This window comes from Ranitomeya imitator, chromosome 2 (genome assembly GCF_032444005.1).
Source record: "Ranitomeya imitator isolate aRanImi1 chromosome 2, aRanImi1.pri, whole genome shotgun sequence".
NCBI classification, from domain to species: Eukaryota; Metazoa; Chordata; class Amphibia; order Anura; family Dendrobatidae; genus Ranitomeya; species Ranitomeya imitator.
Genome location: NC_091283.1, coordinates 97,168,864 through 97,745,579, shown reverse-complemented (window position 1 = coordinate 97,745,579; position 576,716 = coordinate 97,168,864). Strand labels below are relative to the sequence as shown.

Here is a 576,716-nt window from a genome sequence, read left to right as displayed (position 1 = left end):
AGAAAAAACGGCACTAAATAAACTCACATATCTCTACACGAGCATAAGATTAATCTTGCCGACAGATTGCTTCTTGCACTGAGGACTCACAGGTGCATGTGATCACCCCAGCAGATGAGTTCATTCAGAAATGCAGGATAGAAGATGAAGGGTGGCACTCTGTGGACACTGATCGGTGAAAAAAAATTATTAGTTGCATAAAAAAGACATGGAGGTGGGAGAACGTGGGTGTCCTTGCAGATTATGGCCATTTCATGTACACACTACGCTCCCCTGCCTCCATGTCTTTTTTTCTGCTACTAATAAAGACTTTTTTGTCACCAATTTGTATCCACGAAGTGCCACCCTTCATCTTCTTTTTTCAATTCTCCCTCATGCATATATGTACCAGAACCAGATGTTTACACAGAGTTCTCTTCAGTTCTTGGAACGCCATCTCTGTGCCATCAGTCCATTTAACTATCATCGATTTAGTGCCTTTAAGTAGATTGCTCAATGGCGTGCTGATTATAGCGAAACTCGGAAGGAATCGCCAGTAACATAGTAACATAGTAACATAGTTAGTAAGGCTGAAAAAAGACATTTGTCCATCCAGTTCAGCCTATATTCCATCATAATAAATACCCAGATCTACGTCCTTCTACAGAACCTAATAATTGTATGATACAATATTGTTCTGCTCCAGGAAGACATCCAGGCCTCTCTTGAACCCCTCGACTGAGTTCGCCATCACCACCTCCTCAGGCAAGCAATTCCAGATTCTCACTGCCCTAACAGTAAAGAATCCTCTTCTATGTTGGTGGAAAAACCTTCTCTCCTCCAGATGCAAAGAATGCCCCCTTGTGCCCGTCACCTTCCTTGGTATAAACAGATCCTCAGCGAGATATTTGTATTGTCCCCTTATATACTTATACATGGTTATTAGATCGCCCCTCAGTCGTCTTTTTTCTAGACTAAATAATCCTAATTTCGCTAATCTATCTGGGTATTGTAGTTCTCCCATCCCCTTTATTAATTTTGTTGCCCTCCTTTGTACTCTCTCTAGTTCCATTATATCCTTCCTGAGCACCGGTGCCCAAAACTGGACACAGTACTCCATGTGCGGTCTAACTAGGGATTTGTACAGAGGCAGTATAATGCTCTCATCATGTGTATCCAGACCTCTTTTAATGCACCCCATGATCCTGTTTGCCTTGGCAGCTGCTGCCTGGCACTGGCTGCTCCAGTAGTACCCCACAATTCCAAGAAACACCCTCTTTTGCTTCTTGGTAAGCGGTTGCGGCCACTCTTGAATCACCTCGATCTTGTTGATTTGCGGCTTAATTTCTTCTCTCCCAACGACATAGCCTAGGTATTTGGCCTCTCCCTTCCCTATGCCACATTTTTTCGGACTTATTGTGAACCCCGCATTTCTTAAAACATTCAGAACTGCCTGTAACTTTGGCAGCTGATTAGCCCAGTCAGGGCTAAAGACCATAATGTCATCGAAGTATGCTGTGGCATACTTATGTGGTTCCAGGATCAGATCAATCGCCCTCTGGAAGGTGGCCGGGGCCCCCTGCAGACCGAAGGGTATCTTGGTGTATTGAAAATACCCATCAGGCATTGAGAAGGCTGTCTTTTCCTTGGCACTCTGGGACATGGTGATCTGCCAATAGCCCTCCATCAGGTCCAGGGTTGTAATGTACCTCACAGGTCTACGTCTCTCAATGAGTTCGTCCACATGAGACATCGGGTAAGCATCAAAACTTGAGACTTCATTCAGTTTGCGGTAGACGTTACAAAACCGCCATTCACCGTCGGGCTTTCTGCACTCCACTTTTCGACTCCTCTATCACCCCGAGGTCTAGCATCCTCTTCACCTCTTTTGATATCACCTCTCTGTGCTTCCGGAATTCTATAGGGCCTGAGGTTTACCCTTACATGCGGTCTTGTCAACACGTTATGCTCCACCACCTGCATATGCCCCGGCAATTCTGAGAATAAGTCACAGTTCTGCTGCAACAGCTCCTGACACTGTTGCCTCTGGGCAGGTGTCGGAGTCTCTGCAATGGTGACATCCGTTGACTGTAAATTTGGGACTGGCTCCCAGGCAATGGGTGTTCAGCAATCCTCGATCTCACCAAGGTTTGAGCAAGTTCACATGATAGACTTGGTGCGGCTTCTTTCGGCCCAGCTGGTGTACCTTGTAATTAACAGTTTTTCCACCACCTCATATGGGCTGTTGTGAATTCTGTTGTCGGGCTCCCTCCTGTGGTCATGAATGGTACTTCAGCTGGTTCTGTCCATGGACTTCCTCTGGTGGGTGTTTCTGAGTTTCCTTCCACAGGTGACGAGGTTAATTCGTTAGCTGGCTGCTCTATTTAACTCCACTTAGATCTTTGCTCCATGCCACCTGTCAATGTTCCAGTATTGGTCTAGTTCTCTCCTGGATCGTTCTTGTGACCTGTCTTCCCAGCAGAAGCTAAGTTCCAGCTTGTATTTCTTTGGTTTGCTATTTTTCTGTCCAGCTTGCTATTTTTATTGTTGTCTTGCTTGCTGGAAGCTCTGGGACGCAGAGGGAGCGCCTCCGCACCGTGAGTCGGTGAGGAGGGTCTTTTTTGCGCCCTCTGCGTGGTCTTTTTGTAGGTTTTTGTGCTGACCGCAAAGTAACCTTTCCTATCCTCGGTCTGTTCAGTTAGTCGGGCCTCACTTTGCTAAATCTATTTCATCTCTGTGTTTGTATTTTCATCTTTACTCACAGTCATTATATGTGGGGGGCTGCCTTTTCCTTTGGGGAATTTCTCTGAGGCAAGGTAGGCTTTATTTTTCTATCTTCAGGGCTAGCTAGTTCCTTAGGCTGTGCCGAGTTGCATAGGAAGCGTTAGGCGCAATCCACGGCTATTTCTAGTGTGTTTGATAGGATTAGGGATTGCGGTCAGCAGAGTTCCCACGTCCCAGAGCTCGTCCTTTATTATCAGTAATTATCAGGTCATTCCGTGTGCTCTTAACCACCAGGTCCATTATTGTCCTGACCACTAGGTCATAACAGTACAGGTGGCCCAAAGTACTAATGCATCTCAATAGAGGGATAAGAGAAGTTCTGAGACCATTTTTTTTTCTTTGCAGTGTGTTTTGTGTCTCTTTTCCCCTTTACCTCTGGGTGGTTCAGGACACAGGTGTAAACATGGACATTCAAGGTATGTCCTCTTGGATGGATAATCTCACTACAAGGGTACAAAACATTCAAGATTTTGTGGTTCAGAATCCGATGTCAGAGCCTAGGATTCCAATTCCTGATTTGTTTTTTGGTGATAGATCTAAGTTCTTGAATTTCAAAAATAATTGTAAATTGTTTCTTGCCTTGAAACCTCGCTCCTCAGGTGACCCTGTCCAACAAGTAAAGATCATTATTTCTTTGTTACGTGGTGACCCTCAAGACTGGGCATTTTCCCTTGCGCCAGGAGATCCGGAATTGCGTGATGTTGATGCGTTTTTCCTGGTGCTTGGATTACTTTATGACGAACCTAATTCAGTGGATCAGGCAGAGAAAATCTTGCTGGCTCTGTGTCAGGGTCAGGATGAAGCGGAGATATATTGTCAGAAGTTTAGAAAGTGGTCTGTGCTCACTCAGTGGAATGAATGTGCCCTGGCAGCAATCTTCAGAAAGGGTCTCTCTGAAGCCCTTAAGGATGTCATGGTGGGATTTCCCATGCCTGCTGGTCTGAATGAGTCTATGTCCTTGGCCATCCAGATCGATCGACGCTTGCGTGAGCGTAAAGCTGTGCACCATTTGGCGGTACTATCTGAGCATGGGCCTGAGCCTATGCAATGTGATAGGACTTTGACCAGAGCTGAACAGCAAGAACACAGACGTCGGAATGGGCTATGTTTTTACTGTGGTGATTCCACTCATGCTATCTCCGATTGTCCTAAGCGCACTAAGCGGTTCGCTAGGTCTGCCACCATTGGTACGGTACAGTCTAAATTTCTATTGTCCGTTACTCTGATTTGCTCTTTTTCATCCTATTCTGTTATGGCATTTGTGGATTCAGGCGCTGCCCTGAATTTGATGGACTTGGAGTTTGCTAGGCGCTGTGGTTTTTTCTTGGAGCCCTTGCAGTATCTTATTCCATTGAGAGGAATTGATGCTACGCCTTTGGCCAAGAATAAGCCTCAGTACTGGACCAATTGACCATGTGCATGGCTCCTGCACATCAGGAGGATATCCGCTTTCTGGTGTTGCATAATCTGCATGATGTGGTCGTTTTGGGGTTGCCATGGCTACAGGTTCATAATCCAGTATTGGACTGGAAATCTATGTCTGTGTCCAGCTGGGTTTGCCAGGGGGTACATGGTGATGTTCCATTTTTGTCTATTTCGTCTTCCACTCCTTCTGAAGTTCCAGAGTTTTTGTCGGATTATCGGGATGTATTTGATGATCCCAAAGCCAGTGCCCTACCTCCTCATAGGGATTGCGATTGTGCAATTAATTTGATTCCTGGTAGTAAGTTTCCCAAGGGCCGATTGTTCAATTTATCTGTGCCAGAACACGCCGCTATGCGGAGTTATATAAAGGAATCCTTGGAGAAAGGCCATATTCGCCCGTCGTCATCACCGTTAGGAGCAGGGTTCTTTTTTGTGGCCAAGAAGGATGGTTCTTTGAGACCTTGTATTGATTACCGCCTTCTTAATAAAATTACAGTCAAATTTCAGTATCCTTTGCCGTTGCTGTCTGATTTGTTTGCTCGTATTAAAGGGGCTAGTTGGTTCACCAAGATAGATCTTCAAGGGGCGTATAATCTTGTGCGTATTAAACAAGGCGATGAATGGAAAACAGCATTTAATACGCCCGAGGGCCATTTTGAGTACCTGGTTATGCCATTCGGGCTTTCAAATGCTCCATCAGTATTTCAGTCCTTTATGCATGACATCTTCCGAGAGTACCTGGATAAATTCCTGATTGTGTATTTGGATGATATTTTGGTCTTTTCGGATGATTGGGAGTCTCATGTGAAGCAGGTCAGAATGGTGTTCCAGGTCCTTCGTGCGAATTCCTTGTTTGTGAAGGGGTCAAAGTGTCTCTTTGGAGTCCAGATGGTTTCATTTTTGGGGTTCATTTTTTCCCCTTCTACTATCGAGATGGACCCTGTTACAGTCCAGGCCATTTACGATTGGACTCAGCCAACATCTGTGAAGAGCCTGCAAAAGTTCCTGGGCTTTGCTAATTTTTATCGGCGCTTCATCGCTAATTTTTCTAGTGTTGCTAAACCGTTGACTGATTTGACCAAGAAGGGTGCTGATGTGGTCAATTGGTCTTCTGCAGCTGTAGAGGCTTTTCAGGAGTTGAAGCGTCGTTTTTCTTCTGCCCCTGTGTTGTGCCAGCCAGATGTTTCGCTCTCTTTTCAGGTTGAGGTTGATGCTTCTGAGATTGGAGCAGGGGCTGTTTTGTCGCAAAGAAGTTCTGATGGCTCGGCGATGAAACCATGTGCTTTCTTTTCTAGAAAGTTTTCGCCTGCTGAGCGTAATTATGATGTTGGTAATCGTGAGTTGTTGGCCATGAAGTGGGCATTCGAGGAGTGGCGTCATTGGCTTGAAGGAGCCAAGCATCGCGTGGTGGTCTTGACAGATCACAAGAATTTGACTTATCTTGAGTCTGCCAAATGGTTGAATCCGAGACAGGCTCGATGGTCGTTATTTTTCTCCCGTTTTGATTTTGTGGTTTCGTACCTTCCGGGCTCTAAGAATGTGAAGGCTGATGCCCTGTCATGGAGTTTTGTGCCTGACTCTCCGGGTGTTCCTGAGCCGGCGGGTATTCTCAAAGAGGGGATAATTTTGTCTGCCATCTCCCCTGATTTGCGGCGGGTGCTGCAAAAATTTCAGGCTGATAGACCTGACCGTTGCCCAGCGGAGAAACTGTTTGTCCCTGATAGATGGACTAGTAGAGTTATCTCTGAGATTCATTGTTCAGTGTTGGCTGGGCATCCTGGAATCTTTGGTACCAGAGATTTGGTGGCTAGATCCTTTTGGTGGCCGTCTTTGTCACGGGATGTGCGTTCTTTTGTGCAGTCCTGTGGGACTTGTGCTCGGGCTAAGCCCTGCTGTTCTCGTGCCAGTGGGTTGCTTTTGCCCTTGCCGGTCCCGAAGAGGCCCTGGACGCATATTTCTATGGATTTTATTTCGGATCTCCCCGTCTCTCAAAAGATGTCGGTCATTTGGGTGGTTTGTGATCGCTTTTCTAAGATGGTCCATTTGGTACCTTTGTCTAAATTGCCTTCCTCCTCTGATTTGGTGCCATTATTTTCCCAGCATGTAGTTCGTTTACATGGTATCCCGGAGAACATCGTTTCTGACAGAGGTTCCCAGTGTGTTTCGAGGTTTTGGCGATCCTTTTGTGCAAGGATGGGCATTGATTTGTCTTTTTCCTCGGCTTTCCATCCTCAGACAAATGGCCAAACCGAACGAACTAATCAAACTTTGGAAACATATCTGAGATGCTTTGTTTCTGCTGATCAGGATGATTGGGTGTCCTTTTTGCCGTTGGCTGAGTTCGCCCTTAATAATCGGGCCAGCTCGGCTACTTTGGTTTCGCCGTTTTTCTGCAATTCTGGTTTCCATCCTCGTTTCTCTTCACGGCAGGTTGAGTCTTCGAACTGTCCTGGTGTAGATACTGTGGTGGATAGGTTGCAGCAGATTTGGACTCATGTGGTAGACAATTTGACATTTTCCCAGGAGAAGGCTCAACGTTTTGCTAACCACCGGTGCTGTGTGGGTCCCCGACTTCGTGTTGGGGATTTGGTTTGGTTGTCGTCTCGTTATGTTCCTATGAAGGATTCCTCTCCTAAGTTTACGCCTCATTTCATTGGTCCGTATAAGATTTCTGAGGTTATCAATCCTGTGTCATTTCGTTTGGCCCTTCCTGCTTCTTTTGCCATCCATAATGTGTTCCATAGGTCGTTATTGCGGAGATACGTGGCGCCTGTGGTTCCATCCGTTGATCCTCCTGCCCCGGTGTTGGTTGAGGGGGAGTTGGAGTATGTGGTGGAGAAGATTTTGGATTCTTGTGTTTCGAGACGGAAACTCCAGTACCTGGTCAAGTGGAAGGGTTATGGTCAGGAAGATAATTCCTGGGTTTTTGCCTCTGATGTTCATGCTGCCGATCTGGCTCGTGCCTTTCATTTGGCTCATCCTGGCCAGCCTGGGGGCTCTGGTGAGGGTTCGGTGACCCCTCCTCAAGGGGGGGTACTGTTGTGAATTCTGTTGTCGGGCTCCCTCCTGTGGTCATGAATGGTACTTCGGCTGGTTCTGTCCATGGACTTCCTCTGGTGGGTGTTTCTGAGTTTCCTTCCACAGGTGACGAGGTTAATTCGTTAGCTGGCTGCTCTATTTAACTCCACTTAGATCTTTGCTCCATGCCACCTGTCAATGTTCCAGTATTGGTCTAGTTCTCTCCTGGATCGTTCTTGTGACCTGTCTTCCCAGCAGAAGCTAAGTTCCAGCTTGTATTTCTTTGGTTTGCTATTTTTCTGTCCAGCTTGCTATTTTTATTGTTGTCTTGCTTGCTGGAAGCTCTGGGACGCAGAGGGAGCGCCTCCGCACCGTGAGTCGGTGCGGAGGGTCTTTTTTGCGCCCTCTGCGTGGTCTTTTTGTAGGTTTTTGAGCTGACCGCAAAGTAACCTTTCCTATCCTCGGTCTGTTCAGTTAGTCGGGCCTCACTTTGCTAGATCTATTTCATCTCTGTGTTTGTATTTTCATCTTTACTCACAGTCATTATATGTGGGGGGCTGCCTTTTCCTTTGGGGAATTTCTCTGAGGCAAGGTAGGCTTTATTTTTCTATCTTCAGGGCTAGCTAGTTCCTTAGGCTGTGCCGAGTTGCATAGGGAGCATTAGGCGCAATCCACGGCTATTTCTAGTGTGTTTGATAGGATTAGGGATTGCGGTCAGCAGAGTTCCCACGTCCCAGAGCTCATCCTTTATTATCAGTAACTATCAGGTCATTCCGGGTGCTCTTAACCACCAGGTCCATTATTGTCCTGACCACTAGGTCATAACAATGGGCCTTGCCACTTGGCTAGGAACTTTCCCCTGTGGGGATGAGCACTAACACGTGGTCCCCAGACTGATCGCTTATACAACCTTGCCCTTGCCTCCTGGTCCTGGAGAAGATGCTCCTTCACGATAGGCATCACTTTCAGCATTCTCTCCTGTAGCTGGGCGACATGCTCTATGATGCTCCGCTGTGGCGTGACCTTGGCTTCCCATGTTTCCTTGGCGATTTCCAGTAGCCCTCATGGATGTAGACCATACAGGAGCTTGAATGGCGAGAAGCCAGTAGAGGCCTGGGGAACTTCCCTGATGGAGAAGAGCAGAAACGGAAGCAGGTAGTCCCAGTCTTGACCATCCTTCTCAATGACCTTGTTGAGCATGGCTTTCAGGGTTTTATTGAAGCGTTCTACATTAAGCCCTGTCCCCCCCACTGGTGCTGAAGCCCCATTCATATCTTCCCTGCAGCAGCGTCTGCTGTAGAGAAGATATGAATGTTAGTGTGTGAAATCAATATCCAGGTCCTGGGCCCCCCCCCCCCCCGCTGTGATTAAAATACTCACCTAGCTTCCGGATCCCTCGCAGCGTCCTGTCCTGGCTGCACCTTGTACTGTATGAGCGGTCACGTGGGGCCACCGATTGCAATCATGAATATGCGGCTCCACCTCCCAAAGGGGTGGAGCCGCATATTCATTACTGTAAATGAGCGGCCCCACGTGACCACTCATACAGTACAAGGTGAGGCCAGGACAGGACGCTGCGAGGGATCCGGAAGCTAGGTGAGTATTTTAATCACAGCGGGGGGGCGCACAGGGGGTGGGAGGGGGGTGGGGACCTGGATATTGATTTTACACACTAATATTCATATCTTCTCTACAGAAAACGCTGCTGAAGGGAAGATATGAATGGGGCTTCAGGACGATGCCGGGGACAGCGCTAAACTTTAGCGCTGTCTCCGACACGGTGCGTGTGGTACCCAGTAGGCACACGGGCAGCACACGTGTGCCACACTGATGTGCCACAGAAACGCACCGGCACACGGACACGGATAATTCCGGTACTGATTTTTCCGGTACCGGAAATATCTGGACGTGTGAGACTGCCCTTAGGCTATGAAATGCGCATAAATCACACCCCAACTCATTCAGCACACACCGATTACTTAACGCTGCCACCAGTCATCAAACTCACAGGATGCTGAGTCCCCAAAAATACAATGGCAACCAGACGTTTTGCTTTTTTTTTTTTTTTTTTTAAAAAGTGTGATTACTTCTGTCTGGTTGTTGAGATGCCATTTTCCTGGTGATTTTAGTAAATTGGAAGCATATGGTTGTCAGCTATAAGGATCAAAATTGTGTTTTATTCCTTTATGTGTTAGTTTTCAACATTTGCTGGGCCAAATGTTTTGTATATTTTGTCATGAGTTGTCGAATTTTGCCTAAAATTATTATTTTGTTTTTGTGTGTGTGTTTTTCGGTTAAAATATGGCAAAGACAAAGCCAAATATATCAGTAAATGTCAGGAAGCTTATTATTCTGAGGATTAAGTCAGGCAAAAGCCAAAAACAGGTAGCTATGGAAATCACCTGCTCTCAAAGTCAAGTGTCACGTATAATAAAGGAAAAAAGAAAAAGGAAGTTGATCACGTTATTAAGAAAAAGTCAGTATCTAATGTACATAAAAGTGCTGTACAGATTTCTCAAGAAATTATCTAATATATGTCAAAGTGAGTGGCAAAACTGTGGTGTGACGGCTAAGAGCAGTAAGGTTGAATGCTCGAGTTCCAGTTAAAAAGCATTTCATCTCTGCAAAGAACCGAAAGGTCCGACTTGAGTTTGCCAAAGAACATAGCTAACGGAAAGAGTCAGGTTGGTCCGAGGTGTTGTGGTCAGATGAATCAAAGTTCAATCTGTTTGGTTGTGATGGCAAGCACTGTATATACTTCCCAACTGGAAAACGTAATGATGTAAGCTACCAAACACCTACAGTGAAACATGGTGGGGACAATATATTAGTTTGGGGCTGCTTTTCTGCATCTGCAATTGGCAATCTGCATAGAATTGATGGAGATATTAATTCTACCATGTACAAGGATATACTGGAGAGTGTAATGCTGCCACATGGTAAAACCAAAGTGGACAGGGGTTGAAAATTCTAGCAAGACAATGATCCTAAGCACACATACAATTTAGTCAAAAATTGTTTAGCAAGGAAAAATGTTTGCATGTTGCAATGGCCAAGCCAATCACCTGATTTACACCCTATAGAGCACCTTTCGAATGAGTTAGGGTGACAAGTTGGGTCCCATACCCATAGCAGTAAAGATGAATTGTTGGCAGATTTGCAAATGGAATAGAGCAAGATCCTTCAAGATGTACTGAATACCCTAGTGGCTTCAATGCTTCGTCAGTGTGGTGCAGTAACTAAAGAAAGAAGTTATGCTACACAATATCTGTTTTCCTGAGGGAAGTAAAATTGAATTATGGATCGCATCAGCTCTTAGGCAGCCCCACATGTGAACACCTTCTCTTTGTGTCACCCAGCTTTTTATAGCCCTGATCATAAGCTCATATTTCCAGGATGACCCGGATTGGCCCATTCAAAGGATGCTGTCTGTGAATGGACGATGAGCCAAGCTAGCATTTCAAATAACCTCTGTCTTCACCCCTCCCTTCCTCTGTATGTAACATCCCTGCTCACATCACTGCATGGCTTCCCATCTCCCATCAGGCTGATACACCGACCTACTCACCACTCCGGGCCATGAGTTCTGCTGTGAGTTCTGCCCTCCGCCTGCCAGTCTACCTCAGCCAGCTACAGTACTTGCCTGCACCTGTTGTTAGTGTCCTGTTCCCCTGTGGGATCAGCTGCTACTGCCAGCCGCCGCCCTAGAGTTGTACCTGGCAGCCACCTGCCGCTCATGCCTGACCTCACCACTAGAGGCTCCAGTGAACACCAAGGTAGCTGCTTAGTCACACCCCTCCAGGGTTAGTCTGGTTCGTGGCACAGTGGGGCCACAATCCTCGCTCGTGCCATCCAGTCTGGGCACGAGCTTTACACTCTATACACATACAATAGGAAATATTCCTTCAACCACCTGCTTGGTCTGTGAAGCTGCCATGTTTACACCTCTACATACTCTCACAAGATTTCCACCTGTGGCTGAGTTCCTGTATCCTTTGTGTGGAGACAGTATATGGATGTAGCCTTAACCCTTTGTTCTACTGACTTTAGTCTACCTTACAATTATATACTTCCTTCACATAAGCTCCTGGTGGTAAAATAATCATTTCAAGTAAGCAACAGGACAGAGCTTGATAAGAGAGGGAACGCTGAAATTTGTGTTTTAACCCCTACAGTATGCTGTCTTCAGATTACATAGGAAAAACCTGCTGACCGATTCCCTTAAAGGGGTATTGCCAGAACAGAAGCTTATCCCTTACCCATAGAATGGAGGATAACTTACTGATTGCTGCGTATCCAACCTCTGGGACCCACAGCAATCTGGGCAGTGGAGAACACTATCTTGAATTATGCAGAGGTCTGCGCTCAACCCCTGCACCATTTATTGTCAATGGAACTGCTGAAGTACAGCGCTCAGGAATTATGGATAGGAGAACATTTTCAATTCTGGGAATACTTCTTTAAATCTGCCAATAGAATAAATGACCCACTATTGTCCTACTCATGTGGGGAATAATACCATGCTAGACCAGGTGACATGGCCGTTCCATGTTCTAATTTATGTTTGGCAATACATTAAATTTCTATATTTTGTCAAGGAAACTATTATATCCCCAATTAATCATTTGCAATTTTTTTAAGTCACTTTAAATTTTTTTGTCTTGTGTTTTTTGTTGCTATTTTTTGCACTACGCTGTTCAACATGGTGCATATGCTTCAAGAAATGTATGCATCAAAAATGCTCTTTTTCTTCTTTTGACCTGTTTTGCAACGCTTTTGCCTCAAAAGTCGCACATTTCACAAAATGGTGCCAAAATTGCATCAAAATAACCGGTACATAAAACCTCTCCATGGGGAAAAGCGGATCACATTTGCACTATTTTTTTACAAAAATTTGATGAATCTGTCTAAAACATCTGTAAAAGCCATGATTCCGAAAAAAATAAGAAAACTGATCAAAGCAACAAAGGACAACTTAAAAAAAAGAGGAAATCTTGTTTAATAAATTTGTCGCCAATCAAAAAGTCAGTAGATGAGAGGTATTAACAAGAAGAAACTGGCGAAAAGGCAATGATGAATCAGGCCCCTAATTTTAAGATGTGTTTAAATGGACAAGCTAGGATAAGCATGTTTAGGGAAAAATTTACAGATTGCATTATATGTTGTTATATTTACTGTAAATATTATATATAAAATGATATATTCCTACCACCCATGATACAAAAAAAGTAAGAGCACTCAAAATAAAAATTGTATTGATCATTTTGTGCAGTGAGAGTAATGTATTAATGGATGGTGCCATATTAGGTCAAAAGGCTAATCTATGGTCCTTCATGATCCATTATACTGTAGAAAGGATTCCATTACATAGGTTCTTGTGATTCACTCTGTTCACGCTTTGTACATTGAGATAATATGTATTCTCCACAGCAGTAATGGATAATGTCTGCATGAAAGTAAAGCTCTATTGTCAGCAAGAAAGAAAATAATAGTTTATTTTGTGCAGGGCATTTACACTAGTAGCCAAAATTGTGGATACACTTGAAGTTTTTAATAATTTTTGAGGCTTTTGGAACTTTCATTGATCTTATTTGCTTGATTACGCAATTATATTTATAGCCCAGGCACGCAATCTGTTACTAAAGATATCGGGAGACTTGTTTTTGATATTTTGCCAGGAGTTTTTATAATTTTGACAATAAATCCTGGACTTCGTTCTCTCTGAGTAAAATTCATAAATTTTTAGTTATATGTTAACTTTTCTTAATACCCACATTATATTAAAAATAGTGTTGTTAAAGCTGCAGTCATCATTTGATCCTTTCAGCATAGGTCCTACAGACTGTAATTTCTTTACAAACTATTGAGAATTTTTTATTTCTTGTATTTTATTAATATTTACATTTATTTTTTTAACGGAATAATTATAAATGTCTATTTTGAGCTCACAAATTCCTGAATGGTTGTTTTTTTTTTTAGATTTTAATCATGCCAGCCACAAAGAGGTCTGATTGGTCTCCAAAAAAGAGAGCTATGGCTATTGTTTTGAGGAAGAAGGGATATACATATCCAAGCCCTTTCCACTTCTTGCCAAATTCAACTCAAAAATATTTCACGAATCCGTTCATTCCTCAGCCAAGAATCTGCAAAAATCCTAGTCCATGCCCTAATCATCTCTCGCCTTGACTACTGCAACCTCCTGCTCTGTGGCCTCCCCTCTAACACTCTCGCACCCCTCCAATCTATTCTAAGTTCTGCTGCCCAACTAATCCACCTGTCCCCCCGCTATTCCCCGGCTTCTCCCCTCTGTGAATCCCTTCACTGGCTCCCCATTGCCCAGAGACTCCACTACAAAACCCTAACCATGACGTACAAAGCCATCCACAACCTGTATTCTCCATACTTCTGTGACCTCGTCTCCCGGTACTTACCTACACACAACCTCTGATCCTCACAAGATCTCCTTCTCTACTCCCCTCTTACCTCCTTTTCCCACAATCGTAAACAAGATTTCTCTCGCGTATCACCCCTACTCTGGAACCCTCAACCACAACACATCAGACTCTCGCCTACCCTCGAAACCTTCAAAAAGAACCTAAAGATCCACCTCTTCCGACAAGCCTACAACTTGCAGTAACCACCGATCGACCAAACCGCTGCATGACCAGCTCTATCCTCACTTACTGTATTCTCACCCATCCCTTGTAGAAGGTGAGCCTTCGCGGGCAGGGTCCTCACTCCTCCTGTACCAGTTATGACTTGTATTGTTTAAGATTATTGTACTTGTTTTTATTATGTATACCCCTCCTCACATGTAAAGCGCCATGGAATAAATGGCGCTATAACAATAAATAATAATAATAATAATAATAACCCTGACAAATTCCCAGAATATACCAGGATGTGTCAAGAGACTTTTCAGGATTTGCTTCGTCATGTCCAAGGAGCCATCCGGAGACAGGACATCCAGCTCCATAGAGCGATTCCTGCAGAGGAACATCTCCTGGTCACACTAAGGTACGTAATAATTCTAAACAAATGCCTGTCATAATTATTATTGGTCTGCCATGTATTATTTGTATTTTCTTTTATGTGTTTAGCTAAACACCACCATAAATAGAATTGTTCGTAATTATAATAATAATAATAATACAGTTTCAGAGAAATTGCTAGGAAGATGGGTGGTAGAGTCACTTCTTCTGGAGTGCAAAAGCTGTGTTCACATTTTGCTGATAGTTGCAGCATCAAAACTAAGATTAGAAGAGGAAGGAAAAAGTCAACAATTCCAAAAAACAGACAGAAGAATTGCTAGTTTTTGTTTGTTCTGCCTCACAAAAACTGAATAGAAAGCGATCAAAAACTGTCATGTGCCTGAAAATGAGACCAATAAAAACGTCAACTCATCTAGCAAAACACAAGCCATCACATGTCTCTGTCAACCAAAATATGGAAATATTATAGCTCCCAAAATATGAAGATGCAAAAAATAGTTTTTGCAATAAAATGCGCCTTTTAGTTTTTAGTGTGTGACAGTTGTCAAACTTAAGACCCGATATAAATGTGGTATAGCTCTAATCGCCCCCATCCGAAGAATAAAGTCACCTAATCATTTAAAAGTATACCGCATGAGGAACAGAGTAAAGAATAAATAAAACCAATTCTTCGAATGCTGTTGATTTGTTCATCTTGCTTCCAAAAAATCACAGTAAAGCTTGATTCACAATATCCTGCACCCTGTGCTGAGCGCTTATACTGGTATTTCTGTTGAGGAGAGCCATAAGATCAAATACTTAATTAACCTCAAGACATAAGAGGTTGAGAGAAGCAACCCATAACATGTATTGTTTAACCTTACATAAGTTTTTTTCAGATGAAAGTAAGACACTAAAGATGGCTGCCATTTCCTGTATCAGAAGCCATGTGCTTGTATCCAAGATGACGCCCACCCTGATGACCTCATGGATCCACCCACAGTGATGCCCACCTTGATGACCTCATGGACCAACCCACCCTGATGACCTCATGGATCATCCCATGGACTTGCTCATTGCCCAACCCATTAACCAATGGAATGCATCCGATCACTCCCATTTTAAAGCTAACTGAGCCCCCCTTACAGGGGATATATAACCATGTGTCCTGACTGAATAAAGCCTCCTTTTTTGGAGCTGAGCCATAGATTGATCATGGAGAGTTTACATCTGACTGTGTGTGTCATATGTTTATTTCTTTAGTGCGCACCTGATCAATATCCATTAGGCCTGGAGTAGGCAACTGAAGAGAACATTTTATTAATTGTTCAACCCAACATTTCCATGTAAATCTCTGAAATACATGATTCAGACGGAACCCCAGAGGAAGATTTCCTATAATGAGGCAGATGGAGTCACTGTGGATGCTGTCTGGCATATAATCCGCCCGGCATATAATCCGCCCGTGTCCATCTTTTTAGGATTGCAGTTGGACACAGTATTGTGCACTTCTGAAAAGAAGGACATTGCTGAACAGAGGCCAGACAGAGTCCAGAGTAACGCTGCTTCTTCATTATAGTGAATGAATCCCTCAGAAGTTTCATCTGGTAAGTTTCATCTGAATCACGTCACTCAGAGATTTAGATGGAAACCCCAATGTAAGTGCTTAGCGTAGAGCGCAGGATAAATATGATCCCAAATGTTACATTAAAGGTTCGCATTAAAGCTTCAACTCAAGCCACAAAAAAAACCAAGTCCCCACTCAGGTCTGACATCTGTTAACGGAAGTATAGAGGGCTTCCACAAAGACTCTGTAAAAGTGAAATGGCTCCTCACCCTGCAAAAGAAATTCAGGAAATTCTGTGCTCCGAAATCCAAATGGCGCTCTCTGTTTAAAGCCCAAGTGTGCCTAAACCACATTGTCCGCATGTTAGACATTTCTGTAGTAATCAGAGCACGCCTAATTTATGGGTGAGAGTTTCTAGAAGCATAAGCTGGGCACACCATACTGGTCACTATAAGGCTAGTTTCACATTTACGGTAGAATCCGCAGCGTTTAATCCACAACCTGAAACGCACGATAAACCGCATGCAAATGTGTGCAAACGCAGCACTTTTTAGACGCATAAGGTAATGCATGCGGAAAAAAAAGGCAACGTTTACACGCTTATCCATGCGTTTTGCATGCGGTTTCTGTGCACATGGTGGAAAATTTAACCGGAGAAAAATCTTGATAAACAGACACCGCCAATGGGACTACAGTGGGCGTGTATTATGGGATATCTATATGTAGACTCTTGGACTGCTGAAATCTTCACAGTTTGCTACTGTATCCTGCGTCATGATGGATCTTCGCATGGAGAGCTTTTATTTCAACCTAGAATTAAGTATCAAGCTGTTTCTTGCCTGTGCGTTTGATTGGGAGCAACAAAGACATCGAGAAAGACAGTGAAGGACACGGCGTAGGCGTTTTTGGAGACACCCCATTATTGAACTCTGGGAGAGCCGTGGAGCTTACCACACGCTATATGGCAAGCTTAATGCCAACCCTGACAAATTCCCAGAATATACCAGGATGTGTCAAGAGACTTTTCAGGATTTGCTTGGTCGTGTCCAAGGAGCCATCCGGAGACAGGACATCCAGCTCCATAGAGCGATTCCTGCAGAGGAACATCTCCTGGTCACACTAAGGTACGTAATAATTCTAAACAAATGCCTGTCATAATTATTATTGGTCTGCCATGTATTATTTGTATTTTCCTTTATGTGTTTAGCTAAACACCACCATAAATAGAATTGTTTGTAATTTTATCTTTTTTATTTTCTTTCAGATTCCTGGCTACCGGAGAGAGCTTATCATCGCTCCACTTTCAGTACCGGCTTGGAATTTTATCCTTGTCTGTAAAAGTTGCGGACACCTGCCGGGCATTGTGGAACTTATCCCCCTACCCACCGCGGACATGAGGGTGAAAATTGCCGACAAATTCTGGAGAGTGTGTAATTTCCCCAGCTGTTTGGGGATGGTGGATGGAAAGCACATACGGATTACCAAACCCGCCAAATCTGGATCCGAGTACTTTAACTACAAGAAATATTTTTCTGTTGTGCTCATGGCAATAATAGTTGCAGATTGTCGCTTTATCGCCGTGGATATCAGAGCTTTTGGCCTTGGCAATGACTCCCAGACTTTCAAGAACTCGGATATGGGCCGACGTTTGTATGGCAAAATTTTAATTTTCCCCTGCCACGACCTCTCCCCAACACTCAAGGCCCACCGATGCCATTTGTTATGGTTGGGGATGAGGCCTTTCAGATGTGTGAAAACTTAGGCTACGTTCACATTAGCGTCGCGTCGCTGTTGCATCGGCAACGCAGCGGCGACGCACGGAAAAACGCGCGCAAACGCGCGCAAAAACGCGCGCGTTTTGCGACGCGTGCATCGTTTTTTGACGAAATCGGACGCAAGAAAAATGCAACTTGTAGCGTTTTCTTGCGTCCGACGCTAGCGTCTAAAACGACGCACGTGTCGGAAAACGCGTGCAAAAAGACGCACGCGTCCCCTATGTTAAACATAGGGGCGCATCGCCGCTGCGTCGCCGCTGCGTCGCCGACGCAACAGCGACGCACATTAGCGTAACGCTAATGTGAACGTAGCCTTACTGAAGCCATATTCCAGTCGGGACTTGAACCACACTAAAAGGATTTATAACTACAGACTGACCAAGGCCCGAAGAACAGTTGAGTGTACCTTTGGGATTCTTGTCTCAAAATGGCAGATTCTTGGGATAACTATTAATCTAAAAATGGAGACAGTCGATGAGGTTGTCAAAGCCTGTGTGGTTCTCCACAATTACATAATGGCTAAGGAGCGACCCAACATTGAACTGGATGAACCAGTTGCAAACCCATTGCCAGATTACCAACATCACCCTCTGCGGTCAACTGTTGTCCACATGCGGAACCAATTTGCTGCCTATTTTGTTTCTGACATCGGACGTGTGCCATGGCATGGTCCTCATATTGTAGTTATGTCCCCATATCCATGGCCCCTTTTCCAAGCCCCCATATTGCAGTTATGTTCCCATCTGGGTCCTCATATTATAGTGATGTCCCCATATTGTAGTTATGTCCCCATCCAGGTCCCCATATTATAGTCATGTCCCCATCCAGATCCCCATATTGTAGTTATGTCCCCATATCCAGTTCCCCATATTGTAGTTATGTCCTCATCCAGGTCCTCATATTGTAGATATATCCCCATATTGTAGTTATGGCCGCATCCAGGTCCCCATATTTAGATATATCCCCATCCAGGTCCTCATATTGTAATTATTTCCCCATATTGTAGTTATGTCTTTATACAGGTCCCCATATTGTAGATATGTCCCCATCCAGGTCCCTATATTGTAGTCATGTTCCCATAACCAGGCCCCCATATTGTAGTTATGTCATGATAGGGGTCGAGTTCCCCCCTCTGCACAGGGGGAATCTCAGGCCATCTCCGCTGCGGTCTCCCATTCTTCTCCTGCCGCAGTGGAGCCTGCTCGGCGGAGACGTCGGTTCCGGCGTCTTGCTCAGTCCCACTCAGTACAAAGAGTTACTGCTGCTTTTCCTGCTTCTGCCATTGAAGACAGTGCTGGGCAGCGGCGAGCAGACGCTTCTGGGACTAAGTCCTGCTTTTCTCGTTCTGAGCATGCTGTGAATAAGATCTCTCAGTGGGGATCGAGGGTCACATGGTCAGATACTGCAGCTAAGTCCATTGGTCCTTTCAGGAAGGGCCTGTAGGTGCTAGGACTAAGTCCTGCTTTGCAGACACTGAGCATGCCCAGGGCAAGATCTCTCAGTGGAGATTTAGGGTCACATGCTCAGGTATGGCGGTATCTCATTGGTCCTTCTAGGAAGGTCTTTTACTTGCTGCAGCTATATAAGGCTCGCATGGCCGCACGGCCATGCGCTAGTATCAATTCATATATGTGCTTTGCGCCAGTGTGGTTATGCATGAGTGTGTTCAGGGACCCGGCTGAAATAAGCCCCTAGAATACCGGCTTCTCTGGTGAGGAGATTGTGTGTTCGTATTCAGGGACCCAGCTGAAATAAGCCCCTAGAATACCGGCTTCTCCGGTGAGGAGATTGCGTGTGTGTATAACCACTGACTGCTATCAGTTCGGCAGTAAGCTTGTGCTCCTGTGAGGCTAACAGGGCGCAGTGCTTTCCTCTCACGGCTGCTCTGTGAGGTAACTGAGTTAGTCTATACCGCCAAACAGTGCCACCATTCACTAGCAGCAGGTTCTCCTGCACGGTGGACCCCGGGCTGCGAACTCACCATTTATAATAAACATCTACTTTTGCTCGGTGCGTTCCGCTAGCCCTAACATGTCCTCATCCAGATCCTCATATTGCATTTATGTCCCCATATTGTAGCTATGTCCCTATCCAGGTCCCCATATTTTAGCTACGTCCCCATCTAGATCCCCATATTATAGCCATGCCACCATATCCAGGTCCCCATATTGTAGATATGTCCCCATCCAGGTTCAAATATATAAGGACGCACATTCAGCTGAAATAAAACGCTGCCATCGGCCTGTGGGCCGCATGAAGCAGCCTCAGGAGCTGCATGTTGGAGACCTCTCCTCTAGATAAAGCAACATTTTTCTTAATATGTAAATGAGCAATTACAATCTATGGGCCGGACATAGATCTTCTGGAGAATCTGCCACCAGAGTTTATTTTAAATTAAATATAGATGTTACCAGTATGAGACATGTAATCACGGACTCTATGCTCTCCCGATCTCACTGCAGAGCTGTTTTGATTACCGCTAACACAGTACAGTAGAGATGAACTTTGACTATTTAAAAACACATCTGCAGCTGAAGTCTTCTCATAGTGCTGTCAGCGCTGCTGCAGAGCTGTGTCTAATTATAGCTGACACAGTACAGCAGAACTGAACTTTTTCTCATTACAAACACATTTGCAGCTACAGCTTTCCTCTCCTAGTGCTGTTGGCTCAGCTGTATTGCTATCCCTCCACACTGGCTGCCTATGAGATAGAAGCTGAAGAACTATTAGAGGGCAACTGCAAATGTGTTTACAATGAGACAAAGTCCAGCTCTGCTGTACTGTGTTATAAAAACACATAGCTGTGCAGAGAGATCAAGATCGCAGACTGTCAGCCATTACATGTCTCACACTGGTAACACCCCCTGTTATTTCAAATAGTCCTTGAGGCAGATTCACAGGGATATCTTTGTCCAGCCCATGGATCTTAAAGGGAACCTGTCGGCAGTTTTGGCTGATTTAAGATATGGCCACTGCCTTTCAGGGCTTATCTAAAACATTCTATAATGCTGTAGATAAGCCCCCATTCTGACCTGCAAGGGAGGAAAGATAAGTTTTATTATACTCACCTGGGGGGGGGCGGTTCGGTGCAGTCTGGTCCGATGGGCGTCTCAGGTCTGGGTCCGGCGCATCCCATCTTCTTGCAATGCCACCCTCCTGTTGCTTCATCACTTCCTGGCATCGCGCTCCTGAGCAGGCATACTTATTTACTCTTTTAGTGAAAAGTACTGCAGTGGGCAGGTGATGGACCTCTCTGGCCTTTCCCGGTGCTTGCGCACTGCAGTACTTTACTCTGCCCTCAACAGGGCAGATAATAACGCCCACAATGTCAACACGTTTCAAGGTTTTCAAACCTCTTCATCAGGACCAAACCACAATGATTGTAGAAATTTTTAATTTCTATCTGTTTAACATTTCCCATCAATTTATATCTGGAAGACACTTTGGGGATAAAAATGCTTCCAAAATTGAGTCACTTTTCAACCTGGGACCTCTAAAATTTTCATCTAATGGTGTGTAAATCACTAAACTAAAAACAAGCAATTTTTCAATTCAACTCTTATGAAAAATTATCTCCATTCTTAGGAACAGAGAAATATGAAATTCTATAGTTTACAGCTTATTGCCCTGTTTATTGGTCATCCCACAGTCTCAAAGTGACTGATTGCCTAGGCAAGGAATGCATACTGCTTGCAATCTGTATGCTTAGAGGCTGCAAGCACCAATCTAAAGCTGATCGGATCGCTGGACCTGGCCAACTTATATAGTAACATAGTAACATATTTAGTAAGGCCGAAAAAAGACATTTGTCCATCCAGTTCAGCCTATATTCCATCATAATAAATCCCCAGATCTACGTCCTTCTACAGAACCTAATAATTGTATGATACAATATTCCTCTGCTCCAGGAAGACATCCAGGCCTCTCTTGAACCCCTCGACTGAGTTCGCCATCACCACCTCCTCAGGCAAGCAATTCCAGATTCTCACCTCCCTAACAGTAAAGAATCCTCTTCTATGTTGGTGGAAAAACCTTCTCTCCTCCAGACGCAAAGAATGCCCCCTTGTGCCCGTCACCTTCCTTGGTATAAACAGATCCTCAGCGAGATATTTGTATTGTCCCCTTATATACTTATACATGGTTATTAGATCGTCCCTCAGTCATCTTTTTTCTAGACTAAATAATCCTAATTTTGCTAATCTCTCTGGGTATTGTAGTTCCCACATCCCCTTTATTAATTTTGTTGCCTTCCTTTGTACTCTCTCTAGTTCCATTATATCCTTCCTGAGCAACGGTGCCCAAAACTGGACACAGTACTCCATGTGTGGTCTAACTAGGGATTTGTACAGAGGCAGTATAATGCTCTCATCATGTGTATCCAGACCTCTCTTAATGCACCCCATGATCCTGTTTGCCTTGGCAGCTGCTGCCTGGCACTGGCTGCTCCAGGTAAGTTTATCATTAACTAAGATCCCCAAGTCCTTCTCCCTGTCAGATTTACCCAGTGGTTTCCCGTTCAGTGTGTAATGGTGATATTGATTCCTTCTTCCAATGTGTATAACCTTACATTTATCATTGTTAAACCTCATCTGTCACCTTTCAGCCCAAGTTTCCTACTTATCCAGATCCATCTGTAGCAGAATACTATCTTCTCTTGTATTAACTGCTTTACATAGTTTTGTATCATCTGCAAATATCGATATTTTACTGTGTAAACCTTCTACCAGATCATTAATGAATATGTTGAAGAGAACAGGTCCCAATACTGACCCCTGCGGTACCCCACTGGTCACAGCGACCCAGTTAGAGACTATACCATTTATAACCACCCTCTGCTTTCTATCACTAAGCCAGTTACTAACCCATTTACACACATTTTCCCCCAGACCAAGCATTCTCATTTTGTGTACCAACCTCTTGTGCGGCACGGTATCAAACGCTTTGGAAAAATCGAGATATACCACGTCCAATGACTCACCGTGGTCCAGCCTATAGCTTACCTCTTCATAAAAACTGATTAGGTTGGTTTGACAGGAGCGATTTCTCATAAACCCATGCTGATAGAGTTAAACAGTTATTCTCATTGAGATAATCCAGAATAACATCCCTCAGAAACCCTTCAAATATTTTACCAACAATAGAGGTTAGACTTACTGGCCTATAATTTCCAGGTTCACTTTTAGAGCCCTTTTTGAATATTGGCACCACATTTGCTATGCGCCAGTCCTGCGGAACAGACCCCGTCGCTATAGAGTCCCTAAAAATAAGAAATAATGGTTTATCTATTACATTACTTAGTTCTCTTAGTACTCGTGGGTGTATGCCATCCGGACCGGGAGATTTATCTATTTTAATCTTATTTAGCCGGTTTCGCACCTCTTCTTGGGTTAGATTGGTGACCCTTAATATAGGGTTTTCATTGTTTCTTGGGATTTCACCTAGCATTTCATTTTCCACCGTGAATACCGTGGAGAAGAAGGTGTTTAATATGTTAGCTTTTTCCTCGTCATCTACAACCATTCTTTCCTCACTATTTTTTAAGGGGCCTACATTTTCAGTTTTTATTCTTTTACTATTGATATAGTTGAAGAACAGTTTGGGATTAGTTTTACTCTCCTTAGCAATGTGCTTCTCTGTTTCCTTTTTGGCAGCTTTAATTAGTTTTTTAGATAAAGTATTTTTCTCCCTATAGTTTTTTAGAGCTTCAATGGTGCCATCCTGCTTTAGTAGTGCAAATGCTTTCTTTTTACTGTTAATTGCCTGTCTTACTTCTTTGTTTAGCCACATTGGGTTTTTCCTATTTCTAGTCCTTTTATTCCCACAAGGTATAAACCGCTTACAGTGCCAATTTAGGATGTTCTTAAACATTTTCCATTTATTATCTGTATTCTTATTTCTGAAGATATTGTCCCAGTCTACCAGTCTACCATATATCATGCACAGTGTTGGAAACGCTAAGTACAACACGAAGAGATAAGGAAACGGGAACCAAACACTAGGGAAGGGGGGAGTGGAGACCCTTAGACAGATCTAATGTCACCCTGTCTGCCCTATCATCCCTATATAGGTTCCACACCTATCGCCGAGCAGGATACCTAATCCCTGCCTGACCCTGGTGATAAGCCCTGCATCGGGAAGGACAAGATGAGTACTAGTCAGTCCCTATTACTGCTAAAGACAGCTAGGATACACAAAACAAGGGAATACTTAGCTTAAAGGGAACCTGTCACCCCATGCACTGCATCTGTCTGCAGAAGGTCTTAGCAGTTTGCTTTGCAGACTTCTGCCCGGTCCTTCTGAGGCTAGGACCCAGTGGCCACGTCTTCCAGCTCTAATGGTCACACCTGGATCTGGGTGTTTATAACTCCCAACTTGCTTTTGGGAGTTGGGGGTGATATTTTCTATTTGCACTTCCCTGTTGAGGCTTGGCGCTGCAGCAGTCAGCTAGCGTCCTCTTTGGAGCTTGAAGGACGATGGTATTTCTCTACTTAAAGGGAACCTGTCACCCCAAAAATCGAAGATGAGCTGCGGCCACCAGCATCAGGGGCTTATCTACAGCATTCTGTAATGCTGTAGATAAGCCCCGATGTATCCTGAAAGATGAGAAAAAGAGGTTATATTATACTCACCCAGGGGCAGTCCCGCTGTGGTCCTCTTCTTGTCTTCACGTCGATGCTCCTGCGCAGGCGTACTTTGTCTGCCCTCTTTGACCTTTCCTGGTGCCTGCGCATTGCAGTACTTTGCTCTGCCCTCAACAGGGCAGACAAAGTACACAATTGCGCCGGAGCTGCAGCATGAAGACAAGAAGAGGACGTCATCATAAGAAGATAGGAGGCCCCGGACGGGACTGCGATGGCCATCAGACCCAGACAGCAGCGGGTCCGCCCCTGGGTGAGTATAATCTAACCTCTTTTTCTCATCTTTCAGGATACATCGTGTTAGGGCTAGCGGAACGCACCAAATAATAAGACTGATAGTGTACGGTGCGTTCGTAGCCCGGGGTCCACCGTGCAGAGATGGAACCTGCTGCTGAGTAATGACGGACTATATGGCGGTACTCATAAGTATACTCGCGTGGGTTAAACTTCACCCAACGTGAAGGAAGCGATCCTGTTGCGTCACAGGATCGCGGTACCGCACATAGAAGGCGAGCAAGCAGTCAGCGAACTTAACCCCAACTAGGATTGAAGTCCGATTAGACCACTTGCTGACACAACACCGCAACAGGGTGTGTTAGGCAACTCTTATAATTAGAGCACCAAAGTGCGAACTGTGCCGTGCTGGCAGGCACCACTAAGCACCCAGACGTGGGTCAGGAAGCGCACTACTGGCGCGTGGTGCCGCACTGGCGGTCACAGCAATAGACGCTGATACGTGTGTGACACGTTGAGTGATTTGTTGGGCGCTAGATAGCAGCCATACTCCATACGCGAACAGTCATACAATAGGGTAGGGGCATTTAATGAACGACTTGCACTCACAACAAACACACATATTCAATTGTACACTAGCGCATGGCCGTGCGGTCATGTGCAGTTTATATAATTGCAGGACAGGAAGTGGCCACAGAAACTTTGCCCGTCCAGGGCCTGCCAAGAGGACCAATGGAATGCGCTGCAGAGCCAGAGCACATGACCCTCGATCTCCAACGGGAGATCTTGCTCTGGGCATGCTCAGTGTGCGCAAACAAGGACTTAGTCCCAGGGAAGTCCGCTCGCCGCTGACCAGCACTGACTTTAATGGCAGGAGCTGAAGAAGCAGCAGTAACTCTCTGTACAGAGTGAGAGCGAGCAAGACACTGGGAGCGACGTCCCTGCTGAGCAGACTCCACTGCGGCTGGAGGAGAATGGAAGACCGCAGCGGAGACGGATCGAGATTCCTCCTGTGCAGCAGAGGAAACTCGACTCCTAACATTACCTCCCCTCCTAGGGCCCCCCCCCCTCCTTGGGCCTCGCTACGCTCGAAGGCAGCAATGAGCTGTGGGGCCCGAATGTTTTCAGCAGGCTCCCAAGACCTGTCCTCTGGACCATAACCCTTCCAATCCACCAAATAAAACTTTTTGCCGCGTACCACCTTGCACCCCAAAATAGCGTTCACCTCGTAATCGTCCGTAGACGAACCCGATGTCCCGGCAGATGACTCGGAAAACCGGGACATGTATACGGGTTTCAAGAGGGACACATGAAAGGTGTCGGTGATACCCAAGCGTGGAGGAAGAGCCAGGCGGTAGACCACAGGATTAACCTGTTCGAGAACCTTGAAGGGACCCAAGTAGCGAGGAGCAAACTTAGTGGACTCAACTCGCAGCCTGATGTTACGGGCGGAGAGCCACACCAAGTCGCCAGGGGCAAAAGTCGGAGCGGGGCGCCGATGAACATCGGCGGAGGACCTCATTCTCTCCTTGGAGGCCCGAATAGCATCCTGCGTGCGATCCCAAATGTCCCATGCCTCCACAGCCCAGTCTGCCACCCTGGGATCAGCGGAAGACACAGGCATGGGCACAGGAACACGCGGATGCTGGCCGTAATTTAAGAGGAATGGAGTCTGACCGGTAGAGTCGGCTACGGCATTGTTAAGTGCAAACTCTGCCAACGGTAGCAAGGATGCCCAGTCATCCTGTCTGGCAGAAACAAAATGTCGCAGATATGTGACCAAGGTCTGGTTGGCCCTTTCTACCAACCCATTCGTCTCGGGATGATATGCCGAAGAGAGATTTAACTCAATACTGAGTAGACGACATAGCTCCCTCCAGAATCGAGACGCAAACTGGGGACCCCGGTCACTAACAATTTTGTCTGGCATACCGTGTAAGCGAAAGATATGCTTGATAAACAAGACAGCCAACGCCCGTGCAGATGGTAGCCGTGGAAGAGGCACCAAATGCACCATTTTGGAAAAATGATCGGTGATCACCCAGATAATGGTGCAATTACGAGACTTGGGTAAGCCAACCACAAAGTCCATCCCGACCATCTCCCAGGGCCTGTCAGCCACGGGCAGAGGATAAAGCAACCCAGCTGGCCGTTGCCGAGGAGTCTTGTTCCTGGCGCAAGAGACACACGCCTGAACGTACTCTGCGACATCACGAGCCATATGCGGCCACCAGTATGTCCTCGCCAGTAACTCTGATGTCCTTTTAGTACCAAAATGTCCACCCACCCTGGACGAGTGCGCCCAAGAGAGAACCTCCGGTCGCAAACTAGATGGAACAAAAGTCTTGCCCGGGGGCACAGACTCCAGCAAAACCGTGGCCACGGTTCTCAAACTCTCGGTGGGGACAATAAGCCGAGGCTCCTCCTCCTCCGCAGATGACACAACGGAGCGAGAGAGAGCGTCGGCCCGAATGTTCTTCTCCCCAGAAAGGAAATGGAGGGTGAAATGAAACCGGGAGAAGAACAAGGACCATCTGGCCTGGCGAGAATTCAACCGCTGAGCTGTCTGCAGATACACCAAATTTTTGTGATCTGTGAAGACTTGGAAGGGAAAACGTGCTCCCTCCAAGAGATGTCTCCACTCCGAGAAAGCCAACTTCATGGCTAGCAACTCCCTGTCCCCGATGGAATAATTCCTCTCTGCTGGTGCGAAGGTCTTGGAGAAAAAGAAGCAAGGATGCTTCCGACCTTGAGCATGCTTCTGGAAGAGGACTGCTCCAGCACCAACAGAAGAGGCATCCACCTCCATGATAAATGGCTTATCAACATCGGGGCGATGAAGAATGGGAGCGCTAGCGAAGTGTGACTTTATAGAGATAAAAGCCTTGGAGACCTCCTCAGACCACAATTTGGGATTAGCCCCCTCCTTGGTGAGAGCAACCAAGGGAGCTACCAAAGTTGAGAAATGCGGGATGAACTGGCGATAATAATTGATGAACCCCATAAAGCGCTGCACCGCTTTAAGAGAATGGGGTTCCTGCCAGTCCATCACAGCCTGTAGTTTGGCAGGATCCATAGCCAATCCCTGGGCTGAGATGATGTAGCCTAGGAAAGGTAAGGACTCCTGCTCAAACTTACACTTCTCCAACTTGGCATAGAGGGAGTTTGCCCGTAGGAGGTCGAAGACTTTGCAAACATCTCTCCGGTGGGAGTCAATATCTGGAGAGTAGATGAGAATATCATCCAGATAGACTACGACCGAGGTGGAAAGCATATCCCGGAAGATATCGTTCACAAAGTCTTGGAAAACGGCTGGGGCATTACAGAGCCCAAAGGGCATCACCAGATATTCATAGTGCCCATCCCTGGTGTTAAAACCCGTTTTCCATTCGTCCCCCTCACGGATGCGAATCAGGTTGTAAGCACCCCGCAGATCTAATTTAGTAAATACCCTTGCTCCCCGAAGCCTATCGAACAGTTCAGATATCAAAGGCAAAGGGTATTTATTCTTAACGGTGATGGCATTAAGACCCCTGTAGTCTATGCATGGACGCAATTCCCCACTCTTCTTCTGCACGAAGAAGAACCCTGCCCCAGCAGGTGACACTGACTTCCTGATGAACCCTCTTGCCAGATTTTCCTGGATGTACTGTGACATTGCCTCCGTCTCCGGGAGAGATAGCGGATAGACTCGACCCCGGGGAGGCTCAGCACCAGGCAAGAGGTCAATAGGACAGTCTGTTATGGCTGGCAATCAGGCAACACAGCGTGCAGTAATCAGCGCACATACAGAGATCTGGCAATAACCAAAAACAATAGGACGAGCTCTGAGACGTGGAATCTCTGTAGACTGCAGTACCTGATCTATCCTCACACAACTATAAGCAGCAGTGGATTGCGCCTAACAACTACCTATGCAACTCGGCACTGCCTGAGGAGCTGACTAGCCTGAAGATAGAAATACAAGCCTGACTTACCTCAGAGAAATACCCCAAAGGAATAGGCAGCCCCCCACATATAATGACTGTTAGCAAGATGAAAAGACAAACGTAGGAATGAAATAGATTCAGCAAAGTGAGGCCCGATATTCTAGACAGAGCGAGGATAGCAAAGAGAACTATGCAGTCTACAAAAAACCCTAAAACGAAAACCACGCAAAGGGGCAAAAAGACCCACCGTGCCGAACTAACAGCACGGCGGAGCACCCCTTTGCTTCTCAGAGCTTCCAGCAAAAGATAATAGCAAGCTGGACAGAAAAAACAGAAAACAAACTAGAAGCACTTATCTAGCAGAGCAGCAGGCCCAAGGAAAGATGCAGTAGCTCAGATCCAACACTGGAACATTGACAAGGAGCAAGGAAGACAGACTCAGGTGGAGCTAAATAGCAAGGCAGCCAACGAGCTCACCAAAACACCTGAGGGAGGAAGCCCAGAGACTGCAATACCACTTGTGACCACAGAAGTGAACTCAGCCACAGAATTCACAACAGTACCCCCCCCTTGAGGAGGGGTCACCGAACCCTCACCAGAACCCCCAGGCCGACCAGGATGAGCCACATGAAAGGCACGAACAAGATCTGGGGCATGGACATCAGAGGCAAAAACCCAGGAATTATCTTCCTGAGCATAACCCTTCCATTTGACCAGATACTGGAGTTTCCGTCTAGAGACACGAGAATCCAAAATCTTCTCCACAATATACTCCAATTCCCCCTCCACCAAAACAGGGGCAGGAGGCTCCACAGATGGAACCATAGGTGCCACGTATCTCCTCAACAACGACCTATGGAATACATTATGTATGGAAAAGGAGTCTGGGAGGGTCAGACGAAAAGACACCGGATTGAGAATCTCAGAAATCCTATACGGACCAATAAAACGAGGTTTAAATTTAGGAGAGGAAACCTTCATAGGAATATGACGAGAAGATAACCAAACCAGATCCCCAACACGAAGTCGGGGTCCCACACGGCGTCTGCGATTAGCGAAAAGCTGAGCCTTCTCCTGGGACAAGGTCAAATTGTCCACTACCTGAGTCCAGATCTGCTGCAACCTGTCCACCACAGAATCCACACCAGGACAGTCCGAAGACTCAACCTGTCCTGAAGAGAAACGAGGATGGAACCCAGAATTGCAGAAAAATGGAGAGACCAAGGTAGCCGAGCTGGCCCGATTATTAAGGGCGAACTCAGCCAACGGCAAAAATGACACCCAATCATCCTGGTCAGCGGAAACAAAACATCTCAGATATGTTTCCAAGGTCTGATTGGTTCGTTCGGTCTGGCCATTAGTCTGAGGATGGAAGGCCGAGGAAAAAGATAGGTCAATGCCCATCCTACCACAAAAGGCTCGCCAGAACCTCGAGACAAACTGGGAACCTCTGTCAGAAACAATATTCTCAGGAATGCCATGTAAACGAACCACATGCTGGAAGAACAAAGGCACCAAATCAGAGGAGGAAGGCAATTTAACCAAGGGCACCAGATGGACCATTTTAGAAAAGCGATCACAGACCACCCAAATGACCGACATTTTTTGAGAAACGGGAAGGTCAGAAATGAAATCCATCGAAATATGTGTCCAAGGCCTCTTCGGGACCGGCAAGGGCAAAAGCAACCCACTGGCACGTGAACAGCAGGGCTTAGCCCTAGCACAAATTCCACAGGACTGCACAAAAGCACGCACATCCCGTGACAGAGATGGCCACCAGAAGGATCTAGCAACCAACTCCCTGGTACCAAAGATTCCTGGATGACCGGCCAGCACCGAACAATGAAGTTCAGAGATAACTTTACTAGTCCACCTATCAGGGACGAACAGTTTCTCGGCCGGACAACGATCAGGTTTATTAGCCTGAAATTTCTGCAACACTCTCCGCAAATCAGGGGAGATGGCAGACACAATGACTCCTTCCTTGAGGATACTCGCCGGCTCAGATAACCCCGGAGAGTCGGGCACAAAACTCCTAGACAGAGCATCCGCCTTCACATTTTTAGAGCCCGGAAGGTATGAAATCACAAAATCAAAACGAGCAAAAAATAACGACCAACGGGCCTGTCTAGGATTCAAGCGCTTGGCAGACTCAAGATAAGTAAGGTTCTTATGATCAGTCAAAACCACCACGCGATGCTTAGCACCCTCAAGCCAATGACGCCACTCCTCGAATGCCCACTTCATGGCCAGCAACTCTCGGTTGCCCACATCATAATTACGCTCAGCAGCAGAAAATTTCCTGGAAAAGAAAGCACATGGTTTGAACACTGAGCAACCAGAACCTCTCTGTGACAAAACCGCCCCTGCACCAATCTCAGAAGCATCAACCTCGACCTGGAACGGAAGAGAAACATCAGGTTGACACAACACAGGGGCACAGCAAAAACGACGCTTCAACTCCTGAAAAGCTTCCACGGCAGCAGAAGACCAATTAACCAAATCAGCACCCTTCTTGGTCAAATCGGTCAATGGTCTGGCAATGCTAGAAAAATTACAGATGAAGCGACGATAAAAATTAGCAAAGCCCAGGAATTTCTGCAGACTTTTTAGAGATGTCGGCTGAGTCCAATCCTGGATGGCCTGAACCTTAACCGGATCCATCTCGATAGTAGAAGGGGAAAAGATGAACCCCAAAAATGAAACTTTCTGCACACCGAAGAGACACTTTGATCCCTTCACGAACAAGGAATTAGCACGCAGTACCTGGAAAACCATTCTGACTTGCTTCACATGAGACTCCCAATCATCTGAGAAGATCAAAATGTCATCCAAGTAAACAATCAAGAATTTATCCAGATACTCACGGAAAATGTCATGCATAAAAGACTGAAAAACAGATGGAGCATTGGCAAGTCCGAACGGCATCACCAGATACTCAAAATGACCCTCGGGCGTATTAAATGCCGTTTTCCATTCATCTCCCTGCCTGATTCTCACCAGATTATACGCACCACGAAGATCAATCTTAGTAAACCAACTAGCCCCCTTAATCCGAGCAAACAAGTCAGATATCAATGGCAAGGGATACTGAAACTTAACAGTGATCTTATTAAGAAGGCGGTAATCAATACACGGTCTTAGCGAACCATCCTTCTTGGCTACAAAAAAGAACCCTGCTCCCAATGGTGACGACGATGGGCGAATATGTCCCTTCTCCAGGGACTCCTTCACATAACTGCGCATAGCGGTGTGTTCAGGTACGGACAAATTAAATAAACGACCCTTAGGGAATTTACTACCAGGAATCAAATTGATAGCACAATCACAATTCCTATGCGGAGGTAGGGCATCAGACTTGGACTCTTCAAATACATCCTGAAAGTCCGACAAGAACTCTGGGATGTCAGAAGGAATGGATGACGAAATAGACAAAAATGGAACATCACCATGTACTCCCTGACAACCCCAGCTGGTTACCGACATAGAGTTCCAATCCAATACTGGATTATGGGTTTGTAGCCATGGCAACCCCAACACGACCACATCATGCAAATTATGCAGTACCAGAAAGCGAATAACTTCCTGATGTGCAGGAGCCATGCACATGGTCAGCTGGGCCCAGTACTGAGGCTTATTCTTGGCCAAAGGTGTAGCATCAATTCCTCTCAACGGAATAGGACACCGCAAAGGCTCCAAGAAAAATCCACAACGTTTAGCATAATCCAAATCCATCAGATTCAGGGCAGCGCCTGAATCCACAAACGCCATGACAGAATATGATGACAAAGAGCATATTAAGGTAATGGACAAAAGGAATTTGGACTGTACAGTACCAATAACGGCAGAGCTATCGAACCGCCTAGTGCGTTTAGAACAATTAGAAATAGCATGAGTAGAATCACCACAATAGAAACACAGTCTGTTCAGACGTCTGTGTTCTTGCCGTTCTACTTTAGTCATAGTCCTGTCGCACTGCATAGGCTCAGGCTTACTCTCAGACAATACCGCCAGATGGTGCACAGATTTACGCTCGCGCAAGCGACGACCGATCTGAATGGCCAAGGACATAGACTCATTCAAACCAGCAGGCATAGGAAATCCCACCATTACATCCTTAAGAGCTTCAGAGAGACCCTTTCTGAACAAAGCCGCTAGTGCAGATTCATTCCACAGAGTGAGTACTGACCATTTCCTAAATTTCTGACAATATACTTCTACATCATCCTGACCCTGGCATAAAGCCAGCAGATTTTTCTCAGCTTGATCCACTGAATTAGGCTCATCGTAAAGCAATCCCAGCGCCTGGAAAAATGCATCAACATTACTCAATGCAGAATCTCCTGGTGCAAGAGAAAACGCCCAGTCCTGTGGGTCGCCGCGCAAAAAAGAAATAATAATCAAAACCTGTTGAATAGGATTACCAGAAGAATGAGGTTTCAAGGCCAAAAATAGCTTACAATTATTTCTGAAGCTCAGGAACTTAGTTCTGTCACCAAAAAACAAATCAGGAATCGGAATTCTTGGTTCTAGCATCGATTTCTGATCAATAGTATCTTGAATCTTTTGTATATTTACAACGAGATTATCCATTGAGGAGCACAGAGCCTGAATATCCATGTCCACAGCTGTGTCCTGAAGCACTCTAATGTCTAGGGGAAAAAATAGACTGAAGACAGAGCTAAGACAAAAAAAATGATGTCAGGATTTCTTTTTTCCCTCTATTGGGAATCATTGGTGTGGCTCCTTGTACTGTTATGGCTGGCAATCAGGCAACACAGCGTGCAGTAATCAGCGCACATACAGAGATCTGGCAATAACCAAAAACAATAGGACGAGCTCTGAGACGTGGAATCTCTGTAGACTGCAGTACCTGATCTATCCTCACACAACTATAAGCAGCAGTGGATTGCGCCTAACAACTACCTATGCAACTCGGCACTGCCTGAGGAGCTGACTAGCCTGAAGATAGAAATACAAGCCTGACTTACCTCAGAGAAATACCCCAAAGGAATAGGCAGCCCCCCACATATAATGACTGTTAGCAAGATGAAAAGACAAACGTAGGAATGAAATAGATTCAGCAAAGTGAGGCCCGATATTCTAGACAGAGCGAGGATAGCAAAGAGAACTATGCAGTCTACAAAAAACCCTAAAACGAAAACCACGCAAAGGGGCAAAAAGACCCACCGTGCCGAACTAACAGCACGGCGGAGCACCCCTTTGCTTCTCAGAGCTTCCAGCAAAAGATAATAGCAAGCTGGACAGAAAAAACAGAAAACAAACTAGAAGCACTTATCTAGCAGAGCAGCAGGCCCAAGGAAAGATGCAGTAGCTCAGATCCAACACTGGAACATTGACAAGGAGCAAGGAAGACAGACTCAGGTGGAGCTAAATAGCAAGGCAGCCAACGAGCTCACCAAAACACCTGAGGGAGGAAGCCCAGAGACTGCAATACCACTTGTGACCACAGAAGTGAACTCAGCCACAGAATTCACAACAACAGTCATAGGGGCGATGGGGCGGAAGGGTCTCCGCCGCCTTTTTGGAGAATACGTCTGCATACGACCAATACTGCTTGGGGAGAGAGGAAAGATCTGCGGGTACCTCAGTTGTAGCTACCTGAACGCACTCCCTCTGACACCTACCCCCACAAGATTCACCCCATCCCAGAATTCTGCCTGAGGACCACTCGATATGAGGAGAGTGGTACCGTAGCCAAGGTATTCCCAACAGGACTTCATCAATTCCCTCTGGAATGACGAGCAGAGAAATAATCTCCTGATGAGATGGCGACATGGACAGAGTAAAAGGGATTGTCTGGTGAGTTATCTGTGAGGGCAGAGTCGACCCATTCACCACTCGTACCGTTACAGGTTGAGCTAGCATAACCAGAGGTATTGCGTGGCGTTGGGCGAAGGCAGAAGACATAAAATTGCCCTCCGCCCCAGAATCCACGCAGAGCTCTACCGAGTGGGAGAATGAGCCTATAGTAATTGTCCCCTTAAAGGACAATTTAGAGGCAAACGTCGCCGTGTCTAGTGTACCTCCACCTACGACCACTAGACGCTGACGTTTCCTCGACCGCTGAGGACATCTGGTGGCTAAATGTCCAGACTGCTGGCAAACATGACAGACCCTGAGTGCACAAGCGGTCCGGGACTTAGGTCCCGCTTGTGACACTTCCCTGGCCTCATGTGACTCAGGAACCAGGACCGGAGATTCCAGAGGTTTGGCGAAAGTAGGAGCCAGCCGAAACCTCTGCCTACACTGGGCTCGCTCTAACCTCCGCTCGTTAAAACGGAGGTCAATTCGAGTGGAGACTGTTATTAACTCCTCTAGTGTGGCAGGAATCTCCCTAGTGGCCAGAGCGTCCTTTACATGGTCAGCCAAGCCCCTCCAAAATATGGGGATAAGAGCTTTATCCGACCATTCCAGCTCAGATGCTAAAGTGCGGAATTGGACGGCAAAATGACTGACCAAGGACTCACCCTGAGTTAATGCCAGCAGTTGGAGCGCAGTGTCATGGGTGACTTGAGGTCCTAAAAAGACCTGTTTTAAAGTGCTCAAAAACAGAGGAGCACTCTGCACCACATGATCGCCACGCTCCCACAGCGGCGTAGCCCATTCCAACGCCCTGTCCGACAATAGAGACACAATAAATCCCACCTTAGCCCGCTCTGTGGGGAAACGTGCAGCCAGAAGCTCGAGATGAATAGAGCACTGACTCACGAATCCCCTACAAAATTTGCTATTACCAGAAAATTTTTCTGGCAGCGGGAGGCGAGAAAATGTCGGAACAGGGGTGGCAATGGACAAAGTTGCTGCAGCCACGCTGGCAGCCTGTACAGCAACTGCGGTAACATCCACAGCTGAGGTTGCGCTCTCGAGAGCCGCCAACCTACCCTCCAGCTGCTGTATATACCGCAGGGATTGCTGTTTGTCCGTCATCACTAGCCAGACCCTGGCGCTAGTGTAATGTTAGGGCTAGCGGAACGCACCAAATAATAAGACTGATAGTGTACGGTGCGTTCGTAGCCCGGGGTCCACCGTGCAGAGATGGAACCTGCTGCTGAGTAATGACGGACTATATGGTGGTACTCATAAGTATACTCGCGTGGGTTAAACTTCACCCAACGTGAAGGAAGCGATCCTGTTGCGTCACAGGATCGCGGTACCGCACATAGAAGGCGAGCAAGCAGTCAGCGAACTTAACCCCAACTAGGATTGAAGTCCGATTAGACCACTTGCTGACACAACACCGCAACAGGGTGTGTTAGGCAACTCTTATAATTAGAGCACCGAAGTGCGAACTGTGCCGTGCTGGCAGGCACCACTAAGCACCCAGACGTGGGTCAGGAAGCGCACTACTGGCGCGTGGCGCCGCACTGGCGGTCACAGCAATAGACGCTGATACGTGTGTGACACGTTGAGTGATTTGTCGGGCGCTAGATAGCAGCCATACTCCATACGCGAACAGTCATACAATAGGGTAGGGGCATTTAATGAACGACTTGCACTCACAACAAACACACGTATTCAATTGTACACTAGCGCATGGCCGTGCGGTCATGCGCAGTTTATATAATTGCAGGACAGGAAGTGGCCACAGAAACTTTGCCCTTCCAGGGCCTGCCAAGAGGACCAATGGAATGCGCTGCAGAGCCAGAGCACATGACCCTCGATCTCCAACGGGAGATCTTGCTCTGGGCATGCTCAGTGTGCGCAAACAAGGACTTAGTCCCAGGGAAGTCCGCTCGCCGGTGACCAGCACTGACTTTAATGGCAGGAGCTGAAGAAGCAGCAGTAACTCTATGTACAGAGTGAGCGCGAGCAAGACACTGGGAGCGACGTCCCTGCTGAGCAGACTCCACTGCGGCTGGAGGAGAATGGGAGGCCGCAGCGGAGACGGATCGAGATCCTTCCTGTGCTGCAGAGGAAACTCGACTCCTAACACATCGGGGGCTTATCTACAGCATTACAGAATGCTGTAGATAAGCCCCTGATGCCGGTGGCTGCAGCTTATCTTAGATTTTTGGCGTGACAGGTTCCCTTTAAGTAGAGAACTGCCATCGTCCTTCAAGCTCCAAAGAGGATGCTAGCTGACTGCTGCAGCGCCAAGCCTCAACAGGGAAGTGCAAATAGAAAATATCACCCCCAACTCCCAAAAGCAAGTTGGGAGTTATAAACACCCAGATCCAGGTGTGACCATTAGAGCTGGAAGACGTGGCCACTGGGTCCTAGCGTCAGAAGGACCAGGCAGAAGTCTGCAAAGCAAACTGCTAAGACCTTCTGCAGACAGATGCAGTGCAATGGTGTGCAGCCTCTGACACATCCGTGACGTTATATGACTGTGTTTAAGGGCATTTAAAGTTTTTTAAAAATTGCTAATTTTCAGGATTTTTTAAATGAAATAAAAACATATGGACCTAAATGTACACTTAAGATTGTCCAGTCTTAAGCCTTTAAGTCGGCAGTCACCCTGTCACGGAGTTACCGCGACAGAGCAGTACCAGAAGGCATCTGATGGCTTCTGCTTCATCGCTGTGAAGAAGCGCTTCTCCTGTGTATTAAAAGTGTTTTGTTTTCTTTCAGCAGGACAGGGGTTAATAGGCTTGTGGAAATTCCTGCTTTCAGCTGTGCTTGGTTAGCCACTCTTCTCTTCTATAAAAGCTAGGCCTTCTGGTCAGATCCTTGTCTGAGATGGCACTTGCTTGAAATACCTGGGGTAGTGAGGAGCTGGAGTTTGGAGAGCTGGAGGAATTTATTGTGTGACAGTTGTATGGTTTGTATGCTTGGAAAATTCCTCATCCCTTACCTGCTTTATTTACCTTCCCCGTCCTTCACACCCTGGTGGATACCTTTGTTATTTGTGAGAGCATATTTTGTGGGAGTGGAGTTTTCTTTTTACCCTTGTCTTTGTTCCCCTGTTTGTCGGGTTGGTGTACAATTGTACACAGTAGCGCCTCTCTTCCCCGGGTGGGGGAGGGGGACAGATGTAGGGCGGCAGTCAGGAGACAGGGCGAGGGCAGAGGCCCCGGCATCCTCGCCATCTGAGGTATCCCGGGGAACAGGGCGAGTTAGGGCGCCCCCTAGAGCTAGGGCCAGGAAAGGTGCCCCTGGTCCCAGTTTACTCGCTAGTCCAATCGTGACACACCCTCTGTGACTGTAGACTTGTGAATCCTCACATCACCTGCTCTGCACACTGTGAGGATTCTCCGATGCCAGGAACAGCGGCTATGTATGCATACTCTCGGCCACATTCTGACTAGACTGTTTCTGGCCTCGCTCAATACACTTGAGCAAGACCACGCTCATCTAATTGTAATGTGGACGGGAGTAGTGTGCAGGGTGCGTGATGTGAGATTCACAAGTCTGCAGCCACAGAGAGTTACTGCAGACTTAATTAAATAACGCTCATTATCTGGAGCTATTCAGACTTCCATAGTTCATTGATAGGAATCCTTCAGCATGCCTATGCGTTTACATATATTTAGTGTCAAAAATTAGAAGGAGCCACTACAATACCCCTTTGAAGAGACATAGTGGAGGACCTCGGGAAAATTTTTTCTCCCATTACTAAGGAGTGGGTATACTACACTGGTAATGAGCATGCACTACGTGCATGGGTTCAACAAATTTTACCCCTGGGGGTATACATATATATCCAAGAATGTTATAAATATTAAAAATATTATATCAAATATATCAAATAATATTATAAATAGTGTGGTACTGGGTTCAGTGCCTGTGATAGTGGTCAAGATGAACAAATTTACTACTGGCTCATAAGTTGTGGCTTAGTGTAGAGCATATGTATGATATTAGGGAGACATACGTTCAAGTCCTAGTTGTAAGATAGTAGAAAAAGTTAAAATAATATATTTTTTTATATAATTGGTCATTATTATTTTTACTACTTTTATAGGAAAATTTTATTTTCTTCCCCTCAGTATGCTGGGACCATAGAAATACATTGTTACATATCCAATGTACAGTATCTCTATGGATATGTATATTGTGATACTGATGCAGATCGGAGACTTCACATTCCGTTTTTCATCACGGATTTGTTGCTTAGTGATAAACTTGAGTAAAATCGTGATCTTCTGAAGGTTTTTATTGCCTTGGAAGCATGGACTTCTCCACACACAGAAGCAAATAGGTACAACATTGGTCTTTTTCTCTTGGATTTTATTTCTCAAAATGGATGTGTGACTGTGGCCTTGGGCTCATGCAGACGATCAATTACAGTGGCCTTTTGTTGTCTTGATTTGCGATCAGATTGCACACGGACACTGCACTGATTAATGTTATGCATTAGGGCTGTTCAGTTGAACGATTTTTTTTTGCACCGACTATCCATGAGAATAAAATGTCAGCAGGCACTACTTTCTACTGAGTCTCGGACGAGACTCACACATTAAAGTTTTTGGGAGCAAGAAAAAAAATCTGATCCTACATGGAAACCTAGTAAACTGTATGTGATCATGTGTAATGACCAGGCCAAACGTTCCCTGCTAGAAATGGAGAATTAGAGCTCACAAATGCAGGGAATAATGTAGAGGGGCAGTTAGACAGTGAGCTGTAGTGTACAGAAGCTACTCACAATCCAGGATTACTTAAAGGGAAGGACACACTCTCGACTGGGTCACTACACATGGACGTGTTTTAAAGTAGTTGTATAAAAGCGGATCACACACGGACATAAAAAATGGACACACAGATGGTGCATAGATTAAAATCCAACGAAAATTAGAAATTGTCCAAGTTTTCTGGATGAAACCCAGGTGATTTCTCATACACTTGTCCCTTAGACTGTTGCCCAAACCCGGTGATACTGGCGGTGTGTATGAGGGACTTTATCTAATATCTAAAGAAATGGGCACTTTTAGTCTGACTTATCAGTAGAGGGCGTCACGACTTAGAGTGCCTAGGGCAATATGAACACCAAATATGGCCCTGGTCATGGGTCTTATGTAGACCTGATGATGCTATGCGGCCAACCAATCACAGTAATGCCACAACCAAGATGATTCTGAAGCAACTTTATTGGCTGTCTACTGGATCGCCCCCACGTAAGGGCAATGGGGTACTCGGTACCGGGTCTTTCAGTTCCTTCAGCGAGGATGTCATGGTGGCCAGACCCAGACCGTGGCCCTATGAGGGGCGCCCAATAAAAGGCAGAGTTCGTAGATAACGGTAGTGTTTGTGACGACACCTGTGGTATTCGGTCAGGGTGACTGACGCTGCTTAGGGGTCCGCTGGGGTGATGGAATGGCAGCTAGATGGTATACCTTCCCACAGGTGAAGTATATCCCCAGGGCTTCCCAGAAGTGTAGATGATGATGGTGGATGGTGCAAGGTGCGTTGAATAACGAGGACACAATGGGTGCAGTCTCTTTACCTTTACTGAATGCTTCAGCATCCACAGTCCAGAGTGCCGGATTACAGGGTAGGCCTAGTCCGGCCGGTCTGATGGCAATTCCAGAGTCCCCTTATCCAGGTGGAAATCAGTAGCCTTCCCCTTGCGCACAGTAACATAGTAGGTCCCTACTTGCATTAGCTACCAAAAGGTCCTCACTCTTGTTACTTCTCTCTCTCTGTCCCCCAGATGGATAGGACATAACCCGTATGACGGTGGTGGCCTGAGGCTATTTTATAGGGACCCTAGAGATGCCCCTCCTCCACGTTGCCGCCTTGTCTGCTTAGGTGTTTAGGTCGGACAGCCAACTTGGAATCGACTGCCCTGCCGGTCTCTGAAGTAAAGCGTAGAGTCTATTACTCCCTCGGTGTTCCGGCCACCGGATCTGCGCTCAGATGGAGGCAGCCTGCTTCTAGCTGGTCTCCCGCTGTTGTTTCACTCCTGTTGCTATGACTTCTGTGCTCACTCACTACGGCACACTTCCTTTCCTGTCCGTTCTTAGGAGGCTGCCGCATGGGTTGCAGGCACAGCTCTGTGTCCTTCTTTCCCTTTACCTGGGCCGAGCCCAGTCTGCTCCTCTCCTTCTCCTTCTGACTCCTCACTTTCTCTCTCTGCAACTGCCTGACTTCCTAACCAACCCACAGTTTTACCCAAGTGTGAGGAGTGGCCTAATAGATAGAACCTTTTGCTCCCCCTGGTGGCCGGCGTGTGAAGTGTGTGTGTGGCAGGGTGAACTCCTTTGGTGCCATCAGACGTAACATCGCTCCCCCTGGTGGAAGAACGACATTACTGCAACGACCAGGACTCTGGGGCGCTGCACTACAAAGGGCCAAACATGTGGGGCGAGGACTCGAGCATTCAAAAAATACTCACCAAGTAACGAGCATCTAGAGCACCCTGATGCTCGAGCGGGTAGCGTTCAGTGACGAGCACGCTCGCTCATCACTATTTAGCAGTCTACATAACGTGATCTTACCTTTCTGTCTGGTAAATCCTCTGTCTTGTTTTTCCTTGAGCTCTGTTGTCACCTTAAAAAAATACAAAATACATTACCTATATGGCTTTACAAAAATATATAGAAAAGAAGAACAATTATGATTCATTTTCTATATAATTATTTAATTTATAAACAGAGAGCCAACAAACCGCAGTGATATTTGCCAGACAGGTGGCAAATATAATAGAACAGAAAAAGGACAGTCATAACCTGCAGATACAACTTAGAGTAAAATAGTAGGGTAGAATTCCAAACACACGGGACACTCACTGAGGATATATTCCGACCTTTTTGGGGACGGTGTAAAGAGGAAACGAGAAGAGGAGAACGGCTTCATAAGGTGGGGGGAGCTGGATAGGTAATAACCCAGATCTGTCTATTAAACTGGACCTCTGGCATCTTGTGTGCACAGGACCGTTATGTTTTCCTGGCCTAATTCACACACTGCCATGTGAAGGAGTGGCATACGTGTCCAAAATACCTGGATGATTTTGCACTAGGTATGCAGTTCTGTGTGTCATTTGGCACAACTTACACCATCTGACTTCCATGTTAGGGATGGAGTCTGATGCTGCAGGCTGCAATTATTTCATAATCTGTTATTTATTCCTGCGGTTGCCGGATGTACACATTTTTTGCAGAGCGCTATTCAATGTGCAGTGGCCGCTGCCGGGCACTACAGCTCAGTCATATGGATACCAGAAACAAACCACGGACAAGAGTGACCTTGTGTCTAGGAGAGAGAGGCCACGATTTCTATCCTAATACACCTCCTGTTGTAGAAGTCTACATGACGTGCTATTACCGTTTTGTCCTGCTAATCCTGTGTCTCCTGTAATTCCTTGAGACCCTTTGTCACCTAAATAACGAAAAATACAAAATGTAATACATAAATGTCTGCAGATTTATGATTCTTTCCGCATCTATTTTATAGGAGCAACATACAAGTAGTTAAAGGGAATCTGTCACCTACTTTTTCGTATATATGCTGCGGCCACCGCCATCATTGGCTTATCTACAGCAATCTGTAATGTTGTAGACATTACAATGTAACCTGAAAGATAAGAAAAACAAAGTTAGATTGTACTTACACAGAAGTGGTCCGGGTCCGATGGGCATCGCAGGTCCGGGTCCAGCGCCTCCCATTTTCATGCGATGACGTCCTCTTCCTTGCTTCCTGTACTGATTTGCCTTGTTGAGGGCAGAGCAAAGTGCTGCAGTGCGCAGGCACCGGGAAAGATCCGAGAGGCTCAGCGCCTGGGCACAGCAGTACTTTGCGCTGCCCTCAACAGGGCAAATCAGTACGCCTGCACAGGAGCCACGACAGGAAACAAGGAAAAGGACGTCATCGCATGAAGATGGGAGGACAGAAATGATGGTACCCCGGAAGATAATGTGACAAAAGGGACATGTTAATCACGGTGTGTCCACTAACGAGAATCACAGGTGTCTACAATCTTGGAATCAGTGAGTGGGCCTGTATATAGGGCTACAGATACTCACTGTGCTGTTTGGTGAGATGGTGTGTATCACACTCAACATGGACCAGAGGAAGCGAAGGAAAGAGTTGTCTCAGGAGATTCAAAAGAAAATTGTAGACAAACATATTAAAGGGAAAAGTTACAAGATCATCTCCAAGCAGCTTGATGTTCCTGAGACTACAGTTGCACATATTACTCAGAAATGTAAGATCCATGGGGCTGTAGCCAACCTCCCTGGATGTGGCTGCAGGAGGAAAATTGATGACAAATCAAAGAGACAGATAATATGAATGGTAACAAAAGAGCCCAGAAAAACTGCTAAACAAATTAAAGGTGAACTTCAAGCTCAAGGAGTTTCAGATCGCACCATCCGTCGTTGTATGAGCCAAAGTGGACTTCATTGGAGACGCCCAAAGAGGACACCATTGTTGAAAAAAAATAATATAAAAGTCAGATTGGAATTTGCCAAACTACATGTTGACAAGCCACAACATGGTATACCACATGTGTATACCTGAATGGGGACATATATACTGTATTAGGATGGGGGGCATATATACACTAAGATGGTGGATATTACCCCTATAGCAGTGTCAGCAGCAGCTCCCCCCATAACAGTGTGCCATGACCACATTTTTGCTAAAAAAAATTCTATTTTCCTCCTCTAAAACCTAGGTGCATCTTATGGTCCTGTGCATCTTATAGTGCAAAAAATACGGTATATCTGTGATGTTGTCACTACTCACGGACAAGCTGTTAGACAATGTAGTCAGGAGATCAGAGTTCACATATACCAGAAAGGTTCATAGTACAAAGGGGAAAGATAAAGCCGTGGTCAAGTAACAGTCCGAGGTCAAATTTCAGGAGGGTGCATCAAGATAATGGGATAAGACAAATAGATAGTCAGACACCAAGTCCAGGATCAGCTACATGAGGTCAGAGAGTGCTAAAAGCAAAAGGGACAACACACACGTATAGTCACAACTAGGGTTGAGCGAAACGGGTCGTTCATTTTCAAAAGTCGCCGACTTTTGGCAAAGTCGGGTTTCATGAAACCCGATCCGACCCCTGTGCGGGGTCGGCCATGCGGTACGCGACTTTCGCGCCAAAGTCGCGTTTCAATGACGCGAAAAGCGCCATTTCTCAGCCAATGAAGGTAAACGCAGAGTGTGGGCAGCGTGATGACATAGGTCCTGGTCCCCACCATCTTAGAGAAGGGCATTGCAGTGATTGGCTTGCTGTCTGCGGCGTCACAGGGGCTATAAAGGGGCGTTCCCGCCGACCGCCATGTTACTGCTGCTGATCTGAGCTTAGGGAGAGGTTGCTGCCGCTTCGTCAGAAGCAGGGATAGCGTTAGGCAGGGTCCATTAACCACCAAACCGCTTGTGCTGTAGCGATTTCCACTGCCCAACACCACCTTCGGTGTGCAGGGACAGTGGAAGCTACATTTTTTTTTTTTTCCCTCAGCGCTGTAGCTCATTGGGCTGCCCTAGAAGGCTCCCTGATAGCTGCATTGCTGTGTGTATGCCGCTGTGCAAACCAACTGCTTTTTTCAAAGCACAAATCCTCTTGTTCCTTCCTTTCTGCACAGCTATCTTTTTGGTTTGTACACACTTTTTATTTAATTTGTGCATCAGTCCACTCCTTATTGCTGCCTGCCATACCTGGCTGAGATTACTGCAGGGAGATAGTAATTGAAGGACACTCCCTGTTTTTTTTTTTTTTTGTGGGAGATTAAGATTGACATTTCTGCTAGAGTGCCATCCCTGTCTGTGTCATCTCTCACTCAGTGGGCCATAGAAAGCCTATTTATTTTTTTGCTTGATTTGGGTTATAAAATCTACCTGAAAAAATCACTACATCAATCAGTGGGAGAAAAATATTGGCCTCAGGGCTTGTGTGCCACTCTTGACTCCTGTGTGCATCATCACTCACTCAGTGGGCCATAGAAAGCCTATTTATTTTTTTGCTTGATTTTGGTTCTAAAATCTACCTGAAAAAATCACTACATCAATCAGTGGGAGAAAAATATTGGCCTCAGGGCTTGTGTGCCACTCCTGACTCCTGTGTGCATCATCACTCACTCAGTGGGCCATAGAAAGCCCATTTTTTTTTTTTTTGCTTTATTTGGGTTCTAAAGTCTACCTGAAAAAATCAATAAATCAATCAGTGGGAGATTAATATTGGCCTTTGGGCTTGTGTGCCAGTCCTAAGCGTGCCATCTCTCTCTCTCAGATAGTGGGCCATAGAAAGCCTATTTATTTATTTTTTTTTTTAATGGGTTTATAAATTTTCCCTGGAAAAAAAAAAAAAAGTGGGAGATTAATATTGGCCTCTGGGCTTGTGTGCCAGTCCTGAGCGTGCCATCTCTCTCACAAATAGTGGGCCATAGAAAGCCTATTTATTTTTTTTTTTTTTGATTTTATAAATTCTCCCTTAAAAAAAAAGGGAGATTAATATTGGCCTTTGGGCTTGTGTGCCAGTCCTAAGCGTGCCATCTCTCTCTCTCAGATAGTGGGCCATAGAAAGCCTATTTATTTTTTATTTTTTTTAATGGGTTTATAAATTTTCCCTGGAAAAAAAAAAAAAGTGGGAGATTAATATTGGCCTCTGGGCTTGTGTGCCAGTCCTGAGCGTGCCATCTCTCTCACAAATAGTGGGCCATAGAAAGCCTATTTATTTATTTTTTTTTGGTTTTATAAATTCTCCCTTAAAAAAAAAGGGAGATTAATATTGGCCTTTGGGCTTGTGTGCCAGTCCTAAGCGTGCCATCTCTCTCTGTCTCTCAGATAGTGGGCCATAGAAAGCCTATTTATTATTTTTTTTATTGGGTTTATAAATTTTCCCTGGAACAAAAAAAAAAAGTGGGAGATAAATATTGGCCTCTGGGCTTGTGTGCCACTCCTGACTCCTGTGTGCGTCATCTCTCACTCAGTGGGCCATAGAAAGCCTTTTTTTGTTTTATTTGTTTTCTAAATTCTCCCTGAAAAAATCATTTTATTTTCTTTGGTTTCTAAATTCTTCCTGAAAAAATCATTTTATTCTATTTTTTTTTTTTTCCTAAAGTCTCCCTGAAAAAAAAAAAAAAAACAAATCAGTGGGAGATTAATATTGCCCTTTCTGCTTGTGTGCCAGTCTTGACTCCTGGGTGTGCCATCTCTCTCTCTCTCTCTCCAATTGTGGGCCATAGAAAGCCTATTATTTTTTTAGCTTGATTTGGGTTCCAAAATCTACCTGAAAAAATCACTACATCAATCAGTGGGAGATAAATATTGGCCTCTGGGCTTGTGTGCCACTCCTGACTCCTGTGTGCGTCATCTCTCACTCAGTGGGCCATAGAAAGCCTTTTTTTGTTTTATTTGTTTTCTAAATTCTCCCTGAGAAATCATTTTATTTTCTTTGGTATCTAAATTCTTCCTGAAAAAATCATTTTATTCTATTTTTTTTTTTTCCTAAAGTCTCCCTGAAAAAAAAAAAAAAAACAACAAATCAGTGGGAGATTAATATTGCCCTTTCTGCTTGTGTGCCAGTCTTGACTCCTGGGTGTGCCATCTCTCTCTCTCTCTCCAATTGTGGGCCATAGAAAGCCTATTATTTTTTTAGCTTGATTTGGGTTCCAAAATCTACCTGAAAAAATCACTACATCAATCAGTGGGAGATAAATATTGGCCTCTGGGCTTGTGTGCCACTCCTGACTCCTGTGTGCGTCATCTCTCACTCAGTGGGCCATAGAAAGCCTTTTTTTTTTGTTTTATTTGTTTTCTAAATTCTCCCTGAAAAAATCATTTTATTTTATTTAGTTTCTAAATTCTTCCTGAAAAAATCATTTTATTCTATTATTTTTTTTTTCTAAAGTCTCCCTTAAAAAAAAAAAAAATCAAATCAGTGGGAGATTAATATTTACATTTGTGCTTCAGTGACAGTCCTGCGTGTGTGGCATCTCTCTCATTTGTTGCCACCAACAACAGAGTGTGTAACATTGTGCCTGATTTTCGTTGTGGTCTCACTCACCTGTAAAGGGGTAGCTAAATCATACTGAAGTTATAGCTCACCGTGTAATTTGTGTGACAGCAACAAATACCGTTAGTTTGTTTACGTTTTTAAAACAATGAGGAAGTATGGTGGAAGAGGTCGTGGCCGAGGGCGTTCATTGTCAGCTGGTAATGAGGGTAGTGGTAGTGGTGGAGCATCAGCTGGTCGTGGGAAAAAAAATATTGCACCTAAGTCTGGAGCTGTGGAGCCAGGTTCGTCGTCTGGCTACACAAGGCCTCGAACGCTCCCTTTTCTGGGAGTAGGAAAAGTTTTGGCTTATCTTGCTGACTCAGCCTCTAGCTCTTTTGCCTCCTCTCGTGAAACTGGTAAATGTCAAAGCAGCGCGTCGTTAGTGGATGTTCACGGTCAGGGACAAGTCGCTTCCTTGTCCTCTTCAGCAAAAACAACAACAGAGAAGAATGCAGCAGGCGACACAACGGGTTACTCCATGGAGCTCTTTACACATACCGTCCCTGGCTTAGAAAGTGAAGCAGTTAACAGTCCATGCCCATTACAAGTTGAATCTGACATGGAGTGCACTGATGCACAGCCACAGCCAGACTACTATGCTGGTCCTTTGACTCAGACCACAACATTGCCCTCGCAGGGTGCTGATCAAGAATCAGACCCTGATGAGACTATGTTGCCCCATCACGAACGCTATACCACCGACCGACACGGTGACACAGACGAAGTTGCACACGAGCTACAAGAAGAGGTAATAGATGACCCAGTTCTTGACCCCGATTGGCAGCCATTGGGGGAACAGGGTGCAGGCGGCAGCAGTTCTGAAGCGGAGGAGGAGGGGCCGCAGCAGGCATCAACATCGCAACAGGTTCCATCTGCCGGGCCCGTATCTTGCCCAAAACGCGTGGCAAAGCCAAAACCTGTTGGAGGACAACGTGGCCATCCGGTTAAAGCTCAGTCTGCAATGCCTGAAAAGGTATCCGATGCTAGAAAGAGTGCAGTCTGGCATTTTTTTAAACAACATCCAATTGATCAGCGCAAAGTCATCTGTCAAAAATGTTCAACTACCTTAAGCAGAGGACAGAATCTGAAAAGTCTCAATACAAGTTGCATGCATAGACATTTAACCACCATGCATTTGCAAGCCTGGACTAACTACCAAACGTCCCTTAAGGTTGTAGCACCCTCGGCCAATGAAGCTAGTCATCAACGCAACATCCCTTCCGGCAGTGTAGGGCCACCATTTTCCGCACCACCTGCAGTATCTGTGCAGGTTTCTTTGCCAGGCCAAAGAAGTCAGGGTCAGGGAATCACCAGTTTCGTAGTAGGAAACACTGCATCTAGGGCACCGGTGGCAACAATACCATCTCCCACCGTCTCTCAGTCTGCCATGTCCACCGGCACCCCCGCTAGTTCCACGATCTCCAGCTCTCCAGTCCAGCTCACCCTACATGAGACTATGGTTAGAAAAAGGAAGTACTTAGCCTCGCATCCGCGTACACAGGGTTTGAACGCACACATAGCTAGACTAATCTCGTTAGAGATGATGCCCTACCGGTTAGTTGAAAGCGAAGCTTTCAAAGCCCTGATGGACTACGCTGTACCACGCTACGAGCTACCCAGTCGACACTTTTTTCCAGAAAAGCCATCCCAGCCCTCCACCAGCATGTTAAAGAGCGCATCGTCCATGCACTCAGGCAATCTGTGAGCACAAAGGTGCACCTGACAATAGATGCATGGACCAGTAGGCAAGGCCAGGGACGTTACGTGTCCATCACGGCACACTGGGTAAATGTGGTGGATGCAGGGTCCACAGGGGACAGCAAGTTTGGGACAGTTCTGCCTAGCCCACGGTCTAGGAAACAATTGGCTGTAGCCGTTCGCACCCCCTCCTCCACCTCTTTGTCCTCCTGCAGAAGCGAGAGCTCGTCCACAGACCGCAGTCGCACAACCACTCCATCCGCAGCTGCCTCTGTTGCACACCAGGTCTCCCATTATGGGGCAGCTACTGGCAAACGTCAGCAGGCTGTATTGGCTATGAAGTGTTTGGGCGACAACAGACACACCGCGGAAGTTCTGTCCAAGTTCTTGCAGAAAGAAACGCAGTCGTGGCTGGGCACTGTAGATCTTGAGGCAGGCAAGGTAGTGAGTGATAACGGAAGGAATTTCATGTCTGCCATCTCCCTTTCCCAACTGAAACACATTCCTTGCCTGGCTCACACCTTAAACCTGGTGGTGCAGTGCTTCCTGAAAAGTTATCCGGGGTTATCCGACCTGCTCCTCAAAGTGCGTGGACTTTGCTCACATATCCGCCGTTCGCCCGTACACTCCAGCCGTATGCAGACCTATCAGCGTTCTTTGAACCTTCCCCAGCATCGCCTAATCATAGACGTTGCAACAAGGTGGAACTCAACACTGCACATGCTTCAGAGACTGTGTGAACAGAGGCGGGCTGTTATGTTTTTGTGGGAGGATACACATACACGGGCAGGCAGTAGGATGGCAGACATGGAGTTGTCAGGTGTGCAGTGGTCGAAGATTCAAGACATGTGCCAAGTCCTTCAGTGTTTTGAGGAATGCACACGGCTGGTTAGTGCAGACAACGCCATAATAAGCATGAGCATCCCCCTAATGCGTCTGCTGATGCAAAGTTTGACGCACATAAAGGATCAGGCGTCTGCAGCTGAGGAAGAGGAAAGCCTTGATGACAGTCAGCCATTGTCTGGCCAGGGCAGTGTACAGGACGAGGTAGCGGGCGAAGAGGAGGAGGAGGACGAGGAGGATGATGGGGATGATTATATTTTTAATGAGGAAGCTTTTCCGGGGCCACTGGAAATTGGTGGCGCGGCAAGGCCGGGTTCTGGTTTTTTGAGGGACACAAGTGACGTGGATTTGCCTGAAACTGCCCCTCAACCAAGCACAACCGCAGATTTGAGAACTGGAACTTTGGCCCACATGGCGGATTATGCCTTACGTATCCTCAAAAGGGACACACGCATAACTAAAATGATGAATGATGACGATTACTGGTTGGCCTGCCTCCTTGATCCTCGCTATAAAGGCAAATTGCAAAATATAATGCCACATGAGAACTTGGAACTAATATTAGCAACCAAACAATCAACTCTTGTTGACCGTTTGCTTCTGGCATTCCCTGCACACAGCGCCCGTGATCGTTCTCACACGAGCTGCAGGGGCCAGCAGACCAGAGGAGTTAGAGGGGCAGAAATCAGAAGTGGCGTTGGCCAGAGGGGTTTTCTGACCAGGTTGTGGAGTGATTTTGCTATGACCGCAGACAGGACAGGTACTGCAGCATCAATTCAAAGTGACAGGAGACAACATTTGTCCAGTATGGTTACAAACTATTTTTCATCCCTTATCGATGTTCTCCCTCAACCGTCATTCCCATTTGATTACTGGGCATCAAAATTAGACACCTGGCCAGAATTGGCAGAATATGCATTGCAGGAGCTTGCTTGCCCGGCAGCTAGTGTCCTATCAGAAAGAGTATTCAGTGCTGCAGGTTCAATACTAACAGAAAAAAGGACTCGTCTGGCTACCCAAAATGTAGATGATCTAACCTTCATTAAAATGAACCACAACTGGATTTCGAAATCTTTTGCCCCACCTTGCCCGGCTGACACCTAGCTTTCCTATGAAAAGGTCTTGCCTGTGGACTATTCTGAATGCCTTTTCCAATGTCGTAATTTTCTGCACCTGATTGTCCAGCATACGACATGTTTACACCTCACTAAATGGCCAAACTCCCCACACGGGGCCGTGGTATCGACACTTGGCGACAGCACCCGTGAGAGTGCAGTTTGTCTGAAGAGGTGGGTGAGCCCGCTTTTGGTCGACGGCACTGCCACTGGGTCCCTCCTAGTACAATAAAGTGTCTCTGGCGGTGGTGGTGCGCACCCAACGTCAGACACACCGTTGTAATATGAGGGGCCCTGGGCCTGTACCGCCGGCCACAAGACAGTTTCCCACCACCCCAGCTCAAACAGTGCTCTACCACTTGCAAAATTATCTCACAGCTCCACCAATGTTTAGTCTATGCGCTGACATCCTTCAATGCCTGCCACTGACAATACCATTGTATTGACATTTTTGTTATGTTAGGCCTTCGATGCCTGTCTGTGGTCACTCCTTCCACTAGGCCTCCACTGACCACATCACTGCTGCCCGTGTACCCCTGTAACCAATTTAAAATTGCCTACAGCCATGTGTTATTATTTTAGGCCTTCGATGCCTGTCTGCGGTCACTCCTTCCACTAGGCCTCCACTGACCACACCACTGAGGCCCGTGTACCCCTGGAACCAATTTAAAATTGCCTACAGCCATGTGTTATTATTTTAGGCCTTCGATGCCTGTCTGCGGTCACTCCTTCCACTAGGCCTCCACTGACCACACCACTGCTGCCCGTGTACCCCTGGAACCAATTTAAAATTGCCTACAGCCATGTGTTATTATTTTAGGCCTTCGATGCCTGTCTGCGGTGACTCCTTCCACTAGGCCTCCACTGACCACACCACTGCTGCCCGTGTACCCCTGGAACCAACATCAGAAAATATAAAAATAAGTATTTTGCTTATAAAAAAGAAAATACTGGAGAGATATCAAATGCAGACATTTTAACATTAAAAACAAACACATACAACAAAAATCTGGTACAGTACTAAAAATGGCCACCAGCTACAATAACTTTCTCCTGCAAGTAGTTAACTGAAAGGTTTTTTCAATTTTAAACACAGATATGGCATCCACCGAGTGTTGTCCTGTCGCGTCTTCTTTATATTATTGCCAAGAAGATGCAAAACAATGAAAATAATAAAATCATTATTTACCAAAAAAATAGAGTAAGTCAAAACCACATTGCAAATAAACATTCATTACAAATAAAGAAGCAGGGCGCGTCCGAGGGTGAGTATATACCTAATAAGAATATAATCACCCTCGGACGCGCCCTGCTTCTTTCCGACAGCCTTCCTTCCTAAGAATCAGCCCTTCCGTGGTGTAGAGAGAGGGTTTGTTACACTCCAAGGTGTTCCCCAGGTTGCCTTTCCTGAGCTTCGATCTTCCGGCTCTCGTTTAGTAGTTGTTGGAAACTACGCTGCATTAGGCCTACAAATTGGGTATGGGGTGTAGAGAGATGCTGTGTTACACTCCAAGGTGTTCCCCAGGTTTCCTCTCCATTGCTTCGATCTTCCGGCTCTCATTTAGTAGTTGTTGGAAACTACGCTGCATTAGGCCTACAAATTGGGTATGGGGTGTAGAGAGATGGTGTATTACACTCCAAGGTGTTCCCCAGGTTTCCTCTCCATTGCTTCGATCTTCCGGCTCTCGTTTAGTAGTTGTTGGAAACTACGCTGCATTAGGCCTACAAATTGGGTATGGGGTGTAGAGAGATGGTGTGTTCCACTGTAGAGAGATGGTGTGTTCCACTCCAAGGTGTTCCCCAGGTTTCCTCGCCAATGCTTCGATCATCATGCTCTCGTTTAGTAGTTGTTGGAAACTACGCTGCATTAGACCTACAAATTGGGTATGGGGTGTAGAGAGAGGGTGTGTTCCACTCCAAGGTGTTCTCCAGGTTGCCTTTCCTGAACTTCTATCTTCAGGCTCTCATTAAATTGTGGTTAAACGGAACAACTGCATTTGGCGTACTAGTTGGTTTGGGGCCTACTATCGGTGTCTGCCGCTCCTTGCTGTTCTCCTGGTTTCCTGTCCTGAAATTCCGTTTTCAGGCGCTCGTTAAGTAGTTGTTAATGTTAGACTGCATTTGGCCTACTAGTTGGGTTGGGGCCTACTATCGGTGTCTGCCACTCCTTGCTGTTCTCCTTCACTGAACAAAGCTGTGCCGCCTGTTTACTACTGTTGCCAATTTTGAACTGCATTTCGACTACTTACTGATTTGGGCCTACTCTCTGTGTCAGCCTCTCATTCCAGTTGTCCTCCACTGCAATGCCCCCTGATTAGTCCTGTGTTACCAATTTTGAACTGCATTTAGCCCACTTTATTTTTTGGGCCTATATCTGTGTTTCCTCCTCATCCTGCCCATTGCCCAGCCAGTGATAGATGAGTCTGCTGGTACATTGACCCATAACGCAACATTTCCCGTGCACGCTACACTGCAAGATTGTGACCCTGCTGAAAGTCAGGTCCCCCTTCCCGCATACCATACCACCTTACACGGGGACAAACAGGAAGGTGCAGATGAAAGTGCAGGTTCCTTCATCAGGTGGGGGGAGGAATACTAGTTGGCGACGTCACTGGCACAGGGCCTCTCATGGTACGCAAAAGTGTTGCTGCCGGTGGGAGGCGCCCCCGCCGTGCAAACACACCGCTGTACTTTGAGGGGCCCTGTGCCAGTGCCAATGCCAACGAGTGGGCCCCCCCTGCTTGCTCAGGTTCACAGCACTTGCAAAGTTGAAATACTTACCTCTCCCTGCTCCACTGCCGTGACGTGGTCCAGATTTCCTGGGCCCACTAATTACTTGAACCAGCCCTACCCACCACAACTTTAGCCAAATGACCCCCAATTTCAAATGCCTTCCAATTATTATAAGGTAAATTACGCTTGACAAGCTTCATTAAGAAGAATGGATGGTTTTGACATTAAAATGGGCACTCTAGGTGTTTTCCTGGCCCCCACTCACTGCCGACTATGCTGCCCCATTGACTTGCATTGGGTTTCGTGTTTCGGTCGATCCCGACTTTACGTCATAATCGGCCGATTTCACTCGACCCGACTTTTGAGATAGTCGGGTTTCGCGAAACCCGGCTCGACTCTAAAAAGGTCAAGGTCGCTCAACTCTAGTCACAACCAATACTTGGTCAAGCAACAAGATCAGGGAATCAGACACAGAGAAAAGTATACACCAAACACAGCAAAGCTACAGCTGACAAATGTCTACTCAAAGCTAGCCAGCTAAATAGCTAGCAAATAAGGATGGGAAGCACCTAAAGGAACACCCTCAGGCAAGGCCAATCAAAATGCTGGCAGACCAGCATGCCACAGCATCAGATTGGACGGCTGGGCTGTCACTCACAATACTGACAGTCCAGCAAACTCCCGATTCCATAAGGCGGCTGAGCTGTCACTCACAGCTTCTCCAAATCATGAAACTGTGACAATATCACACACTTGTGTGGGCTACAGTGATGTCATCTTTGCATCATGCCACAATGATGACATCATGCCAGCCCTACTAATCAAAAGCTATACCAGGGATCCCAGAAAGTAAGAGATTTGCAAGCCCCCCCATTCAGCGGCCAGAGACTACTGGCTAGGCAGATAGAACAGATCCTGCAAACTGATCCATCCATCTCTACTCTTCAATATTGGGGCCAAACCCCAATTTCTAAAGCACTTGAAATGGAAAGTGCCATAATACTGAGTCAAAGTTGTTTTGTAGGTCAAGGTATTTCAGAATAGTTTTCTATTTGCGTTAGAGTGCGCCAGTTTTCGACCATCTGTATAAGCTAATTGTAGTCTGATACTTATACAGTATATATTCCAATAATATATCTTTCAATGACAAAATATATGGCTTTCAATGACAAAGAAGGCCGGTGCCCTGACTATAATTTTTGTCTGACCACTTGGTCCTAAAATAACCTATCTCTTGAGAAAGATGAGACCCCCTCTCTCCCATCTGTCCACAATCTGGTTCCCGAACAGACGCTCAGTGGAAAACAGAAATGATATCGCTCAATATAGCAATTATCCAGTTCTCTGATGAAACAAGATAAAAATAGCTATAAGGTATTTCATCCTGCAAGTGACTAATGTAACAATGGAATGGCCATTTGTAGGCTTGAAAATACAGAGTGCACAGAGTTCACGGTCTGTGGTCTAATCTGTCCTTGGCACCACTGTGTGTGGCACAGATTCAACCAGACTAAACGTCGCAGACTAGACAAAGAAAGGGGGGAGTACTTACTTTACACGTAGGAGTCGGTTGTATGGGTCTGCATTGTAATCACTTGACAGTTCTGTTTGTGGCGTGTATGTATAGGCCGACGAAGATTAACACCTTAGATGCCTTTTTATTAAACTTGTGATCTATCTAATCTGCTGAAGCCTATGTACAAAGTCATATTACTCTGAATTATAGGATTGGAAGGTCTTATATTTTTTTTCTTCTTAATCAAACATAATTACCAGCAGCCTCCGAATGTGATGTGTTTGAAACACTGTGCCGCAGCTCTGCTGTCCTTAATGATCAGAAGCCATCTGTTAATCGTACCCTTAAACTGTACAAAGGCAATATTTAATCTAAGGCGATTACTTCTCACAGTAATCGTCTTAATTAAAATATGGTGCATTTTGGACAAGTCTGTCCCTCAATCCAATTGCTGTCCTCCTGCTGTACAACTAATGTCACCGCAGGGGCCCAAGATTTTGATGTTTGCACAGACCGGATTTTTTTTTCTAATTCCGCTAGCCTCTTTTACATGCATTAACAAGCTAGTAAGCCCTCGGGATAAAAAAGGCGCAGACAGCAGTATTAAGCCAGAAACTAGCACATTTACATTTAGGTATAATTTATCAAAGTAAATGTTTGGTTTTTTTTTCCCCCAATATCTGTAAGATATTTTATTTTTGTTGATTTATTTTATCTTTTCTACTTTAGCTTCTTTGCCTTTCACACATCTTTGTGCTATGTCTGGCCTTATCATACATGTCTCCTGCTAATGTCTAAACTGTTTATTGTACAGGCTGGCTGAAGCCACATAGCTTTTGACACATTTTGCAATCTCGGATAGATTTTGAAAGCTTCTCTTTTTTTCTGCTTTTATTTGACAGTTTTATTTTAATAGTAACAAAAATCCAGTTATCTGCTGTTTTATATGCCTATTACGCCTTCCACGGAGAGACGTACTGCTCTTCTCCTTAAAGGGGTTGTATTTGAAAATGAATTTATATTTGAAAATACCAGAGACAAAAAAAATCCTCAAAACAATACTCACCTCATAGATCCCTTGTAGCTGCTGTTCTGACCCCTAACCTGTCACTACGCAGGCTCTGCTACTGGCATAACTATAGTCTGATGGGCCCCAGTGCAAGATTTTAAACCTGGGGCCTCCCATCCCGAATAAATTATATATGTATACAATACAGACCTAAAGTTTGGACACACCTTCTCATTTAAAGATTTTTCAGTTTTTTCATGACTGTGAAAATTGTACATTTACACTGAAGGCATCAAAACTATGAATTAATACATGTGGAATTATATACTTAAGAAAAAAGTGAGAAACAACTGAAATTATGTCTTATATTCTAGGTTCTTCAAAGTATATGAATAGACTGTTAGAATTTGTATTATAGCAAGAAAAAAGCAGCAGAGTAAAGAAAAACGAGTGGCCATCATTACTTTAAGAAATGAAGGTCAGTCAGTCCGAAAAATTGGGCAAACTTTGAAAGTGTCCCCAAGTGCAGTGGCAAAAACCATTAAGTGCTGCAAAGAAACTGGCTCACATGAGGACTGCCCCAGGAAAGGAAGACCAAGAGTCACCTCTGCTTCTGAGGATAAGTTTATCCGAGTCACCAGCCTCAGAAATCGCAGGTTAGCAGCAGCTCAGATTAGAGCCAAGGTCAATGCCACACAGAGTTCTAGCAGCAGACACATCTCTACAACAACTGTTAAGAAGAGACTTTGTGCAGCAGGCCTTTATGGTAAAATAGTTGCTAGGAAACCACTGCTAAGGACAGGCAACAAGCAGAAGAGAATTGTTTGGGCTAAAGAACACAAGGAATTGACATTAGACCAGTGGAAATCAGTGCTTTGGTCTAATGAGTCCAAATTTGAGATCTTTGGTTGCAACCACCTTGTCTTTGTGCGACGCAGAAAAGGTGAACGGATGGACTCTACATGCCTGGTTCCCACCGTGAAGCATGGAGGAGAAGGTGTGATGGTGTAGGGTGCTTTGCTGGTGACACTGTTGGGGATTTATTCAAAATTGAAGGCATACTGAACCAGCATGGCTACCACAGCATCTTGCAGCGGCATGCTATTCCATCCGGTTTGCGTTTACTTGGACCATCATTTATTTTTCAACAGAACAATGACCCCAAACACACCTCCAGGCTGTGTAAGGGCTATTTGACCAAGAAGGAGAGTGATGGGGTGCTACGCCAGATGACCTGGCCTCCACAGTCACCAGACCTGAACCCAATCGAGATGGTTTGGGGTGAGCTGGACCGCAAAGTGAAGGCAAAAGGGCCAACAAGTGCTAAGCATCTCTGGGAACTCCTTCATGTTGGAAAACCATTTCCGGTGACAAACCTCTTGAAGCTCATCAAGAGTATGCCAAGAGTGTGCAAAGCAGTCATCAAAGCAAAAGGTGGCTACTTTGAAGAACCTAGAATATAAGACATATTTTCAGTTGTTCCACACTTTTTTTTTAAGTATATTATTCCAAATGTGTTAATTCATAGTTTTGATGCCTTCAGTGTGAATGTACAATTTTCATAGTCATGAAAATACAGAAAAATCTTTAAATGAGAAGGTGTGTCCAAACTTTTGGTCTGTATTGTATATAATGTATATACAGCAGTTGCAGTATCACCTATATAATGTATATACAGCAGTTGCAGTATCACCTATATAATGTATATGCAGAAGTTGCAGTATCACCTATATAATGGGTATTAGACCTACCGGTAATTCGGTTTCCTGGAGTCCATCCTGACAGCACTCTGGAGGACGTCTTCTTCCTCCTTGCAGGGACAGGAAAAACAACACGAGAGATTAAAAGGTCCCACTCCGCCCCTTTCCTTCAGTGTTTTGACAAGTACCACACCATGGATAGATACCATTTGAATTTTTTATTAACCAAATCATATTACAGCATATGACATAGTATACATAGGGGGGAAAGTAACGGCGCTGTCAGGATGGACTCCTGGAAACTGAATTACCGGTACGTCTAATACCCATTTTCCAGGAAGTCCCCCTGACAGCACTCTGGAGAATACCAAAGGAACTCCTTTAGGGTTGGACAACTGCTTGGAGAACCTTTCTCCCAAATGATGTAATTATAAGATATTATTTCAGTTGTTTCACACTTTTTTGTTAAGTATATAACTCCACATGTGTTAATTCATAGTTTTGAAAATTAAATAAATTCTGTAAAAAGCAAATCAAGGCAGCAAAGATTGAGACAGAGAGACTCATTGCCAGAGAGAGTAAAAATAATCCTAAAATATTCTTTAACTACATAAATAGTAAGAAACTAAAAAATGATAGTGTTGGCCCCCTTAAAAATAGTCTGGGTGAGATGGTGGATGAGGATGAGGAAAAAGCCAATATGCTAAATGACTTTTTTTCATCAGTATTTACACAAGAAAATCCCATGGCAGACAAAATGTCTAGTGATAAAAATTCCCAATTAAATGTCACCTGCTTAACCCAGCAGGAAGTGCGGCGGCGTCTAAAAATCACTAAAATTGACAAATCTCCGGGCCCGGATGGGATACACCCTCGAGTACTGCAGGAATTAAGTACAGTCATTGATAGACCATTATTTTTAATCTTTAAAGACTCCATAATAACAGGGTCTGTGCCACAGGACTGGCGTATAGCAAATGTGGTACCAATATTCAAAAAGGGGACAAAAACTGAACTCGGAAATTATAGGCCAGTAAGCTTAACCTCTACTGTGGGTAAAATACTGGAGGGCATTCTAAGGGATGCTATACTGGAGTATCTGAAGAGGAATAACCTCATGACCCAGTATCAGCACGGGTTTACTAGGGACCGTTCATGTCAGACTAATTTGATCAGTTTCTATGAAGAGGTAAGTTCCAGATTGGACCAAGGGAACCCAGTGGATGTAGTGTATATGGACTTTTCAAAAGCTTTTGATACGGTGCCACACAAAAGGTTGATACATAAAATGAGAATAATGGGGATAGGGGAAAATATGTGCAAGTGGGTTGAGAGCTGGCTCAGGGATAGGAAACAAAGGGTGGTTATTAATGGAGCACACTCGGACTGGGTAGCGGTTAGCAGTGGGGTACCACAGGGGTCAGTATTGGGCCCTCTTCTTTTTAACATATTTATTAATGACCTTGTAGGGGGCATTCAGAGTAGAATTTCAATATTTGCAGATGACACTAAACTCTGCAGGGTAATCAATACAGAGGAGGACAATTTTATATTACAGGATGATTTATGTAAACTAGAAGCTTGGGCTGATAAATGGCAAATGAGCTTTAATGGGGATAAATGTAAGGTCATGCACTTGGGTAGAAGTAATAAGTTGTATAATTATGTGCTTAATTCTAAAACTCTGGGCAAAACCGTCAATGAAAAAGACCTGGGTGTATGGGTGGATGACAAACTTAAATTCAGTGGCCAGTGTCAGGCAGCTGCTACAAAGGCAAATAAAATAATGGGATGCATTAAAAGAGGCATAGATGCTCATGAGGAGAACATAATTTTACCTCTATACAAGTCACTAGTTCGACCACACTTAGAATACTGTGCACAGTTCTGGTCTCCGGTGTTTAAGAAAGACATAGCTGAACTGGAGCGGGTGCAGAGAAGAGCGACCAAGGTTATTAGAGGACTGGGGGGTCTGCAATACCAAGATAGGTTATTACACTTGGGGCTATTTAGTTTGGAAAAACGAAGACTAAGGGGTGATCTTATTTTAATGTATAAATATATGAGGGGACAGTACAAAGACCTTTCTGATGATCTTTTTAATCATAGACCTGAAACAGGGACAAGGGGGCATCCTCTGCGGTTGGAGGAAAAAAGGTTTAAGCATAATAACAGACGCGGATTCTTTACTGTAAGAGCAGTGAGACTATGGAACTCTCTGCCGTATGATGTTGTAATGAGGGATTCATTACTTAAATTTAAGAGGGGACTGGATACCTTTCTGGAAAAGTATAATGTTACAGGGTATATACACTAGATTCCTTGATAGGGCGTTGATCCAGGGAACTAGTCTGATTGCCGTATGTGGAGTCGGGAAGGAATTTTTTTCCCCAATGTGGAGCTTACTCTTTGCACATGGGTTTTTTTTGCCTTCCTCTGGATCAACATGTTAGGTTAGGCTATGGGTTGAACTAGATGGACATATAGTCTTCCTTCAACCTTAATAACTATGTAACTATGTAACTATGATGCCTTCAGTGTGAATGTACATTTTTCATAGTCATGAAAATACAGAAAAATCTTTAAATGAGAGGGTGTGCCCAAACGTTTGGTCTGTACTGTATACAGTATGTATGTGTGTATATATATATATATATATATATATATACACTGCTCAAAAAATAAGGGAACACTAAAATACCACATCCTAGATATCACTGAATTAAATATTTCAGTCACAATTTTTTATTCATTACATAGTGGAATGTGTTGAGAACAGTAAAACATAAAAATTCTCAATGTAAATTAAAATGAATATCCCATGGAGGTATGGATCTGGAATGATACTCAAAATCAAAGTGGAAAATCAAATTACAGGCTTATCCAACTTCAGTGGAAATGCCTCAAGACAATGAAATGATGTTCAGTTGTGAGTGAGTTGCCTCCATGTGCCTATATGACCTCAGTACAACACCTGGGCATGCTCCTGATGAGGCAGCGGATGGTCTCCTCAGGGACCTCCTCCCATACCTGGACTAAAGCATCTGCCAACTCCTGGACAGTCTGTGGTGCAACATGACGTTGGTGGATGGTGTGAGAAATGATGTCCCAGATGTGCTCAATCGGATTCAAGTCTGGGGAACGGGAGGGCCAGACCATGCCTTCAATGCCTTCATCTTGCAGGAATTGCTGACACACTCCAGCCACATGAGGTCTGGCATTGTCCTACATTAGGAGGAACCCAGGGCCAACCACACCAGCATATGGTCTCACAAGGGGTCTGAGGATCTCATCTCGGTACCTAATGGCAGTCAGGCTACCTCTGGCGAGCACATGGAGGGCTGTGCGCCCTCCAAAGAAATACCACCCCACACTATTACTGACCCATTGCCAAACCGGTCATGCTGAAGGATGTTGCAGGCAGCAGATCGCTCTCCACGGTGTCTCCAGGCTTTGTCACAACTGTCACATGTGCTCAGTGTGAACCTGCTTTCATCTGTGAAGAGCACAGGGCGCCAGTGTCGAATTTGCCAATCCTGGTGTTCTCTGGCAAATGCTAAGCGTCCTGCACGGTGTTGGGCTGTGAGCACAACCCCATCTGTGGACGTCGGGCACTCAGACCATCCTCATGGAGTTGGTTTCTAACCGTTTGTGCAGACACATGCACATTTGTGGCCTGCTGGAGGTCATTTTGAAGGGCTCTGGCAGTGCTCCTCCTGTTTCTCCTTGCACAAAGGCTGAGGTAGCGGTCCTGCTGCTGGGTTGTTGCCCTCCTACGGCCCCCTCCATGTCTCCTGGTGTACTGGCCTGTCTCCTGGTAGCGCTTCTAGCTTCTGAACACTACGCTGACAGACACCGCAAACCTTGCCACACCTCGCATTGATGTGCCATCCTGGATGAGCTGCACTACCTGAGCCACTTGTGTGGGTTGTAGAGTCCGTCTCGTGCTACCACGAGTGTGAAAGCACAACCAACATTCAAAAGTGACCAAAACATCAGCCAGAAAGCATTGGTACTCAGATGTGGTCTGTGGTCCCCACCTGCAGAACCACTCCTTTATTGAGTGTGTCTTGATAATTGCCAATAATTTCCATCTGTTGTCTATTTCATTTGCGCAACAGCATGTGAAATTGATTGTCAAACAGTGTTACTTCCTAAGTGGACAGTTTGATTTCACAGAAGTTTGATTTACTTGGAGTTATATTCTGTTGTTTAAGTGTTCCCTTTATTTTTTTGAGCAGTGTATATACATGTATATACCCTTCAACCTGGTATATATATTCCTTCTCCTGGTGCAATTCTGGTATATATATCCCCCATCATGGTATATATCCCTCGTTCTGCTGCTGTTCTTTACTGTATGGAAAAAATAAACCATTATAGTCACTAGGGGCGTACATAAAAGTCATGGGAATCAATAGCAGAAATATAATGCAGCCCCACAGTCCTCCATATAGAATCATGCATCCCATAGTCTTCCATATAATATACTGCACAGCCCATAGTCATCCATGTAGTATAATGCACAGCACATAGTCTTCCATATAATAAACCTCACAGCCTATAGTCATCCATATAGTATAATGCACAACCCATATTCATCCATATAGTATAATACACAGTCCATAGTCATCTATGTAGTATAATGCACAGCCCATAGTCATCCATGTAGTATAATGCACAGCCCATAGTCTTCCGTATAATATACCTCACAACCCATAGTCATCCATGTAGTATAATGCACAGCCCATAGTCATCCATATAGTATAATGCAGCCCATAGTTATCCATGTAGTCTAAAGCTCAGCCCATAGTCATCCATGTAGTATAATGCACAGCCCATAGTCTTCCATATAATAAACCTCACAGCCTATAGTCATCCATATAGTATAATGCACAACCCATATTCATCCATATAGTATAATACACAGTCCATAGTCATCCATGTAGTATAATGCACAACCCATAGTCATCCATATAGTATAATGCACAGCCCATAGTTATCCATGTAGTCTAAAGCTCAGCCCATAGTCCTCCATGTAGTATAATGCACAGCCCATAGTCATCCATGTAGTATAATGCACAGCCCATAGTCTTCCATATAATAAACCTCACAGCCTATAGTCATCCATATAGTATAATGCACAACCCATATTCATCCATATAGTATAATACACAGTCCATAGTCATCCATGTAGTATAATGCACAGCCCATAGTCATCCATATAGTATAATGCACAGCCCATAGTCCTCCATGTAGTCTAAAGCTCAGCCCATAGTCATCCATGTAGTATAATGCACAGCCCATAGTCATCCATGTAGTATAATGCACAGCCCATAGTCTTCCGTATAATATACCTCACAACCCATAGTCATCCATGTAGTATAATGCACAGCCCATAGTCATCCATGTAGTATAATGCACAGCCCATAGTCTTCCGTATAATATACCTCACAACCCATAGTCATCCATGTACTATAATGCACAGCCCATAGTCATCCACGTAGTATAATGCACAGCCCATAGTCATCCATAAAGTATAGTACACAGCCCATAGTCATCCATGTAGTATAATGCACAGCCCATAGTCATCCATATAGTATAATGCACAGCCCATAGTTATCCATGTAGTCTAAAGCTCAGCCCATAGTCATCCATGTAGTATAATGCACAGCCCATAGTCATCCATGTAGTATAATGCACAGCCCATAGTCTTCCGTATAATATACCTCACAACCCATAGTCATCCATGTACTATAATGCACAGCCCATAGTCATCCACGTAGTATAATGCACAGCCCATAGTCATCCATATAATAAACCTCACAGCCTATAGTCATCCATATAGTATAATGCACAACCCATATTCATCCATATAGTATAATACACAGTCCATAGTCATCCATGTAGTATAATGCACAACCCATAGTCATCCATATAGTATAATGCACAGCCCATAGTTATCCATGTAGTCTAAAGCTCAGCCCATAGTCATCCATGTAGTATAATGCACAGCACACAGTCATTCATGTAGTATAATGCACAGCCCATAGTCTTCCATATAATAAACCTCACAGCCTATAGTCATCCATATAGTATAATGCACAACCCATATTCATCCATATAGTATAATACACAGTCCATAGTCATCCATGTAGTATAATGCACAACCCATAGTCATCCATATAGTATAATGCACAGCCCATAGTTATCCATGTAGTCTAAAGCTCAGCCCATAGTCCTCCATGTAGTATAATGCACAGCCCATAGTCATCCATGTAGTATAATGCACAGCCCATAGTCTTCCATATAATAAACCTCACAGCCTATAGTCATCCATATAGTATAATGCACAACCCATATTCATCCATATAGTATAATACACAGTCCATAGTCATCCATGTAGTATAATGCACAGCCCATAGTCATCCATATAGTATAATGCACAGCCCATAGTCCTCCATGTAGTCTAAAGCTCAGCCCATAGTCATCCATGTAGTATAATGCACAGCCCATAGTCATCCATGTAGTATAATGCACAGCCCATAGTCTTCCGTATAATATACCTCACAACCCATAGTCATCCATGTAGTATAATGCACAGCCCATAGTCATCCATGTAGTATAATGCACAGCCCATAGTCTTCCGTATAATATACCTCACAACCCATAGTCATCCATGTACTATAATGCACAGCCCATAGTCATCCACGTATTATAATGCACAGCCCATAGTCATCCATAAAGTATAGTACACAGCCCATAGTCATCCATGTAGTATAATGCACAGCCTATAGTCATCCATATAGTATAATGCACAGCCCATAGTTATCCATGTAGTCTAAAGCTCAGCCCATAGTCATCCATGTAGTATAATGCACAGCCCATAGTCATCCATGTAGTATAATGCACAGCCCATAGTCTTCCGTATAATATACCTCACAACCCATAGTCATCCATGTAGTATAATGCACAGCCCATAGTCATCCATGTAGTATAATGCACAGCCCATAGTCTTCCGTATAATATACCTCACAACCCATAGTCATCCATGTACTATAATGCACAGCCCATAGTCATCCACGTAGTATAATGCACAGCCCATAGTCATCCATAAAGTATAGTACACAGCCCATATCCTTCATATAATATAATGCACCACCGATACCTTCACTTTGCTCCCTCGCACGCAGCAGCCTCTTGTGAAGCTGTCAGCTGACTTTGGCATGCAACAGGAGTGTATGACATCACTGCCGCATTACATGTATGCCGATGTTAGCTGCTGGACTCTGATTGCCCGGCGCTGCAATACACTTTAACTGGATGTGCGCCTGAGGATGCAAATCCAGTTGAAGTTTCTGCTGGCGTCGGTGGGCCCGTGACCCGCAGCAACAGCGGTCATTACGCCCTTGGTGACTCATGCACATGCTGCAGTTCTCTGTTGAGAAACATAGTCCATCTCACAATGAAATACATACTGGAGGTGTTTGGAGCGCGAAAACGCCATGTCAAGGTGTGGGAAATTCAAAATGAAGAAAATCCAGCTCCACATACCTTGAATGTTTTATTCACATAAAATGCTTAAAGGACATACAGAGTCAGAAGTACAGCTGACATGACATGCGGCATCAACGGGTTTTAGGTGTCTGCTCACCCTTAATCATGACGCCTAATACTGGGAGGTAACTTATGCTGTGTATCCAGTGAGCACACCAGTATACTAATTAGGTTAACTAATTAATATGTCCCTAACAATCCCGTGATATACAAACTACATAAAACATTTTAATGTTACACAAGCGAGGAGTGTGGTCACAAATAATTTTGAAAAAAAAATAAATTACAAAACATATTAAAAATCCTTTATATTATTGCGACTGCATCCATGCTAATACATACTGTACATCTATTGAGTCTTTCAACCAAATCCATATAGCAGGTATTGCATTATACACAAAAATAAATGAATTATTAAATCCATTTGGTATTTTACTCAGTTAAAATAATAATTATTATTTAAGTTCATGTTCAGTCGCATATTTCCATAAAAGCATTTATCATTCCATAATTTCTGCTTATATTGTGACCACCCCTATTCATTGTTGCTCATTTGATATTGTCGTTATATGAGCCCATGCTTTCCAATACAAGACCCATATATTTATACAGATTTTGTAATAGGTCTATATGCTTATAGTTATATTGTGATTAACTGTATTTATAGCTGTCCAATTAAATTTGCCAAGTTTGCTTCTTTTTATATATATGTTTTGTGTTGATTGTATAAGCTAACTAGTATACTGGTGTGCTCACCGGATAGGCAGCATAAGTTACCAGACACCGGAAACTAATCGATGCCGCGTGTCATGTAAGATGTATTGCTGACTCTGTATGTGCATGAAGCATTATGTGTGATTCACTGTTCGTGGAGCTGGAGTTTCTATATTTTGCAGTCCTCTTGTAATTACATGCAATTCGATGTACAAGTGTTAATACGTCTATGTTGTTGCAGAATCTCGGAAGCCTGGTAGTGTGTGGCCGAAGCCACATGGCACGTAAAGGTGCTTTTCTGACTCCATATCTAGACTGTGAGTATAGGGCTCTGGAAACAGCGTTTCTATGGATGTTTGTATTGTACCAATACTGACACCAAAAATTTCATCAGATTTCTTTAAACTCAACAGCAGAGGCATGTGTGAAGATTCCAGAAGTTTATTACATAGTTACATAGGTTGAAAAAAGACCCCGGTCCATCAAGTTTCAACCTTTCTCCACCAATTGTACATTTTGTCGCTTATTTATCTATAACCCACAATGTTATGTGTACTCATGAAATCGTCCAGCCCTTGTACAAAAGTTACAGTGTCTGCCATTACTACCTCCTGTGGTCGCGCATTCCACAGTCTGACTGCTCTAACTGTAAAGAACCCTTTTCTGTTTAGCTGCCGGAATCGCCTTTCATCCACCTGTAATGAGTGCCCCCTAGTCCTCAGTACGGTCTTTGGAAGGAATAAGTCATGTGCCAGTGAGTCGCCGCCAGGGCCATGGGGTACCCGGTACCGGGTCCAGTGTTCACAGGGGGATGTCACGGTGGTGCCCGGTCCATGGCCCTGGGCGCCCATGTAAAAGGGGAAAGTCTTTGAAGGGATTTTGGTGAATAGAGTGTATGTTCGTAACGCCACCTGTGGTATTCGGTCAGTGGGGAACCAACGCTGCTTTAAGGGGTCCTCTGGGGTGATGTTATGGCAGCTAGATGGTATAACTTCCCACAGGTGTAGTGTATCCCCAGTGCTCCCGGTGTGTAGATAGAAGATGGTGAATGGCGCAGTCCAGAATGAGGACACAGGTTTACAGTCTCTTTACCTGGTTTGCTGAAGACTTCAGGTAGCCACAGTCCAGGGTACCAGATCACAGGGCAGGCAGGGTCCGGCCGGCTTGGAAGCGAATCTAGAGTCCCCTTTACAAGGTGAAGTTAAAAGCCTTCCTCTAGCGCGGTGGTGTTGTAGTCACTTACTGCCTATGGCTTCACATAAGGTCCTCACAGTTCTTCTCTCTGTCCTCCATATAGGATAGGACATAACTCGTATGACTGGTGACTTGAGCCTTTTGACAGGGACTCTAGCATGCCCCGGGCTCTATAGGTGACACCGTGCCTCCTGGGTATTAAGGCGGACAGGTAACTTGCAGTTCAGATGTCCTGCCAGTCTCTGATGTAAGTCGTAGAGTCCCTACAACCTCGGTGGTGCGGCTACCGGTTATCTGCGCCTCAGAGGGAGGTAGCCTGCTCTTAGCTGGTCTCCCCTGATATCACTTTCCTGTGCTTCACTCTTCTGCACGCTCACTGAACAATGTTCGGCTTTCTGTATGTCTCTTTCCAGGAGCTGTAGTACTTCAGACTACACGCCCCCTTCAGACCTTCTATCTAGTTCGGTCTGCTCCCTTCTGTCTCTCTGACAATCTAATCTAAACTGAACTCTCTTTCCCTCCAAACCACAGTATATATAGGGGAGTCACCTAGTCAAATGCACCCCCTTGTGGCCTGGAGTGTGAACATGTTGTGCGTATGGTGGTTACCTGATAAAAGATATCTTTCATCGCTTCCAAACATAACATCACTCTCCTCGTGAGGAAAGCAATGCTACTGTGACGACCAAGGCCGTGGGGCGCCACACCAGTCCTTTGAACTGGCCCCATATATATTTATACATGTAAATGAGATCTCCTCTGAGGTATCCTTTTTTCTAAGCTAAACAAGCCCAACTTTCCCAACTTCTCATTACAAGAAGCCTTACATCCCTTGTAATAATCTAGTTGCCGCCTTTGAACTGACTGTAACTTCTGAATGTCCTTTTTAAATGTGGAGCTTAAAACTGGAACCTATATTTTAGATGTGGCCTCACCAGTCATTTATAAAAAGGTAACAATACATTGGGATCAAAGGATTTTTTTCTCTCTTGTTATACATCCTAAAATCTTGTTTGCTTTTGTGGCTGCTGTTTGACATTGAGTACTGCTGCTCAGCTTACTTGTAACTAGAATACCTAAGTCATTCTCCTGTTCTGTAGTCCTGAGTATACTCCCATTTAATGTACATGCAGAAATAGGATTACTCCGTCCTAGGTGCATTACTTTATATTTATCTACTATATAATTGTCTAAGGGTCACTTCCGTCTGTCTGTCTGTCTTTCTGTGTGTCTGTCACGGATATTCAATTCATTGGTCGCGGCCTCTGTCTGTCATGGAAATCCAAGTCGCTGATTGGTCATAGCAAAACGCCCACGACCATTGCCACGACCAATCAGCGACGGCCATAGTCTGGCAGCGAAATGGCCGCTGCTTTACTGCCCTGCAGTCAGCGTTGAGCGCTCACACAGGGTTAATGCCAGCGTTAATGGACCACGGTGTAATGCACTCCATTAACGCTGCTATTAACCCTGTGTGACCAACTTTTTACTATTGATGCTGCGTATGCAGCATCAATAGTAAAACGATCTAATGTTACAAATAATAATAATAATAAACAAAAAAATAGGTTATTCTCACCCTCCGACGTGCGTGCTGTCCTCAGCAGTGCAAGCGGCAGGTTCCGATGCCAAGGATGCTATGCGAGAAGGGCCTGCCATGACGTCACGGTCATGTGACCGCAACGTCATCACAGGTCCTGCGCTCATACCAACCCTGGGACCGGAAACTGCCGCGTGCACCGTACACAGGCGCCAGGACTTCAAGGGGCCTTCGGTAGGTGAGTATATGTTTATTTTTTATTTTAAGTCTTTTTTAACCATGCATATAGTGCCCACATTGCTATATACTATGTGGGCTGTGTTACATACTGCGTGAGCTCTGTTATATACTACATCTGTGTGCTATATACGATGTAGCTGGGCAATATACAACGTGACTGTGCAATATACAAGACTGTCCAATATACTATTTGGCTGTGCAATATACTACGTGCTCTGTGCTATATACTATGTAGCTGTGCAATATACTATGTGGCTGTGTCGGTTCTGTTATATACTACCAAAACTAATATCTACAATAACTTTATTTCAAAATCAAAAAAAGGGATTAAAAACTAGCACAACACCCAAATCCCTATTGTTTGGGAGTGGGTAAATAAAAAAACCTGGCCTATTAGTTATAGGGCAACATTTAAGCATGATTTAGCCCCCTCCCCCTTTTATTCATCCTAAGGGCGGTGGCTATTTAATTATGTTTTGGTCAGTGTAATCCCCATGCCTGCAACCAGGCACAGCACTTATCTCTGATGTGACTTAAGCACACGGACTTTGATTTACCCATATGCCTCCTGAGGAACCATATCATGGGGGGGAAACACGTAGAGGCGAGACCTGAACACAGATAAGTGTATCTGGTTTTTCATTTGTTTCTTTGGTATTTCACCAATTGTATATTCATAATCGGGGTACTTTTTGAATCTATGTACACCAGCTGTATTGCGCACTTGGTAATATGAGACCCTCCTATCTGAGCTAAGGTTGCGGCTATAAGCATTTAAGATCAATAAGACTCTTTCTGGGGGGTGGAGGTGGTTATACCTACCCTGTGTGTGTAAATATTTGTAAATATTCTGGTGGGCCTCAATAAGTATACTGATTTAGAATATTGTGTGCTTGTATCACCCTGGTTTTTGAATTATGGTCTGACCGAGTAATAGGGGTAGTTTGGTAAGGCACACTATTGTAGCCCCATAGACACCAGGATCCCCATTTAATAGGGATCTTGTAAGGGTCAACAGGGACAGCCGCCGAGGAGCGGGGGCGCCATTTTGCGTTCAAGAGGGTGCCAACCTCCGCTGTCAGGTAGGAATTACCGGTTAGGGTTTCTGGAGTGTGTAATAGCCATTTAGTAGGTTAGTTATATATTTATACACCTTTAGGGCTTGGTACGGTCAGATCGGGCCTTCCTAGCTGAGGTTTATTATTGGTGATTTACCACCTGGCATGTTTTTGTGGTATATGTAGTTTTTTGTGTGGGCCTTAGTTGTGAGGTATTTAGAGGTATTATCAGCTATAGCATCCCCACATAATTTTAGGGACTTTTAGGGCTTAGGCCGGCGTCACACACAGCGTAAAACAATACGGTCCGTATATTATGGCCGTAATACGCTGAAAAGTCCCGAAAATAGTGGTCCGTAGCTCCTCCGTAGGCAGGGTGTGCCAGCGTTTTTTGCGCATGGCATCCTCCGTATGTAATCCGTATGGCATCCGTACTGCGTGGTTTTCTCGCAGGCTTGCAAAACCAACATACCGCTATAGAAGTGATCCATGTGTCCCAAAAAAAAAAAAATATATATATATATACTGTCTATATATATATATATATATATATATATATATGTCAGTAGACACATATATGTATATATATTAATATTTATTCCAGCGCTATACAGCTTGAAAGCCGGTAATTCAATTACCGGCTTTTTCTTTCTCCTTCCTAAACCCTACATGATTTGAGACATGGTTTACATACAGTAAACCATGTCTTCTCTCCATTTTTTTTGCAGATTCCACACTACTAATGTCAGTAGTGTGTATCTGCAAAATTTGCCCGTTCTATCTACTAAATTAAAGGGTTAAATTGCGGAAAAAATTGGCGTGGGCTCCCGCGCAATTTTCTCCGCCAGAGTAGTAAAGCCAGTGACTGAGGGCAGATATTAATAGCCTGGAGAGGGTCCATGGTTATTGCCCCCCCCCTGGCTAAAAACACCTGCCCCCAGCCACCCCAGAAAAGGCACATCTGGAAGATGCGCCTATTCTGGCACTTGGCCACTCTCTTCCCATTCCCATGTAGCGGTGGGATATGGGGTAATGAAGGGTTAATGCCACCTTGCTATTGTAAGGTGACATTAAGCCTAATTAATAATGGAGAGGCGTCAATTATGACACCTATCCATTATTAATCCAATTGTAGTAAAGGGTTAAATAAAACACAAACACATTATTTAAAATTATTTTATTGAAATAAAAACAATGGTTGTTGGAGTATTTTATTCTACGCCCAATCCAGTCACTGAAGACCCTCGTTCTGTACCCAAAAAAACATAATAAACCAACAATATCCTTACCCTCCGCAGATCTGTAACGTCCAACGATGTAAATCCATCTGAAGGGGTTAAATTAATTTGCAGCCACGAGCTTTGCTAATGCAATGATGCTCATAGCTGCAAAAACCCCGGAAAATGAAGGTAAAGTAGGTCAATGACCTATATTTACCTTCATTTGCGGTGAGGCGCCCTCTGCTGGATGTTTCTAGATCGTGGGAACTTTCCTAGAAAGCTCCCAGGCTCGAGTTCATAAGAGGCGCCCTCTGCTGGTTGTCCTCATATGAACTCGAGCCTGGGAGCTTACTAGGAAAGTTCCCACGATCTAGGAACAACCAGCAGAGGGCGCCTCACCGCAAATGCAGGTAAATATAGATCATTGACCTACTTTACCTTCATTTTCCGGGGTTTTTGCAGCTATGAGCATCATTGCATTAGCAAAGCTCGTGGCTGCAAATTAATTTAACCCCTTCAGATGGATTTACATCGTTGGACGTTACAGATCTGCGGAGGGTAAGGATATTGTTGGCTTATTATGTTTTTTTTGGTACAGAACGAGGGTCTTCAGTGACTGGATTGGGCGTAGAATAAAATACTCCAACAACCATTGTTTTTATTTCATTAAAATAATTTTTAATAATGTGTGTGTGTTATTTTTTAACCCTTTACTACAATTGGATTAATAATGGATAGGTGTCATAATTGACGCCTCTCCATTATTAATTAGGCTTAATGTCACCTTACAATAGCAAGGTGGCATTAACCCTTCATTACCCCATATCCCACCGCTACACGGGAATGGGAAGAGAGTGGCCAAGTGCCAGAATAGGCGCATCTTCCAGATGTGCCTTTTCTGTGGTGGCTGGGGGCAGGTGTTTTTAGCCAGGGGGGGGGCCAATAACCATGGACCCTCTCCAGGCTATTAATATCTGCCCTCAGTCACTGGCTTTACTACTCTGGCGGAGAAAATTGCGCGGGAGCCCACGCCAATTTTTTCCGCAATTTAACCCTTTAATTTAGTAGATAGAACGGCCAAATTTTGCAGATACACACTACTGACATTAGTAGTGTGTAATCTGCAAAAAAAATGGAGAGAAGACATGGTTTACTGTATGTAAACCAGGTCTCATATCATGTCGGGTTTAGGAAGGAGAAAGAAAAAGCCGGTAATTGAATTACCGGCTTTCAAGCAGTATAGCGCTGGAATAAATATTAATATATATACATATATGTGTCTCAATGACATACGTATATATATATATATATATATATATATATATATATATATATATATATATACCTATTCTATGTGTAGACATTAATTCTACCTATTCTATTGTAAGCTGTCAGTGTGATTTTACTGTACACCGCACTGAATTACCGGCTTTTCTCTCTAACACCGCTGCGTATTTCTCGCAAGTCACACTGCTTGTCCGTGTGTAATCCGTATTTTTCACGCTTCCATAGACTTTCATTGGCGTATTTCTTGCGCAGTACGGTGACAAACGCAGCATGCTGCGATTTTGTACGGCCGTAGAAAGCCGTATAATACTGATCAGTTTAATACGGCAGATAGGAGCAGGGGCATAGAGAATAATTGTGCCGTATGTTTTGCGAGTTTTACGGACGTAGTTTCTGTGCTCTTACGTCCGTAAAACTCGCAAGTGTGACGCCGGCCTTATAGGGTTAGCCGTCGAGGAGCGGGGGCGCCATATTGCGTCCAAGAGGGTGCCAACCTCCGCTGACAGGCAGGGAGCATTCAGGGACGTATAGGGTTTTATATCCTGCTCACACCCGTTGCCCTATAACTAATAGGCCAGGTTTTTTATTTACCCACTCCCAAACAATAGGGATTTCGGTGTTGTGCTAGTTTTTAATCCCTTTTTTTGATTTTGAAATAAAGTTATTGTAGATATTAGTTTTGATAGATTTTTTGATTAATACTAATTCGATCATCTAGTACTATACTTTTCTGTTATATACTACGTCGACTGTGCAATATACTATGTGGCTCTGTTATATACTACGTGGCAGTGCAATATACTACGATATACAATGTGGCTATGTTATATACTACGTGGCTCTGCTGTATACTACGTGGCTGACCAATATACTACGTGCCTGTGCAATACACTAGGTAGCTGTGCAATACACTACGTGGCTATGTTAAATACTACGTGGCTGTGTTATATACTACGTAGCTTTGCTATATACTACGTACGCTGTGTTACATACTATGTGGCTCTGTTATATACTACGTCTGTTGTGTTATATACTACGTCACTGTGCAATATAGTACGTAGCCTGTGCTATATACTACCTACATATTCTAGAATACCCGATATGTTAGAATCGGGCCACCATCTAGTCTATATATATAATTGTCTAAGGGTTTTTTCGTCTGTCTGTCTGTCTGTCTGTCCTGGAAATCCCGGCTCTCTGATTGGTCGAGGCCGCCAGGCCTCGACCAATCAGAGACCGGCACAGCATCGACGTAGAAATCCCGCGTCTCTGATTGGTCGAGGCCGCCAGGCCTCGACCAATCAGCAATGGGCACAGCGACGATGATGTCATAAAGGACGTAGACATCCTGCGTCTCTGATTGGTCGAGGCCGCCAGGCCTCGACCAATCAGCAATGGGCACAGCGACGATGATGTCATAATGGTTGCCATGGCGACGATGATGTCATAAAGGTTGCCTCGACCAATCAGCAACGGGCACAGTCTGCCGCGAATTCTGGAATCATCATTGTCCATATATTACAGGGACATGCATATTCTAGAATACCCGATGCGTTAGAATCGGGCCACAATCTAGTCTACAATAAACATCATCAGCCAAGTGTTTGCCCATTCAGTCATATTTGTTGTGAATTCTGTGGCAGAGTTCACTCCTGTGGTCACAAGTGGTACTTCGGCTGATTCTCTTTGGGATCTTCCGTTTGTGGAGGAAAGTGGTACTGCAGCTTCTGAGTTTCCTCCCTCAGGTGATCTGGTGAGCTCGTTGGCTTCTTCTCTACTTAACTCCACCTGATGCTTTGATCTATGCTTCCTGTCAATGTTTCAGTGTTGGACTGGTTTTTTCCCTGGATCATTCCTGTGGCCTGCTGCCCTGCAAAGCTAAGTTTTGCTTATGTTATTTTGTTGCTATTTTTCAGTCCAGCTTGCTTTATTGGTTTTTCTCGCCTGCTGGAAGCTCTGAGACGCAGAGGGACGACCTCCGTACCGTTAGTCGGTGCGGAGGGTCTTTTTGTCCCCTCTGCGTGGTTATTTATAGGTTTTTGTGCTGACCGCAAAGTTATCTTCTCTATCCTCGTTCTATTCAGCTAGTCGGGCCTCACTTTGCTAAATCTTTTTCATCTCTATGTTTGTGTTTTCATCTTACTCACAGTCATTATATATGGGGGGCTGCCTTTTCCTTTGGGGAATTTCTCTGAGGCAAGGTAGGCTTATTTTTCTATCTTCAGGAATAGCTAGTTTCTCAGGCTGTGACGAGGCGCCTAGGTTCTGGTCAGGAGCGCTCCACGGCTACCTTTAGTGTGGTTTGATAGGATCAGGGATTGCGGTCTGCAGAGTTCCCACGTCTCAGAGCTCGTTCTTATTTTTGGGTTATTGTCAGATCACTGTATGTGCTCTGACCTCCATGTCCATTGTGATACTGAATTGGTTAACATAACACATATTATCCAGATGGTTTTGCAATATTGTAATGTCAAGGTCACAGGCTAAATTCTTGTATTATGCACAATTGTAACTGCATTATCTGCAGCTTCAGTAGGTAAAAAGACAATTCTGTACCAGGAATGTACAGAGATGAACCTTGAATGATAACTGACAAACACCAACTGGAGAAGAAGGGAGGGTTTACATCCATCAGAGCTGGGCTACAGGGAGACAGGCAGGACAAACTTCTAAAAGTGGCAAACCTAATTGCATAGCAATATAACAACAGTACAATGATAATACAATATTGTTTGATTTCCAAGTCATGGGACACGGCAGGCCCTCTATTACTGAGGAGAAAAAATAACTAGGCCAGACAGATAGCTCAGGTAAGAAAAACCTACAAAAACAAGGATCCCTAAAATGTAACCTTTATTAAAGCTAAATAAAAAGATCTCTTTTCAACAACAATATGACGATACAAAAAACACAAAATATGTACCTATTGAGCCCTTGGGGAACGCTAGATTCCAAACTGCCTAACAGTGGGGGTAGGCACCCTAATTTACTGCGATAGGCGCCCCCACTCCTCGTCGGCTCACCCTCAAAAGTCCCTAGAGGTCCCTGTAATGCAGGAATCCTGATGAAACCTAGAAAATCCCTATCGGGAAAAAGCTACCTGGCAGTGGAGGTTGGCACCCTAATTTGAAACGGTAGGCGCCCCCACTCAGCGTCGACTGACCCTAGGGTCCCTCAAAATTCCCTACAATAAGGACAGATAGACAGATTTTCTATCCTTATTGTAGGGTGCCTACCGCCACTGTTAGGCATTTTAGGGATCCTTGTTTTTCTAGGATTCTACTATATTCTATTGCTTTTTTTTAGATAGCTCAGGTACTAAGAAGGGGCCTGACAAGAGGGAAGTATCAGTCTGCACAGAATCATACAGCTCATGATGAGGTAGCTGACATTAGCACCAAGGAGAATACTGTAGAGAAGGACATCAACCATGGTAATAGTGGGCTGCCATGTATAGGTACCATTACACTAAACGACTTACCAACGATCACGACCAGCGATACGACCTGGCTGTGATCGTTGGTAAGGCTGCTTTCACACATCAGGTTTTTTGCTGGATGCCGGATGCGGCGTCGCGCCGCATCACCGGATCCGTTTTTTTTTAAAGAAACCGGATGCAACCGGACGAGCCGGATCCGGTTTTTTAGCCGGATCCGTTGTCCGGATCCGGCAAAAAACCTGATCCGGCTCGTCCGGTCGCATCCGTTTCGTCCGTTTTTCTTTCCGGTTTTTTACGGATCCGGCTTTAAAAAACGCCCCCTGAAAGGCTAAAAAGGTGATTGGCCGGCTGAAAACTATATATACAGTGTTCTTAACATCTGTGACGGGTTGGAGAGGAGCAAGCTACAGAGCAAGATGGAGGGCATTATTGCAAAGATTCTGCAGAACAACGTGGATTTCATCACAGAGGCGAATCGATTAAAAGCTATTGTGATTGAGAAAGAGGAAGAGAGACAGCGTGTCACTGCGACGACGCCGTTTGTGGATCCACCCCATCACGGCACAGAGAATGACCCGGGAAGTCTTTTCAACGTTGTATATGGAGCTTCGAGGTGACCCTGAAAAGTTTTTCTGCTATGTTCGGATGAAAGCGGAGAACTTTGATATATTGGTGGAGCGGGTTCAACATCTGATAAGAAGGAGTGATACCTATTGCCGATTCTCCATTACCCCAGCTGAGCGTCTGATGGTGACTCTTCGGTAAGCATTCTTTTTGCATCAACTTTTGTTGTGGACTCTTTATTTGATATTTTGAATTTGTAGTAATTTCTTCCTTCCTTTTCTTCACAGATTCCTAGCAACCGGTGAATCCCTGTCTTCCCTACATTTTCAATGCAGACTGGGCATTTCCACAATATCAGGAATAGTGAGGCACACTTGCCGTGCACTGTGGGACTGTTTGCATGAAGAATACATTCCACATCCCACAATGCAGACATGGTTGGAAGTAGCTGACAGATTCCTGGAAGTGTGCCAGTTTGCCAATTGCTTGGGTGCGGTGGACGGGAAACACATCCGTATCGTGAAACCGGCTGGTTCTGGATCTCAGTATTTCAACTACAAGAAGTACTTTTCCATCATGCTGATGGCCATCGCCGATGCGGATTACAAATTTGTAGCGGTGGACATTGGGGCGTATGGTCGTTCTAATGATTTGCAAGTTTTCAAACTGTCTTCTATGGGGCGGCATTTATATGGAAAAACCTTTCAATTTCCCCCCCCCAAGACCACTGCCTCAAACTTCCGATCCACCAATGCCATTTGTATGTGTTGGGGATGAAGCTTTTCAGCTTTCAGAGCATCTTTTGAAACCCTACTCCAGCCGTGGTTTAACCAATACCAAAAAAATTTTCAACTACAGACTCACACGTGCAAGGAGAATGGTGGAGTGTGCGTTTGGGATCCTAACCGCCAAATGGAGAGTTCTCTTGACATCCATAAACTTAAACACAAACACTGTGGATGAGGTGGTGAAAGCGTGTGTTGTCCTCCACAATTATGTTATATCCAAGGAACAGCTTTCCATTGAGGACCATTCTGCCGAAACCACGTTGATGGATTACAGCATCCATACATACAGAAGTTCTGCCACAGTGTCCAGAATACGGGATCACTTTGCAGAATATTTTATTTCACCCCTAGGAAGTATACACTGGCAGGATGATATAGTTTAAACACTTTGTGTATACCTAGTAATAACTTTAAACTTTACCCATGTTGCGTACCTGTTGTTTTTACCTTACCCATGTTGTATACCAGTTTGGTTTTTACCCTCATGTTGCGTACCTGTTTGGGTTTACCTTTTAACCATGTTGGGTACCTGTTTGAGTTTATTTTTAAATCAAGATGTGCATACCAAAGTTCTACTGTTATCAATAAACCTTTTTTTTACAAAAGTGTTATTTGTTCCTAATGAATAAATACAAGAGATTTTTCAACCAAAAACTTTTATTAACAATGTAACACACAAAAAAATGGGGTACTAAATGTTTTCATACATCGGGGTGGAGATACTATCGGAGGCACTGTCTGATAGGGACACTTCGACAGTGGGAGTGTGGAGAGAGGAATGTGATGGTGGTGGAGAATGTTCACCGGTTAGGGGTGAAGGAGTTGAGAAAGCTATTGAGCGGGTGGACAAGAAAGTGGGATTGGGGTTAGAAATTTGGTAGGGTGGAGGGGTGTACGAAATGTTTTGGGAGGACTGGGTGGCAGAATGAGTGATGTGTGTAGAAGATGTTTGGGAAGAGGGTGATACAGTCTGTTGGAAGTGGGCAGGGAGAGGAGGTGAGGATGAAGTAGATGGGAAGTTGTATGGGTCTGGATCATCATATGGGTGTGAAGTGGCACGGGAGGGATGCTGATAGTGTGGATAGTGGGAAGGGGCACGGGGCTGGTGGTGTGGCTGGTGGGACGGGGCACGATGTGGATGATGGCGAGTTGGGCGTGATGGGGCAATGTCTGTTTGGCGATACGGGTCAGGAGGATGGTACTGGCTGTAGTGGTGGACAGTGGAGGAAGGGGGGCAAGTTGGAGGATGGTTGGAAGAACTATCTGCTCTAGAGGCAATTAGCGCTAGAGTAGACTGGCAGGATTCCATTACTTGCATCTGCTGAGAAGTAGATAGCGTCTCCATATGCTCAAGCACCGACTGAAAAAAAGTGTTGTTCGGGGACTGTTTTGCCTCTGAACGCATCGTTACCAGAAGTGTATGCATCTCGAGCATACTTTTATTTATGAAATTGAATCCTGCAGCCATTTGCTTGGACAAAACTTTCAGACAGTTCTGGAACGATGCGTTCAGGTGCAAGAACTCGGGAGCATAACTATGTATCTGACCCCTCTGGCGAAACCGCCCCGATGCTACAGGTGTACTAGAGGTGGCTGCAGCCAGGGCTGCCACTAGAAATTTCGGGGCCCCATACTGGCAAAATTTTCGGGGCCCCCTTGAAACTCCGCCCAGGCTCCACCCCAGCCCCGCCTCCAGGCTCCACCCCACGAACTGTCCACAGTCCCACCACTCTCTCTTGGAAAATCTCCACTTCTCACCTATCACACATTAACAGTTCCCATCACCAGATCACACATATAGCCGGCAGCTTTTGTTTTGGCCAAAAGATTTTTTAAGCCGCCACCACAACAAGGTAGACACTTTTGGCCGGGCCCTACTCTACTGTAACCTACTAAATATTTGTTAAAATATGCAATACAATTTAGGTATATTTTTATTTATTTTTCAATTTTTAAAATGACCTATAATACTACATACAAGGAACAAATACCACAGCACTATGACCAGATGACATATTACCACCACAGTGATCGAATAATATAAAATACAAGGAACAAATACCGCTACACCATGACCAGACCACATATTACCTCCACATCATGACCAGACCACATATTACCAACAATGACTGAATACTACAATACTGATCAGTAATACAAAAAAAACCCACAATACTATCACCATCAGTGCCATTATGCACAGGAGATCTGTAATTAGTAAGCAGTGTCTGTGTACAGGTAATACAGTGATCACTGGTGACATTACACACAGGAGCTCTGTATATAATGTATAGATAATACAGTGATCACTGGTGACATTGTACACAGGACCTCTGTATATAGTATACAGTGTATAGTGTAAGTGTATAGGTAACACTGACTCACCAGTGACGTCTCTAGGTGAAGTCCTTCATCTTTCATCCAGCACAGACCGCCATCACTTTATCCAGCCAGGACTCGTCTCTGCAGGAAATAAAACAGTTATCTCGAGTTCCGCTTGTAGAACACATTACTTAATTTTCCCAACTTCTACATTACACCACATGAAGAAGGCAACATAGTATCACTCTACACAGTAACAGGACCGCCCCCCCATTTAAAACAGTATACTCAAAAAATAAAATAAATACATCACTGCAATAATAATATCCCTTAATTAGCCCCTATGGTAATATTCGCCATCCTGGCCACCGTGTGTCTCATTTCAGGCTCCAGCCATATGTTCTCTCATCCTGCCCTCATGAGTATCCATTCTACCCCATATGATCTCCCCATCCTGCCTCATCTGTCTCCATCGTATCCATCCTGCCCCATCTGTTTCCAATCCTGCACCATCTCTGTCCAGCACTCTGCCCCATCTCTGTCCAGCACTCTGCCCCATCTCTGTCCAGCACTCTGCACCATCTCTGTCCAGCACTCTGCCCCATCTCTGTCCAGCACTCTGCCCCATCTCTGTCCAGCACTCTGCCCCATCTCTGTCCAGCACTCTGCCCCATCTCTGTCCAGCACTCTGCCCCATCTCTGTCCAGCACTCTGCCCCATCTCTGTCCAGCACTCTGCCCCATCTCTGTCCAGCACTCTGCCCAGCACTCTGCCCCATCTCTGTCCAGCACTCTGCCCCATCTCTGTCCAGCACTCTGCCCCATCTCTGTCCAGCACTCTGCCCAGCACTCTGCCCCATCTCTGTCCAGCACTCTGCCCCATCTCTGTCCAGCACTCTGCCCCATCTCTGTCCAGCACTCTGCCCCATCTCTGTCCAGCACTCTGCCCCATCTCTGTCCAGCACTCTGCCCCGTGTCCAGCTTTCTGCCCCCCATGTGTCCAGCTTTCTGCCCCCCATGTGTCCAGCTTTCTGCCCCCCCCGTGTCCAGCTTTCTGCCCCGCCCCCCCTGTCCAGCTTTCTGCCCCCCCCCGTGTCCAGCTTTCTGCCCCCCCGTGTCCAGCTTTACTGCCCCCTCTGTGTCCAGATTTACTGCCCCCTCTGTGTCCAGATTTACTGCCCCCTCTGTGTCCAGATTTACTGCCCCCTCTGTGTCCAGATTTACTGCCCCGTGTCCAGCTTTACTGCCCCCTGTGTCCAGCTTTACTGCCCCCTCTGTGTCCAGCTTTACTGCCCCCCTGTGTCCAGCCTTCTGCCCCCTCTGTGTCCAGCTTTACTGCCCCCCTGTGTCCAGCTGCCTTCTGCCCCCTCTGTGTCCAGCTGCCTTCTGCCCCCCTGTGTCCAGCTGCCTTCTGCCCCCTCTGTGTCCAGCTGCCTTCTGCCCCCCTGTGTCCAGCTGCCTTCTGCCCCCTCTGTGTCCAGCTGCCTTCTGCCCCCCTGTGTCCAGCTGCCTTCTGCCCCCTCTGTGTCCAGCTGCCTTCTGCCCCCCTGTGTCCAGCTGCCTTCTGCCCCCCTGTGTCCAGCTGCCTTCTGCCCCCTCTGTGTCCAGCTGCCTTCTGCCCCCTCTGTGTCCAGCTGCCTTCTGCCCCCTCTGTGTCCAGCTGCCTTCTGCCCCCCTGTGTCCAGCTGCCTTCTGCCCCCTCTGTGTCCAGCTGCCTTCTGCCCCCCTGTGTCCAGCTGCCTTCTGCCCCCTCTGTGTCCAGCTTTACTGCCCCCCTGTGTCCAGCTGCCTTCTGCCCCCTCTGTGTCCAGCTGCCTTCTGCCCCCCTGTGTCCAGCTGCCTTCTGCCCCCTCTGTGTCCAGCTTTACTGCCCCCCTGTGTCCAGCTGCCTTCTGCCCCCTCTGTGTCCAGCTTTACTGCCCCCCTGTGTCCAGCTGCCTTCTGCCCCCTCTGTGTCCAGCTGCCTTCTGCCCCCCTGTGTCCAGCTGCCTTCTGCCCCCTCTGTGTCCAGCTGCCTTCTGCCCCCCTGTGTCCAGCTGCCTTCTGCCCCCCTGTGTCCAGCTGCCTTCTGCCCCCTCTGTGTCCAGCTGCCTTCTGCCCCCTCTGTGTCCAGCCTTCTGCCCAAACCTCCCCCCCCCCGATCGCCGCTCTCCGCTCTCCGCTCTTAATAGAAAAAAAAAAAGTTCTACTTACCTGCCGCGCTCCTGATCTCTCCACGCAGCTGCACTGTGCACTCGCCGGCGACTGACAATGACTTCAGACGCCGGCAACCTGCACGCTGCGGCTGGCGGCTGTTAACTATTGACGTGCGGGCGCGGGCCCGCATGTCAATAGCGTACAGCTGCAGCGCCGGGCGCCGCTAAGGGCCCGGTTCAGCCTGCGGCTGCCGGTAGGGGCCCGGTGAGCAGGTAAGAGGGGGCCCGATGCGGGCCCCCTCTGCTCACCGGGCCCCTTACGCCAGTCACGGCTGTAATGCCCTGATGGCGGCCCTGGCTGCAGCAGAAGGGTGGGGTACAGGAAACGCTATGTTCTCACCAGCAGCTACATGCAATGGAACCGGCCAGGATGCTCCAGTGCTCGTGGATGGGAAAGAGGGATCGGTAGAGTGGGAAGGTGCAGAGTGGAAAGGTGCAGAGTGGGAAGGTGCAGAGTGGGAAGGTGCAGAGTGGGAAGGTGCAGAGTGGGAAGGTGCAGAGTGGGAAGGTGCAGAGGGTTCCTCACTGTCAAAGTGTCCCTCGGTGGCGGTCTCTTGAGGGATCGCCCCAGAAGTGTTCAATTGTGCTGCAGGCTCCAGAGTGCTCCCAACGGTTCTGTGGAAAAAGAGAGAAACAAACAATTAATATACTGTCATTGCATGGCCCTGGCTGAAAGAGCAAAAGAGGTTAGACATGTAAAACATTAGTGCATGTGGTGGGTAATATTTACCTTCGGGTGACCATCGTTGACCTGAGGAACGACAGGGCCCTTGCGTATTTGTACGTGCTCCTGCGTCCTCCAGATCCACTCCGGGCCTTCATCTCTTTATTGAACTCCTTCTTAAAGCGATCCCTGATCGACCGCCACCTTTTCACAATCCGCTCACCTGTTAAAATAGGAGAAAGACAACCTGGTTAGAAACAGCATTTTAGAATGCATCACCAAAACTGAACTGAGGATACTTACGTTCTTGAATCTGGGCCTGAACATCTAGGTCCTTCCACCTCGGAATCAGTTCACAGCAGATTTGCTCCCAGAGTCGACGGGTCACTGAGAGATCAGCATGGCGGCGGTCACCCATATTCCACAACGGCTCCCTGTCTCTGACAAGATCGATGAGGAGGTCAATATCAAGGCCGACCTCCTCACCGTCCGAATCTGGAGCACGCTGTGAAACCTGTTTGAAAAGGGGGAAAAAATTAACACCAAATTTGAAACATTGCTAACCTGCACCCAAAAAATAACAAAAAACCTACATGACGACGGCCGCCACGTGAATGTTGCCGACGACCCCGGGAGCCACTGGAAGGACCTATTGCTTGGGCACCAGATTCAGAACTCTAGAATACAAAAATAAAAAATTATGGGGTTGTTGGTAGCCATTCTATGTGTTGTGTGCCATGTGATATATATGTTTTGTATGTGTTGTGTGTGGTTTGAAAGTATCAGTTTCTATGTATTTTGTTGTAAGCATCTAGTGTTATGTTTTGTGTGTAGTGTAGGGTGTGTTTCCGCAATACATCACAGATACATACCAATTGTGAGCCCTCTCCGTGGGTTTCTCCACCCCTTCCCTCATCTTCGGGGACCACCTCTTCTCCGGGGGACTCAGCCTCATCAGCTTCCTACGATGAAACATAAAAGAATAGATGATACACACACACACACACCTTTGGTTCATACTAACCTCTGTGCGTGGACGGCGAGGAGGAGGAGGCCTCCCCGGAGACATGGCTCTCAGCTCTGTGGAAGTCTCTCGGCTCTCGGCTCTGTGGCAGGCTCTCGGCTCCCGGCTCTGTGGCAGGCTCTCAGCTCTGTGGCAGGCTCTCAGCTCTGTGGCAGGCTCTCGGCTCCCGGCTCTGTGGCAGGCTCTCAGCTCTGTGGCAGGCTCTCAGCTCTGTGGCAGGCTCTCGGCTCTGTGGCAGGCTCTCGGCTCTGTGGCAGGCTCCCGGCTCTGTGGCAGGCTCTCAGCTCTGTGGCAGGCTCTCAGCTCTGTGGCAGGCTCTCGGCTCTGTGGCAGGCTCTCGGCTCCCGGCTCTGTGGCAGGCTCTCAGCTCTGTGGCAGGCTCTCAGCTCTGTGGCAGGCTCTCGGCTCTGTGGCAGGCTCTCGGCTCTGTGGCAGGCTCTCGGCTCTGTGGCAGGCTCTCCGCTCTGTGGCAGGCTCTCAGCTCTGTGGCAGGCTCTCAGCTCTGTGGCAGGCTCTCGGCTCCCGGCTCTGTGGCAGGCTCTCAGCTCTGTGGCAGGCTCTCAGCTCTGTGGCAGGCTCTCGGCTCTGTGGCAGGCTCTCGGCTCTGTGGCAGGCTCTCGGCTCCCGGCTCTGTGGCAGGCTCTCAGCTCTGTGGCAGGCTCTCAGCTCTGTGGCAGGCTCTCGGCTCTGTGGCAGGCTCTCTCGGCTCTGTGGCAGGCTCTCGGCTCTGTGGCAGGCTCTCGGCTCCCGGCTCTGTGGCAGGCTCTTAGCTCTGTGGCAGACTCTCGGCTCCCGGCTCTGTGGCAGGCTCTCAGCTCTGTGGCAGGCTCTCAGCTCTGTGGCAGGCTCTCGGCTCTGTGGCAGGCTCTCGGCTCTGTGGCAGGCTCTCAGCTCTGTGGCAGGCTCTCGGCTCCCGGCTCTGTGGCAGGCTCTCAGCTCTGTGGAAGTCTCTCGGCTCCCGGCTCTGTGGAAGGCTCCCGGCTCTGTGGCAGGCTCTCAGCTCTGTGGCAGGCTCTCGGCTCCCGGCTCTGTGGCAGGCTCTCAGCTCTGTGGAAGTCTCTCGGCTCTGTGGCAGGCTCTCAGCTCTATGGCAGGCTCTAGCTCTGTGGCAGGCTCTCAGCTCTGTGGCAGGCTCTCTGGCTCCTTCCGTCTTGGCAGGGTGTTGGCTCTTCTGCTTTTGGGCTGGAAATGGCTGAAGGCCTCATGGCCCTGCTTTATATATAGTCCAGGGGGCTGATCAAAGTTTTTTGAGCATGCTCAGTGTAAAAAGCCGGATACGGCCGCCGGATCCGATTTTTTCCGGATCCGATTTTTTCCGGATCCGGCGCTTTCCGGCATCCATAGACATGCATTGTTGTAAAAAGCCGGAAAGACCGGATCCGGCCTTTCCGGCTTTTTCGCCGGAGACAAAAAACGTTACAGTACACGTTTTTTCCAGACGCCGGAATCGACTTGACGCCGGATCCGGCATCAAACCGGAAGGAACGCTGGGCTATCAGGCGCCATCCGGCACCAATAATATTCAATGGGGGAAATGCCGGATCCGGCTTCTCCGGTTTTCTATTCCGTTTTTTGTCGGAAGAGCCGGAATTCGCCTGAAACAAAAAACCTGATGTGTGAAAGCAGCCTAAGTCGTTGTGTGGTCGCTGGGGAGCTGTCACTCCAGCGACCAACGATCTGGGGAAAGACTTTGGCATCGTTGAAACTGTCTTCAACGATGCCGAAGTCCCCGGGTAACCAGAGTAAACATCGGGTTACTAAGTGCAGGGCCGCGCTTAGTAACCCGATATTTACTCTGGTTACCATTGTAAAAGTTAAAAAAAAAAACACTACATACTTACATTCCGATGTGTCACGTCCCCCGCCGTCAGCTTCCCGCACTGACTGTGTCAGTGCCGGCCGTAAAGCAGAGCCAGAGCACAGCGGTGACGTCACCGCTGTGCTCTGCTTTCCGGCTGGCGCTCACAGTCAGTGCAGGAAGCTGACGCCGGGGGATGTGACAGACATCAGAATGTAAGTATGTACTGTTTTTTTTTTTTACTTTTACAATGGTAACCAGGGTAAATATCGGGTTACTAAGCGCGGCCCTGTGCTTAGTAACCCGATATTTACCCTGGTTACCAGTGAACACATCGCTGGATCGACGTCACACACGCCGATCCAGCGATGACAGAGGGTGATCAGCGACCAAAAAAAGGTCCTGATCATTCCCCACGACCAACGATCTCCCAGCAGGGGCCTGATCAATGGTCGCTGTCAAACATAACGAGGTCGTTAGCGGGATCGTTACTACGTCACAAAAAACGTGACGTTGCATCGATATCGTTAATGATATTGTTATGTGTGAAGGTACCTCATGGGCCTTGTGTGCTTTGTAAAGCGGGTGGAGAGCACTGTATAATTAACTTTGAGAACTTTATTTCTTGCGTTTTTTAACATTATTGCCTACTAAGTGTGATGTGATGCTGATTTGACAAAGATTCCACCACAGTCATCCAAGGCTGGACCTCATGGTTCTGGAAAGGATTTTCAGGAACTAGTGACCACTGATTATGGGAGATTGGCTTCCCTGAGACCTGCAAAGTTGCCTGAATAGTTCAGGCCTGAAACTTGGACTAAAGGGAGTTGTAGGTGGGTACTGTACTAAGGAATTTTGGGGGTACAGCACTGGTGTTTAGATAGTTTCTGCTCCTAGGAATCTCAAGTTATTTCTTACGTTTTACCCAACTTGTCTGTGCTAAGTTTTATTGGCCAGTGTGAAGATAACACTGTTTAACTAACAATGACCAATCTGTAGTGAAAGTTAATTAGTATAAAGTTCTAGAAATAAAATTCTAAAATGTTAAAGTGTTCCTTGCCTCTGTGACCATCAACCAACAAGCGTATCTAAAGCTGCATTTACGCTGAACAACCATCTGGAACAAGCTCGTGTAGTGTAAACAGGCTTGCCAAGCACCCAACAAATGAGCAAAATGCTTGTTCGTCTGCTGAATTGATCTTTTGGTTGACATAAAGGATCATCATTCTTGGCAGCACATCGTCCTGTAAAAAACATGTCCAGCGCTGCCAAGAACAATGGTTGCCTCTGTGCACAGAATGATCTATTACTGATTGATCTGTGCATATAAAATGTGGTCTATCTGTCTAAACTGATCGGTTGTGGTTTAGTGCCACAAGTGGTTGGTTGTAACTAGAGTTGAGCCAATATGTTCGGAATCGGTCGCCATATTGGTACCTTAGTCGTTCCGAATTTATGTTTGACGATCGATTCCAAACATATTCGTCATTTCTACTCCCATTGACTCCAATCCCATTTGGCTGTGTTCGGCGAATATTGCAAATACAATATTCACCAATGATCGTAATCGGACCCGAATTTTGAAAAAAAGCACTCAACTCTAGTTTTAAGCCTACCTGTAGAGGATATTGCAAACGCTAAGCATATAGAGACATTTATTGACAACTGTGACTACTGTGAATATATTTCATTTTCAAAGTGAACTCCAACTATCAGGTGTAATGCGCCTTTTAACATTTTTTTACCGTCAAGAATCTATTCTGCTGCCATATTTTAAGTTATCATTATGTCTGTTCTGGTTTTTGTAGCGACATTCTCTGACAACTCTTACAAGCTTCTTTTATACATTTCTAAAATGTTTCAGTTCCTTTCCTATTCATATCATCTCATATTTGCACTCATTGCCCCCTCCCTACAATGCTCATCTGCAGGCATTTGGACCCCCTTATGATATCTGTAATTTACCAGTTCATTATACACTAGACAAGGCCTTAATATACTTTCTTATCACTACAGGCTTCTCAGTGGGTATTTACTCTGTTACTATGGTTAAGAGAATTCAACTTAACATGAAAAGCTTGAATTTCTATTAATAGAAGATGTCTTGCTCTGAAAGTCTTTAAAGAGCAGGCGAAATTACTGACATACTTAGCTAAATAATGTACATGAAAAACAAGAAAGTTTAACTATATTCGACATATAAAATAATTAAAAGGATACCAGTATCGTGCAAATATCCGTCATTAAGGCAATACTCAATAAGCAATAGTATAGAAAAGGGAGGACTTTTAGTTTTAGCACAAAATACAAACTTTATTAGAAATCAAAAAACAATACAGGAATAAAAATGGATATCATAGGTCAAACAAGTAGTAATATGTGAACCATACCCAGGTGAAGTTATTAAACCAAAGATTCACACTTTAAAACTCAGAAGAATTCTATCTGGGTAATGATATGGAGTGTGGGTATATTATAAATACCTTCCCAGGGACCAATGTTCCCAAATATCCAAACCCCCACTACTCATATCCATAAACCCACATGGGACACTCATAGCCAATACATCAATAGCAAATCACAATCAATAATTACCCATGTCCAGTAAATGTGTGAGTCCCGGTTACCCCTATGTGTGTAACCTGGGGTAACCGGGACTCACACATTTACTGGACATGGGTAATTATTGATTGTGATTTGCTATTGCTGTATTGGCTATGAGTGTCCCATGTGGGTTTATGGATATGAGTAGTGGGGGTTTGGATATTTGGGAACATTGGTCCCTGGGAAGGTATTTATAATATACCCACACTCCATATCATTACCCAGATAGAATTCTTCTGAGTTTTAAAGTGTGAATCTTTGGTTTAATAACTTCACCTGGGTATGGTTCACATATTACTACTTGTTTGACCTATGATATCCATTTTTATTCCTGTATTGTTTTTTGATTTCTAATAAAGTTTGTATTTTGTGCTAAAACTCAAAGTCCTCCCTTTTCTATTCTATATTCGACATATTCTGCATTTTACTCCTCTTCAGCATATTGATAAGTATAGAAGTTTTCCAGTAGTTTAAGTCGAATGTTTATTTTATTCTTTTTTTTATTATCCAAATTTACTAGACATTTCTGTGCCAATTATTATTTTTTCTTAGAATGGTTGGCGCTCTGTTTTTCCTCATAAAAACCTTTAAATCTCCTATATAGATGAGTCCTCTTGCTAAAAAATAATAACTTTTGATCAAAACTTTTGTCATCATTCCATGATAACAGTATTATTACAAATGGTTAAAAACTATCTTTTCTTTTGACAAAAAAATGTAAAAGGGTCAAAAACACTAAAAAAAACTTTTAATATCAAAGCGGAACAACCATTCAAAAAAAAAAATCTAGTTAATTTGTTAATATGATCATATCTCATCAGAACTCGCCATCAAGCTAGGGAAAAAAAAAACCTCCTTTTCTCCTCCAAGATGGTGGTGCCTGTGCAGTAGCAGCTATCGGCAATCGCTGATAGCTACTATTGCCCAGGCGCTGGCAGTGCCATTTTGGTAGAGAAAAAAAAAAATTGCTTCTCCAATATGGCTCCAGCGGCACTTGAGCAGCAGCGGCCATCGGCAATTGCCGATAGCTACTACTGCGCTGGTGCCGCCGGTGCCATCTTGCTACAGATAAAAAATTCTTTCTCCAAGATGGCACCGCTGGCGCCTGCACAGTATCAGCTCTTGGATCACTGATAGCTGCTACAGCGCAGGTGCGACCCGCGCCATTTTCAAACTGATTTTTTTTTATTAACTTCAGGATTACATCAAACAAATGTGCATATAATTTGTTACATATACGATCATGTTGCAGTGCAGGTGCCACTGCTGGCACCTACCTGCAGAAGGTTTTTTTTTCAAAATATCTATATATCTAATTGTCTAAGGGTTTGGCTGTCTGTCCTGGAAATCCTGCGTCGCTGATTGGTCGAGGCCGCCAGGCCTCGACCAATCAGCGACGCGCACAGTCTCTGATTGGTCGAGGCCGGCTGGCCTGTGCGCGTCTGATTGGTCGAGGCCAGCCGGCCTTGACCAATCAGCGACGGGCACAGTCTGCCGCGAATTCTGGAATCATTATTGTCCTCCACTGCTGTCAAGTGCCGCCATTGTGTTATCTAAGGGTCTAATTGTCTGTCTGTCTCGGATATCAGCCAATCAGCGATATTAGTGCGGGATTTAAACACCACTGACAGCGCAACATACATACATACATACATACATACATACATACATATTCTAGAATACCCGATGCGTTTGAATCGGGCCAACATCTAGTATTTAATATTCATTATGTAAACTAGGGGGCAGGTCAGTGAAGGATCAGTGACCTGTCAGAAGCCATACTGGTGAATACCTAATTAGACCACCAGATGAAGACCCCCCCACAGGCCACCCCAAACCACGAGCATATCATTAACTCAAAACTGAAAATAAAGGTTAAACAACAACCACAAGACAGAGTTCATCAACCAAGGTATGCCCCTTTCCCATATTACAACTTCATAAAAGGGAATTTGACCCCCAATGATTGCTGCTTCTATGACTCTATGGTGTTCTGGCCACCTCAGAAATTCCTGCTTTTCATCATCTTCAACATCAGCCTTCATCAGCAACCTTTGACACTCCAGCTGTTGTGAAATTATGACTACTAGTATTTTCTCAAAGCTACAAACAGATAGCTGTGGAGAGGGGAGTGGCCAACACTGAACAGCTGAGACTATCAATGCAGGAAAGCTTCCAGGACCTCTCAACTAAACAGTTTAACTCCTGCACTGTTAACAGAAAACTGCACCATTTAATATGATGGTGAGGTGCTACTAATGCAAAAATGAAATCCGACTCTGTGGTCTTTTGGCACCTCTCTATCACAGTAAACCCGTGACAGTATTTGGATTTTAAGTGCATTTCCGTTGTGGAAATGCAGTAAAAATGCATATGCTCGGGTCATGACTATATCAAAAAAGTTTTGTCAATGCCAAATACCAGGAAGTATCAAAAACAAAGCAGCATTATTTAAAACATGACATACCAAAAAGAGACAAAAACTGCAGCATCAAAAACACATTAAAGACATATGTAAAAAAAACACAAGTAACCTAATTTTAAAAAACTCGCCAAATACTCATCGTGGATGACTAATACAAGATGTGAATCAGGATCAGTATAAGATAAATAATGTGTGCACACAATGACTGCACCAGCAAAGCGCAGCTCTGGAGTACAATGCAGTATGTAACTCAGGATCAGTGCAGTATAAGTAAAGTATGTACACAGTGACTCCAATAAAATAAATAACAATAAATAAATAAAAATAATAAAATAATAACACCTATTCTTAATACCGGTGCCTGTGCTGCTTCAGAGATGTCGGCACTGACTCTCCCAAGGCTCATGTGACATTGTTATATTACGCGATCACTGCAGCCAATCATCGGCCATTCACTCTTCCGTCCTTTGGACGTAACAGGCATATGAAGGAAGTTAGAGCTATGGCTTCCTCCCAATGTCTAATTTGTCTGAAGGAAGGGAGAGTGAAGCAGACGCTGATTGGCTGCAGGGTGAATCAATGTCAACACTGCTGGAATGGCGCTGGCACCAGAGGTGAGTATGGGTATTATATTACTTAGGGTAGATATAGTGACTGAGAAGGAGTTGTCCAAGTAGTGGACAACCTCTTCAAAAGATACCATTCTAACTACCTACAGTCAACTCCAGGGGGAGCATTGAAGCCTAATACATTCAGAATGATAATACAGTATTCAATAAGCTCCTGAGCTCCATCTAGTGGTGACTGGAGGCAGACACCAAGCTATACCTCCCCCCAGCAATCTCATAGAAAATGAGTGGAGAGGAGGTGTGCAGTCTCGATATCTGCTCTATTCAGGCAGTCCTATTCTTAGGATTGCTGGGGGTCCCAATGATCAGACCACAGTGATCAGTATCTTATACCCTATCCTGCTGAACAAAGAAACAGAAGACCAAGCTATAATTCGCTTCCACTCAAATGGATCGAGGATCCAGAGGTATGGATGGATTGAAATTTTACACTTTAAAAACGTAGCAAAGGGTTGATAGATAACGTATGACAAATGTAAAAACTTAATAAAACATAAACACAGCACGTTTTGGCTGTCTAGCCTTCATCAGGTGTATATCTCTATTTATCCATACAGCCTATTTGCACCTTTCCATTAGTATTGGTGGGAGGTGGGTGGGGGCAGAGGGTGACTAATAGCACATTGCGCCTCCACCATCCCCTAAAGGTGATGTCAGTAAGTAGTCCAGTTACAAAAGGTGCTGTCACGTGTCTGGAGTCATCAAACAGCAACTTAACAACTTGCATAAGATGTTCTCAACAGAAGCACAAAGCCACACAGGTTCAAGTTCAATGCTGGACAAAACGTTAAAGTATTAAAATTATCTGAATAAACACTAGGAAAGAAATACATTTTCCTATACCTCTTCCAGCTTGTTTCATAGTGTCTAATGTTAATCTAACATATCTTTATTTTATATTTTTTCATTTTTTCATTCCCCTGAGTTTAGTTATTTTGAGTTTTTATATTTTTCTTGTTTTGATTTCTGATATATTTAAATGTACATTTTCAGAAATGTGTACCATTCCCCATTATCCTACATATATATTAATTTTTGGTCGCTAAAATAATGAACGAACATCTGAAAACAAATGACATATATTGATATTTGCACATGTGGTTGAAAAAGCTCAGATACAATTGTCTTGTTCTTTATAGAATCATTTAAATTCATGTTTGATTTTCTCCAAGTATGAATTGTATTTTCTTTTTTTCCTTTTTTTATATATTTATTTGATTTTAATTGATAAAATGTTATGAATTTTTTCTCGAGTTCCCCATTGCATCAAATTAATATTTACTATGACTTTCAGCTGTGTTTCTCCCACAGTATGGGCATCGTACCTACTGGTCCCTTGCAGGAATCTCTTTGGGGATATGTGTAGGATCTCAAAGATTGATTAGCCGTTCGTTTCAGAGTTGTGCTTGCTCGTACAACCCCATGAGGTGAGTTTAATCGCTTACACCCTACTTTGATATTACCCTTTTCAATATTATGCTTGGATAGTGCTCCCATTTTCCCCCACTTTCTTCCCAGGATTTTTCATTATCCCCTATCCTAGCAATGTCTTATATAACAATAACACATGTTGTATAAATCAACCCTGAATAATTACGGGGGCCATGTGTATACACCCTACTTTGATATTACCCTTTTCAATATTACGCTTGGATAGTGCTCCCATTTTCCCCCACTTTCTTCCCAGGATTTTTCATTATCACCTATCCTAGCAATGTCTTATATAATAACATATGTTGTATAAATCAATCAACCCTGAATAATTACGGGGGCGATGTGTATAACATATTGGAACTGTTATGACCTATCATCATAATTTACATAGGGAAACAGACAGAACAAATGATACAAAGGTCCAAACTTGTTAGAAAAATACAACACTTTATTGTTAAAATTATAAAAACGACTCAGGTTATGGGGGTTGTCACAAGGACTATCACACACAGTATATTGCAAAGAATGGCCGCCCCGTACTCAACCTTATATCACATAGGGTACCACTTAGGGTTAGTTTACAACATATCTCACCTCTACTGTGCCCAAAAGACCTACCAAATCACGCTATATCGCATTACCATCAAGCAATTTGCCAAAAGTATGCCGGACAATAATAATCCTGTAAAGGAACAGTCATTACCGGCAGTCAAAGGTAGTCCAGGGCACAGTCCAAAAATTAGCCCGTGCGCGTCCGCCCCCCATTCTTTGCAATATACTGTGTGTGATAGTCCTTGTGACAACCCCTCATAACCTGAGCCGTTTTTGTAATTTTAACAACAAAATGTTGTATTTTTCTAACAAGTATGGACCCCTATCCTGTTGACAGAGAATAACGTAGAACCCCTTTAGGCTTGCCATGCACACTGGACAGCGTTCAGTCCGACACTTGCCATCTCTCCTGATTCTCCCATGATTATTAACTCTTAGTATGATTGTTCACATTTAGCTGCTTTTTCTATTCGTTAGAGTTTATTTATCCTTTTTACAAATGGTCATTAATATAACGCTGCAAATCAGTTGGTGGAAGTAGTAAATGGGGCTTAGCAGGAATGACTGCCGTTGTTAAACTGATCGGGACATTTTAATACACATCTAAAATCTCTTGCATGTGCGATAATAAAAAAAAACTGGTTATGACATTTTTCAGTTTATGTAAGGATACTGCATAGCCAATAAATGCTCCAATTAAGTCAAGATTTCCTTTAAACGGCTGTGGATAATTCTTGACAATTTCATTAACACTAGACTCTTATTAGTACCTATACCAACTTCACTTAGTGCCAGCGGCAGACAGAATTACTGCTGAATACAAATTATGCAGACACCTCAGTAACGAAAATGGCTTTTCATGCATCTGCAATGAGAATTAAACGCTGACAGCACTTTGCTATTTGAAATGATATTTTTCTAAAGAGCCAAATTATCACATGACTCGTTAATCTGCATAAGACTTGAAAGCAGAACTTCAGCAGCAAAAATGGTTTTGGAAATCAATACGCAGGGAAATAATGTTACAGAACATCTCATTCAATGGATGTGTGTTTTTTCATTATTGCTATCACGTTGAGCTTGTATTTAAATGTATTTTTATACAACGGAAATGTGGGTTTCTAATACTGTGCCATCCTAAATCCACTATTTCCTAAACAGACCTTCAGCGGCGACGCAGAAATGTATAAATTACCAGGACAGTAGCCGGCTGTACATTTACATTGATGCACTTAGGTGCAAAAATTGTTTCCATTGTAGCAAAATAAAGACGTTTCATTGCTTATACCTTCTGTTCACCATTTATATGGCATTTTCCTAGCAGTAAGGCTAAGTGCACGTCGCGTTTTGGGCCACTGTCAGACATAAAGGCTCATAAAGCATATACATATACGGTACGTTGTATACGTTATTTTGTCATAGCCCTTAGAATTGCGACACTTTCCTTTACAATTGTATCAAAAGAAAGTGACATGTTTTAAATCATTTTTTTGTCATATATATGTATATATATATATATAAATATATATATACAGTATATATATATATACTAGCTATTGAACCCGTTCTACGCCCGGGTGGCGAGCATTTATATTGGTATATGGTCTCCATCATGTGCTGCTGCCATCCTGCGCCCGTTCTGTCATGTGCTGCTGCCATCCTGCGCCCGTTCTGTCATGTGCTGCTGCCATCCTGCGCCCATTCTGTCATGCGCTGCTGCCATCCTGCGCCCGTTCTGTCATGTGCTGCTCCCATCCTGCTGCCATTCTGCGCCCGTTATGTCATGCGCTGCTGCCATCCTGCGCCCGTTCTGTCATGTGCTGCTGCCATCCTGCGCCCGTTCTGTCATGTGCTGCTGCCATCCTGCGCCCGTTCTGTCATGTGCTGCTGCCATCCTGCGCCCGTTCTGTCATGTGCTGCTGCCATCCTGCGCCCGTTCTGTCATGCGCTGCTGCCATCCTGCGCCCGTTCTGTCATGTGCTGCTCCCATCCTGCTGCCATCCTGCGCCCGTTATGTCATGCGCTGCTGCCATCCTGCGCCCATTCTGTCATGTGCTGCTGCCATCCTGCGCCCGTTCTGTCATGTGCTGCTGCCATCCTGCGCCCGTTCTGTCATGTGCTGCTGCCATCCTGTGCCCGTTCTGTCATATGCTGCTGCCATCCTGCGCCCGTTCTGTCATGCGCTGCTGCCATCCTGCGCCCGTTCTGTCATGTGCTGCTGCCATCCTGCGCCCGTTCTGTCATGTGCTGCTCCCATCCTGCGCCACTATTGTATTATATGCCCCCCATAAGACGCTCCAGTGTGTATGCCCCCGTATGCTGCTGCCATATAAAAAAAAAAAAATACCATACTCACCTATCGTCCAGCTCCACTGCAGGTGTGTCTATAAGAAAATGGCGCCGGAAAGCGCGGACTGCGCAGGCGCCGATTCCGGCAGCAGGAATCGGCGCCTGCGCAGTCCGCGCTCTCCGGCGCCATTTTCTTGAAGACACACCTGCAGTGGAGCCGGAGTGTGTCTTCAAGAAAATGGCGCCGGAAAGCGCGGACTGCGCAGGCGGCGATTCCGGCAGCAGGAATCGGCGCCTGCGCGGTCCGCGCTTTCCGGCGCCATTTTCTTGAACACACACTCCGGCTCCTCTGCCTGTGACTGGACTCTGTCACAGCAGAGGAGCCGGGAGACGGAGCCGCACGCGGCGCTGGAGCGGAGGACAGGTGAATATACTTACCCTCCCTCCTGGCGCGTCCACGGTCCCTGACTCTCCGGTGGAGATCGCGGTATGCGTTCAGTGCTTACGCATACCGCGATCTCCTGGGAGCGTCACTCTGTGGGGGCCAGACTGCGCCGGCGCTTGCGCCTGCGCAGTCTATAAAGGCTTCGGACAGAGTGACGCTCCCAGCGTTATATTATAGATATGTAGTGAGCTGGCCGGCTGTGACTGTTCTGTTATCATTGACATAGAATCTGTGACAGACACTGCCCCCGTGTGGCCAGAAGTTATACCTATGCCAAATGTGATTACAGAGGGACAAACTGTATTGGCAAAACTTCCCCCTGTGATGTCATGTGAACAGGAAGGGGAGGAAAAGAGAAAGCCCGGGAAACTGGTGTGTGCAGAGAGAGGTCTGTGTCTGCTGGCGTCCTCCTGTAGATGCGATATAGAAGATTGCCTGGATGACCGCTATCTCTTGGAAGCCGACATCCAGATTGTTCCCAGCTCCCACACTGCGGAGCACCCAACGGTGACATCTTCACAGACCCTGGAGCCCATGAACTGTAAGCGGGTCCTCTGTTGAGAGGCCGAACATTCCACCCTTACCTGTTGAACCCCAAGGACTACAGTCTGGACCTGAGAGACGGAGTTTTGTTCAATCCCTGTTGTTTTTCTCTTCGGCTGGAGCTGCAGTGACAGACAGGCCTGCGACGTGGGAAGATAACCTCTTGGAACAAAGGAACTGGTAACGTGTGGATAGGGAAAGTGAGGGACAGTTTGTTATTACACGTTATCTCTGTGAATAGGCATATTTTGTACTGTATATTATTGTGTTCCGCTGTGTTAAAGAAAATGTATAACAGTAAAGATACGGTTGTTAAAATAGAATCTGAGTGTGGAAGTTTTGCTGGGCCAGATAATGGATATACATGGGCGACCTTGCCCTCGGTCACTTCATCTGGCGTAGTCGGCAGGATCTGTGCCCAGCAAGATTCCCACCCAGTGTACAGTCAGAAACCGCCGCCGGTGTCCATTGTAAACCAGGTCAGGAAGTTTGGCGGGCGAAACTACCCCGTACCAGAAATGGGCGGAACAAGTGCGGATACTGGGAGAAATGTATAATATTGACCCTAAGACCTTGGCAGAAATGGCGGTACTGACGCTAGAGGGGGAGGCATGGACGACAGTCAGACTGGAGACGGTCAGGGGGCAGCGTACGTTGGAAGACTTGGTGCGGGTGCTGGAAAAGACCTATGGACCTACTATGTACCAGGGAACACTGCGATACCTGTTCTTTAGATGGACACAGCTTGAATGGGAAGACATCCCCCAATATGCAAATGCCCTTCAGGTACTCCTTGAACAAGTCTGTGCAAAAGGGGAACAACTGACTACTATAGCTCCTCGTGACCTGGTACTGAGAGACCAATTCGTTATAGGGCTGAGAGACCAGTATCTTAACCGTACGCTACAGGACTTGATTCGGATGACGCCGACTCTCACCTTCACTGAAGTCAAGCAGGAGGCCATAGAACGTTCTAGGGGACCCGTCATGGATGTGGGGACTCAAAGCGCTGCATGCAGATCCATATTAGACGTTAAACAGCCCAACAGTGACACCGAGGAGCTGAAACAGATGGTAGCAGATTTACAGCAACAGGTGTCACAGTTAACACTAGAACGACAGAGAGACCAGCGGATGCAACCTAGACGTCCCGCAGGACCGTGTTGGTCATGTGGTGATCCTCGTCATAGGGCGAATCGTTGTCCTCAACGAACAAACCATCAGTTACCACGACGAACAGAATATCAGCTACATCCACGAGCAGAGCAGCCACGCCAGGTCTCACCACAATGGCCGCCGTTAAACTAGACACCCCAGCAGCTGAGGTTCGAGCAGCAGGGGGGGACAGAGAATGGGGTGTAGAAAAACAGAGCCAGCAACGGAGTACTCTTGCCTCGAGTAGTCCTACACTTGAAGTTATTCTGGAGGGAGTTGCAGTACAAGGATTGATGGACACTGGGTCGCAAGTGACCACGATGTCTGAGCAGTTTTATGAAAAGTACCTCAAACCAAGGACTGCTTGTGATCCAGATACCGCCATTAAGATAATTGCGGCTAATAACCCATTCCAGTAACCGGAGTCGCCTGGATGGATACGAAGGCCTGCGGACAAGACCTAGGGAAACGAGGAATCGTCATTGTCAAGGAAGGCTTCGGCTCCGAGACCCCAGTAATAATCGGAATGAATATCTTGAAAGACCTGGATCTTATGCTGTTGACAAGAAAATGGCCCAAGTACTGGCAGAAAGTTACGAAACATAAACCGACTCGTCTGGCGTTCCAGCGCGTAATCCGGACCGTTGGACTCCAACAGATGGCAAAGGAACAACTACCCCTAGCAGCCATTAAGGTGCCCCGCTGTACCCGGATTACTTTGCCCGCTGAAAAAGAGACAGTCATTTCCCTGCCTCTTAACACCAACCGACAGCTTGAAGGAGTTGAAGTGTTAATCGAGCCGAGGGCTCCAAGTGGGGGTAAGCTAAACCCACTGGTCGCCCGCACCCTAGCCGTCGTGAGGAACGGAAGAGTACCTGTCCGGCTGAACAACACCACAGACGTAGGTGTAGCCCTCGAAGCTGGCACGCAACTTGCCAGAGTATATGCTCTACCCACAGAAGTGAACCCCATGGGGCCCTTACAATTCACCCCGTCTACAGAAGATGGCTGGACGGTAACTGTCTCAGCCATAAATGCTCAAGCAGATGATGAAGATATTGGGCGAAAATTACTGGAAAAAGTGCAACTGGACCCGTCCCAGTACACCAAACAGGAAGTGTCTCAAGTGGAGGGACTACTGCGAGAACACCAAGACTCCTTTGCAAAGCATGACACCGACTTCGGGTACACCACCAGTATCCAACACGAGATTCCCACGGGCGATACTGCCCCTATTCGCGAGAGGTACCGACAAATACCACCTCAACAATACCAGGAGGTGAAAAGCCTCTTAGAATCTATGCTACACGCTGGAGTGGTGCGGGAGAGCCAGAGCCCATGGGCTGCACCCGTGGTGATAGTCAAAAAGAAAGATGGATCCCTGAGATTTTGCGTAGACTACCGTCGGCTGAACGCGTGCACGATCCGGGACTCCTATCCACTCCCCCGGATCGAAGAGTCACTGACTGCCCTGAAGAAGGCCAAATATTTTTCGTCTCTAGACTTGGCCAGTGGATATTGGCAGGTCCCCATGAGTGAGAAGGACAGAGAAAAGACCGCCTTCATCCTTCCCATGGGCCTGTACGAGTTTGACCGGATGCCATTCGGCTTGAGTAACGCACCAGGGACCTTTCAGAGACTGATGGAACGCTGTCTGGGAGATTTCAACTTCGAATTCACGCTGATATACCTTGATGACATCGTGGTATACTCCGCCACCTTTGAGGATCATCTTCACAAGCTTGGCAAAGTGCTCCAGCGCTTGAAGAGACACGGCTTGAAGTTGAAGCCCAGCAAGTGCCGTCTATTCCAGCAGGAGATCGATTACCTGGGACACCGGATCTCAGCCGAAGGTGTCCAACCCTCTCCAGAGAAGATAGCAGCTGTCCGAGAGTGGCCACAACCAACTACCATCAAAGAAGTCCAGGCTTTCCTGGGACTAGCGGGCTATTACCGCCGATTTGTCAAGGACTTTGCCCGGCTTGCGGAACCACTGCATGAGACTCTCCGAGGGACCGCGAACAGTCCCAGAGGACGACGCATCAGCTGGGGGCCCGACCAAGAAAAATCCTTCCGGGCGCTTCAAGCTGCTTTGACATCGCCCCCTATTCTGGCATTTGCAGATTACACCCTGCCGTTCCAGTTATACACCGACGCCAGCCTTCAAGGTCTCGGGGCGGTCCTCTCCCAAGTCCAAGATAACAAGGAACGCGTAATAGCCTATGCCAGTAGATCCCTCCGTGACACCGAAAAGAACCCCGTCAACTACAGCTCTTTCCGCCTGGAACTCCTGGCCCTGACCTGGGCTATGACAGAGAAATTTGCTGGCTACCTGACAGGGGCGGAGGTGCTGGTCGTGACAGACAACAATCCTCTTGCCCACCTAGAAAATGCCAAACTAGGGGCAATGGAACAGCGCTGGATGGCAAGGCTCTCTAGATTCCAATACAAAATTGAATACAGAGCGGGGACGGAGAATCAGAATGCTGACAGCCTTTCCAGAGTGACATCATCCTCGCCAGTGGGGGACCGGGATGAAGAGTTGGAGGAAGATGAACTGCCCGACTTTGCCCGGCTAGCTAAACAAATAGAAGATAGCCGCCAGTATGCTGTAGGCGGGATCGAAGCCATAGTGGGGTCCCCCCTGTCCCAACAAGAATGGGCCAAGCTTCAAGATCGAGACCCTGAACACGTCTTACTGAAACAGTACGTGAAGACACAAGAGAAACCACCCTCCGAAGTAAGAGCCCGACTATCAACCAGGACCTCTGCCCTACTTGCCCAATGGGATCGGCTGATCGTGAAGGATGGAGTCTTGTATCGCAGGGCCCTTTTATCCCATATGCTGGAAGAATGTTTGCAGATTGTCGTCCCGGTGCAGCTGGCCCATGAGATGGTGGCTGAAGCCCACAGAAGGAATGGCCACTTCGGCATAGACAAGACCCTCCGATGGACCCAGCAATTCATTTTTTGCCCAGGACTCCGTAAGCTGGTTGAAAACGTCTGCCTAGGATGTCGTACATGTGAACTCCACAAGTCTACTGAGCAGCGTGCACCCGTCCAGACTATTAGCACATCCAGGCCCCTCGAATTGTTGATGGTGGACTATCTGTTGATTGGAACGGCGAATAGTGGCTACCAGTACTGTCTGGTGATGGTAGATCACTTCACGAAATTCGCCGTCGCTGTTGCTACCAAAGATCAGACTGCCGAATCAGCTGCACAGGCCATCTGTCAGCACTTCGTTCGGGTCTACGGGTGTCCGGAGCGGCTACACTCTGATCAGGGGGCGTGTTTCGAAGGGCGAGTCATTGAAGAACTCCAGCAGATGTATGGAATCAAGAAGTCCAGGACCACCCCGTATCATCCGCAAGGGAATGGCGCGTGTGAACGTTTCAACCGGACCCTCTTACAACTGATCCGAACCTTAGCAGAAGACAAAAAGCCCGACTGGCCTCGATTCCTCCCAGAACTGCTGTGGGCCTATAACAATCAAGTCCATTCTGTCACCGGATACACGCCTTACACCCTCCTTTTTGGCCGCCCAGGCAAAGGCATCCATGAGCTACACCTGTCTAACTCTGATGAAGACACCTGTGGTACCTATCCTTCCTGGCTACAAGCACACCGTCAAAGGATGGAAACTGTCTATCGGCTGGTGGAACAGCAGATCCAGGACCAGGTCCACGCTGATCCACTTCCAGTACAAGAAGACCTACTGAGTGTGGGTCAACTGGTCCTAGTTCGTATAAAGAAACCGCAAGGAAAACTCCGGCCCAAGTGGGAGACCGAAGTCTATCGAATAATTGGACACCCGTACCCTGGTGGCCCCGTCTACCAAGTACAAGGCGAAGACAGCGGCAGCCTTCGCACCCTGCACCGCAACATGTTGCGCCCCTGTCGTTCTCAGCCTGACTCCCCTCCTGTAATACCTAGAGAGATGGATATCACTAATACTGTGGGAGACACCGATACCGGAGATGTAGAAGTGGAAGACATCCCTACCCCTGCTCGCCTGACTGACACGTCTGAACCCCTTACCTCCTCGACTGACTTACCGACTGGGGTGACTGATCGGGGGGAGAGGCTAGCACCCATTAGGCGGACAACGAGGACCACCGCAGGAGTGCCCCCGGGACAGTCCTACAGAGACCAATATGTGTGGCCCTTTTCGCAGCCGGGTCCTACAACCTCCACAGCCATCGCCGCCCTGGAGACAGTCGTTGACAGGGACTGCCAACCTTTAAGCGGGGGGGGGGCGTGTAGTGAGCTGGCCGGCTGTGACTGTTCTGTTATCATTGACATAGAATCTGTGACAGACACTGCCCCCGTGTGGCCAGAAGTTATACCTATGCCAAATGTGATTACAGAGGGACAAACTGTATTGGCAAAACTTCCCCCTGTGATGTCATGTGAACAGGAAGGGGAGGAAAAGAGAAAGCCCGGGAAACTGGTGTGTGCAGAGAGAGGTCTGTGTCTGCTGGCGTCCTCCTGTAGATGCGATATAGAAGATTGCCTGGATGACCGCTATCTCTTGGAAGCCGACATCCAGATTGTTCCCAGCTCCCACACTGCGGAGCACCCAACGGTGACATCTTCACAGACCCTGGAGCCCATGAACTGTAAGCGGGTCCTCTGTTGAGAGGCCGAACATTCCACCCTTACCTGTTGAACCCCAAGGACTACAGTCTGGACCTGAGAGACGGAGTTTTGTTCAATCCCTGTTGTTTTTCTCTTCGGCTGGAGCTGCAGTGACAGACAGGCCTGCGACGTGGGAAGATAACCTCTTGGAACAAAGGAACTGGTAACGTGTGGATAGGGAAAGTGAGGGACAGTTTGTTATTACACGTTATCTCTGTGAATAGGCATATTTTGTACTGTATATTATTGTGTTCCGCTGTGTTAAAGAAAATGTATAACAGTAAAGATACGGTTGTTAAAATAGAATCTGAGTGTGGAAGTTTTGCTGGGCCAGATCATGGATATACATGGGCGACCTTGCCCTCGGTCACTTCAGATACAGTATATATATTTGGCAATTTATTTTTCCTCAAATCATGATTTGTTGCATTGGCTCACCTGGTGAGGTGGAGCCTCTAAGCCTCAGGTCCAGGTGGGCACACAGACCCTGGGCATTGGTGCAGCAACCAGGAAGGCACGTGGCAGCGAGGACTTGGTACACCCAGGATCTCAGGAGCAGCAGGACGAATGACGTAGAACCCAGCAGGAATGGTAGAATGAAAAAGCACAGTATGCACACAAAGTGGAGCACGTCAAACATCAAGGTCTAGAGTCTCAATCCTAAAAGACACAAGTGCGTTTCCTAATAAGCCTTAAATAGGAATATGGAGATGATGTCACGCTGGGCAACCTGCAAAACCCGACGTGGAGTACAACAGAGGGCAGTGGGCCGAAGTGAAGAAAGCAGAGCTTGGGATACCTGGGACAGGTGTGTAACATGTTAGGGCGTTCGCAGCCCGGGGTCCACCACTCCTGCACGGAGTACCTGCTGCTAGCAAACGGCGGAGCTTTATGGCGGTATAGACTAACTCAGTTAATTCACTGAGTAGCCGTGAAAGGAAAGCACTGTGCCCTGTTAGACTCCACAGAGGCACAGGCTAACTGCCCAAACAGAGAGCAGTCAGTGGTCACACAAACACACAAAACTCCTCGCCGGAGGAGCCAGCATTCTAGGGGCTTATTTCAGCCGGGTCCCTGAATACACTCAGACTCAATCTCCTCGCCGGAGGAGCCAGCATTCTAGGGGCTTATTTCAGCCGGGTCCCTGAACACACATACATGTGACCACACTGGCGCAAAGCACATAACATAAGACAATACTAGCGCATGGCCGTGCGGTCATGCGCAGTTTATATAGTTGCAGCACAGGAAGCTGCTACCGAAGTTTTGCCCTTTCAGGACCTTCCTGGAGGACCAATGGGATGCGCTGCAGTACCTGAACATGTGACCGAACATGTGACCCTCGACCTCCAATGGGAGACCTTGCCCTGGGCATGCTCAGTGTGTGCAAATAAGGACTTAGTCCCAGAGAGACCCGCTCGCCGCAGATCAGTGCAGGGTACCATAGGAAAGCCAGAAAAGGCAGTGGTGACCCTATGCACAGAATCAGCCTCAGTGAGACGCTGGGAGCGACGTCTCTGCTGAGCAGACCCCAATGCAGCCGATGCTGAATGGGAGACCGCAGCAGACACGGATCGAGATTCCCCCTGTGCAGCAGAGGAAACTCGACTCCTAACATAACATCTGTATAAAAAAAATAAACAATTAGAAATCTTGCAATTGGCCACTAGGGATATTTTAGTCTCATATTTTGTGTCATTTCAGGAAGAGTTTTCAGCAGTCTCATTATCGTCAGAGGCAGAATTGCAATGACTAATAAAATCTATAGACACAGCTGATAAAACAGGACCCAACATTCACAATAGACAATGTCACAACTTACCCTGCTCCTCGGCCCTTAACAATGACTTTTTGATTGACATGCTCATTCGATGCTTAAATACAAAAGATAGGGGCTGAGTCAGTGAATTGCTTTTAATGTACAAGTGAATTTCCTGAAATAACAGGAAATAAAATTCTAAAAAAGCCCCAGTGGTCAGTGTGAAAATCTCACATTTTTATTTTAATACAAATTGTTACATAAAAAAAATTGACAAAAATGTAAATAAAAAATACATTTAACAGAAAACCTGTTTCACACAACTGGTCATTTACTGACGACACGCTACCTGTAAATATACCGTGTGCTAGCATGTAACAAGCATATGGAAGGCAAAAGAACATTTGGGCTATGTCTGGTGAAAACAAAAAATATCCTGGAAGCTTTCCCAGAGAACGCATTCAGCTATCTGCACAGATGTAGTGTGCACTTATGCTAAAACGTGGTTCTTTTTTATATGGGAAATTATTGACTACACCCATATATCATGACAAATTAAAACTATTCTTAGTTATATCATATAACAATCCAGTTGTCTATGCCTGTAAAATACTGTATTTCTGTACTGTTGCCATTGCGCAGGTGTATATAGTGTCACGGGTTTACCGCAACAGAGGAGCCAGAAGACTGTAGCGTCTCATTTCTCCTACTCCTGCACTGATTAAGAGCACATCACCTTCATATTAAATGCAGCAGGTTTCTTTTAGCAGTGCAGGGGTTTATCTGCTCAGTTGAGAGCTCCTGGAAGCTTTCCTTTGTTAAGGCTCAGCTGTGCACTGTTAGCCACTACCTTCTCCTCTATAATCTGGGTCCTGGCTAGTGCTCATTGTCAGAGTTAGCTTATGCTGAATGGCTGGTGGTTGTTGGTGGCGGTTATTCGAGAAGGTATTTGGTGGATTTATCTGTGACTGTTGCTAGGATATGAGTGTGTGTTATTTCCCTTTCTTCTCTTACTTTGATTTAACCACAGCCTCCACTCTCCGGTGCATTGTTCTGTTATATATAGGGTTCCCTTCCCCCAAGATATCTCCATGGATTGGGGCCTTGCACACTGACCTTAATTTTATGGTCACTTTACACATTACATACTTAAATTTAGCATTATTTTACTAATAACAATGTTGTCAGATGTGCAAACCCATCAATCCCTGTCAGGTCCTCCCATCTTCAAATTCATGCAAAGGATAAATTGAGGGTCCCCTGCCTGATTTTTTATTGGCCAGTATAGTACACATTTCTTGTTACACCTTTGCTTCTGTCAAGCACCCTGAACCTGGTGTTTACAAATGGGCACGGGAAAATAAATCACATCACAGTACTATTTATTGCATTGAAAAAGTTTTTTCTGTATAAATTTCTCCTCCCCATTATAACTATTTATTGCCTAACAGTGTCCCCTATATGACATTTCTGCTTACAAACCTCCTGTTTTCTAACTTTATATGTAAATTGAATTTTAAAATGGATCTCTTCTCAACTCAACCCTCTGTACATGTGGCTTAAGTTAATATGTATTGTTAGTAGTCCAAGTTGTGCCAATAGTAACTTGAACAGACAGCAGTGGTTAATGAGTTCAAACTACATCAACTTCAGCAGGGACACTGGCCTGCCGGCGGAGGAGCATTGCTCAGGGTTTCTGAGGTGGTCCACTGATGCTAAGTGGATTGACCCCAAATTCCATAGCCAGTTCTGTGAAGGGCTACCGGTAAGATTGAAGGATGCCTTAGCTCTGTATGAGACTCCAGTTTCGTTTGAGGTGGCCATGTCTCTGGGTATCCGGGGTGAATCGCCATCTTCGCCAGAGACATAAAGAGACAGCCCAGTGTGCGGGAGGTCCGAGGCCAAGGACACCTAGTCTGAGGCATCTGAGGAACCCATGCAGTTGGGTGGGGCTACACGTTCTGGAATACAGTTTGTTGTTCAACGCAAAGGCGGAGTATGTTTTTACTGTGGTTGAAAGGGACATTTCATGGGCATGTGTCCTTCCCAATCTCCCCGTAAATAGCCACGAGAAAATTAGGGAGCCTGGAGGTTAGCAACCCAGGTGTGCATATCTCCTCCGTGGGTTGGACACAATTTTTTTCTGCCTGCTGATACCCATCTGGCCAAAAATAAGATGGCTATTTCTGCCTTTCTGAACAGTGAGGTGGGGTTTAACTTGATCAACGCAAGGTTGTCCAGGTCCAGGGTCTCAAACCACATACACTGTCCAGACCTATACCCGTAATCGCCATCGACTCAGCACCCTTGAGACAGGGCTATTTTACTCAAGTCGTCCAGGGGTTACATCTACAGGTAGGAACCATGCATCAGAAGGTATTGACTTTTATGTTCTAGAGGTCTGCCCTCTCCTGTAGTTCTTGAACTTCCTTAGGTCACTCTGCACAACTCTGTGGAAGATTGGTAGACTCAGGAGGTGGTAAAGTGGATTGAGTATTGTCAAGGGCGTTGCTTGGCACCTGGCTTGCAAGGGTGGATAGCCAGTCAGACTTTGGGGATTTGTTGTTGGAGCAGGGGTGCCAAAAACCTCCTCCCTATCGTCCTTATGATTGCGCTGTAAATCTTGTCCCTGGGGCAAAGCTGCCAAAGAGTATATAATATCTTTGGTCCAGAGAGGCAGGCAATGAAGGACTATATCGTGGAAAGTTTGGCAAAAGGTCATATCAGACCATCCTCATCACCCATTTCTGTGGAGTTTTTCTTTGTAAAGAAGAAATACTGGGGGTTACGCCCCTGCCTAGATTCCCGCAAACTCAATCACATCATGGTCCGGGATCTGTATCCGCTCTCTCTAATTCCAGACCTCTTTAATCAAATTGTAGGAGCTAAATGGTTTTCTAAACTGGATCTCAGGGGGATGAGTGGAAAACAGCTTTCAATATGCCCGAGGGTCACTATGAGAACCTTGTGATATCATTTGGGTTGACGAATGCTCCGCTGTCTTTCATCACTTTGTAAGTTACATCTTTAGTCACTTGGTAGGTAGATTTGTTGTAATGTATCTTGATATTAATTTATCTATCTATCTTGACATATTAATTTATTCACCTGACCTTGAGTCATATCAGGTACATGTCAGGCAGGTCTTACAGATAATCAGAGACAATAAATTATTTGTCAAACCAGAAAAATGTATGTTCTTGGTTGAGGAGATCCATTTTATAGGATATGTGTTATCGTCCACCAGTTTTCTCATGCATCCGGCAAAAGCCCGTATGGTACTGAATTGGGATCGTTCAGAGGATTTGAAGGCATTTCAAAGGTTTTTGGGTTTCACCGACTACTAACGTAAGTTCATCAAAAACTTTTCTGTAGTGGCCAAACCTCTGATGATATGACCAGGATATTTCCCAAGTGGTCCAGTCTGACCATGGAGGCATTTGATACCTTGGAGTGTTTTTTATCTGCGCCAATTCTCATACAGCCTGACGTCACTCAACCTTTTATTGTGGAAGTTGATACTTCTGAAGTGGGGGCTGTATCGTTGCAGGGTGCATCTCCTGGTAAATGGCATCCATGTGCATACTTTTCTAAAAAATTGTCATCTGCAAAGAGAAATTATGACATCGGTAACAGGGAACTCTTGGCAATCAAGTGGGCCTTTGATGAGTGGTGTCATTTTCTGGAGTGGGCAGTTCATTCGGTTATGGTAATCACGGATCATAAGAATATCGTATATCTAGAGTCTGCAAAACGTCTAACGCCTTGACAAGCAAGATGGGCATTGTTCTTTTCCAGGTTTTACTTTTTTGTTACATATAGGTCAGAGAACAAGAACATTAAGGCAGATGCCTTATTTCGTTGTTTTCCTGGGGGTGGAGATAATTGTGAACTGTTTCTTATACTACAAAAAGGGGTGGTTATTACATCTAAATGCACTGATCTTGAACAAGAGGTTGTTGATGCTCAGGGGACACCCTGGCTTCCTGTCAGTTAGGTAAACTGTTTGTGCCTGTGAATCTCTATCTGAGAGTTCTTAAGGTACCGTCACATTTAGCGACGCTGCAGCGATCCAGACAACGATGCCGATCGCTGCAGTGTCACTGTGTGGTCGTTGGAGAGCTGTCACACAGATAGCTCTCCAGCGACCAACGATGCCGGTCCCCTGGCACAGCGCCGGGGACAGACAGCGGAAGGTAAGTATGTAGTGTTTTTTTTTACTTTTACACTGGTAACCAGGGTAAACATCGGGTTACTAAGCGCGGCCCTGCGCTTAGTAACCCTATGTTTACCCTGGTTACCAGTGAAGACATCGCTGAATCGGCGTCACACACGCCGATTCAGCGATGTCTGCGGGAGGTCCAGCGACAAAATAAAGTTCTGGACTTTCTGCACCGACCAACGATGGCACAGCAGGATCCTGATCACTGCTGCCTGTCAAACTGAACGATATCGCTAGCCAGGACGCTGCAACGTCACGGATCGCTAGCGATATCGTTCAGTGTGAAGGTACCTTTAGTGATCATCATGATTCGGTCTTGGCTGGACATCCTGGTAATAAAACCACCACAGATCTTGTTACTCCCTGACATGCTGATGTATCCCTGAACACTAAAACAGCAGAGTATGTGGCTGCCTGCAGTGTCTGTGCGCATTCTAAAATTTCTCATACTCGTCCGTCTGGGTCTCTCCAACGATTGGCGATTCCCAGTAGATCTTGGACTCATTTATCTGTTGATTCTATCACTGATCTACCTGTGTCAGCAGGTAATACTGTAATTTTGGTGGTGGTGGACAGATTCAGTAAGATGTCACATTTTGCACTCGTTTGGAGATCCAGCTATCATTCACTTCAGCATTTCACATGTAGTCTGATGGGCAAACTGAAATGGTTAACCAGAATCTTGAGACTTATTTATCTTAGGTGTTTTTTGTCTGAGAATCAGGAGGATTGGGTTACCTACTTACCTCTAGCTGAATTTGTGGTAAATAATGGTCATGACTATACTGGTAAGTACTTGGTTTTCAAGGCATACGGGTTTCATCGTTAGTTCATCTCATTTAATTAATATTATTATTATTTATTGTTATAGCACCATTTATTCCATGGCGCTTTACATGTAAGGAGGGGTTTACATAATATAGCAATCGTTCTTCTAGAATACCTGAACAAGAACGATTTTCATCATCAATTACATCTGTGTGGCAAGGGGTTATTGATAATTTGAGGAAGATTGGGTCCAAATATAAGAGTGTGGGTGAACGGAGATGTTTGGTGGGTTAGGACCTGTGTGTTGGTGACTTCATGTGGTTGTCCTCAAGGAACATTAAGTTGAAGGTTCCCTCTTGGAAACTGGGTCCCAGGTTCATCAGGCCTTATAAGATTTTATCTCCAAATCAAGGGTTCGGCCATGGGATCCAATGTAGCGCCCCCCTATGCCAACGCGTACGTGGCCCATTTTGAAGACACTCTCATCTATACTCATGACCTCTTCCGCAACCATAGTGTGGTATGGAAAAGATATATAGATGATATCTTCTGTGTCTGGAAAGGCGATCTTACATCTCCGGAAACCTTTTTTCTTTTCCTGAAAACCTCCTGGCCAGGTCTAGACTTCACCATGATTCATCATCATCATCATCAGATTAGTTTTCTGGACACTCTGGTCATGAAAGACAACTATGGTAACCTCAGCACCGATCTATATTCAAAACCCACCGATCGGAATAGCCTGCTACATTATGATAGCTTCCATCCACGCAACATGATCAATTCTATCCCTAAATCTCAGATCCACAGAGTCAATAAAATTGTCTCGGACCCTTCTCTTAAAGCGCAAAGAACCGCTGAGATGAAGTCCAAATTTCAAGATAGGGGTTATCCCCCACAAGTCCTCAACTCCACACAATATACCACTAGGAGAGAAAACTCTATGGGACTTCATATCCCCTTCGTACACCAATACCATCCAGCAGCCTATAGAATCCATAGGTCCATTCGCCAACATTGGCATATTCTAAGGAAAGCTTATCCGACCATTGAGGAATTTAAAAATCCTTTTCTTCCATGTTTCTGACGAGCTCACAATATACGAGACACTCTAGTCCGTGCAGACATTGGTCCTTCTCGTGCCCCCTCCTCCCAACGTTTTCTTCGTAATCCTAAAAAAGGCACCTTCCCTGCTTAAACTGTAATCAATGCAGTAATGTCTTAAAAGGTGACATCATTTATCATCCACACACGGGGAGACGGTACAACATCGACAATTTTTTCACTTGTGATTCAAATTTCGTAGTCTACTTGATCAAATGTCCTTGCGGTCTATTATACATGGGTGAGACTACTCAAGCCATTAAGGACAGAATATAAAAACAAAAGTCCACCATTAGATGTGAGAACTTATTACTCCCCATACCGCATCATTTCAGTTCAAAAGGACACAATGTGTCACAACTACGTTTCCAGGTGATTGAACAAGTGACTCCTCCCCGCAAGGTGGTGACCACATTGCTATACTTAAACGTAGGGAAGCCTTCTGGATTCACTAACTTAACATTTTGAGCACTAAGGGACTCAATAGAGACTATGACTTACAATCCTTCATGTAAAAATGTTTTTCTGTATTTTTCTCTGTATGGTTTCTCCCTATATGATTCGATTCTATAATGTTTTGTCTGTCTAATACCCATTACTACATTCTGTAAGGGTTTTAGATCCCCCCCCTTTTGGGTATTTCAAAGTAGCCTGCCCCATATAGTATATGCGTGTGTCCTCTTAGGTGGTATCATACCTATTTGCCTGCTTCCTCCATTCTCACTTTTCCTCCCCTATATTTCTTTCTATTTCTTTTTTTATTTCCATGTTTCTTTTCATGCTGTATATCGATATATTACTATATACTTGTAGATTGTGAGCCCTCGCGGGCAGGGTCCTCTCTCCTCCTGTACCAGTTGTGACTTGTATTTTTCAAGATTATTGTACTTGTTTTATTATGTATACCCCTCCTCACATGTAAAGCGCCATGGAATAAATGGCGCTATAATAATAAATAATAATAATAATAATAATATACATGTTATTAATCCTCTATTTTGTCCACAGAGCCGCCCTTATTGAAACGCTTGTGACACTCCTTCACTTCACCCCATCCTTCTCTGCAGTGATGCCCAGGAGCCACCCCTCCTGGAACGCATTAGTTACCATGCCCTCCTCTGTGGAACGCACATTACAGCAGCATCTTCACTTTACGTGCACTACGCGCGTTATTTCCGGTCTACCACTTCCGGTTTACACTCCGGTCAAAGCGCGCACACTGGGCTTCATAAACTCGGCACTCATGGACATTGTACCACCACCATTCAGCTTCCCAGACCTGCGGTGGATACCGCGTCTGTCTCCTCCTCCACAGCTTCCTCCAAGGCTTGGTAAGTGCCACATATATGAGCGCCTACATGCTACATGGACTCCCTGCTATTTGGCGTCATCCTAACAACAATTTGCAATCTTCCTATAGATCGGCTGGTTTATAGCCCTCTATCCTCAGGATTTCCTGCTTATCCTACTATTTTGGTATGTCCATCTGTACACCCCTTAGTCACTATGCCACACATACTTGCATGCATATGCGTATATGTATATTCTCTCTATTCCACTGCAGATGCAACATTTTCTCTTAAGGGTCTATGCCATATACCCTTTTTCTGCTCTCTATAGGTATGTACCCTTTATTTATCTTGTGATCCGCCAGCACCCTATTCTAAAATCTAGTCCAAGTACCTATCAATACCCTATAGATTTTTCTAACATTCGATCGGCGTATCTTATATACAGTTATATGAAAAAGTTTGGGCACCCCTATTAATCTTAATCTTAATGTTTTATAAAAATTGTTTTTTTTTGCAACAGCTATTTCAGTTTCATATATCTAATAACTGTTGGACACAGTAATGTTTCTGCCTTGAAATGAGGTTTATTGTACTAACAGAAAATGTGCAATCTGCATTTAAACAAAATTTGACAGGTGCATAAGTATGGGCACCCTTATCATTTTCTTGTTTTAAATACTCCTACCTACTTTTTACTGACTTACTAAAGCACTTTTGTTGGTTTTCTAACCTCATTGAGCTTTGAACTTCATAGCCAGGTGTATGCAATCATGAGAAAAGCTACTTAAAGTGGCCACTTGCAAGTTGTTCTCCTGTTTGAATCTCCTCTGAAGAGTGGCATCATCGGCTCCTCAAAACAACTGTCTAATGATCTGAAAACAAAGATTATTCAACATAGTTGTTCAGGGGAAGGATACAAAAAACTGTCTCAGAGATTTAACCTGTCAATTTCCACTGTGAGGAACATAGTAAGGAAATGGAAGAACACATGTACAGTTCTTGTTAAGGCCAGAAGTGGCAGGCCAAGAAAAACATCAGAAAGGCAGAGAAGAAGAATGGTGAGATCAGTCAAGGACAATCCTCAGACCACCTCCAGAGAGCTGCAGCATCAACTTGCTGCAGATGGTGCCACTGTGCATCGGTCAACTATACAACACACTTTGCACAAGGAGAAGCTGTATGGTAGAGTGATGTGAAAGAAGCCGCTTCTGCAAGCACGCCACAAACAGTTGGCTGAGGTATGCAAAAGCACATTTGGAGAAGCCAATTTCTTTTTGGAAGAAGGTCCTGTGGACTGATGAAACCAAGATTGAGTTGTTTGGTCATACAAAAAGGCGTTATACATGGCGGCCAAAAAACACAGCATTCCAAGAAAAACACTTGCTACCCACAGTAAAATTTGGTGGAGGTTCCATCATGCTTTGGGGCTGTGTGGCCAATGCCGGCACCGGGAATCTCGTTAAAATTGAGGGACGCATAGATTCCTTTCAGTATCAGCAGATTCTTGACAATAATGTTCATGAATCAGTGACAAAGTTGAAGTTACGCAGGGGATGGATCTTTCAGCAAGACAATGATCCAAAACACCGCTCCAAGTCTACTCAGGCATTCATGCAGAGGAACAATTACACTGTTCTGGAATGGCCATCCCAGTCCCCAGACCTGAATATCATTGAACATCTGTGGGATCATTTGAAGAGGGCTGTCCATGCTCGGCGACCATCAAACTTAACTGAACTGGAATTGTTTTGTAAAGAGGAATGGTCAAAAATACCTTCATCCAGGATCCAGGAACTCATTAAAAGCTACAGGAAGCGACTAGAGGCTGTTATTTTTGCAAAAGAAGGATCTACTAAATATTAATGTCACTTTTCTGGTGGGGTGCCCATACTTATGCACCTGTCAAATTTTGTTTGAATGCAGATTGCACATTTTCTGTTAGTACAATAAACCTCATTTCAAGGCAGAAACATTACTGTGTCCAACAGTTATTAGATATATGAAACTGAAATAGCTGTTGCAAAAAAAAACAATTTTTATAAAACATTAAGCTAAAGATGAATAGGGGTGTCCAAACTTTTTCATATAACTGTATGTAGGGAGCTTGTGACATTGAATTTCTACATGGCATCTATCTATCTATCTATCTATCTATCTATCTATCTATCTATCTATCTATCTATCTATCTATCTTGAAAAGACAGATATCAGCATAAACTTGAGCAGATTTTGGGTGCAATACTTCCTGAATAATGTGGTTGTCCAACGCAAAATATAAATGGAAAAAAATCAGGCAGCACTCTAGTTCAAGGAAAAATTGTGGGCTTTAATCCAGCACCAAGTGGAGCAACGTTCTAACCTCACAGCAAGGTCTTTGTATCTATCTATCTATCTATCTATCTATCTATCTATCTATCTATCTATCTATCTATCTATCTATCTATCATGTGCCCATAAGCACACTCTTCACACTATTGCCTCCGGCTTCAAACTCCCCTCTAACAGTATCATCCTATTTCCAGATCTGCTCTTTTGTATGGGGCTACTCATAAAAGTCGCCATCTGGAGACATTTTCTTGATAACTGCTTGCTAGACCAGTTGCTAATGCAATAAACTGGCAGACAGTTATGATCCACACAACTTGAGCCCATGAGCCACATGTGTCTCCGGAGCCACAGATTGGGGACCCCTGCTCTAAGGAGTTGTGCTAAGAATTGCTTCCCTCTGCTAGGCTCTGAGCCATTTCTGTGACACAGTTTAGTACTTTTTCTTTTGTTATCCCCTTATATTTCATGTGATTGTATATACTGTATCTTATCAGTTTGGACCCAATGTAAAAGAAAAATGGAGAGGATTGTTGCACCCTTCAAAAAATAGCCAGTCTACATGCTGAGTCTTTCTAAGGCCCCTTTAACACATCAGTTTTTTGCCATCAGCTGCAATCCATCGAATTTTGAAAAAAACGGATCTGTCGCAGATTGTGAAAAACTGATGCGACGGATCCGTTTTTTCGCCGGATCCGACTAGCTGATCTGGCTAATTGGATCCTAAAAAAATCGGAGCATGCTCAGTTAAAAAAAATGGAATCTGTCGCCAGATTCTGTCATTTGACGGATCCTTCCCCATAGGCTTCCATTCTAGCAAACGACGGATGGCGATGGATCCGTCGCTGTCCGTTTTTTCGACGGACACAAAAAAGTTACTATGTCTGTTGTCTCCGGCTGCCGGATAAACAATTTTCGACGGATCCTGATGAAACGTGCCTCATGGCAAGTGATCTGACCATGCCCCCTACTCTGATAAGCAGCTCACTGTCAATAGACAATGTACATCGGGAGCCTGATGTGGGCGGGGGCAGCTTTTGAGCTCTGATATAGGCTACATCTATGTCTTTGTGGCAATTTTCCTGATGAAGGGGTCAGATAGACCTTGAAACGCGTTGAATAAACCACCAGAGTTATTCATTATATCTGAATTTGTATTATTGTTGCTTTAATCCACAAATTATCCTTTACAAACGTTTCTGAGAAGGCTGCGTTGGCGGCCCGTGGATCTGCAGCAGCTTTTGCTTTTTTTCAGTCTAGCTGTGCCCATGGGGTGAAGCCGGTGGGGGCATGCTTCTTGGGCTAATCGCTTCATCTTCAGGTCGGGCTTTAGAATATATTTTTATTTTATGAAAAGCTGAATCATAGTTTTGGCTGCATGAATCAGCTGACAGGTTCCCTTTAAATATAGGATGTCATCAAAAAACCTACAAGCTGTTAATAAAAGATGAGCTATCTGCTAATTAGAAGACCTAGAAGCTGTGTACAGTATAGAGGAGGGAATCATCTATATACATGTAATCCATTAGAAACACAGGATTAAATACACATCGGTCAGGTTTTGCTTGAAACGACATCTTGAAATTTAAGCAGAACTGACCTTCCGTAAGATTTCAGTAAAGTGCCCCAAACCAATTTGGTGTTAGAAGCCGGCACAAAATGCAAATGTTCTTATTAGATATTCTAAATCAGCTTTCCAATGCAAATGAGGCAGGAAACACAGTGAGGGAAATCTATTTTTATACGGAGATGTGAGTCTGTGTGGAGTTCTAAAAGAGACGTTTATTACTCAGATATAAGGCTGATTAATATTTCTTTTGTAAATGAACTTGGAATAGACGGTATCAGCTGTATCCTTCTGACTGTACAAAGGATGTCGCTGACATGTATTAGTCTACCTTGTGGGGGATATAGATATTTTCAAAGACCTCTTAGGCAAATGAATAGATAATATATTTAAATTCTTTTGTGTCTAGAGCCAAATGACATTTTCACATGATTGTCACCTAATTTTATGCCATTTTATTTATTTCTTTGTGTCACGACTCTGCTGTTGGGTGACCCGGAACCAGGGGCTCCTTCCCTGTCCCTAGCACTAGGGGGGTGTCCTAGCTCGCCCTGTTCCCCAGGTTACTTCTGAAGGTGAAGATGCTGGGGCCACGTACCTTGCCTTATATCCTGCATCCACTCTCTGTATGTACCTTTCCACCACCCAGGGAAGAGAGGAGTAGTTGTGCACCATAGTAGACCAACCAGACGAACAAAGTAACATGAACAGGGGAAATGGAAAATACCAAGCATATTAATATTCACTCACCTATAACAGACAAATGCACCAGGGAGTGAAGGATGAGGTAAACCCAAAGTAGGAGAAGGAAAGGGAATAATCACACTTACTACATTGCCGTTACATTGTATATGACGCCAGTCATGTTAGTGGGCGCACGCGCCATTTGTGTTAATTAGCAGTGGTAACAGCTGTGCCCTTGGCATATAAGTATCCCTGAATGACACACATACACAGCCCCCCGAAGAAGCCCACGCGAAATGCGCGTTGGGGCTGCTCTGCGACACGCACACTGACAGATACTATTATGGGTAAGTTGAGCGGTCCTTAAAGTGGTTTCCTTTATATTTCAAAGTATGCTCTGCGAGTTTGAATAAAGGTGATGGAATATTTCATGACTGCTATTTACATTGAGGTCTAAGCATATGAACTTATGCCCTGTTTTACTGTATGTTATACTTTTTAGGATTTTCTACTTTGGTATCAGGAAATATGGATTTTGCCTTTTTTGGTCTGCATACTTGCCCATTCTGTTACTACAGTTGTGGTGCCTTCCCACACATGAGCTTTTGTCTCTGCTTTTCATGTCTGTTTTTTTATAGGTCATTATTATTATGATTGCTATGTATTTACTAATAAAATATCTATTTTTTTGGTAATTTTTGTTTGGACTTATACTCCTTCGTTTCTGTGTAGGATTTATATTATCCTCCTAGCCATGCAGCAAAAGCTAACTCTGACAATGCGTCAGTCAGGACCCAGATTATATAGGGGATAGGAATCGCTAACCGTACTCAACTGACAGCCCTAGCTTCCAGAGCTCTCAACATGGCTGATTAACCCCTGTACTGCCAAAAGAAATTCACATTGTTTAACCCCTTTCTGACCTCGGACGGGATAGTACATCCGAGGTCAGAACCCACGCTTTGATGCGGGCTCTGGCGGTGAGCCCGCATCAAAGCCGGGACATGTCAGCTGTTTTGAACAGCTGACATGTGCCCGCAAGAGCGATGGGTGGAATCGCGATCCACCTGCCGCTATTAACTAGTTAAATGCCGCTGTCAAACGCTGACAGTGGCATTTAACCGGCGCTTCCAGCCATCGGGCTGGAAATGAGCGCATCGCTGACCCCCGTCACATGATCGGGGGTCAGTGATGCATTTGCATAGTAACCATAGAGGTCTTTGAGACCTCTATGGTTGCTGATGCCAGATTGCTGTGAGCGCCACCCTGTGGTCGGCGCTCATAGCAATGTAGGAATTCAGCTACGTAGGAGCGATATGATGATCGCTCCCATGTAGCTGAGCCGATCGAGTTGTGCCAGCTTCTAGCCTCCCATGGAGGCTATTGAAGCATGGCAAAAGTAAAAAAAATGTAAAAAAATTATAAAAGTTTAAATCACCCCCCTTTCGGCCCATTCAAAATAAAACAATAAAAAAATCAAATCTACACATATTTAGTATCGCCGAGTTCAGAATCACTCGATCTATCAATAAAAAAAGGATTAACCTGATCGCTAAACGGCATAGCGAGAAAAAATTTGAAACGCCAGAATTACGTTTTTTTTGGTTGCTGTGACATTGCATTAAAATGCAATAACAGGCGATCAAAAGAATGTATCTGCACAAAAGTGGTATCAATAAAAACGTCAGCTCAGCACGCAAAAAATAAGCCCTCACCTGACCCCAGATCACGAAAAATGGAGACACTACGGGTATTGGAAAATGAAGCAATTTTTTTTTTTTTAGCAAATGTTGGAAATTTTTAACCACAAAAGTGGTATCAATAAAAACGTCAGCTTGGAACGCAAAAAATAAGCTCTCAACCGACCCCAGATCACGAAAAATGAAGACGCTACGGGTATCGGAAAATGGCACAATTTATTTATTTATTTATTTTTTTTAAGCAAAGTTTGGAATTTTGTTTCACCACTTAGATAAAAGAGAACCTAGACATATTTGGTGTGTATGAACTCATAACGACCTGGAGAATCAAAATGGCAGGACAGTTGTAGCATTTAGCGAACCTAGTAAAAAAGCCAAACAAAAAACGTGTGACTGCACTTTTTTTGCAATTTCACCACACTTGGAATTTTTTCCTGTTTTCTAGTACACGACATGGTAAAACCAATGATGTCGTTCAAAAGTACAACTCATCCCACAAAAAAATAAGCCCTCACATGGCCATATTGACGGAAAAATAAAAAAATGATGGCTCTGGGAAGGAGGAGAGCCAAAAACGAACACGGAAAAACGGAAAATCCCAATCCACATGAAGGGGTTAAAAAGGAGTTGATGCGCTTCTTTTCAGTGCAGGAGTAGGAGCAATCAGACGCTGCGGTCTTTTGGTTCCTCTCCCTCTCGGTAACCCCGAAACAATTTGCTGATATGTTACCTTTAATTCCAAATGGTTTACAGACATGATCATCACTGGGGATCAATCAATCTAAGCTCCACATTTATTATGTCTCTGGATTGTGGGAGGAAACCTAGGACACCATTTACACCTAGGACCCCATTGCTGCTAACCACTGAGCCACTATGTGTCATACCCTTGCAAATAATTTGATAAATCTAAAAATATAATCAAACTTCCTCCAGGCAATGATGATATATTGTATAGTATTGGAAAGTATGCCTCTAAAACATGTATAAACCAATACTGGATCGAAGAACCATACTAATTAAACTAAAAATATATAAGCTTTAGTACAGTTCCCAATACTAATATTATAAACCTAAAAATAACTTATGAAAGTCCAAAAAAAAGCGAAGAAATATGTTTTTATCTAAAATAATTATAATTTTATTAATTACAAAAAAAACAAACCCAAAAGAAAACAATAAAATGTCCCATAAAACCCCCAAAATGGACAGTGCGGAGTCACATTATGGCAATCAAGACATAATAAATTACAAATCATACACATTAAATGAAAAATCAAACAGAATAACCAAGGGAAAAAAAAGATCACCATACTGTCCCTTTTTTGGTGCTTTCTGTATGGTTTTATAGTTTTCTTTTGATTTTGTGTTTTTATAATTAATACAATTCTAATTATTTTGGATATTAACATATTTCTCTGTACTTTTTGTATTGTTTTTGGACTTTGATAAGTTATTTATAGATTTATACATACACTATAAAACATGTTGCCTACCTGTTTTACGTACATGTACTAAAGGTTGAGAATCTGAGCTGTGGTTTATGCATAAATGCAGCCTACTGCAATTGGACAATATCCCCTTGTGATGCTGGGTTATAGTTGGATGACAGTGCCCTGCCATTGAAACACAGGAGGTAGGCAGAGGGGTCGGGGCAAGAAAGAAGACCCTGCCCACATACCTGCCCCGATGCACCGAAATCTCATCAGAAGAAAACTTCAAATGGTGACTAAACAAGAACCACAAGGCAGACTTCTTCACCAAAGGTATTAATATAATCAGTATCACAGTGCCATTACAGCCATGTCTGTACTTTACATTGCTAAATCGTGCTGACAGGTTCGTTTAAGCTACGTTTTAGCAAACATCCCTTATTGCAGTTGCAGTAAATTGTTATCTGTTTATTGCAACAAAGGAGCATTATCAGGAAGATTAAATTGTGCTTTTATACAGCTGCCAAAGCTACAACCCCAGAGGTTAGCAGGCAGAGCTTTATTGCAGGTGCAAAAGTAACACGATGTAAACTGATACCTGGAAGTAAAGAGACATTTATAAAGGGGAATTTTAACCATATTGCTGCCTGAGGGCCAGTCCGCACTAGTTATTATATTCAATAGATTGTTGTAAATGCAAAAAAAAATTTCACCTACGGCTACTTCACAATTGTGGAACGAAATATAAAAAAAACATGGCCCAGAATCAGTGCGCTGTAATTTTAGCAAATTGTTTTAATAATTTGAGAAACTTATTTTTTATGAACTGATCTGAAACAGTAAAAGTTGGGCGACCTAAACTAAAGGACTATGTGTTAATTTACTTACTAAACATTTATTAGACGAAGAACAAACGTCCGTATTCATGTTTGTCCAATCCGATGTCCTTTAAGCTGAAAATTCACAAAGGAAGTTTGTTGGAGGATTCTAAAAACTTTTGATAGGATCCATGGACAATCTAATATCTATGGGGGCAATAGCACTGTCCCCTAAAGCCCGCTGTCCATCAAACAAAGACCAGGTGTGTTGGATGTGAACCTGCCTGATACTTTGTTCTCCCAGTTCAGAAGATACTTTCAGATGTGACAGTAAGTCCTGCCATACACATTAGATGACTTTTTGCCATGCCATGTTCAGCTGTCTCTCTCATACACAATATCACTCCCTCGACTGGGTGCCCTTATGTACTCTGTGAGAAAGCCACTGCCCGACATTTCTGCCAGCGACTTATCTCTGGGAGAACAAAGTGATGCGAAATCGGATATTCTGGATTGATATTTTCCCGAAAAAGAAATTGTCAATGGGTTCCCACATACATTAAATTGCTGGCCAAACCCATGGCTCAGTGTTTTCGGCTGATGTTAGTTTAATGTGTAGGGGGCTGTAACATGGTGATCTGAGTGTGTGGTATATTTATAGGGAAGAAAAGGTGAATGGCTGTTGCCTGAAAACAGTTAATAAGAGTGAAACATTATATGATCTTTGTGTAGGCGAGATTATCAGGAAGTTTCCTCGAAAAATAAGACAAGGCCAGATTTTTATTGTGGTGATATGACAAATTGTTCAGGTTAAACCGTAAGTACGTTAAGTGTATGTGACTTACTATGATAATATCCCAGCTGAAAAAACATTGACTGTGCTCCTGATAACTGTGCATATTTTTCATTTGGACAATTTGCCCCTTCTATCTTTCTGTTTTCTTGCCTTCAGTTCCTAATAAAAAAAAAATCAATGTTCTGTCTATTATAACATTGAGACCCAACATCTCATATTTGAAGGTCTATGTCCATATGAAGGTCTTGCTCCAATCCCTTACTATTAAATCTGACAACTAATCACTCTGAAGCCAAATACTCAGTCACCATGATTTTACTTGCTGTTGTTGATGTATCCAAGCATGTCTTTGGTCGCTTGTGTTATGCTAACATACAGTACAAGGAGAAATATCCTTAGTAGTGGGATCAACAATATAATAACTTAATTGCCTTTCGCGGTTTGTGTTAGTATGAAGTCCATCAACAACGGCCTACATTTTTCTTACTGGTTGGTCTCAAAACGAGCCTAAATGTAGAAATTCTGATAGCTCAAAGTGTGAAGCTTCACCTTAAAAAATAAACAACTAACTGTACTTTTAAGAGACCTTTGAGAATAAGCCGTTCAGTATGTAGTGGCATAACTTTGAAGCGTTTAGACTCCAATAAAAATTCTCCGACAGGGCCCCCAACTATTGCGGGTCTTTAGGGATAATAACTCAGGAATATCCACATGTAATCATAAATGGCCCTTCCCACATAATATAATTCAAACCACGAACTCAGACTAGATATACAAAAGGCTGAGTATTGAAGAGATCCACTAAAATAACTATTTTGACACAATTTTTTTAATAAAAACATTAAAAAAGCAAAATGTTCTACATGGGGACGCTAGTGTAGCCAAAACAAAAACACGCATCGGGGTGAGGAGACGCAAGTGGTGACCATTCATCAACGTCATCATATACAGGTACCTCTAATCTCATTAGAAATTTGGATATGAGCATTATATGGGAGGTTTTACAGGTTTAGATATGGTGGAATTCCACTTTTACCTTTGCACTGACTTGTCCCCGGTACTGTACATAACCTTTCAACTGTTGGTCCAGTATTGATTTCAAGTATAAACTCTAACTTTAATTCATCCATATTTGTACTGTACATATATCAATATGTGAGCTATAGGACTTTTTGCTATTTTGGGATAAGTATGGATTATATATCCCTCTTTTTGGATACTTATTCATATCATTTTTGTACCTATTGGTATCTGACTTTATATACATGATACCTCTTATTCATTATACATGTTTTTGTAGACGGGAGTCACAGTACTTGAATTTTCTTAATGCCCCGTCTACACATTTGTATATGCCTCACTAAGTGGATTGTATATAATGCATTTTTTGTTTTTTTTTACTACATTAGTGTCCCCTGTTCAACATTCTGCTTTTTTATGTTTTTATAAATATATTTTGGTCTCAATAAAAGTTATTTTATGGATCTCTTCCATACTTAGCTTATTATATATCTAGCCTGAGTTGGTGGTTTGAATTACTTTAGTGGCAATAGTCATTTTATATTGGAAAAAGGAATCATTTGGGTTCTCCTAGGTTTGAGGGCCTGGGTACGATTGTAACCCCTGTACCTATTATATTTACGACTCTGTCTATTTTTCTCAGATGTTTTTTATAACCTAACCCTGCATAAGGTTGTATGCACACGTTCCAGATTTTTTTTCGCTTTTTTCGCTATAAAAACGCGATAAAACCACGAAAAAAACGCTCACATTAAGCATCCTATTATTAGAATGCAATCCGCAATTTTTGTGCACATGCTGCGTTTTTTTCCGGAGCCGAAACGCATTCTGGAAAAAAATGCAGCATGTTCGTTAATTTTGCGGAATCGTGGGGATTCCACACACATAGGAATTCATTGATCCGCTTACTTCCCGCAAGGGGCTATGCACACCATGCGGGAAGTAAGTGGATCAAGTGCAGATAGTACCCAGTGATATTCACCGCAACAGGGTAAGTGCGCGCCTACTTTTTTCTATTTTGCTACTGGATTCTGTGAACATTTTTTCTGGCTGCAGCACCCCGTTGATTTAGGTGTAGAGGATTTATACAGCCAGTATCACTTTTTTTGGTGCCAGACCGATAATATAACACGGTCACTGAGTTTGACCCTCGAGCAGTGCGGATGTGGGTTTCTTTCACCATTGGACTTTGTATATACTCACCTTCTGATGGCTCCTGGTGTCCTCCTGCCTCTTAGCGGTGCACATGGCGGCTTCCATTCCCAGAGATGCTTTGCGCGAAGGACCTGGGATGATGTTGCGGTCACATGACCGTAACGTCACAAAGATCCTTCGCGCAAAGCATCCATGGGAACAGAAGCCACCGCGTGCACCGCTGAGGAGATCGGGGGCCGTTGGAAGGTGAGAATAACCATTTTTTAAATTTTTTTATTATTTTTAACACTCCTTCTATTGCTATTGATGCTGCATAGGCAGCATCGATAGTAAAAAGTTGGTCACACTTGTCAAGCACTATGTTTGGCAAGTGTGACCAACCTGTCAATCAGTTTTCCAAGCGATGCTACAGATCACTTGGAAAACGCTAGCATTCTGCAAGCTAATTATGCTTGCAAAATGTTAGTGTTTAGCGGGAAAATGCATGCCAATTCCTCATGCGTATTTCCCGCCGCAGGGAGTTCTGGAATTTCCGCTGAAATTTCCGCGGCAATTCCGGACGTGTGCACATAGCCTTATTCATCTCCACAACTTTATCCCTGATCTGTCTGTTGTGTTCCTTGGTTTTCATTATGATGCTTGATCTCTAATTGTCACGTCCGCCTCTCCTCTTACCGTATCTGCTGCCGGGTCCACCGCCGCTCCAGCTCATACTTACCTGCTCCGGCGCGCTCCTCCTGTTCCTCCAGCTGCCGGGTCCATCGCTGTCTCCTCCGCTTCTTCTCACCCACGGCGGCGTGCTCCTCCTGCAGGCACACGTCCTCTTCCTGGTTCTCTGCGGGTGCGCATGCGCAGTCCTCGCTCCAGCACCTCTCTGTGCACGCGCATCTCTCTTTCCTGAACTACAGGCGCTCCATACCTTTTCTCTATTATCCTGAGGGGACGCTGACCCAGAAGTCTTTCAGCACGTCTTGTATATGAGGTAATTCCTTCTTCTGCTCTTTGCCTGTTTGTCATTTGTGTTTCTGTGACCCAGGTCCACTTACGTCTCTGCCTTGCCTCTCCAGAGTCTCTGCTTTGTTCAGTTAGCCTTGCTTCGCTGCCTTTCCTAGGCTTCCTTGTCCAGTCCAGTCTTCCTAGTGTGTTCCACGTATTCCGTCCGTCTGGCGTCTCTGTTCTGTCCCACTTCCTTGGTGTCCCCTCTTCCCAGTGCTCCCTTGGTTTCACCTGTACCCAGCTCGTATCAATCCGTACTACGTCTTACCCCACTCTGTCCATCCTTCGCTTAGCATCTCTATTTAGTACCTCCTTCTACCTGTTTCTGGGTCCCAGCTTCTGCAGCAATAGTCTCCTTTGGGCCTGCTCCTAACACTCCCTGTATAGGGGATAGTCTACCTGGTCAGCTCACCCTTGGGAGGTTCGTTGTCGTGGATCTGCGGGTTTACTCTTAAGTTCCTTAAAACCTCACACTAATGTTCTCAAACAAACCTCCGAGGCCTTGACAGAACATCTGTAGTTATATTGAGAATAAATTACACATAGATGGACTCAATTTACTAATTATGTGACTTCTGAAGGTAATTGGTCACTCAGGATTTTATTTAGGGGTATCAGACTACAGGGGGCTTAATACAAATACAGGTCACAATTTTCTGATATATATTTTTAAAATAATAAGAAAACCATGTATAATTTCTCTTACACTTCCCCCATACTTAATACTTTGTGTTGGTGTATCACATAAAATCCCATTAAAATACATTAAATACATCTAAATGTATAAGATGTATTAGTAGGTGTAATTTGAAAAAAATGTGAAAAAATGTACGGGCATGAATAAATTTTCAAGGCACTGTAAGTGGAGAAGGAAGCCGATTTCACTAATATGATGTATTACAAAGATCCCTATATTCACCTCTATTAGTGATTTCTGCAAAGTATGATGAAAATACAGTTTCCATTTAAATTCATTGTCCGGTTTAGTAAATTGTTTTTCAAATATTCTGTAATAGAATTGTAAATTAATAGAGGTGGATCACAAATCAAACATCTTCCTCTGTTAGCATGTCTGGGGTCCTCGCCCTGGATAGCTCAACTTGGCTGCACTTTACATGGAGAGGCTGATTTCAATGGACACTTCATTGAGCTTCAATGGATGCTTCAGTTCTTCTGAGGTGACGCTGAAGGGAAATAGCGCACTAGGTGCCAAGTTCACATTACTGCTGATTACTGGTGGGTCACTGCAGAGGGACATCCGGAGATCAGTCTATTATCAGGAGACCCTTTGAACAAAAAAGGGATTGCCTATAAAATACAACCTGTTTAAGATGAAATGTGCCATACACCTGTAACTGTTTGATAGCATTGTACATCGGAAATAAAGGAGGTCAACACTTTGAGGATTTTTGTTTAAATTAAATGTATGTATTTTGGGCTAAAAATATTTTTTGCAATTTTATTCATTAAAAATGTTGCACCACTTACGGTACCTTCCAGTAAGCTCTTTATTTCCCCGTACATTGGTGGCTGCAGAATGAGTGAACTGCAGATCTGTCTTTTTCTCCTGAGGCTCCTCTGTGCTGATTTATGACCACACGAAAGTTCAGTTGTGGTAACAAACCAGCTAAGCAAAGGTTAGAAAAAGACAGATAAAATCATTATAAACTCTCCAATGAGCTCACTGACAGATTATTAGATAACTCATTTTGCAGACAGCAATAGACAGTGCCACGCGGAGGCTATAGAAGACAGTGCATTTCAGTAAAAAAACATTGCTACTGATAGCATCCATAACCTTTAACCCCTTCACCCCCGGAGCTTTTTCCGCTTTTTCATTTTCGTTTTTTGCTCCCCTCCTTCCCAGAGCCATAACTTTTTTGTTTTTCTGTCAATATGGCCATGTGAGGGCTTATTTTTTGCGGGACGAGATGTACTTTTGAAAGATACCATTGATTTTACCATGCCATGTAACAGAAAACGGGAAAAAAATTCCAAGTGTGATGAAATTGCAAAAAAAGTGCAATCTCACACTTGTTTTTTGTTTGGCTTTTTTGCTAGGTTCACTAAATGCTAAAACTAACCTGCCATTATGATTCTCCAGGTCATTACGAGTTCATAGACACCAAACATGTCTAGGTTATTTTTTATCTAAGTGGTGAAAAAAAATTCCAAATTTTGCTAAAAAAAAAAAAAAAAAAATGCGCGATTTTCCGATACCCGTAGCGTCTCCAAATTTCGTGATCTGGGGTCAGGTGAGGGCTTATTTTTTGCGTACCGAGCTGGCGTTTTTAATTATACCATTTTGGTGTAGATACGTTCTTTTGATCGCCCGTTATTGCATTTTAATGCAATGTCGTGGCGACCAAAAAAACGTTATTTTGGCGTTTTGATTTTTTTTCTCGCTACGTCATTTAGCGGTCAGGTTAATCCTTTGTTTTTATTGATAGATCGGGCGATTCTGAATGCGGCGATACCAAATATGTGTATGTTTGATTTTTTTTTAATTGTTTTATTTTGATTGGGGCGAAAGGGGGGTGATTTGAACTTTTATATATTTTTTTTTCTTTTCATATTTTTAATCACTTTTTTTTTTTAATTTTGGCATGCTTCAATAGCCTCCATAGGAGGCTAGAAGCATGCATAACTCGATCGGCTCTGCTACATAGAGGTGAAGTACAGATCACCTCTATGTAGCAGAAATGCAGGGTTGCTTTGAACGCCGACCACAGGGTGGCGCTCAAAGCAATCGGCCATCAACAACCATAGAGGTCTCAAGGAGACCTCTGGTTGTTATGGCGATGCACTGCTGACCCCCGATCATGTGACGGGGGTCCGCAGTGCGAGCACCTCCGGCCGCGCGGCCGGGAGCGCTAGTTAAATGCCGCTGTCAGCGCTTGACGGCGGCATTTAACTAGTTAATGGGCGCGGGCGGATCGCGATTCCGCTCACGCTCATTGCGCGCACATGTCAGCTGTACAAAACAGCTGACATGTCGCGGCTTTGAGGTGGGCTCACCGCCGGAGCCCACCTCAAAGCAGGGGATCTGCCAGCTGACGTACTATTCCGTCAGCTGGCAGAAAGGGGTTAAATCTTAGAAAGCAGTTGGAGCGCCCCCAGACACAGGGCCACGAGTTCTCGGTACCGGGCCTCTCTGGTTCGGTTCTGAGGCTACATTTCAAAAACCTGACCGGCACATCCAACATAGACTCAGTGTGAACAGGTGCTGAACCTAGAGTCGCCAACTCGTATATAGCTAAGTAAATAAGGCAGCACACTGCAGCGCTAGAACATGCAAACTTGAAACACGAAATTTGAACTGCATTACTGCACTAGAAATATGAAAAATGAGAGCGTTTAGCGCATAAAAATGGCCAATTTTATGTGTACCTGGTAGCCCCTTTACGGCATCTCTCTTATACCAGGTCCTACACTTGCCCTACCTCGCCGAGAATAAACGTCTCCATCTGAATGGGTACATGTGAAACCTCTTACTAGACTAAAATTCTCTCTCTCTGTGGAGGGGTATTGGACCTGCTGTAATTAAAACACCTGTGGCTAGGAGGCGGAGTGCACGATCAGAAGGCTAAAGAATACATTTCAAAAACCTGACCGGCACATCCAACATAGACTCAGTGTGAACAGGTGCTGAACCTAGAGTCGCCAACTCATATATAGCTAAGTAAATAAGGCAGCACACTGCAGCGCTAGAACATGGCTGCAGAATGAGTGAACTGCAGATCTGTCTTTTTCTCCTGAGGCTCCTCTGTGCTGATTTATAACCACACGAAAGTTCAGCTGTGGTAACAAACCAGCTAAGCAAAGGTTAGAAAAAGACAGATAAAATCATTATAAACTCTCCAATGAGCTCACTGACAGATTATTAGATAACTCATTTTGCAGACAGCAATAGACAGTGCCACGCGGAGGCTATTGAAGACAGTGCATTTCAGTAAAAAAACATTGCTACTGATAGCATCCATAACCTTTAAATCTTAGAAAGCAGTTGGAGCGCCCCCAGACACAGGGCCACGAGTTCTCGGTACCGGGCCTCTTTGGTTCGGTTCTGAGGCTGTCACGGTGGCTAGACCCTGCTAAGGGGCGTCCAATAAAGGTGGTACAGTCTGTCAGGGATTCGTGACGCCACCTGTGGTGTTCGGTCAGGGTGACCGACGCTGCTGAGGGGTCCGCTGGGGTGATGGAATGGCAGCTGGATGGTATACCTTCATACAGGTGAAGTATGTCCCCAGGGCTTCCCAGTAAGGTGGATGGTGATGGTGTGAGGTGCAGTCAATAACGAGGACACAAGGTTGCAGTCTCTTTACCTCTTTACTGAAGACTTCAGGATCCTCAATCCAGAGCACGCTTAACAGGGCTATCTGAGACCGGACGGTCCGATGGGCACATCCAGAGTTCCCTTTGCAGGTGGAAATCAGTGCCTACCACTAGCGCCTGTGTGTTGTAGTGCTACCCTGCTGAGCATTCGGAATAGTCCTCACAACTGCTGTTCTCGTTTGTTCGTTCTTTCTATTTCTCTCTCGCTTGTTCCAGATGTTACTAGTTTCTCGTCCCCCAGGTATGTTATGGCTAGGACGCACCCGTATGACGGGAAGGCTCGGAGCTCTTCCGGGACCCTAGAGACGCCCCTCTCCACGCGTTGCCCCCTATGTCTTCGTGGGAAATTTAAGGTAGACAGCCAACCTATAATTAACTGTCCTGCGGAGTTCGAAGTAAGGCCTAGAGTCAGTTACTCCCGTGGTGTTCCGGCCACCGGCTACGCGCCTCAGTAGGATGTTGCCTCGGTCTCACAGCACGACTCCTACTGGTTCTCCTTTGTGCTTGATCTCGTTTCTCACTGTTCCACAATATCCTTCCCTTCATGTCTCTCTCTTAGGATACCGCCGCGGGGTGTGCAGGCGCGGTTCTGTTACGTTCTGCTCTGTTCGCTAGGCACCTGCCAGGTTCCCACGCCTGACAAGGACCCCCCTGTGTCTTCTCCCTGCAACACCCCCTGCCATGGGATGTTGCCTGAATCCAACCCAGCCAGCTTCTGACTAACTTCCTATCCAACCCCTAGTTTTACCAGTGGGAGGAGTGGCCCAATAAATAAAGCCTTTTTCTCCCCCTAGTGGTCGGAGTGTGAAGTGTAATGTGTGCTGGTGATACCTGGTCAGTAGAATTCCTTCAGTGCCATCAGACGTACCATCACTCCCCTTAGTGGCAGAGTGTCATACTATAGTAACATAGTAACATAATTAGTAAGGCCGAAAAAAGACATTTGTCCATCCAGTTCAGCCTATATTCCCTCATAATAAATCCCCAGATCTACGTCCTTCTACAGAACCTAATAATTGTATGATACAATATTGTTCTGCTCCAGGAAGACATCCAGGCCTCTCTTGAACCCCTCGACTGAGTTCGCCATCACCACCTCCTCCAACGACCAGATCTCTGGGGCGCTGCACGTTTACCTCTACTGAGATTTTTATCTCTGTAAATAAAGACCCCTATAGACATTAGACTAAAGTAAACTGAACTCTGAATTTAATTTCATGTGAATAAGTGTTCATCTGACAGCTATCACCCTTAGTTATTTGCACAGGGCTGAAGATATACGTCAGGCATAGTGATGATCGAGTTTACTTGTTACTCGGGTTTTCCGAGCATGCTAGGGTGTTGTCCTAGTACTTTGGGCGAGCTATTAGATTATGTTGGAGTCCCTGCAGCTGCTCGATTTGTGGCTGCTAGACAGCCTGAATACATGTGGAGATTCCCTAACAAACAGGCAATCCATGTATGTGTTCAGGCAGTCTAGCAGCCACAAATCATGCAGTTGCGGGGACGCAAACATAATTTACGAGCACGCTCAAAATATTTGGAGAACACCCGAGCATGCTTGGAAAACTCGAGAAACGAGAACACTCACTAGTCACTAGTCAGGAGCCCTCAGGCAGTGTTTTACCTTTAGCTTCTTATTTTACATATTTTACTTCTTTTTTCTTTTTTACTAATTTTATATATAAGATAAGTAGAATGGGCCGGTCACTTGTTATAGCTGTTTCACTTTTTTTGTAATGATTTAAAAAAGTTACAAAAGACGGAACATGGGCACAGCAAGTCGATTGGACATAGCTCTGCATATAGTTGTTCTTTTTGGTATTTCTTTAGCACTTTCTTAGGAAAATTCCAGATGGAATTCGCCTATAGAAGACAACATGTGCACATACACAATCAGTAGACTGTTGTAGTTACAGTCATGGTCAAAAGTGTTGACGCCCTTGAAATTGTTCTAGAAAATGAATTATTTCTCCCAGACAATTATTGCAGGTACACATGTTTTGTTATACACGTTTATTACTTTTGTGTGTATTGGAACAACACAAAAAAATCAGAGTAAAAAAAGCAAATTGGACATAATTTCACACAAAACCTCAAAAATGAGGCATACAAAGTTGTTGGCACCTTTACAAAATTGCAGGTAAACAACTGTTTCAGTCATGTGATGCACGTTCAAACTCACCTGTGGTAAGTAACAGGTGTGGTCAATAATAAAATCACACCTGAAACCAGATAAAAAGGGGAGAAGTTGACTCAATCTTTGCATTGTGTGTCAGTGTGCCCCACAGAAAACATGGAGAACAGAAAAAGGAGAAGAGACCTGTCTGAGGACTTGAGAATCAAAATTCTTGGATTGCAAATCCTGGGAGCAGAATCTGGAGACCGGAGGGACTGCAGGTCCTCTGGTCACCCCTGCAGCACTAGAAGCAACACATTACAGAGAGTTCAGAGCTGGAACCTAGAGTACAGCCTCCAAAAGGGGCTTGCAATGTATGCTGGCTGGATCTGCTGCAGAATAGACAAGCAGGGAGTACAGATCAGCTCACAAGCTGCTGAATCTCCAAAGAGACAGACACAGAACGGAAGGCTTACTATACATACTTAGTGGAGTGGACTCCAGCTGCTTTCAGACCGGCCGAAGCCTGTGCTTAGTGACCAGTACCCCTGGATTCAACCTGCATCCAGTATCAGTAAAGGTAAAGACTGAATTATTTTGCTTCCTTGCTTCTTTGTGCTGCACTGCTCACTACAACTCCTATCATCACTCCAGGGACATGCTCCTGCTGAGTGGAGTGATCCATCTTTCTGCATTACCATCTATCCCCTTGGGACCCCACTTGCAGCGCTGGCCATCCCTGGCCAGACACCTCAGCTGGCGTCACAATACAACTATAGACTATTATCCCCTGTAAAAGTTCCCCTTTTTATTTGTCCGGTCAGGGCCATGGTGCTGGGCAATTGCCACTGTGACATCCCTGATAGACTGCCTGCCTGGCTATCGAGTACCCACAGCCCGCACAACCGCAGCAAATGCAACACAGGATCGACCAGATGATGGTTAAGCAGCCCCAATCAATTTCCAAAGAAATACAAGCTGTCCTGCGGGCTCAGGGTGCTTCAGTGTCAGCGCAAACTATCCGTCAACATTTTAATTCAATTAAATGATATGGCAGCAGAACCAGGAGGACTCCACTGCTGACTCAGAGACATAAAAAAGCTAGACTCTAATTTGCCAAAATGTAAGCCAGTAAACAAAAAACCTGTTGCGAAAGTATCTTGTGGACAGATAAGACTAAGATAGAGCTTTTTGGTAAAGCATATCTGTCACACAATGCCTTGGGACTACATATGGACGCTAACCAGGTCCCTATAACTAGGGGGACCCTATTCTATCCCTGTCCCCTGGATTACTCCTGAATGTGGAGATGCCGAATTCACATGCCTTGCTATGCTCCTATAGAAACGCTTATCTGTCCCCTCCTCCATCCAGGGAGGTGGGAAGCCGAAGTGTATAGGAGAACACTAACCAGACAAGCACGGGAAGACGGATAGGGATAAATGAAAATAACAATCATAAAAAATACACTAACTAAACAACAGAGTGGAACACAGGGGAGAGATGGAAGTAGAAACCAAACAGGAGAGGATGAGGATGTGTACACAAACAAAACTTCAAGTAATAATCTTCTGAACAAATCTCCAAACACCAGCTCCAACCATAAACTACACCTCCAAATCCAAACCATGCAGTAAGAACTAACACTGGCAATTCCTAAGTGCCTGAGGTGAGCAAATATAGCAGAGGGGAGTGGTAAACATTGAATAGCTGACACAATCCAGGTAGGAAAGCTCCAGGAGCTTCAACTGAACATATTAACCCTTGCACTGCCAGCAAGGAAAAAAATCTGCACTAATTAGTAAGATGTTGAAGTACTTTTAACCAGTGCAGGAGTTTGTGAAACCGGACGCTGCAATATTCTGGCCCCTCTCTGTCACCGTACCCCCGTGACAACATAATTCTACTATTTGCCGAAAACAGTATGAGGCCTATAAAGAAAAGAACACACTACCGACAGTCAAATATGGTGGAGGTTCAAACATGTTTTGGTTTGTTTTGCTGTCTATGACACTGCAAGCCTTGACTGTGTCCTAGCCACAAGGAAATGTGAAGATTACCAAATCATTTTGGGTTGCAATGTAATGCCCGGTGTCAGAAGGCCTAGATCATAGGTCTTCCAGCAGGACAATGACCTGAAACATACTTCAAGAAGCACTCAGAAATGGATGGAAACAAAGCGCTGGAGAGTTCGAAGTAAGGCAGCAAAGAGTCTGGATCTGAATCCCATTAAACACCTGTGGAGAGATCTTACATTTGCTATCTGGAGAAGTTCAAATACGAGAGATCTGGAGCAATTTGCAAAAGAAGAGTGGTCCAAAAATCCAGTTGAGAGGTGTAAGAAGCTTGTTGATAGTTATAAGAAGCGATTGATTGTAGTTATTTATTTAAAAGCATGTGCAACCAAATATTAAGTTGAGGATGCCAACAATTTTGTGTGGCCCATTTTTGAGGTTTTGAGTGAAAATATGTCCAATTTGCCTTTTTTATCTGTTTTTTTTGTATTGCTCCAATATACAAAGGGAATAAACATGTGTCTAACAAAATATGTGTAATTGTAATAATGTTCTGGGAGAAATACCGTATATACTCGAGTATAAGCTGACCCAAGTATAAGCCGAGGCACCTAATTTTGCCACAGAAAACTGGGTAAGCTCATTGACTCGAGTATAAGCCGGGTATTTATTGTCCCCTCATCCTTGTCCTGCTATGTGTGGCTTCCCCCATCCTGTCCTGCTCTGTGTGGCTCCCTCCATCCTGTCCTGCTCTATGTGGCTCCCCGTGTTGTATGCATGGCTCCACCAGTCCCCTTATTGTATGCATGGCTCCCCTCATCCCATCTTGTATGCATGACTCGGCTCCCCCATCCCACCATTGTATGCATAGCTGAGCTTCCTCGTCCCATTGTTGTATGCATAGCTGGGCTCCCCCGTCCCATCAGTGTATGCATGGTTGGGCTCCCCCGTCCCATCCTTGTATGCATGGCTGGGCTCCCCGTCCCATCCTTTTATGCATGGCTCAACTTCCCCCGTCTTCCCCGTCATAATCACCCTCCTCGCGCCGTCGCTGCACGGCCTTGTATCTCCATTATCCCGATGCAGCAAGCTCTCCTGAGTAGGGTTGAGCGACCTTTACTTTTATAGGATTTTCAAAAGTCGGGTCGAGTGAAATCGGCCGATCCTATAAAAAAGTCGGGGTCGGGGTCGACCGAAACTCGAAAACCAATGCAGTGCATTGGGTTTCCAATGGTTCCCAGGGTCTGAAGGAGCGGAAACTCTCCTTCAGGCCTTGGGATCCATATATAAGTGTAAAATAAAGAATTAAAATAAAAAATATCGCCATACTTACCCTCTGACGCGCCCTGGTACTAACCGGGAACCTTCCTTCCTTAGAATCAGCCTTCCAGGACCTTGTGGTGACGTCGCGGCTTGTGATTGGTCGCGCGGCCACCCTCGGCATATACTCACCCTCGGACGCGCCCTGCTTCTTTCCGGCAGCCTTCCTTCCTAAGAATCAGCCCTTCCAGGACCTTCGGTGACGTCGCGGTGACGTCGCGGCTTGTGATTGGTCGCGCGAGCGGTCACATGGGCGGCCGCGCGACCAATCACAAGCCACGACGTCACCGCGACGTCACCGCAAGGTCCTGGAAGGCTGATTCTAAGGAAGGAAGGTTCCCGGTTAGTACCAGGGCGCGTCAGAGGGTAAGTATGGCGATATTTTTTATTTTAATTCTTTATTTTACACTTAAATCTGAATTCCGATACCAATTCCCGATAACTTAAACATATCGGGAATCGGTATCGGAATTCCGATTCCAGATTCAGAAGATCGCCGACTTCATGGCCGACCCCACATAGGGGTCGGGTCGGGTTTCATGAAACCCGACTTTGCCAAAAGTCGGTGACTTCTGAAAATTGCCGACCCGTTTCGCTCAACCCTACTCCTGAGTGCTGAGCGGTCACGTGGTACTGCTCTTTAAGGTAATGAATATGCGCTCCACACCTATTGGAGTGGAGACACGTGCATATTCATTACCTTAATGAGCAGTACCATGTAACCATTCAGCAGAGAAAGAGCTGCCGCACCAGGACAACAGAGATACAGGGACATTCAGTGATGGCGCGAGGAGGGTGAGTATGATGTCACAGCCACCGGCTCCTGCCGCTGCTCCGCCGCTCCCCTTCCCCTCCCCCCTGGCTTTTTTGGACAATGACTCATGTATAAGACGAGGGAGCGTTTTCAGCACAAAAAATGTGCTGAAAATCTCAGCTTATACACGAGTATATTCGGTACTTTATTTTCTGGAACAATTCCAAGGGTGCCAACACTTTCTGTCATGACTGTATGTACGGCTGCTATAGTGCTTGAATGGAGTTGTCAGAAAGCCTTTTCTAAACTAAGAGTAGCATATAAAGCTACCTTTTCATGTAGGGCAGTGGTGCACAACCTTTGTTGGTTCAAGGTTCACATTGTCATACTGAGCCAATTGGGAGCCACACTAAAAATTAAAGAGGTATTACTTTTAGTGACAATTATGGCATATCAAAGGTACCTGTATATGCAATAAATGTGTGATAGGTGCAGATTATAGTTATAGGACTCTTAAGAAAAAAATCAAAATGAGTGAAAATATAGCCCACTTACAATCAAAGACACCTCACTGTATCACATCAGGAACCTCAATATGTAAGAATAATATAAAACGCAAATTGTATGTATCAGATGATAAGGTGCTGCCTAGAAAGAGGACAGACAGGTGTCAAAGAACAACGAATGGATGAGAAGGTTTCTGTTTGTTTTTAACTAAGTATGTTCCTACATATACCAAGGACTATACGTTGGTTTAATCTAATGTCTATTCATCGTTGACCATACATTTAATTATCTATATGTGGTCAGGTTACTTTAGCTGGTGTAGCCATTGAGTCTGACCACTGTCAGCAGCTCACTTGGGAGATTTGGGTCTTTCTATAAGGATAAATGACTTGTGCTGACATCTATGTCATTAACAGCTAATTAACATTCAATGGTCCTAAAATCCATTCAGCATTATGATACAGTTGTCTCCTGGATTATGATGGACCTTTTGGATAGAGGATAGACTATTGTCCTATTGTGTTTTACTGGATCAACAACACAGCACCTTCCATTATTATGACCTAGAACGCCTTAAGGCCCCTTCACATTAAGCGACGCTGCAGCGATACCGACAACAATCCGGATCGCTGCAGCGTCGCTGTTTGATCGCTGGAGAGCTGTCACACAGACAGCTCTCCAGCGACCAACGATGCCGGTAACCAGGGTAAACATCGGGTTACTAAGCGCAGGGCCGCGCTTAGTAACCCGATGTTTACCCTGGTTACCAGCGTAAAAGTAAAAAAAACAAACAGTACATACTTACCTACCGCTGTCTGTCCCCGGCGCTGTGCTTCTCTGCACTCCTCCTGCACTGACTGTGAGCACAGCGGCCGGAAAGCACAGCGGTGACATCACCGCTCTGCTTTCTGGCTGACCGACGCTCACAGCCAGTACAGGAGGATTGCAGAGCACAGCGCCGGGGACAGACAGCGGTAGGTAAGTATGTAATGTTTTTTTTTTTTTACTTTTACGCTGGTAACCAGGGTAAACATCGGGTTACTAAGCGCGGCCCTGCGCTTAGTTACCCGATGTTTACCCTGGTTACCAGTGAAGACATCGCTGGATCGTTGTCACACACGCCGATCCAGCGATGTCCACGGGAGATCCAGCGACGAAATAAAGTTCTGGACTTTGTTCAGCGACCAACGATCTCCCAGCAGGGGCCTGATCGTTGGTCGCTGTCACACATAACGATTTCCTTAACGATATCGTTGCTACGTCACCAAAAGCAACGATATCGTTAATGATATCGTTATGTGTGAAGGTACCTTTACTGAAGGCTAGTCAGGATCACATTTTTGTTTTTAACTAAGAGAGACAGACCTCCATCCACCAACAAATAAGGTCACTTATGCCTGGGCAGGAGACTCTGTCCTCTTTCTAGGCAGCACCTTATTATTTTATACATATTTATTAAAAGTTAAAGGGGTATTCCCATCTACAAGATCTTACCACAATATGTAATAGGCCTAATAATAACATTAGCAAACGTAGTATAGTTTTTCTGATTTGCTATGTCTCTTTCCTCATGTGCAGGCATTGCAGGACCTTAAGCTTCCATAGTTACAACCATTAGTAACTAGCTAACTGACACTTCATCAGTAACCATGGATACCTAAGGTCCTGCAATGCCTGCATATTAGGAAAGAGACACAGAGAATCAAGAAAACTATACTACATTTCTAATTAGGTATTTGCTAATACTATAATTATTACTACACCTACTACATATTGGAATATTGGGATGGGATCTTGGAAATGGGAATACCCCTTTAAGTATTTAAGTACTCTTACCTGTACTGATATGTTCACATAGTTTTTTGATGAGGATTTAGAATAGAGTCTGCTCCTAAACGCACATTAAAACTTCTTCAAAACTGTTTGAATATGTTTCGACTGATTTTAATGGGAAAAGCTCCTTTAGTGCACACAAAACTGTTTTTCCACATTATTTTGCCCATTTCCCAATAAAACTGATAGGAGGCTTGAAAAAAAAAAAAAAGTATTTGAAGCATTTTTTAACCATGATGTAACAGTGGGTGAATTTTCTTGCCACCTCCTAGAATATTTCTTCACGTCTTCTTCTATTAATTGACCTCCGAAAGGAATTTTTATCATTAAATGCAGAAATCAATTTATTTCCCTGGCTCTTTATTATGGTATGAAGAAAAAACATCATTGATTCTGTGCTTGATGCAGACATTATATTACAAATGCATTACAGAAATATGGTGCGACTATTAAAATATGATTACACAAAAAGTATGAACATTTATAGGTTTTACAGTACAGTGGATTTTCTTATAAACAGACTCTTAAATATACATCAGACAATATTAGCTGACAGAAAACATCATAGACAAAATTGACAAAATCCATGTCTAGGCTTTTTCGTTGAAACAGTTTTTTCAGTAAAACATAATTGGGAAAAAGCCTTAAACCCAGGAACCAGTCGCCTTTATACTACAAATATGTACAGAGGTGTGCAAACCAACAATGTGTTTTCCTCTTATATTTTACACAGGTGGATAATGGGGCGGAATATTTGATCAATTCATTAAAAACCCTAAGTGCATTTGATTACATTTTGGTGGGCAATGTCACCTTTGTTGTTTATTTTCATTCTGAATATAGGTAGTAAACGGTTCTGTACGCTGGTGCTCAAAGCTAGCGCTCACACCTGGCCTCTGCTGCCTAAGGGGGCTGAATGTACTCGGCCACATAAGAAGACTCCAGTGTTACAAATGGCACATGTTAATTCAGGGGCCTCTCAAAAAGTTTGCCCTACGATCCAGAGGCTTCCAGTTAATGCCCTCATACACATTAGACTAACGTTGCCAATATCGACAGGTCTAATGCAGTGTTTCGCAACTCCAGTCCCCAAGACCCACCTACAGGTCAAGTTTTCAGGATATCCTAGGTATTGCACAGGTGATAATTTCATCACCTGCTCAAGCATTAGTTCCATCACTAAGGAAATCCTGAAAACATGACCTGTTGGTGGGTCTTGAGGACTGAAGTTGGGAAACACTGGCCTAATGCGTATGGGGGCACCAGCCAACACCTGGTTGGGGTAGATGTCAATCTTCCTTGTCTGATTTTGTATTGGCGATCGCATTGTTCTCCCGGAAAGCTGACATGCCAGTTGGCGGCTTTCTCATAGAGAACACAGGAGCAATTGGCCGAACATGTGCTCACAGGTATGGGAGAGTTGGCCAAGATCGGCAGTGGCGGCGTCTTTCAACTGACAGCCATCTAATGTGTATGGCCAGTTTTACACCTGTTGTCTGAGGATCATCTGGGTCAGATTTCTTAGAAAGTTACAGGACTATTATAGAATTTTTTTTTACAGCCAGTTTGATTTTGTAAAAGTTTGGATATAAATTGGCATAAGGATATGCTTTTTCTTATTTATTTTATTTATTTATTTTATCCTTATTTTATTATGGTAATATTTAAAGGTTCAATTTATTCTTACTCCTATAATTAAAAAGACAACCCTTTTTCATGTTGGTGGTTCCCTCATGAGACCTGATATGTCCCACATGGAAGCCACTGAAATAAATGTAGTGATCGAGTGATCTCAATGGATGATGACCTTATAACCCAGTGTTGAGCTTCAGCTGTTAGAGGCAAGTCCCAGTTAGGGGCCTCAATTTATCAGCCATGTATGCTCAAATCAGTCAGTTCTTGCTAAAACTTTTTGATTTGATTTTCCTCGATTCTATTTTTTGGGCCATATTATCATGAAATTTTCAGTATCATTATAATATGTGGGCATGCATTGCATTCAGTTTGCTTTGTCACCCCCCTACATTTTGTTATGTCAAAAAACATAACAATTTTTTTTTCATACTGTAATACATAGTATTACTGAAACTAATGATTTGCATATTTAAAACAAGGTGTTAAAAATGAAAACTCTATAATGTAACAAAACATTATGCTATAATTTTATGTACAGTCACGCACAGAAGTAGCAATACTTCTATTAATTGTTGGAAAAAAAACATAATTTAGAAAATATTTAAATATATACAAGGATCAGAAAACAATTGTCGATATTCACCGTTGGGTTAACGTCACTATTCAAACAATTGATTGCAAGTCTTTTGAATGAATTGAATTCCACGTCGGTTTATTTGCTGGGAGGGCTACACAGGACCGGAGTTTTGATTGTGCTGTCCCAAAATATCATCAAGAATCGTCAAATTGTTTAGCCAGTCTTCGTCGTTACTGCTACAGCCGCCACCTTTCATTAGACAGTCAATAAAGTCGGCTTCATTACAGTTCGCTGACAGGACAGAACTGTTCTGTGCTGCAACAAAATCATACTGATGCATCTCAGCCCCAGAGTTTAGCCTATCAAAGGTTTCAGGTGTTTGGACTGACGTTGGCCCGTAAGAAGGTGGACCAAGTTGACCAGGGTTCATTTGGTTAAAGGTGGAAAGACCTTGAGGCATTGCTTTCATAGCATTGAGGGCTGCAATCTGTCCCCGGGACAAGCTGGTCCCAATGTTAGGGTTGTTTAGGGACCCAACCCCTTGATTTGCCTGGGTCAGGCTAAGTTTTTGCATTTGTCTGATTTGAACCCCAGGAGCTATCTGGTTTGGAGGAACCACTCCCTGATGGGAAAATTGCTGGCTTGTCATATTTGGTCTGACATTTTGTTTGGTGAACAGTGGGTTGTTAGAAAATTGCTGCAAACTGGGATCCATTTGACTTTGACCTGTTAATCTTGAAACTCCACTCTGAGTCCACATCTGAGAAGATGGACTGGCATAGACATTAGGAATTCTTGATATGTTGGACTGCCGTAAATGTTGTTGAGCTGCAGAATGATTTATTAGCGAACTGGTGGTATGTCCGGATAACGCCATTCCCGGTCGGACATTAGGCTGGCCGTGCACGGTTTGGTAGCCAGCAGTCATACTAAGTGCATTCTGATTTTGTCTAAGTGGCATACTGAAATCTGTAGATCCTGGAAATATTCCTTGCTGCTTGGCAGTGTTCATCATAACCATGGACCCACTATTCTGATTCATTGTTGTTGGTGTTATTCCAGCACCCATGTTTGTCTGAATCATCCCTTGTGTTGATGTGATAATTCGATGAGCTTGGGGAGGCGTTGGCATAGGCTGAACACAGTCTGTACGGATAGACTGCGGGATATCTGCAATAGAAAGGCCAAGTTGAAATATTTAGTAGGATGGATGAAACTTTTCTGATCAACACAGCTCAGTTATATCATAATATCACCATTATAATTAGAATGTAACATCAGATAAGGAAATGTTATGTGACCAGTGAGAAACATTAGTCACTAGATCAATGCAGCAGGATACCCCCATTAACCCTGGGAGATTACAGGGTCACTATATTGTGTTGGTGAAATTGGAAATTAAAGGGAATCTGTCAGCAGAATTTCACCACCCAAACTGTTTATGTGCCCATGTAGCTCTTGTAAAGGCAAGTCCATGCATACCTGTAACTAGCCAGTCCATTCCTCAAGTACCGAGAAATCACAATTTGAGTCATTACAACAAGTTAAGCTTAAGTGCTTTCGTTGTGAATCTGATCTCGCTCGCTATATTTCCCGCCCAGCACTGGCTTCTGCTTAACTTACAGGTAACTTTGACATAGTGGGAATAACCGAGACATGGTTAGATGAAAGCTATGACTGGGCAGTTAACTTACAGGGAGACAGTCTGTATGGAAAGGATCGTAAAAATCGGAGAGGAGGAGGGGTTTGTCTCTATGTAAAGTCTTGTCTAAAGTCCACTTTAAGGGAGGATATTAGCGAAGGGAATGAGGATGTCAAGTCCATATGGGTCGAAATTCATGGAGGGAAAAATGGTAACAAAATTCTCATTGGGGTCTGTTACAAACCCCCGAATATAACAGAAACCATGGAAAGTCTACTTCTAAAGCAGATAGATGAAGCTGCAACCCATAATGAGGTCCTGGTTATGGGGGACTTTAACTACCCGGATATTAACTGGGAAACAGAAACCTGTGAAACCCATAAAGGCAACAGATTTCTGCTAATAACCAAGAAAAATTATCTTTCACAATTGGTGCAGAATCCAACCAGAGGAGCAGCACTTTTAGACCTAATACTATCTAATAGACCTGACAGAATAACAAATCTGCAGGTGGTCGGGCATCTAGGAAATAGCGACCACAATATTGTACAGTTTCACCTCTCTTTCACTAGGGGGACTTGTCAGGGAGTCACAAAAACACTGAACTTTAGGAAGGCAAAGTTTGACCAGCTTAGAGATGCCCTTAATCTGGTAGACTGGGACAATATCCTCAGAAAAAAGAATACAGATAATAAATGGAAAATGTTTAAGAACATCCTAAATAGGCACTGTAAGCGGTTTATACCTTGTGGGAATAAAAGGACTAGAAATAGGAAAAACCCAATGTGGCTAAACAAAGAAGTAAGACAGGCAATTAACAGTAAAAAGAAAGCATTTGCACTACTAAAGCAGGATGGCACCATTGAAGCTCTAAAAAACTATAGGGAGAAAAATACTTTATCTAAAAAACTAATTAAAGCTGCCAAAAAGGAAACAGAGAAGCACATTGCTAAGGAGAGTAAAACTAATCCCAAATTGTTCTTCAACTATATCAATAGTAAAAGAATAAAAACTGAAAATGTAGGCCCCTTAAAAAATAGTGAGGAAAGAATGGTTGTAGATGACGAGGAAAAAGCTAACATATTAAACACCTTCTTCTCCACGGTATTCACGGTGGAAAATGAAATGCTAGGTGAAATCCCAAGAAACAATGAAAACCCTATATTAAGGGTCACCAATCTAACCCAAGAAGAGGTGCGAAACCGGCTAAATAAGATTAAAATAGATAAATCTCCGGGTCCGGATGGCATACACCCACGAGTACTAATGTTGAGGGAGGATCTAAAGTGATCCTTCACGGTTAACTCAGTGATTTCCAAATTAATCTACAGGGCGTTGCCGGCAACTGAAAATGACCAGACGGAGACAGATGCCTCTGTTTGGGGGGGGATCAAGCAGATCTCTGGGCCCCCGTTTATTGTCTATGACTTTTCATAGTCATAGGAATTATACTTCAACCAATCAGCATAAGAACACGTTCACAGTTCTTAACCTATAAGAATGCAGGAACAGTCTGTACGTCAAAGTCTCGTAGAACAATGCACCCTCAGTCTCATGTCCTGGCAGATTGCAACAATCAAGGTCTCATCAAGGTCTCATAACATCTGTAAACTTTAGTCTACTAACAAAATTTATATTCAAAACAACAAAATGGAGTCGAAAAGCACAAAATGGAGAATCCTTCTTAATTTGTTCCTTCACATTCCCCCCTAGATAAATTTTGTTAACTAATGTCCAGCATCAGTGGTACTATCCCAAGCTATAAGCTCGAGGGGTACTGGTCTTCACATGACTGGTGCCATGTTACCAGCCATGGCTGTTGCAGCGTACCCGTCCCCCCTGTATACTAGAATTTATGAATAACAATTATTGATAACAGTGGTGGGGATCTTTTGAAGATAGCCATACGCTTGGCTTCAAGTTCTTCATCAGGTAACTTTGTGAAATCGGTGTAGAGAAGAGCAGGGGTGGCAACGCTTTTGGTTTCATCATTAGTTGTCTTAGTGCAGAATTTCCTAATACATACAGAAATACACCAAAGAACAAGTTTTAGTATTACATACATGACAAGGATAAAGGCAACAATGTGTAACAAACTTTGCAAAATTCCAGCTATCCAGCCCCAAAGTCCCTCAAACCAATTGGCTGGATTAAGAAAGAAGAAGGTGTCTGCTCACCAACTGTCCCTATTACGGTCATTGTCTTTATCATATTGATCTCTGAGTCTTTGAATGTCCTCTAATTTTAAATTTAGAGTACTATTGGGTTCTATATAATAACAGCATACGGGTCCAATAATCTGACACATACCACCCTGTGCTCCTGTTAAGTAATCCAGTACTACAATGTGTTGATTAGTGACTATGATAAGTTAGTTTTGGACAACAACAGTAGTATTAAGTATATCCAATATATCCCAAATTTGATCTTCTAGATAGTCTGTGGCCATAACCAATTTATCCCATATTTGTGTAATCATAGGGTAAATGAAAATAGAACTGACAATTTTATTGGCTATATCCATCTGTACTACTAATCTTTCATGATATTGTACAAACTTATTATTCAAGGATGTTGGGGAATTTAGGCTGTCCCATGCGGTTATCAATATTATTATATGGAAATACGAAAAACCAAAACATTGTCCCCCTTATTTGCTACTAGTCTTTTTGACCAGCTTGCACTGCGATACGTGGATCCATGTCGGCCTTCCTTCCAGCTTTACTGACATAGGAGTAATGAGGAGGACTTGGTAGGGACCGTTGTACAAGGGTTCTAGTCCGTGTTTTCTGACATAGCTTTTCACGACCATAAAACCACCAGGCTTCAAATTGTGACAAATGTCGGTTTCTGCTGAATCTGGAAGGGAAGAAGAAACTAAAACATTGGGTTTTAGCAACATTTTTACTAAGCTGAATAACATATTGAACAGCATGGTCAGTTTCCTCTGACAACTACTGAGACTGAAAATTTGCAACTGAGGGCCTAGTACCAAACAATATCTCATTAGGGGACAGGCCATGTTTTGCAATAGGGGTAGTACGAATGTATAAGAGCCCTGGCCATGGAGCCGTAGTCTCCTGCATCATTTTGGTCAATTGTCCCTTCAGTGTGCCATTTAGCCTCTTAACTTTCCCACTAGATTGTGGATACTAAGGAGTATGGAGGGCTACAGTGGATCCAAGCATTGTCAGAACCTCCTGATACACATGAGAAGAAAAGACCGGGTCTTGGTCACTTTCAACAACTTCTGGAACACCATATCTGCATATAACTTCCATCACCAGTTTCTTCGCTGTGGTCTTTGCACTGCAGTCATGTTGGTAACAGGGAATGCTTCTGGCCAACTGGAGAACATATCGACAACCACCAGACAATATTCATACCTTCCAGACTTAGGCAACATGATATGGTCCACCTGGAACTTTTGGAAAGGATAGTCAGGCTTAGCAAGATGTTTCGGGGGTACACGTTGAAGTTGACCGGGATTGCAGGTCTGACCGATGTTACATGCACGGTTGAGTGCTGTCAGGACTGTAGAAATACCTGGAGTCCAGTAGAATTTTTGTATCAGGGCAAGGGCCTGTTTTTTTTTTGTTTTTTTTCCTCGATGTGTGGGCCCATGTGCCCACGTGGCAATAGCAGGGTACATCCGCTTAGGGAGACACACAAGTTGGTCCTTTTCCCAGTGACCATTGTCCATACGTGCTCCATCAGCTTTCCACTGCGTCATTTCTTCCTTTGGGGACATTCTCTGCATCGTCATTAAACGGTCTCGCGGGGTCCGACAGAAAACCTCAGTCTGTTGTGGATCATCAGGTTCCTGTAGAGTCAGTGTTTCTTGTAACTGTTTACGCTGAGAGCGTATGGTCACCATAGCCGCTATGGTCTGTTCAACGGCTAGGAAAGCAGCAGCTTTTGCTTGCATATCCGCAAAGGTGTTACCAACAGTCTGTGGACTGTTCCTAGGACCGTGTGCCTTAACTTTGATAATGGCCACCTGGGTAGGTAATTTGATTGAGTCAATGAGGGTTTTAACAGCTTCAGCATTCTTCACTGGAGTCCCGGCAGTAGTAACAAATCCTCGATTAGCCCATAGGGCTCTGAAATCATGAGCAATACCAAATGCATACTGTGAGTCCGTGTATATATTAGCCCGCCTGTCTTTGGCCAGAACACATGCAGTGGACAGAGCCTGAAATTCTACTTCTTGTGCTGACAGTGAGAGAGGGAGTGCAGCTGCGTGCACTACGGTGTCTTCCGTAGTAACAGCGTATCCTGTGTGGAATCTGCCAAAATCATCAGCATATCTTGAACCGTCTTTCAGGGCATTGTAGAGAGGTTGCATTATGCGGGGTGCGTCCGGTATCCACTGACAACAAGTACATAGTCCAAGAAAACGCTGGAGTGCAGTCTCATCTTTTGGGAAAGGAAGGGAGCTGACTGCTATTTTTCTTTCTTCTGTGAGGTGTCTGGCACCCTGAAGGAGACAGTGACCCAAAAATATCACTTGACCAAGGCAGAACCGAAGTTTCGAGGCCGAAACCCGACAGTTCAGATCTGCCAGATACTTGCGAAGGCTAACAGTGGCAACATAAGGATATTCTAACTGCCAGGGTAAAAGACACTCGCCCATATTTTTTGCAAACTGATTGGGACTGTTTTGGGCCCCTTGTGGCATAACTGTCCACATCAATTGTTGTCCCTGATAAGTGAATGCAAACAGAAACTGGCAATCTGGGTGTAAAGGAATACTGAAGAAGGCATTGGCGAGGTCGATAACTGTGATAATAAATCTGCCCCCAGTAAATTTACCGGACATAAGGGAGAGATTACGAACTGAGCAGTAACTTCAGAGAAAGGGTCCCACAGGGATGGGTTTTGTGAGAGTATATTTATTGGGTTTGCCATCTACTCTAATTAAAACAAACTCTTGATCTGAGAATTAACATGGCGAGGGAGATTCCCAGACATAGGGTTAAAAAGGGATATTGAAGTATGGGACTGGATTTGTGTAAGGGAGGAGGGCTGGAGCTGAAGTCTGGGCCACTGATAGGGAACCAGCTGCGTCCTTGTAACTGTGGGGGGGGAGCTGAGATTGGAGCAGAAATCCCTGCAGCTACTGGCTTAACCTTTGCCTCCCCTGTTGAAGCAGAGTGGGTTAAGTTCTGAAAAAACTTTTTTTTTTTTTTTTTTCTTTCTTACTACTTTTAATGCATCATCTGGAGTGGAAGTCTCAATATCGGATCTTACTGACATTATTGCCTCTTTCAATTCAGATTTAAGGCCGGACATCAAAGCTACTACAAAAAGATATGTATAGGCTTTATTTTACAATGAGAATCCCAGATCTTTAAATACTACCATAAGGTGGTGATGGCGAACTCAGTCGAGGGGTTCAAGAGAGGCCTGGATGTCTTCCTGGAGCAGAACAATATTGTATCATACAATTATTAGGTTCTGTAGAAGGACGTAGATCTGGGTATTTATTATGATGGAATATAGGCTGAACTGGATGGACTAATGTCTTTTTTCGGCCTTACTAACTATGTTACTATGTTACCATAAGAAGCCCAGTCCAGGATATATTGGTACCTTGGGGTTAAGGGGCATAGGGCTTACAGTCAAGAGTAGAGGCTTAATTTCCTGGGTAGGGACCATATTATCTAGCAAAAAGCCCCCCTGTTTCAGATTATTATTTTTTTTATTTGTCTTTCTAACACATTACCCCCAATCACTTTCTCAGTTCCTTCTTGTACCACAAACATCCAGTTTTTGTCATAGTAATAGACAACTTTCCTTTTTCAACGTAACAAAAACAAATCCGAATTAATTTCCTCTGTTAATCCTTAATTTGCTATATATCAACCACTCAACTTGAAGCAGGTGAATCTTTTACCAATCTTTCAATCACTTACAAGTTTCCTCTAAAATAGGCACAATTCTTTCACTTTCAAATTCCAACTTGAACTTACGATATTTCTTTCTACTTCAATACATACAGTACTATTGCTTTAAACACAAATCTCTCAGCGCGTACTGAACCAAGGACAGAATATGCACAGCTCCATATTCTTCAGCGCAGCTGCATGGTCCCCCTTTCTCTGGCCCGCAGCACAAAGAGGAGAAATCAAAAACAATTCGCGCAGGGGTTCACCCCTCCCATCAGCTATAAACACAGATAAGAGCTTGTTGTCTTACACACACAGAAACAGAATGCAGCAGTTCTCAGACTTAATTAATTTCTACAAAACCTTTTTCACACAATTCATATGCCAGAACACCTTAGAAAAACCAATGATTGAGAATATTTTCAATATTTTCCTGCATTCCTGACAGAGTTCTTTCCCCGTCTTTGGGCTAAAAATATCAGATTCATCACACACACGGAAACTGATTCTACTTTAGAGCTAAATATCCTTACTTAGTCGTGCACAATACCAGAGCAGCTGTATTAGTTTTGTTCCACTAGGTTTACCTGTCCCCCTCTGGGACAACCCAAAAACACGGTACTCAGCGAAAGGAGGAGGGCGTTTCAAACTTTCCCTCCGGATACCTCTAGAAATACACATATATATCTATATATTCCTGAGTTACGCATCCTACCCATCTTCGATCACCTCACCGCGCCTGATTCTAACAGTGATCAGGAATTCAGGATATTTTGACTACAAAGAGAATTTAATCACTGGTCAATCCGGGGTGTCCGTCCCTTATGAGGTACGGTTCGAGCACTGGGCTCCCAACGGAACTACACCTCTATATGATTCCACCCAAGAATCACCCCACCATCGGGGACAAACCTCAGATCCTCTTTGCAGCAACAAACACAGGAAAACCGCACCAAACGGTCAGTCTGGACAGTATAACTGCCAACTTACCGTGGTTGTTGTGGGGGATGATCAGTCCCAATTTTCCAGTGCCTGTGTCCGGTTCGAGGGTCCTTTGTCCTGTTGTCTTCCGGGGGGCAGAGGCGTTCCTTTTTGGGGCCCCACGTTTTCGGGCGCCAACTCTTGAGGGAGGATCTAAAGTGATCCTTCACGGTTAACTCAGTGATTTCCAAATTAATCTACAGGGCGTTGCCGGCAACTGAAAATGACCAGACGGAGACGGATGCCTCTGTTTGGGGGGGATCAAGCAGATCTCTGGGCCCCCGTTTATTGTCTATGACTTTTCATAGTCATAGGAATTATACTTCAACCAATCAGCATAAGAACACGTTCACAGTTCTTAACCCCTTCATGACCCAGCCTATTTTGACCTTAAAGACCTTGCCATTTCTTGCAATTCTGACCAGTGTCCCTTTATGAGGTAATAACTCGGGAACGCTTCAACGGATCCTAGCGATTCTGAGATTGTTTTTTCATGACATATTGGGCTTCATGTTAGTGGTAAATTTAGGTCAATAAATTCTGTGTTTATTTGTGATAAAAACAGAAATTTGGCGAAAATTTTGAAAATTTTGCAATTTTCACATTTTGAATTTTTATTCTGTTAAACCAGAGAGTTATGTGACACAAAATAGTTAATAAATAACATTTCCCACACGTCTAATTTACATCAGCACAATTTTGGAAACAAAATTTTTTTTTGCTAGGAAGTTATAAGGGTTAAAATTTGACCAGCGATTTCTCATTTTTACAACGAAATTTACAAAACCATTTTTTTTAGGGACCACCTCACATTTGAAGTCAGTTTGAGGGGTCTATATAGCTGAAAATACCCAAAAGTGACACCATTCTAAAAACTGCACCCCTCAAGGTGCACAAAACCACATTCCAGAAGTTTATTAACCCTTCAGGTGCTTCACAGCAGCAGAAGCAACATGGAAGGAAAAAATGAACATTTAACTTTTTAGTCACAAAAATGATATTTCAGCAACAATTTTTTTATTTTCCCAATGGTAAAAGGAGAAACTGAACCATGAAAGTTGTTGTCCAATTTGTCCTGAGTACGCTGATACCTCATATGTGGGGGTAAACCACTGTTTGGGCGCACGGCAGGGCTTGGAAGGGAAGGAGCGCCATTTGACTTTTTGAATGAAAAATTGGCTGCACTCTTTAGCGGACACCATGTCACATTTGGAGAGCCCCCGTGTGCCTAAATATTGGAGCTCCCCCACAAGTGACCCCATTTTGGAAACTAGACGCCCCAAGGAACTTATCTAGATGCATAGTGAGCACTTTAAACCCCCAGGTGCTTCACAAATTGATCCGTAAAAAAGAAAAAGTACTTTTTTTTCACAAAAAAATTATTTTAGCCTCAATTTTTTCATTTTCACATGGGCAATAGGATTAAATAGATCCTACAATTTGTTGGGCAATTTCTCCCGAGTACGCCGATACCTCATATGTGGGGGTAAACCACTGTTTGGGCACATGGCAGGGCTCGGAAGGGAAGGCGCGCCTTTTGACTTTTTGAATGGAAAATTAGCTCCAATTGTTAGCGGACACCATGTCGCGTTTGGAGAGCCCCTGTGTGCCTATGCATTGGAGCTCCCCCACAAGTGACCCCATTTTGGAAACTAGACCCCCCAAGGAACTTATCTAGATACATACTGAGCACTTTAAACCCCCAGGTGCTTCACAGAAGTTTATAACGCAGAGCCATGAAAATAAAAAATAATTTTTCTTTCCTCAAAAATGATTTTTTAGCCTGGAATTTCCTATTTTGCCAACGGTAATAGGAGAAATTGGACCACAAATTTTGTTGTCCAGTTTGTTCTGAGTACGCAGATACCCCATATGTGGGGGTAAACCACTGTTTGGGCGCACGGCAGGGCTCAGAAGGGAAGGCACGCCATTTGGCTTTTTAAATGGAAAATTAGTTCCAATCATTAGCGGACACCATGTCGCATTTGGAGAGCCCCTGTGTGCCTAAACATTGGAGATCCCCCACAAATGACCCCATTTTGGAAACTAGACCCCCAAAGGAACTAATCTAGATGTGTGGTGAGCACTTTGAACCATCAAGTGCTTCACAGAAGTTTATAACGCAGAGCCATGAAAATAAAAAAAAATTTTCTTTTCTCAAAAATGTTTAGCCCGCAATTTTTTATTTTCCCAAGGGTAACAGGAGAAATTTGACCCCAAAAGTTGCTGTCCAGTTTCTCCTGAGTACGCTGATACCCCATATGTGGGGGTAAACCACTGTTTGGGCACATGCTGGGGCTCGGAAGTGAAGTAGTGACGTTTTGAAATGCAGACTTTGATGGAATGCTCTGCGGGCGTCACGTTGCGTTTGCAGAGCCCCTGATGTGGCTGAACAGTAGAAACCCCCCACAAGTGACCCCATTTTGGAAACTAGACCCCGAAAGAAACTTATCTAGATGTGAGGTGAGCACTTTGAACCCCCAAGTGCTTCACAGAAGTTTATAACACAGAGCAGTGAAAATAATAAATACGTTTTCTTTCCTCAAAAATAATTTTTTAGCCCAGAATTTTTAAATTTTCCCAAGGGTAACAGGAGAAATTTGACCCCAATATTTGTTGTCCAGTTTCTCCTGAGTACGGTGATACCCCATATGTGGGGGTAAACTACTGTTTGGGCACATGCCAGGGCTCGGAAGTGAAGTAGTGACGTTTTGAAATGCAGACTTTGATGGAATGCTCTACGGGCGTCACGTTGCGTTTGCAGAGCCCCTGATGTGGCTAAACAGTAGAAACCCCCCACAAGTGACCCTATTTTGGAAACTAGACCCCCGAAAGGAACTTATCTAGATATGTGGTGAGCACTTTCAACCCCCAAGTGCTTCACAGAAGTTTATAACGCAGAGCCGTGAAAATAATAAATACGTTTTCTTTCCTCAAAAATCATGTTTTAGCAAGCAATTTTTTATTTTCTCAAGGGTAACAGGAGAAATTGGACCCCAGTAGTTGTTGCGCAATTTGTCCTGAGTATGCTGGTACCCCATATGTGGGGGTAAACCACTGTTTGGGCACACATCGGGGCTCGGAAGTGAGGGAGCACCATTTGACTTTTTGAATACAAGATTGGCTGGAATCAATGGTGGCGCCATGTTGCGTTTGGAGACCCCCTGATGTGCCTAAACAGTGGAAACCCCTCAATTCTAACTCCAACACACCCCTAACCCTTATCCCAACTGTAGCCGTAACCCTAATCACAACCCTAACCCCAACACACCCCTAACCCTAACCACAACCCTAATTCCAACCCAACCCTAACCCTAAGGCTATGTGCCCACGTTGCGGATTCGTGTGAGATTTTTCAGCACCATTTTTGAAAAATCCGCTGGTAAAAGGCACTGCGTTTTACCTGCGGATTTACCGCGGATTGCCAGTGTATTTTGTGCGGATTTCACCTGCGGATTCCTATTGAGGAACAGGTGTAAAACGCTGCGGAATCCGAACAAAGAATTGACATGCTGCGGAAAATACAACGCAGCGTTTCCGCGTGGTATTTTCCGCACCATGGGCACAGCGGATTTGGTTTTCCATATGTTTACATGGTACTGTAAACCTGATGGAACTCTGCTGAGGATCCGCAGCGGCCAGTCCGCTGCGGATCGGCAGCCAAATCCGCACCGTGTGCACATAGCCTAATTCTAAAGGTATGTGCACACGCTGCGGAAAACGCTGCGGATCCGCAGCAGTTTCCCATGAGTTTACAGTTCAATGTTAACCTATGGGAAACAAAAATCGCTGTGCACATGCTGCAGAAAAACTGCACGGAAACGCAGGGGTTTACATTCCGCAGCATGTCACTTCTTTCTGTGGATTCCGCAGCGGTTTTACAACCGCTTCAATAGAAAATCACAGTTGTAAAACCGTAGTAAAATGCGCAGAAAAACCGCGGTAAATCCGCGATAAATCCACAGCGGTTTAGCACTGCGGATTTATGAAATCCGCTGCGGAAAAATCCTCAGAGGACCAGAATACGTGTGCACATTCCTAACCCTAACCCTAACCCTACCCCTAACCCTACCCCTAACCCTACCCCTAACCCTACCCCTACCCCTAACCCTAGTTCTAACTCCAACCTTAGTGGGGAAAAAAAATAAAAATTCTTTATTTTATTATTGTCCCTACCTATGGGGGTGACAAAGGGGGGGAGTCATTTACTGTTTTTTTTTTATTTTGATCACTGTGAGGTTTTATAACAGTGATCAAAATTCACTCTGGAACGAATCTGCCGGCCGGCAGATTCGGCGGGCGCACTGCGCATGCGCACGCCATTTTGGAAGATGGCGGCGCCCAGGAAAGAAGACGGACGGACCCCGGGAGGCTAGGTAAGCATAAGGGAGGGGGGAGATCAGGGCACGGGGGGGGGGGGGCGTCGGAGCACGGGGGGTGGATCGGAGCATGGGGGGGATCGTAACACGGTGGTGTGGATCGGAGAACGGGGGGGGGGTGGATCGGAGTGCGGGGGGTGGATCACAGTGCGGGCGGGTGGATTGGAGTGCAGGGGGGTGGATCGGAGTGCAGGGGAGTTGGATTGGAGCACGGGGGGTGGGATTGGAGCACGGGGGGAGCAGACAGGAGGACGGGGGAGCGGGGCACAGGACGGAGGGGAGCGTACCACAAATCAGAGGGCTGGGGGGGGGCGATCGGTGGGGTGGGGTGGGGGCACATTAGTGTTTCCAGCCATGGCCGATGATATTGCAGCATCGGCCATGGCTGGATTGTAATATTTCACCAGTTTTTTAGGTGAAATATTATAAATCGCTCTGATTGGCAGTTTCACTTTGAACAGCCAATCAGAGCGATCGTAGCCACGGGGGGGTGAAGCCACCCCCCTGGGCTAAAGTACAACTCCTCCTGTCCCTGCACGCCGGGTGAAATTACAGTTAACCCTTTCACCCGGCCTGCAGGAACGCAATTCCGCCATGACGCATACGCTGCGTCACAGGTCGGAATGGCACAGGTTTTCATGACACAGCGTATGCGTCAAAGGTCGGGAAGGGGTTAACCTATAAGAATGCAGGAACAGTCTGTACGTCAAAGTCTCGTAGAACAATGCACCCTCAGTCTCATGTCCTGGCAGATTGCAACAATCAAGGTCTCATCAAGGTCTCATAACATCTGTAACCTTTAGTCTACTAACAAAATTTATATTCAAAACAACAAAATGGAGTCGAAAAGCACAAAATGGAGAATCCTTCTTAATTTGTTCCTTCACACTAAGAGAACTAAGTAATGTAAGAGCTAAAACCATTATTTCTTATTTTTAGAGACTCTATAGCGACGGGGTCTGTTCCGCAGGACTGGCGCATAGCAAATGTGGGGCCAATATTCAAAAAGGGCTCTAAAAGTGAACCTGGAAATTATAGGCCAGTAAGTCTAACCTCTATTGTTGGTAAAATACTTGAAGGGTTTCTGAGGGATGTTATTCTGGATTATCTCAATGAGAATAACTGTTTAACTCCATATCAGCATGGGTTTATGAGAAATCGCTCCTGTCAAACCAATCTAATCAGTTTTTATGAAGAGGTAAGCTATAGGCTGGACCACGGTGAGTCATTGGACGTGGTATATCTCGATTTTTCCAAAGCGTTTGATACCGTGCCGCACAAGAGGTTGGTACACAAAATGAGAATGCTTGGTCTGGGGGAAAATGTGTGTAAATGGGTAAGTAACTGGCTTAGTGATAGAAAGCAGAGGGTGGTTATAAATGGTATAGTCTCTAACTGGGTCGCTGTGACCAGTGGGGTACCGCAGGGGTCAGTATTGGGACCTGTTCTCTTCAACATATTCATTAATGATCTGGTAGAAGGTTTGCACAGTAAAATATCGATATTTGCAGATGATACAAAACTATGTAAAGCAGTTAATACAAGAGAAGATAGTATTCTGCTACAGATGGATCTGGATAAGTTGGAAACTTGGGCTGAAAGGTGGCAGATGAGGTTTAACAATGATAAATGTAAGGTTATACACATGGGAAGAAGGAATCAATATCACCATTACACACTGAAAGGCAAACCACTGGGTAAATCTGACAGGGAGAAGGACTTGGGGATCCTAGTTAATGATAAACTTACCTGGAGCAGCCAGGGCCAGGCAGCAGCTGCCAAGGCAAACAGGATCATGGGGTGCATTAACCCCTCTGTGACCTTAGACGTACTATCCCGTCGAGGTGCCCTGGGCTTATCTGACCCTGGACGGGATAGAACGTCATAGCGATCGGCAGCGCTCACGGGGGGAGCGCCGCCGAACGCGGCCGGGTGTCAGCTGCTTATCGCAGCTGACATCCGGCACTATGTGCCAGGAGCGGTCACGGACCGCCCCCGGCACATTAACCCCTGGCACACCGCGATCAAACATGATCGCGATGTGCCGGCGGTGCAGGGAAGCATCGCGCAGGGAGGGGGCTCCCTGCGGGCTTCCCTGAGCCCCCCGCAGCAACGTGATGTGATCGCGTTGCTGCGAGGGTCTTACTTCCCTCCCTCCCTGCTCCAGGCCCGGATCCAAGATGGCCGCGGATCCGGGTCCTGCAGGGAGGGAGGTGGCTTCACAGAGCCTGCTCAGAGCAGGCACTGTGAAGGCTGCAGCGCTGCATGTCAGATCAGTGATCTGACAGAGTGCTGTGCAAACTGTCAGATCACCGATCTGTGATGTCCCCCCCTGGGACAAAGTAAAAAAGTAAAAAAAAATTTTCCAAATGTGTAAAAAAAAAAAAAAAAAAATTCCAAAATAATGAAAAAAAAATATATATTATTCCCATAAATACATTTCTTCATCTAAATAAAAAAAACAAACAATAAAAGTACACATATTTAGTATCGCCGCGTCCGTATCGACCCGACCTATAAAACTGTCGCACTAGTTAACCCCTTCAGTAAACACCGTAAGAAAAAAAAAAAAACGAGGCAAAAAACCACGCTTTATTATCATACCGCCGAACAAAAAGTGGAATAACACGCGATCAAAAAGACAGTTATAAATAACCATGGTACCGCTGAAAGCGTCATCTTGTCCCACAAAAAACGAGCCACCATACAGCATCATCAGCAAAAAAATAAAAAAGTTATAGTCCTGAGAATAAAGCGATGCAAAAATAATTATTTTTTCTGTAAAATAGTTTTTATCGTATAAAAGCGCCAAAACATAAAAAAAATGATAAAAATGAGATATCACTGTTATCGTACTGACCCGAAGAATAAAACTGCTTTATCAATTTTACCAAACGCGGAACGGTATAAACGCCTCCCCCAATAGAAATTCATGAATAGCTGGTTTTTGGTCATTCTTCCTCACAAAAATCGGAATAAAAAGCGATCAAAAAATGTCACGTGCCCGAAAATGTTTTCAATAAAAACGTCAACTCGTCCCGGAAAAAAACAAGACCTCATTTGACTCTGTGGACCAAAATATGGAAAAATTATAGCTCTCAAAATGTGGTATTGCAAAAAATATTTTTTGCAATAAAAAGCGTCTTTCAGTGTGTGACGGCTGCCAATCATAAAAATCCGCTAAAAAACACACTAGAAAAGTAAATCAAACCCCCCTTCATCACCCCCTTAGTTAAGGAAAAATAAAAAAAAATGTATTTATTTCCATTTTCCCATTAGGGCTAGGGCTAGGGTTAGGGTTAGGGCTAGAGTTAGGGCTAGGATTAGGGCTAGGATTACGGTTAGGGCTAGGGTTAGGGCTAGGGTTAGGGCTAGGGCTAGGGTTAGGGCTAGGGTTAGGGCTAGGGTTAGGGTTGGGGCTACAGTTAGGGTTAGGGTTTAGATTACATTTAAAGTTGGGAATAGGGTTAGGGTTAGGGCTAGGATTAGGGCTAGGGTTAGGGTTGGGGCTACAGTTAGGGTTGGGGCTAAAGTTACGGTTAGGGTTTAGATTACATTTACGGTTGGGAATAGGGTTGGGATTAGGGTTAGAGGTGTGTCAGGGTTAGAGGTGTGGTTAGGGTTACCGTTGGAATTAGGGTTAGGGGTGTGTTTAGATTAGGGTTTCAGTTATAATTGGGGGGTTTCCACTGTTTCGGCACATCAGGGGCTCTCCAAACACGACATGGCGTCCGATCTCAATTCCAGCCAATTCTGCGTTGAAAAAGTAAAACAGTGCTCCTTCCCTTCCGAGCTCTCCCGTGTGCCCAAACAGGGGTTTACCCCAACATATGGGGTATCAGCGTACTCAGGACAAATAGGACAACAACTTTTGTGGTCCAATTTCTCCTGTTACCCTTGGGAAAATACAAAACTGGGGGCTAAAAAATAATTTTTGTGGGAAAACAAAAAGATTTTTTATTTTCACGGCTCTGCGTTATAAACTGTAGTGAAACACTTGGGGGTTCAAAGTTCTCACAACAAATCTAGATAAGTTCATTGAGGGGTCTAGTTTCCAATATGGGGTCACTTGTGGGGGGTTTCTACTGTTTAGGTACATTAGGGGCTCTGCAAACGCAATGTGACGCCTGCAGACCAATCCATCTAAGTCTGCATTCCAAATGATGCTCCTTCCCTTCCGAGCCCTCCCATGCGCCAAAACGGTGGTTCCCTCCCACATATCGGGTATCAGCGTACTCAGGACAAATTGGACAACAACATTTAGGGTCCAATTTCTCCTGCTAACCTTGGAAAAATACAAAACTTGGGGCTAAAATATAATTTTTGTGAAAAAAAAAAATATTTTTTATTTGCACGGCTCTGCGTTATAAACTGTAGTGAAATACTTGGGGGTTCAAAGCTCTCACAACACATCAAGATGAGTTCCTTAGGGGGTCTACTTTCCAAAATGGTGTCACTTGTGGGGGGTTTCTACTGTTTAGGTACATTAGGGGCTCTGCAAACGCAATGTGACGCCTGCAGACCATTCCATCTAAGTCTGCATTCCAAATGGCGCTCCTTCCCTTCCGAGCCCTCCCATGCGCCCAAACGGTGGTTCCCCCCCACATATGGGGTATCAGCGTACTCAGGACAAATTGGACAACAACTTTTGGGGTCCAATTTCTCCTGTTACCCTAGGGAAAATACAAAACTGGGGGTTAAAAAATAATTTTTGTGGGAAAAAAATTTTGTTTTATTTTTATGGCTCTGCATTATAAACTTCTGTGAAGCCCTTGGTGGGTCAAAGTGCTCACCACACATCCAGATAAGTTCCTTAGGGGGTCTAATTTCCAAAATGGTGTCACTTGTGGGGGGTTTCAATGTTTAGGCACATCAGTGGCTCTCCAAACGCAACATGGCGTCCCATCTCAATTCCTGTCAATTTTGCATTGAAAAGTCAAACGGCGCTCCTTCCCTTCCGAGCTCTGCCATGCGCCCAAACAGTGGTTTACCCCAACATATGGGGTATCAGCATACTCAGGACAAATTGGACAACAACTTTTGAGGTCCAATTTCTTCTCTTACCCTTGGAAAAATAAAAAAATTGGCAAAAATATAATTTTTGTGAAAAAATATGATTTTTTATTTTTACGGTTCTGCATTATAAACTTCTGTGAAGCACTTGGTGGGTCAAAGTGCTCACCACACATCCAGATAAGTTCCTTAGGGGGTCTACTTTCCAAAATGGTGTCACTTGTGGGGGGTTTCAATGTTTAGGCACATCAGTGGCTCTCCAAACGCAACATGGCGTCCCATCTCAATTTCTGTCAATTTTGCATTGAAAAGTCAAACGGCGCTCCTTCCCTTCCGAGCTCTCCCATGCGCCCAAACAGTGGTTTACTGCCACATATGGGGTATCAGCGTACTCAGGACAAATTGGACAACAACTTTTGGGGTCCATTTTCTCCTGTTACCCTTGGTAAAATAAAACAAATTGGAGCTGAATAAATTTTTTGTGTAAAAAAGTTAAATGTTCATTTTTATTTAAACATTCCAAAAATTCCTATTAAACACCTGAAGGGCTAATAAACTTCTTGAATGTGGTTTTGAGCACCTTGAGGGGTGTAGTTTTTAGAATGGTGTCACACTTGGGTATTTTCTATCATATAGACCCCTCAAAATGACTTCAAATGAGATGTGGTCCCTAAAAAAAAAATGGTGTTGTAAAAATGAGAAATTGCTGGTCAACTTTTAACCCTTATAACTCCCTAACAAAAAAAAACAATTTGGTTCCAAAATTATGCTGATGTAAAGGAGACATGACGGAAATGTTACTTATTAAGTATTTTGTGTGACATATCTCTGTGATTTAATTGCATAAAAATTAAAAGTTTGAAAATTGCGAAATTTTCAAAATTTTCGCCAAATTTCCGTTTTTTTCACAAATAAACGCAGGTACTATCAAAGAAATTTTACCACTATCATGAATTACAATATGTCACGAGAAAACAATGTCAGAATCACCAGTATCCGTTGAAGCGTTCCAGAGTTATAACCTCATAAAGGGACAGTGGTCAGAATTGTAAAAATTGGCCTGGTCATTGACGTGCAAACCACCCTTGGGGGTAAAGGGGTTAAAAGAGGTCTGGATACACATGATGAGAGCATTATACTGCCTCTGTACAAATCCCTAGTTAGACCGCACATGGAGTACTGTGTCCAGTTTTGGACACCGGTGCTCAGGAAGGATATAATGGAACTAGAGAGAGTACAAAGGAGGGCAGCAAAATTGATAAAGGGGATGGGAGAACTACAATACCCAGATAGATTAGCGAAATTAGGATTATTTAGTCTAGAAAAAAGACGACTGAGGGGCGATCTAATAACCATGTATAAGTATATAAGGGGACAATACAAATATCTCGCTGAGGATCTGTTTATACCAAGGAAGGTGACGGGCACAAGGGGGAATTCTTTGCGTCTGGAGGAGAGAAGGTTTTTCCACCAACATAGAAGAGGATTCTTTACTGTTAGGGCAGTGAGAATCTGGAATTGCTTGCCTGAGGAGGTGGTGATGGCGAACTCAGTCGAGGGGTTCAAGAGAGGCCTGGATGTCTTCCTGGAGCAGAACAATATTGTATCATACAATTATTAGGTTCTGTAGAAGGACGTAGATCTGGGGATTTATTATGATGGAATATAGGCTGAACTGGATGGACAAATGTCTTTTTTCGGCCTTACTATGTTACTATGTTACTTTGTTACTATGTTACATCTCCTTTTCTGTGTGACTTCATGCAAAGGAGCTGCCAGTCAACAAGGAGAACGTGGTACACGGCAAGGAACAGAGCCTCAGAAACAAAAAACTTGGAAAGTGCTTCCACACTCTGAAAGTACTTCAGCCTCATTTGCGTATTTATTTAGACTCCAGTTTTGTCAGTACTGTAGGAACGTACTGTCAATGTAAAGCTATTGCTGCACTTGTCTTTACAATACCTACAAGCACATATAATTTGTTTGGGGGTGAAATCCTGCCGACAGATTCCCTTTAATTCACAATACTGCCTTGTTTGCGAAACTTAGACCGTGTTCACATGCAGCGTATTTTCTGTTGTTTTTTTTGCATAAAAATTCTGTTTTTAACTGTCCAAGCAAAGTCGATGTGATTTCATGAAAACTGCGCCCGCTATTAGAATTCAACAAACAGTATTTTACATTATGTAAAGGTTAGTATTTCACCTGTTTGCTGGTGTTCTTCCTTTCCCTTTCCTTGACTTTCCCTTTTCTTTTCTTCCTTTCCTCCCTCTTAAGGCCGGCGTCACACTTGCGAGTTTTACGGACGTAAGAGCGCAGAATCTACGTCCGTAAAACTCGCAAAAAATACGGCACAATTATTCTCTATGCCCCTGCTCCTATTTGCCGTATTTTACTGATCAGTATTATACGGCTTTCTACGGCCGTACAAAATCGCAGCATGCTGCGTTTGTCACCGTACTGCGCAAGAAATACGCCAATGAAAGTCTATGGAAGCGTGAAAAATACGGATTACACACGGACAAGCAGTGTGACTTGCGAGAAATACGCAGCGCTGTTAGAGAGAAAAGCCGGCAATTCAGTGCGGTGTACAGTAAAATCACACTGACAGCTTACAGTCCAATAGGTAGAATAAATGTGTACACATAGAATAGGTATATATATATATATATGTCAGTGAGACACATATATGTATATATATTAATATTTATTCCAGCGCTATACAGCTTGAAAGCCGGTAATTCCAATACCGGCTTTTTCTTTCTCCTTCCTAAAACCCGACATGATTTGAGACATGGTTTACATACAGTAAACCATGTCTTCTCTCCATTTTTTTTGCATATTCCACACTACTAATGTCAGTAGTGTGTATCTGCAAAATTTGGCCGTTCTAGCTCTTAAAATAAAGGGTTAAATGGCGGAAAAAATTGGCGTGGGCTCCCGCGCAATTTTCTCCGCCAGAGTAGTAAAGCCAGTGACTGAGGGCAGATATTAATAGCCTGGAGAGGGTCCACGGTTATTGGCCCCCCCCTGGCTAAAAATATCTGCCCCCAGCCACCCCAGAAAAGGCACATCTGGAAGATGCGCCTATTCTGGCACTTGGCCACTCTCTTCCCATTCCCGTGTAGCGGTGGGATATGGGGTAATGAAGGGTTAATGCCACCTTGCTATTGTAAGGTGACATTAAGCCTAATTAATAATGGAGAGGCGTCAATTATGACACCTATCCATTATTAATCCAATTGTAGTGAAGGGTTAAATAAAACACAAACACATTATTTAAAATTATTTTAATGAAATAAAAACAATGGTTGTTGCAGTATTTTATTCAACGCCCAATCCAGTCACTGAAGACCCTCGTTCTGTGAGTAAAAAAACATAATAAACCAACAATATACTTACCCTCCGCAGATCTGTAACGTCCAACGATGTAAATCCTTCTGAAGGGGTTAAAACATTTTGCAGCAAGGAGCTGTGCTAATGCAGGCTGCTCCTCGCTGCAAAACCCCAGGGAATGAGGCTAAAAATAGATCAAGGATCTATATTTAGCTTTATTTGCGGTGAGGCGCCCTCTGCTGGCTGTTCATAGATCGTGGGAAATTACCTAGAAAGCCAGGGAGCTTTCTAGGTAATTTCCCACGATCTATGAACAGCCAGCAGAGGGCGCCTCACCGCAAATAAAGCTAAATATAGCTCCTTGATCTATTTTTAGCCTCATTCCCTGGGGTTTTGCAGCGAGGAGCAGCCTGCATTAGCACAGCTCCTTGCTGCAAAATGTTTTAACCCCTTCAGAAGGATTTACATCGTTGGACGTTACAGATCTGCGGAGGGTAAGTATATTGTTGGTTTATTATGTTTTTTTACTCACAGAACGAGGGTCTTCAGTGACTGGATTGGGCGTTGAATAAAATACTGCAACAACCATTGTTTTTATTTCATTAAAATAATTTTAAATAATGTGTTTGTGTTTTATTTAACCCTTCACTACAATTGGATTAATAATGGATAGGTGTCATAATTGACGCCTCTCCATTATTAATTAGGCTTAATGTCACCTTACAATAGCAAGGTGGCATTAACCCTTCATTACCCCATATCCCACCGCTACACGGGAATGGGAAGAGAGTGGCCAAGTGCCAGAATAGGCGCATCTTCCAGATGTGCCTGTTCTGGGGTGGCTGGGGGCAGATATTTTTAGCCAGGGGGGGGCCAATAACCGTGGACCCTCTCCAGGCTATTAATATCTGCCCTCAGTCACTGGCTTTACTACTCTGGCGGAGAAAATTGCGCGGGAGCCCACGCCAATTTTTTCCGCCATTTAACCCTTTATTTTAAGAGCTAGAACGGCCAAATTTTGCAGATACACACTACTGACATTAGTAGTGTGGAATCTGCAAAAAAAATGGAGAGAAGACATGGTTTACTGTATGTAAACCATGTCTCAAATCATGTCGGGTTTTAGGAAGGAGAAGGAAAAAGCCGGTAATTGAATTACCGGCTTTCAAGCTGTCTAGCGCTGGAATAAATATTAATATATATACATATATGTGTCTCACTGACATATATATATATATATATATACCTATTCTATGTGTACACATTTATTCTACCTATTCTACTGTAAGCTGTCAGTGTGATTTTACTGTACACCGCACTGAATTACCGGCTTTTCTCTCTAATATATGTGTCTACTGACACACACACACATATATATATATATATATATATATATAGACAGTATATATATATTTTCTTTTCTTTTTGGGACACATGGATCACTTCTATAGCGGTATGTTGGTTTTGCTAGCCTGCGAGAAAACCACGCAGTACGGATGCCATACGGATTACATACGGAGGATGCCATGCGCAAAAAACGCTGACACACCCTGCCTACGGAGGAGCTACGGACCACTTTTTTCGGGACTTTTCAGCGTATTACGGCCGTAATATACGGACCGTATTGTTTTACGCTGTGTGTGACGCCGGCCTAAATGTTATATATATATACATATATATATAAATATAATGTATCTTATATGTTTATGGTAACCCCATTCTCTTGCCTATCCTGTACATACCACAATCTTCTTCATTTTCCTTCTATCCCTTAATTTTTTATATTTTTACCTTTTTCCTATTTTCCTTAATAGACCATATTGTTCTCCCCATCTCACCTTTATTTTGCCTATATCTTTCATTCCTTTACATTTCCCTTTTTTACTTTTATTTGGTTCTTGTTTGTGTCTATATTACTGTGTATTTATTATACGTCTCCCCCCTTTTTCTTTATCCCATTTATGTAAAAAATTCTTAATAAATACTACTTTAACAAAAAGGCGCCCACTGTGCGCCCAAGGATGCGGCTAAACTGTGCAGTTTTGGTGCTTTTTTTTCTTTCTATTCTTCTATGTGGAGCCTAAAAAAACACATGTACAGTCGTGGCCAAAAGTATTGACACCCCTGCAATTCTGTCAGATAATACTCAGTTTCTTCTTGAAAATGATTGCAATCACAAATTCTTTGGTATTATCTTCATTTAATTTGTCTTAAATGAAAAAACACAAAAGAGAATGAAGCAAAAAGCAAAACATTGATCATTTCACACAAAACTCCAAAAATGGGCCAGACAAAAGTATTGGCACCCTCAGTCTAATACTTGGTTGCACTACCTTTAGCCAAAATAACTGCGACCAACCGCTTCTGGTAACCATCAATGAGTTTCTTACAATGCTCTGCTGGAATTTTAGACCATTCTTCTTTGGCAAACTGCTCCAGGTCGCTGATATTTGAAGGGTGCCTTCTCCCAACTGCCATTTTTAGATCTCTCCACAGGTGTACTATTGGATTCAGGTCTGGACTCATTGCTGGCCACCTTAGAAGTCTCCAGTGCTTTCTCTCAATCCATTTTCTAGTGGTTTTTGAAGTGTGTTTTGGGTCATTGTCCTGCTGGAAGACCCATGACCTCTGAGGGAGACCCAGCTTTCTCACACTGGGCCCTATATTATGCTGCAAAATTTGTTGGTAGTCTTCAGACTTCATAATGCCATGCACACGGTCAAGCAGTCCAGTGCCAGAGGCAGCAAAGCAACCCCAAAACATCAGGGAACCTCCGCCATGTTTGACTGTAGGGACCGTGTTCTTTTCTTTGAATGCCTCTTTTTTTCTCCTGTAAACTCTATGTTGATGCCTTTGCCAAAAAAGCTCTACTTTTGTCTCATCTGACCAGAGAACATTCTTCCAAAATGTTTTAGGCTTTTTCAGGTAAGTTTTGGCAAACTCCAGCCTGGCTTTTTTATGTCTCGGGGTAAGAAGTGGGGTCTTCCTGGGTCTCCTACCATACAGTCCCTTTTCATTCAGACGCCGACGGATAGTACGGGTTGACACTGTTGTACCATCGGACTGCAGGGCAGCTTGAACTTGTTTGGATGTTAGTCGAGGTTCTTTATCCAACATCCGCACAATCTTGCATTGAAATCTCTTGTCAATTTGTCTTTTCCGTCCACATCTAGGGAGGTTAGCCACAGTGCCATGGGCTTCAAACTTCTTGATGACACTGCACACGGTAGACATAGGAACATTCAGGTCTTTGGAGATGGACTTGTACCCTTGAGATTGCTCATGCTTCCTCACAATTTGGTTTCTCAAGTCCTCAGACAGTTCTTTGGTCTTCTTTCTTTTCTCCATGCTCAATGTGGTACACACAAGGACACAGGACAGAGGTTGAGTCAACTTTTATCCATGTCAACTGGCTGCAAGTGTGATTTAGTTATTGCCAACACCTGTTAGATGCCACAGGTAAGTTACAGGTGCTGTTAATTACACAAATTAAGGAAGCATCACACGATTTTTCGAACACTGCCAATACTTTTGTCCACACCCTTTTTTATGTTTGGTGTGGAATTATATCCAATTTGGCTTTAGGACAATTCTTTTTGTGTTTTTTTCATTTAAGACAAATTAAATGAAGATAATAATAACAAATAATTTGTGTTTGCAATCATTTTCAGGAAGAAACTGAGTATTATCTGACAGAATTGCAGGGGTGTCAATACTTTTGGCCACAACTGTAAGTGAATGAAGGAATAAAAAATAATCCACAGGTCCCAACAAGAGATGAGCAGGACACACAGATGATGGTGCTCCGACTCTGGGTGATCAAAAGCCGCACCGGGGATGCCGGAAGGTTAGAGATTTGCGGCCTCCTCTCTAGCCGTCAGGTACCAAATGTATATAACAATGAGCGGGGTAGATTGTTAAATGAATAAGATGCTGCCTGTGTCTGTATATAGTGATTCATATATATTGTGCCAAGCACTGCTCATAAAGGAGGGGCCCACCGGAGGATTCTCCTGCTCTCCTGTGGGCCAGTCCAAGCCTGCATAACAGATACATGTGGATGCATAATTCAGACTACAGTGAAATTGGAGACTGTGGGGAAATATTTGGGTGTCTTACTTTGAAATTGATTCATTTGTTGAGCTACAAATGCACTGCGCTGTTCAGACGTCATGCTCATCATATTTGGCCGGGGTTTTACCTGAAATAAAAAAAAATATCATTTAACATTGCACATCATAATACAGTCCTCTGCAGATTGCAATAAGAGACAGTCTTAACCATGCAGAATATATACTTTATATTTCTCTAATATGCAAATTCAGGTTTCGTGTTTCACTCACCCAATGTGGATCTAAGATATAAGTTATGTGTATTAGTTTAATTTTTTCATAACAAAGGTGTATTACAGTTGTAGCAGGTGACTTGCTATATATCAACACTCGTGATGATTAGAAAACCCCTTTAGGTGGTCGTATCCAAGAGGGTCACACTGGTATCCTGCGGATTCTCGTCCTTCTGCTTTCACTAGCAAAAAGTTAGGGTCAGTTAACTGCAGAGTTTTCCTTTATCCTCATCCTCCATGTTGAGCTTTAAGATATTACATAATATTTTAATTTCAATTGTTCTTAACGCCAGTTCACTGCTGGATAGTGACCTCTCCCTGGCATACATCATACAGTACCCCTCTGGACACAGCCCTCACTTCTCTGATGTCATCCATGAACATGGCTAGGGGCAAACTGGTACTTTAAAGAGAACCAGTCATAATGAAAATGGTCTCTGACCTGCAGATCTGCAGGCAGAATGTTAGGAGCTGATCAGGCAGAATGTTATAGAGGAGCTGATCAGGCAGAATGTTATAGAGGAGCAGATCAGGCAGAAAGTTATAGAGGAGCTGATCAGGCAGAATGTTATAGAGGAGCTGATCAGGCAGAAAGTTATAGAGGAGCAGATCAGGCAGAAAGTTATAGAGGAGCAGATCAGGCAGAAAGTTATAGAGGAGCTGATCAGGCAGAAAGTTATAGAGGAGCTGATCAGGCAGAAAGTTATAGAGGAGCTGATCAGGCAGAAAGTTATAGAGGAGCTGATCAGGCAGAAAGTTATAGAGGAGCTGATCAGGCAGAATGTTATAGAGGAGCTGATCAGGCAGAATGTTATAGAGGAGCTGATCAGGCAGAATGTTATAGAGGAGCTGATCAGGTAGAAAGTTATAGAGGAGCTGATCAGGCAGAAAGTTATAGAAGAGCTGATCAGGCAGAAAGTTATAGAGGAGCTGATCAGGCAGAATGTTATAGAGGAGCTGATCAGGCAGAAAGTTATAGAGGAGCTGATCAGGCAGAAAGTTATAGAGAAGCAGATCAGGCAGAAAGTTATAGAGGAGCAGATCAGGCAGAAAGTTATAGAGGAGCTGATCAGGCAGAATGTTATAGAGGTGCTGATCAGGCAGAAAGTTATAGAGGAGCAGATCAGGCAGAATGTTATAGAGGAGCTAATCAGTCAGAAAGTTATAGAGGAGCTGATCAGGCAGAAAGTTATAGAGGAGCTGATCAGGGAGAAAGTTATAGAGGAGCTGATCAGGCAGAAAGTTATAGAGGAGCAGATCAGGCAGAAAGTTATAGAGGAGCTGATCAGGCAGAATGTTATAGAGGAGCTGATCAGGCAGAATGTTATAGAGGAGCTGATCAGGCAGAATGTTATAGAGGAGCTGATCAGGTAGAAAGTTATAGAGGAGCTGATCAGGCAGAAAGTTATAGAAGAGCTGATCAGGCAGAAAGTTATAGAGGAGCTGATCAGGCAGAATGTTATAGAGGAGCTGATCAGGCAGAAAGTTATAGAGGAGCTGATCAGGCAGAAAGTTATAGAGAAGCAGATCAGGCAGAAAGTTATAGAGGAGCAGATCAGGCAGAAAGTTATAGAGGAGCTGATCAGGCAGAATGTTACAGAGGTGCTGATCAGGCAGAAAGTTATAGAGGAGCAGATCAGGCAGAATGTTATAGAGGAGCTAATCAGTCAGAAAGTTATAGAGGAGCTGATCAGGCAGAAAGTTATAGAGGAGCTGATCAGGGAGAAAGTTATAGAGGAGCTGATCAGGCAGAAAGTTATAGAGGAGCAGATCAGGCAGAAAGTTATAGAAGAGCTGATCAGGCAGAAAGTTATAGAGGAGCTGATCAGGCAGAAAGTTATAGAGGAGCAGATCAGGCAGAAAGTTATAGAAGAGCTGATCAGGCTGAATATTATAGAGGAGCTGATCAGGCAGAAAGTTATAGAGGAGCAGATCAGATAGAAAGTTATAGAGGAGCTGATCAGGCAGAAAGTTATAGAGGAGCTGATCAGGCAGAAAGTTATAGAAAAGCAGATCAGGCAGAAAGTTATAGAAGAGCTGATCAGGCTGAATATTATAGAGGAGCTGATCAGGCAGAAAGTTATAGAGGAGCTGATCAGATAGAAAGTTATAGAGGAGCTGATCAGGCTGAAAGTTATAGAGGAGCAGATCAGGCAGAATGTTATAGAGGAGCAGATCAAGCAGAAAGTTATAGAGGAGCTGATCATGCAGAAGAAAGTTATAGAGGAGCTGATCAGCAGGAAGTTATAGAGGAGCTGATCAGGCAGAATGTTACAGAGGAGCTGATCATGCAGAAGAAAGTTATAGAGGAGCTGATCAGCAGGAAGTTATAGAGGAGCTGATCAGGCAGAAAGTTATAGAGGAGCTGATCAGGCAGAAAGTTATAGAGAAGCAGATCAGGCAGAAAGTTATAGAGGAGCAGATCAGGCAGAAAGTTATAGAGGAGCTGATCAGGCAGAATGTTATAGAGGTGCTGATCAGGCAGAAAGTTATAGAGGAGCAGATCAGGCAGAATGTTATAGAGGAGCTAATCAGTCAGAAAGTTATAGAGGAGCTGATCAGGCAGAAAGTTATAGAGGAGCTGATCAGGGAGAAAGTTATAGAGGAGCTGATCAGGCAGAAAGTTATAGAGGAGCAGATCAGGCAGAAAGTTATAGAGGAGCTGATCAGGCAGAATGTTATAGAGGAGCTGATCAGGCAGAATGTTATAGAGGAGCTGATCAGGCAGAATGTTATAGAGGAGCTGATCAGGTAGAAAGTTATAGAGGAGCTGATCAGGCAGAAAGTTATAGAAGAGCTGATCAGGCAGAAAGTTATAGAGGAGCTGATCAGGCAGAATGTTATAGAGGAGCTGATCAGGCAGAAAGTTATAGAGGAGCTGATCAGGCAGAAAGTTATAGAGAAGCAGATCAGGCAGAAAGTTATAGAGGAGCAGATCAGGCAGAAAGTTATAGAGGAGCTGATCAGGCAGAATGTTACAGAGGTGCTGATCAGGCAGAAAGTTATAGAGGAGCAGATCAGGCAGAATGTTATAGAGGAGCTAATCAGTCAGAAAGTTATAGAGGAGCTGATCAGGCAGAAAGTTATAGAGGAGCTGATCAGGGAGAAAGTTATAGAGGAGCTGATCAGGCAGAAAGTTATAGAGGAGCAGATCAGGCAGAAAGTTATAGAAGAGCTGATCAGGCAGAAAGTTATAGAGGAGCTGATCAGGCAGAAAGTTATAGAGGAGCAGATCAGGCAGAAAGTTATAGAAGAGCTGATCAGGCTGAATATTATAGAGGAGCTGATCAGGCAGAAAGTTATAGAGGAGCAGATCAGATAGAAAGTTATAGAGGAGCTGATCAGGCAGAAAGTTAGAGAGGAGCTGATCAGGCAGAAAGTTATAGAAAAGCAGATCAGGCAGAAAGTTATAGAAGAGCTGATCAGGCTGAATATTATAGAGGAGCTGATCAGGCAGAAAGTTATAGAGGAGCTGATCAGATAGAAAGTTATAGAGGAGCTGATCAGGCTGAAAGTTATAGAGGAGCAGATCAGGCAGAATGTTATAGAGGAGCAGATCAAGCAGAAAGTTATAGAGGAGCTGATCATGCAGAAGAAAGTTATAGAGGAGCTGATCAGCAGGAAGTTATAGAGGAGCTGATCAGGCAGAATGTTACAGAGGAGCTGATCATGCAGAAGAAAGTTATAGAGGAGCTGATCAGCAGGAAGTTATAGAGGAGCTGATCAGGCAGAAAGCTATAGAGGAGCTGATCAGGCAGAAAGTTATAGAGTAGCTGATCAGGCGTAATATTATAGAGGAGCTGAACAGGCAGAAATTTATAGAGTAGCTGATCAGGCAGAAAGTTATAGAGGAGATGATCAGCAGGAAGTTATAGAGGAGCTGATCAGGCAGAAAGCTATAGAGGAGGTGATCAGGCAGAAAGTTATAGAGGAGCTGATCAGGCTGAATATTATAGAGGAGCTGATCAGGCAGAAAGTTATAAAGTAGCTGATCAGGCAGAAAGTTATAGAGGAGCTGATCAGGTAGGAAGTTATAGAGGAGCTGATCAGGTAGAAAGTTATAGAGGAGATGATCAGGCTGAAAGTTATAGAGGAGCTGATCAGGCAGAAAGTTATAGAGGAGCAGATCAGGCAGAAAGTTATAGAGGAGCTGATCAGGCAGAATGTTATAGAGGAGCTGATCAGGCAGAAAGTTATAGAGGAGCTGATCAGGCAGAAAGTGATGGAGGAGCTGATCAGGCAGAATGTTATAGAGGAGCTGATCAGGCAGAAAGTTATAGAGGAGCTGATCAGGCAGAAAGTGATAGAGGAGCTGATCAGGCAGAATGTTATAGAGGAGCTCATCAGGCAGAAAGTTATAGAGGAGCTGATCAGGCAGAAAGTTAGAGAGGAGCTGATCAGGCAGAAAGTTATAGAGGAGCTGATCAGGCAGAAAGTTATAGAGGAGCTGATCAGGCAGAAAGTTATAGAGGAGCTGATCAGGCAGAAAGTTATAGAGGAGCTGATCAGGCAGAAAGTTATAGAGGAGATGATCAGGCAGAAAGTTATAGTGGAGCTGATCAGGCAGAAAGTTATAGAGGAGCTGATCAGGCAGAAAGTTATAGAGGAGCTGATCAGGCAGAAAGTTATAGAGGAGCTGATCAGCAGGAAGTTATAGAGGAGCTGAACAGGCAGAAAGCTATAGAGGAGCTGATCAGGCAGAAAGTTATAGAGGAGCTGATCAGGCAGAAAGTTATAGAGGAGCTGATCAGATTGATAAATATTTTTTTATGGGAAAAGGTTCAGTAAAATCCCTGGTGTTGGTATGCATGTGTCCAGTGGGCGGTCCTATTCAGTGACTGACAGTCTTCTCTGTGTGACTCTGAAAGCAGAGACAGCTGTCAATCACTAGTAGGACCACCCACTAGACTTCTATGCATGCAGACACCAAGGAATCTACTGAATCTTTTTCAAAAGCCTATATATACATATATATCCTTCTGCTCAGCTTCTCCTCTATACTGTGCTGTCCACAGATCGGACGGCATGTACAATGGGACAGGTTCGCTTTAAATACTTATTATGTAAAATCATTTTCATACTCATATTAAATTACTTATTTAACATGACGTGCATAAATAATATTTCCAAAAACTGTCGAGAAGCAATGTCAAACCGTGGAGATCTTGGACGATTTTCTTATTCACACTATCAAAAAAATGACTGAACTCTCAGGTGCAATGTTTTGGCGTGACAAACCTTCCCGAGGCCCTGCCTCGCGGTTCTTTTTATATACTGATCCCCTGTCCCCACAAGCCATATTAGTTGGAGGAACATGTCTACTGAGCATAGCACTTGAACAAAAACTACAAAAATTAGCCAGATAATATGTTCATATAAGTGCAATACATAGGTGTGTATTCACACTGTGGTCATTTAATAAGAGGAACCTAAGATAATCACAAAGTGAGCAAATACCCTGAAGTAAGTGAATAAATAGTAATAGTGCATGTAAATAACATAGGGAACTTAGCTAACACTATTTTGATCAAAAAAGCATAAAAGCTAGGGTTGAGCGAGACGGGTTGACCAGATTCAGAAGTCGACGACTTTTGGCAAAGTCGGGTTTCATGAAACCCGACCCGACCCCTGTGTGGGGTCGGCCATGAGGTCGGCGATCTTCTGATCTGGAATCGGAATTTCGATACCGAGTTCCGATATGCTTAAGATATCGGGAATCGGTATCGGAATTCATATTTAAGTGTAAAATAAAGAATAAAAAAAAAATATTGATATACTCACCCTCGGACGCGCCCTGGTTCTCACCGGCAGCCTTCCTTCCTAAGAATGAGCGCCTGAAGGACCTTCGATGACGTCGCGGCTTGTGATTGGTCGTGTGATGCCCATGTGACCGCTCACGCGACCAATCACAAGCCGCGACGTCATCGAAGGTCCTTCAGGCGCTCATTCTTAGGAAGGAAGGCTGCCGGTGAGAACCAGGGCGCGTCCGAGGGTGAGTATATCAATATTTTTTATTTTGATTCTTTATTTTACACTAAAATATGGATCCCAGGGCCTGAAGGAGAGTTTCCTCTCCTTCAGACCCTGGGAACCATTAGAAACCCAATGCACTGCATTGGGTTTCGTGTTTCGGCCGACCCCGACCCCGACTTTTCTATAGGATTGGCCGATTTCACTCGACCCGACATTTGAAAAAGTCGGGTTTCGTGAAACCCGACCCTATAAAAAGAAAAGTCGCTCAACCCTAGTAAAAGCCATCCCACCGCGACAAGGTGACCCAATCGGGATGGTAACTAACTTTTGTAGTTCACCTCGCTATGTGTCAGCAGATGCCTAAATAGAGAAGGGTAGAGCAGGATGGGGTCCTGACTGTGCAGCCACCCGTCTGGAGTCAGGTACTGTCCTGATTGGGTTCACCTTGTCGTGGCAGGATGGTGTTTATGCTTTTTTGATGAAAGCAATGCTAACTAACCATCCTATGGTATTTACATGCACTATTGCTTACTTATTACAGGGTACGTGTCCATTTTGTTTTCATCTTAGGGTCTGGCCATAGCACTTAGTAAAGAGGAGTAATCTTACCTATGATGGGGCCCTACCACCTCAGTAAGAGCCAACCATAGCCTCCGCCACAGAAGCCAGAAAACATGTATATCTGGAGGTCTGCTCGTTATACATTGTGACTCCCTTGCAGTTGTTTTCCCACAGAAGGTCACTGTAGCCTTGTGTGGTCAGCATGGGGAGACATCTCTGCTACAGCAGACACTACCAGAAGGTCATTTGTTAACTCTTGCATCTCCACAGTGTCTCCATTATTAGTACACGGACCCAATGTATTTATGTAACTGCGTGTATAACTATAGGGGTGATAGTTATATTATATATTATCACCAGATACACAGAAAGTGACCGCCATCACCCCCGCACAGCACGGCTCCACTATGTGTGACAAAACACTCTGGGATCGCCTTTGCTGGGGTCAAAGGACACGTGGTTTGTGCATTGAATCTGAGGCGTACAGCAGGTTTCTGAGCAGGCTGACCTCAGGTCAGATTTATTAACGTGAAAGCAACACAAAAAACAAAACATAAAAATAAATCCTAGCCTGTCCGGCACTAACTAAACAAAATACGTTGCTATCTCAACAACTGGGGGGGCTTCTCCCACCCAGCTAACATCACACAATTCTTGAGCAGAGCTCTTCACTCACGTTTGTCCCACACAGGCAGGCAATCTGTGTGCCCCAGGCAGACACTGGAAACACCCAGCTGGTCATCTTTTATTCCTGCAATCATTAACCCATTAGCACCCTGAAGATACTGAGTGGCCTAGTTCACATAGGACAAACACCTGGGCGAGATATACCTGCCTCCATCTACCTCACCAGCATGAGTCTTACATATCCCCCCCCCTTGCTCAGACCACTCCGGTTGAGCAAGAACACTTTTGAAACAGTGCACTCGGGATAGGGCATCGGCGTTCCCCATCTGCACCCCAGGTCGGTGCTCCACCGTAAAAGAGTAAGCCTGCAGGGCAAGGAACCACCAGGTTACCCGACTATTAAGGTCCTTGTGGAGGTGCATCCACTTGAGAGGGGCATGGTCTGTGACCAGCCTAAACTTCCTACCAGCCAGGTAATACTTGAGGGAGTCGAGAGCCCATTTAATGGCTAGGCACTCTTTTTCAACCACCGCATACCTCTGCTCATGTACATTCAGTTTCCGACTGAGATAGAGGACCGGGTGTTCGACTCCGTCCCTCACCTGGGAAAGTACAGCTCCGACACCAGTATCAGAGGCATCAGTTTGCACCACAAACTCGCTGCTGAAATCAGGAGTCACTAGTACGGGCTGAGAGCACAAAGCCCGTTTCAGGCTGTGGAAGGCCTCTTCAGCAGCTGAGGTCCATTTTACCATGACGGAACCCTTCCCCTTGGTGAGATCCGTCAAGGGAGTAGCCATGGCTGCAAAATTGGGTATGAACCGGCGATAATAGCCGGCAATCCCCAGGAAAGCCTGCACTTGTTTCTTGTTCACTGGTTGTGGCCAGCCCTGAATTGCCTGTATTTTGTCGATCTGGGGTTTAACCACTCCTCGGCCAATCACGTAGCCCAAGTATCGGGCTTCTTCAAGCCCGATGTGGCATTTCTTGGGGTTTGCCGTTAAACCTGCATCTCGCAGGTCATCAATCACCGCTTGTACCTTCTGGAGATGAGTTTCCCAGTCCATGCTGTAAATTACGATGTCATCCAGGTAGGCAGAAGCGTACTGTCTGTGAGGCCTCAAGACTCGATCCATCAATCTCTGGAATGTTGCGGGAGCTCCGTGAAGTCCAAACGGCATATAGACATACTGGAACAGACCTTCTGGTGTAGCAAATGCCGTCTTCTCTCTGGCCGCCTCGGCCAGAGGAATCTGCCAGTACCCCTTTGTTAAATCCAGGGTCGTAATGTATCGGGCTTTACCAAGCCGGTCGATCAACTCATCGACCCGGGGCATAGGGTACGCATCAAATTTAGAAACTGCATTCAGTTTCCTAAAGTCATTACAAAACCGGATGGAGCCATCCGGTTTAGGTATCAACACAATTGGACTGGACCAGGCGCTGTGTGACTCCTCAATGACTCCTAAGTCCAACATTGCCATCACTTCCCGGGAGACAGCTTCACGGCGGGCTTCCGGAATCCAGTAGGGCTTCACATGAACAGTGACGCCAGGCTCTGTGACAATCTCATGTTTCACCAACTTAGTCCGGCCAGGTTTTTCGGAGAAAAACTGTCGGTTCTGTAACAAAAATTGCTTAACCTCAGATTTTTGTCGTTCTGAGAGAGTCTCAGCAACCTGCACCTCTGGTACAGTAGGTGAACAAACCGGACGGGGCAGATCCGCCGTTTTAAAGGGAGTGACTTGACCTTCCCAGGTTTCTTTTGCGACGTCCAGCAGTCCCCGGGGACGACGGGCGTACAACAGTTCGAAAAGCGAAAACCCTGTGGAAGACTGGGGAACTTCCCTAATGGCAAACAGCAAATAGGGTAACAAGTAATCCCAGTTCTTCCCATCTTTGTCTATCGCCTTCCGGAGCATCTGTTTTAAGGTTTTGTTGAAGCGCTCAACCAGGCCATCTGTTTGAGGGTGATAGACAGACGTACGCAACGGGTCTATTTGTAAGAGCCTGCAGAGCTCCTTCATTACCCTCGACATAAAGGGAGTCCCCTGGTCGGTGAGTATCTGTTTTGGAATTCCCACCCGACTAAACACTTGTACCAATTCCTTGGCGATCGTCTTGATAGCTGTGTTACGCAAAGGGACGGCTTCCGGGTAACGAGTGGCATAGTCCACGATGACGAGGATATATTGGTGCCCACGTGCGGATCGGGGAAGGGGCCCAACCAAATCCATCCCAATTCTCTCAAAAGGGACCCCGATGATAGGAAGGGGTACCAAAGGGCTACGGAACTGAGATTTAGGGGCCGCGATTTGGCACTCTGGACAGGACTCACAATAGTTACGCACATCACAATGTATTCCAGGCCACACAAAACAATGCAATATCCTTTCTGTGGTTTTCTGTACCCCCAGATGTCCCCCCATTATATGTCCGTGGGCCAAATCCAGTACCTTCCACCGATAAGGTTTGGGTACCACTAACCGTTGCACTGTGTCTTCCCCTTTTTTTTCTACCTGGTAGAGCAAATCATTTTCAAGAACCATATACGGGTACGCTAGCCTAGTGTCAGGTTCTACGGGTACCCCATCTATCATTTTTACATTTTTCCTAGCCGGAGTCAGGGTAGGATCTTTCATTTGCTCGCTGTGGAAGTCATCTACCTGGACTCCCAAATCTGGCAGGCAGGGTGCCAGATGGCTGTCTGCCTCCGCCTCTCGCTGAGGTTCCTCAGTTTCCTCTGTTTCCCCCGCCATGACGGAGAAGGGGTACTGAAGGTTAGATTCACTAACCTCCCCAGCAACATCTTCCTGTGGGGTCTCCTCTAGGGACTCGGGACCTCCAGATGGCATGGGAGAAGATTCACGGGTACAGCTACCGTGAAGGAGCAACTGATTCTCCCACAACTGCCAGAAATAGGGAAAATCCCTGCCCAGGATTACATCATGTAACAATGCGGGAACGAGTCCCACTTTGTGCTGCACTGACCCATAGGGAGTAGAAATCCATATGACCGCTGTTAAGTACGAGCGGGTGTCACCATGCACACACGTCACAGAAAACTTGTCAGACGGACCAGACGGAAGTGCCACCAGACTAGCTTTCACCAGAGTCACCACACTTGCAGAGTCTAGTAATGCCACAACATTTTTCCCATCAACAGATAATTCACACAGGTGTTTCACTGTATCATTTTGACCCGCATTCACACTCACTAGCTGTGTAACCAAAGACATGCGTTTTCTAGAGTCTATAACGTCGCACTGCATGGGTTCAGCGGTAACAGGACAGTTCGCAGAAACATGACCCTTCTCATGGCAGCGGAAACACCTAACAGGTCCCCTACTGAGACCACCGTCCAATACTCTTGGTCTCGGAGTGCGAGCAGTCCCGGACTCCTCCCCCACAGTTTTAAGCGATTTTCCTTCACCCGTGGTCCCTGGAACAGTCCACGAGGAGGAGGCACAGACCGGGGGTTGGCGGTGATCGACCATGTAACACAAATGCAGGATCGTATTGCCGCTGTCATGCCCGCATTCTCCACCACAATGTGACAAAACACTCTGGGATCGCCTTTGCTGGGGTCAAAGGACACGTGGTTTGTGCATTGAATCTGAGGCGTACAGCAGGTTTCTGAGCAGGCTGACCTCAGGTCAGATTTATTAACGTGAAAGCAACACAAAAAACAAAACATAAAAATAAATCTTAGCCTGTCCGGCACTAACTAAACAAAATACGTTGCTATCTCAACAACTGGGGGGGCTTCTCCCACCCAGCTAACATCACACAATTCTTGAGCAGAGCTCTTCACTCACGTTTGTCCCACACAGGCAGGCAATCTGTGTGCCCCAGGCAGACACTGGAAACACCCAGCTGGTCATCTTTTATTCCTGCAATCATTAACCCATTAGCACCCTGAAGATACTGAGTGGCCTAGTTCACATAGGACAAACACCTGGGCGAGATATACCTGCCTCCATCTACCACACCAGCATGAGTCTTACATATGCTATCGTAACTCCCGGAAATATCCCCCTTGGTGTGGGACCTGCTCACTTTACCATTGAGATTGACCAAGAGTGAAGCAAGAGGGAGTGCAGAATTAGCAAATTCAGTCCCCCGTTTCCTCTGAGCCCAGTTTTATAGATGCCACTACAAAATAATAAGCCCTCATAAAGTCTTATCGTAAAAAAAAAAAGTTATGGATCTTGGAAAAATAGGAGGAAAAAACAAAAGCAAAAAAACCCCAAAAACAATCTGTTGAGAAGGAATTAAAAGGAATCTGACACTAAGTTTTTGCCACCTTATCTGAGAAAGAGACCCTGATTCCAGAGATGTGTCACTTACTGGGCTGCTTGCTGTAGTTTTGATTCAATCATTGATTTATGACACTGGGCTGCTTGCTGTAGTTTTGATTCAATCATTGATTTATCAGCGGTTGATTATGACTAGAGGATTAGTCAATCTGCTGTCAGATAGTCCTCTGTATTCATGATCTTTGTGAAACCCCGCAGTCACCATTGATTGACCGCTTTCTGCCTATGCACAGTGTACACAAAAAGCAGCCAATTAGTGGTGTGGGTGGGGTTATACACAGCTCAGCATTCAGAGAACTGATAGATCTGCAGGGATTTTGTTAAAAGAGGAGTACACAGACCAGTAAGTGATAAATCGTTGGAATCAGGGTCTCTGCCTCTACATCATGCTGCTCTCAGATGGGCTAGTAAAAACCTGGTGACAGATTTCTTTCGTTATCCGTATGATCTATAAAGCCAAGCTTTGTTGTTCCTTCATCAGATGATTCGCACCATTCTTATGATTTCAGTAGTAAGATAGAACCTGTGCATAGGCCTTAGGCCGCAAGTTACATTTCCAAAAACATTCTATTAAACAAGTTCTATCCAGGTGAGAAATAAAGAAATGATTTTTTACAAACCTGCTGCCGCCTCATTATTTGCTCCTTCAAGATTGCGTTGCGTATGTAGCCATTAGCCGTGAGAGGCGTAGGCCCTGGGCCGGCACTTGGTATGGAGCCTGGTTCTTGCATTCTGGGAACAATTCCAACATTCGGATCCTGCCAAAAAATAGAGACGCAAAAAAAAAAAATTGAAAAAACCCAGAAACAATAAATCAGATGAGAATGATTACTAAAGTGGAATGTCACTATATTTTGCAGCATTCATATCATTTAAGGTCCTTTCAAGCAAATTTCTCACAGATTTCCTTATTTTGTTCTGAAGAACAATGTATTCATGCATTCCTCAGAATATGAAGAGAATATTTTTGGCTATGTACAAAAGCATCGCAGTTTTAAAGATGGCGCTCATTGCTTAAAGGGATCAGTCACCAAGATAGTTACATTTGTTGGCATTGTAAAGCTGAACTAGTGCTCGCGGGCTGCTAGCCTGCCCCCTAGAGGGGACCTGGGAAATGTCTCTGTACTGGGCTGTGACTGAAGCCGTGCCGGCGGCACCTCTAAGACTGAAAACCAGAGGCTGCCCGGAGGAATACAGTTCTGTGTCAGGCATCCAGTGTGGCTTCCAGGTGGCCTTAGATCACTATTAAACCAAAGATTAACCCAATATCTCAAGGTTAATGGTGTTGGGCGACATGACAGGTCACCTTTAAGATGCGCTAAGAGACATCCAGACCCCAAAGTTTGGTATCGGTGGGCTTGGAAGGGTTATAAAATAGTTAAATATTATACTTTCTGTGTCCTATTGCAACAGCTCCCACCCGCCAGTCCTCCGCTCTCCCCCTCTGGTCCTTCAGCGGTGACTCCCCGGATTCCTGCTCATCCCCACTTACTAGCTTGTCTGTACACCATTGATGTCAATGACATGGGAGCGGCTCACTCAGTGCGGGACATGCTGTAAGACTAGGAGGCAGCACTGGAGGACCTGTCGGCTGCTATGGACAGGTGAGGGGTAATGATAGTCTAGTAGATTTTTTTAACCCCTTCCCAGCTCTATAAAAAGCCAGCCGCTATCCATTGCTGGATTCGAGTGTATTGGAACCAACAACAAAAAAAAGTATTCTGGCAAATCCATTATTCGTTTAATTTGCCGTAAATTTGACTTCCTTTGAATCAATATCATCTATTCATTAAGGGGTTTTTCATTGGATACAAATGTGTGCTCACCCAGACTCCCTCTACACATTATATTGATGTGTATCCTTAAAGGGAATCTGTCCCCAGGTTTTCGCTACATCATCTGAGAGCATCATAATGCAGGAAAAGAGACCCTGATTCCAGCGATGTATCACTCAAGTATACTGGGTGCAGCAGTTGTGACACAATCAGAGTTTTTAGAAGTAGCAGAGCTGGAGAAAGCTGCTCTCGCCCACACCTGGCTCTCTGTGTACAGTGTGTATAGACAGTGAGCTGCTTACAAGAGGGGGCGTGATCGGACTAGGGCTCACGAGAGATGTAGTCTGGGCAGTGATAATGTCCTGGTGATAAAACATTCATTGCAAATACACACAGCTTGATAAGTGACACATGACTGAATTCTGTCTCTGCCCTCATGCTGTCTTCAGATTACATAGCAAAACTCTGCTGACAGATTCCCATTAAGGATGGATTTACATAAGAAGAATTGTGCCACTTGGTCATTTATTATATGGCAGAACCACGTTTTTTACATCTTAATAGCGCATTTCTGCACTGTACAGGGAGGGAGTAATTATATATTTGGTATTTGTTGAATTTGCATAAACATTTTGGAATCCCATATAAGATGTAGGGATTATTGAAACTTTATTTTTCCATACAGAGTGCTGCGGAATATGTTGGTGCTATAGAAATAACAAATATTATTATTATTATTACTATTATTATCAGACAGACATTTCCCTATATGAGTTACATTTTAGGTAAAAGTTAGCTGGGTCTTTACAAAGGTAAATATTAGTTCTCCTCAGCAATAAATCTGTACATTGTATCCTGTAAATGCTGATACTGACCGATATAACATACAAATTACGGTAACTCATATGTCATTGAAATGGGATGACATCTAGTGGTCAGCACTGGTAGTACGCCTATTCATTTTACACGTTTTTACAGAATTTCATGCATCAGCGATTTGACATTATACACAAAATTTTCATACGGATCACAAAAAATATATATCTTAAAGTGTACATTTGGCACTGTTGAGATGCAGCATGATATTTTTATTTGGTTAAGACTGCACTCCATGTTTTTGTTTCCAGAAGTGAAAAATGAGTTAAAAAACGATTTGCCATTTTCCTCTGATCTAGCATTGGACATGTGCAATAGAGAAGACAAGGACAATCCCATATTAGAACACCTAATCTATGTCATTATACCATAAGTGTAGGGAACAAATAAAAGTCCTGGGGGCTTTGCCTGGCAGCATGGGTGTTGTGGTGCTCCTGGGAAGCTCCCTATGGTGGCATGCTGTTGTGGCGGTAGTGGTTGCCATACAGTGCTCCTCCTAACAAGCTAGGGACCCACTGAGAGGTTCGATAGTGGGCTTACCGAATGCTAAGTAACAACCTTGTGTTCAGTTTTGTACATTTTGCTTATCCACAATAGATCGATGCATAATATTTGGATGTGGGGTCCGTATCGTTTTTCTATAATGTCACAATTGTAAGAAGCCACAGAATCAAAAAGGCTGCCCAGGACACTCTACAAGCCACTCCGTCTGGCAGATTCCAGAAGGACCCCGACCTTCACCATTTATCCTCTGTACAGGGATCTGGTCTTACAACAGGGTCCAGTGGATTACTTCCACAGAAAGGCTGCCATCTGAAGGAGCGAAACAGAGGAAGGAAGGGTCACCAAGCGGGGTCAGAGCCAAGAGGTCACATCAAGAATGGAACCGTAAGATATGAGGATGGTCAGAAAACAGGAGGACTCAGGAAACCGGCAGAAGCCAAGACCAGGGTACAACTGGCAGTGGAAGTCAGAGCCCCAGAGGTTTAAATAGCAGGCAGCTCCGACCAAGGAGTAATCAAAAAAATCAGACAAATAACACCATAGCTCCCTGATCTAGCGGCACCAAAAGTCCCAGGAATTAAGCAGGACCGATGCTGTCACACATCACCCACATCCAAGGTGCCGCCAAAGCAGGAGCAAAGGGGACAGGAACCGGCATAGACGTTATTGTACAGTGAATTTACATCACTACATGACCTCATTTACCGGAAACACCTTCATATGGACGAGCAGATCTGAGCGCCATGCCAGAAATGTAGAAAGAAAAGCCTCTGAATGAAATCACTATGCAGTGTTATAATAAAGTGCTTTTTACAGCCACGTAAAGCTGCTTTTCGCAATCCACAAAGTATAACAATCCCATCGTGACGCCTGTCAGAGCCATTCAAAGTCAACCACTGAAAAATCACTATTTTGTATGTACCTTGGAAAGACAGAATTCCCCGCCAGGTACTTGGTGCTGCTAAAATCACTTTATTTATCAATGTGTCACTAGGTGAATGCCGCCGCCGCCCCTCCATTGTTGTTTAACAAGGCACCTTAAAATATAAGCGCTGAATGCAAACAGTGTAGCATCGCCGATCTCCAGCTGGCTGGCCGCCTCCGTGTCACAAGCTATCTATTATCCCGCACTTACTGGTAAGCTTTGAATAATATGGATCGCCTCTGGGGGAAGATTTGAAGAAAAAAAAAAAAGGACGGATCCGGTTTGTATATTCTTTACATGAAAGAGGCCGCAGCGCTTCTAACACCACGAGCCTTACCGCCGTCTCGCTTTTTTCCTTCCCCTAGATGCCGCTTGTTGCATGCAAGTTTAACATACTAAGATCCTTTCTGATGTTTGGCTTACGGCTATTACCAGTCACAACAATGGGCGACATAGCATCATCGTGTTCACCCCTGAGATGTAGGCAGCTAAACCAGACAGTCCGCGCTCCCTTCCTTCACTGACACTTCTGAATGGAGGTTTCACATCTCCCAAAAGCATATACTGTACATAGATCTCAATGTATGGTGCCCTGGCAGATGATATCTGGATTTGCTAACCGTATGATCAATCAGTATAAGAGCCTCTTCTCCTCCTTACATCACTGTTCATGCCCTAATAACTTCATGGGATAAAACGATAATTCACTTAAGAGTCCATAAATTGTCCGATTCCACAAAAACCTTTCAAGGTGATTGTCATACCGTTGCTGCCGCCTCCCCAGTCAGCGTCTCTTTCTCCGCGCTCGCTCCCGGCCTCTGCTTCTCGTGCGCACGCGCATACCAGGTTCAGTGCTGCGCGTGTGCACTTCTGATCTTCTGTCTCCTCTATGGTCCTGGAGGACTAATACCCTGAGGTCGGTTCTCCTTATTGTCCTCTCTATGGTACTGGAGGTCTGTTACCTGGAAGTGCTACCCTGCCTGTAGGTATTTAAACTGCTTCCTGCCGTCCCTCTGTGCCTGGTTATCATTTGTTCCTTCAGGTGTTCCTGGCCGCTCTTAGTCTCTGTGAAGTTCGTTTTCCCTCTGACTTTGGGTTTATCTTGTCTTACTGCTGCAGTTTACCCATCAGTCCTGTGTCTCTGCAGTTCCTGTCTTTCCTGCTCCGTAAAGACATGGTTGGGTGAGTTTGGAGTGAAAGCACTTTACTGGTCATCTAAAATCTTTAGCACAAATTAGAATGGAGATTGTGATCCCGACTCTCTCCTCCAACATCAATGTCTGACCTCGCGAATGATCTTCTGGATAAATGGGCAAAAATTCTCAGACACCTCCAAAATCTTGCAGACAGTCTTCCCCAGAAGAGTGGAAGCATATACAGTTGCACAGGTGAAACCATCTCTATATTAACACCTATGGATTTAGATTGGGAGGTCATCAAAGCTCTTGTCGGTGGAATATGTAGGTGTCCCAATACTTTTATAGCATTCAATGCACACCCTAAATGCAGAATGCAACAAAGCACAAAACATCTTATTACGTTTCTTCGGCATATACATCTAGGATGCCTATTTCCCTTTTGCATACAGTACATTTAGATTTTTTTTCTTGCGGTGTGGCCATCATGCTTTTCAAAGTAGAGTGGTAGTCACTTTTGAGGTCTCTGGTATCTGTACGTCTTATATGCCATATAGGCTGTAACATATTCCTGGTATATTACAAGTAGAACTAGAAATATAATATAGAAATACATCAACACATACTATAGTGAGGGCTACCTCCACACATGGACCTGGCACCATGGATGAAGGTTCTGTAATTCCGGCCATATTGGTTGTTCCTCAGCTTCTCCATAAACCGTTTTCTGGAGCAGCCGCACGTGTAGGTAAGTGGATCGCCACTAGTGGGAAGTGCAGTATTTCTTATGGCTCAGTAGCAGCTAACAGTGCAGCTTTGTTATCACATTGTTAGATGTTTGTGGATATTGAAACATGTTCCTTAATTTTCTTTTCAAGGAAACAATTGAATTTCCTCTTAAAGCAACAGCTCATAGGCATCATGCACCAGCCGTCCATGCAGTCAGATCCCAACCTAAAGATTATTTACAGGAATTATGATCTGACGTGGGCTCCTTGGGTGGTCAATGCTCAGCAAGATTTGTTAGGGCTTCACAGCAATTCGGTATGACACGAAGAAGATGACGTTTGCCGGGTTTCAATCAGTCGGTGCTTTCTTTACATTGCAGGAAGTATCAAATGACAATTTTATATTTATGCCGCTTGTAATCATAATATGTTTCCAGTTAATCTGTATGCAATTAGCATTGCAAATGTTTTCAGGTATGAGCATGTGCCCTGGGGCTTAGTTATTAAAGGCAAATTCATATGCAGCACAGATATTACACACAGACACACACTCGCTCCGCCTCGGGAGCCCGCTTTCCTCTGGTATGCTTGTGAATTGGAAGCTCTTACACCCTGCTTCCTCATCTCTCATTGTCAAATAATGCAATTTGGGCAATAATGTCCTGTCCATCTATTTGCCCCCTCGTTTTACACTATACGGACTGCTTGTTTCTTGCGGACTGCGTTGGGAAGGCAGACTGGGAATTTGATTTCCCCGCTGCTGCCCTGGTATATCAGACAATTATGGTGGGTTCACACTAAACGACCTACGGCAGTTAAATGACCACCAATTGGCTACATGTTGGCTGATCGGTTGCTTATTGCTTAGTAGCAGGGCCGGACTGGCCATTTGGCATTTCTGGCCAATGCCAGAAGGGCCGGTCTGGTTGTGGGTTGCCTTGTGTGCTACTTTGTTAACAGAATCAATGTTCTCAAGACACCCATACTGTTAACAGTTGTGACGGAGCACAAAGCCGGTCACTCCGTCACTTACCTCAGCATGCCATAGGTATAATTAGAAATATTGGTCTTGTAGTAATTCTTCCTTTCCTCCATCCAGGGCAATATTAGTTATATATCCCATCTAGTTATTGGGGACGGGGACACCATGGACCTGTGTGATTCCAAATGCCAGGACTGAATTTCATCCCCAGTTCCCACCTGCTTTGTAGTCTATTTTCACAGGCTGAACATTGTTTGCGTGGTGTATAGGTGACGTCTTGCCAGCCCAGCTACTCATAATCTGAGCCTTGGATCCAGGAGGGTAAGTAAATTCATGCAGCTCCTATCCCTGGCCAGAGAGCACTGATCTGGACGGTGGAAAGGCGTTGTGCAAAGTGATCTGCTCATCTTTAGAGGCGAGAATGACTAGGAACACGACTTCACAATAGTTGTCCAGTGTACCACAACCCCTAGTCTTGCTAAGAAAGAAAATGATTCATGCAGTAAATAGATGAATCCATTGGATGGATGCAGTGACACAAGTAAGCAGTAGAGTTGAGCACATTTTTCAACATTCGGTTCGGATTACGTTCAGTGGCTAATATGGTTTTTGCAATATTTGCCGAACACCATTGGAGTCATTGGGAGTAGAAATAAGCAAATATGTTTGAAAACGATCGTCATACATAAATTCGTCACAACTGCGGTACCAATATGGCACAAAGATGGCAAATTCAGATTTGGCAATAATTTCCGAACATATTCTCTCAACTCTAGTAAGCGGCAGAAGAGAGGGCGCTATAAGTGTAGTAATTGATTAAAAGGATAATGAATGATGATGGATTACGGTCATCCTGACATGCAGTATGAGTGGGCATAACTCCACTGTACACGGTGAGATATCATGGGGCTTTAAGCCACAATAGTCCAACTGGGATATTCGTCAAACTCAACCTCCAAGCTAAATGTTGTACAATGGAAGAAAATTAACTATTTCTAGTAACGATGTCACGGTGAAAGGAAGCTTGAGATAGAAGGTACAGAAACAAATGTTATTCAGTAGATATGCAATGCGTTTTGGCTCTATAGAATAAATACCTGATGAAGGCTCACTCTATTGCCCTATAGAGCTGAAACGCATTGTTTGACTAATACATAATGTTTGTTGCTGTATCTTTGGGACATAACGTTCCTTTCACTGTGGTAACACCGCTAGAGATAGTCCATTTTCTTCCACTATATCACATAGTTACTAGGTACCGTTCTACACTGTTGGCCCTTAGTTTTGATTTGTGTGCAGCTGTATAGGGCAGCTATTGGCATTAGCAATGATATTTTACTTAAAGAGTAGCAAATGTGTGTGTTATGTGTGTTTATAGATGATCAATGCTCTTCCAAAAGGTTTGTAAATAATACATTGCAGTTCAAAAGTCCAGGGCTGCATTGAAAGTTATGCAGGCTCCAGAGCTGAAAGCTCTCAGAAAGTAGAAATAATGTCCCCGATTCAGTCAACTAATTTATTGGCTAATGCAGCTCAGCCTCAACAGCGTCACAGGTCAAAGGCTTTCACAAGTACTGAAGGAAACGAAAGATAGATCCAGATAGATCTGTTTTTTATTAAAATTTTCCATAAAGTAAGGAAGCAAAACAAATCAGGATTAAGGATTCTTATCCGAAACGCGTTGATTGGGGCGTGATCATCATTGTTCATGAGAGTATTCAAAATATTGTGATGGTTTTGCTTCCTAATTTTATAGAACTTTCTAAGAAAGATGAGCTAATTATCAAGAACATTAGAGGATCTTTTATTCAATTTTTTTGTTCTTGAAGCTGCCACATGAGGTCTGTTAGTGGGTTACTCCACTCTCCCTATTCCGATGCAGTGCACAGTTAACCAGGTACATCATGCTAGTCAGTTAACTGTTATATGAGGCTTAGGACCCATTTTAGCAATTTAATGTCAGAAAACAAAGTTCTATGTATGGCCTCTTATATTAATAAGTGTACAACTATATTTTACTTTGTGCAATCTAAGATTTGTACATTGCTTGTTCACAGTGGAAGTCATCCACATCATAAATTGATCATGGAGTTCATTTATTTGCTATGAAAGAACCACAATAAGAAAGAACATTGTCTTTCTAATGCCAATAAATGGAGTTAGTAGAGATGAGCATATCTTTTCATAATTGAATTGGCTGTGTTCGTCAAATTTTATACAAATATTTGATTTATGTTTTAATAAATTTGATACAAATTATAACACTGAAACTCCTTGACTTGCCTAGAAAAAGGAATTAGAAAGAGAGAGAAAAATCCAAAATAGCACGGAGGGGTTTAATACTGCTCCTCTTTTTTTGTAGTGTGTAAAGAATGAAAAAAATGCTATTATTAAGGTGTTGTTACCGTAGTATATCACCGATCAATCAATTCACACAATTCACAATGAGCGACCATACAGCTACAGCAGTTCCCTATTTCACTTGAATTTTTGGATTAGTATTCACTCACTGAGACTACCACTCCCATTTTAAATCTGCTTAAGTACTGAAAGTAGTACACCTCAATTAGATTAGGCCTTTCTTTATCACTAGGTAGAATGAACTGTGTGGTCTGAGGTCCAAACCCTACATTGTACAAGCATAAAATGGCGCTCTGGTGCTCATTGGTTGCCCCACCCATCTTTTATACTGACTGTGATAGCCCCCCTGTTCGGCTGAGCTAGACTATGTGATGCTGCATGGCATTATGGGGAAGCACGCACGCTCGTGCCTGATGTCATTAGCTTGCTCGTTGGGTGAGAAATGGCGCCAGGATTTTTTTTTTATTTGATCTTTGCAAATCAAATCGCAGATTGTTCAAATTCATGGGGACCGGTGAATCTTAGGGAATTAGATTCAAAGTCGATCCTCAGCAGATTAATCCGCTCATCTCTAGTAGCTACCTTAAGAATAATGTCCAGCACTTTTAACAAGCCTTGCAACAGGACTAAGATTGCAAGCCAAAGCAGAATACATCCTGCGGTGACAGTCAGCCATGACTGAATGAGATTTTACATGATAATCTTAAAACAGATGGACACCATCTTGAATTAATAAATATTTGAACTGATAATAGTGTTTGGGAAAACTAAGGGAAGAGTCAGACGGCTGTATAATTTGTACGGGAATTGTAACACAATGCTCTGACTGGCCAGCGGCTCTCTCGGCCCAAGCGTGACAGCATGTATTTCTATGCAGCTGTCACGCTCGGGGGAGCTGCTGGCCAGTCCGAGCATTGCGTTGCATTCCCCATCCACGTTATACAGCTTCCCTAGTACTGTAATATTAATTTTACACATTGTGATTCAGTGACCTATATTACAGCAAGGGGCGCTGTATGTGTTCCTCAGGACACGCATGGAGGCGTATCTGTAATGGTGATAATGGAACAGTGTCCGGCATGATTGTAAATGGCCGGTATGTGTCGCAGAAGGAGTCTGCACTGTAAGCCTGTAGTATTGTTGTTCTGGGACCTGTAGTCCCACAAGTATTTGTATAGTTGTAAAGGGAGGCTTGCAGGGTTGGTCGGAGAGCTGAGTGGGTCTGGTCAACCACACACACCTCTCATCCAGGGGAGGGGTTACAGGTACATAATGTGACCATAGCGTGGTCACATTTTTGAGAGTGTATGGACCTGAATGGTCAAAGTTAGGGTTGAGCGAAACGGGTCGAACATTTTCAAAAGTCGCCGACTTTTGGCTAAGTCGGGGTTTCATGAAACCCGATCCGACCCCTGTGCGGGGTCGGCCATGCGGTACGCGACTTTCGCGCCAAAGTCGCGTTTCAATGACGCGAAAAGCGCCATTTCTCAGCCAATGAAGGTAAACGCAGAGTGTGGGCAGCGTGATGACATAGGTCCTGGTCCCCACCATCTTAGAGAAGGGCATTGCAGTGATTGGCTTGCTGTCTGCGACGTCACAGGGGCTATAAAGAGGCGTTCCCGCCGACCGCCATCTTACTGCTGCTGATCTGAGCTTAGGGAGAGGTTGCTGCCGCTTTGTCAGAAGCAGGGATAGCGTTAGGCAGGGTCCATTAACCACAAAACCGCTTGTGCTGCAGCGATTTGCACTGTCCAACACCACCCTCGGTGTGCAGGGACAGTGGAAGTTTTTTTTTTTTTTTTTTTCCCCTCAGCGCTGTAGCTCATTGGGCTGCCCTAGAAGGCTCCCTGATAGCTGCATTGCTGTGTGTACGCCGCTGTGCAAACCAACTGCTTTTTTCAAAGCACAAATCCTCTTGTTCCTTCCTTTCTGCACAGCTATCTTTTTTGTTTGTCCACACTTTTTATTTCATTTGTGCATCAGTCCACTCCTTATTGCTGCCTGCCATACCTGGCTGAGATTACTGCAGGCAGGGAGATAGTAGCTGCCTGCCATACCTGGCTGAGATTACTGCAGGCAGGGAGATAGTAATTGTAGGACATTCCCTGTTTTTTTTTTTTTTTTTTTTTTGGTGGGAGATTAAGATTGGCAATTTGGCATTTCTGCTAGAGTGCCATCCCTGTGTGTGCCATCTCTCTCACATAGTGGGCCATAGAAAGCCTTTTCATTTTTCTGTATTTTTTTTTGTGGGGTGTATAAATTCTCCCTGATAAAAATACAGTGGGAGATTAATATTGGCCTTTGGGCTTGTGTGCCAGTCCTGAGTGTGCCATCTCTCTCACAAATAGTGGGCCATAGAAAGCCTATTTATTTTTTTTTTTGGTTTTATAAATTCTCCCTGAAAAAAAGGGAGATTAATATTGGCCTCTGGGCTTGTGTGCCAGTCCTGAGCGTGCCATCTGTGCCAGCCCTGAGCGTGCCATCTCTCTCACAAATAGTGGGCCATAGAAAGCCTATTTAATTTTTTTTTTTGTTTTATCAATTTTCCCTGAAAAAAGGGAGATTAATATTGGCCTCTGGGCTTGTGTGCCAGTTGTGAGCGTGCCATCTGTGCCAGTCCTGAGCGTGCCATCTCTCTCACAAATAGTGGGCCATAGAAAGCCTATTTAAATATTTTTTTGGTTTTATAAATTCTCCCAGAAAAAAAGGGAGATTAATATTGGCCTCTGGGCTTCTGTGCCAGTCCTGAGCGTGCCATCTGTGCCAGTCCTGAGCGTCCCATCTCTCTCACAAATAGTGGGCCATAGAAAGCCTATTTTATTTTTTTTTTGGGTTTCAGAAATTCTCCCTGGAAAAAAAAAGGGAGATTAATATTGCCCTTTGGGCTTGTGTGCCAGTACTAAGCGTTCCATCTCTCTCTCTCTCTCAGTCAGTGGGCCATAGAACGCATATTTTTGGTTTTATTTGTTTTCTAAATTCTCCCTGAAAAAATCATTTTATTTTATTTGGTTTCTAAATTCTTCCTGATAAAATCATATTTTTTTTATTATTTTTATTTCTAAAGTCTCCCTGAAAAAAAAAAAAAAAAAACAACCAAAAAAACAGTGGGAGATTAATATTGGCCTTTCTGCTTGTGTGCCAGTCTTGACTCCTGGGTGTGCCATCTCTCTCTCTCTCTCTCTCTCTCTCTCTCTCTCTCCAATTGTGGTCCATAGAAAGCCTATATTTTTTTTCCTTGATTTGGGTTCTAAAATCTACCAGAGAAAATAACTCCATCAATCATTGGTAGAAAAATATTGGCCTCTGGGTTTGTGTGCCACTCCTGACTCCTGTGTGCGTCATCTCTCAGTCAGTGGGCCATAGAACGCCTATTTTTGGTTTTATTTGTTTTCTAAATTCTCCCTGAAAAAATCATTTTATTTTATTTGGTTTCTAAATTCTTCCTGATAAAATCATATTTTTTTTATTATTTTTTTTTCTAAAGTCTCCCTGAAAAAAAAAAAAAAAAACAGTGGGAGATTAATATTGGCCTTTCTGCTTGTGTGCCAGTCTTGACTCCTGGGTGCGTCATCTCTCAGTCAGTGGGCCATAGAACGCCTATTTTTGGTTTTATTTGTTTTATAAATTCTCCCTGAAAAAATCATTTTATTTTATTTGGTTTCTAAATTCTTCCTGATAAAATCATATTTTTTTTATTATTTTTTTTTCTAAAGTCTCCCTGAAAAAAAAAAAAAAAAAACAACCAAAAAAAACAGTGGGAGATTAATATTGGCCTTTCTGCTTGTGTGCCAGTCTTGACTCCTGGGTGCGTCATCTCTCAGTCAGTGGGCCATAGAACGCCTATTTTTGGTTTTATTTGTTTTATAAATTCTCCCTGAAAAAATCATTTTATTTTATTTGGTTTCTAAATTCTTCCTGATAAAATCATATTTTTTTTATTATTTTTTTTTCTAAAGTCTCCCTGAAAAAAAAAAAAAAAAAAACAACCAAAAAAAACAGTGGGAGATTAATATTGGCCTTTCTGCTTGTGTGCCAGTCTTGACTCCTGGGTGTGCCATCTCTCTCTCTCTCTCTCTCTCTCTCTCTCTCTCTCTCTCTCTCTCTCCAATTGTGGTCCATAGAAAGCCTATATTTTTTTTCCTTGATTTGGGTTCTAAAATCTACCAGAGAAAATAACTACATCAATCATTGGTAGAAAAATATTGGCCTCTGGGTTTGTGTGCCACTCCTGACTCCTGTGTGCGTCATCTCTCAGTCAGTGGGCCATAGAACGCCTATTTTTGTTTTTATTTGTTTTATAAATTCTCCCTGAAAAAATCATTTTATTTTATTTGGTTTCTAAATTCTTCCTGATAAAATCATATTTTTTTTATTATTTTTTTTTCTAAAGTCTCCCTGAAAAAAAAAAAAAAAAAAAAAAACAAAAAAAAAACAGTGGGAGATTAATATTGGCCTTTCTGCTTGTATGCCAGTCTTGACTCCTGGGTGTGCCATCTCTCTCTCTCTCTCTCTCCAATTGTGGTCCATAGAAAGCCTACATTTTTTTTCCTTGATTTGGGTTCCAAAATCTACCAGAGAAAATAACTCCATCAATCATTGGTAGAAAAATATTGGCCTCTGGGCTTGTGTGCCACTCCTGATTCCTGTGTGCGTCATCTCTCACTCAGTGGCCCATAGAAAGCATATAGTTTGTTACATTTGTTTTCTAAATTCTCCCTGCAAAAATCTATTTTTTTTTTTTTGGGGGGTTTCTAAAGTGTTCCTGAAAAAAATAAAAATAAAAAAAAAATAATAGTGTGACATTAATATTAACATTTGTGCTTCAGTGACAGTCCTGCGTGTGGGGCATCTCTCTAATTTGCAGCCACCAAAAAAAGAGTGTGTAACATTGGGCCTGATTTTCGCTGTGGTCTCACCAACCTGTAAAGGGGTAGCTAAATCATACTGAAGTTATAGCTCACCGTGTAAGTTGTGTGACTGCAACAAATAACGTTAGTTTGGTTACGTTTTTAAAACAATGAGGAAGTCTAGTGGAAGAGGTCGTGGCCGGGGGCGTTCATTGTCAGCTGGTAATGAGGGTAGTGGTAGTGGTGGAGCATCAGGTGGTCGTGGGGGAAAAAATATTGCACCTAAGTCTGGAGCTGTGGAGCCAGGTTCGTCGTCCGGCTACACAAGGCCTCGAACGCTCCCTTTTCTGGGATTAGGAAAACCGCTTTTAAAGCCGGAGCAGCAAGAGCAAGTTTTGGCTTATCTTGCTGACTCAGCCTCTAGCTCTTTTGCCTCATCTCGTGAAACTGGTAAAAGTAAAAGCAGCGCGTCGTTAGTGGATGTTCACGGTCAGGGACAAGTCACTTCCTTGTCCTCTTCAGCAAAAACAACAACAGAGAAGAATGCAGCAGGCGACACAACGGGTTACTCCATGGAGCTCTTTACACATACCGTCCCTGGCTTAGAAAGTGAAGCAGTTAACAGTCCATGCCCATTACAAATTGAATCTGACATGGAGTGCACTGACGCACAGCCACAGCCAGACTACTATGCTGGTCCTTTGACTCAGACCACAACATTGCCCTCGCAGGGTGCTGATCAAGAATCAGACCCTAATGAGACTATGTTGCCCCATCACGAACGCTATACCACCGAACGACACGGTGACACAGACGAAGTTGCGCAGGAGGTACAAGAAGAGTTATTAGATGACCCAGTTCTTGACCCCGATTGGCAGCCATTGGGGGAACAGGGTGCAGGCGGCAGCAGTTCTGAAGCAGAGGAGGAGGAGGGGCCGCAGCAGGCATCAACATCGCCACAGGTTCCATCTGCCGGGCCCGTATCTTGCCCAAAACGCGTGGCAAAGCCAAAACCTGGTGGAGGACAGCGTGGCCATCCGGTTAAAGCTCAGTCTGCAATGCCTGAAAAGGTATCCGATGCTAGAAAGAGTGCAGTCTGGCATTTTTTTAAACAACATCCAATTGATCAGCGCAAAGTCATCTGTCAAAAATGTTCTACTTCCTTAAGCAGAGGTCAGAATCTGAAAAGTCTCAATACTAGTTGCATGCATAGACATTTAACCACCATGCATTTGAAAGCTTGGACTAACTACCAAACGTCCCTTAAGGTTGTTGCACCCTCGGCCAATGAAGCTAGTCATCAACGCAACATCCCTTCCGGCAGTGTAGGACCACCATTTAGCGCACCACCTGCTGTATCTGTGCAGGTATCTTTGCCAGGCCAAAGCAGTCAGGGTCAGGGAATCACCAGTTTCGTAGTAGGAAACACTGCATCTAGGGCACCGGCGGCAACAATACCATCTCCCACCGTCTCTCAGTCTGCCATGTCCACCGGCACCCCCGCTAGTTCCACGATCTCCAGCTCTCCAGTCCAGCTCACCCTACATGAGACTATGGTTAGAAAAAGGAAATACTTAGCCTCGCATCCGCGTACACAGGGTTTGAACGCCCACATAGCTAGACTAATCTCGTTAGAGATGATGCCCTACCGGTTAGTTGAAAGCGAAGCTTTCAAAGACCTGATGGACTACGCTGTACCACGCTACGAGCTACCCAGTCGACACTTTTTTTCCAGAAAAGCCATCCCAGCCCTCCACCAGCATGTTAAAGAGCGCATCGTCCATGCACTCAGGCAATCTGTGAGCACAAAGGTGCACCTGACAACAGATGCATGGACCAGTAGGCATGGCCAGGGACGTTACGTGTCCATCACGGCACACTGGGTAAATGTGGTGGATTCAGGGTCCACAGGGGACAGCAAGTTTGGGACAGTTCTGCCTATCCCACGGTCTAGTAAACAGTTGTCTGTAGCCGTTCGCACCCCCTCCTCCTCCTCCTCCTCGTCCTCCTGCAGAAGCAAGAGCTCGTCCACAGACCGCAGTCGCACAAACACTCCATCCGCACCTGCCACTGTTGCACACCAGGTCTCCCATTATGGGGCAGCTACTGGCATACGTCAGCAGGCTGTATTGGCTATGAAGTGTTTGGGCGACAATAGACACACCGCGGAAGTTCTGTCCGAGTTCTTGCAGCAAGAAACGCAGTCGTGGCTGGGCACTGTAGATCTTGAGGCAGGCAAGGTAGTGAGTGATAACGGAAGGAATTTCATGGCTGCCATCTCCCTTTCCCAACTGAAACACATTCCTTGCCTGGCTCACACCTTAAACCTGGTGGTGCAGTGCTTCCTGAAAAGTTATCCGGGGTTATCCGACCTGCTCCTCAAAGTGCGTGGACTTTGCGCACATATCCGCCGTTCGCCTGTACACTCCAGCCGTATGCAGACCTATCAGCGTTCTTTGAACCTTCCCCAGCATCGCCTAATCATAGACGTTGCAACAAGGTGGAACTCAACACTGCACATGCTTCAGAGACTGTGCGAACAGAGGCGGGCTGTTATGTTTTTGTGGGAGGATACACATACACGGGCAGGCAGTAGGATGGCAGACATGGAGTTGTCAGGTGTGCAGTGGTCGAAGATTCAAGACATGTGTCAAGTCCTTCAGTGTTTTGAGGAATGCACACGGCTGGTTAGTGCAGACAACGCCATAATAAGCATGAGCATCCCCCTAATGCGTCTGCTGATGCAAAGTTTGACGCACATAAAGGATCAGGCGTCTGCACCAGAGGAAGAGGAAAGCCTTGATGACAGTCAGCGATTGTCTGGTCAGGGCAGTGTACATGACGAGGTACCGGGCGAAGAGGAGGTGGAGGATGAGGAGGATGATGGGGATGAGTATATTTTTAATGAGGAAGCTTTCCCGGGGGCACGGGAAATTGGTGGCGTGGCAAGGCCGGGTTCTGGTTTTTTGAGGGACACAAGTGACGTAGATTTGCCTGCAACTGCCCCTCAACCAAGCACAACCGCAGATTTGACAACGGGAACTTTGGCCCACATGGCGGATTATGCCTTGCGTATCCTCAAAAGGGACACACGCATTACAAAAATGATGAACGATGACGATTACTGGTTGGCCTGCCTCCTTGATCCTCGCTATAAAGGCAAATTGCAAAATATTATGCCACATGAGAACTTGGAACTAATATTAGCAACAAAACAATCAACTCTTGTTGACCGTTTGCTTCTGGCATTCCCTGCACACAGCGCCCGTGATCGTTCTCACACGAGCTCCAGGGGCCAGCAGACCAGAGGTGTTAGAGGGGCAGAAATCAGAAGTGGCGTTGGACAGAGGGGTTTTCTGACCAGGTTGTGGAGTGATTTTTCTATGACCGCAGACAGGACAGGTACTGCAGCATCAATTCAAAGTGACAGGAGACAACATTTGTCCAGTATGGTTACAAACTATTTTTCATCCCTTATCGACGTTCTCCCTCAACCGTCATTCCCATTTGATTACTGGGCATCCAAATTAGACACCTGGCCAGAATTGGCAGAATATGCATTGCAGGAGCTTGCTTGCCCGGCAGCTAGTGTCCTATCAGAAAGAGTATTCAGTGCTGCAGGTTCAATACTAACAGAAAAAAGGACTCGTCTGGCTACCCAAAATGTAGATGATCTAACCTTCATTAAAATGAACCACAACTGGATTTCAAAATCTTTTGCCCCACCCTGCCCGGCTGACACCTAGCTTTCCTATGAAAAGGTCTTGCCTGTGGACTATTCTGAATGACTTTTCCAATCTCGTAATTTTCTTCACCTGATTGTCCAGCATACGACATGTTTCCACCTCACGAAATGGCCAAACTCCCCACACGGGGCCGTGCTATCGCCACTTTGCGCTTGGACCCTTGAGAGTGCTGTTTGTCTGAAGAGGTGGGTGTGGCCGCTTTTGGTCGACGGCACTGCCACTGGGTCCCTCATAGTACAATAAAGTGTCTCTGGCGGTGGTGGTGCGCACCCAACGTCAGACACACCGTTGTAATATGAGGGGCCCTGTGCCTGTACCGCCGGCCACAAGACAGTTCCCCCCCCCAGCTCAAACAGTGCTCTACCACTAGCAAAATTATCTCTCACAGCTTCACCAATGTGTAGTCTAGCCGCTGACATCCTTCAATGCCTGGCACTGACAATACCATTGTTTTGACATTTTTGTTATGTTAGGCCTTCGAAGCCTGTCTGCGGTCCCTTCTTTCTACAACTACTACACTGACCAGGCCACTGCTGGCCGTGTTACCCTGGAACCAATTTAAAAGTGCCTACAGTCAGCCCAATTTTGTTATGTTAGGCCTTCGAAGACTGTCTGCCGTCACTCCTTCCACTAGACTTCCACTGACCATACACTGCTGCCCATGTACCCCTGGAACCAATTTAAAGTGCCTACAGCCAGCCCAATTTTGTTATGTTAGGCCTTCGAAGCCTGTCTGCGGTCACTCCTTCCACTAGACTTCCACTGACCAGACCACTGCTGCCCGTGTACCCCTGGAACCAATTTAAAAGTGCCTACAGCCAGCCCAAGTTTGTTATGTTAGGCCTTGGAAGCCTGTCTGCGGTCACTCCTTCCACTAGACTTCCACTGACCAGACCACTGCTGCCCGTGTACCCCTGGAACCAATTTAAAAGTGCCTACAGCCAGCCCAAGTTTGTTATGTTAGGCCTTGGAAGCCTGTCTGCGGTCACTCCTTCCACTAGACTTCCACTGACCAGACCACTGCTGCCCGTGTACCCCTGGAACCAATTTAAAAGTGCCTACAGCCAGCCCAAGTTTGTTATGTTAGGCCTTGGAAGCCTGTCTGCGGTCACTCCTTCCACTAGACTTCCACTGACCAGACCACTGCTGCCCGTGTACCCCTGGAACCAATTTAAAAGTGCCTACAGCCAGCCCAAGTTTGTTATGTTAGGCCTTCTAAGCCTGTCTGCGGTCCATTCTTTCAACTACTACTACACTGACCAGGTCACTGCTGCCCGTGTACCCCTGGAACCAATTTAAAATTGCCTACAGCCAGCCCAATTTTTTTATTTTAGGCCTTCGATGCCTGTCTGCGGTCCATTCTTTCAACTACTACTACACTGACCAGGTCACTGCTGTCCGTGTACCCCTGGAACCAATTTAAAATTGCCTACAGCCATGTGTTATTATTTTAGGCCTTCGATGCCTGTCTGCGGTCACTCCTTCCACTAGGCCTCCACTGACCACACCACTGCTGTCCGTGTACCCCTGGAACCAATTTAAAATTGCCTACAGCCAGCCCAATTTTTTTATTTTAGGCCTTCGATGCCTGTCTGCGGTCCATTCTTTCAACTACTACTACACTGACCAGGTCACTGCTGTCCGTGTACCCCTGTAACCAATTTAAAATTGCCTACAGCCATGTGTTATTATTTTAGGCATTCGATGCCTGTCTGCGGTCCATTTTTTCAACTACTACTACACTGACCAGGTCACTGCTGCCCGTGTACCCCTGGAACCAATTTAAAATTGCCTACAGCCATGTGTTATTATTTTAGGCCTTCGATGCCTGTCTGCGGTCACTCCTTCCACTAGGCCTCCACTGACCACACCACTGCTGCCCGTGTACCCCTGGAACCAATTTAAAATTGCCTACAGCCAGCCCAATTTTTTTATTTTAGGCCTTCGATGCCTGTCTGCGGTCCATTCTTTCAACTACTACTACACTGACCAGGTCACTGCTGCCCGTGTACCCCTGGAACCAATTTAAAATTGCCTACAGCCATGTGTTATTATTTTAGGCCTTCGATGCCTGTCTGCGGTCACTCCTTCCACTAGGCCTCCACTGACCACACCACTGCTGTCCGTGTACCCCTGGAACCAATTTAAAATTGCCTACAGCCATGTGTTATTATTTTAGGCCTTCGATGCCTGTCTGCGGTCACTCCTTCCACTAGGCCTCCACTGACCACACCACTGCTGTCCGTGTACCCCTGGAACCAATTTAAAATTGCCTACAGCCATGTGTTATTATTTTAGGCCTTCGATGCCTGTCTGCGGTCACTCCTTCCACTAGGCCTCCACTGACCACACCACTGCTGTCCGTGTACCCCTGGAACCAATTTAAAATTGCCTACAGCCATGTGTTATTATTTTAGGCCTTCGATGCCTGTCTGCGGTCACTCCTTCCACTAGGCCTCCACTGACCACACCACTGCTGTCCGTGTACCCCTGGAACCAATTTAAAATTGCCTACAGCCATGTGTTATTATTTTAGGCCTTCGATGCCTGTCTGCGGTCACTCCTTCCACTAGGCCTCCACTGACCACACCACTGCTGTCCGTGTACCCCTGGAACCAATTTAAAATTGCCTACAGCCAGCCCAATTTTTTTATTTTAGGCCTTCGATGCCTGTCTGCGGTCCATTCTTTCAACTACTACTACACTGACCAGGTCACTGCTGTCCGTGTACCCCTGTAACCAATTTAAAATTGCCTACAGCCATGTGTTATTATTTTAGGCATTCGATGCCTGTCTGCGGTCCATTTTTTCAACTACTACTACACTGACCAGGTCACTGCTGCCCGTGTACCCCTGGAACCAATTTAAAATTGCCTACAGCCATGTGTTATTATTTTAGGCCTTCGATGCCTGTCTGCGGTCACTCCTTCCACTAGGCCTCCACTGACCACACCACTGCTGCCCGTGTACCCCTGGAACCAATTTAAAATTGCCTACAGCCAGCCCAATTTTTTTATTTTAGGCCTTCGATGCCTGTCTGCGGTCCATTCTTTCAACTACTACTACACTGACCAGGTCACTGCTGCCCGTGTACCCCTGGAACCAATTTAAAATTGCCTACAGCCATGTGTTATTATTTTAGGCCTTCGATGCCTGTCTGCGGTCACTCCTTCCACTAGGCCTCCACTGACCACACCACTGCTGTCCGTGTACCCCTGGAACCAATTTAAAATTGCCTACAGCCATGTGTTATTATTTTAGGCCTTCGATGCCTGTCTGCGGTCCATTCTTTCAACTACTACTACACTGACCAGGGCACTGCTGGCCGTGTACCCCTGGAACCAACATCAGAAAATATAAAAATAAGTATTTTGCTTATAAAAAAGAAAATACTGGTGAGATATCAAATGCAGACATTTTAACATTAAAAACAAACACACAACTCTAATCTGGTACAGTACTAAAAATGGCCACCAGCTACAATTACTTTCTCCTGCAAGTAGTTAACTGAAAGTTTTTTTAAATTGAAAACACACATATGGCATCCACCGAGTGTTGTCCTGTCGCGTCTTCTTTATATTATTGCCGAGAAGATGCAAAATAATGAAAATAATAAAATCATTAATTACCAAAATAATAGAGAAAGTCAACACCACATTGCAAATAAACATTCATTCCAAATAAAGAAGCAGGGCGCGTCCGAGGGTGAGTATATACCTAATAAGAATATAATCACCCTCGGACGCGCAATGCTTATTTCCAACAGCCTTCCTTCCTAAGAATCAGCCCTTCCGTCGTGTAGAGAGACGTTGTGTTACACTCCAAGGTGTTCCCCAGGTTGCCTTTCCTGAGCTTCGATCTTCCGGCTCTCGTTTAGTAGTTCTTGGAAACTACTCTGCATTAGGCCTTCAAATTGGGTATGGGGTGTAGAGAGATGGTGTGTTCCACTCCAAGGTGTTCCCCAGGTTGCCTTTCCTGAGCTTCGATCTTCCGGCTCTCGTTTAGTAGTTGTTGGAAACTACGCTGCATTAGGCCTTCAAATTGGGTATGGGGTGTAGCGAGAGGGTGTGTTACACTCCAAGGTGTTCCCCAGGTTGCCTTTCCTGAGCTTCGATCTTCCGGCTCTCGTTTAGTAGTTCTTGGAAACTACACTGCATTAGGCCTTCAAATTGGGTATGGGGTGTAGAGAGAGGGTGTGTTACACTCCAAGGTGTTCCCCAGGTTGCCTTTCCTGAGCTTCGATATTCCGGCTCTCGTTTAGTAGTTGTCGGAAACTACGCTGCATTAGGCCTACAAATTGGGTATGGGGCGTAGAGAGAGGGTGTGTTACACTCCAAGGTGTTCCCCAGGTTGCCTTTCCTGAGCTTCGATATTCCGGCTCTCGTTTAGTAGTTGTCGGAAACTACGCTGCATTAGGCCTACAAATTGGGTATGGGGTGTAGAGAGAGGGTGTGTTACACTCCAAGGTGTTCCCCAGGTTGCCTTTCCTGAGCTTCGATCTTCATGCTCTCGTTTAGTAGTTGTCGGAAACTACGCTGCATTAGGCCTACAAATTGGGTATGGGGTGTAGAGAGAGGGTTTGTTACACTCCAAGGTGTTCCCCAGGTTGCCTTTCCTGAGCTTCGATCTTCCGGCTCTCGTTTAGTAGTTGTTGGAAACTACGCTGCATTAGGCCTTCAAATTGGGTATGGGGTGTAGCGAGAGGGTGTGTTACACTCCAAGGTGTTCCCCAGGTTGCCTTTCCTGAGCTTCGATCTTCCGGCTCTCGTTTAGTAGTTCTTGGAAACTACACTGCATTAGGCCTTCAAATTGGGTATGGGGTGTAGAGAGAGGGTGTGTTACACTCTAAGGTGTTCCCCAGGTTTCCTTGCCATTGCTTCGGTCTTCCGACTCTCGTTTAGTAGTTGTAGAAAAGTACACTGCATTAGGCCATACAAAATGGGTATGGGGTGGAGAGAGATGGTGTGTTACACTCCAAGGTGTTCCCCAGGTTGCCTTTCCTGAGCTTCTATCTTCAGGCTCTCATTAAATTGTGGTTAAATGGAACAACTGCATTTGGCGTACTAGTTGGTTTGGGGCCTACTATCGGTGTCTGCCACTCCTTGCTGTTCTCCTCCACTGAACAAAGCTGTGCCGCCTGTTTACTACGGTTGCCAATTTTGAACTGCATTTCGACTACTTACTGATTTGGCCCTACTCTCTGTGTCAGCCTCTCATTCCAGTTGTCCTCCACTGCAATGCCCCCTGGTTATTCCTGTGTTACCAATTTTGAACTGCATTTAGCCCACTTTCTTCTTTGGGCCTATATCTGTGTTTCCACTTCATCGTGCCCATTGCCCAGCCAGTGATAGATGAGTCTGCTGGTACATTGACCCATAACGCAACATTCCCCGTGCACGCTACACAACAACATTGTGACCCTGCTGAAAGTCAGGTTGCTCTTCCCGCATACCATACCACCTTACACGGGGACAAAGAGGAAGGTGCAGATGAAAGTGCAGGTTCCTTCATCAGGTGGGGGGAGGAATACTAGTTGGCGACGTCACTGGCACAGGGCCTCTCATAGTACGCAAAAGTGTTGCTGCCGGTGGGAGGCGCCCCCGCCGTGCAAACACACCGCTGTACTTTGAGGGGCCCTGTGCCAGTGCCAATGCCAACGAGTGGGCCCCCCCTGCTTGCTCAGGTTCACAGCACTTGCAAAGTTGAAATACTTACCTCTCCCTGCTCCACTGCCGTGACGTGGTCCAGATTTCCTGGGCCCACTAATTACTTGAACCAGCCCTACCCCCCACAACTTTAGCCAAATGACCCCCAATTTCAAATGCCTTCCAATTATTATAAGGTAAATTACGCTTGACAAGCTTCATTAAGAAGAATGGATGGTTTTGACATTAAAATGGCCACTCTAGGTGTTTTCCTGGCCCCCACTCACTGCCGACTATGCTGCCCCATTGACTTGCATTGGGTTTCGTGTTTCGGTCGATCCCGACTTTACGTCATAATCGGCCGATTTCACTCGACCCGACTTTGGACATAGTCGGGTTTCGCAAAACCCGGCTCGACTCTAAAAAGGTCAAGGTCGCTCAACTCTAGTCAAAGTGTGAGGTCCTGTGAATGGCCTATGTGTTGGAATGACCTGAAGTGGACTGGATTCCTGGAAGCACATGGTGAGGCCATGGACTGTTGGCCTGTGCGTTGGAAGTGTCTGGGACTGAAATTTCTGAATAGCGCAGAACCTGAGATGGCTACTGTGTTGGGGAAGCTACAGTTCCGTCTGCGGGTATGGACTATCTGAAGTGCCCTGGTCACAAGGACGGTGATCCCAGCTCGGCAGCTTCCCTGGGAACCAGGACTGACAGGAGTCAGTGTGTGGAGCAGGAGCTCCTGTAAGGTAACTCCAGATAAACGGGGTTACGGGCAGAGAAGTATCTGCCATTGAAACAGACTGTCAGTGCTTATGATGTTCCGGTGATGTACATAATAAACTGATCATGGTGCGGTTTATGATGTTTAATAAACCGGATAGACTGTTTTTGTGAGAAACCATGCCTGAGTGCTTTACTCCCATTGCCAAGTGAGTGTCCCCCACCCACTCAGGTAGCACTATCTCACAACATCTACTGAGCCATCTCTGATTGTTCCTGCATAGTCCACCCCACTTTCCTGGAAGGGTTTGCAAAATATTGTATTGATAGGTAAAAACTGATCCACGGGATTGAAAAATGATTTTCCCTCTTGAAGGTATTATCTGCAAAGCTACAGATTAGCTGTCAGATACACTCGCATTGTCATTAAAGTTCCCAGTATACAGAATTGAACTTTGTGTACTATAAGTCTGTCATTTTAAACCAATTTATTTGTGTTTCGGGTCAATTCATTTTGTATTTTCCTCTTCTTCTAATCCTGATATATGAACGCTGATAAAAGGAGCCATAATGTAGCCTTGGATTTATTCTATCTCTTCTTCCCTTCTTGATGTACAGCTATGTGGAAATAGTATCAAGCTCGGGTTTCTGAGTTTATCTCGGGGGCTGGCAGTTACGGCGGGTTTTGTTTGAAGGCTGTAAGTGATCCATGAGTAGATGCTATTGTGAAGAAGTTCTTTTAAGTTTGTCTTTATTCTGTCCTTGTGGCGCTTGGCACATCCAACTGCACACAACAAAGCAAAATAGCTTTGATGGGAGCCATGAGAAGATTCTCACACCTGGCAGGGAAAGTTCTAGGCATTTAACAAAACTGAGCAGTTAGTCAGATATCTACAGCAAAACGGAGCCAAGACGAGTGACGTTTGAGATACCAGCGGTCTTGTTTTGCCTTGAACTGTTCTGAACTAATGATAAGTAGAAAACTAAAGGCTTAAAGCCCCTGTTCCGGCTATGCATACCTCACCGCAGACTGGAAATAGTAGATACAGAAATATTTTGGCTATCCTTGACTGATAATGACTTATGCATAATTCTTTTATACTGACAAAACAAGCAGATTTCTATTCTATTGGTTTGAAAAGTAATCAAGATGGCCTTTCATGTAATTCAAAATATTGATTGAGGTGGTACCCATCATTGGAGATATGTAACGATCTTGAGTACACATTTTATCTATCCTTAGTGGTGGTACCCATCATTGGAGATATGTAACGATCTTGAGTACACATTTTATCTATCCTTAGGCTGTGTGCTCACGATGCAGATTTGATGCAGAAAAATCTGCTGCAGTTCTGCACTAAATCTGCATCTCCTGGCAGAATCTGCAGGTGCATTTTTTGTGCGTTTTTGATGCGTTTTTTATGCGTTTTTTCATGCAGTTTTGTAAGCGTTTTTTAAAGCTAAATTAAGCCCTAACCCTAACCCTAGCCCTAACCCTAACCCTAGCCCTAACCCTAACCCTAACCCTAGCCACAACCCTAGCCATAACCCTAGACCTAACCCTAACCCTAGCCCTAACCCTAGCCCTAACCCTAGCCATAACCCTAGACCTAACCCTAACCCTAACTCTAGCCCTAACCCTAACCCTAACCCTAGACCTAACCCTAACCCTAGCCCTAACCCTAGCCCTAACCCTAGCCCTAACCCTAACCCTAGCCCTAACCCTAGACCTAACCCTAGACCTAACCCTAACCCTAACCCTAGCCATAACCCTAACCCTAGCCCTAACCCTAGCCCTAGCCCTAACCCTAGCCCTAACCCTAACCCTAGCCCTAACTCTAGCCCTAACCCTAGACCTAACCCTAACCCTAGCCATAACCCTAACCCTAGACCTAACCCTAACCCTAACCCTAGCCCTAACCCTAACCCTAGCCATAACCCAAACCCTAGCCCTAACCCTAGCCCTAACCCTAACCCTAACCCTAGCCCTAACCCTAGCCCTAACCCTAACCCTAGCCCTAACCCTAGCCCTAACCCTAACCCTATCCCTAGCCCTAACCCTAACCCTATTATAACCTTAGTGGAAAAAAAAAATTCTTTATTTTTGTATTGTTCCTACCTACCTATGGGGGTGACAAAGGGGGGGGGGTCATTTACTATTTTTTTTATTTTGATCACTGAGATCATAACTGAGGTTATATCTCAGTGATCAAAATGCACTTTGGAACGAATCTGCCGGCCGGCAGATTCGGCGGGCGCACTGCGCATGCGCCCGCCATATTGGAAGATGGCGGCACCCAGGGAGAAGACGGACGGACCCCGGGAGGAACGGTAAGTATGATGAGGTGGGGGGGAGCACGAGGTGGGGGGATCGGAGCATGGGGGGGTGGATCGGAGCGCAGGGGGGTGGATCGGGCACGGGGGGGTGGATCAGAGCGCGGGGGGGGTGGATCGGAGCACGGGGGGTGGATCAGAGCATGGGGGGGTGATTGGAGCACGGGGGTGAGCGGACAAGAGCACGGGGGGAGCGGAGCACAGGACGGAGGGGAGCCGGAGCAGTGTACCGGACAGATCGGTGGCTTGGGGGGGATCGGTGGGGTGGGGGCACATGTTATATGTTGTATGTAATGTATGTTTTATGTGTGTTTGTGTTTTTAACCCATTGTAGTCAGTCGCCTGACGATGGGACAACTCGCCCATCATCACATTTCGATGGGACTAGTAGTCCCACCCGACGAATGACTACAATGAGTCACTACTGACAGAGAGACAGACACACAGACCGACACACACACACAGACCGACACACACACACACACACACACACACAGACACTACATACCATTTCCACCATACGCTTCACATCGACCATACTCTAACTTCACTACACTTCGCCCACACACTTCCTCCACATCACTGACGTCACTTCCGTCTGCTGCGGTTTTGACACCCTAATCCGCATAAAATCTGCAGATGGTTTTTACATCTGCAGTTTTTATGCGGATTTGACCCACAAAATGGGAGCCTATGGGTGCAGAAACGCTGCAGAACTGCACAAAAGAAGTGACATGCACTTGTTTGAAATCTGCAGCGTTTCTGCACGGATTTTTCTGCACCATGTGCACAGCTTTTTTTTTTTTCTATTGATTTTCATTGAATTGTAACTCACAGTGCAGTTCTGCAGCGTTTCTGCTGCAGAAAAAAACGCTGCAGAACTGCACTAAATCTGCATCGTGTGCACATACCCTTAGTGGTGGTACCCATCATTGGAGATATGTAACGATCTTGAATACACATTTTATCTATCCTTAGTGGTGGTACCCATCATTGGAGATATGTAACGATCTTGAGTACACATTTTATCTATCCTTAGTGGTGGTACCCATCATTGAAGATATGTAAAGATCTTGAGTACACATTTTATCTATCGAAGTTAAAAGCATGTATCATTTATCAATAACATCTAAAAAGTGACCCAGCAGTAACTTATCTCAATTAAGGCCGCCCACTACTGGATATCATTTTCTTCGTTGGGTCCCATTATCATGTCTGAACCTAGGCTTCCTAGAGGAGCCTCTTGTGGGCCAGCTCAGCTCTGCTTACATTACTTGGAAATGTCACTTTGTATAAAGGTCTCATAAAATAGCCATACTTAGCATAGGCTGCTTGCAAAAATGAAGACAATGATGTCCATAATTATGACAGTTTGCATTGACATGCAGAGTTTCCAAATATTACATTGGTCTCTGTAGCCAAATAACACATATAGTCAGCACATTAACTGGCTTATAAACGAGACTCGCAGTCTTTCTACCATTGAATTCAACCCCTATTACTGGGCTATTGAGGGCATAAATAGATCTCTTTGATACAGACACAAACTGCTGCATAAATGAGGAAGGTCCTTTGTGGGATCATTAAGCTGAGAGCAACTAGCTTGGCTTCCAGAAAAACATTATCCGTGCAGCCCTGTAACCTGCATTTAGTCCTACCAATGATTTCGAGATTAACTATTGTAAGCTATTAGTGAACAGATCCTCTAATTAAAAACATTAGTTCAAATTTTCATCATTTTAAGGGGTCCTATAGTTAGTCCAATAAATGCAAATTTTATTTGAGGTATTTGCACATGAAAATTGCTAGTGTGAACAGCTCTATTGAATACCTTTGTCACAAAGGTTCACATACAATACTACAGTACTATAAAATAGGCATCAACAGCAGAAAATCCATGTGCAGGATGAGTATGTGGGCACCTTGTTGTTCAGCTATTCCTACCAATATTAAGGGGCTGTCCGGAAAGCACCATCCTCACAAATTTCTCATCAATATAGAAATGTCTATAGTGGATGACAACATATAAGTAATTATGTATAATTATAAATTATAATTACATAATTATAAACCGGGCATTGTCCCCTCATCCCTGTCCTGATATGCATGGCACCCCCGTCCCTGTCATTCTATTCATGCCTCCCCATCACTGTATGCATGGCTCCCCTGCCCCTGTCCTTATAAGCATGCCTCCCTGTCCCTGTCTGCATGCCTCTCCTGTCCCTGTCATTGAATGCATGCCTCCCCTTTCCCTGTCCCTGTATGCATGCCTCTCCTGTCCCTGTCATTGAATGCATGGCTCCCTGTTTCCTGTCCTTATATGCACGCCTCCCGGTCCCTGTCTGCATGCCTCCCCTGTCCCTGTCTGCATGCCTCCCCTATCTCTGTCCCTGTATACATGCCTCTCCTGTCCCTGTCATTGTATGCATGCCTCCCCTGTCCCTGTATGCATGCCTCCCACCCCTGTCCCTGTCATTGTATGCATGCCTCCTTATCCCCTATCCCTGTTTGCATATTTCCTATTTAAAAAAAAACAAAACATTCTATACCTACCTGCGTGCCCTGGGTGCTGCCACTGCATCCCGTTCCAGCCGTCCTTGCCTGCAGCTCTTTCTGCCGAGAGATCACGTGGTTCCGCTCATTAAGGTAATGAATATGCACTCCACGCCGCTCCCCCTCCCCACCGGCTTTCTGGACCGTGACTCGTGTATAAGCCAAGGGGGGCAATTTCAGCACAAAAAAATGCACTGAAAAACTCGGCTTATACACGAGTATATACGGTATTCAATATTTCAGTTTTTCTTTTTTAATAAATTTGCAAAAATTACTGCACTTGTTTTTTTCCAGTCAAGATGGGGTGCAGAGTGTACATTAATGGGAAAAAATGAACTTTTTTTTAATTTACCAAAATGGCTGTAATGAAACAAAGAGAGACAAATTTAAAGGGTCTGTTAGGGCTAGCGGAACGCACCAAATAACTAGAGAGATGGTAGAAGGTGCGTTCGCAGCTCGGGGTCCACCGTGCAAAGATGGAACCTGCTGCTGACTAATGACGGTCTATATGGCGGTACACTGTGGATACACACACGGGTTAACCTCACCCTGTGTGAAGGAAGCGAACCCTGTGGCGTCACAGGGCCACAGTACCGCACAAAGAGCGCAAGCAAGGAGTCTCATAACTACATCCCAAGACTCAGGATTAGAGTTCGTCTAGAGCTTTTGCGCTCGACACCGCAACTGGGGGGTCAAAGTAACAGAAAATATAACTTAAATGCACAAGAGTGCGTGCTGTGCAGCTCTGGCGGACGCCACTAACTACCCAGACTTGGGTTAGGAAAGCGCTCTAATAGCGCATGGCGCCGCACGCTGTATCGTGTGTTTATTGCTGATAGCTCAGCCGGGCGCTAGATAGCAGACATCTTCCTTATGCGAGCAGTCATACACAAGGGAAGGGATAATTAATGAATGACTTTCACACATCAACACACACACAATTTCAAGAGTACACTGGCGCATGGCTGAGCGGTCATACAAACCTTTTATACCAGCAGTGCTACAAGACCTTCCAGATGGACCAATAGGAGCCGCAACAGGACCTGAGCATGTGACCCCCGACCTCCAATGGGAGGTCGTCTTGTGGGCATGCTCAGTATGGGAAAAGCAAGACTTAGTCCCAGAAAGACCTGCTCTCTGCTGATCATTGCTGGCTACAAAAGCAGAACCTGGAAGGCCAGTGGTAACCCGTCGTCTAGTATCAGCCTGAGCTAGACGCTGGTATCAACGTCTCCACTGAGCAGACTCCACTGTGGCCAGAGAAGAATGGGAGACCGCAGCGGAGATGGTTCGAGATTCCCCCTGTGCAGAGGTGGGAACTCGACACCTAACAGGGTCTGAATACTTTCCGTACCCACTGTGTATATATATATATATATATATATATATATTGTGATACAGTGTCTGGTGCCATTGTGAATGGCCGGTATGTGTCGAGAGACAGAGGTTGTCCTCTGCGCTGTAAGCCCAAAATGTTGTTGTTCTGGGACTTGTAGTTCCACAAGTGTTTGTTTTGTTATAAGGGGGATACAGAGTTAGTTGGAGAGCTGGGCGGGACTGACTAACCACACACACCTCACACTTATGGGGGTGGTTACAGGTACAAAATTCAAGTCTGGGGAACAGGCGGGCCAGTCCATAGCTTCAATGCCTTCTTCTTGCAGGAACTGCTGACACACTCCAGCCACATGAGGTCTGGCATTGTCCTGCATTAGGAGGAAATCAGGGCCAACTGCACCAGCATATGGTCTTACAAGGGGTCTGAGGATCTCATCTCGGTACCTAATGGCAGTGAGGCTACCTCTGGCGAGCACATGGAGGGCTGTGTGGCCCTTCAAAGAAATGCCACCCCACACCATTACTGACCCACTGCCAAATCAGTCATACTGAAGGATGTTGCAGGCAGCAGATCACTCTCCATGGCATCTCCAGACTCTGTCACGTCTGTCACATGTGCTCAGTGTGAACCTGCTTTCATCTGTGAAGAGCACAGGGCGCCAGTGGTGAATTTCACAATCCTGGTGTTCTGTGGCAAATGCCAATCATCCTGCATGGTGTTGGGCTGTGAGCACAACCCCCATCTGTGGACGTCGGGCACTCAGACAATCCTCATGAAGTCAGTTTCTAACCGTTTGTGCACACACATGCACATTTGTGACCTGCTGGAGGTCATTTTGCAGGGCTCTGGCAGTGCTCCTCCTGTTCCTCCTTGCACAAAGGCTGAGGTAGCGGTCCTGCTGCTGGGTTGTTGCCCTTCTACAGCCTCCTCCACGTCTCCTGGTGTACTGGCTTGTCTCCTGGTAGTGCCTCCAGCCTCTGGACACTAAACTGACAGACACAGCAAACCTTCTTGCCACATCTCCCATTGATGTGCCATCCTGGATGAGCTGCACTACCTGAGCCACTTGTGTGGGTTGTAGAGTCCGTCTCATGCTACCATGAGTGTGAATGCACAACCAACATTCAAAAGTAACCAAAACATCAGCCGGAAAGTATTGGTACTGAGAAGTGGTCTCTGGTCCCCACCTGCAGAACCACTCCTTTATTGAGTGTGTCTTGATAATTGCCAATAATTTCCATCTGTTGTCTATTCCATTTACACAACAGCATGTGAAATTGATTGTCAAACAGTGCTGCTTCCTAAGTGGACAGTTTGATTTCACAGAAGTTTGATTTACTTGGAGTTATATTCTGTTGTTTAAGTGTTCCCTTTATTTTTTGAGCAGTGTATATAATTACATATATGGCTGTAATATACAATAATATTCTATCTATAGGAATAGTAATAATTATATATAAATAATTATTATAATAAACAACATTATGATTGTTCCTGGTCTTGGATGGGTTGGAGGAATGCCTCAGTATAGATCTCTATGGCCCCTTTCTGTATAATTATCAGAGTAGAGAACACAAGGCTATACACACTGCACACAAGTGATTTGTCACCGACATTTCTCAGATCAGGTGAAAATTAGAACATTTTCACAGGGAAACTGCACATTTTAAAGCCCTAGAAGTAGAAGCCACCAACTCAATTACTTAATTCATCACTGAATGAAATAAAGGCTTCATAGTATCTTGTCTGAACATTTGCTATCTAGCCTCCATGACCTTGTACAGCCCGAGTCTGTGATGTGAGGCAGCTCTGCCTCCTACACTAGTTGATTTAGTGTGTCCTCTGTAAAACATTTTATTCCTCCATTACATCTTGGTAACAATGAATAGAGCAGCTAATATGAAGGTTCCTGTGAAGAAAAGTCATTCAACTTGGCTTGAACCGGCAAGAAGATTTTTAACAGGGTGTAGCCGAAAAGATCATTGTACCAGTCAATGTGAGAGGAGATCTAGGAATGAAGGTTATCTCCAGCAGAGTATGTGCTCCACTGACTTATTCCATTGTAATACATGTGGACAAAGGGCTTTTTGCAAATTCTGATAGGTTTCCCATTTATCACATTGCAATTTAGCAGAATCCTCTGCTGAGAACCCAAATCTAAGTTGATGCTGGAGAAGTTTTATGAAAAAAATAGCTTTTTTCCCCCCCATTGGAATACCAGGGTCAATGCACACGAGCAGGGTGGTGGGCATGGCAGATGCCATGGAGCTCAAATGGACCAACCTGACTGTTAATGAAACCTCTGAGGTGAGTGGTATAAGAAGATGGAAGGGATGAAACAAAGTGTAGAGAAGCTAAGTAAGCAAGAATCTAAACCCATGGATATAGCAAAAACCAGAGAGGTAACTATAGTAGGGGCAGTTGTTGCAATCACCCCCGGGCCATGGAGACTAAGTGGCCCAAAAAGTCCCATTGGCCTATATAAAAAAAAACAATAATATTAATGAGTTGCAATAATTGTGGGCCCCTCTGGTGCTTTTGTATTGGGACCTATGAGCATGAAGATACGCCAATGGCAATAATGTCTTCAGCACATTGATTGGAGTCATGGGCCGGCTCCAGGTTTGTCTGAGCCCTTTGGTGACAGAATACCAGTGAGCCGCTCTTTCTTTTCAAGTTTTTCTTTTCACCTTCCTATAGCCATAACTTATTTTTCAGTCAATGGGGATGAAAGAGGGTTTTTATTTTTTTTCACAATACAGTGCCTTGCAAAAGTATTCGGCCCCCTGGAACTTTTCAAGCTTTTCTCACATATCATGCTTCAAACATAAAGATACCAAATGTAAATTTTTGGTGAGGAATCAACAACAAGTGGAACACAATTGTGATATTGAACAAAATGTATTGGTTATTTAAAAGGGGACCCGTCACCCCCCCTCCCCCCCCGGCGTTTTTAACTAAAAGAGCCATCTTGTGCAGCAGTAATGCTGCATTCTGACAAGGTGGCTCTTTTAGTTCTGGGTGCTGTAACTGCCGAAATAATCAATTTTGTAATTTGTCCTAAATACCTTTTCTTCAGTCCTGGAGGCAGGCCTTTCCCCCCTGATGCAGACGCCTCACAGCCGTCACTCAAATCTTCTTGGCGCCGGGCGCCGCCTCCTCACCACTGTTTTGAAATGATCCGGCGCATGCGCTCTTTTCTCCTGCCTTGGGCAGACGCAGTGAGCGCTGCCCGTCCGTCCTCATATGCAGTTCAGCTGACTGCGCCTGTGCGGACGCCCTCCTACTCTCTGGACTCCCCTCTAGCACTCTGGCACTCCTCCAATCCATCCTACACTCTGCTGCCCGACTAATCCACCTGTCCCTCCGCTATTCCCCAGCCTCTCCCCTATGTCAAGCCCTTCACTGGCTTCCTATCGCCCAGAGACTCCAGTTCAAAACCCTCACAATGACATACAAAGCTATCCACAACTCCTCTATACATCTGTGACATGGTCTCCCGATACCTACCTACACGCAACCTCCGATCCTGAAAAGTTGAAAAGTTCCAGGGGGCAGAATACTTTCGCAAGGTACTGTATATGCTATAGTTTTATTATTACCAATTTGGGGTCCATTCAACTTTATGATCTCTTTTTATTCTATTTTTTTTTTTTTTTTTTAATCAGACTGACCAAAAACCAGTAATCCTGACATTTTTTTTTAATGCATCCTTCACTTCATAGAGAACTTTTATGATATTTTAATAGTTTGGACAGTTACACATATGGAAATACAAGATATGTCATTTTTTAAGCTTTACTTATATTCTGAAAAATTGGGGGTGATATTAGCTTTTGTAAATGTATTTATTTTATTTTAATTTTTTTTTTACATTTTAGAGTAGTCCGACTAGGGGCCTTGAAACTGCGATCATTTCATTAATTACACATTACATAGTGATTTTATAATAATGCAATGTATTGTAAAATTACTTGGGATGAGCGAATATACTCGTTACTCGAGATTTCCCAAGCACGTTCGGGGGTCCTCTGAATATTTTTTACTGCTCGGAGATTTAGTTTTCATCGCCTCAGCTGAATGATTTACAGCTATTAGCCAGTATAAGTACATGTGGGGGTTGCCTGGTTGCTAGGGAATCCCCACATGTAATCAAGCAGGCTAGTAGCTGTAAATCAATCAGCTGCGGTGAAGAAAACGAAATCTCCGAGCACTAAAAAATACTCGGAGGACACCCGAGCGTGCTCGGGAAATCTCGAGTAACGAGTAAATTCGCTCATCACTAAAAATTACCCATCTTCTAGGAAGCCCAGACTAAGCCTGAGCTTCACAAGTTTACAAATACTGTAGGCACGGGGCCCGAGGCTGCCATAATAATATCATCAGTACCCCTCAATTCTGCTGTTGGTTTAAAGCTGGCTGGTTCTCAATTCCAATCTCTTAAATGTTGTTTTCACAATTGACAATCTAGGAGATTAATCTGTTGCGATCGGAGATGGCTTTGTGTGCAGCAGTTAGAATCAGATGCCGGCTGTATAACAAGGCCGGCATCCATTCCATGCTGTATGTATGGCGGATGTCACCAATGGAAACCTGGGCCGAGTGCGCCTCTCCGGCACTAGGAACGCCAATGCTTGTCCAGGTTTGCTGGATGTTGGACCCGGACTCACAAAGGAGCTTTGAGAGGTGCACTCGAATACAATGGTGGGTCCACTCTTGTCTATGTATGCTGCTTTTCATAAGAGTATTGAGTGTCATCCTGTTTTTGTGACTAGGACCCAATGTACTATCCAAGCCATTAGTCTAACATGGCAAATGACTAGAATAAGTCAGAACAGATGAAACTTTACTATAAACATATAACAGTCAACTGAATATAAAGCCGGAAGCGTTAAATCGGGAATAGGTTAGATTGCGGTATAGTCTTATTTAGCTCCGGTTTCTAATAATGTTGTCAAATATTTTTTCACTGTCACTTTTACCCATAGTAAATTTCCCCACCATTTCCCATGAAGACCCTCGCTATGAGGTCACCTGACAGCCGCGTTCACTTTCAGACTGCATCTGTTTTCCTTGATCAGCTCTTGGATGAATTGCCTGTCATTTCAGGCTCTGGAGTGCAGTGATTTATACCGGCCTGATCTGAAACAATGAATTGCTGAATGTATGGGCAGCTTTCCATGCTGGAAGATCTCTATAAAAACTGTCTATCTTACCATGGTGAGAGCGGAGATTTGTAGAATAGAGAGAAGGGAGCAGAGATAATTTGCAAACAATGCAAAAATACTTTCTTGTTTGGAATCGGTAGGCGCTATCCATCTTATTTTACTAAGGCGCTTTCGACTACCCTCATTTTACTAATATGGATGGTACATAGACCGGGAAGTAAAATGCATGAGAAAAATGGGATTTCACAAGATTACAAATCCTGTTGGGCAGTGAAGTATAACATAGATACTAATAAGGTCAGGGTTAGAAAAATACTTAGGTAACACAATTTACAATGGTTGCATTTGCAGTGAAATGGTCTATGGAAATGCATTGAATTGAACACAGTGGTCATGGGGTCGTGATTAAGGTCCAGGATGTCATAGCCAGGACAAACTACAGCAGCAAAAGGTTTTTCAGGGCGGATGACTGAATCCTGTGCTACCTGGAGAGAAGGACTAGAGAAATAATAATTATAATAATAATAATAATAATACGAGTAATATTACTTTCTTACTAAATTTTAACAAATAAAATGATATAATAATACAGAAAATGGCAATTTATAACCCCATTCACATTAAGCAGCACCATGAAAATCAAGGAACAAAACAGGTAGGTCAGGGATAAAGTTGTAGAGAAGAGTAAAGCAGGGTTAGATAGTAAAATAAATAGCCCAAGCTCTAAACATCTCAAGGAGAACTGTTCAATCCATCATCCAAAAATGGAAGGAGTATGGCACAACTGAAAACCTACCAAGACATGGCGACATCTCAAGCAAGGAAAACACAAATTAGAGAAGCAGCCAAGAGACCGATGGTCACTCTGGAGGATCTGCAGAGATAGATAGCTCAGGTGAGAGAATCTGTCCACCGGACAACTATTAGCTGTGCACACCACAAATCTGGCCATTATGGAAGAGTGGAGAGTAGAAAGACATTTTTGAAAGAAAGCTATGAGAAGTCCTGTTTGCAGTTTGCAAAAAGCCATGTAGGCGGACACAGCGAGCATGTGTAAGAAGGTTCTTTGGCCAGAAGAGACCAAAGTAGATATTTTTGGGGCTAAATGCAAAATGCTGTGTGTGGTGGAAAACTAACACTGCACATCACCCTGAAAACACCGTCCTCACTGTCAAACATAGTGGTGGCAGCATCATGCTGTGGGAATGCTTTTATTTAGCAAGGACAAGGAAGCTGGTCAGAGTTGGGAAGATGGATGGTTTAGATCAAAGCATATTCATATGTCGGAATTGCCCAGTCACAGTTCACACCTAAATTCCAGTGAGAATCAATGGCAAAACTTGAAAATTGCTGTTCACAGACGCCTCCATCCAATATCACTGAATTAGAGCAAGTGTGCAAAGAAAAATGGTACAAAGATGGTAGAGACTTAATACCCCAAAAGACTTGCGGCAATAATTGTAGTGAAAGGTGGCCCTACACAATAGAGTCAGGTGGGCTGATTATAAATGAAAAGCATGGTTTTCAGATTTATATTTGTAAAATGATTAGAAAACCATGAATCATTTCCTTTACACTTCACAAATTCTTGCTTTGTGGTGGTATATCACATGAAATCATTTAAGTTTTCGGGTTTAAAGTGAACCATTGTACAGGGGATTAGACGGCACTACTTGCCTGTTACAATGTTACATACTTGATTACTCGTTTCTCAGATGTGTTATGAATCCTTCCGTAATCTGCCCATGAACGATAAGCCCGGTAAGACCAGTGTAAAACCCATCGTGTCCCTCTGGACCTGCTGACTTGTTTCTCCATTTAAATAACTGGTGGAGAAGTGTCGAGAAGCCGGAAGTCCCTTGTCCTCGTTGTATTTACAAACTGTATCTGGCCCATTTTTTCTCCTTGTGTCATTTCATTATTGCAGAGTTGAGATCACTCGCCATCTGTAGACTCATTTCATCAGTCTCTTTATATCCTTGGAGCAAGGTCATTTGGGACATGCACATAAACTGAAGCTTCTCACATCTGACAATTCTTTATGTCTTCCTGTAAATCTGCTTACTTATTTCAAATTCCTTTCACCCTTTCAGATTCTTAGGTTTTGGGGGGGAAACTGCAGGCAGAGACACATTAATGAGGAGCCGAAGTATTTAGGCAAGAGCAATTAATGGTGTTTATTTGTAGATAGCTGAGGCATTTCAAGTTTTAGCTTTGGAATCTTCTGTAGTTTCATATGATTGCTTAGCTATTAGCTATGGGTCAGGGAACAGGACCCCCTTCCACATTAACATATGCTCCGGGGTCCTCTGTATTCTATCAAGCACAACAATACCTGCACTCAATGCACAAAAACTACCAGCTGCCCCCATAATAAAGCAAGTTCTTGCACAAGTATGTATGTGCATATGTAAGATTGCAAAAAAAAGTGGGTGGTCTGATTATGGAGGGGCTCACACAGGTTTCCTGACTGTAATCTGCATTGCAATCTGGCACGCGGAATATTCTGCTTACAAATGTCTCTGGTTTATAGTGGTTAATGGGGGTTTGAGCTTCATTTCGGCGGGACCTTGCTGACTTCTATCTAGGTTGTCAGGAGCAATTGATTTTTACAGGCTCAGATAAAAGACCTTTAAAAGCAGCATTGTATTAAATAAGACCGAGCAAGAACATGTGTGATGGTGGCATCCAGGCTAATATTTATCCTTAAGAAATACGTCATTAATATATAGAGATGGTAGAAATTAATTCATTTCTCGAAGTTTGAGATTCTCAGCAAATAAGACTGAGATTAGAGAACTAAACGGGTTATAGCACTAAGACAACCTCTTCCATCTGTCCTGTAACGGTATAGGGGCGATAATGAGGGTGGTGCCCAATTAGCAACAGTAACATCACTCCGATGGTCATCCAGATGATATAATACATCTCTATGGCTGGTCACAGCTTTCCCTGGTAATAACAGGCAGTCATAACTGCTGCATGTTGACTGATCCTTGGTAATCACGTGACCGGTAGATGGGCTCCATTGCAAAGAGGGTTGTCATGATGAGAAAATATGCTTTAAAGAGGACCTCCATTAGAAACCCAATGAGTCATGTGTATATATGACTATACATGCATGGCCTTAATAAGGGGGACGTCACATCGATCCTATTCTTGGGATTATGGTGTGGGGTGGCATAATATATGGTAGCCGTACCACTCTAGTCTTCATTCTAGATGTACTAACAGCACAGCATGAAGTTGACTTGGTTCTGGAACTAGTGGTACAGCCATTTCCCCAAAGTGTCTCAAGAGACGTTTTTCAACAGGTCAACACCAGGCTGCATGTTGCTGGTACTACTGTGAGCAATCTGCTTGACCTAAACGTATTAACATGGCCTGCAATGTTGTCGGACTGATCTCAAATTGAACACAGTGGTTACTAATGCAAAAGGAGCTACCAGCAGCAGATCTTGATGATTTGTCCAAGTGAATTCGGCATGGCGGAACATTCCTCACACAACCATTAATGACCTCACTGATAGCAGCCATGATTTGTAAATGTGGGGATTTCAGCATGTGGTGATCATACTCAATATTGAAAAAATTGAGATGTTTTGAAAATTTTATTTCCATTTTTTCATCATTTGTATATCATTGACCTGTCTATCCATCCTGTGATTTCCATATTTCCATGACTTTTCTTTCTTGGTGTTGCAATGTCAATCATGAGGAGTGTATTGTACGACTCTATATAGAAAATAAATTCCAGGGAAGTTGCTTATGTCAAGAAATACAAAGTTTCATATTTGAACTTTTTTTGGGTCACGTTGCGAATAGAAATATAGCCTGCCACTGTTCTATGCTCCAGTAAACTCTGCCTTCCTTAGGAGCCTTATGACCCAAATGCATACTTGTCAACTTTCCTGGAACTTTTTGGAGACTCCCATAAAAAAGATACTTCTTGTAAGAGTAAAGAAATTTACAGGATCCTAAGAAAACTGCCCAAAATCTCAAGAATCCAGCGATTCTATGGTTCTCCTGTATTGGTGTCCAACCACACATTCAGAGGGGGCTGAAAAAGGGTATGGTGAGGGATGGGCATGAAGAGCATGATTTCCAAAAGGGATATGGCTTATACTGCCACAAAAGTATTGGTCTCCGACTCCCAGTATACCAGTTGAAAAAGTTGACGATTTCGTCCAAATCTAGAGTTATCTAGAAGCTCCAAGCTCCATCCACCATTCACCACTTTGTGGCAGATTGGCCCTTTGAGCCCTCCCGTTTAGCATAGCCCGCTATTTTATCACTCCCAATAGATACACCCCTTCAGCTCTCCAGGGGACAGACAGAACAGAGAAATAGCCTGGAAGATGGCTGTATCTGCCGTATGCAGGCACATAGGACGGGCAATGGGGGTGTACGTGTATGTAGCAGTGATATGGGGAGTGAAAGAACATGATTGTATATTTTAATAACACGGCTTTACAGCGATAAACAGAAAAATAAAAAAAAAAGGGAAGAAACGATGACGCCTGCACATATGTGACACAGAGCAGAGGACCTGGCATACCGTCTGATCCATTTTTCCTGTCTGTGAAACATAAAATCCAATTAATCTTCCAGTTTAAAAGGTAGCTGAACTGTGCATTTAAATAGGTTTCCTCTGGGGAAAGGAGAGTGAGTAAGCTTGATAACTGGAGAGAGGAAAAAAATAAATTAGGTCATCAAGCTCGTCTTGATTTTAAGCCTCGTCAAACCCTTAACTGTCATGGGCTTATCACCAACAAGCAATGTGATCGACGGCATTATTAAACATTCATATGAGAATATAATCTAAGCAAACACTTTCCCTTCTCCAAACGCCTCCAAATTGCAGTTCCCATTAACATTAGCCAATCAGTCCCATGCAAAAAAACAAAAAACAACTGGCGTTCTATCAACATGCTTCCTTGTATAACCAGGCATAGCATCTATTATTAAGCCTCCAGACCGCATTTCTATTTCTGCTCCCGCTACAAAGCAGTTTATGTAAAATGTAATCCAATGACCTATGCTTCCAATGCATGCGGTTCATTTAGCAAGCGTTTCAAATGCATTAGCTAATTAAATCTGGAGCTGGAGATGATCATTTTCACACTGCTGGATTAAAGAGTGTTACCTGCGCTTTACTTGAGGGAAGGCAGCCATTTTGCTTATTTAATTAATCATTGTCATAAAGCAATCAACGCGCTGATGGCAGAAAGTGACATCACTTAGGTATTAAAGGGAAGCTGTCATGTCCTTTGTAGCATGTAAACTCTCCCCGATGCGTTGTTAGTGGCGCAGTGTGCACCACTAACATGTTTGTTCATTAAAAATGGCGGTCTAATCATGTGCAAAACACACTTTATATAGTTATATCCCTCCTGCTCATTTAGTCTTCATTTCATTCAGTCACTGTTGGCGCCACCAACGCAATTTGAATGATGTTCCCGATGTTGCGCTGATGTCACTCAAATCCACTTTGAAAAATCATGTGATTGCGCCGTGTATCGTGGAGCCACGATTGTGCCGTGACAAGCGGCTCCCCGCATGTGCGCACTGAAGCTGTGTATAGTACCCAGCTTTACTGACTGTGCTGCCAGAGCCGCTTGTCATGGCGCAAGGGCGGGGAGCCGCTCATCACAGTGCATGCGCATTCCTCCCGATCAACACGGCGCAAGCGTGGCTCCACAATACACTGTGCAATATATCACATTTGCCCAGGTGTCTGTTTATCCCTTGGTAAGTAGGAAGTGTTACAATTAGCAGGTTAAAAATTTAGTTTTATTAATATAACAATAACAAATTTCATTTAGGTGCAGGATTGAAAAGAGGGACTGAGACTTACTTAAATAATTCGCATATCAGGAATAGTTATCTCCAGAAAGAAGCTGGGCGAAATGTGCGCGTCGGGGCAGAGGGACAAGACTCCATTATGTTTCACCTTCATACACTTATTCAGGTATATAAAATAGCTTGATTGCCCATACTTTACTGTAGATACCTCCATCCTATCATTAGTAACAGAGCAATCATGACAAACGCCAATGAAAAAAAAAAATTATTGTTAGGTCAATTCAACCAGTACCATGCTATCATGCTAGGTGAGGTTTAGCTGTCATTGATTTCATGCACAGAGATTAGACTTCTCTAATGAATTACTTATCTGATTCACTAATTATACAATAGTTATTTTAGGTGCTAGCACTATTGAATATCATATATTAAAATTTTTATACACTTTTTTTTGCACTTTATTGAATCAAACTTCCTAACTACTACTGTTTCTTATTGGATTTTATATTGTTGCCATATAAATTGATAAAGTAATTTCTGGAGATGTAAGTCTCTGTCCCTCTTTTCAATCCTGCCTCTTTTCTCCATTTTAAATGAATTTTTTAATGGTTATATTAATAAAATTTAATTTTTAATCCGCTAATTGTATCACTTCCTATTTACCTAGGGATAAACAGACACCTGGGCAAATGTGATATATAGTTTAGTATTTAGCAGCGCCAACTGTGACTGAATGAAACAAAGCACATCCCTATCACTAAATGAGCAGGGACGATACAACTATATAAAGTGCTTTTTGCACATTTTTAACGAAAACGTGTTAGTGAGGCACATTGCATCACTAATAACGCACTGGGGACAGGTTACATGCTAATATGGACATGACAGGTTCCCTTTAAGTGCAGGCCATGGAGAACAAACCATTTTCCAGTAATGTTCCCAGCTGAGGTGGGGAAGGGAATTTCTTCAATTCTGCCAAGCTGCTTCCGGTCCTGAGCTCGGTGCCAAACTGGCACTAAGATGGAACATATGGCATTGCCTAGCACTGAGGTTATTAAGGCATATGTCAGTCTTTGAACACCATTTTCACATTAAACATGAGTATAATTGAAATAAAAAGTTGAGTAACTTTGTAAATACCGGGTGTTACTTATTATGGACTGTACTCCAGAGCTGCATTTATAGTTCTGTTGTTTGCTATTATAGTTTCATAGTTTTAAAGGTTCAAGGTAGAATAATGTCCATCGAGTTCAACCTATAGCCTAACATGCTGATCCAGCGGAAGTCAAAATTCCCGTGGGGCATAGACTAATAGCTCCATATTAGGGGAAAATTCCTTTCTTACTCTATATACGGCAATCAGACTAGTTCCCTAGATCAATGCCCCATCACAGAATCTAGAGCCCATGACCTGCAATATTATATTTTTCAAGAAAGTCATCCAGGCCCTTCTTGAATTTTAGTAGCGAATCGACCATTGCGACATCATACGGCAGAGAGTTCCATAGTCTCACTGCTCTTACAGTAAAGAATCTGCGTCTGTAATTATGATTAAACATTCTTTCTTCTAGATGTAGAGGATGCCCCCTTGTCCCTGTCACAGGCCTAAGTGTAAAAAGATCATTAGAAAGATCTATTTGTACATTATAATTAGATCACCCCTAAAGGTACCGTTACACTAAGCGACGCTGCAGCGATATAGACAACGAGCTGATCGCTGCAGCGTCGCTGTTTAGGTCGCTAGGAGACGTCAAACACCGGCAACACCAGAACGATGCAGGAGCGATCCAGTGACGTACTTATCGTCCTCGCCGGTTGTTAGCGCCATGTTAAAACATTGCAGGCATCGTTGCTTTTGCTGTCAAACATGACGATACACGCCGACCTGACGACCAAATAAAGTTCGGACTTCTAGCTACGACCAGCGATGTCACAGCGGGATCCTGATCGGTGCTGCGTGTCAAACACAACGAGATCGCTATCCAGGACGCTGCAACGTCACGGATCGCTGTCGTTCTCGTTGTAAAGTTGCTCAGTGTGAAGGTACCTTAAGCCTTCGTTCTTCCAAACTAAATAACCTAAGGTGTTACATTGTTTCATCACTTATTTCATAGTACAATACTGTTATTCCCAGGAGAAGAAACAACAGAAGAGAGAAGGATCAGACCTGCTGATATTCCGCAGCCGATCCTTTACTTCTTCCTGGAGGAGTCAATCAGCGGCTCTCCCCTAGAGAGCACAGGAGCGCAATGCTGAGCCGAGTGTTCCTGTGTATGGGGGAGTTGGGAAAGATATCTGTCTGCCGAATGTGCATGATCGATGTCAGCCATTGTGTATGAGGAGTATGGGGACGCCTACGCTACACATCACGCACCTAACTTCCGTAACAAGCAGGGAAGAGTGTCATGTCAGAGCTGAGAAGTCTACAGAGTTGTGTAGCCAGCAGTAGACTGTGGTCCAAGCCATAATCCCAGTACAGCAGAATGTATTTCAGGAAAAAACGATTCAGGATCAAGGAGAGGAGTCCAGTAAGCATCTCCCTCCAGCAGCTCCCCACAAGGCTAGGCTTGACTGACAAGCTTACCCAAATGGAGCATGGAGAAACCTATGGAAGCTGTTCTGTAGACATCGCTCTTCTTACCTGGCTAATTTCTTAAGCTATGAGTTCTCAGAAATGCTCCAGCATATCACAGTAATACATAGCTTATGTAATGACGGAGATGGTCCAGATTTTATGGGGCCCATAGCTCGAGATGCATGAAGCCGGTGACGGGTTTTCTTTACACAGAGAGGGAGGCGAGATGTGTTACCATGGAGGTGCCTAAACATTCTGCACTTATAAAATGAGAAAGTGCCAACGGTGCTATATACAAGCTATGAGCACCATAAACATTTGGAACAGATCTTTACATACGCTGCTTTCTAGATGAGTGGACTTCAGAGAACGAACCTTAGGATCAGTAAAAGAAACATCTACTCTGTATACATATTAATAAGGAGGAAAAGTGATGACTCTGAAGACTGCACCCCATTTCAGAAGTTAGGCAACACGAGAGATAGATGGCAACAATAATCTAGAGCCCAAAGATAAATAATTCCTTCTACTTAAACGTAATCCGTCAGATGTTTTTTTCTATTCAATCTGAAAGGACCCTGCTATAGGGATAGAGACCCTGATTCCTGTGATCTTATTTACTAGGCTGTTTCAATACAATCAGTGTATTAGCAACAGTAGATTATTACTACAGGACTAGGTGTCACGTATCTCCTAGTCCCACCACGCCCCCACCAGTGATAGGCCGCATTCTGTCAATATATAAAGTAGACAGTAAGCTGCTAATCAGTGGTGTGGGCGGGGTTATTCAGAGCTCTGCTAGATTTGCAGCTGCGATTCTATCACAACTGCTGCACCCAGTAAACTAAGTGACACATCACTGGAATCATGGTCTCTGTCCCGACATGATGGTGCTGTCAGATTTCATAGCAAAAGCCTACTTAAGCAATAATAATAGGCACTGATTATAGGCGACATGTAGAGTGCGTGTCTGCATTAGATGGGGATGCAATAATATGACCTTTAATGACCTACGATGCAGCATTCTCAAGTCTACTATGGAAACATATATGTAGTGTTAATACGACAGCCATCATTGTCGGAGCTATGAGTTTTGAAATGAACTTATAAAACAAAGCAGGAGAGTCGAGAGGGAAGACATTTGCTTCATGCTTAAATGATTAGGTAAGCGCTTGCTTGACTGGAAGGTCTGATACACTTGGCATGTGTGACATGGAATGTTGAGGATTTGCCAGAAGTTAAATGGTGAGGGTTGTTTGTTTGTTTTTTTTTCCTTTCCATCTTCTTTCTGCAGAGGGGTAATCTGAAATCACATGGGTTACTAGCTTTGCTGGATGAAATTAATTATGTTCTTATGCGTAAATGTCACAGTGTCTTAGCTTCTAGGCTACTTTTTTTCTATTTAATAACTTAATGTGCCTTTAAGGAATATATGCAAATTTTGGATTTCTGCTCACTATATATTAATCAGACTGTAATTAAAGAAACAATACACATGTCCTTAGGAAATCGTAACGTCCATTGGGATAGCAACTGACGCTACTGCAATAATGCTAATATTAGTTTTAAAGGAGTCGTCTTGACTTAGATTATCCCTTTCTGTCTGTTGTACTAGGGCTTCTCCTGTATTGCTGAGCACAACTCTTAGGCCACGTTCACACGGTCAGTATTTGGTCAGTATTTTACCTCTATATTTGTAAGCCAAAACCAGGAGAGGAACAATCGGAGGAAAAGTATAATAGAAACATATGCACCACTTCTGGATTTATCACCCACTCCTGGTTTTGGCTTACAAATACTGATGTAAAATACTGACCAAATACTGACCGTGTGGATCATTGATACCTACCCTACATAAAGGGACACCCCAACCGTTCAATCATTGTCCACATGCTATGGAGAGGAGTTTAAATGGATAATCATCATTGTCAAAAAGTGCACCCACCTTATAGTTTTCCATCTATTCCTTCCCTCTCTGACAATGACCGCCAATACGTCTTTTAACTGACCTGAGATATAAGAGAATAGCCTCCCCATACAGATGACAATCCAGCATCTGTCGGCTGTACACTATAGCTGACAACTTGCTGTACCAGCCATGATCAGTATCTGCGCCTTCTAAATCTGTTTAACCCCTTAGATGCTGCTGTCAATAGTGACTACATCATTATAAATGGTTACAGAGTGTGGGGGCTTCTTCTTTATCCCAATTGGTGTCCTCAGATCATGATTTTGTTGTCCTGATGTTTGCGATGGCAATTCATGACCAAATAGCGGCCTTAGAGTCTGACAGCTGTAGTAATCTGTTTAGAAGTTAGCAACATTTAGGTGGTAAAAATACACATTTTCATTTCTGTCATGCCATTTTGCATTAATTCCTGTAAAGCACCTGAAGGGTTAATAAACTACCTGACAGCAGTTTTCAATATGTTTAGGGGTGCTGTTTTTAAAATGGTATCACGTTTGGGGGTTTCCCAATATATGGGACCCCTAAAGTCACTTTAAACATGGATAAGTCCCTAAAAAAATAAATGTGGTAAATTTCTTTGAAAAAATGAAAAATTGCTGCTACATTTTTAAACCTCCTAAAATGCTAACAAAATAAAATAACATTTTACAAATGGTGCTGATGTAAAGCCGACATGTGGGAAATGTTATTTATTAATGGTTTGCTGTTGTATGACTATCTGGATTAAAGGGATAATCATTCAAATTTAGAAAATTGCTAATTTTTTAACATTTTTCTCAAATTTTTTATATTTTTTATAAATAAACACAAAAAATGTTGAACTAAATTTACCATTATCATAAAGTATAATGTGTCACGAAAAAACAATCTCAAAATCACTGGGATTTGTTGAAGTGTTGCAGAGTTATTACCACATAAAGTGACACTGGTCAGATTTCAAAAATTTGGCTCGGTCACTAAGGGGTTAAAGTAACTGGAGATGAACGATGATAGATGGAAGACAAGTAGGTGGGCAGAATGGTTTTGCCATGGAAAAGGAGCACCGAGCGCCTGTGTTTAGTTTCAACAGCCATTTGGTGAACACTCCCTTTGACTCTATAACCCAGAGTGGAGAGTCCTCCGCCAACAGTGACTTCTGGTTTGGTCGATCTGGGGCAACCATGTGTTACCTAGGTAGGTTCAAGGAAAAATGCTGGCAATTTCTGATATGGCCAGGCGGTGACCACCGGATGGAGGATTCTCCTGGTTACTAGCCCTGTTCTGTAGCTAACCGAGGGGGTCCCGAGTATGGAAGCTCCTATGATATTAATTCGCTCTATGAAAACATATTGAAAGTGCTTTTTATTAAAGGGAACCTTCCATGTATAATAACGCTATTAACCTGCAGATATGGAGTTAATCTTCTGATTAATAGCGTACTGACACCATGTGGCACAGGCACTGAGAGCCCCGCTGCCTGGAGGAAATTAACTTTATTTCCCCTGCCAGACTCTCTCTTTTTGTCATAGAGGTGGTGCCGACACAGTTTCAGTCACCAGTCTGTGTATAGAGAGCGGAGGCTGGAACTGCGCACCCAGCACTGACTGACAGCAGCTTAGCATTAAGACTCAGTATTATTGATGGCTGTCAGTCAGTGCCGGTGGTGCAGTTACAGACCCCGCTCTCTATACACAGAGCAGTGACTGAAGCTGTGCCTACCCAGCACCCACGACGGAAAGAGCAAGGCTGCCAGGGGAAATTAAGTTGATCTCCTCCTGGCAGTGGGGCTCTCAGTGCGGTGGCTACACGATGTTAGAACCCTCTTAACATGCAGATTAAACCCATATATGCAGGTTAATAGCATTATTTTACATGACAGGTTCCCTTTAAGACAAACCCTTTAACAGCTCCCTAATACCATGCACTTTCTTGCTACCTCTACTTTCCTGTTACAGCTTTTATTTGATGTTTAGATAGTAGAATACATTCTTCTCAGTGATTAATTACTCCAAGGCTATATCCAAGCCTACGAGCATATCACAACTAACCTCAGCGGTCCCTGCTCGGAACATCTAACAGACGGGTGTCTAGGAAGAAGACCAGTAATCCTTCACAAAGCACCGCCACATACTTATGGGAAGACACGGCAACACACATAGGCTACGAGAAATGTGCAAGTCTCTTTCACAGGGTGGACTTGGAAACTATTTTAGGAATTTGATCCTGCTTATGTCTGGAAATCTTGGATTTCTTTTGCCTGTAAACAGTTGCTTCACTATTGAGAGGCAATGAAAAATTCAATTAACTCATTCACGTTCATGTAGGCAGTAAATATATTATGTGCACGGAACAAGAATGCCCTACAGTCAGTATTAGAGCTACGAAAGCTAAGGGTTTAATGGTCCCATTGTCCAGACTGAAGGATCACAACTATGATCGGTTAATATCACACTAAAGTAGTGGTGCCGCCTTCGTGCTTCCAAACATTCAATATGACATTAAGGGAGGTACATTGTAAGTCTTAAAGGGAATCTGTCAGCAAGTTTTTGTCATATAATCAGATAGCAGCATAGTATAGGGCACAAGAGCTTGATTCCAGGGATGTGTCACTTACTGGGGATGCTTCGTGTAGTTTTGATTGAATACCTGTCTTGTGTGATGTAGATGTAGCAAACATAAGACTTCTGGGCTATGTTCAATCCCACCCACACCACTGATTGTCAGCTTCCTGTTTACGCTGTACATTGTCAGTAAGCCACCAATCAGTGGTGGGGGTGGGGTTACACAGATTAGCCTGACCGCTCTGCACATGAGATGAAGTCACACAGTGATAATCTACTCCTTATAAAATACTGATTGTATTGAAACTATGACACACAGCCTAATAAGTGACACATCTCTGGAATCAGGCTCTCTTGCTCTACATTATGATAATTGCAGATTAAATAGCAAAACCCTGCTGACAGATTCCCTTATTATTTATTATATTATAATTAATAATAAGAGAGAAAGACACAATCCCTAATGTGAGCATGAAAGGACAGTCATGGTATGTGGTCTATGTGATATTTCTAGCTTTCAGTCTGGTGCATTGGGGTTGTCAATACATCTCAATTTTCCATTTCTGCCATCTCTATCCACAAGCACCACTATGTGAAGGTTATGTGCTATGTTGTACAGGATAATGGATGAAGAAAATGGATTCTGAATTTACCAGTGATTAGACGCCAATAGTGTTTTTAGTGTAGTGGTGGACAAGATCAGGTCATTGCATCTCTAGCAGTGTCTTATCTCTAGTGAACAAAAGAATCAGCAGTATGAGATCAGAAAATCCGACACACGGGAACCTTATTTCTACTGACATCATCAGTTGGGTGAGAGTCGGAGCCCCATGCTCATTAGACTTTCGGCTATTGATATTGGAGGGTACAGCAGACGTTAGTCTAATATGTTGGGGGCAGTGCTTAGAGTGCAGTGTCTCCCGCTAGAATTGCCGTGGCTTTTCAGGATATTGAGATATTGATCACTTTTGTTTTATCCTTTCTGAGAATTCTTAAAGTGGTTGACCACTTTAACTATATTTTGTCAAGTGTGTTGGGGACATGATTTTGTGTCACTTACTAATACGATATATAGTCGTGTATACACTGACCCGAGTATAAGCCGGATATACATTGTACCCTCATCTCTATCTTTGTCTGCATGGTTCCTCATCCCCATCCTTGTCTGCATGGCTCCTCATCCAAATCCTTGTCTGCATGGCTCCTTATCCCCAACCTTGTCTGCATGGCTCCTCATCCCCATCCTTGTCTGCATGGCTCCTCATCCCCATCCTTGTCTGCATGGCTCCTTAACCGCATCCTTGTCTGCATGGCTTCTTATTCTATCCTTGCATGCATGGCTTCTTATTCCTATCCTTGTCTGCATGGCTCCTTATCTCCATTTTTGTCTGCATGGCTCCTTATCCCTATAGTTATTATTAAGGTTGAAGGAAGACTTTAAGTCCATCTAATTCAACCCATAGCCTAACCTAACATGCCCTAACATGTTGATCCAGAGGAAGGCAAAAAAACCCATGTGGCAAAGAGTAAGCTCCACATTGGTGAAAAAAATTCCTTCCCGACTCCACATACGGCAATCAGACTAGTTCCCTGGATCAACTCCCTATCAAAGAATCTAGTATATACAGTATAACCTGTAACATTATACTTTTCCAGAAAGGCATCCAGTCCCCTCTTAAATTTAAGTAATGAATCACTCATTACAACATCATACGGCAGAGAGTTCCATAGTCTCACTGCTCTTACAGTTAAGAATCCGCGTCTGTTATTATGCCTAAGCCTTCTTTCCTCCAGACGCAGAGGATGCCCCCTTGTCCCTGTCTTAGATCTATGATTAAAAAGATCATCAAAAAGGTCTTTGTACTGTCCCCTCATATATTTATACATTAACATAAGATCACCCCTTAGCCTTCGTTTTTCCTAACTAAATAGCCCCAAGTTTAATAACCTATCTTGGTATTGCAGACCCCCCAGTCCTCTAATAACCTTGGTCGCTCTTCTCTGCACCCGCTCCAGTTCAACTATGTCTTTCTTATACACCGGAGACCAGAACTGTGCACAGTATTCTAAGTGTGGTCGAACTAGTGACTTGTAAATAGGTAAAATTATGTTCTCCTCATGAGCATCTATGCCTCTTTTAATGCATCCCATTATTTTATTTGCCTTTGCAGCAGCTGCCTGACACTGGCCCCTAAATATGAGTTTGTCATCCACCCATACACCCAGGTCTTTTTCATTGACGGTTTTGCCCAGAGTTTTAGAATTAAGCGCATAGATATACATCTTATTACTTCTACCCAAGTGCATGACCTTACATTTATCCCCATTAAAGCTCATTTGCCATTTATCAGCCCAAGCTTCTAGTTTACATAAATCATCCTGTAATATAAAATTGTCCTCCTCTGTATTGATTACCCTGCAGAGTTTAGTCTCATCTGTGAATATTGAAATTCTGCTCTGTATGCCCCCTACAAGGGCATTAATAAATATGTTAAAAAGAGGGCCCAATACTGACACCTGTGGTACCCCACTGCTAACCACGACCCAGTCCGAGTGTGCTCCATTAATAACCACCTTTTGTTTCCAATCCCTGAGCCAGCTCTTAACCCACTTACACATATTTTCCCCTATCCTTGCATGCATGGCTTCTCATCCCTATCCTTGTATGCATGGTTCCTCATCCCTATCCTTGCATGCATGGCTCCTCATCCCTACCCTTCCATGCATGGCTCCTCATCCCTATCCTTGTATGCATGGCCGCCATGAAAAAAACATTAAAAAAGAAAAATAATATCCTACTTACCTTCCCTGTGCGCCCTTACTGCATCTTGCTCCGGTACCCGCAGCTCCATCTCCCGGACAATCACGTGTCCCCGCTCATTTAGGTAAAGAATATTCACTCCACTCCATGCCTATTGGAGTGGAGAGAGGTGAATATTCATAAGTCTTAAGTAGCACGCACCCGTGATAACCCGGCAGCTGTTGGAAGCTGGTGGCTGACACTGTGCGTGTTATAAGAGAAATGAATATTCACTGCCAGTGCAGTGAATATTCATTACTCTTAGCAGCGGACATAGGAGTTAGCCGCAGCAGCTGGCTCCTGCCTCCTGTGACCCGCTGCCCTGCCGCTTTTCCCCCGCCATAAACTGGGGCAATGACTCGTGTATAAGTCGAGGGGGGGAGTTTTCAGCAAAAAAAAGTGCTGAAAAACTCAGCTTATACTCGAGTATATATGCTAAATCAGTATTACAAGGTCTCCTCCTGTACTTGATAGTGCTGCTGTTCTCACAGACTGCACGGCTCTCCTGTCCACACAATGGCTGCTGTAGGAAGTGCATGAGAACGGACCTGGCCATGAGCCTTGTCCAATTGAGGTGTTTTTCAACTGGAGGAGGATGATTGGAAGGTCTGGTCCCATGCTCCTAAACTGGCATCCTTCTTGTGGAGAGGAGAGCTGTTCAGTCTGTCAGGTAGGCTTCACTAAAAAATGCTGGCGGAGATCCTTTAAAGGGAATCTGTCAGGTAAAGTAACACTATTATCTTTCTGATATGGGGGTTGATCTGCAGGTTAACAGCATTCTCACATCATGCAGTGCTGGCACTGAGAGCCCCACTTCCGAGAGGAAATTAACTTTATTCCCATTGGCAGCATTCAGCTTGCAGTCATAAGGGCGGCGGCATGGTTTCATTCTCCGCTCAGTGTATAGACAGCATCGGCTTTAACCGCACCCTGGGAACCCTGGGTCTGACAGTGGGTTCTAATGCTGAGCCCTAATGCTGAGCCGGCTGTCAGTCAGTGCCTGGGGTGTGGTCACAGCTGCCGTCCTTTTGAAACCGTGCCGGTGCCATCTATATGACTGCAAGCTGAATGATGCCAGAGTTCATTTCCTCCCTGCAGCGGGGCTCTCAATGCCGGCACCGCACAATGTCATAAAGCTATTAACCTAAAGATTAGCCCCATGTTTGCAGGTTAGTAGTATTATTTTACATGACCGGTTCCCTTTATTAACTATGTAATCTATATACATATAGCAATAAGTATCACAAAGTCATGTCCACAACACATTTGTTAAAATAAAGACAGTGGCCGACCCTTATAATTGTCCCCAAAAAATCATTACTCTGCTTTGGATTTCCTATGATCACATCTAGTGTCTTTGCTGTCCATAACCCCTGAGACATCAAACCTGGGCAGGTCCTGTATAAAGAATAACAGTTGTATTGATACAAGAAATGGATTCCTCACAAGGAGAAGCTACTGATGGATGAGGCTTTTCCCTTTCGCCTTACCTAAGGTCATGTTCTTATGGCTTTTTGTAAATGGTATTCCAATAACTGGCAAAAGACAGTCATCCACAGATAAATAATTCATTATTCTTTAGAAAGGTTTCCATGTAAGAGTATGGGGATATTTCTTATAGAGAGACTATCAGTGTTAGCCTTTTGCAACATGTCAGTGAATCTTTGGGAATAAAGTTTTAGGTATAATTCCTTGTCAATTCTGGTATCATTAGATTCTAATATCACATAAAACTGTGTGATGAAATTCTACTTCAATGCATCCAGTATGATACTTAGAAATAATCGGCCTTCCGCGTCAGATGGACCAGGATAGTGTTCACTCCTGTGCTGGGGTTCCTCTACCTTACATCCTGGACTTCATGGTGGCTTACTGGGCTCATGTGACGTCATGATGCCATGTGAGGCCTAGTCACTGCCTCGAAAGGTTTGTCTGGCCTTCGACCACAAATCTGCAGTCATTCTTTGTGACTACAGACTCATGAATCTCTACATCGCATGCACTTGCGCACTTCAGGGATTCTCTGGTGTCAACTAAAGGAGCTGGTGGTCGTGTCACTGCAAGTATGTGATGTTCACACTTCCAGCCACATTCTGACTAAACTGCATCGTCTAGCCGGCAGGTGACCGCATGTATGCAAATCACATACTGGCAGTCATGGCACTGGAAAATTCTCATTGCGCACAGTGTGCGTGTTCTGAGAATTCCCAAGTCTGCAGTCACAGAATGACTTCAGACTTTTAGCCTAAAGCCAAACCCTTTAAGCAATATCATGGCATGCGTTGTGCCACAACATTCGGATGTCGTGAGAACCTAGTAAGTGCAAGAGGTGGCCAAGATATCAGGAAGTGAATTACGCCCACATCCGGTTGCCACATACTGGCTGCCATACTCGCGTAGCTCTAAGTTATTCAATCATCTGCAATGGTACTGTATTAAAATGAGAGGTTAAGATTGGGAAATTGCCTATAGTCTACAGGTGTAGCTTAAAAAGAGCAGCATTACTGATACGTCATTGCATGTACTCATTGAATTAATCATCAGTCACCAGCAGGATTCAGGATTTTGTAGGGAAAATGGTCACAGATATTCATAAATACAAGAGGAGAATATGGGGTTCAGACTGTTCGTGTACATCAGGAATCATTGGCATTAAGTGACTCCATATTGATAGAAGGAGCATAAATAGAAGTGGACGACCCATAAGTCAAAGCCAAAATAGGGCTGAGCTTTAGTGTTGGGTCGCACCTCTACAACCCCTTTCAGTCTGTGCCATAACTTGAAGCATGTGAGCGCTAATGCAAAAATAAGAGGGCCTCCAACAATCATCGGACTTCAAAAGTATTGGTCTACTTACATGGCTCAAATGGACCTTTTATGCCCCCATAGGCTACAGGGCACAGGGGCAATTGCAAGCCCTTCACAAACTATGGTTTCATCCCTGCCTTTAACCCGAGGACACAAAGACCTGGGGATTCTTTCTAAAGGTCATTCAGCCTTTGTGTATTCATCAGAATGTAATCTACACATTACATCAGCGAAGGCCCAAACGGCTCTGTTTTAAGGCATAAAATATTCATGGCTGGAGAATATAGACTGCTTGCCTAGCACTTATCGTACCTGAAGCACCGACACCGCTGTCTGCTTTCTTTTAATTACAGGCTGTGCTTAGAAATTGCTATTAAATAATCTGAAAACAGGATTAAGTCTTACAATTGACTGATTTACTTTCCTGCAAATTCCAGACATTGACCTCACTGGTAACTATGTACTTGCATAAACTGGGACACAAATACTCTTATTACAATGCTAACAGGCAGGATGACGTATGCAGTATTAAATTACCAGCAATTTGGAACCTTAAAACGATATGGCTTTTCTCTAGAAAACCAGGTTGGCTTTTATGTTCTACTGCACATGAAAAATGTAATGATTCAGATTGTTTTTCAATTGATACAAGATGGAATAGAATTTAATATATGTATGTTATGCGGATACGTATATGTACATGCTCATTCCCCATTACTTCGCTGCCAGAGCTGTCAGCAGAATACAGGCTCCATTCATAGCAGTCTGCATTCTGTCAATCAGCTGCCTACATTGGGTGCTTAACTGGAGACCTGTATCGTATCATGGGTGAAAGCACTGCATATGTGTGTGTTATACTGGTGGTTTCTGCAGGGAAAGACTGAACTTGGTTTTCTCCATGGTCAAGGAGGAAAGGTTCTTATAGGGATAAGGATTGGTCTCATGTATTCAATTCATTTCCCGCATTTCGATGCCATAATTAGTACTCAAAAAAAATGATCCAACAGTGAAAAATTCTGGGGGGAATGATTGTTTTCAAAATAATAAACACACCTTCCATATCCTCCATGGAACCAGCTTGGATGCTACTTTGGTGGTCTGCACTGCCTCTGGAAGTAATGTCAGTCCAGATGTTACATGATCACTGAAGCCAGTGATTGGCTGCAGTGGTCAGGATACTGGATGAGTGTGTCATCTGACTTTTTTGCTCCCTTCCCCTTATCTGACCTTTGCAGCCAATCACAGAAATCTTGATGACATCCAGAGAATACAGACATTGCTTGTAAAGGCAGCACAGACCCCTGGAATGGCCTGTGGTGGATCCACAAGGGTAACAGAAGGCAGGTGTGCTTCAGATAGTTATTTTGAAAACATCCATGCCTAAAAAAAAAAGTTTTTTGTGTTGGACAACTCCTCTTTAAGAGTTAAGGCCCTCATACACATTAGACCAATGTCGGCTGATCCAGCCAATGTTGACGGCTTCGGCTGATGGTCTAATATGTATGACCGATGGTCCGGAGAGATGTCAATCGAGCAAGTCTGATTTTAGACTGTTGATCACATTGTTCTCCCAGAAATAAACAGCCGTATGTGTCAGTTTGCAGCTTTCTCATAGAAATACAGAAGCACTCCTGTGTGTCGGATAGTTGGTTGAGATAGCTGTCCATCGAACGATTGGCCAACACATTGTTCGGCACACATCCATCTAGTCTGTATAGACAGCCTTAGAATCCATGTTCTATAATTCCCTACCAACTCTATTTTTTCAGATGTTAGAGTCACTATAAAATGGTCCTCATATTGAAAAGCCCATGAGCGTCGTGTAGTCAGGGATATACCTGGAGTAGGTGCATTGATTTGTTTGCATGTTGGCCTTGATGTTCACAATAACCCATGAGGTGTATCTGAAATATTAAGTGTGATGCTTTTGGGGCTCACCTATTTTGCATTTAGGCCCAGAATCTAGTATTGCATAAGGAAATATATGGGCACTTTTAGCTTTTCCAGCTTCAACTTAAAGAGAATCTGTCACCTCATTTTTCGCATATAAGCTGTGGCCACCGCCATTAGGGAATTGTGTTAGAAATGTTCTCTCTTAACGACAACCGCATTTTAAAGGGAATCTGTCACCTCATTTTTTGCATATAAGGCCACCGCCATTAGGGGCTTATCTACAGCACTCTGTAATGCCATAGATAAGCCCCCGATGTAACCTGAAAGATAAGAAAAACAAGTTAGATTATACTCACCCAGGGGCGGTCCCGGTTCGGTCCGGTCCGATGGGTGTCGCGGTCCAGGTCCAGCACCACCCATCTTCATGCGATGACGTCCTCTTCCTTGCTTCTGTTGCGGCTCCTGCGAAGGCGTAATTCTCTGCCCTGTTGAGGGCAACGTAAAGTACTGCAGTGCGCAGGCGCTGGGCCTCTCTGACCGCTCCCGGAGCCTGCTCACTGCAGTATTTTGCTCTACCCTCAACAGGACAGAGAATTATGCCGGCGCAGGAGCCGCAAGAGAAGCAAGGAAGAGGACGTCATTGCATGAAGATGGGAGGCGCGGACCTGCGACGCCCATCGGATCCGGACCGCCCCTGGGTGAGCAAAATCTAACTTGTTTTTCTTATCTTTCAGGTTACATCGGGGGGCTTATCTACAGCATTACAGAATGCTGTAAATAAGCCCCTAATGGCGGTGGCCTTATATGCAAAAAAGTGAGGTGACAGATTCCCTTTAAAAAGCGGTTGTCGTGAAGAGAGAACATTTCTAACACAATTCCCTAATTCAACTTATTTCTGTAACTAATTCGTGATTAGGTTTCCAAGTAAACAAACTTTTCAGAATAAGCTTTAGCTAATGCTGACCGTAATGCAAAAAGTTCATAGAAGGTGTTTAACTCAAGAAAAGAAATGCTCCACTTTATGGATTTTAAGCTTCTCGGAGGAGCTGCCATCGGACCACTTATTTTTGTAATGGATGAATTTGATCGAGTGATTTCACTGACAACGATTGCGAGTAGTGGAAATATCATAAACAACTGCTTAAGAACACACTTTGTATCCTGGCGTTTCACAATGTTTCTCTTAGCTGTAATAATATTGGATCTGGAAATCTGGGAGATGAAAAAGGACAGAACAATAACAACAGCTGCAATCCAATTAGATGTGACTCCCTCTCGGTGTCCCGAGCAGTCAACCTAAATCAGCTTGGTGCCGTTCTTCCTTCAGCCGTCTGGTGCCTGCCCAGGACTCAGGAAAAGGGCTGTCTGCCCACTTCATCTCCGCAGCCAAGAAGGCCCTTCCCAGTCAGTGCTTCCAAGGAAAAAAAAATATGGATCAAAGCACTACAGCCTTTTAGTAATCTGTCTGGGAGTTATGTCTTTATTCAGCATTCCCGCTATCATCTCTTTACAGAATGGGTTAATCGGGTTGTAAATGTGTTTTCCCCATGTTCTAGTAAACAACGTCCGTACGGAGAATTTTCCTCTTCTTCCAAGTTTCTGGGAGTCTTATTTATTTATAACAAGTTTAATTAGGAAGTAATGCCTTATTAAGCCAGACTAAAACAAGCGCAAATCACTTTAAATTTTGCATAATGTGGCTAAAGTAACCGAGTAAATGGATACACCTGAATCCATAATAGAATCTTTCGGAAAAATTTGTCAGACAGCTAAATGATTGCTAATAATATATAACTGAAGTCATCCTTTTGTTTTTTTTTCCTTTTCTTTTAACCATTGACTTCAATAGAGTGCAATGGAAGAAATAAGCGTGCTAGCAAGTTGAAACTCCTGAGCCTCACAAAAGGTTGTGGTTCACATATTTTTATTTTAATATTTTTCTTCTACAGTATAACATATGTAAAAATGCCTCCCAGACAAATATTATAGAAATGCCGTGTGTAGACCCGGCCGATGTCCTGGGTATATAGAGCCTTTATAATGAGGTTGTATTTACCACATAAGAACAAATGTGAATGATAAGAAAATAAAAACGCAAAGAAACCGGTCTAGTGATAAAATCATGTTTTTCTCTACATTCCAGCAAGTAGAATGAAGAATGAAATTTAGAAAATTCCCCAGTTTTATTTATAAATTTATTTGACTTTCTTATAGAGCGCCATTAATTTCCACATTGCTTTATAGATATCATCATTGTCCCCATTGAGGCTCACAATCTACATTCCCTATCAGTATGTCTCTATAGTGTGGGAGGAAACCGGAGAACTCGGAGGAAACCCACACAAACACGGGGAGAACATACAAACTCCTTGGCCGGGTTTGAACCCAGGACCTCTCTTATAAGCACATAGATTATGCCTGGCCAATATATGTCACTATATATTATACTTGAGGACTGATTTATGAAGAACGGCATTTTACATTTGGAGTAAAATAATCAAAATGCACATGGACTTCTTAAAGGGTTTGTCCCCAGTAAAATATTTACACATACTCACCTACAGTGGCGGCAGCATTCCACCAGTGTCGTCAGTGCCTCTCCCTGGGCTCACGTGACATTGTGATAAGATACCTGCTGCCAATCTGCACTGGTTTCACGGTCCTCTCCAAAGAACGTAATAGACATCCAGAGGAAGTGAGAGGGCAGCCGTAGCTCTGACGTTATACAGATGTTTGATTTGTTTAATGGTGGGGAGCCAGTGCAGATTGGCCGCTGGGATTGCATGACATAACAATGTCACGCAAGCCCCGGGAGAGCCAGTCCCGACACAGCTGGAACGGCGCTGGCAAAAGAGGTGAATAAAAGTGAAGTTATTTTACTGGGAGGAAACATAAGAATTGAGAAGGGGTTATCCGAGAAGTGGACAACATCTTCAATGAATCGGATTCATCTTTGAGTTGCTGTGCACCACAGACAGAAATCTACTCCAGACTCAGAGTGCAATTAATTTCTGCTAGATCTTACGGCACCTTTGTCTTTAAAATGATAATACATTTGTCAGGCTAATGGTGCAGGCAGACGCCTGTATAATATGGATGACGATTTCATAGCAATACTTGGGCTGACCGTCAGCCTTCCTGATCCGACTGTTACAGCTGCATAGAACCACAGGCTGTCATGCTGCCGCCGGCCAGTCCATGCACTGCGATGTGATCGTCATCCGAGTTATACGGACGTCTGACTGTGTCCTAAGTTAAGCTCTATTCATTTTTCCAAAAAAGTAAAAACACTAGAAACGGCAAAATTAATGTAACCATTTTTGTAACCTTTGCAATAGTTTTACACCAGTTTTTTTGGCACTTTGTTGAATCTGGCTTCATATTTTACACTATTATGAATGATACGTTACTATTAATAAGTATAAATAATACCGTACTAAAACTAGTTTTAGGTACTACTACGATGGACAATTTTTTTTTAGCTCATCTGTATTTCCAAAAAAGTGTATTTCCCCTAAAATAAAGTATACAGCATTCATTCTAATAGTTATCCTCATTAATAAATGTTCCTGTTTTGAAACCCACACTTAAAAAATAATGAGTCCAATTAAAGAAATATGGGCAGCACGGTATTTCTGGGGTTACTAGTAATGTTTTAATCGCAGAACTTGCAGGTCCTGGGTTTAAATTTGCAAATGTAAAATGTTATGGGTTTTTTTTCCCCTCAATTTTGAAATGACCGACTATAATCTCAGCCGTGCTCAGCATCCGTGGCGGAAATTGCTGCATACGTTCAGCGAGCAATAGAACTAGGATGCAGGTAAATTAGTGAATATACGGCATGTTTGATAACGTTGTAATATATGTGTTCATACTTTATCTTAAGTACTGGGAAATGTTTCCAGACGTTTTATGAATCCTAATTCAACAGTGGACACATTTCGAAGGCATTAATTCATTTCAATAATAATTGAGGTGTCAAAGTGTTTTCTTTTGCTTTCTATGAGTTGGAGTGCGGACATAAATTATTACCCGCCTTTTCATTCTCCTATAAGGCCATGCTCAGAGGGAAAGCCGCTGGTTAAAAAGCCATCCAATTTTCTGTGGTTGGTAGCGGTATTGTGTTTGCCTGGATTCTCTAAACTTGGAAGAGGTGTTGTAGGGCACTCAGCCTCTCGCGAGCTTTCGTTTTGGGTATGTGCAGCCATTCCTTCAATATAATATTAAATGGAAGTGGGAACAGGTTAATTTCTTGTTCGCTATCTAATGTGAATTTCTCCCAAGTGTCCCATAAAGTTTAGATCAGTTATAGCATGTGTTACTTTGCATTATAATTGCTTCTTTTATCAGAAAACTAACCATGAAATATTTCTAAAATTACAAAAAAAATTTCCAGAAATATAATGGAAAAGCAAAAAACTAAATAAAAATTAATTTTCTTAATAATTTGATGTGAAGCTATAACACTAAACAGAAATCTTATGGTTCCTTTACTATTTAAAGCTGCACACTTATTTTCAGTGGGATCTGCCTACAATCTAATATGTATGGGTGGCAGCTGTCATTTCATCCCTTCTAGTGATGAGGAAGAATGGCGTCCAAGAAGTCTGGCAATCATTCACCTATTCTCCTGGGGGGAAGTTTTTAGCTGGTAGTTATCTAAAGACTATTAGACAACTTTAGAAACTAATTTCCCTTAAAACAAGTGCTGATAATGCAGAATGAGTTATTGCAGATTTTTTTTAATTTTTAGAATGTTGTCAGGAATAAAATATAATAATAAAATAAAAAAAAAACAACAACCCCCCGCCTACACAATTTAGGCTAGTTTCACACTAGTGTTTTGAGGAGCTGCGGACTTCCTCCGTGAAGCCCCGCCCTCGGCCGCACCTCCTCTGCTAGCTCCGCCTACTTCTGCATACGGCCTGCGTGCGGCCGGCTTACCTATCTTTAACATTAGGTACGCAGGTCGTGCCGCTGTATGCAGATGCTTCCGCATGCGTCGTTTTGACGATGCGAAGAAAAAAAAATTGCTACAAGCTGTGTCCTATGCTGGTCGCCACATCGTCAAAACGACGCATGCGGAAGCATCCGCATACAGCGGCACGACCTGCGTACCTAATGTTAAAGATAGGTACGAAGGCCGCATGCAGGCCGCATGAAGAGGTAGGCGGAGCTAGAGGCGGAGGTGTGGCCAAGGGCGGGGCTTCACAGAGGAAGTCCGCAGCCCCCTGCAGCTAATGTGAAACCGGCCTTACCCGTTTTACAATACAAGAAAAGCAAATGTGAAGCTGGAAACATTAGAAAGCTGATTTTCTATATACAGTTATAAAATGAACATGTAGAAAGAAACTTTCATATTGCAACATTAACCCCTTAAACTCGGAGTCATTTTCGGTTTTTGCGTTTTCGCTTTTTTTTTTGCTCCCCTTCTTCCCAGAGCCATAACTTTTTAAAATTTTTCTGTCAAAATGGCCACGTGAGGGCTTGTTTTTTTTGCGGGACAAGTTGTAGATTTTCAGCGACACCATTGTTTTTAACATATCGTGTACTGGAAAACGGAAAAAATTCTAAGAGTGATGAAATTGCAAAAAAACAAAACAAAAGTGCAATTGCACAGTTGTTGTTGATTTTTTTTTTACCATGTTATTTAAGTGGTGAAAAAAAATCTAAATTTAGGTTTTTTTTGCAAAAAAAAGAAGGCACCATTTTCTGAGACCTGCAGCATCTCCATTTTTCGTGATTTGGGGCTGGGTGAGGACTTATATTTTTGTGCACCAAGCTGACATTTTTATTGATACAATTTTGGTGTGGATACAATATTTTGATTACCCATTATTGCATTTTAATGCAATGTGCGGCGCAGCGACCAAAAAACGTAATTCTGACGTTTTTAATATTTTTCTTGTTACGCCGTTTAGCAATTGGGTTAATTATCTTTTTCTATTGATAGATCAGGAGATTATGAATGCAGCAATACCAAATATGTGTATATTTCATTTTTCAAATTATTTCATTTTGAATGGGGCGAAAGAGGGGTGATTTAAACTTTTACATTATATATATATATATATATATATATATATATTTGCACAGTACAGACCAAAAGTTTGGACACACCTTCTCATTTAAAGATTTTTCTGTATTTTCATGACTATGAAAATTGTACATTCACACTGAAGGCATCAAACTATGAATTAACACATGTGGGATTATATACTTAGAAAAAAGTGTGAAACAACTGAAATGATGTCTTATTCTAGTTTCTTCAAAGTAGCCACCTTTTGCTTTGATGACTGCTTTGCACACTCTTGGCATTCTCTTGATGAGCTTCAAGAGGTGGTCACTGTGAATGGTCTTCCAACAATCTTGAAGGAGTTCCCAGAGATGCTTGCAGCGCCCCCAGGGGCCGTGGGGTACTCGGAACCGGGCCCTTCGGTTCTCAGTGGGGATGTCACGGTGGCTGACCCCTGTCTGTGACCCTCGGGGGGTCCGTTGATGTGGTGGGGGAAAGGTCTTTAAAGGGATAATGTTCGTGACGCCACCTGTGGTATTCGGTCAGGGTGACCGACGCTGCTTAGGGGTCCGCTGGGTTGATGTTATGGCAGCCAGATGGTATACCTTCTTACAGGTGAAGTATGTCCCCAGGGCTTCCCAGAGGGTAGATGGTGGATGGTGGATGATGTAAGGCACAGTGAATAACGAGGACACAAGGTTGCAGTCTCTTTACCTTTACTGAAGGCTTCAGCATCCACAGTCCAGGGTAGGGACCACAGGGTAGGCAGAGTCCGGCTGGTCTGAAGGCAAATCCAGAGTCCCCTTTTCCAGGTGGAATTCAATAGCCTTCCTCTAGCGCCAGGGCGTTGTAGTACCTCCCTGCTGAGCAACTCGGTAAGGGCCTCACAGCTATTATAGATGTTAAGTCTCTTCTCTCTGTCCCCCTTACGGATAGGACAAACCCATATGACTGGTGGCCTGAGGCTTTTTACAGGCACCCTAGAGACGCCCCGGCCCCCACAAGTTGCCACCCTGCCTCCTGGGTAAATGGTCGGGCAGCTAACGTGGAATTAACTGTCCTGCCAGTCTCTGAAGTAATGGCATAGAGATGCTTACTCCCTCGGTGTTCTGGCTACCGGTAGTGTGCTTCAGAAAGAGGCAGCCTGCTTCTAGCTGGTCTCCCTCTGATGTTCCTCTCCTTTTCCTATGACTTCGTTGTTCCCTCACTGCAACAAAATTCCTTTTGTGTCCTTTCTTAGGATGCTGCCGCATGGGATGCAGGCGCAGCTCCGTGTACCTTCCTCTTCCACAGGCTGCAGTCTGGAGCTGGCTGGAACCCACTCCAACCAGCCTCTGCCAAACTCGGTTGGGGACTCACTGTCTAGGTGAAGCCCAGACAGCTTCTGCCTAGGTCGATGCCCAGTCAGTTTCTGTCTAACTTCCTAACCAACCCACCAGTTTTACCTAAGTGTGAGGAGTGCCCTAATAGATTGAAGCATGGCTCCCCCTGGCGGACTGGAGTGTGAAGTGTGTTTTGTGGTTGTGATACCTGGACAGAAGATCTCCTTCATTGCCTTCAGACGTAACATCACTCCCCCTGGTGGAAGAATAATATTACTGCAACGAACCAGGACACTGGGGCGCTGCATGCTTAGCACTTGTTGGCCCTTTTGCCTTCACTCTGCAGTCAAGCTCACCCCAAACCATCTCGATTGGGTTCAGGTCTGGTGATTGTGGAGGCCAGGTCATCTGACGTAGCACCCCATCACTCTCCTTGGTCAAATAGCCCTTACACAGCCTAGAGGTGTGTTTGGGGTCATTGTCCTGTTGAAAAATAAATGATTGGCCAACTAAATGCAAACCGAATAGAATAGCATGCCACTGCAAGATGCTGTGGTAGACATGCTAGTTCAGTATACCTTCAATTTTGAATAAATCCCCAACAGTGTCACCAGAAAAGCACCCCCCACACCATCACACCTCCTCCTCTATGCTTCACAGTGGGAACCAGGCATGTAGAGTCCATCCGTTCACCTTTTCTGCGTCACACAAAGACACAGTGGTTGGAACCAAAGATCTCAAATTTGGACTCATCAGACCAAAGCACAGATTTCCACTGGTCTAATGTCCATTGCTTGTGTTCTTTAGCCCAAACAAGTCTCTTCTGCTTGTTGTCTGTCCTTAGCAGTGGTTTCCTAGCAGCTATTTTACCATGAAGCCCTGCTGAACAAAGTCTCCTCTTAACAGTTGATGCAGAGATGTGTCTGCTGCTAGAACTCTGTGTGACATTGACCTGGTCTCTAATCTGAGCTGCTGTTAACCTGCGATTTCTGAGGCTGGTGACTTGGATAAACTTATCCTCAGAAGCAGAGGTGACTCTTGGTCTTCCTTTCCTGGGGCGGTCCTCATGTGAGCCAGTTTCTTTGTAGCGCTTGATGGTTTTTGCCACTGCACTTGGGGACACTTTCAAAGTTTTCCCAATTTTTCGGACTAATTGACCTTCATTTCTTAAAGTAATGATGGCCACTCGTTTTTCTTTACTTAGCTGCTTTTTTCTTGCCATAATACAAATTCTAGCAGTCTATTCAGTAGGACTATCAGCTGTGTATCCACTAGACTTCTGCTCAACACAACTGATGGTCCTAACCCCATTTATAAGGCAAGAAATCCCACTTATTAAACCTGACAGTGCACACCTGTGAAGTGAAAACCATTCCCGGTGACTACCTCTTGAAGCTCATCAAGAGAATGCCAAGAGTGTGCAAAGCAGTCATCAAAGCAAAAGGTGGCTACTTTGAAGAACCTAGAATATCTACTATATAACTGTAATAATCATAATAATAATGTAAGGGTCACTTCCATCTGTCCTTCTGTCTGTCTGTCTGTCACAGATACTCATTGGTCGTGGCCTCTGTCTTTCATGGAAATCCAAGTCGCTGATTGGTTGCGGCAAAACAGCCACTACCAATCAGCAACCGGCACATTCCGGCGGAAAAATGGCCGCTCCTTCCTCCCCGTAGTCAGGTCCCACTCCATACTCCCCTTCAGTCAGCCCTCACACAGGGTTAATGCCAGCGTTAATGGACCGCGGTGTAACGCACTCCATTATCGCAGCAATTAACCTTGTGTGACCAACTTTTTACTATTGATGATGCGCATGCAGCATCAATAGTAAAAAGATCTAATGCTACAAATAATAATAATAAAAAATTATTATCAGCCTCCGCCGTCGCGTCCTCTCCTCGGCAGTGCAAGCGGCAGGTTCCGGGGCCAATGATGGTATGCGAGAAGGACCTTCCATGACGTCACGGTCATGTGACCGCGACGTCATCACAGGTCCTGCGCTCATACCAACCCTGGGACCGGAAGCTGCCGCGTGCACCACACACAAGCTCCAGGACTACAAGGGGCCCTCGGATGGTGAGTATATGTTTATTTTTTATTTTTTAACCTGTTACATACGTGGCTGGGCAATACACTACGTGGCTGGGCAATATACTCTGTGACTGGGTAATATACTACGTGACTGGGCAATATACTACGTGACTGGCCAATATACTACGTGACTGGGCAGTATACTACGTGACTGTGCTGTATACTACATTGCTGTGCAATATACTACATGGCTGGACAATATACTACGTGACTGGGCAATATACTACGTCACTGGTCAATATACTACGCCACTGGGCAATATACTACGTGACTGGGCAATATACTACGTGACTGGGCAATATACTATGTGACTGGCCAATATACTACGTGACTGGGCAGTATACTACGTGACTGTGCTGTATACTACATTGCTGTGCAATATACTACATGGCTGGACAATATACTACGTGACTGGGCAATATACTACGTCACTGGTCAATATACTACGCCACTGGGCAATATACTACGTGACTGGGCAATATACTACGTGACTGGGCAATATACTACGTGACTGGGCAATATACTTAAATATTTCTTTTTTACTGCATTGTGGATCTTATACACTTTTATGCAGAGCACCATATACCCACAGCTGTCGTGACACCTGCTATTCGGTGGTTCTCTACCAGTCCTGACTAGAGAAGTTCGTAGTTTTTCTAGTGCCGTCCTGCCTCTCTATTACTACATATATATTTTTTTACTTTTTGCATGGGAGACTAGAAGCTGCAGTAGTACGATCGCCTCTGCTATACACAGATGACAATCAGATCGCCAGTGTGTACCAGAAATGTTCAATAGCTATGAGCATCGACTATGGGGCAGTACTCATAGCAAGCTGGCAATGACAACCACAGAGGTCTGCTGCAGACCTCTGGTTGTCATTCTGACCCATCGGTGACCCGTGATCATGTGACGGGGTCACTGATGTACAGAGCCAGTGATGCGCTCCCTGTAAGCGAGTTAAATGCCACTGTCAGAGATTGATAGCAACATTTATCTGGTTAACAGCCATGGGTGGATCACGATTCCACCCATGGTTGTTATGGGCACATGACAGGATAGCTGTATATACCAGCGCCAGAGCCCACACCAAACAGGGGGATTCCGATGTGTGTATTATTACTGCACATGTTGGATAGGAGTTAAACTCATATAGTACAATAATATAGAGAGGCATAGGAAGCTGAATAAAGTGATCCCTTGATATTTGCGATCTGATGTCTTATTCCAGAGAAATCCACGTTTTTCTTAATATGTAAATGACCTGTTAAGATGTATGGGCTGGATATAGTTCTCCCTGAGCAACTGCTTCCAGAGATTATATTATACGAAAGGGAGATTCCAGTGTGAGACATGTAATGACTGACGGTCTGCTCTCCTGATCTACATGTCTCACACTGATAACGCCACCTTCATATAAAATAAGCTCTGGAGGCGGAGTCTCAGGCAGATCTATGTCCAGCCCATAGATCTTTACAGCTCATTTACATATTAAGAAAAATGCGCATTTATCTGGAATAAGACATCAGATCGCAGATATCAAAGTATCATTTTATTCAGCTTCCTATGGCCTACATGTCCATATAGATGGCTTAGGAGGGTGGATCCTATTGACTGATTCCCTTTAATATGGAATGTTTGGCCCCATACTCATACATACAGGCATAACCAGCTATAAAGACGGCAGTACAGATAACTATGAAGCTGTAGTTTAGTTGTAAGCCATTTATTGTATTACTGAAATCAGAACCTCCTACACTGGTATAATTGCCCTGCTTACTTTGTATTGTTACATACTCAAGGCTTATCTTCCATAGGAACATAGGAAATGTTTGCAGATTTGAACACATCATCATGCCGTTTTCCGGTCTGGCATATAGCCTGGCATCAGTTTACCATTAATCTTCTTTTATCATTGTTGACTATAATGGCCCACAAGTCTCCTACTATCACTACTGCCTTCACTTGTGTAGCAGCCTTTGGACACAATTTCTCCAGGAAACGATGGCAGCTTTAGATTATTTTGCAGGATGGACTGTTCTGCATGCGCTTACTTTTTGGGATACATTACCTTTGCACTGAAACATGGTCTTGGTTTGGTCATGCAAAACCTTGTAGTAATGAGAGAGGGTGAACTTCTGCAACGTAACAGAGATCTGGAAATGTTCAGTACAAGTGACAAAATCCCAGGTTTATGCAGGGATATCAACAATGTCCAAGACTCGTTAAAATGCTAAAATGTCCACTTCTGTTTTAGGCTACATTTACACATCCGTGTGCGCGTCACCATCTGTGAGAAACGGACAAATCTTTTCTCAGGCATTATCCTAGTTGCATTTTAGACATTTCCATTTTTTTTTCAGATCTGATACATCACTACACAGATCTGTTACATCACTACACAGATCTGTTACATCACTATACTGATCTGTTACACCACTACACAGATCTGTTACATCACTACACAGATCTGTTACATCACTACACAGATCTGTTACATCACTACACAGATCTGTTACATCACTATACTGATCTGTTACACCACTACACAGATCTGTTACATCACTACACAGATCTGTTACATCACTACACAGATCTGTTACATCACTACACAGATCTGTTACATCACTATACTGATCTGTTACATCACTATACTGATCTGTTTCATTTCTACACAGATCTGATACATCACTACACAGATCTGATACATCACTACACAGATCTGTTACATGACTACACAAATCTGTTACATCTCTACACAAATCTGTTACATCTCTACACAGATCTGATACATCACTATACAGATCTGATACATCACTACACATATATGTTACATCACTACACAGATCTGTTACATCACTACACAGATCTGTTTCATCACTGCACAGATCTGTTACATCACTACACTGATCTGATACATCACTACACAGATCTGTTACATCACTACACTGATCTGTTACATCACTACACAGCAGGGCCGGACTGGTAAATGCCAGAAGGGCCGGTGCCAGTACTGCGCCGCTGCATGCCGACTCACCCATCCCCCCAGCGCCGCCGCTGCCGCATTCAACTATACCAGCGTCTATGACGCTGGTACAGTTGAATGCAATGATGGAGGAGAGAGCGTCACCTGACACTCCCTCTCCCATCAGTCCCCGCTCTGCCTCTGACACTGCGGGTGCACGTACACTCACTTTGTCCCAGGTAGAGTAGTGGCAGCCGCCGAGACAGGAGCAGGGAGCAACGCGAGCACGAGGGGAGGTGAGGAGTGTTTTTTTTTACTGGACTAAGGGGCCATTCTATGGGGTGAGGAGAGATGTGGGCTCTGCTGTATGCTACTGTGTGGGCTCTGCTATAAACTACTATGTGGGCTGTGCTATATACTAATATGTGGGCTCTGCTATATACTACCATGTGGGCTCTGCTGTATACTACTATGTGGGCTGTGCTGCATACTACAATGTGGGCTCTGCTGTATACTGCTATGTGGGCAGTGCTGTATACTACTATGTGGGCTCTGCTGTATACTACTGTGTGGGCTGTGCTGTATACTACTATGTGGGCTGTGCTGTATACTACTGTGTGGGCTCTGCTGTATACTACTATGTGGGCTGTGCTGCATACTACAATGTGGGCTCTGCTGTATACTGCTATGTGGGCAGTGCTGTATACTACTATGTGGGCTCTGCTGTATACTACTGTGTGGGCTGTGCTGCATACTACTATGTGGGCTGTGCTGTATACTACTGTGTGGGCTCTGCTGTATACTACTATGTGGGCTCTGCTGTATACTACTATGTGGGATGGGCTGTATACTACTATGTGGGCTGTGCTGTATACTACTATGTGGGCTGTGCTATACACTACTATGTGGGCTCTGCTGTATACTACTATGTGGGCAGTGCTGTATACTACTATGTGGGGAGTGCTGTATACTGCTACATGGGCTGTGCTGTATGCTGCTACGTGGGCTGTGTTATCTGTTATGCAGGTTGTGCTATATACTATGGGGGTATATTATATTCTATGGGGAGGCCGTGTTATATACTATGTGGCTGTTATATACTATTGTGGGGGTATATTATATTCTATGGGGAGGCTGTGTTATACTATGGGGGGGCTGCATTATATTCTATGGGGGCTACATTATATATTATGGAGAGGTGGGCTGTATTATATTCTATGGGGTGGCTGTATTATACTCTGGGGTGGCTGCATTATACTCTGGGGTGGCTGCATTATATTCTGTAGGGTGGTGGCTGCATTATACTATATGTGGGCTGCATTATACTGTATTGAGGATTATGGGGAATATGTTCTACTATATGAAGAACTATGGGGTGCATTATACTATGGGAAGTGAATTGTACTACATGGATGACTATGGCGGTGCATTATACTATATGGAGCACTATGAGGAGTGTATTATGCTATATGGAGGACTATGAGGAGTGTAATATGCTATATGGAGGACTGAGCAGTGTATTTTAATATATGGAGGACTATAGGGAGTGTATTATACTATATGGAGGATTGTGGTGCACATTAGAATATATGGAGGACTATGGGGTGTATTTTACTAAACAAGTAAAATGCTGCATATTCAGATTGTTTTTGCTGGAACAAAAATCAATTGTTCTCAGCAGCACATCGCCAGCGTAAACTGTAGATGTGCTGCTGATAACATGATACTGTATGGTGATCTGTTAGTGATCTGTTAGTGATCGTTCTGTCCCATCATTATTCCTCAGCTGGTGGAAAGAGGCCGGGAAACAAGTGTTGAACAACTTCAGTATTGTTGATCAAACTCATTTAGCGGCCTGAACTCAGCGCTTGTAAATACAACCGAAATGCTTTTGTGTGATGTGCAATATGTTAGCATTTGGGGCCCCATTTTAAACTTTGACTAGGCATAGGGCCCCACATTGCCTAAAACCGGCCCTGCCTACAAGTGTACAAAGATATTATACAGTCACCATGTGACAAGTGGGCCTGTGTAACTTCAAATGCCAGGGCTGAATTTTAGTCCCAGTCCGGCCCTGCTACACAAATCCGATACATCACTATACAGATCTGTTACATCACTACACAGATCTGTTACATCACTACACAGATCTGTTACATCACTATACAGATCTGTTACATCACTACACAGATCTTTTACATCACTATACAGATCTGTTACATCACTATACAGATCTGTTACATCACAACACAGATCTGATACATCACTACACAGATCTGTTACATCACTATACAGATCTGTTACATCACTACACAGATCTGTTACATCACTATACAGATCTGTTACATCACTATACAGATCTGTTACATGACTATACAGATCTGTTACATCACTATACAGATCTGTTACATCACTACACAGATCTGATACATCACTACACAGATCTGTTACATCACTATACAGATCTGTTACATCACTACACAGATCTGTTACATCACTATACAGATCTGTTACATCACTATACAGATCTGTTACATCACTATACAGATCTGTTACATCACTACACAGATCTGTTACATCACTATACAGATCTGTTACATCACTACACAGATCTGATACATCAATACACAGATACAGTTAGGGCCAGAAATATTTGGACAGTGACACAATTTTCGCGAGTTGGGCTCTGCATGCCACCACATTGGATTTGAAATGAAACCTCTACAACAGAATTCAAGTGCAGATTGTAACGTTTAATTTGAAGGGTTGAACAAAAATATCTGATAGAAAATGTAGGAATTGTACACATTTCTTTACAAACACTCCACATTTTAGGAGGTCAAAAGTAATTGGACAAATAAACATAACCCAAACAAAATATTTTTATTTTCAATATTTTGTTGCAAATCCTTTGGAGGCAATCACTGCCTTAAGTCTGGAACCCATGGACATCACCAAACGCTGGGTTTCCTCCTTCTTAATGCTTTGCCAGGCCTTTACAGCCGCAGCCTTCAGGTCTTGCTTATTTGTGGGTCTTTCCGTCTTAAGTCTGGATTTGAGCAAGTGAAATGCATGCTCAATTGGGTTTAGATCTGGAGATTGACTTGGCCATTGCAGAATGTTCCACTTTTTGGCACTCATGAACTCCTGGGTAGCTTTGGCTGTATGCTTGGGGTCATTGTCCATCTGTACTATGAAGCGCCGTCCAATCAACTTTGCAGCATTTGGCTGAATCTGGGCTGAAAGTATATCCCGGTACACTTCAGAATTCATCCGGCTACTCTTGTCTGCTCTTATGTCATCATCAATAAACACAAGTGACCCAGTGCCATTGAAAGCCATGCATGCCCATGCCATCACGTTGCCTCCACCATGTTTTACAGAGGATGTGGTGTGCCTTGGATCATGTGCCGTTCCCTTTCTTCTCCAAACTTTTTTCTTCCCATCATTCTGGTACAGGTTGCTCTTTGTTTCATCTGTCCATAGAATACTTTTCCAGAACTGAGCTGGCTTCTTGAGGTGTTTTTCTGCAAATTTAACTCTGGCCTGTCTATTTTTGGTATTGATGAATGGTTTGCATCTAGATGTGAACCCTTTGTATTTACTGTCATGGAGTCTTCTCTTTACTGTTGACTTAGAGACAGATACACCTACTTCACTGAGAGTGTTCTGGACTTCAGTTGATGTTGTGAACAGGTTCTTCTTCACCAAATTAAGTATGCGGCGATCATCCACCACTGTTGTCATCCGTGGACACCCAGGCCTTTTTGAGTTCCCAAGCTCACCAGTCAATTCCTTTTTTTTCAGAATGTACCCAACTGTTGATTTTGCTACTCCAAGCATGTCTGCTATCTCTTTGATGGATTTTTTCTTTTTTTTCAGCCTCAGGATGTTCTGCTTCACCTCAATTGAGAGTTCCTTTGACCGCATGTTGTCTGCTCACAGCAACAGCTTCCAAATGCAAAACCACACACCTGGAATCCACCCCTGACCTTTTAACTACTTCATTGATTACAGGTTAACGAGGGAGACGCCTTCAGAGTTAATTGCAGCCCTTAGAGTCTATTGTCCAATTACTTTTGGTCCCTTGAAAAAGAGGACGCTATGCATTACAGAGCTATGATTCCTAAACCCTTTCTCCGATTTGGATGTGGAAACTATCATATTGCAGCTGGGAGTGTGCACTTTCAGCCCATATTATATATATAATTGTATTTCTGAACATGTTTTTGTAAACAGCTAAAATAACAAAACTTGTGTCACTGTCCAAATATTTCTGGCCCTAACTGTATGTTACACCACTACACAGATCTGATACATCACTACACAGATCTGTTACATCACTACACAGATCTGTTACATCACTACACAGATCTGATACATCACTACACAGATCTGTTACATCACTATACAGATCTGATACATCACTACACAGATCTGTTACATCACTACACAGATGTGATACATCACTATACAGATCTGTTACATCACTATACAGATCTGTTACATCACTACACAGATCTGATACATCACTACACAGATCTGATACATCACTATACAGATCTGTTACATCACTATACAGATCTGTTACATCACTATACAGATCTGATACATCACTATACAGATCTGTTACATCACTATACAGATCTGTTACATCACTACACAGATCTGATACATCACTATACAGATCTGTTACATCACTATACAGATCTGTTACATCACTATACAGATCTGTTACATCACTACACAGATCTGATACATCACTACACAGATCTGTTACATCACTATACAGATCTGATACATCACTACACAGATCTGTTACATCACTACACAGATGTGATACATCACTATACAGATCTGTTACATCACTACACAGATCTGATACATCACTACACAGATCTGATACATCACTATACAGATCTGTTACATCACTATACAGATCTGTTACATCACTATACAGATCTGATACATCACTATACAGATCTGTTACATCACTATACAGATCTGTTACATCACTACACAGATCTGATACATCACTATACAGATCTGTTACATCACTATACAGATCTGCTACATCACTATACAGATCTGATACATCACTACATAGATCTGTTACATCACTATACAGATCTGTTACATCACTATACAGATCTGTTACATCACTATACAGATCTGATACATCACTATACAGATCTGTTACATCACTATACAGATCTGTTACATCACTACACAGATCTGATACATCATTATACAGATCTGTTACATCACTATACAGATCTGCTACATCACTATACAGATCTGATACATCACTACATAGATCTGTTACATCACTATACAGATCTGTTACATCACTACCCAGATCTAGAACTGTAAGACGGCTTACGGAAAATGGCAGCTAACGCCCTTGGCAGAGGAGCACTGAATATGAGAATGGCTGTTATTGGGGAACATAGTCTCGGTATCTATGATTAAGGGGGGATGGGGAAAACAGTAAATTGAGTCTGCAGCGACGCCGTCTGTTTGGTGCACCGTTCATCTTGATGTGTCAGCTCTCCATGCAATCTCCTCACATTCTAATATGACCTTTGCAGAACGTGTAAATAAAGACAATCTCTGCAGTACGGAGAAATATGACTTGTAATGTAACATGACCCCTCTGTGCATTGTATTTGCAGAGCTTGAAGATTTAAGAGCTTATGCTCAAAGACTATTGCTGAAGAGGGAAATGAAATAGGATGTATCTATATTACAAGATCTGAAGGGGAAATAATCTTTTCTATAATTGTATGAGTTAGTCTGCAAATGGGAAATATGTAAGTTATAATAGTTTAGAAGAGGATATCGCCGAGTGCCATATGTCTATTACAATGAAACCCAAGTGACAAATCAGATCTTATTTACTGATTGCTTTCTGATCAAAAGTAGAACGAACAGATACTATGCAAATCGAATTTGTGTCACATTTTCTGAAATTCCCAAATCCCGGCGATTTCGAACAATTTGCGATTTGATTTTGTGCATACTGCCAAAAATAATCCCGCCACATTGCAGAAGACTGCATCAGTCACAGATTTCAGACACGACTTCTGGCACAACCGCATCGACTGCTCCATAATATCCTGCAGCCATCACATCATCACATCAAATGCTGGCTTTTCAGTATTATGATTTGCAGCAAATTATATTTTGGGGAGAAGTGTGCTGAACCTGGTGAACTTGAAAAGATTCAATAATTTCCAATTAAAAGTTAAAATTGCAAAGTACATTACACCTGAAGATGCTAGTTCTGTAGAAGTGATGACTCTAGTTTTTGGCATTGAAAAAGTTGTCCAGGACTAACAGATTGGACGATAAGGATGGGCGATAAGGTGCAATATTTAGGCGCGACAACTATGTATGGAGCTGGGCTGATTCAGCTCCAAACACTTTTTGTATCCAGACAGTGCTGGCGCAGATAACAGCTGATTGCTGGAAATGTATGGTGTTGAGATACAATTAATTTGATACTGATGACCTATACTATGGTGCGGATGGTCATGATTTTCTATACCAAACTCACCCAACCATGCCTTTTTGGACTGTCATTTCCACTAAAGCACAGTCATGGGGAACAGAAACTGGACTTCCTCAAACTGTTCCCACAAAGTTGGAAGCATCCAAATGTCCAAGATATCTTTGTATGCTAAAGCATTAAGATTCCCCTTTTCTAGAACTAAGGGACATTGACTGATCCCTGAAACACACCCCCATAGTATTATTCCTCCTACACCAAACTTTACAGATGGTCCACTACAGACAGGCAGGTAGCATTCTCCTGGTATACGCCAAACCCAGACTCGTCCACCAGATGCCAGATAGGGAAGCATAAGTCGTCACTCCATAGAACACGAATCAGCTGCTCCAGAGTCCAGTGGTGGCGGGTTTACACCGCTCCATCCAATGCTTGACATTGTGCTTGGTGATATAAGGTTTGCGTGCTTTTAATGGAACTGTTTGACCATGGAAACCTATGTCATGAAGCTCCCAGTGATGACACAGTTTTTGTGCTAATGTTAATGACACATCCATATTTCAATAATAGTAATAGAGGATCAAGGAATATTTTGTGAACAGACTTGTTGACGTTCTATTTTAGGACCACAGATGAATTCAGTGAGATCTTAGATAGAATGAGCTATTCTGTCACAAATGTTAGTAAAGGCAGGCAGCATGGCGAGGTGCTGGATTTTATCCACCTGGTCAATGGGACTGAATGAGAAAACAATTCAATGAAGATGTGTGCCCAATATTTTGGTTTATATAGTGTATTTATTTTTGTAATTTGTGAGGTGAACATGTAGCAAAAACTACGTAACAACATGTTGCTGGCTCTTACGGGAACATCTGGCTGGCACTGTGCATGATGGGTTTCGTAAACACTTTATACAGTGAAACATGTGGTAGGTGTTTTCTGTGGTGGAGCATGTGGTTGCCATATGTGGGGTACATTGTATTTGTTGGCATTTTGTATGGTAGAGAATGTGCTTGATACTTCCAAGGTGGCTCAGTGGTTAGCACTGTTGCTTAGCAGCACTAGGGTCTTGCCTTCAAGTCCCACCAAGGACAAATTCTTCAAGGAGTTTGTATGCTCTCCTTGTGTTTGCGTGGGTTTCTTCCGGCTCTCTGGTTTCCTCCCACACTCCAAAGACATACTGATAGTGAATTTATGATTCTGAATAAGTGTCTGTAAAGCGCTGTTGAATATGATGGCGCCATATACACAAATATAATTATTTTCCCCTATAGTTGACACCGTTTAGGAGGCCCCCAAAGCACCAAGGACGGAAAAGTGTTCCTCGTTCATCTGTCTGAAAGTTGAGAGGTATGATAGTCATTAGGTTTTTGTACAAATACATTTCGATGTTGAGCCTCTTTGAATCTAAGATTTCCACTCTGTGGTTTATATAACGCAGCAAAAGAAACAGGACTTCCATCCGTCAGCACCTGACATATCGCTTCCTGTTTACAGCTCAGTCTGGTTCTCCACACAGGCAACGAAAATGTCTCTAAAATCTTCCAATGCATTTTACATGGGAGCAAATTTGTGTGGCCGGTACAGGATCACAGTAAGAAAAGATTTGGATCCATGTAAACAAAATGATTATAAGCATCTGGTTGAGCCCAGGGCATTAAAGGAATACAATTTATTAAAAACATACATGCCCAATGTCTAGCGAGGCTTAGTACATGTTAGCGCCTGATATGCAGTGTAGGTATAATTGTAAAGCAATCGTTTGAAATAGCAATCACTTTCACTTCTCATCGTCAGTGCAAACGAAGCTGATACATGTATAATGCGCAATAAAACATAGAAAAATTGTATATATCACATCGGAAATAAGAAAGTGCACGACTGTATGACAATAATTATAGAAACAAGGAAATAACGGACTCGAGATCCAGCTCATATTAGACTAATATGCCATTTATAATTAACATTATGCTAATAAAACCGCTTGTTGTATGATGGTCATATTTTACGAATGAGCTAAGGGTAAAGCAAAACAAGTATTTAACCTTTTAATCAAGTTAGTTAGGAGTCTCTCAAGTCAATAGCAAGATGTAAATCAGGGAAAAAAATAAATACAAAATGTGAGGTATGTAGATAAAGACTAGCACATAGGAAAAATAAGGAGACAATCGGGTCCATGCACGCAGGAAAGCCACATACACATGAGGCCATGATAACTATGGCATGGGCTGGAAGAGGTGTTGTGTCTCTGTATAAAACTGGGGTACATTGAGATGCAGTATTGATCCATACAAGGCTATTGGCACCATATTATGGCCATGTATCAATAACATGGATGTGGCCAATACTAGTTACAATACTTACAATAGGACCGGTCATCTGATTCATGCTGCCCAAACTGCAGACAGCATGAATTAGAGTCTGAATGTACAATTGCAACCGGGTAAATTTTTCTCTCAAATGGTTCAGTGTTTCAGAAAAAAAAATATCCACCCAGGGAGCATAGCCATAGAAGAGACCAGTCGGGCACCCCCCCCCGGCCGGCTTTTCCCAGCCCCGTTGCAGGTGAATGATAGGTCCCCCCTTTAGTATTAATAGGAGAGACATGTCAATCACTTCTAGCAGTGCTGGAAAAAGCCAACAGCGGCGTCAGACTAATCTCATCTCTGGCTATTGTCCCCGACCGGAGCGTTACAGAGAATAGTATACCGGTTATGCTGCTTGCGGTTTGAGAGGCATGAATCACCTGACTTACTCCATTTAATCAGATTGTAGCCACCATTTCATAAGCAAAAATGATATTTTCCATATAAAACTTGATTAGATTTAGCTAGTAAGACGTTTTCCCATACTCATCTGAACTACAGATACAGCTTAGAGATGGAAGTCCAATTTATTTATTTACTTTACTCACTTATATAGCGCCATCATATTCCACAATGATGTACAGACATTATCATCACTGTCCCCATTGGGGCTCACAATCTATATTCACTATCAGTATGTGTTTGGAGTGTGGGAGGAAACCAGAGAGCATGGAGGAAACACCCAAACACGGGGAGAACATACAAAGTCCTTGAAAAAGTTGTCCTTGGTGGTCTTTGAACCCCAGACCCTAGCGCTAACCACTGAACCACCAAGCTGTCCAATACTTCCCTTACACACATGTTGGAAACTATTTACCATATGCAGTATTTTCTAATAGTCAGATGCTGCTAATATATCCCCATACATCAACTTGGCTTAAAAAAAAAAGTCAGACAATGTATGGCCACCTTAAGAATAAGTCTTCTTGTATTTATAAAAATGCTCAGTAGGGAAAGGATCTCCCGCAGATATTTCCTGAAGCCTTAAGTAGGTCTACACATCTCAGATTATGCACTTCAAAAACGTCAAAAGCTGCTTTCTTAGTAGAAGAAGCTTAACAAGGTTTGAAGCACATATCTTTGAGAGAATGCTAATTGCTGAGCCAACCTTTTCTCTGTTTTGCGGCACATTGGTGGAGTCTCTCAAGGTTGTTGTATCCTGATATAAGATCTATTATCTAGCAGTGAAATCTAATCCCCACAGTGCGTATGTTCTAGAGTTTACTTAACAATATTTATCCACCACTTACTTTGCTATTTGGTAATGCCATGCTTTTTTGGCCATCTCAGTTCCTTTTAATAGAAGTGCCTTGCAATAACTGGGTATAATTACAGCAGCTCCATTTTATAGAGCTAATAATGAGTATTCTTTATAGACTGCCAAACAACTATCTCTTCTACAGTAGAAAAAATATATTGTGAGTCTGACCGGTATATTAGGTGTTTCCCAAAACACTTTTGTGATGTGTCAGCTGGACATAATATATTAGAGTAGTAAGTGAGGGTTCAGTTGTCAAGATCTACATCCATACTTCGAGCAATGGATCCAGTTTTCCATTTTCGATGGTGAAAAACGTCATCTGATGGACATGTCAAGAATAGCATTCACTGGATAACTAATAGGCTTTTATGGAAATTTTAACTTATTAGTGATATTATGCATGTGCAATATCAGAGGGAAATGCTTATAAAATATCTGTGTGGCTACCAAAAAAAATGTAAACCTCTGTATCTTGAGCAGAAGTCAGTCAACATTTGGTTTTGTGATGCAAGAATAATATCTTAATTGTTAAGAGAAGATTCTAACATTTCTGGATTTGGAAGAATCTCTCAAATTCTTCAATTTTCTGCTAGGTCATCAGTGCTGAATTTTTGGCAACTTTAGGAAAAATTGGTGACTTGGTGGAAGCCACTCTGCTTAGCGTGGTCTAGGAAAACCCTTGTTTTCGCACTTTAATACATTACAAAGATCTGGACTCTGCTGAAGACACCACTTATCCCCTGGTTGCATTTGCAGAGTAGTTGCTGACTGGTTCACTAAACTGTAGAAAAATACCAAGCCAGCTAGATCAAAAGAAGTGAGTACAGGGCAAATACAAAATTGGATCCAAATGTGAAGACAGAGATAGCCAAATTCAGAAAGTCAGACAGAAATAAACACTTTAAAGAGTCAGGTCAGAGAGTCAAACCATCCTGGGTTTAGCCACAAAGATGGTCAAAAATTCGGTTGGGTTGGAACACAGAAAAACAGTTCAAGAGTACACCAGTGTAGTATCAAAAAGAATAGAATACAATAGTTGTCACGGGTACCAGGACTCTGGGGATTTAAACAGAGTGCAGGGAGTGCTGACTAGCTCTTGAACTTGTCCATTGATAGGTGGTTTGGCTGGCTGGCAAATCAAATGTGCCAGTCGGCGGATCAAACTTTTAGTAATCCTGCCTGGGTGGCACTTGTGTCTCTTAGTACATCTGTCAAGGTTGCAACTGAGATGGATCAATGATGGAATTGGAAAGGTTGAGTTTCTGACAATAACTGTAGGAGCTACAGAAGTTGCAGTAACAGTCAGGTGCTGATGCCTAATGGGAACCAATGGTTCACAGTAGCTCAAATCAGTATTATAAATTATACTTATTAGGTGTGGGGCTCTTTGATGGTCTCTTACATGGACCATCATTGGATCATTTCTCATGGGCCACATTTTAACAGCATATGAAGTCATTGTTCCATTTATTTCTGATTTTTCTTAAAATATCAAAGGTCAGAAGCACAGAAATTCTTTCATCATAAGGCCTCCATACACATCAGACTAGTGTCACCCAAAGCCACCAATATCGGCAGGCTCACCCAACTACTTAATGTGTATGGAGACCTCTCAACTTTTACCCCACATATAATGTTGGGTGAGATATGGATCTGGCATGTGCAATTTTGGGCTACCAATACTTTTCCTCTAGGCGAGATAAGCCACCATCGGAGAAGTCTTGTAGCGTGTCTCAGAGAACAAAGGAGTGATCGGCAGAGTGAGTGCTCCTGTGTATTCAGGAGTCAGGAGAGATAGCTGCCAGGCTGAACCATCAGCTATCTATTGTTTATGGAGCCCCCAAGATCATGTTAGTCAGAAAGTTGTTTTATTAAGTTGAAATCTCCAAATCTCTTTATTTTTTTACAATATTGTCTTCTGCAGGAAAGGAGAGGGATATTACTTTTGGACAAACACACTGAATTATTGTTATCATCTGTGTCACTCATTTTAGATCTGAATAGTGCATTTTAGCAAGCATCTGAAATTACTACCGGCATGAACACTAGTAATGTATTACACAGACTTTGAGCCTTAATTGTCTTGAATTCCTCCTACGGTTGCTTAATGGTGGCACGCTAAAGATGTATTGACATTCCGGATTACTTGTATGTGCCAAGCAGCGGTAGTGATTAATAGCTTTTCACACCCCAAGAAATAGATTTAAGATTAAAGACTGGGATATGAAGCAGATATTAGGTTTGCAGTCCCAAATCCATCTACACTTAAAGAAAAGAAATCCACCAGGGAAGGCCCACACTGATGCCGGCAGGATTCTGGGTAAGCTTTCTTGATCTGACAGCACTGTAGTACAGATGTATTTTCCATTGTCCCTACATTAGCATCTGGCACTGGAAGAGAAACATTAGGCTTTGATATTTATCTTAAAAAAAGCTGTGTGAAATATTAATGGCTATTTGATACCTTTTTCTGAATTTCATTGAGCCTCATACTAATGAGCGCTAAAAGGCTGAAACAATTGTCATATTTTGGACATGCAGAATATGAAAAAGTAGTGTACAAAAGGCGTAAAAAAACTGACTGCAAAAGAATCTCATGTATAACTAGCTATCAAGGGATAAAATTTAAAACATTAAGGGATAATAAAAAGACCCATATTGTATATTGAATCATCATAAGCCTTCTTAGAAGCTCTCCCTTATCTTAGAAACCCTCTAAAATAGCTCAACAGCAGATTCTTCATGAAACTGGCAATGTCTTTACGGGAATTTATGTTTAAATTGTGAACTATAGGAATTTTGGCAATTTAGTAGATGGTAAAAATCGCTTATTTTTCTGGCACTAGCCTGTATTGCATAACCTGCACAGACTGTTCACCCAAACAAAACATTAATAAACAGCTCAAAAAAATAAAGGGAATGCTAAAATCCCAAATCCTAGATATCACTGAATGAAATATTCCAGTTGTAAATCTTTATTCAATACATAGTGGAATGTTTTGAGAACAATAAAACCTAAAATTATCAATGTAAATCGCAACTAATATCCCACGGAGGTCTGGAGTTGGAATGATGATCAAAATCAAAGTGGAAAGTGAAGTTACAGGCTGATCCAACTTCAGTGGAAATGCCTCAAGACAAGGAAATGATGCTCACTGCTCAGTAGTGTGTGTGGCCTCCACGTGCCTGTAAGACCTCCCTACAATGCCTGGGCATTCTCCTGATGAGGCGGCGGATGGTCTCCTGACGGATGTCCTCCCAGACCTGGACTAAAGCATCTGCCAACTCCTGGACAGTCTGTGATGCAACGTGACGTTGGTGAATGGCGTGAGACATGATGTTCCAGATGTGTTCAATTGGATTCATGTCTGGGGAACGGGCGGGCCAGTCCATAGCTTTAATGCCTTCATCTTCCAGGAATTGCTGACACTATAGCCACATGATGTCTGGCATTGTCCTGCATTAGGAGGAACCCATGGCCAACTGCATCAGCATATTGTCTCACAAGGGGTCTGAGGATCTCATCTCGGTACCTAATGGCTGTCAGGCTATCTCTGGCAAGCACATGGTGGGCTGTGCGGCCCTCCAAAGAAATGCCACCCCACACCATTACTGACCCACTGCCAAACCGGTCATGCTGAAAGATGTTGCAGGCAGCAGAAGGTTCTCCACGGCGTCACCAGACTCTGTCTCATCTTTCACATGTGCTCAGTGTGAACCTGCTTTCATCTGTGAAGAGCACAGGGCGCCAGTGGTGAATTAGCCAATCCTGGTGTTCTGTGGCAAATGCAAAGCATCTTGCATGGTGCTGGGCTGTAAGCACAACTCTCATCTGTGGACGTCAGGCACTCAGACCATCCTCATGGAGTCGGTTTCAATGTTTGTGCAGACACATGCACATTTGTGGCCTGCTGGAGGTCATTTTGCAGTGCTCCTCCTGTTCCTCCTTGCACAAAGGCTGAGGTAGCGGTCCTGCTACTGGGTTGTTGCCCTCCTATGGCCCCCTCCATGTCTTCTGGTGTACTGGCCTGTCTCCTGGTAGTGCCTCCAGCCTCTGGACACTACGCGGACAGACACAGCAAACCTTCTTGCCACAGCTTGCATGGATGTGCCATCCCGGATGAGCTGCACTACCTGAGCCACTTGTGTGGGTTGTAGAGTCCGTCTCATGCTACCACGAATGTGAAAGCACAACCAACATTCAAAAGTGACAAAAACATCAGCCAGAAAGCATTGGTACTGAGATGTGGTCTGTGGTCCCCACCTGCAGAACCACTCCTTTATTGAGTGTGTCTTGATAATTGCCAATAATATTCATCTGTTGTCTAGTCCATTTGCACAACAGCATGTGAAATTGATTATCAAACAGTGCTGCATCCTAAGTGGACAGTTTGATTTCACAGAAGATTGATTTACTTGGAGTTATATTCTGTTGTTTTTAGTGTTCCCTTTATTTTTTTGAGCAGTGTATATACCATTTGGTTGTAAAGTTAGTCATGATCAGGTGCACCATAAAAATAATTTAACCTTCTCAAGCTGGTTGCAGCTCTCTGTGTAATCTGTAATCAATGATAGTTGTTTGGAATAGCGGCAAGGTCTAAAGACAGTGTAAGAACAGGAGCCAGGAAAGCACAAAAATGTAATCAGCAGCATAAGGCCAAGCCGTAGTCCATATCAAAGGAAAAAAGTCAGAAATAAACTCATAATCTGGAGGTGGAGCAGAAGACATTGCCAGCAGGGTCACAGTAAGCACCTGGCGGCTGATAGGGCTGACTGATCTCTTTAAGCCTACAGCCTATGGAGACATTTCCAAGTGCTCGGCACTCCCATAAATAAAATAAAGAGATACTAGTTTGCACTCTGCCAGCTTGACATTATGTCTTATTATTGCATTTAAATAAATTCACTGAAATATTAGCTTTCAAGAGTGTCAGCCACAGTGGAACAAAATAAGCAAAAAAAAATTGAAATAACTTGTGGTGTGATTTTATGCAACTGGAAACCATCACAAGGAGGAAGCATCTGGAGCAGGTGTAATGAGTAGGATAAGTGCCTTGCGAGACTTACAATTGTGCTCAAAAGTCTGCATACCCCGGCAGAATTTTTGCTTTCTTGGCCTTTTTTCAGAGAATATGAATGATAACACCAAAACTTTTTCTCCACTCATGGTTATTGATTGGGTGAAGCCATTTACTGCCAAAATACTGTGCTTTCTCTATTAAAATCATAATGACAACCTAAAACATCCGCTACCATGAGTCTTGTCACCAGTAAAATATCTTGGCCATTCATGTGTGGGGGCTTTTCATCCAATGGAGTTTGCCTAAGAACACTACCATGAACAAAGAACGACATCTAAATATCCTCCAAGAACAACTTCTCCCAATGATCCGAGGGCAATTTGGTGATAAACAGTGTTTGTTCCAGCATGATGAAACTTAATGTCACAAGGCAAAAGTGATAACGAAGTGGTTTGGTGAAGAAAGCATTGAAATTTTGGCAAGGAACCATCACAGACCTCAATTCCATTGAGAACCTGTGGTCAATACTCAAGTGTGAAGAAATACAAAAACCCAAAAACTGCGATAAACCCCAAATAACTGATTAGGTAGGAATGGGTTGCCACTAGTCAGGATTTTGCCCAGAAACTTATATCTAGCATGCCAGATCTTGAAAAAGAAGGAAAAATAGGGGTAAACTCTCTAGATATTGAGTCTTTGCATAAACTTGATGAGTTTTTCATCAAAAAGTTTAAGAATTTATGAAATGATTTTCATTTAATTTCGTTAACCATAGAAACTGAATCTGATTAAAAGATCTCAAAACACTGAAGCAGCAAATTTTGTGAAAAATAAAATTTGTGTCAGTCTCAAAATGTGTGGCCAAAACAGTGTATATATGAAATTTCTTTACTTCAGAATTCAGTACTCCTCAAAATCTGATTATCTGGCACTTATTTTCACAACTGCAAAGTGATATAAAATTCCTCTAGAACAGGTGCAGAAAAAAATAAGAGAAAAATAATCTAAAACAGCGTATTTTGTTATTATATACTTATCTAAGATCGTCTAATAATCCAGAAAATCTGATGATCTGGCACCCATCAAGCTCCATTGACTCCACATCAAAATAATCTTATTGTATAAATAGCTTCTAGTGTTATTTTAGGATTTTGCTTGCTTCGACTTCTTTGACGAACGCTGTTTAATCATCTTCATTTCAGTCATGCACATTCTCATGGCAGCTGCTTTTCATATTTGATGGAAATTAAATCATTTTGTGCACTTGATTAAAAAAAAAAAAACATTTAGAAAGGCATGATAAAAGCTGTGGCCAATTGTATTTCCTTATGGTATTTTAATTTTGATGAAGCATTTAAAGACTACACTTTCTATGGGTAAAACTTTATGATTAACAGATTGAAATATGACTATTACGAAAATTAAATTTTAAAGGGTATCTTGTCACCAAAATTTACAATCCAAATTGTATACATTATTAAAAAGATCTCTTAAACCTGATGAGGCTGTGATATTTATTTTGATAATCCATGACAGAAGAGCTGTATAATCCTTTTTTTAAAGTTTCCCTGCCTAATATTAAAATTAGAATTTTATGAATCCACCTCCTTCTGGACTTTTAGAATGTTTTTTTTTTAATATCCAGAATATAAAGCCATTTTCTATGGGTTTTCAAAGTAAGTACACCAGCCTCTTTAAGACTAAGAGATATTTTTAATATTGTATGCAGATTGTATTGTGAAATATGGTGACACGTCCACTTTAGGGAAATTTCCAGGTATGTACCTATGTATTTTCATTTGTTTGGTAAAATAGTAAAACTTGACTATCAAGAATTTATACTATGTCCAGGGGCGTAACTATAATAGGTACAGAGGTTGCAATTGCTCCCAGGCCCTGGAAATGAGAGGGCCCAAGAGAAGCACCTGTATGTGCCAATATCAGACTGGTGTACCAGATAGCCCAGTCTATGACACAATAAGCTCCAAATGTCCAACAGAAGACAACCCCATATGACTCTCACTTTGGAGTCAATCACTTGTCTTGGGTTGTAAGGAAGCAGAGATATTGTGCACACCCCTGGAACAATCTGTGCTGATATAATGCATTGTTTTACCCATTTATTATTCTACATTGTTATGTGATGAGGTTGTGCTATGCCCAGCGATCGGTAGTTAGTAGGCATATACAGAGTTAACAGTTGTGACTAGCCCGGAATAGGAGGGGCTATGTGAAAGTACAGGTGATGATTTCCTGGTAGTTGGAGAGATAGGGCCCAGCTTGCAGATATAGCAGACCTCAGGTCTGGAGAGCTAGCAGAACTGCATGTAGTGGGTGTCTCTGTGGCAAGAGGGAGACTAGTGAGGCAGATAGTAAGACCCTGCAGAGGAGAGACATCTGAAAGTAAGTGGGTAGCTGTCCGGAGATGGAAGAGAGATAGAAAGGGAAAAAAGTGTGAAGTATCGGGGCCTGAGGAAGGATGGCAAGCAGGATGCTATGGAGTTTTGGGCCAGAAGAGGTAACGTAACGCAATAGAGCAAGGAAAGCGAGAGAAGAGAAAATTCCCCATGTGGTAGTTTGCGGGCGTCAGTAGTAAAGGAAGCTGAGTAACTGCCATATTGGCACAGAAACTCTCCTACGGAGAGGATGCAATACCGTGGGTTGGAGCTTAGGACTCCTGCTGTACTAGACTGTAGTGATGAAAATAAGCTATTTGTTATACATCTTATCAGACAAATCTGCTTCTTTCTCCTCCCGGATTGATATTTCACTTTCAGTTTCTGGGTAAAATATGTAAAATCTGCATTCAATGAAGACAGGTATTTCTATTACTGAGGTAGGAGATGGCAGTTGGTGCTTTTTAAATTCAATGGAAGGAGGAGCTTGAGGAAGACACGGACATTCTGCTGCAAGTTTCATAGAAAGAACTGTCATCTCATATCTCAGAGATGGGAACTCTGTATTCACTGAAGACACTTTTTACCCATGAATTGAGAAATTTGAGAATGAATAATGAGTCCAGAAGTAGAAAGAAGTGGATTTCTCTCCTAAGATATAATACAAAGTTTCTTATTTCCACATTTATTATTAATGTATGACAAAAACAAAAACAACCCCCTACCTAACTCTTTAAGTTTTCCCGGACATGTCATGAGATTATACTGATGGTGGTCTACGAGTTAGAATCTCCTCCCGTCAAATAATAATTCTTCTTACGGTTTTTACTAGTTATAAACTCCAAATTAGTAAGCGTATCAACAATATATCATAGTAACACAAACCTGGTCAACCTGTTAGCAGATAAGCGGGAATTGCTAGCTGTAATATTGCCTAACATAATAGCAATAATAATTTTTATAGCGCCAACATATTCCGCAGCACTTTACAATTTTAAAGGACAATAAAGACATTAAAGAATAAACATAACTCGATAACAAAAGGAGTGTGGGCCCTGCTACATAGCTTACAATCTATGGGGAAATGTGGGGGACACGAAAGGCAAATAGCAAAAAATTATTGTATTGTACGATACAGCCATAATATACTAAATAAGGTCTGCACATAATGCTGCATGAACCGCTCACTGACCAGTATGTGTACAGTGCAGACACAGGGCTATTAAGTGCATGGAGGGTGTGTGCTAGCTGCTACGAGGGTCATGATTTTGAAGAAAGTTTTGTATGGGCAAAACGGGGATAGTTAGATAAGTGAGGTGGGGCAATAGGCCAGTCTAAAGAAATGTGTTTTTAGGCCACGCTTAAAACTGTTGGTATTGAGAGTTAATCAAATTATCCTGGGTAGTGCATTCCAAAGAATTGGCGCAGCATGCGAGAAGTCTTGGAGACGGGAATAGAAGGTTCAGATTATTGAGGATTTTACTTTTAAGTAATTGGTAGAACAGAGGGCACTGGTAGGGTGGTAGACAGAGACGAAGGAAGAGATGAAGGGTGGTGCTGAGCTGTGGAATTCTTTGTGGGTCGGTATAAGTTTATATTGAACTTTGTATCGCATGGGCAACCAGTGCAATGGCTGGCACAGGGAGGAGGCAATATGATCCTGGCTGCTCCATTCAGGATGGATTGGAGAGGTGAGAGTTTGGTAAGAGGGAGACCGACTAGAGGAGAGTTGCAATAATCCAGAAGAGAATGAATAAAAGCTGTAATAAGAATTTTTGCCTAGTCAAAGGTTGAATTCTAAGGATGGTTTTGAGGAGTAGGTGACATGAGCGGATGTTAGGACTGGCAGAACGCACCAAATAAAAATTGGAGATGATATAAGGTGCGTTCGCAGACAGGGGTCCACCGTGCAGCTAAGACACCTGCAGCTTGGTAATGACGGACTATATGGCGGTATAATGTGAGTAATTACACGGGTTAGCTTCACTCGGTATAAAGGAAGCAAACTCTGTTGCGTCACAGCCGCAATACCGCACAGAGAGCGCAAGGAAGGCGACACAGAACTCTGCCCCAAGACTCAGGGTAAGAGTCCCTCTAGATCTCTTGGGCTCAACACCGCTACTGTGGTACCAGGGAAACTAATGTAAGTATTTTCCACACAGGAGTGCATGCAGCGCCACTCTGGCGGACACCACTTATCACCCTAAGAAGGGCTAGGAAAGAGCACTATCTGCTCTGGCGGTCGCTGGTAACTCGATTAGCAACTTGTGCAATTGTGCAGGATAGCACTGTCGGGCGCAAGGTAGCTATATCATTTGCGAGCAGGCAGCAACACTAGGGATGGGAATGATTCAGAGCTTTCATCCATCGACAGGCATTCATCCACACACACAAACAAGTTAATAAGTTTACACTAGCGCATGGTCGAGTGGCCATGCAAACCTTTTATAGCAGTAGTGCTCCGGGACCTTCCTGATGGTCCAATAGGAGCCGCAACAGGACCTGCGCATGTGACCCCCGACCTCCAATGGGAGGTCGTCCCGTGGGCATGCTAAGTGTGGGAAAAGCAGGACTTAGTGCCTGAAATGCCTGCTCGCTGCTGAACAGTTCTGGCTACAAAGGCAGAGCCTGGAAAGGCAGCAGTACCCAAGTGCACAGTATCAGCTTGAGCCAGATGCTGGGATCGACGTCTCCACTGAGCAGACTCTACTGTGGCTGGAGGAGAATGGGAGACCGCAGTGGACATGGTTCGAGATTCCCCCTGTGTAGCGGCAGGAACTCGACACCTAACATTACCCCCCCTCCTTGTGCCTCGCTACGTTCAAAGGCTGCAATGAGCAGCGGAGCCCCAATGTGCTTCCCAGGTTCTGTCCTCTGGGCCATGACCCTTCCTGTCCACCAGATAGTACTTTTTGCCACGTACCACCTTGAACCCCAAGATAGAATTCACCTCATACTCGTCCATGGACAAACCCACTGCCCAGTCTTCCACCCTAGAGTCGGCAGAAGACACGGGCATGGGCACAGGAACCCGCGGATGCTGGCCGTAATTAAGGAGGAATGGGGTCTGCCCAGTGGAGTCGGCTATGGCGTTGTTCAAGGCAAACTCCGCCCACAGTAGCAGGGATGCCCAGTTATGCTGCCTGGCCGAGACAAAATGTTGTAGGTATGTGACCAGAGTCTGGTTGGCCCTCTCTACCAACTCATTCGTCTCGGGATGGTACGCTGAAGAGAGATTCAGCTCAACACTAAGTAGGCGATAAAGCTCTCTCCAGAACCGAGACGCAAACTGGGGACCCCGGTCACTGACAATCTTATCAGGCACACTGAGTAAGCGGAAGACATGTTTGACAAACAATAGCAAAAAACTCGGCACTCAGACTTAACTTAATCAGATAAAGTGATTTAATGGTGTCCACAGTAAATAACAGAAGAAACGTTTCGGTCCTACAGCCGGACTTTCATCAGTCACAATATTTGATCATGAATGGAAGCTAGTGGACCCGAAAGATTATGGGTTTTCATTAAGGTCATAGATATAGGTGGACACAGCCAGTGTCTCAGGGGGATAAGTCCGGTGGTATTGCCTTCTGTGGTATAGAGCCTGCGATGGAATAATTCCTCTCCGCCGGAGTGAAGGTCTTGGAGTAGAAGAAGCAAGGATGCTTCTGACCTTGAGCGTCCTTTTGGAAGAGGACCGCTCCAGCACCGACAGATGAGGCATCCACTTCAATAATGAACGGCTTATCTACATCGGGACAATGCAGAATAGGAGTGCTAGCAAAATGGGACTTAACAGATAAGAAGGCCTTGGAGAACTCCGCCGACCACAATTTGGGATTTGCACCTTTCTTGGTGAGGGCTACCAAGGGAGCTACCAAAGTGTAGAAGTGGGGAATGAAATGGCAATCATAATTAATGAACCCCATAAAGCGCTGCACCGCTTTGAGAGAATGAGGTTCCTGCCAGTCCATCACTGCTTGTAGCTTGGCAGGATCCATAGCTAATCCCCAGGCTGAGATGATATAGCCCAGGAAAGGCAAGGACTCCTGCTCAAAGAGACACTTCTCCAACTTGGCATAGAGGGAGTTTGCCCGTAGGAGGTCGAAGACTCTGCAAACATCTCTCCGGTGGGTATCTATATCTGGAGAGTAGATGAGAATATCATTCAGATAGACTACCACCGAGGTGGAGAGCATATCCCGGAAGATGTCATTCACAAAGTCTTGGAAGACGGCTGGGGCATTACAGAGCCCAAAGGGCATCACCAGATACTCATAGTGCCCATCCCTGGTATTAAAAGCCGTCTTTCATTCATCCCCCTCACGGATGCGAATTAGGCTGTAAGCACCCCACAGATCTAACTTAGTAAATACCCTCGCCCCTCGTAGTCTATCGAAGAGCTCATATATCAAAGGCAGAGGGTACTTATTCTTAACAGTGATGGCGTTAAGACCCCGGTAGTCAATACATGGACGCAATTCTCCGTTCTTCTTTTGCACAAAGAAGAACTCCGCCCCCGCAGGTGACACTGACTTCCTAATGAATCCTCTTGCCAGATTTTCCTGGATGTATAGTGATATTGCCTCCGTCTTCGGGAGAGACAGGGGATAGACTCGTCCCCGGGGAGGCTCTGACCCAGGCAAGAGATCAATAAGGATAGTCATAGGGGCAGTGAGGTGGAAGAGTCTCTGCAGCTCTCTTGGAGAATACATCCGCATAAGACCAATAATGTTTGGGGAGAGAGGTAAGATCTGCGGGTACCTCTGTTGTGGCAACCTGAACGCACTCCCTCAGACATCTGCCCTCACAAGATTTACTCCATCCCAGAATTCTCCCAGAGGACCACTCTATATGTGGAGAGTGGTAACGCAAGCAAGGTATCCCTAGCAGAATCTCGTCCATTCCCTCAGGAATGACAAGAGGGCAGTGACGACCTATTCACCACTCTTACGGTCACTGGTTGGGCTAGCAAAGAGGTCAATGCGAGTGGATATGGCTATCAGCTCCTCCAGTGTGGCGGGAATCTTCCTAGTGGCCAAGACGTCCTTCATATGGTCAGCCAGTCCTCTCCAGAACACAAGGATAAGGACTTTATCCAGCCACTCCAGCTCCGATGCCAAAGTCCGGAAGTGAACAGAAAAATGACTGACCATGGATGAACCCTGTGTCAAAGCCAGCAGTTGGAGCGCTGAATCTTGGGTGACACGAGGTCCCAAAAAGACCTGTCTCAGAGAGTCCAGAAACCTTGAAGCACTCTGCACCACATGATCGTCACGCTCCCACAGCGGCTTTGCCCACTCCAGCGCCCTGCCCGACAACAGGGATAGAATAAATCCCACCTTAGCCTGCTCCATGGAAAAACGTGCAGCCAGGAGGTCAAGGTGTATGGCACACTGACTCACGAATCCCCGATACAGCTTACTGTCACCAGTAAACTTATCAGGTAGCGGGAGGTGGGATAAGGTCGGAGCAGGGGTGGCAGTGGACAAACTGGCTGCAGCTACGCTCGCAGCCTGAACAGCGCCCGCGGTAACATCCACAGCCGAGGTTGTACGCTCAAGAGCCGCCAACCTACCTTCCAGCTGCTGGATGTACCGGTGTAGACGCTGTTCATATGCCATTACAAGCCAGACCCTGGCGCTAGTGTAATGTTAGGACTGGCGGAACGCACTAAATAATAATTTAGATGATATAAGGTGCGTTCGCAATCCAGGGTCCACCTTGCAGCTAAGACACCTGCTGCTTGGTAATGACGGACTATATGGTGGTATAATGTGAGTACACACACGGGTTAGCTTCACGCGGTATGAAGGAAGCGAACCCTGTTGCGTTACAGGGCCGCGATACCGCACAGAGAGCGCAAGCAAGGCGACACAGAACTCTGCCCCACGACTCAGGGTAAGAGTCTCTCAAGATCTCTTGCACTCAACACCGCTACTGTGGTGCCAGGGAAACTAAAGTAAATATTTTTCACACAGGAGTGCATGCAGCGCCACTCTGGCAGACACCACTAACCATCCTAAGTAGGGCTAGGAAAGCGCACTATCTGCGCACAGCGGCGCTCTGGCGGTCGCTGATAACTCGATTAGCAACTTGTGCAATTGTGCAGGATAGCACTGTCGGGCGCAAGGTAGCTATATCATTCGCGAGCAGGCAGCAACACTAGGGATGGGAATGATTCAGAGCTTTCATCCATCGACAGGCATTTATCCACACACACAAATAAGTTTACACTAGCGCATGGCCGAGTGGCCATGCAAACCTTTTATAGCAGTAGCGCTCCGGGACCTTCCTGATGGTCCAATAGGAGCCACAACAGGACCTGAGCATGTGACCCCCGACCTCCAATGGGAGGTCGTCCCGTGGGCATGCTCAGTGTAGGAAAAGCAGGACTTAGTCCCTAAAATGCCCGCTCGCTGCTGAACAGTTCTGGCTACAAAGGCAGAGCCTGGAAAGGCAGCAGTACCCAAGTGCACAGTATCAGCTTGAGCCAGACGCAGGGATCAACGTTTCTGCTGAGCAGGTTCCACTGTGGCTGGAGGAGAATGGGAGACAGCAGTGGACATGGTTTGAGATTCCCTCTCTGCAGCGGTGGGAACTCGACACCTAACAGCGGGCGAGTGATCGGTTGTGAGAAGTGAATTAAAGATCTGAACCAAATATATTAATTATCTATGGAAAGGTAAATGGGGCGGCACAGCCTTCAAAATCTCAAGCCAAGTGGTAAATTCACACTTCAGTGCTTAAATGGGTTAACCTTTGCTGCCACATCGCACACCTCGGGTGCTCCTCGCATATGAAACAAGTCCAACTATGCAGTCCAAAAAGAAAAAGGAATAACGAGGGCACTCACCAGTCTTCTAATTGTGCAATAATCGCTTACTTTATTAATGTGACATCTAAAAATTCAAGGTCGGGCTACCGATGGAGCCGAAGCTCAGGTGAGCAGGGGGGAGTGGAGACGACGGCCGTTTCGCGCTGTGCTTGCGCTTCTACAGGTCAGAAGCGCAAGCACAGCGCGAAACGGCCGTCGTCTCCACTCCCCCCTGCTCACCTGAGCTTCGGCTCCATCGGTAGCCCGACCTTGAATTTTTAGATGTCACATTAATAAAGTAAGCGATTATTGCACAATAAGAAGACTGGTGAGTGCCCTCGTTATTCCTGGCTTCCACACTTTCTTTCCTGTGACACCCCCACCCTTATCATGGGTGATTTCAACATCCCTATTGCCTCTCCCCTCTCCCCATCTGCTTCTCACCTTTTGGCTCTAACCTCCTCTTTCGGCCTCTCGCAGCATACTAACTCGCCAACACATGAAGATGGAAACTCCCTTGACTTGGTCTTCTCCCGGCTTTGCTCAGTGGATGATTTCACAAACTCCCCTCTCCCACTCTCTGACCACCACCTTCTTTCATTCTCTATCAAGAACTGCCATCCCGCTCAGGTCACCCCCACTTTCCACACTTATAGAAACATACAGGCCATTAACACCCAGGAACTTATGAAGAACTTGCAGTCCTCATTGGCCCCAATCTCCTCCATCTCATGTCCTGATTCTGCTCTGAAGCATTACAATGAAACCCTGCAAAGTGCCCTGGATGAAGCTGCTCCTCCTATACATAAAACAACTCGGCACAGACGGCAACAACCGTGGCACACGCTGCAAACACGTTTCCTGCAGCGGTGCTCCAGGTGCGCAGAACGTCTGTGGAGAAAATCTAATCTACCCGAAGATTTCATCCATTATAAGTTCATGCTAAAGACATACAATTCTGCCCTTCACCTCTCCAAACAAACCTACTTCAACACCCTCATCACCTCCCTGTCCAATAACCCTAAACGTCTCTTTGACACGTTCCAGTCCCTACTCAACCCAAGAGCGCAGGCCCCAACCACGGATCTCCGTGCTGACAATCTGGCCAATTACTTCAAAGAAAAAATTGACCATATTCGACAGGAAATCATCTCCCAATCTCTTCATACCATGCACTGTCCTCCCTCCCCCACTGCATCTAGTTCACTCTCTGACTTTGAACCAGTTACAGAAGAAGAAGTAAGCAGGCTCCTTGCATCTTCTCGCCCGACCACTTGCACCAGTGACCCCATTCCGTCACATTTCCTCCAGTCCCTTTCCCCGGCTGTCACCTCTCACCTAACAAAAATATTCAACCTTTCCCTCACTTCCGGTATTTTTCCCTCCTCATTTAAGCATGCCATCATACATCCATTACTTAAAAAACCATCCCTCGACCAAAACTGTGCCGCTAATTATAGACCTGTCTCTAATCTTCCCTTCATCTCTAAACTCCTCGAACGCCTGGTCCACTCCCGTCTTACCCGCTATCTCTCAGATAACTCTCTTCTCGACCCTCTTCAATCTGGTTTCCGCTCTTTACACTCTACTGAAACTGCCCTCACTAAAGTCTCTAATGACCTACTAACAGCTAAATCTAATGGTCACTACTCCATGCTAATTCTCTTGGATCTCTCTGCAGCATTTGATACTGTGGATCATCAGCTCCTCCTCACTATGCTCCGCTCCATCGGCCTCAAGGACACCGTTCTCTCCTGGTTCTCCTCCTATCTCTCTGACCGATCCTTCACTGTATGTTTCGCTGGTTCCTCCTCCTCTCACCTTCCCCTTACTGTTGGGGTTCCTCAAGGATCAGTCCTAGGCCCCCTCCTCTTCTCTTTGTATACTGCCCCCATTGGACAAACAATCAGTAGATTTGGCTTCCAGTACCATCTCTATGCTGACGACACCCAACTATACACTTCTTCTCCTGATCTCACGCCTGCCTTATTAGAAAACACCAGTGATTGTCTTACCGCTGTCTCTAGCATCATGTCCTCCCTCTATCTGAAACTAAACCTGTCAAAAACTGAACTCCTCGTGTTTTCTCCCTCTACTAACCTACCTTTGCCTGACATTGCCATCTCCGTTTGCGGTTCCACCATTACTCCAAAGCAACATGCCCGCTGCCTTGGGGTCATCCTTGATTCTGACCTTTCATTCACCCCCCACATCCGATCACTGGCTCGCTCTTCTTACCTGCATCTCAAAAACATTTCTAGAATTCGCCCTTTTCTTACTTTCGACTCTGCAAAAACTCTTACTGTTTCACTTATTCATTCTCGTCTGGACTATTGTAACTCTCTACTAATCGGCCTCCCTCTTACCAAACTCTCCCCGCTCCAATCTGTCCTGAATGCTGCTGCCAGGATCATATTCCTCACCAACCGTTACACCGATGCCTCTACCTTGTGCCAGTCATTACACTGGTTACCCATCCACTCAAGAATCCAGTACAAAACTACTACCCTCATCCACAAAGCACTCCATGGCTCAGCACCACCCTACATCTCCTCTCTGGTCTCAGTCTACCACCCTACCCGTGCCCTCCGCTCCGCTGATGACCTCAGGTTAGCATCCTCAATAATCAGAACCTCCCACTCCCGTCTCCAAGACTTTACACGTGCTGCGCCGATTCTTTGGAATGCACTACCTAGGATAATACGATTAATCCCCAATCCCCACAGTTTTAAGCGTGCCCTAAAAACTCATTTGTTCAGACTGGCCTACCGCCTCAATGCATTAACCTAACGATCCCTGTGTGGCCTATATTAAAAAAAAAAAAAAAAAAATTAATTAACTGGTTCATGCAGCTTTACATGAACACCCAAGCCTTACACTATGGCTGGTCCGAATAACTATAGCAATTGTTACCATCCACCTCTCGTGTCTCCCCTTTTCCTCATAGTTTGTAAGCTTACGAGCAGGGCCCTCACTCCTCTTGATATCTGTTTTGAACTGTATTTCTGTTATGCTGTAATGTCTATTGTATGTACAAGTCCCCTCTATAATTTGTAAAGCGCTGCGGAATATGTTGGCGCTATATAAATAAAAATTATTATTATTATATTATTATTATTCCTTTTTCTTTTTGGACTGCAAATATATTAATGTTGGGTTGCCACTTTAAAAAATGGCTGCAATTTGTGCATTCCCAAATGTGTTTTGTGATCCACTCTTTACTGCTTCCTCTGGTTCTCTAGTATAGTGACACATTTGATTTTCCATCCAATAGTTGATAAACTCTAAGGGTCTCAGGTGAAAAAAAAATATATAAAAAAACAATTGCTCATCCATTGCCCTAAGCATCCAAGTGTTTGTTTCACAGGTTCCTATTGGCACATTCCTTTGTCTTCTGAAAAGTTTAATGTCTTTTAAGAGTCTTTTCTTAAAATATAAAGAGTACCTAAACGACTGTTCTTGTGGGTTTATGTCACAACAGCTGTGCCTTTCCCTCTGCTCCACTGTTTGCTACAAAGATCAAATTTCATGTCTTTGTGTTCCTACTCCAACTGGCAGCCATCCACATTCCTTCTCAGTACACAAGCTGCACCTCTTTCCATTATATGGGAAAAATGCTGTGCAGCTTTAGTTCCAGTCCTAAATTGCACTAGATCTCTTTATTGGAAATAATGAACCATTTCACATAATTGGGCAGTTTAATTAATAAGATCCAATATGACTAGAGGAAAATAAAGAGAAGCCAGCTAACAAAAGGGCTTGCGGAACGCTATGGTGAGGATAAGTATATTGAAGGTCAAAACTGATAGTACCAACATTAGGGCCATGGAGTGGTATTTAGCGCACTCCTCGAATTACAACAGGGGATGTAGAGGAACAACCACAGAACTACAGTACTTCATTAACACTATATTCTCTATTTCGGCATGGGTGGAACTTTACGAAAGACATTTATTTACTTTGGCAAGTACACAAACCCCTGGAAGACCTATACGAGCATAGCATATATGCAATGAGCAGATGATGTTTGGGCTGAGGGTAAGGCAATGGCTTCAGCGATGCAAAGGATGAATACTAAGTCTACATGAGCACAGGCTATAGGGCTTGTCCGCCACTGCTCACTTCCGCACCAGTAGGTGATGACATTGCGGCTGCACATATCTGTTGGTATGTGAACATGATTGGCAGGTATCATGCAGGTTCCCTATTTGAATAAATAAGAAAGTTACATGACACCTACGAAACATGCATGTTTCCTGACAGGTCAGCGCACATCAGAGGCCATCAACGCCACTCACCTTCCGAGAAGCCCCAAATAACCCTTTCAAGGACCAACTTTTTATGATCATTGTTATGTATGTTTATCTCATGTATTGTAATAGAATATTTATTGTTAATAAACGTGTAATTTATTGTTAATAACTATATTTTATACTTATATTTATTATATTCTTGATGTTATTTTAGCTAACTATTAAAGGGAACCGGTCACCAGTTTTTCCCAATATAAAGTACAGCCAGCACCTTTAAGCCATCTGTTACAGCATTATAGTATGTTGTATAGCTGTCCCCAATCTCCTCCGCATAGCACAAAAAAGAGCCTTTATTATACCCACAGAAGGTGCGGTCCAGTCCAATGTCTCTAGTCTTGATCGGGCATCTCTTCTCTTCCCACAATCGCCGTCCTCCCGCCCTGCTTCATGTGGATGACAAGTCCTACATCATCCATATAGTGTCCCCCATCACGTTCCACCACAGACACACTGCTCTCTGCCCTGCTGAGGGCAGACTAAAGTACGGTAATGTGCATGTGCCAGTAAAGGCCAAAGAATGCCGTTGACTTGGAAGCATAACTGGCGCATGCACACTACAGTACTTTGCTTTGCCCTCGGCAGGAGAGAGAGAAGTGCACCTGTGCAGGAGCGCGATGGGGAACACTGTGTGGATGACGTTGGACTCGTCATCCACATGAAGTAGGGAAGGAAGAGGATGATTGTGGGAAGAGAAGAGGTGCCAGATCAAGATGAGAGACACCCATTAAACCGGATGGCACAGTATGTGGGTGTAATAAAATTACTTTTTTTACTATGCAGAGGGGATTGGTGACTTACACACAACTTATTGGCACACGCTAAAAGAAGGCTTAAAGGCGATGGCAGTACTTTATATTGGGAAAACTAGATGACAGGTTCCCTGTAAAAGATCTACTATATAATTGTCTAAGGGTCACTTCCATCTGTCCTTCTGTCTGTCTGTCACGGATATTCATTGGTCGCGGCCTCTGTCTGTCATGGAAATCCAAGTCGCTGATTTGTCGCGGCAAAACAGCAACGACCAATCAGCGACGGGCACAGTCCAGAAGAAAATGGCCGCTTCTTACTCCCCGCAGTCAGTGCCCGGCACCCGCATACTCCCCTCCAGTCACCGCTCACACAGGGTTAATGCCGGCGGTAACGGACCACGTTATGCCGCGGGTAACGCACTCCGTAACCGCTGCTATTAACCCTGTGTGTCCCCAACTTTTTACTATTGATGCTGCCTATGCGGCATCAATAGTAAAAAAATGTAATGTTAAAAATAATAAAAAAAACAAAAAACCTGCTATTCTTACCCTCCGTAGTCCACCGAGCTGCACGCGCCTGCCATCTTCCGTTCCCGGCGATGCATTGCGAAATTACCCAGAAGATTTAGCGGTCTCGCGAGACCGCTAAGTCATCTGGGTAATTTCGCAATGCATCCTGTGAACAGAAGATGGCGGCACCTGTGCGCGTAACGCCGGAGCTTCGCTGGATCCCAGGGGTGAGTAACATAGTAACATAGTAACATAGTAACATAGTTAGTAAGGCCGAAAAAAGACATTTGTCCATCCAGTTCAGCCTATATTCCATCATAATAAATCCCCAGATCTACGTACTTCTACAGAACCTAATAATTGTATGATACAATATTGTTCTGCTCCAGGAAGACATCCAGGCCTCTCTTGAACCCCTCGACTGAGTTCGCCATCACCACCTCCTCAGGCAAGCAATTCCAGATTCTCACTGCCCTAACAGTAAAGAATCCTCTTCTATGTTGGTGGAAAAACCTTCTCTCCTCCAGACGCAAAGAATGCCCCCTCGTGCCCGTCACCTTCCTTGGTATAAACAGATCCTCAGCGAGATATTTGTATTGTCCCCTTATATACTTATACATGGTTATTAGATCGCCCCTCAGTCGTCTTTTTTCTAGACTAAATAATCCTAATTTCGCTAATCTATCTGGGTATTGTAGTTCTCCCATCCCCTTTATTAATTTTGTTGCCCTCCTTTGTACTCTCTCTAGTTCCATTATATCCTTCCTGAGCACCGGTGCCCAAAACTGGACACAGTACTCCATGTGCGGTCTAACTAGGGATTTGTACAGAGGCAGTATAATGCTCTCATCATGTGTATCCAGACCTCTTTTAATGCACCCCATGATCCTGTTTGCCTTGGCAGCTGCTGCCTGGCACTGGCTGCTCCAGGTAAGTTTATCATTAACTAGGATCCCCAAGTCCTTCTCCCTGTCAGATTTACCCAGTGGTTTCCCGTTCAGTGTGTAATGGTGATATTGATTCCCTCTTCCCATGTGTATAACCTTACATTTATCATTGTTAAACCTCATCTGCCACCTTTCAGCCCAAGTTTCCAACTTATCCAGATCCATCTGTAGCAGAATACTATCTTCTCTTGTATTAACTGCTTTACATAGTTTTGTATCATCTGCAAATATCGATATTTTACTGTGTAAACCTTCTACCAGATCATTAATGAATATGTTGAAGAGAACAGGTCCCAATACTGACCCCTGCGGTACCCCACTGGTCACAGCGACCCAGTTAGAGACTATACCATTTATAACCACCCTCTGCTTTCTATCACTAAGCCAGTTACTAACCCATTTACACACATTTTCCCCCAGACCAAGCATTCTCATTTTGTGTACCAACCTCTTGTGCGGCACGGTATCAAACGCTTTGGAAAAATCGAGATATACCACGTCCAATGACTCACCGTGGTCCAGTCTATAGCTTACCTCTTCATAAAAACTGATTAGATTGGTTTGACAGGAGCGATTTCTCATAAACCCATGCTGATATGGAGTTAAACAGTTATTCTCATTGAGATAATCCAGAATAACATCCCTCAGAAACCCTTCAAATATTTTACCAACAATAGAGGTTAGACTTACTGGCCTATAATTTCCAGGTTCACTTTTAGAGCCCTTTTTGAATATTGGCACCACATTTGCTATGCGCCAGTCCTGTGGAACAGACCCTGTCGCTATAGAGTCACTAAAAATAAGAAATAATGGTTTATCTATTACATTACTTAGTTCTCTTAGTACTCGTGGGTGTATGCCATCCGGACCTGGAGATTTATCTATTTTAATCTTATTTAGCCGGTTTCGCACCTCTTCTTGGGTTAGATTGGTGACTCTTAATATAGGGTTTTCATTGTTTCTTGGGATTTCACCTAGCATTTCATTTTCCACCGTGAATACCGTGGAGAAGAAGGTGTTTAATATGTTAGCTTTTTCCTCGTCATCTACAACCATTCTTTCCTCACTATTTTTTAAGGGGCCTACATTTTCAGTTTTTATTCTTTTACTATTGATATAGTTGAAGAACAGTTTGGGATTAGTTTTACTCTCCTTAGCAATGTGCTTCTCTGTTTCCTTTTTGGCAGCTTTAATTAGTTTTTTAGATAAAGTATTTTTCTCCCTATAGTTTTTTAGAGCTTCAGTGGTGCCATCCTGCTTTAGTAGTGCAAATACTTTCTTTTTACTGTTAATTGCCTGCCTTACTTCTTTGTTTAGCCACATTGGGTTTTTCCTATTTCTAGTCCTTTTATTCCCACAAGGTATAAACCGCTTACACTGCCTATTTAGGATGTTCTTAAACATTTCCCATTTATTATCTGTATTCTCATTTCTGAGGATATTGTCCCAGTCTACCAGATTAAGGGCATCTCTAAGCTGTTCAAACTTTGCCTTCCTAAAGTTCAATGTTTTTGTGACTCCCTGACAAGTCCCCCTAGTGAAAGACAGGTGAAACTGCACAATATTGTGGTCGCTATTTCCTAAATGCCCAACCACCTGCAGATTTGTTATTCTGTCAGGTCTATTAGATAGTATTAGGTCTAAAAGTGCTGCTCCTCTGGTTGGATTCTGCACCAATTGTGAAAGATAATTTTTCTTGGTTATTAGCAGAAACCTGTTGCCTTTATGGGTTTCACAGGTTTCTGTTTCCCAGTTAATATCCGGGTAGTTAAAGTCCCCCATAACCAGGACCTCATTATGGGTTGCAGCTTCATCTATCTGCTTTAGAAGTAGACTTTCCATGGTTTCTGTTATATTTGGGGGTTTGTAACAGACCCCAATGAGAATTTTGTTACCATTTTTCCCTCCATGAATTTCAACCCATATGGACTCGACATCCTCATTCCCTTCGCTAATATCCTCCCTTAAAGTGGACTTTAGACAAGACTTTACATAGAGACAAACCCCTCCTCCTCTCCGATTTTTACGATCCTTTCTAAACAGACTGTAACCCTGTAAGTTAACTGCCCAGTCATAGCTTTCATCTAACCATGTCTCGGTTATTCCCACTATGTCAAAGTTACCTGTAGATATTTCTGCTTCTAGTTCTTCCATCTTGTTTGTCAGGCTTCTGGCGTTTGCGAGCATGCAGTTTAGAGGATTTTGTTTTGTTCCAATCTCCTCACTGTGGATTGTTTTAGAAATGTTCTTACCTCCCTTCTGAGTATGTTTTCCTGGGTCGTCTTTGTTCGAGTCTAATGTTTTTCTTCCCGTCCCCTCTTCTTCTAGTTTAACGCCCTCCTGATGAGTGTAGCGAGTCTTCTGGCGAATGTGTGTTTCCCAGGTTTGTTGAGGTGTAGTCCGTCTCTGGCGAGGAGTCCATCGTACAAGTAATTCACACCGTGGTCCAGGAATCCGAATCCTTGTTGTCTGCACCATCGTCTTAGCCAGTTGTTTGCATCAAGGATCCTGTTCCATCTCCTGGTGCCATGCCCATCTACTGGAAGGATAGAAGAAAAAACTACCTGTGCATCCAGTTCCTTTACTTTCTTCCCCAACTCTTCAAAGTCCTTGCAGATTGTCGGTAGGTCCTTCCTTGCCGTGTCATTGGTGCCAACATGTATCAGAAGAAATGGGTGGACGTCCTTGGAGCTGAAGAGCTTTGGTATCCTATCGGTCACATCCTTGATCATCGCACCTGGAAGGCAGCATACTTCTCTTGCAGTTATGTCCGGTCTGCAGATGGCTGCTTCTGTGCCTCTCAGTAGTGAGTCTCCCACCACCACCACTCTTCGTTGCTTCTTGGCTGTACTTTTTGCTGTCACTTGTTGCTGTGTGCCCTTTTCTTTTTTGCTTGCTGGTATTGCTTCATTCTTAGGTGTGCCATCTTCATCCTCTACAAAGATTTGATATCGGTTCTTCAGTTGTGTGGTTGGTGATTTCTCCATGGTCTTCTTGCTTCTTTTGGTCACATGCTTCCACTCATCTGCTTTTGGAGGTTCTCTGACACTTTTTGCACCTTCTGTGACCAGTAGAGATGCTTCTGTTCTGTCTAGAAAGTCTTCATTCTCTTTGATGAGTTTCAAAGTTGCTATTCTTTCTTCCAGACCCCGCACCTTTTCTTCTAAAAGGGCCACTAGTCTACACTTCTGACAGGTGAAATTGGAGTATATAACTATTTTTTATTTTAGTTATTTTTTTAACATAGATATGGTGCCCACACTGCTGTATACTACGTGGGCTGTGTTAGATACCGCGTGGTGCTATATACTACATAGGCAGTGTTATATACTATGTGGGCAGTGTTATATACTATGTGGGCAGTGTTATATACTATGTAGCTGTGCTATATACTACGTGGGCTATGTTCTATACTGCGTGCTATATACTACAGTACGTGGCCACTGTTATATACTGTTATATACTGTTATATACTGTTATATACTGCGTGGGCAGTGTTCTATACTACGTGGCTGCTATTTACTGCGTGGCCTGTGTTATATACTACGTCGCCTGTGTTATATGCTGCGTGGCTGCTATATACTGCGTGGGCTGTGTTATATAGTATGTGGCTGTGTTATATACTGCGTGGCCACTGTTATATATTGCATGACCTGTATTAACGCATCGTGTATTCTACAATATGTATGTATATAGCAGCCACATAGTATATAGCACAGGCCACGTAGTATTTGTCTGCTATATACTACATGGCTCCTATATACTACGTGGCCTGTGCTATATACTATGTGGCTGCTATATACATACATAAATAAATATTCTAGAATACCCGATGCATTAGAATCGGGCCACCATCCAGTGTTTTATATATTATACTGAACCTAACTGTCCAAACACAGTTATGGGATAGCTTAATTTCATGGATTCAGGCTTATATTGCTTCTGTCTGCAGCCCCCAATATAGCTATTGCTTATATTGCTACTCCATAATGCCAAGATCCGTCCAGTCCGGAGATGCACTATACATTAGTTTCAGATCTTTCTAGATTTATTGCTTTTTCTTTATCCCAGAATTTCCTTGCATTTCCTGTTAGCCTATGATCCTCCTGTTTCACAGCTATTCTTATTCTTATCTCTCTCTGAAATATGCTTCCTTCCTGACCTTTGTTACATCCAGTTAAATACTAGGAAAAATGAGCATAACTTCTCATGTGCTCAATATCCATCTAGGTGGATTTTTTTCTTTCTCCTTAAAAGCAGACACAGGAAAAGTGGAAATGCCCTAAAGAACGCAAAAAGAATTCTCTCATAAAAAATGTAATACATTCAAAAAGTGTAAAGCGTCGAATATCGCCCAAATATTAAGACTTGGACATGAGACAAGGTCATTTTCCATTATACTCTGCATACATTTGTAAAGTAAAGCAAGATTGAGTCATTGAAGACTTTTATAGAAAATGCTAAATGAAACAAAATCTATGATCATAATATTTAAAGCATCTATTGTTTTAGTTTTTATTTCATAAATTAATAGTGCATGTTAAAATAAGAAGTTTTGTAATATATCTAATCAGAATAATCTGCATCTTTTTACTCCGGGACTGATCTTTTAATCTCAAAATTCTCAAATCACAATTAAAATCTGTCTTCAGATTTTCCCATTACTGAGATAAGAGAAGACAGTTGGTGCTCAAAAAAGTTCTATAGAGATCTGTAACTAACTTTCAGGAGAACTTGCAGCAGAATGGCTGTGCCTGCCTCTAGCTCTTCACTCCTTGTCCTCCTATCTCAGTAATAGGAGATGACCGGTGGTACTTTTGAAAATCTATGAAGATGACGGTCCGGCTAGAGGCAGACACAGACATTGTGCGAAAAGCTTTCTTGAAATGACATGTAGAGTTCCCTATAGAAAATTTATGAGCACTAACTGTTTACATAGTTTGCTCTTTTCTTTGGTAACAAACAGATGCAAAACTTAGACGATAAAGAAAAAAGCAAGAAGAAGATCTGGTGCCTTTGAAATATGGTGCTGGAGAAGGATGTTGTTAAAACCACAGATGGCATGAAAAACAAACAAATCAATTTTGGAACAAATCAAGCCACACATGTCACTCAAAGCAAAGATCACTAAGCTACTTTGGACACATCATACAAAGAGAGCAATCACTGGAGAAGGACATCATGGTCAGAAGAATAGAAGGAACATTGCGAAGAGGAAGACCAGCAACCCAATGGCTTGATACTATCAAGATAATGGCAGAGAAGATCCTGATGGACCTATCTAGGCTTGCACAAGATTGGTCTTCCTACAGATCATTCATCCATCAAGTTGCCATGGATCGAGACTAAGCTGAAGCCTGTTAAATTATATGATAAACTGTCTTCTCCAACCTCAGTACTGGGAAAACCTGCCTTGACTGAATATATATTTTACAGATTTTAACCATAAATTGAGAATGAATGAACAACTCAGGAGGAGAAAAAAAGCAGATTTCTCTGATAACATACATAACAAAGTTTCTTATTTTGATGTGTACTATTAAGTTATGAAATAATAATTTAAATGACGGTCACTCTTTAATGACAAAATGCTTTTTGACTTGAATACAGCACTGTACCTAGAAAAAACCTTTACCTGTCTGGACTGAGGAGGCAATCCACTGGTCTGCATCTGTCTCTGCATCCTTGAAGGCTGCATCAGTTGTCTTATCTGTTGTTGGAGAAACTGATTGTTGCCGACCTGCGGATTCTGCTGCACTGCTGCAGGCTGATGTTGGGGTTGTTGCTGTTGTTGCTGCTGCTGCTGCTGCTGCTGCTGCAGATAATGGATAAGTGATCCAGAATTTGATGACAAGTTCATTTTCTGGTTAGCAGAATCAGGTGCAAAATGAGACAGTGGCTTGGTGTTGTTAAAGGAAAACTGGTCGTGACCTCCTGAATTATCGTTGACTATCGCAGACTGCAAGCCGTTGGAAGGCTGCTGCATAATCATGTTCATATTTTTTGGCTGGTTTGTGGTCATTGATTTGAAAAGAGAATTCTGTAGGCTTGACTGGTTGCCTGTTGGGGTGAGGCTGGACATCAATGTGTTCTGAGGACTAAAGGGCTGTTGATGCAAAGCCGGGCTTGAAAGTTTCTCTGGTTGATAGGGAGGGGAAGGTCCAGGATTGGCAGGTGCCATACTTGGCACCATGTTGTTTTGGGGGCTTTTAATAGTGTTTGCTGGGATGTTGCTTGTAGTAATATTCTGTAATATAGAGTTTTGAGGGCTGAAGGGTTGCTGGTTCAGAGCTGGACTTGCAATCTTTTCGGACACATAAGGTGGGGAAGGTCTGTTGCTTGGGTTGTTGCTTGAAGGCATGCTTGACAAAATGGCATTTTGTGAACCTTGTATAGTGTTCCCCTGTAAATTTCCTGTGCTCATACTGGGTACCATGACATTTTGTGGACTGAAAGGTTGCTGAGGAGAAGAGCCAGGTCTGTATGGTGGAGAGAGACCTGTAGGTGATATTGTTGGCCAGTTAGGTGTTGGCACTTGCTGCTTGCCTGGAGGTACTTGTTTGCTTGCTGCCAGTTGTTTCAACTGTTGTGCATGCCAGTTTGTCCCAGACATGTTGGCCATTGATCCAGGTAACATAGCCTGTGACTGACTCTTACTCTGACTTGCAGGAATAGGTGACTGAACAGGCTTGCTTGATGATGCAATTGGATAGTTGGTTCCAGCAGATGAAGGTCTAATTTGAGGAGATCCAGCATTTGCAGAACTACAGCCACCAGAGAAATCCTTGCCAGAGATATGGTTGTCCAAATGAGTTGATTGTGTTGGGGAGAGCTTGGGAGTTGTACTTAAATTAGGTTGAGAATGGCTCATGACAAGTGGCTCATCTGGCTTACCTGCCAAGATTTTCTCAAGATCCAGGTCATTTGGAGATGGATCTGGCATTTTGGTTAATTCTTCCAATAGGTCCTGAAGTTCTTGGTCCACAGATTGTAGATTGGGATTTTTTTCTTCGTATGTTACTTTCTGACACATATCAGTGTTTGAGAATGGTGAAGCCATCCCTCTCCCATTCATGTGGCTATTTTCAAGCAGAACTTGGTGTCCACCGACCCCCATGGATGAAGTGCTATGATTGGTGGAGAAAGGAGAATGCTGCAAATCAGAGCAGGGTACACTTGAGCTGGCGCTTTGCGTTTGGCCCATTGAAAGTGTAACATCATCGAGACAGAGTCGTTTGTTGTCACTTGAAAATATAATATCGTTTATGCCAGAGGACACAGGGGAACTGTCATCTTCCAGCTTTCTCTTTATGGATCCTTGTAGCTGAAAGATAAGAACAGACATTGTTATCTCTATTTGTTAATCGCGGCATTTAAGTCACATTAGAAAGATTACAAACAGAAAATGATAGCATAAAAGGTTTTACAAATCTTCATATTAAAATGTCATTGTCAAAATGATTAATACTGTCACCAGTCTGCAATATTTTACATTTGTCTCTTTACAATATGGCAAATGTGAGGAGGATTGATGCTATTGATTCACGATATGTTATTCTTCACCTCTTTGTCATTGATTCATCATTCTTATCATCATGTGTGTATAACCACAATTAGCCATGCAAACATTAATCCAACATCCATCTCACACGAATGACAACATTAAAAAATCTCTGTAAATCTGTGATTTTAACACAACAGCAAAACTGCGATAAATCGCAACATCCCATTTCCCTTTATATAGACCACAATGCCTGGAACGATTGCACGTCTTCTGTCCTAAATCAATAGCCTCATATAAACCTATGTATATTCCCAGGAGGTTGTTGGTTTGGGTAAGCAGACCAACGGCAAGTCCACGTATCTTGGTCCTTTCACAGATCAGAACATACGTCCATCTGAAATTGGACCCTAGGTCATACCCAGAAAGGTCCAGGAAGCAGAGATATGTGAAGTTGTTTGAAGGTATCCTAACACCGCAAAGCTTCTGTCCTTTTCTTTGGTTGTGACATGGTAGTTTTGCTTTAGTTTTTTGTACTTTGTATATATAAGGGCCTAGCTCCCTATTATAGGCTGTGCATCTTGTCTATATAGCTTTCCACGTGTAGGTGTCTGGTCAGGTCTAGGTCCTGCTCTGCCTACATCTATTTTGAGACCTGCTGGCTTATAGTGAGGTGAACTACAAGAGTTAGGGACCATCCCTACTGGGTACACCTTGTCACAGTGAGTTGGCTTTTAAACTCTTTTGATAAATATAATGTCAATAACATAGGGTATTATTTGTCACGTACAATTACCATATTTTCCGGCGTATAAGACAACTTTTTAACGCCTGAAAATCATCTCAAGAGTCAGGGGTCGTCTTATACGCCAGGTACGGCGTGTGCAGGGAGCAGTCCTGGATGGTTCCGAGGGTCTGGAGGAGAGGAGACTCTCCTTCAGGCCCTGGGATCCATATTCATGTAAAAAAAAGAATAAAAAAAAAAAAGTGATATACTTATCCTCCGACGGCCCCCGGCTCTCAGCGGTGCAAGCGGCGGCCTCCGTTCCTAAGGATGCATTGAGCGACGGACCTTCGATGACGTCACGGTCACGCGACTGCGACATCATCTAAGGTCCTTCTTTTTTTATACATGAATATGGATCCAAGGGCCTGAAGGAGAGTCTCCTCTCCTCCAGACCCTTGGAACCATCCGGACCGCACAAGCCGTATAAGATGACTGGGCGTATAAGATGACCCCCGTCTTATACTGTGAGTATATCCCAAACTCCATATTTTATATGGAAAAGTTGGGGGTCGTCTTATACGCCCAGTCATCTTATACACCAGAAAATACGGTACTATTAATTTACTTACTGCGGGGCATCTACTCATTTTGCTTTTATCTTAAATTCTGTTTTTTAATCGTCACAGTGTGAATGTGCACCTACACACTGCGATTACACTAACATGTGTTTCTGCTCATTTCTTTGATTTTGCTGTGACATGAAGGACTCATTGGGGCCATTGGTAATTTCTATATGTATTTAAGTCAAAATGATTATGCAGGGTTTACTGTTCAAAAAGGAAACAACATGGTACATATCCACAGATCATAGCTCCCCAGAGACCAGAACTATAGATCATAGCTATCCAGAGACCAGGACTACAGATCATAGCCTCCAGGGACCAGAACTACAGATCATAGCTCTCCAGGGACCAGAACTACAGATCATGGCTCTCCAGTGACCAGAACCACAGATCATAGCTTTCCAGGGACCAGAACTACAGATCATAGCTCTCCAGTGACCAGAACCACAAATCATAGTTCTCCAGGGATCAGAATGACAGATCATAGCTTTCCAGGGACCAGAACTGCAGATCATAGCTCTCCCAAGAACACAACCACGGACCATAGCTTCTTGGTATCTTGTAGATCTTGTAGTCATGGGTTTGTGGGATATTAACTGAGGTCACAACTGATATGAAGTAATGCAAAGATAGGGTCAACTGCCTTCAAAGTAAAGCTGGCCATACACGAGACAGTGGTTGTTTAGCAGACAACTATCTCTCTAGACTCCTCCATAAATGCAAGCACTCAGCTCAGCTGACCATTCATGTGTTCTCAACAGGAAGAAGAGAAATCCACTGTCAGATTCCTTTAGGAGCAGCTTATGGGCCTTCTAAATTTTTCTCTTCCCCAACATCTTCTATCAGGATAGAGTTGGGATACTCTTTACAAATAAGATAATAGGTTGGTCTTGTGCCTACTTTGCGAGAAGATTTGTTTTTTTTTATAAAAGTACTCACTAATTTGCATGCTATAGTTAAGGAATAACCGTCATTTTAATTTATTTATTAACTGTGTAATATATATCTTATCAGAGAAATCTGATTCTTTCTCCACCAGGACTGATCTTTTATTTTCAAAAATCTCAATTCAAGGGTAAAATCTGTCTTCAGTGAATACAGATTTTTACTGAGATACCAAATGGTAGTTGGTGCTCAGAAGATTCAGTGGAGAGGGGGAAAAGGAAAGAGCTCTGCCTCTACAGCGCCTCCCTCTTTTTCCTCCCTTCCATCTCCATAGAATCTTATCAGCACCAACTATCATTTTCTATCTTAGCAATGTAACATTTTAGCTAAATCTTAACATCTTAGCTGAATATTAATTTTAACTGTGAATTGACAATTTTGAGAATGAATGAAGCAGATTTCTCTGTTAGGATATATTACAAAGTTTCATATTTTCACATGTACTATTGATTTATAAAATTAAAATGAAAGCTATACTTTAAATGTTAAAATTGATCCTTTCCCTTTAAAATAATTATTTAAAAAAATTAAAGAAAAGAAAAAAATGTAGCAAGTATATAAATAAAAGCGATCAGAGCAAAGCATTCCAATATAAGTGTTATTACAGTGCGTGAAGCCACTGGTTTAATAGCTATGACCTATGTGTCAACTTGATTAATCTATCATTAACACCACTGCCTCATGTAATGAGGAAAAATCTTTATAGCTCATAAGAAGCACAACAAACAAAGACACCAAATCATCGAGGTGTTAACAAGACTCCAACGGGACAAAAAAACAGCAAAAACAACATGGAGTACATAATTTGACAAGTAATAATGCTACCTGCAAAAACCAGAAGGTGAATTTGGTTGAAATAAATCTGAAGCAACATTAACATGATACACAATGGGCTCTGTTATATAAAGAGGTTCAAGTTTTCTCGGTGCCAAATGTGATTTTTTTTACTTTTTAAATTCTAAAGTAAGACTTTCCCTCACAGTTCGTCTCATTAATTTATCCCTCAGACATACTAAATGGAGGCGCTCATCTTACCCTGTACCTAAACCATTGTAACAGCTGGTTCCCAGTGTTTAGTTGGATCGTAGAAAAAATGTAACAAAAGCATTTTTTAATCCATAAGTGATCATCCAACAAAATGAGGCTTTAGGCAGCTGCCTACTCTGTCTACCCCTTGTCTCTACCCTGTTTGCAATGGTTAATTATATAAAAGAAAATTTACAGAGCTTTATTCACGTTCCTAATTTGGCAAAATTGCAAAATGCTTCTAAAATTAATCTACTTTGTAATTTACTCTTATTAAATATTTTCTACGTTCTCAAGTACAGAGGGATGTTTTATTTTATAGCATACAGCACATTGCCAAAGTTATGACTGCCATGCAATCCCAGCGCGGCTGATTACTTAGGCAAGGGATGCATGGTGCAAGGAAGCATTATGTTTTACAGTCTGTTTCTGCAGCGCCCCAGAGTCCTGGTCGTTGCAGAAATGTCATTCCTCCACCAGGGGGAGCGATGTTACGTCTGATGGCACCAAAGGAGTTCACCCTGCCAGGTATCACAGCCACACACACACACTTCACACGCCGGCCACCAGGGGGAGCAAAAGGTTCTATCTATTAGGCCACTCCTCACACTTGGGTAAAACTGGGGGTTTGGTTAGGAAGTGAGAGAGAAGCTGGCTAGTGAGAGTCAGGAGTTGGAGCCAAGAGGAAGAGAGGAGAGGAGCAGACTCGGCTCGGCCTAGGAAGGGAAAGAAGGACACAGAGCTGCGCCTGCAACCCATGCGGCAGCCTCCAAAGAAATAGTGTATAAAACCACAAGACCACGTCTCCATACACTGTGTAGTGGGCGATCTCTGGTACTTTAGCTCAGATCCCATAAAGCTAAACATATTTCTCGCCAACTAAGAGATATAACTTTGGATATGAAATACTGGATGTAAAAACCTAATTATCTCAGCTCATTCTGGGTCAGTGTAAAGGGGTGCCCAGTTTTATGCTCATGCTTCATCAAGACACCAGTCTTGATGAAGCATGAGCTAAAGTAAGATGCGTCCAAATCATTAGAAGTCATGCTCCTCTTAATAATTTTGGTGTCATTTTCAGCTGTTGTGCGTCACCAACTTTGCAGCATTAATTATGATGAATTTGTGAAGCACACTCAACTACACCCCCATAAAAAGGCCAAAAGTCATAAAAACTTTTGAAGCAGTTTTACACCAGAAAACTGTAGTGAACTGCTTGATGAATCAGTCAAGTCAGCCAAGACTTTTTTTCTGGATTTCTAAGCGTATGTACATGATTTTTTTTTATGTGGATTTTGATTTGTTTCAAAATCAACATAAAAACCCTTTTTCAAATACATTAGAAAATTCTTGGATGTGGATTTTGAAGCAAATCCATTTTTAAAAACGTATGAAAAAAGCCATCAGTATGATAACATCCTAAGGCTATGTACACACAGAGGTTTTCAAGGACTGAGCAGAAACTGCATGAAAATGTCACGACCCACAAGGGTTGGTCCAGTGGATGGCACAACAAACATCAACAATGGAATGGAAAAAGGGAGAGGAAGGCCCTAACAGTAGGTAAAAAGGGATGGGGCACCTCCTAACTCAGCCTGTGCCTATCCCTAAGCTTCCCTAATGCCTTATGTGGGTCCTTCCCCCCGCTGCCATCACGTGCCTAGGCCCTAGCTGTCACCGGCAAGGATGCTAACCTCACTACTGCTGATGGTGTAAACATAGTGAGTAGTGACAAGCACAAGACAGACAAGAAAAGGGGAACAAGAAATTTAGCTCCCGCCACCAACGCCAAGCTCCAAACAGCAGAGGACACAGACTCAGGAAACTGAACTCCACAGACATAGCAGATAACCCACTGGCACCAGAGAGCTCCACACTCCTAGGCTGGTCATCATAGAAAAACTCTATTACCAACAGTCAGCTGATGCATCATGTGACTATTTAAAGGATGGTGGGAGTGTTCACCACCCACATCAGCTGACCAGCAACACAGTAGCTGCCAGCAAGGAAACTGACATTAACCCTTGCTGGGCCAAAAATAAAAACCATGTTAAAATTAAAGCAGAACCAGAGCTGTCAGGACTCAAAAAACGAGTTGTGACAGAAAACTCGCTAAGTCCTTCTCTAAACTTCTAACGCTTTGCTTTTCCGCTCAATTTACGTGTCCACATACACTAAGAATGTACAAACTAACGTATGGAGGATTTGCAGCCCAAGAAGAATAAGTATATAATCCCTTGTGAAACTGAAACAGGAGTATAAAATACTTAGCCATTGGTCTATTATTTACAGAACAACTAGATTATGCCTTGAATGGTCTTTGAAGACATCTTTTGCCCATTAGAAGCTTATAGAAACCTCATATAGTATATACGCTGAGGCTAGATACAAGCCACAATAAAGTACATGTATTCACTAAGGGTTTGCCTGACTTTACACTCTGCTACAAAATAATCTGTTGTATTACCTTCATATTTTGTTTCCAAGATGAGCATAATATTCCCCGAAGCTCAGTAAATCTCTGTAGCTTTATGCAAGTACTTGAGCCGTACAAAGTGTACACTCTGAATGCAAAAGTCCTGCGGAGTTTGCAATTTTTTTTTCGGTAAATATACATGCTATATGCCTACGGCAGGAGAATTTAAGCATAGTCTTAGTAATACCTAAGCCCCTTTCCTCTGTCACAGAGCCAGCAATTCTAAGGAAAGATGAGGTACTCATCCATTTTAATAGCCCCCCTGCAGTTATCCTTTGTCTATTCTCAGCAGACATTCTATTTTAGCATTACGTGGCTTATCGTCTCCTTTACAAGATCTTCCATATGCCTCAAATTCACGAGGAAAAAAGGGTTGCCCAAAACAAGGATTTTTTTCTGCGTTGGGCTCGAAGTTCAATTTTTTTTTCCTGCATTAGGAAACAATATGTTGCTCCAATAATTTTATGATTCATACTTCTTGTAATAAGATCTAGAATTCTTTTCAAGAATCAGGTCCAAACCCTTAAACATTGTTGAGATAATTCCTCTTCTTATGGTATATTCTATGCATTGTAGACATATGAGGTCTAGCTTGTATGGAACAGCTTGACTGGCCTCAAGAAAGGATGAACAGCCTTGTTGAATTTTAAGATGCCAAATGCCTTGTTCTTCTTGGAATTCAGCATTATAAGAGGCTTCTGTCACCGAATATCCTCTCCCTGTGGCCAGAAACATTCTTACCTGAGTGTATATGTATAAAAAGAATTTGAAGCGTGTGACCAACTTGGGTTTTGAGCAACACAAAGGGGCTATGTAAAATTAGAAAATTATATTTGCTTTCTACTGCAGTGCCACACCTGTACATAGGTTGTATGTGGTATTGCTGAGCATCTCAACTTTTTTTTAATATTGTTATCCTCTAGGCATTGCAACATTATGCATTGTGGTAATATAATACAGTACTTCATTATCTTATTTTGCTTCCTTCTCTCCCAACCAACACAATATTCAAGGCTCAGTTTATACTCCTACTGTTCAGCAAAGATCACTATATAATAAAAAGAAAACATAGTAAGAGAATTCTCCTGTCTGAGAACAGGGGTGAGTACAGAGAGGCTCATAAAGGGAATTCACATACACAGAGTGAATAGAGTGTATGGATTTTGCTGAGCAGCAGTTGAAAGCAGCTACTAAAGGAGCTTGAACTCGGTATTGAAACAACATTACAGAATTGTGCTTGAAAGTTAAGGATGCAAAACAAAATTGATGTAATATATGACAAAGATTAATGGTAATCCAAAAGATAATTAAATATTTAAAGAGTAATTAAAGTTATTTTTTTATGGAGGTGAAATCAACAAACACAAAACGTAGGCAGATGTGGCACAGGTGGACACGTGATAGAAAAAAGCAGCCATGTTTGCTAATCCTGTATAACCCCTTCAAGTATTAAGTCACTGCTGGTAATAATGTTAAAAGAATCAAAATGAGTCTAAGAGTTTTCTGCAGGTTAATAGAGTCTGATTGGTTATTATTAGTGACTAGATGGTGGCCCGATTCTAACGCATCGGGTATTCTAGAATATGCATATCCACGTAGTATATTGCACAGCCCACGTAGTATATTGCCCAGTCATGTAGTATATTGCCCAGTCACGTAGTATATTGCCCAGCCACATAGTATATTGCCCAGTCACGTAGTATATTGCCCAGTCACGTAGTATATTGCCCAGCCACATAGTATATTGCCCAGCCACATAGTATATTGCCCAGCTACGTAGTATATTGCCCAGTCACGTAGTATATTGCCCAGCTACGTAGTATATTGCCCAGTCACGTAGTATATTGCCCAGCTACGTAGTATATTGCCCAGTCACGTAGTATATTGCCCAGCTACGTAGTATATTGCCCAGCCACGTAGTATATTGCCCAATCACGTAGTATATTGCCCAGCTACGTAGTATATTGCCCAGTCACGTAGTATATTGCCCAGCTACGTAGTATATTGCCCAGTCACGTAGTATATTGCCCAGCCACGTAGTATATTGCCCAGTCACGAAGTATATTGCCCAGCTACGTAGTATATTGCCCAGCCACGTAGTATATTGCCCAGTCACGTAGTATATTGCCCAGTCACAAAGTATATTGCCCAGCTACTTAGTATATTGCCCAGTCATGTAGTATATTGCCCAGCTACGTAGTATATTGCCCAGTCACATAGTATATTGCCCAGCCACGTAGTATATTGCCCAGTCACGTAGTATATTGCCCAGTCATGTAGTATATTGCCCAGTCACGAAGTATATTGCCCAGCTACGTAGTATATTGCCCAGCCACGTAGTATATTGCCCAGCCACGTAGTATATTGCCCAGTCACAAAGTATATTGCCCAGCTACTTAGTATATTGCCCAGTCATGTAGTATATTGCCCAGCTACGTAGTATATTGCCCAGTCACATAGTATATTGCCCAGTCACGTAGTATATTGCCATGTCACATAGTATATTGCCCAGTCACGTAGTATATTGCCCAGCCACGTACTATATTGCCCAGTCACATAGTATATTGCCCAGTCACATAGTATATTGCCCAGTTACGTAGTAAATTGCCCAGCGACGTAGTATATTGCACAGAGATGTAGTATACAGCACAGAGCCACGTAGTATACAGCACAGCCACGTAGTATATTGCCCAGTGACGTAGTGTATTGCCCAGTGACGTAGTATATTGCCCAGACACGTAGTATATTGCCCAGACACGTATGTAACAGGTTAAAAAAGAGTTCAAATAAAAAATAAACATATACTCACCATCCGAGGGCCCCTTGTAGTCCTGGCGCCTGTGTGCAGTGCACGCGGCAGCTTCCGGTCCCAGGCTTGGATGAGTGCAGGACCTGTGATGACGTTGCGGTAACATGACCGTGATGTCATGGAAGGTCCTTCTCGCATAGCATCCTTAGCCCCAGAACCTGCCGCTTGCACTGCCGAGGAGAGGACGCGACGGTGGAGGGTGAGAATAACCTTTTTTTTTATAATTATTATTTGTAACATTAGATCTTTTTACTATTGATGCTGCATACACATCATCAATAGTAAAAAGTTGGTCACACAGGGTTAATAGCTGCGTTAATGGAGTGCGTTACACCGCGGTCCATTAACGCTGGCATTAATCCTGTGTGAGCGCTGACTGGAGGGGAGTATGGAGCGGGCACTGACTGCGGGGAGGAAGGAGTGGCCATTTTTCCCGGACTGTGCCGGTCGCTGATTGGTCGTAGCTGTTTTGCCGCGACCAATCAGCGACTTGGATTTCCATGACAGACAGAGGCCGCGACCAATGAATATCCGTGACTGAAAGACAGACAGAAAGACAGACAGAAAGACAGACAGACAGATGGAAGTGACCCTTAGACAATTATATAGTAGATGAGCAACGTGCTGGGATAAGGTGTTATATGAGCATGCTTATGTGCTTACCGAGTGTCTTTGGCATGCTCGAAACATATATTCAAGTCCCCGCACCTGCATGTCTGTTCGACAGCCACAACACATGCCGGGATTGCCTGTTTATTCCCCCATCACTAGTTATTATCATTCTTTCATAGGAAATTCCACATCTTCGTCTGTCACACATACCCATCCATCACTAAATCCACGGCACAATTTTTACACCTTTTGTTATTCCAATGCACCAATATATGACCACAATGAATTTTAAATGGCATGTTTCTTTAGCCAAAAAATTCCTTGCAGACCTTTATTCACAAGTCATGTACTAAGATGAATCTAGGAGTGAAATACCAAGATAAATAACTAATTACGTAGATTACATCCAGCGACATTAGGTGCCAAGATGAAGTAATCTAAAAGAAGAAAGTATGAATATAGTGACCTATACTACTGTGAATGCCTCTAAGAAAGATGGTGTTACTAAAAACAAGGAGTAATTACATGGGATACATAATTAATGATGAAGCTGGATGCTTTTTAACATTAAGTCTAGATACAAATGAAGGCTGGAAATAATGATGTACAAGTATGCAATGTATAAATATAGATGTAAATGGTTTCATCACCCGTTGTATTATCTTTATACCACCCAACCCTTGATGTTTTAAAACATGACACATAGTTGCCAATTGTTTCCTAATTTCCAGGAATTACGCTTTGAACAACCACATTGTCGGAGCATCCACATCATTCTCAACCAATCTCCAGCCAATATGGGGGCATTGAAAAAAAATTTGCTATGTCTACCTCTATACTGAAAAACACCGAAGATGGCAAACTTCACAGTGATGAACATCTGACTTATTCTGTACTGAGTAATGTGTTTCAACCTCGGCACGATGAGCCTAGCGACCACCTTGGGCCGAAGTTGTACGCGTTTCAGTATCACCTTGTAATTCACAATTTTTGAAGATTCAGTAGAGTGGTCACCATATTGACTTTTTTTCAGCACCCCTGTATTGGCCAGAAATTGGTCAAGATTCCTGCAGCATCCATTACTTGTTTAAGAAGTGTAGGATTGTATTATAGGAATACTATAAGTACTGAGCAGGGCTCCACCTAATCCAAACCCCGGTTTTTGGTCGTCAAGCCTTTGATAGATATTGTTTGCATGCACAGTAATATGTTTTCCTAACCTATAATCTGCACATCTGCAGAAAAAAAATAAAAAATTAACGATTATGTATATATAACTAACCAGTGTTAACGTTACTAAGTCACAGCGAAAGAAGCAGAGGAGTGCAAAGGATCGTAACTGCTCGTTGGCCAACTCGCCTGTCGATCGTGGACAGGAGCTCGGCGCGAGCCGCCCCTTATGAAATGTAATTGCCTTTTCTCTGATTATGTAATTAATAAACTGTGACCGACCTGTTCAACCCACCTAGGCCTGTCTGTGTTTTCATTACGGGATTTCTGGGAGGAGGGAAGGCACTGTTTACGACACAGTCTTAAGGCTAATGTTACATGGTCTAGGACCTTGTAACAAAAGGGATGCTATAGTATGTCCCATGGAGCATGCTCCAACAACTGCATTCATAAACCCATGTCTCAATCAATAAAATATACAATCGCATTTCTTTTGGCGGGTGACTTCAAATATGAATCAGAAGTTGCAAAATCTATCAACTCGTAGCTTTACAAATCACCCAGATAGTAACGGTGCAGGGCACATGACAGGAGCTGTGCGCCATCAGGAGGTATTGAAAGACTGTTATAGAACACAAAGAAGAGTTTATTTGCTCTTTACTAAATAAAACCATGAACTCATGCAGTGAAATCTAAAAAAAGCACCGCCAGTAACAAAACATAACAAAAAAGCATAATTTCATAGGAAACACCCAGGCATCGGAATTACTTATTCATAAAAGTGCTTTTGTGTGGAGAACATTGCATAGATGGCACACTGTGGCCTCGATGAAAGCACTGTAAAAAAGGAACAGTAGGGTTTAGTATGCAATTAATTAGGAAAAGTAGTCAGTCTAAGCAACAATTAGCGTTAGTTCGTTTGTTATAGCTTTGGTTTAAACCAACAACAATAATCACCTCTCGACATACAAAATATCACAACCTATGTTTAATCATTTAAACTAATAGATGATAGAAAAACACAAATACTAATTTTATACAATAAAAAAGTACGAAAAAAATGAGTTGCCCATAGATTTTATATTTTTCAGTTCTAGAAGATGGAAGAAGTGGCCCGATTGGGTGGTTTGAGCGACTTCAGCTTTTGTAATAGAAAGTCTGGGATGTTGGTAAATTGCAAAATAAGATGCAGAAGTTTTCTACCATTTCTTGTGTACAAAGTTTAACCAAAATGGCTAGGCCAAACCCTTTCTAAATGCCCTATTAGAGAATATGAGCATCATGAAAGTTCATCCCTCCATTAGATCCCCTCAACTAGATGGAGTGAAAAACTGACAAACAAACAGCATCTCTCATGGCTCCTTCTTGACCATGTTTTACTAGGTTGGCCATTCATGTCCTACCACATTGTAGGATATGCCTCAACTTCCCTGGTGATAGCAGCTGGTCACAGGAGGAGGGGTTCTGAAGCTGGCCCTGCATATCAGGTCGGCTGCAGTTTAGAAGGAAATTATCTTGATGAGACAGCCCCCTTTTATAGTTTATTATTAAACATCTGTAGATTTTTTTAATATAAGCATTTTTTTTACATTATTTTACCTGTCAAAGAAGATTCCAGTTAAGCTGTTACAATTTGGTGCTTAGACCCCGGTAAAAAAAAACCCCATAAATTAACCTATGAGTTATCATTACATGATGTCACAGGTCTTTGCATATGATTAAGGATATAGAGGAGATTCAGCTCAAGATGGAGTAAAAATTTCCAGAGTTTATTGAAGTGCGTCAAAAATAGTGATAACATCAGAAAAAAAGCACCAATCAGCATGTAGCACCGTCTCTACCTGGTGATGGTCAGCATGGATATGAGCCCCACGGGTGGACTTCTCACTACCTGTGCCTTTCTATCTGTTTCAGAAACATAAGGATGAATGACCTCAGGGAGATCAAAACATCCAACACCGCGGAGACACCATCACGTGTTTCTCAACGCAAGCAATAAATAGCCAGGTCTTTCACCAGGAAGGAACAACTACGGGAAGGGCAGCATCCAAAAAGGAAAACCACCTATGCCAAAACATGGCATCCATCCACAGACAGCTGTTTCGGGGTGTTTATAGTCCTTTTACTAGGCACATGCTCCTAATAGCCAGTTTCTTACTCCACACTGATGAGGGGCAAATACCCCGAAACAGCTGTCTGTGGATGGATACCATGTTTTGGCATAGGTGGTTTTCCTTTTTGGATGCTGCCCTTCCCGTGGTTGTTCCTTCCCGGTGAAAGACCTGGGTATTTATTGCTTGCGTTAAGAAACATGTGATGGTGTCTCTGTGGCTTTTCTACATGCATTTCTATCTGTTTCAGTCTTTCTGTCTGCCAGGAGCTGCAGATCCCCACGTCTGCTCAGCTCCACTTCTCTCTCAATCTCTGCCTAAGCTGATGTTTCTACAAGCTCCTCCCCTACTCTACCTACCCCACCCACTCCTCCAACACCCTTTCCTATCCAGCCTGGCCCTGACAGAATTGTCTAGTGTTGGATGCAGGTGTAGGGTTCTGTGCCGTGCCCCCTCCTTATCTGAGATCCCACACCTCTGGGTGAGGTGCAGTACTCTGTGGCGAATGGACCCTCAGGGGCGCCACAATGTCCATGGCAGTGGCCATTCTTCAGGCTCAGGAGGACGTCTTTCTGCTTTGGTTTGCTGGGTTTTTGCCTTTTTTTGTTACTTTGAATATGATGTCATGCTGTAAATGAGCTTTATGGATTATACAAATCAACATTGAGCCATGTTGGACCATTGTGTCCACTTATACGTCTGCTCCCAATGTTGTAGGCAGCTTACGAAATGTCTAGAGTTTTGGACCCTGTTGCAATCTCCTGCTCCACAGTCCTATTTTATGCCACTTTGTGCCAGCTTTATTATCAGAAAAGATACACGAGGAGATTTTTTTCCCTTTTATTTTCCTTGTACTTTTGACAGAATGTTATCAGATGATAAGTTACAGAGCTTTGTGGGCATTGTCTGTAGAACATTAATTGCTACATGTCTGAAGATTTAATGTGCCCTTCTTTGAACCAAATATTCTTTTAGTGAGTAAGGAAGAGGAGCTTTATTTCCAGTGATTTATTCCAGAAACATGCCGAGTTTCTGACCTTTGTTTGTGGCTAATATCAGCAGAGAGCATTAATCTTGGTAAGCCTTCTTTTCTAACAGCGGGGTATGAAAATATAACAGCTATGCATATGGCAGAATAAACATATACTGTATCACAGTCAAAGAAACTCAAGATCATTTCAAGGTTGATTCCCTACATGCCTAATGTGCCCTGAGGTGTCTTAATTGACCATGAATATAATTTGAAATGGAAACAAAAATAATTATTATTGTAAAATAAAAAAATATATATATTTGTTTAGTTTTTAAAGAGCAGCAAAGACGTTAGGCTTTTAGAGAAGACAGTATTCCATTTTTTAGAATATAAAAGGTTTGTTAATGTAATCAATTTGTAATCAATAACTTCCACTAAAAGAGTCACTTGAAACCATAATAAAGGACATATCTACTCAAATAAGAAGCCAGCTAAGATAAAATGTGACCCCTGCTGCTGCTCCTTGGCTGCGGTGATCATGTGATGCCTCTACCGGTTGACGCCAGGAAACTGGCAAGAAGTGCAGTACAAAGTTTTCATGGGAAGAGGGTAGTAAGCCATTGCCTGACATCTCCAAGAACAGAAGGATCTACCATAACTAAGATAGATATCTACTCAAATGAGAAGCCAACTTACGTGAAATGTGAACCCTACTGCTGATCAGCAACTGCTCTTTGGCTGCGGTGCTCACGTGATGCCTCTACCAGATGTTTATGCCAGGAAATCAGCAGGAGGCACAGCACTGAAAGTAGCCGGTCCGGGAGGTGGGTAATTTTTTTTTCTTCACCTCCTTTGGCCATTAATAAAGAGTTTTCTAGTAGTGGCCAATCCCTACAAGCTGTCCACACACTTCAGATAGGTGCCAACCAAGAACTTGCTGAGCCAACAGCTATCACTCCTGACTTCCCTAACACATGCACAATGTCTGGAATGAGCATGAATGTGTTCTGAATGGAAAGAGTGTGTCATCTCCGAGAACAGAAGGGTCAGTCATGTCTTCCCCTTTAGGAGAGTCAATGGCCCCATACACATTGTATGGTTAGTTGGTCATGACAATATTGTTGGGTTTGGTAACATTAATCTAATGTGAATGGCCAGCTGTAGTTGTTGAGTAAGGATGTCCCCCAATCTATGACCTAATATACAAAGTAACAGATGTATATTATGTAGCCATGTAGTCAAAATGATAATAAATGGCATTTTCTATCAATGTTCTGAATATTTACTTCACCATTACCTCTGATGAATATGTAAAAAGGGTCTCAAACATTGAACGATGGCAAAATAAAAAGTAGCTGTGTAAAAAAACCCTGTACTACTGTTTTACATCTAGGTGGGCTAGCTTGCGATTTAATTACATGCTGTTTTTTTTTTTTCATTTTCATCATGCTGGTGACCAAACGCAAGGATAATTTGCATTAAAGTCTCCCATCAGCACTAGGCTCAGATCACATACATGTAATTCCTAAAACGGAATGCAATTAATTAATGGTGATTCTATTTTAGTGACTTATTTACATATTAGAGGGCAGTATGCTTCTCCAATGCACACACAATCCAATGTGCCGTGAATGATAAAGAGAAAGGGGGGCTTTACAATGGCGACTGCACTCTGATGTCTTCACTGGGATTGTTTCATAAATACTTAAGTAAGCCTCTCGGCTAATTGAGGAAGCGTCCATTCATTCTTGTTTTCTATGCAATAGTCATTATAGCTAGTTGGGGAGGTGTGTAAATATATTTATGGTGTAGAACGATTGACTCACGCCATAATAATTTGTTTGCAGAGATGTTTATCAAGCCGTTTATAAACTGTGAAGTAGTCTTACCGAAACATTACAACATGTGCCAAAAAGTAGGCTCGAATTAAGAGTTCAAGCACAGCAACACATGGTGTAACAAGTAAGAGAATGATAATCTCATATAGGAACTTTCATCTTTAAATAATAAAAAAAGAAGTTCTTAAAAACATTGGTTCAGCTGATACTCATCATTTTAAGAATGCAAAACAAAAGCTTTTAATGTTTCATCCTCACAACTCATTTCTTTGGAAGGGAGTTGTAGGACTTAGAATATCTTATCAGCGGCAACTGCGAGGTTCCTTGTTGACTGAGGTTTCTAGGACTTTCATGGTCGACAATTAAAAAGCAAGGACAGCAAGATGGACTATAGATATATAGATATATATACAGTATATTTTGGATATTAAAAAACAGGTAAAATGAGAAACAACTCATTATTCAACAGGGAAAGCCAAACAAAAAAGCAAACCTAATCTTGGAAAACCAAAAAAGCAAACCTAATCTTGGAGAACCAAAAAAGCAAACCTAATCTTGGAAAACACCAGAATCAATTTATAATTGTATAATTCTGTAAAAATATCTACCGTACATCTTTTCAATAGCATAACATGTGCTAGTCTAAAATAACACAGTTCATGGAATGGGACAACCCAATCCCAGAATTGACTTTTGTTAAGATTAAGGAAGATTACAGAGAAACCTTAATGAGAAAATCTATCAGGGAAAACTTGGTGGAGTAGTCTTCTGAGAGAGATGGTCTTTGGAGAAGTTTCACTATCAATACAAGAACGAGAAAGAAGGTGTTATATGTAAAAGTCTCAATGTCACAATTGTGAACTTCTTATGAACTCATCATATCTGAAGTGATGGTTTGACAGCTTTTTAGGTCAATTTGGGTATAGCTAGGCTCCTATATGGACAAATATGAGCAATAATGCCCATCTGCATAACCCTATTATTTCCGCATATGACCCTTTCAACTTTATAATTCTAATAATAGTCTTTATTTTTATATGGCGCTAACATATTCCACAGCGTTTTACAGTTTGCACACATTATCATCACTGTCCCCGATGTCACAATCTAAATTCCCTATCAGTATGTCTATGTTGGAGTGTGAGAGGAAACCAGAGTACCCGGACGAAACCCACGCAAACACGGGGAGAACATACTAACTCCTTACAGATGTTGTCCTTGGTGGGATTTGAACCCAGGACTCCAGGGCTGCAAGGCTACAGTGATAACCACTGAGCCACCGTGCTGCCCATGGATCAATTATGGAACCTATATCTTGGGATTCCATAACTTAGCAAAATTTCTTCTGAAGGTTTTCAGTCCTTGGTCAAAATCCCACCAAGAACAACATCTGGGAAGAGTTCGTATGTTCTCCCCATATTTGCATGAGTTTCCTCCGTTTCTCTGGTTTCCTCCCACACTCCAAAGACGTAGTGATAGGCAAATTAGACTGTAAACCCCAATGGGTACAGTAAGGCCAATATTTGTAAAGTGCTGTGGAAAATGATGGCGTTATATATAAGTATAATAAATAGTGTTGATGCCCAAACAAAGCATTAGGCCGGTTTCTGTGATTGAAATTGAAACATATTTTAGGATTCAATTAAAACCACAAAGCTAGATGTGCTGATGTTCAACATAAATCCCGATGGCTATATTGTCACCTTGCAGTAGAAATGTAGTACTTGTCAATGAATGGTTGACCATGCAATGCATGGTCACACTTGGTCCACAAGAGAGGACACTGCGCTGTGCTACCTGCTCTAAGTTTGGCTAATTCAGAAAGGTTCCTCTTTATTTCTATATGCCTTTGTAAGGCGCATAGGAATCAGTTGTTGGGGTGGGACGCTTATAGAATGGATCTGAGGGGAAATAATGGCATATCCAGGGAAACCATCTCTTTCACCAATATGTTTTGTACATCTTTAAGTTCAGATGAACGTCTTAGCAACATTTGGTGTTGGAAGTAAAATGTAACCTTTAGTTATGGATTTAGCCTTTAACAAATGAGGTTCTCACCAAAATGGTGCACAATACTTTGGCTTTGAAAAGTTTACCAAAGCACAGAGGCTTCAATCAGCTGATATGAAAGAAAAAACACCAGAAGAAACTGAAAACAGGCTGTTCAAACACTGAAAGGAAAGGCTAAGTACAAAGATCAACAGACTTGTGGCTTCTCGACATTTAACAGAGCCAAGATATGAAAGGATATATACACTGGGGATTATAGTTTCTACTAAGACAGCCGTATAAGTGGTGGTGTAAAATGCTGGTTCATTCTCTGCGAGGATTGTGTTTCCCAACTTCAAAACTGCGGGATACCAGTCGTATCTAGACTACAGGTGTCACAGTCAATAAAGCCATTAGAATAGGTTAGATGGATAGATATACTCTTCTGACGTTACCCAATTAGCTTTCCCTAGTCAAAAATGTGCTATACCATCGTGAAATATATGGCATCCAGTAAAAGTTATATCATTACCACAAAGGATAGTTATTGGAAAGGTATTCCGACACAAGGAAAGGCAAATACTAGAACCCAGAGGTAGCACATGTAATTAAGGAGTATGAGTCAGAAGTGTTTTATATAAAGTTGGTTTTATCCTTTTATCTTATTAAGTTCACTACGGGATACTACCAAAAAAGAATATCAGTGAGGATAATACAAGACTTTTACTAAACCCCAATACTGAAAAACTACAAAGACAAATTATTGCAGCCGACATTTCCCATCTAATAAGACCTGAACAAAAATATATTAATGAGCTACGTATTCTGAGGGTGTATATACCACTATCAAATCAGATGGGCCATGTTAGCAATTTTGTAATAACGGAAGTATCCATCATAAAGGCGACCTCTGAAGCTGTGGCGGCAGTGATATGCTTGGGTCCTTTTACCAGCAAACACTTCATCTGCTGTTGCTCCATTCCTATTATCATTGCTAGGTCCTGTACACTGACACTTTGGGTTTCAATGTCACAATATCTGAGACTTTTTGTCCAACTATTTTTGGTAATAAGTTAACCCTAATGATGTGTGGAGATTCATTTTGCATATACACAGGCATTTTGTAATTTTACTGACTTATTGGGGAGTATATAGGGAACCTGAAATGTACAGTTAGGTCCATATATATTTGGACAGAGACAACATTTTTCTAATTTTGGTTATAGACATTACCACAATGAATTTTAAACAAAACAATTCAGATGCAGTTGAAGTTCAGACTTTCAGCTTTCATTTGAGGGTATCCACATTAAAATTGGATGAAGGGTTTTGGAGTTTCAGCTCCTTAACATGTGCCACCCTGTTTTTAAAGGGACCAAAAGTAATTAGACAGATTAAATAATTTTAAATAAAATGTTCATTTTTAGTACTTGGTTGAAAACCCTTTGTTGGCAATGACTGCCTGAAGTCTTGAACTCATGGACATCACCAGACGCTGTGTTTCCTCCTTTTTGATGCTCTGCCAGGCCTTCACTGTGGTGGCTTTCAGTTGCTGTTTGTTTGTGGGCCTTTCTGTCTGAAGTTTAGTCTTTAACAAGTGAAATGCATGCTCAATTGGGTTAAGATCAGGTGACTGACTTGGCCATTCAAGAATATTCCACTTCTTTGCTTTAATAAACTCCTGGGTTGCTTTGGCTTTATGTTTTGGGTCATTGTCCATCTGTAGTGTGAAACGACGACCAGGAGTTTGGCTGCATTTGGCTGGATCTGAGCACACAGTATGGCTCTGAAGACCTCAGAATTCATTCGGCTGCTTCTGTCCTGTGTCACATTATCAATAAACACTAGTGACCCAGTGCCACTGGCAGCCATGCATGCCCAAGCCATCACACTGCCTCCGCCGTGTGTTACAGATGATGTGGTATGCTTTGGATCATGAGCTGTACCACGCCTTTGCCATACTTTTCTCTTTCCATCATTCTGGTAGAGGTTGATCTTGGTTTCATCTGTCCAAAGAATGTTCTTCCAGAACTGTGCTGGCTTTTTTAGATGCTTTTTAGCAAAGTCCAGTCTAGTCTTTTTATTCTTGATGCTTATGAGTGGCTTGCACCGTGCAGTGAACCCTCTGTATTTACTTTCATGCAGTCTTCTCTCTATGGTAGATTTGGATATTGATACGCCGACCTCCTTGAGAGTGTTGTTCACTTGGTTGGCTCTTGTGAAGGGGTTTCTCTTCACCATGGAGATTATTCTGTGATCATCCACCACTGTGGTCTTCCGTTGGCGCCCAGGTCTTTTTGCATTGATGAGTTCACCAGTGCTTTCTTTCTTTCTCAGGATGTACCAGACTGTAGATTTTGCCACTCCCAATATTGTAGCAATTTCTCGGATGGGTTTTTTCTGTTTTCGCAGCTTAAGGATGGCTTGTGTCACCTGCATGGAGAGCTCCTTTGACCGCATGTTTATTTCACAGCAAAACCTTCCAAATGCAAGCACCACACCTCAAATCAACTCCAGGCCTTTTATCTGCTTAATTGAGAATGACATAACGGAGGGATTGCCCGCACCTGTCCATGAAATAGCCTTGGAGTCAATTGTCCAATTATTTTTGGTCCCTTTAAAAACAGGGTGGCACATGTTAAGGAGCTGAAACTCCTAAACCCTTCATCCAATTTTAATTTGGATACCCTCAAATGAAAGCTGAAAGTCTGAACTTCAACTGCATCTGAATTGTTTTGTTTAAAATTCATTGTGGTAATGTCTATAACCAAAATTAGAAAAATGTTGTCTCTGTCCAAATATATATGGACCTAACTGTATATTATGCCAAATTAAAGACATTGCTTGCTGGTAAGTCTGTATTAAACCTATATATCAACCCCATGAGATCTTTGTATCTTTTTTTAATATTTTTAATTGATGGTCTTTGTGGTAATGGTACCTTCTTTTGCTATGTAATAAGCAATGTGGATGTGCTCCTTTCGGCATTTAGGATATAGGCAGGATTTCTATGTGTAGCGTGTTAGTTTTGATATTATGTATGATATCAAGATGACTATTCCTACTTTAAGATGACCTATCACTTGATATAAATATGTAATTTTTTTAACCTGCTGTACATCCTAGAATCTGGTGTTGGTTTTCTTTTGTTCCCACAACTCTCATTCCTAAGATATGACAAAGTTGTCCCTTTAAATACATTCAGTTTTGTTAGCCAAAGGGGCAGGGTCCTTAAGAAGAATTCTACAGAGAAGCATTGAGGACCATGCCCACTTAGCTAACAAGACATGATTTACGTATAGTGAAGAGGAGGCACAGGAACAAAAGAAAAATAATGCCATGTTCATGGCAATTGACCTCTTTATTAACCCCTTTCTGACCTCGGACGGGATAGTATGTCCGAGGTCAGATCCCCCTCTTTGATGCAGGGCTCCGGCGGTAAGCCCACATCAAAGCCGCGACATGTCAGCTGTTTTGTACAGCTGACATGTGCGCGCAATAGCGGCGAGTGGAATCACGATCCACCTGCCGCTATTAACTAGTTAAATGCCGCTGTCAAATGCCGGAAATGCGAGCATCGCTGACCCCCGTCACATAATCGGGGGCCAGCTATGCGTCGGCATAGTAACCAGAGGTCTCCTTGAGACGCTGATGTCGGCTTGCTGTGAGAACCATCCTGTGGTCGGCGCTCATAGCAAACCCGTAATTCAGCTACATAGGGGCGAACTGATGATCGCTGCTATGTAGCAGAGCCGATCAGACTATGCCAGCTTCTAGCCTCCCATGGAGGCTACTGACGCATGGCAAAAGTTAAAAAAAGTTTAAAAAAAATGAAATAAATAAAAAAAATATAAAAATTTAAATCAACCCCTTTTCGCCCCATTCAAAATAAAACAATAAAAATGAAATCAAATATACACATATTTGGTATCACCACGTTAATAATCGCCCGATCTATCAATTAAAAAAAGTATTAACCTGATGGCTAAACGGCACAGCAAGAAAAAAATTCGAAACACCCGAATTATTTTTGTTTTGGTCGCCGCGACATTGCATTAAAATGCAATAACGGGCGATCAAGAGAATGTATCTGCACCAAAATGGTATCACTAAAAATGTCAGCTCGGCGCACAATAAATAAGCCTCTTCAGAGAGGAAGAGGACTTCAACTTTATAGGGTCACCTGTTGGAAATAGCGATCCTACAAGTCATTATCAACCCTTTAACATGGCTTGAAATGTGACTTAGGAGAAAAGCCAAATCAGAATCTCAATTTGCAAACATGGTGTTTCGGAGTGCTGCCTCTCTTCAGTGCAAAGTATGAGAACTGATTTGGATAGGTGAAAGGCTCTGGACTGAGATCTATGGGGTAATGTTTATCCTTGTGGAGAGCGACACACCAGTTCTAGCATACCAAGGTTAGGAGGCTTATTCGCCATGGTATGCCAGAGTTGGTATGTCGCTTTCCACAAGGAGAAACGTTACCCCTTAGACCTCTTTAAAATGGTCATGCTGGTCAATATATCATACTCTACTGGTCTTACTATGTGCTCACTGACCTCTTCTTAAGTTTTGTGTTTCCAGTGTGCAAAAATTGGCAATTCGGCAAGACTTATGATACTTTTATTCATTTGTGTGCTCATACCTATTAATATAATTTTGAGCTATGGAAAAAGAACTTCTTCCGCTCTCATGCATTATAATACCCTACCATTAATAAAGCGTCAATATTAATATGATTATACGCATCGCTAATGTAATGTCAATACAAGTATTCATAGTGATCTACAGATGTATTAGATGGCCCATGGAGAAGCAACCTACTGAATTTCATCCACGTCTTCAGCCATTCTGACCTCAGTTTCTTTGTTTTTGCGTCTAAACAGGTTTAATTCCATGTCTGAACCAGAATCTGAATACAACATTTAGCTGATGGTTTTGCTCCTCAATACTTGTCGGTGAAGGACTCTTGCGTTTCCCGCTTTGCTCATAGCCTTCCAGTGAGAGCACAATCTTTCAGACACTGTGCACAGAAGGAGGCAAAATAAGGCAGGAATGATGCACACAGGGTGCATGGCCTCCTCCAAGTAAGTTGCACTGGTACTGGAGATAGGCTACTTTTCCATGGGCCACCCTGTATTATTATGCAATACAATACGCCACTCCATGATACTACCATATACAGTTAGGGCCAGAAATATTTGGACAGTGACACAATTTTCGCGAGTTGGGCTCTGCATGCCACCACATTGGATTTGAAATGAAACCTCTACAACAGAATTCAAGTGCAGATTGTAACGTTTAATTTGAAGGGTTGAACAAAAATATCTGATAGAAAATGTAGGAATTGTACACATTTCTTTACAAACACTCCACATTTTAGGAGGTCAAAAGTAATTGGACAAATAAACATAACCCAAACAAAATATTTTTATTTTCAATATTTTGTTGCAAATCCTTTGGAGGCAATCACTGCCTTAAGTCTGGAACCCATGGACATCACCAAACGCTGGGTTTCCTCCTTCTTAATGCTTTGCCAGGCCTTTACAGCCGCAGCCTTCAGGTCTTGCTTGTTTGTGGGTCTTTCCATCTTAAGTCTGGATTTGAGCAAGTGAAATGCATGCTCAATTGGGTTTAGATCTGGAGATTGACTTGGCCATTGCAGAATGTGCCACTTTTTGGCACTCATGAACTCCTGGGTAGCTTTGGATGTATGCTTGGGGTCATTGTCCATCTGTACTATGAAGCGCCGTCCAATCAACTTTGCAGCATTTGGCTGAATCTGGGCTGAAAGTATATCCCGGTACACTTCAGAATTCATCCGGCTACTCTTGTCTGCTCTTATGTCATCAATAAACACAAGTGACCCAGTGCCATTGAAAGCCATGCATGCCCATGCCATCACGTTGCCTCCACCATGTTTTACAGAGGATGTGGTGTGCCTTGGATCATGTGCCGTTCCCTTTCTTCTCCAAACTTTTTTCTTCCCATCATTCTGGTACAGGTTGATCTTTGTCTCATCTGTCCATAGAATACTTTTCCAGAACTGAGCTGGCTTCTTGAGGTGTTTTTCTGCAAATTTAACTCTGGCCTGACTATTTTTGGTATTGATGAATGGTTTGCATCTAGATGTGAACCCTTTGTATTTACTGTCATGGAGTTTTCTCTTTACTGTTGACTTAGAGACAGATACGCCTACTTCACTGAGAGTGTTCTGGACTTCAGTTGATGTTGTGAACGGGTTCTTCTTCACCAAATTAAGTATGCGGTGATCATCCACCACTGTTGTCATCCGTGGACGCCCAGGCCTTTTTGAGTTCCCAAGCTCACCAGTCAATTCCTTTTTTCTCAGAATGTACCCAACTGTTGATTTTGCTACTCCAAGCATGTCTGCTATCTCTCTGATGGATTTTTTCTTTTTTTTCAGCCTCAGGATGTTCTGCTTCACCTCAATTGAGAGTTCCTTTGACCGCATGTTGTCTGCTCACAGCAACAGCTTCCAAATGCAAAACCACACACCTGGAATCCACCCCTGACCTTTTAACTACTTCATTGATTACAGGTTAACGAGGGAGACGCCTTCAGAGTTAATTGCAGCCCTTAGAGTCCATTGTCCAATTACTTTTGGTCCCTCGAAAAAGAGGACGCTATGCATTATAGAGCTATGATTCCTAAACCCTTTCTCGATTTGGATGTGGAAACTATCATATTGCAGCTGGGAGTGTGCACTTTCAGCTCATATTATATATATATAATTGTATTTCTGAACATGTTTTTGTAAACAGCTAAAATAACAAAACTTGTGTCACTGTCCAAATATTTCTGGCCCTAACTGTACTTCGCTCTTCTACATCTCCACCAATATTGCTTTTTCCTCCTTCTAATCCGCTCTGTCTAAAGCATGTCATATTGTTCTCCGTGACATCAATTGTTCTGGACACCAGTGGTCAGTTTTAATAAAGTGATTAGAGGAATTAGAGGAAAGGAATTAGCCTACAGCCTTTTGTGGCCAAAGAGACCAGTTTATTGAAGACAATGGATGAGAAGTGATGGCTGCCGTTAAGTGGAACATGTAGAAAATAAGATATGTATGTGGCTTGATTAGATTTATCCTGTCTTATGTCCTGTACTTGTAGCACTTGGAGATCTGTCATTATCGAAAAATATTCATTGGTTTCATGTTCACTGGAATGAAGGGACAGAGCGAATAACGTGACCATAAAGCATGGCCTATTTCTGCACAACTTTCTCCATTTAGTTTTGGTGACCTAGTGTTACCTCTTTCTGTTCAGATTGTTAGCAACTTGTTTGTACATTTCTTTCCGCAAATCTATTTCTTCTGGGGCAGTATTAGAAACTGCTGACGAGATACAATAGTTGGATGTCTAAATAGGCAAGGTTGGTAATAGGAAATGCAATGGCGATGCCAGAAGTCCAGGCAGATTACGGTATATGATATATCACTGTGAAACGTATCGCCAGAATGGAATCTTAACTGGACATATATTAATATGTATTTTAGTTATTTTACTCTATAGATTAACATTGTAAAATCACTTCCAGGTGATAAATAGACCCCAGTGTGGTCCGGAGAGTCTGAATTGCCATCATGTAACTCAGAAGAGGAGTGGAATGGTGCTGAATATCGGAGGAAATGACAATCGGTAAATATATTAATACACGAACATTTACATAAGTTTAGGAAAAAAAAGTTAAGGGGAATGCTTCTTTAAGTCTGGCTGTGGGGCTACATGATTATGGCTGCTTTCTTTCAGTAAATGGGCTTCTTCAAGTTAATCGAGCTGAGCTGCAATACCGTCCACAACCTGTGAACAGGTGTGGCACTGTTTTAGTGATTGATTTATAATGCCATTTAAGCCCCACTATCAAATGCAATCAGTACAGGAGCCTGTTTATTTGACTACATACGTTAAATAGAAATGTTCTTCACAGGGGATTAGCCGCTTCTAGCATGTTCGTTATGTCTGACTCCAAAATCTAATAATCTTTGGTATAAACACATATGGTCTATACAGTATATTTTGCAGCACAATTTCTAGATTTGTATCTTCAAGTGGCTTTAAGAGGCTTATCGCTCTGTCTATTAAAGCAATAGCAGGAAGATAAATCTTACAGAAACGGCAGATAAAATATATATTCAGCAGAAAATGAAAACGTATACCCTTGTAGAAATAGATAAATATAGATTATGTACACTCCTAAACATTCAAATCGCAATACCAAGAAGGAAAAGGTAAGGAATTATTGAAATCACAGGATTGATAGACAGGTTAATTAATGATGTGCAAATGATGAAAAAATAGAAAAAAATGTACAAAACATTGCGATTTATTCAGTATCAAATAAAAGTGCTTTTCTGCTGTGCTGAATGCTCTTAGAAAACAAATCATCAAGATCCACTGCTGGCAGCTCCCTTTGCATTGGCTGACCAATGATGTCCCAGATGTGGTTGATGGGAGATGATTTCGGAGATGCTGCATGCCATGGTAAGCATGCTTATGCCAAACAGGTTACTCACAGTGACATGAGCAACATCTTTCCTGCCATTGTGTGAGATCTTTTGGAACACCTGGAGTGGACCCGCAGATACATGACAACGAACCTCCCAAGGGTGAGCTGACCAGGTAGACCACCCCCTATAGAGGGAGCATTAGGGGAAGACCCAAGGGAGACTATTGCCGCAGAAGCTGGAACCTGGAGACAGGTAGTAGGAGGTACAAAATAGAGAAGCTAGGCGTAGGATGGACAGAGCAGGGCAAGATGAAGTACAGTTAGGTAAGAACTGAGTACAGGCGAGACCAAAGGAGCACTGCAAAGGGAAAGACACAAAGGAAGCAGGACAGGCAGAGAAGCTGAACTGGCAGGACAAGGTGGAGACTCAGAACAGGCAGTGCAAAGATAAAGGTGGACCTGAGTCACAGAAGCACAAATGACAGACAGGCAAGGAGCAGAGGAAGGAATTGCCTTAAATACATGGAGTACTGAAGGACTTCCGAGTCACGGTCCTCCAGGATCAGAGTGAGGAGATACAGAGCGCCTGTAAATCAGAAAGAGGAAGTGCTGGAGTGGGCGGTGCGCACGTGCACCCGACGAGAACCAGGGAGCGGAGAAGAATGAAGGAGAGGACGCGCACCTGCAGGAGGAGCACGCCGCAGCGGGTAAGTATGAGCGGGGGGAGCGGCAGTGGTCCCGGCAGCAGGCAGGGCCGCAGAAGGAGTGGCCATGACAAATTGTTGTGTTAAGAAATGGCTCCTGAGAAACTTTGAAGTCTTCGTACATGTCTCCCATTCAGAAAATCAGGAACATTATTGCTTGGCAATTGCAAAGGGAGCTACTTGCAGTGGATCTTGAAGTTTTGCCCCAGTGCTATCAGGGTGACATAACATTGCTCAAACAACCAAAAGGAATGGTCCGAAACTAATATTCATTTTAATCCTAAATGCCTATTTATTGTAATAATCTAATCTCTTTTCTAATATATTATTAAAGTCCCTATTGTTCCCACTTTACTCTCTGTAACTGAGTTTTGATAACGCTTCATTTGAAAATCCACAGTACATGCTCAAACTGGACATGATCAGGGGCAGAGGCTGCGGTCACTGTCCCCAGCCTGAAACAAAGCATCATCAGAGACGTCCGTTTCAAGGACTGGGCTATCCCCTGCTATACTGAGCATGCGTCGATTGTCAATTCCAACGTATGCTCAGTATGAGCTCCCTTGTCACTGCGCAATATTCTTTTCAATGCACAGTGACAGTGCGCTCCCTCTGTAACTCTAATGGGAAATTACAATCCGGCAAGAGAGTACACATTATAAGGAGAGAACACAGCAAGCAAGAAGAACACAGACCATCCCCGTCCTCTGAAACAGCCATCACTTTTGGGGTGGAGTTGGCCTCTCCTCAGCACGTTCTCTGCCTATGATGTAAATATTGCTTCCATTTTATTATCATTTGCATATCATTATTATGTCTATCCAACCTGTGATTTCCATAATTTCACAACTTTTCCTTCTTGATGTTGCAATTTCAATGTTGAGAAATGTAAAATATTGACCATTTTGAAAAATTCCTTTATTCATGCCGCCTACACAAAGATATGTCATTCAATATTAGTAATTAGTAATATGATTCATTTGATACATTGTCATCATTATCATTTTAGAGAGCTGTGTATCGACAGCAGTTGGAAAACTACAACTCACAGCTTTCTAAACATGTGAGGGCTTTTCTAGGAGTTGCAGGTTCACAGCCGCTGGAGAGCATCCAATTTGAGACCATTGTCATAAGATTGTCTTCAGGAACTTTTCTCTAGATGATATCTTGGCAAACCTAGTCTCTCGCTGTGATCACATAAAATGTGAAGATATAAATAATTTGTAAGTTGGAACCAGAATTTTATTCTAAGCCAAGCAACCAAATGACTTCAAGCATGGTTGAGATACCAAGCAAAATAATAGTTATGGGGAAACCGAAACATTTCCAAAAACAGGGAGAAGAAGACAACAGACCTAAAATATGTAGGTAAGACAAGATAGTTGTGGCTCCACTATAACTGAAAATGATTAATATCCATCCACAGATGCCTAAGCAGGGACTGTAATGATCGATGTGCTTCAAATGTACCTTATGTCATATGGACCTAAAATTTAATTTCATGTTATCATATATTGTCATCTAACAATATGTCAGTCAGACCAGTTCTCATGAGCAACCTGATGTTTCGACAATGGACACATCACATTAAGGCACAGAAAGCAATATGGGCCAGTGTGCTAATATTCCCCACAGTCTAATCAATTGTGCAGTACTAAAAAAAGGTAAGTTATGATTCTAAATACCAATTGCAATGCTTAAGCAGGACTTTTCACCAGTTTTAGCACGTTAAACTAGCAAAATCATGGAATAGTGGCTGCACAGCTAAGTAAAACGTAGTTTTTATTATTTAATTTCTCATCTCAGTTGTGGAGAAATTAACTTGCAAAGTTTTTGTTGTAAATCATAGTAAGTCCAGATGGTTATTACCAGAGCTTTATCTCCAGAGGTGTGTACTTTTTCTCCTGCGTGATATTCACCTATCATAAGCAGGAGGTATCATGCAGGGGAAAAAAAACACCCCTAAATAGGCTTAGAACAGATTTTCTCCTGGGTGAGACATGTAATGACTGACAGACCTGCTCTCAGCCCTAATCTTTGCACCTACTCTGTATAGCTATAGCAAAGTTGAGTTTGATTACAAACACTTCCATTCTGATCTCACATCAGATAGTGTGGGGGAACAGGAGCACTAATTTCCATGAGATGAAAGCCAGAAGTGTTTGTAATCACATTCAGCTCTGCAGTATTCCCCCTGCACACACTGATGCTGACCACCATGAGATGAGATGTGGAGGCATTTGTAATCACACTCAGTTCACATGCAGAGGACAGGGCGGAGAGCAGGGCTGTCTGTCATGAAATGTCTCACACAGGAGAGAGCCTGCTTTTAGCTTATTTAGGGGCGTGTTGTTTTTTACACTACAAGATGCTTCCTAATTATGATTGGTCAACCTCATGCAGGTGAAAAAGAACACGCCCCAAAGACAAATCTCTGGTTATGCTTTCTTGGAATTATCATAAATTATAACCTAAATTAACAAACACATATCTCTGCAATGGAGTGGAGAAATTAAAACATAAAAGCTAGATTTTACTAAGCTCTGCTGCCACTAGTCCTTGATGTGGGCAGTTTACTATACTCAAAGTGGTGAAAGGTCCTCTTTAAAATCTGAAATATACTGGGCTCTTTCACCTATGGTGCACCGCTACTCCAGATAAATCGAAAACCTGTAACTTGTTTATACCAAAGGTAAATAAATGTATACAATCCGTGCACTGGGGAGCTGGGGTTCATTAGTCCTATGGCTCCGATTGAAAACTTAGCAAAATGACCTCTTTAAATTTAAATAAAATATTAATGTTAAAATACATTTTAGCACATATAATCTTGTAGATTGTAAGCTTGTGAGCAGGAACCTCACCCCTAATGTCACTGTTTAAATTGTCTTAACTTGTACTGAATTTATTGTCTGTACATGTCCCCGCTTAATTGTAAAGTGCTGCGGAATATGTTGGCGCTATATAAATAAAAAATTATTTAGAATTATTATATAATCGATCTACGCTGTGCATCAAAGCTGACACCCAGTTATCTACGGTACTTTGACAAATTTTGAAAAATCAGAACTTTAATTTTCTGTTCTTTTGTCCTGCAGCGGGATTTGCATTTGATGACTGTAATGGATATCTTTCTGTCTTCCAAACGGCACATTTTTTTTACCACAGTAATTAACACAGTCTATTCATTTCCCATAAACACATCTGACCTTCTGTACCTCACCCTTTGTTCAATGTCGCTTTGGCGCATAAATATTAAAAAAGCACATGTGCACACAGGCAGGAGACATCGAAATTTCCATTCTGTAGTAATATTAGCTCACCGACTGATATAATCAAACTCGTTGTAATAAACAATTTTGTGAACATTGCGATGATGAATTCTTTAACATTAGACATGTCAGAATTTTAGCCTTAGAAAGTAATTTAAAGATAAACAGAACTTTGCATTCGCCCAATATTATTACTGAATACTGTGATCTGCGAACAATGATCATACCCCAATAGTTATTGCATTACTAATATTATTATGGTGACGGTCTTCATTCATGGAAGCAAACTGGTAAGATTTTCCCATTGTTGTCCAGCATTCTGGTCAAAAACCATCCAGTGCAGTTTTGGCCATCAATGATGATCACATCTACATGCAAGTAGATGCCGGCAGAAGAATCGCTCAGCCCATTACTATCTCTACTGGTCTCATAAATATGATATTTTAATAGGGAGAGGGAGCCAAGCTGCTGTCATTGACTTCTGGCAATGACTGAAGACACGGATTTACATTAGGTAGCCAAACTAATTTCTGTAGTCTTGGCAGACCTCCTATTGTGCACGAGGCCTCCTGACTCTCCTCAACAGATGATATTGGGTGAAAAAAGCATTGTGTACCTTGAATTTTTACACCCAATCCTCCTGTTCTCTGGGGAATAAAATTGCCATCAAAGGCTTACTCTACTCTCTACATTGAGAACACATGTGTGCATATGTTGGGAAAAATTACTGGTGGCCAAATGCTCAGTTAACTATAGTTTATAGGTAATTTTATTCCCAGCCATTCAGAAAATAAGGATTGAGCATGTCCTAGTTTGCCTTAACATTTGGGAGATGACAATACATGTAATTCTGCCATAAGGATCTACCCAACTAGACCATGATCAAGAAAGGCCGTACTGGGCCTCTGGCCATTAGGGGAGGCCGCCATGACAGGGAAACGTGCGGCAATAGGGAGCTCATATGAGTGCTGGGGGTATAGGGTTAACAGTGAGTTGATGGGAGGGACGGAGTTTTTTGAATTTGAAGGGGGAAGGAGGGGTCGGGGGCAGGGTAGAGGGGACTTTATAAAAGGGGGTGGCCATGTTAGTGGGGCAACCATTTGGGTACTCACCGGCCAGATAAGGAAGCTCCCACCCACCCTCCCTTTATTGTTTAGGGTTTAAAGTTTCAGAAATCATTTGTTATTAGTTATGTGTTGGGGGCTAAGGTGTCAATATTATGAAGGTATTTATGCACGTTTGAGTATGGAAGAACATCTGTCACGGCAGCGTGGCAGGGGGTGGTGGTCCTCGAAGTTGGTGGAAGTAGAAAATGGCGGATTGATGGGGGGATCTCAATAGGTCCTGGACTCCCCGGGGTGATTTAAAATGGTCAAAGGGGTATAGATAATCCCATGGAAGGGATTATTAGGGGAACCATCAACAGGTGTGTGGTTTTGGCCTGGCGGGTGGAGTTTGCCTCCGAGCTGGTGCATTGCGGCTGGGGGTAAGGCGGATATAAGGCCAAATAGGTGGGACGTCTGGCTGGAAAAATATTCGTTATATGTTTCGGGCTTCGAGGATCATCCACTTCCGGGGTTTATTGTTTCAATATTGTTGTATGTTAAATGTTAATAAATGGCTGCTGTGGCCAATTAATCCAACCCAGTTTTATTGTGTGTTTTATTAGGGTTATTCTCTTGGTACAGGAGAAGGGGGAGGTGGTCGTTATCTCGGGAATTATATGAGGTAAGATAAGGGGTCTTACATTTGAGCTCACAGGAGTCACGGATACCCTTTGTCAAGGCTCCACACCGAAAGGCGTAGATCACTACCATATTGTGTCCTGTACTACATTGTGGAGCATATTAATTGTATCCAATAAATGTGAAATTTTGTTTAGCCGAGATTGTAAGTTCCATGCTGGACCTTTTTCGGCTTGCTGTTCCAATACATGAGGTGTTGCTCTGACCCAGGGCTTCCTTAAATTCCTCTTCTATAGTACCCAGATTGGTGAGCAGACACAACCCACCTTTTGTGGGAATGAACAATAACACCGACCATCATTTGTTGAAATACATGCAATGGTGGCTCAGCGGTTAGCACTGCAGCCTTGTAGTGCTGGGTTTTTGGGTTCAAATCCCCTCAAGGACAACATCTGCAAGGAGTTTGTACCATATGTCCTTCACGTGTTTGCTTGGGTTTCTTCTGGGTTCTCCGCTTTCCTCCCACACTCCAAAGACATACTGATAGGGAATGTAGACTGTGAACCCTCAATGGGGACAGCGATGATAATGTCTGTAAAGCGCTGTGGAATTAAAATTAATGGCGCTATATAAGAAATGGTTAACACATTATTCTCCCACCTTATGGGACAGTCTCTGACCACATACCTTCTAGTGTCTTATGGGCATCATTGAGCTTTGGCCCTACCTTTGTGAGTCAGAGAACAGTGATATAGCAGACCAAGTCATCCGTGCATGGCATAGACAACCGTTTATCTTATTTGCCTTGAGCCGAACCCATGCTGATCAGTTCAACCCCTGCACAATATTCCCGAACAGAGAAAAATTATTTTTTTTTAGCTGAAAAATATGTTCCCATTTACAGACATAGAAAGTAATCCACAATTCATGTTTTTGTCAAATAACTGGCAGCAGTAAACGCTCCCTACATTACAAGGGAACTCATTTGATCTAAAAATCTTTATTTACATCAAAGTACTCCACTTCCCATTCCAGACATAACACGAGGATCCTATGATATACTAAGGATTTTCTTAGATCACTCAGATACTTCGTAAAGTGGTTGTGATAAAAGACCCCCTTTATCTTCTAATCACTGCTCATTCGCACTCTACGAGCTGCTACAGACACACAATTGAAGGGGTTTGTTGCACAGTCGTATCACAAGACTTCCCTTTATCTCCGTAGTGCCGCCTGTCACAGTGGCTTATGAGGATTTGCATCAACTGAGTGGAAACTACTAGTTTATCCTTAATTTCCTTTCTAAATGAATAGTACATTATTATTATTATTATATGATTAATTTACTGTTCATCTAGAAAATAAATTATGGATAAACCATACAATAATAATAATAATGCCAATGCCAATAATTCTGCATTTCACAAACATCATCTTCTTTAATGGTATCAAGAGATGACGTATGGAAATAACCAGGTGGGATATGGGTTCATACCGTTAATTAGGAGTAAAGCATTGACTTGTTTTGGGTAAGAAATTCGGAAATGTAAATGTCAGCAGCAGCTAATAATGAAAGCATTGCCAAGGTAACAAATATAATTACGTGCAATTAGAGGCATCATCTAACAGAAGACATAGAATAAGATATGGCTCTGATATTATGTCTCGTCCAGACACATAGGAAACATTTACAGTAGGGAAATTGTGTACAGGCCTGTGTCTAGATCCCATACACATTAGACTAAAGTTGGCCAATCCTGCCAATTTCGGCGAACTCCACCAACGGTCTAACATATATTGGGGCCTCCTGACTCCTCCTGGACAGATGATGTTGGAGATATGCAAGGATCCAGCATGTCTGCTTTGGGACTACCGATCCTTTTGTTTTCGGTAACATAATCCTTTTGTTCTCGTTTACATAAACCGCTACCAGAGAAGTCCGGCAGTGTCTCTCTCATAGAGAATATGGAAGAGCTCAACAGAACAGTACAGGACAGGCAGGAGAGACAGCTGTTGGCCAAACGATCATTATTTCGTCGATAGCTACTTATTGTGTAGGACAGCATGGTGGCTCAGTGGTTAGCACTGCAGCCTTGCAGTGCTGGAGGCCTGGGTTCTAATCCCACCTTGGACAACATCTGCGAGGAGTTTGCATGGGTTTCCTCCCACATTCCAATGACATACTGATAGGGAATTCAGATTGTGAGCCCCATCGGGGACAGTGATGATAATATGTGCAAAACTGTAAAGCGTTGCGGAATATGCTAGCGCTATAGAAAAATAAAGATTATTATTATTATATTGTATATGAGGCATCCAACTTTGAGAAATTTTCTGAGATTGGAATAAAGGGTCTTTTTTTAAAATTTACACAGAAACAGCACCTCTCTTGTGCATGCGCTGTGTAAGTTACTGCAGCTCTGCTCCAATAGTAAATGTCACTGAGCTGCAATATGCTCATTTATTGGGTGTCCTAAGGGCACAGTCAGATGGCGGTATAAAACAGACAGAGGTCAGAATGTAATGCTCGGACTGGCCAGTAGTTTTCCCAATCCGAGAGTGACAGTTTGATATATGTCTATGTAGCAGTCCCACTTGGGTCGGGAGAGCCGCCGGCCAGTCCCAACATTACGTTCCGATCTCTAAATTTATAAGGCTATCTGACTGCACCCAAAGGATATGTCATAAACTTCTGAGAATGGAATATCCATTGAAAGGCTAACGTTGTCCGGGTGTTTTTCGAGAGCATTTACACCAGCCGATTATAACCATCCAGTGTAAACAGGCTGCCAATCACCTGACAAATGAGCAAAAAATTTGGGTGAGAAGAGTTTTAAGCTTGCTTTAAAAAAAAAACATCATTCTCAAGAGCACATCGTCCTTTTTAAAATATGCTATATATAATATACAATTATGTTATGCATATAATACTTACATATGTAATCAAAATATAGTATACAAATACACATAAGTATGTTTTTCTGCTGAAAACCTACCTGTGGACTAATCACCAGTGACACATGGCGAGTATTGCTCTATATGACAATGTCACTCTCAACAGAATCTATATACACCAGGGGTGTCAAACTGCATTCCTCGAGGGCTGCAAACAGGTCATGTTTTCAGGATTTCCTTGTACTGCACAGGTGATAATTTAATCACCAACTCATTATGTGTGTAGGTGTTTAAATTATCACCTGTGCAGTACAAGGAGATCCTGAAAACATGACCTGTTTGCAGCCCTCGAGGAATGCAGTTTGACACCCCTGATATACACTATATATTGATATATAAAAGTATAAAAGCAACGAGTGAATATGCCCTTACTGTTTGCAGTTCCTTGCCATTATTTATAGAATAGTATTCTCCTGGTCACTCATATTCATGTATTTTCCCAATAGTCATCCCTGTAACAGTGGATGCAGAAATTTGCAAAGATAATATAACATTTTACAGTGAGGATCCTTAGGTAATTGTAAACCATTCTTAGGTCTATTGAGTATAACAGCCTAATTGGAACTTGTGAATTGCACCAACACCGTTCCCATGAATGTAGCACTATACATTAAGCTCTGTAGTATTACGCTTGAAGTGCTTTTGATTCTGAGGCCCCAGGACATGCCCATCTGTTCCAAGCTACAATGAAATCGCTTCGCCAGCAGCTCTGCCGTCCTTAGGGATTCACTATTGTACCTGTATGACTAATTACACAATGACAAGACTCACTGGAAAGAGCGGTAATGGCGAAACGCAATTTGCAAGGTGTGAGGAAGCGGAATTAGAGGACAATATGAATCTTGATCGTTAAAATCAGCATCGATAATAACAATTTTAATAATTAAAAATTACATCTATTGTAAAAAAAATTAAAATAGAACCTGCTGTTAACAGTGTCGACAGGTTGGGTTTTAGAATAAATCTTAAATTCACCTGTAGTTTACTCAGACTAAACCCCGCAGCACAGGATATGGCTATTGTCATGTAGATTTCCTGCCACATCCCAAAGTGCTGGACGGCCGTCTGCTCCCGGCTCCAAACCGCGGCAGCTGAAACCTTCGCGACCTTTAGCGAATGCGCTTATTTCAATTAAATGGCCCAAACAAAGAAATCCTATCAACATCTGGATTGACCCAGAAATCATGCAATGATTAAACTCACATGATTAGCACACGGGGAAAGGAACACAAAATATCACACAACTATAATTACTCCGACACTCATTTTCTCATTTGGCTGAACAATAAAAAAAAAAAGAGAGAAAGAAAATGGAAATAAAAAAAAAGGGAAATGACAGTTCGTGTTCCACTGGGTGGAAATTGGTGGAATGAGTCTTGTCAGTGACTAAGAGTGTGCTGTTAGCGTGAAAATCTAAGTGGATTTATGTCAGTGGGAGATAATAAAGGAGTAATAAATAGTCTAATCTGAAGGCATTGGTTAATTACTAGTGATTATGGTGATCACCAAATCCTCGACTCTTAAGTCAACAATAAGCACTGTGTTGCCCATAAAATACAAACTAAATACAGCACAGGTTATTAAGATGGTTCCCTGTAGATTGAGGCTTCTAAAAAATAAAAAAGTAGGTTTTGCTAAGGATAGGTTCACATTGCGTTTTAGTCTACGGTCAATGGCTCCATCGGGGCTTACATCTGAAGCCCTGGAATACAGGATTTGGACTTTTGCGCTGACGGGGGCATTATTATTATTTATTATGCTTATCATATTCCGCTACACTTTACAGATATCGTCACTGTCCCCATTGAGGCTCACACTATGATTTCCCTATCAGCATGTCTTTGGAGTGCGGGAGGAAACCAGAGAACCCGGAGGAAACCCTTTTTTAGCAACATCGTCATTCTTTTTTATTGGCTGTATTTTATACTATTCATTCCCAAACATGCACAGCCTGTGGACAAAAATAGCGCTGGTTCTGGGAAAATAGCGGACTAGAGTTGAGCAAAATGATTCTCAGGACCCTGGTCCAACACAACATCGTGGTGCCATGCATGCCAGAAGAGACACCAATAATGCCATCAAGTAGCAGAGTGTTCGCAGTCCTCTAACCCAGCTACATCGGAGAACCGAGGTGGCCATTGGACCAAGGATCTGGAAATTGCTAGACTCAAGTCAATACCAGAACTTTTTTTCTAATCCCAGTCAACCCTTTTAGTTTTCCAATTTTTTTTAGAAAGTAACTTTCTGATGTGATCAGGTAATAAAGATGAAATTGCTTCTCCAAGCTTAAATAAAAATAACCATGTTTTGGCAGTTTGTCAGGAATCCCTAAAGAGTGCAAATCAACCATGGCGTTACAGTATAGTTTGGGTATTCACAAACACTGGCATTTCTCATGCAAGTCTTGATGAACATTGTGCTGGAGTAAGATACATCAAATTCATTGAAGAAAATCTGTTAGCCTGATTCCGGTGGTGTGTCACCTCCTGGGCTGCTTGCTGTAATTTCCATACAATCACTGTTATATCAGCAGGAGGTTATCACTAGAGGACTAGGCAGCACATGCAAACCAGTCCACCCAATGTGTAACTCGGCCCCCACCACTGATTGTGTGGGCGGGGTTAAACAGAGCTCAACGTTCTGACCACTGCTGCAGCAACAGCAGAGAAAACAGGGATTCTTTCAAAACTACACCAAGCAGTAAAGCAAGTGATACATCACCAAAATCAAGGTTTATGCCCCTACATTATGCTGCAATGAGATTCCATAGCAAAAACCTGCTGACAGATTCCCTTTAAGAAGTGTTTGCCTCTTTATGAATTTTAGACATAAGCCAGAGGAACAAATATATGCGGGTTAGGGGTTGTCATACATTCTTTTTGTGATTTAAGCCATTTTTGTGGTGTAAATCACTTGATTCATGGGGCCATAGTTTGCTTATCCTAGTCCTATGTCTAAGTACTATGATCAAAGCAAGATGGCTTGTTGATGCACCCCCCGGGAGTTTCATTTTGATGCCCCCCAGTGTGGCATGTTGACGGCCCCCAAAGTGGTTTGTTGACACCTGTTTAAAGCCTTTCTCCTAGTTGCTAAGTAGCCACCACCGATGCTCTACAATATCGTCATTGTGAGCCATTTTTCATTATGCTAGACGCCTATTTAGCGAAATTATGCCCAATGCCCTCTCCTAAATGGCCCTGTCCTGGTGACGGATCTCAGTTGATGGATGAGCCTTTCCAGAGACGATATTTAGACTCTATACATATAACATTATGATTAGAACAAAGGCCATTGTTTATATAACAGGGCAGAAAGCATTGTCAAGCAGCTGAAACCTATCAAACACTAAGAAAAACCATAATCCATCCTTTCTGTGTTTGAAGGAGATAAAGCGGATAGAAATATTACAAAAACATCAATGTAATAAAGTAATATAGTGAAGATTAATCTATTAATCTGCATCACAATTCAGTGGTCCCTCTAGCACTGCAGATGCCAAGGATTTAATAAGGATAGTACAATCTTAACAAGCTCTTAGATTGGATAGAACACATTTGCCTGATAAAACCGCTGCTGCTACAATCAAAATCCTTTTAGCAATGTAGGTTACAAATGATAAGAGACAAAGCGGAATACTAAATTTGATGATGTTAGGCCCTTGACTGCAGGATAATGTTGCAATAGAAATTGTATTTAGACTATTTAAAATGTTTCTCCGCCAGTGTTTCTTCTTGCAAATGGAGATTAAAGAACTAATTGCTGTATCGTAATATCAATGTGCTTGTATTTTTAGCAATTAATCCTCCGTTGTGTTTGCTCTAGGAAAGAAATGAAGGCAAATGCAAAAACTAAAAACAGCAAGATGCAGCTTGAAATTCGAAGTTCCGCCAATAGATAAGAGTGCTATTAACCCAAGAAGAAGGTGGTAACTATACTCGACACTAGTGATAAGCGATCGCAGCATTTCTTAGACAATCCCTGAATGTGTTGTGGCTATCGAACAGACATGCAACTGCGGGGACTAGAACATGGTATCCGAGCACGCCGAAGATATTCGGTTAGCACCCGACCACGTTCTCTCATCACTACTCAACACATCTAAAATAAGTAACTCAAGCTTCCTACTAAAGACATTAAAGAGGGTTTCCCTGTACTTTCAGTGCTTCTCACATATAGCCGGAAAGTAGGGAAACCCCTTCATTCAACGCCAACTCTGGGAGAAATCGAACACCGCCTAGGGATCTTGGAAGAGAATCGGTTGCAAGCTAGGTGTTTGACAGCACATCCCAGATATAAAAAGTGTAGGGAATCTGCTGGAAGGGTAATGCTGATACATTTGTTGTCAATTTTGATTGGAAGTGCCAGCAATCTAATGTTTTTGAGCCCCTTAAATATAACCGGTCACCTCATCTGACATGCCCATTTTAGTAAATACTTGTATTTCTCATGAAATAACACTTTTCCTTAGATGTGCTGTCCCCTCTTTTATTCCTCCTGAATAAATATGAATTGTTATTATTTTTATTATGCTTTTGCTTACATAGTGCCATCATATTCCACAGAACTTTACAGACATAATCATCACTGTCCCCAATGGGGCTCATAATCTATAGTATGTCTTTGGAATATGGGAGGAAATCGGAGCACCTGGAGGAAACCCACACAAATACGGGGAGAACATGCAAACTACTTTAAGATGTTGTCCTTGGTGTGATTTGTACCCAGGACTCTAGTGCTCCAAAGCAACAGTGCTAACCACTGAGTCACCATGCTGCCCCCAGTTGAGGGTGTGTCCTTACACACTCTGACTCTGTCCAGTCAGTACGGCTAGTGTCATTCTGGAAATGGGCAAACACCTTTGGCAAAGTGGAACGCTAAAACCAAGTTATCAATATATTCTTAAATATCCAGGAGGAATAACAGAGAAACAAGTTCTGAGAATAGATGGTTAAGTTATTGTGTCATCATAAAATTACCTGTTTTTCTAAAAAGAGGTTTTTGTATTTTATTTATTTTTTTTAAACAAATTGACTATTCCGTATAATAAACTTTCTTAAAAATACAAATTAGAAATCATGCAAGTTTCACACTGGCCTTTGAAGCATTTATTTTTACTCTATACGAAATGTATTGTGGTGCTCGAATGTTTGTGAACCATTCAGACTTTTTCCACATTTCTGCCTAAATTTGACCTAAACCTACATCAGATTTAAACATAAATCTTAAAAGTAGATAAAGAGAACATCATCGAACAAACGAGTCACAAATATTAGTCTTGAGACAGTGGAGTAGATAATGTGGTTTTATTCTCAACGCGTCTCGAAGTTCACTCACCGCTTCATCAGGAGAACCAGAAGTACAGAAAACAACACAACTGTGCCTTAAATAGTTTATGATTCAATTTCTGGCGCCAAAGAGCAAAAAAGCCAAGCAGGGTATGGGCAGCATTCAACCTGTCATTAACATATAAAACTAAAACTGAAAAAATATTTGGTTGAAAAAAAAATGTGATTTTTTAAAAACTTTTTCCAATATCACGTCTGTGAGAGACAAAAGTATGTGAATCTTTAAGATTAATAGGCCAACAGCCCGAAACACCGTGTCTGCGAATTGAGATACTAATTTGGCTTTTATCCTAAGTCATATTGCACGACTCGCTAAAGGGTTGATTGTGACTTGTAGGATCGCTACTTCCAACAGGTGGCACTATAGAGTTTAAGTCCTCTTTTTCTCAGAAGAGGCAATTTGCATATTATATTTCCCAGAGGAGCATTGCATGGCGAATAAGCCTCCTTACCTTGACAAGCCAGACGAGGTATGTCACTCTCCATAAGGAGAAACGATACCCCTTAGACCCCAATTCAGAGCCTCTCACCTAGCCAAATCAGTTCTCATGCTTCGCACTGACGAAGGCAACAGCCCGAAACACCGTGTCTGCGAATTGAGATACTGATTTGGCTTTTATCCTAAGTCATATTGCACGACTCGTTAAAGGGTTGATTGTGACTTGTAGGATCGCTACTTCCAACAGGTGGCGCTATAGAGTTTAAGTTCTCTTTTTCTCAGAAGAGGCAATTTGCATATAAGATTAATAGATAATTTGAAGATAACATTTCCTTCAGGTGTTTTAGATCAATGGGATGACAATCAGTGAGCAGATGACCTGTTTTACTTAAAGCAGGGGTGGGGAACCTGAGGCCCACGAGCAGATTCTCAGGGACCGCATTCTTGGGCAAGGAGCTGTATTTTAATTGCCACCAGCTCATTAATTTCTTCTTGCTCTGTGAGCACACACATGCAGTGAAAGATTACGTCCTGACACCAGTGCCAGAGTCAGGATGCACTTTGTGGGCGAAGTTTGTACGGCCCCCGAAGGACGGTATAAATATCCAAATGGCCCTTGGTTGAAAAAAGATTCCCCACCCCTGACTTAAAGAATAAGGATCTATCAAAGTCTGATCTACACAACACATGTTTATGGAAGCGTATGATGATGGGAACAAAGCAGATTTCTGAAGACCTCAGATCAAGAGTTGTTGACGCTCATCGGGCTGGAACAGGTATACAAACCCACCAATGAACAGTCAGAGAGAATGTGCTCAAATGGAGAAAATTCAAGACCATTGTAAAAATGTCAAGATTACTATTTTTTTTTTTAATAAGGATCATATGAACAATACGCAATTGACAGCATTTTTTTTTTTAAAGTACATGTAACACAAAAACTTGGTTTAAACAATAGGTCATTTTCTGGCAACACTTAAAGAGGACCTGTGATGTGACCAGTTCCAGAGTTATCGAACTTTTTTTTAATCTAGTGTTAATTTTATCACCTTAACCAATGGGGCGTAACTTACAAGTTAATCATGCAGAGCAGCATAAAGACAAGCCCCAAGGAACCCTATAAGCACCACCCCATTGGTGAGGAACATAAAAACTGGCAGCAAATAAAAAGGCCCATATCTCAGGAACCGTATAGCGGATTTAAAAAATAAAAAATAAAAAGCAGATTACTTAGGGGAGCAGCGGGGCTAAAATAATTTTACTGTGAAAAGGTCCACTTTACGATTTATTAATAAGGGAATTTATATATTAATCAAAATAGTCATATGGAATTACAACAGGTCTCCTTTAAAGAGATAGTCTGCCTTCAGATATTAATCATCTTCAATAAAAAGTTCTGCAATTTTCCATTTTTCTGTATGTATTAATTCTTGCTTGCTTGATGTCATTTTGATGACTTCCTACCAGGTTTACTTTCTTAATGATGTGATAGTCACATAGGTTTTGTAATAAGATAAATTTATTGCAATAAGACACCCCATGATGGGCAGATGTTCAACCTCCCACAACAAATATTGGAGGCTCCTAGCGAATTACAGCTCAATAAGTCATTGATATACAAATTATATTAGAGAGTTACTTAACTTTTCATTCCACAATGCAAAACATCGGTTTGCTGAAACTGAATATTAAAGGGTAAAGATAAGGTGGGAGGTCTTCCAGGGTAAATATTGAAGAGAACATGATGAGCACACATAAGAAGTGGAGTACTTTCCATATCTTCTCCTTTGTTTCCTTCCATCAGGGACGCTGGGATTATAGGGGATCCAAAACAATGCAAATAAAATGCATTAAAGCGACCACATGACATCTCGAACATAAGTTGACAGCTGAATTGAGTTGCACTAAGATAATTTCCAGATCTCATATGTACGTCATAGGAGATGAAAGAAATGCACTAGCCCGACAAAAAAGACAGAAACTTGCCAAGTCTTATTGTGGTTTGTACAGATTTTAAGGTTTGTGTAGGAAAATTCTATCAGAAGAGGAAGAGTCACCTCTGCATGACATCGGAAAAGTGGATGTCTGAGACTAGTTTTCCATTTTAAAACATCTTTCTTGCTTTGTAATGTTGCTGCTCATTGAAGGTGTTGTCTACTACTCTGACAACCCTCTCGGAATCCCTGTTTCCCGCCAGTAAAATAACAACACTTGTACTCACTTCTGGTGCTGGCGCCATACCAGTGATGTCAGCCCTGGCTATCGGACTCGCGTCTCATTGTTATGTCATGGGATACCTATGACCAATCAGCATTGGCTTCATTCTCCCGTCTCCGGACGAATCAGACATCAAGAGAAAAACAGAGCTGAGTGAAGCCAGTGGTGACTGTGCACCGAGATCACAAGACCCGGAAGAGCGAGTGCAGACACCACTGGTATGGCGCCGGCACCAGTTTTGCTATTTTACATGCAGATTGACATAGGTTTATACAAGTAGTGGACAACCCCTTTAATACTAAATGAAAAACACTATAAACTTAAAAGGATTGTCCAGGATTACAACTCAACTCTATTGAAGTAAATGGAGCTGATCGGCAATGCCATGGTCAGGTGTGGTGCTCTTTCTGAAAGAAAGCAGCCATGTTATCCAAATCCTGACCAACTCCTTTATGGTAATAAGGAAAGCTGGAGCCATTAGTTAATCCACTTCTCAAATTGCATATTATATTAGTAAAAGGCTTGGACAACATCGGAAAAATGTCATGCTAATTTGCCGGAACAAAATTGCAACACGAAAAATAGGGCATCATTATTTAAAAAAAACAGCAGAAACCTGTTATTTCTCTCCAAAAGTTAGAAAGTCAGTACGTTTTGTTAATGTGTTTGTAATCCAGTGATTGCAAAAAAAAAGCTGTTAAAAGTGAACCCGATGCCGCATCGGCCATGTTCAGCAAGAGTCAGAGCCTTTCTGTGCAATTGCAGTCAGGTATGTCTTTCTCGGAAACACTCCAGTGTTTCAGAGGAAACTAAAGCTGGAGTCACACATAACGATATCGTTAACGATATTGTTGCAACGTCACGCTTTTGGTGACGTAGCAACGATCCCGCCAACGATCTCATTATGTGTGACAGCGACCAACGATCAGGCCCCTGCTGGGAGATCGTTGGTCGCTGGGGAATGATCAGGACCTTTTTTGGTCGCTGATCACCCGCTGTCATCGCTGGATCAGCGTGTGTGACGCCGATCCAGCGATGTGTTCACTTGTAACGAGGGTAAATATCGGGTTACCAAGCGCAGGGCCTCGCTTAGTAACCCAATATTTACCCTGGTTACCATTGTAAAAGTAAAAAAAACAGTACATACTCACATTCTGATGTCTGTCACGTCCCCCGGCGTCCACAGGGTTAAAACTGCTGCACTGACTGTGTCAGCGCCGGCCGTAAAGCAGAGCACAGCGGTGACGTCACCGCTGTTACTGCCGGCGCTGACACAGTCAGTGCAGGGAAACTCTCGGCAGCAGTGCGTGCATTAGCAGCGCTCTTGCTGAAAGCAGTTTTAACCCTGTGGATGCCGGCGGGGGACGTGACAGACATCAGAATGTGAGTATGTAGTGTTTTTGTTTTTTAACTTTTACAATGGTAACCAGGGTAAATATCGGGTTACTAAGCGCGGCCCTGCACTTAGTAACCCGATGTTTACCCTGGTTACCCGGGTGCTGCAGGGGGACTTCGGCATCGTTGAAGACAGTTTGAACGATGCCGAAGTCGTTCCCCTGATCGTTGGTCGCTGGAGAGAGCTGTCTGTGTGACAGCTCTCCAGCGACCACACAACAACTTACCAGCGATCACGGCCCGGTCGTATCGCTGATCGTGATCGTTGGTAAGTCGTTTAGTGTGACTAAAGCTTTACTTTAAAGATCAGGCCTAGATCAGACGGAGAGACAAGACTAGTCTAGCGCCGCCCCTGGGCAGCTTCTCACTACCCTGCTCCAGTTGATTGACAGGCCTGTGCCATGTGTTTTTTCATTTTTTGTAATCTTGGGTGTTGTTTGATCGCTTTTTGCTGCGGTTTGTGTATTAATGAGTTGTGATTACCCCAATACTGTTCATGATATAACCCATTATAAATATGGTAATTTTACTCTCATAGTTTAAAATAGATGATATGGGTATGTGTTCTATGAAGTTGTTAAGGCCTGTGCCATGTGTGCAGATTTGGAGATACCTGTCAATCACGGTCAATCACGGTCTCACCTTATAGTCTTTACACAATGTTTACTCTGAAACGACAGGAACATTTCAGAGAAAAACATGCCTGACAGCAACCATGGAAGGAGGCTCTGATTCATGCTATTCCATAGGTCGCATAGCACGTCAGGTCGGGAATTAATGACCTATCCCAAGGGTAGGTCATCAGTGAAAAATTAGTGGACAACCTCCATTATGGAGAACAACTGTACTGTATGAACTACCTTCTGCAGTGATGTGATAGAAAGCCAGATAGGTGAAGGTACCAAAGGATGGGGAGGTTTTTCCTCTCTACGACTGCCAGTACTGGAGGTAGAGGTCGGCAATCACAAATTTCTAGATGAAATTATATATAGTAAAGATATTTTACTTAAAGTTTTTTTTTTTTTTGCTGTAGGGAGGACACAATTTGTGTGGGCCGTTTATTTCATGCCTTTAAGATACTGAATTTATACAGTAACTGGATTCACTTCTTATAGTTTGCAGAAAAAGAATGATGCCTTTTGTGTAAATCCATTGCTCTTTTTTCCCCGTGGCTATAAACCATTCATATTTCTATAAGATTATTAGTTTACAGTTGTTATATGCCTAGAAGGTTCGCAGCATTATCAAAATTCTACATCCCTGACAAAAAAAGAAGAAATATTTCCTTATTCCATGTCCAGTAGTTACCATGAGGAATACTAAAAAGAAGAAATGCCAGAACAGTGCCCCATATATCCAGAAAAGATAAATATATGTTGACTTTTCATACTTGCCTCTGGCTTGGTAGAGATGGATTCAGAGAGGCAAACATACATGCACACACCGCTCTGCGGAAAGCCTTGAAATCCTGCCAGCTTATCCGAATAGATATGGACAGGCACAGCCAGGACTGGTTTTCCACCTCATGAAACAATCATCATGTCCGGCTGTGAACAGTATCTTTGTTTCGGTTACAAAACGTAATGTCTACATTACCCCGACACAATTAAAACTTATCAATTCTGTAGGGTTTAGATCCACTTTACCGTAATAATCAACATATTCCCAATGTATCCGGATGATTCTATTCAACGAGCCCGAGCAGAAGCCGAGCCGTTATGTAGAAAAGCCAATCGGGTCCTTTCTATTATTATTATTTATTGTTATAGCGCCATTTATTCCATGGCGCTTTACATGTGAGGAGGGGTATACATAATAAAAACAAGTACAATAATCTTAAACAATACAAGTCATAACTGGTACAGGAGGAGAGAGGACCCTGCCCGCGAAGGCTCACAATCTACAAGGGATGGGTGAGGATACAGTAGGTGAGGATAGAGCTGGTCATGCAGTGGTTTGGTCGATCGTTGGTTACTGCAGGTTGTAGGCTTGTCGGAAGAGGTGGGTCTTCAGGCTCTTTTTGAATGTTTCGATGGTAGGTGAGAGTCTGATGTGTTGTGGTAGAGGGTTCCAGAGTAGGGGTGATACGCGAGAGAAAACTTGTATACGATTGTGGGAAGAGGAGATAAGAGGGGAGTAGAGAAGGAGATCTTGTGAGGATCGGAGGTTGCGTGTAGGTAAGTCCCGGGAGACAAGGTCAGAGATGTATGGAGGAGACAGGTTGTGGATGGCTGTGTGCGTCATGGTTAGGGTTTTGTACTGGAGTCTCTGGGCAATGTGGAGCCAGTGAAGGGATTGACAGAGGGGAGAGGCTGGGGAATAGTGGGAAGACAGGTGGATTAGTCGGGCAGCAGAGTTTAGAATAGATTGGAGGGGTGCGAGAGTGTTAGAGGGGAGGCCACAGAGCAGGAGGTTGCAGTAGTCAAGGCGAGAGATGATGAGGGCATGGACTAGGGTTTTTGCAGATTCTTGGTTGAGGAATGTACGGATTCGTGAAATATTTTTGAGTTGAAGTCGGCAGGAAGTGGAAAGGGTTTGGATATGTGGTTTGAAGGAGAGATCAGCATCAAGGAATACCCCGAGGCAGCGAGCTTGAGGGACTGGGGAGAGTGTGCAGCCATTTACTGTAATGGATAGGTTCATTGGGGGGGTCGCGTGAGATGGGGGAAAGATGATGAATTCTGTTTTGTCCATGTTAAGTTTCAGAAATCTATCGGAGAAGAAGGATGAAATAGTGGACAGACATTGAGGGATTCTGGATAGTAGGGAGGTGATATCTGGTCCAGAGATGTAGATCTGTGTGTCATCAGCATAGAGATGATACTATACCTTTCTAGTATTCTAACTCTCTAGAATGTAGCTTGGTGTATACAACAGAGATCGCAATACCCAATTTACATTTCCCAATTACATCTGTATTGAGTTTTCTGTTTATGGTCCATAAAAGTCTAATAACTCGGTGTTTTCATAGTAAACATGACTCTACCCTGTTGACCAAACGTTACCCTCCTGTTCATACCTGCTTTACGTGCCGCCCCTGTCCATGGTACTAGAAGGATGAAGTGAGAAGCACAAAGTGACATAAACAAGCAACAATAACTAAATGTATTTAAAAAAAAAAACTATGAAATGAAACATTCGAGAAATGCGGCAATTCCCATCTGCAAGGTCACTAACAGAATGGCTTCTACAATAATAATAATAATAATTTTATTGATATAGTGCTAACATATTCCACAGCGCTATATAAAAGTATATAAAAGTAACAACAAGGAAGCAAAGCAGGGCAACTATAGAAATACAAAATCTCTTTTTCTTTTTACCCTAGGTGTCCACTAGCATGATTCGCAGCTAGTGATGAGCGCAAGGGCTCGTTACTTGAGTTTGCCGAGGGTGCTTGGTTATTGCAGGTGCTCTAGTGACATATTCAAGTCCCCACGACCGCATGTTTCACAGCTATTAGACAACCATAAAACATGCTGGGATTGCCAGTGTATGTCAGGAAATCTCCGCATGTTTTACAGCTGTCTAACAGCCGCGTAAGGCTACTTTCACACTGGCGTTTTTTTTAATACGTTGCAATGCGTCGTTTAGGGGAAAAACGCATCCTGCAAACTTGTTTGCAGGATGCATTTTTGCCTCATAGAGTAACATTACCGACGCATTGCGACGTATTGACACACGTCGCAACCGTCGTGCGACGGTTGCGCCATGTTGTGGCGGACCGCCAGGAGCAAAAAACGTTAAATGTAACGTTTTTTGCTGCCGACGGACCACTTTTTCCAACCGCGCATGCGCGGTCGGAACTCTGCCCCCACCTCCCCACACATCACAATGGGGCAGCGGATGCGCCGGAGAAATGCATCCGCTGCACCCGTTGTGCGGCGCATCAAACGCTAACGTCGGAATCTCGGCCCGACACAATGCGACGGGCCGAATCCGACGCTAGTGTGAAAGTAGCCTAACTTGAGGCTGCGGGGACTCGAACAGGTCACTCGAGCACCTGTAATACTTGGTGCATACCCGAACACCCTCGATTAACGAGCACTTGCGCTAATCACTATTCACAGCCACACTACAACTTTTACAACTTTTACCTCATATATTTGCAAGTGGCCAAGAGTCTGGAAGTTGCAGTGGTCATGACTTACATTGAAGCCAATGGACATATCATGGCTCCATTCAAACTTTAAATGAAAAATCTATGGGATCCGACGCAACTCAAAATCATCTGGAGACATACATGTTTGCCCATTTGATATATTACAGTGCTGTAGGGACTCTCTACATGTCCACCTCCAGTTATACACGGTTATGACTAGTTGACTTAAAATGTACCAATCATCTCACCCACTAGCAGACACAAACAGAAAAGGGCCCATGTGCAAGAAAAGTATATGGGCCCTTTGCAGGCCAATAGCTCATCATAATGCACAGTTTCACCAGCTTTGGAGGTGGAAGTGGGCCCCTACCTCCTGATCCCTGTGTGGCTGCACAGGTTGCACCAGCATATATCATCCCCCGACCTTACCAAAAAAACACAACAAAAGTTAGTTTTGTTCACCGTATCCTCTACAAATAAACGTTAAGACTGCCATCTGCAATGACGAAGAAACTTTACTGACATGCTCTTTAACTTATCATTCACTGATTTTTAATGGGTTATTCTTGTTCATCTGCATTCTGCCAGCATTACAGGTGCTGGAACTGCCTTTCTCCTTTCTTATTACAGTACACTGTGCCTACCATTATCTATTTATTTATTTTACTTGGTAATATAGTGCCATTAATTCCACAGCTCTATATAGACATAATTATTGCTGTTCCCATAGCGGCTCACAGTCTAAATTCCCAATCAGTATGTCTTTGGAGTCTGGGAGGAGACCGAAGATCCTGGAGGAAACCCACGCAGACATGGGTAGAATATACAAACTCCTTGGACCCCAGAGCTACCACAGTTGACCACAGTGCTGCCCGTTGAATGGATTACATGCCAGAACCAAGAGCCCACGTTCCTGTTATGTCATTATACACTTTTACGGACAAGCAATAGCAGACAGCCCAAAACCCTGCTGCGCTTCTATAATCCGTCTCGACATCTTTGCTGTGAGAGATGGATTATACTTGACAGCAGGCAGTAGATGGCAAGATACAAGGGCCTCACGGCCGTCACTTCTGATATTTTTAAGCCCAAACTGTCATCTAGGGTAATAAAGTGCTTGAAATTTTGTAAACCATTTGCATTGGCAATCATTCGTATTAAATAGTCGTATGCTTATTTGAAGCATATCAGATCGTGTATCACTTCTACAGAACATAAATGACCAGTCTATGGCCATATCTAAGCGGTATTCTCTTACAATCAAAATGATGGAACTCCCAAACATTTCAGCAGTCTGCTTGTGCGGGGAATCCCTGAGTGGGCTTGATGGAAGGTAATTGGCTGTGAACACATGATATCCATGGTTATCCTCCCATGGGCAGTTGTGAAAGGGTTAATGTAACAAGCCCTGTTCCCGTAATTAGCGGCAAGTTCTTAACTGTGCCGAGTGTGATGGAATCAGAGAGAGACTTGCTGTGAGCTCTTTGTGCTATGAAAACGAAAGCGCTAGATAAAAGGTGCATTTTGAGGAACTGTTTGATGTTCAAGTCAATTTTCCTTTCTCTTGTCATTAGTCATTACCTGTTAGGTTCTCTAAGCCGGGGTTAGCTCAGAAAAATCTACACTGCAACGCTGCACTTTCCCGTAAAGTACTTATTAACATACAGCCTCTGAGTAAATTGAAACCATTGAACATTTTGGCAATTTCAATATTAAACATCTCATAGCTGAGCTTTTATTAAGGGAACAATAAAGCAGCGAGGCGCGGTGGAGGCGTTCCATCCGATCTCTCTTTTTTCCTAATGTCGATAATTATAATAGGACAACCTCTTATATTATTATTGACCATATACAAATATTTAATTGCAGCCAAATAAAGTGCATTAAATAGCAATTCCTTTAAGTGAATGTCCGCCCATGAGGAACGTTCTTAAGAAATAAGACCAATGATCTCTGCTGATTCATTTCTTAATACATGTTAAAAACAGCCAGAGCTTTATTTTTTTGATACATAGTCCCAGACACAATAATATATTGAATTTAAGCTTAAGCTAACTGCAAAAAGTAATTCATTTCACATTAAGGGTTGTTTTCTGGGATACAAAATTGAAACTGTGGCAGGGAAGTAATTACTGGAAGTGATGACGTAACACAGACAAGTCACCTGACTGCTGCAGCCAGTCACTAGCTTTGGTGGTTACATGTTGTGCATGTTATTATTACCACTGTGGCTAGTGATTGGCTGCAGTGGTCAGATAACAAACACATGGGGCAAAGCACTCCTGGTATCGGTGGGGATCACCAGAGCGGCGGTGTAGGTGCTTTTGAGGAATCAAGGGGTATGAAATTGTGCAGCACTTTACAAATCAGAAGGTATGCCTACAAACAATATCACACATTACAGAGTAACATATAATTCAGGAATTTAACCAAAAGGAGTGAGGACCCTGCTCGAAAGAGTTTACAATCCATAAGGAAATAGGGGTGACAAAAATATAAAAAGTGCTCGTCTTCTCAGGTCCAGCCACCATTAAAATATATAAGAGCATTCATGTAAAGTTGCATCAGCGAGTATTCGAACAAGAAATAAAGTATTGTGGCGTGTGGAAAAAACAGATTCTGAGGAAAAAGTTAGAGGTGATATAATAGGTCTGGGTAAAATGATGTAATTTTAGGTCATTCTAAAAAATGTGGAATTATCCTGATTGCCATGGTAAGTGCACTACAGAATGCTGGTGCAGCATGAGAAAAGTCTTAAAGATGGAGGATTTTAGTCTTAGATCATTAATTAAACAGAGAGCACAAGATCAGTAATAGACAGAGATGAGGGAGGAGATGCAGGGCGGTGCCGCTCTGTGGAGGATGGGTAATAGACAGAGATGAGGGAGGAGATGCAGGGTGGTGCCGCTCTGTGGAGGATGGGTAATAGACAGAGATGAGGGAGGAGATGCAGGGCGGTGCCACTCTGTGGAGGATGGGTAATAGACAGAGATGAGGGAGGAGATGCAGGGCGGTGCCGCTCTGTGGAGGATGGGTAATAGACAGAGATGAGGGAGGAGATGCAGGGCGGTGCCGCTCTGTGGAGGATGGGTAATAGACAGAGATGAGGGAGGAGATGCAGGGTGGTGCCGCTCTGTGGAGGATGGGTAATAGACAGAGATGAGGGAGGAGATGCAGGGCGGTGCCGCTCTGTGGAGGATGGGTAATAGACAGAGATGAGGGAGGAGATGCAGGGCGGTGCCGCTCTGTGGAGGATGGGTAATAGACAGAGAAGAGGGAGGAGATGCAGGGTGGTGCCGCTCTGTGGAGGATGGGTAATAGACAGAGATGAGGGAGGAGATGCAGGGCGGTGCCGCTCTGTGGAGGATGGGTAATAGACAGAGATGAGGGAGGAGATGCAGGGCGGTGCCGCTCTGTGGAGGATGGGTAATAGACAGAGATGAGGGAGGAGATGCAGGGTGGTGCCGCTCTGTGGAGGATGGGTAATAGACAGAGAAGAGGGAGGAGATGCAGGGTGGTGCCGCTCTGTGGAGGATGGGTAATAGACAGAGATGAGGGAGGAGATGCAGGGTGGTGCCGCTCTGTGGAGGATGGGTAATAGACAGAGATGAGGGAGGAGATGCAGGGCGGTGCCGCTCTGTGGAGGATGGGTAATAGACAGAGATGAGGGAGGAGATGCAGGGCGGTGCCGCTCTGTGGAGGATGGGTAATAGACAGAGATGAGGGAGGAGATGCAGGGTGGTGCCGCTCTGTGGAGGATGGGTAATAGACAGAGAAGAGGGAGGAGATGCAGGGTGGTGCCGCTCTGTGGAGGATGGGTAATAGACAGAGAAGAGGGAGGAGATGCAGGGTGGTGCCGCTCTGTGGAGGATGGGTAATAGAAAGGGATGAGGGAGGAGATGCAGGGTGGTGCCGCTCTGTGGACGATGGGTAATAGACAGAGATGAGGGAGGAGATGCAGGGTGGTGCCGCTCTGTGGAGGATGGGTAATAGACAGAGATGAGGGAGGAGATGCAGGGCGGTGCCGCTCTGTGGAGGATGGGTAATAGACAGAGATGAGGGAGGAGATGCAGGGTGGTGCCGCTCTGTGGAGGATGGGTAATAGACAGAGATGAGGGAGGAGATGCAGGGCGGTGCCGCTCTGTGGAGGATGGGTAATAGACAGAGATGAGGGAAGAGATGCAGGAGGGCGGTGACGCTCTTTGGAGGATGGGTAATAGACAGAGATGAGGGAGGAGATGCAGGATGGTGCTGCTCTGTGGAGGATGGGTAATAGACAGAGATGAGGGAGGAGATGCAGGGCGGTGCCACTCTTTGGAGGATGGGTAATAGACAGAGATGAGGGAGGAGATGCAGGGCGGTGCCGCTCTGTGGAGGATGGGTAATAGACAGAGAAGAGGGAGGAGATGCAGGGTGGTGCCGCTCTGTGGAGGATGGGTAATAGACAGAGATGAGGGAGGAGATGCAGGGCGGTGCCGCTCAGTGGAGGATGGGTAATAGACAGAGAAGAGGGAGGAGATGCAGGGTGGTGCCGCTCTGTGGAGGATGGGTAATAGACAGAGATGAGGGAGGAGATGCAGGAGGGCGGTGACGCTCTTTGGAGGATGGGTAATAGACAGAGATGAGGGAGGAGATGCAGGATGGTGCTGCTCTGTGGAGGATGGGTAATAGACAGAGATGAGGGAGGAGATGCAGGGCGGTGCCGCTCTTTGGAGGATGGGTAATAGACAGAGATGAGGGAGGAGATGCAGGGCGGTGCCGCTCTGTGGAGGATGGGTAATAGACAGAGATGAGGGAGGAGATGCAGGGCGGTGCCGCTCTGTGGAGGATGGGTAATAGACAGAGATGAGGGAGGAGATGCAGGGCGGTGCCGCTCTGTGGAGGATGGGTAATAGACAGAGATGAGGGAGGAGATGCAGGATGGTGCTGCTCTGTGGAGGATGGGTAATAGACAGAGATGAGGGAGGAGATGCAGGGCGGTGCCGCTCTTTGGAGGATGGGTAATAGACAGAGATGAGGGAGGAGATGCAGGGCGGTGCCGCTCTGTGGAGGATGGGTAATAGACAGAGATGAGGGAGGAGATGCAGGGCGGTGCCGCTCTGTGGAGGATGGGTAATAGACAGAGATGAGGGAGGAGATGCAGGGCGGTGCCGCTCTGTGGAGGATGGGTAATAGACAGAGATGAGGGAGGAGATGCAGGGCGGTGCCGCTCAGTGGAGGATGAGTAATAGAAAGGGATGAGGGAGGAGATGCTGGGCAGTGCCACTCTGTGGAGGATGGGTAATAGACAGAGATGAGGGAGGAGATGCAGGGCGGTGCCGCTCTGTGGAGGATAGGTAATAGAAAGGGATGAGGGAGGAGATGCAGGGCTGTGCCGCTCTGTGGAGGATGGGTAATAGAAAGGGATGAGGGAGGAGATGCAGGGCGGTGCCGCTCTGTGGAGGATGAGTAATAGAAAGGGATGAGGGAGGAGATGCTGGGCAGTGCCACTCTGTGGAGGATGGGTAATAGACAGAGATGAGGGAGGAGATGCAGGGCGGTGCCGCTCTGTGGAGGATAGGTAATAGAAAGGGATGAGGGAGGAGATGCAGGGCTGTGCCGCTCTGTGGAGGATGGGTAATAGAAAGGGATGAGGGAGGAGATGCAGGTCGGTGCCGCTCTGTGGAGGATGGGTAATAGACAGAGATGAGGGAAGAGATGCAGGGCGGTGCCGCTCTGTGAAGGATGGGTAACAGACAGAGATGAGGGAGGAGATGCAGGGCGGTGCCGCTCTGTGGAGGATGGGTAATAGACAGAGATGAGGGAGGAGATGCAGGGCGGTGCCGCTCTGTGGAGGATGGGTAATAGACAGAGAAGAGGGAGGAGATGCAGGGTGGTGCCGCTCTGTGGAGGATGGGTAATAGACAGAGAAGAGGGAGGAGATGCAGGGTGGTGCCGCTCTGTGGAGGATGGGTAATAGACAGAGATGAGGGAGGAGATGCAGGGCGGTGCCGCTCTGTGGAGGATGGGTAATAGACAGAGATGAGGGAGGAGATGCAGGGCGGTGCCGCTCTGTGGAGGATGGGTAATAGACAGAGAAGAGGGAGGAGATGCAGGGTGGTGCCGCTCTGTGGAGGATGGGTAATAGACAGAGAAGAGGGAGGAGATGCAGGGTGGTGCCGCTCTGTGGAGGATGGGTAATAGACAGAGATGAGGGAGGAGATGCAGGGTGGTGCCGCTCTGTGGAGGATGGATAATAGAGATGAGGGAAGAGATGCAGGGCGGTGCTGCTCTTTGGAGGATGGGTAATAGACAGAGCTTTAATCGAGTTTTGGCAGAAATTGTTCTGCAAAGCCACTACAGAGAAAATTAAGCATTGCACAGTATCCATCTAATGCATGCATGTGTTACGTCTCCCAGAAGTAGAGATACTCTTTTGTAGTCTCTCTCTGGTCTGGAGAATAGCTTTCAATAGAGGATAACACTTTGGCACCTCATAATCCCCTGAGAGCATGTTTTAAAAAAAAGATGGTGTTTTTAGCCAAATGACCCCTGTAAGCAGCATGTAGTAGGGATCATCGCATAATGACCACACTCTGTGAGATAATACTGATATATATAAGTCAATATTTCAAGGCTTTGTTCTGTAACAATTGCATTAATCTTGCCGATGCTGGCCGGCCTGCCAGCTACAATAACGTAATATAGCTCCAATCTATTATCTTTTCCCTTTCGTTGTCAAACAAATTCCCCACAGTCTATAAGAAATATGCAATGACCTTCAATAAGGTAATGGCCTTTACCACGGTGTATCCAGTCTTCTGACACATCCTGCTTTTTATGAAATAGAAGACATGAACCAGCCTCATGTACGGAAGACACAAAGCCAGAGGCATGAGCTATATAACTCTGATACTTGCTACCGTGACATCTAAGACTAGGTACGTAAGAAGATGAATCAGAGCTCTGCCAGCAACAAAGCCTCTAATATAGAAAGATAAAGATCTTCTCTACCTAAAATGCAAGTCATTGAGTTATCTTCTTGTTAAACATTCAATTTAGGTGATTTATAGATATGTGTTTCTGGGAAGGGTGGGTGACACAATATGACCACCATCACAGGTCCCACAAGGACTCTACCGCCCTTAGCATTATGTACTAATGTAGCCCAGCAGAACTAAGATTAAGAAGTCTTGGTAAAGACCCATTGTTACTAGGAAGATGCTTGATTTAAGGTGGAAACACACGGGTTTGTGTCATAAGACTGAGAACCTGAGCACAAGCACAAACAAGAAAAGTTCTTCTGAACCTCCTGAGGAATGCAGACAAAATGACTGCTATCCTATAGACAAAGGGCTGATTCTCAGGAATACAAAGCGCTCAGATTCGCAGACAGCACATTCCTGTGGTAAGTCACTAAATAGCCAAGTTTGTATAATATCTGGTTGGTTTCTACAACATTACCACTTAGGTTGCAGTAACTAAATGCCTAGTTAGGTAAAAACCTGCAACGAGCAGTTGTGCTGGTAGACTGCCACCATGACCAGTTGTCTTCTAGGATAAACTGCATTTTCTATAGGATTTGATTGATTTTCGGTTTTTGTGCTTTTTTATTCCATTGTAATATATATATATGTATATATATATATATATTAATGTAATGCAATATTAGTATATAATATATATATATATATATATATATATATATATATATATATATATATATAGCTAGAGCTACAGTGCTAACCACTGAGCCACCATGCATGCTTCATGATTTTCTATAGTTTTTAACTTTAAAGAGGTTTTCCGAAATCAGAAAAAAACTTGGCTACATGGTTGAAATGCCAATAAAAATGAAAGAACCAATACTCAACAAATAAGTCTCCCACGTTTCTGGTAGTGTCCAGTGGCATCTATTTATTTCCTTGCAGTGATTATGTGTCCACTGCAGATAATCTCTGACCTCAGCGGTGATGCTGTGATTTACGGCACAAGACCACCGCCAAGCCGCACCTGTCAAGAAGCTTCATGGTACATGATTGCCACAGTGAAGTAAACAGAGACTGGCACAGAGAACCTTAGTGGTATTGCTGCAGTGGATACTGATTATTTTATGATTTTATAGAATTTCCCCCCTTTGTAAAACTTTTTTCCATTTCTCCTTTAATTGGACCATCGTCTTGAAAAATGTTTCTTGAACAGTTAACTTTACAAAACTATGACCTGATCATCAAAAAAGAACAACAACACATTTTTTGCAGTGCAGAAAAGGCAAAGGCTACTGTTGAAGGGTTGACATGGACATTTGCCAAAATTTACAATTAAGGCTATTCTTCTCAGGCACACTGGCCATATGTGCTATTGTAGCTTAGCCCTATTTAAGTGATTGCATGTGGTCATCATGTATGAATACCATAAAAGATGCGTTCCCATTTACAAGACATTTAAAATCTGCCCACAAACATCTACCTACCCTCCCAGTGTAAGGACCCCACCAGTAGAATAAGAAAAAATCCTATAACAAAAAGATACATATATGCTAGCCACCTTAGGGAGAGACCCAAGTTGGGCTAAATATCCACTATGTATTTCCTTTAAGTAGAGGGCTTTTCGGTCTCTTTCATCCCGCTATATTTAGCCCAACTTGGGTCTCTCCCTAAGGTGGCTAGCATATATGTATCGCTTGCTCACCGAGCCCCACTCCATACAGCCAACCAATTCCAGCCCTGTGCTGATGAGGGCCTAAAGCCCGAAACATGTGTCCACAGGTAGGAATTGGTTGGCTGTGTAAATTTAGAAACTAATCCGCAGCATTGCACGCTTGGCGGTTCCAAGCGCTGTGGATTAGACAGGGGTGGAAAGAGATGATTTGCATAGCTCCGCCTACTGCAAAGGATTCTGGGTAAACCTGCTATTCTTTGTATTATGCTGCTTGCAAGTACTTTCCGTTTCAGGAAAGCATCCACTATGTATTTCCTTTAAGTAGAGGGCTTTTCGGTCTCTTTCGTCCCACTATATTTAGCCCAACTTGGGTCTCTCCCTAAGGTGGCTAGCATATATGTATCACTTGCTCACCGAGCCCCACTCCATACAACCAACCAATTCCAGTCCTGTGCTGATGAGGGCCTAAAGCCCGAAACACGTGTCCACAGGTAGGAATTGGTTGGCTGTGTAAATTTAGAAACTAATCCGCAGCATTGCACGCTTGGCGGTTCCAAGCGCTGTGGATTAGACAGGGGTGGAAAGAGATGATTTGCATAGCTCCGCCTACTGCAAAGGATTCTGGGTAAACCTGCTATTCTTTGTATTATGCTGCTTGCAAGTACTTTCCGTTTCAGGAAAGCATCCACTATGTATAACAAAAAGGAAATAGTTATAAGTAGGGATGAGTGGACCTGTGGAAGTTCAGGTTCTGGTAGCCAACCCGAGCGTTATTCCAATGTTCAGTTCAGGTATAATTCTAGTACCCAACTCGAGCTTTATTCCAAAGTTCAGTTCAGGTATAATTCTAGTACCCAACTCGAGCTTTATTCCAAAGTTCAGTTCAGGTATAATTCTAGTACCCAACTCGAGCTTTATTCCAAAGTTCAGTCCAGGTACAATTCTAGTACCCAACTCGAGCGTTATTCCAAAGTTCAGTTCAGGTACAATTCTAGTACCCAACTCGAGCGTTATTCCAAAGTTCAGTTCAGATACAATTCTAGTACCCAACTCGAGCTTTATTCCAAAGTTCAGTTCAGGTACAATTCTAGTACCCAACTCGAGCTTTATTCCAAAGTTCAGTTCAGGTATAATTCTAGTACCCAACTCGAGCTTGATTCTAAAGTTCAGTTGAGGTATAATTCTAGTACCCAACTCGAGCTTTATTCCAAAGTTCACTTCAGGTATAATTCTAGTACCCAACTCGAGCTTTATTCCAAAGTACAGTTCAGGTATAATTCTAGTACCCAACTCGAGCTTTATTCCAAAGTTCAGTTCAGGTATAATTCTAGTACCCAACTCGAGCTTTATTCCAAAGTTCAGTTCAGGTACAATTCTAGTACCCAACTCGAGCTTTATTCCAAAGTTCAGTTCAGGTATAATTCTAGTACCCAACTCGAGCTTGATTCTAAAGTTCAGTTCAGGTATAATTCTAGTACCCAACTCGAGCTTTATTCCAAAGTTCAGTTCAGGTATAATTCTAGTACCCAACTCGAACTTTATTCCAAAGTACAGTTCAGGTATAATTCTAGTACCAACTCGAGCTTTATTCCAAAGTTCAGTTCAGGTATAATTCTAGTACCCAACTCGAGCTTGATTCTAAAGTTCAGTTGAGGTATAATTCTAGTACCCAACTCGAGCTTTATTCCAAAGTTCACTTCAGGTATAATTCTAGTACCCAACTCGAGCTTTATTCCAAAGTACAGTTCAGGTATAATTCTAGTACCCAACTCGAGCTTTATTCCAAAGTTCAGTTCAGGTATAATTCTAGTACCCAACTCGAGCTTTATTCCAAAGTTCAGTTCAGGTACAATTCTAGTACCCAACTCGAGCTTTATTCCAAAGTTCAGTTCAGGTATAATTCTAGTACCCAACTCGAGCTTGATTCTAAAGTTCAGTTCAGGTATAATTCTAGTACCCAACTCGAGCTTTATTCCAAAGTTCAGTTCAGGTATAATTCTAGTACCCAACTCGAGCTTTATTCCAAAGTACAGTTCAGGTATAATTCTAGTACCCAACTCGAGCTTTATTCCAAAGTTCAGTTCAGGTATAATTCTAGTACCCAACTCGAGCTTTATTCCAAAGTTCAGTTCAGGTACAATTCTAGTACCCAACTCGAGCTTTATTCCAAAGTTCAGTTCAGGTATAATTCTAGTACCCAACTCGAGCTTGATTCTAAAGTTCAGTTCAGGTATAATTCTAGTACCCAACTCGAGCTTTATTCCAAAGTTCAGTTCAGGTATAATTCTAGTACCCAACTCGAGCTTTATTCCAAAGTACAGTTCAGGTATAATTCTAGTACCCAACTCGAGCTTTATTCCAAAGTTCAGTTCAAGTATAATTCTAGTACCCAATCGAGCTTTATTCCAAAGTACAGTTCAGGTATAATCCTAGTACCCAACTCGAGCTTTATTCCAAAGTACAGTTCAGGTATAATTCTAGTACCCAACTCGAGCTTTATTCCAAAGTTCAGTTCAGGTATAATTCTAGTACCCAACTCGAGCTTTATTCCAAAGTTCAGTTCAGGTATAATTCTAGTACCCAACTCGAGCTTTATTCCAAAGTTCAGTTCAGGTATAATTCTAGTACCCAACTCGAGCTTTATTCCAAAGTTCAGTTCAGGTATAATTCTAGTACCCAACTCGAGCTTTATTCCAAAGTTCAGTTCAGGTATAATTCTAGTACGCAACTCGAGCTTTATTCCAAAGTACAGTTCAGGTACAATTCTAGTACCCAACCCGAGCTTTACTCCAACGTTTGGTTCAGGTACTAGAATTGAACCCAAACTTTAGCCCAAAACCCCTTTGAAAAAAATGGGGACTTCGACTTTGAGTAGGAAAATTCTCTCTCTCTCTGCAACGGACTTCCCTCAGAACGCCAAACATTGCAGCTGACTTCCAGGAGAAATCTATTTTCTGCATTTTTAGTTTGGGTTCGCTCATCTGTAAGGTCTAAACACCATCTCTGATAAATCATAGCCTTTGTAGCCACGCAGCCAATAAGAATGCAGGTTTCACATAAAAACTCCACTCAAGAAAATTATAATTTGGATTATTATTGGTCATGTCAAGTTCAACTTTTGATACACAAGACCTAATGAGTTTCAATGGCATTGAAGGGTGTCTATACTGAACAACTATTTGGGATACATTAAAGCTAAAATGATCCTAAACTGAAGCCAGGGCAGTCTTAGAGAATATAGAATATAAAAGAACGCCATTCACAGGGCAGCCTTTCACAAGCTTTTCATGCTTTGCCCACTGGGCATTCAGAACACGACACAAATGTACACAGTGAAAACAAAAGAGATGGCTCCGCAGATTGTGCTACAAAGCTAATTAAAATGTCAGCTACCCAGTTAGCACCATTGTCACATACAATACTGGTTTTCTAGTAATCCCACTGAGTATCAGATCTGGAGATTTCATGTACATTATATTATTACAAATTCCATTGTTTCCTTTAATATAAAAATTGCTATATTGTGACATTCTTTTCCGAAAATCTTTCTCACATCTGACAAATCTAACACTTGATGTCACTTATGAATAATATTTAGAAGAACAATATATTCCTCCCCACTTTACAGCATATGAAATGCATAAACACCATTCTATAGTGTAAAGAGATTTGCATGCTGATGTTATTTATAAACACCATCTGTCCCATTAAGAACGCGAAAAAGCCAAGAATGCATGAAACAAGAGGAGAGATTAGTGGTAGAAGCAGAAGATGCTATTGTGAATACTACGACCTTGATTCATTATTTACGTTTTTTTAAAGACACTTTCCGTTTTTGTCTCGTGGTATTAATTGAAGTTTTTGGCATCAAATTCATCAAAATGTCTTGCGGGAGTCATGAATTTGGTGCAAAGTCAAAAATGGGTTTTCTTCCCGTCTTCGACTGTCTTTTTGCAACTTTTGGCGACAAAAGTAGAAAGTTGATGCCAGATGTTGCAAAAATTGTGAAAAATTGACCAGAGTTGGACTGAAGTAAAGTTTCGCCAAATTTTTGACTTTTTAAAAAGCGGCCATTAATAAATCAGGTGAACATATATGGAATTGATAGACTCCGCTCACAAAGTGGAAAATGGGGGTAGGGGGAAATGGATATATACAATAGACTTAAAAAAGGAACAAATTGAATAATAAATTGGGTGCACAAAAAAAGGTGCAAAAGACAGAGAACTAGATTGAAAACAGGGGCAAAGGCAATAATGAAGCGGGCCAATGTGTGCTTTTTATTCTATAGCATAATCAGCTGTACATTGTACTGTTCACAGCACATACTATGGGCCTATGGTAGCACACAAGCAATGGGGACACATTCGGTATACCTGATCTCAAGAGTTTGTACTGTCGAGGGCTTCACTTAAAAGCTCTCAAACCAAAATGTTGGTGCTGTTACAGCTTTATTTTTCATCTGTTGTTTAAAATATAGCTGCCTTATGAGGCTCCTGGGCCCCATCACAAGATACATAACCCATTTATTAGGTGTATTTTCAATATGGCTGTCTTTTTATGTTTCACATGGCCTATTGGACCCTGCAGGCACCAGGACTTAGGTGTATTTACTACATACCATCTGCTATTGCTATACCCCTAGTGCTTACAGCTGCCCTGGATTTGGTTTTTGAATAAAAGAAGGTGAGAGCTATGTACTCCATTGCACTGAATTTTTATTGCATATTTGCTTCCTAAATGCAAAGTTAAGCAACTTTCTAAATAGTCTTCAGTGCAAAATGTCCTCCATTTTGACCGCTACAGAGTATCTCTAAATAATTAGTCTGGGTGATCAGAATCCATGGTCTCCCCTTCTCTTCTCTCAGTGTTAGAGATAATAGGATAGAAAGAGAAGGGGCTACATGTGACTATAAGTGAATATAAGAAACTTCATTATAATATATGCTAATCAGAGATGTAAGCGTCCTTCTCCACTTATGAACCACTTCTCTGCTCTGCTTCGTGAACTTTTCATTTACCATGCAATTCATGGTAAAATAATTCATAATGAAAAGCTATCATCAGAAAATTATCTATTGTTCAAATCAGGTTTTTGGTGTGACATGTATTTTTTCCAATATGGCAATTTTTATTTTTTTATACCCATTTTTATAAAAAGAAAACAAAAGAATAAGTACAGTTGCAATTTTCAGGCAGGCTTTTTTATACTCCTATTTCCTGTTCTTTCAGGAAGCGTATACAGGAGTTTTTCTATTATTAGAGGCAGGATTACAGTGACAGGTAACATCTTTATATACACGGATAACAGAGGATCCACCAATTACAATAGGCGATGATCCTTTTCCCCTTTCCTTTATAATGAACTTTGCACTTGCTCATTAGACACTGCAATACAAAACATTGGGTCAAGGTCTGACCATTGCGGCTTTGCACATGTGTTGTTTCCTGAAACAAAAGGAAGCATGAGTCAACCTCAATTACAAGTGTGAAAATAGAAATATTTCTGTTTTTATTTCTCATACAGATTGTAATCATAAAAAAGAAAATGTTGCAAAACAAAATTGAAAAAAAAAAACACTTAACATAAAAACTTTATTTAATATATAGAATAGGTGATTTTTTTAAGCTAGCTTTCCTTCAAAAGATGAGATGGATTATAAGCACACTGAACGATTCGGTTATAAGTTGCCCATAGAAATCTATACAGAGTGGAGGGGAAAGAGGAGGAAGCAACTCCTGCAACCTCTTGCTCTGTGGCCTCCCCTCTAACACTCTCGCACCCTTCCAATCTATTCTAAACTCTGCTGCCCGACTAATCCACCTGTCCCCCCGCCATTCCCCGGCCTCTCCCCTCTGTCAATCCCTTCACTGGCTGCCCAGAGACTCCAGTACAAAACCCTAACCATGACGTACAAAGCCATCCACAACCTGTCTCCTCCAAACATCGGTCACCTCGTCTCCCGGTACTTACCTACACGCAACCTCTGATCCTCACAAGATCTCCTTCTCTACTCCCCTCTTATCTCCTCTTCCCACAATCGTATACAAGATTTCTCTCGCGCATCACCCCTACTCTGGAACTCTCTACCACAACATATCAGACTCTCGCCTACCCTCGAAACCTTCAAAAAGAGCCTGAAGACCCACCTCTTCCGACAAGCCTACAACCTGCAGTAACCACCGATTGACCAAACCGCTGCACGACCAGCTCCACCCTCGCCTACTGTATTCTCACCCATCCCTTGTAGATTGTGAGCCTTCGCGGGCAGGGTCCTCACTCCTCCTGTACCAGTTATGACTTGTATTGTTTAAGATTATTGTACTTGTTTTTATTATGCATACCCCTCCTCACATGTAAAGCGCCATGGAATAAATGGCGCTATAACAATAAATAATAATAATAAAATAATAATAGTTACAGAAATGCCGCTGAAGAAAACTCTAGTAAGTGCTTTAAGTCACTACTTGCTGGATTCACAGTTACACAGCTCAGTACCCCTGGATATTATCCTTCATGCTGCTACTCCTGAGTGTTTTATGCGAAGAGTAGGCTCGCAGGTTTTCTGTGTATTAGGAAACATCAGCAAGTCTTCATCTACTAGCTGATGGAAAATTATATGTAGAGATGCAGAGGAGGAAATGGGTAAAAAAATCCATATATAATCCTTTCTATAGTCAGAAATAGTGTTACTCTTTATGTATACACCCATGATGAACTATTCTGAAAAATCACCTGAATTGGTCGGAACACTTTGAGTGGCTTCTCAGGATTGACCATTTTGTGCACTCCACGACTTGATTCTACTAACGTGAAGACTGTTAGACTGCAAACCAGAGAGTAATACAACAGAGCCCTCTTGGGTAAGGACTTGATGTATATAGCTGATGATTTTAGCAACAGTCCTGAGGATCAGCTCACATTTTGTAACCATTTATACTACAAGGTTTAAGCAATGCAGGTTCTTACCCTATAAATCCCCTTACTGTGTAAAGAATTTTCCCTTTAAGACTAGATTATATCCGCGTAATGATACAACAGCAGGAAGTTTACCGGGCAGTATGGCTAATTGAGGTAGAGATCATAAAGATATTTCAAATTAGAAAATACCTATAAATCAAGAACTTCACAGATGTACAGGAATTGCTGAACCTTCATGACCCCATTGAGTAAATAAAGGCCAGAAATCCATCCTGCTTTACATTACCTGGGTAATTCTTTACTGCCTGACCTCAGAATGCCTTTCCTGTGAGTGTAATTGCTGACACAGTCAAGAAGCTTACTTTCTAACCAACTGGAACAACCAGCAGGTTACGCAATCACCAGGCAATGTCCTCTGATCACTGCCGATGGGGAAAGGAGTCTTTCCCAACTTCACGAGTGGGTGAAAGGTGTCATCCTAGTCCAACATAAATATTTATTGATGCTTTATGGGCAAGGAAAAAGTCCTGCCAAGATTATTAAAATTCACGATAAGCAGTCGTATGCTTAAAATAAACGGATCACTTGATCAAATGAATCGTATGCACATGTGTAAACTGGAGGAGGAGCAAGTCTTAATATATTGTTATTCCTGGAATAGCTTCCTTCGAAAACAAGTATGATTCAATAATAAACGTGCATGACTCAAAGGAATAAAATGTCCCATCTGTTGCCCTTGAAAGCTCACAGTATGAAGCCACAGAGTTACTGTATCTCTGTGATGTAATATTGGGTTCCTGGATCCCAATGCAAAATCTGTCCTCTTATTTATATAGGAAAGGGACATGTGGACTACCCCTCCAGGGACCATGACTTTGGCTACATCCTATGTAACTGTGGTCCCCAACCTTACTTACCCTGAGAGCCACATTCAGCTCTGAGAAAGGGTTGCGAGCCACATCCAGAGCCCTCCCCCGAGTAGTGACATCAAGATACCGCTCCCCCCTAACTCTCACAGTAGTGATATCCAAAGCCCCCTTTCTGCTATAATAACAGCCAAAACATCCACATAGAAATCACACATAGGCAGTATCTTTACATCCAGGGGTTCCTTCCTTACACCCATTTGGCACTCCCACCACACTACTGCATCCAGCTTCAAGCAACCCTTTAACTGGCCGTAGCATCCTATCTACAGCTGACTACATTTAACCCTTAAGCCATTAGACGTGCGTTTAGATCTGTTCTTCTGGCGGGGCTACTCCCAGAAGTCACTATTTGGAGACCTACTCTTCATAGTTGTTTGCTAGAACTGGTGTTAATGCAACAAGCTGACAGAGAGCCGCGAGCCACACATTATAGGCCTGCAAGCCATAGGTTGGGGACCCCTGCTCTATAACTGGCCATGCCCCCTCATAGCAAGATCTAACGAATTGCCAAAAAGTAGGGACTGGTATAAAAATGGCAAATATACACTCATTTTAGTTAAAAAAAAATTCTATTGTCTTACCCACAAAAAAACTCACTACTAAGGACGCAGTCAGACAGCTGTATAACTCAGATGGGGATCGCAACACAATGCTCGGACTGGCCGGTAGCTCTTCCGACCTGAGCATGACAGCATGTATTTCTATGAAACTGTCACGCTCGAGTGGGGAGCCGATGGCCAGTCCGAGCAGTGCGTTGTGATCCCCATCCAAGTTAATCAGACTTCTGACTCTTCCCTAAGGGACAGCCTTTTCATCCAACTTCCTGTCCACTCTGAGTTGTCAATTGTAATACATTTCTACCAACAGAGACACCAAGATGAATCACTGAAAGTGTTGACAAGTCTTTGCCTTTGTTTTCCATGTCCCGAACTGTGATAGTCAGCAGTCAGATAGTCTGTATGCAGTCTGACTGACATGACAGCCGAAGCCAATAGAGGAAGTGCATTCTGGGAAGTGAATGAAAAGAAGTTCCAGCTCTTATAGTGCTGGCAGAATGCTAACAAACGTCCTATTGAGAAACAGTGGGGGCAAATTACAGAGCATGAGAATCTGGTTTTGGTATGTTCTGGTAAGAATGTTTAGCTGAAGCATGAGGGTAGGAAGACTATACTTTTCTGCATGTTTAGTGTGAAAGGACAGGTACGCTCTGAATCCTAATTACATCTCATGATGCAGAATTAAGCTGTGTCTTTTGGGTGGATAATAGTGTGGGTCTACTATTACAGTAGATACATAGTGTGTAAAGGACAAAAATGAGCTTCATATCGGCAGCATGAAACCTAAAGTAAATGGCTTTAATGCAAATGATCCACAGCGTATTGTTACAATCCATTCACCGTCCATATTTAACGCTCTAGTGTTACACTAACCTCTGCAAATTGGCCAAGTAATGAGTAAAGACTGAAACCGCATAGACATATCCCGGCAGCCCGAGCTTAAAAAGCACATTTTCTTCCAATCACGCCGCACATCGCATAAATTAATGTAACACCTCTCCAAATTATCTAATGATATCTAGGCTTAAGAAACAATAAATCATTTTCTGGCACCGGCAATTCAATAACCTTTAAGCGCAATTGCTTCTTTCTCCAGGAAAGTGTAATGTAAAAGAGCTCTGATTACGCCGGTCAAGGAGAGTGGAAAAACACAATTTGCAAGGATAATTCTCCCAGTCAAGTCGGACGGCAGCCGCTCTTCATGGAAAGGTGACAATCCCTGTTGAGTTTTGTGTTATGTAGAACTCATTTCATTTAGACGCTTCTACTGAGCCAACACCTGACATTACTGGAGTGCTGCATAACCAATTTATGGCCAGATCGGCACAATGACTCTGTTGTAACAACACTTTTACTAGTGACAATGATTGATCTGCTCACAACACTCCTTTTCCCGACATCTCTACAGACTGCCATAAAAAGACTTTCCATTTAATCCACGTCTTTTAACAAACCGGCCTCATTGTACATGGAGCGCCTAAAGTGGATCTGTCAGTAAACGTCTAGTTAAAACTAAAATTAAAATGCAGATTACATTAAGGGCATGCGACAACATAAAATGCCCGATAGGCCGGTGTTATCTGAACGGCTTCATTCTGGGCTGGCCTTTGTTGGATGACGCCATGTCCAATACGTTCGCAGGTGCTTAGTCATGTTCGGAATTGGTTGCCAAATCTGAATTTGCTGTATTTGGGCCATATTGGTACCCTATTCATGCCGAATTTATATTTGACAATCAATTCCGAACATATTCAGTAATTTCTATTCCCATTGACTCCAATGACGTTCGGCGAATACTGCAAATACAATATTTGCCATGGATCGTAATCGGAACCGAATTTTGAAAAAATTTGCTCATTCTATACGGTGTTTAATTGCGGCCACCATACGTATGGAACCCAAACAAGGGTGTTAAACAGATCTAGCAAAGGTTAACTTGACCCCCTGATAACACAACACTGGAATTTCACGGCACAAAAAAAGCCTAACCCGATACCTATCTTGACATCGGTCATTGGCACGTGCGATGTTACCTTCAACTCCTTAAGGGCTCATGCACACGAGCGTAAAAATCAGACGAGTGCAACCCATCGTTTTAACAGAGAGCACTCGTCCCCGTGCTATTTTATGGGGCCATGTATATGTCCAATGTTTTTCTCTGATCGAGACGATCCAAGGAAAATCGCAGCACCAGTTGCATCCAATTTGGATCATACTCAATCATTCATGTCCATGGGTCCGTGAATAAAATAGGACGGCACTCGGAATGATATGTGAGTGCAGTCTTATTTTCACGACTGACAGAATGGAGAAGATGGAGAATTTTTTTTTCTTCTCCACATCTAAGAAAATCGGATCCAACTGTGATTAAAGTCTGTGCGCTGCGGTGATATACTGGTTTTGGAGTATGGACTAGAGGGCATGTATGTGTTATACATACTCCTGGCCAGGATCCGTCTAGTGGGCGTGGCCTTGCTCCATGCACTTGTATTGAGTGAGACTGAGCCCTGTCCAGTGGGTGTGGCTGACTAGAGGGCGCGGCTTCACTCCACACAAGTATATAGAAGCAAGGCTGTGCCCACTGGCCGGGAGTATGTATAAGGCTACGTTCACATTTGCGTTGCGTCGGGCGCAGGTTCGGCGACGCATAGCGACGCATGCGTCATGCGCCCCTATATTTAACATGGGGGCGCATGGACATGCGTTGTCTTGCGTTTTGTGACGCATGCGTCATTTTTGGCGCAAGCGTCAGGGCGCAGAGGACGCAGCAAGTTGCATTTTTTTTGCATCCAAAATCATGCCAAAAAATGACGCATGCGTCACAAAACATTGCGTTTTGCATGCGTTCTTGTTTGCGTTGTGCATTGCGTCGTGGACGCAGCACCGCACAACGCAAATGTGAACGTAGCCTAACTCATACATACTCTCCAGGGCCAGAAACCGGCAAACCCCTGCAGTGCACAGTGCGTGGCTGGGGGAATTCATAAGTCTGTAGTCACACACAGTGACTGCAGACTTATCAATTTGGACAACCCCTTTAAGTAGTAGGAATACACAGTGCCCAAGTAAATTCTATCATACAATGCTCAATGGACACCAACATACAGTGATCTAACAGTAGTAGTAATAATAAAGAAAAAAATCACATGTAAAGTAAGCTAAAACATATAATATATATTTTAATTCAATCGGTGATCAGATTTTACATTGCAAATTAAGTGGCTCTTTAAGGTCTGATGAGACTGGTGTACTGACTTTGAAAATCTATATTAGTATGGCTGTATAAATATTTTTTTTAAGTTTTCCTGTCTGATATTAAAGGTACCATGTCACCGGATTCATGCTGCTCATTTAGCGGGAAACATGAATCAAAGCCTGGCTGCACAATAAATAAAATTTGAAAATCCAGCCAAGGACTAGATTAGTTTGGTGCCACCCTGAACTTCTCCCAGTGCCCCACTGCAAGAAATGTACAACTCTCTCCCAAAGTGAGAGAAGTCAATCACCTGGAGCAGCACTGGGAAAAGCTCGACTAGTCCAGTCTCTGACTATAGTCCATGGTCAGGTTTCTCAACAAAACATACCTAGATGCAATTGTGCAGCCAGGCTCTCATTCGTGCTGCCGCTGTTTGGGCTGCATTAAAGAGAGGCCAAAAATTAGGCAATTTCCGGCAGTTCTATAGAAAATGAATGAAATGAAAGGTTGAGCATGTTCACCTCTGGTCCACTCATGATGGAGATCTGAAGACCCAGTTCCCAGATCTACATCCCTGATATTGGGATTGTTTGGGGTCCTGGTGGTTGGACATAGAGAGATCACTAAGTAATCTTCTATGTATAAGATAACTACAGGGGATAACATGCGATTTTGGGAATAACCACTTCAAAGAAGTACATGTCACTCAGTGGTGGAGTGAGAGCTAAGGTCTATACAAATTATGAGTAACAGCACTTGTAGCCTTAAATAAGCTTCTGATGTCTTGAAGTCGTCATCCATTTATTGTGATCCCCCAGTTCTGGGATTGGTCATAAATATATATCTTTTTACAACCATCGTCTCTATCTCGAGCCATGGCGACTTGATGGATGAACGATATATAAGAAGATTGATCTTGTACAAGACAGGTCCACCAGGGTCTTCTCCACCGTTACCTTGAGTGTATCAAGCCATTGGGTTGCTGGTCTTCCTCTTTCCTCGTTCCTTCTATTCTTCTGTCCATGATGTCCTTCTTTCCTTCTCCACTCATAAATATAAGCCCCCACAAACATGTTACCGGTGACTAGTTTTATTGTAATATATAAGGATTTCACATAGGTGTTCGCCCTGTGCCAGCAAGCAGGCAAACAAACTAGTAAAACTTTTTTTTTATTACTTCCAAGAACTAATAATGCCCTTGGAATATCAGAAATAGTTTTTTTTAAAGTCATCTTTAATCCACTCTGAAGAGGAGAATACCAGCAATGTAATACACCAAGGATAAGTCTTACAAAACAGTTGCTAAGGCTAAAAGTGTCAAAAGCTGCTCTTGTTCCAGAATCTCACAGTGGAGCTTGTGAGTCAGAAATTCGCTGTATTCCGGCAATCACCGGGGTCACGGCTGTGACCGGAAGTTTGGTCACATGATCAGTTACAGCTGTGGGGCAGCTTAAGGGAGCTGGTACATTGCCAAGCAGCAAAACCACTTTCACAGCACAGTACTGGGCTACACAAAGCAGACATTGTCACTTCACTATATAGAAGTTATAGAGGAGACGCGCCTGACATCTAAAAGTACAGTAAAAGCATGAGCAATCAATGGCCAAGTATCAATGTTTTCATTTAAAAAAGTAACTGTAGCGGGATAGAAAGTTATTAATGACTTGGCAAAAGAAATGAACTAAGTATTGATACTCGTATGATGGAAATGGAACAGTAGATACTAAGAGAAATGGTCAAATCTCATGTATTATATATCGTATGGAAAAAGTGTTGAAGACCAGCCCAGGAAGACCACAATATGTCACTGGTCAGATGTCCCAGTCTGCTCTGAGATGACCGTAGACATTAGATGACTGTGGGTTACATCTTGTACATCTGGTAATTATCATAGAGGAGTGAGGACCCTCTTGTACCATCTAGAACAGTGTTTCTCAACTCCAGTCCTCAAGACCCCACAGCAGATCATGTTTTCAGGATTTCCTTAGTATTGCATAGGCGATGGAATTAATGCTTGAGCAGGTGATGAAATTATCACCTGTGCAATACAAAGGAAATCCTGGAAAAATGACCTATTGTGGGGTCTTGAGGACTGGAGTTGAGAAACACTGATCTAGGACCTCCCTAGAAGAACCAAGTGTGAGCAAATCCAGAAGGTTTCCCCCTCTGTTCTGAAAATCAACAACTAGACTAGAGGCTTGCCACCCATAAAGGTTATCCCCTCTATTAACTAACTGTAGGCATTTTAAGGTTATGTTCACATGCACAATAATCATTGTTTAGAATGGATTCAGCAACAATATGTTGACAAAAAATATGTGCAGAGACAACTTTTTTGTCCATCTAAAAAAAAAAAATATTTCAACTGGATCCGTTTTCTTCAACATTGAAGTCTATGGAAAATGGAACTGAAAACTAGCCATCTATATTTCATTCATTTGAAAATGATCCTTTTTTTTTGCTTACTGGATCAATTTCAAACAGAAGAAGACATTTGTTCAGAGACCTGGGCAGAGACGAGTTCTGGCTGGAAAAAGTGATGGCGGTCTGCTCTGGATGAAGAAGAAAAGAAACATGAAGGACTTCAACTAGAGACGAAACTGTTTTCGGGAGCACCGGCACCAGACTGGATTTCTGCTTCTTTTTACTTTTCACCTGTGGATGATTGCGGATCGCCTCATTGACCAGGAGCCGTGCAGCAGGCCGAGCAACTAGGACCTTGGTTGGGATACTCTCCCAGGGCAAATACGCTGTTCCTTCAACTTCAGTTAGCTGAGTGCATCAGCTTTGCACTTTTATTTGTGATGTTTTTAATACTGCGCTTAGATCCTGCGCGGTGCTGTCCCTTTTATATTCCCTATCCTCAGGGCACTATATGAAAATGGAAGAAAACAGAAGGCTATTTAGTGGATCTACTGTACTTTCCATAGAATTCAATGTTAGACAAACAGATCCAGTTGAAATCAGTTATTTTGTTTAGACAAACAAAAAAGTTGTGCTTGCACATTTTTTTCTGTCAGCGGATTACTGGTCGAGTAAACTTGCCTAAATTGGTTTTCCCATCTCATGGACCAATGACATACCCCGATGATTACTTTATTATTGATGGGGGGCCGACTTCTGAGACCCCATAAATCTTGACAATGACTGAGATGGGTGTTATAGTAATGCTGCGCCACCTTCACTGTGATACAGTATTTTGAGCAGTGGTCCCCAGTGAGATTGTGCAGAAAACTGCATAATAGTTTGCAAATGGGGCTGGCTGCTGTTTCCTGCCAGTTGGTGGAAAGTGCCGCTGTGCAGAGAAAATACCGAGATACAGCTCTGTGCTAGTCATGCATCCTCTATTCTAAGGAGAGTTGGAGTCTCAGTGGTGATTACAATTATGGTATTTCCTAGTGATATGCCTTTTATAAGATGAGAAATCCCCTAGGAAATAAGCATTGCAATAACTTTTTGCACAAGTCACAACTTTGCTTCCGTAGGAACCCAAAGAAGAACATTTAAAGAAGCCGAGTAAGGGCTGCAAAAACTTGTATTTTTCGTCCCGTTAAACCAAAGAATTTTACATATTGGCAGCCACAATGTGTTACACAACCAGATATGATTTGTATCTAAGATGCACGGCCTCTGGGAAATGTCACTGAATCTCAAAATAATTGGCCATTGTGAAACAAAATTTCAAGTGTCATTTGTTGTTATTAATTTCAGAGCCATCTGTTACCTAATTGTCATGTACAACAGGATATTGTCTTTGCTGTAGCAGGAGACCAAGATGTACCTGAATGTTTGTACCTGATTATTTGCAAAGGCCGGGAGCAAGAACCATTGTAAAAATGTCAGGCAAGCTGTATTTATACCACTACTACTAGATACACATCTAGCCACAAAGTAAACAACAAGTTAAATGTTTTGCACATGATCAAGAGGATTATTTTATGTTGTTTCCTGCCTTTGGATCTCACGTAAACTAGACAGGTCATCCAAAGAACTAGTAGAGTATATATACAGTGGGGAAAATAAGTATTTGATACACTGCCTATTTTGCAGGAGGAGGTCTATAATTTTTATCATAGGTGAACTTCAACTGTGACAGACATAATCTAAAAATAAAAAACAGAAAATCACATTGTATGATTTTTACACAATTAAATTGCATTTTATTGCATGAAATAAGTACTTGATCACCTACCAACCAGCAAGAATTTCGGCTTTCACAGACCTGCTAGTTTTTCTTTAAATGGACTCTGTCACCTGAATTTGGAGGGAACAATCTTCAGCCATAGGGGTGGGGTTTTCAGGTGTTTGATTCACCCTTTCCTTACTTCCCTTCCTTCATTCTCTGTCCTCCGTAGTACATGCCTGCACAAAGCAATCTTGCACAGTGCAGGCGTGTACTATGGAGGACGGAGAATGAACTTCAATCCAATATTGCAGCCAGCATGCAGCCAGCGGGTAAGGGAAGGGTGAATCAGACACCCGAAAACCCCGCCCCTATGGATGAAGATTGTTCCCTCCAAATTCAGGTGACAGAGTCCCTTTAAGAATCCCTCCTACTCTGCACTCATAACCTGTATTAATTGCACCTCTTTGAAGTCCTTACCTGTATAAAAGACACCTGTCCACACACTCAATCACACTCCAACCTTTCCACCATGGCCAAGACCAAAGAGCTGTCTAAGGACACCAGGGACAAAATTGCAGACCTGCACAAGGCTGGGATGGGCAACAGGACAATAGGTAACCAGATTGGTAAGAAGGAAACAACTGTTGGCACAATTAATAGAAAATGGAAGAAAAGATAAGATGACTCAATTTTCCTCAGTCTGAGCCACCATGCAAGATCTCGCCTCGTCGGGTAAGGATGATTCTGAGAAAGGTCAGGAATCAGCCCAAAACTACATGGGAGGACCTGGTCAGTGACCTGAAGATTACAGTCATAAACATTACCATTAGTAACACACTATACCATCATGGATTAAAATCCAGCAGGGCATACAAGATCCCCCCGCTCACACCAGCACACGTCCAGGTCTGTAAGAAGATCATGTGGTCAGATGAGACAAAAATTGAACATTTTGATATCAACTCCACTCACCATGTTTGGAGAAAGAAGAAGGATGAGTACAACCCCAATAACACCGTCTCAACCATGAAGCAAGATGGGAAAACATACTTTAGGGGTGCTTTTCTTCAAAGAGGACAGGATGACTTCACCGAATTGAAGGGAGGATGGATGGGGTCATGTATTGCCAGATTTTGGCCAACAACCTCCTTCCCTCAGTAAGAACATTGAAGATGGGTTATGGCTGGTTCTTTCTCCATGACAATGACCCAAAACACACAGCCAGGAAAACTAAGGAGTGGTTCCATAAGAAGCATTTCAATGTCCTGGAGTGGCCTAGCCAGTCTCCAAACCTAAACCCAATAGAAAATCTTTGGCCAGAGCTGAAACTCAAAGTTGCTCCGCAAGAGCCCTGAAACCTGAAAGATCTGGAAAAGATCTGTATGAAGGAGTGAGCCAAAATCACTGCTATAGTGTGTGTACACTTGGTCAAGAACTACAGGAAAAGCCCAACCTCTGTAATTGTGAACAAAAGTTTCTGTACCAAATATTAAGTTCTGTTTTTCTATAGTAGCAAATACTTATTTCATGCAATAAAATGCAATTAATTATGTACAAATCATACAAAATTTAATTTTCTGGATGTTTTTAAGATTATGTCTCTCACAGTAGAAGTGTACCTGAGAAAAAAATTATAGATCTCTCCATTCTTTGTAGGTGGGAAAACTTGCAAATCAGCAGTGTATCAAATACTTCGTTTCCCCATTGTATTGTGAACGAGCATTCTTAGGAACTTTTGTTTCCTGATTATTCTTGATGAATGAGCAAAATACTCATTCTCTGAGTGGAATGATTTTAGGCAGGCTAAAGGTACCGTCACACTGAATGATATCGTTAACGATATCGTTGCTTTTTGTGACGTAGCAACGATATCGTTAAGGAAATCGTTCTGTGTGACAGCGACCAATGATCAGGCCCCTGCTGGGAGATCGTTGGTCGCTGAGGAAAGTCCAGCACTTTATTTCGTCGCTGGATCTCCCGCTGACGTGTGTCGGCGTGTGTGACACCGATCCAGCGATGTCTTCACTGGTAACCAGGGTAAACATCGGGTTACTAAGCGCAGGGCCGCGCTTAGTAACCCGATGTTTACCCTGGTTACCAGCGTAAATGTTAAAAAAAAAAAACATTACATACTTACCTTCAGCTGTCTGTCCCCGGCGCTGTGCTTCTCTGCACTCCTCCTGCATCCTCTGTCAGCGCCGGCAGCCGGAAAGCAGAGCGGTGACGTCACCGCTCTGCTTTCCGGTCGCTGTGCTTACACAGGGCAGAGAAGCAGAGCGCCGAGGGACAGACAGCGGAAGGTAAGTATGAAGTGTTTGTTTTGTTTTTTACTTTAACGCTGGTAACCAGGGTAAACATCGGGTTACTAAGTGCGGCCCTGCGCTTAGTAACCCGATGTTTACCCTGGTTACCGGCATCGTTGGTCGCTGGAGAGCTGTCTGTGTGATAGCTCTCCAGCGACCAAACAGCGACGCTGCAGCGATCCGGATCGTTGTCAGTATCGCTGCAGCGTCGCTCAGTGTGACGGTACCTTAAGGATAGGTTCATACTGCGTCTGTGCCCACTGTTAGGGGCGTACACTTGGGAGGTATTTGTCCACCGGTGGCCACAGACCGAATTGACGTCTAGCAGCCTTCTATCATAGGGAGCCATTGTAAGAAAATGTATACTGCATGGCTAACCTCTATATAAGAAAGATCACACATCTGGGCTTTCCACTACAGTACAACAAACAGACAGATACTTGACAAATATTGGCTGAAAGAACTTACTTTTGGCCTCTGCCTGGTGAATGGAGGTCAAAGGAACATAACTTTATATGTCGGGAAAAGCTTTGATGTATACTGTAAGCTAAGTATTATTATTATTATTATTATTATTTATTGTTATAGCGCCATTTATTCCATGGCGCTTTACATGTGAGGAGTGGTATACATACTAAAAACAAGTACAATAATCTTAAACAATACAAGTCATAACTGGTACAGGAGGAGTGAGGACCCTGCCCGCGAAGGCTCACAATCTACAAGGGATGGGTGAGAATACAGTAGGTGAGGATAGAGCTGGTCATGCAGCGGTTTGGTCGATCGGTGGTTACTGCAGGTTGTAGGCTTGTCGGAAGGGGTGGGTCTTCAGGTTCTTTTGAAGGTTTCGATGGTAGGCGAGAGTCTGATGTGTTGGGGTAGAGGGTTCCAGAGTAGGGGGGATACGCGAGAGAAATCTTGTATACGATTGTGGGAAGAGGAGATAAGAGGGGAGTAGAGAAGGAGATCTTGTGAGGATCGGAGGTTGCGTGTAGGTAAGTACCGGGAGACGAGGTCACAGATGTATGAAGGAGACAGGTTGTGGATGGCTTTGTACGTCATGGTTAGGGTTTTGTACTGGAGTCTCTGGGCAATGGGGAGCCAGTGAAGGGATTGACAGAGGGGAGAGGCCGGGGAATAGCGGGGGGACAGGTGGATTAGTCGGGCAGCAGAGTTTAGAATAGATTGGAGGGGTGCAAGTGTGTTCAAGGGGAGGCCACAGAGCAGGAGGTTGCAGTAGTCAAGGCGAGAGATGATGAGGGCATGGACTAGGGTTTTTGAAGATTCTTGGTTGAGTTCACAGACACAGTATGCACTTAGCCTTAAAAGAAATCGTGCTCGGCAGCACATTATCCTGTGTAAACAGGACATGTGCTGCAGAAAACACAATGTTCTATACGCAAAGAATGATCTTATTAACAATCGTTCTATGCATTTGAAAGTGCTTTCAGTCAGTCTAAACAGACCAGGAACTGATCCCCATGAATGGATAGATCCAAGAAGCTCAATTTTTTTGCAAACTTTTTTATTTTACTGGTCTACAATGATAAAAAAAACAAGAAAGAACAAAAGACGTTCCGAAGCCAACAAGTGTGCTTAAGATTCCGAACTGCTGCTCGAGCCTGCAATATTGTAAAAACCATTCTGGAGAAATTACAGGCAACTCCCAATTTTCTTTCAAATGGGTTTATTATATAAAAACATATTTCTGTTAAATGAAAACATGGACTAGATTTTACAGATAAAATAAAGAAGAAAAAAAAGACTTCGGAATACACTTCAGTACAATTCAGCCCTGAAAGGGTCACTACACTACGACTTTTACCCACCACCTCTCCTTTCATCCGCAAAGCCAAGGAAAGCTCATGTCATGGGAGAGGCAATTACAAGTATTTCTTCTCAAGGAAATGGCGCTTTTTTCCCCAAATCTTCAGCGAATGATTGAAAGACTCATATGGTGATGTGTTTCTAACAGGGAATGGTCTGGCCAGTCGTAAATGGACACGGAGCATTATTACTCCCAATTACCAAGCAATTATGGGATCCACACAGTCCGAACAGTTGTAGTCTATTGAAATCCACGTTCAGGACTTCAGCTGTCTACATCGTGCTTATGTGGTGTTCTCGAGGGAACAAGTGTCAAAAACACCTGACATTTAAATATCAAAGCCTATAATAATTTGTGCTAAGTGATGTAATGTAGACAATCACAACGTCAGGTTGTGTAATCAAACTACAAATGCCAAAAATCAATAGTTCCATTACATTTTTAAAGTGTTTAATTGTAGAGGCTAAAAATTAAAAAAAATATAAAGACTGAACATATTTGGTATAAACGTGACCAAAAAGTAACATGAACCTCAGAATAATAATAAAAATGAAAGCTTGTTCAACAACTACAAAAGGAAAACCCTAACACAGCTCAATTAATAGAAACATAAAACTATTATACCAACCCAAAAACTTTTACAAGAAAAAGTAACTTCTTTTGAACAGTAAAATAAAACATAAAGAAAACTATATGAAATATTTATTGCCTTAACTAAGTTAATGCCTTACATGTCCCCTGTGTGATCTGTATAAGCAGTTTAAATAGAGGTTTGGTGGGTGGCAAATTCCCTCTAATGGGTTAATTCCAAGTTTTGATTGCGTTTCCCTTCTTTAATTGTTTGGTTTACACTGGCTTTATAGAAAAGTGACTAAAAATGAAGGAATGATCCAGTAAGTGCTGATAAATCCTCGAGTGTTCGTATTGCGGCAGAAAGCATTCTAGTTTACAAGGTATCGGTGCTGTCTGACAGTCGCGAACAATGAGAGAGCTGTTTGGTCGGAGAATAATGAGAGAATCGCTGCACAGATTTGAAAAGATTCCAGGAATCATTTTCTCTTGGAAGAGCCATTTAGTATAAACAATCCAAACAGGCATTAACCTGAACGTAATTTAATAGGGATCTGCTTATCTTTGTGGTGTGATGGATAATAGGGTCATTGAGCCAGGACCGGCTCACCACAATCTACCGCCGAATCACCGAGCTGTGTGGGTGCTAATTCTAAGTGGCAGGAGCAGGACATTTGTTTACTGTTTGCCCTTCTAAACTTCCATTGCTTCTTAGGATTACATTAGGATCATTTTTCACTTAAAGAGAAACTGTCACTTGATTCACGGGCAGCACAAATCAGAGCCTGGCTGCACAATTGGACTTAGGGTACCGTCACACAGTGCAATTTTCATCGCTACGACGGCACGATCCGTGACGCTCCAGCATCGTAACAATATCGCTCCACCGTCGTAGACTGCTGTCACACTTTGCAATCTACGACGCTGGAGCGATAATTTCATGACGTATGTGCGATGTAGAAGCCGTTGGTTACTATGCGCACATCGTATACGATATATGTTACACCATGCGATCATGCCGCCACAGCGGGACATTAGACGACGAAAGAAAGTTTCAAACGATCTGCTACGACGTACGATTCTCAGCGGGGTCCCTGATCGCAGGAGCGTGTCAGACACTGCGAGATCGTAACTATATCGCTCGAACGTCACAAATCGTGCCGTCGTAGCGATCAAAATTGCACTGTGTGACGGTACCCTTAGGTATATTTTTCTCTGAAATGCTTAGGCTAGGTTCACATTGCGCTAGGTGAGTCCATCTAACGGACACGTTTTTAAGTACTGAAAACGCAATATAACGCACATACTAACGCGCCCATAGACTTGCATTGTCTGACGCATCGTGACGCATGCCAAAATTGGCATGCATTTGTCACATAACGTTTTTTTCTGACGGACCTTGGAACGCGGCTTGCAGCGTTTTCGGGTCCGGCCAAGCTAACGCAATACTAACGGAAGCGTTCATTCTGCCATAGAAGGCTATGGCAAACGCAGCCAGACGCAAATCATGAAAAATTTCCAAATAGAACCACACGTTTTATTAGCATTTGAGGGTGGTCCATGTGGTCATGTGACAGGAAATCTGATTTCGGCCATTAAAGGAGGACTATCCCACCCACACATTTCTCCTGAGGCCTACTGCACGTGAATCCTACTGCACGTGAATCGTGGATCCAATATCTCCTTTGCGAACTACGCTTTCTCTGCCGAAGTCACAACCGCATCAAGCGAAATCTAACGAGCTCAGACACAAACATCTTGCTAGCAGAAGTTCACTCAGTGCTTTCAAAATGGAGAATGTGTATGCACCCACACCCGACGCTGACAAAAGGAAAAAAAAAAAGAACAACTTTATTGACAGTGACAAACACAGACAAATGGATACTTCGCTAACGGACATCCAAATGAGAAAAACGCGATCACATGCGTTAACGCAAGCGTTACCGTGACGACGATTTTTACACAAATTTGGCTCCTTTTCTGTACATGCGTTTAACGGATCCGTTTAACACCATGTACTTGACGCAATGTGAACCTAGCCAAAGTTTTTGAGAAAATATACTTGTGCCCGACTAGTCTCGTCTCTGGCAATGGTCTCTGCCAGATCTCAGAGACAAGACTAGTCCAGCACTGTCTCTAGGTGGCTTCTCCGAGTGCCGTTGCAGGTGATTGAAAGGTCTCTTCAATAGTGAGTAATAAGGCAAGGTTCACCTTTATTGTACTAGCACATTTGCACTGCAGTCCTCTCATAGTCCATCTCACCATCAGCCAGTGTGTGTGTGTGTGGGGGGTGGGGGGGAAGAGGGGCATACAGCAGAGCTGACATCACTGCAATGTGTTTGCAATGAGACAACTTTTTCTCTCCTGTGTTGGATATAATAAGGCACATCTCATCAGCACAACTTCCAGACATATGGTGCGAATGTTTGTAATGAGACAAAGTTAAGCTCTGCTGTACTGGTCTAGCTCTGCTGTGTTAGTTTTGCTGTACAGTACAGATAGTTTTGCTTTGCTGTGTTACCTCTTCTGTACTGTGTTAGCTCTGCTGTGCTGTGTTAGCTCCACTGTACTGTGCTAGCTCTGCTGTGCTGTGTTAGCTCCGCTGTACTGTGCTAGCTCTGCTGTGCTGTGTTAGCTCCACTGTACTGTTAGCGCCGCTGTACTGTGCTAGCTCTGCTCTGTTGTGTTAGCTCCGCTGTACTGTGTTAGCTCTGCTGTGCTAGCTCTGCAGTACTGTGCTAGCTCTGCTGTGCTGTGTTAGCTCCGCTGTACTGTGCTTGATTCGCTGTGCTATGTCAGCTCTGCTGTACTGTGTTAGTTCTGCTGTACAGTACAGATAGTTTTGCTGTGTTACCTCTTCTGTACTGTGTTAGCTCTGCTGTGCTGTGTTAGCTCTGCTGTACTGTGCTAGCCCTGCTGCGCTGTGTTAGCTCCGCTGTACTGTGTTAGCTCTGCTGTGCTGTGTCAGCTCTGCTGTACTGTGCTAGCTCTGCTGTGCTGTGTTAGCTCTGCTGTTCTGTGCTTGCTCCGCTGTGCTATGTCAGCTCTGCTGTACTGTGTTATTTCTGCTTTGCTGTGTTGTAACGGAGTGTTTAAAAAAATATATACCCGATTCCCTTGTTTAAGGCAGAATAAATCAGGTTTTCTTTAAACTCTTACATTTTATAATAATGTGTGTGCCTCCAACAACACCCCCTCATCAAAACCAGTGGGAAAATCAGAGATTTTGATAGTTTGGGGAATGACTGTCCAAAAAAAGTTAACTTTTCTTGTAGTTGACTATTGTGTTTTATACATGTGTTACAAAAAAGTGCTACAAGTGTAATGAAAACACTAGGAATATTTTGGCATATGTAGGAATTCACATGTCCATTTTGGGCAGGTATTGCCAATGGGTATTTAACAATGCCTCATAAACCTCTGTATGGAGCTCACTGCATCAACTCACTTGACCTAGAAGTTGAAAGTCAAACCTCATCTGATTAAAGCCTGAATAGGAACATTACTGTTAATAGATGTCCTTGCAGGCTGAACAGTCCTCCTGGTGAATTGCACAGGGGGACATTCCTATTGGCTGCTATCTGAGTCAAGATGTAGTACTTGTGCAATTAGGCATGACTCATTGGGCCCTTAAATATTTCAGTAGATAGTATGCAGATGCAGACTTTAACCAAACGAGCTCCAGAAAGAGCGACAAATTGCACTGCAAGCAAACAGATGGCATATGTGACACAATCTGAATATATGGTGCAATAGAACTTGATAGAACAGTTTAATATTACATATTTTCCTTGTTAAATGAGATTAACATTTTTACAGAGATGTACAGCATGTGATGATTTGGTAGCCTCTGGTTATAAACCTGGAAACATCATTAAAATATAATATCTGATATGCTTAGAAAATGGCAGGATGGTAATTACAACTACGGTAGATAATAGGAGCGTCGTGAGTGTATATATTGTATGGAAAAGCAAAATATCTGCACTGGATCACTAAACAACAAGCAAATGGCACCAATGTGTATGCCAGTATATAGGATGCAATGCTGTGAACACTTCTGACAGCGTCATCATTCATTACAGAACCTTCACGTAATATTTGCTATAAATCACCAAAAAATAGACGTCTGTGATTATCTTCTGTTTAATTGCTAAATATTCAATGTATTTATTTTTTGCTACATCTGTTTATTCCTAGTATGACCAAATGTCTTCATGAAGATTGTGATTTATCACAGAGTTGTCCACAGTCTTTCATAACCTCACCCAGCTTACTGCTCATGATCAAGATCTATCCAATGCAGTCAGGTGGAGCACGCAGGAAACAGTTAGCGGAGTTCCTAGAAGTCACAGGTGGACACGTAGAGGAAAACTGAATGTCTTAAAGGTGTCCTGGAAGCAACAGGCTGACACATAAAAGCAAACTGAGAGTCTTAAAGAGGCCCAGGAAGCCACAGAGAAGCAGGTGAAGTCCTTCACACCTTCAGGTGGGTGTAGATGATACTAACTTTAGCCAATGAGATGCATATAAGCTAATGCCAGCACGTATGTAGAGATATGCTGAGCCAATTCTATTGTAACAATGTACAATATATGTCCAGTAAATGCCTATATATATGAGTGACCGATGATGTAATAAACATCAGCCTTGATGCTCAATGTATCAGCGTGGCTCTTCCGTGCACGTATTTGGACTTTATCATTTAATTTGGAACTGCTACAACATCTCAAAGCCCAACATGGAGCACAGGAGAATCTAATGGACCTGGTCATATGCGTAACAGTTTGATGGACACTACGGCTCATGCACATACAGTCACACAGAGGCCTTCATACAAAGGGGTGTGAACTAGCGACAGGTTTTGAGTTGACTAATAGATCTATATAATATACATTTAAAATATCTTCCAACAAACGAAGGACACACAAAATGTAGGCAAAGGTTATGCTGACAGAGCATAGCAATAAAAAAGCATACATAGATGTATAATGTTGTAGTATGAGTTGGTGAGTACAACAGCTGCAGGCTTATTCTGCTAGATACAGTGTTCCCCAACTCCGGTCCTCAAGAGCCACCAACAGGTCATGTTTTGAGGATTTCCTTAGTATTGCACAGGTGATGGAATTAATGCCTGTGCAGGTGATGAAATTGTCACCTGTGCAATACTAAGGAAATCCTGAAAACATGACCTGTTGGTGGCTCTTGAGGACCGGACTTGGGGAACACTGTGCTAGAACTATCCTGAGAGACAGCAAATGGTGTGGTGTTAACGGTTACTGTTTGTCATTTCTTTCCTGTATGACTTATAAAGTTTCCTGTAATTCTCCTTCTTTTGATGATGAAAATTGATTGGTATCTGCCACAAGTAAAGCAGTTCAGTCTCCCACAATGTTTTTATTTTGCTGAAAACTGAAATTTACAACGGTATGACTGTGCGTGCCAAAAAATGGCTCGATACAACTCAGAACTGGAGCAAGTGAATATGACAGTGCTACAAGATGAGAGTGGACAGCGTTTCTGAAAATGAAGACGCCTTCTCTATAATCTCAGACAATCAATTCAAATGAACGAAATGCAGACAGTTTAAATAACAAACATGAATTTTCTCCTCATTGTTGGTGGGATAGTGGTGAAAAGCCTCAACTGCTATTATCCAGTCACAACCAAGTGTGCGCAGGGACTTATCACTGCTCCTCCGCCAATACCCCATCTACCTATAGATCTCCATGCCTGCAGGAAATAAAGGGGTGCTACAGCATTTCATGGGGATGAAATTATCCAAAAGCTACCGAGCAAGTGCTACTCACTGAGCTAAATGCTGCTTGTCCGAACATGCCTTATAAGACAAAGTTTTTGCAATCAAGATTTATTCCAGGATTTTTGTTTCCTGCAGAACAGTTATAAAAATCAGAGTATGATTACATTAAATTAGCCACATAGTGACTCGCCAGCGTAGATAATGTGCCAGCTCTAAAATGACATCATGCACATGGAAAGATCAGTCGGCAATGAAAACAAGCTTACATTTGTCAGATCTGGTAGATTGCATGGGGTAAGTTACTACTATTCCTGGAAAAAAGGGAAAAAGTGGAGGCCGACCAGCCACCAAGACTGGTATTGACTTACCATGGCACATATTATAGGGAATCTGTCAGCAGGTTGGTTTTGCTATTTAATCTGATGACAGAATGATGACAGAGACCCTGATTTCAGTGATGTAGCACTTACTTTACTGGGTGATAGAATCACAGTTTTCTCTGCAGCAGATCTAGAAGAGCTCAGTTGTTGATCTGTGCATCACCCAGACCACACCACAGATTTCTGTGTACATTGTATAGAGGCAGGAAGTTCCTACTCATAGACAGAGGCGTGGTTGGACTAAGTGGCACGGGGATAGTTGTCCTGTAGTGATAATCTCCTGCTGATAAAACACTGATTGTATCGAAACAGCCTAGTAAGTGACATCACTAGAGTCAAGAATCTCTGCTTCTAAAATACGGTGCTTTCAGATTACATAGCAAAAACCTGCCGACAGATTATTTTTAATGACTCCATTGCAGCACCAACATCATGATATTTAAAAGGTTTGTTTTAAGATTTCTAGGTTTGACCCAAATGAAACATTACTACTAGTGATGAGCGAACGTGCTCGGATAAGGTTTTATCGGTCCATGCTGGAGTGCTGAGTGACTTCGGCGTGCTCGAATACCATGTCCGAATCCCTGCGGCTGCCTGTCTGTTAGGCAATCCCTGCATGTGTTGCAGCCGTGAGACATGCAGCTGCGGGAACTAGAACATAGTATTCGAGCACGCCGGAAATACTCGGTTAGCACCGGAGCATGCTCATATAACACCTATCCGAGCACGTTCGCTTATCACTATTTACGACCAATATCCAGATGATGTAAAAGTTAGGCGCTGGTGCTGTGATCGGAAAAGTCAGAAATCCTTACCTATAGGTCCATGCACAGAGAAGGTGCAGGTATAAATTCGCGCCTTCTCCATGCAACCAAAATGTTAGTGACTTCTCATTCTAAAAATCAATTCTCTTCCGTTTGGGTATTAAAATAAAAGCAATCTCCCGTTCAGTGTAATAGCACAAAGAAGGAAGATGGGGCGACAGATCTGAGCTCGGTGTCTATATTTATCCGCAGCAGAACAGTCAGCGCGCGGCACTAATGCGGGGAGACGATGAGGTCTTTGTAGGCAGACAATGGAAATTTCTATATGATAATCAAGGAAAATTCCTCAGCGCTCCATTCTATACTTCTCCATGTGACTGGGCGAGCGCTGAGGCATTCCCCATAGCAGATCATGCGTTTCATTTCATGCCAAGCAGAGTGGAGGGAACTGGTTCAGGAAGGTTGCCTGAGATAACCTCATAAAACGGAGGTGAAGGACACGTGTTTCCATTAGGTCCCAAATCAGGCAAATCAAAGCCAAACGCAAGTTATCTAAATGCGTAGGATCAGGGACCTCAAAAGTCCTCTCCCGTGATATTCTGCAAGGGTGTAACCTAAAATAAAAGGATGAGAACTTGTCTGGTGAGATCCAACATTTTCACTTACGCGAATGCAATAAATTGGTGTCCGATGAATTTCTCAATAAAATTGCAGCTGGATTCAGTGAATACAGATTTTTGGAATGATGTAACTGTGGCTTCAGGAGGACGTTCAGCAGAATGGCTGTGTAATAATAATAATAATAATAATAATCTTTATTTAGCTCCTCCTCCCTCTCCATAGAACTTTATGAGCACCAACTGTCATCTCCTGCCTCTGTAATGCAAAAGTCAGTATTCACTGAAGACAGAAATTATCTGCGAATTGAAAATATTGGGAATGAATGATCAGTCTAGGAGGAGAAAGAAGCATCTTTCTCTTATAAGATATATTACAAAGTTTCATATTCTCTCTTCTAATACCGATTTATGAAATAACAAAATTAAAATGAGGGTTACTCTAAGGAGGTGCGCTCTACTGTAGGCCAAGCACCAAGTCAGAAAAGCCAAAACACAAAACATAAAGATAATTAGCTCCTTTTCTTTGCTCTCTGACACTTATCCAATTCACCCCAGACCCTTGCGGCATCTCCAGATATTGGACAGTTGAAGGGAACCAGGGGGCAGGATTCCCAAACCATCACCCATTTGCGATCTACAACGATGAAAGGTTCACAATCATCATCTTTTCCCTGGTAGACTAGGAATATATGAAAAAAATAACTTTTACACTATTCAAACAGTAAGATTAAGTTCCTATGATTAGTTACTGACACTGGAAATTTTCACTGAGTGAAAGTCCAGCATCTTCCCTTTCCAGCACAGTGGGTAGGATTTTTAGAAATATCATTTTTTTATGCAGAGTAAATGACCTATGGTGATTGTTTGAAATCCGCAATATAACAATTTCTCTGACACGCTGAGTTTTATGTGTAGATTTTCCCCATAAAATCACGATTGATGTGGTAAAAGCACAGGTAAAAATGCAAAAATGCAGAATCTCACCGAAAAAAACATGTAATCCGCACATGTCTAAATCATGACATGTCACTCTCCGCAAGGAGAAACCTTAGCCTTTGAGTCCCGGTCAGACGCCTCTCACCCAGCCAAACCAGATCTCACATTTTGCACTGATGAGGGGCAGTACCCTTAAATACCATGTCTGCAAATTGAGATTCTGGTTTTGGCTTTTATCCTAAGTCATGTGACACGGCTCGTTAGAGAGTCGATATTGACATTTAGGATTACTACTTCCTCTAGGTGACGCTTGAGTTCTAGTCCTCTTTTTCTCTGGAGAGATAATTTGCATATTTCCATGAGGAGTATTGCAAGGTTTAAAAGTCTCCTCGCCTTGGCGTGTCAGGCTTGACATGTCACTCTCCGCTAGGAGAAACGTTACCCCTTGGATCCCTTTCAGACGCCTCTCACCCAGCCAAACCAGATCTCACACTTTGCCCTGACGAGGAGATGTTCTCCAAAACACAGTATCTGCAAATTGAGATTTTGGTTTTGGCTTTTATCCTAAGTTACGTGGCAAGGCTCGCTAGAGGATCAAAATTGATTTTTAGGATTGCTACTTCCTATACGTGGTGCTAGAGTTCTAGTCCTCTTCCTCTCTGAAGAAAATTTGCATATATCAATGAAGTTTTGTCAAATCCAAATACCAGCTTTTCTTAAACATGACAAAAAGAGACAAAAACGAAGTGTCAACAACGCAAGTAAAGAAACGCAATGAAGAAAAAGGTGAGTAACCTCATTTATCGAAAAAGTGCAAAAAACCTGCAAAAACCTGAAACAGCAAAAATTCACCAAATACTCATGCTAGGAACGTAGCTAAATAAGAAGTCACAGGACTACAACCGTTCTGGCTTGGTTGGAATCCCTCAGGTTGGGTACATCATCACAAGCCACCTCCAGTGGAGTGATAGGCAGTGCTTGGCCTCGGCTTAATCTGCGCATGTGCCAAATGCTGCCGACGTTGGGGTGTCCCGATGTAACCGGCCGGGGGATGTTCGGTGCAGTGATCAGTTTGTTTTCTTCCCTATCTCTAATCTGCCAGTAGAGAGAGGATCATCGATGTGACCGGCCATTGTCCCTGATAACTGGTTGGTGGCGGTCTGAGAGAAAACTGTTACTACAGTAAGGATGCGATGACACCTGTGACTGAACCATCGGCACCGCACACGGTTTACCACTAAGTGCCGCACTGCACCTGGACTTGCCAACGGTTTTAGGTTACAAGTACAGGGCTGCAATTAGAGGTAATCCACAAGGTGTGCCTCAATATGCACTAGCGCCCTATCTGTTCTACCCAGCCTCATCTTTAACTCCATCATTTCCAGATTACAGACAAGCAGCCTAGCTGCGAATAACAAGTTTGTTTTTTCTTTTTTTTAGTAGAACCCTGTAAAGCTCAACACAAATGAATTTTAACACAACTTTTTTGCAGTATAACTGAACACTATTGGATCACATAAAGGAAAAAAACATTTTTAAAATTTTATCATAGTGAGTTTTTGTCACAGGACCACAGTCAGGTCTCGTTCACACATTCAGTTTTTGGTCAGTATTTTACATCAGTAGTGGCTGGGTGATAAATACAGAAGTGGTGCATATGTTTCTATTATACTTTTCCTCTGATTGTTCCACTCCTGGTTTTCTCTTACAAAGAGTGAGGTAAAATACTGACCAAATACTGAACATGTGAACATGGCCTAAGGGTTTTTGGTTGCATCACTGCATGTATGAATAGGAAATGGTGAAGATTAGACTGAAGGAATCCTCTTTCTATAGATTTGTGATTGTAGCTATTACAAGGACTGGATTGTTGTTTTTTATGTCGGTGGTCCTAGACTGAGAGTCCTAGACCCATAAAGCACTTTAGAGACATGTCTGTCTGGTATTATCAACCTGTACCTAAGTAGGATAATGGGAAGATATATCAATACAATGAGTTATTAGCGATTACTACGTAGGGTCTATGGAGCTGAAGGAGAGAAGCTTGGGAAGTCTTCATCCCATTATATTACAGTGGATGATAGCATAGATAGTGTTCATCTTCCCTTAAAGAGATACTATAATGAGAAAAACGACTCATATTTTAAATAAGTTTTTTGCATTTTTTTTTATATTTTTTGCAATTTTTTTCCTTGTCACAATCTGGATCACAAAGTACAAATAGAAATCTTATCATTTTCACACTGGTCACTGGGGCTTCCTGGAGACTCATAATTCCTGTGGTTTCAGGAAACAACACATGTACAGGGCTACAATGGTTAGTCCCGAATTCTATTTATTATACTAAAGTACCTAATAAGCAAGTGTCATTGTAGACAGAATAGAGCATGGTCAGATGTGAAGTCACCTATTGTGAGTGATATATCTTCTGTTATCAGCTGTGTATAAAGGTGTAACCTGTCACTGTAATCCTGCCTCTGCTGATAAGGAGCCTGCCGAAACCACTTCTTGAAAGGACAGGAAGTGTGGGTCTAAAACAGTCCCAGTGGCCAGTGTGAAAATTGCAAGATATATATATATCAGAATGTAAATGTGATCTGGAAAAAAAACATAACACAAGAACCTGATTTAAAGAATAAGGCATTTTTTGATGATAGATTCCCCACATTTGCAGGCATGGTGGGAGACTGGAGGAACAGCTTGGTTGTAAAGGATAAGGTGTAATCATGAATTAGAGAACTATCTATCACCAGCACCCAGGGCCCATTTTGATTTCTCCTATGTTTGACCTTGCTATAATGCGCAGATATATTCTAATCCATGCACCTGATGGACAGCCAACTGCATGGACACCAATGTATCAGGAAACAATAAAATGACACTACTCGGTATTGCACATCGTTGGAAAGATTGAGACACATCTGCTACATCTCTGATTTTTATACATAAATATCGCCCAGTAAAACGGGGCAAATTCAGCGAGGTAGACAAGCTAGTTATAGCTAATTATGTTCAGTAGATGCGCTTGCTTTTTCTCCTCTGCGAGTGTTTATTTCAGCTCCCAGTGCTCTGATAGCTCGTGACAGCTTGCTGGGACACAAGAAAAGAAGTAGGTCAGGGTAAGCTGGAATCAGCAGCGGAGGATCCCATTAGACAGGCTTGTAGGGCAATAGCGAGTCTGTGATGTAGTGACAGTATAAGATGCACATAACAAACAGCCTGAGGACTGCCTCCAGCAAAACCAGTATATTTATCCTCTGTGTGTTCTAATGATCCCACATATAGCTTAAACAGACTGCGATTCACTGTACAAACTGCACCCAGACAGACATCCTACCAAAAGATGGCCCTGCACGTAGCAGAAAATATGTAAAGCCACAGGACATGCAAAGCGCGCTCTAATCTACCCATTGCCCTTACCCAGCAATATTCTCTGCTTACTTCAGCAAAATTGCTTGTTTTTTTTTTTTGCTCTGTGCCAGGTAGGCACTTAGTGTACAGTCCAACGATAAAATCTCTTTTACAGTTTCCTTTGTTAGGTACTGAGCACTACAATAAAATATGAAGACATGCTTGTATCTTGTGCCATCATTGATGAGAACATGGCCAGTGTTATAGCACAGCACCTTGAATGGTGCCGAGTGGCAATGGCCGATATAGGCCGATGGCAAGAGTGGCAGAGCCTTAATTCTACCCTCAAATCCCATTCATTCTTGATTATTTGCAGCTGATAAAGAGGATTAGTTACCAGATTTCACAATGTAAACTGTTTACATGACTAAATAGATCTTTTAGACCTGAGGAGGCTGGTGTTCTAACTTGGAAAATCCATGTCAAAAGGGCTGTTCAATCCTGATATTAAGATTAGCATTTTTTAAGTCCAGCAACAGAATGAAATATCTCATTGGTCCATGTGTATTAAGTCTCCGGCCACACACCCAGCCTCACTGATAGCTGCAGTGTGTACTAAGCAGCATGAGATCTAAGCAGCAGGGAGGAGGGGCCCTGAAGAACTGTCAATCAGGCTATGTGGGAGGAGTGTCTGGAAAAGCAGGGAGGAGGGGCCCTGGGGAACTCTCAATAAGGCAAAGTGAGAGGAGATTATGTAACAGCAGGGAGGAAGGGCCCTGAGGAACTGTCAATCATATTATGTGAGAGATTATTTTACAGCAGGAAGGATGAGCCCTGAGGAGCTGTCAATCAGATTAGATGAGGTATTATGTAACAGCAGGGTGGAGGGGCCCTAAGGAACTGTCAGTCAGATTATGTAAGAGATTACGTAACAGCAGGGTGGAGGGGCCCTGAGGAGCTGTCAATCAGATTAGATGAGATATTATGTAACAGAAGGGTGGAGGGGCCCTGAGGAACTGTCAATCAGATTATTTGAGAGATTGTTACCACAGGGAGGAGGAGCCTTGAGGATCTTTCAATCAGATTAGATGAGAGATTATGTAACAGCAGGGAGGAGGGGCCCTGAGGAACTGTCAATCAGATTATGTGAGAGATTATTTTACAGCAGGAAGGATGAGCCCTGAGGAGCTGTCAATCAGATTAGATGAGGTATTGTGTAACAGCAGGGTGGAGGGGCCCTAAGGAACTGTCAGTCAGATTATGTGAGAGATTATGTAACAGCAGAGTGGAGGGGCCCTGAGGAACTGTCAATCAGATTATGTGAGAGATTATGTTACCGCAGGGAGGAGGAACCTTGAGGAACTGTCAATCATATTATGTGAGAGATTATTTTACAGCAGGAAGGATGAGCCCTGAGGAGCTGTCAATCAGATTAGATGAGGTATTATGTAACAGCAGGGTGGAGGGGCCCTAAGGAACTGTCAGTCAGATTATGTGAGAGATTATGTAACAGCAGAGTGGAGGGGCCCTGAGGAACTGTCAATCAGATTATATGAGAGATTATGTTACCGCAGGGAGGAGGAACCTTGAGGAACTGTCAATCATATTATGTGAGAGATTATTTTACAGCAGGAAGGATGAGCCCTGAGGAGCTGTCAATCAGATTAGATGAGGTATTATGTAACAGCAGGGTGGAGGGGCCCTAAGGAACTGTCAGTCAGATTATGTGAGAGATTATGTAACAGCAGAGTGGAGGGGCCCTGAGGAACTGTCAATCAGATTATGTGAGAGATTATGTTACCGCAGGGAGGAGGATCCTTGAGGAACTGTCAATCATATTATGGGAGAGATTATTTTACAGCAGGAAGGATGAGCCCTGAGGAGCTGTCAATCAGATTAGATGAGGTATTATGTAACAGCAGGGTGGAGGGGCCCTAAGGAACTGTCAGTCAGATTATGTGAGAGATTATGTAACAGCAGAGTGGAGGGGCCCTGAGGAACTGTCAATCAGATTATGTGAGAGATTATGTTACCGCAGGGAGGAGGAACCTTGAGGATCTGTCAATCAGATTAGATGAGAGATTTTGTAACAGCAGGGAGAAGGGGCCCCGAGGAACTGTCAATCAGATTATGTAAGAGATTATGTAACAGCAGGGTGGAGGGGCCCTGAGGAGCTGTCAATCAGATTAGATGAGATATTATGTAACAGAAGGGTGGAGGGGCCCTGAGGAACTGTCAATCAGATTATTTGAGAGATTGTTACCACAGGGAGGAGGAGCCTTGAGGATCTTTCAATCAGATTAGATGAGAGATTATGTAACAGCAGGGAGGAGGGGCCCTGAGGAACTGTCAATCAGATTATGTGAGAGATTATTTTACAGCAGGAAGGATGAGCCCTGAGGAGCTGTCAATCAGATTAGATGAGGTATTATGTAACAGCAGGGTTGAGGGGCCCTAAGGAACTGTCAGTCAGATTATGTGAGAGATTATGTAACAGCAGGGAGGAGGGGCCCTGAGGAACTGTCAATCAGATTAGATGAGATATTATGTAACAGAAGGGTGGAGGGGCCCTGAGGAACTGTCAATCAGATTATGTGAGAGATATAATGGGAAGGAGAAGAACTATCTGGTAGAAGAGCAAAATTAGCAATTGTAAGTACACAGTTCTGTATAATATGATGATTACAATATATCAACAGGATAGAAACTTTGACGGGAGAGCCTTTTTTTTTAAATCCTTTAAAATGCTTTTAAGAGATATATGAGTTTAAATGTAACAGAAAGATTAGGATATAGAGGAAGAGATGGTTTTAGAAATTCCATTAAAAATAGGCATTAAGATGTAAACTATACACCGGTAACCGAGAAAATGAACATTTGTCATGAAATAATACAATATTATTATAGACTTATGTTTTTTTTATTGTCGCGCAACAAATAGTGCAAGGGTGGAAAACACCAAGATCATTTAAAGGGTTAATAATAAATTACCATTTGCCTCTAAGAAAAAAAATCTGGTGCAATCTCTCAGGGCCATGAACATCTGTCATTATTCAAGAGGGTAAGGTTTTATTGCCACAACAAAGCATCCTGTACAATTAATCTCTAACAGGTCTACACACAAGGCTCTAGAATCCCTGGTTTCTTACTGCCCGTAATATGAAGTCGCTGGCACTTTGGGAATAATGCAGAAATAGTACACCGCCAGAATGGCACTGCAAAGGAGAGTCATTTCTAAGCTAAAAAAATGAATCAAGGGGATAGGAAAAACTGCAAAAGGAATATTTAATGCAATTAGCAGGTAATCATCTATGTATCTACAGGTGCTTCCCACAAAATTAGAATATCATCAAAAAGTTAATTTATTTCAGTTCTTCAAAAAAAAAAGTGAATCTCACATGTTATATAGAGTCATTATAGACAGAGTGATTTATTTCAAGTGTTTATTTCTGTTACTGTTGATGATTATGGCTTACAGCCAATGAAAGCCCAAAGTTATCTCAGTAAATTAGAATACTTTATAACACAGCTTGAAAAATGATTTTAAAATGCGAAATGTTGGCCTACGGATATGTATGTTCAGTAAATGCTCTCATTACTTGGTCGGGGCTCCTTTTGCATCAATTACTGCATCAATGCGGTGTGGCATGGAGGCGATCAGCTTGTGGCACAGATGAGGTTTTAAGGAACTGAAATAAATTAACTTTTTGACGCTATACTAATTTTGTGAGAAGAACCTGTGTATCTATCTATCTATCTATCTATCTATCTATCTATCTATCTATCTATCTATCTATCTATCTATCTATCTATCTATCATCAATATCTATGCATCTATCATCTATATCTATCTATGTGAAAATGATCCTTCGTTGTCACCATGTGTACTGATATTTTAGGATTTCACTCATATACAGCACAAGTTCGCTTTCTCTTATCTTCTTCAATTGTTTTAAACCAAATAAGATTTCATTTTTTTCGATCCTCCTGCTTCAATAAATCTGAAATGTAGACTTAAAACTGAGCTTCATCTCACTAATTAAACATGATCTTCGCGCAGAGGCTTAAACTATGTTATGAAAGTACAGTCTAGTGGCATGTATATGGAAAAGTAGTTTATTGCCTCGGATGTCTAATATTAGTGGGGAACCAGAGGGACATCCTGTAGCTGTTTCATCCAATACGAAACAGCATATTGCACATTATTGGATCTCCAGCAATAATGGGTGTTTTTTTGTGTTTTCGGAATAAGGATAACATTGCAATAAGGAAAAGCTGTGGTAATATTTAGGTTGAGAGCCCACATAGCACTGGTTATAGCCAAGAGGTGAATATAAAGGAAAAATGGCTTTTATTAGGGTTATCCAATGAGGTAGGTCCCAAATATAGTCCTGGGCTCAAATGGAAACAGAAAAAAAGCTTTTTGTTAGAGTACAGAAAAAAAGAGGGACCCATAGCAAAAATTAAAATGGGCCTCCTTGTTTGTTTGAAATGCAGAGGGGGTCCTTCATGGGATTATGTCACCTAAGAATCAGTGCTAGACCCCAAATCTTCAGGGCCTCTGTAGAATTGGCACGTCCACCAGTTTTGATGGGAAGAATATGCAGCACACAACTCACTTCTTTCTATCAAATTTTTTCGTAACCACAAAAGAACCCCAACAGACTCCATTATAAGTCAGTGTGGTTGGATGGGCGTTGGTGATGTCCATTGTATGGTGAATCCAATTTTCCATCATGGTTCCTCTTTATAGTGAAAGCCATAATGGTAGTATGAAGACAGATTTAGGTTGAAAGACAAACTCAGAGACATGTACAGATTTATGGGGATTGCAGCCAGGTATATAGAAAATATAGTTTGTAGGTCCGGTCAGCCCCCGGAAAGTCTATCCCATGTGTATAGTTAGCGAGAGACAGGTCAACCAACTGGAGTAGCACTGTGAGGAGCTGCCCACGGGCTGCACTGGACTAATCTCATCTCTCCCTTTGGTTCATCGATCTTGAAACTCTATTTTCTGTGAAACACTGGCGCGTTCCAGAGACCCTTGGCTACAATCGTGCAGTCATGCTCTGATTCATGTTGTCCTTTAAAGTGACAAATCTATGCACACTAGACCATGTAAAGCTAAGGGTTGGCTTACCCAAGGAAATGTGCTTCCAAGAATAATGATTTTTTAAGCACACTAAAAGATCACTTCACCTGATGAATGAACGTTTGGGTTCACAATAGGCAATTATTGGGAAACGAGCATTCCTTGGATCATTCATTCTCGATAATGGTGCAGCCTAAGTCTACACCGTGGTCTACCTGTCAGTGCATTTCACTCTCCAGCCCTAATCACTTCCCCCATAAGCCGGCAGCCGGCTACAATATAGCTGTAATAGGCAGCAGCTATGTGCTAAACAGGAGAATAATTATAAATTGGATGCAAAACTTTTGACAACAAACTCCAGCGACCAGTTTACAAAAGTCTTGCAGTTTAAAAAATAAACCACAAGATTTATCACAGAGAAGCCATTTAGCTGATGGTAGCAGATTGTTATCCCTTTAAACAAATAGTGCTGTGTTTGTGTGAAGCGGGGACTGTTTCATGTTAATAAGCTATTTAATTGTAGCAAATGTTCAGACTGTTCATTTCTCTGTAAACCCTGGCAGTTTTCATGGCAACTCCTCACTGGAGAGCATGATGTGGCTTAGCTCTACACAATAATGGCAGGATCCTGAGGAGCAGATTGACAGTGTCAGTATCCGACCAACAGGATTTTATGTTTTAGTTCAGAATAAGAGCCCAGTGCAAAGTGAACTAAGAAAGTATATATACAATGCTTAACTCAAACGATGAGCTGCATCAAATAAGGGTGAATCCAAGAGGCCCAGGGGCCCTAGGCTTGGGCTAGAAATGCATACTTAAAGGGCTTTTCCGGCCTTTAGGTACCGTCACACTAGACGATATCGCTAGCGATCCGTGACGTTGCAGCGTCCTCGCTAGCGATATCGTCCAGTGTGACAGGCAGCAGCGATCAGGCCCCTGCTGTGCTGTCGCTGGTCGGGGAAGAAAGTCCAGAACTTTATTTGGTCGCTGGACTCCCCGCAGACATCGCTGAATCGGCGTGTGTGACACCGATTCAGCGATGTCTTCACTGGTAACCAGGGTAAACATCGGGTAACTAAGCGCAGGGCCGCGCTTAGTAACCCGATGTTTACCCTGGTTACCATCCTAAAAGTAAAAAAAACAAACAGTACATACTTACCTACAGCCGTCTGTCCTCCAGCGCTGTGCTCTGCACTCCTCCTGTACTGGCTGTGAGCGTTGGTCAGCCGGAAAGCAGAGCGGTGACGTCACCGCTCTGCTTTCCGGCCGCTGTGCTCACACAGACAGTACAGGAGGAGTGCAGAGCACAGCGCTGGAGGACAGACGGCTGTAGGTAAGTATGTAGTGTTTGTTTTTTTTACTTTTAGGATGGTAACCAGGGTAAACATCGGGTTACTAAGCGCGGCCCTGCGCTTAGTTACCCGATGTTTACCCTGGTTACCGGCATCGTTGGTCGCTGGAGAGCGGTCTGTGTGACAGCTCTCCAGCGACCAAACAGCGACGCTGCAGCGATCCGGATCGTTGTCGGTATCGCTGCAGCGTCGCTAAGTGTGACGGTACCTTTAGGGTTCAAGTACCCAGTCACTCTATGTGACAACAGACTTGTGAATCCTCACAGCTCACACACTATCTGGTGCCGGCACTGGTAGCGCGCCTTCATATGACCGAATGTCTGCGATTTACACACTTCTGGCCACATTCCGACAAGACATGTGTGGCCAGAAGTGACATGCATGTCTAGTTAGTATGTGACTGCACACTGCGTGCTGTGGAGAGTCACAAGTCTGCAGTCACATAGACCGGACAATCATAATTAAAGAGGATTTTCACTTCATTTGTAATTTTTTTTACCATGTGTAAATGCTGCTGTTTTCCTGAACATTTTTGTCTTCCAAGTATGTACATTGAGTCTTTTTTTAGCTCAATGAACAAGGTCTGCAACATTTCTCTGTTTGTGTCTTCTTCAGGAACCTGCCCAGTAGACTAAATAAACAGATTTATATATAGGAAGAGAAGGTTATATCTTAGTATCAAAGGATTGCAGGAATAGAAAGCTATGTCAGATTCAAAAGAAAAAAAAAAGGGAAGAAGCCAGCACTGCTTATGGTCAGAACGCAATAACTGAAGTGCAATTGCACATAAATTCTAACTGTATTTCAAATATGAGACATTTAGCAAACAATTGATCAATTCTTTGAGCTACCCCGCCACTTCACGGCAATCTCATAATGGGGCAGTCCTAATCTTCGTATTTTATTTACGTTGTGCCATTATGGCTTCCTGAATGTATAAAAAAAAAAAAAAAGGACCACATTAAATGCGAACTGTACCTGGAGCATTTTCAGAATCACTCCCTTGGTGCTAGGAAAGGCAAGCGCAGGTAAAGGCCGATCAGGTCCAGTGCGGACATTTCAGATCTGGCTTCCACACTGCCAAACCCGCGCCAAAGATGAAGGGTGAGACAGGCTGAGACACAGGTGCACAACTAACTTGAGCCTGAGGCGGGGCAGGGCTGCTGTGTGTGTGCACAGCAGCCTATCAATCACAGTGAACACAGAAAGAATGGCGCACATAACCCAGCGTGCGCGGCAACAGTGGTGGTCAGCCACATACCAATGCAAAGCAAAAAAAAAGGGAAGAAGCCAGCACTGCTTATGGTCAGAACGCAATAACTGAAGTGCAATTGCACATAAATTCTAACTGTATTTCAAATATGAGACATTTAGCAAACAATTGATCAATTCTTTGAGCTACCCCGCCACTTCACGGCAATCTCATAATGGGGCAGTCCTAATCTTCGTATTTTATTTACGTTGTGCCATTATGGCTTCCTGAATGTATAAAAAAAAAAAAAAAGGACCACATTAAATGCGAACTGTACCTGGAGCATTTTCAGAATCACTCCCTTGGTGCTAGGAAAGGCAAGCGCAGGTAAAGGCCGATCAGGTCCAGTGCGGACATTTCAGATCTGGCTTCCACACTGCCAAACCCGCGCCAAAGATGAAGGGTGAGACAGGCTGAGACACAGGTGCACAACTAACTTGAGCCTGAGGCGGGGCAGGGCTGCTGTGTGTGTGCACAGCAGCCTATCAATCACAGTGAACACAGAAAGAATGGCGCACATAACCCAGCGTGCGCGGCAACAGTGGTGGTCAGCCACATACCAATGCAAAGCAAAAAAAAAGGGAAGAAGCCAGCACTGCTTATGGTCAGAACGCAATAACTGAAGTGCAATTGCACATAAATTCTAACTGTATTTCAAATATGAGACATTTAGCAAACAATTGATCAATTCTTTGAGCTACCCCGCCACTTCACGGCAATCTCATAATGGGGCAGTCCTAATCTTCGTATTTTATTTACGTTGTGCCATTATGGCTTCCTGAATGTATAAAAAAAAAAAAAAAAGGACCACATTAAATGCGAACTGTACCTGGAGCATTTTCAGAATCACTCCCTTGGTGCTAGGAAAGGCAAGCGCAGGTAAAGGCCGATCAGGTCCAGTGCGGACATTTCAGATCTGGCTTCCACACTGCCAAACCCGCGCCAAAGATGAAGGGTGAGACAGGCTGAGACACAGGTGCACAACTAACTTGAGCCTGAGGCGGGGCAGGGCTGCTGTGTGTGTGCACAGCAGCCTATCAATCACAGTGAACACAGAAAGAATGGCGCACATAACCCAGCGTGCGCGGCAACAGTGGTGGTCAGCCACATACCAATGCAAAGCAAAAAAAAAGGGAAGAAGCCAGCACTGCTTATGGTCAGAACGCAATAACTGAAGTGCAATTGCACATAAATTCTAACTGTATTTCAAATATGAGACATTTAGCAAACAATTGATCAATTCTTTGAGCTACCCCGCCACTTCACGGCAATCTCATAATGGGGCAGTCCTAATCTTCGTATTTTATTTACGTTGTGCCATTATGGCTTCCTGAATGTATAAAAAAAAAAAAAAAGGACCACATTAAATGCGAACTGTACCTGGAGCATTTTCAGAATCACTCCCTTGGTGCTAGGAAAGGCAAGCGCAGGTAAAGGCCGATCAGGTCCAGTGCGGACATTTCAGATCTGGCTTCCACACTGCCAAACCCGCGCCAAAGATGAAGGGTGAGACAGGCTGAGACACAGGTGCACAACTAACTTGAGCCTGAGGCGGGGCAGGGCTGCTGTGTGTGTGCACAGCAGCCTATCAATCACAGTGAACACAGAAAGAATGGCGCACATAACCCAGCGTGCGCGGCAACAGTGGTGGTCAGCCACATACCAATGCAAAGCAAAAAAAAAGGGAAGAAGCCAGCACTGCTTATGGTCAGAACGCAATAACTGAAGTGCAATTGCACATAAATTCTAACTGTATTTCAAATATGAGACATTTAGCAAACAATTGATCAATTCTTTGAGCTACCCCGCCACTTCACGACAGTGTGACAGGCAGCAGCGATCAGGCCCCTGCTGTGCTGTCGCTGGTCGGGGAAGAAAGTCCAGAACTTTATTTGGTCGCTGGACTCCCCGCAGACATCGCTGAATCGGCGTGTGTGACACCGATTCAGCGATGTCTTCACTGGTAACCAGGGTAAACATCGGGTAACTAAGCGCAGGGCCGCGCTTAGTAACCCGATGTTTACCCTGGTTACCATCCTAAAAGTAAAAAAAACAAACAGTACATACTTACCTACAGCCGTCTGTCCTCCAGCGCTGTGCTCTGCACTCCTCCTGTACTGGCTGTGAGCGTTGGTCAGCCGGAAAGCAGAGCGGTGACGTCACCGCTCTGCTTTCCGGCCGCTGTGCTCACACAGACAGTACAGGAGGAGTGCAGAGCACAGCGCTGGAGGACAGACGGCTGTAGGTAAGTATGTAGTGTTTGTTTTTTTTACTTTTAGGATGGTAACCAGGGTAAACATCGGGTTACTAAGCGCGGCCCTGCGCTTAGTTACCCGATGTTTACCCTGGTTACCGGCATCGTTGGTCGCTGGAGAGCGGTCTGTGTGACAGCTCTCCAGCGACCAAACAGCGACGCTGCAGCGATCCGGATCGTTGTCGGTATCGCTGCAGCGTCGCTAAGTGTGACGGTACCTTTAGGGTTCAAGTACCCAGTCACTCTATGTGACAACAGACTTGTGAATCCTCACAGCTCACACACTATCTGGTGCCGGCACTGGTAGCGCGCCTTCATATGACCGAATGTCTGCGATTTACACACTTCTGGCCACATTCCGACAAGACATGTGTGGCCAGAAGTGACATGCATGTCTAGTTAGTATGTGACTGCACACTGCGTGCTGTGGAGAGTCACAAGTCTGCAGTCACATAGACCGGACAATCATAATTAAAGAGGATTTTCACTTCATTTGTAATTTTTTTTACCATGTGTAAATGCTGCTGTTTTCCTGAACATTTTTGTCTTCCAAGTATGTACATTGAGTCTTTTTTTAGCTCAATGAACAAGGTCTGCAACATTTCTCTGTTTGTGTCTTCTTCAGGAACCTGCCCAGTAGACTAAATAAACAGATTTATATATAGGAAGAGAAGGTTATATCTTAGTATCAAAGGATTGCAGGAATAGAAAGCTATGTCAGATTCAAAAGAACAGCAGCATTTACACCAAGTAAAAAAAATACATATTTATGGCATGTGACAAGTTTCCTTTCAACAGTCAACTGGTCATCAAAAGAGGACATTGGGACAGTAATCTCCTCCACTGACTCCTTAATCTGCATAAGGTACCGTCACACTAAGCGACGCTGCAGCGATACCGACAATGATCCGGATCGCTGCAGCGTCGCTGTTTGGTCGCTGGAGAGCTGTCACACACAGCTCTCCAGCGACCAACTATGCTGGTAACTAGGGTAAACATCGGGTTACTAAGCGCAGGGCCGCGCTTAGTAACCCGATGTTTACCCTGGTTACCAGCGTAAATGTAAAAAAAAAACCACTACATACTTACCTTCCGCTGTCTGTCCCTCGGCGCTCTGCTTCTCTGCCCTGTGTCAGCGTCGGCCAGCCGGAAAGCAGAGCGGTGACGCAGAGCGCCAGGGACAGACAGCGGAAGGTAAGTATGTAGTGTTTGGTTTTTTTGGTTACTAAGCGCTGAATCGGCGTCACACACGCCGATTCAGCGATGTCAGCAGGAAGTCCAGCGACGAAATAAAGTGCTGGACTTTCTGCAGCGACCAACGACATCACAGCAGGATTCTGATCGCTGCTGCCTGTCAAACTGAACGATATCGCTAGCCAGGACGCTGCAATGTCACCGATCGCTAGCGATATCGTTTAGTGTGATGGTACCTTTAGATATTGGGTGCTCCTGTTCAAATGCTGAAACCCTTCCTAGACATACTACATATATAATCAATCTTGGAATGTTGCTTCATTCTAAAATAATTTTCCAAAATTCTAAACTACTTTTTCTGCACCAATTTAACACTTTCAATTACTTGCCAACTTTTAGGAAATGCAACTTTGAAGAGGACATTGTAAATGTTCCTGCACTTTCCACATATTTTCCACACCTCTTCCACGTCACCTGAGCACTAAAGCTTCATCATCTTCGCATATTGGTGTCCTACACAAGAAACCTTCATGAATCATTATGTTCTAAGAAGCTTAGACAGCGACTGGAAGCGTTTTTGGAATTTAGGAGGCTTCTTTTTTTCCCCAGTGGTTTCCCAAAAGTTTTGGAAAATTTGGCAAGTATGGTCTATCGTGGTCAGTACTGATCATAATCAAGGGAATTAAATTTCCCATTGATAAACTTGAATTGTATAATGTGACTTTTGAGTGCCACCATAGAGCCTTTTTACAACAAACTTGGAAGACAGGCAAACTTATGATTATGAAATACAATGCAATCAAATTTTGCATCCTTTTCTGCATTGGGATTTTGGATACAAGGCATCCGAAGCTGTGTATCACCCATTTTCAGGTAGTATGTCACAAGGTTTCAGATTTTGAGTCTTGCTTGATTATTTCTTTTGATGGCATCTAGACTGGCAGAAAGCAAATGTAGTTCCATAATTCGAGTCAGGACATCTACTTATAGGCACACTGATGGGTTTCTTAATGTTGTCATACCTAAATACTTTAAGATAATTCAATATTGGTATTAGTTTATTAATCTCGGCAAACATATATTTAGCTTTAAGGGGGAAACAGTTGGAAACAGGATAGAATTGGCATCATAGAAGTCAATGTTGAGAAACTGGGTCTGCGATAGAAACCCAACTATACATTGGCTCCAGCACGTTTTAGGTTGGCCTACTTGGTAATTACATCCCTCTATGCAAAGCTGACATCTGTAAGTGGATTATACATCAAATGCAATGAAGAAAATGAATCTTATATATCATCTTTACCTAATATGAGCAACATGATAACATGACATTTTGATTGCTGGTTCAGATTGAGCAGGCGACACATGTAATGATATCATGTAGAAATTAAATTCAATCATTTTATTGCAGCCAATTTTCATGTTGCCCACAAATCCTGCTGGCAGGAGAACATTCTGTTTACCAATGTACCAGTATTATTATGTGAAAGTAATGGGTTTGCTGAAGTGAATGATGGAATTATGTTGCTGTAAAGAACAATCAGACCACAGATTACTATGTCATAAAGACAAGTGTGAAGCCTTTTAAAGAGGTGCAGTAAGCCATTAACAGAATTAAAGAACATGACAGCTCATCATACCCTGTATATAATCTACGGGAGTATTAGATGCTCGGGACGACACTAATCAAGATGACGTACTTGCCAGCTTTCTGCGTTGAGTTAGGCTAAATTTGTATTTGACGACAAGCACGAATAATTGACTTATCATAAAAGTAATGAGTATTCCTAGCCCATAAAAAGTAAAGCCCAAGCGGGGAGTACTTTATTTCTGGACCTTAGACATGTTAGGACTTTGTCCCAAATTTTAGGATATAGGGATATTTACAAGGATGGAGGGTATAGAGAGAAGATGTGTCAATAAACATAGAGCAGGATTTCTCATCAATCTAACATTGTCCCATAACAGTGTTTCCTAGCCCTTACTCATGGTCAAGGCTTCACCAGAGGACAATAAGATTGAACTAATTTCATCCTGCTTTAAAAGGCTCCCATACAGCTACCTGTTCCCAGGCTCCCATATGCATGAATGCTCAACTTGGTAGAATACTCTTTTTTTCTGTAGGGAGATGGGAGACAATTTTTCAGTGGGGTTGAGGTCAGGGCTCTGTGCGGCCAGCCAAGTTCTTCCACATCAAACTCACCCAACTTTGCCGTTATGGACCTTGATTTGTGCAAACTGTTCCCACAAAATTGAAAGTATACAAATGTCCAACATGTCTTGGAATGTTGAAGTATTAAGATTTCCATTCACAGGAACTAAGTTTACTAATACAACCCCTGAAAAACAACCCCACCTCATTATCTTTACTCCTGTGCAACCCTACAGGATTATCCCTCCTCCACCAAATTTTACAGTTGGCACAAAGCAGTTAGTCTCAGTCATCAGACTACGAGATACAGAAGAATAATTTTTCACTCCACAGAAAATGCTTCTACTGCTCCAGAGTCCAGGAATGAAATGCTTTACACCACTCCATCCATCACTTGGCATTGTGATAGGTGATGTAGGGTTTTCGCGGAGATCCTTGACAATGGAAACTTAGGGCATTAAGCTTTTGATGCATAGTTTTTGTGCTAATGTTAATACCAGATTAGGAGGTTTGTACTGTGCAGTTACTGGGTAACTTTTATGCACAATGCTCCTCAGTAAGTAACCCCGCTGTGTCATTTTACAATTGTTGTGGTTCCAAAACACTTCCACTTTTCAACAATACCACTCACTAGAGATGGGAGAAATGATTTGCTGCCCTCCAGTCCATCGGTCACATCAGTAATCAGTGATTAGTAGATGGGAAGGCTTGCGACTCTCCTTACTTCCTGGCATTCTTGGCTTTTCTTTTGATTACCTGGGCTGGTGCGATGTCATATGTGCATAAAACCGCAATGATGATGTCACGTCAACCCGGCGAATCAAAAAGAAGACGGGAATGCCAGGAGGAAAGAAGATTTGCAGGCCTCCCGTTCAGTGGTTGCAGATTACTGACAAGACGAAGGGCTGGAGTCCTGCGAATCGATTCACCCATCTCTACTACTCACAGTTGATTGTGGAATATCAAAGACTGTCCCAATACTTTTGGCCACATGGAATATCATAGATAGCAATCGCTCATTCATTGGAAGACTTAGAATGAGTAAATTCTCAGACAGAGTTTAATATCTAATCTCATTGTAAAGTGCAATACAAGGATTATTATCTCATATATTACAGAGCGCAGCACAATACAAGTTTAGGCCCTGTTAAGATTTCATAACACTGATATATAAATTTGATTTATTTATATTTTGTAATAAAAATCAATATAATTAGCATATGGCAAAACACTAGGAAGAGAAATTAATTGCTGACAGGCTCAGAAAGAAGAGATATTGCAGAAATCCTTAAGCGTATTAAACTATAAAAAGTTAGTACATTTAATAATCTTTTCCACGTTGTTTTACAATAATTAATTACATTGACATCTTCTTATTTGCTGTTAACATGCTTGAACAAATCTGCAGTTTGGGCAACGCAGAACATTTGGGCATCTATGTGTATTTTTTTTCTAAGTTTATTGGCTAATGGAAATGAAATTGGTTTACTTAATATTTTATGTATAGCGGTTTAAATAAATGTTTGGTATACAAGATTGGATCTGCTCCATCAAGTTTTCAATTTTTTAAGTGGATTCACATTTATTTTATATCCAATCCCCTGATGGACTTTGACCAAGCGAAATATTATTTTTATAGATTTAAAACAGTTTATTGGAGAGTTAGTGTAGTGTGGCAGAGACCATGGATGAGATTAATATAATATGTTGCAATAGATTAGAAGCTGAGGATTATAGTTTAGTTTTTCTTATATGTCAGTATCTCAAGCTTGTATTAAAGAAGCACTCCTCCTCCTCCCATCAACATTGTTATCCTCTTAATATATTGCAGTCACATATTATATAGCACTGTGTACTTACAATTGCTCATTTTGCCTTTCTACCCAGCTCATTCTTCTCTTGTCTCTGCTCTATGTAGAAACAGGAAGCCTCTTGTCCCTGCATTTATCATTCCACTCTTCAACTCCTGATCCAGATGCCCCCCCGCCATTGACTTTTGCAGTGACTCATGACTCTTGCAGGGAAAATTGACCTCCTTTTTCTACATAGAGCTTAGAAGGATTCAGCTAGTCAGATATTAATCACGCGATGTCATAGACCTAATGGAAAACAGAAGAAATAGCTGGGTAGAAAGGCAAAATGAGCAATTGTAAGTACACAGTTCTATATAATATAGTGACTGCAATATATTAAGAGGATAAACCTTTTGATGGAAGGAGTGCTTCTTTAAGTGATAGATTTCTGTGCATAGAAGTTGCAGCTCATCTACGTTGAGGTGAATAAAACTAAATGACAATACTACAGTCAGTCTATAGACAGATGTGGCACTGTTATTGGAAATAAGTTTGGTTTTTAGTCCTGGAAAACACTAAACTGGACAGTTACAGTGCTGAGGGAGTGAGACAAGGACAAACAAAGGGAAGGCTGCCGAAGTTGCTTGATGTACTTTACTTTGAAATGGTAGGTGAACTATTCAAGGTATGGCCTATAATGAGTGGACTCTAAACTGCAAATCTGTATATGCCTTTAAAGAGGACCTATCACCTCCCAGAAATCTTCATGATGTAAAAAAGGACAAATATATAGAGTTGAGCTAATTTGTTCGGATTCGGTACCGAATATGATCGGCAGCGAATATTGTTTTTGCAATATTTGTCGAACACAGATGAACGTCATTAGAGTCAATGGGAGTAGAAATTACCTAATCTGTTCTGAACCGATCATCAAACATACATTTGGCATGAATAGAGTTTGAATATGGTCAGAATATCGCAAATTCAGATTCGGTGACCAAATCCGAACAAATTCGCTCAACTCTACAAATATCCAAACCTTTCTCAAATATATATATATATAAAAAAAATAATGACAAATTTAGTGATTACACCTCTGGACAAATAAAAAGGAGAGGGTGAAGTTGGTTAAAGTTAGGGCTCTCTGCTGTCTCACTATTTCACAGCTATGTGAGACACCCTGCTATTCAATTATGACAATCCATTGTGTGGTTGGAAACTCTGTGTATGTAGCATGCTAGCACAAGGGGAGATATGTGCTGTCATCTTCATTGTGGATGTAGTTAAGAAGAGATGTAAAAAGAATGCATGTGTAACAGCTCAGCAGGAGGAAAACTAGGAATAGACACAGTTGTAAATCCAATACCATCTTCTTAATTTGTTAATTTGGCTGTGACTGTGTACAGTATGTAGTGACAGACTCAGATTCACCTTCTGATTCCTTCTTCTGTAAGTTAGCCATTTACAAACAGCCATGTCCTCCATTTACAGATGAACCCTTTAGAAGCAGCTGTATCTCCTTCCTTTATCATGGCTATATAAAAATAAAGATTATTATTATTATTATTATTATTATTATTATTATTATTATTATTATTATGGCTAGCGTATACACAGGGACATCTTATTACATGGCTGCTTAATAACTATTTCCAGTATGATTTGTGTTTCTTCTGCCAATCTAATTTTGTTGAATTTATGAGAAAAGTGGGTTAAATCGATTTATGGTAAAACTAAAAGTAATTTAATCCACTATAATTTTTTATGTTTTTCTTATTAGCAATGAGTTCTCTTTTAGATCTTCAAATCCTGTACTGATGTATTCAAATTCACAATAAGAAATCAGATGCTTTTCTATCCATAAGTGTTCGGATGTTGGGTCCACATGTGCGGCCATACGTTTCCTTTGGATGCTACTGTATTATTAATTGGAATATTAAGGTTATAAAATCAATAAGGACTTGGGCATTTAGTATATGTCATCCATTGTAGGCAGTTCAGAGTTAAGGAGAACCATGTTGTATATAAAACCTTTTTTATGTTCACAAGCTGTCGGGAGATAAGTCAGAATGATGTGTTCACACTTACAATTTTACCCTCGGATTCAGTGCTAGGCAAACCTGTCTACTGTTGTAAATTAGCTTAAGTGCATAGTTCTGCTATCCATTAAGCAGGCTCTCCCCCCTCCCTGTCCCCTTTCTTGTAATTGAACACCTCTCAGTTACAGACCTCAGGCTGTCTACTAGGAATTGTAATAGCCAGGTGAAAAAAAGAAGGCTTTTCTGCCTCAAAACACAGCAAATTCTCCTTCTAAAACAGGGAAATGAATCTCAGAGTACTTAATGGCACAGTATACACCAAACACAAAAACTGCATTGTTTCTTAAGCCACTAGATAAATTGGAAAAGAAAAAAAGTCATCTGCAATCAGCACTTAAGACGTAGACTCCAGCACAATAGCGACACCAACAATTCTTGTATTATAGTCAACTCGCTTGGAACACGCGGAGAATTCTTTTTGGGCCCCAGAAGCGTACAAAAGATCCAATGTTTGTCAAGCAACGCGTTAGTGTTACTAAGTCCAGATATGTAAAAATATATATCAATTTTTATTACAAAATTACACGTAACAACTCACATATAATAAGAAAAGGCGAAGGAAAAAGTGGCGCACAGTGTCAACAAATTCCCACTGCACAAATCCATACATAACGTATCAGGTATGGGGTAAGAGCCATAAAAACAATATACATAATCAATGATGGTATGATATATAACAGTGCATATTATGCATATTGATCCACTGCCAATAATCAAGAAATCAGAGTCGTTTATACAACAAACTGGGAAGTATCCACATCATCATAAAGTTATATTGTCACATGTTATAAGTAAAAAAAGGACAGCAAACCCAGAAATATCCACGTCATGGAATCAGATCATGATAGGGATAGTTAACCAAATAAGGACATCTCACCCATTATAACCTGTATATGGAAGTGCCAATGGAACCAGCCCCGACGCGCGTTTCACGTGGGCTTATACGTTATGTATGGATTTGTGCAGTGGGAATTTGTTGACACTGTGCGCCACTTTTTCCGTTGCCTTTTCTTATTATATGTGAGTTATTACTTGTAATTTTGTAATAAAAATTGATATATATTTTTACATATTTGGATTTTGTACTCTATGTCTAGTATAGGTTGTAGGTTTTGGTAGAGTGTCCGCTTTTTTGTCCAATACAATGACACTACAGTGTGTCTTTAATTCTTTGTTTTTGGTTTGGTTGATATTGAATATAGCGTTAGTGTTACTAGTATTGGGATGCGCAGAATTTTACATTTGAAAGGAATTTTTTTTTTTTAAATGAAATATGAAGGCAAGTGGCTTAAAAAGATTATCTGTTCTGGTAACAGCTTTCTATGATTAAATTCATTTATGCCGTAATTTGTCATTTACAATACATTTAAAAACCGAAATTGAGTTGTTCCACTGAAAACTATTTCAATATTTAACAGCTGTTCTGGCTTCTGCGGGATATTTTCTGAACAAGCAAAAGACAAAATTTGGATTAGAGCAGGATTTCTTTTTAATTTACATATGGTAAAAACTTGGCTACTTTCATACGTACAGGTGGAAAAAGGTGCCTCCTATTTGCAGCGTGATTACTACACATTCTGGGGTGCACTTACTTAAGGGTGGGGCTAATTCAACTCTAGAAATGCAGAGTTTATATACAGCAAATAAAAGACTGATAAATACTGGCAAAAGTATCCATCATTACTTATTTATAGGGAACCTGTTAGCACATTATTACCAATGGAAGCAATGGGATGGCTGTGTACGCACTTGTCTTCCAAATCAAATCATACCATTTTTGTAGAGATCCAATGTAGCAGTCATTAAAAAAATTGGCATCAAAGCCATATGCAAATCAGGTGGAAGTGCACTGGGGGCATGTCAAAGAGATTCAAGTGCACTGACATGCCGCCAATGCACTTCCACAATCTACTCCAGATTTTTCAGGACTGGCACATGGGATCACTACAAAAAATATATAATTTTGCTTGGGAGACAAGTGTGTATACAGTCATATCACTACTTTCCTTTAATAAACTCGTATAGTGAAATCACATTTTAATTTGGATATACTTGTGCGCCTATATATATATATATATATATATATATATATATATATATGTACCCATACAATCTCAAAGAATTTCATTGATACAGCTGTATACCTACTTTTGGGCCACCCTAATTTAGAAATGATATAACGAATTGTAGAGTAAAAACCTTTAAAAACACCAGTGTTAATTTATATGAAAGTGCAGAGGGAATTCCACTCTGAAGACTTGTAGTGGCTAAAGAAGCTCTGTAGTAGTGGGATTTTATTACTAGTGACACTGGCACTTCACATCTTTCAAGCTTTGTCCTCTGACTGTTGGATTGCTTCCCTGTTCCCAAGATGCAGAGATTTATTCTCCAAGTTTAACGCTACAGAGTAATGAAATCACTCTACACCAGCTGACAGGTTGTGTAAGGGGAGCTCTGGGGCATCGCTAGCCATTATATCTTCTATCTCCTTTCAGTGGTGTCTCTATGAAGCTCTACTCAATTTCTAAAGATCTATTTTCAATTGTCCAATTTTACAATATTTTAAAGGGAATAATGGGAACAGGGAGTATGGTTTTCCACGAAGGCGTTATACTCTGCTCACATGTCTGGTTATCATTTGTTTGTAATGGATCAAGTATTAAAAAATACTGGATCACTAAAAACAGAGCAAAACATGGATGCACAATTTGGTGTCCATTTTGAATCACTTTTTGTTCCATTGTCTCTGAACATCTCTAGTTTTCTGGGCATGCGCAAGGCTTAAAAACAGATCTGGGAACAGATAGTGCAGCAAATGACTATCCGTTAGGATCCATTTCCCACAGACTTCAAAATGTAAAAAAAAATATAATCCAATATAATAATTTTTTGACGGACAAAAAAGTTGGCAGACAATGTTCTTTGATCCAGCTAGAAAAATGAATTACACATGCATTCGAGAAAAGTGGAAGAAAGTTTAGGACTAGTGATGAGCGAGTATACTTGTTGCTCAGGTTTTCCCGGGCACGCCCGGGTGGTCTCCGAGTATTTGTTAGTGCTCGGAGATTTAGTTTTTGTCCATGCAACTGCATGATTTACATCTGTTAGACAGGTTGAATACATGTTAAGAACGCCTGTTTCTTAGGGAATTCCCACATGTATTCAGGCTGTCCAGCAGCCGTAAATCATGCAGCTGAGGGAAGAAAACTAAATCTCTGAGCACTAACAAATACTCGGAGACCACCCGAGCGTGCTCGGGGAAAACCTGAGCAATGAGTATACTCGCTCATCACTATTTAGGACATATCCATCCCCATTCAAATATTTGGGTCATGTACTGAAACATTTTCCTTTTTGTGAATCCAAAAATGGGACTAACTATTTGTTGTGTCAACATAGCCTTAATCTGTAAAAAACAAAACACAAAACAACTTGCCAACCAAAAACTGTATAATTTTTCATTCTGTTAGTAGGGAAACAATAATAATAGGCTCTTGTGCTCGTCATTTTCGTTGCTCTGCTCGTCGGCATCTATGAGACCTGCTGTTGGCCAGGGCTAGCTTGTGTAATACGGGTGCACACATGAGCCTATAACACATTCATTGGAAATTATTTGTGGCACTTTACTGCACAGTAGAAATTGTATCACTACCAACAGATGGGTACAGACAGGTTACAACAGCGCTCGACACGAGAGTCTCTCTCACACCTGACAGCATCAGAATAACAGTAGATAATAAATATCAATTAAAACCACACTCATTAAAAGAGCTGACAGGCTTTAAAAAAAATTCAACAGGACAGAGGAGAATGAAAAAAGTAGGAGACAAATAGTAGAAAATAAAACACTGAAGACAAAGATGATACAGTGATGTGCTAATTCCAAAAAGCCAACTAGATATTTCATGTGGCAATGCTAGCATAACATTGAATACAACATTCAGATAGCAGAATTGTGGATATATTGATTTATTTTTCCTGGAAAAACTGTTAATTCTGAGTTCAGAAGGCCATATGTCATGCTCCATATACAGTATGCACTGCACTGCCTGGGTCAACTGTGGGTCTCCTGACCTAAACTCATATATGCTTTGAGGCTGTAAGTTTGGATCAGGAAATCCATGTTGAAGTCTGACATAGCAGTGCTGATATGATCCGAGAACTGATCCCCACCTAACACAAATACAAATTTATGAGGAATATCCTAATTTCTGTCTTATTTGTGATTTTATACAGTATATATAACACACACACACATAAATATATTATACAAATTTGTATATATATACACATGTAAAGCGCTATAGAATAAATGGCGCTATAATAATAAATAATAATAATATATATATATAGGGTGTCTATTAGCCATATCTTACTTCTTCTCATCACGCTCCCTAAGGCTCAATGTGGACAAAACAGAACTCATCATCTTTCTTCCATCTCACCTAACTTCATCTATCTAACACAATAAATGACATTATGCTTTACCTTGTACCGGAGGTCCACTGCCTTGGAGTAGCTCTTGATTCTGCCTTGTCCATCAGACCACACATCCAAGCTCTTACCACTTCCTACCGCCTGTATCTCAAAAATATTTCCAGAATCCATTTTTTCCTCAACCCTGAATCTACGAAAATGTTAGTACCCGCCCTCATCACCTCTACCGCACTGATAACATTCTCGCACCTCTCCAGTACATCCTTCACTCTGCTGCCCGACTAATCCACCTCACTACTCTTCCATTTCTCCACTTTGCAAATCCCTTCATTGGCTCCCAATTTCCCAACGTATCCAGTTCATACTGCTGACATTGACCTACACAGCCGTCCAAACTCTGTTTCAGCCTTATATTTCTGAACTAATCTCCCGATATCTTCTGACACATAATCTCCATTCCTTTCAGGACCTCCTTCTCTCATGCGCACTTATTAGTTTTCCACCCAATCGCCTCCAAAACTTCTCTAGAGTATTCCCATCCTCTGGAATTCTGTGCATCAATACATCAAATTATCCACCACATTTGGAACCTTCAGACAGAACTTGAAAACCCATCTCTTCAAGAAAGCTTACAGCCTGCAATGACCCCATTGCCACCTCCCCATCACTGGAGATGCTGCCAACCCCCGACCTACTGTATCCTTCACCATTATTCTGTAGACTGTAAGCCCGTGAGGGTAAGATCCTCTCCACCTCTGTACTACTCTGTCATTGCTAGTTTGTTCGCTCTAATTTATATTTGCATTCTGTATGTAACTCCTTATTATGTCCAGCATCATGGAATCAATGGTGTTCAAAAAATAATATACAGTATATGCAGAACATAAAGAGCAAAGTAGAGTTGTGCTTGCAACATCCACCATATCTGAAAGAATTACCCCATGTTCTGGGATGCTTACAGATGGCTCTGACATGTTTTATAGTAGAAGAGGGCATGTATGAGTAACGGATACTGTACTTTTAGAATAGATCTGTTCGGGTTTCTTCTCACATGGACTGTAGGGTATTAATGAACTCTAGGACAAATATCAGCCAATGACCAATGATGAAGATGAGTAAACCAATGTGATCAGGCAGCAATCAAGCTTCATCAGTTACTAGACTACATCTTCAGTGTAGACTCCGGTAATGTTAACATAGGGACGTAACCAGAAGAATTAGGCAGCAGAATACTATAAGGTACACATGATGAGGTATGTTCTACGCTGGATGAATATGTCATTCCTGTGTGCAGAACATCCCTTCATATTCCGAGACGGAACACAATGGCAACGATCAAGTTTATAATTTCTGCAAATCTGTCACATTGTGATCCAGCCACTTCAATAACCTGCCTTCAATTGGCCGTGGCTTTTGATTTGCAGCAAGTTTCACTCAGAATATATACGGCAACTGTCTGCCAGATATTACAGCTTTCAACAATCCAATTGCAAATCATTCACACCCTGCCTCTCACATCACCGCACTGCAATCCAGTATTATAAAACGGACTTTCAGGAACAGCTTAGAAATACATAAAATGTTATAGCAACACCATATTTTTCATGACCGTGTTTTTTAGCTCAGATAAAACTGCTCGAATAATGACATACCACTGAGTACACATCAATGCAAACCTTCAACTATAGCATAGGTATAGCGCTGAATCGTACACGGACATTAACGCAAACGCCTAAAGATACTATGGCATCAAAGGAGAGGCTAGCACATCTCTCATCCATCCCCTAAATTGGAGTTAACCTACACCATGCTCTTTTTCACACATAAACTTAACAGTCATGTAAGGTTTAAAAAGTCTAAAAGTTGCGCCTCACTTTTTTTCTAGACACAAAATTGTTCTTCCTGCCAGGCTCCACAACTTATAAGGGGTCCTTCAGGTTTTTGCATGTCTATTGTAACAAATGCTTCTATTCTCAATTAAAATAACACTTTTGTAAAATATTTTCTTATAATTATAGTAATTAAGTCTCTGTCATTCCTTTTAGAAAACTAAAAATTAATTTGCAAATGGGTCTTAACTATCATTATGTCAAAGAAGTCTGTATATACACACATTTACAATGAGTAGCACTAATTGGACATTGGAAAAACAGGGTATGGCCATAACCCCCAACTGGTAACACCCAATTGTCAAATATTTCAGAGATTTTCAAGAGGAATAAAAGATGCTCCAATATTTTTAGTTCACAGAGAATACAAGTATTTGTTAAAGGAGATATATTAGGAGAGGTTACAGAGACGCTATTGGTTAAAAGGTATCAACCACTGAGGACTCCCAAATTTTCTTTTTTTTTTACTCTTTAGAAATCAAAATTGGTGATCTAAAATTGCTTACCCTAAAACAGATGTCTGAAAATTAAGTTTTCCTAAGTCAAGTGGCAAGGATTACTAAAAGGGTCGATATTGACTTTTAGGATTTCTATATACAATAGGTAGCAACTATTGTGTCCTCTTAATGCAAAGAAATATATTTTTGATAATTTATATAAGTAAATACAGTTTCCAATGAATCTTGTAATACATTTTCAGCATATAGACCCATCTTTGACAGATTGTGACTTCTCTATATGGAAAGCGATGTGCTTGTACTAGCAACAGGAACAGAATAGCCAGTCACAGGAGCATAGAAGGAGAACACAGACACCAGTTAGGGTAAAACCACAACGTGTTTCAACGGCGTGCGCCCTCTTCTTCAGGTGGATATCACCTGAAAATATCCACCTGAAGAAGACGGCGCACGCCGTTGAAACGCAATGTGGTTTTACCCTAACTGGTGTCTGTGTTCTCCTTCTACGCTCCTGTGACCGGCTATTCTGTTCCTGTAGCAAGTCTTTCTCCCCCGTTGTGGGGTATCTGGCTGGAGCTGCGGGGACCTGCGCACTTATTTCCCCCTCATTGGGACGGCCACTAGCGCTCCTTCTACAAACCGCCATTTGTTGTTTCACATGGTACTAGGCTTCTAGTAAATCTAGTTTTGAAGCTAAGTAGATGTGAACCTCAACTCTTCTCTGGAACTCTCTACCCCAACACATCAGACTCACGCCTACCATAGAAACCTTCAAAAAGAACCTGAAGACTCATCTCTTCCGACAAGCCTACAGCCTGCAGTAATCCTCAACCTACGGAACAGCCACACAGCCAGCTCTTCCCTCTCCTAGTGTATCCTCACCCACCCCCTGCAGACTGTGAGCCCTCGCGGGCAGGGTCCTCCCTCCTTATGTACCCGTGTGCCTTGTTATCTGCTCATGTTTAATGTATTTGTCTATATTTGCCCCGTATTCACATGTAAAGCGCCATGGAATAAATGGCGCTATAAAAATGTATAATAATAATAATAATAATAATAATAATTGGCTTCATCTTAGGTTTGGGAATAAACACCAGATCTTTGTAAATGGAAGATGGGCCCATATCTCAGGAATGGAGAGGTGCAGGATCAAATAAAAAATGCCAAATTTAGGAGAAAGGCTGAATTTATACCAAGTAAAAAAGTGACATCTTTATTGCAAGTGACAGGTCTCCAACAAGGACAGGACTTCAATGCTTGCCGAGATATACATTATTTACTTGTGGCATAGATTCTCTTATTTCTGGTATGGTATAACAAAACATAAAATAAAGTGAAGTCTGAATATAGGACTAAACAAAACAGCTTATGAATCAGTTTACGTCATCTTGCAGAAGTTATGAAAGAAGAAACGAACACATAAAAAGGGCAGGTCAAATTCCTACTCCCGATAGTCAGACTTTGCAATTAGCCAGGAATTCAGATGTTACGTTCACATTTCACTGAGCTGTGCACTGTTGATTTTGTAGCCAACAAGTGATTTCTGATAAATAGCAAATTACATAGGGAGCGCTATAGAAAGCAGAACATTTATCTTTAACATAGTATATGCAATGTGTAAAATTTAGTTATAGTTATCAGATTTGTTACTAGCAATTTCCAATTTGTAGAAAATGGGCAACTTTCTGAAATTATGGTAGGTCTTTATGACCTTCAAAAATCTTCCCAAGCCTACCAATCCAAGTCCAGCTTACGTGTCCTGGGAATATGAAACATGGACTTGGATTAGTTGGTAAGGACAACATTAGGCTACTTTCCCATGTAGTTAAGCCGGACAGATTCTTCTTCAATGCATTGTGAGTGTACGGATCTGTTTCTACAGTTAATGGGTTAGATTGTCACAATCTGAAAAAAGCAGAACAATTTGTACTTGCTGTCAATTTATAATTATAGTCAAAATGTAATAAATTACATCAATTTACCCTCTACCTCTACATTAATCCAATCAGCAAATGCACTTCATACTGCCGACAAAACACAAGACAGATGTACACCTAAACCAGCTGAATTTTGCAGATAATGCTTTAGAGCTTTCTAATTCTCCAATCTCTGATGTGAGCAATACCAAAACAACATGATTGATCCAATGCACATTCTGAGCACCATTGGTGTTAATTATCCAAATATTTCAACAATTTTGCTCTTAACTATCAGAGGATCTGATACATTTGTAGCGCGGTGGTCTTTAAGTGCATGTCCACACCAGGTGCATTTTCTGCTTATTTTCTATCAAAATTTGCAACATACTATAATACCAAAATAATAATTTACCAAAGCTCATCTGCTTGCTTCCTACGTTAGAGGTTTGTTCTGAAGAGCTGATCTACTATTGATGTAAACAATAAAGGTCCATTTACACTAGACAGCTTTGCGGTGTAAGGATGTAAAGTAGCCATTTTGGGGACTATGGAGAGATGTCACTGTCACCCATTCAAAGGTTTGCAATAAGTAACAAAGCGGTTTCACGCTTTCTCAGAGAACTGATGTAGCAACTTTTTATCCAATTAATTAGCCCCTTAATGATTACTGTTCTGTCGAAGATACCATAATTAATCAAGTGAAATCATTAAGCCGGTAGAGATGACATACTGGACATTTTGATGAATGTGGAGTTCACTCTGAGACAACATGTTAGGTTTATTTTAAGTGTGGGATCAATCACGAAAGTCATTTGTATGGATAAACTGAATTATTCCCTTTATGAGTCACTGAGTATTTTTGAAATGATTCTGTTCTGATCCAAAAACATTGATCCATTAACGACGTTGTCCCACTTTCACAGTCTATTGCTGATCAACAAGATAGGTGAGAAGTCGCTGATCACTGATATTTGCACCGATCACAATAATGGGGGTGTGACGCTAGTCGCTACTCATGGACAAGCTGCAAGGCTGGGTAGTCAAGAAGTCCAAGGTCAAGAGCCAGGAAGGTATGTCAAAGACAGAGGGATAAGATAAAGGCGTTGTCATGTCACAGCCGAGAGTCAGAATTCCAAGAAAATAGTGGATCACATCAAAAGGACTGGGTAAACGCAAGGACAATGGCAAATCCAAGGTAGAGCAAAAAAGATCACAATACAAGACTAGGAGCACAAATCACAGACGCACCTCTTTAGCAAAGAGACAATTGGCTGTAAAGTATGGCAGAGAGCTGGCTAAATAGCCCGGTAATTACTTCAAATAGGAGACACATGAATAAAGCCTTGGCTCATCCTGGCCCTGATTGGATGGCTAAACTGTCACTCAAGACGCTGACAGCTCAGCACACTCCAGCATCTGATTGAACGGTTAATCTGTCCATCACCATATGGACAGCTCAGTACGCCCCAGTCCTAGATTCAATGGCAGAACTGTCATTCACTGCATCCAGACACACTGATAGGAGGAATCGTGACCGCGGGTACCATGCTACACTGTTGCTCCATGGGACTGACATATATATAGTTTAGTAATAGCAATCGGGTAACTCTATGAGTCCTGTACACTTTGAAAAGAGAGTGATGGACTGCCGCTCCATTCGAACAACCACTTACATCTTTCTCAGTCCTTGGATCCTGTTTTATATCAACCCAGCAGCGCAGCACAGCTCCATCCCCCTTGGCATCACCTTTAAATAAGCTTTTTACATTCACGAGGAGCAAGAATCCAAACTCTAGCCACAGATTACCAAGAGACAATAGGGCATTTCATCCTCCAGAGTCATACTGCTGAGAAACCATTAGCAAACTAGCTGTCATTTGGAAAACATTGATCTAAACTTGTATAATCTAAACCATTATCTTGTGAATCATGAATGCAGACTAATGAGGGTGCGAGCAATATGAAGAATTTATGAAGGCTTTAGAAGTCTCTAAGGTTCCCAGCTCTGTTATGTACCATGCACAAGAAATGAGATGACACATTGGTCATTAACCAATTATAAAGTATACAGTTTGTGTATGATATCTAGGTGTGTTTGGCTGATGTGTCTTTACATATTGTATGAAATGGGTTTCTTAAATCTTTCTACTAGTCATGGTCCATTCACCGAAGGAGCAAGGACAAACAAGAGCAATAACCACTTGTGGCTTTCTATTAGCATTCATCCCCCTGCCTATTGAACCTTAAAGGGGTTATCTCAACTTTTTAAATAGGTAGAATTGCAAAGGGCTTGTAAAAACATTAGAATTTAACTCTTATTAAAAGTCCTCTTCTTTCTCAAGAACAGAGGGATGCAGGACACCTCTGCAGTCTATCAGAGGTGGCCGGTTTCCAGGGTAAGGAGATTGCACTTCCATGCTCTTTGCTATACCGCTTGCAATTATGCCACTCTGGATGCGTACACAGTGGAGTAATCATGCCAAGGGCCTGAACTGTCAATCTTTAGGAGAACACTGCCTGCTGGCAAACAGGAAGTCGGGAGGCAGAGGAGTGGTCTACTGCTGAAGAAAGAGGTTTAGACAACCCATTTAATCCAGTTCTTGCTACTCCAAAAAGAGGCATCATGAGTAGACTACTTTAAAGAAAACAATTATTTTAGGGAAAAGGCAACCTAATACTTCATGTAGCTTAAAGGGTATCCCAAAGTGCAGTGATAAGTCATGCTATACTGCTATGGGACCTGCACGTTAGACCACATGGAGACCTTGTACTAGTAAGAGGTGAATTCCCATTGGATTAGACAGTTGTATCCTGTGAAAAAAATATGCTAAAAAGGGACCAAAAGGTTTGTTTTTTTACCAGTCTCAAAGTGAGGAACGCACATAACTTGGGGTGCGATTCAATCCAGTTTTCAGCAAATTTGCATTTTTGATTTTTCATAGATCATTGTTCGTAAAGGAACATTTTTTAGCAGCATTAGAGTAACTGAAAAAAATTAATCGCGGGTGAAGGTGGTAAAATATAAGTTAAATCTCTTTCTGACCACATCATTCATTAATGGGTTGACGGTAGTGTTTTGGCATGAGCATGAGCCTGCTTGAAATGTTGCAAATTTGTGTCCAATCTTAGCTGTGCAACAGTTTTGCGACTTTTGGCATGCTTACACCAATCCGGGCCAACTCCGGCTACTTTTTGAAAAGTTTGAAGGCAGCACGACTGGGCAACAAATCCAACATAATTTATGCCCCCAAAGTAACATAAATTGCAAGAGAAATGTTTGCTAGTGTTTGGCCGCAGTATTTTTCTTGCAGTGGAGCACGGGCAGCTGAAAGATGCACCATATTCTTAAGAAGCACAGGTCTCCTAATGAATTTGGACCATCTTACACCAGCGCACACTTCATGAAGACTAGGGTACATAAATAAAGTCTGGATGGTTCGGGGACATAGGCTTTTGATACAAATGAGCTGGCAAGTGCGTATGTGCTGAACTTTCACTGCCATGGGAAAGAGCCTCATTCAGACATCCGCTTTTCATGTACCAGTTCTATTTTTTACACCCAGAACTCGTCATACCCATTACAGTCTATGTGGCAGCTCACATAGCCAAGGTTTATCATAGACCACCAGTGGTCTGCAAAAGAAGTAGCAGAAAAACGTCTAACTTTGATCCAAAAAATGGATCAAACTCTCCAATGAAGGCAATAGGTCGGTGAAACACTCAGACAGCACTTTGGTGCCATACTAGTTGCTTCTTAGTGCAGTCCTTATTTTGTGTTCTATAGAAGCTTGAAAAAAGTTCTTATGCAAAAAAAAGGAAAAAAATACTGATGAAACTCGGATGAGGGAAATTTTATTTTTTATACTTCTCATTCCCTTTTTATCCACTTCTATATTTAACAAAAAAAAATAGAATAAAAAACCCGGATGAAAAGCTAATATAGAAACTAGCATTCTCCTGAAAATCCTGTGTATGAAATCCCTTTGTAATGCAACATTACACTCACATCATAAATAGGAAGCTCAATAAGAGTTCTTTTTTCCTTCTGAACACATCCATAGAGTCAATTGATTGACACATAAAGAAGGAAGGTAAAAAAATTCTCTTAATGCTGTTACCATTCTCTCGCTGGATCAATCCATAACTTGTCTTTAGAGCTAATAGAAGACACATTACTTTGTCTACATAGAGCTGCTTTTTAATAACCATTATGTTTTTGGTACATGAGCAAACCCTTATTTTTTAATGTATATTAAAAAATATATTTTTCAGCTTTTTTTTGCATATTGCTGTCCCCATACTAACTTGTTTTGCGTTCAATCTTTTAATATTGTAACAATAAAAAGTTTTGTGTAATTTTATGGCATATAGCTTCCCGTCTGCTTTTTTGATTTACCCTTATTTGTTAAGATAACTCGCTGACTTATTACAATGAATGAGCCTTTTCATATATCTTGTTTGTTATTGCAAAAGGGGTTTTTCGCAATGCTCCACCCCCCCAAAAAAACCCTCAAAAAACATGCCTAAAAGTCTAAGTTCACATTTGCGTTGTGCGCCGCAGCGTCATCGCCGCAACGCACAACGCAAACAAAAACGCAGCAAAACGCATGCACATGCGGCCCCATGCGGCGCCAATGTTAAAGATAGGGCCACACGACGCATGCGTTTTTTAAAAGGTCGGCGCCGCACAAAAAATCCAACATGTTGCGTTTGCCGCGCCCAGACAGGTGCGCCCTAACGCCGCATGCGGCGTAAAACGCAACACAACGCATGCACATGCGGCCCCATGCGGCGCCAATGTTAAAGATAGGGCCGCACGACGCATGCGTTTTGTTGCGGCGGCGACGCTGCGGCGCAAACCGCAAATGTGAACGTACCCTTACTTTGATCCATGATGTGGATCAAATTCGCCAACACAAGTCAATGGCCTGTGAAAAAAAACAGGTAGCGCTGTCTGTATTTTACTGTGTAACAGGTAAAAATGCCTTAAGATTTTTTCCCCTTATGTGAAAAACAAATGCAACAAGGATTGTAGAAAGTGACTTTTCAAAAATGGATCCAGCAGACTAAAAAAACAAACTAACAAAAAGAAACATAGCCTTTTTTTGCATATGTGAACAAGAAAAAGAAAAAGCCAGCTCACCTAATGAAACACTGGTGCACGGAAGTCCGTCCTGGTCAGACGTAAATGCATAGCAAAAACAAAAAGATTCGCTTCCAGCTCCTGGGATAAAATTCAAAACTTCTTTATTCGATAAACATTAAAATTCCATAGGACAAAGAATATCAGACAGATGAAAGAGCGACCCATTTCGATCAACAAAGTGATCTTTGTCAAAGCATTTATCTACAGCATTCTGTAATGCTGTAGATAAGCCCCCGATGTATTCTAAAAGATGAGAAAAAGAGGTTATATTATAATCACTCAGGGGCGGTCCCACTGCTGTCCGGTCCGATGGGCATCACGATCCGGGTCCGGGGCCTCCCATCTTCTTACGATGACGTCCTCTTCTGGTCTTCATGCTGCGGCTCCGGCGCAGGCGTACTTTGTCTGCCCTGTTGAGGGCAGAGCAAAGTACTGCAGTGCGCAGGCGCCGGGAAAGGTCAGAGAGGCCCGGTGCCTGCGCACTGCAGTACTTTGCTCTGCCCTCTACAGGGCAGACAAAGTACGCCTGCGCCGGAGCCGCAGCGTGTAGACCAGAAGAGGACGTCATCTGATGAAGATAGGAGGCGCTGGACCCGGACCAGCAGCGGGAACGCCCCTGGGTGTTGTGAATTCCGCTCTTGGGCTCCCTCCGGTGGTTGTTAGTGGCACTTTTCTGAGTTCTGCTCTTGGGCTCCCTCTTGTGGTTTCAAGTGGTATGGCTGCTCCTTGGATTTAGCTGTCAGCAGCTGCTTCTACTGATTGTCTTTTCTGCTCGGCTATTTATGCCTGGCTCTTTCCTTCAGCCAGTGCCACTTGTAAATGTTTCCTGGTTGGATTCACATCTCTTTGGATTTCCTGTTATCCTGACCAGTTCAGCAAAGCTAAGTTCTTGCTTGCTCTTTTCTGTCCACAGATTGTGGACTTATCCGTTCTGTGTTTTCTATGTTTGTCCAGCTTATCAGTATGAATTATCTCTGTGTTGCTGGAAGCTCTGGGAAGCAGATTTACCCTCCACACCTTTAGTCAGGTGTGGAGATTTTTGTAATCTCTGCGTGGATTTTTGTAGTGTTTTATACTGACCGCACAGTATTCCATCCTGTCCTATCTATCTAGCTAGACTGGCCTCCTGTGCTCATCCTGGTCTCATTCTGTGTATGTCTTTTCCCTCTCCACTCACAGTCATTATTTGTGGGGGGCTAATCTATCATTTGGGGATTTTCTCTGAGGCAAGATAGTTTTCCTGCTTCTATCTTTAGGGGTAGTTAGCTCTTAGGCTGTGACGAGGTGCCTAGGGAGAGTTAGGAGCATCCCACGGCTACTTCTAGTGTTGTGTTGAGCTTAGGGACTGCGGTCAGTACAGATACCACTTCCTTCAGAGCTCGTTCCATGTTGCTCCTAAACCACCAGATCATAACACCTGGGTAAGTATAATATAACCTCTTTTTCTCTTCTTTCAGGTTACATCGGGGGCTTATCTACAGCATTACAGAATGCTGTAGATAAGCCCTTGATGCCGGTGAGCTTACCTCACACTCAATTTTGGGGTGACAGGTTTCCTTTAAGTATGATCAGCTAAACCATTATTCTGGCTTTTTGGCTAGTTCAATCCTTTGCATCACTATGGTCAATGTGGAACAACAGGTGGAGGAGTTCTAGCCTCTTCCTCCTCAGCAGCTCTCACCGGTCGTAGGATTCATTTACTTGGCATTGCTGATGAACTTCTAAATGATTCGGAACATTTACTAAAGATAGCAATTTTTGGCTATCAGAAGTGACCGTACTCATATCCCTACAAGCAGTCTATATACACATCATTCCATTTCATTGAACTCCAGCAAAATGTATAAAACATGATTCTTTATATTCCATCTCAACAACACTGTAGAGTAAAGGTCCATTTACACGGGACAATTTGATGAATGATTGTTCATCAGAATGATTGTTCCCGTTCATTGCCCCGGTGTATACATGTCCGCAGATCAAATTACAAACCAGTAAAATCTCTTTTGATTGCATCTTTTATGTGGATATAAACATCATCATTGTCAGCGGCACATCCACTCGTGTAAACGGGGAATGCACTGCCCGCAATAATGAGACTGTATGGGAACGAACGATCATATGAATGTTGGTTTAGCCAAACATATTGCCTATTAGATCTTCTTGTAAAATGAAGCAAGTAAGCGTCAATTGGCATGCTATATACTTTTTCAACATTTTCTTATTTGCCGATTATCTGCGCGCTTTATAGGGTGGTCTAAAGTTCTTAAATGGATAAAATTTCAAAGTTCTTGTAAGAACATGCAACGTCTCATTAAAAATACTCCATTTTGAAGAACAGATGGATTTTAAATTCTACAGTGTACACCTTGCTGTCTATGTTATCCGCCACCCTGCTGCCTCAGAGTGGCCAGTCTCCTAAGCGAGGAGCACATGGAAGCTTTAAATTCTACCACTCTGAAGCTGGCTGATATGTTACATCGGGCCAACCTAAGTGACTATATGTGTCCCTCAGAGCAAGTCTGCCTCTGCCAGGAGCATCGAAGAGCGCTCACTTCACTCCAGTGATGCCACCATGCTTCTGGTCTGAACTATTAATCATCAGGATCGTACTGCCCCAGCCTCTAAGAAGCTGGGAGGAAAAAGAAAAAATGTTCTCCTGAAGAAAGAAGGTGAGAACACATCTTCCTTTATGTGAACCTTTAGAGGCAGTGACTGCTAATACTGTATATCCACGTGGCAACCTAAATTAAAATCGATAACTGAAAGCTAAGGACCTTGCAGTGGACCTCCTAGCCATTCTTCTTCATTGTGTGCTGTGGACACTTCCAATATAGGCATGTTAGCATGCTTTATCACATTAATGTTCTTACTCAGGGAACATAATTGATCAAAAAGGCACCGAAAAACCCACGGAAAAATGCAGGGTTTTTTTAACACGTTTTTCGTGTTTAATCTGTTAATCATCATTAATTACGAAAAACAAGTGAAATGCATTTTATTTTTTGCTTCCAATAAGAGTAGTGAATGTTAAAATGAAATAGCACCTCAATAACTGGCAGGACACGCTGATTTCTAAAACATGGAAAACAGATAAAAGAAAAAACATCGGTAGTTAAGGAGAAATGCAATTTTAGGCCGATGAACAAATGAAATGGTCTTGAAAAATTATTCCTGGACATTGGTCTGGATTTGCTTTATTTTATATGAGTAACTAAAAAAGATTTGCCAGGAAGTCCAGATATCCAGGAAGAATATTACAAGCACCCAACGCATTTCACATGCTGATGTATTGCATTATTAAGGGGACTCCGCAAATGCATTAACCTAGGATTTTCCATTAATTTGCTGGTTATTTAAAATGTCTCAGATTAATGAAGATTAATTTTGGCAATGTAAATGTAAAATGTACATGTGACCATAACTAAGCAACATACTTTTCCAATATACTTTTTCTCCTACGGGTATAAAGCCTATATTGCATTATATTTAGCAGAACAGTCTCTCTCCAGACATCAGATCAATCAGCCGGGAAACATACCTGACTGCTGGGGTTATCAACACAGATCTCTATTACACAGAAAGAGAGGCTGCGGAAAAAGATTGACACCATTCAATCATTTCCAGCCATTGTGTCACAGCTGACATTCAGTGGGTCAGCTTATAACACTCTTACAATCAGACGTGTACAGCACTGCTTCAAATTAGTTTAACCACTGTGATACCAGGAGAGCAGAAGTCATTGTCTACAATAATACTGTCCCCTGACACTATGGTTGCACTGGTATTGTGGGCAAAGCCTTTACAGTGGTGAGATCTTGACATTTTCTTAGAATTATTATTCTACTAATACCCATAATCTCGTATCTTTTCTTGATTGATACATGTGTGAAATAATACATTAGGCTAACCCCTTTTTATTTTTTTGGTGGCATCACTATTGTTTTAGCTGTGATCCAATGACAATGTAAAGGCCCCCATACCACCATAATGACCATCTAATGTTCATGGGGGCTTTGTAAAGGTACCTTCACACTCTGCGACGCTGCAGCGATACCAACAACGATGTCAATCACTGCAGCGTCGCTGTTTGGTCGCTGGAGAGCTGTCACACAGACCGCTCTCCAGCGACCAACGATGCCGGTAACCAGGGTAAACATCGGGTTACTAAGGGCAGGGCCACGCTTAGCAACCCGATCTTTACCCTGGTTACCATCGTAAAAGTAAAAAAAACAAACATTATATACTTACCTTCCGCTGTCTGTCCCCCGACGCTGTGCTTTCCTGCACTGACTGTGAGCACAGCGGCCGGAAAGCAGAGCGGTGACGTCACCGCTGTGCTTTCCGGCTGGCCGGCGCTCACAGCCAGTGCAGAGAAGCAGAGCGCCGAGGACAGACAGCGGAAGGTAAGTATGTAGTGTTTTTTTTTTTTTACTTTTATGCTGGTAACCAGGGTAAACATCAGGTTACTAAGCGCGGCCCTGCGCTTAGTAACCCGATGTTTACCCTGCTTACCAGTGAAGACATCGCTGAATCGGCGTCACACATGCCGATTCAGCGATGTCTGCAGGGAGTTCAGCGACGAAATAAAGTGCTGGACTTTCTGCAGCGACCAACGACATCACAGCAGGATCCTGATCGCTGCTGCGTGTCACACTGGACGATATCGCTAGCCAGGACGCTGCAACGTCACGGATCGCTAGCGATATCGTTCAGTGTGACGGTACCTTAACTCTCCTCAAGATAACAGTGGAGGGGGGGGGGAGAGAAAGATCGGGCATCTTAAATTTCAAGGCCTGATCTTTTTGTTCTCCAAGGACATGAACATCTACTTCACTCATCCCACAGAAAACACATGAATGCTTGGCCAAGCTGACCGGAAACATTTTTGGGGAATTTGGGGGAGATGACCGCAATAGCAATTTAAAGTGTATGGTCATGTTAAAGCCCCCCATACACATTGGATAGCTTCTATTTAGCTATCTCCATCGACTCTTCCATACATAGGGTCACTCTAGTCGGCTATGTTTTCTAAGAGCACTATGCTCTCCGCGAGAAAATCGCTGTAAGACTTCTCTGGTGGCTAATCTCCAAAGGGGTCAACCATTGGAAATGTAACATACTGGATCCTTCTCTTCTCTGAAACCATCTGTTGGGATAATTCTGGAGGCCTCATTGGAGGGTTCGTCCAAGTTTAGTTCTTAAGGTTTCTGGATTCTTCATACCTAACTAGCTTACTATGCTCCACTGTGACTTTTTTTTGCTCCATTGGTGGTGTCTACTGCTGCTCACCTCTCCTTCCTACACAGATGTAAGATGGTGTTAAGGTAGCAGTTGAAGATCCTAGAACACATTTCGTATGAATACCTTTATCTAGGTCAAAAGTGGCCAGTTTTTGCTATTATGTTATTCCCCGTGCTCTAGGCTAATTTTGCTCTTTTAAATTGGCCATAAGTATGGTTCCAGGGATAGGGGCCATTTTATATACTGCTTACTTGTGCGGTCTTTTACCAAAGGATGTGGCTGATGAGGTAAATATGCAAAGCAGCCTACAGACACACTCTTAGAGAATCCCATGAGTGGGTAAATATGCAAAGCAGCCTACAGACACACTCTTAAGAGTATCCCAGGAGCACCGCCCCCTTAGTAAAGATAAAGACCATAAAAATTAACGTGAACAAAAATAGAGAAAAAAAGCCAGCTCACCTAATGAAACACCGGTGCATGGAGGACCGTCCTGGTCAGACGTGAATACATAGTAAAGACTGAAAAAGTTCACCTCCAGCTCCTGTGATAAAATTTCCAAATTTCTTTATTAGAAAAACATTAAAAGCTCTGAGCTGTGACAAAGATCACTGTTTTGATCGAAACACGTCGCTCTTTCTTCTGACTGATGTTTTTTTGTCCCGGAATCCTTAATGGAATTTTAATGTTTTTCTAATAAAGAAATTTGGAAATTTTATCCCAGGAGCTGGAGGTGAACTTTTTCAGTCTTTACCATAAAAATGAACACCAAATAAAAAAGTCCATATTTCTGGAACAGTATGGTGGATTTAAAAAAAAAAAAAACAAGACACAAAATAAAATATGAGTAAAAACTGGCCACTTTTGACTTGTCGACAGGTTCTCTTTATGCAAAGTACAGACTATAATGTACGGAGCGGATGCCGGTCTCTGGGCCCGAACTTGACAGCTATATAGTCATACATGAGGCTTCCGGACTCAAATCGGGAACGCACGGTCTGTACTTGAACCCTTGTACCGTGATTCATGGGTGTCTAAATGAGACTTTAGGTCCAGGAACCTGATGTAACAGGAGACATCATTATTGTATATGGTTCATGGCAGATAGAGGGTCCTGTAACAGATTTAAGGGTGGGAGTGCAAGGTGTAAATGTAATATCAATCAGTCATACATTGATTAGTATATAATGGCATAAAAATCTACATTACTGTTCAAAGCTACATAAGTCTTGCAACTTGTCTTATACATCTCTGCCTGCATTACTACAAGTCCTGGCTAAAATGTTCTTGTTCTATTCATGAAGCAGATGGATGAGGATGATTCAAATAGGAAAGAAGTTTAATTTCCACTCTAGCACCCAAAATTGTAGGATGATAGATTTGGAAGCTGAAGAATTTCATTTTTATTACTAGCACAGCTACCAAAAATTCCATTTTTTTTAAATATTTTTATACATTTTTATAATAGGTTTTTGGTTTTACTTTTTAGTACCTAGTTGTCTTCAGCTCTGACCATTTCCTCTTCTCATTTGGAGTGAGTGTGGTCTTCCATGAACCATCCTAATTGGAAAAAGCAGGCGCTGGACGCAGTAATGCTGCGCGCCAACCATTGTGGAATCATAAATGGACTTATTTAACAGACACAAAGGAAATAATGAAATAAATTTCCATATTGATATACCACAGCACAGACTATTTTTTCCCCCCCCATTTTTCTCCGTTCTGCTTATTTCTCTCCAGCTGAATATATACGAGGAGATTTCTATATTACAGATAAAAGGGACATTTGAAAACTTACAGATGACTGGCGCTACCTAGGTTACCCTTCAATGGCATTAAATCTGGTACATTATTAAGAGAGGTGTATGATGGGAATTGGTTTATTGTGCTGATCCATAGTAACCAACTTCTGTTCGTCCATCATTTATCTCCCGAGCCGGTGACATATGGGTCTGTCTATTCACACTCTCAGCATTCTGTCTGCTCCAACAAACACTCTGCCTTTTTCTGCTTGGATAAGGAGATTTTTTTGTTACATCCATTATGTGTGTATCAACATTTATGGCAGAAAGATAATTGCCCGAGAGCTCAGGGGAATAAAAGCTCCCTCTTTATAACATAAGCCCCCTGAAAAAAAAAATCAATATTAATATGAATTACTTTAAAGAAAAAAAAACAACAACGATGCTTTAGCTGGAGCTACAAAATGCAGCAGAACAAAGGTAACACATGAAAAAAGCTTGTGTTATATCTCCAAATAACGCGACTGTAATCGTTTGTAAAGGGGTGGGCTCAGTTAAAGGGCTCAAAGGAATTTCCTTGTTATGATGTTGGTTTTGCATGACTGCAGGCTCACAGGGAGGAGGTTTACAAGAGGAGCTTTATTGTAGGTTATTTAGCTGTGTCACTGACACCCCAGGGACCAAGACTCCTTCTCACCTCTAAGTGAGACATTGAGGACAGCCATTGTGACCTTGTTCTCACTTATAGAAGAGAATCCCCATACATCTGGTGTCAACCTTCCGAAGAAAATATATTTATTGTGCGCTCGTTCTGTCGTTCTTCACCTCTGTCACATTGTTAAATATTTTGACTTTTGGAAGTCATGTTTTATTTTTTGTTCTAAGAAAGCTGAGTACTAGGGTTTATTCAACCAATCGCATTTTCTCACTCCGACTGAAGGAACACAGTTAGCTCATGTAACTAAGGCTGGAACTAAAAAGTGACCATTTTCTGATGTTGTTTATTCCTGATATTTCCCTGATTATGCTGCTTTTCGTTTCTCTAAAATCCGACATATGGTTCCAGAGATATGGGCCTTTTTATTCACTGCAAGTTTCTACGGTCTTTACTAAAGAGGCGTGGCTCACAGGGCAATTATGCAGAGCAACCTAATGACACGCCCTAGAGGATCCTGTGAGTCACACCCCCTTGTGTAGACCATGAATGAATTCACACTTTCCCCTGTCCCTGTAATCCGCTGCCTCATAGTAACCCTTGACTCTGCCCTGTCCTTCAAACTGCACATCCAAGCTCTCGCCACCTCCTGTCGCCTCCAGCTCAAAAATATTTCCAGAATCCATCCTTTCCTCAACCCTCACTCTACCAAAATGATTGTGCATGCCCTAATCATCTCCCGCCTCGACTACTGCAACATCCTCCTCTGTGGCCTACCTTCTAACACTCTCGCACCCCTCCAGTCCGTCCTTAACTCTGCTGCCCGACTAATTCATCTCTCTCCTCGCTACACTCCTGCTTCCCCTCTTTGCAAATCCCATCACTGGCTTCCAATTTACCAACGTATCCAGTTTATAGTTTAAACTACTAACACTGACCTACAAAGCCATCCATAACCTTTCTCCTCCATACGTTTCTGAACTAATCTCTCAATATCTTCCATCACGTAATCTCTGGTCCTCCCAAGACCTCCTCCTCTCCTCCACACTTATTCACTGCTCACCCAACTGCCTCCAAGACTTCTGCCGAATATCCCCCATCCTCTGGAATTCTGTGCCCCAACACGTCTGGTTATCCAGCACATTTGGATCCTTCAAACGGAACCTGAAAATCCATCTCTACAAGAAAGCTTACAGCCTGTAATGACCACACGGCCACCTCAACACCATCGGAGCTACTGCAACCCCCGACCTACTGTCTCCTTCCCCACCATCCTGTAGAATGCAAGCTCGCAAGGGCAGGGTCCTCGCCCCTCTGTATCAGTCTGTCATTGTTAGTTTACTTATTGTAAGTGATATTTGTATTTTTATGTAACCCCTTCTCATATACAGCACCATGGAATCAATGGTGCTATATAAATAATAATAATAATAACAATAGAACTAAATAAAAAAAGCCTATAGCTCAGGAACCAAATGGCAAATTTAGAAAAAAATAAGAATGGAATACTCAGAGGATCAGCGAGAATAACATAAAAGGTAAAATTGACCACTTTTGAACTGGTGATAGATCCCCTTTAAAGGGCTATCCACTACTGAATAGCCTCTAATTAATGTCCCCAGGGCACTGCATAAAGTAAAAATATATCTATACATTAGGACTGGGGTTGCTTTTCTGATCTTAGCCCTGTGTCCCCCGATTGTCTACTGATAAGCAATGTCAGTGGCTGATTGGTTGTAGCTTTCATAAAAAATGTGAATGTTGCAGTTAATCAGCCAATTGGCTGCAGTGGTCACGTGACATTTATTATCTCAGGAAACCAGCAGGGGACATAGGGTTGAGCGAAGAGTGAAGGCGTATGACCAAGAGGTAAGTATACATTTTTTTTAAACTTTATGTTGTACACTGGAGCTAATGAGAAGGGGTTGTCCTTTAATAGACAACCTTAAGGTCAAAACATGGGGAAGAATTTATAGCCATTATATGGACTAGTAAATTAACCCTTGATTAATACAGATCATATCACTAGGCAGACTGTTAACAGCTTGACAGAAAAGGACAAACTATGATTGTATTGAAATTTCCTCAGAAAAAGTATGACCACCTAAAAGGGGTTCTCCAAAAATAGAAAAAAAAAGTAAAGAAAGTTAGGAAATGTCATTATAAATAAATTCCCAAATATCTTTAATTATCAAATCTTATTCGTTTTATCTAGGGAGGTAATCACTATAAAACATTAAATGGCCACTCACTTGTTACGCTGACAGAAGCCTGTCCTACAATGTTAGAAAGACAGAAGCCTGTGAGCGTGTGCAGTAGGAAGCTCCACCTCTGTGACCCGGAGATAGCTTGACACTATGTGGTATAAGTTATCTCCGGGTCACAGAGGCGGAGCTTCCTACAGTACATGCTCACGGGTACCTATACTGACACTATAGGATAGATTTCTGTCAGTGTAGTAAGACAGAAGATAGTGATTACCTCCCAGACAACACAAATTTTATTTGCTAATTAAGGGCATTTATAAATTCAATCCAAATTAAAAAAAAATTATTTCGTTACTTTTTTCTATTCACTCCGTTAAGGGAAAAATGGCGTCATCATTCATTTCATTTCGTGTTCTTGACTAATAATCACTTTTAGAAATTCTAACTTTTATTTTGATTTAACGTCGCTTAAATGGGATTAGATAAGATTAAAAAAACTTGTCTTCTTTCTTTCAAAAAGAGCATTTCTTAGCCATGGATTATGCCTTGTACTATAGCTCAATGTCACCTGAACAAGACTAGGTTGTAATACCGCACACAGCCTGATGATAAAAGTGGCACTGTTTCTAGAAGAAAGCAAACAGGTTTCTCTAATTTTACACATCTGCTAAAATGATGAAACATCTTGTTCCATATATTATTTATTAAGATGAATGAATATACTGAGGAATGGAAAAGTGTCCTTGTATACAAGACAGTCATTCAGTGGTCATTTCCTATGGATTTATCTTCAAGTAGTTGTAATACCTCTGAAATTTAGCAGATATGATCAATTAGGAGCAATATAGTCACTGCTTACATCAGATTACAACCCCTATACTACCAGATACATAGATGGTGGAACAGACATTTACCTGCACACATCTCTGGGGAAATTAAAGGAATTATCTTGGGTGGATATAAATATAGCTCAATTATCAGACAGGACTTGCCCTGATTTCAGAATATACTATATATTATTACCATTTAATGACTATGGGGCATGTAAATAAAAATCGGTGTACACATTGATGGACTGGATGAAAGAGAATTTCACACCAGAAAATAACCAACTGACTAAGTCTAAGTTCACATTTGCGTTGTGCGCCGCAGCGTCGTCGCCGCAACGCACAACGCAAACAAAAACGCAGCAAAACGCATGCACATGCGGCCCCATGCGGCGCCTATGTTAAAGATAGGGCCGCACGACGCATGCGTTTTTTAAAAGGTCGGCGCCGCACAAAAAATCCAACATGTTGCGTTTGCCGCGCCCAGACAGGTGCGCCCTAACGCCGCATGCGGCGTAAAACGCAACACAACGCATGCACATGCGGCCCCATGCGGCGCCAATGTTAAAGATAGGGCCGCATGACGCATGCGTTTTGTTGCGGCGGCGACGCTGCGGCGCAAACCGCAAATGTGAACGTACCCTAAATCATGTTTTTGTGTTACATGTATTTCAAAGAAATGTTGGCAATGTTTTTTTTTTCATGTTACAATCTTTATAAAAAAAAAAATAGCAATCTTGCAATTTTCACATAGGTCACAGAGCTTTTTTTAGACTCATACGTCTTATCCTTTCAGCAGTTTTCAGCAGTCTCATTATCAGCAGAGGCAGGATTACAATGGCAGTTAACACCTCTATGCACAGCTAATAACACAGGATACATCAAGCAAAGTAGATGATATCACAGCTCACCCTCCCTTCACAATAACTTTTGCACACCCCTCATTAAATGCTTCAATTCAAAAGATAGCTCTGCAATTTTACCATTGTGGCTTTTACATGTGTTGTTTCCTGAAACTACAGGAAGTTAGCCCAAGTGGTCAGTGTGAAATTTCTACTTTTTCATGTCTGGTAGTAGCTTTCTCATGGAGAACACAGGAGCATTCAGCAGGACAAATGCTCACATGTAAGGGAGAGTGGGACGAAATAGCTGCTGGCTTACCAATCAGCCAACAGCCATCTAATATTTATGTCGGGGCACGACAGTCTTTCTTGCCTGTACCCACCGTCCTGCAATCAACACTTTGGGAACAAATTGCTAGATACATTGGATGTCAAAAAACTGGGACAAATCTTGCGGACTGCATCTCATTAATGGTGCTGTCCAAAGTAAGAAAAACATGACTGCCTTTTTTCAAAAAGAGTGCCACACTTGTTCACAGATTTTCAATGTTATTGCAGCCCAGCCCTTAAACTTCCCTGGAGCCAAGCTATACATGCCAATACTTTTGTTTTTTGGTGAGACAATCTTACAACCTCAAAAAATGAGTAGTCTATGAAACATTGCATAAAAAAAGTGCAATTTGGGGATACTTCTGGGAATGGGGCTTAAATGTCTCTGTTTTGACTTTGCAAGCTATTAGAATATATGTATATATTATAATATATAACGTAATTATATGCCAGTTAATGGACAGGTGGGGTTCTGCTTCAGGAAGAAAATGGTGATGTTGACTATAATCTTAATATAGAGGTAAAATCCTCATTAAAACTTCTGAGTGTAAAGCTATGTGCACACGTTCAGGATTTCTCGCAGAAAATTCCTGAGAAAAACCTGAAATTTTCTGCAAGAAATCTGCATGCGTTTTTGCAGTGTTTTTGATGCATTTTTTTTCTGGACATTTCCCAATGCATTTTGTAGTGGGAAATCCGCAAAAAAAAACGCAAAATTAATGAACATGCTGCGTTTTTTACTGCGATGCGTTTGTTTCGCGGGAAAAAAACGCATCATGTGCACAAAACATGCGGAATTCATTCTAAATGATGGGATGCTTATTGTATGCTGTTTTTTTTGCGGTTTTATAGCGTTTTTATCGGGAAAAAACGCGAAAAAACAGCAACGTGTGCAGACAGCCTGAAGGCAAAATCTATACCAGAGCCCCCATCCAACATTAACAGGTTCCTTCTTTGGCTGTGGGAGATTTTTATGGTCCCTTTAGGATCCAGCAGGAACTGCTACCAATGTACCCCCTATAATAACACTCTGGTTCTGTATAGGCAGGCTCGGACTGGCCCACAGCAGAGCAGGAGAATCCTCTGGTGGGCCTCTATGCCATAGTGGGCGATCAGCACTTGGCACAATATACATGAATCACTTCACATCTTATTCATGTAACAATCTACCCGCTCATCGTTATATACATTTGTGATGGAGGATAATGTCACATCTGCATGTAGCTGAAAAGGCTGGCCCTGTAGTTGGTTGCTGGTGGGCCCTTGGCGCCACGGTCCGACAGCGTTATAGGCAACTTCTCTTAGTTATAAATGCAAAGTTCAATTATACAAATAAATACATTAATTATATTTTCAGATACATTTTTAAGCTTGATGGAGTTTTGTCTGTGGAATAAATCCAAGGCAACGGAGTGATATGTGCAGGGGATAAGCTCGAAGCTGCGAGACGCGTATTTTATGATGTCTTGTTTGTTTTCCACCTCTCAGCAACAGGCCATTTCCTGGTTGAGCTAAAACTCTATGACGTTCTGGTCTCAGCCCACACAGCACATCTTTGTCATGCTCGACGTCAGCAGCAGGAAAACAGGACTGTACATGGGCCGTGTCTGGAATATCCTGGTCCTTTTCAGTCGTCATTTTACTAATGTGCTTACTAACTCTTACCCAGACTGTGAACTACACAGAGGTCAAGACCTACATTAAATCTAAACTGGTTCCATCTGGCTTCAGATGGAAATGGGCCTAAAGTTTGTGTAGTGAAAACTTATGCAACTTTCTAATAAACGTTGCATATTGATTTCTGCCTATGGTCAGTCAATAGAAATATTCCATCGTCAAATGACACAAGTACATTTCTCATTACAGGAAAGCGCTCTGGTATATATGGATTAGTACAGAACATCCTCCTATGAGAGCATCCGGGGTCGGACTGGCCCACCAGACTATTCACACCTAGCACAGTGACCCTTGGTATGGCCAAATAATTTGGTGCATCTTCCCTCCTACTTATTTTTCACCATTCTTCACCCTTCTCTGGCTCTTCTAAAGCTCCAGGAAGAGGAAGACGGGAATAGAAGGCAAACAATTAAGTGGGATGGTGCGCCGAACTGTATGGCCACTGTATGGCTACTGTATGGCCACTCCCAAGAGTGCACCGTGTGCCTGTGCTTGATTTCAACAGTCATTTTGTGCTGACTGACTCCCTTTAAAAATATAGGATAGTTATTGCTTGAACAACCATTGGGCTAACAGGCATTTTTCTATCTTATCTTTATAGACATATATATTTGGATTGCGGGTTTAAATAGCGAATAAAAGGGCTTCCAGAAAGCTATGTAACACTTGTCTTAAAGGGCAAGTCCAAACCCTTCTCAATCTGTATGTTTCCCGCTTTAAAAATAATAGCACTTATACTCCCCTCCGGTCCAGCAGTATCAGCACTGGCTCTCTGAAGGATCACGTAACGGTATGACGTCATGTGATCACTGTGGCCAATCAGCGGTCGTGTCACTCTTTCCGCCTTTGGACAAATCGCTTATATCTGGAGGAAGTGAATGCTGCTGCTGACTATTCCTCTGGATGTACGTGATATGTCCGAAGGCGGGGCGAGTGAGACAACCGCCGATTGGCCGCAGTGATCACATGATGTCACACTGTTACGCCATTGTCAGGAGAGACAGTGCTGGCACCGCTGGAAGCGCGCCGTCACCGGAAGGGAGTTAAAGTGGTGTTATTTTAAAAGGATTGATAAGGGGTTGTCTGAGTAGTGGATAACCCTTTTAACTAAATCAGGATGTTGCCTGACTTGTTAAACCTGTGTCTCCGCTTACAGGAGGAATTGGGTTGGATTGGATGTGTGGATTTTTATTTCTTCATATAGTGCCAACATATACCATAGCACTGATCCTATGAAACCGTTCCCCTACTGGTCAAACAATGCATCGATCGAACACAGCATTCAGATTCATGTCAGACAAAGCGTACCAGACTGGAGCTTCAGGCTAATATTCCGTAACAGGATTAAAATACCGCTTGTTTATGAATCTCTAAGTGTTTTTCCACAAGAGCTGCTTTGTAACGCATCATCAACCTGAAAAAAGGTTAATGTTCCACATAGTCAAAGTGCACAGAAACACTTCTGGCTCAGTAGGTCTGTACCCTGAAATATGGGACGAGGGGGAGACGCTGCAGAGCAGATAAGACAAGTGCAGGAGGAGTTGGAGAAGAGGAGGACGCATCTTACATGTGGGAAAGGAGTGAAGTCAGGAATGATATCACGGAGTGTAACAAGCTGTGATTGACACTTCCAACTATAAAGCACAAACACACTTTTTTTCCCATTTTTTTCCAGGATTGTCATGTTTCAGATTTTGTTACGATATCTCTATTTAAAAAAAAAAAAAAGCAATGTATGTGCAATGCCACCATTTTGGCAGAAAAACCTCAACCATTCCTTTCAGCTTAAACTACTAATCTATGTCCACATCTGTTTGTCAGTTTCCTGCCATTTGAGGCGTGTACCAACAAGGAGAAAGTAGTTTCATGCAGGTCAATTACATAACTACTGCACCCAGTGGCTGCAATTTTAGCAAGAATATTGCCTACATTTAGGATGACGAAGGAAAGAAAATATAAAATATACATAATTCACCTATAAAATAATGATTAGTTAGAAGCCACTTATCAATTATTGTCCACAGTAATCCAGGCAATAAATTACATTTGTAACTAACTTTTCTAAAAACTTTTAATGTGTCTGGACTGTTATGAGTTGTTGATGTCTGGGTGCTGTGAACCCCACCATTGGCTATACCGTAGAAGCAGACGTGTTCAGTTGAGCTCTGCTGTCCTCTGACATTGAAGATGGCCTCAATAAAAAGTCTCAAAAAAGCAAGGGTTCATATTCTGTCCTGAATGCTGCTGCCAGGATCATATTCCTCATCAACCGTTACACCGATGCCTCTACCCTGTGCCAGTCATTACACTGGTTACCCATCCACTCCAGAATCCAGTACAAAACTACTACCCTCATCCACAAAGCACTCCATGGCTCAGCACCACCCTACATCTCCTCTCTGGTCTCAGTCTACCACCCTACCTGTGCCCTCCACTCCGCTAATGACCTCAGGTTAGCATCCTCAATAATCAGAGCCTCCCACTCCCGTCTCCAAGACTTTACATGTGCTGCGCCGATTCTTTGGAATGCACTACCTAGGTTAATACGATTAATCCCCAATCCCCACAGTTTTAAGCGTGCCCTAAAAACGCATTTGTTCAGACTGGCCTACCGCCTCAATGCATTAACCTAACGATCCCTGTGTGGCCTATTAAAAATAAATAAATAAATAAATAAATAAATGTTCTCATTCACTTTATGCAGTTAATAGCCATCTGTGTCTGTACTGCTACATACTTAGGCAGGTAACTGGTTCATGCAGCTTTACATGAACACCCGACCCTTACACTATGGCCGGTCCGAATAACTAAAGCAATTGTTACCATCCACCTCTCGTGTCTCCCCTTTTCCCCATAGTTTGTAAGCTTGCGAGCAGGGCCCTTATTCCTCCTGGTATCTGTTTTGAACTGTATTTCTGTTATGCTGTAATGTCTATTGTCTGTGCAAGTCCCCTCTATAATTTGTAAAGCGCTGCGGAATTTGTTGGCGCTATATCAATAAAAATTATTATTATATTATTATGCTAACAGAAAAACAGCTACCAAATGCAAATGCCATACCTGGAATCAGCTCCAGACCTTTCACCTGCTTAATTGATGATATTTTTATGAGGGAATAGCCCATGCCGCCTATTAAAGAGCTTTGGGGTAATTGTCCAATTACTTTTGGTCCTTTGAAAAAGAGGCAGCTACATATTATAGAGCTGTAGTTCCTCCTTATTCCAATTAGGAGGTGAGTCGGCACCTAAGGCTGAGAGTCGGCACCTTAAGACAATATTGATTACAAAATTGTAATCAATGAGTATGTTTTGGTAAACCGCTAAAATGCCAAAACTTGTGTCAGTGTCCAAATATTTCTGATCCTAACCATATATGCAAAATCTATCCTTATAAAATACACACTGAGAATAGAAAACAAGCTTCACAGTTGTATTTTTGCTGCGTTCACTAATTATGCGCTTCCAGCTCCGTAACATATAATTGATATGTGCAGCATAGCAAATGTTTCTTACATGACTCATTTCTATTGAATTCTGCAGCACAATGCATAACTAGTTTTATATCGTTTTTTGATGGAATTTCATGAGAAGTAATTAAGGGGATATCCCAGAATTTGGTCATTTTAACTTAAAGGGGTTGTCCCTTTCCATGTTAATCCCCAGGTGCAGGCTATTATAAAGAAACAAATCGCGCTGTAGTCCCCTCATAGGGTTCCGCCGGCAGGTATCCCCACAGATTTTGGTGTTTGGCTGCGGAGAAAACAGCGAGACGGCCAATTATTGGGCTCAGGGGCGATTAGCTGCTCAGTCCCATATGGAAGGCACCTTAAGACACGTACTGTGCATTTTGTTGTTTTCGGTCTGAATCATGCTCTGCACCGTATATCCGTTTTATAGATGACAGCACAATTTTACATTCTTTGCCCTATATACCGTTAGGATAGACACAGCACAGACAGTAGAGGAGTTCTGGCAATATTAATCATCTGCATAAATCGGCACAATTAATGGCAAACAGTAAATAGATTACATGGGATATTTTTGTAGTCATTACTTAGAAATCATGTTATGGACTTTTTTATTATTGCAAATATTGAGTACCGCATGTAGTGAGGCTTACAATTGCGGGAATAGCGTTTTAATGATTGACGTGATGCCATTCATTGCTTGTCAAAAATAGTTTTTGCATCAGCTATGGTGCATGTCATAATTCCTAACTAGGACCGCCCACTGGACTCCTTAGCAGGAATTTAAAGGCGTTGTCCAGACTTAGTGTACAAGTCTGCAGTCACTACATGCTCTTCACACTGTGAGGATTCTTTGATGTCGGGAGCATCAAAGCAAGTATACGCGTTACATACATGCCGACTAGACATACACGGCCTCACTCAACGCCAGAGTATTGAGAGAGGTGAGACACGACTAGTCAGAATGTGGCCGGAAGTATGCAAATTTCACACTGCCCACTCCTGGCATGAGCGAATCATAGTCAAGGCCGGACAACCCTTTTAAACCAATTAAATTCAAGTTCTCCTTCTCACGCTGCCCACAGGTAGGAACGTATGCTCAATGTGACCGGTTCCCTTTAAGAACTTACGTACATTGATGCACTTACCTGGCAGCAAATAATTTATATTCTCTATACAAACGAATTAAACATCAGTGATGGACTCTCATTGATACAAATGTGATTCTCAGTGCACCCACCATGTTCAGCACTACGGCACACAATACACCAGTCGTGGATACAGTATTATGGCGGAATGCGGCTTTAATAGTCAGCGCGCTAGTAGATAAGGTGATGTCTTCCACCAGACCTACAGAAAATGATGGCATGAGTGAATCTGCCAAGGAGACGACTCTTTTTTAAGTAAAAAGCTGATTAGCTGTTCTTGCTGGCAAAAAGCAGCTGGGCAGTTCGACAGGTTCAAGGCCAATTCGAGTCCCCTTTCATGGAGGCACCATATGTTAAAACTCTCACATCAGCAGCTTTGCTCTTTAATATCTCACTCCAGAAAAGCACAGAACGGAAGGATGTGAATTGTACAGAGAGAAGGGGGTGTTAGCATAAAACACAGAGCAGGCACCCTTGTTAATCCCTGTATGGAGATTGCCAGCTTTAGCACCCAACCAGACCGATATTCTTACACAGAATGGCATCACGCGTACAATAGCTTTAATTAATAAAACAAGCATTTAATATCTTCATTTACACATTTTGTAATTTATGGAAAGAATCTCTTTGTCTTCATTTTGATTGCAAATGAGATGTGAGTTTGCGGCCAAGAGAAACTAGTAGGCTCCAGGAGAAGGCACCGATGTCTGTGACACCAAGTCTACGAAGACAAGCCACAATGCAACTGTTAATGGCTGTCACAATAACAGGTCGATTTTCATTTTGCCAAATCTATTGATTTTGTTGGATTGTTGCATAAAGAAGGAAATCCCATGTTGGTGACATCTGTCTTGTTGGAGCAGAAACCCTAAAGACCTAACAGATTAAAGTAGTCGGTTGAACGTTCATTTAACGAACGATCATAATGCCGACACAGCCATGCACATAAAATCCCGTTATAGTCGTGCAACCTAGGTATACAAGTTCAGTAACACCGGCTGGGAAAATGAGTGATCCTTCTGGGAATATTCTTCCAATAGACGATTGTTCATGGAGGAACAATTGTTCTTTGAACACATGTTCTTTCCTCCGACTTATTGCAGAAAAAATCAAACATGGTCGACTTAATGATGTCTGAGATTGGCTAGCTAATAAAACCATTCACTTGAGTGTTTTGACTGAAGCTTTTCAGCTTTTCATTTTTATCAATGTGTATAGGGGCAATTAGACCTTATAGTATTACAGCTTCATATAGTCAAGAGCTGTAGCAGGCCACCCATAGACATCAATGGGGAACTATGATGCCCCCATATATATTCACTGCATATTCTATGCTTTTCATCTAAGAGAAATATCACTGTTGCTGCATCATTTGGGGTCTCCATAGTAAGTGTGCCACCTGATAGCCCCATACACTTGGATCTGCAAAGGTGCAAGAAACCTGATAACCATAATTAGGTCACAGTTGACATAATCTTCTCTCCTTTTTTGGCACAAACAAGTTGACTCCTCTATGACGACCATGTATTTATTATTTTATTTCTCTTTCCTTATTGCATCATTAATTCCACCCCGCTTTACAAACATTATCATCACTGACCCCATTAGGGCTCACAATCTAGATTCCCTATCAGTATGTCTTTGGAATGTGGGAAGAAACCGGAGTACCCGGAGGAAACCCCCGCAAACACGGGGAGAACATACAAACTCCTTGCAGATGTTGTCCTTGGTGGGATTTGTACCCAGGACCCTAGTGCTGCAAGGCTGCTGTGCTAACCACTGAGCCCCCAAAATGGTTATCAAATTCCCTTTAAGAGCTTAATGGACATTTCCAGGACACAGCGAGGAGATCACGAGTGACCCATGAACACCGACACTGGATAATCTTTAGACTCGTGCCTCGACACACAAACAGACAAATGTAAATGTCAGAGAATACAATTTCTTTATCATACAGTCTGTCGTGCCTGTCGGTGCTGGTGTACTGACGTGAACGCGGTGAAATGCTGTAAAGGTCAGCAGCATGGGGGGGAATTTATTACAAGTAGCATGCAGTAATCTGTAGCCAGCGAGGCTGCAACTCCCCGCATGCTCAATGGAAGTTTTATGTAACGGACATGGAGATTTGCCATGAAAAGGACACACGAAGGCAACATGACCACAGCAACAGGAAACTGGTAGGGAAATAAGCCTATTTATGGCAGAGCCTATCCTATGCGGTTGCTCATGTCTCAACAGCTTAGCGTTTAACTCTTTCCCATCTGCAGCACAGTAACCCTTACCGGGCTGCGAAACGCGTTGTGTATTATTACACGAAAACATAAGTTACTTTTTAGAACTTTTCTTAGCTACATTTGCTTCCTAGAACTAAATAAATAAGTCAATAAAATAATCCCGCCAAGTAATGCACTCCATAATTACAAAACTATGCAGACCTGAGACCTCTCCAGCGGAAACTTAACTGGTTGTCCCCCTGCTTTCTTAGAAACCCATCTTACAAGTAGGACTTATGTGTTGGGGGTTTATTATAAAATGTCTATATAGGGCTGCGCTCTTAATTCTCTCAAGACTTCTGAGTATTCTTCGGTTCCTTTGCTCCTTTTTCGGAGAATATCTTGTTTTTTTCTCTTCGGTTTCACTTCTTATGCCGGTTTTCGAAGCAAAGAGCACCCAAAAAAAGTCAGACGTCGTTCCCCCGAATTAGCCCTGTTTCTCAGATTCTTAGCTGGTGCAGACGTTAGGGAGGAGGGCCGAATTATTGGGAAGGAATCTCAAAAGACTTCGCCAGTGTCATGGAAACAAAGACGATGGCGGCGTCCGTTTATACAGGAACAGACACAAACATTAGAGATCATTCAAGAGAGGGCAAGTCATATTAATTGGCCTTTTACCCCAAGTTTGAGGTGAGGACGGGGGGGAGCAGCGAAGGGTTAAACTGACTAAAACTGCTCCGAACTGAACCATCATCATGTCAGGTCTGCGGAGGGTTCGCTCTTCGGAATGGCGAGACAGGTCTAGTCTTCTAATGTCACCCAACTTAGAGGAGGACCATGGCAGCCTGCGTCTTCGGCCGCTCCTGCGTCTTCGGCCGCTCCTGCGTCTTCCGCCGCTCTTGCATCTTCCGCCGCTCCTGCGTCTTCGGCCGCTCCTGCGTCTTCCGCCGCTCCTGCGTCTTCGGTCGCTCCTGCGTCTTCGGCCGCTCCTGCGTCTTCGGCCGCTCCTGCGTCTTCCGCCGCTCCTGCGTCTTCCGCCGCTCCTGCGGCTTCGGTCGCTCCTGCGTCTTCGGCCGCTCCTTCCTCCGCTTTTATTCAGTCACATGCTGAACATTAGCTGTCGACGACGTCTTACTTTTGACCACTAATGCGACTTTGGGGCGTCCACGATTCTAATCGTAATTATCATTATTCTCGCCATTATAATGGAATGAACGCAGCAAAGAACAAAACCACTAAAGACCTTTACTGGAGCCAGTGAAGATGGGCCGTGCCGCAGCCGGGCGCCTCCCTGCAGAACATTGACTTAGTCACTCTTTTAAGTGCCCTGTAAACTTCACACACAAGGGCTGGAATACTTACTGTGAGTCTAAAGGGTTATTATTGTTCACGGCCGCCGACATAAGGAGGGGTTTCTGGCTTGGGACCACACTGTGAGCCAGAAAAGAAAGGGGTGGTCTCCTTACACCAGTTTATCTGCTCAGAAAAGTCTATGATATCCACTGTAAGGGCTCATGCAAACGAGTGCTATCTGCGGCTTTCACGGAGAGCACTCGGAACTATGATATTCTATGTGCGCACGTCTGATTTTGTTCTGCAGAAAACAATCGGAGAAATGTTTGATTTTGATCCTTATGTCAGATCAAAATCAGCAATGCAAGTCTATGGGTCCGTGAAAATCAACAGACTGCACTCAGATGCCATCTGAGTGCAGGCCGATTTTTACCAACTGACAAAATGGAGAACGTAGAGAAACTTTTTTTTCCCCGCTCTATGTCAGAGACAAAGCTGATGACACTCGTACCACACTCTAGTCGAAGTCTGATGAAACTCTGATCAAAGTCTCATCACAATAATTGGACTGTTTTTCTGGATGCGGAGAAATCGGTCGTCTGAACCTACCCTAAGGCTGTCGATTCTTTCATGCGAGAGAATTGGACCAATTATGCTAATGTCACTCAGATCAAACTCTGCGAGGGTTGGAGCCGAGTGTCACCTAAGTGTAATCCGATTCTCTCACGTGAAATAATTACAGCACAGGTACGGAGAAGACGGAGAACTTCATTTCTCCATTCTATGTGTCTGCGGATGTCTGACTGCACTCAGATGACATCCGAGTGCAGTCCGATGTTTCACACGCACACCCATAGACTTGTATAGTCCAATTCAATCATTGGATGCATTCGCAGCATGCTGCAATTTTTTTATTGTATATTTTCATGTGGCGGTTTTTCTGCATTTTTTTTTTTGGACAGATTCCAGGCGGAAAATGCCTGAAAAAGAGGTATCCTTTATAAGTCCGACCCACTAAAAATCCTCGATTTATTTGCACTAGAAGAAGAATATTTGAACTGCAGATACACGTAGACTTTGGCAGCAAAGCAGGTCACGCGGTCAAAGATTGCTCTCTGCCGCAGTGAAAGCAGTGAATGATGTCACATTGGGACCAGCATTGTGCCACCACTGCGACAAGCCAGAAAGAGTTGGATTTTTGGGCCTTGCTTGTCGCAGTCGTGGTACCTTTCGGGTCGCAACTGAACCCTCAAAAAATGTCTCAATAACTTGTCCTGTGGCCTTGAGCATCAACTACTGCTTGATGATGACATCTCCTGCTCTTCACAAGTGGAGTTATTGTCTGAGGCATGGCATCTCACTCTTCTTGATGGGCGTCCCTCAGGACATTGACGTTCTGGGGTACAGAGCTTCGAGCCTCTACATGGTCACTCAGCTGATCCCATAGGTTTTCTATGGGATTCAGGTCTGGAGAAAGGGCAGGCCGCTCCATTTGAGGTACCTCAGTCTCCAGGAACCCTTCGCTCATGATGCGACCTCGATGAGCGTCCATGAGGGTGTAATTAGGCCTGTGGTGTTCGTGCAGACGCACAATGACTGGAGCCATGATGTTATTGGAGTAGTAGGGGCTTGTCACTGTGCCATTCACAAGGTGTAGGGCAGTTCTGTAGTAACTAGCCACCCCGTAACACGTCAACAGAGAAGCCTTTGGTGGCCAACAGTGGCTGGTGCAGAGCGCTCTCCTTGACATCTCCAACATCGTTGGTGGCCATCATTTCTGCTCAGTGAACAGCGCTGGTTCCCTGGTCCATGCACGATGATGATGCCCGTGCCTGGTCATCTGGGACCACGCTGATGGAAATGGCGACACTGACGTGACACTTGAGTTGTGGGACGTTCATCATCCGGTTCCGAGGGGCATGGTTGACCATGAAGCGGTCATCATTGTGGATGAGGCTGAAGGACCAAATACCATTTCTGACTGAACCCTGAAATGCACTGGCCGAGTCATGGATCTAACGCCTGCTCTGAGTTTTACCATTAAGCTCCTTGTCTGAAAACAGCAAGTTGTGCAAAAAGTACGGAAACATCAAAACAGTTAGACGTGTGCATGAAGTTTAGAGACGGTCACATAAAGTTCACCTCAAAAGGTTACAGTCCATTTTAGGATCAGCTTGAAATTTCGCCAAATATCTCTAACTTTTTGTGAGTTGTGTAAATGTCTTATACCTGATGAGGCCGATGTACTTTCTATTTAAATCCATGTCAAAATGGCTGTGTGATCATTTTGCCAATTTTTTTCCCACCTAATATTAAAATTAGTGTTTTAAGTCTATTTTTAAAAAGGATTATGAGGACAATTTGACGTGTACTTTCAAAGTAAATACATGAGCCTCATCAGGTCTAAGAGATTTATTTATTTAACAATGTTTTCAGTTTGTATAGTAAAATCTAAAGACAGAGCCGCTTTAAGACCGTTTACGTATACTGCATTTTTTTTCTTCATTGCACTAATTATACTTTTAACAGTCCTACTTTGACCAACTAGAATCATTCCTCCCAGAAGAGGAAATGGGGAAAGGGCTCTCTTGTAATTCGCCCCAGGTATTGAGCAGTTTACTAATGAGAGACTAGCAGACTGAGAGTGCTAAAAAAAAGTAGTTAGAAGTCAACCATTTTTTCTCGGTTAAACACCCCCACCTAACTACATCTCACATGCCACATAATTGTCTAATGCAATGTAAGTTAATGAAATAGTTTGCTTTTAATTAAGTTACCCTTCAACAAACTAGTCAAATTAGACCAGACTTTACCTGATATATTTTGTAAAAAAAAAAAAAAAAAAAAAAGAGTTGCCCCACAAACTCTGCAGTCCATAGGCAGAAGCCTACTGTGCCTCATAATACTCAATATCAAGTTATGTGTCGGACTGTAGCATTAATACACATAAAAAAAACCACACACCATAGAGATATATACAATAAAGCAATTCAAAGCGAAAACCATATATAACTGTAATAAATGGGGTTCAGATACTTTATTGCATAACAGGGATTATATAAATTGGTATCAATTTACAGAACAGGCCCCTGTATGCAAATGTATTGTTATTGTTTTTCTTTGATGGTTATCTGGGTATAATCCCAAGGTTGTGGCCAAAGAGATCAATTTCCTTCTATTAAGGAATACGGTATATTTGATAAGCGGAATAATTGTTTTTTTCTAATTTCCTGTTGGACTATATTGTTACATCTGGTCCCTTGACACTGATCTCAGAAATAAGGCAGTGGGGGTGGACACGAAGCACATCTTAGGGCTCCGAGAATGGGTCTCTTCAGACACACGTAAGGAACCAATACCTTGTCTGTCCACATTCAAGATTTCCCGGGGACCTGCGGATTTTGGCTGCTCAGAATAATATTAATGTTATGGTAATAGAGGATTGTCTCATTATAGATAACCCGTTTAATATGGGAGCCGTCAGAGCAATCTGCTGATTGTGGAAAGCCAGTCCCAGCCAATATGGCGACCAATAAAATAATACATGATGGGTAAAGTCTACTAATTTATGGTAGGTGAGCTCGATACTCATGCACTTTACATGTGGCCATATATATCAGGTTACAGGAGATCGCTCATCAGATTTCATAATACCAACTCTACACATTATTGAGTAGAGCTCTTAGACCTGATGAGTCTGGTGTATTTACTTTAAAGAGCCATGTCAAAATTGCTGTAACAATTCTTTATAAAAATCGAACTCAATCTCTGCCCACCTGTCCTCACTGACAGCTCCTCAGTGCACCACCTCTCTGCTGAGGTCTCACGCTGCTCAGTACAAGCTGCAGCTGTCAGACTGCATACACTTGTAGCTTGTGAGTCCTCGCTGGCAGAGTCCTCTCCTCCTGTATTAGTCGGTGACTTGTATTGTTTAAGATCACTGTACTAGATTTTTTACTAGATTTTTATTATGTACACCCCTTTTCACATTTAAAGCGCCATGGAATAAATGAATAAATGGCGCTATAATAATAAATAATAATGATAATAATAATACACTTGGACTCGGAAGCTCTCTCACTGCTTTTTTTAATATCAGAATGATACAGCTAATCTGAGATAGATTTTCAAAGTAAATACACCAGTCTCATATGGTCCAAGAGCTCTACTTAATAATGTATACAGTTTGTATTGTGAAACCTAGTGACAAATCCACTTTAATGTTGCTGAACCTGTTGATATTAAGAGGACTGTCGGACTAATACGTATGGAGACGTTAATGTCCGTGTTCACAGGACGACTTGGGGCAATAAACAACCGCCGATCAGGCTGACTATAAAATGATTGTGGAACAAGTATTCCTAAGAACATTGGTCCCTGATCATCTTGCTGTGTAAAGAGTCCCTTACCCACACTATCACCAGCACATGGCTGGAGAGAAGGATGGGGCAGCTGGATTTCGATATGCCCAATCCTTTTGTTACTATTGCCTGGCAGCAATCTATCCCACTCTTCTCCTGCAGAGCTTGGTGGAGTGTAGGGGCGGTAGGGTCTGTACATAAAGGGGCCCTAGACTGCCTGCGGCAGGTACCTAATGTGCATGGCGGCCTCAGGCAGGTACTTTGTGGGCAGAACCATCATAAAGGCAGGAATTCCAGTGGGATAAACAGGAAGCGCTGACATTGCTCTGAATACAAGGTTTCCATAACTTGGGCCATCCGGGCAAAGACCGCTCAGCCAATAATAGCAACAAGTGCAATCATGGAATAAATGGCTGCCCCATATTCGCATCCTGCATTGTGTGCTTTTCAATAATAGCCTAATAAAGCAAGGCATGGCTTTCTGATACCGTGTCAGGACGTTATCGGCGGCAATAAAGAGAAAAGGAAAAAAAAAAGATCTTTTTTTTTTTTTTTTTTATTTCCATGACTGCCAGCCTATTTTCCATGGGAGTGTCAATAAGGATTGGCTCCGCTCTCCAGATACAGACAAGAGGGATTAGCTGCAGGATGCCACGCTGACAAAGGCCAAGACTGCGATCCTGGCACCGCTGGGACTCGGGGATGGGGGGCAAACTGACTTCACCCGTCTTCACAAACCATCCAGGTCGTTTCTGCAGGGACTATAATTGCACTGCTGGCACCAGAAGACTAAAAATGAGTTATCAACACTTTCATCACTGATCTGATCAAACTTTCCCTGGAAGGTCTGGAGGTCTTAAAAAAACAAAAAACAACTGATCGCTCAACACTCAGAACTCTGCTATCTTCTGTGCTGCGCTGGGTGCTGTAGTTCACCAACATGCTTCAGATGTAGCAGAGCTAAACCTGTTAACTCTTAATTCTCGTTTATCAAATGTTACGATAATGCTTGCAGTCCCATGTAAAATTCAAGAAAACTCGATAGAATCACATTTATTTGCATTGAAATCCTGAAAATCAGTTGATTGTGATTCTCGAGTCAAGTCCTCAAGGCCTAAGGCTATATTCACACTTTGCGGATTTTGCTGCGGATCCGCAGCGGATTTGACCGCTGCGGATCCGCAGCAGTTTCCCATGAGTTTACATTTTAATGTAAACCTATGGGAAACAAAAAACGCTGTGCACATGCTGCAGAAAAATCCGCGCGGAAACGCTGCGGATTACATTCCGCAGCATGTCACTTCTTTTCTGCGGATTTTCACCTGCTCCAATAGAAAACTGCAGATGAAAATCCGCAGAAGAAAACGCAGTAAAAACCGCAATAAATCCGCAGTAAAAACCGCGATGGGTTTTCACTGCGGATTTTGGAATTCCACTGCGGAAAAATCCGCAGTGGAATCTGCAAAGTGTGCACATAGCCTAAAACAGGCGCTGTATTCAGGGTCTCCTTCTAGCACAGGCGGCGGGATTATTAGCAAGGCACCCTGTCACTGCCACAGATTCATTTTGTAGGATATCCCAAAAATTCCTTGTAACGCGCCATGGAATAAATGGCGCTATAATAATAAATAATAATAAATTCCTGAATTGGACCACATAATATAGGAATATTTTCATTTTCAGACATAGCATTAACTTCAAGGTTAAATAATTGCAGAAAAAGTTGCACCTTTCCAAAGCCAACAGGTAGGTAGGATGCGATGGAGCTGGCCGTCTCCTAGGGACAATGCAGCAGGTAGGATGCGATGGAGCTGGCCGGCTCCTAGGGACAATGCAGCAGGTAGGATGCGATGGAGCTGGCCGGATCCTAGGGACAATGCAGCAGGTAGGATGATGGAGCTGGCAGGATCCTAGGGACAATGCAGCAGGTAGGATGATGGAGCTGGCCGTCTCCTAGGGACAATGCAGCAGGTAGGATGATGGAGCTGGCCGTCTCCTAGGGACAATGCAGCAGGTAGGATGCGATGGAGCTGGCCGACTCCTAGGGACAATGTAGCAGGTAGGATGATGGAGCTGGCCGGCTCCTAGGGACAATGCAGCAGGTAGGATGCGATGGAGCTGGCCGTCTCCTAGGGACAATGCAGCAGGTAGGATGCGATGGAGCTGGCCGTCTCCTAGGGACAATGCAGCAGGTAGGATGCGATGGAGCTGGCCGGCTCCTAGGGACAATGCAGCAGGTACGATGATGGAGCTGGCAGGATCCTAGGGACAATGCAGCAGGTAGGATGATGGAGCTGGCCGTCTCCTAGGGACAATGCAGCAGGTAGGATGATGGAGCTGGCCGTCTCCTAGGGACAATGCAGCAGGTAGGATGCGATGGAGCTGGCCGACTCCTAGGGACAATGTAGCAGGTAGGATGATGGAGCTGGCCGTCTCCTAGGGACAATGCAGCAGGTAGGATGCGATGGAGCTGGCCGTCTCCTAGGGACAATGCAGCAGGTAGGATGCGATGGAGCTGGCCGGCTCCCAGGGACAATGCAGCAGGTAGGATGCGATGGAGCTGGCCGGCTCCTAGGGACAATGCAGCAGGTAGGATGCAATGGAGCTGGCCGGCTCCTAGGGACAATGCAGCAGGTAGGATGATGGAGCTGGCCGGCTCCTAGGGACAATGCAGCAGGTAGGATGCGATGGAGCTGGCCGGCTCCCAGGGACAATGCAGCAGGTAGGATGATGGAGCTGGCAGGATCCTAGGGACAATGCAGCAGGTAGGATGCGATGGAGCTGGCCGGCTCCTAGGGACAATGCAGCAGGTAGGATGCGATGGAGCTGGCAGGATCCTAGGGACAATGCAGCAGGTAGGGTGCGATGGAGCTGGCCGGCTCCTAGGGACAATGCAGCAGGTAGGATGATGGAGCTGGCCGGCTCCTAGGGACAATGCAGCAGGTAGGATGATGGAGCTGGCCGGCTCCTAGGGACAATGCAGCAGGTAGGATGATGGAGCTGGCAGGATCCTAGGGACAATGCAGCAGGTAGGGTGAGATGGAGATGGACGGCTCCTAGGGAAAATGCAGCAGGTAGGATGCGATGGAGCTGGCCGGCTCCTAGGGATGGGACAATGCAGCAGGTAGGATGCGATGGAGCTGGCCGGCTCCTAGGGACAATGCAGCAGGTAGGATGATGGAGCTGGCCGGCTGCTAGGGACAATGCAGCAGGTAGGATGATGGAGCTGGCCGGCTCCTAGGGACAATGCAGCAGGTAGGATGCGATGGAGCTGGCCGGCTCCTAGGGACAATGCAGCAGGTAGGATGATGGAGCTGGCCGGCTCCTAGGGACAATGCAGCAGGTAGGATGCGATGGAGCTGGCCAGCTCCTAGGGACAATGCAGCAGGTAGGATGCGATGGAGCTGTCCGGCTCCTAGGGACAATGAAGCAGGTAGGATGCGATGGAGCTGGCCGGCTCCAAGGGACAATGCAGCAGGTAGGGTGCGATGGAGCTGGACGGCTCCAAGGGACAATGCAGCAGGTAGGATGATGGAGCTGGCCGGCTCCTAGGGACAATGCAGCAGGTAGGATGCGATGGAGCTGGCCGGCTCCAAGGGACAATGCAGCAGGTAGGATGATGGAGCTGGCCGGCTCCTAAGGACAATGTAGCAGGTAGGATGCGATGGAGCTGGCCGGCTCCAAGAGACAATGCAGCAGGTAAGATGCGATGGAGCTGGCCGGCTCCTAGGGACAATGCAGCAGGTAGGATGATGGAGGTGGCCGGCTCCTAGGGACAATGCAGCAGGTAGGATGTGATGGAGCTGGCCGGCTCCCAGGGACAATGCAGCAGGTAGGATGCGATGGAGCTCGCCGGCTCCTAGAGACAATGCAGAAGGTAGGATGCGATGGAGCTGGCCGGCTCCTAGGGACAATGCAGCAGGTAGGATGCAATGGAGCTGGCCGGCTCCTAGGGACAATGCAGCAGGTAGGATGATGGAGCTGGCCGGATCCTAGGGACAATGCAGCAGGTAGGATGATGGAGCTGGCCGGCTGCTAGGGACAATGCAGCAGGTAGGATGATGGAGCTGGCCGGCTCCTAGGGACAATGCAGCAAGTAGGATGCGATGGCGCTGGCCGGCTCCTAGGGACAATGCAGCAGGTAGGATGATGGAGCTGGCCATCTCCTAGGGACAACGCAGCAGGTAGGATGCGATGGAGCTGGCCGGCTCCTAGGGACAATGCAGCAGGTAGGATGATGGAGCTGGCCGGATCCTAGGGACAATGCAGCAGGTAGGATGATGGAGCTGGCCGGCTGCTAGGGACAATGCAGCAGGTAGGATGATGGAGCTGGCCGGCTCCTAGGGACAATGCAGCAGGTAGGATGATGGAGCTGGCCGGCTCCTAGGGACAATGCAGCAGGTAGGATGATGGAGCTGGCCGGCTCCTAGGGACAATGCAGCAGGTAGGATGCGATGGAGCTGGCCGGCTCCTAGGGACAATGCAGCAGGTAGGATGATGGAGCTGGCCAGCTCCTAGGGACAATGCAGCAGGTAGGATGCGATGGAGCTGTCCGGCTCCTAGGGACAATGAAGCAGGTAGGATGCGATGGAGCTGGCCGGCTCCAAGGGACAATGCAGCAGGTAGGGTGCGATGGAGCTGGACGGCTCCAAGGGACAATGCAGCAGGTAGGATGATGGAGCTGGCCGGCTCCAAGGGACAATGCAGCAGGTAGGATGATTGAGCTGGCCGGCTCCTAAGGACAATGCAGCAGGTAGGATGCGATGGAGCTGGCCGGCTCCAAGGGACAATGCAGCAGGTAAGATGCGATGGAGCTGGCCGGCTCCAAGGGACAATGCAGCAGGTAAGATGCGATGGAGCTGGCCGGCTCCTAGGGACAATGCAGCAGGTAGGATGATGGAGCTGGCCGGATCCTAGGGACAATGCAGCAGGTAGGATGATGGAGCTGGCCGGCTCCTAGGGACAATGCAACAGGTAGGATGCGATGGAGCTGGCCGGCTCCTAGGGACAATGCAGCAGGTAGGATGCGATGGAGCTGGCCGGCTCCTAGGGACAATGCAGCAGGTATGATGCGATGGAGCTGTCCGGCTCCCAGGGACAATGCAGCAGGTAAGATGCGATGGAGCTGGCCGGCTCCTAGGGACAATGCAGCAGGTAGGATGCGATGGAGCTGGCCGGCTCCTAGGGACAATGCAGCAGGTAGGATGCGATGGAGCTGGCCGGCTCCTAGGGACAATGCAGCAGGTAGGATGCGATGGAGCTGGCCGGCTCCTAGGGACAATGCAGCAGGTAGGATGCGATGGAGCTGGCCGGCTCGTAGGGACAATGCAGCAGGTAGGATGATGGAGCTGGCCGGCTCCTAGGGACAATGCAGCAGGTAGGATGCAATGGAGCTGGCCGGCTCCTAGGGACAATGCAGCAGGTAGGATGCGATGGAGCTGGCCGGCTCCCAGGGACAATGCAGCAGGTAGGATGCGATGGATCTGGCCGGCTCGTAGGGACAATGCAGCAGGTAGGATGCAATGGAGCTGGCCGGCTCCTAGGGACAATGCAGCAGGTAGGATGCGATGGAGCTGGCCGGCTCCAAGGGAAAATGCAGCAGGTAGGATGATGGAGCTGGCCGGCTCCTAGGGACAATGCAGCAGGTAGGATGCGATGGAGCTGGCCGGCTCGTAGGGACAATGCAGCAGGTAGGATGCGATGGAGCTGGCCGGCTCCCAGGGACAATGCAGCAGGTAGCATGCGATGGAGCTGGCCGGCTCCTAGGGACAATGCAGCAGGTAGCATGCGATGGAGCTGGCCGGCTCCTAGGGACAATGCAGCAGGTAACATGCGATGGAGCTGGCCGGCTCCTAGGGACAATGCAGCAGGTAGGATGATGGAGCTGGCCGGCTCCTAGGGACAATGCAGCAGGTAGGATGCGATGGAGCTGACCGGCTCCCAGGGACAATGCAGCAGGTAGGATGCGATGGAGCTGACCGGCTCCCAGGGACAATGCAGCAGGTAGGATGCGATGGAGCTGGCCGGCTCCTAGGGACAATGCAGCAGGTAGGATGCGATGGAGCTGGCCGGCTCCTAGGGACAATGCAGCAGGTAGGATGCGATGGAGCTGACCGGCTCCTAGGGACAATGCAGCAGGTAGGATGCGATGGAGCTGGCCGGCTCCCAGGGACAATGCAGCAGGTAGGATGCGATGGAGCTGGCCGGCTCCCAGGGACAATGCAGCAGGTAGGATGCGATGGAGCTGTCCGGCTCCTAGGGACAATGCAGCAGGTAGGATGCGATGGAGCTGGCCGGCTCCCAGGGACAATGCAGCAGGTAGGATGCGATGGAGCTGGCCGGCTCCTAGGGACAATGCAGCAGGTAGGATGCGATGGAGCTGGCCGGCTCCTAGGGACAATGCAGCAGGTAGGATGATGGAGCTGGCCGGCTCCTAGGGACAATGCAGCAGGTAGGATGCGATGGAGCTGACCGGCTCCCAGGGACAATGCAGCAGGTAGGATGCGATGGAGCTGACCGGCTCCCAGGGACAATGCAGCAGGTAGGATGCGATGGAGCTGGCCGGCTCCTAGGGACAATGCAGCAGGTAGGATGCGATGGAGCTGGCCGGCTCCTAGGGACAATGCAGCAGGTAGGATGCGATGGAGCTGACCGGCTCCTAGGGACAATGCAGCAGGTAGGATGCGATGGAGCTGGCCGGCTCCCAGGGACAATGCAGCAGGTAGGATGCGATGGAGCTGGCCGGCTCCCAGGGACAATGCAGCAGGTAGGATGCGATGGAGCTGTCCGGCTCCTAGGGACAATGCAGCAGGTAGGATGCGATGGAGCTGGCCGGCTCCCAGGGACAATGCAGCAGGTAGGATGCGATGGAGCTGGCCGGCTCCTAGGGACAATGCAGCAGGTAGGATGCGATGGAGCTGGCCGGCTCCTAGGGACAATGCAGCAGGTAGGATGATGGAGCTGGCCGGCTCCTAGGGACAATGCAGCAGGTAGGATGCGATGGAGCTGACCGGCTCCCAGGGACAATGCAGCAGGTAGGATGCGATGGAGCTGACCGGCTCCCAGGGACAATGCAGCAGGTAGGATGCGATGGAGCTGACCGGCTCCTAGGGACAATGCAGCAGGTAGGATGCGATGGAGCTGGCCGGCTCCCAGGGACAATGCAGCAGGTAGGATGCGATGGAGCTGGCCGGCTCCCAGGGACAATGCAGCAGGTAGGATGCGATGGAGCTGGCCGGCTCCCAGGGACAATGCAGCAGGTAGGATGCGATGGAGCTGGCCGGCTCCTAGGGACAATGCAGCAGGTAGGATGCGATGGAGCTGGCCGGCTCCTAGGGACAATGCAGCAGGTAGGATGCGATGGAGCTGGCCGGCTCCTAGGGACAATGCAGCAGGTAGCATGCGATGGAGCTGGCCGGCTCCTAGGGACAATGCAGCAGGTAGGATACGATGGAGCTGGCCGGCTTCCAGGGACAATGCAGCAGGTAGGATGCGATGGAGCTGGCCGGCTCCTAGGGACAATGCAGCAGGTAGGATGCGATGGAGCTGGCCGGCTCCTAAGGACAATGCAGCAGGAGGCTCCGTGTACAGAACATGCTCCTCACAGAGAAAGGAAGCGCCGCCATGTGTGCGGGTATAATGTACACAATGGGCTGACAGGCGCTGCCACTGACTCCTAGAGGACAGCCACCAGGAAATCACAGTGTTAACCCCGGCACCCTCCTTCCTGTGCGGCGCTCCGCCTCACTGTACGCCGCAGCCAGGCAGGGGTTAATCAGTGAGTGGGTGGGGGAAAAGAAACCAGTTTTAAAAAACACGAGCCGGCTCCAGGCTCCCACACTGTGTCTGGAGGCTCCGAGGGTGTTTTCCTTTCAACAAAATCTATTTCTCCTGGCCGTGCGAGTTGCTGCCGGAACACCAACTATTAACGTGTTCAGCGCCAGTGCAAACCAATGCAATAAGGACGAGCGCAATTACAGGGACGCTACATAATGCGAGGTCTGCCATCAATACCTGCCAGCGGCTGCAACCTATTGTTCCATTTGTGATCTTAATGGGATTAGTGACAGAAAGTATCGAAAAATGTCTGCCTGTGTGATCAGTGCCTGGGAACGCTCACATCCATAGTTATACATACTGGCCTTCTGTTTACAAACAGAGGGGGCAAAATTTGGATTGGACAAGTATCTGCAATTGGTTTACAGAAGGCCATATGTTAAAACATTGAGCACTCACTGGGTGATTTGCTAAAAACTGCAAACTCAGCTCTGCTGCATCTGACAATCTCAGCTCTGCTGCACCTAACAAATTCAGCTCTGCTGCACCTAACAAATTCAGCTCTGCTATACCTGACAAACTCAGCCCTGCTATGCCTGACAAACATAGCTCTGCTCCACCGGACAGACTCAGCTCTGCTACACCTGACAAATTCAGCTCTGCTACATCTGACAAATTCAGCTCTGCTACACCTGACAAATTCAGCTCTGCTGCACCTGACAAGTTCAGCTCTGCTACACCTGACAAATTCAGATCTGCTAAACCTGACAAATTCAGCTCTTCTATACCTGACAAACTGAACTCTGCTACACCCCACAAATTCAGCTCTGCTATACCTGACAAATTCAGCTCTGCTATACCTGACAAATTCAGCTCTGCTACATCTGACAAATTCAACTCTGCTGCGCCTGACAAACTCAGCTCTGCCACATTCGTATCCATACAAGGCACACAATGATCATCAAGTCCTCCCAGATAGCTGAGCAGTGCACAGAACACACATTCACCCCCTGCTGGACAGGACTCCAGCACATCAGCTCCAGCCTCACCACTGGTTGACAATACAAGTCTGCAAGGCAGGTGTCACTTTACCAAAGCAGAGGAGGCGGCGCATTTATCAAAGTCTTCAGCTTACAACAGATCCCAATAACTGGCTATGGAGGGGTGTAGCTGCTGCATTAGCACATGCTCCATTGGTCCTACTCATGGTATGGAACCAGAACATGGAAAAGCTGAGTATGGCAATTACATAATTAATACCAGAATGGATAGCGGCAGATCTGCAGAAGCCTTGTGGTCTCTTCATTCCTGGTGACACTGCGGTGACCTGTGACCTGCGTAGAATGGCATCAAATGAAGTCATTGTGCCTCTTACTGTGCCAGATGACTAGGCGGCACTATGAATGGGAGAGCTGGTACCAATAGTACAGTGTAGTGCGAGCCCATATGTAGTCTGGGCGGTGTAACCCCTCCACAACCCACCGGTGGCTACTATACAGCAACATTGGGGGCATAAGGCAGACCCCTCGGCTTACACAGGGATATTCCAAGCCGGAGTTTATTGGCAAATTTTAATCCTATTAGTCCCCCCCTCCGCGCCCCAGTGCAGTCGGCGGCATTAATCTAGGATAATTCAGACATTATTTCAGTAACACCGCAACTGTAAAATAAGGCAGCAGCACGGCTCGCCAGGCGGCTACCAATAATCCAGGCGCTGGGCAGCTGTCCTTGCTCCCTGCCACACATTATATATAAAGATTATTATTATAGAAGCCATAATAGCCGCTTCTTCCAGTCTGATCAGTCACGCTTTGGCAATTGTTTAGTCTGGTAATGCTCATTATATAATGACGAGCCCTGCAATCATGTCCGACCCTTCGCCGATCACACTTTGCCGATGGATTCGCCGCTGTAAACCTATTCAGATACATACTGCACACTTTGACGCACACTTCATGGTCCGAGTCACAAGCCCGGAGGTTTGTCGTCTGGGATGATGGGGTACAATGACACTTTAGGGAGAGGTGTAGCTACAGGCACTGCGTGTTACTTACTGGTATATAGGGCTCCATGCGTGGTGCTTCTGTGCGCTGGGAAACCAGCAGCATTTTGGACTGGAGATCCACCAGATATTACATCCACTTTGGTTTATTGGTAAAACCCCAAAATCAAAAGAGACAGTCAGGAAGGAAGGAAGCAGATATTGCAGTGTCTGTGTAAATGTATATATTTTCCTTTTAGACTCCAGACAAAAGCATCCCAGTGAGGCAGTTGGCTAATGATTCACCCAGTGCCTGTCTCAGACTGCTCACTACATTTCCATCAGCCCACAGTCCTCACTACAAGGAGGAGTCTCCGAGCTTTAAATTACTGATAGGACATTTACAACTGCTGTGTCACCAGGGGAGGAGGAGACAGCCTGGAGTCACTCAATCTTAAAGGGGAAACAAGCGTTCACTTTACACTGCTCATGCCTGACAATTACATGATCCCAGTGTGGGAAAGTAATGGACAGGGAGCATAGGCAGGAGCCAGCCCTCCTCCCCTCCCCGCTTGTTAAAGCATGGTGTTCACATTGGAGTCCGCACAATCATTATTACATTGTAGCAGCGCCACTGGGACTGATGATACAAATAAGTCAACAATAGCTATGTATTATAAAGCATCCATACTGTGTAAAAGTAGACGTTAACATAGTCACTCTGATTGTCAGCGTACATGTCCGATTACTAAAGACAGAAAACCAGATGGCGTCTCATATCAGTCAACTATAAGTCTAACCTGATGGTCACAAACACAATTTTTGAGGGATAAATCATCCTGATACTCCATGAGATTATATGCATCCCTGAAAACTTTTGTAGCTACCGCCGGGGAACATACAGGCTTGCGAAACATTCCATGAGCAAGAAACCTTAAGATTTTCAGGTTTCTACACCGCTTGAGAGATCTACCGACTCTTCCTCTCTTCCGGGAGTCAAGGTGGTCTCCCCTTTTTCCTGAAATCTTCTGGATGTTTTCTACTTACATGGACAAAAGTACCCAGACACCTGCAGCTTACACCTACAGGTGTAAGGAGGTTGCTTTCCCTGCTCCTTACCTGGAACCACTTAGACAGCTGGGTTGTTGGGGGGAAGACTTTCTGCCCTGGACAGAGGGGACCAGGTGACTTCTGGGAGGAGAGAGGAAGAGAGAGGGGTGTGGTCAGAAAAGAGCGGGAGAGCAGAGAGAGGGCAGCGCGCCAAAGAGGGCAGGCTGCAGCGCCGTGCTCCCCTAAAGGTAGTGCTCCCTGTGAGGACACTGAGGCTGAGATACCCACCATAGTGAAGGCTGGATGTGAGAGTGTGGACTTGGCAGCCTCCGTAATCTGAAAAGACGCATCTCCTGACAGTGACCTGAGCGCGCAGCCCCGGTGACCGCAGTGACAAGCCAGAACCCCTGAGTGTGACAAGTAAACTGCTCAGTGTGTGTGTGTAGCATTGCAACTGCAGAAAGCCTGCCAGCCTGATATACAGAGACTCACAGCAGAGTGGCTGAGTTACTTCCTGCTTTCAGCTTCACTGGAAGAAAAGACTTAACCCCGGAGTCTCCAGTTCCCAAGAGACAGAGGAGAGACTTCAGGATCTCAAGCACTGCTGGTGACTGTATCCACGTTGGAATAAGGACCCTCAAGTCAGGACTTCCCTGGATTGATAAGTTACCAGAACATTCGTTAACCGTTTGCGATTCCGCTTAGCTGTTTACTGTTTGCTTTATCTCTATTAACCCCTTGTTTACTCCCTGCGAGGAGAATCTTACTACTGTTAATAAATTCCCCTCAACAGTTGGTCTGTCTGTTCCGTGGTGACATACTCAACCCTGCACTCTATTACACTTGGCGTAGTCGGCAGGATGTCACACGGTAGCGCGGAAAGGGCAGACCAAGCAGTTGGGGGAGACCCCAGGTCTAGCATCTCCCTGGTAGCCATGTTGGTTAACCTGCCAAAATTCTCGGGGAGCGATGTCATGTTGTGAGGTTGGACGGAGCGCATCCGAGGGATGATGCGGATGCATCCTATGACGCCAGCTCTGCAGGCGGAAATAGCTGTGATGGCCCTAGAGGGGGATGCACGGGACTCTGTTATGCTCAGACCCCCCCAGGCGAGAAATGCCCTGGACAAAGTATTACGTATACTTGAGGAGACGCATGGGGACCCCACTGACATAGGGGAGCTGCGCATGCGACTGTTTCTCCGGGTACAAAGAGAGGGGGAGACCGTGACGCAATATATGAATACACTCCAGAGCTTCATACTGCCATTATACGGAATGACAGCATAGGTGTGGGGTCAGTTGACGTTGTGCTGCGAGACCAACTGGTGACAGGCGTGCGAGATGTGTTGATAAAACAGGCCCTGCGAGAGCTCATGCGTGTAAAGCCAGATATGACCTTCTCTGAGGTCGGGAGTGAGGCACGTATGCGCGAGCAAGGGCAAGGGGTGGTAGTGCCAGTGGGAAAGGTATGGAGCGGGGAGGTAACTGCCCCTCAATGGGTTGAAGGCTTGAAGAAGGAGGTTAAGCGAGTCCATGAGGAAGTAGCTGAATATAAGAAGACCCCTGCTACAGAGTACAGCCCTCCGGTGCGAGAAAGAGAGACCGGCCCCCAAAGTGAGACTAATGCCGCTTGGCGAAGAAGACTGCCTACATGCTACAACTGCGGAGCACCCAGTCAAAATGAAGAGGAGGCGATGTGGACCTGGGATTCCCGGTTAAATATAAGAAGAATCTGGGAAGAGATTGAGAGTCTGGGGAAAGCCCTGACTGCCATTTTGGGGACCAGCGGCGTACCCCGAGGTAACGTGCAGAAGCCGCCAGAAAGAGATAGAGGAGAGGTGCGCAGCATGAAGAAGGCTTCAGTGGTGGCCCCAGAGTGTAACTCCGTATCCTGGGGTGAAGAGCAACCGCAGATGAGATATGTCCCCCGCCAAGGTTGACGATCCAGACTGAAGCGCCCTCCAGAGAGACGCAGACGTGAATGCTGGTCATGCAGAAGGGTGGGACACATGTCCAGAAATTGCCCTACCCGAGAAGAGCGGTGGCAGAGATCCACCTCACCCCTCTGAGGGTCCTGCTAACTGGAGGGAACGTCTCCCCTGGAGAGAATGGTATGGCAGGAAGAGAAGAGTTCCACCTAAGGCAAGACAATACCACAATGTCGGACGCCAAGGAGAGGTGGAGAGGGTGTCAAGCATCTCCGGTGGAATGACTGCGCTGTCCCAACACGTGAAGGCGAGCCTGGTGGGACTCCAGCCTGGGTCTGAAGGTTTTGTCTGTGAGACTCAGCCCGGAGGGAAGAAAGGGACATCCACTCGAGAAGACCACCGAAGTGCTTTACTACCTTGCCCAGCACGAGTTCCCGAAGGAGAGAAAGTGCCAAGTGCTCCTGCGATGCTCGTTTTCGAGGTCCTCGTCAATGAGAAGGAGGAACCACTAATATCATCCCCTGAGGTGAAGAGTATGCTGGCTGTCAGCTCACAAGATCCTGATCGGACAGAGGAAATGGAACAGCTGTGTGAGACGGGGCGTGTGGATGAGAAGCCCTGGGAAGTGATGCCCGCAGAGCCCAGCGCAGATGACGAAGAATCCGGCTTGCATGGTCGTAATCCATCTGCTTCTACTTTGGACTAATATGCTCCTGTCAAAGAGAGGGGGCGCTATAGAGAAGAATTACCTGTACTAAGCCCCCAGACTGAGGAACCCGAGCAAGAAGCCCCTACGCAAACACTTGCTATCGGCAAGGCTAAGAAGAAAAAGAAGAAGAGGACAGCAGTTGTTGAAGAAGCAGAGAAAGCATATCTCAACCTGACTGATGAACAGCTCCTAGATTATTTAGTTTGGGAGTATGTGCAAGAAGAAAGGCAAAAGGAGATGCGAGGATTGCAGGTATCTGACTCCCCTCAAAAGAACAATGAGAAGCACGAAGAGTCCTCGCCCGTGGAATGGCGAGCTTTAAAGGGACTCTGTCACCTGAATTTGGAGGGAACAATTTTCAGCCATAGAGGCGGGGTTTTCGGGTGTTTTATTCACCCTTTCCTTACCCGCTGGCTGCATGCTGGCTGCAATATTGGATTGAAGTTCATTGAAGGGTGAATCAAACACCCGAAAACCCCGCCTCTATGGCTGAAAATTGTTCCCTCCAAATTCAGGTGACAGAGTCCCTTTAAGAGAGGGGGAATGTAAGGAGGTTGCTTTCCCTGCTCCTTACCTGGAACCACTTAGTCAGACAGCTGGGTTGTTGGGGATAAGACTTGACAGAGGGAACCAGGTGACTGCTGGGAGGAAAGAGAAAGAGAGAGGGGTGTGGTCAGAAAAGAGCGGGAGAGCAGAGAGAGGGCAGCGCGCCAAAGAGAGGGCAGGCTGCAGCACCGTGCTCCCCTAAAGGTAGTGCTCCCCATGAGGGCACTGAGGCTAAGATACCCACCATAGTGAAGGCTGGATGTGAGAGTGTGGACTTGGCAGCCTCCGTAATCTGAAAAGACGCATCTCCTGACAGTGACCTGAGCGCGCAGGCCCAGTGACTGCAGTGACAAGCCAGAACCCCTGAATGTGACAAGTAAACTGCAAGCACTGCTGGTGACTGTATGCACGTTGGAATAAGGACCCTCAAGTCAGGACCTCTCTGGATTGATAAGTTACCAGAACATTCGTTAACCTTTGCGATTCCGCTTAGCTGTTTACTGTTTGCTTTATCTCTATTAACCCCCTGTTTACTCCCTGCGAGGAGAATCTTACTCCTGTTAATAAATTCCCCTCAACAGTTTGTCTGTCTGTTCCGTGGTGAGATACTCAACCCTGCACTCTATTACACAGGAACCATGCATGACGTCCCATTCTAAAGCTATAGGCATTGAAATAGAGTTGATTCCCCATTGGCAGCGATAACAATGTCCACTCTTCTGGGAAGGCTTTCTACAAGATTTTGACCTCACAAATGTTCTTTTGGATGAATGGTCACAAATTCCCACAAACACAGTCCAGATACTGATGAAAGGGCCTGGCTCTCAATTTCTACTCAAGCTAATCTCAAGGGTGTTGGATGGGTTTGAGGTCAGGGCAAGTTGTTCCACACCAAACTAACCCAACCATATCTTTATGGAGCTTGATTTGTCCAATGGGCTGTTCCCTTAAAGTAGAAAACATACAATTGTTTGAAATGTCTGGATAAACTGAAGCATTAAGATTTTCCTTTGCTGGAATTAACAGAATCGCTCCCTATCGTCCCCACAACATTATCCATTCTCCACCAAACTTTACAGTTGGCATGGTGCAGTCAGGCGAGTAATCCTTTCCTGGAATTCACCAAACCCAGACTCATCCGTCAGATGCCAGATAGAGAAGTGTGATCCGTCGCTCCACAGAACACATTTCCACTGCTCCAGGGTCCAGTGATATCTGGCCCAGTTTTTGTGCTGACGTTAATGCCAGTGGAGGTTTGGACTCTGCAGAGTGGTCGTGACTTTTATGCCCTCTGCTCCTCGGCACTCGGTGCCCTGCTCTGAAACTTTATGTGGTCTGTTACTTTGTGGCTGAATTGCTGCGGTTCCTTCCACTTTACAGTAATACCGCTCACAGTTAATCGTGGAATCAGGACCCAGGAAAATTCATGGGCTGACTTGTTTCACCGATAACTTTATATTACAGGATCACACTGTTATTGGTGAGATATTAAGGCTAGGGTCACATGAGCGTATATTCTCTTATCTGAGAATCAGAACGATTATGCTAATCACACTTTGATTAGAGTTTGATCGGTATGTGATCATAGTGTGATCGGATTCTCTCAGATGAGGAGAATATCTGTCAGTCCATAGAAAGTAGACTGCACTCAGATGTCATCTGAATGCGGACTGATTTTTTCGATGGACTCATTGACTTGCATGGCCGAGCGCAGTCCGATTATTGGATTTCACTCGGGCTTGCTGTGATTTTTTTTTCTCATACCAGCTTGGTTCGAGGAAAAAAGAGGTCATGTGCACAGAACCATAGAATAACATTGTAACCTGAAAAGAAATTACTATATAATTGTCTAAGGGTTACTTCCGTCTTTCTGTCTGTCCTTCTATCTGTCACGGATATTCATTGGTCACGGCCTCTGTCTGTCATGGAATCCAAGTCGCTGATTGGTCTCGCCAGCTGCCTGTCATGGCTGCCGCAACCAATCAGCTACGGGCACAGTCCGATTAGTCCCTCCCTACTCCCCTGCAGTCAGTGCCCGGCGCCCGCTCCATACTCCCTGCAGCCACCGCTCACACAGGGTTAATGCCAGTGGTAATGGCCCGCGTTATGCCGCGGGTATGCCGCGGGTAACTCACTCCGTTACCGCCGCTATTAACCTTGTGTGACCAAGTTTTTACTATTGATGCTGCCTATGCAGCGTCAATAGTAAAAACATCTAATGTTAAAAATAATTACAAAATTAAAAATCATTATATACTCACCTTCCGCCGCCTTTCCCGCTCCTGGCTACGGTGACCGCTCCATGCAAGCGGCAGGTTCCAGTGGCAAGGACGGTATGGGAGAAGGACCTGCCATGATGTTACAGTCATGTGACCGCGACGTCATCACAGGCCCTGCGCGAGAAGGACCTGCCATGACGTCAAGGTGACGTGACCGCGACGTCATCACAGGTCCTGCGCGCCTGCGCGAGAACGACCTGCCATCACGTCACGGTCATGTGACCGAACTACAAAGGGCCCTCGGAAGGTGAGTATATGTTTATTTTTTATTTTTTAACCTGTGGCATACGTGACTGGCTAATATACTACGTGGCTGGGCAATATACTACGTGGCTGGGCAATATACTACATCACTGGGCAATATACTACGTAATTGGGCAATATATTATGTAACTGAGCAATATACTACATGGCTGGGCAATATACTACCTCGCTGGGCAATATACTACGTGGCTGGGCAATATACTACGTGGCTGGGCAATATACTATGTGGCTGGGCAATATACTACGTCACTGGGCAATATACTACGTAACTGGGCAATATACTACGTAACTGAGCAATATACTACGTGGCTGGGCAATATACTACGTCGCTGGGCAATATACTACGTGGCTGGGCAATATACTACGTGGCTGGGCAATATACTACGTGGCTGGGCAATATTCTACATGGCTGGGCAATATACTACGTCGCTGGGCAATATACTACGTGGCTGGGCAATATACTACGTGGCTGGGCAATATACTACGTGACTGGGCAATATACTACGTGGCTGGGCAATATACTACGTGACTGGGAAATATACGACGTGGCTGGGCAATATACTACGTGGCTGGGCAATATACTACGTGGCTGGGCAATATACTACGTGGCTGGGCAATATACTACGTCGCTGGGCAATATACTACGTGGCTGGGCAATATACTACGTGGCTGGGCAATATACTACGTGGCTGGGCAATATACTACGTGACTGGGCAATATACGACATGGCTGGGCAATATACTACGTCACTGGGCAATATACTACGTGGCTGGGCAAAATACTACGTGGCTTGGCAATATACTACGTGACTGGGCAATATACTACGTGGCTGGGCAATATACTACGTCTCTGGGCAATATACTACGTGGCTGGGCAATATACTACGTGGCTGGGCAATATACTACGTGACTGGGCAATATACTACGTGGCTGGGAAATATACTACGTGGCTGGGCAATATACTACGTGACTGGGCAATATACTACGCGGCTGTAAACAAATTTACAGTGACAGACTGGTACAGAGGGGAGAGGACCCTGTCCTTGCGGACTTACATTCTATGGGATAGTGGGGAAGAGACAGAAGGTAGGGGTGAGGCAGCGGCTCTGGCGAGGCGGCAGAATGGTTATTGCAGGCTGTAGGCTTTCTTGAAGAGATGGGTTTTCAGGTTCCGTCTGAAGGAGCCGAGGGTGGTCGATAGTCGGACGTGTTGAGGCATGGAATTTCAGAGGGTGGGGGATATTCGGGAGAAATCTTGGAGGCGGTTGTGTGAGGAACGAATAAGTGTGGAGGAGAGTAGGAGGTCTTGGGAGGATCGGAGATTACGTGAGGGAAGATATTGGGAGATTAGTTCAGAGATATAGGGAGGGGACAGGTTGTGGATCGCTTTGTAGGTCAGTGTTAGTAGTTTGAACTGGATTCGTTGGGGAATTGGGAGCCAGAGGAGGATTTTGCAGAGGGAAGTAGTGAGGAGAGAGGTGGATTAGCCGGACAGCAGAGTTGAGGACAGACTGGAGTGGTGCAAGAGAGTTAGCGGGGAGGCCACAGAAAAGGGTGTTGCAGTAGTCGAGGCGGGATATGATGAGGGCATGCACAAGAGTTTTGGTAGATTGTGGGCTGAGGAAAGAATGGATTCTGGCAATATTTTTGAGTTGGAGGCGACAGGAGGTGGCAAGAGTTTGGACGTGCGGTTTAAAGGACAGAGCAGAGTCGAGAGTTACCCCGAGGCAGCGGACTTCAGGTGCGGGAGAGAGCGTGATGCCGTTTACCATGATAGATAGGTCAGGTAGGGGGGATACGTGAGATAGGGGTAAGATGATGAGTTTGGTTTTGTCTACATTGAGTTTTAGGAAGCGAGAGGTGAAGACGGAGGATATGGCTGACATACACTTCGGGATTCTGGACAGCAGAGAGGTGACATCTGGGCCAGAGAGGTAGATCTGAGTGTCGTCCGCATACAGGTGGTACTGGAAGCCGTGGGACTTTATGAGTTGTTCTAGGCCAAGAGTATAGATGGAAAAAAGTAGGGGCCCCAGGACAGAGCCTTGAGGGACTCCAACAGAGAGAGGGCGGGATGAGGACGTGGTGTGGGAGTGGGAAACGCTAAATGTGCGGTCAGAAAGGCATAAGGCAATCCAGGACAGGGCAAGGTCTTTGATGCCAAGGGAAGAAAGAATCTGTAGCAGTAGGCAGTGATCGACTGTGTCAAAAGCAGAGGACAGGTCAAGAAGGAAGAGGATGGAGAACTGTCTGTTAGCTTTGGCTGTGAGTAAGTCATTAGTAATTTTTGTCAGGGCAGTTTCGGAGTGGTGGGGGCGGAAGCCAGATTGGAGGTTGTCAAGGAGAGAGTTAGATGAGAGGTGGGAGGAAATTTGAGCATGGACATGCTGCTCAAGGAGTTTTGAAGCAAACGGGAGCAGTGATATGGGGCGGTAGCTGGGCATAGCAGCTGGGTCAAGGTTAGTTTTTTTGAGGATGGGTGTGATGGTGGCATGTTTGAAGGACGAGGGGAAGGTACCAGAAGATAGCGATAGGTTGAAGAGATGGGTTAGAGCTGGAATGAGCATGTTAGTGAGGTTGGGGAGCAGGTGGGAGGGGATGGGGTCAAGTGCACAGGTGGTGAGGTGCGATTTGGAAAAGAGGCGAGTAAGCTCTCCTTCAGTGATATTAGAGAGGGAGGTTATTAGGGAAGGGCAGAGGTCTGGTATATGGAGTGGTTGGGGTGATGGAACAGTAAAGGTTTGCATTTTTTGCAGAGAATACAGCAAAGACACATTTCACTTCTCATATTCCAGCCCCATCACCATCTATTTCCAACCTGCACAAACTCCTCATCATGCTGATACCCCAATACTGATCCGCTGCTGCCATATGTGACCCTATTACTGCCCTTGATACCCCAATACTGAGCCACTGCTGCCATATGTGACCCTATTACTACCCTTGATACCCCAATACTGAGCCGCTGCTGCCATATGTGTCCCTATTACTGCCCCTGATACCCCAATACTGAGCTGCTGCTGCCATATGTGACCATATTACTGCCCCTGATACCCCAATACTGAGCTGCTGCTGCCATATGTGACCCTATTACTGCCCCTGATACCCCAATACTGAGCCACTGCTGCCATATGTGACCCTATTACTGACTCTGATACCCTAATACTGAGTTGCTGCTGCCATATGTGACCATATTACTGCCCCTGATACCCCAATACTGAGCTGCTGCTGCCGTATGTGTCTCTGTTACTGCCCCTGCTGTGTGGTTCTGTGTGCCCTCTAAATTCTAACGCACCCCTCTATAATATAGTAATGCCAGGTGCAAGTGCCCTAGAAAACAGTGCCCACATTTTGCCCCCTAGAAAATAATATTGCCCTGTGTGCCCCTTTGATAGTCACAGTAACCATAGTTCCCCTATAACAGTAAGTGCCCACTTTACATTTAATAATGTCCCGAGTCTGCCCCCTGTACAGCTCCCCTATACAAATTGTGGCAATTCAGGCATACATTCCACTGTCTTTGCTGTTACCCTAGTTCTGTACAATATTTTGGGGTATAAAATAAAAAAATACAGACCACATATTGAAGAGTGTGGTATCTCCGTCAGACTCCTGGTCTATCTGTGCTCTACAAATTGTTGCTTTTCAGGCCTACATTCCACTTTTTTGTTGTCTGCTACCCTAGGTCTGTAAAATATTTTAGGGTAAAAAAAAAATACAGGCCATGTATTGAACAGTCTGGTATCGCTCTCAGACACCTGATCTATTTGTGGCATACAAATTGTGGCAATTCAGGCCTACATTCCACTGTCTTTGCTGTCTGTTACCCTAGTTCTGTACACTATTTTGGGGTATATAAGAAAAAATACATGCCACGTATTGAAGAGTGTGGTATCTTTGTCAAACTCCTGGTCTATCTGTGCTCTACAAATAGTTGCTTTTCAGGCCTATATTCCACATTTTTCGCTGTCCGCTACCATAGGTCTATATGGTATTTTGGGGCAAAAAACATTTTAAAAACTCCAGGCCACATATTGAAGAGTGTGATATCTCCGACAGACTCCTGGTTTATCTGTGCTCTACAAATAGTTGCTTTTCAGACCTACATTCCACTATTTTGACTGTCCGCTTCCTTAGGTCTATACAGTAATGTGGGTTAAAAAAAATTTAAAAAAACTCCAGGCCACATATTAAAGAGTGTGATATCTCCATCAGACTTCTAGTCTATCTGTGCTCTACAAATAGTTGCTTTTCAGGCTTACATTCCTCTTTTTGGCTGTCCGCTACCCTAGGTCTATGCAGTATTTTGTGGTAAAAGTAAATTAAATAAAACTCCAGGCCACATATTGAAGAGTGTGATATCTCCGTCAGACTCCTGGTCTATCTGTGATTTAAAAATAGTTGCTTTTCAGGCCTACAATCCACTTTTTTGGCTGTCTGCTAACCTAGCTCAAAACACTATTTTGGGGAAAAAAATAAAAAAATCCCAGCCACATATTGAACAGTCTGGTATCTCTGTGACACGCCTCATCTATCTGTGGCCTACAAATTGTGTCATTACATTAGAGTGGAGGCTTGCATTCACCTTTTTATTAAAATGGTCAAGGCACGTGGCAAGGGACGGGGAAGTGGACGTGATGGTGATGCTGCATGCAGAGGTCGAGGCCGTGGGCAAGCTGAAAGTAGGCCACCACAAACACCGACATCTTCTCACAACAGATTCCTGTCAGAATTCATAGGGCACAGCAGAACAGCACTCGACACAAGAGCAGCGTGAAAAGGTAGTTGGTTGGGTGGCGGATAATGCTTCCAGTCACTATGCCACCACCACCAGCACCCTATCTTCCACACGGCCAAGTCTGAGAAGACGTGACTCTGGACCACATATTCCTCACCCCGATCCTCCTTCTTCCCACCATGCTGAGTGCCCTGAGACAACTGATCCAACACTTGGACACTCCAAAAAGTTGTTCACTTTTCCATTTATCGATTTGTGCCTCATTCCCAGTCCACTTGAAGTGAGGCAAGATGACATTCCATGCAGCAATGCCCAAATATTTGAGCAGCCACGGTCACAAGAAGGCGACCGTGTTAACGTGTCACAAGAGGTGGACAATGATGAGACACAATTGCCAGAAACTCAGGAGAAGGACCAGGGTGCAGAAGTGGTGAATGATATAGTAACTGACCCAACCTGGCAGGAGGACATGCAGAGCAAGGACAGCAACACACAGGGGCATAAAGGCGTAGCACCCCAACATGCAGGAAGACAGTGTGGTGTCCGCAGACAGAAGGTGGGCAACCGTTCCACGCTACACCAACATGACGGAAGTTGCCAGTCCAACTGTAAGGTCTTACCGAGTCTTGTTGTTTTTTAAAGACTGTCAATAACCCCAGACAGGCCATTTTCAACACTGCCATACCCGCATCAGCAGGGGTAGCAAAACTACCAGCCTGACCACCACCAGCATGAATGATCAGGCACATGGCAGCAAAGCACCGACTTTGTGGGCCAAACCACAGGCACCAGGAACGATATCTGCAGGTAACACCACTCCTTCTTCCACTGTTGTGCATGAAAGCCAATCCCCTGTCCATGGTGCAGGTGAAGATGCCTCCTGCCATGCACCTGCCTTTACCCAGAATCAACTCAACTAGCACCATCATCGAGCATGTCCATATCCTTGTCCCAGCGCAGCCTTCAGTTGTCCTTTTCACAATCATTGGAACGCAAGCGGAAGTACGCCTCCAACACCCCACAGGCTACAGTACTAAATTCACAAATTTCTCATCTGCTTGCACTCAAAATGTTGCCTTTTAGGCTTGTGGAGACGGAAGCTTTCCACAACCTGATAGCAGTGGCCGTCCCAAAGTATTCAGTCCTTAGCCACCACTATTTCTCCCAGTGTGCCGTCCCAGCATTACACAAGCATGTGTCCCACAACATTAGCTGTGCCTTCAACAATGCTGTTACTGGGAAAGTGCACCTAACCACTGACACATGGACAAGTGCTTGTGTTGCAGGGACGGTACATCTCGCTGACTGCACACTGAGTTAACATAGTGGAAGCCGAGACCCAGTCTGACCTTGGGATGGTGCACGTCCTCACAACCCAGAGGATTGCGGGCCCTACATCAATCTAGCTTGTCCCCACAGTCTACAGCTCCTGCACCTCCTCTTCCGCCTCCTCTTCAACCTCCATCTCCGAAAGTAGCACATCAATCACAAGCTGGAAGCACTGCAGCAATGCCTCAGCCAAGCGCCAACAGGCTGTGCTAAAGCTAATCTGCTTAGGTGACAAACTGCACAATGCTGAAGAGTTGTGGTCAGCTCTGACAGAGCAGTCAGATCTATGGATGACACTGCTGAACCTACAGCCAGGCATGGTCATGTGTGACAATGGCTGGAACCTAGTGGCGGCTCTGAGGCGAGGCGAGCTCACACACGTGCCTTGCCTAGCCCATGTGCTTAAATCATGGTTCAGCGTTTTCTCAAAACCCACCCAGAGCTGCCAGGTCTGCTTATGAAAGTACGCCGACTGTGCGCCCATTCTAGAAAGTCAGCTACAGCTTTAGCCACCCTTGCCGTGCTTCAGCAGCATTTGCAGCTTATGGCTCACCGACTGGTGTGTGATGTCCCCACGCATTGGAACTCTGCACTGCATATGTTGGCAAGGATTTTTGAGCAGAAGAGGGCAGTTGTTGACTACCAGCATCAACAAGGCCGTCGTTAATCAGTTCAGACTCCACACGTAAGACCTCAGGAGTGGACATGGATGTCAGACATTTGTACCATCCTGCAAAACTTTGAGAAGTCCACTAAGATGGTGAGTGGCAATGATGCCATAATTTGCATCACCATCCCGCTTCTCTACATTCTGAAAAGCTCTCTGCTCACAATGAAAGAGGATGAATTGCAGGCGGAGCACGAGGACATGGAGCAAGGAACCATGCAGGGGGATTACACACAGCCCAGCCTCATGTCATCCCAATGTGGATTGGTTGACAATGAGGAAGAGGAGGAGGAGGATGAACAGGAACTACTTTCATGCGGTATAGACGATACTACAAGCACAACTGTCATACCCTCTATTCAGCATGGATGGCCTGAGGACAGAGAGGAGTAGGACACCTTGGTCACTCGTCCTGTTGTTGAGGACACGGAAGGCTTTCATTTTACCAGTCTGGCACACATGGCTGACTTTATGTTGCATTGCCTTTTCTGTGACCCCCGTATTATAAAAATTTGGGGTGACAGTCATTACTGGGTAGTGACACTTTTAGACCCACACTACAATGAGAAGTTTCAATCTCTTGTTCCAGAGGCAGGCAGGTGTACTAAAATGGTGCAGTACCAGAGGGCCATTGTTGCAGTATTATTTAAATAATTCCCATCTGAAAACTCTGGCGGCAGACGTCACAGTGCGTTGGACAAGCGAAGAGTACAGGCGAGAGAAACACAACTCTGATCCAGCAGTGGCAGGGCAACACTGGCAAAGTTATGGGAGTTTTTTCAGACCCTCCCATTGCCCTGGCCCAGAGGCGTGGAGTAATATCACAAGGAATGGAATGTTTGGGAAGGCGGTGAGGGATACCTTGCTGACCATACCAACGTCCTCCATGATTCCTCTGTGCCTTTTAATTATTGGATATCCAAGCTGGACACATGGCATGAACTGGCTTTCTATGCTTTGGAGGTCCTGGCCTGCACTGCCGCTAGCGTTTTATCAGAGCGGGTTTTTAGTGTCGCTGGCGGAATTATAACAGATAAGCGCATTCGGCTATCAAATGAAAATGTAGACAGGCTGACTCTTATAAAAATGATTGGGCAAGACTTCTCTACACCACCAAATTACAGTGAAACATAACCTCCAATACAGTGTCTTTTTGGGAGGTGTATTCCCATGCACCTCTTCACACCCACACATGGGTATACACTTCCTGATTTTGGCTATTTCATGTCCTCCTTCTCCTTCTCCTCATCCTCATCATACACCACTACCAGAACGCCAGGGTGAATGTGTTCTGTAATGCTACAGCCAGTCTATTTTTTTCAATGGTGTCTATGCCTGTAAAACATTTTTAAAAAATGTTCCCCCTATGGGGAAATGTTTGTTAGCCCATGCACTTAGTGTATCGGCATTCCAAGTATAGGAGACCCGCTCCTTTAAATTGGGAAAACATTCATAGGAGGACATCCTCCACGTCTCTTCAGACACCACCACTAGAACACGAGGGTGAATGTATTCTGTGATGCAACAGTCACTCTAATTTTTGGCAAGGATGTTTATGATGCCCGTAAATAATTTTTTTTTTTTTAAAGTAGACCTCCCAGGGGGAAATATTTGTCAGCCCTTACACTTAGTGTATTGGCATTACAAGTATAGGAGACCCGCTCCTTTAAATGGGGAAAACATTCATAGGAGGACATCCTCCACATCTCTTCAGACATCATGACTAGAATGCCAGGGTGAACGTGTTCTGTGATGCTACAGCCAGTCTATTTTTTGCAAGGGTGTCTATGAGGCCCGTAAATTTTTTTAAAAAAAATGTACCCTCCATGGGGAAATGTTTGTCAGCCCTTACACTTAGTGTATGGGCATTACAATTCTAGGAGACCCGTTCCTTTAAATTGGGAAATAATTCATAGGAGGACATCCTCCATGTTTCTTCAGACACCACCATTACAACGCCAGGGTGAACGTGTTCTGTGATGCAACAGCCAGTCTATTTTTTTGCAAGGGTGTCTATTAGTCCCGTACATTTTTTTTAAAAAAATGTACCCTCAATGGGGAAATGTTTGTCAGCCCTTACACTTAGTGTGTGGGCATTACAAGTTTAGGAGACCCGTTCCTTTAAATTGGGAAATCATTCATAGGAGGACATCCTCCATGTCTTTTCAGACACCACCACTAGAACACGAGGGTGAACGCATTCCGTAATGCAACAGTCACTCTAATTTTGGGCAAGGGTGTGTTAGGGTTGGCGGAACGCACGAATATATTTATTAAGTGAGATTGGTGCGTTCGCAACCCGGGATCCACCGTGCAGGAAAGAACCTGCTGCTAAGTGAATGGCGGCACTATATGGCGGTATGAACCAGCTCTGTTAGCTTCACAGAGCAGCCGAGAAGGCAAGGCTCTGTGCCCTGTTAAACTTTCACAGAGGCACAGGCTAACCACCAAAATGAGAGCAGTCAGTGGTCATGCATGCACACAAAACTCCTCGCCGGAGGTGCCAGCATTCTAGGGGCTTATTTCAGCTGGGTCCCTGAACACACACAAACTCCTCGCCGGAGGTGCCAGCATTCTAGGGGCTTATTTCAGCTGGGTCCCTGAACACATGCAAACACATGACCACACTGGCGCAAAACACATAACATAAGAAGATACTAGCGCATGGCCGTGCGGCCATGCGAGCCTTAAATAGTTGCAGCACGTACAGGACCTTTCAAAGAAGGACCAATGGAGTTGCTGCAGTACCTGAGCAAGTGACCCTAGATCTCCACTGAGAGATCTTGCCCTGGGCATGCTCAGTGTGTGCAAAGCAGGACTTAGTCCTAGCACCTACAGGACCTTCCAAGAAGGACCAATGGAAGTTGCTGCAGTACCTGAGCATGTGACCCTAGATCTCCACTGAGAGATCTTGCCCTGGGCATGCTCAGTGTGTGCAAAGTAGGACTTAGGCCCAGAAAAGCCTGCTTGCCGCAGATCAGTGCAGGGTACAATAGCAGAGTGATACACTGGGAGCGACGTCGCCGCTGAGCAGGCTCCACTGTGGCCGATGCAGAATGGGAGACCGCAGCAGACACGGATCGAGATTCCCCCTGTGCAGCAGAGGAAACTCGACTCCTAAGGGTGTTTATGGTGCCCGTAAATAATTTAAAAAAAAGTAGACCCCCAGGGGGAAATGTTTGTCAGCCCTTACACATACTGTATGGGTATTACAAGTATAGGAGACCTTTAATAGGAGGACATCGTCCACTTCTCTTCAGACACCAAAACTAGGACATGAGGGTGAACGTATTCCGTGATGCTATAGCCACTCTAGTTTTTTGCAAGGGTGTATGATGGCCGCAAACAATTTTTTTTAAAAAATGTACCCCCATGGGGAGATGTTTGTCAGCCCATGCACTTAGTGTATGGACATTCCAAGTATAGGTGAAGTGCTCCTTTGTAATGTGAAATTTTTTTTATGAGACCCTCCTCCACGTTTCTTCCAAGGGGGGTTGTGGTGCGTGCAAATCACGGCCAGGCCTTGCATCCACTTCATGGACAAAATTTATGGTAACAAAAAAAAAATAATAATAGAACTTTAGTTTCATGTGGCCATCCAGTACGTGGTTTCAAAGGGTTATTGGAGTGCATGCAACATTGGTGCAGGGCAGGCCTTGCATTCAGTGCTTAAGCAAACAGTATGGGAGACAAACTTTCTTCTAATGGGAACTATTTTGTCCTGAAGCCCTCAAGTATGTCTACTGAAACATTGGTGCAGGGCAGGCCTTGCATTCAGTGCATAAGCACACAATATGGGAGACACACTTTCTTCTAAAGGGAACAATTTTGACATGAGGCCCTCAAGTACGTCTGCTGAAACAGTTATTGGGGTGCATGTAACTTTGGCGGGACCAGGCCTTGCATTCAATGCAACATTTTTTCAGGAGGCCCTCCTGTACATCTCGTGAAAGGGGTATTGGAGTGCGTGCTAATTTTTGACAGCCCATCCACTCACTGCATAGGCAATAACAGTATAGGAATCCCACTGTTTAATGGTCCTTTAAGAAGATTAATGCAGTCTGATACCCCTCTAAAAATAGGCTCTGTGACTTTAAGAGTCCCCCCTTCATAAATGAAACAAGATGTATCTGCTTATGTGTCACACTACACATGGCGAGCTAGGGTTGTTAAATGTTACAATGACATTACCCAGTGAATGCATTTGTATTGGATTAAAGCAATGCTAAATTTGAAAAACGCACCAAAAACGCTGCGTGTGAATATAGCCCAAGTGGTGGAATTTGTTTAGGGTTAATTATTTTGCCTTATATACAAGTCATTCCCCTGGAAAGGATGTTCCTTAACATATTTCCCAGCAAAATCCATTTTGGTTTCGGTTTTGTATGTTTTTTTTGGTGCACCTGTAAAAATAGCGTGAAACTCTGACAACATTGTTTACAGCTGAGAACTAGGAGTCAGAAATGCTTCTAGGGACATTTGCCATGATGTTTCCGTGTCATTTGAGCAGTTTTCCCATCATTTTCAGACGCTTTTAGACCTTAAAAGGACTCCTGGGGGATCGCGGTAAAATGCTCGAGTCTCCCATAGACTTACATTGGGCTCGTTGATCAGTCCGAGTACCCGAGTATTACAAATTGTTCAACCCAAGCAACGAGCGCCCGAGCATTTAAGTGCTCGCTCGTCACTACTCTCAGCAATTATAGTGAATAACTAGATGGTGGCCCGATTCTAACGCATCGGGTATTCTAGAATATGCATGTCCACGTAGTATATTGCCCAGTCACGTAGTATATTGCCCAGCACAGAGCCACGTAGTATATTTCCCAGTCACGTAGTATATTGCCCAGCTACGTACTATATTGCCCAGCCATGTAGTATATTGCCCAGCCACGTAGTATATTGCCCAGCCACGTAGTATATTGCCCAGCACAGAGCCACGTAGTATATTGCCCTTTTCCGGTGCCAATAGTGGGGTGGTTGGTGGCTCTGCACACTGGTACAGTTGGGTCAAATACACCAATCAACTATACCAGTACGACGGAGACAGACCTAGCAAACCAAACTTGGAAGGTCATGGAGCATAAACAGGTATGTAGAAACCAGTGCCAGAGAAGAACCAAAGAAACACCAAGAACTACCACCCATATCACTGAAGTGCAATAATTGAATAATCAGCAGTGAGCAAGAGGATATGGGGGATTTAAATATTCCTCTCATGGATCACCTCACATCACTGAGGTAATATCCAATCTCCACCATCAGCCAAGAGAGAGAGAGGAAGGGGCGAGCAGGGTAGAGAGAAAGAAACCTCCCCCACATACCTGAATCAGGAGACATAGCGTCCCATGTCTCCTAGCAACAGCTGACGCTGATCAACTCGGCATCCCATGTCTCCCAACCACACCATGCACGGAGGCCGATCCCCTGGAACAAAGTACATGGGCAAGGCATGGCCCTGTGCCCGCCCCACAACCTGAAGGTAACACCCCACTCTTTCCAGGCTACCTGACATCCAGATATTTGTTGGGAATCTCTCTCAGGCAAAAGTAATGGGTCCAGAAAATTCTTATCTTCTCTCGCTGACAACTTTATTCTTCAAAAGGTAGAAGAGAGAACAAGAGCATCTGCCATTTTGGACCTAATTCTTACCAACAAAGAGGAAATGATTGAGGAAGTAAAGGTGGCTGGGAATTTAGGGGGCAGCAATCATGTTATCCTCGAATTTTGGATTACAACACAACGAAGGCCTGCGAGGACTCAGACTTTAAGGTTGGATTTCAAAAGGCAGATGAACTTAAGAAGAGAGTAGGAAAGGTCCAATGGCTGGATGTTCTAAAGGACAGAAATGTCCAAGAAGATGGAATATTTTGCTAAATAAAATTCTCACTGCACAATCAGTAACAATCCCAAAAAGAAGGAATAATTATAAGCATATATATTGCTAAAAAGGAAAAAAGAAATGCATATCAAAAGGAAAGAGGGGGGCATATCTAAAGAAGAATATAATGCTGTCTGCAGGGAATGCAGGGCAAGTGTTAGAAGAGCTAAAACCAGTAATGAAGTGATGCTTGCAAGGGAGACCAAAAGGATTTTGTGGATATGTCAAAAGCAAAAGAAAAGTCAAAGATTCTGCAGGATTTTTAAAGGATAAAAAAGGTGAAGTAGTCAAAAATGATGTTGAGAAGGCAGAACTTTTAAATTCCTATTTTGCATCTGTGTTCTCTAAAAAGGCAAATGTAACATAAACTGATCTTCCCTGTGCTATTGAAGGAATAAAATAATCCACACTAATAATAAACAAATAAACAGAGAGATGGTGAGAGAACACTTAGCTAATTTAAATGAATTTAAATCTCCTCCTAGATGAATTACATCCTAGGGTACTGAAAGAGTTAGCAGAGGAAATCGAAGAACCACTAGCCAGAATATTTAAAAATCCTGGAGAACATGAAACGTCTAAGAAGATTGGAGAAGGGCAAATGTTGTCCCTATCTTCAAAAAAGGAAAGAAGATGGAGCCAGGAAATTACAGGCCAGTGAACCATACTTTTATACCAGGAAGGCTCTTTGAACAAATTATTAAACAGAATGTATGTAAGTACTTGGATTAGAATACAGTAATTAACCAGAGCCAGCATGGGTTTGTAGAAAGCAAATCATGCCAGACTAAACTAATTTCCTTTTATGATGTGGTCACTGATTTTGTGGATCAGGGAAACGTGGTAGATATAGTGGAGCGCTCCCAGACACAGGGCCATGAGTTCTCGATACCGGGCCCCTCAGTCTCTGTATTGGGGTCGTCACGGTGGCTAGACCCGGTCCGGGACCCTGCTAAGGGGCGCCCAATGAAAGGTGATGGTGTGATGCGCGGTGCGAGGCGCGATGAATAACAAGGACACAGGGTTGCAGTCTCTTTACCTCTTTACTGAAGGCTTTGGGATCCGCAATCCAGAGCACTGCTAACAGGACTGGCTGAGACCGACCGGTCCGAAGGCACATCCAGAGTTTCCTTTGCAGGTGGAAATCAGTGCCTACCCACTAGCACCTGTGTGTTGTAGTCCTTCCCTGCTGAGCACCACGGGATAGTCCTCACAACTGTTGTGTCTGTGTTCGTTGTTCTTTCTCTCTCTCTTCGTCCCCCAGGTGATATGGTTAGGACGCACCCGTATGACGGGTAGGCCTGGAGTTATTCTGGCACCCTAGAGACGCCCCTCTCCCACAGTTGCCTCCCTTGTCTGCTTAGGTGATTTAGCTGAGACAGCCAACCTATAATTAACTGTCCTGCCGTGTTGAAGTAATGCGTAAAGTCTCTAACTTCTCTTACTTTCTCGGTGCTCCGGCCACCGCTATGCGCCTCAGAAGAATGTTGCCTCGGTCTCACGGCACGACTCCTACTGGCTCTATCTCCTTTACACTGTGATCCTGCTTCTCACTTCTCCACAATGAACTTCGCTTCGTGTCCTTTCTTAGAATACCGCCGCAAGGTAGTGCAGGCGTGGCTCCGTAACGATCTGTTCTCTTTCTAGACCGCTGTCAGCATCCCACCCCTGACAGGTCCTCTCCCGGGCTCTTTCTTTCTAACTTCCTGTCCAACCCCCAGTTTTACCAGTGTGAAGAGTGGACTACTAGATAGAACCACTCCCCCTGGTGGCCGGAGTGTGAAGTGTCATGTGTGTTTGTGATACCTGGTCAGAACTCCTTTAGTGCCATCAGACGTACCATCACTCCCCTTAGCGGCAGAGTGTCATACTGCAACGACCAGATCTCTGGGGCGCTGCACTGTCCCCCGGTTAAATCCAGTACTCCTGGACTGGGAAGAAAAACAATACATGTTAACATAAAACATATAAAATTTGTGAAACATTATGAACAAATTAATATAACAGTACTTCCCTTTATGGGAGGTGAAGACGCTTGAACGTTGCAAAAGTTTGGTCACACACAGTTCATGACTCTCAGTTCAGTTGGGTGCCACTTTAAAGCAGCAGGGACCCCGGGTAAACAAAGGGGCCCCTGTGAAGTTTTTGGAGCAATTCACTGTCCATTACTCCGTTGTCCATTTTTAAACTTGTAACAAAGATATTTTCACAAACAATAGCACTTATCATTAGTATCTCCAAGCTTTGTAGCGAAGGGGAGTCTGATTCTGGGTGCTACGTGTGGACCTCCGCAGTGCAGGGGCTGTTATGGGCCTAACCGGGCCCGCTAAGTTTGCTATCACTGGTGTAGTGCACTGTCTTCTAGCTACACTCCTAGTGAGTTTGGGCAGTACTAGCACGTTGGAGTTCTCAAAACCGCTACTACTACCGATGGGCATGACAGATTCACCATTAGCGGAGGGAAGACTTGCCTGTTCAGCAGTTGGCATGGCATCTTCTGGTGAGGTCTGTTGTGATGGCGGATCGGGATGACCTGGCTCCACATCTAGTTCTGGCGGGGTCAGTTGGCGAAACGTCAGGACAGGTACCACGATGGCCTGATTTATTTGCATCCAAGACTGGGGAAAGTCACCAAGAACAGTGTGTATCATCTTTTCTCCTTCCACGGCCGGAGTTGTCCCAGGGTCGGCTTCCCCATCTCTCAGTTTATCAGGGCATATCTTAAGGTGGTCCCTGGATATTGCTGTTTCCCCTCCATCTTTGCTGATGAGACAGACCTTTGTATTGTCGAAATCAGATGGCAGAATGGTATATGGTTCCGCTTTCCATTGGTCATCCAGCTTGTGTAGCCTCCTCTTCCGTTTGAGTACTTGCTCTCCAGGGGACAAGGGAGCCGCAGGGGCATGCTGGTTGTAGTCCCTTTCTTGTTTCTGTCTGGCTTGGGCAAGGCTTCTTTCCACACATTCCTGTACTTTGCGGTACTTTTGCTGCCTCTCCGTATCCCAATCCGCATTGGGTGAGATATCTTCGGGGGTCAGGACCCCCATGTCCAGGTCCACAGGTAACTTACTAGACCTCCCTCGCATCAGGCATGCTGGGGTGCAATTGGTGGAATTCACGGGGATGTGGTTGTACATATCCACCAGGTCTGGCAACTTTGTGGGCCACAAGTTCCGTTCCTCCACAGGTAAGGTCTTCAGCAAGTCGATCACTACCTGGTTCATCTTCTCACACATCCCGTTGGTTTGTGGATGGTACGGCATGGTTCTGATCTTCTTACACCCATACAGATCACAGAATTCCTGGAACACCTCCGCCTCAAATACTGGCTTGTGATCGGTTAGTACCTTCTCCGGGTACCCATGGGGTATACAGAAGTACTGTTGGAAGGTTTTGGCAGCTGTCCTAGCCGTTAGATCCTTGACCGGCACGACTACCAGGAATCTGGAGTAGTGGTCCATGATGGTGAGAGCGTAGGTATAGCCTGATCAGCTGGGCGTTAACTTCTTGTGGTCTAACGCAACCAACTCGAGCGGTCGTTTGGTGACGATGGGTTGCAAGGGTGCCCGTTGGCTGTCACGATCCTTCCTGCATAGGCTACAGGGGCCACACTCTCTACATCACTTCTCAATTGCTTTCTTCATGCCAATCCAGTAGAACCTCCCACGGAGTAGCCTCTCCAGCTTCTTCCATCCGAAGTGCCCTGTCCCATCGTGGTATGCCCCCAGGACCATGGGCATATCTTGTCTTGGGACCACGATCTGCCACACCAATTCATGAGTGCGTGGGTCGATGTTCCTCCGGCACAGCTTTCCATCGTGAATAAACAGCTTGCTCCTCTCCTTCCACAGCTGTAATGTCTCCGGTGGATCATCCGGGCCGGGATGCAATCCTGCCTGCGTCAGGAGCTCTTTCACCCGACGGACCGCAGGATACCTTGGGGCGATGGAAAGCGGGCAGTTCCACCTCTTCAAATGCTTCTGGGTCTTCCTCCGTTTCGGGCAAGTGAGGCATGCGTGACAATGCATCGGCATTCGCATTCTTGTGCCCTGCCCGGTATTTGATGGTGAAGTCGTAGTTGGACAACCGGGCCATCCACCGCTGCTCCAGGGCACCGAGTTTTGCTGTGTCCAAGTGCGTTAATGGGTTATTATCCGTGAAGACAGTGAATTTCGCAGAGGCCAGGTAGTGCTTGAACCTCTCTGTCACGGCCCAAACGACGGCAAGGAACTCCAGCTTAAAGGAACTGTAGTTGTCAGGGTTCCTTTCAGTGGGGTGAAGTTTCCTGCTGGCATAAGCGATTACTCTCTCCTTACCCTTCTGGACTTGGGATAGCACGGCTCCCAGTCCCACATTGCTGGCATCCGTATACAATACAAATGGCTGGTCGTACTCAGGGTAAGCCAGCACCTCTTCTCCCGTCAGTGCCAACTTTAAGCAGGTGAACGATCCTTCCAGTTCGTCGTTCCAGTCGAATGGGGCATTTTTGCCCTTGGGTTTCTTGGACTGGCCCACCAACAGGTCTTGCAATGGTGCGGCCTTCTTGGTGAAGTCCTTGATAAACCTCCGGTAGTAACCCACCAACCCGAGGAATTGCCGGACTTCATGGAGGTTACCGGGCTGCGGCCGAGTTTGATCACCGTGACTTTGTCTGGGGCCATTCCTTCGGCACTCACCACATGGCCCAGGTACTGCACTTTGGGTTTTAGCAGATGGCATTTGGACGGTTTCACCTTTAAGCCAAAATTGGACAGAGCTTCAAACACCTCGGCCAGGTGCTTCAAGTGGTCTTCATAAGTCATGGAGAAGACAATGACATCGTCCAGATATAGCAACACGGTTTCAAAGTTCTTATGCCCCAGACAGCACTCCATCATCCTCTGGAACGTTCCCAGAGCATTACACAATCTGAAAGGCATGTAGTTGAACTCGCAGAGGCCCATCGGTGTCGTGAAGGCTGTCTTTTCCTTGTCTGCCTCCGCCACGGGAACCTGCTAGTACCCACTGGTAAGATCTAAGGTAGAAAAGTAGTTAGCGGACTTTAAGGCAGCCAAGAACTCCTCTATCCTGGGTAGGGGATATGAATCCTTATGTGTAATGCGGTTTAGTTGCCTATAATCCACACACATCCTCATGATGCCATCTTTCTTCTTAACGAGAACTAATGGGGCTGCCCAGGGGCTACAGCTGTCCCTCACTACCCCAGCCTCTTTCATCTCTCGCAACATGTCCTTGGCGCACTGATAATGAGCTGGGGGCACAGGACGGTACCTATCTTTTATGGGTAGGTGACCTCCTGTGGGGATGTGATGTTGAATCCCTTTTACCTGCCTGAAATCTAGAGGGTGCTTGCTGAATACCCGCTCATACTCATGAGCCACCCTGTAGGCCCCCTGTTTCTGGTGAGACGGGGTAGAGTCAATGCCCATGTGCAATTCCCAGCACCAATCTTTTGACTGTCCTGCAGAGCCATTGTAGTCCGCCGGTTCGGACGGAACCAAGGGCCCAGGTGCCTGTATTACATTATTACTAACAGTGAACAGCTTGGCAAGTGTGGCGTATTTGGTCAAGTGGACTTCTTCCTCCCCACAGTTAAGGACGCGTACTGGCACCCTCCCTTGGAGGACATCGACCACCCCTCTGGCTGTCAGGAGAGTAGACCTGTTATCTGAATACACCGGCTCTACCAGGGCCTGATAATTTTTACCCCTAAAGCCTATGGCTGCCCGACTGTTATGACCTGGTGGTCAGGACAATAATGGACCTGGTGGTTAAGAGCACACGGAATGACCTGATAGTTACTGATAATAAAGGACGAGCTCTGGGACGTGGGAACTCTGCTGACCGCAATCCCTAATTCTATCAAACACACTAGAAATAGCCGTGGATTGCGCCTAACGCTCCCTATGCAACTCGGCACAGCCTAAGGAACTAGCTAGCCCTGAAGATAGAAAAAAAAGCCTACCTTGCCTCAGAGAAATTCCCCAAAGGAAAAGGCAGCCCCCCACATATAATGACTGTGAGTTAAGATGAAAATACAAACACAGAGATGAAATAGATTTAGCAAAGTGAGGCCTGACTAACTGAACAGACTGAGGATAGAAAAGGTTACTTTGCGGTCAGCACAAAAACCTACAAAAAAACCACGCAGAGGGCGCAAAAAAGACCCTCCGCACCGACTCACGGTGCGGAGGCGCTCCCTCTGCGTCCCCGAGCTTCCAGCAAGCAAGCCAACAATAAAAATAGCAAGCTGGACAGAAAAATAGTAAACCAAAGAAATACAAGCTGGAACTTAGCTTCTGCTGGGAAGACAGGTCACAAGAACGATCCAGGAGTGAACTAGACCAATACTGGAACATTGACAGGTGGCATGGAGCAAAGATCTAAGTGGAGTTAAACAGAGCAGCCAGCTAACGAATTAACCTCGTCACCTGTGGAAGGAAACTCAGAAACACCCACCAGAGGAAGTCCATGGACAGAACCAGCCGAAGTACCATTCATGACCACAGGAGGGAGCCCGACAACAGAATTCACAACAGTACCCCCCCTTGAGGAGGGGTCACCGAACCCTCACCAGAGCCCCCAGGCCGACCAGGATGAGCCAAATGAAAGGCACGAACCAGATCGGCAGCATGAACATCAGAGGCAAAAACCCAGGAATTTTCTTCCTGACCATAACCCTTCCACTTGACCAGGTACTGGAGTTTCCGTCTCGAAACACGAGAATCCAAAATCTTCTCCACCACATACTCCAACTCCCCCTCAACCAACAGCGGGGCAGGAGGATCAACGGATGGAACCATAGGCGCCACGTATCTCCGCAATAACAACCTATGGAACACATTATGGATGGCAAAAGAAGCAGGAAGGGCCAAACGAAATGACACAGGATTGATAACCTCAGAAATCTTATATGGAGCAATGAAACGAGGCTTAAACTTAGGAGAGGAAACCTTCATAGGAACATAACGAGACGACAACCAAACCAAATCCCCAACACGAAGTCGGGGACCCACACAGCGCCGGCGGTTAGCGAAACGTTGAGCCTTCTTCTGGGACAATGTCAAATTGTCCACCACATGAGTCCAAATCTGCTGCAACCTATCCACCACAGTATCTACACCAGGACAGTCCGAAGACTCAACCTGCCCTGAAGAGAAACGAGGATGGAAACCAGAATTGCAGAAAAACGGCGAAACCAAAGTAGCCGAGCTGGCCCGATTATTAAGGGCGAACTCAGCCAACGGCAAAAAGGACACCCAATCATCCTGATCAGCAGAAACAAAGCATCTCAGATATGTTTCCAAAGTTTGATTAGTTCGTTCGGTTTGGCCATTTGTCTGAGGATGGAAAGCCGAGGAAAAAGACAAATCAATGCCCATCCTAGCACAAAAGGATCGCCAAAACCTCGAAACAAACTGGGAACCTCTGTCAGAAACGATGTTCTCCGGGATACCATGTAAACGAACCACATGCTGGAAAAATAATGGCACCAAATCAGAGGAGGAAGGCAATTTAGACAAAGGTACCAAATGGACCATCTTAGAAAAGCGATCACAAACCACCCAAATGACCGACATCTTTTGAGAGACGGGGAGATCCGAAATAAAATCCATAGAAATATGCATCCAGGGCCTCTTCGGGACCGGCAAGGGCAAAAGCAACTCACTGGCACGAGAACAGCAGGGCTTAGCCCGAGCACAAATCCCACAGGACTGCACAAAAGAACGCACATCCCGTGACAAAGATGGCCACCAGAAGGATCTAGCCACCAAATCTCTGGTAACAAAGATTCCAGGATGCCCAGCCAACACTGAACAATGAATCTCAGAGATAACTCTACTAGTCCATCTATCAGGGACAAACAGTTTCTCCGCTGGGCAACGGTCAGGTCTATCAGCCTGAAATTTTTGCAGCACCCACCGCAAATCAGGGGAGATGGCAGACAAAATTACCCCCTCTTTGAGAATACCCGCCGGCTCAGGAACACCCGGAGAGTCAGGCACAAAACTCCTTGACAGGGCATCAGCCTTCACATTCTTAGAGCCCGGAAGGTACGAAACCACAAAATCAAAACGGGAGAAAAATTACGACCATCGAGCCTGTCTCGGATTCAACCATTTGGCAGACTCAAGATAAGTCAAATTCTTGTGATCTGTCAAGACCACCACGCGATGCTTGGCTCCTTCCAGCCAATGACGCCACTCCTCGAATGCCCACTTCATGGCCAACAACTCACGATTACCAACATCATAGTTACGCTCAGCAGGCGAAAACTTTCTAGAAAAGAAAGCACATGGCTTCATCACAGAGCCATCAGAACTTCTTTGCGACAAAACAGCTCCTGCTCCAATCTCAGAAGCATCAACCTCAACCTGAAACGGGAGCGAAACATCTGGCTGGCACAACACAGGGGCAGAAGAAAAACGACGCTTCAACTCCTGAAAAGCCTCTACAGCTGCAGAAGACCAATTGACCACATCAGCACCCTTCTTGGTCAAATCAGTCAACGGTTTAGCAACAGTAGAAAAATTAGCGATGAAGCGCCGATAAAAATTAGCAAAGCCCAGGAACTTTTGCAGGCTCTTCACAGATGTCGGCTGAGTCCAATCGTAAATGGCCTGGACTTTAACAGGGTCCATCTCGATAGTAGAAGGGGAAAAAATGAACCCCAAAAATGAAACCTTCTGAACTCCAAAGAGACACTTTGACCCCTTCACAAACAAGGAATTCACACGAAGGACCTGGAACACCATTCTGACCTGCTTCACATGAGACTCCCAATCATCCGAAAAGACCAAAATATCATCCAAATACACAATCAGGAATTTATCCAGGTACTCTCGGAAGATGTCATGCATAAGGGACTGAAACACAGATGGAGCATTAGAAAGCCCGAATGGCATAACCAGGTACTCAAAATGGCCCTCGGGTGTATTAAATGCTGTTTTCCATTCATCGCCTTGTTTAATACGCACAAGATTATACGCCCCTCGAAGATCTATCTTGGTGAACCAACTAGCCCCTTTAATACGAGCAAACAAATCAGACAGCAAAGGCAAAGAATACTGAAATTTGACTGTAATTTTATTAAGAAGGCGGTAATCAATACAAGGTCTCAAAGAACCATCCTTCTTGGCCACAAAAAAGAACCCTGCTCCTAACGGTGATGACGACGGGCGAATATGGCCTTTCTCCAAGTACTCCTTTATATAACTCCGCATAGCGGCGTGCTCTGGCACAGATAAATTGAACAATTGGCCATTAGGAAACTTACTACCAGGAATCAAATTAATTGCACAATCGCAATCCCTATGAGGAGGTAGGGCACTGGCTTTGGGCTCATCAAATACATCCCGATAATCCGACAAAAACTCTGGAACTTCAGAAGGAGTGGAAGACGAAATAAACAAAAATGGAACATCACCATGTACCCCCTGGCAACCCCAGCTGGACACAGACATAGATTTCCAGTCCAATACTGGATTATGAACCTGTAGCCATGGCAACCCCAAAACGACCACATCATGCAGATTATGCAACACCAGAAAGCGGATATCCTCCTGATGTGCAGGAGCCATGCACATGGTCAATTGGGTCCAGTACTGAGGCTTATTCTTGGCCAAAGGCGTAGCATCAATTCCTCTCAATGGAATAGGATACTGCAAGGGCTCCAAGAAAAAACCACAGCGCCTAGCATACTCCAAGTCCATCAAATTCAGGGCAGCGCCTGAATGCACAAATGCCATAACAGAATAGGATGACAAAGAGCAAATCAGAGTAACAGACAATAGAAATTTTGACTGTACCGTACCAATGGTGGCAGACCTAGCGAACCGCTTAGTGCGCTTAGGACAATCGGAGATAGCATGAGTGGAATCACCACAGTAAAAACATAGCCCATTCCGACGTCTGTGTTCTTGCCGTTCAGCTCTGGTCAAAGTCCTATCACATTGCATAGGCTCAGGCCCATGCTCAGATAGTACCGCCAAATGGTGCACAGCTTTACGCTCACGCAAGCGTCGATCGATCTGAATGGCCAAGGACATAGACTCATTCAGACCAGCAGGCATGGGAAACCCCACCATGACATCCTTAAGGGCTTCAGAGAGACCCTTTCTGAAGATTGCTGCCAGGGCACATTCATTCCACTGAGTGAGCACAGACCACTTTCTAAACTTCTGACAATATATCTCTGCTTCATCCTGACCCTGACACAGAGCCAGCAAGATTTTCTCTGCCTGATCCACTGAATTAGGTTCGTCATAAAGCAATCCAAGCGCCAGGAAAAACGCATCAACAACACGCAATGCCGGATCTCCCGGCGCAAGGGAAAATGCCCAGTCTTGAGGGTCACCACGTAACAAAGAAATAATGATCTTTACTTTATTGAACAGAGTCACCTGAGGAGCGAGGTTTCAAGGCAAGAAACAATTTACAATTATATTTGAAATTCAAGAACTTAGATCTATCACCAAAAAACAAATCAGGAATTGGAATCCTAGGCTCTGACATCGGATTCTGAACCACAAAATCTTGAATGTTTTGTACCCTTGTAGTGAGATTATCCATCCAAGAGGACAGACCTTGAATGTCCATGTTTACACCAGTGTCCTGAACCACCCAGAGGTAAAGGGGAAAAGACGAAATAAACAAAAATGGAACATCACCATGTACCCCCTGGCAACCCCAGCTGGACACAGACATAGATTTCCAGTCCAATACTGGATTATGAACCTGTAGCCATGGCAACCCCAAAACGACCACATCATGCAGATTATGCAACACCAGAAAGCGGATATCCTCCTGATGTGCAGGAGCCATGCACATGGTCAATTGGGTCCAGTACTGAGGCTTATTCTTGGCCAAAGGCGTAGCATCAATTCCTCTCAATGGAATAGGATACTGCAAGGGCTCCAAGAAAAAACCACAGCGCCTAGCATACTCCAAGTCCATCAAATTCAGGGCAGCGCCTGAATGCACAAATGCCATAACAGAATAGGATGACAAAGAGCAAATCAGAGTAACAGACAATAGAAATTTTGACTGTACCGTACCAATGGTGGCAGACCTAGCGAACCGCTTAGTGCGCTTAGGACAATCGGAGATAGCATGAGTGGAATCACCACAGTAAAAACATAGCCCATTCCGACGTCTGTGTTCTTGCCGTTCAGCTCTGGTCAAAGTCCTATCACATTGCATAGGCTCAGGCCCATGCTCAGATAGTACCGCCAAATGGTGCACAGCTTTACGCTCACGCAAGCGTCGATCGATCTGAATGGCCAAGGGCATAGACTCATTCAGACCAGCAGGCATGGGAAACCCCACCATGACATCCTTAAGGGCTTCAGAGAGACCCTTTCTGAAGATTGCTGCCAGGGCACATTCATTCCACTGAGTGAGCACAGACCACTTTCTAAACTTCTGACAATATATCTCTGCTTCATCCTGACCCTGACACAGAGCCAGCAAGATTTTCTCTGCCTGATCCACTGAATTAGGTTCGTCATAAAGCAATCCAAGCGCCAGGAAAAACGCATCAACAACACGCAATGCCGGATCTCCCGGCGCAAGGGAAAATGCCCAGTCTTGAGGGTCACCACGTAACAAAGAAATAATGATCTTTACTTTATTGAACAGAGTCACCTGAGGAGCGAGGTTTCAAGGCAAGAAACAATTTACAATTATATTTGAAATTCAAGAACTTAGATCTATCACCAAAAAACAAATCAGGAATTGGAATCCTAGGCTCTGACATCGGATTCTGAACCACAAAATCTTGAATGTTTTGTACCCTTGTAGTGAGATTATCCATCCAAGAGGACAGACCTTGAATGTCCATGTTTACACCAGTGTCCTGAACCACCCAGAGGTAAAGGGGAAAAGACGAAATAAACAAAAATGGAACATCACCATGTACCCCCTGGCAACCCCAGCTGGACACAGACATAGATTTCCAGTCCAATACTGGATTATGAACCTGTAGCCATGGCAACCCCAAAACGACCACATCATGCAGATTATGCAACACCAGAAAGCGGATATCCTCCTGATGTGCAGGAGCCATGCACATGGTCAATTGGGTCCAGTACTGAGGCTTATTCTTGGCCAAAGGCGTAGCATCAATTCCTCTCAATGGAATAGGATACTGCAAGGGCTCCAAGAAAAAACCACAGCGCCTAGCATACTCCAAGTCCATCAAATTCAGGGCAGCGCCTGAATGCACAAATGCCATAACAGAATAGGATGACAAAGAGCAAATCAGAGTAACAGACAATAGAAATTTTGACTGTACCGTACCAATGGTGGCAGACCTAGCGAACCGCTTAGTGCGCTTAGGACAATCGGAGATAGCATGAGTGGAATCACCACAGTAAAAACATAGCCCATTCCGACGTCTGTGTTCTTGCCGTTCAGCTCTGGTCAAAGTCCTATCACATTGCATAGGCTCAGGCCCATGCTCAGATAGTACCGCCAAATGGTGCACAGCTTTACGCTCACGCAAGCGTCGATCGATCTGAATGGCCAAGGACATAGACTCATTCAGACCAGCAGGCATGGGAAACCCCACCATGACATCCTTAAGGGCTTCAGAGAGACCCTTTCTGAAGATTGCTGCCAGGGCACATTCATTCCACTGAGTGAGCACAGACCACTTTCTAAACTTCTGACAATATATCTCTGCTTCATCCTGACCCTGACACAGAGCCAGCAAGATTTTCTCTGCCTGATCCACTGAATTAGGTTCGTCATAAAGCAATCCAAGCGCCAGGAAAAACGCATCAACAACACGCAATGCCGGATCTCCCGGCGCAAGGGAAAATGCCCAGTCTTGAGGGTCACCACGTAACAAAGAAATAATGATCTTTACTTTATTGAACAGAGTCACCTGAGGAGCGAGGTTTCAAGGCAAGAAACAATTTACAATTATATTTGAAATTCAAGAACTTAGATCTATCACCAAAAAACAAATCAGGAATTGGAATCCTAGGCTCTGACATCGGATTCTGAACCACAAAATCTTGAATGTTTTGTACCCTTGTAGTGAGATTATCCATCCAAGAGGACAGACCTTGAATGTCCATGTTTACACCAGTGTCCTGAACCACCCAGAGGTAAAGGGGAAAAGAGAGACAAAACACACTGCAAAGAAAAAAAAATGGTCTCAGAACTTCTGTTATCCCTCTATTGAGATGCATTAGTACTTTGGGCCACCTGTACTGTTATGACCTGGTGGTCAGGACAATAATGGACCTGGTGGTTAAGAGCACACGGAATGACCTGATAGTTACTGATAATAAAGGACGAGCTCTGGGACGTGGGAACTCTGCTGACCGCAATCCCTAATCCTATCAAACACACTAGAAATAGCCGTGGATTGCGCCTAACGCTCCCTATGCATCTCGGCACAGCCTAAGGAACTAGCTAGCCCTGAAGATAGAAAAAAAAGCCTACCTTGCCTCAGAGAAATTCCCCAAAGGAAAAGGCAGCCCCCCACATATAATGACTGTGAGTAAAGATGAAAATACAAACACAGAGATGAAATAGATTTAGCAAAGTGAGGCCTGACTAACTGAACAGACCGAGGATAGGAAAGGTTACTTTGCGGTCAGCACAAAAACCTACAAAAAGACCACACAGAGGGCGCAAAAAAGACCCTCCGCACCGACTCACGGTGCGGAGGCGCTCCCTCTGCGTCCCAGAGCTTCCAGCAAGCAAGACAACAATAAAAATAGCAAGCTGGACAGAAAAATAGTAAACCAAAGAAATACAAGCTGGAACTTAGCTTCTGCTGGGAAGACAGGTCACAAGAACGATCCAGGAGTGAACTAGACCAATACTGGAACATTGACAGGTGGCATGGAGCAAAGATCTAAGTGGAGTTAAACAGAGCAGCCAGTTAACGAATTAACTTCGTCACCTGTGGAAGGAAACTCAGAAACACCCACCAGAGGAAGTCCATGGACAGAACCAGCCGAAGTACCATTCATGACCACAGGAGGGAGCCCGACAACAGAATTCACAACACCCGACACCATATTAACATTTCACTCCTGGGGGAGTATCGCAATGGGGTTTGAATCAATCACTGTTACCCGGTCAATTTCACCACCAGTCAACTCCACCTGCTGTCTCTGCATCAGAGCTCTGATCTCTTTCTGCAAGGCACGCTGTTCGCTGTAACCAGCTGTTTCGGCTACCTGCTGCAACAAGACTATAACTTCTGCAAGAAAATTTTCTATAACATTAGTACCGATAGTCATCATGGGGTTACATTCACGTCGATCAATATCAACAATAACAATGCCCTGGGCCTCCAATTCTACCCGCCCCACTTTGATGGTGACCTCCTTATACCCCACTTGTGGCATTGGCTGACCATTACTAGCTATGATGGTGAAATCGTCATCGGGGCCACGGGTAATGTCGGTGTCCTCCCAATAGCGTTTATAGAGGACGTAGGGCATACTCGTCACCTGGGAACCGGTGTCCAACAGAGCGTTCATGGGGATACCGTCGATCACGATGGGGAGAACTGGCCGCCCTCCGACATATTTGGCTCTCCAATGTTGCGGGCCTGATCGTCCTATTCCTGGGGGTTGGCCCTTTGCCCCAGGGGTTGCTCGTTTAAAGGACAGTACCTTGCAAGATGGCCCCCTTGGTGGCAGCGGCGGCAAATCGGTCGTCCATCCCGATGGAAGCGATCGTCGTCTCGGCCTCTGGTCGACGGGATCCTCCTCTGTCGCTGCCAGGGGACATCCTCCGGTCTGGAAGCCAGTTGGATCTTCTCCTTGGGGGCCTCCTGTAGGGACTGCACGGTCCGGGCAAGGGCAGCAACGCTCTTCGTCAGCTCTTGTATCTGGAGGTGTAGTCCTGCAGGGGAGTCATCATCCAGAGTCTGGGCATCGGCCTCAGCAGAGACGGGTGTTTCTGGCGCCACCTCCTGGTGGTACGTGAGGGCTTGACGCCTAGGGAGTACAGCACGGCTGGGCTGTCGCTCTGGGAGCTCTTGGTGGCTTTATCTTTGAATTGCGCAAAGGTCAGGTCTGGGTTCTGCATGGCTAAGAAATATACCTGAGCCCTTTGGTTACTGCACAGGAGCCCCTCTATGAACCGCTCATTCAGGAGTTTATCTTCATCTTGCATGCTGCTGGGGTCACTCTGCTTGATTGCCCGCAGTACCTCCTGAAGATTGAGGGCATAGTCCCGTAAGCTATCCTGCGGCCTCTGCTTGCACCCATAGAATGTCAATTTAATTTCTGTAGCGGTGCGGGTGTCAAAGGTGGTTTTTAGCTTTGCAAGGACCTGCTGTGCAGTTTTCTTATCCGCGGCGGGCCAGGACTTCGCTTCTCTCAAAGCCACGCCAAAGACCTGTCCAGTTATCATATGAACCTTCTGAGGCTCTGTCAGGGGATAAAACTCGAGCAGGCTGCAAATCCCCTCTTTAAAGTCAGTGAACGTGTGGGCTTCTCCGGAGTATCGCGGGAGCCAGGTGGCTCCTGGTAGGTACGGCATGGAGAAGGGCATTATGGCTGTTGTGGCTGCAGCAGTGTCCAGCTGGCCGATGGGAGCGGCAGGCCTCCGGCTTCCGGCGGTGGTACCAGGCCATCGGCTGCGTCTACTACGGGGTCTGGAAGTGCCCCCATGGCTGTGGCCACCGCTTCTCCTGGATCTGACATGGCCGTTCCTCCTTCCTGCTAACCCCCCCGGGTCGGAGTTCCACTTCCGTAATCGGCACTTCACCGCGCCTTTTCGTTCTACGCTCTTTTCGGCCGGCTCCGCCCACGAAACAATGGCTTCTCCCCTCGCGCCCCACTCGGCGCGGCAATGGTGGATTTTGGCGGCAATTAGCAAAACACAGTCTTTGCAAGGGATCACAGTTCAAGTACAATTCAACACAGTTCCAAGGCACACATCACCTGATTCTTTCAGGCTTAATTAGATCCTGTTCGTGATGCCAAGTTGGAGCGCCCCCAGACACAGGGCCACAAGTTCTTGATACCGGGCCCCTCAGTCTCTGTATTGGGGTCATCACGGTGGCTAGTGTTGTGAATTCTGTGGCAGAGCTCCCTCCTGTGGTCACAAGTGGTACTTCGGCTGATTCTCTCTGTGAGCTTCTGTTGGTGGAGGGAAGTGGTACTGCGGCTTCTGAGTTTCCTCCCTCAGGTGATCTGGTGAGGTCGTTAGGTGCTTCTCTACTTAACTCCACCTAATGCTTTGATCCTTGCTTCCTGTCAATGTTCCAGTGTTGGACTTGCTTTTCCCTGGATCATTCCTGTGGCCTGCTGCTCTGCATAGCTAAGTTCTTCTTTGCTATTTGTTTGCTATTTTTTCTGTCCAGCTTGTCTAATTTGTTGCTGGAAGCTCTGGGACGCAAAGGGTGTACCTCCGTGCCGTTAGTTCGGTACGGAGGGTCCTTTTGCCCCCTTTGCGTGGTTTTCTTTAGGGTTTTGTGTAGACCGCAAAGTTACCTTTTCTATCCTCGATCTGTTAAGAAAGTCGGGCCTCACTTTGCTGAATCTATTTCATCTCTACGTTTGTCTTTTCATCTTAACTCACAGTCATTATATGTGGGGGGCTGCCTTTTCCTTTGGGGTATTTCTCTGAGGCAAGGTAGGCTTATTTTCTATCTTCAGGCTAGTTAGTTTCTCAGGCTGTGCCGAGTTGCATAGGCAGAGTTAGGCGCAATCCACGGCTGCCTCTAGTGTTGTTTGGAGAGGATTAGGGATTGCGGTCTGCAGAGTTCCCACGTCTCAGAGCTCGTTCTATGATTTTGGGTTATTGTCAGATCACTGTATGTGCTCTGACCGCTATGTCCATTGTAGTACTGAATTACCAGATCATAACAGTACAGGAAGCCAAAAGTACTAATGATTCTCAATAGAGGGAAAAAAGAAGTTCTGAGACCATTTATTTTTCTTTGCACTGTGTTTTGCCTTTTTTTTCCCCTAGACATTTGGGTGGTTCAGTACACAGGTGTAGCGATGGACATTAGAAGTCTGTCTTCATTTGTGGATCAGCTCTCGGCAAGAGTACAAAAGATTCAAGACACTATTGATCAGAAAGCTATGTTGGAACCAAGAATTCCTATTCCTGATTTGTTTTTTGGAGATAGAACTAAGTTTCTGAGTTTCAAAAATAATTGTAAATTATTTCTGGCCTTGAAACCTCGCTCCTCTGGTGATCCAGTTCAACAGGTTTTGATTGTTATTTCTTTTTTGCGCGGCGACCCTCAGGACTGGGCATTTTCTCTTGCGCCAGGAGATCCTGCATTGAGTAATATCGATGCGTTTTTCCTGGCTCTCGGATTGCTGTACGATGAACCTAATTCAGTGGATCGGGCAGAGAAAAATTTGCTGGCTCTTTGTCAGGGTCAGGATGAGATAGAGGTATATTGTCAGAAATTTAGAAAGTGGTCCGTGCTCACTCAATGGAATGAATCTGCGCTGGCAGCTATGTTCAGAAAGGGTCTCTCTGAAGCCCTTAAGGATGTCATGGTGGGATTTCCTATGCCTGCTGGTTTGAATGAGTCTATGTCTTTGGCCATTCAGATCGGTCGACGCTTGCGTGAGCGTAAATCTGTGCACCATTTGGCGGTATTACCTAAGCTTAAACCTGAGCCTATGCAGTGTGATAGGACTTTGACCAGAGTTGAACGGCAAGAACACAGACGTCTGAATGGGCTGTGTTTCTACTGTGGTGATTCCACTCATGCTATCTCTGATTGTCCTAAGCGCACTAAGCGGTTCGCTAGGTCTGCCACCATTGGTACGGTACAGTCAAAATTTCTTCTGTCCGTTACCTTGATCTGCTCTTTGTCATCGTATTCTGTCATGGCATTTGTGGATTCAGGCGCTGCCCTGAATTTGATGGACTTGGAGTATGCTAAGCGTTGTGGGTTTCTCTTAGAGCCCTTGCAGTGTCCTATTCCATTGAGAGGAATTGATGCCACGCCTTTGGCCAAGAATAAGCCTCAATACTGGACCCAGCTGACCATGTGCATGGCTCCTGCACATCAGGAGGTTATTCGCTTTCTGGTGTTGCATAATCTGCATGATGTGGTCGTGTTGGGGTTGCCATGGCTACAAGCCCATAATCCAGTATTAGATTGGAAATCCATGTCGGTGTCCAGCTGGAGTTGTCAGGGGGTACATGGTGATGTTCCATTTCTGTCAATTTCGTCATCCACCCCTTCTGAGGTTCCAGAGTTCTTGTCTGATTACCGGGATGTATTTGATGAGCCCAAGTCCGATGCCCTACCTCCGCATAGGGATTGTGATTGTGCTATCAATTTGATTCCTGGTAGTAAATTCCCAAAAGGTCGACTGTTTAATTTATTCGTGCCTGAGCACGCCGCTATGCGCAGTTATGTGAAGGAATCCCTGGAGAAGGGGCATATTCGCCCGTCATCGTCACCATTAGGAGCAGGGTTCTTTTTTGTAGCCAAGAAGGATGGTTCGCTGAGACCTGGTATAGATTACCGCCTTCTAAATAAGATCACGGTTAAATTTCAGTACCCCTTGCCGTTGTTATCTGATTTGTTTGCTCGGATTAAGGGGGCTAGTTGGTTCACCAAGATAGATCTTCGTGGTGCGTATAATCTGGTGCGAATCAGGCGAGGAGATGAATGGAAAACTGCATTTCATACGCCCGAGGGTCATTTTGAGTATCTAGTGATGCCATTCGGACTTGCCAATGCCCCATCAGTGTTTCAGTCCTTTATGCATGACATCTTCCGAGAGTACCTGGATAAATTCCTGATTGTGTACTTGGATGACATTTTGATCTTCTTGGATGATTGGGAGTCTCATGTGAAGCAGGTCAGAACAGTTTTTCAGGTCCTGCGTGCTAATTCTTTGTTTGTGAAGGGATCAAAGTGTCTCTTTGGTGTGCAGAAGGTTTCATTTTTGGGGTTCATCTTTTCCCCTTCTACTATCGAGATGGATCCGGTTAAGGTCCAAGCCATCCAGGATTGGACTCAGCCGACATCTCTGAAAAGTCTGCAAAAGTTCCTGGGCTTTGCTAATTTTTATCGTCGCTTCATCTGCAATTTTTCTAGTATTGCCAAACCATTGACCGATTTGACCAAGAAGGGTGCTGATTTGGTCAATTGGTCTTCTGCTGCTGTGGAAGCTTTTTAAGACTTGAAGCGTCGTTTTTCTTCTGCCCCTGTGTTGTGTCAACCAGATGTTTCTCTTCCGTTCCAGGTCGAGGTTGATGCTTCTGAGATTGGAGCAGGGGCTGTTTTGTCGCAGAGAGGTTCTGATTGCTCAGTGATGAAACCATGCGCTTTTTTTTCCAGGAAGTTTTCGCCTGCTGAGCGAAATTATGATGTGGGCAACCGAGAGTTGCTTGCCATGAAGTGGGCATTCGAGGAGTGGCGTCATTGGCTTGAAGGAGCTAAGCATCGCGTGGTGGTATTGACTGATCATAAGAACTTGACTTATCTTGAGTCTGCTAAGCGGTTGAATCCTAGACAGGCTCGTTGGTCGCTGGTTTTTGCCCGTTTTGACTTTGTGATTTCGTACCTTCCGGGCTCTAAAAATGTGAAGGCGGATGCTCTGTCTAGGAGTTTTGTGCCCGACTCTCCGGGTTTGTCTGAGCCGGCGGGTATCCTCAAGGAAGGAGTTATTGTGTCTGCCATCTCCCCTGATATGTGGCGGGTGCTGCAAAAATTTCAGGCTAATAAACCTGATCGTTGTCCAGCGGAGAGACTGTTTGTCCCTGATAGGTGGACCAATAAAGTTATCTCTGAGGTTCATTGTTCGGTGTTGGCTGGTCATCCTGGAATCTTTGGTACCAGAGAGTTGGTGGCTAGATCCTTTTGGTGGCCGTCTCTGTCGCGGGATGTGCGTGTTTTTGTGCAGTCCTGTGGGATTTGTGCTCGGGCTAAGCCCTGCTTTTCTCGTGCCAGTGGGTTGCTTTTGCCCTTGCCGGTCCCGAAGAGGCCTTGGACACATATCTCTATGGATTTTATTTCTGATCTTCCCGTTTCTCAAAAGATGTCAGTCATTTGGGTGGTCTGTGATCGCTTTTCTAAGATGGTCCATCTGGTACCCTTGTCTAAATTGCCTTCCTCCTCTGATTTGGTGCCATTGTTCTTCCAGCATGTGGTTCGTTTACATGGCATTCCAGAGAATATCGTTTCTGACAGAGGTTCCCAGTTTGTTTCAAGATTTTGGCGAGCCTTTTGTGGTAGGATGGGCATTGACTTGTCTTTTTCCTCGGCTTTCCATCCTCAGACTAATGGCCAGACCGAACGAACCAATCAGACCTTGGAAACATATCTGAGATGCTTTGTTTCTGCCGATCAGGATGATTGGGTGTCCTTTTTGCCTTTGGCTGAGTTCGCCCTTAATAATCGGGCCAGCTTGGCTACCTTGGTTTCGCCATTTTTCTGCAATTCTGGGTTCCATCCTCGTTTCTCTTCAGGACAGGTTGAGTCTTCGGACTGTCCTGGTGTGGATACTGTGGTGGACAGGTTGCAGCAGATTTGGACTCATGTAGTGGACAATTTGACCTTGTCCCAGGAGAAGGCTCAACGTTTCGCTAATCGCAGACGCCGTGTGGGTCCCCGACTTCGTGTTGGGGATCTGGTTTGGTTATCTTCTCGTCATATTCCTATGAAGGTTTCCTCTCCTAAGTTTAAACCTCGTTTCATTGGTCCGTATAGGATTTCTGAGGTTCTTAATCCTGTGTCTTTTCGTCTGACCCTTCCAGATTCTTTTTCCATACATAACGTATTCCATAGGTCATTGTTGCGGAGATACGTGGCACCTATGGTTCCATCTGTTGATCCTCCTGCCCCGGTTTTGGTGGAGGGGGAATTGGAGTATATTGTGGAGAAGATTTTGGATTCTCGTGTTTCTAGACGGAAACTCCAGTATCTGGTTAAATGGAAGGGTTATGCTCAGGAAGATAATTCCTGGGTTTTTGCCTCTGATGTCCATGCTCCCGATCTTGTTCGTGCCTTTCATATGGCTCATCCTGGTCGGCCTGGGGGCTCTGGTGAGGGTTCGGTGACCCCTCCTCAAGGGGGGGGGTACTGTTGTGAATTCTGTGGCAGAGCTCCCTCCTGTGGTCACAAGTGGTACTTCGGCTGATTCTCTCTGTGAGCTTCTGTTGGTGGAGGGAAGTGGTACTGCGGCTTCTGAGTTTCCTCCCTCAGGTGATCTGGTGAGGTCGTTAGGTGCTTCTCTACTTAACTCCACCTAATGCTTTGATCCTTGCTTCCTGTCAATGTTCCAGTGTTGGACTTGCTTTTCCCTGGATCATTCCTGTGGCCTGCTGTTCTGCATAGCTAAGTTCTTCTTTGCTATTTGTTTGCTATTTTTTCTGTTCAGCTTGTCTAATTTGTTGCTGGAAGCTCTGGGACGCAAAGGGTGTACCTCCGTCCCGTTAGTTCGGTACGGAGGGTCCTTTTGCCCCCTTTGCGTGGTTTTCTTTAGGGTTTTGTGTAGACCGCAAAGTTACCTTTTCTATCCTCGATCTGTTAAGAAAGTCGGGCCTCACTTTGCTGAATCTATTTCATCTCTACGTTTGTCTTTTCATCTTAACTCACAGTTATTATATGTGGGGGGCTGCCTTTTCCTTTGGGGTATTTCTCTCAGGCAAGGTAGGCTTATTTTCTATCTTCAGGCTAATTAGTTTCTCAGGCTGTGCCGAGTTGCATAGGCAGAGTTAGGCGCAATCCACGGCTGCCTCTAGTGTTGTTTGGAGAGGATTAGGGATTGCGGTCTGCAGAGTTCCCACGTCTCAGAGCTCGTTCTATGATTTTGGGTTATTGTCAGATCACTGTATGTGCTCTGACCGCTATGTCCATTGTAGTACTGAATTACCAGATCATAACAGGCTAGACCCTGTCCGTGACCATGCTAAGGGGCGCCCAATGAAAGGTGATGGTGTGATGCGCGGTGCGAGGCGCAATGAATAACAAGGACACAGGGTTGCAGTCTCTTTACCTCTTTACTGAAGGCTTTGGGAGCCGCAATCCAGAGCACTGCTAACAGGGCTGGCTGAGACCGGCCGGTCCGAAAGCACATCCAGAGTTTCCTTTGCAGGTGGAAATCAGTGCCTACCCACTAGTGCCTGTGTGTTGTAGTCCTTCCCTGCTGAGCACCACGGGATAGTCCTCACAACTGTTTTGTCTGTGTTCGTTGTTCTTTCTCTCTCTCTTCGTCCACCAGGTGATATGGTTAGGACGCACCCGTATGACGGGTAGGCCTGGAGTTATTCTGGGACCCTAGAGACGCCCCTCTCCCATAGTTGCCTCCCTTGTCTGCTTAGGTGATTTAGCTGAGACAGCCAACCTATAATTAACTGTCCTGCCGTGTTGAAGTAATGCGTAAAGTCTCTCACTTTCTCGGTGCTCCGGCCACCGCTATGCGCCTCAGAAGGATGTTGCCTTGGTCTCACGGCACGACTCCTACTGGCTCTATCTCCTTTACACTGTGATCCCGCTTCTCACTTCTCCACAATCAACTTTGTTTCGTGTCCTTTCTTAGAATACCGCCGCAAGGTAGTGCAGGCGCAGCTCCGTAACGATCTGTTCTCTTTCTAGACCACTGTCAGGATCCCACCCCTGACAGGTCCTCTCCCGAACTCTCCTGGGCTCTTTCTGTCTAACTTCCTGTCCAACCCCCAGTTTTACCAGAGTGTGAAGAGTGGCCTACTAGATAGAACCATTCCCCCTGGTGGCCTGAGTGTGAAGTGTCATGTGTGTTTGTGATACCTGGTCAGAACTCCTTTAGTGCCATCAGACGTACCATCACTCCTCTTAGCGGCAGAGTGTCATACTGCAACGACCAGATCTCTGGGGCGCTGCAATAGTATATCTCGACTTCAGCAAAGCGTTTGTATCTCATACTATTCTTATTGAAAAAGTGACCAAAAACAAGATTGACAAGGCTACAGTTAAGTGGATTCGTAACTGGTTAAGTGATCATACTCAAAGAGTAATCATAAATGGTTGAACATCCAATTTATAAAGCTACCAGGATAGTTATCGGACTGCAAACTATGTCCTACAAGGATAAAGGATCTGGGAATGTTTAATTTGCAAAAGAGAAGGCTTAGAGGAGACTTAATAGCTGTCTACATATATCTGACGGGATGCCATGCCAGACTAATCTAATTTCCTTCTATGATGGAATTACTGACTAGGTGGATCAGGGAAATGTGGTATATCTCGACTTCAGCAAAGCATTTGATAAAGTATCTCATATTGTCATTATTGGAAAAATGACCAACTATTTGATTGACAAGGCTACTGTTATGTGGATTCATAAATAATTCAGTGATTGTACTCAAAGAGTGATAGTAAATGGATCAACATTCAATTGAAAGAGCTACCAGGATGTGTGCAAACTATGTCCTACTAGAAACGATTAAAGGATCTGGGAATGCTTAGCTTGCAAAAAAGAAGGTTAAGAGGAGACTTAATAGTTGTCTACAAGTATCTGAAGGGATGTCACAGTGTAGAGGGAACATCTTTATTCTCATTTGCACGTGGAAAGATTAAATGGAAATGATACAGATTAGATATTAGAAAAAACTTTTTGACAGTGATGGTGATCAATGAGTGGAACAGGCTGCCACAAGAGTTGTTGAGTGCTCCTTCAATGGAAGTCTTCAAACAGAGGCTTTTAAGGGTCTCTTTAAGGCTATGTGCACATGCAGGAAATGTGGTGCAGAATTTTCTGCGCTAAATATGCATCTCCTGGCAGAATCCGCAGGTGCTTTTTTTATGAGTTTTTTGTGCGTTTTTTGTGCGTTTTTTATGCGCTTTTTGTGCAGTTTTTGTGCAGATTTTACCACTATGGATTTCTATATGGAGGGGTGCAGAAACGCTGCAGAACTGCACAAAAGAAGTGACATGCACTTCTTTGAAATCTGCAGCGTTTCTGGGCAGATTTTTCTGCACCACGTGCACAGGTTTTTTTTTTTTCACATTGATTTACATTGTATTGTAAATCACAGTGCAGTTCTGCAGCGTTTGTGCTGCAGAAAAATCTGCTGCAGTTCTGCACTAATTCTGCACTAAATCTGCATCGTGTGCACATACCCTAATTCTATCAGATTCTATATATTCTAGCAATATTCTCCGTAATACACACTACACACATAGGGTACATAGGTCCCACACGGTGGCACATAGTATGGCCATGGTTCGGTAGTACAGAGCTGCAGGGACTCTGTTTGTACAGGAGCATACACTGATAACACTATAGTAACAGATGGAAATCAGCTGATTTAGTGATTTTAAGTGATCCTATTGCTCTGTCAACAAGGCGATTTGTCTTAATATGCTTGCCTAATGAGAATCCATGACAAGTGTGTGAATATGTCATGCAGTGAATTATTGCTCATGTCTCTCTGATACATGTCAGAATAACACAACTTAGATCAATAACAATGTGTTTAATACATTTTGCTATCAATTTGATTATTCCTATGGGATGGTTTAGTATCTTGGATCCAATTAGTAGTAAATGATTATTATAACAATGGCTCAGTATTATTATGTCCTTTACCAATTTCAGTATTCAGTATAGCAGATTTATAAATTTATAATGTGCCCATAGCTTATAATTCGTAGTATGACTGCAATACTTTTACTCGTCTTGGACATTCCCACAGGGGAACAGGTGAATCCCCCATTGGGCCCTGTGCAGGAGTGGCCCCCCACTCCATGTATGAGCAGTACTAGGCACTAGGGTTGAGCGAAACATGTCGGCCAGATTCAGAAGTCGCCGACTTTTGGCAAAGTCGAGTTTCATTAAACCCGACCCGACCCCTGTGTGGGGTCGGCCATGAGGTCGGCGATCTTCTGAATCTGGAATTGGAATTCCAATACCGATTCCCGATATGTTTAAGATATCGGGAAATGGTATCGGAATTCAGATTTAAGTGTAAAATAAAGAAAAAAAATAAAAAATATTGATATACTCACCCTCGGACGCGCCCTGGTTGTAACCGGGAGCCTTCCTTCCTAAGAATGAGCGCCTGAAGGACCTTTCGATGACGTCGCGGCTTGTGATTGGTCGCGTGAGCGGTCACATGGGCGTCACGCGACCAATCACAAGCCACGACGTCATCGAAAGGTCCTTCAAGCGCTGATTCTTAGGAAGGAAGGCTGCGGGTTAGAACCAGGGCACGTCCGAGGGTGAGTATATTCCTAATAGGTATATACTCACCCTCGGACGTGCCTGGTTCTGCAACCAGGGCGCGTCTGAGGGTGAGTATAGCAATATTTTTTATTTTTATTCTTTATTTTACACATTAATATTTATCGCAGGGCCTGAAGGAGAGTTTCCTCTCCTTCAGACCCTGGGAACCATTAGAAACCCAATGCACTGCATTTTCTATAGGATCAGCCGATTTCACTCGACCCAACTTTTGAAAAAGTCGGGTTTCGTGAAATCCGAACTGATCCTATAAAAACAAAAGTCGCTCAACCCTACTAGGCACAATAAACTTGGTTCTCTATGATTAAGGGCAGCACCTCATCATTCTGTCAATAGACTACACAGTATATTATTATAGAGAATCACAAGTAAAGTTGTGAATGAGGGTAATGTAATATTTGCAAGACAAGTGGCTTGATATAACAGAGATGGTCATGACTTTGAGGAGAATACAGTTTTTGGTTTTCTGTCTAAGGATAATCCTACCCAGAAAGGAGACATATCGAGTGTATCATCATTGGATGTTGAGTAGTGTTGAGCATTCCGATACCGCAAGTATCGGGTATCGGCCGATATTTGTGGTATCGGAATTCCGATACCGAGTTCCGATATTTTTGTGATATCGGAAATCGGTATCGGGATTAAGATTAATGTGTAAAATAAAGAATAAAAATAAAAAATATTGATATATTTACCCTCTGACGCGCCCTGGTCGTCACCGCTGCAACCGCCTTGCTTTCGTTCCTAAGAATGAGCGCGTTAAGGACCTTCGATGATGTCGCGGCTTGTGATTGGTCGCGTGAGGGGTCACATGACCGCTCAGCGACCAATCACAAGCCGTGACTTCATCGAAGGCCCTTTACGCGCTCATTTTTTGGAACGAAAGCAAGGCGGTTGCAGCGGTGACGACCAGGGCGCGTCAGAGGTAAGTATATCAATATTTTTTATTTTTATTCTTTATTTTACACATTAATCTTTTATCCCGATACCGATTCCCGATATCACAAAAATATCGGAACTCGGTATCGGAATGATATGAGTTTTTTGTGCGGTCACATGACCGCTCAGCGACCAATCACAAGCCGCGACATCATCGAAGGTCCTTTACGCGCTTATTCTTCGGATCGAAAGCAAGGCGGTTGCAGCGGTGACGACCAGGGCGCGTCAGAGGGTAAGTATATCAATATTTTTTATTTTTATTCTTTATTTTACACATGAATATGGATCCTAGGGCCTGAAGGAGAGTTTCCTCTCCTTCGGACCCTGGGATCAATTACAGGATACCTTCCGATATTTGTGTCCCATTGACTTGTATTGGCATCGGATATCGGTATTGGCGATATCCGATATTTTTCGGATATCGGCCGATACCATCCGATATTGATACTTTCAAATATCGGACGGTATCGCTCAACACTAATGTTGAGGCCTCTGACAGTGATAGAAGTGACTCTTTTGACTCTTTTAAAAACACAGGTGGAAATAACATTGGTCAAGGATTTAGGCCACGTAGAGAAAGATGGGGAAGGCCAGGAAAAAGGAGATATGTTCCAATAAAAGGTGGGACTGGTCATCAAATATTCCCCTCAGGGCCCTCTGCCTCTTCTTCCTCTTCCACTGCTTCTTCTTTTTTAGAAAGGAGAAATTTCCCTTACCAGTTGAGGGAGCGGTTGGGGGCTCCTCGATATTAAGTAATAAAAGTGATGTCAAGAAGATGTCAATAGGATATTTAATTTAACATCCTATTCCCTGTCTGATGTAGAAAGAATAGTCCTTAATAAAGGGTTGGGATTTGTTCCCAAAAATAGATTTAATTAATTTGAATGGGTCAAGAATATTAATCTTTTCGCTTGAAAACTAAAATGGAAAATTGTTTTTTAAAAATCATGACCAAGCAGAATGTGTCACTTTGGGTATTGATATGACTGAATTAACAGATGTGAGGATCCTCACCGATATGCTGGAAGAGGGTTCTAGACAAATTGGAGCTGGTCACTTTACTAATTTGAAACCTGATAGCACCAGGATGCCCCCTTTGTCCATGAACACAAGTATTGACATATTTATGCAGTTAGTGATGACCGATCTTAAGAAACTCGGCACTAATAAGAGAAAAACTGTTTCAAATTTGTCTCTTAATGAGAGAAAGGCCCTTGATGCCCTATCAGAAAAGAAAGATCTGATGTTTAAACCATCTGACAAAGGGGGTAATCTGGTGATCATGGATCGTACCAATTACAAAGAGATGTGCCTTAAAATATTGATGGATGTGTCAACGTATGGGCTGTTACGTAATGAACCAACTGAGAGATTTAATGTTGAATTGGGCCACATACTTATGGAAGCTTTTGGTTCTGGGCGGATATCAAAGAATGAAAAAGACTTTATGCTACAAAAACCATCAACTATACCTGTTTTTTATGCACTCCCGAAGGTGCATAAAGGTCTACTGCCCCTTAAGGGACGACCGATAGACTCGGGGAATGATTCTATCACACAGAATTGTGGCATATATATTGACAAAGTTCTGAGACAATTTGTCACAACCCTACCTTCTTATATATGTGATACATCGGATTTATTGCTAAAGATTGAGGCTATCATGGTTGGTAAAGATACTCTGTTGGCAACAATCGACGTTGAAGCACTATATAGTAGTATTCCCCATGATATGGGTCTACGAGCTGTTGATTTTTTCTTAAGATCTAGGGGTACTCAATTTGCTGAACATAATCAGTTCATAGGTCATCTTCTTCACTTTATATTAACTCATAATTATTTTATTTTAAACGGTAAGTTCTACCACCAGCTCAGGGGCACAGTTATGGGCAGTCCCTGCACCCCCACCTACGCTAATCTGCTCCTGGGCTGGTGGGAGGACACCATAGTTTTTGGTGAGGATAGTTTGCCTTGGTGGTGCCCCAGATATTATTTTGGGGACGCTACATTGACGATATTTTGATTTTGTGGACAGGTGATGTCTCTTCTTTTGACAATTTTGTTCAGAACCTGAATGACAATGAGATTGGTCTCAAGTTTACATAAGAAATTGATGCAAATTCTATCAACTTTCTGAAAACTACAATCAGTAAGGACAATGAGGGCCATCTGGGCACCACTAAGTATAGGAAACCCACCTGTACAAACAATCTACTTAAATGGAACAGTCATCATCCTCTTGGACTCAGGAGGGGGATTCCCAAGGGACAATATCTGAGAGTTAAGAGAAATTGCTTCTCAGGTCCATCTTTCTATAATGAGGCACGAAACCTCAGAGATAGGTTCCTCGAGAGGGGCTATCCGAATAACATCCTTCAGGAAACATTTAAACAGGTGGAACCAATATCAAGAACCAGTATTCTTCAACCTAAGGTTAATGATAAATCGGACCCCCTTCTGAGACTGATAGGGAATTTCGATGACTGCTCCCAGAAGGTGGGAGGTATCATCAATAAACATTGGGACATCTTATTGGCAGATACGGATATAAGAAAGTTCCTATCCGAAACACCTTTGATTACCTATAGAAGGGATCAGTTAGTACATAGTACTTTTACTTCCCCCAAGAAAAGTGGTACTTGGCTTGACAGAAGACAGCTGTGCACCTTTCGGCGTGGCAGCTGTTCCTTCTGTGGCTATATAGCAACAGGAAACCAATTTTGTAGTGAGAGCACGGGTCGAGGTTTTGCCAAGAGACATTTTGCCACTTGCAAGAGAAGTGGCTTGATATACTTGTTCAAGTGCACTTCTCCCTTGAATTACGTGGGCAAAACTAGGAGACAGTTGAGAAGGAGAATTGGTGACCACCTGGGTCACATTAGACATGCCAGGGAGACCCCTATCTCTAGGCATGTTTGTGAGGTGCACCAGGGGGACCTCAAATCCTTCTCTTTTTGTGTAATTGAAGTGGTTGCCCCTTCAATTAGAGGTGGTAACTTAGACAAAAGGATCATGCAACACAAAAGGAGCTTAGGTGGATCCATAGACTGGACACTGTTTCCCCAGAAATAAGCAAATGAATTTTGATTGTTATTTATGATTTTTTGTTGTTGGCACAATCAGCGAGAAGTTTACCTGCATTATTGACCAGAATAGGTCATTTACAAATTATTATCTGTCCTCATTTGAGGATATCTAATCGGTTGATATTTGTCAAATATATCCATTTGACAAAAGATAATTTATGCAGCCCGAAATGTGATACTTTATAGCCTGATCTTTGCACTAATATGGGTGCTACATTATATCTACACACTATTTTGTGTTGCTATCTTAAACCAGCTGTGATATTGGTCCGGTGCCCGCGCATGCGCACTTTTTTGAAATGAGGATGGGATGTGCTATATTCACATTAGAATGCAGTGGAGACACAGTCTCACTGGAAACCATCTTGGTGTGTTTCTGCTGCTGCATAGCTGGTGAAGCGCGTCAATGGAATGAAGAATTTCTGCACCCGCGCATAAGGTATGATACATCTTGCTGGAGATACGTACACATATTTCCGTGTGTGCTCAGTAGTTGAAGAGCATCAATGGAATGCAGCATGCCTGCGCCTGCGCACATGATGTTTGATCTGCGGATATACACTTCCGCATATGTGCAATAGCTGGAGTGCAGGTGAGGCCGGGCACCGGACATCATGACACGCATGCTGAATCACCAGGTGATTTTAGCTAATAGATAACACAGAGGCTAAAGTATGGGCTTATGTGGGCGCTTGATCCTAAGCATCATATCGAGAGTGGACCTGCCCTAATGTGCTGAGGACTGTATCAATGTGAATCTATCACCTATGGACAAGCTAAGTAGTCCTATACTATCTATTTACTCCTGATAAACCTCATGCTTAGAAGGGAAACGCATCGAATTTCTTTTTTGGACATGCTTACAGGTTGTTGAGTTTCTGTTATGGATATATTCCTTGTATATTTGACAAATGATATTTAACAAATCATTTTGAATGGGATATATATATATATATATATATTTTCCATCTGGTTTTACCAATGAATTTATGAGTATATCAGCTCTAAGGAGGAAATAATGATTTGAATAACTTTGTAGAGACAACTTGGGGAGTTTTCTCTGATGTTTTGTGAGCTGTGTATGAATGGACACTGGGGAGACCCACATGTAGGAAACTCTAGCAACATATGTATTTAATTGGTACCTTGAAGCACTATAGCACCTTACTCTAAAAATTCCTTTTGACATGTCTGATAAAGGACATATTGGGGATAGTCGTTGAGGAGCGGGGCGCCATCTGCGCCAACTTCAAAATAGGGTGCCAATCTCCGCTGCTAGGCAGGGTCAAAGCAGGGATAGCCCACTATTAGCCCCTTGCTCTTAAGAGCTAAGACCCTATCTACATTATTGGGTGCACCGTATGCATGTAATTGATTTTTCTATCCCATCCCACAGGGCTATATAATGATAGACGGGACAGCCAACGGTGAGTGGGGGCACAATTTGCGCAGGTCTTAGGGTGCCAACATCCGCTGGCAGGTAGGGTGTATACAGTGCAGTGCAGGACTAGGCACTGCCCTAGCCTTTTCTATTGTATGGTTTTACATGGTGATGTTTTTTGTTGGTGCACTGGTTAAGAATATTTAGATAAATCAATAAAATATATTTTTTATATTTAACTAGATGGCAGCCCGATTCTAAAGAATCGGGAGTCTAGAATCCATATATACTTTATTTATTCCACCTCTCGTGTCTCCCCTTTTCCTCATAGTTTGTAAGCTTGCGAGCAGGGCCCTCATTCCTCCTGGTATCTGTTTTGAACTGTATTTCTGTTATGCTGTAATGTCTATTGTCTGTACAAGTCCCCTCTATAATTTGTAAAGCGCTGCGGAATATGTTGGCGCTATATAAATAAAAATTATTATTATTATTATTATAATACAATTAATAAATAATAGTAAGAAAGAACAAAAATAATAGGCAGTATATGGAGAAAACACCAAACAAAAGTTCAAAATTGGTGTGAAAATGTCACTGAACCACTTCACAACTAAATATATATAGTTTTGGTAAATGGTATAATCATTTTTTGACGAAATTCGGCAGGAGCTTGAAGAGCAACGTCACTGGGCCCGCCTCCACGCAGTAGAAACTTGCTGTGAGGTAAAAATTCAAAAATCACACCAAAATGGCGGGCGGAGTGTGTCACAGTACGGCACGTTTCTGATTGGTCGCTCGCAGCAGGCGGCAACCAATCAGACACTGGACACTGTTGACGTCACTTATCTCCGGACATTAGCTCCGGACATTAGCTCCGGACATTAGCTCCGGACATTAGCTCCGGACATTAGCTCCGGACATTAGCTCCGGACAAAGCCACGGAAGTTGGCACAAATTGCAGGAAGTAGTATTCTAGGCAATTAATCTCCGGACATTAGCTCCGGACATTAGCTCCGGACATTAGCTCCGGACATTAGCTCCGGACAAAGCCACGGAAGTTGGCACAAATTGCAGGAAGTAGTATTCTAGGCAATTATATATTAGATAGCTATACTGTTTTTTTTCTGTGAACTTTTGTTATAAATTGCATCCCCAAAGGTATTCTTTTCTCTGTGAATTTAATATTTCCATGTTGCTGAACAGTGCCCTCTCCAGAGTCAATGTTACTGGTGAGCACTTAGCGTCCCAGTTTGATTGGACATCTTGTGGATCTGCTGAACTGGAGTTACAGGTAGATACACATAGAGATCTATAGTGATCTATGTCTGCTTCACTACAAAAATAAATAACTCACGGAACTAGCGGGGATGTCACCGAGGTCACTGCAGTTCAGCCTAGCTGGGAACGCAGCCTCAGTGACATCACCGCTAGTCACTGAGGCTGAGCTCGCAGCAGTTCAGTCACCAGTGGTTCTCAACCTGGACTGTTGGCACAGTCCAGGTTGAAAACTGTTTATCCCCCAGACATGGATTACGGCGTGGGATAGAGCGATGGACAGGTATAATATATTGTTGTTTTAATATTTTTGGTTTATTACAGGAGAACGAGGGCTTCGGAGGAATTAGGTGAGGTTGTAAGTATGGTTTAATTGATATCATTAAGGAGTCTGTGTCATTTTTTCAATTAAAGGACATTATTCTTGGTGTCTATGTTTTCATACAATGTGACTATGGGGTTAGTAATGGGGGCGTGTTATAGTTGGCACCTGACAAAACAAAGGTGACATCAACCCCCCAACTATCACCTCACTTGCCACCGCTACAGGGCAAGTAGGAAGAGCTGGGTAAAGCAGCAGAATTGGTGCATCAAATAGATGCCTTTTCTGGGCAGTTGCAGGCTGCTATTTTTAGGCTGGGGGTAATATCTATGGCCCATTACCAGCCTAAGAATACCAGCCCCCAGCTGTCTGCTTTAGCAAGGTTGGTTAAATTATTTAAGTAAATAATAAATATGGTGTGGGGACCCCTCTATTCTTGCCTTGCTGAAGCTGACAGCTGATGGTTGCAGCCCCCAGCTGTGAGTTTTACCTGGCTGGTTAAGAAAATTACAGTGGAACCCATGCCATTTAAAAAAAAAAATTATTTACTTACAGCGCAGGAGCAGCTGATGAATACTCCCTACTGTTCTGGCTGTTATTAGCGGCAGCAGTGTCCCATCAACTGACACCAGTGACCGGAGAAAAACTTTATACCTCAGATCACAGCTGAGCGCTCACGCTGTCTTCTGACAGTGTGGGAACCACGGCTCCCGGACCGGCGGGATCACCGCCGATCAGAAGCACATGACAGTGCAGCAAACGCTTGATGTTCGGGCCCCCCACTCAAGTGAATGGGGTCCGGGTTCGAGTCCAGGTACTGTTCTGGTACCCGAACACAAACTTTTTATAACTTTTTGGCCGAACCCGCCGGACCCAAGCATCCAGTTGTCTGCCCATCTCTACTCATGGTGCTCAAAACCACATTCGAAAATTTTATTAACCCTTCAGGTGCTTCACAGGAATTAATGGAATGTGGAAGGAAAAAATGAACATTTAACTTTTTTCACCAAAATTTTACTTTAGACTTCATTTTTTTACTGTATATTCACAACGATAACAGGAAAAATTCCACCCCAAAAATTTGCTGTTCAGTTTCTACTTAGCATATCGATATCCTTTATGTGGGAAAAAAACAATATTTGGGCTCACGACACAGCTCAAAAAGAAGGAGCACCATTTGACTTTTTGAATGTAAAATTTGCTGTAATAATTAGCAGATGTCATGTTGCATTTGGAGAGCCCCTGATATACCTAAACAGTGAAAACCACCGGCAAGTTGCACCATTTTGGAAACTAGGCCCCTTAGGGAACTGATCTAGATATGTGGGGGGCACATTGAACCCTCAGGTGCTTCACAGAAGTTTTTAATGTTGAGATGTAAAAATAAAAAAAATCCCATTTTTCCCACAAAAATGTTCTTTTAGCTCAAATTTTTTAAGGTTAACAGGAGAAATTGCACCATAAAATTTGTTGTGCAATTTCTTCTGAGTACACAGATACACAATATATGAAGGAAAACTACTGTTTGGGTGCACGGAATGGCTTGGAAGGGAAGAAGCGCCATTTGACTTTTTTGAAGGCAACATTTGCTGGAATCATTAGTGGATGCCATGTCGTATTTGGATTTGCCTAAAGAGTGGAAACCCTCCACACCTGACCCTATTTTGGAAACTATACCCCTCAAGGAACTTATCTAAATATGTAGTGAGCACCTTGAACCCCCTGGTGCTTCTTAGAAGTTTATAATGTTGAGTTGTGAAAATAAAAAAAATTCTTATTTTTCCCACAAAAATGAACTTTTAGCCCCATTTTTTTTATTTCACAAGGAACCCAAAGTTTGCTGTTCCATTTCTCCTGAGTATGCCAACATCCCATATGTGAGGAAAAGCTATCCTTTCAGCGCACGGCAGAGTTCAGAAAGGAAATAGCAACATTTTAGAAAGCAGATTTTGATGGACTGTCCTGCAGGTGTCATGTTGCATTTGGAGAGCACTTGATGTACCTAAACAATGTAAACCTCCCAAAGTGACCCTATTTTGGAAACTATTCCCCTTTAGGAATTTATCTAGATGTGGTGGAAACCTGAAACCCCCAGGGGCTTCACAGAAGTTTAGAACTTTGAGCCATGAAAATAAAAAAAACACATTTTTTTCCGCAAAAATCTTTTAGCCCCAAATTTTTTATTTTCACAAGGGTAACAGGAAAACATGGACCCCAAAATTTGTTGTGCATTTTTCCCTGAGTACAGCAGACACCATATGTGTTCAAAAACTACATATGAGGCACAGTGCAAAGCTCAGAAAAGAAGAACTACCCTAATGGGTGGAGTATTGAGGATGCCATGTCACATTGATAGAGGCCCTAAGGTGTCAGAACAGCAGAACCTTCCATAAGAGACCCCATTTTACAAACTGCACCTTTCAATTAATTCATCTAGGGGTACAGTGATCATATTGACACCACAGCTGAGCCATAGAATTTTATACCATCGGGCAGTGAACAAAACATAATTACAAACATTTTTACAAACAAAATTTTTTTTTAGGACCAGATTTTACATTTGCACACTGGGAAATGGCTAAAAATTTGCTCCAAAAATTGTCCCACAATTTCTGCTGAATGCGGAAATAACCTGGGAAGAATATTGGAAATAATTTCATGCCAATCATTTGTATCTTATGTGGCCTAGGATTATAAAACCTTTTCCTTTATCCATCACTGACAAGTAACCAGGCTCTGCAGAAACCCCACATTCTCAAAGCCTGGAGGAGAAAGCTGGCACCTAGCTCAACAAGGGTGCCAAGCCTCAAATTCTGTGAGTGACAGATCTCACACCTTTACCAGCTGAGAGTCCTGCTGAAGCTGCAGACACCTTTTTGAATATTCCAGAAACATAACTCCATAAGGAGCTATTGATATACTCTACGTCCTAGTCATTCACCGTGTATATTTACAAAATCCCCCGAACATGGCGAACACCCACCTGAGTCTCGACCAATTCTAGCACCCAGGTTTATGGAGTTAAATAGAACAGCTAGTGGAAACCAGATAGCAAAGCTGTCTTTGGTCTTAGGCTATGTGCACACATTGCGGATTAGGCTTAGGAATTTCTGGTGCGAATTCTGCCTCTCCTGGCAGAAAACGCACCTGCGGATTTGTCGCGTTTTTTGTGCAGTTCTGCAGCGTTTTTTGTGCTTTGTGTTTTTGCTGCGGTTTTCTTGCAGATTTGCTGCGTTTTTTACCCCTGCGGTTTTCTATAATGGAATGTGTACAAAAATGCTGCAGATTCACAAAAAAAGAAGTGACATGCTACTTCTTTAAAACTGCAGCGTTTCCGCAGCGGATTTTCCGCAAAGTGTGCACAGCATTTTTTTTCTCATTGATTTACATTGTACTGTAAATCAATTGCGGATCTGCAGCGTTTCTGCGCTGCAAAAAACGCTGCGGATCTGCAGAGAATCCGCAACGTGTGCACATACCCTTAATGGGTAGCAGGGGCTCGGCCGGATCTGATGGCACCAAAACTGCCTCCTTAGGACCATCCATTAAGGAGCTATGACACATCGTAGGTTGCTGCTAGAGGCAAGGGGATGGGATATAGGTTCAGGCAGTAGGGGAGTGACTCAAAGGTGTTAAATGTTCTTGTAAAGCATGGCCTATTGCTTTTTCTCTGGGGAGTACTTGATAACATATCTTGTGGGGAGAAGTCAGGAAACAGAGGGGACCATAAGCCTACCATGTGGCAGCCCCTCCCTCTAAAGCCAGGCCTTTCTCCTACTGGTAACTGATCCATATATTCTGTTTATATCTTTTGTCCTACCACTATCTGTATTTGCATATTTGACGATTTTATATGTGTAACATTTCTATATATAGTGTATTATCTAGTGTGCATTTAAGTCAATTAAATATATGATTTAATCTTGGGCTGCTCTTTTATCTTGATCCACGAATCCACACGTCCATTTTTTGGTTTAACTTTCCATGCTACCGGGGCTGGTTTCTTGCACAATGTAATCAAATTAACAGAGCAGGCTTATATCTAACAAGGAACCAGCTCTTGTCGGACCAACAGTCCCAGCTGTGGGCAACCCTACCCCCTTTTCGGGATTTGTTCAGCAACAAGCCTGGAAGGACAGAGTCAGCCATCAATCATGTGAACACAGAGGATCACCCCCAATCCAGCGTTCAGCATATTGGATCTCCCTGGAGTTGCAGCAGCACATGCGCCAGGAAATTAGGAAGATGCTAAAGCTGGGGGTCATCCGACCATCCAGCACCACTTGGGCCTTGCCTATAGTCCTCATCCCAAAGAACGACCAAACAACCAGGTTCCATGTGGACTACAGGGGGCACAACGTAGTCACGATCACCGTTGCATATCAAATGCTGTGCATTGATGACCTGCTCGATAAGCTGGCCGGGGCCAAGTACCTGACCATCATGGATCTGAGCTGGGGATATTGGCAGATTCTCCTGACCTGTGAGGCACGGCTCTGCCTTTATCACCCCATTTGGACTGTACAAGTCCACAGTAATGCCATTTGGCAAAAAGAATGTCTCTGACACTTTTCAGCAGATGATCAAGGTAATGTCCTTCCTGTGCACCTCTGGGTACTATAGGAGGTTTGTCTCCCACTATAGTAACCTGGCAAAGCCCCTCACGGACCTCACGAAGAAGTGGCACTCAGCATGAACACGAAAATTTGCGGGAATGAAGCACCATATACTGTATATATACGGCACATGTTGAGAAGGCGTTAAAGGGAATCAGTCACTTGTTTTTCTCAAATTAATCTGAGAACAGTTTATTGTAGCGACAGAGACCCTGGTTCCAGCGATGTATCACTTACTGGGCTGCTTAGTGTAGTTTTGATAAAATCACTGTTCTATTAGCAGGAGATTATCCCTAGAGGACTTGCGTACATGCTGCCATGTAGTCCTCTTTGTTCATGTTCTCTATATAACCCTGCCCCACCACGGATTGGCAGCTGTGTACACATTGCATTGGCAGAAATCTGCCAATCAGTGGTGTGGGCGGGTTATACAGGGCTTGACGTTCAGAGAACTGTTGAATCTGCAGCAGATTAAACACCAATTTTTATAAAAATGACAGCAAGCAGCCCAGAAACTGACACATTGCTGGACTCAGGGTTTCTGCCCCTATATTATGCTGTTTTCAGATGGAAAGCAAAAACCTGGTGATAGATTTCCCTTAAATTTACAACAATTAATAGTCTGGGGTTCCCATCCACATTAGACCCAGCATTATCAACGGGTTCAGCAGGCATTAATTTAATACATATGGGGGCTAAAGCATTGGTTTGGACTCCATGTATAGGATGCTAAAATATGCCACATTGGGGGATTAAATAATCACAGTAGGAGTCAGGTGAGGTGCTAGTACATTGGGATTCACAAATACTGTGATATCCCCAGCTGTCTGACATACAGCACCAGGACAGACAGCCATAAAGGGGAGGCATGGACTGGCTCCTATTCAAGCAGAGCCAGTAAACTTTCAGGGCGCCAATGACCCTATTATCCTCACTCCTGTGCTTAACCACTGTGACCACCCCTGATTGACGTTACCATTACAACGAACTTGAGGCTGGCCACCAAAGCCAAGCCTGCTCACCACCATGAGGTTTGACATCCTCCATTAGTTAAAATTAGTCCAACTTAACTTGTCTGCAACTTCCACCTGACTCCTAAACCGCAAAGCCGTGATGGGTTATAATCTCCAAAACACATTTGACACTGTTTTTTTTAAATAAATCACTTTTGTAAACTTAAAAACTAGATTTCCCTGCAAAAGCATTAAGGGGACTAAACTTGGAAAACCTACGACTCACAAAGAGTTATCCTACAGTGCTCAGGAGAGGAAAAAACCCCTGTGGAGGAAACCTCCTGGGAACCATGGCTGAAGGATTGCCCTTCCCTTGGTCTTAGAAGGTTAATGTAAATGATAACTCTTTATAGCTAATATAAAATTGAACCTTGTACAAGATATACAATGGCAAATTCAAAAATACAATAAAGCATTCATCATTATATAAACAATAATTAAAATCTTTTAGGACAGAGATTATAAACAAGGCGGGAGGGCGAGTAATGTTTCCTCCAGTTCATCCGATGAGAGAAATAAGGAGAGAGAGACAGAGTTACCTCCCCTATATAAGCCCCACCCTCCTTACAGTAATACACCAGGCACACACATATTAAGCCCCATCCTCTTAGAGCAACATCACTCTTGCTTAAAATCTACACCGCAATACAAACAAAGCTGCAGGAGTTAAAGGTCCACCCATCCCCAAGTTATGTCCTCCTCCATCTAGTCTCCGGTGGTTTCTTTCCCATTGTAGAAATATGTGGCATTTCCATAGATGATCAAAAACCCTTCAGAATCTGTATGAATTGGACCAAAATAAAATATATCTGTATGAAATTGCAGACATTGGAAACCAAATAGATTGCTATGGGTACTGTATTATGATGACTCAGATGAAGTATTCCCCTGCAAATACATAAGCCCTTAGGCTAGTTATATATGCATGTCTGGGTCGGCTTCCACCGAGGCGGGGTGTAATGGTGGCCAACAGTCACGGTGGCCTCGTTGACCGACGGGCAGTGCTCAGCAGAATTAAAATGGGAAAGTTGTGGAAGGGATGAAGGATCACCCTGTCTCAATAAGCAATGTCCAGTCCTCAGGTGCAACAGGAAAAAAAAACTTGATTTTACTGGAGCAGTTGATAATGATAATTACATCTCTCCACTAGTGATGAGCGAGTATACTCGGTACTCGAGATTTCCCGAGCAAGCTCGAGTGTCCCCCGAGTATTTGTAAGTACTTGGAGATTTAGTTTTCTGCACCGCAGCTGAATGATTTACATCTGTTAGCCAGCATAAGTACATGTGGGGGTTCCCTTGCAACCAGGCAACCCCCACATGTACTTATGCTGGCTAACAGATGTAAATCATTCAGCTGCGGCGCAGAAAACTAAATCTCCGAGTACTTACAAATACTCAGAGGACACCAGAGCATGCTCGGGAAATCTCGAGTACCGAGTATACTCGCTCATCACTACTCTCCACAGTTATTCAGTACACTGAGCCTTCAGCACCTCATGATGTGATAAACCCAGCTCTTCTCTGGCCATGTGTAGCAGCTCTCCTCACTTCCACTGCATATAGCACTATATATGTTCCAAACCTTCTCCTGTCAGCCTGGACCTTGGCATCCATGGCATCTCAGGCTTACAGGAAAGTACCTCAGCTCTCTTCCCACAGCTGGCAACTAAGGATCGTATCCAGACATATGTTGTCTGATCCCTAACTGAAATAATTTGGCAGTTGGGTACTTCTTGAACTGTGCAGGACACTATGTCCCATGCGGCTGCACAGATTTTGCTGGAGTCCCGACAGCGAACACAGCAAAGGTACCTGTTGGTCTCCTTCATCTCCAGCAGCACTCAATCCCAGGTTGCTTCTGCTGGACTTGGTAATTCTCCTGTAGGGGCTGCTACCCACCAGACTGCACATTAGCCCTTACACTAGTTACATCTGTGTGTAAAAATGGCTGTAGAGCTGGCTTTTCACACCGTCAGAGTTAACAGACACTTGTGACACCTGACTTTGCATGGCACCACATTTGGTCAAAATACAGTAAACATTCCAAATCAGAAAGCTCATCAGGAAGGGAGCATGCGCAAAAAGTTATTTCCCAGAACAATAACAATTTTTCTTTTGGAAAATAAGTTAAAAAAAAATTGACTGGTGTTAATATGCCAGCTTAAAGAGGGGAAAAGTGACATTTTGTAACAGATGACCACATAGTAATGGTTAAGTTGTCATTGTGGTTCGGCTTTAGGATAAAACATATTAATAGAAAAATGTGTGAACTATTAGCGGCATCAAGAGAATTTTGTGGAAAAGAACCAGTAGAAAAAGGGTCTATTGAAAGATAGATAATAGACTTCATTAAGAAAGAAATCATAGCTGTACTTTTACTTCAGCTTATTCAATTTCTACTAGTTATTAGCCTTTCACAAGCAGGATGTCATCGCACCTTATCATCTCACTCTGTAAGAGGTCAGCAAAATGAAAATACCTTAATTTAACAGACCAACATTGATGGGCTTGGCTGCATGTTGAATAAAAACTATAATGTGCAAAAAAACTGTGTAAAAAACATGAGGTATTGGTCGATCTTGTAGCCAAAATCCGCAAGCTCGTGACCTTGGTCAAGGGTCATCATACTTGCAATTTCCTACGCTAAAATTAAAATCAAAAGCCACAGAAAGAGGAACTAAAATCCCCCCCAAAATTCAAGAATTATCATTAGGACCAGTTGAAGCGCATTTAGCGCGAAACGGCCGTTGTCAACAGAAGTTGTCCACTTCTCTCCTGCTGTAACCATTTTAATAGACTGAATAAAGGACTCTTTTAATTTGGATGGTGAGTGCCACCTTTTTCTATTGTTGGATATTATTTGAATTACTGGTTCCGGTGTGCACCCGTTCTCCCTCAGCCTGACAACACAGGTTAGAAGTTTGAACACAGCTGTACACTCATTGGGGTATGTGCCGGCAATCTACTTTTTCCGTACCATTCCACTCTATATCTATAATCACTTTTCAATGTGGACCCCAGAATCTGTCTAAATGACTCATTAATGCTAAGTACATACTTCTTTTGTGCCAACTGTCAAACGTATATACTCAGGAGTTGTCATTCTGTGATGGTCTTCAGTAAGGAAGGGTGGGCCTCAAACTGTCCTGGAGCTGGGACCCTAACTATCCCTGTCCTCGGGATACTCTTAAAGGTAGAGAGGCCTGAGTCTCCGGCCTTACTATGCTCCTGTAAACCTGTGATCTGTCCCCTTCCCATGAGGCATGGGACAGAAATGAAAGGTAAACCAGACACAAAAACAAAAAAGGGATAACAGAAAACCTCAATCATACAAAAGCCCTAACCAACAATATGGAGGATAGGGACAGGGAGGAATGAACTAAATGGTTAAAGGGACCAAGAGATAAACACAGATGTACAAACTCCAACTCCAAACTTCAACTACTTAGCTTTAGCACACAGCACAGGAAGACAAATCTCCAATAGCAGCAACAAACTTCTAGTCAACACAATGTCTCCTAAGAGCAAGGAAGCAGATCTTTCACTGGCAGGACAGAGGGTCTGTTCAGGTTTTATAGAAAGAGTTAATGACCAGATCAGAAGCAGCTTAAATGGAGCTGCATGCTTTTGGCCAGCATAGAAAGGGGCATTAACCTCTTCAGCACCAAAGGAAACCAAATTAATTTAATATGGGATCCAAATACACAGGCTAAAAGGAAGATCTGCGATTCACAATCCCCAGTGATCGTTTACCCCCAGATCTCCCAGGATGATGTGACACACTCATTACAAGAATTCTGTGCCTGACAATGGCCACCGTCAGGATGGGTGTCTAGTCATTCGCCCAACATAGTGACCCACTGTAAAAATATATATACCACATGGTTTATGTTTTCTTTTTGCAGTGGCCCTCTGTAAAGGAAAGTGCAGTTTGCTGAGCATTCATATACAGTAAAATAAACACTATGCAGAAAGGAGGCCTATAGTAATGTTACAGTAGACGTCAAGAAAACCTCCCTAATTATACTGTCGGCTAAGTGCAAAATCGCAGTGTGCACATAACCTTCCCATCTTAAGCTGCATTTCACTGAACAATATTTGCAAAAAATGCTCATTCATCAGGTGAAATTATTTTTTCTGCAATGCAAAAATTCATCATTCTTAGTGGTGCATCGTTTTGTGTAAAGAAGACTCGCACTGCCGAAAACAATGGCAGCCTATGTCCACTGTGGGATCTATTACAGATAGTTCAGTGCACATTGCTTATTTAAAAAAATGAGTAATCCAGCTCAACATGGTAGTGAAAACTTCTTTTCTTTATTCACTTAAAAAATGTGTTCAGTGGAGAATAAAAACATCAGAAATAACAAAGAGTAAAATGTGATATCAACGTGTTTCTGGTGACCAAGCACCCTTAGAAAACATCATAAATAATAAAGAGTACAATGCAATAGCAACGTGTTTTTGGTGATCAAGCACCCTTAGTCATGACTAGTGTTGAGCATTCCGATACTGAAATATCGGGTATCGACCGATATTCGCTGTATCAAAGTTCTGATACTGAGTTCCGACACTTTTAGAATATTGAATACTGGAATCGGAAGTTCCCATAATGCCATGAGCCAGTTTGATTTTATTCAGCCAATGAGGATCCTAAGAAGTGTGGGCACATCCTGTTAGGCATGTTAGGCATGTTAACTAATGGCATGGCTGTGATTGGCTGCTGAAATGATCTCATCACGCACTATAAAAGCCGCCACCGCCATTTTGGATTCACCCTGCTGTGAGTTTACTTAGGGACAGGATGCTGCTGTTCTGACTCCGAGGGACAGTTTGAGCTAGCGATTTGCTTTATTGTGCTTTACCCAGGCTACTTTAGCAACCGCTGTGTGAGAAGCTTTCTTTTGCCTTGCAGCGCTGTTCATGGCTGTCTGCGAGGTCTCTGTGTGTGAGTGCAGCTCACGCTGTAGTGTGTTCTGCATTCACCTCCAGTTGTAGTCCGCTCAGCATGCGTCACTGCCTCATACATTGTCCTTTTTTGCATTAGTGCTGCTCATTTTTCCTGATTTCTCCTATTAGTGTGTTTTCATCCGTATCCAGCTAGATTGCTTGCAAACACTATATAGGAGTAGATAGAGGAGCCTTTCTGCAGCCTTGCAGCGCTAGTGCACAGTTCTCTGCATTGTTCACTGCTGTCTGCGAGGTCTCTGTGTGTGAGCGCAGCTCACGCTGTAGTGTGTTCTGCTGCCACCTCTGGTTATAGTCCACTCAGCGTGCATCACTGCCTCATACATTGTCCTTTTTTGCATTAGTCCTGCTTATTTTTCTTGATTTCTCCTATTAGTGTGGTTCCATCCAGTATCCAGCTAGATTGCTTGCAAACACTATAAAGGAGTAGATAGAGGAGCCTTACTGCAGCCTTGCAGCGCTAGTGCACGGTTCTCTGCACTGTTCACAGCTGTCTGCGAGGTCTCTGTGTGTGAGCGCAGCTCACGCTGTAGTTTGTTTTGCAGCCACCTCCGGTTGTAGTCCGCTCAGCGTGCGTCACTGCCTCATACATTGTCCTTTTTTTGCATTAGTGCTGCTCATTTTTCCTGATTTCTCCTATTAGTGTGGTTCCATCCGTATCCAGCTAGATTGCTTGCAAACACTATATAGGAGTAGATAGAGGAGCCTTTCTGCTGGCTTGTGCCTTGCAGCCCCAGCCAGATTAGTATCAGCCTATTTATTGGAGCCTCATCTATTGCATTGTAGGTTACCTTCCTGTATTGTAACAGCTACAAAAAGTTTGTGATACTATCGGTTAGAGTTGAGCGACTTTTACTTTTTTCAGATCAAGTCGGGTTTCGCAAAACCCAACTTTGTCAAAAGTCGGGTCGGGTGAAATCGGCCGATTATTGCGAAAAGTCGGGGGCCAACTGAAACACGAAACCCAATGCAAGTCAATACTTAAGCTTGTCAATCTTAATTTACTTTATAATAATAGTTAGGCATTGAAAACTGGGGGTCATTTGGCTAAAGTTGTGGGGGGGCTAAGGCTGGCTCAAGATTTTCGTGGGCCCAGGAAACGCGGAATACGTCACGGCAGTGGAGCAGGGAGAGGTAAGTATTTCAACTTTGCAAGTGCTGTGATCCTGAGCAACCAGGGGGGGGCCCACTCGTTGGCACTGGCACAGGGCCCCTCATAGTACGGCGGTGTGTTTGACGGCGGGTGGCGCCTCCCACTGGCAGAGACACTTTTGCGTACTATGAGGGGCCCTGTGCCGTCGCCAACGAGTATGCCCCCCCCACCTGATGAAGGAACCTGCACTTTCATCTGCACCTTCCTCTTTGTCCCTGTGTAAGGTGGTATAGTATGCAGGAAGGGAACCTAACTTTCAGCAGGGATTCTGGCTGTGTAGAGTGCAAGGGGAATGTAGTGGTCTGGGTCAATGTACCAGCAGACTCATGTAGCAGTGGCTGGGCAATGGGCAGGATGAGGGGGAAACTCAGATATAGGCCCAAATAACAAAGTAGGCTAAATGCTGTTCAAAATTGGTAACAGGACTAAACAGGTGGCATTGCTTTGTTCAGTGGAGGACAAATGTAATGATTGGCAGACACAGTTAGTAGGCCCAAATAATAAAGTAGGCTAAATGCAGTTCAAAATTGGTGACAGGACTAAACAGGCGGCATTGCTTTGTTCAGTGGAGGACAACTGTAATGAGTGGCAGACACAGTTAGTAGGCCCAAATAATAAAGTAGGCTAAATGCAGTTCAAAATTGGTAACAGGACTAAACAGGTGGCATAGCTAGGTACAAGGGTGGGCTCCTCTGCTGAGTAGGAGACAGTGGTAGTAGGCGCAAAGTATTAACTGGTCTAAATGGAGGCCAGGGCCCCTGTATATTTTAACTATCATCTATCATTTCAACAAATTTGTATTGGCAGTGCCATTGAAGGATTTAACAGCACAGACTACACAGTGGTGGAGCAGGGAGAGGTAAGTATTGCAAGTGGTAGAGCACTGTTCGAGCTGGGGGGGAACACTCTCTCAAGGGCGGCGGTACTGGCACAGGGCCCCTCATATTACGACCGTGTGTCTGACGTTGGTTGTGCACCACCACAGTCAGAGACACTTCATTGTACTATGCGGGACCCTGTGCCAGTGCCGTCGCCCAAGAGTGGGCCCACCCACCTGTCCAGGCAAACGGCACTCGCTCGGGTGCTTGCGCCAGGTGGTGACCACGGCCCTGTGGGGGGAGTCAGCCCATTTAGGGAGTTATATGGTGGACATTCAGCAGCTGCAAATGGAGGAATTGGAGAAGTCAGTAAGAGGAGGCCAAAAGCAAGACAATTTTCCGGCAACATGGTATCCATCCACAGACAGCTGTTTCCTACTCCACACTGATGAGGGGCAAATGCCCCGAAATAGCTGTCTGTGGATGGATACCATGTTTTGGCATAGGTGGTTTTCCTTTTTGGATGCTGCCCTTCCCGTGGCTGTTCCTTCACGGTGAAAGACCTGGCTATTTATTGCTTGTGTTGAGAAACACGTGATGGTGTATCCGCGGCTTTTCTACATGCATTTGCATATTTCCCATAAGGGATGGGAGCAGTGTTCTGGATCACTGCGTTGAGAAACACATGATGGTGTCTCCGCGGTGTTGGATGTTTTGATCTCCCCGAGGTAAATCATCCTTATGTTTATAGTCCTTTTACTTGGCACTGCTCCTAATAGCCAGTTTCCTACTCCACACTGATGAGGGGTGAAGACCCCGAAACAGCTGTCTGTGGATGGATACCATGTTTTGGCATAGGTGGTTTTCCTTTTTGGATGCTGCCCTTACCGTGGCTGTTTCTTCCCGGTGAAAGACCTGGCTATTTATTGCTTGCGTTGAGAAACACGTGATGGTGTCTCCGCGGCTTTTCTACATTCATTTGCATATTTCCCATAAGGGATGAAAGCAGTGTTCTGGAGCACTGCATTGAGAAACACGTGATGGTGTCTCCTGTTGTGAATTCTGTGGCAGAGCTCCCTCCTGTGGTCACAAGTGGTACTTCGGTTGGTTCTATTTGTGAGCTTCCGTTGGTGGAGGAAAGTGGTACTGCGGCTTCTGAGTTTCCTTCCTTTAGGTGATGTGGTGAAGTCGTTAGGTGCTGCTCTATTTAACTCCACCTAGTGCTTTGATCCTGGCCTCCAGTCAGTGTTCTAGTATTGGACCTGTTTCCTCCTGGATCGTTCCTGTGGCCTGCTGCTCTGCATAGCTAAGTTCCTCTTTGCTATTTGTTTGCTGTTTTTTTCTGTCCAGCTTGTCAATTTGTTTTTTACTGCTTTCTGGAAGCTCTGGGACGCAGAGGGTGTACCTCCGTGCCGTTAATTCGGTACGGAGGGTCTTTTTGCCCCCTTTGCGTGGTTTTTGTAGGGTTTTGTGTTGACCGCAAAGTTACCTTTCCTATCCTCGCTCTGTTCAGAAAGTTGGGCCTCACTTTGCTAAATCTATTTCATCTCTACGTTTGTCTTTTCATCTTAACTCACAGTCATTATATGTGGGGGCTGCCTTTTCCTTTGGGGTATTTCTCTGAGGCAAGGTAGGCTTATTTTCTATCTTCAGGCTAGCTATTTTCTCAGGCCGTGCCGAGTTGCATAGGTAGCGTTAGGCGCAATCCACGGCTGCCTTTAGTGTGGTTGGAGAGGATTAGGGATTGCGGTCAACAGAGTTCCCATGTCTCAGAGCTCGTTCTTGTTTTTTGGGTTATTGCCAGGTCACTGTATGTGCGCTGACCTCTATGTCCATTGTGGTACTGAATTACCTTTCATAACAGTACTGGAGGCCAAAAGTACTAATGATTCTCAATAGAGGGAAAAAAGAAGTTCTGAGACCATTTTTTTTTCTCTGCACTGTGTTTTGCCTTTTTTTTCCCCTAGACATTTGGGTGGTTCAGGACACAGGTGTAGCAATGGACATTAAAGGTCTGTCTTCATGTGTGGATCAGCTCACGGCAAGAGTACAAAGTATTCAAGACTTTGTGGTTCAGAATTCTATGTTAGAACCGAGAATTCCTATTCCTGATTTGTTTTTTGGAGATAGAACTAAATTTCTGAGTTTCAAAAATAATTGTAAACTATTTCTGGCTTTGAAACCTCGCTCCTCTGGTGACCCAGTTCAACAAGTTAGGATCGTTATTTCTTTTTTGCGTGGCGACCCTCAGGACTGGGCATTTTCTCTTGCGTCAGGAGATCCTGCATTAAGTAATATTGATGCGTTTTTCCTGGCGCTCGGATTGCTGTACGATGAGCCTAATTCTGTGGATCAGGCAGAGAAGAATTTGCTGGCTCTGTGTCAGGGTCAGGATGAAATAGAGGTATATTGTCAGAAATTTAGAAAGTGGTCCGTACTCACTCAGTGGAATGAAGGTGCGCTCGCAGCTATTTTCAGAAAAGGTCTCTCTGAAGCCCTTAAGGATGTCATGGTGGGATTTCCTATGCCTGCTGGTCTGAATGAGTCTATGTCTTTGGCCATTCAGATCGGTCGACGCTTGCGCGAGCGTAAATCTGTGCACCATTTGGCGGTATTACCTGAGCTTAAACCTGAGCCTATGCAGTGCGATAGGACTTTGACCAGAGTTGAACGGCAAGAACACAGACGTCTGAATGGGCTGTGTTTCTACTGTGGTGATTCCACTCATGCTATCTCTGATTGTCCTAAGCGCACTAAGCGGTTCGCTAGGTCTGCCACCATTGGTATGGTACAGTCAAAATTTCTTCTGTCTGTTACCTTGATCTGCTCTTTGTCATCGTATTCTGTCATGGCATTTGTGGACTCAGGCGCTGCTCTGAATTTGATGGACTTGGAGTATGCTAGGCGTTGTGGGTTTTTCTTGGAGCCTTTGCAGTGTCCTATTCCATTGAGAGGAATTGATGCTACGCCTTTGGCCAAGAATAAGCCTCAGTACTGGACCCAGCTGACCATGTGCATGGCTCCTGCACATCAGGAGGTTATTCGCTTTCTGGTGTTGCATAATCTGCATGATGTGGTCGTGTTGGGGTTGCCATGGCTACAAGTCCATAATCCAGTATTGGATTGGAAATCCATGTCTGTGTCCAGCTGGGGTTGTCAGGGGGTACATGGTGATGTCCCATTTCTGACTATTTCGTCATCCACCCCTTCTGAGGTTCCTGAGTTCTTGTCTGATTACCGGGATTTATTTGATGAGCCCAAGTCCGATACCCTACCTCCGCATAGGGATTGTGATTGTGCTATCGATTTGATTCCTGGTAGTAAATTCCCAAAAGGTCGACTGTTTAATTTATCTGTGCCTGAGCACGCCGCTATGCGGAGTTATGTGAAGGAGTCTTTGGAGAAGGGGCATATTCGCCCGTCATCGTCGCCATTAGGAGCAGGGTTCTTTTTTGTAGCCAAGAAGGATGGTTCACTGAGACCTTGTATAGATTACTGCCTGCTAAATAAGATCACGGTTAAATTTCAGTACCCCTTGCCATTGTTATCTGATTTGTTTGCTCGGATTAAGGGGGCTAGTTGGTTCACCAAGATAGATCTTCGTGGTGCGTATAATCTTGTGCGTATTAAGCGAGGCGATGAGTGGAAAACTGCATTTAATACGCCCGAGGGCCATTTTGAGTATCTAGTAATGCCATTCGGACTTGCCAATGCTCCATCAGTGTTTCAGTCCTTTATGCATGACATCTTCCGAGAGTACCTGGATAAATTCCTGATTGTGTATTTGGATGATATTTTGGTCTTATCGGATGATTGGGAGTCTCATGTGAAGCAGGTCAGAACGGTGTTTCAGGTCCTGCGTGCTAATTCTTTGTTTGTGAAGGGATCAAAGTGTCTCTTTGGTGTTCAGAAGGTTTTATTTTTGGGGTTCATCTTTTCCCCTTCTACTATCGAGATGGACCCTGTTAAGGTCCAAGCCATCCATAATTGGACTCAGCCGACATCTCTGAAAAGTCTGCAAAAGTTCCTGGGCTTTGCTAATTTTTATCGTCGCTTCATCTGCAATTTTTCTAGTATTGCTAAACCATTGACCGATTTGACCAAGAAAGGTGCTGATTTGGTCAATTGGTCTTCTGCTGCGGTGGAAGCTTTTCAAGAGTTGAAGCGTCGTTTTTCTTCTGCCCCTGTGTTGTGCCAACCAGATGTTTCGCTTCCGTTCCAGGTCGAGGTTGATGCTTCTGAGATTGGAGCAGGGGCTGTTTTGTCGCAGAGAAGTTCTGATTGCTCGGTGATGAAACCATGCGCCTTCTTTTCCAGGAAGTTTTCGCCTGCTGAGCGAAATTATGATGTGGGCAATCGAGAGTTGCTGGCCATGAAGTGGGCATTCGAGGAGTGGCGTCATTGGCTTGAAGGAGCTAAGCATCGCGTGGTGGTCTTGACTGATCACAAAAACTTGACTTATCTCGAGTCCGCCAAGCGGTTGAATCCTAGACAAGCTCGTTGGTCGTTGTTTTTTGCCCGTTTTGACTTTGTGATTTCATACCTTCCGGGCTCTAAAAATGTGAAGGCGGATGCTCTGTCTAGGAGTTTTGTGCCCGACTCTCCGGGTGTATCTGAGCCGGCGGGTATCCTCAAAGAGGGAGTAATTGTGTCTGCCATCTCCCCTGATTTGCGGCGGGTGCCGCAAAAATTTCAGGCTAATAAACCTGATCGTTGCCCAGCGGAGAAACTGTTTGTCCCTGATAGGTGGACGAATAAAGTTATCTCTGAGGTTCATTGTTTGGTGTTGGCTGGTCATCCTGGAATCTTTGGTACCAGAGAGTTAGTGGCTAGATCCTTTTGGTGGCCATCTCTGTCACGGGATGTGCGTACTTTTGTGCAGTCCTGTGAGATTTGTGCTCGGGCTAAGCCCTGCTGTTCTCGTGCCAGTGGGTTGCTTTTGCCCTTGCCGGTCCCGAAGAGGCCTTGGACACATATCTCTATGGATTTTATTTCAGATCTTCCCGTCTCTCAAAAGATGTCAGTCATTTGGGTGGTCTGTGATCGCTTCTCTAAGATGGTCCATTTGGTACCCTTGTCTAAATTGCCTTCCTCCTCTGACTTGGTGCCATTGTTTTTCTAGCATGTGGTTCGTTTACATGGCATTCCAGAGAATATCGTTTCTGACAGAGGTTCCCAGTTTGTTTCAAGGTTTTGGCGAGCCTTTTGTGGTAGGATGGGCATTGACTTGTCTTTTTCCTCGGCTTTCCATCCTCAGACTAATGGCCAGACCGAACGAACCAATCAGACCTTGGAAACATATCTGAGATGCTTTGTTTCTGCTGATCAGGATGACTGGGTGTCCTTTTTGCCTTTGGCTGAGTTCGCCCTTAATAATCGGGCCAGCTCGGCTACCTTGGTTTCACCGTTTTTCTGCAACTCTGGGTTCCATCCTCGTTTGTCTTCAGGGCAGGTTGAGTCTTCGGACTGTCCTGGTGTGGATACTGTGGTGGACAGGTTGCAGCAGATTTGGACTCATGTAGTGGACAATTTGACTTTGTCCCAGGAGAAGGCTCAAAGTTTCGCTAATCGCAGACGCTGTGTGGGTCCCCGACTTCGGGTTGGGGACTTGGTTTGGTTATCTTCTCGTCATATTCCTATGAAGGTTTCCTCTCCTAAGTTTAAACCTCGTTTTATTGGTCCGTATAGGATTTCTGAGGTTCTTAATCCTGTGTCTTTTCGTCTGACCCTTCCAGATTCTTTTTCCATACATAACGTATTCCATAGGTCATTGTTGCGGAGATACGTGGCACCTATGGTTCCATCTGTTGATCCTCCTGCCCCGGTTTTGGTGGAGGGGGAGTTGGAGTATATTGTGGAGAAGATTTTGGATTCTCGTGTTTCAAGGCGGAAACTCCAGTATCTGGTTAAGTGGAAGGGTTATGCTCAGGAAGATAATTCCTGGGTCTTTGCCTCTGATGTCCATGCTCCCGATCTTGTTCGTGCCTTTCATATGGCTCATCCTGGTCGTCCTGGGAGCTCTGGTGAGGGTTCGGTGACCCCTCCTCAAGGGGGGGGTACTGTTGTGAATTCTGTGGCAGAGCTCCCTCCTGTGGTCACAAGTGGTACTTCGGTTGGTTCTCTTTGTGAGCTTCCGTTGGTGGAGGAAAGTGGTACTGCGGCTTCTGAGTTTCCTTCCTCAGGTGATGTGGTGAAGTCGTTAGGTGCTGCTCTATTTAACTCCACCTAGTGCTTTGATCCTGGCCTTCAGTCAGTGTTCTAGTATTGGACCTGTTTCCTCCTGGATCGTTCCTGTGGCCTGCTGCTCTGCATAGCTAAGTTCCTCTTTGCTATTTGTTTGCTGTTTTTTTCTGTCCAGCTTGTCAATTTGTTTTTTCCTGCTTGCTGGAAGCTCTGGGACGCAGAGGGTGTACCTCCGTGCCGTTAGTTCGGTAAGGAGGGTCTTTTTGCCCCCTTTGCGTGGTTTTTGTAGTGTTTTGTGTTGACCGCAAAGTTACCTTTCCTATCCTCGCTCTGTTCAGAAAGTTGGGCCTCACTTTGCTAAATCTATTTCATCTCTACGTTTGTCTTTTCATCTTAACTCACAGTCATTATATGTGGGGGCTGCCTTTTCCTTTGGGGTATTTCTCTGAGGCAAGGTAGGCTTATTTTCTATCTTCAGGCTAGCTAGTTTCTCAGGCCGTGCCGAGTTGCATAGGGAGCGTTAGGCGCAATCCACGGCTGCCTTTAGTGTGGTTGGAGCGGATTAGGGATTGCGGTCAACAGAGTTCCCACGTCTCAGAGCGCGTTCTTGTTTTTTGGGTTATTGCCAGGTCACTGTATGTGCGCTGACCTCTATGTCCATTGTGGTACTGAATTACCTTTCATAACAGTCTCCGCGGTGTTGGATGTTTTGATCTCCCTGAGGTCATTCATCCTTATGTTTATAGTCCCTTTACTAGGCACTTCTCCTAATAACCAGTTTCCTACTCCACACTGATGAGGGGCAAATACCCCAAAACAGCTGTCTGTGGATGGATACCATGTTTTGGCATAGGTGGTTTTCCTTTTTGGACGCTGCCCTTCCTGTGGCTGTTCCTTCACGGTGAAAGACCTGGCTATTTATTGCTTGCGTTGAGAAACACGTGATGGTGTCTCCGCGGCTTTTCTACATGCATTTGCATATTTCCCATAAGGGATGGGAGCAGTGTTCTGGATCACTGCGTTGAGAAACACGTGATGGTGTCTCCGCGGTGTTGGATGTTTTGATCTCCCCGAGGTCATTCATCCTTATGTTTGTAGTACAATTTCAATCTCCCTACAATGATCTCAGGAAAAGTATGGCAGCAATAAATAGGACTGCTGCACACAAAAGTGTGGACAAATAAACAAGATAACTGTGCAGAAAGGAGCAACAGGATTTTTGCTTTTAAAAAAGCAGTTGGTTTGCACAGCAGCGTGCAAACAGCAATGCAGCTATCAGGGAGCCTTATAAGGCAGCCTAATAAGCTACAGAGATGATGCACAAAAATATAGCCTCCACTGTCCCTGCAAAAAATTGGTGGTGTTGGACAGTGGAAATCGCTTCAGCACAAGCAGTTTGGGGGTTAATCTTCCCTTCCTAACTATATCCCTTCTTCTGATGGAGCTGCAGCAACCTCTCCCTATGCTAAGATCGTCAGAAGTAAGATGGCGGCCGGCGTGCACGTCCCTTTATAGCCCCTGTGACGCCGCAGAAAGCAAGCCAATCATTGTCATGCCCTTCTCTAAGATGGTGGAGACCGAGACCTATGTCATCACGCTGCCCACACTCTGCGTCCTCTTTCATTGGCTGAAAAATTGCGCTGAAAGCGTCATACAAAACGCGACTTTTGCGCGCAGATTGCCGACTTCATGGCCGATCCCACACTAGGATCGGGTCAGGTTTCATGAAACCCGACTTTTCCAAAAGTCGGCGATTTTTTAATATGTCTGATCCGTTTTGCTCAACCCTACTATCGGTTTTACATCTTTGAGCACATCCAATGTCTTTTTGTGAAAAAAAAAGGAAATAAAGTTCACCAAACACTCCACTTTACAGTTGTGTAGGCCACATTAGCTCATATTAAAGTCTAGTCCACACTTTATAAAATTAGTGTTTCTTACACCTGTTAGCAGCTGTTCAGGAATAAGCAAACTAAGCCCTTAGTACTTTTCTGCCTATCTTTATAAGTCTACCAAGATGAAGAAGGCAGGGAGTAAGGCACGTGGTCGTGGGCGTGGAGTTTCTGCAGGGAGAGGACGTGGGGATTCTGTGCCTGCTGCGGGCACCTGTGACTCAGCATCCCCCAGTTTTACCAGGGAACAGTCCTTTAAGAGCGGTTTTGTGGGAGCTCACCGTAACCCACTGCTGCTGGAGGACAAAATTGAAGCTGTTGTCGGATGGATGGCAGCTTACTCATCAACTTCAATTAGTTCCAGATCCTCTCAGGTCTCTTCACCACCTGCCAAATTGCCCAGGCAGTCAGAGAGCCCTGGACACTAGCCATCTCTACTTCTGTTCTCTGAACCTCTTTGCTTGGAAATAGGGGGCCAGCCAAGCAGCATTCTAGAAATTGAAGAAGAGGTAGTATGCAGTGATGTGCAATAGCTTTGTCTCTCTGAATCTGAAGAGGCGGGTGGGCCAGTGCCTATGGTCAGCACACCTCAGTACGCATCTGATGATGAGACTCAGGTGCCACTTTCTGGTGTGTACTGTGCTGTCGAGACTACCCAGGAGAAGCAGTTGTTTGAAGAAGGTAGTGTAGATGATGAGGTCCTTGACCCATCATGGTGTGAGGTACAGGAAGGTGGTGGGAGCAGCTCTGAGGAAGAGATTCCCCGAATGGCCCAAAAAGGAGGGAGAGGGAGGGGGCAGACTCAGTTGCCTGTAGCCTCCACTTCGGCACCCATTAGGTTGCATCTTCAAAAACGGGCGCTCCCAAGACTTGCAGTGCCTGGTCCTTTTTTGACACAGTTGCAGATGACATTTGCTTTGTCAAATGCAAGCTGTTTAATCAGAAAGTGAAAATAGGGAAAAGTGCTGGTCCTCGGTAGATTCATTGGCTCTTGTACCTTCTGCTACCCATCTGGGTTCCAGTACAGTCAGCTGGTTCTCGGCAGTTCCTCAGCCTTCTTGTACCTTCTGCTACATTTCCAAGTTCAAGCTTTTTGAAATAGTTTTTGGTAATCACCCTGGATCTCCCTGACGATGACCCTAAAAACGATGACCCTGAAGACCACCCCGAAGAAGACGACGACCCCGAAGATGATGACCCTGAAGACGATGACCCTAAAAAAACCACCCAGAAGAAGACGACAACCACGAAGACGACGACCCTGAAGACGACGACCCTGAAGACCACCCCGAAGAAGATGACCCTGAAGACGATGACCCTGAAGACCACCCCGAAGACGACGACGACCCCGAAGACGACCCTGAAGACCACCCCGAAGAAGATGACGACCCCGAAAAGGATGATGAAGGAGAAAGTGTGGGAGAAGTAAAAAAGAAGGCGAAGAGCATGGAAGTAGTGAAACGTAAATATCTGACAAAATATAAAAAAGCTTAACATAGTCAATATCTTTGTAACTCCGAACGTCTTAAAAAAAATTGAATTCCTGCTATTCCATTTGATTGTGCTAAACCTCTATTTCTTTAATGTCTCCTCCACCTCCCCCAATAAATTCTACATTATTCTTAGTTGTTTTCCTTCATGTAGAATTAACCTACAAGGAAAGAAAGGGTTTATTTTCATTCCGATATTTGTGTCCCATTGACTTGCATTGGTTTCCGGTATCGGAATCGTCGATATCCGATATTTTTTGGGTATAGGTCCGATCCAATCCAATCCGATATTTCCCGATATTGGAATGTATCGCTCAACACTAGTCATGACTAAGGGTGCTTGGTCACCAGAAACACGTTGATATCGCAATTTATTCCTTGTTATTTCTGATGTTTTTATCCTCCACTGAACACATTTTTTAAGTGAATATAGAAAAGATTGTTTCACTACCTTGTTGAGCTGGATTCCTCAACGCCCTGACACAGCGGTTCCGTGCTCCGAGCTTCCAAGGCTGTCGATTATGGTGAGCTGGACTTTGTTTGATCACATTGTTTATTGCAGTCTTCATGTGTAAATAGTCTACTAAACAACCGCCAATAGGTAAATCTGTCCTATACTGCAGACGCCTAGTGCTGTCGGTCAGACTGTGTAAATGGACCTTAGGCTGGGTTCCCACATGAGTATTTAGTGAGTTTTTGATGTTGTAGATTTTCTGCAGGATTTCTGCACCTATTAGGCAAATTAGGTAACTTGCTTCCTTTTTCATTTTGTTTTTCAGTCCTTTTTTTTACAGGTGTTTTTATTGAGTCTTTGACGATGCAGCTTTGAACTTTTTTTGTAATGTCACATTTTAAATAAGTTTCCGTAGTATACCGTAAATTAAGAAGCACAGTGGGCATGAGATTTCTATAAATCAAATGCACTTTGCTGAATCTGTAAGATGCTGCAGTTTTTCTGCAGCAAAAAAATGAAGTGCCAAAAACTCAAAAATTGATCATGGAAACTTAACCTCTGTGTTCATATGGAGTTTTTTGAGGCTATTTTATGCTGTTAAACCTTCCTCCAAAACACCTTTAAAAACTCTTTCTATTAATTTCTTTGGTAAAATTCACTTTGCTGTTCATGTAAGTAGTTTTTTGACTGTTCTTTATTCCAGAAGAGATTTGAAAAAAAAAACTGGTAGAAAATAAGATTGCATTTCACTTATTTGAAGCAGATCTTATTTGAAGCAGGCACTGTCCAATCAACAGACTAGAAAAAAAAAACTTCCGGAAAAGAAAACATCAACTTCTTCCCAAAAAAGAGCTTTTCCTGAAGCTTTTTTCATTTGAAAAGCTCGTTGGATTTGTACACTTCAAAAAGGTGGGTCAGTGCTAAATCCATCTGGGATTTCTACCAGCGATAACAGCCGCCCCTTCCATGGTATATGCCTTTCATCCAAAAATGTTCTTCTTGGCAGCTTACAATCAAAAGGGAATCTGTCAGTAGGTTTTTGGTATGTAGTCTGAGAGCACCGTGATGTAGGAGCTGAGACTCTGATTCCAGCAATGTGTTGCTTACTGGGCTGTGTTTCGTGGTTTCAGTACAATCAGTGTTTTATCAGAGGGAGATTATCATTACAGTACAGCTGGCCTTGTGCCTCCTGGTCCAGCCACACCCTCAGCATTGATGAGCAGCTCTCTGTCACTATACAAAGTACACAGAAATCTGCCAATCAGTGATGTGGGTGGGGTTATACACAGCTCAGCATTCTGAGCTCTGCTAGAACTGCAGCAGAGAAAACTGTGATGCCATCACAACTGGTGCACCCAGTATACGAAGAGATATATTGCTGAAATCAGGGTATCAGTCCTTACATCCTTCTGCTGTCAGATTACATAGCAAAAATCTGCTGATAGATTTACTTTAAAATATGTAATATGGTATATATATATATGTTTCATTTTATATTTTTATTTATTTTTACATTTTATTATTTTTTGATGTAATGTTGTTTTTTAATTATATATATATATATGTATATTGGGCCTTGTTTTAAGGACTTATGGATTTATTTTTTCATCTGTGGTAATTGAATATGTCTCTGCTAAATACTGCATTAATGGTTATACCTTTGATATACAGCATTTTGAGGCGATCGCATATAGTTAAGATTACTGTGGCACCCTATTAGCATACCAACCTCATTTCCATATGGTGGACACTGGTACGCATGCGTGCCACGATCCTGTTCTATCCGTCGGCTTGCGGCATGTCCTCGTGATGTGTGCGGTCAGCTGCTCTTGATGTCGCGCAACACGTGACGCCACCGCCGAGCATCCTGGTCATCGTGACACAGTGGAACCTGCATCTATGATAACGCTGAGCATCATGGTGTCCATGACAATACACAGCGGACGCTGTGTTCCTATTGGTGGGTGGCGCATTTTAAACCCTCACGTCCTGATTTCCCATCACCCCTTGACAAAGGCTTTTGCTAGCCGAAACGCGCGTCAGGGAGGGCGCACTGCTACACAATCCCGGCCATCTGATCAGGTACATACTTGCTGATGCACAATGAATATTTTTTGTACGTATGCATTAGAGGTTTCTGCCTATTTATTACTAGGCCTATTGGGAATGTGTAATGTAACTAGGGTTTTTTTGAAACTTTCATACTATACATACCCTGCTAGTTTGTATTTTGTATGCCCATTTCCTGCATGTGCATGTTTTTGGTGGTTTCTTCCCCCGCTTCCATGTACCCCTATTAACTAATAAAGATTGTTTGTATTTTTAAAAAGCAATGTTTGGGAATTTTTGATCGTTTTTCTTTGTTGCATAGTTTATTTGTTCAGCGATTTTTCCCATTATGTCCATAATACTTATTTGACCACATATAATTTATACTTAACCTACTTTATATTGATGGGTCATTGTGGGTTTTCCATGAAGTTTTCATGCTTAAAAATATGTGATTGATTACATTATGTTACTCTTAGAAAAACGAAAACAAAACATAAATGTGCAAATTAATAGGGCAAAAGCAAACATGCCCTTTACTTTACAAACTGCAGCATACAATAGGTCATGTAGTGTAGAGCAAACACCTATTGTCTTCATTGAGACCTTAGGACATTTACTTTGTCACTTTGCAATTTAGATGTCACAAAAAGACAAGTAAAGCCATGCTATTATATAAACACCACCTTACATGTGACCTGTATCCCTACCTTAAGGTACCGTCACATTTAGCGACGCTGCAGCGATATAGACAACGATGCCGATCGCTGCAGCATCGCTGTTTAGATCGTTGTGTGGTCGCTGGAGAGCTATCACACAGACAGCTCTCCAGCGACCAACGATGCCAAAGTCCCCGGGTAACCAGGGTAAACATCGGGTTACTAAGTGCAGGGCCGCGCTTATTAACCCGATGTTTACCCTGGTTACCATTGTAAAAGTTAAAAAAAACAAACAGTACATACTTACATTCTGGTGTCTGTCACGTCCCCCGGCGTCAGGTTCCCTGCATTGTGTCAGCGCCGGCCGGCCGTAAAGCAGAGAACAGCGGTGACATCACCGCTGTGCTCTGCTTTACGGCCGGCCGGCGCTGACACAGTCAGTGCGGGAAGCTGACGCCTGGGGACATGACAGACACCGGAATTTAAGTATGTACTGTTTGTTTTTTTTTACTTTTACATTGGTAACCAGGGTAAACATCGGGTTACTAAGCGCGGCCCTGCGCTTAGTAACCCGATATTTACCCTGGTTACCAGTGAACACATCGCTGGATCGGTGTCACACACGCTGATCCAGTGATGACAGCGGGTGATCATCGACCAAAAAAAGGTCCTGATCATTTCCCACGACCAACGATCTCCCAGCAGGGGCCTGATCGTTGGTCGCTGTCACGCATAACAATTTTGTTAACGATATCGTTGCTACGTCAGAAAAAGCAACGATATCGTTAACAAAATCGTTATGTGTGAAGGTACCTTTACACTATAATCTGCTTATTGACCAGTCTTGAACTATCTCAGTGAAAGTGATGAATTTATCCCTGGTTCTGCAGAACAGTGCCTGAGGCTGCACGATTTGTAAATCCATCTATTATTGACTTTCTAACAAGCCCCCTCACTTTAGCAGGAAACGATAGCAGATAATCAATCGGGTGAATCATATTCCTATTTTTTCTTTATCTTTAATGATTGTTGGGGTTAATATAATAAGTTAACACGAGCCCCACCAGTTATTTACTGACATAGGTGTAAATTGCATTGCATATAGCAATCTCAAGTAACAATCAATGATGAATAGTGAAGAAAAATGAATAAAAGTATAATGAAGTCTCAACTTGATACTATGATTAAGGGGGAATAATTGGGTTTAATTGTGATCTAAGTTCAGTGCAGAACCTATAATGCAGCCATATTATGGTGAAGTGAAACCAGCCTAACAAAGAACCTTTTTTCTCCAGCTCTCTTGATATATCCATTTTAGTAAATACATTTGTTTCCCATAAACTCACAATTCTGGATCATCTTTTCTTACAACTTCGTGTGATGACGTTTCTCTGTAATTCCTCCAGAAAAGAAAAACAACTGGGTGAAAGGGGTGTGTCCTCGCATATTCTGACAATTGCACTGATTGGGTAGTTTGAGACAATCTAGGGACACACCCCCAACTAATCACACCCCGTTGTCAATTTGTTTAGCAATGTGCACAGATTCTTTCTGTGGCTGCACCACTGAAAGAATCAAATCACACATCCAGGTGTATAAAAAGAAAGAATGAAAAAAAGGGGGGAAGGGCAGAGGGATTATTCAGCTCACCAGGTGCAGCACAATGGAGGCCTCCATCAAAAGAATACGGTGTGTGGACTCCAGACTGGCAGCTGAGCAACAAGCAGAGGAAAAGCAAGGGGATTCCAGCATCCGCTTAATTATATAGAGTTAAAACATGACTTGTAATGAGAAAAATTATAAGAACAAAAAGGTGGCAAACAAAAATGGTAGGTGGGGGAGGTAGCCATGAGAGCGGAGGGGATAAAAGGACACGGGGCTACGCGCTTCAAGTTGTAAAGCTTATAGTCTTGAACATAAAAAGAAAGGAAGAAAGGCATTAAAGGGAATTTGCCAGTAGGATCAACTCAAGGGAGCAGAGCGGCCATTACATATCACGCTGGTAACTCCCCCTTTTACATTCCTCTCTGGAGGCAGATTCTCAGGCAGATCAGTGTCCAGCCCATAGATCTTAACAGCTCATTTACATATATTAGAAACCCGGATTTTTATGGAATAAGACATCAGATCACAGCTATAGAGGTGTCATATTTTTTCAGCTACTTTGACCTACATGCCCATATAGATGGCCTAGGAGGGTTGATCCTACTGACAGATGCCCTTTAATGAAACTAAATTATGCTTCTCAAACTCTGAACTATATGTCATGACATATTTGTAGTTGTGTATCAAGGCCAGTGTTATCAATGTGTACAGTATATAGGTAAAGGGGGTAGATGACATCGAAATTAGAATATAGACGTGTGGCACAAATAAGTATTCCTATAAACAAAAAACAGTGCAGAAACCTAGGCAAAATAAATAAAAAACCCAAGATGATCACTTTTCCAAGGTATGCTGAATTCGGAAACAACATTGTGTTACTCGCTGTTCCAGCTAGGCAACTTGACTCATCATGGTCCAGAGATGACTCTGTTCATGTACATGGCTTCTGAAGGCATGACTATTGTTGTTCCCATGGCCTATTTACAAGAGCAGTAAAAGTCCATTTCTAAATTAATGGCCAAAAGGTTTTTCCAACATTTATCTTCACAAACCTTCTGCTTGCCAGGATATGTTGCATATCCGATTGATTGACAGTCCAGATCAGTGGCATGCACTGGCCCAAACTGTGCACGCTCCATTGCTGTTCCATAGTGCTGCGGTTTCCACGCTTTCAGTCAGATGACACATGTGAGCCTGCAGCTGTGACCGGACATAAAAAGGTTACCGCTGGTCACAGGCATCGATTGATGAGAGTACTCGTCTCATCATCATACGCCCGTTCGAGCTGACAGGAGTGAGCGCAGACATACAATTGTGAGAGTATTCATCAGTCGGCACCTGTGCAATAAATAAATAAAATTAAAAAATGGTGTGGGATCTCTTCTAATTTTACAAACCAGTGCACAGGCATCGGCTGATGAATACTCTCATCATCATACAGTATGTCTGCTCGTGTCGCTATCAGCGAGACCGGGCATACAATGATGAGAGTAGTATTATCATCATCCGATGCCTGTGACCGGCATTAACCTTTTTACCACCTGTCACAGATGCTCGTTCACATGCTGTCATCTGTATGACAGCGTGGGAACTGCAGCGCTCTGACTGGCGATAATGAACTTACCACCAATCAGAGTCAGTGTTTCTTGCGCTGTCACACAGATAAAAACGTGAGAAACAGCAGATATTCAAGCTGACAAACCTGAACAGTAACACAGACTTCAGGGAGAAGTCCATTTTCAGAGTTTGTGCCCGGACACTAGGTGTTCGGTATGGACCCCGAACTTTACCATTCGGGTTCACCCATCCCTAATTAAGACCCCTCAGCATTTCTACCAATCCTGTTGCTATTTGTGGTGGTAAAGTCCATTGTATTATTACATTTTTCTGTGAGTTTTTTATAGTACTGGCCATAACATGTGGCTGTTCAGTAGTAGCAGCAGTATTGTTCTGCAAGTGTGTCGGTAATACAATGCACACTTCACTGTTATTGCAGACTGTTATTAAGGTTGTCACTCTCCTTCAAGAAGGAAAGAATAATCATAAGAATTCTATAAGAATAGGCTATCTATAATCCAGATATTAATATGAACACATCAGAGACTTTAGTGTGAGCGCTAGGAAGCTGTGATGTTGTAGGTTAAGCTTCATGCCACCAAGTGACAAGTCTGCAATTAATTCAACTGAAGTCCTAGTATTTGCAGGTATTTCTCCGTCCAAAAGGTGTAATTGACACAAAAGGGTCTTTGGATAGAATTTGGTACACAGCTGTGATGGTTCCTATGCTTGTCTCCTGCTCCAGCTAACTCCTTCTGTTCCTCTGCACCTTGGGTAAGTATGACACCTACATGGTCACTTCTAAGGTGACACTTCAAGTTCTTACAGCCTGACTAAGGCAGAGAGATGTCGCTTGAGTATTCAGGTAGTTGGCTTGCTTATCCCTGCCTAAGATTATAATTCCATGCTCCACACTACTGATCATCTGTACAATGAGACTTCATACATAACAAGCTCAACTATGATTGTGATATTTGCTACATTTCTGTAATTATTCAACTTACCAATTAAACTTTACTACATGGATGGTGTCTGCTATATCTACAGTGAGTCACCCGACCAACTCAACTGTGCTTTGCTTTGTTGTACATGGATGAATACTTCCAGAGACCCATAATGGAACCAAAGATTTGTGCATAAGACATCATACTGGGTGTAACCTGAGCCTCTGGGGAATATTCAATGTAGTGGATGGTCCTTCAGACTACTGCTTCCAAGGGAAATTTTTGCAAATGTTCATGTGCGCGTGGCATGTGTGTAAGCATTGTGTACTACCTAAATTGGCATTAACTATTTAGTTCATCATTTTTCTGTTTGAGTAAAAAAAAGAAAGCCATCTGTTAAGGGAAAAGTATCTTTGCACATCTTAGCAAGGTGTCATCCCGTTACACACTTACATGCTCAGAGGCAAGCACAGATAGCAGAGAGCTATTCACAGTAATTATGAGGCATGAAATTCATTAACTGGCATGAAATCTAGTTGGGAGCAAGACGCTGATCAATTTGTATGTACAGTATGTCTGACCCTACTGATAAATGAAATTACAATAAACTGCACTGGTTTCTCCAGCTTCAAAGCTTCTATGGTTGCATAGACTGTATTTCTCATGGTTGATACAGATCTTAATTTTCCCTATTTTTTTATAGATTGCCTTTGAATCTATGGCTAGATAGGCAGTCATGACTTTTACACCTCTCTGTAGCACTATGGTACACCAGCCAGAGCAAATGTACACAGTGATTTGGCAATTTTGGTCTTCAAAACTTGACCTCAAAATAGATCTCTTTGCTCGTTTTACGCTGTGGCTACATGGAAACTGTGGCCATAACTCAAGTCACGCAGCCAAATATTGCTAGGTGTTACTACTACATCACAGCAAAACGCAAGTACATAGGGTACTGCATTTGCAGCAATCAAGTCGTTAAAAACTCCAACCACATTGGATTTTTTGGCAACTTGCTTGTGGTGATCACAGTAACCTCAGAGTCACAATACGACCCCATTTACGGTTTTTGAATTGCACTGCGATATTGCAGCGTTATCTAGAGATTTTTGGCCGCACGATCTCTGTCGCAACCAAAGTCTCGATGTATCTGTAGCTTAATAGTTATGCACAGTCCAAGCAGTCCAAAGATCTGCTCTCCAGGATCCTTCTACCACAACCATAAACACACACTTGGCTTATTACCCTTGACATCATAGTCAAACACCGGAGAACTTCTTTAATTTATTCTTTGCTCCATTTATTCTTTTTTTGGTACTTAGTGCTTATAAACACATGTTTTTCCCTATGAAAAATAATGATAGTTAAGTGTTGGCTAATACTACATCCACATCGGACTCACACTCGGTAACTTTGGGTGTTTCCACAGGAAGTGACTAGGGCAGAAACAGCTGTCAATACAACCCTGAGAGCATCATGCCAAAAGTTCTCATGATACTGGCAAAAGAAACATAATGGGAAAACTAATTTCTAAATATAATTGTAAACCATCTTACAAATTATATAAAACCATAGAAAGTGTAAGAATCACATCCCCCCTGGTATACACTTAATATTTATGGTAGGCATTTTATTCCATGTTTTCCTACACTTTACAATACAGGAGTGCGGCACAATACGCCTGCACAATTGATAAGGTTAGGAATCGCATAGATGTTATAACCACATGAAAAGTTTAACCTGTGCACTCCCATAGCTGTCTGTGCTATGCATTACTACAATTTTCTTCTGCAGCTAACCAATCATTTACTAATTCTTTGTGGTTTAAGTGATTTGACAAGCTCACTATAAATTTGTATAGCGATTTCAAGGTTTGGGCATATGACAGATGTGGAACCGGAATATGCTTAAATGATTGAAAATTGCATTTCTTGTCCAAAAAACTTAATACAGAATATTTGGAAATTGCTTGAGCAGAAATAACCTAAATTATTACAAAAATATAAAAGTAACTGTCCCCACTCAGCGCAAAAGGAAAAATATCTTATTAATCCATGGCGGCACGGTGGCTCAGTGGATAGCACTGCAGCCTTGCAGAGCTGGGGTCCTGGGTTCTAATCCCACCTTGGACAACATCTGCAAGGAGTTTGTATGTTTTTCCCGTGTTTGCGTGGGTTTCCTCCGGGTACTCCGGTTTCCTTCCACATACGAAAGACATACTGATAGGGAATTTAGATTGTCAGCCTCATCGGGGACAGTGATGATAATGTGTACAAACTGTAAAGCGCTGCGGAATATGTTAGCGCTATATAAAAAATAAAGATTATTATCCATCCTATAAGTCTCCTCAGTGGCAGGCTATGTGCTTCTGAAGTAGGTGGCGGTAAACAACATGCCAATGGGAGCTAAGGCCAACTATTAGAACACCTGGCACAATGGTGGTACTGCTTTTGGGTAAAACTAAATTTGTTAGACATTCTCAAAATGGCAGAAAAGCATGCATACTGGCCCTGTTCTAGCAGACAAAGTTCCTGCAGTCCTACAGAATGGACCTATAGGCACTTGTGTGCCTATGAAATGTATCATACAATGATACCTACAGATTCTACAGTTGTGTTCAAAAGTTTACATTCTCCGGCAGAATAAAGCAGAAATCAGTTAACAAAAATTATTTTGGGGCCTAGAAATGGCAACTAGATGGCTGATGCCAATTATTTATTTCACTCACTAGTAAAAAACAGAAAAGGCAAAGAGACGGCTGATGCAGTATATTTCTCTGCAAAACTACTAGAAAACACACATCAGTCAGGAAAAATTATTTCTTTGGACTACTAATGGCAATGGGACAGCTGATGCCAACTATTTATTTTTCAGACAACTAGAAAACCAAAGCGACTTCAAGGACAGTACTCCCACAGGTGGGGGATGCAAAGTATACACAACGGCATTAAGGACAGTACTCCTAAAGATGGGGGGTGCAGAGTGCAGTCAGTGGCTTAAATAACATTACTCCACAGGCGGGGGGTGCAGAGTACACAGAATGGCTTCAAAGACAATACTCTTGCAGGCGAAGGGAGGGTGGTGCATACAGAAGATTTTAGCAAAGTACTCTCACAGATGGGTGTGCAGAGTACACACACATCAGCTTTTATCACAGTTCTAGCACAGGTACGGATTCCAGAGTACACACAGGATTTTTTTTTGCAGCTTGCACACTCAGAATCTGTCCCTCACTCCAGCTGAGTCCTATCCCTACACTAATGAGAGCATGATGGTGGTGGCACTCATGATCCGACCTTTATACAGGCTGGGTCATGTGCTGCACTATCCAATCACAGCCATGCCAATACTTGACATGGCTGTGATGGCTTTTGAAGTGCCTACAGTCTAAAGGCATGTTGATTGGCTGCGCTGTAGCCTTTCAACAAACTTTATTAGATGGCAAACCTGAACAGGAAATTGGACGTACAGTAAAATGTCCACTATCGGGGTTTGGTAATGGACACTAGGCATCCGGTACAGACTCCAAACTTTCCAGTTCAGGTTCGCTCAGCCTCACTCTTCATGAATTTGCAACATGGTACTCCAGCTAGCAATACTCCTTTCTTAATGAATTGGCCTCTATGCGTGCACATCCCTGCCTGGACACATGCACTATAGAAAAGTGTCGTTCAAGCATCTTGGCAGAGACTTTAGGTGTCTACACAATGTTATCACCTCCCAAAGTTCTTAAGAGCAGACAAACCATTCTATGACAAATACACAAGAAGAGTGATTGACAAACTGATTTAAATTTTATAATTATCTATATAATAGAGCTTGTTTTACAGCAAGACTTTTCAAGTGAAGTGACCATTATACAGATGGTAGTGAAGAATTAGGAATCAATCGTTCTTCTGCTCGTTACTGGAAATTTGGTGGGTGATTCCATATGATAAATAGAATAAGCCTTAACATTACACTCACTGATAGGTGAATTGAATACCTTTGATTATATTACTACAATGGCGCTTGTCAATGGGTGGAAGATATATTGCAACAAGTGAACATTTAGTTCTTTAAGTTGTGTTTGCAGCAGGAAAACATGGGCAAAATTAAAGGGCCTGATTGAAGTGGGTCAAATTCTGAGGGCAGTTTGTGATTGGAGCAAAACAAAATGGTTAGGTTTTTCCAATATGTAATGAGGGTCCAAAGTAGAACAAATGTTTGACTATTGACAAGGTCATCGGGGTTCAAAGTCAAATCCCACTGAATAGCCACTGTAATATATAATGAGTAAAAAGTAAATGCTGCCCATAAAAACAAGATGCCAGAAGACAGTACATCAGCTTGCTACATAAGGGCTACTTAGCATATACCGGAAACACCATTGGATGAATAAGCATCAGATCAGGTGTTGACTTGGCCTCTGAGTTAACCAGATCTCAATTAATGCAGCATTTTTAGGAGTTGCCAGAAGACCAATCCTGTTATGACCTGGTGGTTAGAATAATAATGGACCTGATGATTAAGAGCACCCGGAAAGACCTGATAGCTACAAAAACACAGGACAAGCTCTGGGAAGTGGAAACTCTGCTGACCGCAATCCCTAAGCCTATCACACACACTAGAAATAGCCGTGGATTGCTCCTAACGCTCCCTATGCAACTCGTCACAGCCTCAGAACTAGCTAGCCCTAAAGATAGGAAAATAAAGCCTACCTTGCCTCAGAGAAATTCCCCAAAGGAAAAAGCAGCCCCCCCACATATATTGACTGTGAGTTAAGATGAAATCACAAACACAGAGATGAAATAGATTTAGCAAAGAGAGGCCCGACTTACTGAACAGACAGAGGATAGGAAAGGTCACTTTGCGGTCAGCACAAAAACCTACAAAAAGCCACGCAGAGAGTGCAGGGAAAATAACCTTTCGCACCGACTCACGGTGCAGAGGCGCCCCTCTGCGTCCCAGAGCTTCCAGCAAGCAAGGCAATATTCACAATAGCAAGCTGGACAGAAAAAATAGCAAACTAGAAAATAGCAAAGAGGAACTTAGCTTCTGCTGGAGTAAACAGGTAACCAGAACGATCCAGGAGCGAACTAGACCAATAGTACAACATTGACAGCTGGCATGGGGCAAAGATCTAAGTGGAGTTAAATAGAGCAGCCCACTAACGAATTAGCCTCGTCACCTGTGGAAGGAAACTCAGAAACACCCACAGCCACCAGAGGAAGTTCATGGACAGAACCAGCCGAAGTACCATTCATGACCACAGGAGGGAGCTCGACAACAGAATTCACAACACAATCCCAGTTCAAAGGAGCTCCCTTCCCAAATATCAGAACCCAAATGATGTACTGGTAAGGTCTAAGTGCCAGATACCACAAGACAGCTGCATATGTCTTGTAGAGTATATGCCTACATGGGTCAGAGTTGTTTGACAACACAAGGGGACCTATAGAGGAAGGAAGTTTTTATGATATGGCTGATGGGTGAATGGTTGTGGAAAATGTTCCTATCCAGGACAAGCCTAAGTTCTTAGGTAAGTAAATCCTATACTCAACTCCATTTGATGTATGCAGCATCTTTTTTGCTAGTTTAAAAGCATTACAAATAAAAGCAGCCCTATGATAGGTTGCCGTACACAGTATGTAAACATTTTTTAACTTATTTTAGAAGTTTCCTCAATATGTCAGTTCACATAATCACTCAGTGTCATCAGAATGAAATGATAGAAATAGGGAAGTACAGTGCTGCACATAAATTTGGATAAAGGATGGATGCTATCAGGGGTCTAACTATGTTAGGTGCAGGTATTGTAGTTGCCTCCAGGCCCTGAAGCTTAGGAGCCCAAAAGTCCATTTATTCTATAAAAGAAGACCAATGCAATACTATAAAAGACCCATGATAGTTGGGGGACTTGTTGGAGATTTTGAATTACGGGCCCATGAGCTTGATTGGCCACAATGTAATTAATATGGGAGGAATAATTCACTTCTACAATAAGGCAGACTGAGCTGAACAATCCGAGGACAAAGGTATAAGGTGGATCATCAGTTTTTATCGGCAATTTAAATTACACAAATATTTCAGATGATGAGAGACTGAATAAATCCAGCATGGATAAATATTTCTTTCGTAAACTGCAAGTGTGAAAAGTCTTTGTTTAGTAGAATTGTTAACTTTATGTACAAGTATTATATGAATTACCTCAGGCTAATTTCATAGACACTTGAAAGTAAACCTGTAGAGTGCCTGGAAACCAAATTGTAAAAATGGTGATATTCCAGCATCACTATATACAGTATACACGGTATATAGTTGCATAGTTACATAGGTTGAAAAAAGACCTAGTTCTATCAAGTTCAACCTTTCTCCACAAATTGTTCATTTTGTCACTAAATTAACCATAACCCGCAATGTTGTTATGTGTATGTATATTAGTGTAGAGTATCATTCTTCTTTAATTGTTTAGCACTTTAGCTAAGATTTAAGATTATATACTGTAATTTATGCTCAAAGTATTGGGACACCAACACAGTAGACCTACAAGGGTGTTTATGACATCAAGTTCTACATGGATAGGCACCAATATAGAGTCAATCCGCCTTTGGAGCTATAAGAGCTTCCACTCTTCTGGAAAAATTATTGAACACTGAAAGACTGTGGACTGTTTCCGTCTAAATGTTACCATTCATCCAGAAGAGCATTCGTAAGGTTAGGTCAGACTATGAGGGGTCATCACAACAGAGACCCTAATCAGAGGAGAATAAAACAATCCTTATCTAAGAACTGGCCCAATGTTTATGGACATAACTGTTCATCACCCATGGTAATTCTGCTTCGTGTCACCTGTCTTATCCATGGTTTTTCCATTTTTTTTTTTAGTATTATGTTGTGCATAAATATGTGATTCTTCAGAATTTCTTTTAGTCTTTGCCTGATGAAGAGACCTGGGTAGTCTCGAAAGCTTGCAATTTGTTACCATCTTTTCAGTTAGCCATTAAAAGGTATCAACCACTGAGGACTCTCAATTCTAAATATTTTTCGTCATGATATCATGATTAAAGGGAACCTGTCACCTGAATTTGGCGGGACCAGTTTTGGGTCATATGGGCGGAGTTTTCGGGTGTTTGATTCACCCTTTCCTTACCCGCTGGCTGCATGCTGGCCGAAATATTGGATTGAAGTTCATTCTCTGTCCTCCGTAGTACACGCCTGCGCAAGGCAAGATTGCAGACTGTGCAGGCGTGTACTATGGAGGACAGAGAATGAACTTCAATCCAATATTGCAGCCAGCATGCAGCCAGCGGGTAAGGAAAGGGTGAATCAAACACCTGAAAACTCCGCCCATATGACCCAAAACTGGTCCCGCCAAATTCAGGTGACAGGTGCCCTTTAAGGGTGCTTTGCCACCTGAAACGCGTAGATAGATAGTGTTCTTATCCTTATTGTGCTGATGTTTTTATCCTCTGCTTCTACATGAAGTGAATAAAGTACCAAGTTTTTACTTTTCACTGTCTCGTTGAGCTGGATTTTCTTTATTTGCTTTTTGGATTCCCCACGCCTTGACACAGCGTTTCCGTGCTCCGAGTGGAACTGTTACTATGGTGAGCTGGATTTTCTTTTTCGTTAAGATGTGGAGTCAGCAGAATGTTGCTGAATTTTATGCGCCTATTCTCCGCAGTACTCGGTGACCCCCTCTTTAACTTTGTGTGGCCTCTAAACGTTTCCATTTTTCAGTAAAATCCACTCATGGTAGATTGTAAAATATTTAGGAGGGAAAAGATTTTCATGAACCGACTTGCACTGGTGGCCTCCTATTACAGGACCATGCTCAAATTTCGTGAGACCTTTAGAGCAAACCATACTTTCAGAAATGTTAGTAAAGACAGACTGCATGGCAGAGATTGGATTTTATGCCCCTATGGCAATGGGGCTGAATAAAAAATTCAAATTCACCTATTAAAATCTCTGTCCCAATATTTTTCTTCACATTGCATATGTGGAGCAAGCTCAAATCAAACCTGATTGGTTTTCAAAATCATTTAGAAATGCAGATTAATGTAATATTAACAAAGTTAATTCAGTAGATTAACGCCATGAGAGTACTTGCTGAAAAATATGGTCAAGTTCGTAAAACTTTTATGTGCTCTTTTACAAATGTCCGGTTTTGTGTGTTAGGAAACTTGATCTCGGCTGTTTGATGCAACAGGAAGTGTATTTCAGACAGCAAGAATGAAGTGCTGTACATGAAGTCACGCTCGTTAGTCTCAGGGTTGGATTATTTTAAGGAAATTAGTGTTCTGCTTTGTAGGAGTCATAGGAAGGTTTGAGGAAAAGCCGACACTCTTCAGAAAAGTCCTGTAGGTGACATATATTACTTTTAAGCATTTCCACCCTGCGATGACAATTACAGATGACTTCTGCTATGACTCAATATTTGCTAATTCAGTAATCAGAAATTGTCTCAACCTCAAAAGATCCGCATATTAATACTTCTATGTTTATCTGCTCACTCATATACTGTGTTTTCTATATATCCTGAAAACTGGATCATTGTTCATTGCATGGTCGAGCAGGATAGGAAGAGGAAAACTGAGGAGAAGCACATGGAATTTACAGTGATAAACAAGCGATGAAAGCAGTCTAATCTAAGAAATACTTATGTAGAAATTACTATGTGTATTGTGAGAAATGCCACAATAACCCTATAATATAAGCATTGTTAACGCAACAGTATGGAGACACCGGGATTTATTGGGCCAATTTATGGCCTACAGCACAAAGATTTCTTTTTTTGCAATGATTTAGTATTAGATTATGTGCACATTTTTGGTCAAGCAGCTCCTCCATTGTTTTTATTTTTTCATTGAGCATTCCATCACTTTTGACAAGCGCATGCCACTCATCAGAAGCTCCAGATTCATGAAGAGGTGTGCACCTCTGCAATCGGGCCCTATGACTTCTGTCTCTTTGCAAACTTCTATATTTACATACTATGGACACCTTGGGGAACTCATGAATAACATCATAGAATAAGTTGTTGCGTGCACTGGTATAAGGGAACCTGTCACCTGATTCATGCTACCCAAACTTTTGGCAATATGAATTAAAGCTTGGTTGCGGAAGCAGATATATTTTTCTCTGAAAAGTTCTGGAGTTTCAGAGAAAACATGCTTTAAAAGATTCATCAGCTGCCTATAACAGGAGACCAGACTAGTGAGACACCGCCCCCTCAGCCGGTTTCTCCTAGTGCTGCTCCAGTTGATTCACAGGTCTCTTTCATTGCAAGAAAACACATAGGAAGAAACCGACCGGGAGGCAGAGACAGACTAGTCTCGTCTCTGGCTATGCTTCCCAACCAGATCATTAAAGTATATATTCTCTAAAATACTGGAGCATTTCAGAGAAAATATACAGTTAGGTCCATATATATTTGGACAGAGACAACATTTTTCTAATTTTGGTTATAGACATTACCACAATGAATTTTAAACAAAACAATTCAGATGCAGTTGAAGTTCAGACTTTCAGCTTTCATTTGAGGGTATCCACATTAAAATTGGATGAAGGGTTTAGGAGTGTCAGCTCCTTAACATGCGCCACCCTGTTTTTAAAGGGACCAAAAGTAATTGAACAATTGACTCCAAGGCTATTTCATGGACAGGTGTGGGCAATCCCTTCGTTATGTCATTCTCAATTAAGCAGATAAAAGTCCTAGAGTTGATTTGAGGTGTGGTGCTTGCATTTGGAAGGTTTTACTGTGAAGTAAACATGTAGTCAAAGGAGCTCTCCATGCAGGTGAAACAAGCCATCTTTAAGCTGCGAAAACAGAAAAAACCCATCTGAGAAATTGCTACAATATTAGGAGTGGCAAAATCTACAGTTTGGTACATCCTGAGAAAGAAAGAAAGCACTGGTGAATTCATCAATGCAAAAAGACCTGGCCGCCCACGGAAGACAACAGTGGTGGATGATCGCAGAATAATCTCCATGGTGAAGAGAATTGGAGAATTGAATTTGAGCTACAAATGCATGCCTTTAGGTTGGTTAGAAAGTAAAAAAAGTTCTTTTTTATAATTTCAGCATTGAAAGTTAGGAAAATTTGCAAACCTATTCATTGGTTTTTATTTCTGTAAAAAAAATTGCTTGTACGAGGCTTCCAAACTCCTGGTTTTCCCTGCCTTCATCTGTAGTGATATCAGAACATACTCATTTGGAGCACAGAGAATGGCAGAGAAAAGATCAGCACAAGTGATGAGCGAGCATGCTCGGATATAGTGTTATCCGGGTGTTATCTGAGTATCACGAGAGCTCGAGTAATATGTTCCGAGTCCCTGTGGCTGCATGATTCGCAGCTGTTAGACAACCTCAACACATGTGTTTCGGCTCTTTACCAGCCACGAATCATGCAGCCGCGGGGACTCGAACATATTACTCATGATTCTCAGATAACACCCGAGCATGCTCAGATAATGCTATATCCGAGCATGTTTCCTCATCACCAGTAAGCACTGATCTCCTTCTCTAAGTTTTGTGAGTATCAGAAAAATTTCCTGCAGCAGAGTGTCATGATCCAGGTTGGGGTTTGCTTTTGGCTTAATGACCTGGTCAGGCAGGGGTTAATCTTCTCTGCTTGACTTCTGACCTGCTCTTCCGTCTTCTGTTCCTGTTTTGGATTGATCTGTCTGGCCCTGCCCTTTGGTGTGTTTTTTGCTGTGCTTCCGTCTCGTCCTCTTGTTACCGTGCTCCCGACTGGCTTTTTGACCCCTGGCTTGCTTCAGACCTTGCTCCTGCCTGCCCCTCTGACACCGCGTTCCTGGCTGTTACTGACTTGGCTTGTACGACCTCTCTCTACTGCCCTCTAGCAGTGTTTGCTCAGCTCTGCGGGGATTCGCTTGAGGTGAGCTCCTGTTACCTCCCTTCCTCGCCCTATGGTGGTTATCCCTGTATTGCACGACACAGAGTTAGTGAAACAAAAGGGCTGACCCTTTAACTGCCATCATCAGTACTCCAAATGAGTGCTTTTTTATATCATTGCTGTTGGAGGCAGGCAAATAGACTGGCGAAAAGTAGGGGTTAGAAGTCATTTCCATGTAATATTTTTTACAAGAATGAAGTCAAATTTCTCAATAAAGTGATTTGCTAAGTTTCATAACTTTCCATCCTGGCAAAACATGTAAAAAGCAAATAAAAGTTTTGTTAATTAAAAAATTAAATACATAAATAATGAATCCTAAATAATAAAAGTATCTATAGCACATCAAGCCCACTTCATTCATGTTTTCTCTTTATGTTTGTTTTAAATATGTTTTATTGGATTTTTTTAAAACTATTATTTATGTTAATATTTAGTATGGCACATACCTTTTCTGTTGACCAATGCAAGAATATCAGAAACATGTAAATCCTTTGATCTTGCTGGTAATTTTCGTTCTTGGCAATGCGCTTTACTAAGGTACTTTTATGCTATTGTCACCGCAACATATATATACACTCTACGCGTTAATTTACAGATGTTTTAGCAGCAACTGAAAAAAATGAGAACTTTTTTCCTATTAGAAACAGCATCAGTCTCAGTCTGTACTCAACAACCTCACTGGATTTGGAGGCTCTGAGGTCTTCCTCGGCTTAACCTCAATCCAGAGCAATGAGCTACCAGCGCCTAAGACGTTAAATGGTTAACCACATGACTGCTCTACAGTTTAGAGATCACAGTAGCAACTCTAAGCCACTAATCCATTGGCAGCATTAGAATATACACGTTTAAAGAGATATCACTCTAGAACTCTACGACTGCTGCATTTCACTTTTAACCCAGCTCGGCCTAACACAGAGAAATACAATATTTAAAGCATTGGATTTTGGCAAGATTTAAGTTTTGAAAATATAAAGTGGATAAAAATCAGATCCAGTCCACTGAGTATATGGAAAAAAATCCTGATATCTGAATGGTTATTTACTCTTCCTAAATTATATATAAAAACATGTCATATCCTAGAACTGTTAAATATCCACTTTATTAGAATTCTGTCACTGGGTTTGGACTGTAAAACTTGTCATCTAGACATTGTTTAGATGAGAAATTTATGACAATAAGCAAATTAATCTCTGTGTTGTTCTGTGATGTAGGCAGATTTTCTACTAATGAGATAAGAAAAGGGAGCAGATCATGAAAGCTTTGAAAAGTTGCAAATTTGTTGCGGAACGCAGAACTGTGCAAAAAAAATAAAAAATTCAGTGATGCCCGTTCAATTCTTGAAAAGTGATGGGGTTTTTTATGCCAGAAATAGTACTCCAGTCCTTGGATTGCGTATCATTTCTGGAGTGGCACACAGAGGCACAGGCCACTCATAAGAGGTGCCAAACTCATTAAGTCTTAACAAATTCAGCACCTTTTTTCTTCCATCAAGACCGGAGACCGACATCAGGAACACTCGTGCTACACCAATCTTGATGACTCGGCCCCAAGGTATATCTTATGAATGATATATGAAAATCGCCTCTTCAGTAAAAAAGGGACTTGAACTTTAGTATCACATATCGGAAGTAGCAATCTTATAAATCAAGAAGGTTGCTGTATGACTAAGGATGAGAGCCAAACTAGAATCTCAATTTGCATACACTTGTTTAGGGGTTTTGCCCCTCCTCAGTGGAAAGCATGAGAACTTATTTGGCCATACGAGAGGCCTCTGACTGGGTCTAAGGGGTAATCTTTCTCCTTATGGAGAGAGAACTGCCTGACATGCCAGTGTAAGGCTTTATAGGCCAGATGAGCTTTGCATGGCCTATAAGTCTCCTTGGACTGGCATGTCACTCTCCATATTAGAGACTTTACACCTTATGAATGACAGATATGCAAACCTGTTAATGACAGTACCTATCAACAATGGGAAAAACAGCAAAGCAGATCAGCTTATCTACACATAAGGTGGGGAAAATCAGTATTTGATACACTACCGATTTTGCAAGTTTTCCCACATACAAAGAATCAAGTCTGTAATAGTGATGAGCGAGTGTGCTCGTTACTTGAGATTTCTGAGCATGCTCATGTGTTCTCCGAGTATATTGGGTGTGCTCGTAGATTATGTTTGAGTCCCCACAGCTGCACGATTTGTGGCTGTTAGACAACTTGAACACATGCAGGGATTACGTGTTTGTTAGAGAATCCCCACATGTATTCAGGCTGTCTAGCAGCCGCAAATCATGCAGCAGCGGGGACTCAAACATAATATACGAGCATGCCCAAGATATTTGGAGAACACCCGAACATGCTCAGAAAACTCAAGTAACGAGTAGTGATGAGCGAATATACTCGTTACTCGAGATTTCTCAAGCACGCTCGGGGGTCCTCCGAGTATTTTTTAGTGCTCGGAGATTTAGTTTTTCTTGCCGCAGCTGAATTATTTACATCTGTTAGCCAGCATAAGTACATGTGGGGATTCCCTAGCAACCAGGCAACTCCCACATGTACTTATGCTGGCTAATAGATGTAAATCATTCAGCTGCGGCAAGAAAAACTAAATCTCTGAGTACTAAAAATACTCAGAAGACCCCCGACCATGCTCGAGAAATCTCGAGTAACAAATATATTCGCTCATCACTAGTAACGAGCACAGTCTCTCATCACTAGTCTGCAATGGACAAAGGTCTGTAATTTTTAACATAGATATGCTTGAACTGTGAGAGACCGAATCGAAAAGTAAAATCAAAAATAAAGAAACAAAATTAAAAATAAAAATATGTAATGTGTCTAAATTGAGTGCATCTAAGTAATTGATCAGGATAACACCAGATTAGTGTTCCTTCAGCCTCCTTAATGAAAGACTTTAGCCAGTGCCAATCCTGAATCTTGGCTGCCATAGATGATCATGGCTCTCAAATTCATAATCTGATGAGTAAATTGCTGCTGTATAAAAGCAGAAAAGGAAATCACCAGCTCACCTATGTTTCCAACTTTACATTTTGGAAATGCTGGAGTGGAAGACAATGCAGGGCGGTGATCAATTGGAAAAAGGAGGTGTGCTTGACCAACTAGATCCAAATAGGTTAAAATTAGCACTTTGTTTCAAATTGTCTCTTCAGAGAGGTAGAGGACTAGAACTCTATTGCCACCTATTGGAAGTAGCAATCCTAACAGTCAATGTCAACCCTTTAACATGTCTTGTCACATGACTTAGGATAAAAGCCAAACCAGAATCTCAATTTGCAGACACTGTGTTTTGGGGTACAAAGAAAATTTGCATATTTCCCAGAGCAGCATTGCGGCTTTAAGTCTCCTCATCTCGGCATGCTTAGCATGTCACTCTCCGCAAGGAGAAATGATACTTCTTGAACACTTTGTTTCAAACATTCAAAATGTGAAACTGATCATCAACATTTTTCAAACACTATATGCTTTCTTAATCGTCTATTAAAGGGAATCTGTCACCCCATTTTAGGCCTAAAAGCTAAGGCCACCGCCATCAGGGGCTTATCTACAGCATTCTGTAATGCTGTAGATAAGCCGTCGATGTAACCTGAAAGATAAAAAAACAGGTTAGATTATTCTCACCCAGGGGTGGTCCCGGTGTGGTCCGGCCCCTCCCATCTTCATGCGATGATGCCCTCTTCTTTGCTTCCTGTCACGGCCCCTGCGCCCGTGTACTCTGTCTGCCCTGTAGAGGGCAGGGTAATGAACTGCAGTGCGCAGGCGCCGGGAAAAGTCAGAGAGGCCCAGAACTGCAGTACTTTGCTCTGCCCTCAACAGGGCAGACAAAGTACACCGGCGCACGAGCCGCGGCAGGAAGACAAGAAGAGGACGTCATCGTATGAAGATGGGAGGCGCTGGACCCGGACCACGACGCCCATCAGACCGGACCGCACCGGGACCACACCTGGGTGCGTATAATCTAACTTGTTTTTCTTATCTTTCAGGATACATTGGGGGCTTATCTACAGCATTATAGAATGCTGTAGATAAGCCCCTGATGGCGGTGGCCTTAGCTTATAGGTCTAAAATGGGGTGACAGATTCCCTTTAAGAACTCATGCTGTGTTTGGAGCAGATAGATGATCCATATCCACTCACCACTCTTCTACAGAATGTAAATGTTTGAAATAAAGTGCTAATTTCAACCTCTTTGGATCAAGGTGGATAAACCTGCCTCCTTTTTCCATATTGCTGCTACACAGCATGGAGTACTGGGAAATGTTCTTTTTTTTTACAATAAAAAGGTATTCTGATAGCTCTTTATAATGCCACTTGTGCTGAATTTATTACAAAGGTAGCAGGCCCATAAGTAATATCTATTTTCCTAGGCAAGTAGCGACATAACACATTGGTCTGGTAGTCATAACATTAGCACAGAAAAGCATAGATAACAACATTAGACTCTATAAGAGTTTATTTATTGTCTGCTGACAATCACTGGCAGATAGTACATTTTTGTGTAAATAATTCATAAAATGCTGTCCTGGTAAATTGCTTTTCTAGTTTTATTATAGCGTTATTACATATAGAATAATGGGTTTAATTGTAGAAATAGAATGTTATAAAACATGTATTTACAGAAACGTGTTTTCTTCTTTCTTCATTTTCTTCATTGTACACTTTTATTTTATTGGTATAATTGCAGAAAAATACTACATACATTTGTTTTTGCTATAATGTATCTATTTTCAGAATTTTTCATAATGTAATTGTACATGTAATAATGAAACTTCTGTGATATGTATTTTATTAGGGAAAAATGACATGTTCTGCACTTTTCATCAACTTGTAATTTACATGTACAAGTTTGTACTCTCCATGTAAATGTTTAATAAAAAAACTAGTATAAAACACAAAAAAGTAGAAGGGGCTAAGGGCTAGAGGCAGATCTGAACTGTGTGTACTGACGGCAATGGAGCGACATTGCACTGCAGAGAGTTGGCTGGCATCGACGAGTGGCCGCCAGCCAACATATTGCTGGATTTTTTATAGGGCTGTGAAGGGATTAGACAATAATATAAGCTTATAGTCACCTATGCTAGTAGGGCAGTGTCATGGAGTCCTACTCCGGAATTGCACAATTGACAGAGCGAGAGATGAGTGAACAGTCCCAAGAACCTTTATTATATGCAAACCGAAAGGTCCATACAACAACCCACCACAAAGAGGATAAAATAATCCAGGGACACGGGTACAGTCCAGTAATGGGATAAATGCACCGAGAGATGAAAGTCACAATTCTCCAGCAGTAGTTTCCAGAGTTATCAGGGTTTCTCCAAATCTCCCTAGGGTGCTGGCCTTAAGGTACCTTCACACATAACGATATCCTTAACGATATCGTTGCTTTTTGTGACGTAGCAACGATATCGTTAAGGAAATCGTTCTGTGTGACAGCGACCAACGATCAGGCCCCTGCTGGGAGATCGTTGGTCGCTGAGGAAAGTCCAGAACTTTATTTCGTCGCTGGACTTCCCGTGGACATCGCTGGATCGGCGTGTGTGACACCGATCCAGCGATGTCTTCACTGGTAACCAGGGTAAACATCGGGTTACTAAGCACGGCCCTGCACTTAGTAACCCGATGTTTACCCTGGTTACCAGCGTAAAAGTAAAAAAAACAAACACTACATACTTACCTACCGCTGTCTGTCCCCGGCGCTGTGCTTCTCTGTACTCCTCCTGCACTGGCTGTGAGCGTCGGTCAGCCGGAAAGCAGAGCGGTGACGTCACCGCTCTGCTTTCCGGCTGCTGTGCTCACAATCAGTGCAGGAGGAGTACAGAGAAGCACAGCGCCGGGGACAGACAGCGGTAGGTAAGTATGTAGTGTTTGTTTTTTTTACTTTTACTATGGTAACCAGGGTAAACATCGGGTTACTAAGCGCGGCCCTGCGCTTAGTAACCCGATGTTTACCCTGGTTACCTGGGTACCTCGGGATCGTTGGTCGCTGGAGAGCTGTTTGTGTGACAGCTCTCCAGCGACCAAACAGCAACGCTGCAGCGATCGACATCGTTGTCGGTATCGCTGCAGCGTCGCTGAGTGTGAAGGTACCTTTAGCATCAGCATTCCACAAAGGATCTATCTTACTGGTCTCTATGTCCTCCTCTGGCCCCCTCCTTATATCCAGGGGTAGGCAGACAGGTTGGGTGGTTTTCAGCATCCCCCAGATGCAGGGAAAGGTGCTTCAGAGATCAAGGCACTACAAGGGGGTGATTTACGTCATTTGTAGAGCAGAAAGGTCATGAATGGACAGTCAGGAAATGTCAGCAGGGGTTCATTAAGACACATTCAGGATAGGGATGGTAACAGCTAATTGAAATATCAGACTCCTAAAATCAGTAAAATTATGAACATAGACAGAATGATACCCCACACACTATATCACACCATCACAACCTCTCCCCCCTTTTAATAAGTGAGCACACCATGAGGGCTACACAGACTTTTGGCCACCTCACTTTAATCCACATTCCTAGGCATACTCTTGTGGGTCAAGTTGATTAGGTTCAGGTGCTTGGCCAAGGTGTTGAAATTAGAAACAACATTTTCGATAGTAACCAGCAGTTCCCAAAAAACAAGTATCTGCTTCTTAGTCTGGGGTCTACAATAGTTGCTGATGGCTCCCACCTTGGCAGGCTCAGGCCTTAGGCTAGGGTCACATTGCGTTAGGGCAGTCCGTTTAGTGCATAGCGCTACAGACTGCGCTAACGCAATGTCCCAGAAGGGATCGCGTTAGCCGATCCCGCTAGCACAGATCCCCAATCTGCGCTAGCGAGGAACAGACCGTCACTCAAATGACGGCACATCGCTAGCTCACGCCCAATGTGGGCATGCGCTAGCGATGCGTTCGCCATTAAAATCAATGGCGGCGTTAACGGACTACGTTACATTGCTTTATGCCGCGGTGCAACGTAGTCCGTTAAATGTACCGCCATAACGCAATGTGACCCTAGCCTTAGGGTCCCACCCCATGCTGTACATCAGCCATCCTCAACCGACAGTTATAAGGACGAATGGTCAGTCCTGCAGTCAGGATATGGTCTAGCACTATGCCTAATTGTTTAAGATTTTCCTCTCAGGTTGTGTGGAACATGGCAATGTCATTCAAGTAAGCACGGGAAAAGTCCTGACATTTACTTATTTAATTTTACTCATTTATATAGCGCCATTAATTCGACAGCTCTTTACAAACATTATTGGCACTGTTCCCATTGGGGCTCACAATCTAAAATCCCTATCAGTATCACTGCATATTCTATGCTTTTCATCTAAGAGAAATATCACTGTTGCTGCATCATTTGGGGTCTCCATAGTAAGTGTGCCACCTAATAGCCCCATACACTTGGATCTGCAAAGGTGCAAGAAACCTAATAACCACTATTAGGTCACAGTTGACATAATCTTCTCTCCTTTTTTGGCACAAACAAGTTGACTCCTCTATGACATCCTTATATTTATTACTTTATTTTTCTTTCCTTATTGCATCATTAATTTCACCCTGCTTTACAAACATTATCACTGACCCCATTGGGGCTCACAATCTAGATTCCCTATCAGTTTGGAGTGTGGGAGGAAACCAGAGAACCCGGAGGAAACTCACGCAAACACGGGGAGAACATAAACTCCTTGCAAATGTTGTCCTTGGTGAGATTTGAACCCATGACCCCAGTGCTAACCACTGAACCACTGTGCTGCCCTACATTTTTCTAACAATCTACCAGTTTCTGGAAAGTAGTGGGGGCATTTTCCATCTCCAATCAGACACCTCTTCTGAGTGATGTGCACCACACCAGCAATGCTACTCCAGTCAGTAAAAAGGCTGCCACTATTGATGAATTTGACCAGTGGATGTGGTCACAACCCTTCTGGAGACTCCCCAGCTTCACCCATTTTGGTGGAGCTGATTCTGATTGGCTTGAAAACACCAGTAGTCACTAAATATTTGCACAACATAATTGTGAAAATATTTTGCCACTTTTCAAAGCCTTCATTACAGTTTTCTGGAAGGAAAAGTTTGATAAATTGGCCCCATACAGTACAGTGATAAGCAAAACCAGGGATTCAAGCTTCAGGAGGCTAATTTGCATATTCCAGGTGCCTTCTGGGAGAAGCGAAGTCTCCCTAAGCTAGAAGATCGTTGGGTACAGCCGGGACCAGCTGCTTCGAAAGCATCACCAAACCAGGGATTCAAGCTTCAGGAGGCTAATTTGCATATTCCAGGTGCCTTCTGGGAGAAGCGAAGTCTCCCTAAGCTAGAAGATCGTTGGGTACAGCCGGGACCAGCTGCTTCGAAAGCATCACCAAACCAGGGATTCAAGCTTCAGGAGGCTAATTTGCATATTCCAGGTGCCTTCTGGGAGAAGCGAAGTCTCCCTAAGCTAGAAGATCGTTGGGTACAGCCGGGACCAGCTGCTTCGAAAGCATCACCAAACCAGGGATTCAAGCTTCAGGAGGCTAATTTGCATATTCCAGGTGCCTTCTGGGAGAAGCGAAGTCTCCCTAAGCTAGAAGATCGTTGGGTACAGCCGGGACCAGCTGCTTCGAAAGCATCACCAAACCAGGGATTCAAGCTTCAGGAGGCTAATTTGCATATTCCAGGTGCCTTCTGGGAGAAGCGAAGTCTCCCTAAGCTAGAAGATCGTTGGGTACAGCCGGGACCAGCTGCTTCGAAAGCATCACCAAACCAGGGATTCAAGCTTCAGGAGGCTAATTTGCATATTCCAGGTGCCTTCTGGGAGAAGCGAAGTCTCCCTAAGCTAGAAGATCGTTGGGTACAGCCGGGACCAGCTGCTTCGAAAGCATCACCAAACCAGGGATTCAAGCTTCAGGAGGCTAATTTGCATATTCCAGGTGCCTTCTGGGAGAAGCGAAGTCTCCCTAAGCTAGAAGATCGTTGGGTACAGCCGGGACCAGCTGCTTCGAAAGCATCACCAAACCAGGGATTCAAGCTTCAGGAGGCTAATTTGCATATTCCAGGTGCCTTCTGGGAGAAGCGAAGTCTCCCTAAGCTAGAAGATCGTTGGGTACAGCCGGGACCAGCTGCTTCGAAAGCATCACCAAACCAGGGATTCAAGCTTCAGGAGGCTAATTTGCATATTCCAGGTGCCTTCTGGGAGAAGCGAAGTCTCCCTAAGCTAGAAGATCGTTGGGTACAGCCGGGACCAGCTGCTTCGAAAGCATCACCAAACCAGGGATTCAAGCTTCAGGAGGCTAATTTGCATATTCCAGGTGCCTTCTGGGAGAAGCGAAGTCTCCCTAAGCTAGAAGATCGTTGGGTACAGCCGGGACCAGCTGCTTCGAAAGCATCACCAAACCAGGGATTCAAGCTTCAGGAGGCTAATTTGCATATTCCAGGTGCCTTCTGGGAGAAGCGAAGTCTCCCTAAGCTAGAAGATCGTTGGGTACAGCCGGGACCAGCTGCTTCGAAAGCATCACCAAACCAGGGATTCAAGCTTCAGGAGGCTAATTTGCATATTCCAGGTGCCTTCTGGGAGAAGCGAAGTCTCCCTAAGCTAGAAGATCGTTGGGTACAGCCGGGACCAGCTGCTTCGAAAGCATCACCAAACCAGGGATTCAAGCTTCAGGAGGCTAATTTGCATATTCCAGGTGCCTTCTGGGAGAAGCGAAGTCTCCCTAAGCTAGAAGATCGTTGGGTACAGCCGGGACCAGCTGCTTCGAAAGCATCACCAAACCGCGCGCCTTACGGCGCGCGAATTTTTGCCTGTAGGACATTATTGCAAGAGAGCTTGGCTGAGTAGATTACACAAGAAGGAAAACACACAGCAAGTCAGCAGGATCTAGGAGCAACATGGCAGATGTGACAACCTACATGGTGAGCTGCAGCATGTGCTACATGTTCACGGATCGACCAGAAGAAGAATCCAATTTCACCTGTCAGAAGTGTAGACTAGTGGCCCTTTTAGAAGAAAAGGTGCGGGGTCTGGAAGAAAGAATAGCAACTTTGAAACTCATCAAAGAGAATGAAGACTTTCTAGACAGAACAGAAGCATCTCTACTGGTCACAGAAGGTGCAAAAAGTGTCAGAGAACCTCCAAAAGCAGATGAGTGGAAGCATGTGACCAAAAGAAGCAAGAAGACCATGGAGAAATCACCAACCACACAACTGAAGAACCGATATCAAATCTTTGTAGAGGATGAAGATGGCACACCTAAGAATGAAGCAATACCAGCAAGCAAAAAAGAAAAGGGCACACAGCAACAAGTGACAGCAAAAAGTACAGCCAAGAAGCAACGAAGAGTGGTGGTGGTGGGAGACTCACTACTGAGAGGCACCGAAGCAGCCATCTGCAGACCGGACATAACTGCAAGAGAAGTATGCTGCCTTCCAGGTGCGATGATCAAGGATGTGACCGATAGGATACCAAAGCTCTTCAGCTCCAAGGACGTCCACCCATTTCTTCTGATACATGTTGGCACCAATGACACGGCAAGGAAGGACCTACCGACAATCTGCAAGGACTTTGAAGAGTTGGGGAAGAAAGTAAAGGAACTGGATGCACAGGTAGTTTTTTCTTCTATCCTTCCAGTAGACGGGCATGGCACCAGGAGATGGAACAGGATCCTTGATGCAAACAACTGGCTAAGACGATGGTGCAGACAACAAGGATTTGGATTCCTGGACCACGGTGTGAATTACTGGTATGATGGACTCCTCGCCAGAGACGGACTACACCTCAACAAACCTGGGAAACACACATTCGCCAGAAGACTCGCTACACTCATCAGGAGGGCGTTAAACTAGAAGAAGAGGGGACGGGAAGAAAAACATTAGACTCGAACAAAGACGACCCAGGAAAACATACTCAGAAGGGAGGTAAGAACATTTCTAAAACAATCCACAGTGAGGAGATTGGAACAAAACAAAATCCTCTAAACTGCATGCTCGCAAACGCCAGAAGCCTGACAAACAAGATGGAAGAACTAGAAGCAGAAATATCTACAGGTAACTTTGACATAGTGGGAATAACCGAGACATGGTTAGATGAAAGCTATGACTGGGCAGTTAACTTACAGGGTTACAGTCTGTTTAGAAAGGATCGTAAAAATCGGAGAGGAGGAGGGGTTTGTCTCTATGTAAAGTCTTGTCTAAAGTCCACTTTAAGGGAGGATATTAGCGAAGGGAATGAGGATGTCGAGTCCATATGGGTTGAAATTCATGGAGGGAAAAATGGTAACAAAATTCTCATTGGGGTCTGTTACAAACCCCCAAATATAACAGAAAGCATGGAAAGTCTACTTCTAAAGCAGATAGATGAAGCTGCAACCCATAATGAGGTCCTGGTTATGGGGGACTTTAACTACCCGGATATTAACTGGGAAACAGAAACCTGTGAAACCCATAAAGGCAACAGGTTTCTGCTAATAACCAAGAAAAATTATCTTTCACAATTGGTGCAGAATCCAACCAGAGGAGCAGCACTTTTAGACCTAATACTATCTAATAGACCTGACAGAATAACAAATCTGCAGGTGGTTGGGCATTTAGGAAATAGCGACCACAATATTGTGCAGTTTCACCTGTCTTTCACTAGGGGGACTTGTCAGGGAGTCACAAAAACATTGAACTTTAGGAAGGCAAAGTTTGAACAGCTTAGAGATGCCCTTAATCTGGTAGACTGGGACAATATCCTCAGAAATGAGAATACAGATAATAAATGGGAAATGTTTAAGAACATCCTAAATAGGCAGTGTAAGCGGTTTATACCTTGTGGGAATAAAAGGACTAGAAATAGGAAAAACCCAATGTGGCTAAACAAAGAAGTAAGACAGGCAATTAACAGTAAAAAGAAAGCATTTGCACTACTAAAGCAGGATGGCACCATTGAAGCTCTAAAAAACTATAGGGAGAAAAATACTTTATCTAAAAAACTAATTAAAGCTGCCAAAAAGGAAACAGAGAAGCACATTGCTAAGGAGAGTAAAACTAATCCCAAACTGTTCTTCAACTATATCAATAGTAAAAGAATAAAAACTGAAAATGTAGGCCCCTTAAAAAATAGTGAGGAAAGAATGGTTGTAGATGACGAGGAAAAAGCTAACATATTAAACACCTTCTTCTCCACGGTATTCACGGTGGAAAATGAAATGCTAGGTGAAATCCCAAGAAACAATGAAAACCCTATATTAAGGGTCACCAATCTAACCCAAGAAGAGGTGCGAAACCGGCTAAATAAGATTAAAATAGATAAATCTCCGGGTCCGGATGGCATACACCCACGAGTACTAAGAGAACTAAGTAACGTAATAGATAAACCATTATTTCTTATTTTTAGTGACTCTATAGCGACAGGGTCTGTTCCGCAGGACTGGCGCATAGCAAATGTGGTGCCAATATTCAAAAAGGGCTCTAAAAGTGAACCTGGAAATTATAGGCCAGTAAGTCTAACCTCTATTGTTGGTAAAATATTTGAAGGGTTTCTGAGGGATGTTATTCTGGATTATCTCAATGAGAATAACTGTTTAACTCCATATCAGCATGGGTTTATGAGAAATCGCTCCTGTCAAACCAATCTAATCAGTTTTTATGAAGAGGTAAGCTATAGACTGGACCACGGTGAGTCATTGGACGTGGTATATCTCGATTTTTCCAAAGCGTTTGATACCGTGCCGCACAAGAGGTTGGTACACAAAATGAGAATGCTTGGTCTGGGGGAAAATGTGTGTAAAGGGGTTAGTAACTGGCTTAGTGATAGAAAGCAGAGGGTGGTTATAAATGGTATAGTCTCTAACTGGGTCGCTGTGACCAGTGGGGTACCGCAGGGGTCAGTATTGGGACCTGTTCTCTTCAACATATTCATTAATGATCTGGTAGAAGGTTTACACAGTAAAATATCGATATTTGCAGATGATACAAAACTATGTAAAGCAGTTAATACAAGAGAAGATAGTATTCTGCTACAGATGGATCTGGATAAGTTGGAAACTTGGGCTGAAAGGTGGCAGATGAGGTTTAACAATGATAAATGTAAGGTTATACACATGGGAAGAGGGAATCAATATCACCATTACACACTGAACAGGAAACCACTGGGTAAATCTGACAGGGAGAAGGACTTGGGGATCCTAGTTAATGATAAACTTACCTGGAGCAGCCAGTGCCAGGCAGCAGCTGCCAAGGCAAACAGGATCATGGGGTGCATTAAAAGAGGTCTGGATACACATGATGAGAGCATTATACTGCCTCTGTACAAATCCCTAGTTAGACCGCACATGGAGTACTGTGTCCAGTTTTGGGCACCGGTGCTCAGGAAGGATATAATGGAACTAGAGAGAGTACAAAGGAGGGCAACAAAATTAATAAAGGGGATGGGAGAACTACAATACCCAGATAGATTAGCGAAATTAGGATTATTTAGTCTAGAAAAAAGACGACTGAGGGGCGATCTAATAACCATGTATAAGTATATAAGGGGACAATACAAATATCTCGCTGAGGATCTGTTTATACCAAGGAAGGTGACGGGCACAAGGGGGCATTCTTTGCGTCTGGAGGAGAGAAGGTTTTTCCACCAACATAGAAGAGGATTCTTTACTGTTAGGGCAGTGAGAATCTGGAATTGCTTGCCTGAGGAGGTGGTGATGGCGAACTCAGTCGAGGGGTTCAAGAGAGGCCTGGATGTCTTCCTGGAGCAGAACAATATTGTATCATACAATTATTAGATTCTGTAGAAGGACGTAGATCTGGGTATTTATTATGATGGAATATAGGCTGAACTGGATGGACAAATGTCTTTTTTCGGCCTTACTAACTATGTTACTATGTTACTATGTTACTAAATGTGAAAAAATTGGAATTTGCAGAGTTGCATATGAATCTATTCAATGCAAACCAAATATATGGTATGTTATTATGCTCTAGGGTCTCTTCAGACCCCAAAGCATAATAAGCGTAGGTGCAGCACCCCAGGGTCCTGGTCGTTGCAGTAATGTCACTCTTCCACCAGGGGGAGTAGTGTTACGTCTGAAGGAAATAAAGGAGATTACCCAACCAGGTATCACAAACCACACAACACACTTCACTCTCCAGGCCGCCAGGGGGAGCTATGCTTCTATCTATTAGGGCACTCCTCACAACTATGTAAAACTGATAGTCTGGATAGGAAGGAAGGAGGAGAAGCTGGCTGGAGAGAGAGGGAGCCAGAGGCAGACTGAGGTCTACGGAGGACGAGGGTCCATGGAGCTGCGCCTGCCCCACATGCGGCAGCATCCTAAGAAAGAGACATCAGAAGGGAATTGTCTTGCAGTGAGTGAGAAATGAAGTCATAGCAGAAGGAGAGGAAACCAGAAGGAGTTCTGCCCTGTAAAAGGCTGCCTCCTTTCTGAGGTGCAGAAGCTGGTAGCCAGAACACCGAGGGAGTAAAGATCTCTACGCTTTACTTCAGAGACTGGCAGGACAGTTAATTCCATGTTGGCTTCCCGAACTTACCCAGGAGGCACGGTGGCAACTTGTGGGGGCTGGGGCGTTATATTGTCCTTGTAAAAAGCCTCAGGCCATCAGTTATACTGGTTTGTCCTATCCTATCCATCAGGGTGACAGAGAGAAAGAGACATTACATCTACAATAGCTGTGAGGACTTCACGGAGAAGCTCAGCAGAGAGGGACTACAACACTCAGGCGCTAGAGGAATGCTACTGATTTCCACCTGGATAAGGGAACTCTGGATTTGTCTTCAGACCGGCCAGACTCTGCCTACCCTGTGATCCGGTGCTCTGGACTGTGGACACTGAAGCCTCCAGTAAAGGTAAAGAGATTGCAACCTTGTGTTCTCGTTCTTTACTGCGCCTCTCACCATCCACCATCTATACACTGGGAAGCCCTGGGGACACACTTCACCTGTGGGAAGATATACCATCTAGCTGCCATAACATCACCCCAGCTGACCCTTTAAAGCAGCGTCGGTTACCCTGACCGAATACCACAGGTGGCGTCACGAACATTTCCCCTTTAACCTTCGTCCAGCTGAGTAGGTACAATTGTAACTATTCCGTTTTAAAATTGCAATAACTTTTTTCTTCGAAAAGCCATAGAGGGCTGAAATTTCGTGACATCTCTGCACTTTTGGTCCAGAATATATTGGCCAAATTTCAATAAAATATATATGAAGGTACAATTGTACCTCTGCAGCCTGTTAGCGTTGTAAAATTATGCAGCCTGACGAAGGTTAAAGATCTTTCCCACATTTATTAACCCCTTAAGCCCCGAGGGTGGTTTGCACGTTAATGACCGGGCCAATTTTTACAATTCTGACCACTGTCCCTTTATGAGGTTATAACTCTGGAACGCTTCAACGGATCTTGGCGATTCTGACATTGTTTTCTCGTGACATATTGTACTTCATTTTAGTAGTAACATTTATTCGATATAACTTGCGTTTATTTGTGAAAAAAACGGAAATTTGGCGAAAATTTAGAAAGTTTCGCAATTTTCCAACTTTAAATTTTTATGCCCTTAAATCACAGAGATATCTCACGCAAAATACTTAATAAGTAACATTTCCCACATGTCTACTTTACATCAGCACAATTTTGGAACCAAAATTTTTTTTTGTTAGGGAGTTATAAGGGTTAAAAGTTGACCAGCAATTTCTCATTTTTACAACACCATTTTTTTTTAGGGACCACATCTCATTTGATGTCATTTTGAGGGGTCTATATGATAGAAAATACCCAAGTGTGAGACCATTCTAAAAACTGCACCCCTCAAGGTGCTCAAAACCACATTCAAGAAGTTTATTAACCCTTCAGGGGTTTCACAGGAATTTTTGGAATGTTTAAATAAGAATGAATATTTAACTTTTTTTCACACAAAATTTATTTCAGCTCCAATTTGTTTTATTTTACCAAGGGTAACAGGATAAAATGGATGCCAAACATTGTTGTACAATCTGTACTGAGTACGCTGATAGCCCATATGTGGGAGTAAACCACTGTTTGGGCGCATGGCAGAGCTCGGAAGGGAAGGAGCGCCATTTGACTTTTAAATGCAAAATTGACAGGAATTGAGATGGGACACCATGTTGCGTTTGGAGAGCCACTGATGTGCCTAAACATTGAAACCCCCCCACAAGTGACACCATTTTGGAAAGTAGACACCCTAAGGAACTTATCTAGATGTGTGGTGACCACTTTGACCCACCAATTGCTTCACAGAAGTTTATAATGCAGAGCCGTAAAAATAAAAAATCATATTTTTTCACAAAAATGATCTTTTCGCCCCCAATTTTTTATTTTCCCAAGAGTAAGAGAAGAAATTGGACCTCAAAAATTGTTGGCCAATTTGTCCTGAGTACGCTGATACCCCATATATGGGTGTAAACCATTGTTTGGGCGTATGGCAGAGCTCGGAAGGGAAGGAGCGCCATTTGACTTTTCAATGCAAAATTGACTGGAATTGAGATGGGACGCCATGTTGCGTTTGGAGAGCCCCTGATGTGCCTAAACATTGGAACCCCTCACAAGTGACACCATTTTGAAAAGTAGACCCCTTAAGGAACTTATCTAGATGTGTGGTGAGCACTTTGACCCAACAAGTGCTTCACAGAAGTTTATAATGCAGAGCCGTAAAAATAAAAAATCTTATTTTTTCACAAAAATGATCTTTTCGCCCCCAATTTTTTATTTTCCCAAGGGTAAGAGAAGAAATTAGACCACAAAAGTTGTTGTGCAATTTGTCCTGAGTGCGACGATACCCCATATGTGGGGGTAAACCACTTTTTGGGTGCATAGCAGAGCTCGGAAGGGAAGGAGCGCCATTTGACTTTTCAATGCAAAATTGACTGGAATTAAGTTGGGACACCATGTTGGTTTGGAGAGCCCCTGATGTGCCTAAACATTAAAACCCCCCACAAGTGACACCATTTTGGAAACTAGACCCCATAAGGAACTTATCTAGATGTGTTTTGAGAGCTTTGAACCCCCAAATGTTTCACTACAGTTTATAACGCAGAGCCGTTAAAATAATTTTTTTTTTTTTTCGCAAAAATTATTTTTTAGCCCCCAGTTTTGTATTTTCACAAGGGTAACATAATAAATTGGACCCCAAAAGTTGTTGTCCAATTTGTCCTGAGTACGCTGATACCCCATATGTGGGGGGGAACCACTGTTTGGGCGCATGGCAGAGCTCGGAAGGAAAGGAGCGCCATTTGGAATGCAGACTTAGATGGATTGGTCTGCAGGAGTCACGTTGCATTTGCAGAGCCCCTGATGTACCCAAACAGTACAAACCCCCCACAAGTGACCCCATATTAGAAACTAGACCTCCCAAGGAACTTATCTAGATGTGTTGTGAGAACTTTGAACCCCTAAGTGTTTCACTACAGTTTATAACGCAGAGCCGTGAAAATAAAAATTCTTTTTTTTTTTCACAAAAATGATTTTTTAGCCCCCAGCTTTGTATTTTTACAAGGGTAACAGAATAAATTGGACCCCAAAAGTTGTTGTTCAATTTGTCCTGAGTACGCTGATACCCCGTATGTGGGGGGGAACCACTGTTTGGGCGCATGGCAGAGCTCGGAAGGGAAGGAGCGCCATTTGGAATGCAGACTTAGATGGATTGGTCTGCAGGCGTCACGTTGCATTTGCAGAGCCCCTGATGTACCCAAACAGTAGAAACCACCCACAAGTGACCCCATATTGAAACTAGACCTCCCATGGAACTTATCTAGATGTGTTGTGAAAACTTTGAACCCCCAAGTGTTTCACTACAGTTTACAACGCAGAGCCGTGAAAATAAAAAATCCTTTTTTTTCCCACAAAAATGATTTTTAGCCCCCCAAATTTTTATTTTCCCAAGGATAACAAGAGAACTTGGACCCAAAAAGTTGTTGTCCAATTTGTCTCGAGTACGATGATACCCCATATGTTGGGGTAAACCCCTGTTTGGGCGCACGGGAGAGCTCGGAAGTGAAGGAGCACTGTTTTACTTTTTCAATGCAGAATTGGCTGGAATTGAGATCGGACGCCATGTCGCGTTTGGAGAGCCCCTGATGTGTCTAAACAGTGGAAACCCCCAATTATAACTGAAACCCTAATCCAAACGCATCCCTAACCCTATTCCAACTGTAACCCTAATCACACACCTAACCCTGACACACCCCTAATTCTAATCCCAACCCTAATCCCAACCGTAAATGTAATACAAACCCTAACCCTAACCCTAGCCCTAACCCTAGCCCTAACCCTAACCCTAATGGGAAAATGGAAATAAATACATTTTTTTTAATTTTATTATTTTTCCCTAAGGCTAGGTTCACATTGCATTAGGGAAATCCGTTTAGCACTAGCGGATTGCGCTAACGCAATGTCTTTTTAGGTGTCGTGTTTAGTGGTCGCGTTAACGTCCCCGCTCTGGAAGATCGGGGATCGGACCTCGGGCGCGCCGCGGACGCTGCAAGCAGCGTCTGAGGCGCGCCACAAAAGAACGGCACCTTGCTAGCGCGAGCCGAAAATGGCACGCTCTAGCGATGCGCTACACCCGAAAATCACATTGCTGTCAATGGTTGTGCTAACGGACCCGTTGCACGGCGTTAATTGTGACATTTTCGCCGTGCAACGCTGTCCGTTAGCGTTAACCCATTAACGCAATGTGAACCTAGCCTAACTAAGGGGGTGATGAAGGGGGGTTTGATTTACTTTTATAGCGAGTTTTTTATATCGGATTTTTATGATTGGCAGCCGTCACACACTAAAAGACGCTTTTTATAGCAAAAAAGTTTTTGCGTCTCCACATTTTGAGACCTATAATTTTTCCATATTTTGGTCCACAGAGTCATGTGAGGTCTTGTTTTTTGCGGGACGAGTTGACGTTTTTATCGGTTACATTTTCGGACATGTGACAGTTTTTGATCGCTTTTTATTCCGATTTTTTGTGAGGCAGAATGACCAAAAACCAGCTATTCATGAATTTCTTTTGGGGGAGGCGTTTATACCGTTCCGCGTTTGGTAAAATTGATGAAGCAGTTTTATTCTTCGGGTCAGTACGATTACAGCGATACCTCATTTATATCATTTTTTTTATGTTTTGGCGCTTTTATACGATAAAAGCTATTTTATAGAAAAAATAATTATTTTGGCATCGCTTTATTCTCAGGACTATAACTTTTTTATTTTTTTGGTTATGATGCTATATGGCGGCTCGTTTTTTGCGGGACAAGATGACGTTTTCAAAGGTACCATGGTTATTTATATCCGTCTTTTTGATCGCGTGTTATTCCACTTTTTGTTCAGCGTTATGATAATAAAGCGTTGTTTTTTGGCTCGTTTTTTTTTTTTTTTTCTTACGGTGTTCACTGAAGGGGTTAACTAGTGGGCCAGTTTTATAGGTCGGGTCGTTACGGACGCGGCGATACTAAATATGTGTACTTTTATTGTTTTTTTTGTTTTTTTTTATGTAAAGAAATGTATTTATGGGAATAATATTTTTTTTTTTCTGCTTTATTTAGGAATTTTTTTTTAATTTTTTTTTACAAGTGTGGAAATTTTTTTTTTTACTTTTTCACTTTGTCCCAGGGGGGGACATCACAGATCACCGATCTGACAGTGTGCACAGCACTCTGTTAGATCGGTGATCTGACATACAGCCGGGCAGGATTAGAGCTGCAGCTGCAGCCTGATCCTGACCCGGAAGTGCTCCCTGCAGGACCCGGATGCAGCCCGGCGGCCATTTTGGATCCGGGGACTGCAGGGAGAAGACGCTCGGTACACGGTGAGCACATCACCGTGTACCGATCGTCTCAGGGAAGCCCGCAGGGAGCCCCCTCCCTGCGCGATGCTTCCCTGCACCGCCGGCACACCGCGATCATCTTTGATCGCGGTGTGCCGGGGGTTAATGTGCCGGGAGCGGTCCGTGACCGCTCCTGGCACATAGTGCCGGATGTCAGCTGCGATAGGCAGCTGACACCCGGCCGCGATCGGCCGCGCTCCCCCCGTGAGCGCGGCCGATCGCATATGACGTACTATCCCGTCCATGGGAATTAAGTCCCAGGTCACCTGGACGGGATAGTACGTCATATGGGATTAAGGGGTTAATGGACATCCCTAGGGCCACCGACCAGGCCAGCAACCGTGACATCCCCATTGAGAACCGAAGGGCCCGGCTCCGAGTACCCCGGCGCCCTTGGGGGCGATCCATAGATAAAAAAGATGAAAAATATATTATACTTATCCGTCCCTTACCTGTCTTGCTGCTCAACCCCACTATAGTTAGGTCGCCTTCCTTGGTTTGGTCGTCAGTAGGCCACCTTTGGCATATTTTGGCACCTGCCATCTTCGGCTCCTCTTACACCAATTATTCTCTGTAGTTATGTGATGTCGCTTGTGATGCAAGTTATGATGTCGCAGGGCTTAATCAGCAAATCTGGTAGGCCTCAGAAGAAGCCAAAGATAGTTGGAAGCAGAAAGAAGCCAAAGATAGCTCAGTGAAGACTAAACTGGAGAAGACAACCAGACCATACTAAAGCTGAATGGCAGGACAGATGACGCCAGAGGAGTATGCTTTCTTAAATTTTTAACCCCTTCTAGGGAGTTTATAATTCAATAATATAGTAATTAACTCATATTAAATACTGTATATAAATAAAATAGGAGTTATGAATAGATCCTAAATATATGGGTTGAACACAACATTTTTTAGCTACAGTACATATATCTACAGCTGTACACAGAAGGAAGTGTTTTTTTTTAGTAATGATAGGTATGCAAAAACCAATCTATCAATCAATGGTATTGAAATTCTGTTTTTCAGCTTCTATATTGTATTTTCTGCTCTGGTTTGCATGCAATTACCTTTCATATAGCTAACATGCTTTGCTATACTATGATCCTGCCAAGTGAAGGATGTGGATTTCACCATAGGCATTCTCCGTCAATCAATCTCGGGAGCTGTAGAACAGCAACTGGTGAGACACCTTGGCTCCGTTATTATTTAAATCCCACACAGAAATATTGACAACGTGGGCTGCTACATGTCTTCATACAACAAAATAAATGAGTGCCATTGACAATTCTCTTGACTTCAGGCTTAATGATTGATGACTGAATATTGTTAGACACGCCACTCTTTTTAATGTTTTTTGAAAGTTTCCTGGCAAATTATAGCAAACACTGTAAGCTGAGATTCTGGATTTTCTTCTAATTACCTCATCTTCAGATGTCAGACTCCCTATGATAATAACACTGGCAGATTCACTGAAAAAAAAAATATTGTAGAAATGTTGATCAAACAAAATATTCTCTGAGATCCATTGACAATCAATATGTAGGTTTGTGTAGGAATCTCATAGGCTGTCAGTCTGAATTACTAATTTTTTATATTTGTGCAAATCTCCAGAAATTGTAAGAAATAGAAGTTCAGTATAGTGAATCTTCTGAATCTTGATTTTCTCTTTAGTAATAATATGAAGATATTGGCATTTTAATAAATGTAATGCCATGTACTATATTGCTGTTTATTGGATGTATCTGAATAACTGACTCCAAACCATTCAGCAATCCTGTATTTGGTGACTACATCCTCAGAATAAAGAGGGAGGCACAAAGAGGTAGAGTATGGACCTACGGAATTCTGTGCGAGCCATATTATGGATAATGTGATAACCACAGAATTGTATGGGTCCAGGCTGTACAACTTTATGCCTTTCTGTTTGCTTAGAGGATATAGGCACCAAACACTGGTGTCCGAGTGTTTTCGAGTCTATTATACAGACATGCAAGATGTGTGTGCGCGTGAAAATTTATGGCGAACAAGGCCATAGCGCCAGGACCACTGTTGTGAATTCTGTGGTCAAGCTCCCCCCTGTGGTCATGAGTCGTACTTCGGCTGGTTCTGTCCATGGTCTTCCTCTGGTGGATGTGAGTGGGGCTGCTGCTTCTGAGTTTCCTTCCTCAGGTGACGAGGTTAAGTCGTTAGGTGCTGCTCTATTTAACTCCACCTAGTTCTTTGTTCCTTGCCTCCAGTCAATGTTCCAGTATTGGTCTTGCTCTCTCCTGGATCGTTTTTGTGACCTGTCTTCCCTGCATAAGCTAAGTTCTGCTTGTGTTTCTTTTGTTTGCTATTTTTTCTGTCCAGCTTGCTATATTGGTTTGTCTTGCTTGCTGGAAGCTCTGGGACGCAGAGGGAGCACCTCCGTACCGTTAGTCGGTGCGGAGGGTCTTTTTGCGCCCTCTGCGTGGTTGTTTGTAGGTTTTTGTGCTGACCGCAAAGCTATCTTTCCTATCCTCGGTCTATTCAGTAAGTCGGGCCTCACTTTGCTAAAATCTATTTCATCTCTGTGTTTGTATTTTCATCTTTACTCACAGTCATTATATGTGGGGGGCTGCCTTTTCCTTTGGGGAATTTCTCTGAGGCAAGGTAGGCTTATTTTTCTATCTTCATTTTGTGTGCTCTTAACCACCAGGTCCATTGTGGTTCTAAATCACCAGTTCATAACAGACCACTAAAGTCCAAATCAACATCCAATTTGTACCCTTTTTTATAATTATGTTCACTATTTAAAGAAGGCTAATAAAGGGGTGGTAAAGATTAGAGCGGCTGGGGATGTGTTCAAGGAGGGAGAGCACAGAAATATTGCATGTTCTACACAGGACAAATAATCTTTTCAACTTGTACACTGGTCAGAAGGGATGATATTAGTGGTAAATAACATTACAATACATTAATTCATTATATAACTCCTTGTTCCCCTAAAGTACCCTGAGCCTTTGGGGTGCGAGTGTCAGCAACTGTAACTTTATTGATTGCAATATTACTGACTGCAGGAGAGTGTTGAGACAGCACATACTGTACAAGGTGAACTGAGTGGTTTCTTGGGAAGGAGAAACTGTGCAGTGATTCATCCATCTTTAGACTGTTAGGAGTCTCAGGATGGTTCTTTGCAGGTAAGGCAAAGACTGAGAGTGGGAGTTCGTGAGCCGTGGGACAGGTATAGCTCTGCCTCATGGGAAATGTATTCTCAGGGCACAGAGGAATAGAATAACAAACCACAAAGATGGTTGTTGGAGGCTGACGTTAAGCTAAAATAACAACAATTAAGGTTAACAGAGGAGTTCGGGAACTCCTTACAGAGAAAGCCATATATATATTTGTGCCGTAAACACCTTAAAGCTTATTCTCATGCAAACTCACACACTTTAAAGTGAACCTTTCAGCAGTTTTGGCCGATATAAGGTACGGCCACTGCCTTTCAGGGTTTATCTATGTAGGGAGGAGAGTCAAGCTAAAGGTCTCTCCAGCGTGTCTGGGCCAGAACTGTCGGGGCTGTCACCAGTGTTTCAGGGGGAAGAGATTGCTGACCGGAGCAGATCAGGGCACCTGACGGGGGCGTGTCCGACATAAATAGCAGTTTGAGTGGGACACTTGGCGGAGAACGAGCTTGTCAGTAGTGAGACGGTTAACTCCCTCTCCATGGACCCACGCCCGCTAGCTGTGTCTAGACCCCCAGCTAGCCAGACTTCCAACACACCCTACCCTCAGCCCAGAGAGACGTCCGCACTGGGTAGTGACCAAGATAGGGTACGTACCTTGGCTCCTCTCACCACTGTGGAGGCACCGCTTAGTCCAATCCAAGTGCCTGCTAAGGACCGGCCCATGCCTGTGGCTGTGTCCACTGGACTGTGTGCTACTACTGCGGCCTTGCATACTGAACTTTCCGCTCCTTCTTCTGTGCCACCGACCATCACCTCTACTCCACCGTGTGCATGGATCAGGATATCACATGTCGAAGAACCCAGAGGATTCGTCGTCGCAAGGAGAAAGTGCATCGCTCATCTGCGGGACTGGATTGGAGACATCTCGCATCGTCTGTGGCGCCGCCGAGGAATCTTCCAGCCACCTTCCTCCAGCGCACAGAGACTGATAAGTTAAACTGTTATATTCAATTGCATTTGACTTTCTCCCCATCCTCCAATCACATCCTCTACCCCCCTGCTTGTACCATTACTGTTCCTATATATAAAGAACATGTTAACCATTGCTCTGCCTCCTGTGTGTCACTGCATCCTATGCACCTGCTAGCATCCTACATCTACAGCATTCTATAATGCTGTAGATAAGCCCCCAGTCTGACCTGAAAGATAAGAAAAGTAAGTTCTGTTATACTCACCTGGGGGAACGGTCCAATCCGGTCTGATGGGTGTCGCAGGTCTGGGTCCGGTGCCTCCAATCTTATTGCTATGCCGTTCTCCTGTTGCTTCATTGCTCCCTGGCATCGCGCTCCTGCACAGGCGTACTTATCTGCCCTGTTGAGGGCAGAGGAAAGTACTACAGTGCGCAGGAGCCGGGAAAGGTCAGAGAAGCCCAGCACCTGCGCACTGCAGTACTTTCCTCTACCCTCAACAGGGCAGATAAGTACGCCTGTGCAGAAGCGCGATCCCTCAACAGGGCAGATAAGTATGCCTGTGCAGGACTGCGATAATGGGGAGCAATGAAGCAACAGGAGGGCAGCATCGCAAGAAGATGGAAGGTGTCGGACCTGGACCTGCGACACCCATCGGATTGGACCGCGCCCCTTCCCCCGGTGAGTATAATAAAATTTATTTTTCTTATCTTTCAGGTCGGACTGGGGGCTTATCTACAGCATTATAGAATGCCGTAGATAAGCCCTGAAAAGCAGTGGCTCTATCTTATATCGGTCAAAACTAATGACAGGTTCCATTTAAACATAAAGGGGTTGAAGTTCAGATGTAAGGTAGTTGATGTAAAGGGTCAGAGCAGTGCATGTGATGACCTCACTATTTGCAGACTGACTGGTAAAAACTGTGCTTCTCGAAAACGTTAAATGTTTTATTACATTAATAATAAAAGATTTCTCTTGTTGGTTAGTGCTCCCTTTAAAGCAAAAATGATTTGCAAGGTGCTGAATAATTTTTGCTGATAAAGATGTGAACATCTCACAATTGAGAAGAAAAGGAAGAAGAGAATATAACTTAATAAAGACGTGTGGCCTCAGAGATTTGACGGCTGTGGTCTCCCAAATATTCTGGGAGATTGACACTGTTTAATGTAACAATAAGTTAAACAGATGCCTCTAACATCATAAATTGCATTTACATATCTCCCAAAGGGTCAAATTTATGGAACATATATTATACTGATAACACTTTTTAGGCTCCTGTCTAGATAAAGGAACCTTATCAACACATTTAGTTTGTACTTTGGGAATTTTAACGAATGTGATGTGAACAGGGCCTTATACTCACATATACAGTATGTTACAAACATATATGCTAATTTCACATATACATTATATACATGTGCGTTTACAACTGACACATTGAAATTCATTTTATACTCATGCACATTGCAGACACATTCTTCAGAATACTCGCACCATCTTGTCTATCCTAACTGCTGGTTCATATTTGCGTCATGTTATAATAGTCGGAAAAAAGCTCACTTTTTACAAGACAGGATGGGCAGGCAGGATATGTAGGGAGGGTCCTGGCTAGATGATGGGTAGAGGATTTTTAATAGAGCTAACATGCGCTATAGAAGGCCAATAGTGAGGCCTCCTTTGTCATAAATACTTGAACCTAAGCCTTTAAAGCAATGTCCACAGGAAAATCCACCGGCCCTTTGGGGAACAAGTCTAATGCTGTCTATATTTCTGTTTGCTCCCAGAACAAATAAACATTTGTCATTCAACATAATTAGTCAAAAAAAGAACTGTATGCCTCTGTATAAAATCTAGATCATACAGAAGCTTCGCCCTTAGGATTTTAGAACATGAATTACTGTAAAACAGGAACATAAGTTGATTAACTATTGGTAATAATCATAGAGTGCTAATAAACTTAGAAATAATTTTCCAAAATGTTGGAAGAATATACGGTACTTGGATCAGTTGGTTCTTATGAGCTGTAAAGTCTTTGCTTTGAAGTCAATCACATGCTGTACAATTTCGAGAGATCTTTTCTTATCTATTAAATATTTAACAAAAAGAATAAGAGTTGGCCTTCCCCACATAAATTGCCGGTTTAGGCACCAGCAGCGGGAGACCACCATTTTAACTCCATCACTACCAAAGGCAGGTGGTTGTCAAACGGCCAAAAATGTAAATTTTATTAAAATGTGAACTGATTTTAAAAGAAGGTGAACTTTACATGCATTGAAGAAACAGATGTCCGAGATGAAATCTCTGAATCAAGGTGGCACAGTAAGTACAGAAGCATAATTTTATGCTCCCGGCCGTAACAATGATTACTTGATCCAATTGATAAGTTGGGCTCCGTATTGTAAAACACTTAAAAGTTCACATGACATGGTGGATCATGGTCTATTCAGTAGGCCTTTTGTGCTGCGTAAATGGCCAATGTATCATGGGATTGAGGCGTTACCATGGCAAGTATACGCAGTGTCAATGAATGGTAGGGAATGTGCAAGCCCAAGTTACGGTTTCACTATATTATTCAAGTTACTAGTTGCCATCAAAGTGCCCATTGTTCTTTCCCTGTGTATCGAATCTTGTTTTAAAGCACTGCAGTATTTACAAGACTATTTTGCATCAAATGTCTACTTGATATCATTTTTGTTAAAGTATATACGGTACTTTAAGTGCGTATTGCAAAAATAACTCTTTTCCGAAACATGGCAACCATGCTGTTTTTTTGGAACCACAGAAACAAAACTGCTTCGACTTATCAAGACATAACAAAAAAAGAAACTCTAATGTAAGAAGGATTTTATATATATATATATATATATATATATATATATATATATATATATATATATATATATATATATATATATAGGGCCATGCTATTGGTGCAGCCTGGACCCAATGGGTAAGGGACCCACCTCTACAGGTGTGAGCAGCATCTGTCACAGGCACAGAAGGCGGTGCATTATGAGGAGCTCTTGCAACACAAGATGTTTTTTTGCTGCAGTTTTTTGCCGTTTTTGGAAAAAAAAAATCAGCTCTGAAATAGGGGCTTATCAAAAGGGTAGGGCTTAATAATTGATTCTTGTGCTGCCAAAGACTATGAGGAGTGGGAGGCTCCTACTGCAGGAGGTTGTCTTACAGTGAACTCTTAGAACACACAGATAAGATTTTCTCTTATAGAGGGTGAACTATAAAATTATTCCAGACAAGTCCAGACAAGTTATTCCCTATTCGTAGCAGTACAGGACCCTGGAACCCTAGGTTTCAGGACCTTTCAAAAACCCTACAAACTGCAGCCCCATCCTGAATAGAGCGCACCATTCACTGTTTATTTGACTGTTTGAGATGGTTTAGTGAATCCTGCATTGAGCAGGGGGTTGGACACAATGACCCATGAGGTACCTTCAAGCTCTAACATTCTATGACTGCCATAAAAAGACAAATATAGCACTCAGCTGTTTTTCAGTCCTATGATAAACCCAGGTTTATCCCCATATATGGACCACCATATATATATATGTATATATATATATATATTTAATTATTTAGCAATTTTTTTTATATTGTTACAATTATGCTTTTACTTTAAAAAAAAACTTTTTTACTAAGTCCCTCTATAGGATTTTCACTTTCATAGTTTCATAGCTCTGATCGCTGTGATAAAGCATTAGACCATACTCTGAGGAAAGCCCATTAGACCATACGCAGAGCGTGGTCTAACAGGCTTGTGTCAGGGAAGCTTTATACCTGTCAGTGCTGCCCTGACACAAGCCTGGTCTAATGGGCTTTCCATAGCCTAATGACCCAGGTCACCATGGCAATAATTGGGCCCTCACAATGACCTCACGGGGTGTCGATCGGAGTTGAGATAAAGTCCCCTCTCTCTCCCTGCCTTTTAAATACAGTATTTAGGGGGTTAACCTGCCGGGTGTGGTTCGGGCACTGTTCCTGACTGTGAAAACTGGATGTCAGCTTTGATGTTAGCTGAAAATCTAGCGGCGATTTCCTCATCGGTCATGAAGTATTTTCCTTCCACCGTTACACCGTTTGGTTTTTCTAGTCTCTGTGTTAGAGCATGTTCACACAAAACAAATAAAAAAAACTGTTCAATGATTTGTCCAGAAAAGAGGGACGATTTCTTTTTCACTTGTGTCATCCTAAGGCAATTTGTTTTTTTTTATGGCAGCAGCTATTATTTAATTAAAGTTGCCTTTTGCTAAAGAATTGAATGTATCTGTAAAAATCAGATGCTATCCTGTGTCTCCATACGACATGCAATTTTTTTTACGCAGCCCTAGACTTGAATGGGTGAGTGTCATCTGATTTGCTGAGAAAAATCGTGCATGCTGCGATTTTTTTCAAGCACCGATTTGGCCGTCAAAAAAATCGTTCATCTGCATTGTCCAACTGAATAGCGGATAATACTCGGACAACGAATACAGTTGTGTGAACGAACCCTTACACTGTCTCTTGCTACAACAAAATGAGAAAAAACGGTGACAGGAAGTTTGTAAATCATTTATTTGTCTTTTGTGAGCTCTCCAGAGCTCATTTATGACTACGGATCACATCAAAGTTGAATTTCAAGGAAACAAAGAGCCTGTAAGAGCCAAACTATTGAAAAGTTTTAATGAAACTGAATTGTAAAAATTATTTTTAGCCCCGAAGGTAAAAAAAAAAATCTCCCTAAAGGATAACAACTCCTTTAACCCCTTAGTGACAGAGGCAATTTGGTACTTAATGACCAAGCCAAGTTTTACAATTCTGATCACTGTCACTTTATGAGCACTTTATGAGGTTATAGCTGTGGAACACCTCAACGTATCCCAATGATTCTGTTTTTTCGTGACATATTGTACTTCATGTTAGTGGTAAAACTTCTTTGATATAACTTGCATTTATTTATGAAAAAACAGAACTTTGACAAAAATTTTGAACATTTTGCAATTTTGTGGTGTCACATAAAATAGTTAATAAATAACATTTCCCACATGTCTACTTTACATCAGCACAATTTTGGAAATATAATTTTTTTGTTAGGACGTAATAAGGGTTTAAGTTGACAAGCGATTTCTAATTTTTCTAACAAAATTTACAAAACCTTTTTTTAGGGACCACCTCACATTTGAAGTGAGTTTGAGGGGTCAATATAACAGAAAATACCCAAAAGTGACACGTTTCTAAAAACTGCACCCCTGAAGGTGCGCAAAACCACATTCAAGAAGTATATTAACCCTTCAGGTGCTTCACGAGAAGTAAAGCAATGTGGAAGGTAAAAATGAACATTTTACTTTTTTCACAAAAAATTTACTTTGGAACCAATTTTTTTATTTCCACAAGGCTATCATGAGAAAATGGACCACAAAAATTGTTGTGCAATTTCTCATGAGTACTCCGATACCCTGTATGTAGGGGAAAGCCACTGTTTGGGCGCATGGCAGGGCTCAGAAGGGAGGGAGCACCATTTGACTTTTTGAACGCAAAATTGGCTGGAACAATGGTGACGCCATGTCATATTTGGAGACCCCCTGATGTACCTAAACAGTTGAACCCCCCAATTCTAACTCCAACTTTAACCCCAACACAACCCCCTAACCCTAATCCTAACCCTAACCACAAACCTAACCCTAACACATCCCTAACCCTAATCCCAACCCTAGCCCATCCCTAACTTTAGCTCAACCCTAACTTTAGCCCCAACCATAACCCTAGACCCAACCCTAACCCTAGCTTTAGCCCAAACCTAACCCTAGCTTTAGCCCAACCATAACCCTAGCTTTAGCCCAACCAAAACCCTAGCTTTAGCCCAACCAAAACCCTAGTTTTAGCCCAACCCTAACCCTAACTTTAGCCCAACCCTAACCCTAACTTTAGCACAACTCACTTTAGCCCACCTCACTTTAGCCCAACTCTAACTCTAATGGAAAAATGGAAATAAATATATATTTTTTATTTCATTATTTTTACCTAACTTATGGGGTGATAAACGGTCAATCACAGTGATCAAAATGAACCAATAGGAAACATTTCCTATTATTGCCAGGTGCCGGCCGGCAGATCTCAGCTGGCACACTGCGCGTTTTTATTTTTTTATTCCTGCAAGAAGATGCTGGCAGCCCGGGGGACTTCACATGGTTGCAGGGACATCTGAGGTACCGGGGCAATCGGGAGACCCCATATCTCTCTCCTCTGATGTGCGCTCACATCAGAAGAGAGAGAAATAAAATGCAAAATCTGACTTTTTTTTGCGGTCACCGTTATACAGTTAACAACGGCGATCGCAACATTGGGGTTGATAAAAAACGACCCAAGTCATGCTCTTTGGGGTCTCAGCTACCCTGGGTAGCCGAGAACAGAGAGAAATTCTGACTCTGGGGGGTGCTATACACTTATTTTTCAGGGCCATTTTAAAGCGGTGCTGAGGCATAAGTACCCTTAACCCCTTCATGACATGCACGGTACTAGTACAGCGCATGTCGTGTCTACCCCTTTGATTTGGGCTCCGGCGGTGAGCCCACATCAAAGTCGCGACATGTCAGCTGTTTTGTACAGCTGACATGTGCGCGCAATAGCAACGGGTGAAATCGCGATTCACCTGCCACTAATAACCTGTAAAATGCCGCTGTCAAACGCTGACAGCGGCATTTAACTACCGCTTCCAGCCGCGCGGCCGGAAATAAGTGCATCGCCGACCCCGTCACATCATCGGGGGTTGGCGATGCATCAGGATGGTAACCATAGAGGTCTTTGAGACCTCTCTGGTTACTGATGCCGGCCTGCTGTGAGCGCCCCCCTGCGGTCGGCGCTCATAGCAAGCCTGCATTTCAGCTACATAGCAGCGATCTGATGATCGCTGCTATGTAGCTAAGCCGATCGAGTGGTGCCAGCTTCTAGCCTCCCATTGAGGCTATTGAAGCATGGCAAAAGTAAAAAAAAATGTTTTCAAAAATACGAAAAAAAAAATATATAAAAGTTTAAATCACTCCCCTTTCGCCCCATCCAAAATAAAACAATAAAAAATCCCCAAACCTACACATATTTGGTATCGCCGCCTTCAGAATCGCCTGATCTATCACTAAAAAATGCATTAACCTGATCGCTAAATAGCATAGCAATAAAAAAATTCGAAACGCCAGAATTACGTTTTTTTGGTCACCGCGACATTGCATTAAAATGTAATAACAGGCAATCAAAAGAATATATCTGCACAAAAGTGGTATCATTAAAAACGTCAGCTCGGCACGCAAAAAAAAAGTCCTCATCCGACCCCAGATCATGGAAAATGGAGACGCTACGGGTATCAGAAAATGGCGCATTTTTTTTTCAGCAAAGTTTTGAATTTATTTTCACCACTTAGATAAAAAATAACCTAGACATATTAGGTGTCTATGAACTCAATGACCTGGAGAATCATAATGGCAGGTCAGTTTTAGCATTTCGTGAACCTAGCAAAAAAGCAAGCCAAACAAAAAACCAGTGTGGGATTGCACTTTTTTTGCAATTTCACCACACTTGGAATTTTTTTCCCGTTTTCTAGTACAAGACATGGTAAAACCAATGGTGTCGTTCAAAAGTACAACTCGTTTCTCAAAAAATAAGCCCTCACATGGCCATATTGATGGAAAAATAAAAAAAAATTGGCTCTGGGAAGGAGGGGAGCGAAAAACGAAAACGCAAAAGCGAAAAAAGGCCGCTGCGTGAAGGGGTTAATTGCTGCCATTAAAAGGCATATCGGCGGTCGTTAAGGGGTTAAGCAAAACAGTCCTGTGTTTCTATGAATGACTGTATGTGTACATCAGCCTCCACCATCACCATTTCCAGGTGAACTGAACATGACATGTTGGGCAATCGTACAACACCAATGCCCTCTACAAACACAAACACTAGATCATCAGGAAGAACACGATGGGCCTCATTAGGTCTTACACTGGTCTGGTAAAATGAAAGCTGAGCTCTGATTGAACACTATGGGCAACGAGCACCGTTTTACTGTAAGACAGTTCTGAGGCTCCATTAGCAATATCCTGTAAAAAAAAAACACACAAGGGTGGTGGAGGGATGTTTTAGGTGGCCAACCCCATATTTCTCTGTTCTACTTGTAATATAAGACAAAATAGGACCAAAGGATGAAACAAGATTGATGGAGGATTAGTTGCGATATTTTTGGGCATTCTCTAAGTATTGTTTTCCATTTTTTTTATATCTCAATAGCTATATTTTTTTTATACAATAGATCCTCAACATTGATATAGAGATAGATTTAATTATGTAAAACCACTTTGTACACCATAGAGAGTTTCTGTCACAGTGTGTCATCCACATCTTCTGAAGAATGAGGACATGTGAATAGAAAAGGTCAAAGTGTATGATCCTGCATGACCTCGATGTCTCTCTTTTGGAGCCACAATTAGTCACTGTTTAGATCTCATTTAGGGGAATTAGCAGAAAACATAAAGTACAGAATAAGAAGTGTTTACTCTGATTTCCTCTATTACTATCTTTGCACATCGACTCATGTGGTTAATAGTGAAAATGTGTGTTTGGCTATGTGCAGTGAGACAATGATATGCGCACGACGGACGCGACGCTTCCATACACTTCTTCAATGCTCTCCTCATTATCTCATTCCTTCTGCATGCCACCACTCCTTAGATAACAAAATATTTTTCCCTTCCCCCACATCTTTCTATAAACTCTTCAAAATAGTTATTTCCTACAGCTTTCGACATCCTATGAAATGTTCCCTCTTTCTAACACTAAAGTAGTTGTTCAAACTAGCTATCACTTTTAGTATACTGTACTTTAGGTCCATGTATTAATTGATGTATACATACTCTGGCAAAAATGAAGAGACCACCACATGAAAACCCTGTCATGGGCAGCCCGATCTCCAGACCTGAACCCCATTGAAAACCTCTGGAATGTAATCAAGAGGATGATGGATAGTCACAAGCCATCAAACAAAGAAGAACTGCTGACATTTTTGCGCCAGAAGCCGTGTGATAGACCGGTGGAAAGCATGCCAAGACGCATGAAAGCTGTGATTAAAAATCATGGTTATTCCACAAAATATTGATTTCTGAACTCTTCCTGAGTTATAACATTAGTATTGCTGTTTCTAAATGATTATGAACTTGTTTTCTTTGCATTATTTGAGGTCTGAAAGCACTGGGATTTTTTTTTTAAATTTTTACCATTTTTCTTTGTCAGAAAAAAATACTAAATTTATTGCTTGGAAATTCAGAGACATGTTGTCAGCAGTTTATAGAATAAATGAACAATTTACATTTTACTCAAAAATATACATATAAAGAGAAAAATCAGACAAACTGAACACTTTGCAGTCTTCTCTTAATTTCTGCCAGAGCTGTCTCTCTCTCTCTCTCTCTCTCTATATACTGTATATATATATATACACAGTTGCAGATTGTGGGTCTCAATGCAAAAGCTCCAGTGTGGCCACTAATTAGTGAAAATCTTTATTAGTAATGCTATTTTCATATGGGCCGTTGAGAGCTTTTGGGCCCCCTAGGGCACTGGTGCGATTGCAACCCTTGCACCTGTTACAGTTAGGCCCCTGTATATATGATCAGACTCAGTTTACCGCATATTGTGAGAAAAACAAAATCTCAACCTTCTGCATTCTGACAGTTTGTGAAAACTGGATAGCAGTTGGATGTAACCCAAGTGCAATCTGATTTCTTCACAGAACCATAGATTTGCATTGCCAATTTTGATTTCCTAGGACCACTCTGTCCGAGGAAAAAATCGGACAGGTGCACAGCCCCATAGAATATCATAAGTACTAGTGCTATCTGTGAAATCATGAATCGCACTTGGATGAGAAAATTGGATGTGTGAATGTGCCCATAAGATGAGAACATCGATTCAAATCAAATTTATTATATATTTTCCCAAAAATTTGGATTTGATTTGAACATATGCTAGCTGGCTGCCATTATGCAATATTCTAAGGGCTGGAAATGGGTTAAAATACATATCTCCTCATACCTTTAACATAATTCTCCTGGTGTTGCTCCAATGCCATCATGTGGGATGTAGTACATGTTAAAAATTAAACACGAGGAGAACATACAAACTGCTTCAAGGCTACAGACTTAAGCACTAAGTCACAGTGCTGCCTATATAAACGTCATGTTCTTCTCACACTAAGGGCACGTGCACACATTGAGGCTGCCGTCACACTAGCAGTATGTGGTCAGTATTTTACATCAGTGGAACAAATAGAGGAAAAGTATAATAGAAACATATGCACCACTTCTGTATTTATCACCCACTCCTGGTTTTGGCTTACAAATAGGGTTGAGCGACCTTGACCTTTTTAGAGTCGAGCCGTGTTTCGCGAAACCCGACTATCTTAGAAGTCGAGTCGAGTGGAATCGGCCGATTATGGCGAAAAGTCGGGTATCGACCGAAACACGAAACCCAATGCAAGTCAATGGGGGAGCATAGTCGGCAGTGAGTGGAGGCCAGGAAAACACCTACACTGCCCATTTTAATGGCAAAAACATCCATTCTTGTTACAGAAGCTTGTCAATCGTAATTTAGCTTATAATAATTGGAAGGCATTTGAAATTGGGGGTCATTTGGCTAAAGTTGTGGGGGGTAGGGCTGGTTCAAGTAATTAGTGGGCCCAGTAAATCTGGACCACGTCACGGCAGTGGAGCAGGGAGAGGTAAGTATTTCAACTTTGCAAGTGCTGTGATCCTGAGCAAGCAGGGGGGGCCCACTCGTTGGCACTGGCACTGGCACAGGGCCCCTCAAAGTGCAGCGGTGTGTTTGCATGGCGGGGGCGCCTCCCACCGGCAGCAACACTTTTGCGTACTATGAGAGGCCCTGTGCCAGTGACGTCGCCAACTAGTATTCCTCCCCCCACCTGATGAAGGAACCTGCACTTTCATCTGCACCTTCCTCTTTGTCCCCGTGTAAGGTGGTATGGTATGCGGGAAGGGGGACCTGACTTTCAGCAGGGTCACAATCTTGCAGTGTAGCGTGCACGGGAAATGTTGCGTTATGGGTCAATGTACCAGCAGACTCATCTATCACTGGCTGGGCAATGGGCAGGATGAGGAGGAAACACAGATATAGGCCCAAAGAATAAAGTGGGCTAAATGCAGTTCAAAATTGGTAACACAGGAGTAACCAGGGGGCATTGCAGTGGAGGACAACTGGAATGAGAGGCTGACACAGAGAGTAGGCCCAAATCAGTAAGTAGTCGAAATGCAGTTCAAAATTGGCAACAGTAGTAAACCGGCGGCACAGCTTTGTTCACTGTAGGAGAACAGCAAGGAGCGGCAGACACAGATAGAAGGCCTCAACCCAACTAGTAGGCCTAATGCAGTGTTGTTTTCAACAACTACTAAACGAGAGCCTGAAAATGGAATTTCAGGACAGGAAACCAGGAGAACAGCAAGGAGCGGCAGACACTGTTAGTAGGCCCCAAACCAACTAGTACGCCAAATGCAGTTGTTCCATTTAACCACTATTTAACAAGAACCTGAAGATAGAAGCTCTGGAAAGGCAACCTGGAGAACACCTTGGAGCAGAAGACACCGTCTCTACACCCCATACCCAATTTGTAGGCCTAATGCAGTGTAGTTTCCAACAACTACTAAACGAGAGTCGGAAGACCGAAGCAATGGCGAGGAAACCTGGGGAACACCTTGGAGTGTAACACACCGTCTCTCTACACTCCATACCCAATTTGTAGGCCTAATGCAGTGTAGTTTGCAACAACTACTAAACGAGAGTAGGAAGATCGAAGCAATGTGGACGAAACCTGGGGCACACCTTGGGGCGGCAGACACCGTTAGTAGGCCCTACCAAAGTTGTAGCCCAAATGCAGTTTTAAAATTCCTAGAGGCTGAAAACAAGACTTTTGACGCTCAGCTTTTTTCAAAGGAACACAGCTGTATTGAGTGGCGCAGACAGACACAGGTAGAAGGCCTTAAACCAAAAATGTGGCTCACTGCAGTTTAAAAAAGGTGACAGGGGTACACAGGCAGCATTGCTCTGGGCAGTGGAGGAGTAGTAGAGAGAACGGGCCGCAGACAGGCTTCGAAGGCCTAACATAATAAAATATTGGGCTGTAGGCACTTTTAAATAGGTTCCAGGGGTACACGGGCAGCAGTGGTCTGGTCAGTGGAGGAGGAGTAGAAAGAACGGGCCGCAGACAGGCTTCGAAGGCCTAACATAAAAAAATATTGGGCTGTAGGCACTTTTAAATAGGTTCCAGGGGTACACGGGCAGCAGTGGTCTGGTCAGTGTAGGAGTAGTAGAAAGAATGGGCCGCAGACAGGCTTCGAAGGCCTAACATAAAAAAATATTGGGCTGTAGGCACTTTTAAATAGGTTCCAGGGGTACACGGGCAGCAGTGGTCTGGTCAGTGTAGGAGTAGTAGAAAGAACGGGCCGCAGACAGGCTTCGAAGGCCTAACATAAAAAAATATTGGGCTGTAGGCACTTTTAAATAGGTTCCAGGGGTACACGGGCAGCAGTGGTCTGGTCAGTGTAGGAGTAGTAGAAAGAACGGGCCGCAGACAGGCTTCGAAGGCCTAACATAAAAAAATATTGGGCTGTAGGCACTTTTAAATAGGTTCCAGGGGTACACGGGCAGCAGTGGTCTGGTCAGTGTAGGAGTGGTAGAAAGAACGGGCCGCAGACAGGCTTCGAAGGCCTAACATAATAAAATTGGGCTGTAGGCACTTTTAAATATGTTCCAGGGGTACATGGGCAGCAGTGGTCTGGTCAGTGTAGGAGTAGTAGAAAGAACGGGCTGCAGACAGGCTTCGAAGGCCTAACATAATAAAATTGGGCTGTAGGCACTTTTAGATAGGTTCCAGGGGTACACGGGCAGCAGTGGTCTGGTCAGTGGAGGAGTAGTAGAAAGAACGGGCCGCAGACAGGCTTCGAAGGCCTAACATAAAAAAATATTGGGCTGTAGGCACTTTTAAATAGGTTCCAGGGGTACACGGGCAGCAGTGGTCTGGTCAGTGTAGGAGTAGTAGAAAGAACGGGCCGCAGACAGGCTTCGAAGGCCTAACATAAAAAAAATTGGGCTGTAGGCACTTTTAAATAGGTTCCAGGGGTACACGGGCAGCAGTGGTCTGGTCAGTGTAGGAGTAGTAGAAAGAACGGGCCACAGACAGGCTTCGAAGGCCTAACATAATAAAATTGTGCTGTAGGCACTTTTAAATAGGTTTCAGGGGTACACGGGCAGCAGTGGTCTGGTCAGTGTAGGAGTAGTAGAAAGAACGGGCCGCAGACAGGCTTCGAATGCCTAACATAATAAAATTGGGCTGTAGGCACTTTTAAATAGGTTCCAGGGGTACACGGGCAGCAGTGGTCTGGTCAGTGTAGGAGTAGTAGAAAGAACGGGCCGCAAACAGGCTTCGAACGCCTAACATAATATAATTGGGCTGTAGGCACTTTTAAATAGGTTCCAGGGGTACACGGGCAGCAGTGGTCTGGTCAGTGGAGGAGTAGTAGAAAGAACAGGCCGCAGACAGGCTTCGAACGCCTAACATAATAAAATTGGGCTGTAGCCACTTTTAAATAGGTTCCAGGGGTACACGGGCAGCAGTAGACTGGTCAGTGGAGGCCTAGTGGAAGGAGGGACCGCAGACAGGCTTCGAAGGCCTAACATAATAAATTAGGGCTGTGGGCACTTTTAAATAGGTTCCAGGGGTACACGGGCAGCAGTGGTCTGGTCAGTGTAGGAGTGGTAGAAAGAACGGGCCGCAGACAGGCTTCGAAGGCCTAACATAATAAAATTGGGCTGTAGGCACTTTTAAATATGTTCCAGGGGTACATGGGCAGCAGTGGTCTGGTCAGTGTAGGAGTAGTAGAAAGAACGGGCTGCAGACAGGCTTCGAAGGCCTAACATAATAAAATTGGGCTGTAGGCACTTTTAGATAGGTTCCAGGGGTACACGGGCAGCAGTGGTCTGGTCAGTGGAGGAGTAGTAGAAAGAACGGGCCGCAGACAGGCTTCGAAGGCCTAACATAAAAAAATATTGGGCTGTAGGCACTTTTAAATAGGTTCCAGGGGTACACGGGCAGCAGTGGTCTGGTCAGTGTAGGAGTAGTAGAAAGAACGGGCCGCAGACAGGCTTCGAAGGCCTAACATAAAAAAAATTGGGCTGTAGGCACTTTTAAATAGGTTCCAGGGGTACACGGGCAGCAGTGGTCTGGTCAGTGTAGGAGTAGTAGAAAGAACGGGCCACAGACAGGCTTCGAAGGCCTAACATAATAAAATTGTGCTGTAGGCACTTTTAAATAGGTTTCAGGGGTACACGGGCAGCAGTGGTCTGGTCAGTGTAGGAGTAGTAGAAAGAACGGGCCGCAGACAGGCTTCGAATGCCTAACATAATAAAATTGGGCTGTAGGCACTTTTAAATAGGTTCCAGGGGTACACGGGCAGCAGTGGTCTGGTCAGTGTAGGAGTAGTAGAAAGAACGGGCCGCAAACAGGCTTCGAACGCCTAACATAATATAATTGGGCTGTAGGCACTTTTAAATAGGTTCCAGGGGTACACGGGCAGCAGTGGTCTGGTCAGTGGAGGAGTAGTAGAAAGAACAGGCCGCAGACAGGCTTCGAACGCCTAACATAATAAAATTGGGCTGTAGCCACTTTTAAATAGGTTCCAGGGGTACACGGGCAGCAGTAGACTGGTCAGTGGAGGCCTAGTGGAAGGAGGGACCGCAGACAGGCTTCGAAGGCCTAACATAATAAATTAGGGCTGTGGGCACTTTTACATTGGTTCCAGGGGTACACGGGCAGCAGTAGACTGGTCAGTGGAGGCCTAGTGGAAGGAGGGACCGCAGACAGGCTTCGAAGGCCTAACATAATAAATTAGGGCTGTGGGCACTTTAACATTGGTTCCAGGGGTACACGGGCAGCAGTAGACTGGTCAGTGGAGGCCCAGTGGAAGGAGGGACCGCAGACAGGCTTCGAAGGCCTAACATAATAAAATTGGGCTGTAGGCACTTTGAATTCTCTTGCAGGGGTACACAGGCAGTGGCCACCATTGGTGTTGTCAGCGGCGGCCGATTGTAATGAGTGTCTGCCAGTTAGTAGTCCCAAAAAATCAATACATGTTAATGTCTCGCATTACAACAAAAAGAAAAACCAAAAGGGTGCAATCATTAGGTACAGGGTTGGGCTCCTCTGCGTAGTTTCAGACCTAGTAATTTGGCACAAAGTATTTAGTTGGGTAAATATAGGACACTGCCCCTGACTATGTTAAGTACCATCATACATGTCAACACAATGGTATTGTCAGTGGCAGTAATTTAAAGATGTCAGCGCATAGACTAAACATAGGTGTAACTGTGAGAGATAATTGTGCAAGTGGTAGAGCAATGTTTGAGCTGGGGGTGGGTGAACTCTCTTTTGGCCGGCGGTACATGCCCAGGGCCTCTCATGTTACAACAGTGTGTCTGACATTGGGTGCGCACCACCACCACCAGAGACACTTTATTGTACTAGGAGGGACCCAGTGGCAGTGCCATAGACCAAAAGCGTGCACACCCACCTCTTCAGACAAACAGCACTCTCACGGGTGCTTGCGCCAAGTGGCGATACCACGGCCCCGTGTGGGGAGTTTGGCCATTTAGGGAGGTCTAAACATGTCGTATGCTGGACAATCAGCTGCAGCAAATTACGAGATTGGTAAAGTCATTCAGAGTAGTCCACAGGCAATACCTTTTCATAGGAAAGCTAGGTGTCGGCCGGGCAAGGTGGGGCAAAAGAATTCGAAATCCAGTTGTGGTTCATTTTAATGAAGGTTAGATCATCAACATTTTGGGTAGCCAGACAAGTCCTTTTTTCGGTTAATATTGAACCTGCAGCATTGAATACTCTTTCTGATAGGACACTAGCTACCGGGCAAGCAAGCTCCTGCAATGCATATTCTGCCAATTCTGGCCAGGTGTCTAATTTTGATGCCCAGTAATCAAATTTGAATGACGGTTGAGGTAGAACATCGATAAGGGATGAAAAATAGTTAGTAACCATACTGGACAAATGTTGTCTCCTGTCACTTTGAATTGATGCAGCAGTACCTGTCCTGTCTGCGGTCATAGCAAAATCACTCCACAATCTGGTCAGAAAACCCCTCTGTCCAACGCCACTTCGGATTTCTGCACCTCTAACACTTCTGTTCTGCTGCCCCCTGCTGCTCGTGTGAGAATGATCACGGGCGCTGTGTGCTGGGAATGCCTGAAGCAAACGGTCAACAAGAGTTGATTGTTTGGTTGCTAATATTAGTTCCAAGTTCTCATGTGGCATAATATTTTGCAATTTGCCTTTATAGCGAGGATCAAGGAGGCAGGCCAACCAGTAATCGTCATCGTTCATCATTTTAGTAATGCGTGTGTCCCTTTTGAGGATACGTAAGGCATAATCCGCCATGTGGGCCAAAGTACCAGTTGTCAAATCTGCGGTTGTGATTGGTTGAGGGGCAGTTTCAGGCAAATCTACGTCACTTGTGTCCCTCAAAAAACCAGAACCCGGCCTTGCCACGCCACCAATTTCCAGTGCCCCCGGGAAAGCTTCCTCATTAAAAATATACTCATCCCCATCATCCTCTTCGTCCTCCACATCCTCTTCGCCCGCTACCTCGTCCTGTACACTGCCCTGACCAGACAATGGTTGACTGTCAACAAGGCTTTCCTCTTCCTCTGGTGCAGACGCCTGATCCTTTATGTGCGTCAAACTTTGCATCAGCAGACACATTAGGGGGATGCTCACGCTTATTATGGCGTTGTCTGCACTAACCAGCCATGTGCATTCCTCAAAACACTGAAGGACTTGACACATGTCTTGTATCTTCGACCACTGCACACCTGACAACTCCATGTCTGCCATCCTACTGCCTGCCCGTTTATGTGTATCCTCCCACAAAAACATAACAGCCCGCCTCTGTTCGCACAGTCTCTGAAGCATGTGCAGTGTTGAGTTCCACCTTGTTGCAACGTCTATGATTAGGCGATGCTGGGGAAGGTTCAAAGACCGCTGATAGGTCTGCAAACGGCTGGAGTGTACAGACGAACGGCGGATATGTGAGCAAAGTCCACGCACTTTGAGGAGCAGGTCGGAGAACCCAGGATAAGTTTTCAATAAGCACTGCACCACCAGGTTTAAGGTGTGAGCCAGGCAAGGAATGTGTTTCAGTTGGGAAACGGAGATGGCAGCCATGAAATTCCTTCCGTTATCACTCACTACCTTGCCTGCCTCAAGATCTACGGTGCCCAGCCACGACTGCGTTTCTTTCTGCAAGAACTCGGACAGAAATTCCGCGGTGTGTCTGTTGTCGCCCAAACACTTCATAGCCAATACAGCCTGCTGACGCTTGCCAGTAGCTGGGCCATAATGGGACAACTGGTGTGCAACAGTGACAGCTGCCGATGGAGTGGTTGGGCGACTGCGGTCTGTGGAAGAGCTCTCGCTTCTGCGGGAGGACGAGGAGGAGGAGGGGGTGCAAACGCCTACAGCCAACTGTTTCCTAGACCGTGGGCTAGGCACAACTGTCCCGAAATTGATGTCCCCTGTGGACCCTGCATCCACCACATTCACCCAGTGTGCCGTGATGGATACGTAACGTCCCTGGCCATGCCTACTGGTCCATGCATCTGTAGTCAGGTGCACCTTTGTACTCACAGATTGCCTGAGTGCATGGACGATGCGCTATTTAACATGCTGGTGCAGGGCTTGGATGGCTTTTCTCGAAAAGAAGTGTCGACTGGGTAGCTCGTAGCGTGGTTCAGCGTACTCCATCAGGGCTTTGAAAGCTTTGCTTTCAACTAACCGGTAGGGCATCATCTCTAACGAGATTAGTCTAGCTATGTGGACGTTAAAACCCTGTGTACGCGGATGCGAGGATAAGTACTTCCTTTTTCTAACCAGAGTCTCATGTAGGGTGAGCTGGACTGGAGATCGTGGAACTAGCGGATGTGCCGGTGGACATGGCAGACTGAGAGACGGTTGGAGACGGTATTGTTTCCGTCGGTGCCCTAGATGCAGTATTTCCTCCTACGAAACTGGTGATTCCCTGACCCTGACTGCTTTGGGCTGGCAAAGAAACCTGCACAGATACTGCTGGTGGTGCGGAAAATGGTGGCCTTACAGTGACGGAAGGGATGTTGCGTTGCTGACTAGCTTCATTGGCCGAGGGTGCTACAACCTTAAGGGACGTTTGGTAGTTAGTCCAAGCTTGCAAATGCATGGTGGTTAAATGTCTATGCATGCAACTTGTATTGAGACTTCAGATTCTGACCTCTGCTTAAGCTAGTTGAACATTTTTGACAGATGACTTTGTGCGGATCAATTGGATGTTGTTTAAAAAAATGCCAGACTGCACTCTTTCGAGCCTCGGATCCCTTTTCAGCCATTGCAGACTGAGCTTTAACCGGATGGCCACGCTGTCCTCCAACAGTTTTTGGCTTTGCCACGCGTTTTGGGCCAGATACGGGCCCGGCAGATGGAACCTGTTGCGATGTTGATGCCTGCTGCGGCCCCTCCTCCTCCGCTTCAGAACTACTGCCGCCTGCACCCTGTTCCCCCAATGGCTGCCAATCGGGGTCAACAACTGGGTCATCTATAACCTCCTCTTCTAGCTCGTGCGCAACTTCGTCTGTGTCACCGTGTAAGTCGGTGGTAGAGCGTTCGTGATGGGGCAACATAGTCTCATCAGGGTCTGATTCTGGATCAGTACCCTGCGAGGGCAATGTTGTGGTCTGAGTCAAAGGACCAGCATAGTAGTCTGGCTGTGGCTGTGCATCAGTGCACTCCATGTCAGATTCAACTTGTAATGGGCATGGCCTGTTAACTGCTTCACATTCTAAGCCAGGGACGGTATGTGTAAAGAGCTCCATGGAGTAACCCGTTGTGTCGCCTGCTGCATCCTTCTCTGTTGTTGTTTTTGCTGAAGAGGACAAGGAAGCGACTTGTCCCTGACCGTGAACATCCACTAACGACGCGCTGCTTTTACATTTACCAGTTTCAAAAGAGGAGGCAAAAGAGCTAGAGGCTGAGTCTGCAAGGTAAGCCAAAACTTGCTCTTGCTGCTCCGGCTTTAAAAGCGGTTTTCCTACTCCCAGAAAAGGGAGCGTTCGAGTCCTTCTGTAGCCAGACGACGAACCTGGCTCCACAGCTCCAGACTTAGGTGCAATATTTCTTTTCCCACGACCACCTGATGCTCCACTACCACTACCATCATTACCAGCTGACAATGAACGCCCACGGCCACGACCTCTTCCACCAGACTTCCTCATTGTTTTAAAAACGTAACCAAAGTAACGGTATTTGTTGCTGTCAAACAACTTACACGGTGAGCTATAACTTCAGTATAATTTCGATATCCCTTTACAGGTTGGTGAGACCGCAAGGAAAATCAGGCACAATGTTACACACTCTGTTTTCTGTGGCACCAAATCAGAGAGATGCCACACACGCAGGACTGTCACTCAAGCACAAATGTCAATATTAGTCTCCCACTGTATTTTTTTTTTATTTCAGGGAGAATTTAGAAAGCAAAAAAAAAAAAAATGCCTTTCTATGGCCCAGTGCCCACAGTTTGAGAGAGAGAGATTGCACACCCAGGAGTCAAGACTGGCACACAAGCAGAAAGGGCAATATTAATCTCCCACTGATTTTTTTTTTTTGTTTCAGGGAGACTTTAGAAACAAAATAAAATAAAATGATTTTTTCAGGAAGAATTTAGAAACCAAATAAAATAAAAGGACTTTTACCGGGAGAATTTAGAAACCAAAAAAAAAAAAATATAGGCTTTCTATGGCCCACTGAGTGAGAGATGGCACACACAGGAGTCAGGAGTGGCAGACAAGCCAAGAGGCCAATATTTATCTCCCACTGATTGATTTATTGATTTTTTCAGGTAGAATTTAGAAACCAAATCAACCAAAAAAATAAATAGGCTTTCTATGGCCCACTGAGTGAGAGATGGCACACACAGGAGTCAGGAGTGGCAGACAAGCCAAGAGGCCAATATTTATCTCCCACTGATTGATTTATTGATTTTTCCAGGTAGAATTTAGAAACCAAATCAACAAAAAAAAAAAATAGGCTTTCTATGGCCCACTGAGTGAGAGATGGCACACACAGGAGTCAGGAGTGGCACACAAGCCCAGAGGCCAATATTTATCTCCCACTGATTGATTTATTGATTTTTCCAGGTAGAATTTAGAAACCAAATCAACAAAAAAATAAATAGGCTTTCTATGGCCCACTGAGTGAGAGATGGCACACACAGGAGTCAGGAGTGGCAGACAAGCCAAGAGGCCAATATTTATCTCCCACTGATTGATTTATTGATTTTTTCAGGTAGAATTTAGAAACCAAATCAACCAAAAAAATAAATAGGCTTTCTATGGCCCACTGAGTGAGAGATGGCACACACAGGAGTCAGGAGTGGCAGACAAGCCAAGAGGCCAATATTTATCTCCCACTGATTGATTTATTGATTTTTCCAGGTAGAATTTAGAAACCAAATCAACAAAAAAAAAAATAGGCTTTCTATGGCCCACTGAGTGAGAGATGGCACACACAGGAGTCAGGAGTGGCACACAAGCCCAGAGGCCAATATTTATCTCCCACTGATTGATTTATTGATTTTTCCAGGTAGAATTTAGAAACCAAATCAACAAAAAAATAAATAGGCTTTCTATGGCCCACTGAGTGAGAGATGGCACACACAGGAGTCAGGAGTGGCACACAAGCCCAGAGGCCAATATTTATCTCCCACTGATTGATTTATTGATTTTTTCAGGTAGAATTTAGAAACCAAATCAACCAAAAAAATAAATAGGCTTTCTATGGCCCACTGAGTGAGAGATGGCACACACAGGGATGGCACTCTAGCAGAAATGCCAATCTTAATCTCCCACAACTTATTTTTTGTAGGGAGAATTAAAAAAAAATAAATAAATAAAAGGGACTGTCCTACAATTACTATCTCCCTGCAGTAATCTCAGCCAGGTATGGCAGGCAGCAATAAGGAGTGGACTGATGCACAAATTTTTTTTTATTTCAGGGAGAATTTAGAAAGCAAAAAAAAAAAAAATGCCTTTCTATGGCCCAGTGCCCACTATTTGAGAGAGAGAGATTGCACACCCAGGAGTCAAGACTGGCACACAAGCAGAAAGGGCAATATTAATCTCCCACTGATTTTTTTTTTTTTTCAGGGAGACTTTAGAAACAAAATAAAATAAAATGATTTTTTCAGGAAGAATTTAGAAACCAAATAAAATAAAAGGATTTTTACCGGGAGAATTTAGAAACAAAAAAAAAAAAATATAGGCTTTCTATGGCCCACTGAGTGAGAGATGGCACACACAGGAGTCAGGAGTGGCACACAAGCCCAGAGGCCAATATTTATCTCCCACTGATTGATTTATTGATTTTTTCAGGTAGAATTTAGAAACCAAATCAACCAAAAAAATAAATAGGCTTTCTATGGCCCACTGAATGAGAGATGGCACACACAGGAGTCAGGAGTGGCAGACAAGCCAAGAGGCCAATATTTATCTCCCACTGATTGATTTATTGATTTTTCCAGGTAGAATTTAGAAACCAAATCAACAAAAAAAAAAATAGGCTTTCTATGGCCCACTGAGTGAGAGATGGCACACACAGGAGTCAGGAGTGGCACACAAGCCCAGAGGCCAATATTTATCTCCCACTGATTGATTTATTGATTTTTTCAGGTAGAATTTAGAAACCAAATCAACCAAAAAAATAAATAGGCTTTCTATGGCCCACTGAGTGAGAGATGGCACACACAGGAGTCAGGAGTGGCACACAAGCCCAGAGGCCAATATTTATCTCCCACTGATTGATTTATTGATTTTTTCAGGTAGAATTTAGAAACCAAATCAACCAAAAAAATAAATAGGCTTTCTATGGCCCACTGAGTGAGAGATGGCACACACAGGGATGGCACTCTAGCAGAAATGCCAATCTTAATCTCCCACAACTTATTTTTTGTAGGGAGAATTTAAAAAAAAATAAATAAATAAAAGGGACTGTCCTACAATTACTATCTCCCTGCAGTAATCTCAGCCAGGTATGGCAGGCAGCAATGAGTGGACTGATGCACAAATTAAATAAAAAGTGTGGACAAACAAAAAAGATAGCTGTGCAGAAAGGAAGGAACAAGAGGATTTGTGCTTTGAAAAAAGCAGTTGGTTTGCACAGCGGCATACACACAGCAATGCAGCTATCAGGGAGCCTTCTAGGGCAGCCCAATGAGCTACAGCGCTGAGAAAAAAAAAATGTAGCTTCCACTATCCCTGCACACCGAAGGTGGTGTTGGACAGTGGAAATCGCTACAGCACAAGCGGTTTGGGGGTTAATGGACCCTGCCTAACGCTATCCCTGCTTCTGACGAAGCGGCAGCAACCTCTCCCTAAGCTCAGATCAGCAGCAGTAAGATGGCGGTCGGCGGGAATGCCTCTTTATAGCCCCTGTGACGCCGCAGACAGCAAGCCAATCACTGCAGTGCCCTTCTCTAAGATGGTGGGGACCAGGACCTATGTCATCACGCTGCCCACACTCTGCGTTCACCTTCATTGGCTGAGAAATGGCGCTTTTCGCGTCATTGAAATGCGACTTTGGCGCGAAAGTCGCGTACCGCATGGCCGACCCCACACAGGGGACGGGTCGGGTTTCATGAAACCCGACTTTGCCAAAAGTCGGCGACTTTTGAAAATGAACGAGCCGTTTCGCTCAACCCTACTTACAAATACTGATGTAAAATACTGACCAAATACTGCTAGTGTGACGGCAGCCTGAGTATTCAGTGAGTATTAGGTTATATGATTATGAATATAACTTCTTTTTACAAATTTCAGCTCATTGAATAAAAAAAAGCCTTAACACGGTCGCATCAACAGAAATATAAGAAAGCTATGGGTCTTGTAAAACAACAAAAAGTTTACCCTAAAAGAGCTGCACCTTCTTACATCAAACACAAAAAAGGAATCTAGTTTGGGTAGCTAGTAGTGATGAGTGAGTGGGCTCGTTACTCGAGTTTTCCGAGCATCCTCGGGTGTTCTCGAAGTATCTTGGCCGTGCTCGTAGATTATGTTTGAGTCCCCACGGCAGCATGATTTACAGCTGTTAGACAACCTGAACACATGCAAGGATTGCCTGTTAGGGAATCCCCACATGTATTCAGGCTGTCTAGCAGCCGCAAATTATGCAGCTGTGGAGACAAAAACATAATCTACGAGCACCCTCAAAATACTTGGAGACCACCCGAGCATGCTTGGAAAACGCGAGTAACGAGCATACTCGCTCATCAGTCATCACTAGTAGCTAGTGCTATTTCTATTTTGACATAATTAGTTAAAGTATATCTTAAGCTCAGAATTCTCACACAAGGAATGGAGTACATACAATGCACCTATCTTTACTCCTTCTTCAGGATAGCACCTTTGGAAAGGGCAATAGCTGAGATGAGTTCTAAAAAACAAACATTTTTAGTATAAAGAAAGCCAA

At 43.7% G+C, this 576,716-nt stretch overlaps 1 protein-coding gene across 1 annotated transcript; it reads right to left on the bottom strand.

The window, feature by feature from the left end:
* Positions 1–136,024: 136,024 nt before the first annotated feature.
* MAMLD1 (mastermind like domain containing 1) lies at positions 136,025–437,688 on the bottom strand. Its single transcript, XM_069747050.1, has 5 exons — positions 437,419–437,688; positions 279,913–281,601; positions 175,581–175,718; positions 163,255–163,336; positions 136,025–139,063 (listed from the first exon to the last, which is right to left on the bottom strand). Exons 1-5 carry the CDS (start codon positions 437,470–437,472, stop codon positions 138,045–138,047), a joined length of 2,982 nt encoding a protein of 993 aa, XP_069603151.1. The 5' UTR covers positions 437,473–437,688; the 3' UTR covers positions 136,025–138,044.
* Between the last annotated feature and the right edge of the window lie 139,028 nt (positions 437,689–576,716).

Bases quoted from the DNA above. Each gene is read 5' to 3' on its own strand.
- MAMLD1 (XM_069747050.1), bottom strand. From the start codon at position 437,472: ATGCTGCTGGTTTCCCAGCGCACAGAAGCACCACGCATGGAGCCCTAT. The intron at 281,602-437,418 runs GTAAGTAACACG...CTTATCTTTCAG, and splicing joins GCATGGAGCCCTATATACCA to CTACAAGGATCCATAAAGAG. The intron at 139,064-163,254 runs GTAAGACACCCA...TTTCTATTGCAG, and splicing joins ACAAATGAATCAATTTCAAA to ATATCCCGCAGTCTATCCGT.